This window comes from Oryza sativa, chromosome 7 (assembly GCF_034140825.1).
Source record: "Oryza sativa Japonica Group chromosome 7, ASM3414082v1".
NCBI classification, from domain to species: Eukaryota; Viridiplantae; Streptophyta; class Magnoliopsida; order Poales; family Poaceae; genus Oryza; species Oryza sativa.
Window position 1 is genome coordinate 19,914,741 of NC_089041.1, and position 514,583 is coordinate 20,429,323.

At 44.3% G+C, this 514,583-nt stretch overlaps 46 protein-coding genes, 3 long non-coding RNA genes, 2 other non-coding genes and 3 pseudogenes across 93 annotated transcripts; 38 read left to right on the forward strand and 16 right to left on the reverse strand.

Moving 5' to 3' along the window:
* Nucleotides 1–4,190: 4,190 nt before the first annotated feature.
* Nucleotides 4,191–7,709, forward strand: LOC4343370 (uncharacterized). Of its 2 annotated transcripts, none has more exons than XR_010742865.1 (5): nt 4,191–4,671; nt 4,766–5,025; nt 5,765–6,682; nt 6,778–6,935; nt 7,075–7,709. It is a non-coding gene; the product is annotated as an uncharacterized protein (transcript). The 2 variants fall into 2 exon arrangements; XR_010742864.1 differs by having other exon boundaries at nt 4,191–4,660.
* Nucleotides 7,710–50,119: 42,410 nt separating this feature from the next.
* On the reverse strand, nt 50,120–55,755 carry LOC4343371 (uncharacterized). Of its 5 annotated transcripts, none has more exons than XR_001547586.3 (9): nt 53,637–55,755; nt 53,402–53,530; nt 53,227–53,319; nt 52,952–53,146; nt 51,973–52,242; nt 51,756–51,879; nt 51,112–51,207; nt 50,588–50,674; nt 50,120–50,489 (listed from the first exon to the last, which is right to left on the reverse strand). XR_001547586.3 is itself a non-coding variant. In XM_015791167.3 (9 exons), exons 1-9 carry the CDS (start codon nt 55,266–55,268, stop codon nt 50,379–50,381), a joined length of 2,775 nt encoding a protein of 924 aa, XP_015646653.1. In that variant the 5' UTR covers nt 55,269–55,755; the 3' UTR covers nt 50,120–50,378. The 5 variants fall into 5 exon arrangements, 2 of the variants coding, with proteins under 2 accessions (XP_015646653.1, XP_025882898.1); XR_010742726.1 differs by having other exon boundaries at nt 50,578–50,674; XM_015791167.3 differs by having other exon boundaries at nt 51,074–51,207.
* Nucleotides 55,744–56,122, forward strand: LOC136357387 (uncharacterized). Its single transcript, XR_010742727.1, has 2 exons — nt 55,744–55,882; nt 55,972–56,122. It is a non-coding gene; the product is annotated as an uncharacterized lncRNA (long non-coding RNA).
* Nucleotides 56,123–56,564: 442 nt separating this feature from the next.
* Nucleotides 56,565–58,785, reverse strand: LOC136357388 (uncharacterized). Its single transcript, XM_066312616.1, has 4 exons — nt 57,464–58,785; nt 57,231–57,356; nt 57,038–57,107; nt 56,565–56,900 (listed from the first exon to the last, which is right to left on the reverse strand). Exons 1-3 carry the CDS (start codon nt 58,757–58,759, stop codon nt 57,039–57,041), a joined length of 1,491 nt encoding a protein of 496 aa, XP_066168713.1. The 5' UTR covers nt 58,760–58,785; the 3' UTR covers nt 56,565–56,900; nt 57,038.
* Nucleotides 58,786–74,783: 15,998 nt separating this feature from the next.
* LOC4343372 (tRNA wybutosine-synthesizing protein 2/3/4-like) lies at nt 74,784–81,278 on the forward strand. Its single transcript, NM_001422169.1, has 11 exons — nt 74,784–75,273; nt 75,684–75,874; nt 76,300–76,502; nt 76,946–77,371; nt 77,531–78,676; nt 78,796–78,925; nt 79,248–79,483; nt 79,566–79,701; nt 79,784–79,860; nt 80,683–80,789; nt 80,887–81,278. The coding sequence occupies exons 1-11, from the start codon at nt 74,832–74,834 to the stop codon at nt 80,985–80,987; spliced, it is 3,195 nt and encodes a 1,064-aa protein (NP_001409098.1). The 5' UTR covers nt 74,784–74,831; the 3' UTR covers nt 80,988–81,278.
* Nucleotides 81,279–81,425: 147 nt separating this feature from the next.
* On the reverse strand, nt 81,426–86,916 carry CPK19 (calcium-dependent protein kinase 19-like). Of its 3 annotated transcripts, none has more exons than NM_001403101.1 (9): nt 86,454–86,916; nt 84,701–85,484; nt 83,073–83,216; nt 82,811–82,963; nt 82,614–82,726; nt 82,376–82,543; nt 82,161–82,288; nt 81,834–81,933; nt 81,426–81,745 (listed from the first exon to the last, which is right to left on the reverse strand). In NM_001403101.1, the coding sequence occupies exons 2-9, from the start codon at nt 85,416–85,418 to the stop codon at nt 81,668–81,670; spliced, it is 1,602 nt and encodes a 533-aa protein (NP_001390030.1). In that variant the 5' UTR covers nt 85,419–85,484; nt 86,454–86,916; the 3' UTR covers nt 81,426–81,667. The 3 variants fall into 3 exon arrangements, with proteins under 3 accessions (NP_001390030.1, XP_066168079.1, NP_001390031.1); XM_066311982.1 differs by having other exon boundaries at nt 86,430–86,799; NM_001403102.1 differs by lacking the exon at nt 86,454–86,916 and adding an exon at nt 85,776–85,899.
* Nucleotides 86,917–91,516: 4,600 nt separating this feature from the next.
* LOC4343374 (uncharacterized) lies at nt 91,517–95,068 on the forward strand. Of its 2 annotated transcripts, none has more exons than XM_066312037.1 (2): nt 91,517–93,407; nt 93,498–95,068. In XM_066312037.1, exons 1-2 carry the CDS (start codon nt 93,161–93,163, stop codon nt 94,469–94,471), a joined length of 1,221 nt encoding a protein of 406 aa, XP_066168134.1. In that variant the 5' UTR covers nt 91,517–93,160; the 3' UTR covers nt 94,472–95,068. The 2 variants fall into 2 exon arrangements, with proteins under 2 accessions (XP_066168134.1, XP_015645828.1); XM_015790342.3 differs by having other exon boundaries at nt 91,519–94,471; nt 94,562–95,068.
* A 21,577-nt stretch (nt 95,069–116,645) lies between these two features.
* Nucleotides 116,646–117,761, forward strand: LOC136357439 (uncharacterized). Its single transcript, XM_066312698.1, has 2 exons — nt 116,646–116,919; nt 117,073–117,761. The coding sequence occupies exons 1-2, from the start codon at nt 116,646–116,648 to the stop codon at nt 117,759–117,761; spliced, it is 963 nt and encodes a 320-aa protein (XP_066168795.1).
* Nucleotides 117,762–139,615: 21,854 nt separating this feature from the next.
* LOC4343375 (uncharacterized) lies at nt 139,616–145,611 on the forward strand. Of its 2 annotated transcripts, none has more exons than XM_015789808.3 (10): nt 139,616–139,789; nt 139,874–140,099; nt 140,213–140,287; nt 140,936–141,433; nt 141,887–142,252; nt 142,625–142,716; nt 142,815–142,861; nt 142,942–143,003; nt 144,161–144,488; nt 145,344–145,611. In XM_015789808.3, the coding sequence occupies exons 3-9, from the start codon at nt 140,216–140,218 to the stop codon at nt 144,470–144,472; spliced, it is 1,449 nt and encodes a 482-aa protein (XP_015645294.1). In that variant the 5' UTR covers nt 139,616–139,789; nt 139,874–140,099; nt 140,213–140,215; the 3' UTR covers nt 144,473–144,488; nt 145,344–145,611. The 2 variants fall into 2 exon arrangements, with proteins under 2 accessions (XP_015645294.1, XP_015645295.1); XM_015789809.3 differs by having other exon boundaries at nt 145,404–145,611.
* Nucleotides 145,612–152,172: 6,561 nt separating this feature from the next.
* On the forward strand, nt 152,173–161,316 carry LOC107276742 (uncharacterized). Of its 11 annotated transcripts, none has more exons than XM_066312618.1 (11): nt 152,173–152,311; nt 152,385–152,441; nt 152,932–153,126; nt 153,188–153,262; nt 153,666–154,163; nt 154,595–154,960; nt 158,360–158,451; nt 158,549–158,592; nt 158,676–158,728; nt 160,180–160,499; nt 161,034–161,316. In XM_066312618.1, exons 3-11 carry the CDS (start codon nt 152,950–152,952, stop codon nt 161,044–161,046), a joined length of 1,638 nt encoding a protein of 545 aa, XP_066168715.1. In that variant the 5' UTR covers nt 152,173–152,311; nt 152,385–152,441; nt 152,932–152,949; the 3' UTR covers nt 161,047–161,316. The 11 variants fall into 11 exon arrangements, with proteins under 11 accessions (XP_066168715.1, XP_015647475.1, XP_025882636.1 ...); XM_015791989.3 differs by having other exon boundaries at nt 161,094–161,316; XM_026026851.2 differs by lacking the exon at nt 152,385–152,441.
* A 2,053-nt stretch (nt 161,317–163,369) lies between these two features.
* On the forward strand, nt 163,370–166,869 carry LOC4343377 (uncharacterized). The gene is made up of 10 exons (XM_015791995.3): nt 163,370–163,538; nt 164,274–164,533; nt 164,609–164,810; nt 164,892–164,978; nt 165,063–165,190; nt 165,322–165,418; nt 165,632–165,709; nt 165,805–166,030; nt 166,250–166,473; nt 166,583–166,869. Exons 2-10 carry the CDS (start codon nt 164,340–164,342, stop codon nt 166,619–166,621), a joined length of 1,275 nt encoding a protein of 424 aa, XP_015647481.1. The 5' UTR covers nt 163,370–163,538; nt 164,274–164,339; the 3' UTR covers nt 166,622–166,869.
* Nucleotides 166,870–167,776: 907 nt separating this feature from the next.
* Nucleotides 167,777–170,648, forward strand: LOC107276073 (uncharacterized). 2 transcript variants are annotated; one of them, XM_015791996.3, is made up of 9 exons: nt 167,815–168,004; nt 168,584–168,678; nt 168,768–168,854; nt 168,963–169,090; nt 169,188–169,284; nt 169,391–169,468; nt 169,553–169,778; nt 169,878–170,101; nt 170,200–170,648. In XM_015791996.3, the coding sequence occupies exons 2-9, from the start codon at nt 168,586–168,588 to the stop codon at nt 170,227–170,229; spliced, it is 963 nt and encodes a 320-aa protein (XP_015647482.1). In that variant the 5' UTR covers nt 167,815–168,004; nt 168,584–168,585; the 3' UTR covers nt 170,230–170,648. The 2 variants fall into 2 exon arrangements, with proteins under 2 accessions (XP_015647483.1, XP_015647482.1); XM_015791997.3 differs by lacking the exon at nt 169,391–169,468 and having other exon boundaries at nt 167,777–168,004.
* A 988-nt stretch (nt 170,649–171,636) lies between these two features.
* LOC107275979 (putative protein phosphatase 2C 63) lies at nt 171,637–172,545 on the forward strand (annotated as a pseudogene).
* A 1,468-nt stretch (nt 172,546–174,013) lies between these two features.
* LOC4343379 (reactive Intermediate Deaminase A, chloroplastic) lies at nt 174,014–176,764 on the forward strand. Its single transcript, XM_015789557.3, has 6 exons — nt 174,014–174,299; nt 175,405–175,520; nt 175,637–175,681; nt 176,118–176,191; nt 176,275–176,324; nt 176,487–176,764. Exons 1-6 carry the CDS (start codon nt 174,137–174,139, stop codon nt 176,579–176,581), a joined length of 543 nt encoding a protein of 180 aa, XP_015645043.1. The 5' UTR covers nt 174,014–174,136; the 3' UTR covers nt 176,582–176,764.
* Nucleotides 176,765–181,330: 4,566 nt separating this feature from the next.
* LOC136357440 (uncharacterized) lies at nt 181,331–184,602 on the forward strand. Its single transcript, XM_066312699.1, has 2 exons — nt 181,331–181,657; nt 183,103–184,602. The coding sequence occupies exons 1-2, from the start codon at nt 181,331–181,333 to the stop codon at nt 184,600–184,602; spliced, it is 1,827 nt and encodes a 608-aa protein (XP_066168796.1).
* A 15,131-nt stretch (nt 184,603–199,733) lies between these two features.
* On the reverse strand, nt 199,734–200,695 carry LOC4343380 (protein S40-5). The gene has a single exon (XM_015789914.3). The coding sequence runs from the start codon at nt 200,544–200,546 to the stop codon at nt 199,956–199,958; it is 591 nt and encodes a 196-aa protein (XP_015645400.1). The 5' UTR covers nt 200,547–200,695; the 3' UTR covers nt 199,734–199,955.
* A 10,842-nt stretch (nt 200,696–211,537) lies between these two features.
* On the forward strand, nt 211,538–212,353 carry LOC4343381 (uncharacterized). The gene has a single exon (XM_015790671.3). The coding sequence runs from the start codon at nt 211,620–211,622 to the stop codon at nt 211,959–211,961; it is 342 nt and encodes a 113-aa protein (XP_015646157.1). The 5' UTR covers nt 211,538–211,619; the 3' UTR covers nt 211,962–212,353.
* A 6,393-nt stretch (nt 212,354–218,746) lies between these two features.
* LOC4343382 (uncharacterized) lies at nt 218,747–222,070 on the reverse strand. The gene is made up of 5 exons (XM_015791770.3): nt 221,639–222,070; nt 219,991–220,602; nt 219,887–219,922; nt 219,517–219,779; nt 218,747–218,992 (listed from the first exon to the last, which is right to left on the reverse strand). Exons 2-4 carry the CDS (start codon nt 220,579–220,581, stop codon nt 219,522–219,524), a joined length of 885 nt encoding a protein of 294 aa, XP_015647256.1. The 5' UTR covers nt 220,582–220,602; nt 221,639–222,070; the 3' UTR covers nt 218,747–218,992; nt 219,517–219,521.
* A 1,696-nt stretch (nt 222,071–223,766) lies between these two features.
* LOC4343383 (protein DETOXIFICATION 40) lies at nt 223,767–227,021 on the forward strand. Its single transcript, XM_015789893.3, has 7 exons — nt 223,767–224,181; nt 224,284–224,915; nt 224,990–225,046; nt 225,148–225,386; nt 225,892–226,010; nt 226,129–226,215; nt 226,550–227,021. The coding sequence occupies exons 1-7, from the start codon at nt 223,906–223,908 to the stop codon at nt 226,619–226,621; spliced, it is 1,482 nt and encodes a 493-aa protein (XP_015645379.1). The 5' UTR covers nt 223,767–223,905; the 3' UTR covers nt 226,622–227,021.
* A 2,093-nt stretch (nt 227,022–229,114) lies between these two features.
* LOC9268153 (uncharacterized) lies at nt 229,115–230,062 on the forward strand. Its single transcript, XM_015790718.3, has one exon. The coding sequence runs from the start codon at nt 229,465–229,467 to the stop codon at nt 229,792–229,794; it is 330 nt and encodes a 109-aa protein (XP_015646204.1). The 5' UTR covers nt 229,115–229,464; the 3' UTR covers nt 229,795–230,062.
* Nucleotides 230,063–232,643: 2,581 nt separating this feature from the next.
* LOC9270800 (RNA-binding protein L-like) lies at nt 232,644–237,125 on the forward strand. The gene is made up of 7 exons (XM_015792090.3): nt 232,644–233,207; nt 233,909–234,392; nt 235,821–235,873; nt 235,943–236,073; nt 236,169–236,265; nt 236,351–236,551; nt 236,790–237,125. The coding sequence occupies exons 1-7, from the start codon at nt 232,746–232,748 to the stop codon at nt 236,790–236,792; spliced, it is 1,431 nt and encodes a 476-aa protein (XP_015647576.1). The 5' UTR covers nt 232,644–232,745; the 3' UTR covers nt 236,793–237,125.
* A 1,383-nt stretch (nt 237,126–238,508) lies between these two features.
* On the reverse strand, nt 238,509–244,359 carry LOC4343385 (DEAD-box ATP-dependent RNA helicase 32-like). The gene is made up of 8 exons (NM_001422170.1): nt 243,949–244,359; nt 241,092–241,367; nt 240,676–240,999; nt 240,418–240,606; nt 240,185–240,346; nt 239,466–239,944; nt 239,182–239,339; nt 238,509–239,088 (listed from the first exon to the last, which is right to left on the reverse strand). Exons 1-8 carry the CDS (start codon nt 244,357–244,359, stop codon nt 238,769–238,771), a joined length of 2,319 nt encoding a protein of 772 aa, NP_001409099.1. The 3' UTR covers nt 238,509–238,768.
* A 3,553-nt stretch (nt 244,360–247,912) lies between these two features.
* LOC4343386 (18.8 kDa class V heat shock protein-like) lies at nt 247,913–248,832 on the forward strand. Its single transcript, NM_001403103.1, has 2 exons — nt 247,913–248,206; nt 248,292–248,832. The coding sequence occupies exons 1-2, from the start codon at nt 247,987–247,989 to the stop codon at nt 248,591–248,593; spliced, it is 522 nt and encodes a 173-aa protein (NP_001390032.1). The 5' UTR covers nt 247,913–247,986; the 3' UTR covers nt 248,594–248,832.
* Nucleotides 248,833–250,852: 2,020 nt separating this feature from the next.
* LOC4343387 (condensin-2 complex subunit H2) lies at nt 250,853–255,577 on the forward strand. The gene is made up of 11 exons (XM_015790032.3): nt 250,853–251,233; nt 251,543–251,642; nt 252,669–252,769; nt 252,848–252,984; nt 253,071–253,557; nt 253,671–253,825; nt 253,919–254,089; nt 254,170–254,259; nt 254,518–254,619; nt 254,703–254,861; nt 254,929–255,577. Exons 1-11 carry the CDS (start codon nt 251,029–251,031, stop codon nt 255,253–255,255), a joined length of 2,034 nt encoding a protein of 677 aa, XP_015645518.1. The 5' UTR covers nt 250,853–251,028; the 3' UTR covers nt 255,256–255,577.
* Nucleotides 255,578–256,157: 580 nt separating this feature from the next.
* On the reverse strand, nt 256,158–263,607 carry LOC4343388 (uncharacterized). Its single transcript, XM_015790514.3, has 18 exons — nt 262,821–263,607; nt 261,846–262,311; nt 261,673–261,755; nt 261,399–261,512; nt 261,129–261,317; nt 260,477–260,542; nt 259,949–260,005; nt 259,742–259,858; nt 259,532–259,648; nt 259,358–259,465; nt 259,122–259,269; nt 258,397–258,930; nt 258,056–258,300; nt 257,838–257,966; nt 257,487–257,625; nt 257,093–257,318; nt 256,657–256,812; nt 256,158–256,533 (listed from the first exon to the last, which is right to left on the reverse strand). The coding sequence occupies exons 1-18, from the start codon at nt 263,463–263,465 to the stop codon at nt 256,440–256,442; spliced, it is 3,633 nt and encodes a 1,210-aa protein (XP_015646000.1). The 5' UTR covers nt 263,466–263,607; the 3' UTR covers nt 256,158–256,439.
* Nucleotides 263,608–269,073: 5,466 nt separating this feature from the next.
* Nucleotides 269,074–270,664, forward strand: LOC107277710 (AAA-ATPase At5g17760). Its single transcript, XM_026027199.2, is given in 4 exon segments — nt 269,074–269,125; nt 269,503–269,882; nt 269,884–270,144; nt 270,147–270,664. Coding segments are annotated over 4 exon segments (1,134 nt in total). The 3' UTR covers nt 270,588–270,664.
* Nucleotides 270,665–274,469: 3,805 nt separating this feature from the next.
* Nucleotides 274,470–276,232, forward strand: LOC4343389 (AAA-ATPase At3g50940). The gene is made up of 2 exons (XM_015790234.3): nt 274,470–275,594; nt 275,692–276,232. The coding sequence occupies exons 1-2, from the start codon at nt 274,530–274,532 to the stop codon at nt 276,079–276,081; spliced, it is 1,455 nt and encodes a 484-aa protein (XP_015645720.1). The 5' UTR covers nt 274,470–274,529; the 3' UTR covers nt 276,082–276,232.
* A 1,642-nt stretch (nt 276,233–277,874) lies between these two features.
* On the forward strand, nt 277,875–279,847 carry LOC4343390 (uncharacterized). Its single transcript, XM_015790235.3, has one exon. The coding sequence runs from the start codon at nt 278,079–278,081 to the stop codon at nt 279,417–279,419; it is 1,341 nt and encodes a 446-aa protein (XP_015645721.1). The 5' UTR covers nt 277,875–278,078; the 3' UTR covers nt 279,420–279,847.
* Nucleotides 279,848–282,934: 3,087 nt separating this feature from the next.
* On the forward strand, nt 282,935–284,775 carry LOC107277907 (AAA-ATPase At3g50940). Its single transcript, XM_066312700.1, is given in 2 exon segments — nt 282,935–283,999; nt 284,078–284,775. Coding segments are annotated over 2 exon segments (1,467 nt in total). The 3' UTR covers nt 284,480–284,775.
* A 3,563-nt stretch (nt 284,776–288,338) lies between these two features.
* Nucleotides 288,339–293,774, reverse strand: LOC4343391 (cytochrome P450 716B1). 7 transcript variants are annotated; one of them, XM_015789979.3, is made up of 7 exons: nt 293,625–293,774; nt 293,141–293,194; nt 292,991–293,047; nt 291,346–291,737; nt 290,780–291,218; nt 290,506–290,693; nt 290,011–290,356 (listed from the first exon to the last, which is right to left on the reverse strand). In XM_015789979.3, the coding sequence occupies exons 4-7, from the start codon at nt 291,619–291,621 to the stop codon at nt 290,054–290,056; spliced, it is 1,206 nt and encodes a 401-aa protein (XP_015645465.1). In that variant the 5' UTR covers nt 291,622–291,737; nt 292,991–293,047; nt 293,141–293,194; nt 293,625–293,774; the 3' UTR covers nt 290,011–290,053. The 7 variants fall into 7 exon arrangements, with proteins under 7 accessions (XP_015645469.1, XP_015645468.1, XP_015645465.1 ...); XM_015789983.3 differs by lacking the exons at nt 290,011–290,356; nt 293,141–293,194 and adding an exon at nt 288,339–288,684; XM_015789980.3 differs by lacking the exon at nt 293,141–293,194.
* A 4,326-nt stretch (nt 293,775–298,100) lies between these two features.
* Nucleotides 298,101–299,977, forward strand: LOC4343392 (taxadiene 5-alpha hydroxylase). The gene is made up of 2 exons (XM_015792399.3): nt 298,101–299,172; nt 299,257–299,977. Exons 1-2 carry the CDS (start codon nt 298,209–298,211, stop codon nt 299,769–299,771), a joined length of 1,479 nt encoding a protein of 492 aa, XP_015647885.1. The 5' UTR covers nt 298,101–298,208; the 3' UTR covers nt 299,772–299,977.
* A 2,224-nt stretch (nt 299,978–302,201) lies between these two features.
* Nucleotides 302,202–307,548, forward strand: LOC136357490 (uncharacterized). The gene is made up of 2 exons (XM_066312762.1): nt 302,202–302,823; nt 307,045–307,548. The coding sequence occupies exons 1-2, from the start codon at nt 302,523–302,525 to the stop codon at nt 307,359–307,361; spliced, it is 618 nt and encodes a 205-aa protein (XP_066168859.1). The 5' UTR covers nt 302,202–302,522; the 3' UTR covers nt 307,362–307,548.
* A 17,561-nt stretch (nt 307,549–325,109) lies between these two features.
* Nucleotides 325,110–327,930, forward strand: LOC4343395 (beta-amyrin 28-monooxygenase). Its single transcript, XM_015789530.3, has 4 exons — nt 325,110–325,689; nt 326,199–326,646; nt 326,742–326,929; nt 327,306–327,930. The coding sequence occupies exons 1-4, from the start codon at nt 325,195–325,197 to the stop codon at nt 327,624–327,626; spliced, it is 1,452 nt and encodes a 483-aa protein (XP_015645016.1). The 5' UTR covers nt 325,110–325,194; the 3' UTR covers nt 327,627–327,930.
* A 1,227-nt stretch (nt 327,931–329,157) lies between these two features.
* Nucleotides 329,158–346,838, forward strand: LOC107281627 (cytochrome P450 716A75). Its single transcript, XM_066312701.1, is given in 6 exon segments — nt 329,158–329,194; nt 331,030–331,189; nt 331,423–331,471; nt 331,474–331,561; nt 346,655–346,696; nt 346,699–346,838. Coding segments are annotated over 6 exon segments (516 nt in total).
* Nucleotides 346,839–352,504: 5,666 nt separating this feature from the next.
* Nucleotides 352,505–356,393, forward strand: LOC107281502 (cytochrome P450 716B1-like; annotated as a pseudogene).
* Nucleotides 356,394–357,178: 785 nt separating this feature from the next.
* LOC9268990 (cytochrome P450 716B1) lies at nt 357,179–360,610 on the forward strand. 2 transcript variants are annotated; one of them, XM_066312817.1, is made up of 5 exons: nt 357,179–357,317; nt 358,396–358,787; nt 358,915–359,353; nt 359,446–359,633; nt 359,795–360,610. In XM_066312817.1, exons 2-5 carry the CDS (start codon nt 358,512–358,514, stop codon nt 360,110–360,112), a joined length of 1,221 nt encoding a protein of 406 aa, XP_066168914.1. In that variant the 5' UTR covers nt 357,179–357,317; nt 358,396–358,511; the 3' UTR covers nt 360,113–360,610. The 2 variants fall into 2 exon arrangements, with proteins under 2 accessions (XP_066168914.1, XP_015645370.1); XM_015789884.3 differs by lacking the exon at nt 357,179–357,317 and having other exon boundaries at nt 358,233–358,787.
* A 2,039-nt stretch (nt 360,611–362,649) lies between these two features.
* On the forward strand, nt 362,650–366,791 carry LOC4343396 (cytochrome P450 716B1). 4 transcript variants are annotated; one of them, XM_015789691.3, is made up of 6 exons: nt 362,650–362,840; nt 363,451–363,544; nt 364,568–364,959; nt 365,068–365,506; nt 365,606–365,793; nt 365,933–366,791. In XM_015789691.3, the coding sequence occupies exons 3-6, from the start codon at nt 364,684–364,686 to the stop codon at nt 366,251–366,253; spliced, it is 1,224 nt and encodes a 407-aa protein (XP_015645177.1). In that variant the 5' UTR covers nt 362,650–362,840; nt 363,451–363,544; nt 364,568–364,683; the 3' UTR covers nt 366,254–366,791. The 4 variants fall into 4 exon arrangements, with proteins under 4 accessions (XP_015645177.1, XP_025882692.1, XP_015645176.1 ...); XM_026026907.2 differs by having other exon boundaries at nt 363,451–363,483; XM_015789690.3 differs by lacking the exon at nt 363,451–363,544.
* A 1,455-nt stretch (nt 366,792–368,246) lies between these two features.
* LOC136357441 (uncharacterized) lies at nt 368,247–372,989 on the reverse strand. The gene is made up of 3 exons (XM_066312702.1): nt 372,975–372,989; nt 372,234–372,444; nt 368,247–368,620 (listed from the first exon to the last, which is right to left on the reverse strand). Exons 1-3 carry the CDS (start codon nt 372,987–372,989, stop codon nt 368,247–368,249), a joined length of 600 nt encoding a protein of 199 aa, XP_066168799.1.
* Nucleotides 372,990–375,680: 2,691 nt separating this feature from the next.
* Nucleotides 375,681–377,845, forward strand: LOC4343397 (cytochrome P450 716B1). Its single transcript, XM_015789675.3, has 4 exons — nt 375,681–376,319; nt 376,425–376,863; nt 376,962–377,149; nt 377,303–377,845. The coding sequence occupies exons 1-4, from the start codon at nt 375,825–375,827 to the stop codon at nt 377,606–377,608; spliced, it is 1,428 nt and encodes a 475-aa protein (XP_015645161.1). The 5' UTR covers nt 375,681–375,824; the 3' UTR covers nt 377,609–377,845.
* A 1,461-nt stretch (nt 377,846–379,306) lies between these two features.
* On the forward strand, nt 379,307–381,530 carry LOC107277814 (cytochrome P450 716B1-like; annotated as a pseudogene).
* An 8,695-nt stretch (nt 381,531–390,225) lies between these two features.
* On the forward strand, nt 390,226–394,035 carry LOC9269865 (cytochrome P450 716B1). Of its 4 annotated transcripts, none has more exons than XM_015789526.3 (6): nt 390,226–390,427; nt 391,008–391,105; nt 391,890–392,480; nt 392,586–393,024; nt 393,123–393,310; nt 393,464–394,035. In XM_015789526.3, the coding sequence occupies exons 3-6, from the start codon at nt 391,986–391,988 to the stop codon at nt 393,650–393,652; spliced, it is 1,311 nt and encodes a 436-aa protein (XP_015645012.1). In that variant the 5' UTR covers nt 390,226–390,427; nt 391,008–391,105; nt 391,890–391,985; the 3' UTR covers nt 393,653–394,035. The 4 variants fall into 4 exon arrangements, with proteins under 4 accessions (XP_015645012.1, XP_066168327.1, XP_066168325.1 ...); XM_066312230.1 differs by having other exon boundaries at nt 392,089–392,480; XM_066312228.1 differs by lacking the exon at nt 391,008–391,105.
* Nucleotides 394,036–397,114: 3,079 nt separating this feature from the next.
* LOC4343399 (cytochrome P450 716B1) lies at nt 397,115–399,024 on the forward strand. The gene is made up of 2 exons (XM_015791975.3): nt 397,115–398,336; nt 398,409–399,024. The coding sequence occupies exons 1-2, from the start codon at nt 397,373–397,375 to the stop codon at nt 398,939–398,941; spliced, it is 1,497 nt and encodes a 498-aa protein (XP_015647461.1). The 5' UTR covers nt 397,115–397,372; the 3' UTR covers nt 398,942–399,024.
* Nucleotides 399,025–399,577: 553 nt separating this feature from the next.
* LOC4343400 (TORTIFOLIA1-like protein 1) lies at nt 399,578–405,795 on the reverse strand. Of its 4 annotated transcripts, none has more exons than XR_001547742.3 (7): nt 404,716–405,795; nt 403,744–403,935; nt 403,539–403,611; nt 402,869–403,449; nt 401,349–402,209; nt 400,528–400,611; nt 399,578–399,997 (listed from the first exon to the last, which is right to left on the reverse strand). XR_001547742.3 is itself a non-coding variant. In XM_026026954.2 (7 exons), exons 1-7 carry the CDS (start codon nt 405,499–405,501, stop codon nt 399,803–399,805), a joined length of 2,601 nt encoding a protein of 866 aa, XP_025882739.1. In that variant the 5' UTR covers nt 405,502–405,795; the 3' UTR covers nt 399,578–399,802. The 4 variants fall into 4 exon arrangements, 2 of the variants coding, with proteins under 2 accessions (XP_025882739.1, XP_015647460.1); XR_003243413.2 differs by having other exon boundaries at nt 400,404–400,611; XM_026026954.2 differs by lacking the exon at nt 400,528–400,611 and having other exon boundaries at nt 401,349–401,971; nt 402,059–402,209.
* Nucleotides 405,796–419,219: 13,424 nt separating this feature from the next.
* Nucleotides 419,220–422,111, forward strand: LOC4343401 (uncharacterized). The gene is made up of 2 exons (XM_015789643.3): nt 419,220–419,426; nt 421,375–422,111. The coding sequence occupies exon 2, from the start codon at nt 421,378–421,380 to the stop codon at nt 421,927–421,929; it is 552 nt and encodes a 183-aa protein (XP_015645129.1). The 5' UTR covers nt 419,220–419,426; nt 421,375–421,377; the 3' UTR covers nt 421,930–422,111.
* Nucleotides 422,112–425,917: 3,806 nt separating this feature from the next.
* LOC4343402 (protein LHCP TRANSLOCATION DEFECT) lies at nt 425,918–427,610 on the forward strand. Its single transcript, NM_001422174.1, has 2 exons — nt 425,918–426,261; nt 427,005–427,610. Exons 1-2 carry the CDS (start codon nt 426,001–426,003, stop codon nt 427,260–427,262), a joined length of 519 nt encoding a protein of 172 aa, NP_001409103.1. The 5' UTR covers nt 425,918–426,000; the 3' UTR covers nt 427,263–427,610.
* A 25-nt stretch (nt 427,611–427,635) lies between these two features.
* On the reverse strand, nt 427,636–435,503 carry LOC9270956 (phospholipase A I). Of its 2 annotated transcripts, none has more exons than NR_185489.1 (18): nt 434,759–435,503; nt 433,987–434,134; nt 433,749–433,827; nt 433,503–433,656; nt 433,199–433,408; nt 432,844–433,089; nt 432,595–432,757; nt 432,228–432,488; nt 432,037–432,155; nt 431,796–431,957; nt 431,402–431,645; nt 431,134–431,270; nt 430,255–430,393; nt 429,921–430,127; nt 429,374–429,839; nt 429,061–429,277; nt 428,744–428,989; nt 427,636–428,379 (listed from the first exon to the last, which is right to left on the reverse strand). NR_185489.1 is itself a non-coding variant. In NM_001422173.1 (18 exons), the coding sequence occupies exons 1-18, from the start codon at nt 435,371–435,373 to the stop codon at nt 427,939–427,941; spliced, it is 4,098 nt and encodes a 1,365-aa protein (NP_001409102.1). In that variant the 5' UTR covers nt 435,374–435,503; the 3' UTR covers nt 427,636–427,938. The 2 variants fall into 2 exon arrangements, 1 of the variants encoding a protein (NP_001409102.1); NM_001422173.1 differs by having other exon boundaries at nt 428,900–428,989.
* Nucleotides 435,504–439,446: 3,943 nt separating this feature from the next.
* LOC4343404 (succinate dehydrogenase subunit 3-2, mitochondrial-like) lies at nt 439,447–441,242 on the forward strand. The gene is made up of 3 exons (NM_001422175.1): nt 439,447–439,555; nt 440,291–440,356; nt 440,731–441,242. The coding sequence occupies exons 2-3, from the start codon at nt 440,293–440,295 to the stop codon at nt 441,054–441,056; spliced, it is 390 nt and encodes a 129-aa protein (NP_001409104.1). The 5' UTR covers nt 439,447–439,555; nt 440,291–440,292; the 3' UTR covers nt 441,057–441,242.
* A 538-nt stretch (nt 441,243–441,780) lies between these two features.
* On the reverse strand, nt 441,781–459,048 carry LOC4343405 (putative disease resistance protein RGA1). 4 transcript variants are annotated; one of them, XM_066312204.1, is made up of 5 exons: nt 447,323–447,763; nt 446,496–446,564; nt 442,326–446,378; nt 442,100–442,230; nt 441,781–441,993 (listed from the first exon to the last, which is right to left on the reverse strand). In XM_066312204.1, the coding sequence occupies exons 1-3, from the start codon at nt 447,646–447,648 to the stop codon at nt 442,664–442,666; spliced, it is 4,110 nt and encodes a 1,369-aa protein (XP_066168301.1). In that variant the 5' UTR covers nt 447,649–447,763; the 3' UTR covers nt 441,781–441,993; nt 442,100–442,230; nt 442,326–442,663. The 4 variants fall into 4 exon arrangements, with proteins under 4 accessions (XP_066168301.1, XP_015647539.1, XP_066168302.1 ...); XM_015792053.3 differs by lacking the exons at nt 441,781–441,993; nt 447,323–447,763 and adding exons at nt 458,610–458,725; nt 458,805–459,048 and having other exon boundaries at nt 442,012–442,230; XM_066312205.1 differs by lacking the exon at nt 441,781–441,993 and adding an exon at nt 447,127–447,191 and having other exon boundaries at nt 442,012–442,230; nt 446,496–446,573; nt 447,323–447,461.
* LOC136357229 (uncharacterized) lies at nt 451,746–454,740 on the forward strand. 2 transcript variants are annotated; one of them, XM_066312206.1, is made up of 9 exons: nt 451,746–451,896; nt 451,969–452,338; nt 452,423–452,830; nt 452,923–453,221; nt 453,298–453,556; nt 453,650–453,899; nt 453,990–454,055; nt 454,146–454,277; nt 454,338–454,740. In XM_066312206.1, the coding sequence occupies exons 3-9, from the start codon at nt 452,693–452,695 to the stop codon at nt 454,628–454,630; spliced, it is 1,437 nt and encodes a 478-aa protein (XP_066168303.1). In that variant the 5' UTR covers nt 451,746–451,896; nt 451,969–452,338; nt 452,423–452,692; the 3' UTR covers nt 454,631–454,740. The 2 variants fall into 2 exon arrangements, with proteins under 2 accessions (XP_066168303.1, XP_066168304.1); XM_066312207.1 differs by having other exon boundaries at nt 454,341–454,740.
* A 2,746-nt stretch (nt 459,049–461,794) lies between the features above and the next one.
* On the reverse strand, nt 461,795–464,310 carry LOC4343406 (uncharacterized). Its single transcript, XR_010742427.1, has 3 exons — nt 463,848–464,310; nt 463,659–463,760; nt 461,795–462,224 (listed from the first exon to the last, which is right to left on the reverse strand). It is a non-coding gene; the product is annotated as an uncharacterized protein (transcript).
* Nucleotides 464,311–470,487: 6,177 nt separating this feature from the next.
* LOC112939694 (uncharacterized) lies at nt 470,488–475,042 on the reverse strand. Its single transcript, XR_003243541.2, has 3 exons — nt 474,821–475,042; nt 474,619–474,749; nt 470,488–471,126 (listed from the first exon to the last, which is right to left on the reverse strand). It is a non-coding gene; the product is annotated as an uncharacterized lncRNA (long non-coding RNA).
* A 1,275-nt stretch (nt 475,043–476,317) lies between these two features.
* On the reverse strand, nt 476,318–482,630 carry LOC4343409 (disease resistance protein RGA2). 2 transcript variants are annotated; one of them, XR_001547794.3, is made up of 2 exons: nt 478,213–482,630; nt 476,318–477,083 (listed from the first exon to the last, which is right to left on the reverse strand). XR_001547794.3 is itself a non-coding variant. In XM_015792158.3 (2 exons), the coding sequence occupies exon 1, from the start codon at nt 482,548–482,550 to the stop codon at nt 478,285–478,287; it is 4,266 nt and encodes a 1,421-aa protein (XP_015647644.1). In that variant the 5' UTR covers nt 482,551–482,630; the 3' UTR covers nt 476,318–477,083; nt 478,249–478,284. The 2 variants fall into 2 exon arrangements, 1 of the variants encoding a protein (XP_015647644.1); XM_015792158.3 differs by having other exon boundaries at nt 478,249–482,630.
* A 3,741-nt stretch (nt 482,631–486,371) lies between these two features.
* On the forward strand, nt 486,372–490,148 carry LOC4343411 (putative disease resistance RPP13-like protein 1). Its single transcript, XM_015789718.3, has 2 exons — nt 486,372–489,452; nt 489,596–490,148. Exons 1-2 carry the CDS (start codon nt 486,467–486,469, stop codon nt 489,658–489,660), a joined length of 3,051 nt encoding a protein of 1,016 aa, XP_015645204.2. The 5' UTR covers nt 486,372–486,466; the 3' UTR covers nt 489,661–490,148.
* A 247-nt stretch (nt 490,149–490,395) lies between these two features.
* On the reverse strand, nt 490,396–491,744 carry LOC107281679 (uncharacterized). The gene is made up of 3 exons (XR_001547441.3): nt 491,563–491,744; nt 491,353–491,486; nt 490,396–490,731 (listed from the first exon to the last, which is right to left on the reverse strand). It is a non-coding gene; the product is annotated as an uncharacterized lncRNA (long non-coding RNA).
* Nucleotides 491,745–514,583: the final 22,839 nt, after the last annotated feature.

Sequence of the window (514,583 nt, forward strand, 5' to 3'; positions counted from 1 at the left end):
CCTCCTTCTTTTCCCAAAGAGGCAAGGGGCAACCCCCCTTTCTCCCTTCCTTTTTCCTTTTCTCTTCCCCGCCGGCGTCATCCGCCTCTGTCGCCGTTTTGGCCGCGAGCGCCGAGCGCCAGCTCGCGCCTTGACCGCCCAAGGTCGGTTTCCAAACCGACATTGCCGCCCTATAAACCCAGGCGCCCTCCCTTCCTTTTTCCCCTCCCAATCTTCCCCGTTTTTCGCCCGCGCCATTGCCGTCCCTCTCGCCGACCGCCGCTGTCGTGTGTGCCGGAGGAGCCGGTGCGTGCTAGGACGCGGAAGGGGACTCCGGGCGCTCGTCTTCTTCCTCTTCCCCTGCCCGAGGCCGGAGAGATCACTCCCGTGCCGTCGGCCCCTCGTCACTACGCCCCATCACCCCGCACGGTAGTGCCTCCCTCCGTTCTCCCTCCTCGTTCCATCTCCTCCCCTTAGACTCGGGTAGTAGCACGAGTAGCCTCCCCGTAGCTAGCTGGCGCCGCCCCGACCGTTGCCGCTGCTCGCTGTGTGCTCGCCGCCGTCGCCGCCCGTGCTCCGTAGCGCCCGCTCGTCGCCGGCCTCGCTCGGCGTAGCTCCGCCCAATCCGACGCTAGCAACGGATTCTCGGAGTCGCGTAGATGCTTTAGCTCGCCCGAATCGGTCTCCCGTCGCGCCATCGCCGTTTCCCCCTTCTCTCGCCGCCGGTTGCCTCCGCCGCAATCCGCCGTCGTCGAGCATCCCCCGGCGAATCCGAGCCGTTGGCTCGTCTCCCCTCGTCCCGTGCAACCTCCCGGTGTGCTCGCTTTCGCCTGTATCGCCGTGGTTCGCCGCCGCCGTCCGCCGTCCGTTCCGGCCGACGTCGTCGTCTACCTCCCGCCGGCCCGCGTGGCAGCCACGTAGGCGCCACGTCGGCGCCACCTCGGCCGCGACCGGGTCAAGCTGACCCCGGTACGCCGCTCCCTCCGGCCCTGCCCGCGCGCGCGGTCCACCGCGAGCCGTGAGGCTGTGCGTGGGCCCGCCGCACCGCGTCCTCCGCGAACCGCGCGCATGCACCGCGCCTCCCCTCCCCAAACCCTAGCACGCCCCGCGTGCACCTCGCTCACGGTGAGCCAAGCCGCCGACAAGCGGGTCCCACCCGGGACCACGCGGGATGGACCCGGCCCACCGGCTTCCTCACTCCTCCCCACCCGCGCGCATGCCTTGGGCCGCCTTCTCAGGCCGACCGGCCCGTTAAGTTCGGCCGAGCCGCCCCCTTTCTCTCGGGCCGCGCCCTAGCCGCCCGAGGGAAGTCTAATTCCCCTCCCTCCTTCTTTTCTCTTCTTTTCTTTTCAAAAAGGATTTAAATAAATCCTTTTTCCTTTAGACCAAAAATCCAATAATCTTAGAAATTCAATATCTTCCTAACCGTAAGTCCGTTTGACTCCGTTCAACTTCCAAAATTCCTCAAATCTTGAGATCTACCTAATGACACGCTTAGAGGTCAATAATAGGGCCTTATTTTCGCCGTTTGCTGAGTTGTCCCGTTTCGCGTGTAGTTTCGGAGCCCGAAGATCCGCAGTGCGAGGATTTCGAGGATCAAGCTCAAGATCTCGAGCAAGGCAAGCCACCTTTGAACATATTGAGCCTATATTTGAACTTAATTATATTGCTTGCAAAATATTATGCATTGATAGGATTGCACTTAATCTGTTTGCCCCGTCTGCAAGGCAGACAGGTGGGCCTACCTAACTTGTTGCATCTGATCCTTCCATTGTTAATTGTTATATCATGTTCCCTTGTAACCACCTAGTTGCGCCTCGGTATTCGTGCACTCTGCACGAGTATCGACGGTTGCCTTCAAACTTAAAATCTGAGAAACATCTTGGGTAAAACTCGGGTTTTACAAAAGACTTGGAAAACCCGACACCTGGGTCGGTGCTTGCGAACTAAATGAATTTCCAAAATCGCGGACCGGGGAACGTACCGGGTGTACAGTCTCCCGCTCTTGCACTTAAGGACCGTTTCCTTGGAATTTCATCCGAACATAAGACAAGTGCGACCACATGGGTGGAATGGGACACCCCTGGCTGAGTAACTAGCTAATCGGGGGAACCATGATGCCAAGAGACATGTGGATTCAACGGGGTGGTGTCAGGGAGAACCCCCGGGTTTCCTGGCACAGTATGGTCTGGGACCTAATCTGGTGTTGGTCTGGGACCCCTCTCGTTGGCATATGGTGAACCTGTGTCGGCTTTCGAAATGCCTTGTCATGAAAGCCTTAAGGTCTCTAGTCGTGGCCGTTCTGCACGGGCTGGATGATCCGGGTTAGTAATGTCGTGTGGGTAAAGTGTACCCCCTCTGCAGAGGTTATTAAACTGTTCGAATAGCCATGCCCACGGTCATGGGCGGATGTGAGGTGATTCCTAGCGTAGTTTTGTTTGACTACTGCTTTGTAAAATTTGCTGATGTGGTTTGGGTTCGATGTTTGGAAAATCTGCGGCTGATGGGATCAGCCAGGCCCGGGTGGCCGTTTGAAAGCTGTTGGCCGAATGCCAACCTTGATCAATTCAAAAGACTGATACCTTGCACATACTCCGACCGGACGAGACGCACTGTCTCATCCGTGTTGTTTGAGAAGCACTCACTTAGTTGTTTCAGAAAAGAGTTTAAATAAAATCAATTGAAAAAACAATAGCCATTCCTTGAAGCCTGCATTTAAACACTTAATCCCCATGGCTTGCTGAGTACTCCCGTACTCACCCTTGCTCTATATAAATAACCCCCCCAGTTGCTGAAGAAGATGAAGCGGATCCCGCTGACAAGGAGTTCTTCCAGGAGCAAGTCGGCTACGATGAGTTTTAGGGTTTCGACCTAGTTCCCAAGTCGCGCCTGTGATGTTTGGTCCAAGTCTTGGCTTCCGCTTTCCCTTTTGTAATGCAGTTGTGAGCTCGGGATCTGTCCGCAATATAATGACTGTACTCCTACTCTATAATAAAGAGACCTCTGTTGCTGTGATATTCTGTCTTCCTGTGATACCATCACTGTTTCCTGGGACTGGTATCGATTAACAGGTTAATTTGGAGTGTCACGGGCTAGTTCCACTCGGGGCTAGTTCGGGGCATGACACCTTGTCATCGTTCGCCAGTGCGAGCTCGCTGAGGTAGTGATCTAGCCGAGTTCACCGAGTTCGCCAACGCGTGGCCATCGCGGCCTGCTTGACGTTGGCGTTGAAGCAGCCTGGTGAGGAGTAGTTGCAGTCTGGCGTTGTCGGCCCTACTTCATGTTGGGCGTTGGCCTCGAAGCGGTCGAGGTTGCAGAGCATGCTCTCCACCTTGTCGACGGCAACGACGCTCTCCGACTTGCTACTCCCCGTCCCGACCGCGACGATCCGCTTGCACGTCGGCTCATGCCCCGATAGCTTGTTCGACAAGAACTTGATGATGGTGTGTATTGTGTCGCCCTTCCCCAACTTCTGCAAAATTGAAACTAAGAATCGATCAACTATTACTTGGTTTCTTGCAAAATTTATCTGCTTTGGGGGATGTTGAAACTTGGGGAATGGGATTTGCGACCTTGTCGTCATCGTTGTCCTCGACGAGGACACGGAGGACCTGGAGGGACTTGAGGCGGAGTCAGGGGCTACCGCTCTTGAGCATCTCGGCGATGGCGCAGAGGATGTTGCGGTAGCGAACGAGGTCCTTGCTGACGGCGCTCCTCTGGCATATCAGGGAGATGTACACCAGGACGCGGAGCGTGTCCTCCTCCTCCTGATCCTCCTCGTCATCGGCACAGAGGCGTCCGTGCCTACACCGCGCGCGCCTGACGACTCTGCCGCGAACCCCGCTAGGCCCGGCTGCAACCGCCCCGGCCTGTCCTCCTACTGCTGCTCCTCGTCGCCGGCGCGGAGGCGTCCCGCCTGCCACCATCCCCCCTCGCTTCCGCGCGCGCGTCTAACGACTCTGCCGCGAATCGCGCCACGTGAACGCTTGGGTCCTAGAGGGGATGAGGATGGGAACGGAGACGGCGCGAGAGATGAGACATAAAAAGTGACGGGAGTGATATGGTTTCAATTTTAAAAATTTCCAGTGGTACATAGCTGATATGATGAATAGTAGCGATATTTTTTAAATTTGGCAAAAGTTATAGTGGCATGGATCTAATTAACCCTAAAATGTGTCATTGTATAGGTGGTGGGTCCAGTACTCCAGTCTATGCGTGGAACCAGAAAAAAAAAAAACAACTCCTCTGATTCAGTCGCCCCATCCGACTCCTCGTCTCCTCCGTCGCTCGCCTCCTCCCACCGAGCTGATCCCCAATCTTCACCGCCCCCACGAAGAAGTACTGAGGAAAAGAGAGAGAGATCGAGTGCGAGATCCAGTATGTGCGGCGATCGTGGAGTTGGCGGTGGCGGCAGGTTGCTCCGGCGACACTGCCGCCCGAGGGATTTCACTCACTCGCTGAGGTCCGGGCCGCCGGGGCGCTATGCAAGTCCGCTACGGATGGTGAAGGGCAGCACGAGAGGAGCCCTGCTAACCAGCGGGGGTGGCGGCTGCTGAATGAAGACTTCCGGCGCGCCGCCGCTGCCGCCGGCCACCGTCCACGCGCAGAGGAGAGGATGCGGCGGCGATGGCAGGACAGAGGAGGAGTGGGCCGAACGTGGGCTATACGGCCCATGGGGATGGTTAGACTGTGGTGGGCCTGGCGGTCCAATACTTAAATTACTCACCTCTTCTTCTACAACGGCTTGACACCTCCTTTCTTCCTCCTTGGTCTGCCACGAAAGCAGAAAGCAGAGAGGTCATCTCCGGCGATCAGCAGGGGGCGCCTCCTCTCCTGGGAGGAGGAAGAGGAGAAGAACGTCGTGTCATCTTCTTCTTTGCGTTCTCCAGCATTTCTCCTTCGTGTTCTCCTGCTGGAACGTCGCTTCTTCTCCTTCGTCTACGAACAAAAGCTCAGGGAGGGAAGAACGGGACGCTTCTCACGCCGAGCTGCGCCAGGGAGGGGGAGGAGGGACGCTTCTCACGCCGAGCTGCGCCTCGTTTCAAGGTTAGTCGCCATCTCTCTCCTCTCAATCAATCAAGAAACGTTCTTGATTGAGAGCATCGCCTCGTTTAAGGTTGAATCGCCATCTCTCTCTCGCTTTGTCTCTCTCAATCAAGAAATGAAATGTTCTTGAAGAAAGAACGCATGCCTGTGCCAGTTCATCCTAAGACTCTTGATTTCAACAAGGGGTCAATTCTGTTTCTCAAATCTTATGCATAATGATGATTTCTGTTCGTGATATGGGAATGGATTCTAATCTCTTGAGAGGATATCTTCTTGTATGCATGTTTCTCTTAAAATTTAATGCAAATGCTTGTGAAGAAATTTTAAAAATTGACAATGTAGATTATACTGGTATCTATTACTCCGCCAAGAACCAACTTCAAACTTGATCTACAGGGTATAAGTACTATACTGTTCATATGTTGAAATACTTTTATGCAATGGTACAGAATAACATAATATTGACTTTGAAAAGTGTAAAAAGGATCATCTTGTTTCACTAGAAAAAATGCCTTGTGGTTTTAGATACTAGATATATATGTTCTGAAACTAGGTGTACAGCTACTAGATAGATGTTCATGTTCTGAAACTAGGTGTACAGCAGTGTATTAAATGTCCCTTAGGCCCTTTATTCAGATTTTAATGTGAATGCCCTTTATGTTATGGGAGAATTCCTCAATGAAATTAGGATTTGAATAAATTATACAATGTCTTAACATTCACTAGCATGCTATCTCAGGGTTACGACATAATGAAGGATGACATAGGCACTTCCTATGGTGATTTACCAGATCACAAGTATTTTATCTCTGTCAGAGAATTCACGACATCAGCGATGGAATATATAGACAGCACTCGGTGTAGTTTGTTGGGAGAATACAAGAAACTCAATGTTTGGATTGTTAAGGAGAGGATTAAGTGTTGTGTCAGATCAATGGCTGTGGAGTTATTCAATCAACATGAAGAGGGGTATTGCTTGTCAAGATTTGGTGAATCTAATATCTGGGTTGCCCCTACTGGACACATAAGATTCCGGCTTGTCACCAGGACAAAAAGGACGGATTAATTGGTTTGTCAAAATTATCTTGATCTTCGTAATGTGATCCGTCAAACTGTATTCAGGAATTACAGTATGGACCAAATACCAGAGGACTGGAGATCTTTAATGTCTCTAATGCTGCACAATCCACATGAGCATGGTTATCTTATCTGCAATTATGCACCACTGATACCAATCGAAAACAGGATACTTTTCTATTTCAAAGCTTATGAGCATATGAGGTTTGTCTTAGCCTACACCAATGATGCTGCTTATCGTGATATACTTAAGAAGCTTCCATACCAAAACAGATGGTTTCAAATCACCGAAGGGAATTATTTACTGGAAGCTTCGCTGAAGCACAAAAACTATGGTGTTGATGACAATCCGGAAAAGGCTCATGACCCAGAAACATTTTTTAAATACTATCGACATTCAAATTGCCACCGGTTAGACAGATGCTTCATGATAGAGGAAGTTGGTGGTTATTCCGCTGAACAGTTTGAATTGATCTTCATTGTGAAGTATCCACTATTCTTACCGTTGTTGCAACAGGAATTGCAAAGATACAACCAGCTGAGGTGCCTAAAACCCCACACGTTATTCTTCTATGGAAATGTAAGTGATGTAACTATCATTCTTTCCTTCCTGCAGTTTTATGTGTTGTTTATTAGTAATTTGAACTTTTGATTAACTGTGATTTATTTTATTAGATTCAAGATGCTGAACAAAGCTGTGCAATGATTTATCATGATCAATTGGATAATCCACAAGCAACAGTTGGAGAACTTATGTGCACCCTTGAAGAGCTGTACCAGGGAACTGATTTGACAGTAGCACTTCATAGGAGGATCACAAGACACACTGATGAGTATGTTTGCACTTTTGTTTAAGTGTTACCGTCTTTTTATGTTTTAAAAATCTGCAACTGAAGGAATCATATATCTGCGAATCCTTTAAACACAGTGGATGTAATTGATGTCTAAGTTTAGGCTTCTCATATTATGCAGACCTGTGGAGAATGAAGAAATAATTTTACAAGTTAAAGTGCTGCCTGGATCAAGGAAAGGAACAAAAATAACACTTCCTTATGAAGGGTCCCATTTTTACGGCCAGCCGCCCCATGATTTAATTTTGACCCTTGACATCGCACCTCATGAGACCTACATCCTCTATGGAAATGACCTGGTAGTTCATTGGGTTCTTCGTCTTGTGGATGCACTTGCAAAGTGTACCATAAATCTTAAGACACTTGATGGGCGCTACTTGAAGATCAAAGTTGATGAGGTCGTGTACCCAGGGTATGAGCTGGTAATAAAGGATGAAGGATGGCCAATCGGCGAGGGATTGAAAGGAAACTTGAGGATAATATTTGATGTCTCTTTTCCTAAAACACTATCAGGACGACAACAGCATTCAATCAGACAGGTTCTAGATCAGTGACCGGGGGTCTTGTAATAGAGAAGGATAGTCTTGCACTCTTACATTCATGTAAATTGGCTACTTCTTGCTGTGGTGATGGTGATGGATAATGATTCATTGCTTGATTGTACATTGCAACTGTTTGCTCAGCCTATATAGTTTCTCTCTCTCTCTCTCTTGAATGAGGAAATGAAAAAGGGATAGAGAGAAAAATCATTGTTCATTTGTGAGGTGCAGCGGCTCCTCTGTTTCTGGATTCTTGGAAGGCACTGTTGGTAGTTAGGATAATTTGTTTTGAATTCTTTGCGTGACAGGACATGCAATCGATGACCTATATATATCATTGATTATGAATGGTAGAAAAGGTCTCCTCTCTTTCTTTATAGGCGTAGGAAGAGTTTTTGTCTCTGTTGTCTCATAGTACATGACCAGTCCTCAATGCTATCCTTGAGCCAAGTATTCTGCAGCACTTGAGCTTCTAAGCCATCCATCATCACTCATCAATGGCGAGCCTTTGCTGACTCACTGGTGATACGTATTTTTACTACTCAGCCAAGATGATTGGTTATCGGGTTAACCTAATGAAAAGCTTAATTAGTGGTCTAGTGACTAGCTAGTGACTAATTAAGCTCTTGAGAGTTGAGATTGTAACAAAAGTTTTTGAGAAAAAACTCTTCATGAATTTTTAGTTCAGTTGAATTTTCCAAAATAAAAATTTGGGTATGTCACACCATAAGCCGGTCGTACACTCGCGTCTTGATCTCTTGAAATATAATGCCGTTAGCACGTTTGACTTGGCCATCACATGATGAGAAACTGAAGCAAAATAAATTTTGAATCATGTCGCTTGTATTTGTTGATTCTTTATAAGCCCAATCAGTTGCTCGGATGTACTAAGACCAATCAGAAGCTGAGCCGCCGTCATCTCCTTCTCCTCCGCCGCCGCCGCCGGCGATACACCTATCTCCGCTGCGCGTTCCCGCCTGCTTGGCGCCATTCGGAATGGATTGCGTGATGGTGGCGAGGCGTAACGGACGTCTCCGATTCCGAGTCGACCTCGGATTGATGGATCGTGCCTGACAACGCCGACTTCAATTCGGACTCGGACCCGGCTGGCGATAAATCCTCGCAGCCCCGGCCGATCGCCCCCTCCCTCCGCATTCACCACGATTCCTTCCACCCATCCTCGCAGCAGCGCTCGGCACTCGTCGTCCATGGCGCTTCTCCGCTGCTCGAGTCCCCGCTCCTCGCGCCCGATCATCCACCGCCGCAGTGAGCTCACCGTCGAGGCGCAGGGGAGAGTAGTCTCCAAGAAGCCGTCAGGATCAGGATCGCCCATCAACAAGATGTCCTCCTTCAAGAAGGGCGACGAGGTGCGCGTCCGCACGCCCGTGGGGAGGCTAGGCACCACGGCGCTGCGCCTCGTCATGTGGCTCGGCGCGGTCGTCGTCTCCGACGCCGATGCCGACGACGGCCACCTCGAGGTCATCTACAACGGCAACTTCCCGCGCGACGACCCCTTCCGGACCGTGCGCGTCGCTGTCAAGGACGTCAAGCTGCCCGCGCCGCGCCTGGCCCCGACCCCGGCAAACATGGCGGCCCCACGGCCGACCACGGCCGGCAAGAAGCTGCCGCGGCTGAAGATGTTTATGCTGGAGAAGGAGCAGCTGCGTGCCAACTCCGAGGCCTTCTTGGCATTGTGATCAGCGCTGTTCAGTAGTAGCAGTAGGTGGAATCAGAACATGTCTTCCTCTGTTCTTGGTTTGCATGGAAGGCGATGTGATCTTTTAAATTCTCGTAGATAGGATGGTCTATTCGCATGAGAAGAAGAACATGCAATCTGTCAACTGTAATTTGTCATTGATTATGAATGAAAGATCGAGGTTTCTCTTCTTTATTTTTTTTACCAATATATGCATGATGAATGTTTTCCTTAATCCTTTGGTTTTGTTGATATTCAAGTGTTCAGATCAGAATCACAATCCAGCTGCCCTCTGATTACATATGTATGATTACAATCCACCTGCTGACAACTTTGAACTTGTAGCTAGGATTCAGCTTCCAATTCTTTGCACGCCTTTGGCTTTCCTTTCCTTCGTTTAGATCAAGAGCCTGGGTATGCAGCAAACAAAGCATCTAGTAATGTCATTTCTACTCTGACTTGGATATTAGTTTGTGCCAGTGTTTGTGTCAATTTTTTTCTTTCTGAAAGCAAGGCAAGGGCCATATGTATTTCCTTCACTTTTCGTTCAGACGAACCGTTTGGCTCTCAACAACATCAACGAAGCCCAAAAGGCCAAAAGAACTAGTGGTAGTCTGTTGACTCTTGTTCACAAAGAAATTTAGTTGAGGCGGGAACATTATTTTGTCTCACTTCGTTGCTCCGAAGAGCTGTCCACTGCTGAGCTGGTGGGCCTTGGGCCAGATGCGTCATGCCTAGTGGATAAGATTTATGTGACATCGGTTTTCTCGGCTAGTGGGTTCAAGCAAACAAGACCAATAGAAAAAGTTTTTTTTTTTTTTGAAGAGGACCCTCCAATGGATATATGAGCCATCCATATCTTTTGATCCAAAGTAGAAGTGGCAAATTTGGGGAAAAAGCATCATGATAGAAAAGTAAATTTGTATAAATTCTTGCATGGCCTTCTTAGGGCGTTTATAGTGCGCCTCTGTGGCATTCAGCCCCAACAACTAATAGACAAAATGCTTACGTGGAGGAGAGAATGGAGTGGGGACCATGTTTTCATGGTGTTCCCATGTCCAATTTGGGTACCCAGAGCCTCGTCAGTTTTGTCAGAAAAAATTGGGTGAGTGAAAGCCTCGTTAGTTCCGTGCATGGCCGGAACCAGCAGGAGGAGGAAAGACAATGGTGGGCTGGTGGCGGAGAGGAGAGGTTCTTGTCGGTGCAGGTGAGGAGGGCAGGGTGGCGGCTGCAGAGCTCGTCACCAGCACCGGCGAGGAACCAGTGGCTATGACGCCGACGAGGAAGCCATGGCCACGGCCGACCTCGCGCCGTGCCCGACAAGCCGCCGCATCCGTCGGATTTAGTGAGCTTGCCGCACCATCATCCCCCCACCTCGTCGCCCGAAGCTAGATCTGGCCGCTCAACCCGACGCCATCACCGCTTGGGCCGCCAAGCCGCCTAGGTCACCACACTACCTCTCTGCCCGTCGTCGCCGCTGCCGCTTGGATCGCCCCGCCGCTGCTCCGACCGAGGCTCCGCCCGGTGCCGTCTAAACCGACGGGGAAAGTGAGAAAGAAGAACTACGAGGAGAGAGAGGGGAAGGAAAGATTGAAAAAAAGAAGATAATGGTGAGGCCCACTACAACGAACTTGCACTTTGAAGGATGTGACTTTAGAGGGACTTGGGTCTAGTTGGCAACTGAGGCTTGCACTGTGAAACCCTTATGCAGCTGGTGGGGCCGCTGATCACTGATCCGTAATACGAATATGATTTTCTTGGCTAATCATTGGATTATATGTGCGAGTTACTTGGAGAGAAAATAGGCATGCTCCTGTGATTCTGTGCATTTACGTACACAGTTTGCATGCATAGGAATTAGGTGAGATCTAGCGGCAGCGAGAGGATCAATCTAAACGGCGAGCTCGCCGACGATGCCACACGATGGGTAGCTAGCAGGCGATGATCATAGCCAATAGAAGCCGATTAATGTGCAGGTCAATAGAATGGTCTGTTCTGCACAAATAAATTAAATTGGAAGTCGAATATAATATGATATTGGATTAAATGTCTAAAACACCCATCATAATCAACGGTAAGATCAAACCTCTACCACCCTACTATCATTAGTAGTGGGAGGTATCGTAAAGTCAAAAATTACAACAGAACACCCAGAAAACATGTAATTAGCTATGGGAAACCGTAAAGATGTAAATTGGTTATAGAACACCGCAAAAGCCTGGTAATTAGTTACTGAAAACCTTATTTGATTATATCCGATGTAGATCGATAGAGAAAAATCGTGAAAAGTACTAATTTGCCCCTTCTCAATCAGACGAGACGCTCCACCTTGGTGAGGGCGCGCTCCGGCTCTCACGCACCACCGTCTCTGACACCGCTGCCCTTCGCGTAGCAGCCCGCGAGCGCCGCAGCGGTTCCGACGGCCATGACGAGGAGCCGATCGAGCCTGGTCACCCTCTCCTCCATCGTGACCACCTTGACGGCCTTAGCCTCCCACCCCAAAATTAATGCCAAAATAAAAAAAATCTTACGGTTCTGTTTGGTTCGATCTCTGCATTGGCTTACCGCGTGCATATTGAAAAAACATGATATTATAATTGACCATAAAGTTGAGTGGCATAGTCTCATTTTTGTTTCTTTGTCTGTCATATGATTTCAAAATTCACACATATATGTCGCATTTTACTTGGTAAATGTCCAACCTCCCCTACTCCCTCTAGCTACCATGCATGTTATGCAAGCCGGAAGAAATACAGCTACGATAAGTCCTTGGCAAAGACAACATTGACGAAGAAATGACACAAAATAGTAAACTCGGATTTTTATATTAACTAGAAAAAATGCCATGTGTTGCAAGGGATGACGACTATTTTTATCTTATTATTGTTATATGGTTATATTTTTAAGTTAAGGTGAAATTCTGTGGGAATTCGCTTGGATATATATATTTGTTGGTGATATGGGTCCGGAGGTATCAGGTCCATAGGGAGGAGGCCGTGCCCGGTAGCCACGTGGCCCTCTCCCCGAGGGGGGGGGGGGTCTGGCCTGAGGCAGGGCGGCGGCGGCCCCTCCTTGCCTGGGATCGGGCTACCCCAACCCCTTCCATGCGGTGCCGCGTGTGCTGGGTTAGGTGGACGCCCCCATTTAAGGCAGTGTGAGCGAGCGCACCACGCCGCATTAAATGCGGTGCGTGGTGCACCTGACTAGATTGCGACCAGTCTACGACCGGTCGAATGACCGATGTAACCAGGGTAGTGTGTCTGCATACTAGTTGCATGTCAGGCGGCGTGCCGCCTAATATCCCCTGTCATGTCGCGATGATGAGTCGGGAGGCGGTCCGTCTAACCCGGTCAGTGCAAGGTTTCCGTTTCCCGGCATGAGTAAGGACCCAAAAGTCTTCACTCATTAAATGACGAATGAGACGTGCGTGTTCCCTGTCTCAGCCGGATAGATCTGGCTGGCCCCACGCCACAGCAGGCGTGCTAGTGGCTTCTAAGGCAAGCAACAAGACATGCATTTAATGTGATTATCCTCCCTAGATAGGCTCGGTGAGCCCATGTGGTAACCCCTTGAGATATAAAAGGAGGTCCAAGCCTACTTAGGGAGTGGATGAGCCCTTTTCACTAGAGGAATTTTCCTGCCCCCTTATCATCAACACCTTCTACTCGAATAAGGAAATCTTGTAAATCATCACACGATCAACTAAGCACAGGAGTAGGGTATTACGCTTCTCAGCGACTCGAACCTGTATAAACCCCTTTTGTCTCATCATTCTTGAGGGGCCTGACCCCCTCTACGTCAAACTACTCACCGAGCTCCCGAATCTCACCCGCTGCCCCCGGCCGAACCAACAAGGGGGGCCTCACTGTCCCCCGTTTGCGGAGTTCACCCTCTGACAATATTTTTTAGAAAATCATGAGTTGCAAATAGGAGTCTGTTCATCTCAAGTTAGCATGTGAGTTTTTTTAAAAGAGATTTCTTATACGACTCCTTTTGTATTTTCAAAAGCAAATGGACTTAAAAACCGACTCAAATACGGAAATGTATTTCCAAAAGAGGACGAACTTAAAAACCTACTCATATATAGATGATGTACCAAAGTACCGGCAAAAACATCTTCAATTTTTATAATAGTAGAGAATTGTTGATTGAACAAGAGTCGTGGTGTCCCCTTTCCCCTTTCCTTTGGAGTGCCTACTAACACTTTGAGTCTTCGACACTGTAATGCATATAAAAGCACACATGTTAGTTTATTTTTTACCTAATAATCAGAAACAGATGCAAAAATATAACTACAATGGGGGCCTCAAAGCCCACAAGCCTACCCCACTTGCATTCCTACTCATTGGTGGACTAGCATCCCTGACTTCTTAACTTTCTAGTTATAGATGGCCATATGGCCCGAGGCCCACGGCCCGGCCTGAAGCACACTATTTTGGCCCGGCCCAAGCATGGCACGGCCTGACTAGGGTCATGCCCGTACCGGCCCGGCTCGACAGCCGGGTCGTGCCTGGGCTGCACCCTCGGCACGGTGGACCGGCCCGGCACGGCCCGATCAAATAAAAAAATATTGGGATGCAAAATAGACTTAAATAACTGTATAAGGCAAGGCCCAAAGAGAAGAGGAATACAAAATAGACTTATTTTCCAGCCATTTGAACACAACCCACAGAGTTGAGGGACGAATAATAGACTTTTTCTATGAGGAAGCACGATGGGCCATCGTGCCTTCGGGACGGCCCGGCACGGCCCGAGTGGTATTGGGTCGTGCCTGGGCCGTGTATGCCGCCCGTGGCACGGCACGGCCGTGTCGGTCGGGCCGTGCTGGCCCGACTAGCCTCAGCCTAGGCATGGCTGGGCGTGGGCCGTGCTGTGTCGGGCGGCCCAGTTGACCATCTATATTTCTAGTCATGTTTTGCTCAATTTATTTTTTAATTATTTATGGATTATTGAAACAGAATATTTATTCCGAGAATGATTAGAGCCAGGCGTCCGGCGCGGGGGGAGCCCGATCGGGCGCTCCCCCTGTGCGCCCCTCCCCCCACGTGCACACTTATTGGGCCCACTCACTTCTCTCTCCCCTTTTTCCACAAAAAGATGTTTCACCTAATGTAATTACAATGTTTCACTATTTATAGATATAATGTTGCAGTGAATAAAAATACTCTTTTGCAACAAAAAATCCACATATTTTGGAAACTCTCTATTAAGGGAATTTGGTTTATTTTTTGTTCCACCAAAAATGTTTCACCTCGTGTACTCACAATATTTCACTATGTATAGATCTAATGTTGCAGTGAACGAAACATCCCATTGCAACAAAAAAACCCATATATTTTGGAAACCCCCTATTAAGGGAATTTGGTTTATTTTTTGTTCCACCGAAAAATGTTTCACCTAGTGTACTAATAATGTTTCATTGTGTACAGATCTAATGTTGCAGTGAACTGAAACATTCTTTCGCTATTTGCTGAAACATTGTTTTTATATAAGGTGAAACAACACCTGATTTAAACGAGTGAAACATTTTCAATCAACTTAGTGAAACAATTCCGATATACTTGGTGGAACATCGTGCAACATTTAAAAATAATTCAATAATAAGCTATTTTTTTCGTCGAAATATATCCATGTGTAGTCTTGTTTTGAAGATTTAATTGCAACGAATTTAATGGTGCAATCGGATCATGATTTGGATAAGTAATTTAGGAGAAAAAAATCAGTTTAAAATAGTTTTGTACGTAAATCGGACGCTGACGTCATGTTGACATCAGCGCCGGATTTTGCTCCCAGCCGATCGGGCGCCCAAGCCGTAGGTTCTCTCTATTTATTCCACACTTCAAACGATATATTTTCTTCAAACAATATATTTTCTGCTGCATTGCTAATATCATTTGTTTTAAGTTATTTGTTAAGCTTGTTTCCCCTATTTCTTTCAGTCTGAGATTATTATAATCCAGATTATTGGGAATAAACTGAAAGAAACAGACAACTTATTAAAGTAGCTTCTTATAATCTGGAGCCCAGCTTATTATAATATGATAAGCTCATTTAGGTGAGCTTTTTCTAGATTATTGGGTGAAAAATTACCCACCATGCCACCCCACTCCCTTTTTAGACTTGCAAACCCAATAATCTAGACTCTAATAATCTAGAAAAGAAACAACTAACCGCTTATTCTACTACAGATTATAACAATCTAACTTATAGTAATCTAACTCAATAATCTATATTATAATAATCCCAAGCTGAAAGAAACAGGGACTTATATTTGATTTGTCAATGAAGCGGATAATTCACTCGTTCCGTTTTTCTCCGATTGATGTTTGCATATGGAGACGGTGCAAACTGAGCCGCCGTACGTCGTCTCCCTGCCCCTCCGGCGACACCTCCACCAGTTCGGCTTAGGCTTCGAGAAATCTGCGATTTCAACAATGCCGCGTGTATATATAGAGCAGAATTCACAAGGATTAGCCATTAATCACAGCAAGCTAATCACCGAGTTCAACTCCAACTCCGTCTCCGACGTGCTACGTAGCTAGCTTCATTGGTTTCGACTCGGAGTCGGACTCGGCTGCCGATAAATCCTAGCGCTGCATCCACCACAATTCCTTCCACCCCATCCTCGCAGAGTCGCAGTCGCAGCTAGCAGCGCTCGTAGCCGTCGTCCATGGCGCTTCCCCGCCGCTCGAGTCCCCGCTCCTCGCGCCCGATCATCCACCGCGCCGTCGACGCCAAGGGGAAGAAGCCGTCAGGACGATCGCCGGTCAACGAGATGTCCTTCAAGAAGGGCGACGAGGTGCGCGTCCGCACGCCGTTGGGGAGGCTAGGCACAACGACGCTGCGCCTCGTCATGTGGCTCGGCGCGGTCGTCGTCTCCGACGCCGACGCCGCCGACGACAACGGACACCTCGAGGTCATCTACAACGGCAACTTCCCGCGCGACGACCCCTTCCGTGCCGTGCGCGTCGCCGTCAAGGACGTCAAGCTGCAGGGGCCACGCCCGGCCCCGACCCCGGCAAACATGGCGGCCCCGCGGCCGACCACGGCCGGCAAGTCGCTGCCGCGGCTGAAGATGCAGATGCTGGAGAAGGAGCAGCTGCGGGCCAACTCCGAGGCGTTCTTGGCATTGTGATCAGTGTTATTCAGTAGGTGCAGAAGCTTGTAGGATTCAGACATGTCTTCCTCTGTTTATTTGGTGTCATGGAAGGCACAGTGATCTCGTATTTGTGATAGGATGGTTTACTGGAAATCTTCGCAAGAGAACGTGTAATCTGTGAAGTGTATTTATCATTGATTATGAATGAAAGATCAAGATTTTTTTATATATACACGAGCGATCTGTTTCGTCTATTATCTCATGATCAATGCAATACTATCTTTGCCTCTCTCTCTTGTTGGTATTGTTTGAGACAAATATTAAGTTTACAATCACAATGCTTTACTCTACTGCTAAAGAAAAACAATCCTCATTCGTTTGTTTCTCTAAAGATAACTTTAGGTGTCAAAATCACCACTACATATAAGGCTATCTCTAATGTGCAACAAAAAGTGATTTACCACCTTATCTCTTTAAGCGTGTGTTAACATTATAACGATGCTATTATAACAAATTTATGCTAAAAACTATCTAAACATTGTCGAGCCGGATAACTGTCCAAACACGTGCTAGGTAATGGTAAATACACGTAGATATAGACCCTCTTTGTTTAGGCTTATAAGCCAACTTATAAGTCGAAAAGTCTAAGCCTAAACAAACAAGCAGTTTTTCCGTTTGGCTTTTTTGAAGCCATAAGCCACTCTAACACTATTAAGCCAAAAGCTAGGTTGGAGAAGCTTTTTTGGCTTGTGTGAGGTAGATGTATGACTCAACTACTAAACTTAGGACATTAAATCCACCGGCTTATAAATCATATAAGCCAATAAGCTGACTTAAAAGTCTAGACCAATAAACCTAAGCCTAAATAAAGAGGGCCATAATACTAAAGAGCTTTGAAACACAACTGCTAATTGGCAGCCAATCCATGCTATGCCCTCACATGTGAATCAAGCAGCAGAACATCCATTTTATCGACGCTTGAGATATGGCAGATGATTTGCCCTCGAACATTATCTGACCATGGCCCATCAATGACTTGGACACTGACAATAGTGGCCATGCAAGCGAACCGACCTGCAAACTTACTTACGTGTCAAATAAGTGGTTACCCATGGATTTCCACATCGTAACCTAGATTGCCGCATCTAGAAATGCAAGTGGATCGATCCATAAACTCATTTATAATCTATGGGTTACCCATTAATTTTGCCTATAAATAGATTTGTGGATTAGACTGCTTACATCCCTAGTGGCCTCGAATATAGCTCGCATCTTAGCTCAAGCTTGCAACGCTTGCTGGAGCAACGTTTGTGCATCCTTGCAGGGCGTGTCGCGTGATCGTAGATCATGTTGTGTGTTATGACACTCATGATGAAGGTTTCGTCCTCAGACTCTGTTTTCTCCCTTTATGAAATCCATTAGCACGACTGCACAAGACAGGCGCGTTAACGATTTGGATCTCTGCAAGCATCACAAGCAATTGATCAATAAATTAATTACCTATATTAACATCACAACTCAAGTAATTGATCAATAACATAAATTGACCAATCCATGTTAAATGTATAATTACTCTACACTTAGCGCACTAAGGTCAGGAACATATAATGTTTTTCACAGGCTTATATTTGTACAGATTATAGAAGTGCCAAATTGTTCATTTAGTTTGTATCAATGAGTTCTTTACAAAGAAGAGCATCATAGGAAATACACAATTATGTATACTAAGAATGTTAAAAATGAAAACTGCAAATATAGAAAGGACCTCGATGAAAAGTTTTTTTTTCTAGGGAAGGGTATTTTTTTACCCGAACTCTACATCCAACAATTATGTTAAAAACTGCAAATATAGGACCTAGGACCTCGATGAATAGTTTTTTTTTTTTTGAGAAGGGTATTTTTTACGTGAACTCTTCATCCAACTAGACATATGCAATATTTTAGTTCTCAAATAACCCAATCTAAAATCGCTCCTATGAAGATTTGAACTTAGAACCTTTTAGCTCTCAAATAACCCAATCTAAAATTCGCTCCTATGGAGATTTGAACTTAGAACCTTGGGTGCTACTCAGGTCACTGCAACCACTAGGCAAATATAGGACATTGATGAATAGTTTAGGCACATAAAAACTATAAATGTAGCAATGACACCCTGCTCTCACGACAACAAAAAAAAGTTCAACGAATATGTGCTTACGTCACCTAGACAGGCTGCAAAACAAAGTGATAGACCGTCATACTTGTCATCGAAGAACATTGTAAATATTGATTAGATGTTATGCAGGTATCTTGATTCTTGCATAGTTCTGGACGCAACAGGTACCCAATCTCTTGTGGATTTTTTTCCAGTTAGGCAAAATATAAGGGAAATCTATTAACTTATTAAAGGAACTAGGAATGTAGCCCGCGCGAATGCGTGGGCATGCGTTTTGTACACTATGTTTGACACAGTTATAAGAGCAAAATATCAACCGTAGAACATCTACAACCATAGAACATCTACCATGATTTCTTCGTAAATTGTTTTCGTCGACATTAATTGCTTTTTAATTTTCTAACCTATTAGTTTTATATTATAGCAGTATCATATTTACCTGATATTTATAAGCAATTATTTATAATCTTCTTCATCATTTGAAAAGAAGGTAGACTTATTTTCTTTAGAAAACATGTCAACGAAATGTAAGTGTAAGGTAAACTAAGGTATTTTTCTTTTTTTTTCAATTGCATATGTATTATTATGGTTTATTCGATGATGAATTGGGTGAGACATGAAGCTCCACTAAATATATGGGTTTATATAGCCTAATATGATTGATGTAGTTTGAGAGTTGGTCCATCTATGAACATTTCATGTAGAGTGGGTAAGAGGTTCCACGCAAGCTAACGTGCATACGATAACGATGAAATATAATTGTACAATAATATTTTTGAAATGTGACATACCATGAATACACGCTTGTGTTTCCTTTTATAAGATAGTTCTAACGGTTAGAAATAATGGTTCTACCGGTTTTAAAGATATAGGAGTACTCCAAGAATGTAGCTTAAAAATTATGGTTGTTTTAATATCCAATATTATTGTGAAATGAACGTAGCTCAACCGGTTAGGTTTCTTGTGATGGAACTTGCTCGAGTTCAGACTTAACAAATTCTTTCAGTAGTAGGCAATGTACCCGTCGATATCAAGACGTACGTGGTGATTTCGTCAATCTCAAAATATATCAGCCTAGTCTCTTCAAAATACTCAAAGGGGTATTTGCATGTGTGCGTTCACAGAAGTGATTGTGCACGCGTTGTGAGCGCCCGCGTTTGTACTTTGTTTAAAAAAAACATCAAACATTATTTATTGTTTCTCTTTTATTTAATAGATAAAACAATAGGGAGGGGATGGCAGTGTTGTGTACATGTGATGGTGAGGAGGTGGAGATTATATTTTTCTAACTTTTTTAAATAATTTAAGTGAAAGCCAATGATGAGGTGTTTCATTTTTTCTAAGAATTTCTAAGGTTTTTCCCTTTTTATAGGACGTGACACACGGTGACTCAAGATTTTTTCTTAAAAAATAGATTTAATACATCAAATTAAATTGATTTTTCTTATAATTTAATTACAAGATCTAATCTATTGGTTTATTATAGATCTCGATTACATGCATATACTTCCGTATATGATGTAGTATTATATTTTATTTTTTTATATTATACAAAATCCTATTTTTAGACCGTAGTTTTTCCACGGATACTAAGTACGCTTTTTTTTCTTTATAGTACGCTTTTTTTTTTGCTTTATTTTATCGTACATAGATGTCTATTTTTTTTCTTCCAGCTAACAGTAGGTAGCTTTATATGTTTTTTTTAAAAAGGGAGTAGCTATATTTATGGCGCCATATTTTTCACCAAAAAATAGTCGGTATGTATTTACATTGTAATTCCCTGAATTACATATGCAATTTTAGTGTATTTATAATATAAGTCCCAAAATTACATATGTAAATCCTAAATTTATATACTAATTACATATATAAGTGGAGTGTAACTACAGTGTAAATTCGTATAAATATATAAATAATTATTAGTTTTACGATGGAGGTGAAGTGCTAATGAGTTTAGAGCTTGATTAGGTGCAGTTGGTTCTTTCGCATAAGCTGTAAGATGGGGTGCAGCCTTCAAGTGCTTGAAACGAATATTACTGGACGATCTCACGGTTAAAACATTCGACTGTACACAAATTTAGCAATACCGTTTTTTAATTGTACTTCCCTAGGGACATTTATTTTTTCTTTCCTTTTCCCAGCCACCGGTTGCATATGTTTTTTAAGGGGAAAAACTATCACCTTTTTAATAATAGATCTAATCTAATGGTGTAAATAAACAGGTCCACCAATTTAAGTGAAAATCAACGGTGAGATTAGACAGTGCCACGTGGCAGCCTAGGAGCGTTTGTAGGAGTCCCACGTGGCGGCTTGAGAGCGTTTGTAGGAAGTTTTATGGACTTTTATTTAGTATATAATAGATAGATAGAAAAAGGAGTCTCCACGTTCGCTCTCACATACTAGAAATTCTCATATTAATCGGAGAAAAAGAAAAACAGAGTCCATATAGAAATACAATTTAGAAATAGTTGAAATTCGGAATTAAAAAAATAAGGAATATTGGAAGAGGTGATTAGAGTCTATATAGAAATACAATTTATAAATAACTGAAATTCAGAATTAAAATTAAAAAAAGAATTAAAATTTTAAAAAAGGAAATATTGGAAGAGAAGAGTAGAGTCCATATAGAAATACAATTTATAAATAACTGAAATTTAAAATTAAAAATAAGGAATATTAGAAGTAGAGTATAGAGTCTATATCGAAATGCAATTAAGAAATAATTGAAATTCGGAATTAAAAATAAGGGATATTAGAAGTAGAGTATAAAGTTCATATAGAAATTTAAAACTAACTAAAATTCAGAATAAACATAATAAAATTAAAATTAGAGTTTAGAGTTCATGTAAAAAATACAATTTACAAATAACTAAAATTCAAAATAAAACAACATGGGAAGTAGAGTCTAAAATCAATATATGAATACAATTTAGAAGTAACTGAAATTCAAAATTAAAAATTAAAGAATATTGAAACATGAGTCTACGTAGAAATACAATTAGAAATAATAAAAATTTTTGCGACCAGTTCTACATATGGAGATGGTGGAAGCTGAGCCGCCGTCATCTCCTTGTCCACCGCTGGCGGCGGCGGCGGCGACACACACCTAGCTTCGCGTTCCCGCCTGCTTGGCGCCATTCGGGATTGCATGATGGTGGCGAGGCGTAACGGACGTCTCCGATTCCGAGTCGAGCTCGGATTGAAGAATTGTGTCTGACAGCCACGCTTTGCTTCCTTCACAGACTTCAATTCGAACTCGGACTCGGCTGCCGATAAATCCAAGCGCGCCGCCCCCACCACAATTCCTTCCACCCATCATCGCAGCAGCTCTCGGCGCTCGTCCATGGCGCTTCCCCGCCGCTCGAGTCCCCGCTCCTCGCGCCCGATCATCCACCGCCGCACTGAGCTCGCCGTCGAGGCGCAGGGGAGAGTAGTCTCCAAGAAGCCGTCAGGATCAGGATCGCCCATCAACAAGATGTCCTTCAAGAAGGGCGACGAGGTGCGCGTCCGCACGCCGGTGGGGAGGCTAGGGACCACGGCGCTGCGCCTCGTCATGTGGCTCGGCGCGGTCGTCGTCTCCGACGCCGACGACGGACACCTCGAGGTCATCTACAACGGCAACTTCCCGCGCGACGACCCCTTCCGGACCGTGCGCGTCGCCGTCAAGGACGTCAAGCTGCCGGCGCCGCGCCCGGCCCCGACCCCGGCAAACATTGCGGCCCCGCGGCCGAACAAGGCCGGCAAGAATCTGCCGCGGCTGAAGATGTTTGTGCTGGAGAAGGAGCAGCTGCGTGCCAAATCCGAGGCCTTTTTGGCATCGTGATCAGTGTTCTTCAGTAGGTGCAGTAGCTGCAGAAGCTCGTATAAATCAGAACATGTCTTGGTTTTGCATGGAAGGCAATGTGGTCTTGTAAATTCTCATAGATAGGATGATTTCTTGGCATGAGAAGAAGAACATGCAATCTGTTGGAACTGTAATTTCTCATTGATTATGAATGAAAGATCGAGGTTTCTCTTCTTGTTTCATTTTTTTTTACCAATATATGCATGCATGATGCATGTTATCCTTGGTTTTGTTGATCCAAGTGTTTGGATCAGAATCACAATCCAGCTGCCCTCTGATTACATGTATGATTACAATCCACCTGCTGATAACTTTGATCTTATAGCTAGGATTCAGCTTCCAATTCTTTGAATGCCTTTGGCTTTCCTTGCCTTTGTTGATCAAGAGAGCCTGGATATGCAGCAAACAAAGCATCTAGCTGGTAATGTCATTTTCACTTTTCGTTCAGACGAACCGTTTGGCTCTCAACAACGTCAACGAATCCCAAAAGAATTAGTAGTAGTCTGTTCACAAAGAAATTTAGTTGAGGCGGCAATGTTATTTTGTTTCCCTTTGTTGCTCCGAAGAGATGTAAACTGCCGAACTGTGGATTAAGTAGTGGGCTTTGGGCCAAATACGTCATGCGTGGTGGACAGGATTTATGTGACATCGGTTTTCTCGGCTAGTGGGTTCAAGCAAACAAGGCCGGAGGACCTAGAAATGGGGCTCCCTATTTTTGTTGTAAAAATCGGGCATTGTTTCAGTTTTTTAAGAAGAATGTTTCACCACTGGTTTAACACATGTTTCAGACTATTAAAATGATGAAACATGATTGAATCATGGATTGAAACATGAAACATCAAAGTTCAATTACTAAAACACCAACAAATCCATAAAAATCAAAAGACAAAATTGAAACACCATAAGAAATCTCGCTGTAACAATTTGATCCAATCACAAAGAAATATCGAGATACATCGGCTAAAACATAAAAAAAATCATGAAAATATCAATCAGATCTGGCTTCCTCCCTCTCCTCCAATGGCTGCAGTGCAGGAGTAGACCGAAAAAACGACACCCGTAGACATCCAGCAAGTGGAGACGAGAGCTCTGGCGACAACCGCGGTGAAGAAGACGACCATTGCCGCCGTTCACGGCCGGACAGGAAGCTGCCAGGTTGCTCCGTGTGAGTCGACCAACCTTCGCCTCTGCCTCCATGTAAACACCCCTCAATCACAGTCAGGCGGCATGCCTTGTTCCATCCTTGGACGGATGAGCTGATGTCCAACATGGTGTCGATGGTGGCGGCGGCAGCTGTGGCATCAAGCAGAGAAAACATCGTCGAACGTGAGAGAGAGAAAGGGAGGTGCGAGAAAGACAGAGTCACGGGTGGTTGGGAAATAGCGCCCGATATTTTCTTCTCTCCGTCGGGCGCACGATAAATAGCATTTTTGAAACAAGACCAACAGAAAAGGTTTTTTTTTTCTTTTTTGAAAAACTAGGAAACAAGATACCGTCTATACAATGGGATAAGTTATATATGAGTGAACCGTTATTTTCCATGATTTAGATATGTTCTAAGTGCATGCGAAGGTGGGCTAGGCGTAACGTGAGGAGGCAGACCGTGGTAAGCTGGTTAGAGGCTAGAGTAGCATATACTGTATACTATTATACTAGTTTGACGGAGCGTGGGGCTCCTCACCGGGAGACCGCGCAGGCCCCCCTTTGCCGGTTCGGCCGGGGGCCCTGGGTGAGGTTCTAAGCTCCTTGTCTGTGTGTGGAAGGTTCGCGAGAATGGAAAAAGCACAAGACACGGGCGATGTATACAGGTTCGGGCCGCTGAGAAGCGTAATACCCTACTCCTGTGTTTTGGTGGATCTGTGTATGAAGAAGCTACAAAGTGCGAGCCAGCCCCCGATCCTTCTGGGATCGTTTTTCTTCTCTCCCTCTTTTTTCTAAGTGGGCAAGGTACTCCTTTTATATCTCAAGGGGATACCACATGCCCCCTCTCTCCCTCCAACTTGACTTCTCTTCATTAATGGACGGAGATTTGTATGGCTGCTGTCCGAATGACCTTCTGATGGGACGGCCCATACCTACCTCCACTTCCGCCGGAAGCAGGCGCGACGTGGGAAAATGGCTATCTGCTGACGACATGACCATTGACAGACCGGTCACAAATCGGTCATTCTTGTCCACCACGTGTCAGTTTAACAATCTGCATGTTCGCCCTTCTTCATACAACATCTTGCCTGTAATGGTTAGGATGAAGCCTGGCATATATCTGACCGGAACCAACGTGCCATCTCCAGGAGCTAACACGCCGGCTCCGGCTAGGGACGAGTGCTTGGAGGCTCTCGTCCTGACGGGATGGGGCGAGGCATGCGTCAGACCGCCTGTCGCCACCTAACCCACGATCTGACCGGTCTGTGACTGGTCACTGACCGGATAAACGAGCGCGCTACACTGCGTTACATGCGGCGTGACGCGCTCGTCCAAACCGCAATAAATGTGGTTAGGTGAGCCCCGCTATGCTCACCTACCCCATATACGCGGCGCAAAACCCACAAGGGGTCGGGGTGCCTCGGCCCTCGGGGCCGAGACGGGAGCGGTCCGACCCCTCGGGGAGACAAAGAGAAGGGCGGCCGCATCACCCTCGGGCCCGACCCCCCCCCCCCCCCGAGGGGGTTAGGCCACGTGGGTGATCGTGTCTTCCTCAAGTCTCTAAGTCATGATACTCCCAGTCCCATGTCACCGACAGCAGCCCCCGGCGTTATGCCAGGGCGATCGCCCTCCTCGAGGGAAGCGGTCGGGCGTGACGCCACTTCCTAAGGCCTGGTGACAGGTGGGGCCGGTCTAAAAATCGGGACAAGCCGGTTCGTTTTTCCTGGAGATATGATGATGGCGCTTCGGTCAGCGAGCGTAATTAACGCGCGCATGAGATGTTCCATCTCGACTGCCACAGCCGCATATCCACCTCATGCACCGCAAACGGGCGAATGGGATTAGTGGAAGCGTGGGTGCGAGAAACGAGGGTGCAAGATAGTGGGCGCGAGAAACGAGGAGCCGGGCACAGCGTTGGCAAGGGTATAAAGTCGCCGAGGAAGAGATTTGCTTCCTTCCTCTCGCCATTATTCCCCTTGTCTTCGCCGCTTGCGCCCTAACTCCTTGTTTCCTGTGCCCTACCTTCGCCTCACGCGCTCGCTCTCAAACATCTCTTCTTCCGGCGTCATGGCACGGGGCTCCGCTCCGCTTGACGGTAGCGTGCTGCCGCCTTCCCGCATCGTGAGCGAGAGACAGGCCGGGCTGCCGCGCCGCTTCATGCCGGAATCTGCCACCGGCCGGGAGATAGTCTCGCTGGGCGAGGGATGCCCGGCGCCACGCTACCCGGGGCGGTCCGTCTTCTTCCTCCCTTTTGCTATGGCAGGGCTGGTTCCGCCATTTTCTTCTTTCTTCATGGATGTTCTGGAGTTTTACGATCTCCAGATGGCGCACCTCACCCCCAACGCGGTAATGACATTGGCCATCTTCGCGCACCTGTGCGAGATGTTCATCGGGGTGCGCCCATCCCTTCGGCTGTTCCGGTGGTTCTTCACCGTACAGCCGGTGTCGCCGCCGTCGGTGGTTGGTGGTTGCTACTTCCAGCCGCGGGGGCCGGTGCTGAACCGCTACATTCCCTGCGTCCTCCGCAAGAAGTGGGATGACTGGAAGAGCGACTGGTTCTACACCCCCCTCGCCGACGAAGCGCGCCTCCGACTTCCGAGCCAGCCTCCAGCGCAGGCCTCCAACTGGCGGGCGCCGGTAGATCTGGGAGATGGCTACGACGCCGTCCTCAACCGCTTGGCGGGCCTGCGATCCCAGGGGCTCACAGGGGCCATGGTGTTCGGCGACTATCTTCGTCGCCGGATCGCGCCACTCCAGCGGCGCGCCCGGGGCGCCTGGGAGTACACCGGGTCCGAGGACTGTATGAGGACCCACCAGGGGGTCAGATGGGACTGGGCTCCTGAGGACTTCAAGATAGTGGTCCAACGGGTGCTGAATCTCAGCTCCGTGGAGGCATCCCTCATTCCTCAAGGAGTCCTCCCCCTCTGCAGCGATCCAGACCGCGCCTCCATCCTGACCATCATGCAGGCGGTCGGGGCGTCGGAGGAGCAGGCTCCTCGAGGCCACGATGGCGCGGGCGGGAGCCGCAGGGGGGAACAATCTACCCCGGGAGGGGGTCGTGCTTCTGGGCCCCGCGACGGGGGCCCGGGGAGCGGCCGCCCTGCCAACGCCCGGGGGAAGAGGAAGCAGGAAGAAACCCCTCCCCCATCTCCTCCCCGAGGGGGCGGGGCGGCGCGTGCCAGCAGCAGGCGCCCGGAGGGGGCCACGCCGACGTCGCAGCCCGAGGGGGAGCGGAAGAAGAAACGGCTTCGCAAGATGGGGGGGACAGAACCATCCCGGGGAAACCTCATTTCCCCTCCAAGGTGGTCGTTTAACCGACCCCCTCGCAGGTTCGTCCCACTCCCATCGTGGCCGTATTCATTCTCTCAACGCGAGTTTTCACTCATCCATCTTGTTTGTCTTCTGGTCTTTCTTCTGTTTCAGCGAGATCCCGTCGCGTCCCTCCCGCCATTCCAAGTCTGGCCAGTCTGAGGCCGAGGACCCGGCGACCACAGAGGCTCGGAGGCGGGAATCTGACCGGCGAGAAGCCGCGGATCGCCTACGGGAAGCCGAGGAGGCCGCCCAGGTGGCCGTCCGAGCTCGCCAAGCTGAAGAAGCCGCTCGGGAGGAGGCCAGACTTCGCCAGGCCGAGGCGGCAATGACTTCCGAGGCAGCTCGCGACGAGTCCGCGGGCGCATCGCTTGGGCCCACTCCCTCGGGCGACGCTCAGGACAAGCCAGGTCCGGGGGACATCCCTGAGTCCGGCACGTCCATCGGCGGGCCGAGCCGCGCGGCATCCTCACCGAGGCGGCTCTTCCCCACGCCTTCCGTTGCTCCACTGAGCGCAGAACCCCTTCTGCAGGCCTTGGCCGTCGCAAACACCACGGTGTTGGACGGGTTAAGTGCCCAGGTGGAGGCCCTGCAGGCAGAGCGGGCGGAGCTTGACGCCGCATGGGCGCGTGTCGAAGAGGGGCGACACTCGGTGGAGGCCATGGTGGAGGTGGGCCGCAAGGCACACCGCCGGCACGTCTCAGAGCTCGAAGCCCGTCGGAAGGTGCTGGGGGAGATCGCCAAGGAGGTGGAAGAGGAGCGGGGGGCTGCCCTCATCGCCACCACCATGATGAACGAGGCGCAGGACACCCTCCGCCTTCAATACGGGAGCTGGGAGGCGGAGCTAGGGAAAAAGCTCGACGCCGCCCGGGGGGTCCTTGACGCTGCCGCTGCCCGAGAACGGCGGGCGGCGGAGACCGAGGTGGCATCCCGGCGGCGCGAAGAAGCCCTTGAGGCCCGTGCCATGGCGCTGGAAGAGCGTGCCTGCGCCGTGGAGAGGGACCTGGCGGATCGCGAGGCCGCCGTTGCTATTCGGGAGGTCACACTGGCGGTGCACGAAGCCGCCTGTGCCGAAGAAGAGTCCGCGCTCCGCCTCCGCGAGGACGCGCTCACCGAGCGGGAGTGAGCTCTCGAGGAGGCCGAGGCCGCGGCGCAACGGCTGGCGGACAGCCTGTCCCTCCGCGAGGCTGCGCAAGAGGAACAAGCGCGTCGCAATCTGGAAAGTGCCCGCGCCGAGAGGGCCGCACTGAACCAGCGGGCCGCTGAGCTCGAGGCGCGGGAGAAGGAGCTGGACGCGAGGGCGCGCAGCGGCGGGGCGGCCGCGGGCGAAAGCGACTTAACCGCCCGCCTCGCAGCTGCCGAACACACCATCGCCGATCTGCAGGGCGCGCTAGACTCGTCCGCCGGGGAGGTCGAAGCCCTCCGCTTGGCAGGCGAGGTAGGGCCCGACATGCTTCGGGACGCCGTCTCCCGTCTAGACCGCGCCGGCCGGCAGGTGGGCCTCTGGGGCGGGCGGACTGCGAAGTACGCCGCCAACCAGGGGGCCTCGCCCAGCGCCTATCGGAGATAGCCGGGACTCTCCAACGGCTCCCCGAGGAGCTCGAGAGGACGATTAAGTCATCCTCGAGGGACCTCGCCCGAGGAGCGGTGGAGCTCGTACTGGCGAGTTACCAAGCCAGGGATCCCGACTTCTCCCCATGGACGGCGCTGGACGAGTTCCCTCCCGGGACCGAGGACGGCGCGCGCGCGCAGGTCCGGGACGTCGCCGACCATATCGTCCACAGCTTCGAGGGTTCGGCCCCTCGGCTCGCGTTCGCCCTCAACTCCGACGAGGAGGACGATGACGGCGGAGTGGGCGACGGTGGCGACGAGGCTGGCGACCCGGGTGCATCGGAGTGAGCCCCCAGGCCCCCGCCAATCTTTAAATAGCTTCTTCTTTTCTTCTTCCGAGGCCTTCGGGCCCCCTTCTTATATAGACTAATTTAATCTGCAATCAAATAAAGAGGAAATTTTTTGTGTCAATTCTATTTGTTGTGTGTATAAGACGAGGATGTCTGTGCCGCGGTCCTTTTGTGTCTTGGCTTGAACAAGGGCTCGTGCCCAGGTCCTAGTCCTCAAATGGCTCGGGTCGGGGCTAGTGCCTGGGGAGATCCACATGTCGAGACTGGCCAGGCCGGGAGCGTGGTGACCGAGGGTTATGGGTGACCCGATTGTGGGTTTTTGCCGATTCCCCCCCGGAGTTCACCACGCCCCGGGGCACGGCTCGGTTCTGGGCCCCGTTTGGCGATTTTAGCCGACCCGAGCCCCCGAGGGCAGGATTGAACACGAGTGACCTATTTCAAGTCAAGATCCTTCAAAAGGAAACAACAGCACAGATACAACCTTTAGGAAATTGAAAATGCTTTTATTGAAGAGAGAATCCATTATATGCCACTGACTTTGTCACACATCTACGATTTACCATCGACTTTGTCACATTCTACAATATACCATCGACTTTTGCTTAACTTCTACGATTTACCATCGCCGTCCAATTAGCCTCCGTTAGTACTGTACAATTTTATCCAAATGACCGAAATACCCCTAAAACAAAAACTTCCAAAATTTGGATAAAAAATTCAAAATATCATATTATAAACATAAGATTGTAAACATCCAAAATTTGGCCAACAACTTAAAATCTTATATTTCAGAATTTTTATCCAAATTTTGAATGTTTTTGTCCCAGGGGTTTTTTGGTCATTTTGACAAATTTGTACAGTACCAACGGAGACTAACCGGACGGCGATGGTAAATTGTAGAAGTTAAGCAAAAGTCGATGGCATATTGTAGAACGTGATAAAGTCAGTGGCAAATCATAGACATGTGACAAAGTCAGTGGCATATAATGGATTCTCTCTTTATTGAAATACAGATATAAGAGAAATAAGAATATGCATATGTGGTAGCCCCCGGCCAACCCTGCACGCCCGAGGGGGGTGCGGGGTTGGCCCGAGGCCGAAACCTGACACCCGATCCCCCTTTAGGGGTAGAAGCGACGAAGGTGTTCGATGTTCCACGGGTTAGGCAGCTCTGTGCCGTCGCCCGTGGCCAGCCGAACGGAGCCCGGCCGGGGGACGCCGATCACTCGATACGGACCCTCCCACATTGGTGAGAGCTTGCTCAATCCAGCACGCGTTTGGACGCGGCATAGGACGAGGTCGTCGACGCAGAGTGATCGGGCCCGGACGTGGCGCTGATGGTAGCGCCGCAGGCTCTGCTGGTAGCGCGCAGCTCGGAGGGCCGCGCGCCGCCTTCGCTCTTCCAAGTAGTCGAGGTCATCTCTGCGAAGCTGATCTTGATCAGCCTCGCAGTACATGGTGGCCCGAGGGGACCTCAGGGTGAGCTCGGATGGGAGAACCGCTTCCGCGCCGTAGACGAGGAAGAAAGGCGTTTCCCCGGTTGCTCGGCTTGGCGTGGTTCGGTTCGCCCAGAGCACCGCTGGCAACTCCTCGATCCACGAATCGCCGTGCTTCTTGAGGATGTTGAAAGTCTTGGTTTTAAGGCCTCTGAGGATTTCCGCATTGGCGCGCTCCACTTGGCCGTTGCTTCTGGGGTGGGCAGGTGAGGCGAAGCAGAGCTTGATGCCCATGTCTTCGCAGTAATCGCCGAAAAGTTCACTAGTGAATTGGGTGCCGTTATCCGTAATAATACGGTTAGGCACTCCAAACCGGGCTGTGATGCCCTTAATGAATTTAAGTGCGGAGTGCTTATCGATCTTGACGACCGGATAAGCCTCGGGCCACTTAGTGAACTTGTCAATCGCGACATACAGATACTCAAACCCGCCCGGGGCCCGCCTAAACGGTCCCAGGATATCGAGCCCCCAGACAGCAAATGGCCATGAAAGTGGTATGATCTGCAGGGCCTGGGCCGGCTGATGGATTTGCTTGGCGTGGAATTGACACGCTCTGCATCGCCGGACCAGGTCGACCGCATCATTGAGAGCTGTTGGCCAATAGAAACCTTGACGAAAGGCTTTGCCAACCAAGGTGCGTGAGGCGGAGTGGGCTCCGCATTCGCCTTCATGGATATCGGCAAGAAGCTCGACGCCTTGTTCCCGAGGAATGCACTTCAGGAGGATTCCGTTAGCCGCGCGCCGATAGAGGGTCCCTTCTACCAGCACGTAGCGTTTGGAGATGCGCTGGACGCGTTCACTCCCTTCGCGGTCCTTGGGTAGAGTCTTATCTGTGAGGTATGCTTGGATCTCAGCGATCCAAGCAATCAATCTCAGGGAGCTGGGAGCGCTCCCCTCGGGTCCCGAGGCCTGGACTCCGACGGGCATCGGGGGCCTGTCAGGCGCGTCCGTCTCCCCTAAGGGGTCGGGTCGCGCCGACGGCTGGGCAAGCCTTTCTTCAAAGGCGCCCAGTGGGGTCTGGGCTCGCGAGGAAGCGAGCCGTGAGAGTTCGTCGGCAACCGTGTTACCCCGTCTGGGCACGTGCCGAAGCTCTATCCCGTCAAAATGGCGCTCCATACGCCGTACTTGGCGCACGTAAGCGTCCATCTGCGGGTCAGAGCACCGGTACTCCTTACAGACCTGGTTAACGACCAGCTGGGAGTCGCCTAACACCAGGAGGCGGCGGATCCCCAGTCCAGCTGCCACCCTGAGTCCCGCAAGGAGTCCCTCGTACTCTGCCATATTATTGGTCGCCCGAAAGTCAAGGCGAACCAAATATCTGAGGACGTCTCCGCTCGGCGAGGTCAACGTGACCCCCGCACCGGCGCCCTGAAGAGACAGGGAGCCGTCGAACTGCATCACCCAGTGGGTGGTGTGAGGCGGCTGCGAGGGGCCCGAGCTGGCCTCGGGGACTGAGACGGGCTCGGGAGCTGGGGTCCACTCTGCCACAAAATCGGCGAGGGCCTGGCTCTTGATAGCGTGGCGTGGTTCAAAGTGCAAATCAAACTCAGAAAGTTCGATTGCCCATTTCACCACCCGTCCAGTACCCTCTCGATTATGCAAGATTTGGCCGAGGGGGTAAGACGTAACCACCGTGACCCGATGCGCCTGGAAATAATGGCGCAATTTCCTCGAAGCCATCAGAATAGCGTAAAGCATCTTCTGGGCCTGAGGGTATCGGGTCTTGGCGTCCCGGAGGGCCTCACTAACAAAGTAGACGGGCCGCTGCACCTTTCGGTGGGGCCGATCCTCTTCGCTAGGGGCCACATCCCTGGGGCGCTCTTTGTCCGAGCGGCCTCGCGGGGTGCACTCGTCTTCTGTGCCGACGACCTCGGGGTCGGAGGATGACAGGGGCGGCCTTCCCACAGTGGCCTCGGGGCCGTCCTGGGGGTCGGGGCCTCCTGGCGTCGTCGGACAAGCGGGCAAAGGGCCAACTCCGGTCGTCAGGGGCCTTAGGCCACCGTTCGGCTCGGGGGCCTCTTCTCCCTGCTCTCTCCCGGGTCGAGTCGGCACAGGGTTAGCCTCGGGGTCAGAGGGCGATAGGTGCGGCCTTCCCGCAGTGGCCCTCGGGCCTTCCTGGGGGTCGGGGGCACCTGGCACCGTCTGACAAGCGGGCAGAGGGCCTGCTCCGGTCGTCGGGGGCCTTGGGCCACCGTTCGGCTCGGGGGCCTCTCCTCCCTGCTCTCTCCCGGGCCAAGCCAGCACAGGGTGGGGGTGCGCGGAATGAGGATTGTCCTCATCGCGCTCCACAACCAACGCCGCACTAACCACTTGCGGGGTCGCCGCTAAGTAGAGTAGCAAGGGTTCATTTGGCTCCGGGGCGACCAGAACTGGGGGAGAGCTGAGATATGCCTTCAACTGAGTGAGGGCACGTTCAGCTTCCTCCGTCCAAATAAACGGCCCGGAGCGTTTGAGGAGCTTAAATAAGGGTAGCGCCTTCTCTCCCAGCCTCGATATGAACCGACTTAGGGCGGCCATGCAACCGGTGACGCATTGCACATCCCTAAGCTTGCTGGGGGGGCGCATCCGCTCTATAGCTCGTATCTTCTCGGGGTTGGCCTCGATGCCTCGGGCAGAGACCAAAAACCCGAGAAGCTTGCCCGCAGGTACACCGAACACGCACTTATCGGGGTTCAGTTTTATGCGGGCGGAGCGGAGACTCTCAAAAGTCTCCGCTAGATCCAAGAGTAAGGTCTCTTGGTTGCGCGTCTTTACAACCAAGTCATCGACATAAGCCTCAACATTACGTCCTATTTGGCTACCCAAAGAAATTCGAGTAGTACGTTGAAAAGTAGGACCTGCATTCTTTAACCCGAAGGGCATTGTCGTATAACAATAAGTTCCTATGGGGGTAATGAATGCAGTTTTTTCCTCATCCTCCCTAGCCATGCGGATCTGATGGTAACCAGAGTATGCATCTAGGAAACACAAAAGGTCGCACCCCGCTGTGGAGTCGACAATCTGATCTATGCGAGGCAGGGGGTAAGGGTCCTTAGGACATGCCTTGTTAAGGTCGGTGTAGTCGATGCACATCCGAAGCTTGCCGTTCGCCTTGGGAACGACCACCGGGTTCGCCAGCCACTCCGGATGGATGACCTCGCGGATGAATCCGGCCTCCAGAAGTCGCGCCACCTCCTCGCGGATGAAGGCTTGACGTTCCGGGGCCTGCCGCCGTACTTTCTGCCGAACCGGCCTTGCGCCCGACCTTACGGCGAGACGGTGCTCAATCACCTCCCTGGGGACCCCGGGCATATCCGCCGGTCTCCATGCGAAGACGTCAGCGTTTGCCCGCAGGAAGGAGACGAGCGCGTCTTCCTATTTGCCATCCAGAAGACCACCGATTCGTGTGGTCTTGGATGGGCCGTCGCCCAGGGCAACCTCCTTGACCGGGACCTCGTCGCATGTGACTATCCGCTGCCTCGGGGCGGCGGGGGCGGAGGTGCCAAGCCTCTCGTCGCCTCCCTCGGGCTTGGACGCGGCGGTGAGGTGGTCCGCGCGCCGCTCCATACAAGCAAGCGCGACTTTGAGGTCGCCATGGACAGAGATGGGGCCACCGGGGCCCGGCATCTTCATCTGGAGGTAGGCGTAGTGGACTGCCGCCATGAACTTCACCAACGCGGGCCTCCCTAGGACCGCGTTGTAGGGCAGACTGAGGTCCGCCACATCAAAGTTCACCCGCTCCGTGCGGAAGTTGGCGGATCCACCTAAGGTGACCGGGAGGTCGATATGACCTAGCGGCCAAGTGTGAGGCGGCGTCACACCGATAATCGGCTGGGACGGCCGGAGCACCATCCCCGGGGCCTTGATAGCGTCAAAGGCTGCGGGGGAAAGGATGTTGAGGGCTGCTCCCCCATCAATGAGGACACGCCCCAGCTTCACGTTGCAAACAGTGGGGGAAACCACCATTGCGATCTGTCCTCCCTGGGCAACGCACGGTGGGTGGTCGGTCTGGTCGAAGGTGAGGGCAACCTCCGACCACCGCGCCCGGCGCGTCGCCTCATGAGTAGGGGCCGCGGCCAGAAGCTCTCGCTTCATGGCCTTGAGGCTCCGACGAGAAAAGTGAGCACACGCTCCCCCATCGAGAGTGGCAATGGTGGCCCCAGGCTCTTGGAAACCTAGGTCATCATCGCCGTCATCGATGTCCTCGGCGGGGGCCTTCTGCTTGGCCTCACTTCGCCGATTGCCGGAAGGAACCGCCGGGGACTTGCCCTCTCGGCGCTCCTGCCTCCTCTCCTCCTCCCACTTCCTCGTCCGCTCAGCCAAACTTTTGACTGCGCGGCAGTCCGCGAGGTCGTGAAGGGAGGTGTTGTGGACGGTGCACCACTTGCCGGTTGGGCACTCCCTGCTGGGAGCGCTGGCCTCCTTCTTTTTGTCGCTCGCAGGCCTCCCCTTTCGGGTGGCCCGCGGAGCGCCCTCGACGGCGAGGACATGACCCTCGTCGTCGGAATGGGCTGACCTCTTCTTCCTCCTCCTGTCACGCCGCCCTGTCCGAGCAGCGGATCCGGGGGCGGCCGAAGCTGCCACACCGGAACCGGAGGGGTTCCAGGTCCATGCCTCTTCCTTACGAGCCACTCGGTCCGCGAGCTGAAAAAGCTCCGCGGTAGTCTGGGGCTCTTTGGAGGCGATCTTTTCGAGCATGCGGTTGTGCCGCACACCCCCCCTGAACGCGTAGATCACCTCGTGTGCAGGGATGCATGGTATGGTGTTGCGGACTTGACAGAACCGCTGAATGTATGAGCGAAGTGACTCATCATCCCTTCGCTGTACTGCGTGCAAGTCCGCTTCCTCACCTGGGCGCGGATATGTGCCTTGAAAGTTCATGGTGAACTGTTGGCATAAATCCTCCCAAGAGTGGACGGACGCGGGTGGCAAGTTCATTAGCCAACCCCGTGCCTGTCCCTTCAGGGCCATGGGAAAGAAATTCGCCATGACCCTGTCGTCACCCCCGGCGGCCTCGATCCCGGTCGTGTAGACCTGGAGAAACTCGGCGGGGTTGACGCTCCCGTCATATTTTTCGGCGATGGTGGGCCGGAACCTTGGGGGCCAACGGACATTCCGAAGGCTCGCCACAAAGGCTCTACAGCCGACACCACCAACCGGGGGCACGGAGGGCTGATCCCCGTGTCCGTGTCGAGGTGACACTCCGGACGAGGAGGCGCCCTCCGTTGCGTGGGCAGCACGTCGGCCATTACGCCGGTGCTCGATACTGATGCGGGCATCTGGCCCCCTACGCAGATCTTCCCGGGTCGGAGGCGCTGACGAAGGAGTGGCGGCCGAATGGCGAGCAACCGCCGCCGCTCGCCGCGCCCTCCGCCTTGACGACACGGAGCCGGTGGTAGCAGCTCCAGAGGTCTTGGTGGCGGTGGACCGCTCACCAGCACCTAGGCGCTGTCGTGCCGTCATGACCAAGTTGGCCACGTCGTCCAGCCAACGTTGGGCTGGAGACTCCAGGTCAGGGACAATGGGCGGGTGACGTAGGAGCGCGCCCGCAGCTTGGAGCGCGCCCTGGGGCGTGCTGCCGTCGCCGTAGACGAGGAGGCGACGCTCCCCATCTCGCTGCCCTTCTCCATCACCCGTGGATGTCGAAGTCACGGATCCTTCGACCCTCTCGAGCGCCTCCTCCCGGCTAGGACTTTGGCGTGGAGGGGGCGGTGGAGTACGAGCTCGACGGCGTGGGTTCGGCTCCCCGTCGTCACCGCTAACACTCGGAGAGAGGTTGTGCGCCTTTGCTTGTTCGGCCATTGGGCTGAACAGGAAAAGCTTGGCGCACACGAAAGAATGCGAGAGCTTAGAAAAACACACGCAGAGGCCCCTACCTGGCGCGCCAGATGACGGAGCGTGGGGCTCCTCACCGGGAGACCGCGCAGGCCCCCCTTTGCCGGTTCGGCCGGGGGCCCTGGGTGAGGTTCTAAGCTCCTTGTCTGTGTGTGGAAGGTTCGCGAGAATGGAAAAAGCACAAGACACGGGCGATGTATACAGGTTCGGGCCGCTGAGAAGCGTAATACCCTACTCCTGTGTTTTGGTGGATCTGTGTATGAAGAAGCTACAAAGTGCGAGCCAGCCCCCGATCCTTCTGGGATCGTTTTTCTTCTCTCCCTCTTTTTTCTAAGTGGGCAAGGTCCTCCTTTTATATCTCAAGGGGATACCACATGCCCCCTCTCTCCCTCCAACTTGACTTCTCTTCATTAATGGACGGAGATTTGTATGGCTGCTGTCCGAATGACCTTCTGATGGGACGGCCCATACCTACCTCCACTTCTGCCGGAAGCAGGCGCGACGTGGGAAAATGGCTGTCTGCTGACGACATGACCATTGACAGACCGGTCACAAATCGGTCATTCTTGTCCACCACGTGTCAGTTTAACAATCTGCATGTTCGCCCTTCTTCATACAACATCTTGCCTGTAATGGTTAGGATGAAGCCTGGCATATATCTGACTGGAACCAACGTGCCATCTCCAGGAGCTAACACGCCGGCTCCGGCTAGGGACGAGTGCTTGGAGGCTCTCGTCCTGACGGGATGGGGCGAGGCATGCGTCAGACCGCCTGTCGCCACCTAACCCACGATCTGACCGGTCTGTGACTGGTCACTGACCGGATAAACGAGCGCGCTGCACTGCGTTACATGCGGCGTGACGCGCTCGTCCAAACCGCAATAAATGTGGTTAGGTGAGCCCCGCTATGCTCACCTACCCCATATACGCGGCGCAAAACCCACAAGGGGTCGGGGCGCCTCGGCCCTCGGGGCCGAGACGGGAGCGGTCCGACCCCTCGGGGAGACAAAGAGAAGGGCGGCCGCATCACCCTCGGGCCCGACCCCCCCCGAGGGGGTTAGGCCACGTGGGTGATCGTGTCTGCCTCAAGTCTATAAGTCATGATACTCCCGGTCCCATGTCACCGACATAGTTTTTTTAGTACCGCTGTATACCACACTTTTCTAAGTAGTACTGGCTTTTCATTGGTACACCTTTTTATGCATCCAAAGTTCACACTAGAGACCTGCTCTAAGAGCAAGTACAATAGCAGGCTATAAGCCAGCTATAACCACATATCGAGAAGAAAAGAGAAGAGAGAAAAGAAAGCGGGTTACAGATTTGTAGGCAGCTGCAACACGGACCCCAAGCCGTTGTGTGTGTATAAGAGGTAGGACAGTGTATTAATGGTGTAGTATATTTTTATAGGTAACTATTGCATGAATGAGTTATTAGATTAGCTATAGATGATTTGGAGCTAATATTTGGCTATACTATTAAACTTGCTCTAACACTCTTCTAGTATGTCTTTTTATGCACTAGAGTTAAGAGCTTGGGCATATGTATAGTATTCCTCATGGCTCTCGTTGGCTCGAAGACCTTATACCCACAAATCATACATGATACGTGCAGTGTATTTAATGTCTATGTATCGAGTCCTTGATACCTAGATATTAGGTAACTGGTACCTAGATTATTCGAGTTAGTACCATAGGTACTAGACCTGATAGTATAGGTATCGGGGTACTTGGTCCCTAGATCAGGATGGTATCCATAAGTACCAGACCTGGTACTAGGTATCAGGTACCTAAATACCATGTACTTAGTATCTACATCGGTCAGATACCAGTAGGTACCAGACCTGGTACTAGGTATCGGGTACCTAAGGTATTAGGTACTTGGTCCCTAGATCGGGTTGATACCTATAGGTACCTGATCTGATATTGGGTATTGTGTAGCTCTTACCAGGTATCAGGTACCCAAATCTATTAACTTATTAAAGGAATAGAAAAAAGAGCCTCCATATTCACTCTCATGGCCTAGAAATTCCTACATTAATTGGAGAAAAAGAAAACAGAATCCATATAGAAATACAATTTAAAATAGTTAAAATTCAGAATTAAAAAATAAGGAATATTGGGAGAGGAGACTAGAGTCCATATAGAAATACAATTGAGAAACAATAGAAATTCGGAATTAAAAATAAAGAATAATAGTAGTAGGGTATAGAGTCCATATAGAAATACAATTAAGAAATAATAGAACTTCGGAACTAAAAATAAGGAATATTAGAAGTAGAGTAGAGAGTACATATAAGAATTTAAAACTAACTAAAATTTGGAATAAACATAATAAATTTAAAAGTAGAGTTTAGAGTTCGTATAAAAATACAATTTACAAATAACTAAAATTCGAAATAAAAAAAACATGGGAAGAAGAGTCTAAAGTCAATATAAGAATACAATTTAGAATTAACTTAAATTCGAAATTAAAAATTAGGGAATATTGAAAAATAAGTTTAGAGTCCACATAGAAATACAATTAGAAATAATAAAAATTTAGAATTAAAAGTAAATCATATTGGAAGAAGAGCCTAGAGTCCATATAGGAATATAATTTACAAATAACTAAAATTTGATATTAAAAATAATTAATAAATAACTTGTATATAAAATACAATATAAATATTATACATTACTAGTTTCGTAAAGGTAGTACAAAATTTAAAATTATGTTGTCATTTTAATATATTTGAATAATACATTGAGAAAACATATTGTCATGGTTATGGATACCACATACCTAATAGTAGGTGACTAAATCTCGGCAGGACCCACCACATACCATGTCCTATACGGAAACAACTTTCGGATATAGGAGGAGTTCCGATAAGGAAAGACAACCAGAGTTCTACATGAAAACGACAAGTACTACTCGGATTGTAGCCATATTGGTTTCCCTAGTTCTACTTGGACAAGAGGACACCTATGGGTATAAATACAAGCCCCCTAGGAGGACAGGGGGACACCCACCATGAGACAATCAACACCCAACACAATCGACATAGAAGCCTACATACGCCAAGACACACCGCCGGATATCGACTTCAGGGATAAACACGGCTAGTACCCTACGGTGTCTCCGGATACTGTCAGGAGAGACGAAAGCGCTAACCGGGCACGAATTCGAGGTGGAAGGCTACCCTGTTGTCGACTACGAGTCAGATCATCAGACCGACATGTTGACAACAGTTAGATAGGCTACCCCAAACATTGTACTGGTGTGGTTATCATAAATAAGAGCAATACCAGCTTCGGCCAACAAGATGTAGGGTTATTACCTGACAACTCATGGGCCCAAACCTGTATAAAAATCCTCGTCTCCATCTCTTTTACCTCAGTCTCGCATATATCCTAGCACCGACGATCCCCATACTGTCCAAATACCGTAGTCGAGACATCAAACGTCGACAGTGGCGCGCCAGGTAGGGGGATTTTGGTGCTTCAGGGTTTCGACGAGATGAGTTTAAGAGATGGATTCTCCGATAACATGCTACTCGACAACTTCGGTTATGGGGAGATCTAATCCGACCGGAGTATGTCGTCCAATAAGATCGGAACCATCATTGTCAAATTTTCGATCCGGCGAGATCGATCAATCTTCATCAAGACGTAGCCACCATGGAGGACGGCAAATCGGTATTGCCGCCCGCGCGACTTCGGCCCAGATCGAACACGGTGCCGATTCCCACCAACCAAAATCGCTCAACGCAGGCTGCACATGATTCATCCGAGAACAAGTGCCGCTGTGTCACTGACGTGTCGTGTCATGCCTAGACACGTGTATGCATGTGACAGGTTACACTGCTCTACGACCAAACCAACAAGATACGTCAAAGTCTACCGCATGCACATATATATATCTTCTGTAGATAGTATATCGGGCATGCAAATCAAGGTATTTAGTGGATTAATTTACTAAGTTAATCTACTAATTTCGTAGATATATTCGGCATATATCTACAAAGGTACGCAATATTTTATATGCAATTTATCGTACCTATTCAGATCATACAACATTGTCATATCAGTAATTTATTATGTTTACCTAGAGCATATTTTTTATACAATATCAATTATGCGAGTGTTTCCGATGTTAAATCAACTACGGTTTAACGCTGGCGGCTCGCTCTGTTTTCTTCTGTATAAATCATGCTTGTTTACGGTTTACATAATGCCTGATACTTACATCTGCTCGTTATATCCTGATAATTCTAGAAGATCCATGCAGCTTTTCGAATACATACTCGATATTATCTGCTATATATCTTGCCTTCTAGAAAATATTTTTCAGGAACAATTGAGCACTCGGGTAGGTTATGGTCGAGTACACTCCATTATCGAGAACATTCTCGACAAATGCGGAGTTATCGCACCCAACCTACCAACGAAGACCGATGACCTATCTCATAGCACCGGCCATCGCTGGACTACTCGAGAAAAGGTTGTTAACAGATAATTCCTGGCGAACGCCGTTGGCTTGATCACCCGACATGATTGAGAACGGACATCCGGATATACCACGAGTTGGGTGTGTGAGTCATGCTGGCCACATGAGACGCACATGTAATAAACCAACTCGAGCAGTTCCATTGGTGCTCGAGAGATAATTCTACTCGCTCGCTGGTTCTCGCACCAAGACGTAGCAATTTCTCACACCACAGCTTCCATTGGTGCTCGAGAGATAATTCTACTCGCTCGCTGGTTCTCGCACCAGGACGTAGCAATCTCTCACACCACAGCTTCCATTGGTGCTCGAGAGATAATTCTACTCGCTCGCTGGTTCTCGAACCGGTACGTAGCAATCTCTCGTGCCTTAACTTCAGATAGTTGAGGTATGACTACGGCGGCGTAGCGGTCCTCGCACCATGACTTCAGATGGTCGAGGTATGACTATGGCGGCGCGGCGGTCCTCGCACCATAACTTCAGATGATTGAGGAACAGCTACAACTGGTCTTCGACCGGCAGCGTAGCGATCCTCGTGCCACGACTCCAAATGATTGAGAGACACCTACTCACCGGTTCTCAACCAGTTGATCGTAGTGATCTCTCGTACATTTGCTTCTAGTGGTCGAGTTACGACTACTGCCTGGTCCTCGACCAACGATGTAGCGTCTCTCCCACTACTTCCACTTCAAGTGGTCGAGTTACGACTACTGTCTAGTCCTCGACCAGCGACGTACCGTTTCTCCCACCACTTCCACTTCAAGTGGTCGAGTTACGACTACTGCCTGGTCCTCGACCAGCGACATAGCGTTTCTCCCACCACTTCCACTTCAAGTGGTCGAGTTACGACTACTGCCTTGTCCTCGACCAGCGATGTAGCGTCTCTCCCACTACTTCCACTTCAAGTGGTCGAGTTACGACTACTGCCTGGTCCTCGACCAGCGATGTACCGTTTCTCCCACCACTTTTCACTTTAAGTAGTCGAGTTACGACTACTGCCTGGTCCTCGACCAGCGACGTAGCGTTTCTCCCACTACTTTCACTTTAAGTGCTCGAGTTACGACTACTGCCTGGTCCTCGACTAGCGACGTAGCGTTTCTCCCACTATTTTCCGCTTTACGTGGTCGAGTTACGACTACTACCTAGTCCTCAACTAGCGGTGTAGTGATTTCTCCTACTACCTCTACTTCAACAAAGTTGATAGCAGGTATGCAATATCGCCAAGTGTTTTACCCAGAGATCCCTTACCACGACGACACCTAGAGTTGAAACCTATCCTACTGTCCCTTTACGCCGTCTTGACAAGGCCTCCGAGGAACCTAAGGGATCTTCGGCTGGGGACGCCTAGAACCGATAAGGCCTTGTCGGATCCTGTAGAGAAGAAAGACCATGTAAGATCTGGTCGTGTAAGAGTTCTCGCCGTGCGTATTAACCAAGCCGTGTAATCGGAAATTAACTTTCCAACTTCACGGCTGGGGGATAGGATCAGTTCTTGTTCAACTAAGGCAGGTCAAGGGTCCAAGAGCCTTATCCTCCGAGAACGATTCTCCGACGATAAGGCTGGGGGCTAGGGAGAGTGTATGACTCTACAAACTGACTGATCGAAGTCGGTAAGAGAGAAGACGCTTATACACAAAACATTGGTCGGTAAAATTAATTCATTTTTTCCATACATATTATAACATGTCACCCTTTGAGCGTTCGCTCGGGGGCTATTTCTATTTGATATTCTTTTCTGAGTATTGATTTCAGGAAAATTCTATTCGACATTGACGAAGACTCCATGTCTCCATGGTTCTACACCAAGATCGACTGAGGCGAGTACGACAAATGTCGACAAGGCTCCGTCGCAGACTCTACGCCTTCTCGATCACTCGAGAATGGTTGCTGGATCTCGACAAGGAATACGGAATGAAGAAATGGTGTACCCGCCGAGATAAAATTTCTTGACTTCGATCCAAATTCTCGATTACAGCAAGACGGGAGACTTAGTCGTACGCTCTGTACTTTTTCGGTCGACATCAGAGATTGACTTAGACAAACCCTTTCGGTGCCCGCACGAGGCTGACAAAGGAAGTCTAACGTTATCTCTGAACTCACCGAAAATGGTCACGTGAGCTCGATAACAGTTCCTCCGAAGTCTGCAGTTGAGAATATGAACTCGTTCATTTGCATCGAAGTCGGGGGTTACTGTCATAGTTATGGATACCACATACTTAATAGTAGTTGACTAAATCTCGGCAGGACCTACCACATACCATATCCTATACAGAAACAACTTTCGGATATAGGAGGAGTTCCGATAAGGAAAGACAACCAGAGTTCTACATGGAAACGACAAGTACTACTCGGATTGTAGGCATATTGGTTTCCCTAGTTCTACTTGGACAAGGGGACACCTATGGGTATAAATACAAGCCCCCCTAGGAGGACAGGGGGACACCCACCATGAGACAATCAACACCCAACACAATCGACATAGAAGCCACAACATAGAAGCCTACATACGCCAAGACACGCCGCCGGATATCGACTTTAGGGATAAACACGGCTAGTATCCTACGGTGTCTCCGGATACTGTCAGGAAAGACGAAAGCGCTATCTCTGATCTCGCCGGGCACGGATTCGAGGTGGAAGGCTACCCTGTTGTCGACTACGAGTCAGATCGTCAGACTGACATGTCGACAACAGTTAGATAGGCTACCCCAAACATTGTACTGGTGTGGTTATCATAAATAAGAGCAATACCGACTTCGGCCAACAGGATGTAGGGTTATTACCTGACAACTCAGGGGCCCGAACTTGTATAAAAATCCTCGTCTCCATCTCTTTTACCTCAGTCTCGCATATATCCTAGCACCGACGATCCCCATACTGTCCAAATACCGTAGTAGAGACATCAAACGTCGACACATATATGTTATTATATGACAGAAAATATAATGATGCTAACCGCGCAATCTGCGCGGGCCACCATGCTAGTTTACACTGATGTTAGCATCTTAACAATTGAAACTGGTGTGTTGTGTCTTCAGCAAGACGACGTGCGCTGACATGTGGCCCCTTGAGAGAACACGAAGAGATGTGGATTGACATGTGGATCCTCACGTGGGGATTTACGTGAAGTTGATAAAATAACACAAGTGATTGGTTGATCAAATAGTCACGCTCATCAAGTTTGACCGTAATCTGAAGAGGCCCAATATAATGGGAAAGTGATTTCATCCATCACGGGGATATTCCCTCGTTTCGTGCATGCCACCTAAATAGTCACCAAAAAATTTGAAAAAAAAATTGGTAACATAGAATAATATGAGATATATCACTCTACAAATATGCATGTTTAAATTAACTTCTATAAGTTATAATAAAAATAAAAAATATAGCTGCAAATGTATGATAACTATTTTTAGTTTAATTTATTACTTTTGTTGCAACTTGTAGAAGTTGAATTTGGTCTTGTATATTTGTGGAGTAATATATTTCATATTAATCTATGTTGTCAATTGTTTTTAAATTTTTAATGACTACTTAGATGACATGCAAACAAGGACATATCCCTCGAGAGATCACATTCCAATATAACCACATATGTATTGTTTTAGACTATCAGTCGATCTCTCGTACCATTTTCGGGATTGGTATTGCTTACGACGGCGGTGCAAACTGAGCCGCCGTTCCCTTACCTTCCGGCGACACCTTCAGATTGAACAATGCCGCGCAGAGATTGTCCAAGTAGAATACTGGATCAGTTAATCACAGCCAAGCTAATAGCCGACTTGAACTCGGACACCGACTTCAATTCCAACTCGGACTCGGCTGGCTATAAATCCATGCGCGGCCGCCTCCGCATTCACCAGCAATTCCTTCCGCCAATCCTCGCACTCCCAGCAGCGCTCTCGTCGTCAATGGCGCTTCCCCGCCGCTCGAGTCACATCTCCTCGCGCCCGATCATCCACTGCCGCAGTGAGCTCGCCGTCGAGGCGAAGGGGAGAGTAGTCTCCAAGAAGCCGTCCGGATCAGGATCGCCCATCAACAAGATGTCCTCCTTCAAGAAGGGCGACGAGGTGCGCGTCCGCACGTCGTTGGGGAGGCTAGGGACCACGGCACTGCGCCTCGTCATGTGGCTCGGCGCGGTCGTCGTCTCCGACGCAGACGCCGACGACGGACACCTGGAGGTCATCTACAACGGCAACTTCCCGCGCGACGACCCCTTCCAGACCGTGCGCGTCGCCGTCAAGGACGTCAAGCTGCCGGCGCGGCGCCCGGCCCCGACCCCGGCAAACATGGCGGCCCCGCGGCCGAACAAGGCCGGCAAGTCGCTGCCGCGGCTGAAGATGTTTATGCTGGAGAAGGAGCTGCTGCGGGCCAACCCCGAGGCCTTGTTGGCATCGTGATCAGTGTTCTTCAGTAGTAGCAGTAGGTGCAGAAGCTCGTATGAATCAGAACATTTCTTCCTCTGTTCTTGGTTTGCATGGAAGGCAATGTGATCTTGTAAAATGTAAATTCTCGTAGATAGGATGATTTCTTGGCATGAGAAGAAGGACATGCAATCTGTCAACTGTAATTTCACATTGATTATGAATGAAAGATCGAGGTTTCTCTTCTTGTTTCATTTTTTTACCAATATATGCATGCATGATGCGTGTTATCCTTGGTTTTGTTGATCCAAGTGTTCAGATCAGAATCACAATCCAGCTGCCCTCTGATTACACGTATGATTACAATCCACCTGCTGACAACTTTGATCTTGTAGCTAGGATTCAGCTTCCAATTCTTTGCACGCCTTTGGCTTTCCTTTCCTTTGTTGAGAACCAGGGTATGCAGCAAACAAGGCATCTAGCTGGTAATGTCATTTCTATTCTGAATTGGATAGTGGTTTGTGCTAGTCTCTGTGCCATTTTTCTTTTCTGAAAGGAAGGCAAGGGCCATATGTATTTCCCTCACTTTGGCTCTCAAGAACATCAACGAATCCCAAAAGAACCTAGACATAGCTAGGCTTAGTCTTTTTTTTGACGGCAAGAGTATTTGGTCCTCTTGTTTTTTAAAATACTAGCAAAATATCTATGCGTTGTAACGGGTGAAATCGCTCATAAATCATGTCTTTTACCAACTTAATCTTATAAGGATAGCTTTAAAAGTCATGATGTTCGTTTTGGAGGACTAAATATTGTTTACATTAATTAAAAAAATATTTTGACATGATAGGTTCTGATTATAATGGGATAGATTGATGAATAAACTCAGAGGCACATAAGTTATTTTCACAGAAGGATCAACATGTAAATTCGTATGTGATCCAAATATATTTGAGAATCAGTTTGATCTATGTTTTGTCCCAGTTGTCTTGGTAGCTTCATCCCAATTAGGGGTGAAAACGGTCACGGAAATTCCCGATCGATCGAGCGCCGTTTCCGTATATTTAAAATTTCTAAACATGAAAACAAAACCTATATACAAGTTGTAGATATAGATGCGATCTACACTTTTCATTTGAGCTTATCTATGGTATTAAATATAGATTATAAGTTTGGATGATAGTAGTCTTAAAAGAATAGCATTTGTTTCGAAGACAAACAGTATTCTTTTCCCCTCTTTCCCAACTCACTTCTCTCATTTTCCACGCGCACACTTTTCAAACTACTAAGCGGTGCATTTTTTGTGAAAGTTTTTTATATGAAAGTTGTTTTAAAAAAATCATATTAATCTATTTTTTAAGTTTTTTAGGCTAACTAGAAAGGTAGCCCGCGCAGATGCGCGGGCAATTTATTTATTGTTTACAAATATAATTGGTAAATTTTGAGATAAGTCTAATGGTTTAGAAAATTTGAAGATTTTTTTTCCTAAGAGAGTAGGAAAGGAAAGAGGAGATGAGGAGAGTACGTCCGTAACAGGGAAGGGTGTGGAGAAGGTGGGTGCATATACTTTTTTTATTCGATCTAATAGTTAAAGTATTGGACCCACCAATTTAAAAGAAAATCAATGGATAGATTTTAGAGTGTCACTTGGCTTAATCCAAACAAATTAAAATTAAATCAGGTCTACTTGAAAAAACACAACTAAATTGTTTTACTTTTTCGCAATTACGTAGTACATTTATGAAGTGATATTTGACATCCTAAAATATGATATGAAATTATTTAAAATTATCATAACATTAATTATTATATATTTGCCCAAGATGTGGTGATGTATTTAGAACCGCAATATAAATTTTATAAGACACAAATATTTTATTTAATTAAAGAAATACAAAGGGATCATAAATTGATTATATAATTTAAAATAATTTAAAAGATGAATGTTTAGAGATAATTGATTTGATATTTTTTATTTATATTATAGATCTAGTTTATATTTGCACATATTTGTGGAGTAATATATTTTTATATGGTAAAAAGTTATATTTTAAAGACCATTGATTTTGTTCTGACGGTAATATGTATTATCGATTTTAATTTATTTTTAATCTTAAATTGTTGGTTTAATTATGTATAGAGAAACAGTTAGATTAGATATAATATGTATAGCTTAAAATAACTAATAACTGTGGTTGTTTTTTTTTATCATAACTACTAAAAAAATATAGATCAGTGGAGGGGGCAGAAAGTGTTGTGCGTGTCTAATGGTGGGGGTGAGGTGGAGGGGACTTTGTTTTTCTATTTTTTTTCTAAATCATTTAGGTCAAAAACCAATTATCATGTATTTTGTTTTTTAGAAAATCTTTTTTAATTTTAAAGTCATCATAATGACTTAAAAAGGTAATATTAGATACACCGATTTAAGCTGGACGATTTAACTGGAGATTGCTTGGTTCGAATTAGCTACGTAATATCACGGTAAAGCCATGTAAACTGATTTAATTAGCTGTATATGTTATATTACCGTTAATTTCCTTCCACAAATCATGTATAATAACTAATTTAATTAGCTATGTATAATCTTCGTGTTAATCTCCTAGCTCCCATATATATACACATACATACATACATACATACATACATATACATATATATATATATATATATATATATATATATATATATATATATATATATATATATATATATATATATATATATATATATATATATATATATATATATATATATATATATATATATATATATATATATATATATATATATATATATATATATATATATATATTGCCGTGCATATAATAAATATAGCTATGATTAGTAGTAATACAATATGACAGCTAATTAATCTCAACTTCTAACAACCATAGATACTAATCATCCTTCCGGCAAACCATACATACGTACGGGAGAAAGGTAGATCTAATTCATTGGTATAAAATAATGGGTCCACCAATTTAAGTGAAAATCAATGACAGATAAAGATCTAATCTAACAATGTAAAATAATGGGTCCACAATTTAAGTGAAAATCGACAGTGAAATTATATTGTGCCATATGGCGGCCTAGGAGCATTTGTAGGAGCGCCATGTGACGGCTTGAAAGCGTTTGTAGAAAGTTTAATGGACTTTTAGTATATAATAGATAGATACTTAATTAATCTCACTATAATCGCGTGCTTTGTTTTCTGTGTCGGGAGGCAAGGTTGGTAACCATGCTTCCGAAAGTGTTTGTAGGTGAGATGTAAGGTGACTTTGTTTGAAGCAAAAAGTCTTGAGTTTGAATTTTTCTTAGTACGTGTATATGAATATGGGCACATGTATCATGTGATTTGTGGGAACGAGAGTATGAATTTTGCTTAGCACGTGTATATGAATATGGGCACATTTATCATCTGATTTGTGGGAAAGAGTGTGTATATGAATATGGGCACATGTATCATCTGATTTGTGGGGAAGAGTATAATGGTATAGATGCCTAAAAAATACATCAAATATTTTTTTTTGATTTTTTTAGCACCTGCAAAAATAAAAAACGGGTGCACCCCTACACCTATAATACTGGTTCAAGAACCGACGGTAATTGGTGCCGGAACCTATATATGATATAAACTTTTAGAACCGGCACATTAGTGCACGGAAGCAAGGAATACATGTCCCTCCGTTAATATCTCGTTCCATTTATCGGATTGGTATTTCTTATGGAGGCGGTGTGCTGGTGCAAACCGAGCCGCCGTCGTCTCTTTGCCCTCCGGCGAGGCGGCGATACCTCCATCAGTTCGCGTTCCCGTAGTAGCGATCTCAGATTTCGTATCGGTCTCGATTGATCAATGCCGCGTAGAGCAGAATCGGATTCAGAAGGATTAACCGTTAATCACAGCCTCTAAGCACCGACTTCAACTCGAACTCCGTCTCCGACTTGCTTCCTTCACCGATTTCAACTCGGACTCCGCTTCGGCTGCCGATAAATCCTAGCGCGCCGCCCCTCACCGTCTCCGCATTCACCACAATTCCTTCCACCCATCCTCGCAGCAGCGCTAGCTCGTCGTCCATGGCGCTTCCCCGTCGCTCGAGTCCCCGCTCCTCGCGCCCGATCATCCACCGCGCCGTCGACGCCAAGGGGAGAGTAGTCTCCAAGAAGCCATCAGCAGGGTCGCCCGTCAAGAAGATGTCATCCGCGCCGTCGACGGCGACGCCCGTGTCCTTCAAGAAGGGCGACGAGGTGCGCGTCCGCACGCCGGTGGGGAGGCTAGGCACCACGGCGCTGCGCCTCGTCATGTGGCTCGGCGCGGTCGTCGTCTCCGACTCCGACGCCGACGACGGACACCTCGAGGTCATCTACAACGGCAACTTCCCGCGCGACGACCCATTCCGGACCGTGCGCGTCGCCGTAAAGGACGTCAAGCTGCCCGCGCCGCGCCCGGCCCCGACCCCGGCTAACATGGCGGCCCCGCGGCCGACCACGGCCGGCAAGAATCTGCCGCGGCTGAAGATGTTTGTGCTGGAGAAGGAGCAGCTGCGGGCCAAATCCGAGGCCCTCTTTGCATCGTGATCAGTGTTCTTCAGTTGTAGCAGTAGCTGCAGAAGCTTGTAGGAATCAGACATGTATCTGTTTTCCTCTGTTTTTTTGACAGTGATTGTCGTAGGTAGGATTATTTTTTCGAGTTCTTCGCATGAGAAGAAGAACATGTAATCATCATCGATTATGAATAAAATATCAAGAATTCATTTATACGCTGGCTCGTTCTCTCTGTTATCTCAAGAACAATAAATGCATGCTATCCTTATTTGTTGACGAGCCAAATGTTCGATCACAATCATCAATTCATCATAACTCATAAGGTGGCCAAAGTGAAATTAACTCTAATCTGAAAGAAGATATAAGCTGATTGCACACTTCACACCAGTCCTATGCACTGGCCTATCCTGGAACGGTGGTGATCAAACTTATCGACACTCGATACAGTTATCCTGCAGTCCTACGGGAGTATGTCAAGAAACCAAGACGGTTTGGTGTTTGACACTTCAAAACTTATCTTTCAAATCTCGTTTTCCATTTATACCACCTTTACTGGATAGGCCAGTGCATAGGACTGGTGTGAAGTGTGCAGTGAATTAGTGAAATCAGCTTAGATCTTCTTTCAGAATTCAGATCATCACTGTTGACTGTTTTAAACCCAGAAACATTCTGGTATGGGCGTATGACAATCACGGTATTTGCAAATTTGCAGGTAGCAACCAGAAGAAGAAACAGACGACAAGCGATATTTGTTCTAGCTAAGCAAAGCATGAAAACTCCAGCATATACGAGATTGTGCCCCATAGGCATGATGATCTGATCTCAAAACACATGAGAATACATAGGAGATACGGTCTCTACTCAACGCCTCAGCAATCAACATCACAACAATAGTCAGCTAAACGGTTGCAACTCCTTGATGTGCTCCAAGGAGAGGATCAGAGGACTGCCTCAATGGTAACCTAGTAACCTACCAATATACGGCCACATCAAACTTGCTAAATTTTTCTTTTCAGGGAAGGATCGAGGAGTTAATTCTCGATAATCACAGCAACAGTCTATGATCACGCTTCCTGCCATGCTCAAAGAAAAGGATCTCAGGACGGAGATTGGCCTGACTGTACCGGTCGATTAATCCTTTCCAGGATTCAGCTTGCTGCAAGGAGACGAACATTTACGAATGATGATGATATCGAATAATTCTGAAACCAAATTCGAGTGAAAACTCAAGTGCGAAAGCTGACAAGGAATTGCCTGGACTGTCGTGCTGTCATGTATGAGCCACCTTGCCTCGTCACGACCAAAGCAGAGGTATTGCCGCCCCTCATCATCATAGCATACCTTCCATTAAAAACAGTTTGAAAATTACCCAGATGCTATCGCGCGAATACCAGAAACAGAACTCCATACTAGTCAGGCAAGCATTACTTACGATAATCTGACACTACAATTGCCTATTGCCAAGCAACTGATCCGACCAAAGAAGATAATAAAATATACTCCTACAATGATCTACCAACATGATAGCAAAGCAATATTTGAACTGATTTGACAGGTATAACATAAATGACAAATCATACATAAATAAACCCCAGACTAGTACATTAGATACTATTCATATACAAAAACACACTGAAACTGAGAAGAAAAGGTAAAGAACGAATCAACCTCAGGAACAAATGAATTCACTTTTTTTTTCACAGATATGCATAAAAAGGAAAGACTTCTCTCAGCACGTACTGCAGAAACCAGAGTGTACATGCTTTCTGATTGCAGACCTTCGTAGATATGACTAATGTCCAACTCCGCTGCTAGGCTGATCAATACTTTATGCATGTTAATATGGTTTCCCTTGTTGTCTGGCCATCTCAAAACTGTGACAAAACAGCAATAGAAGAGAAACTAAATCAGCTTGCGTGCATCCCCAGTCCCGACCAAGGTTCGAGTCCTCTATCTCAGATCTAGCGTCTTCTTCTCAATGACACCAGATGCCTAGGTCCTCCTAGATATTCTCGATTTAGGCTCTAAGTTTAGGTCGATTGATGAAAGATGCAGACATCTGTCCCCATTACTCAGCTTAAAAGTCCCCTTATATTTCTTTTCTTCATATTAATAAGAAGAATGCTTGTTGTCTCCTAGGTTTTCCCTAATTGCCAGAAATGAATAAATGATGTATGTGCACAGAAGGCTGGCATCAAATTGTCGCAGGAAAGGTCGTGGCGATTAATTATTTTATGTTGCAGCCATTACAATAGCAGATATGGTGTAATTTATATTCAACGATTGATATGGTTTTCAGGATAAAATTAAAGATCAGATGATACACTGATCCAATGATTTCTTTCGCTTATCTTTCCTTTCTCCTACATAGAAGAAACATATGCACACAATTACATTGAAATGTTAGTCGAGAAGGCGGTACCTATCATGAAAAAATGTGGTGGATACCATAGGTATCGGGTAATCCTATGCCCACAGCCACCATTCCTGAAGTCACAAACTGACTGCTTGTCTACAGCTTTCAAGAGTTCACTGAAAGACTCCAACTGAATAAGTAAAAGGATGTTAGTTTGCTAATTAAAGAAAAGATGGACATATAAAAAAGGAAATATCAAAAGGATACACTGTGCAGTATGTACCGTAGTTCCTTCAACAGAACCCAAATTAATACTGTGGAAGAATGTAGACTTGGTTTTCATGGGGACCTCATTCACACAGTTGCATTTCTTCTCAATAATGTGCAACCCAAAAAGATTGTGTGCTAGGCATATACAACCCAGAAGGCTGGGCACTATTGCTGTTTGTGGCACCAAAGATTCACCCTTGAACTCAAAATGCAAAGGAGTTTGTGCCACGTGCAGCCTCTCAAGGATTGATTCAACAACTCTATACGCAGAAATGTTTCCAGCCTAAAAAAAAAGAAGAACCAGTGATCTTATTGGCTACGAGAGCAACATGCTCAAACTTTCCTTATGTTACAGTCAATATGTACACTCGGAAGTGCAAGTGGGACAGAACTTGGTTTGCAGTCAAGACTCAGACAATATAAAGGTGACTCTTGTATCAAATTAGTAAAATAAGCATTTGCAGAATTGAACCTGCAACATTCTATCACGACAAACAGGGTTTTAATTTAATTTACTTTAAAGAACGGCAAATTGTTGCACAAAATGGCCAAAAGATTAGCACAGATTCATATGGATCACAGAAATGTTTATTTCTGTAAACATTTCTGTTTCTTTTAATAAATTGTATTATCTCTCAAATTAAAAGCCTAAAATACTAAACAATCACTTTGTGTATTAGAGCAATGAGCCAATGAGAATGTAAAACAAGCTTGGGAGTAGTACGTACCAATAAGTAGTTTAAGAAGAATGCCATTTTGCCTATCTTTTCCAATAGTGCCCAAACAGAACTATGGAGTCAAAACTCAAAACTTGAAAGATATCAGGCAGCTATCCAGTTCATTTTATATGAAATATTTATAACTTATCCATTATAAATATGAGTAAACTACATGGAGACGGTTAGCATTTGATAAGAAAGTTGCTCTCTGGTATTTTCCCTGAGGTCACAGGCTGCATTTAGATAGGTGGGAAACAGAAAGCGAACGCAAACCTTTTCATCAATCACAAAACTTCTCAAAGAATCAACCATGAATATCGCTGAACTAGGTAGGTCACATGTTTTGCACTGGTCCCAAGAACGGAAGATACGCAACAAGATAGCGCGATATACTCTGGCTTTAACATCAGGGGATATACATGGTATCTCCCAGAGATCACCGCAGAATCTCCTTATGTGCCACAAAGACTGCAGTTATGCAGAGAGAATCAGAGATAGGAAAACTAATAGCTAAATATTAAAAACTGAAGGATCCAAACACACGTTACCCGGAGAATGGCATCCAAAGGAACCTGTGGTTTATGACAATTTTGTGGATGAGCAAGTAAAGCATCCTCTAGGGGATCATTAACCAATTTTGCCTGTCAACAATGAATATCATACACAAATAAAGTTACAGACATGCTTTACAAGTTCAGTTCGTGCTGAAAGAACCATACTGACCCAAAGGCAAGCCTTTGCAATAGGTGAAATAACCGCAAGGCAATCAACTTGACAAGTTTTCAGAAGACTTTCCTTCCAGTAATCCACCTCAGCATCAATTAATAGCATCTCAACTCGTGCAGAGCCAATCTGCAAATACAGCAACTAGGATTTAAGCATTGATCAACGAGATTAAAATGATGGTATAAAATTAGAGAGCAAACATAATTTTTTTTTTAAAAAAAGGAAAACATACCCAAGAATCAAAATAAGTCTTGATGTCAATATCTCTCTCAAAAATGGCCTTAGGAAGGAAATAAACACCTCCTTGTATTCCTTTTAGCTCTTCCCATGAGCTGAATTTCAGCTTCGCTTTACCCAATGCTCGACTTATGTTGTTAAGAATGTCAGGTCCATCAACAAAACATTCTCTCCACATGCTGAAACACAATTCCATGGGATCCTCAAGCAAAGGTTCAGATAATAGACAGGCAAAAAGTCGATCTGCCTGGCTAGAACCATCAGTTTCTCTTGATGCAATCTTCTCACAATCAAAAGATAGTGTGCCTGTCTCTTGGGACCAGGTAATCCCAACAAGCGAATCTTGCTGGCTCTCTTGTTCGCCATTGCGACGCTTATGATGGTTGCAGCCTCTATGGGTATGCACAACGAGCGAATCTTGCTGGCTCTCTTGTTCATCATTGTGATGCTTCTGATGTTCCCAACCTCTCTGGGTCTGCACAACGAGCTTAAGCGGCTTGAGCAATTCACACAGTTCCTGAAGGTGTGTGGAACTCAACTGTCCAATCCCACAAGACCCACACATGGATACTACCAAAGGTGCTACTGGCCTGACCCGGTTCATTATGAACTTGTGCATGATGTACAGAAGGTTGAGAGAAACGACTTCCAAATCAATGAGCTCAAAGACGATTTCCTTAACCTCGCGCAAGATCTTTGTCCTCCCTGCCAAATCATCTCCATCGGTTGGCTCCCATCTCCATGATCTGAGAAGCTCCCTCTCACTGTCAGATATTCTTTCGGGTACTAATGACAGAAATTCTTTGCCCACAATATGTTCCTCATCGATGTGACTCTTGAAAGCCGCGAATTCCACGTAGATCATTCCGGAGCAGAAAGGGCAAGACCAACCCTTCTTGACGAACACCTCAGCATCGGAAAGCATACTTGTCATATCCATCAACCCTCGTGAGCGGCAGTACGACTTCATCTCTCCAAAACTCACCTTGAGGAGCGCTTGCCGCTCCTCCTCGCTCATGCGGCTCCAGCGATCGCCGGCGATTCCGAGGTCGACGGTTTCCGGCGGCCACTCCGGCGTGGACGCGGGCTCCGGTGAAGCCGCGGCTTGCCCCTTGCCCTTCTCGATCCTCGCACGCTGCCCGCGGATCGTCTCTCGGCCGTGGGCTTTCCTGTACTCGAGATCGAAGGGGTTGTCGTGATGATCGGCGGAGGAGTAGCGGTTGCTCACGAAGGTGTAGTGCAACGCCGGGTCGGTGGGCTCCGCCACGCGGAGGGCGCGGTCACGCACCTCCGCTGCCTCGTCAAACAAATCCATGGAGATGAGCGCGTCGATGAGCAGCGAGGCGATGTGGGGGCAGCGCGGGGCGAGCACCGCCGCCAGCTCGAGCTGAACCCTCTCCTGCTGCCGACTGTTGCGCTGAAGGTAGCAGCGCGCGAGGATGGCGCGGGCGAGTGGCGACCACGGGTACCTGCCGACGAGCGCCGTCGCGAGCGAGAGCCCGTGCGCGTGCCCTTGCTCGCCCTCCTCCGTCAGCGCGACGATCGCCCTGCCCGCCTCCTCGCGGAAGGCGGCGTCGCAGTCCGACCAGTCCCGGTTGCTCTTGCTCCCCACGACAACACCCGCCATGGGATGGGAGGAGCTGCGGCTTCGGCCTCAGCCTCAGACGTGCTGCTGCTGCGGCGGCGTCGTCCTCGTCGTCGTGGACGTGGTCACGGCGCGAGGCAGAAGGCGGCGGATTGGGTCCCGCCGCACCGCTCCCCGGTCGGCCGAGGGGGAGGGGCGCGAGGTGTTCGACGAAATGCCGAAGCGGAGAACGAAGGTGGCGGCGGAGGCGGAGGATGAGGAGGCGGGTGGGGAGCAAGTCTCTCTCGGCGGAGCAGGAGGGGGAGGAGACATGTAGCCGGCGACGGCGAGGCGGTTGCTGAGGTTTCGGCCGTTGGGGTGGGGCCCAACTGCCAGAGAGACGGAGAGAGAGAGAGGCCCGTTGTGGTGGGGCCCACGACACCCGCTAGCGAAGGGATGCGGTGTCGGCGGCGGCGCTTCCATTCTAGAAGCTTCTGGAGACAGCCCTGACCTGCGCCGACGAGAGGAAGGGAGGGAAGAGCTATGGAATGGAAGAGAAAGGGAAGAAGGGGAAGAAGGGGAGGGGGGAACTTTGAGATTCGTGCGAAAGCCATCAGAATGAATGGGTAGTTTGTGATCGGCCCAACTAGTTTTTGATAGGAATAAGTTCACTTCAGGTCTTTGTCCAACAACAATACTGGATCGATTTTGCTATCGATCACTCGCGTGATTTTTTTGCTGACATTTCATGTTTTTTTTTTTGCAGCCTCGTCAGCCGGCGCGTCGGACACCAGCACATCGGCCTTCGTGTCTAGCTAGCCCAAGCGCACACGATAATGGATATTGGAGAAGCACGGTGACACGGTGGCCTCTAACCGTCGAGCCAGCCGCTGGTAGCACGGCCAACACTGATCGGCGAGAGACACCGTCCCTCTCGTCGTTGTCGTGAAATATAAAATTACAGTCCTATATAACTAAACTTGTATTTGTAAATTTAGTTGATTTGACATGTAAGTGCACTGTAATTTTAATAAAAATAATATGTAAGTAAATATGTACTTATTATTTTCTTTAAAATATAAAATTACAGTCTTATATAACTAAAATTACATATATAAATTTAGTTGATATGACATGTAAGTGCACTGTAATTATGATAAAATTGTTGTGTAAGTAAATTTGTATTAGTTATTTTATTTTGTAGTCCGGTGGATGCAAATCCAAGGGAAGAAAAAATCTGGTTGATTTTTTTTAAAAAATCACCCGAGTGATGCATAGGCGGTCCAACATACATAGTGGAACGACTTCCAGGAAAAGCAATAATACAAAGGATCATGCTTACTTTTCCTAAGCACTTGGAGGCAACTCAAAGCTTCTGGCCAGATTATTGCAAAACGAAATTAAAATCAGAACATTTTTCTTTGTTCAGTACGGCAAAGCATGAAACTAAACTAAACCAGTCCACGCACTGAATGAGAGGTGAAAGCAAGACGATACTATTATTTCTTTTAAGTAAGAAAAGAACTAAACCCATCCTAATTAATTTACTATCGCCTGGAAGCTCTTCGACAACACTATTATATATCGTGAGGCGCAGTTGAATCTCCAGTTCTCCACCCTTTGGATTGTCCTTGGCACCTTTTTCATCATCTTGGTAAGACTGTATATATACTTCAGGTGTGCCGATATTCAGGCCTGGTAAGCACACAAAATCATGCAAAGACGATTAAGTGAAACTAATCAAAGTTTTTATATCTTCTGAGTAAGAAAAGGACATTATATTCTTGTCACATTAATATCTTCTTGAACTGAATCTATGTCTTAATACTTGCCTCAGCAGTCAGCAACATTACCATCCTCGGAACATAATACCTTTTCAGGTGGATCATCGCGCAGTTTATCCTGTTAAACATGAGTAAAACAACCATGAAAAGAATGATAATTAAGCAAATATATAGGTGGTATATTCTAAACAAATTAAATAAAGTCCTATGTATAACATAAAAACTATAGTAGTAGACTAACCCATAGGTAATCCTTCATGGCTGGTAAGCTGACTTTACGATAATCACAAGTACAGACTTCCACGAGCTTTTTCTTCAAATCATCAACTTCGGCATCCAATTGCAAGATATCGATATCTAATTTAGCCTGCAGCACATTTTACAGCCAAAGCTTAGAAGATTGGTTCAGTATAATATCAAAGGTACAAACACTATCTGAAAATTAACAGAAATTCAGGGTACAGTAAAATGAACCTTTTTAGTAAAATAACTTTCATGCGTATTCATCTCTATTAAGCCACGTTTTAGCTCGATTTTCTCTACCAATGCAGCTGCACTTGCAATCAACTTTTCGAGGACACGAGCTCCGTTATCAAGACAGGCTTGCCTCATGTTGTTCCATGAAGTAACCGGGTCTTGTCTCCGAGGTCTAGATAGCCAGCGAAAGAGAGCATCTTGATTGCTAGAAGAACCATCGATAATGATCCTTAACGCATCCTCTTCGACAACTATGGAAGGAACGAAATCCTCACGAACGACCGAGACATAATCAAAATGATCATTACTATCCTGCAGCTTGGCATCATCATCACCAGCACTCAATCCAGGCATAGTCGATCGTTCAAAAAATCCAGGCACAATCATATCCAGAGTGAGTGCCAGGACGTGAAGCGCCACAGGATGCAGCTTAGCGATGCTGCAGATAGGATTCTGGGGAGGATCAGCAGAAGCAGCTGCTGCTGCTGTTTCTTCTTCAATCGTCCATCTGTTGGTGAATTCGACCAGGTTATCCAAGAGATCGACGGACAGTGCCTTGCGATCCTTGATGCGCTGGAGCGTGCTCTTGATCTTGCTCAAGAACCTCTCGCTCTCATCATCATCATCGTCATCGGATGGCGCTAATTTAACCGCGCAAGATCCGATCAGCTCTGCCTCTTGTTCTTCAGATATTCTCTCCGGCACGAGCAGCGGCGATCGTTGGAGATCCGGGAAGAACTCGTCTGCGACGTGCGACTGGAAGCACTCCGCGGTGAGGAAAACCATCATGCATTGCGGATCGGGGCACATCCAGCAGATCCAATCTCCGGTGTCCTTGGCCAAGTCCACCGCGCAGGCGAGGGCGCTCATCTGAGCGTCCGATAGTGGCTCTCCTGTGTAGTGCGCTTTCAGATCCTCGACGCTCACCGTCAGGAAGCCGCGGCGGCGCTCGTCGTCGTCGGCGGCGGCGGCGGCGGCCATGGCGACGGCCTTCGACGAGGCCTGGAGGAGGAGGAACCGGAGCCGCTCCTTGGCGAGCATCCGCGCCTCTTTGGTCGGCGGCGGCTCCAGCTGCAGGTGCAGAAGCTCCTCCGCCGCCGCCGCCGCCGTGTCGTCGGCGAGGGCGAGGGCGAGCGCGCGCTCGCACTCCCGCGCCGCGAGATCGAACCGCTCCATGGCGGCGTACGCCCTGGCGAGCGCGAGGGCGGCGTCGAGGTCGGCCGGGGCGAGGTCCCTGGCGTGGAGGAGAGGGCCGAGCTGCCGCCACCTGGCGTCGTCGTCGCGGCTGTCCATGTTACTCGTGAGAGGAGGAGGACGCGGCGTTTACGTGAGGAGAAGGCGGCGGCCCGCGGCTGCGTTGTTGTTATATAGGAGTAATAATCGGGTTGCAATGGTGTCCCTAACAAGTTCTCTAATTACATGTAAACCCTTCAAAATTTCAGTTGCAATTTTATCCCTAACACAAATATTCGTCACGCCAAACAGCTCGCTGAGTTTCCCTTTTTTTAGTTTCTCGCTCAGTTCCACTTCCACTTTTTTTTTTGGGGGGGGGGGGGGGTTGGCTAAGGGATAAAAATATTATCCATGTCTCACTGTCTCACGCCGCCCCTATGTGCCCTCACCTTACGGGATAAATAAGTTATATATATACTTCCCGTGTATGATAAAAATATCAAACTGATAGATGGTATGTTTCGTAAAAAAAAATTATTTTGTTAAAATATTAAATAAATTATTTTTGAAATGTATACTAGTTAATAGTTAATCAATCATGTGCTAATTGCTCTTTGATTTTTATTGCTAGAATAAGCTTACCTCGTTTGGCTGTGTTTGTTTATTGTTAGGAACTCTTTTTCTCTGACACGTAAAATATAGTGGTAGATTAGCATATGATTAATTATGTATTAGATTAAAAAATTAAATAAATAGATTAATACAATTGTTTAAAAACATCTTTCTTTTTTTAAAAGGGTGCATTTAATGGTTTAGTAAGTATGCGTGTGAAAAATGGGCGTTTGGGACTGGGGGAGGTGCTTTATTTCTTTAAACAGCGATAAGCTTCTTGCAGTACTCCCTCCATCCGACAAAAACTCCATTTTCAGTTTTGGATACACTCTCTTATTTCAAAGTTTTCTATGATTAGTAATTTTATTGTTATTAGATGATAAAAAATAAATAATACTTTATGTTTGACTAACTTTTTTAAAAAATATATATATATTTTTAAAATAAGACGAACGGTCAAATGTTGGATATATAAACCTAGAAATGAAGACTTTGTGGGATGCAGGGGTAGTTCTGTGGTGCCTTTTTTTTTTCACAATTTAAGACAACGTTGATCACGACGATTTGTGGATGCAGTGAGCCTATTGCATCGAATTTTTTTTTTAAAAGGAAATATTGCATCGAATTTCTCCGGACATATATTTGCCTGTTTTCTCCGAGATACTATATGAACAATCCTTTTGAAACGAGATCTTTGGCAAAGGGTGCCGGAACACCTCTGTTTTCTGTGACAGCCGCCAGGTGTTCGATGTCATCCCCGGCTTCCTCGGCGAGCTTCTCTCCACGACAGATGCGAGAACACGCATTCCGTCGCTAGCTCGTTCCATTTTTGCGACTAGTTCTGCAAATGGAGATGGTGGAAACTGAGCCGCCGGTCCGCCGTCATCTCCTTGCCCTTCGCGTAAACGGAGATCTCCGATTTCGAGTCGAGTTCGGATTGAAGCTAGGAATGTCTCGCAGAGCATAGATGCGTATAATCGGATTATTCATCAGAAGTATTCTGCTTGGCATCCACACGCTTTGCTTCCTTCAACGATTTCAATTCGAACTCGGACTCGGCTGCCGATAAATCCAAGCGCGCCGCCCCTCGCCGTCTCCGCATTCACCACAATTCCTTCCACCCATCCTCGCAGCAGAGCTCGTTCGTCCATGGCGCTTCCCCGCCGCTCGAGTCCCCGCTCCTCGCGCCCGATCATCCACCGCGCCGTCGACGCCAAGGGGAAGAAGCCGTCAGGAGGATCGCCGCCTGTCAACAAGATGTCCTTCAAGAAGGGCGACGAGGTGCGCGTCCGCACGTCGTTGGGGAGGCTAGGGACCACGACGCTGCGCCTCGTCATGTGGCTCGGCGCGGTCGTCGTCTCCGACGCCGACGACGACGGACACCTCGAGGTCATCTACAATGGCAACTTCCCGCGCGACGATCCCTTCCGGACCGTGCGCGTCGCCGTCAAGGACGTCAAGCTTCCGGCGCCGCGCCCGGCCCCGACCCCGGCAAACATGGCGGCCCAGCGGCCGACCACGGCCGGGAAGTCGCTGCCGCGGCTGAAGATGCAGATGCTGGAGAAGGAGCAGCTGCGGGCCAACTCCGAGGCGTTCTTGGCATTGTGATTAGTGTTCTTCAGTAGGTGCAGAAGCTTGTAGGATTCAGACATTGTCTTCCTCTGTTCTTTGGGTGCCAATGTCATCGAAGGCACAGTGATCTTGTAATGTCTTAGATAGGATGGTTTATTGGAATTCTTCGCAAGAAGAACGTGTAATCTGTGAAGTGTATTTATCATTGATTATGAATGAAAGATCAAGATTCTTTTTTTATACACGAGTGATGTGTTTCGTCTATTATCTCATGACCAATGCAATACTATCCTTGTCTTTTTTTTGTTTGAGCAAAGTGTTAAGATTAAAATCACAATGATTTACCCTACTGATAAAGAAAAACAATCATTCATTTGTTTCTCTAAAGATAACTTTAGGTGTAAAAATCACCACTACATATAAGGCCATCTCCAATGTGCAACAAAAAGTGATTTACCATCGGTCTCTATATCTCTTTAAGTGCGTGTTAACATTATAACGATGCTATTATAACAAAAAAATTAGACAAAGTTAATATAGCAAAATTATGCTAGAAACTATCTAAACATGGTTGAGCTGGATGACTGTCCAAACACGTGCTAGCTAATGGTAAATACATGTAGATACTACTATTCATTATTCAAGAGAGCTTTGAAATACAACTGCCCTCAAACATGATCTAGCCATGACCCATCAACGACTTGGACACTGACAAGAGTGGATCTGCAGTGGAGACCAAAGGAGACGATGGTCAAATAAGCCAGATCTAGGCTGGTGCATTTTTTTTTTGTTTTCTGATGTTTTAATCGATGTATCTATCATGTTTTTGGGGTTGGATCCAAATGTTGCACTGCGGTAGTCTGATCTTATTTCATCTGTTCTTGCATATTGGTTGAATCTCAATGTTCCATTTGTGAGGATGAGTTGTTCAATCTTGATCCAACTATGTTTCAGCATTTAATAGATTGAAACATTTTTTATTTAGTGGTGAAACATTTTTTACTAGGAGTGAAACAACGCTTGATTTTTAGGAAAAGATCGGGCGTCCGATTTGTAGTCACCTTCATATACTTCCCAAATCATTCTTGAGATAAAACGATTATCCACATCCCAAATCCGAAATAAAGAAAATAAAAGCAATTACTCCCATTGCCGAATAGTAGTAATTTAGGGTGTGATTGGTTGGGTGGATGTGACTGGATAAGGATGGTCATTCAATTTTTTTTGTGTGTTTGGTTCATATACAAGATGAGTGACCAAATCAGGTGGATGAACCGATGAAACCATCCATGTTTTAGCCTGGATGATGTGGCCTATGTCGATTGGTTGTGATGGGTTTAATTTTTTGTTAGCAAACTATAAATAATTTTTCCTACTAAACTATTTATTTAATTTCTAATTCGATTACATCATTATATTCATTATAATTATATCTTTAAAGCAAGATTTTATATGTTATATTATGATGGAAAATATGTATGACAAGTGGGCCTAACTAAGTTTTGACTTATCCTATTCATGTTAAATCTCTCTAACCAAATAAGAAATTGGATCACTATATCCATATATACTGAACAAAAAACAAAAAATTAGATCGTTATATCCGATAAAACATACTATCCACATGTTATCTTAAACCAAATTACTCCTCATATTTTTATGACACTGTTCTCTCGACATGGACTCTGTAAACAATTACTCCTTTCATTTTTATGACACTGTTCCACTACTAGACAACCGATATTTTATCGTGATACCCAAAACATAGATATCTCGGTTAGATTTAGAACCGGTACTAAAGATATTTTTAGTATCGGTTCTAAAATTCTAATTCCCAAAGACTAGATGGAGGATCTTTAGTTTCGGTTGGTGTTACCAATCGGTACTTGGTAACACCAATCCGGACTAAAGATATTTTTAGTACCGGTTGGTGTTATCTACCAATACTAAAGATGCCACCAAGGTTAGTTAAAAAGAAAGTATCTCCATCCAAGTCAGATGTGTGTAATAGGTGGGATGGTAACATGCGTGAAGTCCAAGGTGAGAAATCTTGTATTTGAATCTCACATCCAACATATTACTTTTTATTTAGTATGCAAGATCGAGATCTTTAGTCTCATTACTAGTCTGGGCTGTTAGAACCGAGAATAAACGGGTTCGGTAGTAAAGATCATTTCTCTCGAGAAAATTCCCTACATACCCCTGAAAAGTTTTGCAATCTCTTCTATACCCCTGAATTTTGCCTCATCCCCTACATGCCTTTGAGTTTTCATTTTGATCTCCTATATCCCTATTCCGTTAGTTGACCGTGAATTGACTGTTAAATTTTTCTAAAATGACCATATCGCCCATTTCCCATACTTATAGTACATGCTATTTACTCTACTTCATAATTCACAATGTGAAAAATTGTAAACTCATGATAAAATCAAATGGGACATAATTATTTATTGAAAAGAAAATTTAAACTGTAAACCAAAATCCATATAAGAGTTTTAGCTAGAAATTCTAAACCAAAATTATTTATTTGTTGGGTTCAAATTTTGATGAAAACAATATATAAATTTCATAAAAGTTAATTTAAATTTTTTAATTTAATTTTAGAATTTGTTGTCAAATAATTATATTCCCTTTGTTTATTTACAAATAGATCTTTTTTTCATATAAGAATTGTGATTTATCATTAAACTAGTACATAAGTATAACAGAGGGGTAATATAGTCAATTTCAAAAACATTTAACGGTCAACTAATAGAATGTACATAGAGGAGATCAAAATAAAAACTCAGGGGTATATAAGGGATGAGGCAAAATTCAAAAGTACATAAGGGATTGGACGAACTCTAAAGGATACGTATGGGATTTTCTCCTTCTCTTGCAGTGTTCTCTCATCATGGACTCCGTAAACAAGTGCTCCGATTCTAATGGTGTCGCTAACAAGTTCTCTAATTACATACAAACCCTTTAAAATTGCAATTTAAATTGCTTATTAATTATTAGTCCTTCTAGTCACTAATATTTGTCATATATATAGATAAGATTCAGTGAACCTTCTAACTTTCGAACGTCCACTTTATATTAAAGTAACTTTATAAAATTTAGGTGAGACTGTTTGCGGTCACGGAGGCGTGTTGTTTCGTTAAACATAGCTACTGCTTCGTACAGTAGTTTTGATATGTTTTTTTAAAAAAATTATAAATCCTTTATTATTATGATCCAAATTGCACAATACCATAAAAATTTTGCCACGTGACACATAACCCTAGATATTATGGTTTTAAAATTTCACAAAACCATACCATAAATCATTTTTAACACTCCTATATTAAAATTTAAAAAAAGGTTGTCAAATTTATATGGTAGATTGTAGAACTTAAAGAAAATTCAAAGTCAAAATAATTAACAATGTGGTATGTGAAACTTTAAGAACGTAATACGTGAGGTTATGTGTTACTCTCACAGAACTTACAACCTTAAATTTTTTTAATAACCAGGTGATTTCCCGCGCTTTGCTACAGGAATTACTAAGCAATTCTCAATATTTTTTTAACAATCTAGTTAGCAGTAAAAAGGAAAAAATAATAATGAAACATCAGGGTTTATCAGACAAATGATACCATGCTTCAATGTGAAACATATTGATAAGTATATGTTAAATATTGTAAAAGTGATAGATAGATTTGTTAAAATATCGTGCAAATGATATGAGGGGTGATGATTCAAGGTTTCACCTGATGATTCAAGGTTTCAAACATGCTGCTACCCAGTCAAGTGAAATTTTGTCCATGCATGTTTGGTTTTCACCTTAATATTGCTATGTTGTAGGAAGCAAACTTATTTAGCAAAATGTAAGTTTATTATACTATGCAACAGTAGGAAATAATAAGAATACCTGGTGATCAGAGATCTTGACAGGCACCAGGAAGAAGTCATTGTCCACCTCCATGGCTCCATAGTATCCTTTCCCCCAGCCACCACCACCTCTTTCCGCATCTTGGACAGGAGGGGATCCTCTTTGTCCCCAATCTCTGCCTGCAGCACACCATCCTTGAACAGCTTCACACAAAGTAGCGAAAGAGAAAGATAATGCCAGAATAGATTGCCAGTGTTGCCCAGCAGAAAAAGGAAAGTCTGTAAATTCATTCTCACCTAAGATGAACAACAGAGGTCAGTCCTCAATTCTGTGTCTGCAAAAATCAACCAAGAAACAATGAGGATAATGAGCAGCACAACGGAATTAGCCAAGGAGGAAGATTTCCTCTTGTTGGACAAACGAAAGAAAAAAAGAAGGGCACCAATTAACCTGCAGTAGTAGAGTGGGCGTGCTGGCAAGAGAGAGGAACCGATGATAGCAGCACGAGCAGCAGAAGCAAAGGCACTGCTGCCCTCGTCCGCGTCCGCCGTCGTCGCCGCCGCCGACGCCCTCGACCGCTGCCACCGCCCTCGTCCGTGTCCGCCGCTGCCTCGTCCTCCGAGTTTCCTAATGGGTGATCGATCGTCCCGGACGATCATCTCATGTTTCCTTTCTGACACCGTATTAACTTTCTATTTTAGTAAATTTATCCACCTAAAGTTTGTATACCTCAAGTTTACACATCTAAAGTTTATACGTCTAAAGTTTAGAGACCCAAAGTTTATAAGTCAAAAGTTTATATATCTGATTCAAATTTAAATTTGAATTCAAAATTTTTTATATATATAGTATTTCTATGCATCTAAAGTTTATACACCTAAAATTTATAGACCCAAAGTTTATAAGTCAAAAGCTTATATATCCGATTTAAATTTGAATTTGAATTTAAATATTTTTTATATAGTATTTCTACATATAAAATTTTCTAACTTTGTTTTTTTATTTTTTTTAGAAAATTATGATGTAGTAGGAAGAGAAGAAGGGGAGGAGGAAGGGGTAGAGGAGCTGTCATAGGGGAGGAACGGGTGATCGCTCACAGCGACCACCCGCCCATTAGCACCCCCCTCGTCCTCGTCCACCTCCACCCTCGACCGCTGCCGCCTCCCTCTTCCGCGTCCGCTACCACCCTCGACCACCGCTGTCCTCTCGCGACCTCCGTCGCTGCTGCCCTCGTCCGCGTCCGCCGTCGTCGTCGCCGCCGCTGCCACCGCCCTCGTCCGCGTCCGCCGCCGCCCTCGACTACCGCCGCCCTCAATCGCCTCTTCCGCGTCCGCCGCAGCCGCCGCCCTCGACCGCCGCTGTCCTCGTCCGTAACCTCCGCCGCCACCGCCCTCATCCGCAAACGCCGCTGCCGTCGCTGTCGCCATTGACAAAGTTCGTCGCCGCCGTGTAGCGCCCGTTCCGTCGTGGCGCCTAGCGGGAAAATTATCTCTTAAAAACCCTAATTGCGAAATTTGTTTCCTTGCTTGTTGTCTAGTGTCCGTGCCATCTCAAGATCTCAATCCCCGATCTATCGTCGAGTTCAACTCCAAATCCAATTCCTTCCAAATCGAATCCCTCCGCAAAAGTCTAGTTTGCCTCCCCCGGGTTCGATGGGCCGAATTCCGCTCGGCCCATCTCTTCCCCGGCCCCCTCTCTCCCGGGCGTCTCTCTCTCTCTCTCTCTCTCTCGCACTCTCCCATCTCCCCCTCCCCTCCCCCGGCGCGCTCTCCCTCCGCTCCGCCGCGCCCGCGCGCCGCGCACGCTGCGTGCGCGAGCGCGCAAGCCGCGCCGAGCGCCTCCTTCCCCCTCCGCTCCGCCCGCGCGCCCCGTGCACGAGCGCGAGAGCCGCCCGCGCCGAGTCGAGCCGCGCCTCTCCATCCGCCGCGCCCTCCCGTTGCAAGCCGCGCGCGCGTGCCGAGTGGCCGACCGTCTGGTTGCCGCCGCCGTCACCCTCTGCCGCGCCAGCCCGCGCCTGTCGCCTGTGTCGTCGCGCCGCTCCAAACCGCCCCGCCGTCATCGCCGTCGTCATCGCCTCGGCCCCGCCACTCCCGCGCTAGCCTCCAAGGGACGGAGGCAGAGCCTCCCTCCTCCCTCAGCCGCGCGCCCCCGCTCCCTGCTCCTTTTCCCGAAGAGGCAAGGGGACAAGCCCCCTTTCTCTCCCTCCTTTTCCCCTTTTCCTCCTCGCCGGCGTCATCCGCCTCTGTCGCCGTTTTGGCCGCAAGCACCGAGCGCCAGCTAGCGCCTTGACCGCCCGAAGTCGGTTTCCAAACCGACGTTGCCGCCCTTAAAGCCCCGGGCGCCCTCCCTCTCTTCTCCTCTCGTTGCCCCTCTCGCCGCCGCGCCATTGCCGTCGCTCCCGTGCTCTGTCTCGCCTCCGCCGTCCATCGCCGAGCACCGGGAGAGCCGGTGCGTTCGTGGACGCGGAAGGGGACTTCGGCCGCGCCCTCTTCTTCCTCTTCCTCGGCCCGAGGCCGGAGAGATTACTCCCGCGCCGCCGGCCTCTCGTCACAGCGCCCCTCCTCTTCTCGGTGATGTCTCTCTCCGTTCTTCCTCCTCGCTCCATCTCCTCCCCCTAGCTTTCGGTAGTAGCTTGAGTAGACTCCCCGTAGTTAGCCGGCGCCGCCCCGACCGTTGCCGTCGCTCGCCGTGTGCTCGCCGCCGTCGCCGCCCGAGCTCCGTAGCACCCGCTCGTCGCCGGCCTTGCTCGGCGTAGTTCCACCCAATCCGACGCTAGCGTCGAGTTCCCGAAGCCGCGTAGATGCTCTCACCGCCGGGAATCGGTCTCTCGTGACCTCGTCGCCGTTTCCCTCTTCTCCCGCCACCGGTTGCCGCCGCCGCAATCCGCCGCCATCGAGCAACCTCCGGCGAATCCGAGCCGTTGGCTCGTCTCCCCTTGTCACGTGCAACCGCCCGGTGTGCACGCTTTTGCCCGTATCACCGTGGTTCGCTCCGCCGCTCGCCGCCGCCGCCCGCCGTCCATTCGCGGCCGGGTCGTCGTCTACCTCCCGCCAGCCCACGTGGCCGCCACGTAGGCGCCACGTCGGCGCCAGCTCAGCCTAGACCGGGTCGGGCCGACCCCGGTCGGTCCCTCCGCGTGCGCGCGATCCACCGCGAGCCGTGAGGCTGCGCGTGGGCCCGCCGCACCTGCGTCCACCGCGGACCCCGCGCATGCACCGCGTCCCGTCCCCGCCCGCGCGCGTGCGTCGCGTGCTCCCTCCGCACGGTGAGCCGAGCCGCTGACAAGCGGGTCCCACCCGGGACCGCGCGTGGTGAGCCCGGTCCACCGGACTCTCTCCTCCCTCCCGCGCGCGCGCGCGCTTGGGCCGTCTTGGGCTGGCCGGCCCATTAAGCTCGGCCGAGCCGCCCCAAATCCCTTGGGCCGCACCCTAGCCGCCCGAGGAAAGTCTAAATTTCCTCCCTCCTTTCTTTTCTTTTTCTTTTCCGAAAAGGATTTAATTCCTTTTCCTTTAGGCCAAAAATTCAATAATCTTAGAAATTCAATATCTTCCCAACCGTAAATCCGTTTGACTCTGTTCAACTTCCAAAATTTCCCAAATCTCGAGATCTATCTAGTGGCACGCTTAGAGGTCTTTAATAGGGCTTTATTTTCGCCGATTGTTGAGTTGTCCCGTTTCGCGTGTAGTTTCGGAGCCCGAAGACCCGCAGTGCGAGGATTTCGAGGATCAAGCTCCAGATCTCGAGCAAGGCAAGCCACCCTTGAACATCTTGAGCCTATATTTGAAATTTAATTATATTGCTTGCGAAATATTATGCATTGATAGGATCACACTTAATCTGTTGTCCCGTCTGCAAGGCAGATTGGCAGACCTACCTAATTTGTTGCATTTGATCCTTCCTTTGTTAATTGTTATACCATGTCCCCTTGTAACCACCCAGTTGCACCTCGATATTCGTGCACTCTATGCGAGTATCGACGGTCGCCTTCAAACTTAAAATCTGAGTAACAACTTGGGTAAAACTGGAGTTTTACAAAAGACTTGGAAAACCCGACACCTGGGTCGGCGCTTGCGAACTAAATGAATTTCCAAAACCGCGGACCGGGGAACGTACCGGGTGTACGGTTTCCCGCTCTCGCACTTAAGGACCGATTCCTTGGAATTTCATCCAAACATAAGACAAGTACGACCACATGGGTGGAATGGGACACCCCTGGCTGAGTAACTAGCTTATCAGGGGAGCCTTGATGCCGAGAGACATGTGGATTCGCCGGGGTGGTGTCGGGGAGGACCCCTGGGCTTCCTGGCACAGTATGGTCTGGGACCTAACCTGTTGTTGGTCTGGGACCCCTCTCGTCGGCATATGGTAAACCTGTATCGGCTTTCGAAATGCCTTGTCATGAAAGCTTGGAGGTCTCCCGACGTGGCTGATCCCCACGGGCTGGGTGATCCGGGTTAGTAATGTCGTGTGGGTAAAGTGTACCCCCTCTGCAGAGGTTAACAAACTGTTCGAACAGCCGTGCCCACGGTCATGGGCGGATGTGAGGTGATTCCTAGCGTAGTTTTGTTTGACTACTGCTTGTGAAATTGTTGTGTAAAAAGGGGTTCGGTGTTTGAAAAATCTGCAGCTGATGGGATCAGCTAGGCCCGGGTGGCCGTTTGAAAAGTTGTTGGCCCGGGTGGCCGTTTGAAAAGCTGTTGGCCGGGTGCCAACCTTGTTGCAATCCTAAAGACTGACACATTGCACATACTCCGACCGGACGGGACGCACTGTCTCAACCGTGTCGTTTGAGAAGCACTCACTCAGTTGTTTCAGAAAAGAGTTCAAATAAAATCAATTGCAAAAATACCAGCCTTTCCTTGAGGCCTGCATTAAACACTTATTTCCCCTGGCTTGCTGAGTATTCCCGTACTTACCCTTGCTCTATAAAAAAAAATCCCCCCCAGTTGCTGAAGAAGATGAAGTGGATCCTGCTGACGAGGAGTTCTTCCAGGAGCATGTCGGCTACGATGAGTTTTAGGGTTTCGGCCTAGTTCCCAAGTCGCGCCTGTGATGATTGGTCCAAGTCCTGGCTTCCGCTTTCCTTTTGTAATGCAGTTGTGAGCTCGGGATCTGTCCGCAGCCCAACATGACTGTACTTCTACTCTATAATAAAGAGACCTCTGTTGCTGTGATACTCTGCCTCCCTGTGATACCAGCACTATTTCCTGGGACTGGTATCGATTAGCAGGTTAATTTGGAGCGTCACGGGCTAGTTCCGGTCGGGACTAGTTCGGGGCGTGACACGCCGTAGTCGTTGTTGCTGTCGGGGGAGGCGAATATGCGATGAGGCCGGGAGAGGCGAATAGTCTATGAGGCCGGAGGGAGGCGATGCGGTGAGGAGCGAAGGGACCGAGGGCATTGCTACAAAACGGAATGAGTACCACTGAGATGTAATCCAACGGCTGATAATTAAATGATGATGTGGCTTCACCAAATCTCAGCTTTGGGTTTTAACTTTATAGAAAGAAGGGATACCTTAGATTTTGTGATTATAATAGGTGGGATTTTATAAAATTTATTTTAACATTATTATTTTTACAATTTAAGACAACGATGATGACGACGATTTGTGGATGCAGTCACCCTATTGCATCAAATTTCTCCAGACATATATTTGCCGGTTTTCTGCGAGATACAATTTGAACAATCTTTTTGAAACGAGGACTTGGCAAAGGGTACCGGAACACCTCCGTTTTCTGTGACAGCCGCCAGGTGTTCGATGTCATCCCCGGCTTCCTCGGCGAGCTTCCTTCCACGACAGATGCGAGAACACGCATTCCGTCGTTACCTCGTTCCATTTTTATGACTAGCTCCGCAAATGGAGACGGTGGAAGCTGAGCCGCTGTCATCTCCTTGTCCTCCGCCGCCGCCGGCGGCGACACACCTAGCTTCGCTGCGCGTTCCCGCCTGCTTGGCGCCATTCGGAATGGATTGCATGATGGTGGAGAGGCGTAACGGACGTCTCCGATTCCGAGTCGAGCTCGGATTGACGAATCGTGCCTGACAGCGCCGACTTCAATTCGGACTCGGACCCGGCTGGTGATAAATCCTCGCAGCCCCGATCGCCGCCTCCCTCCGCATTCACCACGATTCCCTCCACCCATCCTCGTCGCAGCAGCGCTAGCTCGTCGTCCATGGCGCTTCCCCGCCGCTCGAGTCCCCGCTCCTCGCGCCCGATCATCCACCGCGCCGTCGACGCCAAGGGGAAGAAGCCGTCAGGAGGATCGCCGCCCGTCAACAAGATGTCATCCGCGCCGGCCGCGCCAGCAGTGTCCTTCCAGAAGGGCGACGAGGTGCGCGTCCGCACGCCGGTGGGGAGGCTAGGGACCACGGCGCTGCGCCTCGTCATGTGGCTCGGCGCGGTCGTCGTCTCCGACGCCGTCGATGGACACCTCGAGGTCATCTACAACGGCAACTTCCCGCGCGACGATCCCTTCCGGACCGTGCTCGTCGCCGTCAAGGACGTCAAGCTGCCCGCGCCCCGCCCGGCCCCGACCCCGGCAAACATGGTGGCCCCGCGGCCGACCACGGCCGGCAAGTCGCTGCCGCGGCTGAAGATGCAGATGCTGGAGAAGAAGCAACTGCGGGCCAACTCTGAGGCTTTGTTGGCACTGTGATCAGTAGTAGCAGTAGCTTGTAGGATTCAGATATGTCTTCCTCTGTTTTTTTTTGGTGTCATGGAAGGCACAGTATCTCGTATTTGTGATAGGATGGTTTACTGGAAATCTTCGCAAGAGAACGTGTAATCTGTGAACTGTATTTATCGTTGATTATGAATGAAAGATCAAGATTTTTCTTCTTTTTTTTTACACGAGCTATCGATGTGTTTCGTCTATTATCTCATGATCAATGCAATACTATGCTTGCCTTTTTCTTTTTCTTTTTTTTTTGGTTTGAGCCAAGTGTTAAGATTACAGTCACAATGATTTACCCTACTGCTAAAGAAAATCAATCCTTCATTTGTTTCTCTAAAGATAACTTTAGGTGTACACAGTACACGAACTTTGAAATACAACTGACAATGGGCCAATCCATCCTATGGTTAGCAGTTAGCACCTCTGAGCCAGGGTTGTCTCGAACATGATCAGGTCATGACCCATCAATGGCTTGGACACTGACAATAGTGGCCTCGATTGTTATCAATAAGGAGCTCGCATCTTAGCTCAAGCTCTCGCGACGCTTGCTGGAGCAACGTTTGCAAATCCTTACGGGGCGTGTCGTGTGATCGTAGATCGATCATGTGGTGTGTTATGACACTCGAGATCAAGGTTTCGTCCTCAGACTCTGTTACTCCCTTTAGTTTCAGATGAATTTCGAAATCAACTTGATCCATTAGCACGACTGCACGAGATGGGCATGTTAACATTAGATTTGGATCCTGTAAGCATCACAAGTAATTGATCAATCCATGTTAAATGTATAATTATTCTACACTTGGCACACTAATTAAGGTCAGGAACATATAATGTTTTTCACAGGCTTATGTTTGTACAGATTATAGAAGTGCCACTTTTGTTCATTTAGTTTGTATCAATGAGTTCTTTACAAAGAAGAGCACTAAGGAGAGCTTACTAGGTCCTCCATGGAATGTTTAGGCTATGCCAAACCACTACCTCCTGTAAAATCAAGGAGTTGATTTAAGAATTTGTGTGATGAAAATATTGGTGGTTTGTGATATTTTATTTGTGATAAATTGGTTTCTTGTGACGAGAGTTAGGAGATTGATAGATGGTTGGTTTTGTGAAGTGGTTGTGCGGTTGACCCGAGAGGTCAGACCAGCCGGCCTGACGGTCTGATCGGGCAAGGTTCTGTTTGATGTCAATTTCAGGTTATCTTGTCCGTTTTGGATAGTTTCTTCGTGGATTTAACTTCTAGATTGTTTCTATAAGTATGGATACTGTTGTTATGCTAATGTGAGTTAAGTTGGAATGAACTTGTGTTCAGAATATGGTTTCTTTATTGTTGCATGTGCAGGTGTTATTTAGATCGAAGTCAACTTGAGAGAAGTGGATGTCCAGAGATCAAGAGACCATGCGGGATACTAAAGGCTAGAGAACGATGCAAATAGTGATAAAATTCCATATGACATACAAGAGGAATTATGTGCATATATATGGAAAATGGAGTCGAATTCGGACGTGAGTCTAAATTCGGAAAGATTGATAAATATAAGGGCCTATTCACTTTGCTACCAAAAAAACATTACCAAAATTTGGCATTGCCAAAATTTTAGCATAGTTGTCAAAAATTTGGTAACTTGCCAAAATTTTGGCATGATTTCTTATATAGTTACCAAAATTTGGTAACAAACTAAATGTAGCCATTTTTTTGGCAACTTTACCAAAATTTGGTAAGGTTGAAAATGGCATCAAAGTGAACAGGCCCTAAGAGATGAGTTAGATACTTGCAAGAGAGGGTTTCCTACGTGGATGGGAATCCTAATTAATGTTAGATTCGTGAGCTTTGTACAACATTCCTCATGTATAAATAGAAAGGGAGGGTGAGGCATCCCGGTATCGATTTTTGAGAGAGTTGAATTGAGAGAAATGTTAGAGTTCTGAGTCTAGTCGAGATTTTGGTGAGGAGTGTTGTTGGTGCACTTTGTAAACACTAGTTGATGCAATAAAGTTGAGATAGTTCAATCTACATCTTCTAGTTTTTATCTACCTGTGTTTTCTAGGTCCCGACGGTCAGACCGACAGCAAGGTGACGTTCTAACCGACGAGAGTGCGGTGGTCTAACTGCAGGTGGCGCGGTGGTCTGACCGGCCAGACAATGGAAGTCTGACCGGCAGCACGAGGGCGGTTCGACCGACGCCTTCAGGACTTCGTCGCCTACTTCATTTGAGGCAAATCTTTTATTCCGCAAAATATTTTGGGTTTTTGGTTTTCCCTACCATTCACCCCTCTCTGATAGGTTTGTTTAGTCTTGTTCGATCATATACCTCCATTTTTATTTACATGGGCAGCGTAAAAAAAAGAGGGAGTATAAATGTAGCAATGACCACCCCAAAAAAAAAGACATTAACCATAACAGGAAATACACAATTATGTATATTAAGAATGTTAAAAATGACAACTGCAAATAAGATCTCGATGAATAGTTTAGGCACATGAAAACTATAAAATGTAGCAATGGCACCCTGCCCTCACGACAAAAAATAATTATAAATTATATACAGCATTAGGGTGGCCTGTTGACCAAATTATCTATGCAATGCTTTTAGTTTGATTTGATACTTATCGCATATGTGGTTAACCTCTAATTTTTCTTACTTCGTAGGTTTCAATTTGCCCCACTTGTGCCGGAGAGGGTGGAGTCATTTCAGAGTATCGCAAAGAAATGTGCTGGAGAGGGCGTGTTCATGTTGGCAAGGAGATCAAAGTAAAAGTTCCTCTAGGTGTTAGGATTCCATCGGATGGCTGATTGAGCCGGGAGCGTTTCAGCCGAAGCCCATAGGATGGCTGATTCGACTGAGCCCATTCAGCAAAACAAAGTGGGCTCACAATGGAGGGTAACTGGCGTTTGGTTGATCAAGGTGGATATTTTCCGTTTCAGTTTTACTATATATTTATGGACAAGTTTTCTCTCAAAAAATTATGAAATGTAAATACCCTATTGATTATAATTTAATTATTATATTATAACTTGTATGTAATTTTCATATTATAATATCAAATTATTAAATTTGCTTCAAGGTTCTTGCAAACGTAAGAGGAGAAAATCACTGTGCGTGCACGGGGTGAGGGGATTCGATATCACGACCTCCGCTTTGCAGGAATCAGCATGTTACGACGGAATTTACGAAAGTTATATACAGGATATATTGAATTACATGCATGATTACATACTACGACTGTACTATATTTCTGCCCGAAAATTTCTCTACAAAAGCATAAACAGTCCCGCTGAACTACTACTCCTGTAACCTGATAGGCCCAATTCAGGCCCACGAACGTGTTTGGGCCGAAATGTGAACTTGAACAGGCCTGGATTGAGGCCCAATACAACTATGGGCCTAGGTGGAGGCCTCCTGAACACAAAAGAAAGGGAAAAAACCCAAGTGAGAAACCCTAACCGCGCGAGGCGCCTCTCCTCCTCTGCTTGCCTGCCATGGAGTTCGATCGCCGGAAGGCGGCGGCGCTGGCCGCGCTCGCGTCGCCGGCGCCGGACAAGTCGCCGAAGGGCGGCGTCGACGCGCCCATCGCGCCGCTCCTCGACGCCCTGAACTCCCACCCGGACCTCTTCACCACCTCCTCCTGCTCCGGCCGCGTCTCCGTCCTCGCGCAGCCGCCGCCGCCGCAGCAGGCCGACCCCGGCGGGGCCAAGACCAAGAAGAAGGCGCGGGGCGGCGGGTGGGTGTACATCTCCCACGACCCCGCGGACCCGGAGGCCCTGGTGGAGGTGCTGTTCGGTGTGAAGGAAGGGGGAGGGGGAGGCGATGATGAGCTCGTGTTCAGGTTCGAGCCGATGATTGTGGCCGTGGAGTGCAGGGACGCGGCTGCGGCGGCGGCGCTCGTGGCTGCCGCGGTTGGCGCGGGGTTCCGTGAGTCAGGTGAGCGTTTGAATTCGTTCAGCTATAGGTAGTGAGATAGATGGTGTTTGGTTGAGTTCTGTGTGTAGTTTGTGTAAAAGAATTCATTTCTTCTGCAGTTTACTTGGGTCATTTAGTTACCTGTATTGTACTACATTTCCATTTGGAGGTGCTGTAATTTCTTGGGTTCCAATTCTGTTTAAAATGGGTAAAATTCCGGATGCTCTTTGAATTTTTTAATGTCGATTTGATAGAGTTTGCCTAAAATTTACCGGTGAATTAAGGCACAGGTTAAATTTTCAAGAGTTATGCTTTGACATATTTATGTTTTAGATGGAGATAGTGTCATTTATATTGTCTTTCCACTTTGCTTGCCTTGGTGTGCCTTTTCAAATATTCTGATCAAGCTTTTTTTATGGTACCATTTTTAGGCATCACAAGCTTGCAGAAACGTGTAATGGTAGCATTGAGATGCTCAATTCGGATGGAGGTGCCACTAGGTCAGACCAAAGAGCTCGTTGTCTCTCCTGATTATATTAGGTACCTTGTTAGAATTGCCAACAGTAAAATGGAGGCTAACAAGAAGCGAATGGGTGGATTCCTGGATCTTTTGCAGGCTAAGGTATCATTTGACTTTGCATACCGGTAGGCATTACATACCTCATATTTGCACCTTTCTGGCATTGCTGCTCATCTCTAACTGGGCAATAACCATGTGATATCATGCAAAGTTGAAGCATGTATTTCCTGGATATCGATTTGATGGATAAAGAGAATTATAATATCCTTTTTCCAGGTAGTTTAGCTATTGGTCATCACACTTCTTTGTGAAGAAAATTAATTTTGTCTGTAGTGAAAGGCTCATTGAAGATTATTTAGACATGGAAAGCTTTTATTCCTCAATTTACTTATTAATTCTGCTGTTCCATATACCACCTTATCAATAAGTATATGGAGTATGGATTTAGGGAATGCTCTAGGCCTCTATCACTTTGCTCATTGTGTTCTTTATAAGTTTTAATGCATTGGTTCCATTCAAACTGCCAGGGTCTCCTAGGTTCATCCAAAGGATGTGCAACTGCAGATAATGAATCCTTAGTTGCAAAAAAGAGTAGTGATACCTATAATTGTGATGCTGATAATAATTGTGATAATGGATTTGTGGAGATTTCACTAGAAGCATCATATTTGGAGAGTCAAGACCCTGTACTTCAAAATGGTGCCAAGCATGGTTTTGGTAATGCTAAACGGCATGTTCTCATATCTCTTTCCTTTTATCCTGCTTTTATTTCCCCTCATGGTGTCATGTAAACCTATTGGCCTGTTCAGTCCTTCCATACATATGTTGAGGAGATTTTGGTTTGTCTAAGAGAATATTACCATCAATACATAAGTACATGTTAGTTATGTATGCTAGGCCTATTGATTCAGTTCTGCACATTGATCTTGTACAATAAAGTCAATAAATGTTATTTGAAAATGAAATTTGGTGATGCTGGCACTGTTTCACAGGAGGGCATTTAGTAAGCCATATTTTTTTATGGCATTAAATTGGAAATATTACCGTGCCAGTTGGCTACATAGTCTTTTCAATTCTAACTCATAACTCAGCAGCTCTTATATATATTTATCCTAGATACAGAGCTCTTTTTATATGACTAAACCCTATTATTCCGTTTATTTTCTTCTGTAGATTAACACAAGAGGAAGCATTGCCAACATTGTCAGGAAATACAACTCACTGCCTTTCTACTGCTGCATTGGAGATTACTGGTGAACCTATTGAGAAGCTCTTCTTATGGGGACAATCTGCTTGTGCACTCACTGTTGGAAGAGAGCACCATATCCTAACTTTTGGTGGTTTTGGAGGGCCAGGGAGGCACGCAAGAAGAAATTACTCTCTTCTGGTTAATCCTGGGTCAGGATTGCTGACAGAATTAAAGGTTACTGGGTCGCCTTCACCACGGATGGGCCATACAATTACTGTAGTAGGCAATGATATTTATGTTGTTGGAGGCAGAAGTGGTCCTTCAGAAATTCTTAATGATATCTGGGTTTTGGAAAGATCTAACAATAGATGGTCAAAAGTGGACTGCAGTGGGGATTTTTTCCGTCCAAGGTATTGTTTAGACGAAATTCTTTATATCTAATTTTCTTTTGTACCAAATAAAAAAATGCTAAAAATAGTGCTAACTAGCTATGTCCAAAAGTTATGGAATTAGTTTCTTGAAAATAGCAACCCATTTGCTTCAGGGAAGTTATGTGTTTTTCAATGCAGGCACCGACATGCTGCTGCTGCAGTAGATCGCAAAGTATATGTCTTTGGTGGACTAAGTGATGATGGCTTATGTTCTTGCATGAACATAATGGACACAGCAAGTATCCAATGGAATGTGATTTCTCCTGATGACAAATGGCCATGTGCTCGCCACTCGCATTCTCTAGTGTCCTATGGTTCAAAATTGTTTCTGTTTGGAGGTCATGATGGTCAGAGGGCACTGAATGATTTCTATAGTTTTGATACAACAACACTTAAGTGGAACAAAGAAAACACTAATGGGAAAGCTCCATCCCCTAGATTTTCACATTGCATGTTCATCTACAAAGACTATCTCGGCATACTTGGAGGTTGTCCTATTAGAGAAAGCAGTCAAGAAATTGCATTGCTAAATTTAAAGCATAAAATCTGGTTTTATGTATCCATTCCATCATTGAGCCAATGCCTTTGTGTCCGTAGCTCATCAGTCATCATTGATGATGATCTTGTCATTGTTGGTGGTGGTGCGTCTTGCTATGCATTTGGAACTAGATTCAGTCAGCCAATAAAAATTGATCTGCATTTGCTGGAGTCAATATTTAAGCTTGCATACAACAAGGAAAAAGAAATGTCTGTACAACACGGTTCAGTGTCGAATGTAGACTTATTAGAAGGACATGAGGAAAATTGCAATCCCAGTGATAATGTGAAGGTGGTGATTGATACTGCTACTCTAGGTTCATCTCCTTTGGTCCTTCAGCTAGAAAAGAAGTATGCCAAATTAGCAAAAGACATTCTAAAAAAGTTTGGATGGTTGGATCTTACTAGAAAAGTTCGAGTAAGCCAGGATAACATCCATGTTCTCTTTCCTGTTAGTAAAACTTTTCATGCCCTAATCACTGATAAGCATCTCAAGGTACAACCTGATGATTCATGTGTTTTTGAAGAACTATTGCCGTTTTCTGAAAATAAGCTTTTTGGGGCCAGCATTTCTCTTCAGAAAGCACTAGAAATTTTGTTGTTATGCCGTGGTTCCATTCTGAAAGATGAAGTAGCGATCAGCCGCAAAGCTTCTAAAACTCCTCAAACCATCATGAGAGAGCTTGTGTCTGTTCTACTGGATAAAAAAGGATTGCCTAGCCAGTTATTGGAGCAGCTGCCAACTAGGTTTGGTCTCTGATCTTAAATGGAGTATGAAATATAAATAATAAATACATAATAATCTAAGAAAAGCAACACATTTTTATCATTGATCTGTATGTATTTCTTTCTTTTTTTGTATTTAGGTGGGAAACCCTTGGTGATATTATTGTGCTTCCAAAAACTTGCTTTAAGGATCCACTGTGGGAATCAGTTAGAGATGATCTTTGGCCACTAGTTGCAAAGTCACTTGGGGCACAACGCCTTGCACGCCAGGTAAGTGATGTCTGAACTCTCAACTATTGATGGTAGGAAAATGATTGTAAATAATACTTAACATGTGATTTATATCCTTTTTTGTGTAATCAAATGAAAAACGTGACTTGCTATAAACCTCCTATATAGAATATCTTGTTGCAATTATGGTGCTCCATACTTTAAATACTTGCACAGTAAGGTAGGTAGTAGTAGTTACCTAGTAGCTGAAGTAAGGTAGTTCTTACCTAGTAACTTAGCAACAGATATTTCATAACCTATCATGTTCAAAGTATTTCTTCTGACGATGCTTTCAACTGAACCCATCTCATCTTCTTCACAGGGTAAAATCACACCAAATGGCACAAGAGATAGCACTTTAGAACTTCTAGTGGGCAATGACGGGTGGTTGACACATCATGAAAATGGCATTTGTTACTCACTTGATGCAACAAAATGCATGTTTTCTTCTGGTAACCGGTCTGAGAAGCTTCGCATGGGGAAGCTTGATTGTAGGGATGAAGTGGTGGTGGACTTGTTTGCAGGGATTGGATACTTTGTTCTACCATTTCTTGTGAAGTATGTTATATACGATAGCCCTTGGTTAACTGCTAAATGTTAATAAGTGATTTTACAAAATAAGTGTTCCCTTTTTTTATAGGGCTAATGCCAAGTTAGTCTACGCATGTGAATGGAATCCACATGCCCTGGAGGCTCTTCAACGTAATGTCATGGACAACCATGTGGCAGATCGATGTATTATACTTGAAGGAGATAACCGTTTGACAGCACCTAAAGTAATATTGGTTCCAAAGTTTACTTGTTGATCTACCTGCACTAGGATGGCTTCTAACCATTTACTTCTTTAACTGATATTAGGGGATTGCTGACCGTGTTTGTCTTGGGTTGTTGCCCTCGAGTGAATGTAGCTGGGACACTGCTGTGAGGGCTTTAAGGTAAACCTCCCCAGAGTTCTTTCCAGATTTAGGCAATATTATATACATACAGAGAGGCCTAGCTCAGGTTTGCCAAGCTTGACTTGTGCACTTGTATTGGTATATTGGTTTGTTTTTTTTTTTAAGAATGTGTTTGATTGAGCTTTCACAAGGTGAATTCAAGCCATATCATGTTAAAGTTCACGATTGTTTTAAACTTTGAAGAAAGGGAAATAAACGCTTGGAATAGCTCAAAGATTTTCGAATAAACAAAATCCCTAAGCCAACAGTTCCCTGCAGCCTATCATCATCCAACTGGTGACCTCTAAGTCTGCTCTTAAGTGCTTATCTTTGTAACCCCTAAAAACGTGAATATAGGCTGAGCAGTAGCTCCTAAGCTATCTTTGTTACTAAGTGACGGTTGGTAGTTGCAAGCTAGGCAATCTTTAGTTAGGTTGTTTGTCAATTGGCACTCTGAAAGTGCCTGCGTGGTGGTTCTTTCAGGGTGCTTATCGTCAACATGCAGAGCTAGTGGTTCTAGTGGTATTTTTGATGGGACAGTGCCACGTTTCTGAAGTTCTCTTAGGCTTTCATGTGCATCTCAAAATATCCAGAAGAATGTAGTATAACTTTGCAAAAGAAAAAATATTACTAGACATTATATTGGAAAACATACAGGGCACTGAAAGCAACTGGATATGCTTTAAATTACATGGTTACTTCACCTTGAGAGTTGAGAGTCGGAACACAATTTGTTAGTGGCTTGTTGATGTGCTGGATGCACGACGAACACACGACGAACATATGAAGTTCTGACTCTGCTGTGTTTTACTTCATATGTAGGGCTGAAGGTGGCATGCTGCACATACATGGGAATGTCAACGACTCGGATGAGTCGCTCTGGTTGGACAATGTTGTTAAGTCCATCACTAACATTGCCAAAACACATGGTACGATTTGCCCTTTTATACACACAAGAGTTGCGAAGCATTCGACACGGTTAAAATTACCATCTTATGCTACCGTTGCTTTTCATTTTTGTCTCAGGACTGTCTTGGAACGTCACGGTGGAGCATGTCGAACGCGTCAAATGGTACGGTCCGCATATACGACATCTCGTGGTTGATGTCAAATGCCGGGCAACCTAACAAAGCGAAAGACTTGTCCAAAATCCATGTGCTGTAGGTTGTGGTGTATGACAATTTTGCTTACTCCGTTTCTGGTTAATCCAGAGAATTAAACTATTTGTTTGTTACTTCAGAAGGAAGTTTGTTCAGACTTTTCTCAATAGCAAAGCATCTATCAACATTTAAGTATCATACAAAATATTTCCTGACATCTTATTGGCTGTGGCTGTGCCTGTGGTCCAGTTTTTTATCAGATGTCTAGATGCTGTAAATTTGCGGTATTCGCTATAAAATTGTCATTTGTTGAAAACATGCCCTGAATTCCTGAAAGCAAAAGCCACATACATGATGTGTTGCTCCCCAGGCCTGATAGAGATTTGACACCTCTGATGTCAAATACAACTAAACCAATAATCCTCTCGGAAATGTGATGATATAGAAACGAGTTTTGCAGAAGAATTGAGGTGCAAAAATGCTCTTTTATTGTGTGTACTTGCAGAAACAACTTACAAAAGGGAGGACATTCAAATCACTACACCATACACGGGCAAGGCAAGAAAATATACACAATCATCTCAACAATGCAAAAGCTGCGTCCAGGGTAAACCTTTTATCCGTCGACTACCATCCATGGAACAAAAAAAAGAAGGCGAAAACAGTTTACTAATGTAATTGTACATCATTTTCTACAAGGAAACAGACTATTTGAGCCTCATAGGCTGCTGCATCCCCCCTCCTCTCATCATAGCGCAAAATTCCTCGTAGTTAATCCTCCCATCCTGTAATACCCCAAAAATAAGAATCACTGTCATGGAAGGAAATTGTAATGTGGCATGGAAAAACCGATTGTTTGGCAAAGGAACTTACATTATCCGTGTCGACTTCTGATATAATATCCTTTATGGTACTTGTATCGCCCATTTCATGCTCGATTAAAGCGGATTCCAGTTCATCTCTTGTGATGAAGCTGCATAAAATTGAGGTAATTCTCTAGTCAGATCAACCATGGGGAGTTTGATGCGCAGATGGCATTGTACAACTGCCTTTTTCCAATGATGGTTCTAGACTAGTGAGCACTAGATATTATAAAATGTGAACCTGTGAATTATGATCATAATCATATTTGGCGGACTGCCATTGTGAAAATACTGCGACTTGTGAGTTTTTTTCAATGTGACAGTTCAGAATACTCACCCACTGTTGTCTTTGTCAAAATACTGGAATGCCTTAAACAAATGCTCATCTCTTTCGAGCTTGTGTCTATGCATTGTGGCAGTGATAAATTCAACATAGTCGATGGATCCATTGCCGTCTACATCAGCCTGGAATGGATCAGAGAAGGTCAGCATAAAAGGTCAATAAACCATGGTTCAGAAAAATACTGTAACAGTCTAGGATTGGTGCCATACAGCTTCCATCAACTGCTTTACTTCAGCTTCTGAAAGCTTTGATCCAAGTTTGGCTAATCCTGCTTTGAGTTCTTCATATGTGATGGTCCCGCTGTTGTCTGTGTCCATGTTTGTGAACATTTGCTTCAGGCCCTTGATCTCCTCCTCATTAAGGTTTGAAGCAATAACCTGCATATACAATTGCCTGTAAGCACGAGAGAAGAAAAGGCAACTAAATTATCGGCATGACAATAATAACCTTCAGAGCCATCTTTTTCAGCTTGTTCATTGCTCTGAATTGCTTCATCCTAGAAAGAACAGCGCTGTCAATAGGTTTGTCAGATGCTTCTCCATCTCTGAGCCAGGGATGTTCTGATAACATAGAAACCATCATTTCTTTTGCAATTTGGACTAATATTAGGAGTTTAATGTATGGTTAAGACTCAAGAAGCTTACGGAGAACTTGGGCCGAAGTAATTCTTTTCTTTGGATCTTGTGTCAACATCTTTCTAACAAGGTCTTTAGCACTCTCGGATATTGATGGCCATGGTTGACTCTCAAAGTCAATCTCCCCTTGAAGAATAGCATCAAATATTCCCTTTTCAGTTTCTGGAAAGCAAAACAGAAAATTAATAACAATCAAACAATGCACCACTGCTTAATTGTATATATGGATTTATGAACTGGAAGTAAAAATGGATGGTATAAGCAAACGTACCAGCCCAAAATGGAGGAACACCACTGAGAAGAATGTACAAAATAACGCCTGCACTCCATACATCAATCTCTTTACCATAATTCCGCCGAAGGACTTCAGGAGCAACATAATAAGCACTTCCAACAATGTCTCTATACATTTTTCCTGATATTTGAAGGAAGTCAATATACATGAACAACAGGATATATGGTATGCAACAATTATGGTTTAGATAGTAATAATGATAGAAATGTTGGAAACTTGGGATATTATAATATTGATCATAAAAAATATACATAGTTTGTCACATCGAATTCTATTTGGTTAATGAATCAGACAAAATACAAATTGATGAAGGCTGGTGCTTGCATTTTAAAAAGAACATGATAAACTGTCAAGATAAAAAATGTGAATGTAAAGAGAGAGGGAAAATGGCTCAGCTCACACACAATCACAGCGGGCCAATATCAATTAAATAAACCCTAGATGATAACTGGGAAGGATTACAGAGAATGGAAGGTGGTTAGGGCTTACTACACATTCCCCACACACCAAATATAGAAGAGAGTATGCCAAAAAATAGAGATTACATGCTATCTTTGACAAAAAAAAAATCATGTAACGCAAAGCTGTAAAATAAATCATGGCAGTATTTTGTATTCAGGGTCGGACATGCAGACCGGCAGTGATGAAAATGTACAAGGAAAGAAGAGAAGACAGGAAGTTAGGAACTATCTCTGCCTCCATCACATCCTCATCACTACCACCATACCATGCCATACCACTACCAAAAGAACATCATTATTTGGTAACTAGTCATGTGGAAAAGTTTCCATGCTTTCCCCACATTTGAAAAGCAGGAAGCTTAAAGCACATTTAGGTGTTATTTGCAACTACCCAGCACCAGCTACCAGCATCTGCAACCCCACCACCAAAATATAATACTTTAAATTTGTTCAACTTAGTTTTCAGGTAGCATAAAAGCTCTAATATATTTGTCAATGTGTACAATAGTTATACACCTCCCCAAAAGTAACAGCCAGTGACAACTAGTTTGCTATCATTTACATCCCATTTGCATCTTTCCACTACTTGGAGTCGATAACAATCAATGGTCAAGCAGTCTTAACCTCAGTGGCTAGGGAGGACTTTCTCATATGAGCTAATACAACAGATGGTGCTTGCTACATCATCCTCCATGCCTTTAAAGAATGAATACCTTGGAATGGCACTATGGCAGTAATAATAACATGGTGCTAATAATTTCATTTTACCAATAAATTTTGTGGAACCATGTCATTTATAGAAACAGATGTCTCATATCATACAAAGATGCAGATATTAGGTTGAAGGATACAAGGATAAATATAGATGTTGTAACGACCAACCCAAAAACAGCAACTTTAGCTGTCTCTGTGAATCCTAAGTAGGTTTGTGAGACAACTTAGAATTACGATATGATTCAAGTCACAAAACGGTGGCCCATAACATACCGTGATAGGCAAATTCTCCATAATTCAGAATAAACAAAATGAAAAACTTTTCAAACTAGAAATATGGCCATTTATGAAATTCTAGCCCTAGCAATATAGCCTGTACAGCAGAAGGTGTAATTCTCAAGCATATGCATCTTAAATTATTCAAGTTACCTTCTTCAATGAAAACTGAGAGACCAAAATCAGTGGCTTTGAGCATTGCATTCTCTTCTTTGGTTGCAAGTAAGAAGTTCTCCGGTTTTAAATCACGATGCATCACTCCCATAAAATGGCAAATGTTGACAACATTCACCACTGCCCTGCAGATGGTAGCAGCCGCACGCTCTGAGTAGTGCCCCTTGGCAATGATCCGATCAAACAGCTCCCCACCAGCGCAGAGCTCCATGACAACATGGACATTGCTCTTGTCCTCATATGCTCCCCGGAACTCGACAATGTTTTGTTGTCCAGATAGGTGCTGCATGATCTGAATCTCCCGGCGAATGTCCTCCTTGTCGGCCTTGCTCACAAGCTTGCGCTTAGAGATGGATTTGCAAGCATACTGCTTACCACTAGCGATCTCCGTGCACAGGTATGTCACCCCAAACTGTCCCCTTCCGAGTTCCTTTCCAAGGGAGTAAACCGAGCGCACATCGTCATACGGCTTTCCAAGAATTGTGTCTGGGGTGGGCTTCGGTGGGGCAACCACAGGTGGGACTACCGGAGGGTTCATTGCTGATGGTGTGTACCTCACCTCAGCTGGCGGCGGCGGCTGAGGATGGTTATAGCTAGGAGTTGTCTGAGCAGGTTTTGTCTGGTGAGAATAGCCATAACCGTTTGCTCCTCCTCGACCAGAATCTGGAGACGTAGCTCTGCTGCAACACGACCCCATTTTTAGTCAAATTCTCCCTAGCAGTTGTAGGCTTGCAAATTTGTTACTCCGCAAACGAGATCAACCCTGCAAGCAGAACCCAAGAAGGAACACTTTATGTCAGAATTAAGCGAGCCAATTAACAAAGATTTGCGCTGAATCAAAGGACTAGTGTGAAAACTAAGCGAATCCAACCAACAAAAGATTCATGCACAAACTCATCCCTCCGCAGAAGCAATGAAAGAAAAAAAAAAGGAAAAATGATCCAAATACTGGATCTACCAGCAAACCAAACAATAAACTCAACACACAACATCAGAAGGGGAAAACAAGCAACGAAAAGGAAAAGAAAAGAAATGCCTTTGACAGCATATTGACCTCAATCTACTCCCAGTCACAGCCCAGGACCGCATGAAATTCGCATGAACTGAGGAACAAGGTAGATGGCGAGTCCCCCTTTGGTGACAGTGGAAGCAACCATAGGAGATAAGGGCACAAGGGTACACGCAAATTGGGCAAAAGGAGACAAATAAAGCAGCATCTGAAAGCAACGGGACCAGCAAGGCACCCAGCGGCAAGAGAGAGAGAGGGGGAGCTAAACCACTCACGATCGCTATCGTAAAAATTGATCCTTTACACGAGGAGGAAGCGATAATAAACAAGGTACAGTGAACTAGAGCTTCGTCCTCTCGTAATAAAGAAAGAAAGAAAAAACTGTAAATTCACCGATTACTTGTTCGGTAAAAAATTACTGTCTGCATCAGAAATCTACTGAATCCAAGAACATAACCCATGAAACTGCTAAAATCGAGCACTTGTGGACATGTGAGGCGCTCCAGTAGCTTTGCACCGCTCCCAGATCCAAAAGGGCCAAGATTTTTCTCACAGTTGGATCAAATCCTCAATCACTGAACCTCCTTCCAAGAAGAACAGATTAACTCCTAATAATCTCTGCAACGAAAAACAAATCCGCGAGACTACAAGCCTCTCGAACCAAACAAACCAAGAACCGAAAAACAGAGAGACGCGTACCCAAGCGAAAGGAGGGCGCCTAACCTTTCCCAAACCAACCAATCCAACAATCCAAGGAGCACAGCCACCGCCCCGGTAGTGTCAGCTGGTACAAGAATCCGCGGTGGCGCAAGAACAAGAAGAAGGAAGAATCAAATCTCGGCGTGGGGGAGGACAGCTCGGCGCGGCGACCGCGTGGTGGTGGTGGTGGTGGTGGGGGGGGGGGGGGAGGTGGATTTGGAGCTGGAGAGAGGTGGTGATCCTCGATCGTGACAGCGACTACTAATGGCGATGCACACGGCGCACGAATCGGGAGACCACGCGAGGAAAACAATGAGGAGAAAAAGAAGAGCGCAGCTGCCTGCCAGCTGCAACTGGGTTTGGGTTTGTTGAGAAAGAAGAAAGAAGAGGAAAGCTTGCAGTTTCAAGTTGCTTCCTGCTCTGCTCGTGTGTTTTTTTTTGCAGTTTTGGTCCTCTTGGAGATGGAAAAGGATCAAAGGAAAGGAGTGGTAGTTTTCCATAAGAGTCCCTCTAATTACTACTCCCTCCGCCAAAAAAAACAAATTAGGATTAGATGTGATCTATTCTAATACAATAAATCTAGACATATATACTCCTTCCGTCCCAAAAAAAAAAAAGCCAATCTAAGAGATGTCACAACAACGAATCTAGACAAACAACGAATCTAGACAAAGAGATGTGTAGATTCGTTGTACTAGGAGAAATCATATCCCCTCCTAGGTTGGTTTTTTTGGGACGGAGGGAGTATGTCCAGATTTACTGTATTAGAATGTATTACATCATCAAGTATTATGTTGGTTTTTTATGGGACGGACGAGTAGATTAGTTCTATAGAAATTAGGACTGTGGTTGAGCAGATTTTGAGAAGCACCAGATAGAAAATACCTAACTTCTAGATATCATCATTTTCTACGGGGAAAAGTCCAAATATCCCCTAAAAAATTTTGGGTGGAACTGTAGAAGCCCACGCAAACTGAACTTTGAAATCGAACATTCAACTCAGTAAACTTTACGACACCATTTATATAACTCCATAAGATGTTTTTGCACAGTAGTGTTTATGTTCAATTACATGACATACACATTAAACATGTATATTAAAATCTACACTTAGATCTTTCTTTTTATCCCTTGTTAGCTCTCACAAATACGAACATAATAATAATATTGATATCATTGTATAAGTCTAAATTATACAACTTGTAACTGATAATATGCAAAATGTTATATTAGATATTCAAAGTTGTTCGATTAAGATTTCAATATATGCAAAACCACCTTAGACGGTAATATGAATGGTATTGTAAATTTTAGGGGGTTGGATGTCCAGTTTAAAGTTCAAGGTACTAGATGGACTTTCATCTAAAGTTTAGACGGTAATATGAACGGTATTGCAAATTTTAGGGGGTTGGATGTCTAGTTTAAAGTTCAAGAAGGTGCTAGATGAACTTTCATCCAAAGTTTAGAGGAGTATTTAGATTTTTCTTTTTCCTTTTCTATATTATATAACTACAGTGCCTTATATAATTTAAGACGAGAGATAGTCCCTCGTCATTTGCTCGACGGTAAAGCTCTGGAGAAAATAAACGAAGAATTACAAAAATATGAATAAAAATTTTCTAGATGTTGTTAGTGATTTAAAAGCTAATATAAAAAAATAAACTATGATGACAAGTCTGTCTTTGTTTTATTATTGCTTACGAGACAAGTAAAAAGTTCATATAAATAATTTGTAAATATCAATCTTTAAAATTCGAAATTGCTTGAATAATAATAATAATAATATAAAAGAAACAAATGTGGCCAAACTACAATAAATATATATTGTTGTATCCGACAATGAAGTATAATGAAAAAGAAAGAAATGCAGCCCAACTACAATAAATAATACATTGATGTATCCGACACATACTACATTAAATATGGAGTACTATACATTGTCATATTTGTTGTGTGTGTGTGTATATATATTGTTCTTTTCTACAGGGAGGGGAACTCAACATCACGTATGTCGATGAAGAGAATACAAATTGCAAATGTATATGCTCGTTGGATTGGGCTTGCAGTTTTGAGTCACTCGGCCTGATCCACGCGAGCAGCTCAGCGTATCTGCTCGTGATGGGGCGATACCAAGCACGTGCAGGGTGCAGCGCATCAGTGGCGGCGTGCGTCAGCGCATGGGAAGCACCGCCTCGGTGTCCTATACCAGCAAAGCCTATGCCATCCCCAAATAGCCGCACCTCCATAGCTCTATCCATGGCTTTGTGCTTCAGCAAGAAGAAGAATAAGAGAGGAAGGCAAATGGTGTGCTTGTACTCGCTGTGAGTTTAATGGCGGCAACTACACACTGATGTGAAGACGAAGATAGAGAGTTTCCTTGACATCGGAACATACTGGACAAGCTGCTCACGTCGATTGGGCCAAAGCTAAATAGGTGACTCAAACTATAAACTCAGTCCAACTTGCAATGGGTGGTAAACATAGGTCGTCCAAAGTGAAAATATAGGGTTACCATAGTCCAATGTGCCACTTTGATCATTTTAGGTGGACCAAAGTGAATATTTACTCTAATACTATTAAAGTTGTAAACATTTGGGTAATGCAAAAATTAGATTCAATTGAAGCAAGCCCTTCATTTTTACGTTATCCTTTTTTTTCCCTCAATTCCACGCGCTTTTGGAGTTTGCAGTTCACAGAGCCCTAGCTAGATTAATTAATTTCCCAACAATCAGCGGTTTAAGCCAGAAAATAGTTAATTTGCTTCGTGGCAAGTGGCATCTTTGATGGCACTGTCTGCTACTGCACTTAATTAACTACTAGCACCACGTTAGTAGTTGACTAGGCGTCTAGTGAGGATCTGGTGGTTTAGTTGAAGGTTTAACTGTTTTTCACTTAATATTCTAGCTGACTTGAAAGATATGGGAATGTTTTGGTTAGATGAAGTAGACGTCAAAAAAATATCTAAGGAATTTTCCTCTCTTTTTCCTTGTGTTGAAAGGTACTTGTAGGAGAAGATTTGGCTCTTTTTTTTCTTTTAAACGTGTGCTAAGGACGCATCAAGGTAGTTATGCGTGGGTATAAGTTTGATGTATCATATATGCGCGTGAGTGTATATGTGAGTCTAGCTTTACTCTAATAAAAATCCAACCGGAATAAATAGACATTATAATTTTCATAATGTGATATCATCTTTATTGGTTTTTCTACACAAATTTGCTATAAATATTTACTCCTAGCTGGACATTGACAAGATCTTCAAATAAAGGCTAATGTGGTGACTATTACTAGTGTAATAAATTATATATACCATTATGAAAATTATTTTCAAGACAATCCACACGAGTATCCTGTACGCATCCTAAGAATTTTAAAATATCAATACTTAAAGTTTTAAAAAAATTGACGGGATAAATAAATATCCAAAACGAACTACAGTTGTACCCAGACAGGATATACAACAACATCAATTACTTTTGTCCACAACGTTGAAGGAAAATGCTGGACGCTGACCCTTTTTTTAATACGCATGCATGTGCCACTACAGATGATTACGCGCAATCATTTCCATCAATCTACATCAACTAGCCTCGATCTATGCCGTTAAACAAATGTGGAACACATGTATATAAATGAAGCAATCCAATGATATACTCCTATATAGGTTTTGCCATGAAAAACATATTTTTATTCATGTTTGATTTATTTAGATAATGGAATTCATTTCCGACTTTGCTTCGAAAAAGTTACAGACTTCCTTTTTACGCAGCTACAGCTAATTATTACATAGAGTACGTATCGAATAACTACGAATTATAAAATCACAACTTGATTAAAAACAAGAAAACTACCTATACTACGTGCCTAAAGATAAAGATGGCAAAAATATGAATAACCATTGTTTATCCCAATAACTTGCAAGTTACATGTAGTCTTGTTTTCCTCGAATCAGGAAATAGTATCTTCGGAAATAACAACCGATCATTGTACCGATCGAATTTCGCTGGCATCAACGTTACAAAAACCAGAACAAAAGATGATGTTGGAGAGTAGTTGTTTTTGCAGATCTTACCACCACCCTAACCATCAAATTGATCCAGCAAGACATCGCCACCGAGGACGTCGCACTAATAGGGGGATCTCCAACACGACACCTTCAAGAAGGTCACAACATCTAGGGTGTGGTTGTCTTTGTGTTTTCACCTAGAAAGTCCATGCCAAAGCACGAAGGAAGGGTGTCGCAACATTGCCTCAAAAAAAAGTGTGGCGCGCACGGGCGTCACCGATGTTAGTCAGATACTGCCATCACCCTTAGATTAGGCCATCCCGATTCATGCCGTAGTTGAAGGCATGTTGGTGCCGCCATTGCTAGAGAACTGTGCTTCAACCACACGACGTCGTCTCAGCCACTCACATCGCTGCCGCCACCACCGGCACCAACGAAGAGCTCAGCCACTAAGTTGCGAGGTCAACAGTAAATGATTTTGTAATGAGGAAGGTTAAAAGTAGAACTTAGTACTCTGATCGTACGTACTATATCCATTTTCAGTTGATCCTACAAAATCTTAGGCAATATCGCGATTCTATTTATTCCTACGATCCTAAAAATATCATTTATGATAAAGTGCATCGAAAGTAATATGAATAAATATGCTCAAATTTACATATATAAAAACCATTTAAATTTATCAAAATCAATATTATATGCTTTAATTGATACAACATATTATATATTTTATATTAAAATATGCACTTCCAAAATTTGATAGTATCCCAATACTATGGTATTATTCCGATCGTATGGTACTACAAATAAAATATGATCATATCTAGTATCTCGATACTGATTAATTTGGCTGATCACATCATTTGGTTGATCACTAAAAATTAATCCGTTCATCCCATTAAGTACAATTAAAGTTATTTTCCTCCTCTCTTATTGTGTCGCATCAACTCAATAAATTTCATTCATTAGATCTAAGTTTAGCGCTATTGCCCAAAAGTATATTTGCTATTAACAATTGGATTCAAGCAGCTTGGACAAAATTCCAATCATATTTGCAGAATATGGCCAGTACTGGAATTAGGTTGTAGTCATTGGTAGAACAGAGGAACTAATTTTCTACGTGCACCGGAGTTTTGAAATGCTAGCGCGCGCTCCACCTCAGCTGCCGCCGGCGCCCCAGCCAGCGGCGCCCATGCTACTCCGCCGCCCGCAGTTCCCAACGTCCCCCTCAGCGGCCTCCTGGCCGTCGGCCGTCGCAGCCCCGACCTTCAGCGCGCCAAGATCCAACGGCGGCGCCTACTGGGAGATCTCGCCGCCGCCACCGCCTCCACATGTGCCCGGCCCGGCGTCTGCCCAGCTCCGGACAGTACTACCCATGTCTCCGCGACCCCAGAACCAGCAACACGCCGCCCATGTTCCTTCGCTGATGCAGTACGCACTTCTCCAGGCGCCATCCTTAGCCCGCCTGCTCCCCAACCACCGACGCGCCCAACATTGAAGTCCGTCTTTACTGTGCCTTCGCCGCGACACGACGCCTACCGCCGCGCCTACGAGCTGGATCCGAGAGAGCGGAGGGACATCCTCCTCCCTAGATGTACGACGCCGAGCCCTGCATTCAAGCCGCGTCCTGCTTTCATGCCGGCCGAGCAAGGATGGACGAAGGTAAAGCCTCGGCGCTGGTGGAGAGAGAAGGGGCATTCAAGCCAGAGCCAACGGCCCGATTCAAGGCGACAAGACGGCGCCGGACATGCGCCTGGAAGAAGGGGCGCTCTCTCCCTGGAAGAATTCAGAGCAAGAACCAGGGGACGCTGCTTCGTCTGCCTGGCCAGCGACCACCGGGCATCAGCGTGCCGCGACCCCCCGCGTTGTTTCACCTGTAATCGTACTGGACACAGGGCGCGCCATTGCACTTCCCCTCGCCTCGCCCACCGCCCGCCGCACCCACCCACCAGATCAGCTCGCTTGCCAAGGGCAGCTTCCCCCTCGTCGCACCACTCCACCAGAGCTGCTCGTGCCTCACCAAGAACAAGCAGATCTCGCACTCCTTGCCCCCACCGCCGACATGCCTTGAGTGACCGCCACGACAATCCTCCACCACGCAGAGAGCGCCAGCAAGCGCTGGCCCTTCGCGCTGCCACGCCGCGCTTTCCGCTGCTGCATAATCGCTGAGAAGCTGCTCACCTACCACCACCGCCACCTCCCTCCGGTGTGATGGCGCAACTGGGCGACCCGGAGACACGCCCCCTCGAGGATGTCGTTTTCATCCCGACATCGCACGCCATCGACGGGGAGTTGCGCGAGTGGGAGAGCACAGCGGCGGTCACCTAGGCGATGTGTGCCCCGCCATCTGTCACCGCCAAAGACGTCGAGCGCACCATCGCCGACAAGTTCGGCCTTCGCACAGGGGAGCTCGCCGTGTTGCTCCACTATCCAGAGGCCTTCCTCCTCAAGTTCAAGCACCGCCACCATTGCGAGGAAGCTGTTAAGCAGGCTTCGCCAAGGGTCGGGGAATTGAAGTCCACTTCATTCAATGGCGCAGCTTGAAGAACGCCGCCGGCTCCGCCCTCATGTACCGGGTCAAGCTATGCCTCGACGGCGTCCCGATGCATCTTTGGGCGCCTGACATCACCGAGCGCATCATCAGCCGGACTTGTACCCTGGAGTTGGTGGAGATTGATCTGGTCCACCCCGTCGAAGCCGGCGACATGAGAGTGAACTTGCTCTGGGCATGGACTCCGAATCCGAGCCGCATCCACAAGCGCGTGTGGCGCGCCAAACCCGCGACCCTCTCCTCGAATCGATCACGATTTTGGAGATGCCGCCGGAGCACTGGCAACAGGGGGTCAAGCATCTAGTCCTCTTCCACATCGAGGAGATCCACGATTACACCGCGGTGGCCGTCGACCTCCGCAATCCTAAGTCCTGCAGGCCGGTGACACGCACTCTGCCGTCATGGCACTTGGGCGTTCTGGACGGTGAGCGCCCCCCGCCGCGCCTCTTTGAATATTTCCCTCACCATCTGCCGCCGCCGCTGACCTATACCTTCCGCCACGGCCGCGCGGAAGGCGTGGAGGACAATGACGCTGCTCTCCAACAGGAGGCTCGCGACCAAGGAAGCAGAACAGTCCGGGACGCCATTGATCGTGATGGTGAACGACTCCATGGCGAGGAACACCGCGACAGGCGCCACGACAGCCGCGATAATCGTGGCGGCCAAGACAGGCGCAGAGGCCGTAACAGGAGATACAACAACGATCACCCAGACGATGATCTCCACCATGGCGGGCAGCGCGACAACGACTACGACGACGATCGCGATAACAGGGGACGTGATGTCACATGCGGGCGAGGTGGCATCCGCGGCCTGGACGTTAACTTCCGGTGCGAACGCACGCGCTCACCGCGCGCCCGTGACCGTGGCGACACAAGGCGGCGCGACGGGCGGCGTCATCAGGCTGGCTGCGGTGACAAGGAAGACAGGGACAATGACTGCGGAAACGGCGACTCCCCCCAAGCGGCCCTCACTCCGACCGTTGCGGCATCGTCCTCGGCACGGAATGCTCACCTGACATCGCCCCCGTTCGACAAGGGGCCTCTGCTCCCGCCGCGTCGTCCGCACGATGGAGCGGGGTATGAAGCCCGGTCCGCTGCGTCCATCCCGGCGGCGCGGGTTTTCGCCCGCATCAACGAGGCCGTTGCGGCAGCCTCGGCGGAAGGGGCACTGCGGCAGATGCTAGTTACGGCCGGTGTGGCGGTGGCGCTTGACAAGCTCGCCGCGCCGGTGGCGCTCGACAAACCCGCCGCAAATGCTGCGGTGCCATCACCGATGGTGACAGCCATGGCGTCGCTGGCGACGATCAGTTCGACTACAAGGAAGCTATTGCCGATCGCGTCCACAGAAAAGACGCTGCTGTCCCTGAACGCTGAGTGCGCTGCGGCGCCAACTCTTCAAGACGCGCTTGCGACGAATGGCTCGTCCCCGGCCAAGGACACCGAGACAGCACCGGCGCCTGACATCGCCGAATTCGACTCCATTTAGGTAACCCCGCCACACGTCCTCTTCAAAGAACTTCCCCCAGCAATCCTCTCCACGCCGCAGGTGCTGATCGACATCGCCGGAGACACGCAGGTGCCGATCCCCCCTGATGATGCACTGGAGGTCGTTCCAATTCCAGTGACTGCTGACATGCTGGGTGAAGGACGGCAGAGGAGTCCAAGGCTGGCCCGACAGCCGATGGCTGGCCTACCGATGTCGCTGCGGGCGCAGCTCAATCTCTGCCGGCGCCTGGGTACGGTTCCAACGGAAGGAGTCCTCACCGACAAGGCACTCGCCGACTTCAAAGCGATGTTCAACAAGACGCAATCGACGCCCTAGTGCAGCTGGTCGGCTTTGACAAGGAAGACGCGAAGGCGGCGGACATGGCTCTGGCGAATTACCTAGGCCCCTCTGACATTGGCTGCCAGGAGGAGATTGCTGCGGCGTGAGCAAGCTGTGCTCTGCGCACCGGCAAACGGAGTCCTCTGTCTCCATGTATCGATTTCCTTTGCTTCCTTCGTATCCGCGTGAGACTCGGACGCGCGCTACCGTTAAGAGGGGCGGCATCGCCAGACATTGCTACTCCGCTATTCGCAGCAACTTCGCGAATCAGCCTCTCCCTACTCGGTGCCGCAACTCCGCACCCAAACAACATCGACAATGTTAGCCAATTGTGGCGATGACGCCAGCAAACCCCCACGGCCGTCATGCCTCGCTGACGGCCAGCACAAACGACGCAATTCTAAGGGCGCCAACGATAGCACTCTCTGCGATTGTCGACGACTGGGCTGCTGTTTCGCCCTCACGTCTCCTCCTACCGCCCTCGATGCTAGGTGTGGTACAAAAACGGCGCTGCCACGGGCACAACGTGGGGCGACGCACAGCGCTGCAATACGCGCGGCTGTCATCCCCATCAGTTTCGCCCTCCACCTCCAGCATCAGGCATCCCCGGCCCAAGTCTTTTCAGGCCAAGGTCTTCTCAAACCGGCCCAATTTCCTGGGGGCCCTCAACATGTCTTCCGGCCTAGGCTCATCTCCCCCCGGCTGGACTTCGTGCAAATGGACTCGGCCTCGGTCCATGAGCCAGATCGACCAACTAGATTGGGCCGACTACCTTTTAGCCTGATAGCACCGACACGGCTGTCACCCCTCGGTTTCGTGCACAACTCCCCCCTGAGAAATACTGGTTACACATGACATACCCGATCATAGACATCCTCTCCTGGAACGTCCGAGGTTTGAATAGACCGGCCAGAAGAGCGACAATGAGAGAGACTCTTCAAGAAGCCAAACCCCATATCGCTTGCCTTCAAGAAACAAAAATGAGTAACATTGATGCCAGACTGGTACATTCCCTTGGCGGGGGACGCCTAAAATCTTTTCAATTCAAGCCAGCGACAGGACCGCTAGGAACAAGAGGTGGCATCCTGATCCTCTGGAATGAGGATTTTGCTGAGCTCAAAGACTTTGTGCAAGGAACATTCTCGCTTTCGGCCACAGTCTCCTTAAAAGAATGTCAGACCACCTTCCTACTTACGGCTGTTTATGGGCCAACCAGAGAGAGTGCCAAGCAAACATTCCTGAGAGAACCGCGGAACACCAAGCCATCTGACAATTCAAAATGGCTGGTGCTCGGAGACTTCAACATAATCTACAAGGCTTCCGACAAAAACAATGCAAACCTCAATCGCAGACAAATGCGAATTTTCAAAGAAACCCTCAACGCTTGCGAGCTCAAGGAGGTTGCACTTCAGAATAGGCGATACACCTGGAGTAATGAACAAGACAACCCAACCCTCGTCAAACTGGACCCGTTTTTTTGCAACGCTAGCTGGGACACAACATTCGAGAGACATCTATTACATGCCCTATCCACCTTACTCTCAGACCACTGTCCGCTAATGCTAACCGGACAAGGGGAGGCCCCACGATCGAGAACTTTTCGGTTCGAGAACTTTTGGATCCAGCTCCCAGGCTTCCACGAGGCGGTACAAGAAGCCTGGACAGCCCCCCAACCCCATCATGAACCTCACCATAGAATCTTTCACAAATTGGGATGTACGGCCAAAAGACTAAGATCGTGGAGCAAAAAATTGATTTCGCAGGGGAAGCTTCATTTACACTTGGCGCTCGAGATTATTCTTCAATTTGATATATACCAAGAGTCAAGGCAACTCACTCAAGCCGAACTCACGCTAAGAAGGAACCTTAAAGACAGAGTGTTGGGTCTTGCAGTGGTGGAAAGAGCCCGTAGAACACAAGCTACACGAATCACCAATCTCAAAGAGGGGGATGCAAATACGAAGTTCTTTCATTTGAGGATGAATGCAAGAAAGAGAAAAAACTTCATTCAGAGGCTACGAGTGGGAAACATGTGGAAAGTAAAACACGATGAAAAAGCTGCTGTTATAAAAGAGCACTTTCAGACCTTCATGGCACACCCAGCTCCACGCTCAAAAGATCTTGACTGGGACGCCCTGCAGTTACCGACTTTCGACAGCTCCGTAATTAGTGGCCCCATCACGGAAGAGGAGGTTCACGTGGCACTTAAACAGTCTCCCAGCGACAAAGCGCCTGGTCCGGACGGCTTCACAGGTGCTTTCTATAAAGCCTGTTGGGAAACGATAAAAGATGACATCATGGCGGTCATTCATTCCTTCGACCGGCTACGAAGTAATAACTTCTCGATCCTCAATTCAGCAAATGTGGTGCTCATCCCGAAAAAGGAGGGAGCTGAATGCGTAGGAGACTACAGGCTGATCAGTCTCATACACGGAGTTGGGAAGCTAATTTCAAAGGTACTTGCACTGCGCTTGCAGCCTCACATGGGGATCTTGATTAGTCATGCCCAGAGTGCTTTCATAAAGAAAATATGCACACATGACAACTTTATGTATGTGAGGAATCTGACAAGAAAATTCCACCAAACGAGAACGCCGAATCTTCTGTTGAAGCTCGACATAACCAAAGCTTTTGATTCGGTTAGATGGGATTACTTAATCGACCTCCTCCAGAGAAAAGGCTTCACATCTCGGTGGACTAACTGGGTCTCAAACATCCTAGCCTCATCGACAACAAGGGTCCTCCTCAATGGATGCCCAGGATCACCTATAAAGCATGGAAGAGGCCTCTGGCAGGGTGACCCCCTCTCGCCGCTGCTAGTTATTTTAGCCATCGACCCACTCCACCACCTTCTAGAGAAAGCAACAGAATTAGGACACATGTCCCCTCTTCGCGGAAGAGCTCCCAGATTTCGAACCTTCCTCTATGCAGATGATGTGGCCATATTCGTGAACCCAAGTGTCCAAGACATGACAAATCTCACTGGCATTCTAAGTGATTTTGGGCAAGTGACGGGCCTCCGAACAAACCTCAACAAAAGCCAAATTGCGCCTATCCGGTGTGATAGCATTGATCTCTCCAGCATCATTGGGATCTTCCCAACAGGCCTAACAAACTTCCCAATGAAATACCTTGGCCTACCCCTCGTGGTTGGAAGGCTCAAGAAGGTCCACATTCAGCCCTTAATGGACAAGTGCAAAGCGCGTCTCGCTCCTTGGCAAGGCAAAATGATGTCGACCGCCGCTAGAATCTGCCTGACGAAATCAGTCCTCATGGAGCAGCCCATATACCACCTAACATCACTAAAGCTACTAGACGGAACCCTAGAGGAGTTGGACAAATAAGAAGGAAATTCCTTTGGGCGGGGGGCGAAAACATGTCGGGGGGAAAATGTAAAGTCAACTGGAAAAGGGTCTGCAGGCCAAAAGATTTGGGTGGCCTAGGTGTTATGAACCTACAATACTTCGCATCATCTCTAAGGCTAAGATGGCTTTGGAACGAATGGATGGCGTCGGATAAACCTTGGGTGGGATCTGTGCTACCATGCAATCAGCTAGACAAAGACCTCTTCGCGGCCGCAACAACAATAACGGTGGGAGATGGCAAAATTGCACGCTTTTGGAGCTCAAAATGGCTAGACAATCAAACTCCGCAATTGATTGCCCCAGATATTTTCGTGGCCTCTAGAAGAAAGAATAGAACTGTGCATGATGCCTTAGCAGAAAACAAGTGGATACGAGACATTGATGTCTCTTGCATCTCCGAGGCGAATCACCTCCAACAGTATGTCCGCCTCTGGAGAATGATCAGGGATATGAGGCCTCTAAGCGAAAACCACGACAGCATCCGATGGAACCTCACAGCAAATGGGTAGTACTCGGCAAAATCGGCCTATCGACTACAATTCCTTGGGGCTGCCAAATCTACCTTCTATCAGTCAATCTGGAAGGCATGGGCACCGCCGAAGTGCAAGTTCTTCTCTTGGCTGGTAACGCAAAATAGAGTATGGACGGCAGACAGGCTGGAAAAAGAGGATGGCAAAACCAAAAGATTTGCCCACTTTGCTACAATGTTGATGAATCGGCCCTGCATCTCCTGGCCAAATGCAAACTCACAAAGAGGATATGGGCAGAAATGCAGAGATGGACCGGGACTGACCTTCAGATGGACAATTGGGAAAACTATCAGTCAGTCGAGCAATGGTGGACACTCGTAACGGAATCTCCAAACACCCCACGCAAGCCTCTCAGGACCCTGGTGATTTTAATCTCGTGGGAAATCTGGTGCAAAAGAAACGCAAGAATCTTCCGCAACAATGCATCTACGCCATCCTCAGCAAAGATCAAGGAGGAAGGGAGAGCATGGGTCAAAGCAGGGGCTTCAATCCTCCAGGAGTTCGAAATTTTGGGAGATATCACTTAATCCCTGCGTTTTGCCTCTCTTTTTGCGGGTTATTTGTTTTGCTTTTTTTCATCTAACCCTATATATATCTCGCTATAATTTTCTCCTGCTCTATTAATATATAAAGGGCAAAACTTTTGCCTTCCTTCAAAAACAATTGGATTCAACTTGACTGGCTCATATTGTATCATTACTATACATATTATCGCTTGCATTTATTCCTCTTTTTAGCCATAATTATCTCTATTTAATCCAGAGGTCGATTAGGCACCAATTCTGCACTAACATATAACTATACGCCGTGTTAACATTCTGTTAAAAACAACTAATAAGACTTGCTAAATGGACCTATAATTATCGATGCTACCAATATATTACGATCATTAGTTCCTTTATGTCATGTTTTTTTAAATATATTTTAGTTCATGCTGATTTGATTTAAGATTTAAGTTACTATATCCAATATCTTCTAATCTCATTTCATTGATTTGCTTATGTAAACTTTATAGAGATTCTCACACTAATATATCGTCTAGTTCACAGTACATTATTTGGTCCATTTGACCTGTATCTTGCACATTTCATTCAGCTGGTTGCAGCAGTAGACACAAAATGCCCTGGAGAAAAACAAATTAAGGGATGGCAGCTGAGGTGGAAGGGGAATAGGGCGGTCGGGCGATGATGAGAAGGCCACAGAAGGCCATGATTTGGACGCTTAATTGGCCCGGGGATAGCGCACATGAGCACACGTTGTTTTTAGAGCAAGGATAATAATACAGCCAGCTGCTTACTTATAGCCTATCTATTAGCTAACTCATATAGTGGTTAATTCTTCACTATAAATATATGGTCCATATATTTATCTCACAGATTTTCTTGGTTCCTGTGTCTAAGCCTCTTTTCTTGGTTCTTGGTTCTCATCTCTCTCCTCTTTTCTCTCATCCATCCCAGTATTCAGCCTTTTAATAGCCCACTATTGGTGGTGGCCCATGCTTACTGTTAGTTTTGTCGCCTTGGACGCCGAGCCACACATGGCATGAGATATTTTTCTCAATCCAACGAACTCGCCTTTAATTAATTGGGCTGGTTAATTAGTTTATTAATTGTAGCAAAAGGTAGCACGCACCCACTACTTTGTCCTCTCTTGACCTTTGGCGATTAATTACGCCCTTTGATTCTGCTCCCTCTGATTAAAAAAAAACATATGTAACATCTTCTAGTACAATAATGAATCTAGATAGAGAATTATCTAGATTCATTATACTTTAGGGACTTGTTCACTTTGCTACTTTTTCCGTTTCACAATATAAGTCATTCTAGTATTCCCCACATTCATATTGATGCTAGTGAATCTAGACATATATATCTATCTAGATTCATTAACATCAATATGAATGTGGAGAATGCTAGAATGACTTACATTATAAAACGGAGGGAGTACTATTTTCAACCTTACCAAGTTTTGTCATTGCTAAATTTTGGTAAGGTTGCCAAAATTTTGGTAAGGTTACCAAATTTTGGCAAGATTTCATACGCACTTACTAAAATTTGGCAACAAACTAAATGTAGCCATTTTTTTATAACTTTATCAAAAAGAAGGTAAGGTTGAAAATGGTAGTAAAGTGAACAAGCCCATATTTTTTTAGGACGGAAAGAGTAATTGACGTGGCGAACTGGCGATGATGCCCATTGCAAAAAAGAGTACACGTGCCAGTACTACTGGGTTTAACTGTCTGTCTTATTTTTGTTATTTTTAGTTTATTCATTAAATTATTATTGTGTATTGTTTGATTTCAGATTTTAAAAATATATCTTTTAAAAGCTTTCTTGCACTACATTACTCAAACCACTAGGTTTATATATATTACATAATATTTAATTATTTCTATAGTCAAGTAGATGATCCGTGCCAATAAATTTGCTGAATTTAATTTCTCCCTACTGAATAATCTATTTCAAATACTCATAAATTATAATCAGGTACACTCACACACATATGACACTTATGTTTCACGCTCATAGGTGCATCCTATCCTATGTTTAGGTAGGTGAAGATCGTATACCACGATGTCACTACTATTATAGTTATTAATATGTAGGTCTCATCCTCCTATTACCTCACGCGTTAGTGTTTATAATGCTAATACCATTCTTGTGAATAATATGAACCCTGTTTAAAAAGGGATTGGAATCACATGAATATGAGGTACTCATACGTACTTAGATTGGCACAATCCATCACAAGTACCATAATCTATTACTCCCTCCATTTTTTAATAGATGACGCCGTTGACTTTTGAATATATGTTTGACCATTTGTCTTATTCAAAAAATTTTATGTAAATGTATAGATACAAATCATGCTTAAAGTACTTTGAGTGATAAAACAACTCACAACAAAATAAATTATAATTACGTAAATTTTTTGAATAAGACAAATGGTCAAACATGTGATAAAAGGTTAACGGCGTCATCTATTAAAAAACAGAGGTAGTATGTATGCTCACACATCTTTATATTTGCATAAGGAGAAAGTACTGATTTTCTTTTCAAATTAAGAGGTGGAAGTTGTTCTCAGCTTGAGAAATGTTTTTCCCCCGGAAAACTGATGTTGTAGTAATAGTCCACGAACACATAGTAAGGTACACACAGTTACCGAGTTACGGAATGAGACAAGCCGAATAAAACTTTGACTTAATTAGTTGATCAGCCGCTACAGATAATTCTTAAACCATGTGTGGTATAAACGATGGATCTCCGACGACTGTTTCTTTCTCTCTAGCTACCGGCCCATTCTGATATATTGTCGCAACTAGACAGTACTAGGTTTTCAACTATCTATATGTCAGATGTTTGAAACGATCATACATGTAAGTAAGCAACCACTCTCAACAACAGATCAACATGAAGTTGACGGGAAAAACACCTGTCGTGGGTGTTTGAATTCACTCGTTAAGGTTTAAATTTTGATGTATGAATATGTAGGTAGACTTTCAGGAGACTTTTCTATATGTAGGTGGGCTTTCAACAGGATTTTAGTGAGATTTGGAATATGCCAATAATTTCCATCCCTTTGAGTGTGTGTTAGAGCATGCACAAAAATAGAGTTTGATATAATCTCTTAGCTAATACTACGTATATTATACGTATCACTTCCTACAATAGTTGAGACAGACCACCTAACCATTAATACACAAAAAAAAATTATATTACATTTTTCCCTTTTCTTTATCCCCATGCAATAAAATTCCCTTTAATAAAAACTAAGAGCTGACTCTGAGTGGTTGTCATGCATAACAACCATATTTTTCTTTCCTCCGCTCTCTCTTCCACGTCACCAACTTTACTTGCATACTAATGGAGAGACTCCGTTAATAATAAATATCGTTGTACATGCCCTTAGATGACGTATTTCCAGAAACGTGAGTATGATATTGCATGTGTAGTGTGTACATGTGTACGCATATGCCTACCGTGTAATAAAAAAATGAAAAACATGAAGTTAACATATTGCAAGAAGGGTAAGAGGGTACATAAAGTGAAACTTTGGGTTAACAATATATGGAAAAAGTACGAATTACCCCCGCCCCCTGGAAAACTATTGCGGTCGGCCGAATTACCCCACTGAACCATAAAACCGGATATTCTTCACCCCCAACTATGCAAACCGGATGAATTTCCCTCAACCTAATCCACGGTGGTTTTGGTCTACATGACATACGCGTGGTAGTCCAGTCAGCATTCTATTTATTTATAAAATAGTATGGGACCCACCTGTCATACTCTTCCACTCTTCCTATCTCTCTTCTCTCTCACTCTTCCTCTCTCTCTCACAGGCGGCTGGCGGGGGACACGGAGCGGCGGCGGCGGGTGATGCGTAGGCGGCGGCGGTGGGGGATGAGGAGGCGGCCGCTTGGCGCGGCTTCCTGAGGCGGCAAAAGGGCCCTGCGGCGGCGGCGGCATCGGGTGACGCGTAGGCAACGGCGGCGGGGGATGAGGAGGCGGCCGCTCGGCGTGGCTTTCTGAGGCAGCAAAAGGGGACCTGCGGCGGCGGCGGCGCAGTGCAAAAGGGGCCCTGCGACGGCGGCGACGCAGTGCCAAAGGGGAACTGAGACAGCGGCTGCGCGAAGGGGCACTGCGGGGGTGGTGTGATGGTGGTTAAGGGGCCCTGCTGCGGCGGTCCAGCGCCAAAGGGGCGTTGAGGTGGCACGGCCGCGAAGGGCGCCGCAGGGGACGCAGCAGCCTGCGCGGGGCTGAAGCGGCGCCGAACGACGGGGACGGCGGGGCAGCGGCGGCGCCGGGCATGAAGGCGGAGACGGGCCTCCCGGGTACCCCCTGCGGCGGCCTATCGTTCCCCATCGGCGGCTGCATCGTCGGGCACTCCGCTGCTGTCACGCATTGCTTGGCGCAGCTTCCCCCACTCCGCCGCCTCCGCGTAACCCGTTGCCGCCGCCGCTCCATGGCCCCCGCCTTCCGCCCGTAGATAGGCTCAGCAATACCCCTGTCTGATTCCCGTTCCGCACTTACGTTTCTCCGCCGGAATCCACAGTAGCACCCGTCGCCATGTCCGGCTGCAACCGCCGCCCGTCGCCCCAGCCAACCCTATCCCGGCCCCTCGTCACTCTACCTTGGCCACCGACGGCCGTAGGTCTGCGCCTCTGCCGCACCAACCCTCAACCCCACTTCCCTTCGGAAACTGATCTCCTCCTCCTCCCTGGCCGCCGCGGTGCCGTCCACCTCCAAAATCCCTGATGCCGGAGTTACATTTGGTAGGGGGAATAGCCAAATAGGAGAAGCACACAACCTCTTTGGGAGCCAGTGGGCTGGGAATGTGTTCTCGATTGATGTCGACGACAGCCGCCACCGACTCCCTGACAGCCTCCACCCCGCGGCCTGAGAGAGAGAAAGAGTGAGAGAGAAGAGAGAGAGGAAGAGTATGACATGTGGGTCTCACATTTTTTTATAAACAGAATGCTGACTGGACTGCCACGCGTACGCCACGTAGACCAAAACCACCGTGGATTGGGTCGAGGAGGGTAATTCATCCGATTTATATAGTTGGGGATGAAGAATATCCGGTTTTGTAGTTTAGGGGGTAAGTCGGCCGATCGCAATAGTTCAGGGTTAATTCGTACTTTTTCCAAAATATACTGATATATGCGCAGTCAAGACTGTAAACCAACTGTGGGTCGAGAGGAGTATATTAATTGGTTCGTCATAGCCAGGCATTGCAGACTAATTCAATATGCCGAACGACGTAATTAATCGATAATTAACCATGCATGCCAGCCGCCAGCTGGGCGTGCGTGCTTAGTAATTGATGAACGAGTCTTAGAGCAAGTATAATAGTAGGCTATAAACCGGCTAAATGCTGAGGTGAAGGAGAGAAGAGAGGAAAGAGAGGAGAAGCGGGCTATAAACTTACAGCCGGCTTGAACACAGGAACCAATAAACTCTGTGAGAGAGACAAGTGGACCATGTATTAATTATAAAGAGCTCACTATTATATGGGTAGACTGAGAGAACGTTATAAAAAACCTTACATCCAACAGGTCGGCTGTATTATTAGCCTTGCTTTTAACTAATCGTCTAAACGTACGTGGTTCGAGCTTTGAGGCTGGAAACATTTGGCCACGTTACGTGATGATACGTACGTCGACGTCTCTAATAACTAATCTTATACTTAGTTCTCAAAAAAGAAAAAAATAATCTTGTTTAGACGTGTGTTATTAAACACTAGGCGTGTTGATCGACTGTGTACGTCTGTACATGTGGATGACTACGACGTCGTCCGAAACCTATCAAAAGGAAGGGGAAACAAAATTAATTATCAACGACGTGCTGAGCATCAGCACGCGTTTCGCGCCGCGATTTGGTGCCCAACATTGACGCCGGTGTCCGAATCTATCACCTGCCCATCCAACGGTGATGAATTGGCAACATGCACGCGTCGCCGTATGGCAATATACGATATACCACTGGTAGAGAAACTGTCTTTACTCCCGGTTTGTAACCCTCTGTAATCCCGGTTAGAAAACCGGGACTGTGAATCCGGGACTAAAGATCGCTATCTTTAGTCCTGGATGAAATAACCGAGAGTAAATTTCACCCGGGAGTAAAGATCTATCTTTAGTCCCGGACTAAAGAGAGGATAGGGACAATCCCGGATGGTCCCCTTTTCTTTTTTTGTTACTTTTTTATTTTCTCCCGAATCGGTTGACATGCACATCCCAAATTAAACCCCAAATCCTCAAATAAAGTAACATCCCAAATCCATATCACAAATCTTAAAGTTACTTATACACACAAATCTAAAACATCACAAATCCTAAAAAATTTACACACAAATCAAATACATCACAGATTATACATCTCAAATCCATACAATGAATCACAAAATTACATATCAGTGAATCACAAAATATCAAAAAAAAAAAGAGACAACAAGTAACTTTGGGGGAGGGAGGACGTCTGCGCGCATGTGCTCCCCCTGCAACGCACGTCTGCGCCGCACGCCGCGCGTCCGTCCGTCCACCTCGTCCGCGCGGCGTGGCCTCATCCATCTCCAGGGGAGGGAGGAGGAAGGGAAGGGGAAGGAAGGAGGAGCGGCCTCATCCGTCTCCAGGGGAGGGAGGAGGAAGGGAAGGGGGAAGGAAGGAGGAAGGGGAGGATCTGTGTAAGATAGGAGAGGGGAGGAGGGGGAGAAGAGAGGAGGATCGATATGTGAGGAAGTGGTTGTGATTGTGGAGGAGAGGATAAGGATTAGGGATTACCAACCAGGACTAAAGATCTAAAATGATCTATAGTCCCGGTTGGTAGTATCAACCGGGACTAAAGATCCTCGGCCCCCTGGCATGCCTCTGATAGGGGATGAACCGGGACTTAAAAATCATCTTTAGTCCCGGTTGGATCAATTTTTTTTAACCGGGACTAAAAATCGTTTTTAATCCCGGTTTTTAATGGAACCGGGACTATTATGGAATTTGGTCGACCGACCAAAAATGGTTTCTCCACACCAGTGTACGTAGACTATTGTAGAACATATAACGATTTTTTTACGAGAACAAATTAACGTCGCGTATTATTACCCTAGCAAGATACTACTCCCTCCGTCATGCCATTAAAAATTTGACGGTTTAGAAAAATGCCATTACTATTTGCGAAATTTGTTAGATGCCACTGAATTTTTTTTTAATTCGAACTATGCCATCTCCGTCATCTTTTCTGTTCGCATCTCTTCCGTCGTTGCTGGACCCACTCGTCAGGCGTCTTCAATCTCCAGCCACCGCCTCGAGCCGTCTCCAGCCGCCGCCATGAGCCGCGGCGTGCTCATGTGAAGGGGCTGCTTCCATGATGCCTCGACGAACCAGGAGCAACGTCGCCGCCGAAGCCATCTCCCCTGCCTGGGCAAAGCAAAAGCACCAACTATGGCCCTTCAAAAAAAAACTTTTTCCCAAAAACATCACATCGTATCTTTCGACACATGCATGGAGCATTAAATGTAGATTAAAAGAAAAACTAATTGTAAAGTTATGGGGAAATCACGAGACGAATCTTTTGAGCCTAATTAGTCCATGATTAGCCATAAGTGCTACAGTAACCCACATGTGCTAATGGCGGATTAATTAGGCTCAAAAGATTCGTCTCGCGGTTTCCAGGCGAGTTTTGAAATTAGTTTTTTCATTCGTGTCCGAAAACCCCTTCCGATATTCGGTTAAACGTCTGATGTGACACCTAAAAATTTTTATTTCGTGAACTAAACAGACCCTATGTAGTTTCTACTCATAAATTGCTACTCCTACGCTCATGAATCACTGAAGCGTCATGTTTCGAATGTTTCGACGTGACGCACTGTGATGCTTCAGTGACTTTTCGAAGCGTCATGATTCGACGTGACGCAGTTGGTTTGGAAAAGTAACGGTGATGGCATGTCTCGAATTTTAAAAAATTTCAATGGCACACAGTAGTTTTCACAAATAGTAGTGGTATTTTTTCAAACCAGAAATTTGTAATGGCACGAGTCCAATTAACCCAATATAATATAAGGGTCACATCCTCCAAAATCTCTTATATTATACGATGGAGGGAGCAGTAGTCTACTAATACTGTCTATTCCCTCCTTTTCAGGTTATAATGTAATTTGACTTTGGTCAAAGTCAAATTGTTTTAAAATTGACTAAGTTTATAGACAAATATAGTAATATTTATAATACTAAATTATCTTCATCAAATTAATAATTGAATATATTTTCATAATAAATTTGTCTTGGGTTGAAAATTGTTGTCGAACCGACAACTGCGTCACGTCGAAAAGTGTGGTTCTCTCAATAGTAGTTGGAAGTAAAAACAATTGTATTGCTTAGTAAATATTTTTTGAAACCCCCTGTTACATGGCCACAAGAGGCTACTTATAACCCTATTATAGGTTCCCCTTTAGGGTTTATGTTTTACAAGGAAATTTACATGGCTACCCTTATGATAGGGACATTATTGGGAGCACACAGTGTCTTTTACATGTATGGCCCCCAATGGGCTTTAAATGGCTCGGCCCGTTTATTTGTCGAAATCCCCCCCCTCGAAGGCATAGCGGCCCGCTGGGCCTCCTGGCGGTGAGGTTCGGTACTTGGCGAAACCCGTGCCTCCGTGCTAAGGCTTTCACCTTACCGCCTTCGCCCGTACGGCCCTCTGACGAGGTCTTCGTTTGGCGGAGCCGGCGTATTTCGAGCCACGGCTTTCGCCGTGTAGCCTTCGCCCATATGGTTGCTTTCTCGACCTTCGCCGCTTGCCTCCGGCCTGAGCCTGTCACCTAAGTTCTTGGTTTCGGTAGGTCCGACCGAAAGCCCTCGTGGTGTACCTCCAACAAAAATATTACTATTTTTTTCTACTTGGTCAAACTTAAAACAGTTTGATTGACCAAAGTCAAAACGTCTTATAACCTGAAACAGAGGGAGTATATCGGACTTACCTCCGCTAATCTTTTGTTTTTGTTTATGGGGTACGTAAGTATATATTTTTCTTAGACTCCGTAAATCCGATATAGCTACTTACATTCTCACTCCGTCCCTAAATATTTGACGCCGTTGACTTTTTAAAACATGTTTGACCATTCGTCTTATTAAAATTTTTTTGTGAAATATGTAAAACTATATGTATATGCAAAAGTATATTTCACAATGAATAAAATGATAGGAAAAGAATTAATAATTACTTAAATTTTTTGAATAAGACGAACGGTCAAACATGTTTAAAAAAGTCAACGGCGTCAGAATATTTAGGGCCCCTTTGAATCGCATGAACGTGCAGAGATGTAGCCTATTCACCCCCCCTCTAGGCTACATCTCTGCACGTTCAATTGGTATCAGAGCCTGGTGCTTTTGATTCAAGCTTCCGCTTTGAGTGATCCACGATGTCGGACTTAGGGGGAAAGGACGGGGAAATTGGTAATGAAGATGGAGCAAGCAGCAAGGGAACTCCATCACCCAAGGGAGCCATTATACCTTTTGATTACAGCAAACTTACTATTCCCTCTCACAAATTCGTCTCCGTGCCTTCCGGGCGTGCTCCTCAATTTGATGGGACACATTACGCCGCTTGGAAGCACAAGATGAAGTTGCATCTAATCTGTTTGCATCCAAGTATTTGGAAAGTTGTTTGTACAGGTATTGACGTACCTTATGAAGACATGGAGCTCACTTCGGAGCAAGAACAACTCATCCACCGCAATGCTCAAGCTTCTAATGCAATTCTCTCCGCCTTGAGTCCGGAGGAGTTCAACAAGGTTGATGGACTATAGGAGGCCAAGGAGATATGGGATACTTTGCAATTGGCTCATGAAGGATCACCAGCCGTTCGTGAGACCAAGATTGAATTATTGGAAGGAAGGCTTGGAAGATTTGTGATGGATGACAAGGAGACACCACAAGAGATGTATGATAGGATGATGATTCTTGTCAACAAGATTAAAGGACTTGGGAGTGAGGACATAACAAATCACTTTGTGGTCAAGAGACTTCTCCGTGCATTTGGTCCAAGAAATCCCACTCTTGCATCAATGATACGGGAAAGGAAAGACTTCAAGAGACTCACCCCAAGTGACATTCTTGGAAGAATTGTGTCTCATGAGATGCAAGAAGAGGAAGCTCGTGAAGTGAGACAAATGGTGAAGAATGTCGCCATGATCAAAAATCAAGAAGTTGCTTTGAATGCAAAACAAGAAGAAGAGTCAAGTTGTGAAGAAAGTGAAGATGAAGAAATGGCTTTTATTGTCAAGAGATTCAAGCACTTTCTTCGCAAGAGTGGCTATGGCAAAGGGAGGAAGGATGATGACAAGGGAAAGAGGCAATCAAAGAGAGCGTGCTTCAATTGTGGCGAATATGGCCACTTCATTGCCGATTGTCCCAAGTCAAATGAAGCTAAGGCTAAGGGAGGCAAGAAGAAGCCGGAACGTGCTCATGTGGCGGAGGCACACATGGCGGAAGTGTGGTACTCCAGAGATGAAGAAGATCCCGAGGTCAACCCCAAGCCCAAGTCAAAAGACAAGGTTGAAGGAGAAGGTGGTGTTGCTACCGTCGCCTTCAAGTCATCCTCTTCAAGCAAGGAGCGTCTCTTCAACAACTTGAGTGATGACGACGACGAGTCCTACCACTACTCTTTCTTCATGGCCCAAGGCCACATGGTGATGACTCAAAAGCCATCTCAAACTTCTCTTGATGTTGATTCTAGTGATGAGGAAAGTGATAATGAATTAGATGATGTGCTTAAGAGCTTTAGCAAACCCGCTATGCAACATTTGGCTAAGTTAATGAGAGCTTTGGATAGTAAAGAACAATCACTCAAAAGGCAAGAAAAATTGATTATTCTTGAGAAGAAAAGAAACCTTGCCTTAGAGGAGAGCTTAGCTAAAGAATGTGCTAAAAATGAACAACTTGCTAATGAGCTTAATTTGGCTAATGGTTCTTTAGCTAGCCTTAGGGATGTCAATGAAACTCTTCAAGAAAAATTTGCTAATTTAGACAAAAGTCATAAAGATCTTGAAGTTCAATTTGACACTCTTTGGAATAGCACCTCTCAACCAAATGTGGTTTCTAATTCTTCTAACTCTTCTACTAGCAATGGTTGTGCTAGGTGTTACAATATTGATTTGAACTCTTATGCTACTAATATTGACGCTATGCAAGCTCTTAAGAAAGAGAATGAATGGTTGGGCACATTGGTGAAATATGGATGCATGAAGACATACTATTCAAAAGATGCCCTTTACAAGACCATCACCGCTCATCCTAACAAGGATGGGCACGGGCTCGGGTTTTCGGGTGGAAGTCCTGTGTCTAAGCGTGTGATGGTAAATGGGAAAGAATGCTTGATGTTAATGAGAGAAGGTAAAGCTCCACAAGAAAGTGAGGTGACTAGTCTTGTGAGCCGCCAGGGACCCGGAACATCCGGACAAACCGGGCGAAACCTCCGGGTGGGAGTCTCTGTCTCTCAGAAATTCCCACCAGGAAGTTCCGGCCGGTTTGCTAGGAAGTTCCGGGCCAATGGCCGTGCACAAGACATGTCCGGAAGTTCCGGGCATAATGCCAGGAGGTTCCGGCCAGATGGTCTTTACTATGATTCATATGTAATTTTCAAAAATTCAGAGGGCAAAGTGGTTGCTTATTTTAATGGGAATTAGAATGATGAGTACCGCACTTGTGTGTGGGTGCCAAAGGCTTTGGTAACTAACATCAAGGGACCCAAACTTAGACAAGTTTGGGTTCCTAAATCCCAAGCTTGATTTCTTTTGTAGGCATACTCCTCCGGTGGTTCAAGTTGGGTTGTGGACAGTGGTTGCACCAATCATATGACTGGAGAGAGGAGTATGTTTACAAGTTTGATGAGGAGAACGAAACTCGTGAGAATATTGTGTTTGGAGATGATGGTAAAGGAAAGATAATTGGTCTAGGTAAAATTGCCATCTCCAATAATCAATCTCTCTCTAATGTTCTTCTTGTCAATTCATTAAGCTACAATTTATTATCCGTTTCTCAATTGTGTAAGTTGAGTTACAATTGCTTGTTTACCGATGAGGATGTGACCGTCTTTAGAAGGGATGACTCCTCCGTTGCATTCAAAGGCAAGTTGAAGGGTGATCTCTATCTTGTCGATTTCGATGTGGATAGAGTGAATCCGGAAGCTTGTTTGATTGCTAAATCCTCCATGGGTTGGCTATGGCATCGTAGACTAGCCCATGTTGGAATGCGGAATTTGGCAACTCTCTAAAGGGGGGACATATCCTCGGGCTCACTAATGTCACATTTGAGAAAGATCGTGTGTGTAGTGCTTGCCAAGCCGGGAAACAAGTTGGGAATCCACATCCTATCAAGAACATCATGACTACAACACGCCCTCTTGAGCTTCTACATATGGATTTATTTGGGCCCGTTGCTTACATAAGTATTGGAGGTAACAAGTATGGTTTTGTTATTGTTAATGATTTTTCCCGCTTCACTTGGGTGTATTTTCTCCATGACAAGAGTGAGGCTCAAGATGTCTTCAAGCGCTTCGCCAAGCAAGCCCAAAACCTCTATGATCTCACCATCAAGAGGGTGCGAAGTGACAATGGAGGAGAATTCAAGAACACTCAAGTGGAGGAATTCCTTGATGAAGAGGGAATCAAGCACGAGTTCTCCGCCCCCTTATGATCCTCCTCAAAATGGCATTGTTGAGAGGAAGAACCGAACTCTTATTGAAGCCGCAAGAGTAATGCTTGATGAGTACAAGACTTCGGATATCTTTTGGGCGGAGGCCGTGAGCACCGCATACCATGCCATCAATCGCCTCTACCTCCATAAGATACTAAAGAAAACTTCATATGAGCTCTTGAGTGGTAAGAAACCTAATGTTTCGTATTTTCGTGTCTTTGGGAGCAAATACTTTATTTTGAGTAAGAGGCCTCGCTCATCTAAGTTATCACCTAAGGTGGATGAGGGATTCTTACTTGGCTATGAATCAAATGCACATGCCTACCGTGTCTTCAACAAAACCTCTAGTATTGTTGAAGTTACAAGGGATGTGACATTTGACGAATCTAATGGCTCCCAAGGAGAGCAAGTTGTTGTACATGTTGTAGATGATGCGGATCCTAGACAAGCAATTGGTTGTAAGGCTATTGGAGACATACGACCAGTCGAGACGCAGGATGACCAAGAAGATAGGGATCAACCTTCGTCATCGACATCCAATAGCCCTACAACAAGTCAAGAGTCAGTTGACCCGGAAGTTTCGGGACCAGATGATCGGAACCTCTGGACCTCTCCAGGCCAGGAAGTTCCGGGTCCATCTGCCAGAAAGTTCCGGGCAGAGGACAGTCAAGGCGTGCCTACGGCACAAGTGGATGGGATTGATGCCGAGGGCACTGTAGAGCATCCTGATCAGGCTCAGGTCCCCTCGGTGCACCATCCAAGAATACATCACACTGTCCAAAGAGATCATCCCGTCGACAACATACTTGGTGACATAAGAAAGGGGGTAACTACTCGTTCTCGTGTCGCTAACTTTTGTCAACACTATTCGTTTGTCTCTTCTTTGGAACCAACTAGGATTGAAGATGCACTTGGTGATCCGGATTGGGTGATGGCTATGCAAGAGAAGTTGAATAACTTCACTCGCAACCAAGTATGGACATTGGTGGATGTCACATCCTGATTTTTGTCTTAGGATTTATAAATTATTTAATAAATTATTAATAGAATTTATATTAAATGTTCTTTAATTTACAAGTGAAGTTAAATGTGGGAAATAAAATTTCCTAAATATAAAGCATGGACGGATTTAATTTTTATTAAATTCTCCATGGTTAATTATACTCTCTGGAATTTTCTCGGATTTTTCGGAGCTCAATTATTAATTTTAATCATACAAAGAACAGTTCAGTAATTATTTGATCAATAATGATCTAATTATAATTGTTAAGTGCTTTTCTTGTTTAAAATCCTTAAATTATAAATTGTTGTTTAAAAGGAATTATTAGAAATGATTTTAAAAGCTTCAAAGAGAAGATCTAATTTTAATTTGCTAAATCTCAATATAAAAATGAGCTAGATAAAATTTTATTAAATACTTTGCTTGTTCCTCTATTTTCTAGAATTTTCTGGGAATTATTTGAGCAAGGGAAGTATTTTTAATAATTGAAACAACATTTCACAAATTGTTTTATTTAAAAAAGTTCAAAAAACCCCTCCCTAAGCCGTTGGGCCGAATTCGGCCCAATACTCTCTCTCTCTCCCGCGCGGCCCAAGCCGGCCCAGCTCAGCCGCCGCCCCTCCTCCTCCAGCCGCCGACATGTGGGGCCCACATGTCGGAGGTTTCTTCAACCTCCGGCCGGCCTCAGGCCGAGCCCGAGTCGGCCGACCGAGCCCCTCTTCCTCTCCGAATCCGCATCCAATCCGGTCCTTTTTCTTCCGTTTGTTTGAGGGGTTTTTATCCTCTCATCCTCCTCTATCTTTTCCCTCAACAATCGGAGCAAGAGGTTGAGTATTTTATCCGAATCGAGTTCGTTTCGATTTTATCCCCAAAAACCGAGTTTAGATTTTCCCGAAGCGATTTCTTGCGGGAGGAGTCCGATCTCTTCAATCCAAGGCTATAAATAGGACCACCTCATCGCTCTCTTTCGTTTGCCCCCTTTCCCGAGCTCTCTAGTGCGCCGTAGAGTCGCCGCCACGCCGAGTTAGTCGCCGCCGCCGCCGGCCGATGTCCAGCCGCGCCGCCGCGCCGCTCCTGCCGTCGCCGCCGCTTGCCGCCGCCGCCAAGAGGTGCGCCGAGGAGTGAGGAAGCCCGGCCGCCCGTTCCCCTTCGCCGTCGCCCACCGGAGCTCCGTCGCCGCCGTTCAACCGAGCCGCCGCCGCCTCTTGCGTCGTCGCCGGCCGTCGTCGGTTGTCGTGAGACGTTTTGGTGAGTACCATCGGGTTCGTCTCGACGTCCTCTACGCGTAGGTGCCCTTGGATAGCCCGGCCGATCTCTCTATCGCCGGCGAGGTCGTCGCCCGTGTCATGCCGGTGATGATGACGTCAGCATGACGTCATGGTTCCTCTTTTCCAGTTTTTTTTCTAATAGATTAAATCTTCGGAAAATCATAACTAAATAACCGTAGATCCGTTTCAGGTGGTTCAAGTTGCTAAATTTTTCTAAAATAAAGATCTACATATTAAAATTGTCCATAAATTGAATTAAATTTATTTAATTCTTTTTAAATGGGCTTTAATTAGATTTAATCTTGTAAAATTCATAATAAATTCATTTGAAGTCGGAATAAGGCCGTTCAAGTCTCATAATTCATCTAAAATCATGATCTACATGTTTGTTTACTTTATATGTATTGTTTATTTGGTTTTTATTAGTCTTTTTCTTCGTTTTGCGTGTTAGCTTGTCGTTTCCGTCGTTGCGAAGGTTCGTGAGTGCGTCGGAAGTGATCAAGAAGATTAATTGAAGATCGGTTATTGCAAGGCAAGTCACACAGATCCTAAACACAATCCTTTGAGCATGTTGATCCTATATTTAAATTCTCTATTTATTTCAACTGTGCATTTATTTTCGAATGTCACTGGGTGGTGTGAACCTATTCCTTTGTTATGGCCAATTTGCATTGGATGCCCTATTCCTTGATACCTTGGGTAATAAATTGATTAGCTTGAACCTTATGTATTGGTTTGGTTCAGCTAAATGTTATATATATAATTGCTTAGCAATGCTTAGAAACATTAGCTCACTAATGGGATGAATCATATATACTACATTATTATTTATGGTTATATTTAATGGTAGCTCACGATGGTTAATCGTGTTATGATAATTAATTGGTAATTAAAATATGATTAATGGTGGGTTGTGAGCACATGGTTTTGAAGGTCGTGCTCATGGCAATTAAGGACCGGTTCGCGAGCTACTGTTGTGAAACATTTACCGTGCCAACCACAAGCCAGCGTGGGCAACGGCTTTATCTTTTGTATAGCGTGATTCATTATAGTGCGCCAGACTGAGAAGTGGCGAGAAGTCCATGGGGGTCGCTGGGGAGTCCATGCCTTGTTTATAAGGGGGTGATTATGATCCAGGAAAGGTGCGCTGTAATGGATTATGCTGTGCAAGGGGTATTGTCACAACTCCTTTCCGAGGTACCGTGGTGGTACTGAGACACATGGTGACATGATGTGGGGTTGTGTCTTGTGGGTACAGTGGTACACCTCTGGCCAGAGTAAAACTATTCGAATAGCCGTGCCCGCGGTTATGGGCGGGTTGAGCAATGTTTTTCGTGATTAGTCTCACACCTCTCACAATAATTATGGATGTAATAACTGGTAATAATTTGCTTAGCTCCTGGTTTGGAGTTAGATCTGTTCAGCCGGGTATGGTTGTTCAGGATGGTTGGGCCTGTACAGCATGGGTGTGCTGTTCAGTGTTGATTAAAACTTCTGATTAATTAATCTACTGTTTTACTACTCTTAACTCTTTGCTAAATGCTGCTTTCGCAAATGAGCCTATATTATGCCATACTTTGGAATCCTTGTGCACTTGCATATTTGCTGTGTGGCTTGTTGAGTATGTCATATGCTCATTCTTGCAATAATCATCAAACCTCAGTTGAAGATAAAGGATCCAGAAGGAGAAGACGTTTGGCTTATACCCCAGTTGAGCTGCCTGTGGGAGTGGAGCCGGAGCTTCGCTAGATTTTATTTTCCGCTGCAGTTTTCTTCTTGATGAGGATTAAGTGCCTCATAAGTAAGTATTTATCGTTTTAGTTAATTTGATGAATCTGTATATTAAATTGTCAGTTTGTGTACCTCGGCTGATTCCTGGACGAGGATTTTATGCACAAATAAGTTCGGAAATTATTAGTGAATTTCTGGGCGTGACAAGTTGGTATCAGAGCCATCTCAACTGTTGGATAAGCCAAATGGTCAAATTTTAAGGACGAATTTTTCCGACAAAAATGATTTGTGAAAATTTCTCCTTTCTTCCTTATCTAGAATTCTTTACAAATTGTTTCATTGTCTACTCTCTTCTCTCGTTCAACTTGAGTAGTTCTGAAACTAAACTAGTGGTTGAAACCTGAAGACGCCAATGAGGTCTACTGATGGAGGTTAAGTAAAGTGGATCGAGGAAGGACCAAAGTGCCCAGATGTCAAGATGGAATGAAGTTGGCATCCTGCCTTAGAACCTATCCCGCCAAAGTGTCTTTGAAGAATAGTTAGTAGGGTAGAACGCTGTTGTTTGCTTTGTGTGTAGGTATGGTTGCATTCCCGTCATAGATGTAGTCCAGTGATGAGCGTGCAACTGTACTAGGTTGTTTGCTTAACCAACTTAAACAATATAATGGTCTACACACATCAGATCAGTGTTAACCTGGTTAAGGTCTTGTCTTTAGTGTAACCTCTCTCCTTCTATCTTTTCTAATCTGCAACAGATGGTGAACACTCGCGCCAGTGGAAGTGGAAACAATAACAATGAAGAGAACCCCACCCTTGCTCAAGTGCTGGCTCAACAGACCCAATTGATTAACATGTTAGTGCAACAAATGCAGAACCAGCAAGGGAACAACAATGTCAATCCTCCGCCGCCGCAGAACAAGTTAGCTGATTTTCTTCGTGTGAGGCCGCCTACCTTCTCTAGCACTACCAACCCAGTGGAAGTAGGTGATTGGTTGCACGCTGTTGAGAAGAAGTTGGAACTGCTCCAGTGTACGGATCAGGAGAAAGTTGTTTTCGCTTCACATCAGTTGCAAGGATCTGCTTCAGAATGGTGGGATCATTTCCGGATGAACAGAGCAGAAGGACAACCAATCACTTGGGCGGAGTTCACTGAAGCATTCAAGAAGACACACATACCTGCAGGTGTTGTTGCTTTGAAGAAGCGTGAGTTCCGGGCACTTAAGCAAAAGGATCGTACTGTGACGGAATATCTTCATGAGTTCAATCGTCTAGCTCGCTATGCTCCAGAAGATGTGCGTACTGACGAGGAAAGGCAGGAGAAGTTCTTGGAAGGTCTGAAGGATGAACTGTCAGTTATGTTGATCTCTCATGACTATGAGGATTTTCAGGAGTTGGTTGATAAAGCAATTCGACTGGAAGACAAGAAGAACAGGATGGACAATCGTAAGAGAGGAAGGATTGTTTTCCAGGAGGCACAGGATAGTAGCCAGAGGCAGCGTATCAAGCCACTCCAAATTGGTGAATCTTCTTCCGCTGGTCAAGAACAGTCACAACAGTTGAACATCGGTGGTGAGATCAACTCAGAGACTAATGCAAGCAATGAAGACAATGATGGGCAAGCTACTCAATCAGTGTCATTTCAGCAGGATCAGTCTCAAGAAGATAACAGTAGTGGAAGGGAGCAGCAGGTATGTTTCAGCTGTTACAAGCCAGGCCACTTTGCAAGAGAGTGTCCGAAGTCACAGCATCAGCAGCCGCAAGGTCAGATCAACAACATTGTCGTCACAGGAGCCAATGCAGTGCCAGTTGCGTCTTCAAGAGTTGTGTCTTCAAGTGTTACAACTCAGCCACCAGTTTCAAAGCGGCAGTAGTTTTCTTTAAAGCCTTAGAATAATTATCGGAGTTATGGAATAAGATAGACTGCAGTTTACCTATGCCCTTTTCTTTCTAGCCGTTCCGAATCTCGGGACGAGATTCTTTGTAAGGGGGGTAGATTTGTCACATCCTGATTTTTGTCTTAGGATTTATAAATTATTTAATAAATTATTAATAGAATTTATATTAAATGTTCTTTAATTTACAAGTGAAGTTAAATGTGGGAAATAAAATTTCCTAAATATAAAGCATGGATGGATTTAATTTTTATTAAATTCTCCATGGTTAATTATACTCTCTGGAATTTTCTCGGATTTTTCGGAGCTCAATTATTAATTTTAATCATACAAAGAACAGTTCAGTAATTATTTGATCAATAATGATCTAATTATAATTGTTGTTTATAATCCTTAAATTATAAATTGTTGTTTAAAAGGAATTATTAGAAATGATTTTAAAAGCTTCAAAGAGAAGATCTAATTTTAATTTGCTAAATCTCAATATAAAAATGAGCTAGATAAAATTTTATTAAATACTTTGCTTGTTCCTCTATTTTCTAGAATTTTCTGGGAATTATTTGAGCAAGGGAAGTATTTTTAATAATTGAAACAACATTTCACAAATTGTTTTATTTAAAAAAGTTCAAAAAACCCCTCCCTAAGCCGTTGGGCCGAATTCGGCCCAATACTCTCTCTCTCTCTCCCGCGCGGCCCAAGCCGGCCCAGCTCAGCCGCCGCCCCTCCTCCTCCAGCCGCCGACATGTGGGGCCCACATGTCGGAGGTTTCTTCAACCTCCGGCCGGCCTCAGGCCGAGCCCGAGTCGGCCGACCGAGCCCCTCTTCCTCTCCGAATCCGCATCCAATCCGGTCCTTTTTCTTCCGTTTGTTTGAGGGGTTTTTATCCTCTCATCCTCCTCTATCTTTTCCCTCAACAATCGGAGCAAGAGGTTGAGTATTTTATCCGAATCGAGTTCGTTTCGATTTTATCCCCAAAAACCGAGTTTAGATTTTCCCGAAGCGATTTCTTGCGGGAGGAGTCCGATCTCTTCAATCCAAGGCTATAAATAGGACCACCTCGTCGCTCTCTTTCGTTTGCCCCCTTTCCCGAGCTCTCTAGTGCGCCGTAGAGTCGCCGCCATGCCGAGTTAGTCGCCGCCGCCGCCGGCCGATGTCCAGCCGCGCCGCCGCGCCGCTCCTGCCGTCGCCGCCGCTTGCCGCCGCCGCCAAGAGGTGCGCCGAGGAGTGAGGAAGCCCGGCCGCCCGTTCCCCTTCGCCGTCGCCCACCAGAGCTCCGTCGCCGTGTCACGCCCGGAATTTCTATCCAAAATTCCAAACGCTTACATGTGTGTGAACCCTCGTCCAGGAATCAGCCGAGGCACACAATAACAAATTGATAATAGAGTACAATTATTACTCTAATTAATACGCGAATAAAATGTCATTACAGAGGTAGATAGTTCCTCTCAATCAATAAAGATCTAAGCAGCGGAAAATAAATAAACGGCGCAGACGGCTCCACTCCACAGGCAGCTTGACCAAGGCTACACCTAATCCTCCACACCATCAGCCTCATTGTAGAACTCTTCCTCTGATGAATGATTGCAAGGTGAGTATATGACATACTCAGCAAGCCACGCAGCAAATATGCAAGTGCACAGGATAACAAAGGATGGCATAGTAGGGTTTCATTTGCAAAAGCAGCATTTAGCAAACATTTGAGAATTTGAGAAAACAGTTAAGTAATTAAACAATATTAATCCAACGCTATACAACATACCCTGTTGTATAGGCCCAACCATTCTGAACAACCACCCCGGCTGCACAGTTCTATCTCCAAACCAGGAATATACCATTCCAAACCAGGAGCTAAACAAATTATTACCAGTTTAAGCATCTTTTACAACGATGAGAGGTGTGAGACTAATCACGAAAGACATTGTTAGACCCGCCCATAACCGCGGGCACGGCTATTCGAATAGTTTTACTCTGATCAGAGGTGTACCACTGTACCCACAAGACACAACCCCACATCATGTCACCATGTGCCTCAATACCACCACGGTATCTCGGAAAGGAGTTGTGACAATACCCCTCGCATAACACAATCCACTGCAGCGCACCTTCCTGGATCATAATCACCCCCTTATAAACAAGGCATGGACTCCCCAGCGACCCCCGTGGGCTTATCTCCGCCACTTCTCAGTCTGGTGCCCCGCAATGAACCATGCTATACAAAAGATAAAGCCGTTGCCCATGCTGGCTTGTGGTTGGCACGATAAATGTTTCACAACCGAAACTCGTGAACCGGTCCTTAATTGTCATGAGCACGACCATCAAAACCATGTGCTCACAACCCACCATTACCAGGTTTTAGTTGGCACATTAATTAATTAACTAATCACGATTGACCATCGTGAACTATCATTAAACCATCATGAAATAATAGTGAATCATTAGTTATCCCGAATATGTGCTAATGTTTCTAAGCAGGGCTAAGCAATTATATCTAATATCTAGTTGAACTAATATAAATAAAGCTCAACTAGTCAAATTGTAATAACCCAAGGTATCAAGGAATAAGGTAATCAAGTACAAAAGGGCCATAACAAAGAATAGGTCAATTCCACCCAATGACATTCGAAAACAGATGCAATAGTTGAATAGAAACAATAGCTTTAAATAGGATCAACATGCTCAAAGGGTTGTTTGGGATCTGTGTGACTTGCCTTGCTGGCCTTGGAACTCTTCAAACTCTTCTCCGGCGAAAACGGACTCTCCGGAAACGACGGAATCTAAGCGGAAAAGAGCAAAATCACCAAAACAGCACATAAACAAACATGAACAGTACATGTGGATATTTTTAATGTGTAGATCTCAATTTTAGAAAAATTTAGAGACTTGAACCAACTAAATCGGAGCTAAGATGAATTAGTTATGAATTTTTAAAGATTAAATCGGATTAAAACACTTAAATCGGTTAGAATTGAATTATGACGCAATAATGAATTATTTTTAAAAAGGAAAAGAGGGTTTATTGCGTCAGCGGGCTAGGGTTTGGGTGGACCGGGCGCACAGGCGGCGGTTCACGCGAACGGACGGCCGAGATCGATCCATCCAAAACGGACGGCCGAGATCGAACGGTCTACGACCGGCTCACGGCGGACGACCCTGATGACGTCAGCAATGACGTCACCGACAGCGGCGGCGGCTCGGCGGAGGAGATGGCTCGAACGGCGCACGCTCGCCGGCGAACGGCGGCGCGAGGATGCAAACGGAGGGCACCAAGACGAAGAGGACAACGCGGCGAACTCACCGGTGACCTAAACGGCGGCGGAAGACCAACGGACGGCGACGGCGACGAGGAGGAAGCGGCGGGAACCTTCGGGTCAACGACGGCGATGCTGCTCCGGTGATCTCCGGCGACGGCGAAGGGGCGGACGAGGACGGCGACAACTTGGCGAGCACGACGGTGGTCTTCCCGAGCGACGGCGACGGCTGAAACGACGGCGGCGCACGGCTGGAGCGGCGGCGGCGACGGCGAAGCTAGGGCACACGGCGCTAGAGCGATTCCGACGACGAGAGGCGAAGGCAAGGGTGGCGACGGGTAGAGGAGACACCGGGGGTCCTTTTAAAGGGGCTAGGAGGCGGCGGCAAAGGCCCACGGCGGCCGGCGACGAGGAAGGAAAGATCGGGAAGAACGAATCCGAGACAAACTCGAATCCGACGCTTTCCAAAACGATTTAGCCAAAGATTCCAAAGGAGAAAAGGTAGAGGAGATCCCGAGGATCATATCCCCTCTATCAATTCGGCCGGAGAAGGAAAGGAGCGGCCGGATTGGAAAGCGGCGGCGGCGGCGGTGCGCTAGGGTTTCGGCCCGAGGAGGACGACGATCCCGACAGGTGGGACCAACCTGTCAGCGACAGCGCGCTTGCGCGGGCGGCTGCGGCTGCGGACTGGGCCGGCTGGGCCGAGGAGAGAGAAGAGAGGTTTTGGGCCGACTTTCGGCCTAAAGCCAAAAGAAGACTTTTTAAAACCTTTTTCAATTTAAATTATTTCTTAAATGCAATTCCATTTATTAAAAATACTTTCTTAGCTCAAATAAATCCCAGAAAAAATCTAGGAATTATAGAATTAAGCAAAGTATTTAATGAAATTTTATCTGGCCCCATTTTATATTGGAATTTATTAATTAAAACTAGATCTTCTCTTCAAGACTTTTAAAATTATTTCTAAAAATTCCAATTAAACAACAATTTATATATTTTGAATTTTCAGGGCGTGACACGCTGTCACACCCCGAAGTTTTCCTCCCAAGCCAAAATTGTAATTTTTATAAATGACCCTAAGAAAATGCTGGTGAAATCAGGAGAAAACCCTATGAAAGTAATGCAAATAATAATCGGATTTGACATGTGGAATTTTTCTTGAGTTCTACATGTCGAAACTCATTAACAGGATTTTTAGTGGAATTTTCAGAGCTCTAGAAATAATTTTAACCAATTAAAATTGAGCAAGCAATATTTTAATTCCAGGGAAAATCCTTTTTCCTTTTTCTTTTTCTTTTCCCTCCCTTTTTCCTCCTTTTTCCGAATGGGCCGCCGGCCCATTCCCTCCTTCCTCCCCTCCTCCTTGTTGGGCCGGCCGCAGGCCGAGGCCCAGCCAGGCCGCCCCGCCGCCTCCTCTCTCGGGGTCGCCGACAGGTAGGGCCCACCTGTCGGGTCCTTCCCCCACCTCCCGCCGATCTCGCTCGCACCGCCGCGCCCGCAACCGCCGCCGCGCCCTCGCCTCCGCCTCCTCCGGGCCACGTCGACCACGCCCGCGCGTGCGCCGCGTCTCCCGCGCCCACTCCCCTCTCTCTCCCGCCCGCGCCCGCGCCCGAGATGGCCGGGATTCGATTTTCGAATCCCGCCTCTCTCTCCTCCCCTACTCCCCACGTCGGCCGGCGATTCCCGCCTCTCCCGGCCACGTCCGGTTCCCTCTCCCCCTATTTAAGCATCGCCGCCGTCCCCTCTCACTTTTTCCCCATTTCGCCGCACCCTCTCGAGCCTCCGATCGCTCCCGCGCCGTGCAACGCCTTGCCGCCGCTTTTTTCCGCAACTCCGGCCGCCACTAGCCGCCGTTAGGGTCGCCGCCAGGCCGCGCCGTCGCCGCCGTCGGGTTCGCGTGGCCGAGATCCACCCCGTCCACCCCTCCTCCGTCGAGGTTCGTCGCCGGAGCCCTCGTTCCCTCGCACTCGGGTGAGCACCACCTCCACCGCCGCCTTCGGCCATGGTTTCCGGTCGCCGTGGTCCATCTCTCTCCCTCTAATCCCTCTCCTCTCCTTCCTTAGGGCACCCCGAAGCTCGTTCGCCCGCCGACGTCGTCCTTCCGTGGCTTGCCGTCGCCGTTCGCCATCGTCTTCCTCCGCGCCGGCCACCCTCGGTGAGACACCCTCCCCTCTTTTCCTCTCCCTCTCCCTCCTAGCCGCCGCTTTAGCGCCGCCGCCCGTTCGTCGTCGCTTTAGCATCACCGCCCTTCGGCGCCGCCTTTGCGCCGCCGTCTCCGCCGTCGGTTGCCGTTGTCGGCAACGCGCGTGCGTGTGCGCGCGTCGTCGCCATGACCGGTCGGTCGGCTTTGTGCCGAGCCGAGCCGGCGGCCGCCTTTATCGCCGCCCGTTCCCTCCCCTTCCTAGCCGCTGCTAGCGCAGCCGCCTTCGCGTCGCCTTTTGCGCCGTCGCCTTCGCCGCCGGTTGCCGTCGCCGGCAACCCGTTCGCGCGCGCGCCGTTGCCGTCGCCGCGGCCGGTCGGTCGGCCTTGAGCCAAGCCGAGCCGGGTGTCGCCGCCCCTTTTCCTCCCGAGCCGCTGACCAGTGGGCCCGCGTGCCGGCGCCCCTTCCTCCTTCTCCCGAGTCGCTGACCGGTGGGCCCCGCTTGTCGGCGCCGCGCCCCCCTCCGTGCTGACGTCAGCCCTGGAATATATTGCGCAATAAATGATTTAGGGTTTTTCTTTTATAGTAATAAACACAGTGAATCTTCTAAAATTCATAACTAATTCATCCGAGCTCCGTTTAAGCCCATTCAAGTCTCAGTAAATCAAGAAAAATGTGTAGAATCCATTAAAAATGGTTTTGTTCCCTGTTTCAGTAGTCTTATAGCCTGTTTGCAATGTTTGCTTTGTATGTCGCTAGATTCCGTTTCCTCCGACGCTCCGGTGTACTTTGAGATAGTCGCCGAGGTTCCTCCAGCAGCAGAGCAAGGCAAGTCATGCTTGTCACTTGAACATGTTGATCCTATATTGCAAATGCTCTATTGTTTTCTTTCAAATATTGCATTGTTTTATAATATTACTATGGGATGGTTACCTATTGTTACAGCCATGCTTTTTGGATATCATGCTCCTTTGTTAGCTTGGGGTTATAACATGATTAGAGTTTGGACTAGGAATTGCTTAGCTATTCTTAGTTCAACTAGTTCACAATGGGGAAAATCATATTAATGTTTAGACTGTTGGTTCTAATGATAATGTTGGATTAGTACCACCGCTCTGGTGTTGGTTAATTAAAATGAATCACATGGTGGGCTGTGGGTGCATGGTTTTGCTGGTCGCACCCATGGCAGTTAAGGACCGGTTCGCGGGATGCCCTGGAAGAACTTATCGTACTTACCACAAACCAGCGTGGGCAACGGCTGGGCTTGTAGCGTAGCTTTCCTCTAGCCGACGCATCCAGGCAAGGGTGGGCGTGATGGAGTTTGGATGGGCCCTGCAACGGCCTATGCGGCTTCCGGATTCACCTAGGCACGAGAGGGGACTGCCCGCTGCCTTGCGAGGAGTGGGGGTGAAACCTGAGGTGTGGTGTGCTTGGTTAGAGGGGGTTATGCGAGTGGTCCTGTCACGGCCTCTTTCCGGTATGTCGTGGTGACATGTCGGCGCACGGAAACGTGTCGTGGGGCTGTGTCTTGTGGGTACAGTTGTACACCTCTGATCAGAGTAAAACTATTCGAATAGCCGTGCCCGCGGTTATGGGCGGTCAACCAGATTCACCGTGATTAGTCTCACCCTAGTGTAATCTTTTGAATTTGGATAGTTTAGGTGGATGGTTGGGCCTGTCGCAACGTGGGCTAGCGTTGGACAGCGGATGTTTAATATTAATTAATTATTACAACTGTTTAAATCTTTCAATTTCTGTTTATAAATGCTCGCTGTATGCAAATGAACCACTCTAGCTCTTCTTTGTTAATTCCCTGCATCATACCCCTATTACGGTATGACTTGCTGAGTACAGTGGGTAGTACTCAGTCTTGCTCTACTTTTCCTAACCCCAGAGGACGGGTATGTGTCAGATGAAGGTTTCCCCGAGGAGTAGGCTTCGTCCGTGCCGTCGAGGATGCCTGTGGAGTGGTGTTCCCGCTGTAGTTTAGTCAAAGTTTAGTCAAGGCTTAGCTCCTGTTGTCTTTCTTTTCTTCCGCTGCATTTATGTAAGACTTTATGATGTTTGTAAGACGTGGATCTGTATGTCAACATTGTCGTTTGTGTACCCCGGCTGGTCCTGGACGGGGATTTTTATGCACATTCTGCTTGGAATTATATTCGGGAATTTCTGGGCGTGACACACGCCGCCGTTCAACCGAGCCGCCGCCGCCTCTTGCGTCGTCGCCGGCCGTCGTCGGTTGTCGTGAGACGTTTTGGTGAGTACCATCGGGTTCGTCTCGACGTCCTCTACGCGTAGGTGCCCTTGGATAGCCCGGCCGATCTCTCTATCGCCGGCGAGGTCGTCGCCCGTGTCATGCCGGTGATGATGACGTCAGCATGACGTCATGATTCCTCTTTTCCAGTTTTTTTTCTAATAGATTAAATCTTCGGAAAATCATAACTAAATAACCGTAGATCCGTTTCAGGTGGTTCAAGTTGCTAAATTTTTCTAAAATAAAGATCTACATATTAAAATTGTCCATAAATTGAATTAAATTTATTTAATTCTTTTTAAATGGGCTTTAATTAGATTTAATCTTGTAAAATTCATAATAAATTCATTTGAAGTCGGAATAAGGCCGTTCAAGTCTCATAATTCATCTAAAATCATGATCTACATGTTTGTTTACTTTATATGTATTGTTTATTTGGTTTTTATTAGTCTTTTTCTTCGTTTTGCGTGTTAGCTTGTCGTTTCCGTCGTTGCGAAGATTCGTGAGTGCGTCGGAAGTGATCAAGAAGATTAATTGAAGATCGGTTATTGCAAGGCAAGTCACACAGATCCTAAACACAATCCTTTGAGCATGTTGATCCTATATTTAAATTCTCTATTTATTTCAACTATGCATTTATTTTCGAATGTCACTGGGTGGTGTGAACCTATTCCTTTGTTATGGCCAATTTGCATTGAATGCCCTATTCCTTGATACCTTGGGTAATAAATTGATTAGCTTGAACCTTATGTATTGGTTTGGTTCAGCTAAATGTTATATATATAATTGCTTAGCAATGCTTAGAAACATTAGCTCACTAATGGGATGAATCATATATACTACATTATTATTTATGGTTATATTTAATGGTAGCTCACGATGGTTAATCGTGTTATGATAATTAATTGGTAATTAAAATATGATTAATGGTGGGTTGTGAGCACATGGTTTTGAAGGTCGTGCTCATGGCAATTAAGGACCGGTTCGCGAGCTACTGTTGTGAAACATTTACCGTGCCAACCACAAGCCAGCGTGGGCAACGGCTTTATCTTTTGTATAGCGTGATTCATTATAGTGCGCCAGACTGAGAAGTGGCGAGAAGTCCACGGGGGTCGCTGGGGAGTCCATGCCTTGTTTATAAGGGGGTGATTATGATCCAGGAAAGGTGCGCTGTAATGGATTATGCTGTGCAAGGGGTATTGTCACAACTCCTTTCCGAGGTACCGTGGTGGTACTGAGGCACATGGTGACATGATGTGGGGTTGTGTCTTGTGGGTACAGTGGTACACCTCTGGCCAGAGTAAAACTATTCGAATAGCCGTGCCCGCGGTTATGGGCGGGTTGAGCAATGTTTTTCGTGATTAGTCTCACACCTCTCACAATAATTATGGATGTAATAACTGGTAATAATTTGCTTAGCTCCTGGTTTGGAGTTAGATCTGTTCAGCCGGGTATGGTTGTTCAGGATGGTTGGGCCTGTACAGCATGGGTGTGCTGTTCAGTGTTGATTAAAACTTCTGATTAATTAATCTACTGTTTTACTACTCTTAACTCTTTGCTAAATGCTGCTTTCGCAAATGAGCCTATATTATGCCATACTTTGGAATCCTTGTGCACTTGCATATTTGCTGTGTGGCTTGTTGAGTATGTCATATGCTCATTCTTGCAATAATCATCAAACCTCAGTTGAAGATAAAGGATCCAGAAGGAGAAGACGTTTGGCTTATACCCCAGTTGAGCTGCCTGTGGGAGTGGAGCCGGAGCTTCGCTAGATTTTATTTTCCGCTGCAGTTTTCTTCTTGATGAGGATTAAGTGCCTCATAAGTAAGTATTTATCGTTTTAGTTAATTTGATGAATCTGTATATTAAATTGTCAGTTTGTGTACCTCGGCTGATTCCTGGACGAGGATTTTATGCACAAATAAGTTCGGAAATTATTAGTGAATTTCTGGGCGTGACAGTGGAGAGACCCGACCAAAATGTCATCGGCACCAAGTGGATCTTCCGCAACAAGCAAGATGAACATGGAGTGGTTGTAAGGAACAAAGCCCGGTTAGTTGCGCAAGGGTTCACCCAAGTCGAGGGTCTCAATTTTGGTGAAACCTTCGCACCCGTTGCTCGTCTTGAGTCAATCCGAATGCTTTTAGCCTATGCCGCTCACCATGATTTCAGGTTATATCAAATGGATGTCAAGAGTGCCTTTCTCAATGGACCCATCTCGGAATTGGTCTATGTGGAGCAACCACCGGGGTTCGAGGATCCAAAGATGCCAAACCATGTGTAAAAGCTCCACAAAGCGCTCTACGGGCTCAAACAAGCCCCTAGAGCTTGGTATGAATGTCTCCGAGATTTTCTTTTGAAAAATGGTTTTGAAATTGGGAAGGCAGACACTACTCTCTTCACTAAAAAGTTTGAAAATGATTTATTCATTTGCCAAATTTATGTCGATGACATAATTTTTGGTTCTACTAATGCCACTTTTTGTAAAGAATTTAGTAGTATCATGACTAAAAGGTTCGAGATGTCTATGATGGGTGAGCTAACCTTCTTCCTCGGACTACAATTCAAGCAAGCACAAGAAGGTACTTTCATCTCTCAAACCAAGTACGTGAAGGACATTCTCAAGAAGTTTGGGATGAAAGATGCCAAACCCATCAAAACTCCCATGCTTACCAATGGTCACCTTAATCTTGATGAAAATGGTAAATGTGTGGACCAAAAGGTATATCGCTCCATGATAGGATCCTTGCTTTACTTATGTGCATCTCGTCCCGATATCATGCTTAGTGTTTGCATGTGTGCTCGCTTTCAAGCGGAGCCTAAAGAGTGCCATTTGATTGCTGTCAAGAGAATTCTAAGATATTTAGTTCATACTCCTAATCTTGGCTTGTGGTATCCTAAGGGTTGTGACTTTGAGCTTTTGGGCTATTCCGATTCGGATTATGCCTGGTGTAAGGTTGATAGAAAAAGCACAACCGGGACTTGCCAATTTCTTGGGCGGTCCCTTGTTTCTTGGTCCTCCAAGAAGCAAAATTCCATTGCATTATCCACCGCCAAAGCCGAATATGTCGCCGCCGGTTCTTGTTGTGCCCAACTCCTTTGGATGAAACAAACTCTAAAAGACTTTGGCTACAACTTCACCAAGATCCCACTCCTATGTGACAATGAGAGTGCCATCAAAATAGCCAATAATCCCGTTCAACACTCTCGAACCAAACACATAGATATTCGCCACCACTTTTTGAGAGATCATGAGACCAACGGAGACATATGCCTTACACATGTGAGAACCGAGAGCCAATTAGCCGACATTTTCACCAAGCCGTTAGATGAGAAAAGATTTTGCGAGCTTAGGAGTGAGCTCAATATCTTAGATTCTCGCAACATTAGGTGATAGGTGGTTGGCTAATTTATAGTCAAACATATATCACTAAAATGTAAATTTTAAAAATAAAAAAATAAAAAAAAATTGTCTTGAGATCACTTCTTGGTAGAAGATGATGTTGATACCAGGAATAAAGCTCAAACATTCCCCCTTTATCCAAAAACCCCTTTTGTGAAAATTTTTGCAAAATCCTTTGTGTGCCTTTTATTGCGAAAATTTGGTTTTTATCCCCTTCTTGTGGTGTATATTGACCATTGTTATGTAATGTTGATTGTTGGCTGGTCATATGCATCATAAGTCTCTGCATGTCCATAGTTCTCTATTTTCCCTCATTGAACTCTCTCTTCTCCTTGTTTTTGGGCCTGACTGCCCTTTATCTGTCAGGCCGGAAGTTCCGAGCCTCCCTGTCTGGAACCTCCGGGTGTCGGGGAGTATATATTCTCAGGGGGAGTTAGAAACCCTAGTCTCTCTCCTCATTCTTCTCCCTCCCCGACGCCAGCCCTAGCCGCCGCTACAGTGCCCCGAGTGGCGATTTTCTCTTCCCTCCAATCAAATTCGATTCTTCTCCGTGGATTCATCTACATTGGTGGCTGGGAGGTTCTTTCTGTGATCGATTCACAGTTTCTTCTCTCAAGGTAGCACTTTTTGATTCCCTCTCTCGGTTCATTGTGTTTTTATCTCGATCTCTAAATCTGTGAACCTAGGGAGAAAACCACTTGGATAGTCTTGTTTCTGCTACCTTGCAGATCACCGATCTATAGGATTTGTTCACATGCATTGGCTATTTTTGAGACCTCTGTTCTTCATTTTTGCCGGCCGAAAGTTCCGGTGTTCTTGCACCCGGAACCTCCGGGCGCTGTCCAGCCAACCTACCATTCTTGCTTCTCTCAAATTCTGCCTAACTACTGCACTCCAATTTGTTGATTCCTGTTGCAGTAAGCTCTATGCCTCGTGAGAAAAGACAGAAAGCCTCTCAGGATGTGTCCGGTGATGAGAGTCCTCCTATTCGGTTTCCTCGTGGTCGTTTGGGTAAAGAGAAAGTGGTTGAGGGCGGCAGTGGCAGCGGCACTCGTACTTCTCCTAGGTTTACCAGGCAATCCAGCAACCGTTCAGTTCAGATTCGGGATGTTGACAGTGGTCAAGCAAGTGATGCTCCTAATACAAGAGGTCGTGGGAGAGGTGGTGGTCGCAGTTCTGGGGCTGAAAGGGCCTCTCATGATTTCCCTGTTGGATCTCGTGAGAATCCCGTTCGGCTCTACAAGACTCTTGGATTTGACACCACTCCTATGCACCACATTGGAAGACCCAAGTCCAACTACCTTCATCAGCTTGCCACCAACTACCTTCATCAGCTTGCCAAGTGCAGAAGGGACCGTTTGATTGATCCAGAGACACAGCCTGAGGAGTCACAGGATCCTCGTTTCAGGACTTTCACTCAATTGGATTGGTATAACTCAGTGATTATGGCCAGAGAAAATCCAGTGGTTGAGATGAAGTGGATTGATTGGGCTTACATGAGGAAGAAGAACAATGAAGTGTTCAATCAAGTGATGCAAGTGTGCCACAACAAGAATCTTGGAGATATTCTTGCCTTGGAGTATGATTGGAATGAGGAGGTCATTGCACAGTTCTATGCGACAGTATTCTTTGGTACTACTAGGAAGGCAACTCCTTATGTGAAGTGGTTGACTGAGGGTGTTAGGCACAAGATTTCCATGGTACAGTTTGCTGAGATATTGGGCTTAGAGGATGAGGATCTCAATAGGCCTAATATTCATAGTGAAGCACCCCTCCCCATGATCAAGACTAAGTTCATGTATACAAAGGATGCTCCTAGGACTTGCATGGGATCTACTCATGGATTGCATCCCAACTACAAGGTGTTGTACTCCATCTTTCGTTGGTCTTTGCTTCCAAAGGTTGGAGATGCTACTGCTTTGCCATCCAAGCTTGCTCATCTTCTCAGTCGCATGCGCTACAATCAGCCTCCCTTCAGTGTGATGAAATTGATTTGGTATGAGATTGCCAACACCATTCTTGAGCCTAAGCGGGGTTGCATCTATGCTCCTTTCATTATGAAGATGATTGAGACAGTCACTGGGGTGTTCTACATCAAAGATGGGCGCCACAATCCTTTTCGTCCTCGTGTTCCACCTTCCTCTTCTCCAGTGGTACATACATCCATTCCTTCTACCTCAGCTGGTCCTTCTTCTAGTGCCCCACCGAGATCCTCGAGTTCTTCTCCCATCAAGAAGGCACTTCAGGCAATCTTCTGTATGTGTGCTAAAACTGCTATGAAAGTGAAGAAGATTGAAAGGCATCAGAAGGAAGATAGAAGAGAGGTTGGGAAAGAAGTGTCAGATGATTCTGAAGATGAGGTCTATGTTGATCCATTTGAGGCTTATGAGGCAGCCCGCAACGTTGCCGGTGAAGGTCCATCCACCTACTTCAATGAAGAGTCTTCTCAATCAGATGATGATGATGATGATGAGGATGACACCGAGGCAGCTGCTGAGGATGCTCCTACTGATGTTGATGAGGGCGACACCGCTGCACAGTCCGATGAGTCTCATCTCTCCGGCGATACCGAGATTGTTCCCTCAGATGGAGATGGAGATGAGTGATCCTCTTCTTCTCTTCGTGGTTTCTTGCTTTTTAGTGCCTTGATGCCAAAGGGGGAGAAATTGTGAATTGAAGGGGGTCATTTAAATCTTTTTGCTGCCTTGACTGTTGTCTAGTCATTTGGCCGGAAGTTCCGGGTCCTGTGATCCGGAGGTTCCGGCCAGACAGATTTCCTCTCTATTATCTCCAGGCAGATTTCCTCTCTATTATCTCTCTCTCTCTATGGACATGTAATCATATTCTATTATGGTTGGATGTAATGACTGTTAGATGCTTTATTATCCTTATGTCAGTAAGTTAGACCATATGAATGTTGCATTTTGATGTGATGTAGTGTTCTTTTCATCTTTTTGAGTGATTGCCTTGTCATCTAGTCCTTCTTCTTGCATTTCACTCATTATTCAAGCACTCACATCTGCATCTTATTTGATTGAGGGTAGTGTGAAGTTTCTTTTGAGCTTTCCTTCGTTTTTATGCATATTGTATTCATCTCATTTCATTATATGCATATCTTTAGGGGGAGCTTCACACTTCTCTCATCATTCCAAATTTAAATTCTATTATCTTTTTGTGTGCTTTAACCATGTTGTCATCAATCACCAAAAAGGGGGAGATTGAAGGTGCACTTAAACCCCCTAGTGGGTTTTGGTGATTAATGACAAGGTGGTTAAAGGGGACTAACGTGTTTATCAAGTTTATTCACAGGAGTTTAGTCCCAAAGCAAGTTGTGATGGCTAAGAATGCAAGGAGACCCCCCAATTCAAATGTTCCTAAGTGCGAAAATCACCGAAGGTGATTAGACTAGGTTTTTCTCTTTTGAAATTGAGTTTAGGAAAATCCGTACTATTAAGAGGGGTTTCAAGTGTGGTTCTAGGGTATACAAAGTGCTCTTAGTCATATCCATGAGTCAAAATATTTTTTGGAATCATTTTTGAAAAATGATTTTCTCCCCGGGACAGAGAGGGCTACCCGGAGGTTCTGGCCGGAACTTCCGGGCACCATTTCATTGCAAAAAATTTCCTAAGTGCTGCCCGGAAGTTCCTGGCACTTTTGCCCGGAACCTCCTGGCAGGTTTCCAGTTCAAGCTTGTGAGTAGCGGCTAGATGACGTCACCTAGCCGTTATATATATGGATTTCGTTCCCAGGTCACTCTTTGGCTATTCCACTTCAGTTCTTTCATGTTCTAGGGTTTTCTAGCCACTACCAAGCTTCCTTTGCTTCCTCCACTCAAATCTAGAGCCTATCTTGTGAGATTGAGAGATTAGATGAGAGTGTAGGAGTGTTTTGGAGATGGCTTGAAGATTAGGTTTGTTTGAGCACTTTGGATACCTTGTGGGCTATCACTTAGGCTTATTACTCTTGGAGATCTTCTCCTAGACGGTTAGGTGTCACCCGTGAGCTTCCAAAGATCTTGTGGATGTCCCGGGAAAGTTTGTGAAGGTTTTCCTCACCTCCGCAAGGAAACGAGATAAGTGAGTAAAGATTATTGTGCTGAGTTTTCAGAGGTTGTCCTAGGTAGAGCAACTTGCACGTGTGGTCTTTTTTGAAGGAATTGTGAGTTGGATCTTGGTGGTCACTCAATTCTAGAAAACGACCTAGAAGTGTTGAGTTGAAGGCTGTGGACCTCTTCTGGGATCTTTGCATAAGTGAGGCAAGGGGTTAATCGAGACCCGGCTCTTTGGAGCACCTCAACGGAGAGTAGGATCCGTGTGATCCGAACTTCGGGAAAAAATTGCCTTTGTCTCACTTGTGCATGATCTGTGTTTGAATCTGCTGGTATCTTGTGATTTTCATCTTGTGCATCCCTGTGCCTGATTTTCCCTAGCTAGGACCTGTTTTTCTTCTTATATTTCGTTTATCTGTGTTGCCCGGAAGTTCCTAGCTCAAGAACTCCGGAAGTTCCGGGCTACTCATCACTGCCAGGAAGTTCCGGTGTTCATCACCAGGAGGTTCCGGGCCCTGTCATTTTAACCGCTGCGTTTGTTGAGAAAATTTCAGGAAAGCCTATTCACCCCCCCCCCTCTAGGCAACATCTCTGCACGTTCATCGCAGGATTGAGAAAACGTAAGAATAGGATAAACATAGAATTTTGATAGGAATGTAAGTGTAAAACAGAGGATTGCAAAATGCAGGAAAAACACAAGAATGACCGTTTGATTGAACCGCAGGAAAAACACAGGAATTGGATGAGAGAAATAGACTCAAAGGAAAGTTACCAAGAGGTTGAAGCTCTTGCTAAATTTCCTCCAAAATCTCTATAGTATTGTCCATTCCATAGGAATTTTAAATGATTGGATAGAATTCAATCCTTTGTTTCGAAGGGTTTCATAGGAAATTTTCCTATAGGATTGAAATTCTCCAAAATTCCTATGTTTTTTCTCCAATTCAAATGGGCCGACGGAGGGAGCATGTACTATTTATATTAGACAAAAATACATATGCAGATTTAAGGTTTCCGCTTCTGTATGGGAGTTACATCTATCTTTCGTCCGCCCGGCAAAGAGAGGAATACCGCCAATTAGGGGTGGAAACGAGCTGAGCCAAGCCTAGCTCGGCTCGGCTTGCAATGGCTCGCAACAAGCTAGGCTTGGCTTGGCTCGGCTCGGTTAGGGAAACGAGCTAAAACATGAGCTCGGCTCGGCTCGTTTCCTAGCTCGAGCCTACGAGCCTTCCGTTGAAGCTATATAATTTGTAATCATTAAGAAAAACAATAACAAATCATCAACATGTAAAATTAAAATAACTTTATATATTCAATTCATCAAAATCTAGACGATAAATTACATATTAACAAATAATAACTCCACTAGAAAATAAAATCATCCATATAAATATATGATGGCCTAGGCTCACGAGCCAAATCGAGCGGCTCGCGAGCCAGCTCAGGCTTGGCTCGTTTCAGAAACGAGCTGAAAATGAGGCTTGGGCTTGGCTCGTTTGGCATTCAAGCCGAGCCGAGCTAAGCGAGCTCGAACCAAGCCCGAGCTGAGCTCACGAGCCTAAGCTTTTTTTTCACCCCTACCGCCAATGCCCAATGCTACGTCCTTGAACGATAGATAGACGACGTCCTGCATGAGCGCTTAGGTACACATCAATCATAATGCCCTATCACCTACCGTCTCTGTTGGGGGAACTAATTAAAATTCTAATAACTAGCTGGTTAGTAAACCGCTTATGAGAATCCAGAGAAGCTGAAAAATCTAGTTTCTGATGTAGTTCATTTTCTAACATCTATACCTACATATTCTCAGAATTTGGATAAGAGGGAGCTAGATCTTCTAGAAGAAGTTGCAATAGTTAGAAGTTCTCCTAAATAGGGCTATAGATGCGTACTGAGACAACTTCATTTCCTAAATTTAGATTCATCCCTCTGTCTTACAAAAAAAATAAAGGAAAAATGTTGAGTTAATTCCCCGGACTATCACGACAGTACGAATTACCCCCCTGAACCACAAAACCAGACATTTTAAACCTCAAACTATTTATACTGAACACATTACACCTGGTCCAATCCGGAGCGGTTTTGGTCCTATGTGGTGTACATGTAATGCCAACATGGCAATGCAATCAAGAAAAAAAAAACATGGACCCATATATGGAGTACCTCTCTATCTCCCTTTTTCCCCCTCCCCCCCCGGCCTGTCAGTTGTCAGCATTGGGGGGTGTGGCGGGGAGGGTGGTCGGCGGTCGGGAGGAGACCACGGGCGCAATTGGAAGGGCACGGTAGGCGGCGGGCACCGACAAGTTGGTGTTGAGGGGACGTTGCGGGCACATTCAAGAGGGCGGGTGGCGAACGATGGCCAGGAAGGAACTGCTGGCGTGGCAGGCACTAGCGAGGAGGATGTTGGAGACGATGGGTAGTGGCGAGGTGGGCTGAGGTGGCGGCTCATCGATCCCACCAGCAAGAGCTCGAGCTTGCTTAGAGGACGTCCCCCGAGGCGGAGGTGGCGGCTTGGCGATACGCTCGATGGGGAATGGGTAGGTGAGCTCGAGGGGATGGCGCATGGGTTCGTCTGACAGGGAATAGGTGGATGCAACACCACGGAAGCCCGAGTCTGGCAAAGCCCTAGAGGTTTGTGGCATGCTCCGAAGGCTACCGCATTGCCCAAACGCCCACGGTCTCCTCTAAATCTGCCCATCGTGGTGTCTCCTAGGCCTCCCCATTGCGGCGAGGAGATGCCTGGCTGAGCTCACCGCAGCGCCGAAGTTCCCCCTTCCAGTGCCGGTGTGAGGCGAACTCCAATGGGGAGGTGAGGAGGAGGTGGGAGGTGGTGGAGAGTTTACCAGCTGATAGACGCCGATAACAACATAGGAAGGAGTTGGTGTGGGGCAAACTCCGGTGGAGAGACGAGGAAGAGGTAGGTTGTGATGGAGAGACCACCGGCTGACTGGCACTGATAGCACCAGAGGAAGGAGGCATGGAGAGGAGGGAAGAAGAAGAGGAAGGACTAATAGGTGGGCCCATTGAATTTTTTTCCTGATTAGATTGCCACATGTACGCCACATAGGACCAAAGTCGCTCCGGGTTGAGTTAGGGGGTAGTGTGTTCGGTATAAATAGTTCAAGGTTTCAAATATCCCTTTTGTGGTTAAGGGGGTAATTAGTATTGTCACGATAGTTCAGGGGGTAATTCGGACTTTTTTTAAAAACAAACCTAGGACGGGATATGATATATTCCAAAATGACGACTCTAGACGGTAGGCTTGTCCAGAGTGGTGTCAAAAACATATCTGGCACCTATCTGAGGTTACCTACCAGCACTAATTAGGTTTATTGTACTAGTATTTCTACTATCTCCTTCCGTCACATAAAAAAGAAACCTAGTACAGGATAACATATTCTAATACTATGATTCACTACTTAAAAAACAATTTTTCATGGCACTTCTCTTTTATTTTTCTCAGGCGGACTAAAAATAGTGCCGCTAATGAAAATCACATTTATTTTTACTAGCGGATGACATAAGCATCCACCAGTGAAAATCACGTTATCTTTACTGGTGGACGACATAAGCATCCGCAGGAGAAAATCAATTTTACAAAATATATGTATTTATATCTAACTTTTTCATAAAAAAGTTGGATGAAAATAAAATTTATACCAAACTAATGAGATCTACAACTTTTTAGTAAAAACATTTCCATTTGAGATCATTTAGGGTTCAAAATATTCGTTATAAGATTGAAGATGTATTTTACAAAATTTCAGATACATGATTCAAATAACCTCCAATATACACATCATCTATGTCAAAGTTGTAGAGCTTTGCGAGATCTTACAACTTCGTAGTTCATGACTTTTTTTATTTGAAATCATTTAGAAAGGCAAATAAGTATTTTAAGTTTCAAATAATGAAAATCAAACCAATAGCATTCTGAATATACACAACAAGTGCTTCATAGTGAGATGGTAATATAATACATGTGTGGAGAGAGATCTTGTGTTCGAATCCTACAATTCACATACATGTGATTTTAATCCAAAAAAATTGCCTAAATTGTCAATTAGGATTCATAGTTGTGTTATAGATGCCGATAAAAATCAAAATATGTTTTTGATTTTATTTTTGCACCTAAAAAATTAAAATGAAAATGTACATAAAAAATCAAAATAAAAATGTGGAAATCGATTTTCATTGGCGACTGCATTATGTGGCCCGCCAGCAAAAATCGATTTTCACCGGTGGTCGGATGCCGCTAGTAAAGATCGTTGATTTTCACTAACCTTTAATCGTTGGCAGAACGTCCGGCTGCCAGGAAAAATATGTTTTAGCCACTAGAAAAGTGTGTTTTGTAGTAGTGTCTAGATAGGCCTACCGTCACATCCTAGTACTACGATTGTGGCAATTGTTCTATGTTAGCATTATATCTCTAATTCCTCTATGTTAGCATTATATCTCTAATTCCTATCTAAGGGGCTATTTAGATTGATGCCATTTTCAATCATACCATTTTTTTGGCAAAGTTGTCAAAAAAGTGCATACGTTTAGTTTGTTACCAAACTTTGGTAAATACATAAGAAATCCTGCTAAAATTTTGGCAATATTATCAACTTGCCAAAATTTTGGCATTAGCAAAATTTGGTAAGGTTTATTTTGGCTACAATCTAAACATGCCCTAACAAGTATCCAAATAGACGAATAGTAATGGTATTTTTCAAAATGAAAGAAGTTGTAATGGCATGTATCCAATTAGCCTAAGAACATTTCATGTAAAATGTTATTGAAAGTAACTCTTTTATTAAAAAAATTACTGGTATTTGAAGACTATGTACAAACTTTACCATACCAAGAGAAGAACTGCACAAGAAACCAAGGGACACATCCAATTGAGGCCTCCATGCATGAGAGGTTGAGACCACCTCATGAGAAGAACCCGATCTAGGTGTTCGATGGGGGCATTTGTGACCCTCTCCCCCTTTGGGTCTAGCGATAATCAGTCATGTATAGCGATGGCTGGCTCAGTGCTAACTTAGTTGTGTGAGGAGGTGCTAGCAGATGGTAGTGGTGTGTTTGTTTGCTTTTTTCTGATTAACCTTTCAGAGCTATAATCTTGTAATTTTTTTTCTTCTACGTATCAGTATGAAACTTTCCTGTGCTGGTTTGTTGTTTCGAAAAAGAAATTAATGTCTTACTATACCGTCTTATTTATTTACTAGAAAAAAATACCAGTGCGTTGCAACGGGGTAAAAATGTTTTTTTTATCCTATACATTAATACTCTCTTGGTTTTGGACCGAAAGCTCATTCATTCATTTCCAGCTCCAGTCCTAGCCCACTCCACTACCTTGCTCTGCTCGGCCTACCTCTGCTCGTACCATAACAGAGCCGATCTTCCCATCAAATCTGATAATCCGGTCAAACTCGCATAGTAAATCTGGTAATCCGGTCAAGCTCGCATAGTCCCGTGACCGTACGATGACGGAACCGATCATCTCCATCAAATCCGGTCGAATCTTTCTCGATCTCCAAAATTGTTGAGGAATTTTGATCCACTCGATCTTCTTTTTCCTTTTTTTCTATCAAAATCCCAAAAATTGTTGAGGGGAAATGATAAGAGAGTAGTGGGAAATCTTCTCGATCTCCAAAATTTACTCCGGTCGGCCCCGTGTACATACGATGACAGATTAGATGAGATCGGAAAAAAAAAAGGTGCGGGAAACACCGGAAAAAAAGAAACTGAAAAAAAACGGTGAAAAGAAAAAAAAAGGAAAAAACGAAACGGAAACGGAAAAAAAAGGAAACGGACTGGGGGAAAAGAAAAAAAAAGGAAAAAAAAGAAATGGACGAAAATATTGGCGGAAGCCTTATGTATTTTTTAATTATATATATATATATATATGTATATATGTATATATGTATATATATATATATATATGTATATATGTATATATGTATATATATATATATATACATATATATATATAGATTGTGTTATTACGTGGAATTTTTTTTATTTATACTTTTTTTTATTAAAATATTTACAAAAATAATTTTTTGTTTCGAAAATTTACAAATCTAATTGCCTGCCGCCCTCAAGAAGGGCGATTTTTAAAAATCGCCCTCTCAAAGGGCGGCAAGGGACCTAAATACAAAATTTTTATTTGTGTTCAAACCCTTCCCACCGGTTTTAATTACTTAAAAACTAATAATGCTTATTCGATACTCCAAATGATTTTAAATGGAAAAGTGATAAACTACAAAGTTATAGATCTCATCAAGATCTACAACTTTTATATAAAGTTTATCTCCATCCAATATCGTTTGAAATATAGATCTGAGATTTTTTAAAATGTGTTTTATATTTTGTAACGAATATTTGGATATCTAAAACATCTTAAATGAAAAAGTTACTAACTACAAAGTTGTAGATCTCCTTGAGCTCTACAATTTTGATATAAAGTTTTATTTCATCTGACTTTATATAATATAATTTTAAATTGTAAAATTATAGAGCTAACAAGTTATGCTGGAAAATTTACATTTAGGTCCCTTGCCGCCCTGTGGAAGGGCGATTTTTAAAAATCGCCCTTCTTGAGCGCGGCAGGCGATTAGATTTGTAAATTTTCGAAACAAAAATTATTTTTGTAAATATTTTAATAAAAAAAAGTATAAATAAAAAAAATTCTTATTACGTGGGCGGTGGGCTAACATGCTTTAATGGGCCTCAGGGCTCCTCTTTGCGCTGGCGGGCCTTGTTAGTCGTACCCCATCGGCACTCGACACCCATCCATCCGCCTCCTGCCTGCGCCGTCGGCCGACTCCTCGCTACTTCGCCCGCCACGCCGCCTCCCCCTGCGCCGATTTCCATCCGTATCCCTCGAGGTTGGGTGCCCGTCGTCCTGCTGCTTTCCGCCTCCGGTGAGCATCCATATCCCATCGCTTGCCTTTGTAGCAGTAATCTTTGTTTGGAGCGTGATTCGAGATCGAACTTCCTTGTTCCAGAAAAAAAAAAGAACGAAAAATGTCAAAAAGAAGAAAAAAGAACGAAAGGGTGGAGTTGAGATTTAAGGCACCCGATTATGCTACGTGGAAAAAGGAGGCAGCTGCATGCGACAAAGCTAATGGCAATGGTAAAGATGGATCGATTACAGTAAGAAGTGATTATCCATGGCACCCTCCCCATCGTTTTTAACTTACCGAGGGATTAGATTTGGAAAAGATTGACGAGGTATGATAACTACCCAGCTGTGGATATATCCCAACCCCCCCCCCCCCCCCCCCCCAAAAAAAAAAATCCTATTTTCTTCCCCTAGTGCTGACTCTTGACATTGTCTCTTTCAGTTTATGGATGAAAGGAATATTTCGATTGCCAAGACCATAGCAAATGACATAATCATCCCAGACCCTGCTCCCGAGGTTTGTGTTACCTTCATTTACAGAATTCAATTGATGAATCATTCCATTATATTAATTATTTTGTTTAATCCTGTAATATTATAGGGTACTTAAGTCTACTGAACCATTGATTATTTAATGCTGTCATAATATGAACCTTAAATAAGAGCATCTGGATTCACATGTCTGAACCATGATAGGCTGTAGATCCCCTTAGAGCAAGTTTAATAGTATAGCCAACTACTAACTCCAAATCACCTATAGTCAACTTAATAGCCAATTCATACAATAGTCACCTATAAACATATACTATACTATTAATACATGGTCCCACCTGTTATACACACATTATATTTTGGAGTCCGTGTTGCAACTGGCTATAAATCTGTAGCCCGCTGCTATTCTCTCTCCTCTTTTATTTCCTCGATATTTGTTTATAACTGGTTTATAGTCTGCTATTGTACCTGCTCTTATATTCTGTCTTCCCTTCTCCGTGCTTCATGTTTGGTTTCATCTCTAGCCCACCCCAACTTTCTTGCTCACAAGGTTTTGTTATTGTTGTTGTCATATATGCACCTCCATAAACCTCAAAACAGTTTATTTTGTTGTGCTTTGTTAGTTGGATAACTGATGCCTCAATTTTTTTTCGAATGTGATGGATCCATCTAGTGGATGTGTTATACCTTCTTGGACAAATATGACCAATTGGAGCCCATCTTTATAAAGGATAGTGCACGTTGCTTCCTCCGATTATTCAAGAACTGGAAGGGCTATACCATGTCATGGAATCTCACCATCACCGCACAAACCTTAACCTGCATGGTCAGTTTCAATTCCCTGCGATGCGCGAAAGTTGTATTGGAGGGCAGGGCACCTGAGCTCCTTGGGGTGCATGCCAATCCCAACTGCGTAACCAAATATGGATACTTCCCGCTCCATGAAGCTGCTGAAAGGTTCTCTATTGAGATGATCAAGCTGCTCTTACGCCATGGTGCATCAGCCAACGTACGCACGGTTGGCGACGATGTCATCGATGGCCTACTCCTGCTCCATATCGCGATTGAGAACACTTGCCTGCATAAGTATCTTGAGGACAATCTTTCTCCCGGCCAGGATCATCTGGATTATATCTACAAGCTTTTCCATCTGCTGTGTTTACCTGAAATGGTTTGTTTCTCTTCCCTCCATATATATGCAAAGTACTGGAGTACTTTTAATTTGCAGCATGACATAAAGAGTAATTAACTGTTGTCATGCCATAGATCCCAGACAGCTGTTATTATGAATTAGTTATATTAAGGACTAAACATCCTTTTGTCTCCACTTGTCAGAGGGAGTAAAGTTTCCCTTTGTTAATCTTTTGTCTTACTTTGTGTTAGTGCATCTTCATATAGTTAAAGACAAGGAGAGTCTTCAATAAAATATACTAAAATGTTGCTAGTAAGTAATTTTATTTTCTTTGCCTCAATCCATAATTACTTTGATAGGAAGATTGTCCCTAATCCATAATTACTTTGATAGGAAGAAATGAAACCATATATAGAAAGTTAATCGGCACTACTTGCTTGCACATAAAAATGCTAAATGGCACTTAGATTTTTGTTCCTTTTGTTTTAACAGAAGATCTTCCTGGATACAACTAGACTACTTGCAGGAAAAACAAATAATCTCCTTGAAGAGCTCTGGAATTATATTGAGAATGGAAAACTTATCCAGACCGCAATTCTACTACTGGCTGCTCAGGAGCAGATCCGAGGGGGATGTTCCTCCAAGATAAATGGCAGTAGAAAGAAAAATGGGTATGACATTATGTACAAGCGTATACTGAGGCTTTCATTTGCCTTGAGATGGGGGAAAGTTTCAAATGGAATGACACAGAAGCTTATGAAGGAAAAGAGGGCACTCATTGATTGCATGGGGCTGCTTGTTGATGCAATTTCCCATGCTGGTGAACCTCTTTCTGCATACATTCAGGCTCATTCAGAGGTACGCGTTTTTGGTATGTTGCAGCTGTGGTGCCTCTAATGCATTTATAAATTAAATATACATAGATAATATTTGGAATTTGAATAACTGAAGGACTGTAAAGTTTAGTTAAACATACAGAATTGCGATGCAGGTCTTGATTGGTACTTTTGAAGCGTCTGGATAACCTCTGATTACAATAACCAAGATGAATCAATCTAAATGAATTCGAATATGTATGTTATGTCGTTTATAAAACCAAGTAGAAAATTTAATGTGCTTGTATGTTTGCAACTGTTTTTGCACACTATTCTATTGCATTCCAATTCATATAATCGCAAATTTTCTCCTTCTGATTATTTGTGATCTAGCTTATACAACATATTGTCGCAGGCGCCACATGTGGAGGTCTTGGAACATGTTTCAACTATCCTCAAGGAGTATGGATTTTGCCCTACTGAAGAAGTCATGGACACCATAAACCTGTACTACTTTTTGTTTTGCTTCACACAACAATTTTCTATGTGAATACATGTTAATTTTGCTGATTATTTTGCTTTGTTCTTCCACTTTTTCCTTGAAGCCAACCTTATGACTGCAAAATGTCAGAAACAAAATCATGTAGCAAAGGTGTGTTGGGCTCAAGTGATTCTTTTTACATTTAACAAAAATGAGCCCTAAGCCTCCTTTTTTTTTTTCATGGAGAACAGGGTTTACAGATGCAAACACGGCAGTTGCGGAAATGGCTAATCTGCATGCTGCAGACAAAAAGGTAAAGATAATCAAATATTACTGTATCGGAGCATCTCTACCTTTGCCTTCTTGTGAGATGTAGTACGTAAGGTGTCATTCACACAAATAGTAGTGTAGTATTGCAGTGTGCAGCAGCCAGGTAAGTCAGTTGCATGATTAGTTTGGTATCAAGTTTGATTTGGTTGCTACTTGCTAGTTGTCGATTGTTATATGGGCTGAAGACCTATCTCTCGTCCATACCCCCACCCCCCCCCCCCCCCCCCCCCGCGGTGCCCTGTGGAAGTTCTTGGTCTTGGTGGTAATGGTCTATACACATGCTTCAATTTCTGTTCTTTTACATGTCTAAACTATCCTTTGTATGGAGCAATGCAGACTCTTTTATGGCAGGGTATTGTCCTAGAAGTTAGTATCTTGTGAACAAATCTGAAAGTAAATAAGTAAAGTAGAGATAACTAATAACAAATTGGCTGCAGAAAGATTGCTATAGAAATTTCTGTCCTTTCCTTGTTTGATTTTTTTAGAAAAAAAAATTACACCAACTTTTTTTTATAAAAATTATGTAACAAATTGACAAATCCCGTTGCTTTGAATTGCTTCCAAATACAGTTGGCCTTGCAATGCCACACATTCCAATTATGATTCATCTCTGCCACGCTAATGTGATCGAGACTACTGTGTTTCTCATCAGGTTCTTTACCAAAGATAAGGGGTAAATGCAATAAAAAATAATAAAGGAAATAATACAAATAATGAAATTAAACTAGCGCCTGGCTAAAACCCCGTTGGGCATAATTAGCTCAATAACATAGCTGAATTGTTTCAATTCCCAAGTAATATCAACACTGAGACTTGACAAAGGGGGCTTGCATCTTCTCTCTGAGGAAGATTCTGATGAAGGAAGATGCAGTGTAATATTATTAAGTTGTTAGAGGCAACAACAAAAGCAAATATTTCGCTTGCTATGTTTGTAGCATGCCTTCTGCTGCTTCAACAGCTTATCATGTTGCTTAAGCAGTACTGCACTGTAGTAAAACCATTCATATCCAACAAAACACCAATACTTTGTGTTAATTAACATAGAACCTCTCAAGTGAGAGATTGTGGCTGACCAATATGAATATATTATGTCTGTTTGTTTTTCCAATGCTGTACTTTTATTGAAATACTATGTAACAGGCTGGGAGAAAGGAAGTAGGCAGAGGATGGGATCCCACATATACAAGGAGAAATTTTTTCCCATATTGGAGATCAATTTTACGAACCCGGTGCCCTGTGAAGGTGTATCCAACCTATGCACGAGCAGATGCTAGGTCCGGGCGTGATCTTGAACAGATCCGTGCCTTTGAGAGCAACTCATCAATGGCCAAAAATCGTATACTTGGTTCAGTGGGAAGGATCCCATCACTACTTGCAAGCAATCATCAATCCAAAAGGAGCTTTAGCACTGCTGCTACTGGTGCATTCAGGCTCTTGAAGCTGTTGAAGTAAAGCACGAGTACAAAAGGTATGCCCATGAGTTTTTTTTTTTTTTTTTGCCAAGTTTCGTTTGATGCACCTTTAACTTGGTACTATATCCATCTTAAAATATAAGGCGTATTTTGTTCTGTTATGATAAGGTTTTGTTTCGCAATTGCTTCCCTAATATATTATCTATTCCTATATGAAGACGAATCTAGTAACACCAATTTTGCTTCATAAAAGTTATATTATAATAGAGTAATTGTTGATCAAAGTCTCGTCCTAATGAAAACAATATATGTTATATATTTTGAAATAGAGGGAGTAAGGTTATTTGTTAAGTACTCCTAACACCCCAAAATATCAGTTTTTAGCCATCAGGATTTGTCCCAAAATATAACAACTTCTTCGCCAACATTTTTTTCTCAACTAATCACAACCCTCCACCATTCACTTTTCCCACCTACCTCTACTACTCATCCAATCATAACTCTCCACCATTCACTTCTACCTACTTTCGTAGGCTGTGTTTAGTTCCTGAAAAAAGTTGGAAGTTTGGGGAAAGTTGGAAGTTTGGAAAAAAAGTTGGAAGTTTATGTGTGTAAGAAAGTTTTAGATGTGATGTGATGTGATGGAAAGTTGAAAGTTTGGGGTAGTTGGGGGTGAACTAAACACGGCCTTAATAACCGTGTCCAACTCTAAAGCTTCTTATATTTTGGGATGGAGGGAGTAGTTCATTAATGATTGACGAGTTGCTTATAGTGTTAGGTATTCTATTATTTTGTCTTATTTTCCGATGTTTAAGTTTGTATGGCGCGGTGTTCTAACATCCATATTTATGTAATACACAAAATAACGAATATTTACATCAAATCATAATGTTTTTGTTTTGTTTGTGCAGGTTCTATAGTTGAGAGACCAAATATTGACTTTTCTCTGAAAATTAATTCACCTGTGACAGATCTAGCATGGGGGCTCCAATACCCTTGCCCGCTGGATCTTGAGGGAAGGAGGAAGAAGAGGGATTTGAGCAAGAAGGCAATGACCCTCCTTCAATCTCAAGCTGCATCAGCCCCTGTAATTCACAATAAATATGATTCATTTTATATCTGTACGTAGCAAATTAATTTATAAAAAGGGTCAAAAAGGAAATATTTTTTTCTTAAAAATAGATCCTTCACACCAAAGAGGCTGGCGCCAAGGGCTTACTTATAAGAAAAAAAAAGTACTTACGTTTTGACCATGTTTAGAAATTTTTTTCTTACAAATAAGTCCTTGGTGTCAAGTTTTTTGCGCTAACCCCTTCACGTCAGCGACTTAGCTATAATATAAGGGCGCTAGGGGTGGCGGTGCCGATTGGTGCTAGTGAACCTCTTCTTCTTAAATGAAAATAGGCTCTCCCTGTTCTCTTCTGAGGTTTTCCCTAAAAAAAATAATAATGTCGTTGTCGTCTCTTAGCCAAACGTTTAACATTTCGATTTATTCAAATAATTGTGCAAATATATAAATCAGGTTTAAAGTACTTTTAATAATAAATAAATCATAATAAAATACATTATAATTACATTTTAATAAGGCAATATCTATTAAAAATTAGAGACGCTATGTATTAAAAATTGAAGGGAGTAACTTTTTAGAGGTGTAACCAACTGTAACTTGTAACCTTCCTAACAAACTTCCCATGCTTTAATTTCTGTTAGATTTGAACACATTATAATTCTATTGATACAGATTTGATTTCTAGAATCTGCTCCACTTCTTTTACTTGGGCAAGTCTATATCCAAATTTTAATAGAATTATTTCAATATCACAAAACATTTTTTCCCAGTTTTTTTCATCCAAATGTATGTGTTGTTGCCCTGCACTTTTCATCGTGATCCAGGCTTGGAATTATCTCCCTTATCTCTTACAATATCATTGTATCTCTTACTCTTATATTTATTATATGCTTATTCAAACGGCTTATTAGCTACTAGAAAATAATTTATAAGTAAAATTTTATATATGTCCTTAGTGACTCAAAAGTAAATGTTGTAAAACAAATTACGATGAAAAAAACCACAAAATCACCTCCAAAATTAAGTTTTAAAAATCAAAATTTAGCTTATAAACATGAGCAAAACAATTATGCTCTTATTATCCCTACCAATTGAGATGTTTTAGGTTAGATCTAGCTAATTCTTTTTTATCATAACCGTGTAACTAGGGGTGAAAACGGTACAGAAACAGACGGAAACCACCTTTATCGTTTTCGTTTTGATATTTTTTTTAATCGGAATCGGAATGGAAACCTCGGATACAAAAACGGAATTGAATATTATCGAAACCGAAAACAGAGCGAAAACGAACCGGCGTGAATACGATAACAAAATTTTATCGGAATAAAAAACCCCTCAAACTGATAAATCCAATTCTCAAGTCTCAACAGCCAACAATTCATCATAAAACAGTCTTAATAGTACATCACAAAACACAGTCTATGAAATAAATTATCTATGTTTAATAGAGTAATGTTGTTGATAAATCCTAATACAAGAAAAAATATTCTTATGTAACTTCAGAGTTGCATAACAAATATTTTTTAAAAAATAACAGCCAAACACCATAGGATTAACTATTTAGTGCTTAAAAAAAAGAATCCAGGGTATTTCAGTCACAAAATTTTTGGAAATTCCAAGAAAATTTCCGGAAAGATTCCGACCGATTCCGAGTTCCGACGAAAGCTGCCCTTATTATTTTCGATTCCGTTTCCAAGAAAATATTTCCGAATTCATTTCCATTTCCGAAAAATTCTAAAAAAAAAATCCAACCGATAGATTCTTTTTTCAAAAATAGATCCGGAATTCGGAAAGTTTCCATACCGTTTTCACACACATACCTTGACCCCCACCAAAAAATAGAGAGAATTGGGGAAAAGAATAGGACCCCTTGTGATTCAGATGGATGGGTTCGCAGGCCACGTGGTGGACCATCTCCACCTCTCCCTACCTATCTCCCACGCGATCACTAAAACATCATCATTAAAATAAGATTCGATCGAATGCCACTCTTAAACAGCGGGCATTCGCTGTAACTGTAATGTCACTTTTCTTCTTTTTTTTCATCTGCAAATTGTTTTTTCACAATTTCTTTTTTTTTCTCGAACGTACTTACCCTTGGCTCAATTGGTCCATGAAAAAAGAAAAAAACAATTTACAAATGCAAAAAACCATGAAGCTATGCTATTCCAGCGACTCCCTTTTTTTGGGTTTCTCTCGGGCAAGCGAAGCGAGAGAAGCGCAGGGGCAGGCCCACTGACACGTGGGGTCCACGCGCCGTGCACCGCATTTCTCCCAAGCCTTGCCGGCTTCTCTCCCATCACACCCGAGGCCACGCCTCCACCACCTCCTCCTCCTCGTCCTCGGCGTCGCCGCAGCCGGCGTCTTCTCCACCTCCTCCGCGCCGCGCTTGCAAGCGCGCAACCAACTTCCAGGTCAGTCAGTGCGGCCGCGTTTCGTCATGCTTTTGGACCACTTTGCCGTAGCGCCCCCCCCCCCCCCGGTAGGCGGCAGTGGTGGAACAGTAGCCGCCATGATTTTTTTTTTTGCCAAAATTTGTTACGGGACACGAAAAAAACGTGTAATTGGCTGAGGGACACCGTAAAAAATTAACACTACATATGGACACTATAAAAGTTGTGTAATTGGCCGTAGGACACTAGACGTATTATTTTATAATTTTCGGGATGAAAGAGAGGAGAGATGGCCCCTCTACTCCTTCCTTTCATCTCACTGCAGCCGATATGTCGGCCCGCGCCCAAGGACAAGCAAAGGTTCAAATTTGTAGGGTTTTGTTGACGGTCATTATCGATCAGTTTCGACCGTCAATATTACCAAAATAGAGGAGAACTAGTGATAATATTTCACTAGTATTAGGTCTACTAACCTTTTGTAGAGAATACCAATAAAGTGAGGAAGAATCGATATCAACATAAACGATAAATCAATCCGACGATGTCGAGAATCAGACATCGTGTCGTCCTCCTCCACAGGGAGCTCGGTGAGCATCGCTGTGATGTGGAGTGGCCTGCAGAAAGGGGAAGCGGAGGAGCAACAGCGGCATGCATCTTCATGACAGGGGCAAAGAGTGCCATTGTTTTAAGTTTAGAAGATTGAAGTGGCACCCATCTGATTTTATAAATAGCACTGATATTTTTCTAATACAACATATTTGGCAATGACATGGATCTAATTAACTCTTTATTTTTCTTTATCGAACTTCGTTTCGTGTCGAGAACTTCGTTAAGTGATTCCATATGTTATTTGTTAAGAGTTTTGATATGTTATTAATTAGTATAAACCTGATTGTGATTAATGTGTCGAAAACTTTGGTCAATTCTTGTACGTATGACGTTTTCATTTGAAATTTAGATTTTGAATTTAAATCGCGGTGTTTAAAATTGTGAATTTGTTTTTTTAAACGACTCGCACAAGTTCTATTGATAGAGCATGAAAAAACCACCACCCACATACCGCCAGCGCCAACACACAGGTCCGGGAGAAGGCTAGCACCGGACCAGCCGCCGCTAAGCGTGACTGACCGCCGCTAGGCCAACAAAGGAACACAGACGAGATCGCCCAAAAACTCCCTTACAACCAACACAAAGCCTAACTCTATCCTAGAGCGTGCTTGCACCAATCGATTGAGTGGTTTCGGCAAGGGGATGCCTAAACGATGTCTCCAAAGAGAGAAGCGACGGAAAACCGCCGCCGCCGTCCGTCAAGGACTCAAAAGAGCCTAGATTGGGCTTTCGCCTGGCAATAAGGCAACCACCCTTGAGGGATGAGACGGCACGACAACGCCCTCATGAGAGGGAATGAACCATCGTTGTCGGCCCGGCCAAGGCCGAACTAGGTTTTCACCCGCTGCTCATCACCTGCGAGTCAATGGCTGACGCACCGATGCTCCACCACCGCTCAACCTCTGCAGGCATGTGGGACCACTGCACCGGCATCCCCCGCCGGCCAGCCTTCGTGCGCCGAACACCGCGACACACCCACCGGCAGCTCCTCCTCACACCGTGGTTGCCTCCTTTACCGCCGGTCGCGCCTCCTCACGCTGCACTGGCCTCCTCCACCACCAAATGCGCCTCTTGCGCTAGTCTGGCCTCCCACCATCGGCGCGCCTCTCGCGCCAAGCCGGCCTCCACTCCGCCGGCTGCGCCTCGCCGGCCTCCACTACCATCGGTTGCGCCTCTCTTCGCCAAGCCGGTCTCCGACCCCTCCAATCGCTACCGCGCCGGTCAGGTGCGTCCGTCTGCCACGCCCTCGGCTAGCCGTCCGAGACCGCCATGCCTCCTTCCACCGCAGTCACGGTCACCACCACCGTGCCTCTTCCACCGCAGGCATGGCAACCGCTGTTGCCGACAGCCAGCCACCTCACCGCCGTCCAGCCGCCGCGGTCACCGTCCTTCCCCGCCGCCCGACTCCTTCCCGCCTCCAAATTGTGAATTTAAATATTGTTCAATTCGAAGTGTTAGAAATATTTATTTATGTTTGAATTAGTCGCAAAAATATAGAGTTTATATTGAAATAAAAGAGAAAATAAATGGGGGCTGAGAAATGCAGAATACCACTGGAGTTGGAGGGTATGTTTTAGGTTGTGAAGAAATAAATTAGCTTCTAACTAATTTTTGCGTGATTGTATTGCTTGGGCTAACATCAAGCGAACTTAATACTTCCTCCGTTTCATATTATAAGACTTTCTAGCATTGCCCACATTCATATATATGTTAATGAATCTAGACATATATATGAATGTGGGCAATGCTAGAAAGTCTTATAACCTGAAAAGGAGGTAGTAGGCCTCATTGCGCTCGAGGGCCTTGTAAGTCCATCGATATAGGAAGGAATAAGTTCACTTTGGGTCCCTCTATTTGTCGCCCAGTCCGATTTTAGTCCCTTGGTTGCAAAACCGGGTATGACGGGTCCCCCAACTTACAAAACAGTTTAACGATGTCCCTCGATAGTATTGTGCCCGGTTTTTGCTGACGTGACATCGACGTGGCTCCTTTGACCAGATCTTCGTCATACGTGGCATTGACGTGGCGCTTACATGGTAATTCGATATCGAAAAAATAATTAAAACAATGGGACCCACATGTCAGCTTCATAGTGGGGTCCATCTATCCTGTCATCCTCTCTCTCTTTCCGGTCAGTGAAGCAGGACGGGCGGCGCCGGAGCGGACGACGGCCGGCGACTAGAGCAAGCTAGCGGCAAGAAGGGCGGCCGGAGCAAGCTAGCGGCCAGGAGCCACTCTCCTCCTCCTTGTCGGCCGCGGGCGGGGAGATGTTGGTGGCGGCCTCGACGAGGAGCCGCTCTAGTTGACGGTGGCCGCGAACGGGGAGATGTCGATGGCGGCCTCAATGGGGAGCCGCTCTGGCTGATGATGGCTGCGGGCGGGGAGGGAGATGTCGGCGGCGACCTCCGCGATTGTGGTCTTCCCTCGCCGGATCTTCCGGGACGGCAGCGACAGTGGCATGCGCCATCGCAGAGGAGGCGACGATGGAGATGAGGAGGCGGATCTTCCGCCCGCCGCACGCTGCTCCACTCCAGCCGCCTGCCGACTGCCGCCCGTCGCCCGCTGGTCCTCTCCCGTTGTCTTCCGCCCACCGCACGCCGCACGCCGGTCCACTTCGGCTGCCTGCCGCTCCTCTCCTGCCGCCCGCCGCACGCCGCTTCTCTCACGCCGGCGTCATTGAAGGAGAAATAAGTAGAGAGGGTGAGGTTGAAGAAGTGGGACCCACTGACATGTGGGCCCTTTTTCTTTTTTTACCGATATGTGGGTCCCACATATTTTGTTTAATTTTTTTATTTTCATTTTTGCTGCTTTTATTTTTTTATCTAATTGCCACCTAAGCACCACGTCAATGACACGTAAGACAAAGAACTAGTCAAAGGAGCCATGTAGGCGCCACGTTAGGCAAAACCGAGCACAATACCACTAGGGATGAAAATGGAGCGGATAGTTTCCGTCCGCTCTGGACAAAAACGGATATGGATACCTTTCGGATCGGATAATTCTCGGATAGTTCGGATACGGATACGAATACGGATATTTTCTCCCGGATACGAATACAGATATGGTATCAGGGTTTCCGTCGGATACGGATAATAATTCGGATATCCACAGAAGCCATGAGACATACCCCATTTCTTTCTAATTCTAGAACCTTCAATATACATTTATATATATTTTAATAGTAGTTTATCTCTTAACACTAGTCCATACTATTAATATTATTTAAATTTTAAAAAATATTTATAAATTATACTTCATTTTATATAAAATGAGCTAATTATATATGTTGGTATTTGTTTCTATTAGAAGTTGAGTTGGTTTTCGTGTTCCGAGAAAAATTTGTTTCCGTATTCGTGCCCGATCATATTCGATTCTTATTCGTATTCGAGATAATCCGTATTCGTTTCCGTATTCGAGCTATCCATATTCGTTTTCGTATCCGGTAAAAAATACGAAAACGAATATGGTATGAGCATTATCCATCCGTATCCGCTCCGTTTTCAACCCTAAATACCACCGAGGGACCTCATTTGCACTGATTTCGTAAGTTGGGGGACCCGTCGTACCCTGTTTTGCGACCAAGGAACGAAAATGGGACTGGGCGACAAATAGAGGGACTCAAAGTGAACTTATTCTATATAGGAATGAAGATACTCCTTGCGCCGGCCCAAGTCAATCTCCCGGTCTTCTCGGCCTCTACTACCGTCTCTTCTCTAGTTTCGCCCGCCGCGCCTCGCCTCGCCGCCTGCGCCGCTTCCCATCCATCTCCCGCGAGGTGGGTGCCGTCGTCCTTCTGCTTCCGCCTCCGGTGAGCACCCGTCCCGAAGCATGCGCATCCTCTTTCCTTTGAATTTTCCTTAACTTCTTATCTTCTCTCCCAGATCTGGAAGCTAGGGTTTTACTGCAGTTCCCCCAACCAAGAAAAAAATAATCTGGGTGTTAGTGAATATTTTTCAGTTTTTGGTTTCTAGATTTCCATAATTTCTATGTATCAGAGTTTCTAGCGCTCTCAAATTTAGCTTTTAGTTTCTATATTTCCATAGCCTTCTGGTTTCTAGATTTCCACTCCCAAATTTAGCTTTTGGTTTCTATATTTTCCATTGTTTATATTCGCACTCTCAAAATTGGCTTTTCGCTTTTCGTTTCTAGATACACTTTATATGCATCCGAGTTTCTAGCACTGTTTGTCCCTTCATTTCGCATATAGCATTGTTACATCTCAGGATAGAGATGTATGAAGTCTGAGTCTCCATATGCTTTCTATTCGCTAAATATGTTTTAGTATGTTTCAGTGATGTCTGATCCATTTTAGATGGAAGGACTCATTTTTATCACATGGTCTTCTGGATCATTCTTTGACCATTGCATGCCTTGTACTCCAGTTATCTTGTTTGGAGTGTGATTCGAGATCAAACTTCCTTGTTCCAGGAAAGTAAACCCGAAAGGATGGAGTTGAGATTTAAGGCACCCGATTATGCTACGTGGAAAAAGGAGGCAGCTGCATGCGACAAAAATAATGGCAATGATAAAGATGGATCAATTCCAGTAAGAAATAAGTATCCACGGCACCCTCCCCCTCGTTTTGAACTTGCTGAGGGATTAGATTATAAAAAGATTGACAAGGTATGATAACTACCCAGCCACGATATATTTTCTTCCCCTAGTGCTGACTGTTGACTTTCAGTTTATGGATGAAAGGGCTATTTCGATTGCCAAGACCATAGCAAATGACATAATCATCCCAGACCCTGCTCCTGAGGTTTGTTACCTTCATTTACAGAATTCAATTGATGAATCATTCCATTATATTAGTTATTTCGCTTAATCCTGTAATATTATAGGGTACTTAAGTCTACTGAACCATTGATTGTTTATTGCTGTCATATATGAACCTTAAAAAAGAACATCTGGATTCACATGTCTTAACCATGAGAGGCTTTAGATCCCCTTATATTCTTTCTCTTCCCTTCTTCTCCGTGCTTCATGCATGTTTGGTTTCATCTCTAGCCCACCCCAACTTGCTTGCTCACAAGGTTTTGTTATTGTTGTTGCCATATAAGCACCTCCATAAACCGCAAAACAGTTTATTTTGTTGTGCATTGTTAGTTGGATGATAACTGATGCCTTTCTTCTTTTTTTTCTAATGTGATGGATCCATCTAGTGGATGTGTCATACCTTCTTGGACAAACATGATGAATTGGAGCCCATCTTTGTAAAGGATAGCCCCCGTTGCTTCCTCCGATATTTCAAGAACTGTGGGTGCTATGGCATGTCATGGAATCTCACCATCACCGCACAAACCTTAACCTGCATGGTTAGTTTCAATGCCCTGAGATGTGCAAAAGTTGTATTGGAGGGCAGGGCACCTGAGCTCTTTGGGATGCATGCCAATCCCAACTGCGTAACCAAATACGGATACTTCCCGCTTCACGAAGCTGCTGAAAGGTTCTCTGTTGAGATGATCAAGCTACTCTTACGCTTTGGTGCATCAGCCAATGTACGCACAGTTGGCGACGATGTCATTGAGGACCTACTCCCGCTCCATATTGCGATTGAGAATACTTGCCTGCATAAGTATCTTGAGGACAATCTTTCGCCCAGCCAGAATCATTTGGATTATATCTACAAGCTTATCCACCTGCTATGTTTACCTGAAATGGTTTGTTTCACTTCCCTCCCTATGCAAGTACTACTTTTGCAGCATGACATAAATAGTAACTGTGGTCATACCATAGATCCCAGACAGCTGTTATTACGAATTAGTGATATTAAGGACTGAACATCCTTTTGTCTCCACTTGTTAGAGGAAGTAAAGTTTCCCTTTTTTAATCTTGTCTTCATGTGTTAGTGCATGTTCATATGGTTAAAGGCAAGGAGTCTTCAATAAAATATACAAAACATGTTGCTACTAAGCAATTTTATTTTCTTTGCCTTGGAGATTGTCCGTAATCCTTAACTACTTTGATAGGAGGAAATGAAGCCATATACAGAATAGGAGGAAATGAAGCCATATATAGAAAGTTAATCAACACTACTTGCTTGCGCGTACAAATGCTAAATGTCACTTTGTTTTTGTTCCTTGTTTTACAGAAGATCTTCTTGGATACAATTAGACTGCTTGCAGGAAAAACAAATAATCTACTTGAAGAGCTCTGGTATTACATTGAGGATGGAAAACTCATCCAGTCTGCAATTCTACTACTGGCTGCTCAGGAGCAGATCCGAGGGGGCTGTTCCTCCAAGATAAATGGCAGTAGTAAGAAAGATGGGTTTGGCATTATCTCTAAGCGTATACTGAGGCTTTCATTTGCCCTGAGATGGGAGAAAGGTTCAAATGGAATGGCACAGAAGCTTCGGGAGGAAAAGAGGGCACTTATTGATTGCACAGGCCTGCTTGTTGATGTAATTTCCCAAGCTGGTGAACCTCTTTCTGCATACGTTCAGGCGCATTCAGAGGTATGCATGTTTGGTATATTGCAGCTGTGGTGCCTCTGATGCATGTTACTTAATATTTTTAATATTTGTATTTTGACCATTGTAAGAGCTGTTGTTTAAAAAATACATGTGGTCTTAGCAAGAAGAATGTTAATAATTCTTGTGTTGACTGAAAATAATAATAATAATAATAATAATAATAAATGTTATATTTGATAACTTTGTGATAAGAGTTCATACTTTAACAAATCTATACAGAAGTGAACTTTTGTAAAACTAACAGTTTCGCAAGATTTCATAACTACTGAAATCCTATCTCCGATCAACCAGACTCTTGTTTCATTCAGTAGCATAGCTTTGTTTGTTCTGTTAGGTGATCGGAGATAGGGGCATTGAATACCTAAGACTCTTGATTGGAGATAGGATTTCATTAGTCATGAGATAGGTTCTATTCCATATTTCCATCCCTGAATCTTCCCAACTAGCTTCTCAGAGAAGAAAGATTCTGGAGGAAACTCAACCTTCACAGGTAGTTGATGTTGTTTACTGATATGAGATTTAATATCTGAATTCCAGAGTTGGTGTATTTTATCTGAAAGCCAAGCCTAAATTAACAATAATATTGCAACACATTTATATTTTGTACTGAACTATTGTATATGTAATACACATGACTACATGAGGTTTTCTTAATCTTTGGTGTAACTTGGAGTATGGAAGTGTTATTTTTCATTGAACCTTGCATTTGATTTTATGCCAATTTTGTTTTATGCTTTGCTTCAATGTTTTGAGAGGTGTCTTGCTTAAACCAATGAACTTTTCTTACAGCAATTATCTATGAACTACTGCCCATCTTTTTACATAAATTTCAGAGAATTACACTTCCAAGCTCAAAATTATCACTGAACAATTTTTCCGAACCATTATCCCAGATTTATATTTATTTATCATAAAGCTGCACATTTTACCAGCTGTTGAGTGTTGACAATTACTCCCTCCTTCCAAAAGTCTAAGTTCTATTTCTTTTTGCACCAAGACCAAGGTGTAATTAACTCATTCATCATGTGACAAAACCAAATGAACATGCAACCAATAAGTACTAAAATGACTTTTTGAGTTCCGATAAAAAATATAATATAGCACATAGTGACTACAAATAGGACTTAGACTTTTGGAAAAACCAAAGAATGAAATAGAACTTAGACTTTTGGAAGGAGGGAGTATGAACCACATGTCATGCACATGTGGCTCTACTGACCTCAGAGTGGTTGACCTTTGGGCCTAATGTTGCAGCTCATGCCAAGAAGGGTCCAGTTTTCTGACAATATATTGAAAGAATGCGTAGTTTGTGATTTTTCTTCAAGAAGTGTAGTTTCTGAAAATTTTGAGTATGCTCGTTCCTCACTGAGATGTATCCTTTTTTTCTTACTTGATGCTTTGTGCACATATATTAAGAAAACAAAAAGGAGACTATATGTCCCTACTAAAGTTGTCTATTGCTACCTCATTGAATCAGTCTGTCTCAACCACCCATAGTAACTAATGTAAAGGAATTGAGTTCCGTAATTGCTGCTTGCACTAAAGAAGGCAGTGGTAATTTGAGAAGATGTAGTTGTCTCTTGTTGAAATCATATGACTTGAAATAAAAAGGATTACTTTTCATCTTCTATCAAATTAAAAGCGTTGGATGGAGTTTGCTTTAAAACCATATCTCTTTTGTTTACTACATTTTTTATGCATCTGATAACTGATTACTACATGATTATGCCATAAATAACGAATCTACTTTTTAGTTTGTATGAAATGCTATATGTAAAACAGCTAATGAATCTGTATTAATCTCATTACTAGATTAATTCAATTTGTGGTTCTGTAGATACAAGCATTCTATGGTTTGATACTAAAATTGCTGACCTTGTGTTTACAAATGAATATATATAGCGAACTTCTGTAGCTATGCTGGATGGTCATAATGGTGTAGTTTCATATTAAAACTTTGGAATTTTTTCAATATGTAGTATAAATCAATTTAGCGTGTTTTCTTATGTTTTTATCACTAAATTCTGTTCTTATTAATTTTTCAAATACGCAAGATGTTATTTAGATTAAAAAACTTTCCATCCACTTCACTGTCCATCACTTCACATGTACAGTGTGAAATGCCAATGTAGTTTTTGAAGCTTCCCTTATGTCTATTTTCTGGTTGTCACTTCCTAGTAGGAGTACCATTTTTAGCAATCAACATAAAGTGTTTGATAGGCTTAGACTGTGTTCTTAAGTCTATCTTCCCAACTTGACCTCCCTTGTTTTCCATGCAACGCTTCCCAAACTATTAAATGGTGTGTTTTTGTGCGAAGTTTTATAGGAAAGTTGTTTAAAAAAACATTAATTCATTTTTTTAAAAAAGCTAATACTTAATTAGTTATATGCTCATGCGTGCTTCTTTTTGCATGCCGGAGAGGAGGGGTTCCCAACCCCTCCTCCTGAACACACCCTTAATGCTATTAATAGCACATGGTGCATATGAACAAAAGGCATGCACTTGTTTCATTTATCTTTGTTTATTTTCTGGATGCCTGGCAGATAAATTGGCCAAAATAAGCACTTTCATGTTTTCATGGCCAAAATATATGCTCCAGCTCCAAGAATTTTAGGAGCTGGGTATTCTTGGTGCTTGAGCTGGGGGTGTATTTAGATTTTGAATTTAACCTTCTTGTTAACTGAAAATATATGCTTAAGGCACTTTATTTAGCCTATAAAGTCCAGGTCCTTCAAGAAACCTGGAGTTAGAGCTCATACCGTAACTTGTCTGTGACCCCAGAGGACAGTTCAATTTAGCTCAACAAACACTAGTATGCAATTCATGACCTCTTTAAGTCTGTCTGAACTTCATTTTATATCATAAAGCCTGAAGAAATTGACACATTTCTCTTTGAGAAATAAAGATAAAACAATCGAGGTGATTTCGAATGCTTACAGTTGGAATTTGAATAACTGAACGACTGTAAAGTTTAAACATACAGAAGTGTGATGCAGTTCTTAACTCGTACCTTTGAAGTGTGTAGATTATAATCTCTGATTACAGAACTTTTGGAATCTAAGAGGCTTTGCTTTAAGATAACTATAAGATAAATCAATCTAGATGAATGTGAATATGTATGTTATGTAGTCTATAAAACCATGTAGCAAAATGAATGCGATTGTATGTTTCTTACTGTTTTTTGCACACTATTCTATTGCCTTCCAATTCATATTGTATAATTGCAATTTTCTCCTCCGAACAATTCTTTCCATCATCTCTCTGCTATCATTGGTTATATGATTCCTAAATTGTATATATGATATATCTATGCTAGCGGCATATTGCCTTTTCTGTTTATTTTTGCTCTAGCTTATACAACAGCTTTTATGTCAATTCAGGCGCCCCATGTGGAGGTTTTGGAACATGTTTCAACTATCCTCAAGGAGTATGGGTTTTACCCCACTGCAGAAGTCATTGACACTATGAACCTGTACTTCTCTTTGTATTGCTTCACACAATAGTTTTCTATGAGAATACATGTTTACTTTGCTGATTATTTAATTTTGTCTTCCACTTTTTTCTTGAAGTCAGCCTTATGACTGCGAAATGGAGAGAGAGTCATGTAGCAAAGGTGTGTTGGGCTCAAGTGATTCTTTTTACATTTAACAAAATTAGCACTAACCTCTTTTTTTTTATGGAGAATATGGCTTATAGATGCAAACATGGCATTTACAGAAACAGCTAATCGGCACGCTTCGGAGGAAAAGGTAAAGATAATCAAATACTACTGTATTAGAGCATCTCTATCTTCACCTTGCTCTGTAAAGTGCCTTGTTGTGAGCTGTACTAGGTGAGGTATAGTCCACACAAATAGTATTTTGTGGTACTGTAGTGTGCAGGGGGGAGCAGTCGGATAAGTCACTTGCATGATTAGTCTGTTGTCAGATTTGGTTACTAGTCCATTGTTATGATCTGAAGACCTATCTCTAGTCCACACCCCCCTGTGGAAGTTCTTGGTCTTGGCGGTGTTTCGCCAATAATGGTCTACACATATGCTTCAATTTCTGTACCTTTACATGTTTAAACTATCCTTTGTATGGAGCAATGCGAACTCTTATATGTCAGGGTATTGTCCTAGAAGTAGTATCTTGTGAACAAATCTGAAAATATAATAGGTAAGTTAGAGATAAAAATGTCTTTGCTTTAGTTACATTATGCTAACATATATTTTTCTTCTTTTTTTGTGGATACATGATCTTGTGATAACTGCGTTTGGTCTTGTTTCGACTAGAATGGTGTTTGGTAATGACTAATGACTAGTAATAAATTGGCAGCAGAAAGTTAGCTATAGGAATTTCTGCCCTCCCCTTGTTTGATTTTTTTTAAAAAAAGATACACCAACTTTTTTACAAAACCAGGTAACAAATTGAAAAATTTGACGAATCCCATTGCTTTGAATTGCCTCCAAATACAGATGGCCTATTGCAATGCCACGCATTTCAACTATGATTCATCTCTGCCATGCTAATGTGATCGAGACTAGTGTGTTTCTCATCAGGTTCTTTACCAAAGAAAAGGGGTAATGCAATAAAAAGTAAAGGAAATAATACAAATATTGAAATTAAACTAGCGCCCGGTATTAGTGTTCTTGAATGATTTGTTGGATCTGATTTTTTTTTTGTCTGTGAGGAAGATTCTGATAAAGGAATGTGCAGTGTAATATTAGTAGTTGTTTGATGCATTAACAAAACCATGTTTTGCTTGCTATGTTCGTGGCATGCCTTGTGCTGGTTCAACAGCTTATCATGTTGCTTAAGCGTACTACTTAAGTACTAGTACACTGTAGTGAAATCATTCATACTCCCTCCATCCCATAATATAAGACGCCCACGCATTTCAAGATTTCACCTTCAAAACATTTTGGTCAACATTTAGTACAATATGAATTGAATTTTACTTGCTAAAAACTATATCATTGGATTGACATTTGAATTTACTTTCATATGGTTATAATTTTGTTACTACAAATCTTATAATACATGAGAAATTATAAGACAAAGATTAGTTTTGAAGACCGTGTCAAGTTTGACCATGCCTTATATTATGGGATAAAGGGACTATCTAACAAAATCTCAAGCGAGAGATCATGGCTGACCACGCTGAAATATGGATGTTTCTGTTTTTTTTAATGCTGTACTTATATTGAAATATGTGACAGGCTGGGAGAAAGGAAGTAGGCGGAGGATGGGATCCCACGTATACAAGGAGAAATTTTTTCCCATATTGGAGATCAGTTTTACGAACCCTGTGTCCTGTGAAGGTGTATCCAGTCTATGCAAGAGCAGATGCTAATTCTGGGCGTGATCTTGAACAGATCCGTATCTTTCAGAGTAACTCAATGGCCAATCGATCTACCCGAACTCAAAATCGTATGCTTGATTCAGTGGGAAGAATCCCACCATTTGCAAACAATCATCAATCCAAAAGGAGCTTCAGCACTTGTGCTACTGGTGCATTCAGGCTCTTGAAGCTGCTGAAGTAAGTAAAGCATGAGTAGAAAAGTTATGCCCATGAGTTTTTCTTTTTTTTTTGCCAAGTTTCGTTTGATGCACCTTTAACTTGGTATTATATCCATCTTAAAATATAAGGCGTATTTTGTTCTGTTATGATAAGGTTTTGATTCGCAATTGCTTCCTTAATATATTATCTATATGACATAAAAGTATAATTATACAAAATACAAATGTACTTTTGAGGACGAATCTAATAACATTAATTTTGCTTCATAAAAGTTATATTATAATAGAGTAATTGTTGATCAAAGTCTCGTCCTAATGAAAACAATATACGTCATATATTTTGAAATGGAGAGAGTAAGGTTATTTGTTAAGTAGTTCATTAATGATTGACGAGTTGCTTATATATAGTGTTAGGTATTCTATTATTGTCTTATTTTTTGTTGTTTAAGTTTGTATGGCGCGGTGCTCTAACTTCCATATTTATGTAAAACACCTTTTGTGTAGATAACAAATATTTACGTCAAATCATCATGTTTTTGTTTTGTTTGTGCAGGTTCTATAGTTGAGAGACCAAATATTGACTTTTCTCTGAAAATTAATTCACCTGTGACAGATCTAGTGTGACAGATCTAGCATGGGGGCTCCGGTACCCTTGCCCGCTGGATCTTGAGGTAAGGGGGAAGAAGAGGGATTTGAGGAAGAAGGCAATGACCCTCCTCCATTCTCAAGCTGCATCAACCCCTGTAATTTACAATAAATATGATTCATTTTATCTGTATATAGCAAATTAATTTATAAAAAGGGTAAAAAAAAAGGAAATATTTTTTTCTTAAAAATAGATCCTTCACACCAAAAGAGGCTGGCGCCAAGGGCCTACTTATAAGAAAAGGTACTTGCGTTTGGAACATGTTTAGAAATTTTTTTCTTACAAATAAGTCCTTGGTGTCAATTTTTTTTGCGCTAACCCTATCACGTCAGCGACTTAGCTATAATATAAGGGCGCTATGGGTGGCAGTGCCAGTTGGCGCTAGTGAATCTCTTCTTCTTAAATGAAACAAGGCTCTTTCTGTACTTTTCTTAGGTTTTTCCTAAAAAAAATAACGTCGTTGTCGTCTCTTATCCAAACGTTTAACATTTCAATTTATTTAAATAATTGTGCAAATATATGAATCAGGTTTAAAGTACTTTTAATAATAAATAAATCGTAATAAAATAAATTATAATTATATTTTTAATAAGACAATATCTATTAAAAATTAGAGACGCTATGTATTAAAAATTGAAGGGAGTAACTTTTTAGAGGTGTAACCAACTGTAACCTTCCTAACAAACTTTCCATGCTTTAATTTATGTTGGATTTGAACACATTATAATTCTATTGATACAGATTTGGTTTCTAGAATCTGCTCCACATCTTTTACTTGGGCAAGTCTATATCCAAATTTTCATAGGATTCTTTCAATACCACAAAACATTTTTTTCCCATTTTTTTCATCCAAATGTATGTGTTGTTGCCCTGCACTTTTCATCATGATGCAGGCTTGGAATTATCTCCATTATCTCTTACCGTCTCATTGTTTCTCATACTCTTACGTTTATTATGCTTATTCCAACGGCTTATTAGTGATTAGAAAATAATTTATAAGTAAAATTTTATATATGTTCTTAGTGACTCAAAAGAAAATCTTGTAAAACAAACTACGATGAAAAAACCCACAAAATCACCTCCAAAATTAAGTTTTAAAAATTGAAATTTAGCTTCTAAACATGAGCAAAACAATTATGCTTTTATTATCCCTACCGATCGAGCTGTTTTAGGGTAGATCTAGTTTATTATTTTTTTACAATGGGCCATATATTTTAACCAAGGTTTCATAATGGACTAGGGTTAAATCAATGTTTTCACTTAACACCATACATCTTTACATAAGTTGGGTGAGCAAAACAAGGGAATATGTGAGAGAGCTTCATATGATTTACACAGGGATAATTATAAAAGGCAAAACATTTTATGTTTTCTTCCTTCTTTTCAGTGTGTGGTAGTTAACTGTTCTATTTCCTATTTTATTTTATTCATTTACCCCAATGTATAGATCATTTTGTGTCACTTTTAAACATGTTCACGTCATTATTTTAGTGTGATTTGCTGAAAAAAATTGTTTTCAGATTTGCTATTTTTTTTCTAAAGATATTTATCTTAATACTGTGGCACTAAAATTGATGATTTTAACTATCTTTTCTCTGACAAGTTCCTTCGATGTGCTCAACCATAGTCCAAAGTGCCAACTAGTGTAAACATATATGGTGTTTAGTGAAAAGGTTGGTGTGGACCTTGCCCATTGTGAAACTTTGGTCAAAATATATGGTGCAATGTGAAATTTACTCTATTTTTTATTATAACAGTGTAACACGTGACCTTGACCCCCCCCCCCCACCAAAAAAATAGAGAGAATTGGGAAAAAGAATAGGACCCCTTATGGATGGGTTCACAGGCCACGTGGTGGACCATCTCCACCTCCCCCACCTGCCCCCTATCTCTCTAGTGAGAAATTTTCATATCTCCTACGCATAGAAACTAGTTTCACCGAAATTTTCATGGCCTTTTACATTTGCAAATTATTTTTTCTCAATTTCAATTTCTTTTTCGCGCAGAACGATTGAGCCAGGGGTAAATACGTTTGAGAAAAGAAATTGTGAAAAAACAATTTGCAAATGCAAGAAACCATAAAAAGGTATTGCAGCGAATACTCGCGGTTTAAGAGTAATATTGTATTGAATCCCATTTTAATAATGGTATTATAGCAAAATCCGTTCTTATGGGTGGCAGATATGCAAATTTCTCTCGGGCAAGGGAAGCGAGAGGGGCAGGCCCACTGACACGTGGGGTCCACCCGCCGTGCACCGCATTTCTCCCAAGCCTTGCCGGCTTCTCTTCTCTCCCATCACACTCGAGGCCACGCCTCCACCGCCGCCACCACCTCCTCCTCCTCCTCGTCGGCGTCGCCGCCGCCGGCGTCTTCTCCACCTCCTCCGCGCCGCGCTCGCAACCACCTTCCAGGTCAGTCAGCGCGGCCGCGTTTCGTCATGCTTTTGGACCACTCTGTCGTAGCCCGTAGCCCCTAGCCCCAGTAGGCGGCAGTGGTGGAACACTCGCCGCCGCCATGATTTTTTTTTTTTTTTTTTGCTCCCGGGTAATGTGGTGCGCTGGCTAATTAAGGAGCAGTTCGAGGTTGGGGGGGAGGAGTAGCTGAAGAGTTGTTGTGTTCTAGGAAGAGGAGCGTGTGGGTGTGCAGTGCTAGTAGAAATCAGGCCACGCAGATTAGCATCCGCTGCGTTCCTGGTCTTTTAGCTTGATGATGAGCTATTGCAGCTTTGAGGAAGAGGAGGTCCCGTTTCTGTGGAAGGAAATTTCGGTTTATGGAACTGTGTTCCATGGCGTGGGATACTGGAGTGTTTGGGGGAAGATTGTGATCCAACTTTGTTTTTAGTGATGGATGTGATGTGCTCAGGCTCAGCAATTAGGAAAATACATTGTCAAGTACAGTTTGTTATTCTGCCAATTTCAAGTAAGTATGGAAGCAGATCAGAGAGACCAGGAGGTCCATGCCATTTTTTTACTTGGATTTCTCTGATTGTTGAGGAAACCAGATGGCTAGCTTTGTTTGTTCGTCAGTACAAATTCCTTCTAATTGAAAATTTTGTGGTTCTTGTTTCTGTTTGATGCAACTATCTTGCTTTCTTTCCCCTGCACATTGCATTGTACTGACCTGTTTCTTTTCATTCCATTCTGTAGATTGGATGGGACTATAACTGAAACCTTCTGTATTAAGCTTCCGCGAGGGCTCACCTGCAGAACGTGATGGTCACCATTTACTGGTGCAGCAGGCAAAAAGTTGCATGGAGCGCTACAGGCTGTACACTTTTGATTTCCCTGCTGTTCTTTTTCTCTGGTTCACCGCATAGGATCCTCTTGAACAAGAAACCTCTCAATTTCAAAACAGCACCATCTAGGTTATTGCGTGAGATTAGCATCAGTTCAAGTCGTGTTCAGAGGTAAGTTCTAAATTGAGTTTCTGTAGCCTCGTGAAGGATTACTACCCAGAGTTCTAATCTTTTGTGTTTAAAAAGGGTTAACAATTCATCCGCGGAGTTTGTTGCAAACCTGAATGACCGTAATGTAGAAATTGTACAACATATGGAAGACAACGATCATAACATCATCAATGCAACTGCAAATGTGACTTCTGACTGGAGCATTGTCAAGGAGGAATTCACATTTCCAGCTGGAAGTGCCCCTTTCAATAGCTGCCATGCTTCTACTATTGTAGAGGTATATGACTTCTGGATACAAGTTTATTTTGGGTAAAAATGTACTATAAGTTACTTATAGATTAATTTTGTCTTTTTTTAGACTGAGAAGGATAGTTTTTTGGTGGCTTATTTCGGTGGATCCAAGGAAGGTGCTCCTGATGTGAAGATCTGGCTGCAGAGATACAGTGTGGGTTCGATCATCCGGGATACTTCCATTTCTTATTTTCTTTACTCAGAAAAGCGGTTATTCTTAAGAACCTTACCTTTGTAGGATGGCTGCTGGCATACTCCACAAGTGGCTGATGAACAGGATGAGGTACCTATGTGGAATCCTGTTCTGTTTCAGCTCCCTTCTCATGAGCTTCTTCTCTTCTACAAGATTGGCCAAGAAGTTCAGAAGTATGAACATGTTTTATGTTATTTAATTTCTTATCTCTTATTCAAATGACAAAAAAACCATATGATAGTGCAAAAATTGAATGCGACTATATGATTATTTGATATTCTGATGCTCAATATAACATGTTCAGGTGGAGTGGTGCCATGAAAAGATCTCTAGATGGAGGAAAAACCTGGTCGGCAAGAGAACAGCTACCACCTGGCATCCTTGGTCCTATTAAGAATAAGGCATGTCTAAATCTGTGGTGTATTGCCTTCCATCTTAGCAAAGCACATTGTAACCATAAAATAAGGAAAATATTGTCAACCTGAATACATATGGCAGCACAATCATTATGGGTTATTAACAAGTCAGTACTCAGTAGTAATTTAATTGCCTTTCCATTGTGATTCTCAAAAGTTTATTGATTTGGTTCCTGAATGGCATTTTCTCCAATGTAGCCTTTCTTGGTTGAAGATGGGCGCTTGCTATGTGGGTCATCTGTTGAAAGCTGGAACTCTTGGGGTGCATGGCTTGAGGTATCCATTACATTGAAAATAAAAAAAATCATAGACTGAACTCATGCGTCTCACATTATGTGTAGTGGAAGTTTTAATTACTCTTATCAACTTAGGTCACAAAAGATGCCGGACGAACATGGCGGAAGTATGGCCCTATATATATTGAAGGCGAAACACTAGGGGTGATCCAGCCAGTTCCCTACATGACTGCCAATGGGACTATTCGAGTGTTGCTGCGATCTTTTGAGACAATTGGTCGTGTCTGCATGGCTGATTCTGCTGATGGGGGTGTAACATGGAGTTATGTGCACGAGACTGACCTTCCTAACCCAAACTCTGGTTTGTTCATCTCCTAGCTAAATTAGTTTTCTCTTTGCTTCAGTACCCTTGTATAGAATAGCAAATCCTCGAATGCTCATTAGTGACCACTGAGCACTGAACATCTGCTGGTGCTGGGAACACATTATTAAACAGTTTGAAGTTTCCAAAAATTTTAAGATATACTGATAGATTTCTGAAGAATATTAATAACTCTCTCTCTCGACTTCAAACCTGAAGGGATTGATGGAGTTAAGATGAAGGATGGGAGAGTACTCCTTGCTTACAACACCTTCTCCAGAGGAACACTAAAAGTTGCAGTCTCCATGGATGATGGTGATTCATGGAACGATGTAATGACATTGGAAGATACTGAAGGCATGGAGTTTTCATATCCTGCAGTGATCCAGACCATGGATGATCTCATACATATCACGTACACATACAACCGGACACAAATTAAGGTAATCTTTCTGATGCATATTCAAAAGAAAATATCGATCTTGTTTTCCATCAAGAACAGTTTTCTGCCCGTTAGTACCTTTTTTAATAGTATTATTGAATGATTCACAGCATGTTGTTCTTCAACCTAGCGGGAAAGTGAGGTGGTGAGTGTGCAACTATTGGGAGAGTTATTGCTGCCAATTGCAAGGCACGCAAGTTTTTCTCTATGTGTGTCACATCATATTGGCTGGACCGTGGTGCTAAATTGGTCATCAATGATTCTTTTTTTGGGTATATTTGGTCATTTGCATAATTTCTTGCAATTGTAACCTAATTAATAATCTCCCTGATTCCTATCAACAATGATATTGAACATCTGTACATATGCCCCAAAGTTTAACATAAGTTGTTCCGTATATGGCTGTTCTTCATGTTCATGTTGTGATAACCTAAGATATTACTACTTTAACTGAGAACTTGAGATGTCCCTTTTGCTGTGATGCAACTTCCAGAAAATAAATTATGGTTATCTTGATAAAATAATATATGTATCAAGTTTGCTTTATTTAAAAAGAAAGACTTCATTATTGGGCACCATAGTATGCTTGAATAATGATCCTCTAGAAAGCAGATCCTAAATCTTATTACATTATCATCCAGGTACTATAATCTTTAGCCTTTTATTTTCTGAATTGAGCTTTTCTTGTTAGTACCACAATGGGTTGGAATATAGTAAAATTCTTGTCTTGACTCTTAGGCCCTGTTTGGATCCTCCAGGCTATTAAATAGCCCTCCGGAATCTTGCTATTTAGGAGTATTATTAAACGTAGATTACTGAAAAAACCCATTCCATAACCCCTAGACTATTTTGCGAGACAAATCTAACGAGGTATATTAATCCATGATTTGCTACAGTGATGCTACAGTAATCATCCGCTAACCAAAACTATGAAGAAAAGGAAATGTCTATTACACCTTGATGGATTTAACAAAAACTCGGCCTCTGGTTTAGGGTTGCTAGCAGATTTTGGGTAAACAGTAGGTAACTGGGATTTTTCTCGTAACAGAGCAACAGAAACAGCATTTCATGATTATTAGTTGTTAAGGAACCATAATCATGGTCAGTATCTCAAAACCAACACTACATAAGAAAAGACAAAATTATACACACATATACAAGTTCTGAAGTTCATTGTCCCCACTGACACAGGTCACAGCAACCAACAGGGAAAAAACATTTTTTTTATAGATAGCCAACATCTTGTGAAAGGAACCTTGTATATAATAAGCACCCATGTGATTCTACAGTAAACAAAGAGTTGTGCCAGTTATATCAAGCATTTGTGAACACGGTAGGCACCATTCTCTTGTTCCTCTCTGTGAAGAGATCTTGAAATTTACATGTGAATTTGTGATCTCGTGTACTCTTTATGAAATATACTTGCAAGTTGCAAGTTACTCTGACTTGTGGCACTTGATCTCCCTATCAAATTTCTTTCTCTCTTGCTGAACTCGGGCTTGCAGTTTGACCTGCCTACTCTCAGCTCTCAGGTATGCCTCATTCCTCCTAAGATGCCATCCCAACCCTTGCTCTATGTTTTGTATGATTAGCCAATCTATCCTAAGATGCCATCCCAACCCTTGCTCTATGTTTTGTATGATTTGCCAATCTATTCTACTTATCTTATCTCTATTCCCAAATAGTAGCAATAAGTCAACAGATTGTTCCAGCTGAATTCTGCTTTTGTGAAAGATAAAAGAATATGGATGTCAAATGCTATGATGTGAAAATTTCCAGGGTCTCACTTCGATGCTGGGAATTTTTTTTAGATAATGGATGCTTCAATGCTGGGATAGAATAATCTATCTTGAATTTTATTTATGAACTTCCTTCCTGTAAGGAAACTGGAAATGCATGGGGAAAGACATACAAGTGAAACAGTGCCTACTATACCTGCATCAATAAAAACTGTAAATAGACCAGGTTGTCTTCTCTGCCTGCACAGGGGAGTAAAGACCACGGATTAATCCTTCATATCCAAGAAAAGTGTGACAGTGTGTTTGAAGGATGAAATGTTTTTTTATAAGAAAAAATCTTTGTGTACAATTATTCTCCTTTTGGCGATTCAGAAATGACCAATAAGTGGAGCGTATTGAGGGAAGAATTTACATTTTCAGAAGGCAACGTACCTTTCAAAACCTGCCATGCTTCCACAATTGTTGAGGTATATTATCATCCAAACTTTGTTCTAATTTTATTTAAATTTTCTTTTGATGGATTATCTTCTCTGTATAATGTACCTTTCCTGGTCAGGTTCAGAAGAATATGTTTCTGGTGGCCTACTTTGGGGGAACACAGGAAGGTGCTGACGATGTTAAAATTTGGCTACAGAGATATTACGTATGTTAAAGTTCCTATTTCCTGACGGATTATTGATCTTCCAGCGTATCTGTGTATTGTTATTGTTCACTTGATACACAATACATTTAACAATTTCACCTAATACAGAATGGCTCGTGGCACTCTCCTGAAGTAGTTGATGAAGTGCCCAATGTTCCTCTGTGGAACCCTGTTCTCTTCCAGCTTCCTTCTGGTGAGATCCTCCTTTTCTACAAGGTTGGCAAGACTGTCGAAAGGTGAGTGATCCATTCCCATATCTGCATTCCCAGCAATTAATACCCCAGTTAAATGTCTGCACCAACTGTTCAGCTGAATTTGACAATTTTTGTTTAGTTGGAGTGGATGCATGAAATGCTCATCGGATGGTGGTGTTATCTGGTCAAAGAGAGAGCAACTCCCACCTGGTATCCTTGGCCCTATCAAGAACAAGGTGTGTATTTGTTCCAGACTTGATCAGTATTTTGACACTGTCACATAACACTACGATTATTCTATGGACCTGCATACCTTCTCATCAACAGTGTCTCCCAATACAGCCTTTCTTGCTCAAGGATGGCCACCTGCTCTGTGGAACATCAGTTGAAAGCTGGAATTCATGGGGTGCTTGGCTTGAGGCAAGTCAGCTGTGAGCCATCAGCTGCAACTGTTCTTCAATATCTCTTGCACACCTCAAGTCAACAATGTTTCATCTTAAACAGGTCACCAAGGACCATGGTAAAACATGGAAGAAGTATGGCCCGATTTACGTAAGAGGAAAAACCATGGGAGTGATTCAGCCAGTCCTCTACCAGACCAGCAGTGGCACAATCCGCATGCTGCTGCGCCCGTCCGATGAAGTAGGTCGCATCTGCGTTGCGGAGTCCAAGGATTCTGGTGTCAACTGGAGCTATGCGCAACCAACCGAGCTCCCAAACCCCAATTCTGGTTAGTATCACCGATCATTCTGCCACAGTCAGTTCTGAATTGCAGTACATCTTCATCTGCAGCTTGTATGATGCTATCTATGTGGTGGGTGGAAAGCAGGTATCGATGGCGTTAAGCTCAAGGATGGGAGGGTGGTGCTGGTATACAACAGCACCTCAAGAGGGGTGCTCAAGGTTGCTGTTTCTCAGGATGACGGCGACAAATGGGAGGATGTGCTGACACTGGAGGAGACCCATGGTGTGGAGTTCTCATACCCTGCTGTAATTCAGACTTCTGATGGGCTGGTTCATGTGACATACACATACAAAAGGACTCAAATCAAGGTAGTTTTACCCATGTTGTTTGGTCTTCTTATGGTAATTACCAGTTTCATCATCTTCCATGTTAAGAATGAATTTCTTTTGGTCACTGCTCTTTGCAGCATGTCGTTCTACAACCAAGCGAGGTTTGATGCAGTCAGTAATCAGACATGTGGATTTGTCTCAGGAGTGAAGTTTGAACTGTAGGATTGGAATGTGGAATGTGGCAACCAAGTGCATGTCCAGTTCGTTTTTTATGGGCCTGTTCACTTTGATGCTATTTTCAACCTTACCAAATTTTGGTAAAGTTACCAAAAAAGTGGCTACATTTAGTATGCTACCAAAATTTTGGCAACTTTACTAAAATTTTGGCATTGCCAAAATTTGGTAAGGTTTTTTTTGGCATCAAAGTGAACAGGCCCTATATTTTGCCTACATGCTTGTTCAGTGTTTACTGGAATTACCCAATGACGATTGTTAATTCCTTCTTGACAATCTGGCAAACATCACTCTTGTGCTGTGTTCTAGTACGTAAATAAGTGAAAGGTGAAACTGTTGCATTTTTCAGCTATTTTCTGATTCTGATCAGCATAGCCACGTTATTTTGTCATTCAAAATAGTGATAACTCACACCCTCAAGTAGCCTTTTTTACTTATTTACCCTTGTGTTCTTTTTTTACTTATTTACCCTTGTGTTCTGTTGGAAGTGTCTATAGTTCTCAGTATTCCTTCACTTGTTTTGAATTTCTTTTCTGTTCAAATTAAACATTTAAACTAGCCTACCTCTAGACTTACCCCAGTAGAATTTCTGAGTCCCATCGAAATCTTCCTTTATCTTCTCTCCAACTCATCTATTCTTTTCCTATAAACCATCGAAGACAACCCGATCTAAACTACAATCCCAAGGAACACTATAATCATCGTGCATGCTCGCTCATTCATGAATCTTGCGTTTAAAATAGGCGCGAAACTTTAACCAAGTCTAGTAGTTTCGACCAATGTTTTAAGAGCAAGTTTAATAGTATAGCTAATTACTAGCTCCAAATCATCTATAGCCAATATAATAGCTAATTCATACAATAGTTGTTTACTATAATATTAATACATGGTTACACCTGTCATACACACATTATATCTTTACTATAATATTAATACATGGTTACATCTGTCATACACACATTATATCTTAGAGTTCGTGCTGCAGCTGGCTACAGATATGTAACCCGCTACTTTTCTCTCTCTTCTTTTATCTTTTTAAAATATGTTTATAGTTGACTTATCTGCTATTGTACCTGTTTAAAAAAGAATCCTTTAGTTTAGTCTCCTTGTTCCACTATCAACTTATAAAGAATAAAAGCTAAGCACGGTAGTTAAAAGTTCGACGTGAAGGCATTTACTGACCGCCAGGTGCTCCGCCGTCGTGTCGCACAGGCAGCGCCGGCGACCCAGATTCCCAAAACCTCGTCACCTTTCTCCGCCGCTTACCAAGAACAAGAACAACTCCCTCTATAAATCGTCCACACGTTAAACTGTCCGTGGATCTCGCCGTCGCCGGCGACATGGCCTCGTCGCAGCAGGCGGTGCGCGAGACGGGGAGGGGCAGGGCGTCGTCGTCGTCGGCCGGCGGGAGGAAGGTGACCTTCGGTTACCACCTCGTGGAGGGCAAGACGCCGCACGGCATGGAGGACCTCCACGTCGCCGAGTTCCGCCGCCTGGACGACGGCAACGAGGTCGGCCGGCCTCTTCGCCGTGTTCGACGGCCACTCCGGCGCCGCGACGTCGCCACCTACCTCCGCGAGCGCCTCTTCGACGACATCCTCCGCGAGCCCGGGTTCTGGACCGACACCGCGCCGACCGGAAGGTGCTGGTCAGGACGGCGGCGACGGCGGGTCGACGGCGGTGACGGCCATCCTGATCAACGGCGAGACGCTGGCGGTGGCGAACGTGGGGGACTCCCGCGCCGTGGCGTTCGACGTCCGCGCGGGGCGGGCGCAGCAGCTATCCGTGGACCACGAGCCGCTCCGGGAGCGCGACGCCATCGAGCACTGCGGCGGGTTCGTGACGGAGATCCACGGCGACGTGCCGCGCGTCGACGCGCAGCTGGCGACGTCGCGCGCGTTCGGCGACCGGCAGATCAAGGAGCACATCAGCTCCGACCCGAACGTGACCATCGAGGACGTCGGCGGGCGACGCCGGCGATGGTGGCACGGAGCTCGTCGTCCTCGCCAGCGACGGGGTGTGGAAGGTGATGTCGAACCAGGAGGCGGTGGAGGGGCACGGCGGACGCCTGGAAGGCGGCGGCGGAGCTCGTCGGCGAGGCGCTCGACCGGGGCAGCGAGGACGACATCGCCTGCGTCGTCGTGCGCCTCCACTGATCGGAGCATCGTGTTCGTGGCATGTGTACGACGTGTCTCGGAAATGCTACTGTGCGAGCGATCGCCCTTGCTCGCCCAGGGCGATCAAATTCGCCCCCCCCCCTCCATCCAGTTTCTTTTTTTGGCACCGTATTACTTTTCTATTTTAGTAAATTTATACACCTAAAGTTTACAAACCAAAAGTTTATATATTCGATTCAAATTTGAATTTGAATTCAAATATTTTTATATATAGTATTTCTATATATCTAAAGTTTATAGACCTAAAGTTTATAAGTTAAAAGTTTATATACCCGTTTCAAATTTGAATTTGAATTATATCTGATTCAATTTGAATTCAAATATTTTCTATATATAGTATTTCTATACATCTAAAGTTTATACACCTAAAGTTTATACACCTAAAGTTTATAAATCAAAAGTTTGCATACCCGATTCAAATTTGAATTTGAATTCAAATATTAGTTTATAGACCTAAAGTTTTATAAGTCAAAAGTTTACAAACCCGTTTCAAATTTGAATTTAAATTTAAATATTTTTATATATAGTATTTTCTATACATAATTTTTTTTCAACTTTGTTTTTTTATTTTTTTAAAAAAATTATGATGTAGTAGGAAGAGAAGAAGGGGAGGAGGAAGGAAAAGAGTAGTGTATAGAGGGGAGGGGGCGATCACCCGCCCATTAGCACCCCCGACGTGTCTTGTCAGATCGTGATTTGCTCTGACGCGCCAAATGCTAAAAAGCTCAGAAATATTTCAATTTTCATGCGAGATTTCAGAATTTTTCTTACAGCGATTGGCAGAATAGAGAAACAACATACTGGAAAATTGAAGTCAAAACTCAAAGTCGCTCTGAATTCTTATGTTTTGACTTCAATTCAGAATGTTTCTTACAGCGATTGGCAGAATACGCAATCTGTATCCATGGAGCCTCCATGGAACATAGGAATTTTCATGTTCACAGTTCACACGTCCATTACTTTGAAATTCCTCCATTCAAAGAGGTCTGACTCGACGAGGACTTGTAATATTGTGGTATGATGTTTGAGATAGATTTCAGCTCAAGATGTTTGAGATAGATTTCAGCTCAAGTAAAACGAGAAAATGATTAGTTCGGTTCATTAAGTTTTAAATTTTACAAAAAAAATATATAATTAATATTCTAAAAGAATTTTTTAAAAGAATATCATTTAATATTCTTAAATATGCTGAAAGATATGTACTTAATAATGCAATAGCAAGGGGAGTGGTTGGAGTGGTTTAAACACGTTTAAAATTTCTTGTTATAATGTATTTGGAGTGAATTCTCTCTCAAAATCTTTTTTTTCTATAACGGATTATAAACGTGCTAACAAAAATAGGAATAAGGATGTAATCTGCATCTGAAACGAACGGGCCTCGATTCTAAGCCAGGCCGAAACAAAGACCGGGTTGACATGGGCTTCCCTCAAGGCCCAACAGAACAAAGGAGGCCCGTTCAGGCCCGGCCCACGCCAGCAGCGAGAACCTTCCCCAAAAACCGTAGAACCATAACCCGCAGAAGGCAAAGCCAGAAGAGACGACGCAGCAGACGCCGCCGCCGTCGTTCACGAGACCCATTTCGCCACCCACCCGTGCTCTCCCTCCTCTCCTCGTGCTCGTGGTGGGTAGGGGGACTAGGATACTGCTAGGGTTTTGCGAGCCATGGCGTGGACCGCCGCCGCAGCCACCGTCACCAGGGCCGCCGCAACGCCGGCCGCGGAGCTCCGCCTGCCGCTCGCCGCCGGCCTCGGCCGCGCCTCCTTCGCCGTCACCGGCCGTCTCCGCCGCGCTGTCTCCGCGTCCCTCTCCACCGCCGCGGCCGCCGGTACGCATCTTCTTCTTCTCGAGGTAGCATTCCGTTCGCCTACTGGGACTGGGGAGGGAGTCCTGCTTTGTTCTGGCCAAGAAGAGGGCGTAGTAGTTGGGGATTTTGTTTGTGGCCTTGTGGGGGTGTTCTCTCTTTCATTTCAACTATATCCCTGTAAAAATGCTCAAAATATCGCATTTCTAGATTGTTATATAATCGATTAGAGGCAGCCTTCAGATTTTTGACAAGGCAAGCTTTTGGATTGGATTCGTTTGTTTTGTTCACATAACAAAAAATATTGCCAAAATGCAGGGTTTTCTCTTATTTGTGGATGTAGATTTGAGTCGCTAATAATTACTAGTATACTGGTTAATCTCTATTGAGAGGGCAGAAATTCAGTGTGGTTTAACGTCTACATCTGATGTACTAAAAGCGAGCGTGATTGGCTAGCGCATTGGGAGTGCGAGCTTAGTCAGTTAACCACAAAAAGTTTACATATTCATGATTCGTGAACCACTGGTTTGGCTGGGCTGATAGTGCGCCTGATGGCAGCAATAGATAACTAGTGTATTGCTTAAACAAATCACACAAAATAGTGTCCATTTGCATTGATGCTGTTCAAGCATATGGTTATACTCCTCCGCTTGTAAATATTTGAAGCTTAGGGGTAGATTTGGTTAAACACTTGAAACTTTGACCTATCAACAACTTCTTGGCTGCTTAGTTTAAAAGCATTTACTTTAATAACTTCTCAAACTTGTGACCGGAGGGATTTTTTTTATTATTATTATTTTTTATTTTGAGAACAGACTGGAGGGAGTAGCTCGCAATTTACTTGAACAAAGGCTTTGTCATATGCCTTTTAACTACAAAAGTATTAAATGACTTCCAAATGCAGGGATTTTGAATAATCAGTAAGGCAAGCTCACATGATATGATTAGGTATTTCATATCGACAAGCAATTGCCAAGTTGACTAAATAACTAAAATTGTTCGTCAGTCTCTCTTGATTACTTGTTGGGTTTCCTAATGGTGTTTGCCTACTCAATTACTGCTTTAATAGAATAGGATTTTTCGGGCATGCTATAAGTCTATAACAATGGTTCTCAAATATTATAATTAGTTAAAAAGGAGGCTGTTCAGACAGAGAAGGCCCCGGCAGCATTAGGCCCGTATTCTCAGGCCATCAAAGCCAACAATATGGTCTTTGTCTCTGGAGTTCTTGGCCTAAACCCTGAGGTTTGTCCCTCAACATATGTTTTGTGATCCTTCACGTATCTCTGCATCATAAATGTATGCCACTTTGCTGGTTTTAGGTGCCAGTATAACTGATATAGAGTAACTTCTGTCTCCAGACTGGAAAGTTTGTATCTGAAAGCGTGGAGGAGCAAACTGAACAGGTTAACACTTTGACCTTCATTTATGTTCTGTGTAGTTTTGAGCTCTAGGAATTTCTTGCAGAATGTGGATGGAATGGTTAATAGTGCACCTACTGCAAAATATAAATTTTCTGAGTTGTTCCCAGTATCCGCATCCATTTTTGAAGTTTCCCATATTCTATATTGAAGTTTGTGCTGACTTTTATTTGACTTATACTGAGGATGTGTTTGTGTTTTGGTAATTTCTATGGAAAGAATTTGCATGTTAGGTTAGTGTTTATATGAAAGTGTCTGCAACAAATTCGAATGGTGGTCCAGACTCCGCATCATAAATCCTGTTTTTCCTGCATGCCTCTCCATAGCTGCCTTTGCCTTCAATAAAACAGTTGATTTTATCAATGCAATTTTCGGAAGATGCTCTTTCTTACATCATGTTTGTGTTTCTCGTCTGTCACAGGTTATGAAGAATATGGGTGAAATATTGAAAGCAAGTGGTGCTAGCTACTCTTCAGTTGTCAAGACAACAATCATGTATTTACCTGTTCTTTAAATGAAACTTTGTTTTGCTCTAAGTTATTATGATCTCTGTGACGGAAATTTTCTTCTATCTGCAGGTTGGCTGATCTACAAGATTTCAAGAAAGTGAATGAGATCTATGCCAAATGTAAGCTCAAAAACTTTGTTCGTCCTTAGTAGTACTACCTTTTATTTGGCCTAAGTTTAGTGACATTCTTGAAACGCATTCATGCTAATGTTTATATGTTCAATATTTTTGCCGTGATCTCTATATTTTGCTTCTGAAGAATTTTGCAATTCTTACTTGCAGATTTTCCAGCTCCTGCACCAGCACGCTCAACTTACCAAGTAGCAGCTCTGCCGCTGAACGCCAGAATCGAGATCGAGTGCATTGCTGCTCTCTAGTTACCTGCTACTGTCTATCAATCAAATTGCCAATAAGCATTCTGTGGTGCCGTTCTAGTTGGTCACTATCCTGGAAGAATGCACTGCCATTCTGAACCTGATCTTGTAGTACCAATTAAGATCTTGAACTGCCTGCAATAAACGTTGATGCCCAGGAAAAAAGAAGTCCCATCTGTTGTCCAAGGGTTCCCTTTAATCTCCATCATGAATTGATCATCCCAATGGCTCACAGTGCTATGTTGCAGAGGTCTCCTGCTGCAATATCTGCAAGAATTGGTCTTGCCAAGCGTCATGAGTCTAATAAATCATTAAAAGGTTTATCAACATGATGTATCTCCATGTTACTATCACATATCCACATATTGACACCAACTGAGTCTGACCTGGCATCTAGTATGTTTATATTAATTTATCCCACTCAACGCAATTCGGCTGTCTAGTTGGCGAGACAGCGATTATCGAGTAGATAACGTATGAAAGATGAGTTTACACTGGCTTCTTCCATTAAGAAATGACTAGCAAAATCTACAGTGCATTTCTTTATACCGGAAGCTCAAAATTTTCTACTGATATTTATATATTAATCTCAATTTGGTCGTCCTTCCAACCAAGCACACCCTTACACTCCCATTCGTTGCACCGTCACATTTCTTATTCTATAAATCGCGACAAAAAGGTTGGCAAAGGGTGTTCATATTTCCCAAATTGATTTTGTGCACGTCCTATTCTCATCCCAGGAAGCATGATGGCAACATGAAGCCAGGATAAACTGGCTTTATTTCTTAATAATAATAAAAATAGGTTATATCTTCGGCCTCTACCATTAGACACACAGCGGTCGAGTCATTATGATTTTTTTTTTGTTTTGCATGATTTGTAGTAGCAAAAGCACATTGGTTTGTCAGCTTATCTATTCCCAGTTCGACCCAGCTTCGCGTAGGAGACACGTGAGGCGGCGGCCACTTCTGAGAAGGTTATGGGAAGCTTCCGTGCGGCTGCAGAGGCTGTTTAATTGTGGGGGTGACAACACTGTGATGCTTTCGTGTAACGATAATGTCGACACCTTAATGACATTTTTACTGGATTAGTTATTCATCCCAGGGATATATATTTTCTTTTCTGAGAAATTCTATGGTACAGTTCACAAATCACAGACTCACACACTTTCTTTGTTGGGACCGTTTGGAACGTAGTAATAATTTGTAAAAGAGATACTCCTTACAATCTTACTTGTCTAGTTTTATACTAAGGCCCTATTTAGTTCTCAAAACAAAAATTTTCACCCAATCACATCGAATATTTGGACATATGCATGGAGTATTAAATATAGACAAAAAAACCAATTACACAGATTATGTGTAAATTGCGAGACAAATCTTTTAAGCCTAATTACGCTAATTTTGACAATATGGTGCTACAGTAACTATTTACTAATGATAGATTAATTAGGTTTAATAAATTCGTCTCACAGTTTTCAGGCAGAATCTGTAATTTGTTTTGTTATTAGACAACATTTAATACTTCAGATGTATATCCGTATATCCGATGTGACATCCTAAAACAAAATTTTTTTGCCAACAAAACCGGGCCTAAGTCAAACATTTTGAATGAGGTTCTTCTCCCATTTTACAGTACTTGTCGTTTATAATTTTGTAGTAAGTCAGACATTTGTTTGACCATTAATTTTTAAAAATTTGTATAGTTTAATAATACAAGTCATATATTTTTAAGATTTACCATGACAAATAATTTTATAATAATATAATTCACATGTTATTTAACTATACGAGTTTCCAAAGATCAATAATCAAAGTTACACATGTTTAGCTTAGGAAAAAATAAAGCGATGAACATTTGAAATGGTAAAAACTCATATAGTCCAACGAACCCCCCCCCCCCCCCCTTCTTTTATTATTTCTGTGTAGATTTCATTTCCTTGGTTTTGCACGGCAGGAAATTAAGGTGTGACAAAAAAAAAACATGGTATCCTGGCCCAAATTGATTAAGCACATTTTGAGAGGTATCACAATTCCATTAATCATCCTATTTCGTGGCTAGTTGACGATATTTTATAATCCATTCTTTATTCTCCGTGGCCAGCTGTTGTTTGCAAGCTTATCCTTTCCTTTTAAGAAAAGTATACTACTAATTAGCGTGGCTGCTTGGCACAATACTGATCAAATGCAACTGCAAGACCTACTCCGTTTGCTAAGTCAAGGTTGTTAATTATATTTGCAGCATATTGTTTGGGAAACCATGTGCCCATAGGTCGTGTAAACTAGTCAAATTAAAAGTTTAAACCATGCAAGAGCTTGGGAGTTATCAGATCAGATCATTGTCCATATTTAACATCCTCGTGACAGATATTAACAGTTGACCTCTTTTGTTAATTTGTTTCAGCAACCTAGCTAGCTAGAGCTCTCCTTTGTTATTTATGTCTTCACTTGTAGTACAAAACTTACCTGCAGATTTTTCACGTGAGGATATTTGATCATGACGACGTACGTGGTTTCTGAATTAAGCTGCATCTTGTACTATATACAAGCTAACATAATATTTACTCTCTATATATGTTTCCAAATGTGTTAGATGTGTTAGAATGAGTATAGTCCAACTTTGAAATTTTAGATCACTAATATAGTATGTAAGTACTCCCTCCTTTCAAGTTATAACACGTTTTAACTTTGGTCAAAGTCAAGCTGTTTCAAGTTTGACTAAATTTATAGACAAATATAGTAATATTTATAATACTAAATTAGTTTCATCAAATCAATAATCGAATATATTTTCATAATAAGTTTGTTTTGGGTTGAAAATGTTATCGTTTTTTCTGCAAACTTGATCAAACTTAAAGCAGTTTGACTTTGACCAAAGTCAAAAGGTCTTATAACCTAAAACGAATGGAGTATTAAAGAAATTAATATTCAGATTTATTAATATGTAAAAACGACGCTAATATATTTGTCAATAAAAACACATTCATATGGTTATATCTTTAGTTAATGTTTTTATAAATATATTAAAAATATTAAAACATGAATATTGCAGACACCGAATGTTCTGAACGATGAGTATAAAACAGAGATAGTAATAGTACATTGACGGAGCGCGGGGCTCCTCACCGGGAGACCGCACAGGCCCCCCTTTGCCGGTTCGGCCGGGGGCTCAGGGTGAGATCCCAAGCTCTCTCTGTATGTGGAAAGATCGCGACCTATCGAAAGAGCATGAAACACAAGCGATGTATACAGGTTCGGGCCGCTGAGAAGCGTAATACCCTACTCCTGTGTTTTGGTGGATCTGAGTATCAAGGAGCTACAAAGTGTGAGCCAACCTCTCCCTTGTTCTCTCTTCTTCTCCCTCCTGAATCTAGAAAAAGATCCTCCTTTTATACTTCAAGGGGATACCACATGCACCCCTCTCTTTCCAAACTGGACTTTTCTTCTCTTCATAAATGGACGGAGATTTGCACGGTTGTCCTCCGAACATCCTCCTGACGGGACGGCACACACCTACCTCCACTTCTGCCGGAGGCAGGCGTGTCGTGGGAATGTGGCTGTGTGCTGACGACATGGGCAGTGTCAGACCGGTCACAAATCAGTCATTCTTGTCTACCACGCGTCAGCTTAGCAACGTGCATGTTTGCCCTTCTTCACACAACATCTTGCCTGTAATGGTTAGGATGAAGCCTGGCATATATCGACCGGGGCTAACGTGCCATCTCTGGGATGTAACACGCTAGCTCCAGCTGGGGACGAGTGCCTAGAAGCTCTCGTCTTGACGGGATGGGGCGAAGCGTGCGTCAGACCGCCTGTCGCCACCTAACCCGCGATCTGACCGGTCTGTGACTGGTCACAGACCGGATAAACGAGTGCACTGCACTGCACTTCGTGCGGTGTGACACGTTTAGCCGAGGCGCAATAAATGCGGTTAGGTGAGCCCCGCTGTGCTCACCTAACCCATACACGCGGAGTAGAAACCGCGAGGGGTCGGGGCGCCTCGGCCCTCTGGGGCGAGGCAGGAGTGGTCCGACCCCCCCCCCTCGGGGAGACCAAGAGGTGGGCGCACTCATCACCCTCGGGCCCGACGTCCCCCGAGGGTGCCAGGCCACGTGGGTGATTGTGTCTGCCTCAAGCCTCTAGTCATGATACTCCCGGTCCCATGTCACCGACAGTAGCCCCCGGCGTTATGCCAGGGCAATCGCCCTTTTCAAGGGGAGCGGTCGGGCGTGACGCCACTCCTAAAGCCTGGTGACAAGTGGGACCGGTCTCTACAAATAGGCAGAAACCCAACGGTCACAAACTGCGCACATCGGCAATGGTAACTCGGCTGTCAGCAATGAGCGGTCTCTTCAAGACTGCCACATTACTCGAGTAGCACACGAATCTGGACGAGCCGATTCGCTTTGCCAGGAGATATGTGATGGCGCTTCGGTCGGCGAGCGCAATCAACGCGCGCACGATATGATCTATCTTGACTGCCACAACCGCATATCCACCTCACGCGCCGCAAGCGGGCGAATGGGATTAGTGGAAGCGTGGGCGCGAGAGACGAGGGGGCGCAATAGTGGGCGCGAGAAACGAGGAGCCGGGCACAGCGTTGGCAAGGGTATAAAGGCACTGAGGAAGGGATTTGTTTCTTTCCTTTCGCCATCATTCCCCTTGTCTTCGCCGCTTGCGCCCTAACTCCTTCTTCCCTGCGCCCTTCTTTCGCCACACGCGCTCGCTCTCCATCTTCTCTTCGTCCGGCGCCATGGCACGGGGCTCCGCACTGCTTGATGGTAGCGTGCTGCCGCCTTCCCGCATGGTGAGCGAGAAGCAGGCTGGGTTGCCGCGCCGCTTCATGCCGGAATCTGCCACCGGCCGTGAGATAGTCATGCTGGGCGAGGGACGCCCAGCGCCAGACTACCCGGGACGGTCCGTCTTCTTTCTCCCCTTTGCAATGGCAGGGCTGGTTCCGCCATTTTCTTCTTTCTTCATGGATGTCCTGGAGTTCTACGATCTCCAGATGGCGCACCTTACCCCCAACGCAGTGATGACATTAGCCATCTTTGCGCACCTGTGCGAGATGTTCATTGGGGTGCGCCCATCTCTTCGGCTGTTCTGGTGGTTCTTCACCGTGCAGTCGGTATCGCCACCGTCGGTGGTCGGCGGCTGCTACTTCCTGCCGCGGGGGCCGGTGTTGAACCGCTACATCCCCTGCGTCCTCCGCAAGAAGTGGGATGACTGGAAGAGCGACTGGTTTTACACCCCCCCCCCCCCGCCGACGAAGCGCGCCTCCGACTTCCGAGTCAGCCCCCGGCGCAGGCCTCCAGCTGGCGGGCGCCGGTAGATCTGGGGGATGGCTATGACGCCGTCCTCGACCGCCTGGCGGGCCTGCGATCCCAGGGGCTCACAGGGGCCATGGTGTACGGCGACTACCTCCGTCGTCGGATTGCGCCGCTCCAGCGGCGCGCTCGGGGCGCCTGGGAGTACACCGGGTCCGAAGACTACATGCGGACCCACCAGGGAGTCAGATGGGATTGGGCTCCTGAGGACTTCAAGATATTGGTCCAACGGGTGCTGAATCTCAACTCCGTGGAGGCGTCCCTCATTCCCCACGGAATCCTCCCCCTCTGCAGCGATCCAGACCGCGCCTCCATCTTGACCATTATGACGGCGGTCGGGGCCTCAGAGGAGCAGGCTCCTAAGGGCCATGACGGCGCAGGCGGGAGCCGCCGAGGGGAACAATCTACCCCAGGAGGGGGTCGTGCTTCTGGGCCCCGCGTCGGGGGCTCGGGGAGCAACCGCCCTACCGACGCCCGGGGGAAGAGGAAGCTGGGAGGAACACCTCCCCCATCTCCTCCCCGAGGGGGCGGGGTGGTGCGTGCCAGCAGCAGGCGCCCCGGAGGGGGCCGCGCCAACATCGCAGCCCGAGGGGGAGCGCAAGAAGAAGCGGATCCGCAAGATGGGGGAGACAGAACCATCCCGGGGAAACCTGATTTCTCCTCCAAGGTGGTCATTTAACCGACCCCCTCGCAGGTTCGTCCCACGCTCATTGCGACCGTCTTTCTTCTATCCCAAAAGCAAGTTTTCTCTTACCCATCTTGTTTGTCTTCTGGTTTTTCCTTCCGCTTCAGTGATGTCCCGTCGCGTTCCTCCCACCATCCCAAGTCCGGCCAGTCCGAGGCCGAAGATCCGGCGGTCGCAGAGGCACGGAGGCGGGAATCTGACCGGCGAGAGGCCACAGATCGCCTACGGGAAGCTGAAGAGGCCGCCCGGGAGGCCGCCCGGGCTCGCCAGGCTGAGGATACCGCTCGGGAGGAGGCCGCCCGGGCTCGCCAAGCCGAAGAAGCCGCCCGGGAGGAGGCCGCCCGGGCTCGCCAGGCTGAGGCGATGGCGACTTCCGAGGCAGCTCGCGACGAGGCCGCGGGCGCGTCGCTTGGGCCCACCTCCTCGGGCGACGCTCAGGCGACAGCTTCTGGGGTGGCTCGCGGCGAGGCCGCGGGCGCATCGCTTGGGCCCACTCCTTCGGGCGACGCCCAGGACCAAACAGGTCCGGGGGACATCCCCGAGTCCGGCACGTCCATTGGCGAGCCGAGCCGCGCGGCATCTTCTCCAAGGCAGCTCTTCCCCACGCCTTCCGTCGCCCCGCTGAGCGCAGAGCCCCTTCTGCAGGCCTTAGCCGCCGCAAACACCGCGGTGCTGGATGGGTTAAGTTCCCAGGTGGAGGCCCTGCAGGCGGAGCGTGCGGAGCTCGACGCCGCATGGGCGCGTGTCGAGGAGGGGCGGCGCTCGGTGGAGGCCATGGTGGAAGCGGGCCGCAAGGCACACCGCCGGCACGTCTCAGATCTTGAAGCCCGTAAGACGGCGCTGGCGGAGATCGCTCGAGAGGTGGAGGAGGAGCGGGGGGCTGCCCTCATCGCCACCACTGTGATGAACGAGGCGCAGGACTCCCTCCGCCTTCAATACGGGAGCTGGGAGGCGGAGCTAAAGAAAAAGCTCGACGCCGCCCAGGGGGTCCTTGATGCCGCCGCTGCCCGAGAGCAGCGAGCAACGGAGACCGAAGCGGCGCTCCGGCGGCGTGAAGAGGCCCTCGAGGCGCGCGCCATGGCGCTGGAAGAGCGCGCCTGCGTCGCGGAGAAGGACCTGGCGGACCGCGAGGCCGCCGTCGCCACTCGGGAGGCAACGCTGGCGGCGCACGAGTCTGCCTGCGCCGAAGAGGAGTCCGCACTCCGCCTCCGCGAGGACGCGCTTACCGAGCGGGAGCGAGCTCTCGAAGAGGCCGAGGCCGCGGCGCAACGGTTGGCGGACAGCCTGTCCCTCCGTGAGGCAGCGCTGACGGAGCAGGCACGCCGCAATCTAGAATGTGTCCGCGCCGAGAGGGCCGCACTGGACCAGCGGGCCGCTGACCTCGAGGCGCGGGAGAAGGAGCTGGACTCGAGGGCACGCAGTGGCGGGGCGGCTGCGGGCGAAAGTGACTTAGCCACCCGCCTCGCAGCTACCGAACTCACCATCGCCGACATGCAGCGTGCGCTAGACTCATCCGCCGGGGAAGCCGAGGCCCTCCGCTTGGCGGGCGAGATAGGGCCCGGCATGCTTTGGGATGCAGTCTCCCGTCTGGATCGCGCCGGTCGGCAGGCGGGCCTCTGGAAAGGCCAGGCAATGAAGTACTCCACCAACCAGGGAGGCCTCGCTCAGCACCTCTCGAAGATGGCCGGGGCTCTCCAGCAGCTCCCCGAGGAGCTCGAGAAGACCATCAAGTCATCCTCGAGGGACCTCGCCCAAGGAGCGGTGGAGCTCGTCCTGGCGAGCTACCAGGCCAGGGACCCCAACTTCTCTCCGTGGATGGCGCTGGATGAGTTCCCACCTGGGACTGAAGACAGCGCGCGCGCGCAGGTCCGGGATGCCGCCGACCACATCGTCCACAGCTTCGAGGGCTCGGCCCCTCGGCTCGCGTTCGCCCCCAACTCCGACGAGGAGGGCGACGCCAGCGGTGCAGACGACAGTGATGACGAGGCCGGCGACCCGGGCGCATCGGATTGAGCCCCCAGGCCCCCGCCAATCTCCAGTTTTTTTTTTCTTTTTCTTTCTTCTAAGGCCTTCAGGCCTCTTTTTTGTATAGATCAACTTAATCTGCAATCAAAAAATGATGAAGAATTTTTGTGTTAATTTTACTTTGCTATACAAATGAGATGAGGATGATCTGTGCCGTGGTTCTTTTGTGTCTTAGCTTGATTTAAGGGCTCGTGCCCAAGTCCCAATCCTCGAAAAGCGCGGGTCGGGGCTAGTGCCTGGGGAGATCCACATGTCGAGACTGGCCAGGCCGGGAACGTGGTGACCGAGGGTTATGGGTGACCCGATTGTGGGTTTTTGCCGATTCCCCCCCGGAGTTCACCACGCCCCAGGGCACGGCTCGGTTCTGGGCCCCGTTTGGCGATTTTAGCTGACCGAACCGAGCCCCCGAGGGCAAGGTTGAGCATGAGTGACCTTATTTCAAGTCAAAATTCTTCAAAATGGAAAAAATGGCACAGATACAGCCCTCAGGAAATTGAAACTGCTTTTATTGAAATACTGAGATAAAAGAAATGAGAATGTGCATGTGTGGCAGCCCCCGGCCAACCCTGCACACCCGAGGGGGGGTGCGGGGTTGGCCCGAGCCCGAAACCTGACACCCGACCCCCCCCTCAGGGGTAGAAGCGACGAAGGTGCTCGATGTTCCATGGGTTAGGCAACTCAGTGCCGTCGCCCGTGGCCAGCCGTATGGAGCCCGGCCGGGGGACGCCGATCACTCGATACGGACCCTCCCACATTGGTGAGAGCTTGCTCAATCCAGCACGCGTTTGGACGCGGCGTAAGACGAGGTCGTCGACGCAGAGTGATCGGGCCCGGACGTGGCGCTGATGGTAGCGCCGCAGGCTCTGCTGGTAACGCGCGGCTCGGAGGGCCGCGCGCCGCCTTCGTTCTTCCAAGTAGTCGAGGTCATCTCTGCGAAGCTGATCTTGATCAGCCTCGCAATACATGGTGGCCCGAGGAGACCTCAGGGTGAGCTCGGATGGGAGAACCGCTTCCGCGCCGTAGACGAGGAAGAAAGGCGTTTCCCCGGTTGCTCGGCTTGGTGTGGTTCGGTTCGCCCAGAGCACCGCTGGCAACTCCTCGATCCATGAATCGCCGTGCTTCTTGAGAATATTGAAGGTCTTGGTTTTAAGGCCTTTGAGGATTTCTGCATTGGCGCGCTCCACTTGACCATTGCTTCTGGGGTGGGCAGGTGAGGCGAAGCAGAGCCTAATGCCCATGTCTTCGCAGTAGTCGCCGAAGAGTTCACTAGTGAATTGGGTGCCGTTATCCGTAATAATACGGTTAGGCACTCCAAACCGGGCCGTGATGCCCTTAATGAATTTAAGTGCGGAGTGCTTATCGATCTTGATGACCGGATAAGCCTCGGGCCACTTAGTGAACTTGTCGATCGCGACATACAGATACTCAAACCCGCCCGGGGCCCGCCTAAACGGTCCCAGGATATCGAGCCCCCAGACAGCAAATGGCCACGAAAGTGGTATGGTCTGCAGGGCCTGGGCCGGCTGATGGATTTGCTTGGCGTGGAACTGACACGCTCTGCATCGCCGGACCAGGTCGACCGCGTCATTGAGAGCTGTCGGCCAATAGAATCCTTGACGAAAGGCCTTACCAACCAAGGTGCGCGAGGCGGAATGGGCTCCGCACTCGCCTTCATGGATATCGGCAAGAAGTTCAATGCCTTGTTCCTGAGGAATGCACTTCAGGAGGATTCCGTTAGCCGCGCGCCGATAGAGGATCCCTTCTACCAGCACGTAGCGTTTGGAAATGCGTTGGACGCGTTCACTCCCTTCGCGGTCCTCAGGTAGAGTCTTATCTGTGAGGTATGCTTGGATCTCAGAGATCCAAGCAATCAATCTAAGGGAGCTAGGAGCGCTCCCCTCGGGTCCCGAGGCCTGGGCTCCGACGGGCCTCGGGGGCCGATCAGGCGCGTCCGTCTCCCCTAAGGGGTCGGGTCGCGCCGACGGCTGGGCAAGCCTTTCTTCAAAGACGCCCGGTGGGGTCTGGGCTCGCGAGGACGCGAGTCGTGAGAGTTCGTCGGCTATCATATTATCCCGTCTGGGCACGTGCCGAAGCTCTATCCCGTCAAAATGGCGCTCCATGCGCCGTACTTGGCGTACGTAGGCGTCCATCTGCGGGTCAGAGCACCGGTACTCCTTGCAGACTTGGTTAACAACCAGCTGAGAGTCGCCTAACACCAAGAGGCGGCGGATCCCCAGTCCAGTTGCCACTCTGAGTCCGGCAAGGAGTCCCTCGTACTCTGCCATATTATTGGTCGCTCGAAAGTCGAGACGGACCAAGTATTTGAGGACGTCTCCGCTCGGAGAAGTTATCGTGACCCCCGCACCGGCGCCCTGAAGAGACAGGGAGCCGTCGAACTGCATCACCCAGTGGGCGGTGTGAGGCAGCTGCGAGGGGTCCGAGCTGGCCTCAGAGACTGAAGCGGTCTCTGGAGCCGGGGTCCACTCTGCCACAAAATCGGCGAGGGCCTGGCTCTTGATAGCGTGGCGTGGTTCAAAGTGCAAATCGAACTCAGAAAGCTCGATTGCCCATTTTACCACCCGTCCTGTACCCTCTCGATTATGCAAGATTTGACCGAGGGGGTAAGACGTAACCACAGTGACCCGATGCGCCTGGAAATAATGGCGCAGTTTCCTCGAGGCCATCAGAATAGCGTAAAGCATCTTCTGGGCCTGAGGGTATCGGGTCTTGGCGTCCCGGAGGGCCTCACTAACAAAGTAGACAGGTCGCTGCACTTTTCGGTGGGGCCGATCCTCTTCGCTAGGGGCCATATCCCCGGGGCGCTCTTCGTCCAAGTGGCCCCTCGGGGCGCACTCGTCTTCTGTGCCGATGACCTCGGGGTCGGAGGATGACAGGGGCGGCCTTCCCACAGTGGCCTCGGGGCCGTCCTGGGAGTCGGGGGCTCCTGGCGTCGTCGGACAAGCGGGCAGAGGGCCATCTCCGGTCGTCGGGAGCCTTGGGCCACCGTTCGGCTCGGGGGCCTCTCCTCCCTGCTCTCTCCCGGGTCGAATCGGTACAGGGTTAGCCTCGGGGTCAGAGGGCGATAGGTGCGGCCTTCCCGCAGTGGCCTCGGGGCCTTCCTGAGGGTCGGGGGCACCCAGCACCGTCTGACGAGCGGGCAGAGGGCCGACTCCGGTCATCAGGGGCCTTAGGCCACCGTTCGGCTCGGGGGCCTCTCCTCCCTGCTCGCTCCCGGGCCAAGTCAGCACAGGGTGGGGGTGCGCGGAATGAGGATTGTCCTCATCGCGCTCCACAACCAACGCTGCACTAACTACTTGGGGGGTCGCCGCTAAGTAGAGTAGCAGGGGCTCATTTGGCTCCGGGGCGACCAGAACCGGAGGAGAGCTGAGATATGCCTTCAATCGAGTGAGGGCATGTTCAGCTTCCTCCGTCCAAGCAAACGGCCCAGAGCGTTTGAGGAGCTTAAATAGGGGTAGCGCCTTCTCTCCCAGCCTCGATATGAAACGACTTAGGGCGGCCATGCAACCGGTGACGCACTGCACATCCCTAAGTTTGCTGAGGGGGCGCATCCGCTCTATAGCTCGTACCTTCTCGGGGTTGGCCTCGATGCCTCGGGCAGAGACTAGGAACCCGAGAAGTTTGCCCGCAGGTACACCGAATACGCACTTATCGGGGTTCAGTTTTATGCGGGCGGAGCGGAGACTTTCAAAAGTTTCGGCTAGATCTGAGAGTAAAGTCTCTTGGTTGCGCGTCTTTACAACCAAGTCATCGACATAAGCCTCAACATTACGTCCTATTTGGCTACCCAAAGAAATTCGAGTAGTACGCTGAAAAGTAGGACCTGCATTCTTTAACCCGAAGGGCATCGTCGTATAACAATAGGTTCCTATGGGGGTAATGAACGCAGTTTTTTCCTCATCCTCCCTAGCCATGCGAATCTGATGGTAACCAGAGTATGCATCTAGAAAACACAAAAGGTCGCACCCCGCGGTGGAGTCGACAATCCGATCTATGCGAGGCAGGGGGTAAGGATCCTTAGGACATGCCTTGTTAAGGTCGGTGTAGTCGATGCACATCCGAAGCTTGCCGTTCGCCTTGGGAACGACCACCGGGTTCGCCAGCCACTCCGGGTGGATGACCTCACGGATGAATCCGGCCTCGAGAAGTCGCGCCACCTCCTCGCGGATGAAGGCTTGACGTTCCGGGGCCTGCCGCCGCACTTTCTGCCGGACCGGCCTTGCGCCCGGCCGTACGGCGAGACGGTGCTCAATCACCTCCCTGGGGACCCCGGGCATATCCGCCGGTCTCCATGCGAAGACGTCAGCGTTTGCCCGCAGGAAGGAGACGAGCGCGTCTTCCTATTTGCCGTCCAGAAGACCACCGATCCGTGTGGTCTTGGACGGGCCGTCGCCCAGGACAACCTCCTTGACCGGGACCTCATCGCACGTGGCTATCCGCTGCCTCGGGGCGGCGGGGGCGGATGTGCCAAGCCTCTCGTCGCCACCCTCGGGCTTGGTCACGACGGCGAGGCGGTCCGCGCGCTGCTCCATACAAGCGAGCGCGACTTTGAGGTCGCCATGGACAGAGATGGGGCCATCGGGGCCCGGCATCTTCATCTGGAGGTAGGCGTAGTGGACCGCCGCCATGAACTTCACCAACGCGGGCCTCCCCAGGACCGCGTTGTAGGGCAGACTGAGGTCCGCCACATCGAAGTTCACCCGCTCCGTGCGGAAATTGGCGGGTCCACCGAAGGTGACCGGGAGGTCGATATGACCTAGCGGCCAAGTGTGCCCCGGCGTCACGCCGATGATTGGCTGGGACGGCCGGAGCATCATCCCCGGGGCCTTGATGGCATCAAAGGCTGCGGGGGAAAGGATGTTGAGGGCTGCTCCTCCATCAATGAGGACACGCCCCAACTTCACGTTGCAAACGGTGGGAGAAACCACCATCGCAATCTGCCCTCCCCGGGCAACGCACGGTGGGTGGTCGGTCTGGTCGAAAGTGAGGGCAACCTCCGACCACCGCGCCCGGCGCGTCGCCTCATGAGTAGGGGCCGCGGCCAGAAGCTCTCGCTTCATGGCCTTGAGGCTCCGGCGAGAAACGTGCGCACACGCTCCTCCATCGACAGTGGCAATGGTGGCCCCAGGCTCTTGGAAACCTAGGTCATCATCGCCATCATCGATGTCCTCGGCGGGGGCCTTCTGCTTGGCCTCACTTCGCCGATGGCCGGAAGGAACCGCCGGGGACTTGCCTTCCCGGCGCTCCTGCCTCCTCTCCTCCTCCCACTTCCTTGTCCGCTCAGCCAAGCTTTTGACTGCGCGACAGTCCGCAAGGTCATGGAGGGAGGTATTGTGGACGGTGCACCACTTGCCGGTGGGGCGCTCCCTGCTGGGAGCACTGGCCTCCTTCTTTTTGTCGCTCGCAGGCCTCCCCTTTCGGGTGGCCCGCGAAGCGCCCTCGACGGCGAGGACATGACCCTCGTCGTCGGAACGGACTGACCTCTTCTTCCTCCTCCTGTCACGCCGCCCTGTCTGAGCGGCAGATCCGGGGGCGGCCGAAGCTGCCACACCGGAACCGGAGGGGTTCCAAGTCCAGGCCTCCTCCTTACGAGCCACTCGGTCCGCGAGCTGAAAAAGTTCTGCGGTAGTCTGGGGCTCTTTGGAGGCGATCTTTTCGAGCATGCGGTTGTGCCGCACGCCCCCCCTGAACGCGTAGATTACCGCGTGCGCAGGGATGCATGGTATGGTATTGCGGACTTGACAGAACCGCTGAATGTACGATCGAAGTGACTCATCGTCCCTTCGCTGTACGGCGTGCAAGTCCGCTTCCTCACCGGGGCGCGGATATGTGCCTTGGAAGTTCATGGTGAACTGTTGGCACAAATCCTCCCAAGAGTGGACAGATGCAGGTGGCAAGTTCATTAGCCAACCCCGCGCCTGCCCCTTCAGGGCCATGGGAAAGAAATTCGCCATGACCCTGTCGTCACCCCCGGCGGCCTCAATCCCGGTCGTATAGACCTGGAGAAACTCGGCGGGGTTGACGCTGCCATCATATTTTTCGGCGATGGTGGGCCGGAACCTTGGGGGCCAACGGACATTCCGAAGACTCGCCACAAAGGCTCTACAGCCGACACCACCAACCGGGGGCACGGAGGGCTGATTCCCACGTCCGTGTCGAGGTGACACTCTGGACGAGGAAGCGCCCTCCGTTGCGTGGGCAGCACTTCGGTCATTACGCCGGCGCTCGATGCTGGCGCGGGCGTCCTGCTCCCCACGCAGATCTTCCCGGGTCGAAGGAGTCGACGAAGGAGTGGCAGCCGAACGGCGAACAGCGGCTGCTGCTCGTCGTGCCCTCCGTCTTGACGACGCGGAGCCGGTGGTAGCAGCACCAGAGGTCTTGGTGGCGGAGGACCGCCCACCAGCATCTAGGCGCTGCCGCGCCGTCATGACCAATTTGGCCACGTCGTCCAGCCATCGTTGGGCTGGAGACTCCGGGTCAGGGACGACAGGCGGGTGGCGTAAGAGCGCGCCCGCAGCTTGGAGCGCACCCTGGGGCGTGCTGCCGTCGCCGTAGACGAGGAGGCGACGCTCCCCATCTTGCCGCTCTTTTCCATCACCCGCGATCGGTGAAGTCGCGGATCTTTCGACCCTCTCGAGCGCCTCCCCCCGCTTAGGACTTTGGCGTGGAGGGGGCGGTGGAGTACGAGCTCGACGGCGTGGGTTCGGCTCCCCGTCGTCGCCACTCACACTCGGAGAGTGGTTGTGCGCCTTTGCTTGCTCGGCCATCAGGCTGAACAAGAAAAGCTTGGCGCACAGGGCAGAGTGCGAGAGCTCAGAAGACACACGCTGAGCCCCCTACCTGGCGCGCCAGATGACGGAGCGCGGGGCTCCTCACCGGGAGACCGCACAGGCCCCCCTTTGCCGGTTCGGCCGGGGGCTCAGGGTGAGATCCCAAGCTCTCTCTGTATGTGGAAAGATCGCGACCTATCGAAAGAGCATGAAACACAAGCGATGTATACAGGTTCGGGCCGCTGAGAAGCGTAATACCCTACTCCTGTGTTTTGGTGGATCTGAGTATCAAGGAGCTACAAAGTGTGAGCCAACCTCTCCCTTGTTCTCTCTTCTTCTCCCTCCTGAATCTAGAAAAAGATCCTCCTTTTATACTTCAAGGGGATACCACATGCACCCCTCTCTTTCCAAACTGGACTTTTCTTCTCTTCATAAATGGACGGAGATTTGCACGGTTGTCCTCCGAACATCCTCCTGACGGGACGGCACACACCTACCTCCACTTCTGCCGGAGGCAGGCGCGTCGTGGGAATGTGGCTGTGTGCTGACGACATGGGCAGTGTCAGACCGGTCACAAATCAGTCATTCTTGTCTACCACGCGTCAGCTTAGCAACGTGCATGTTTGCCCTTCTTCACACAACATCTTGCCTGTAATGGTTAGGATGAAGCCTGGCATATATCGACCGGGGCTAACGTGCCATCTCTGGGATGTAACACGCTAGCTCCAGCTGGGGACGAGTGCCTAGAAGCTCTCGTCTTGACGGGATGGGGCGAAGCGTGCGTCAGACCGCCTGTCGCCACCTAACCCGCGATCTGACCGGTCTGTGACTGGTCACAGACCGGATAAACGAGTGCACTGCACTGCACTTCGTGCGGTGTGACACGTTTAGCCGAGGCGCAATAAATGCGGTTAGGTGAGCCCCGCTGTGCTCACCTAACCCATACACGCGGAGTAGAAACCGCGAGGGGTCGGGGCGCCTCGGCCCTCTGGGGCGAGGCAGGAGTGGTCCGACCCCCCCCCCCTCGGGGAGACCAAGAGGTGGGCGCACTCATCACCCTCGGGCCCGACGTCCCCCGAGGGTGCCAGGCCACGTGGGTGATTGTGTCTGCCTCAAGCCTCTAGTCATGATACTCCCGGTCCCATGTCACCGACATACATGTTAACGTTTACAGCTAAAATGATATTCTTTTATAGACGGAGGGAGTAGTATTTGGTCACTTAATCTCCCCAAATGGTCATTGTTTCACATGTCTTTAAGAAATTAAATTAAATTAAACATAAGCTGGAACGCTTTGATGTACCCCAACTTTCATTAGCATATCATATATATACTCCTATCTTATATATTGCTTGTGCAAAGTGAAGCACACATGTGCCTATCCAAAGGATATTCTACACATCAACACATCCGATCCATCTTTAACAGATCCGGTGAGATATTGCTTTATAAACATCCAACCATCAAATTCCATGGCACACTTTAAACCCGGACTACTAATTAATTTATCCATAGCTCCTACTCCCAAAAGAATGGCCATGAGCATCTTGACTAAATGAAGAAGAGTGGAAGAATAACGTATATATAGATCCTTAATCCATCAAACCAAACAGCAACATCAACTATCTTTATATCACAAAAGAGCATAGAAAAGCTAACAAAAAAAAATAGCATCCATATATACCATACATAGCTTTCCATTACTGCTGATTACTCCCTCCACTTGATCGGTCAGAAAAGAATGTCGTTTTCGAGTTCGTGCAGTCAAATATAAGGCACATTAACTTCGATCATAATTATTAATTATTTTTTAGAAATATAAGGTTAATTAGAAATAACATGGCCAGGTTTGTTACTATTATAAAAGTTTCAATAATATTGTGCTTATGCTAAATTATGCAAAAGAATTGAATGATCAAAGTTAGAACTCTTATATATTGACTTTAGAAAGTCTACAACAACACTCTTTCATGACTAAAGGGATCTTTTTTTGTGTGTATAACTGAATATATATTCGTACTGTGTTTTTGTTTGGGAAAGGGAGGCTTCACATGGGATGTATATGCCCCAAGGGGACAAAGATGACTCAGACACCTTCATAGTGCGCAGTCCAAACAAGAGATGGCCATCATTTTGCCCCCATTATATGCATATCAATTGGTTCAATGCTCAATCCTTCTATAAGGGAAAAAAGGAGATATATTGGAAAAAAGGAGGCATAAAAAGAGATAGTAGTACAAACCAACTAGTATTGCAATCAGATGGAATCTTCCATCCATATGCTCCATTGAAAATGATGGTATCATTAATCAAACATCTACTATACCTACATAAAAGAAAACTAATATATACTAAATTAGAGGTACCATTATCAAGAACCTACCTGTATCAAGATCTGATTAAGTAAGGTAGCCACGAGGGCACTTTCTTCAATCAGTTCGGTATTTAGGTAGCTGGCTAATCTGATAATTTAGGCCCCCACCAACCGCACATTATAAAGAGTTCTCTCAAAACCAGAATCTTGCCTTTTCCTAAATGTAGTAGGTAATTTTACCTGCGTTTTATTCCCTTGCATAGTCCTTCTTTAGCTTGCTCAAATAAGTATTGACACTCTTGTAAGTTGTAAATAAATACCCTGACTCTATAATATAATATAAATAAATGAATAACAACAAAGTCATTTATTCTATATATCTTATATAATTCTTTAAAAAACATTATATATTAGGGTCTGTTCTTTTGCTGATTATAACACACCATATTATCGCAGGCATATTTCCCAAGCTTCTAAATAATATGTTGTTAAGAAAAAAACTTACTTCATCATTATCTTTTTTAAAAAAATTATTTTATCAACTTTCTAATATTTATTTTATTTATTTAATGCCCTTGAATAGTTCATTCACTCAGTTTCTTTCATATCATCCATCATTTCAAATGAGCCCTTGGAAGGAGTATGTTTCTGGTAATTAATTAATTAGTTCTATTTCGCTTTGTTGTTTAGTTTCTTTTGTCTTTACTTCTGGATAATTACATAGAGTATGCTAGCTCCAAATCAGTCTTTATTATTAGTTGCAATAGGCTATTTGTTGGCGACATGTGTAGCATCATGGAACATACTACCTATACTCGTTGAGAAGATGAGAAGCTCTCTTTTTTTTTCCCACTTTTTCCTCCACTGTCACCATCAGCAAATCACGTCACCTTTAGTCTCATGCGTCACGGGGGGCGCAAGCAAAAAATATAAAATGCCCGTGATGTGCATAAAACCGCATGTAGGAGAACAGATGAACGGCCCTGACTGGGGCCATGTGTAGGACGTTAGTTTCACAAGCTCAATCAGGTAGGACGACTTTATATTATTGGACCTAGCTTGGAATCCCCTAAAACCTTTTGGAATCCCCTAAAACCTTTTGGTCCCTTTCGTCTTGTATTTACTACTATGCCTGTGTCACACCAAAATTAGAAGTTTGGTTGAAATTGGAACGATGTGACGGAAAAGTTGAGAGTTTGTGTGTGTAAGAAAGTTTTAATGTGATAAAAAAGTCGGAAGTTTGAAGAAAAATTTTGTAAATAAACACGGCCTATCTCGTGTGGCTCCATTATTATCTGGCTTCTGTTTATATTTATCTATTTTTATATCCGTATAGTTTATTAACAATAAATATATTTATGGATAAAATTGTTATATATATATATGTGTGTGTGTTTTTAGCGATTCAAAAATAAATATTATAAAATAAGTTATGATGAGAAAATCACAAAATCAACTTTAAAATTAAGTTTTAAAAACTAAATTTTAGCATATAAGTATGAGAATAAGCGAAACGATCGGGTGCAATCCTTATAATTATTTTATTTGAAAGTTTTAATCTAGTTTAAATTGGATTGGTGACGTTGGCACGGTGATTTCTTTTTTTTTTTTGCTTACCTACTTATTATTGGTAAAACAACTGTACTACTAGCATACATCCTCTGTTCTAGAAAAGACTTGAATATGGATAAATACTTATTCAAATTAATTTCCAGAAATTGTTTCTATTAGGATGGACGGAGTATAGAATAATTTAATTGTTAAAAATAAGGGCCCCTTTGAACCACAGAAATGGAAAAAACGGAGGAATAGGAAAAATGTAGGATTCTGACAGGAATACAGGTGTAAAACAGAGGATTGGAAAATACAGGAAAAACACATGAATGACCGTTTGATTGGACCACAGGAAAAACGCAGGAATCGGATGAGAGAGATAGACTCAAAGGAATTTTTCCAAGAGGTTGGACCTCTTGCTAACTTTCCTCTAAAATATCTATAAGATTAACCATTCCATAGGAATTTTAAAGGATAGTATAGGATTCAATCCTTTGTAACAAAGGCTTTCATAGGAATTTTTTTCCATATGATTAAAATCCTTCAAATTTTTTAAACTTTTTCTACGAATCAAATGGGGCCTAAGTAGCGCCGATGGATGCATCTTGTGGAACATAGACAAACGGGGAATTTTATTCCCCCGCGCTGCAAGCACATTGATAATGCACGAAACATCTCCTGCTCGAAGCAGAGCAGAAATCTCCCGGCAATTACCCTGATTCACAAACACATACAGCCAAATCTGGGGAAAAAAAAAATCACCGGCCGGGCTGAGAGCCCGAGCGTGATGCATTATGCACAGTATATTTAGTGCCCCTTTTGAATCAAAGGAATGAAAAAATAGATGAATAAAAAAAATACTCAAAGGAATAAAAAAATAGATGAATAAAAAAATATAGAATTCTGACAGGAATGTAAGTGTAAAACATAGATTGGAGATCGATTTTTATCTCACGAGAGAATATCTTTTTATTTTATACATATCGTATAAAAAGTTATAGAATCTTTTGAAGAAATCAAATAAGATAGATCATCAATACGTGATAACTTTATAAATATACAAATTCAAATTGGAAAAACAAAAATAATAATTTTGGTTGCGAATTATACGTTCTCTTCATAGTTAAATTTGTTATTTTTATATTGGGGCATTTATAAATTTGCCACCGTTTTTTTCAGTTTTGCAAGGATGCGTCCTAGTGGAATTTTTACAATTTTCTAGTGACAATCTTACAATAATAATTCAAAGCAGTGGCAAATTTGCAATTGCCTTTTTATATTTTGTATTTGAAAAGGTTGAATTTGAAATACATTAATTGAGTTTTAATCTTGGATGAATCTTGGTTCCACCAATGACCGGAGAGGTGCTCTTAGAGCAAGTATAATACTAGGCTATAAGCCGACTAAATGCTGAAATGGAGGAGAGAAAAGAGGAGAGAGATAAGAGAAACTTACATATTTACAGCCGGCTTGAACACGAGAACCAAGAAACTCTGGGAGAGAGACAAGTAGGTCATATATTAATTATAAAGAGTTAACTATTATATGGATGTGCTAAGAGAAGGCTGCAAAAGGCTACAAAGAACCTTATTATAACTAATAAGTTGGTTGTATTATTAGCCTTGCTCTTACTCACCTCTGGTCTAGTCTATTCAATCTGCGCAGTGACGTGGACGGGCAGATCGGACTCTCCCTTAATCCTGCCTGCCTCGCAACGCCCCAAAGCAGCAGATGGACACACATGACGACGACAGCTGCGTGCAGCAGCCGCGGTATATCCCACCCGGCACCCGCCGGTGGTGACCGCGCGCGGGAGGTCCCCCGTACGTCTCTGTCGGCGGCTGGACCGCCGCCGGTGGTCGAACACACACACGTATACCCCCACCACGGCACGCGTCGTCCCGTCGGCAGGTTCACGCACCGGCGCTGCGCTGTCGATCGATCGCCCGCTCGCACGCCAGGCCAAGCGACCGCGCGTCCCTCTCCGCCCAAAAGTAGGCGGGCCCCGCCCCCCGCATTGGCACGTACTACTACCTCCATATTATTTTATTGTCTTATTCAAAAGTAATTATCATTTTATTTACTATGACTTGATTTATCATCAAATGTTCTTTAAGTATAACATAAATATTTTCATATTTACATAAAAATTTTAAATAAAATAAATGATCAAATATTGCTAAAAAATCAGCAGAGTTATACATTAAAACACAGAGGGATTACCTAGCTGCATAGTCCATAGGTGTGGGAACGCGGGTGACGCAAAGCTCAGCTCATGAGGTCGCTCGCAGCCAATGCATGCTGTTGCACTCTCCGGCTTTGGCTTCGCCTTTGCTTTGCTTCTGTGGCGGCGAGCGTATGTAGCCAGGCGCGCGCGGGCCAGCTGCTGGCTGCTGCTGCTGATTCCGTGTCCACGTCCATCCACTACTCCACTTATCTCCTTCTGCCGATGTAACATGCTGCATTGGCGGATCTGGATCAATTCTAGGGGCGCAACGCAACGCAGACGCAACCAACCTAGCTAGCTGGAGTAGCGCGCTACCTGCGCTTAGCCAAGGCTCAACTGCAAAAGTGGAGTAGTGTTGCTGGTACTAGTACAGCCTTTGTGTTGACATGCACGGTTAACAACCTGTTTGGAACGCGGGAATTTTTCCTCTAAATTTATCCTCTCTTTTTTTGTATGTTGTAGAAATGTATTTTGTTATGTATTAACGACCGAACATCCAAAAATCTCATAGAATACTTCTCTATCCATCAACGTGAAGATCGAAGGGCCACTCTTCTCGAGTTAATATAACGATTCTCACCTGGAGACAAGTCATCCTTGACAAAATCAAGCAATGCAAGCAAACCCACTGTTGTGGACAAGCAAAGTCCATTTCCAACAAAAGATCAATTCAGCACATGGTACCTTTGCATATTCTTCAGCGAACACTCCCATCTCTCTCCTGATCTCATCATCACCATCTCTACCACTACTACTACTATAATCTACCTGACCAAAATAACATATTCTCTCTGCCTCTATCATCTCCCATTATGGATGCCCACAGTTCATATACAATAATAACACAAATAGAGCAAAATAAAAGTAGAATTTTGCACAGGCACGTTCCAGGAAAGCATGTGCAGGAGAAACATTCACGCACGCATGCATGCGCCCAAGGGAATGTTCCTCTCCTCCGACTAGAATAATCCACTTCCCCAATTTTTATTCTCTTTACTACTACAAGCTCACGCACGCTTGGTAGATCATCCCTCTCGCAGCCTTTTTCACTTACTTCTATGCTCCATCACGCACAATATAAAAATTTGCTCTGAAATACAACATGTGCTGAATTGTTAGGTTGCATTATTTTATTCAGATGGGCAAGCTAGCTAGATGTCTCTTTAGCATGGGTGACCAATTAATTAATTAAATTGAGAAGCATAGGTAGTGTGAAGCTCCCTCCATACTAAAATATGAGAGATTTTGGAAAGATTTAATATATCATAGTAATATGAATCTGGATAGAAGTATATCCAGATACATAGTATTAATATGTGTCACATCCCTTTAAAACTATTTATATTTGGACAGAGGGAGTATGAGAATTATGGGTACACGACTCCATTCACGAGGATATAAATATTAGTGCTCACAAATTTTACACACCTTAAGGTTTTCAATTGGATTTTAGTAAGATCATATATGTGTCTCGCTATCGCTGGTTTTTATCTCTTTAAACGTATGTTAAAATACTATATTTACGGATTTGTGTGTATGAAGGTGTACGTGTATATATGTCATGTACTACCCCGTTTTATTATAAGTGCCGCTGTCGATTTTCGTGTAAAATATTTTAAAAAATAGTCACACACAAAGTATTATTTATATTTTTATTATTTAATAATAATAAAAATACTAAACATATTTTTTAAAAAAAATAAGGTAGATAGTCAAACGTTGGTTATAAACAGTGTGAAACTATAGTCTTTATATGATATAAAGAGTGCAAAACTACAGCACGGAGGCGGTAACTAAAAAAACAAAATTAATTAATTAATTCAGCCAGCACGGGGGACTAAAACGCGTTTCGTAGCGGCTACTCTGGGTTTGGATATTATACTGATCGCTCTATATGAAGGTTTAAACAATTGAATTGACGTATAGTTTACATGATTGTTTTTGAACTCGTCTCACTTTAATATTTGATTCGAATTTCATAATATCTCATCGCCTGATAGGAATCTCAAACAAGAGATGAAAAGATGCCCCTTTAGCATATGATCCATCTGTGGACATAATCATAAGCTGAAGTACATCCGAGTTGTTTATTCTTGCCATAAGATCGATGGCCTGTTCCTCAATTATTTTTAGTCCATACATATTATAGTAGAGTAATTAACAAAAGAATAATAATCAGATTCCAACCATCTTTGGTTGAAGCTGCCCAACCACCACCCAATCAACAAGAAAGAGAGAAAGAAGAAGATTATTCAACCAATGCACTATGCTACATACCACACGCTTTTCCTCTTTTCTCATTAACTTGATGAGAAGATAAAACGAGAGAGCAAAATTTAAACCATATTACAAAATTTTTTCACAAAAATTTAAGAGGAAGAAAATTAGGAGAGGGGGAAAAATCGAAGAAGAGAAGAAATTAAATCCTAATTGGCTTGTCTCCCCGGTTTAATCTGGCTCAGCCGTCGAAGCCGGTTCGGCTCCAGACGGCGTCGCGGACGCGGGAGGCGTCGCGCCCCTTGAGTGTTCGTCCGACGCCCTCCACCACCGACGACCTCGCCTGCCGCCGCGCCAGGTACACGTGCGGCGGCACCCACCCGTCGCCGTCGCCGTCGCCGGCGTCGTCCTCCTCCTCGCGGCGCTTCTCCTCCTCCGCGAACGCCGCCTGGTCGGGGTCGGCGTAGCGGCCGGGCCACGCGGGCACCTGCACCGGCGCCGACGCCGCCACCTGCCGCCCGTCCGCGAACGCCCGGCTCAGCCCGCCCACCTTGTGCTTCCCTCCGCCCCAGCCGCCGCCGCCGATTTCCAGCCCTCCCCCTCCCCCTCCGCCGCCGCCGCCGCCTCGATGATCCGCGCCCCCCTCCGACGACGGCGCGTACCAGACATCAGCCTCCGCCAAATCGGGGAGGTCGTCGTCGTCGCCGTAGGCCGGCGCCACGGAGCCGCCGCGGTGGTGGTGGTGGTACTGGAACCCGAGGAACGACCTCTCCCCGGCGGCGGCCCCGCCGGCGAACGGGCCCTGCGGCTGCTGCTTCCGCGCCTTCGCCATCGCCGCTCGTCGATCCACAGCGCTGCTGCTCGTCCACGGCGTCGTACGTCGGCGCGTCGCCGTCGGAGAGGAAAGCCGGAGGCGCACGAGACTGTCTCGCTTCGCTTGGCGACGAGAGGAGAGAAAGACTAGTGGTGGAGCAAACGGTTATGGTGCATGGGACGACCTGGGCCCGAATATATAGGCCCGCACGCGCGGTGGCGAGTGGGGCCCGCACCAGCGGCGATGGGGCCCACCTGCAGGTAGCCCCTCTTTTGTCCTTAACCAAGCAGGCTATAGGCTACTCCGGCTCACGCCATTACGTGGCTGGCTTTGTTCGCAAACAGTTCACTAATTTTTTTGATCTACTAATTGACTAATGACTCGTGGTAATTAGGTTGGTTGGTAAATCAAAACTCCTCTATTTTTTGACGGTCAAAGACTTTGAGTCGTCGATGATTATCCATCCCAGCTGTAATTAATGGCCAAATGGATCGATCACGAGTAGTACACAAATTAGGGATAGTAAGTATTGAATGTTATAATTACGTACACAAATTATACGTAAAATCCACCAAGATACTAGCTCGTACTACGCCATGTTCTTATCGTAATATCCACGTTATTAATCCAGGTTATACCTGGAGGAGGAGGAGGAATCATATATATCTTTTCAGCTCACAGGATAATAATAATGCGGCCAAAAATCGGCAAAAAGAAATACAAATACTGGTGACTGTACACACACATAAATACAACTTAAGTGCCATGCAGCATCCACAGCTATAGCAGCAAACCTTGCCTCCGAAGCTTCCTGCATCTTTTCCCCTTTCTTTTCTTTTTTCCTCTTTTGTTTCACTATAGATATAAAAAAAATCGAATAAAACAGGATGCATGCGTGGACACATCGTGTCGTGTGATACGGCTACATGACACGGTGGCAAAGGCAAGGGGGAGCATATTCTTCGTTATCATCCCTGGGGTGTAGGAAGACCGGGTCCACGGCGGCGGAGTACTACATGACGGCCAGGTGGGCCAGCCGCCCCACGTGGACGCGTACTCGCGCGATCGCGAAGTCTTGGGCCCCACCACTCCCCCATGTGTGCGCCGCGCTGGCGGGTGGGGCCTTCGTAGGCGGTGACGTCATGTCCCCTAGCAGCACGATTTTTTTATTAATCTTTTAATTTTATATAAATTTTAGGGAAAAAAGTATTTTTAAAACTTATTTTCAAGATACCGACGTAATAAAACAACACAATGTGGTAGTGTTATTTGGTTACGCCATCCTGGTTGACATGTGAAGACAAAACTATCACATCCGTTATGTAACATGTCAGTGTTATTTTGCACGACATGCGGATTGATGTGATCAAAAGATTAAGCTTAAGAAAATAAGCTTTAAAAGATTTATTTTTAAAATTAAGAATTAAAAAGGTTAAAAAAAAATTCTAGGAGCGCCGCCTAGTGCGTACGAGCTACTTACTCCACGGTTATTGAATTTGATCGCGTCCACGTGAGGCCCGTGATTAGATCAGCGATTAGTGAGCAAGCGAGAAAAGGTAATTAAGGAGGAGTATTAGATAAGTATAGGAGTAGTTCGAGTTCCTACCTAATTGGTTCATTGTATCTGGACGTAACTAGGAGACGGCTCTACCCTGGACGGGTATCTAGCGTATGTGCATTGGCCGCATTGCTATGCTTTAAACGGCAAGGGAAGGGGGAGCGTGAGCGCGGGTTGTTGTGCATGCGTATTGTGTGGAGTGTGGACGCGTGCTGTTCTTTAGGCGAGGGATTTAATTGCGAACTGATTTTTTTGGTGGGTGAATTGAAATCGGAAATTAAAGAAAATGGTCCATGTTCATTGTTCAGTGAACTTGCCGGTGTAATGCCAAAGGCTGAGGCTGGAAAGCCTGAAACCATGGGGACGTGAGTAGTACGTGGCACGTGAGCACCAAACTTGGCTGCCAAGTTTTTTCCAGCCTCTGAAACACATGAATGCTGTGAATAGTTTGCACAGCTTGCAAGTTGCAAGGAGAGGAGAGGGAGAGACAGGTCAAAGTCTGATCAGTCAGTCCTGACCGGGCCCATAAATTCACAGGATCAGAGACGAAGAGGAGACAGCCCATCGTTTTGTGTTACGAGCTGATCAACAAGGCTATTCCGATTTGCCGACAATTCTTTTATATAAAAAAAAATCTCAAACCCTGTTTTCAAAATATAATCATTTTTAGAGTTGGACACGGTTATTAAAAATATGTAGAATTAAATAGGGAGGGTTATGATTGGATAAGATAGATAGAAAAATTAAATGGTGGAGGATTGTGATTGGTTGATAAAAAAATATTGGTAAAAGTTGTTATATTTTAGGACATTCTAGAGGCTGAAAGTTGTTATATTTTGAGACGGAGAGAATAATTGATTTGTAACTACAACATAATTTATATGCAACTTTCATATAATTTTGGTTATTAGATTTGCTCTAAAATTCGTGCAAGTGGAAAGAAAAAAAAATCACAGCAATTGCAAATCTTAGGAGATCGTTTTTTAAAATTATGTATAAATTATATACACATTACAATATAATTATATTACGAAGGGATGAGTGTGTGCGTGTTGTTAGCGTCTGTGTTTGTATTGTACTGTTTCTCAGAAAAAAATATATTTATATTTGACATACTTTTAAAAGAAAATTTGTCGACACGTTTATAGATAGTCCATGGCTCCATGCTACTCGGCATGTCTCGTCTCGCTTAACACAGGCAACTGGTCCTTGTACAGAGCCCATAACAGCGAAGGGAAGAAGGCCCAAAACGTGAGTCGGATCAAGCGGCAAGCCCAAGCCACGGTGGATCGATTTGAGAGTTAGAACATGTCTATTTTCTTCCCTCAAACTATTGCCCTTATTTGAATCGCATTCCTCACCGGAAAACCGGATATATCGCATCCTCAAACTTCAAAAACCAGTGCACATCAAATCTTTTGTTGGTTTAGAAAGCGGTTCCTACTAATGTGGCATGTTGATCGTGGTTTACTCACTGACATAAAAACACGGGACTACATGTAAGTGAAAAAAAAAAAACTATAGAACCCACATATCAGCTCACTCTTGTTCCCCCCCTCTCTTTTTCCCAAATGTGCCAGCATACTCGAGCTCTCCTCTACCGCTCTCTTGCCCTCACCGCTGCTCTCCCTCTTCGGGCGCCTCGTCAATCACCGCCAACAATAAACGGAAACGTCACCACATGCGCTCCTTGCTCCCTAACGCTGCCCTGCCCTCAGCCACGCTAATCGTCGCTGCCGGAGGTAAGAAGCCGAAGCCCAATCTAGACTCGTCAGCGTCCAAACCTCAAAATTTGCCCCCACCAACACTCCCTGTTCAAATTAAAGGAAAGAACAAAATCCATGTCCCAAGTACACCAAAACTCCTCAATTTCTACCTCCATACTGTTGTTGATGCTGCCTCTCACCGCCACTGATCTTCTCGGCCACCAGCCGCACAACGTGTCACCACCACGCGCACCTTTGCACCTAATCGCCACCTCATCGAGCTCCTCTGTGGTCCTCCTCGAACTCCCAGGCCACCACGCCCCTACTTGAACTCGCTAGAGTGCCACCGCCGCTGGCGTCTTTGCGACTACGAGACATGGGAAGAGTCGCTTTAACCCCTGGATCTAGGAACCAACCTCCTCACACCGGTCCCGAGCCTCCATCACTGCAGGGATGGAGGCCGAGGCTAGCAGCAGCGCGACAAAAGTGCGGCAACAACAGTAGCCCGATAAGGATGGGGGGCAGAGGCCGGTGGCCGCAATGGCGCAATGAGTGTGGCAGCAGCAACGCGCCGAGCAAGGAGGGGCCGGGGCGTAGGCCACTATCCAGCGGAAGCAGCGCGGCAACAGCACCGCAACAAGGGCGTCATCAGCGCAAACGATGCGGCGCACGAAGAAGATGGGAGGAGAGGAAGGGGTTGACATGGGGTCCCACTACAATTTTTTTAGTTTGTCCGACATGTCGACTTAGTGAGTCAATCGTGGTCAAACTGATACATCAGCAGGAATCGCTTTTCAAACCACTGAAGGAGTCAATTTGTATCGGTTTTAGAAGATGGAGGAGATATTATACCTAGTTTTGCGGTTGAGGGAAACGATTTGACCAAGAGCAATAGCTGAGGAATTCATTATAGACTTATCCTTCAGATTTTGACATCACATGGTTAACCCACATGCACAAACGGACGTTAAACAGTCTTACAGAGCCACTGAAAATATTCACTTCGGGAAATTTTAACTGGGCCGTGGAGTCTAGCCAACGGCCCAATTACACATCCTACAAATGGGCTTTCCAACAAAGCCGTATCTAAGCCCATAATGACATGTAATCCGGTTGTCAAATTCTGGCCCAGCGTGTAATCGAGGCATAGTCCCAAATATTTGGGCCCAATAAGGAGCGATGTGACCCAGAGCACAGGCTAAGAAGGTTGATTGGATAGGTGGATTGAGAACATCTGCGGTGCTTGCTCAAGGACGAGTGGACGACCTCTTTGCGCGATGAGACTACGAGAGGGGACTGAAGGACGATGGCTATATTCTTGGCCTCATTTGATTCATAGAAATTTTATGGGGAAAATGTAGGATTTAGGATTGGGCACTGTAGCAGTCTTTGATTCACAGGATTAGGGCATAGGAAAGTTAGAGGAAATTTTTCTTTGGAACTCATTTCACATGAAAAACATAGGAAAAGAAAACATCCACCCTAACTTCTTTTTTCCATCATGTGTGCGTAGGATCGAGGTAAATGACAGATCTATGCATCATTGTTGTTCTTTTAGAAGAAAATGTACATTGTGATATTATGGATAAGACCAAAGTGACATGTATTAATACACTTCCTGACACTCTTTTTCCTGTGAAATTCCTATACCTATTCAAAGGGCTAGTAATATAACTTTTCTATGTTTTGCAATCATCTGTTTTTACAGTTGCATTACTACAAGAATTCTACGTTTTACCTATTCCTCCGTTTTTCTATTTCTATGATTCAAAGGGGCCCTTAAAGTAGTAGAAATGTAGGTTAAAATCTTGAAAGCTAAGGAAAAAAAGGCTATTGACACTTACTCTAATTCTTGTATTTGACAGAGTTTTGGGAAACATCGAAAGGTTCAATATTTAAAATTTTGCTTCCACAACCATTCATCTTTTCTAGTTTTAGCCACATCGCATTGCACTTAGGGTATGTTTGGAGAGTATCTGATTCTAAGCAGCTGGAAGGAATTCAGCCAGTGAGAATTTACAGAAACTAAGAAAAAAAACCAGTTTTTGACATCTAGATTATTTTCATATATATAGAATACGCATGTTAGAATTTTGTTCCAATGTCGTTAAATTTTGTCGCCCAAATTTCAGGCCTCTTCACTTTCATTCTAGATTCATCAGATTTCGTGAGATTCCGCAACATTTCAACCCCAAAACGAGACTGCAAATAACGGTACATTACCGCAGTAGTACTCACCCGTAATGGTAAAGTAAGTTGCTCTCTATAAAACAGTACATCTCAGCAATAGACTAGATTAATAGTAAACCACATCAACAGTATGTCTACATGGGTATCTATAGCTTTCTAATCCATTGCTTCGTTTTTCTTTATAGACTATCTCCAGGTTAGTAGATAGCTTTACTCTCTCTCTTCATTTAATCTCTTTCAAGTAGAAAAATATGCTGACATGTATATCTTATAGAGAGCCTATAGATAACCATTGCGGGTGCCCTGTACTTAGATTGTTCGTTGCCTCCGCCTCCACGTATGGGAAGACAGCCGGCAGCGACGGCGACCGGCCAATGCCCGGAAGGTGGCGCGGCGATCTGCGTCGAGGTCGAGACCGCATCAAATCGATCAGGTGATCGATCATTGAACCTACTCGGCATATATTCCCAACCAACTGAATTTTGTTGACCTAGAATCGATTTCAGCCGTTGCTGTTGGATATGCAAAGGTATATATATATGTGCGACTATAAGAATTATTTTTATACCTTATTAAAAAAAGAACTACAATAAGCATGGACAATGATGGTTTGATTGGTACACACCACATATACCTTTCCACAATTGTTTAAGAAAACAACCATCATCGATCCTTTTCATAATTTTAGATGAAAAGAGCCTAGTTAGATCAATGCTACTTTTTATACCAAGTTAGTTTGGAACTTCTTTTTAAAACCAAGTTAGTTTGGAAGTTGAAGGCAAGTGCTCGGCCACTCTACAAGATGAAATACATATACTACCTCCATATTTTAATGTATGACGCTATTGACTTTTTGTCTAACGTTTGACCATTCGTCTTATTCAAAAAAATTATGTAATTATCATTTATTTTATTATGACTTGATTCGTTATCAAATGTTTTTTAAGCATGATATAAATATTTTCATATTTGCATAAAAATTTTGAATAAAACGAATGGTCAAACGTTGGTCAAAAAGTCAACGGCGTCATACATTAAAATACGGAGGGAGTACTTCAAGCGAGTTGATAAGTGTTGGGACCATTCTTAAAGCTGCGATATTCTTTAATGGTGATCTCAAGAATACATGTATAATTTATTTATTTATTTATTTTAGACTTTTATATTTTATATTTTAAAAATAAACTCTTCTAAAACTTGTTTCCAAAATCTAAACCTTTTAATCACGTCAACATGTCTGGTGTGTCAAAATAACACCGTCATGCCACCTGCAGTAGGCGTAATACTTTTGTGATGCCATGCCAACCCGGGTGGCATTGTGAAACAGCGTGGCAACATTGTTTCCAATGACTGGCGTGGTCAAAAGGTCTAGATTTGAAAATAAATTTTGGGAGTCTATTTTTAAAATTAAAAACGTTTAAAAGGAAAATATTATAAGAAACAGTATGTAGGTCTGCTATTTATATGTTGAAATGTTACGTCTTCCATGTAGCTAGAAGCCTAGAATAGATGGTAATCATCAATGCTAATCATTTGTTCAGTTGAGATACGCTTAATCATTAGAGCTTAGAGTTTCTGGTCAGCCTAATTAGCTGGATACGGGGAGAAGGCCAGAGTGGCAGAAGGCGACTACCTGACCACTGCAAAGACCCTTCAAAAATCACACAAGAATTAAAGCTGCAGATTAATAATCGCCATAGTTGAAATCATCTACCTTCATGGCCGTGTTCAGTTCAGAGCATGAGTCCTAGTCGTAGAACTACAGCTGTTCTTTGAAATTAACTAATGTTTACTATAGCCATGCCTAGTAATGCTAATGTTTTATTATGTGCAGTAGATAGAGTAGTAGAGTTTGGAATATATTCATGAATAATTCACTTGACAATATAGTCTGAACACATGTTTGACATGCATGTGCTTTACTCCATGTTATGTCAGAGGAAAAAATAATATATAGATATATAGGCTTGATGATTGATTAGGATGGTTGGAGCTTCATGGTTTCTTCTCTGCTCAGATTAACTTTGAGTGAAGGAAGAGATGAGAATCTCACTTAATCTAAGATGAGCTGGTGTTAGCTTCTCTCTTCCAATCTTGTTCAGATTTCAGAATACAGAGACTTTCAGAGAGACTGATCGAGAGGCTTGTGTCTCCTAATTACGTTCTGTTCTTTTTTCTTTCCTTTCTTGCGAGTTACGAGATACCCACTGCATTATGGTTAGCCATATAAGCTCGATTGAAATAATACAAGTGGGTCGCAAAACCTAATTGGCCTAAGAAATTCAAGTGACGTAAAGACATAAGATGAGCACTACTTCGCAACTGTACAAACTGCCCGATGAACTAGCATGCAAAGAAAACCATTTTTCCTTCCAAATAGAGGTCCCATGATGATGCCGGGCTCATCTTCTGGTGACAGTCAACCAATGCTACTTTTTAAATGAAAACTAACATTGACGATCATAATCACTATTAGCCTTTTTTTTTCTAAACCATCTATCACTCAACTGATTTAAATAAAATAAACACTAGAATTTTCGGTCCACGAGGAGAAATCTCTTCGTGACACTAACTTTGTCAAAATCATCAGCAAAGCTTGCTTCTTCAAAAACTCACAATATTATGGTTATAAGAGATTGGGGCAAAGTGGAGAGGCCTCTTGAGGTGAGGAAAAGAGGGGACTTCTCTAAGATTAGAGAAAAGTCTAGGATGGTTACAATGAAACATACATTGACTAATAGGTAGACGAGTGTATAATTATATGTATCGGTTTTTATCTAAAAATCGACACCTATTAGTGGTTTAAAGGGTTCGGTTTTTATATTTTTCCACCCCGTGAAGGTGTGAAACGGTTAATAGGTGTCGATTTTAAATGAATCAACACCTATAAATTGATACTCCCTCCGTCCTTAAATATTTGACGCCGTTGATTTTTTTAAATATGTTTGACCATTTATCTTATTTAAAAAATTTAAGTAATTATTAATTATTTTCCTATCTTTTGATTTATTGTTAAATATGCTTTTATGTATACATATAATTTTACATATTTAACAAAAGTTTTTGAATAAGATGAACGGTCAAACATATTTAAAAAAGTCAATAGCGTCTAAATATTATTTAGGAAAGGAGGGAGCACCTATTAAGAATTTTGTACTACAATGTGATGAGCGGCAATGGTAGGATTGGTGAAGAGATAGAGGAGCGTAAGAGGCTAGTGCAGGTGGCCATGCCGCCATGGCGCTAAACTGCTAAAAGCCAGAAAAAAAGGTCAGGAACTAAAAAAATAAAATGTGCCACCTCTCGGCACAAGTTGTTGGGGGAGACCATCCCCTCTCCCCTTCCCCCAGCGCTTCTCTCTCTACGCTGGTGGTGAAGTTGCATGTGGTTGTCACAGTTTTTTTATTACCCCGCGAAGCCCGGAGTTCCTCACCGGAAACATTGTTAACACCGATGTCTTGGTGCCCTGTCTTCAGCTCTCAGTTCCTCTCCAGGCCGACCATGCCTCCTTGGTGCCTCCCCCCTCCTTCCCTTGGCCGTCTGTTTCCAGATCCAGTCGTGGTCTCTTTCGGTGTTTGAGGAGTTTGTTCGTTCACGGTATTAGTCCTGTCTATCTGTAGTTAGGGCTCTTAGGCCTCACCGGTACTTCACGTGCCCTGTGGTTTTCTGAACTTGTTGTGGTGCTGAGGTTGGAGCGGTGTGCTTACCTCCATGGTGAGAGAGTTTTGCTCTGGCTTCTTGGAGATTCTGCACCTTTTGAGGGAGTACGAGGTGAAAGCCCTGCCTGCTCTTACAGAATCGGCAATATCGACGCCTGCGGGTGTCGTTTTCTCCTTGGAGGTGTTGCCTTGTGAACTCTCTCCCCCCTTGGGTGATAACCCAGTGCAGTGTTGGTCGGGTGTTGATAGTGGCTTATGTCGTTGTTTACCTTCTTGAAGGTTTTGTCTTAGGGTCTTGCTCTTCCCTCGGTCTTCTGCGGTTCATAGTTGTTTTGCCTCAGGCTTTTTTTTTGTCTTCTGTATAAGGTTTTCGCCGGTTTTACTTTAGCAAACCGTGCTATTGTATGGTTTTTGGGTCCGGTTTTCCTTATAAATAGATTCAACTCTATCTTTCTAATATATTCGGCAATACTCTTGCCACTTCCACATAAAAAAATGCAGGTCAGAACAGAGGGTAACAATCAAGACACACAGACCACTGGAGAGGCCGTGTATGTGTATAATGGTTAGAAATTTTTCCCTCTCACAGGTAAAACAAAGTAACGGTTCACCACGATTAATTAAGTATCAGTTAAAATACCTAAAAGATAAATTAATATGATTTGTAAAAGTAACTTTCCTCTAATTTTTTTTCTAGAAAACACCGTTTAGCAGTTTGTAAAACGTGCACGTGAATAGTACTCCACCTGTCCCATTATAAGTGCAGTCATAACTTTCCATGTCCAACGTTTGACCGTCCGTCTTATTTAAAAAATTTATAAAAAAAATTAAAATATTAAGTCACGCATAAAGTAATATTTGTATTTTATCATCCAATAACAATAAAATACTAATCATAAAAAAATTTATATAAGACGGATGGTCAAATATTAGGCACTGAAACCCACAGTTGCGCTTATTATGTGATGGAGGGAGTAAGAGAGTAGAGGTTGAAAAAGTGTAGGAGAGAACGCAACATAGTGATGGATACCTAGTGACCCCTATCGACTGTTTGAGCTAAATATTGTTTTGTCCGAACCAGGGTTAACAAAACCACTGGTAACCGCGTGATTACCGCGCTTACCGCAGGGGTACGGTAAAAGAAAAACCGCGGTAACCTACTTAGATTCAAATAAAATTTAAAAATAATTTAAAATTTTGATAAATTTTATACGATTTCGTACGGTTTGCCACGGTAACATGTTACCGCCGAGGCGCGGTAAACTCAACCCCGACGGTTTGGGAAACCCTGGTCTGGACTCTACAATTTGTGTTCCTTTGCCATTATAGAGATAGTACGAATAATATAAGGGTGGGATATTAATATGGGTGGGGGTACTTGGGCTGGCTACCCATTCCAATCCGATGGCTACACAAATCTGATTACTTTCTCAATCTTTTAAAAGTTATTAAGGTGCCACGTGTACAGTCCCATAAGTGATGTAACACTTGTTTAGTACTCGTACCATTTCACTGCTGTAAAGTTTGTTCTAAAAAAAACTGCCGTTCCATTTCACTGCTGTATAGTAGGAGTAGAAAACCAAAATCCTTCAAGCCTCCGGAAGCGCCAACAGTGTCCACGTTCACCGCCACCTACAGGCCGCGTGGGGCCCACCAAACACGATTCCGCCTTTTCACTCCTGTTCACACCACGCGCCACGCGCCCGGACCGCATCCGAGCCGTCCAAACCCCCGTCCTCGCACGAATCTCGTCGCACCGCCACGTCTACGCGGTCGGCCCAGCCGGCCGGGCGGGCCTGGCAACCTAGACCAGATCCCAGCCATCCACGTGTCCCATCTCTCCTTTTCCCTCCAAATCTCCACGCCTATATATACCCCCCACGCAGAGGAGATCGACCTCCTCCTCTCACCATTTTCCATTTCGCAATTCGCATCAAAATTCAAATTAAACTCGAGAATCGAGATCAAGCAAGCAGTGATGGGCAACTGCCTCGAGAGATCGCTCGGCGGCGGTGGTGGCGGCGCGCATTGCGACGCCGGGAAGAAGAAGCGCGCGGTGTTGGTGGAGGAGGAATTGGCCGCGGCGGCGGTGGAGGAGGAGGAGGAGGTGCGGAAGCAGGGCGGCGAGAAGGTGACGGAGGTGAAGATCCGGATCACGAGGAAGCAGCTGGAGGAGCTCCTGCGGCGGCTGGAGGAGGGGAGCGATGGCGGCGGCGGTGGCGGCGCCGTCGTGTCGGAGCTTCTGTGCATGACGAGCAGCTGCAACTTCCGGCACAGGCCGGAGCAGTGGAGGCCGTCGCTGCACGTCATACCAGAGTGATCGATCTTGATCGATCCAAGCTTAGCTATCTTCTTCCATGTTACCAACTGATCATATATATGCTGGTTTGATCATGCAGTGTCATCATGATGATTAGTTTGGTGGTAATTACTTTAATCATAATCACCTCTTGTTTGCGTTGATATGTCTAGTAGTTTATATCATGGTGTGTAGGGTGTACATTTGGTAGGTTTGAGAAGGCATGAACTTGAGCTAGGCAGGCTTAGCTAGCTACATATGGAGTAGTAGGCTATCGTAAATGAGTAGATAATACTAGTACTATATATTGGTATTTAGTAGTAAATGAGTGAGATGTGTAATTGTGTAAAGACATATGTAGTAGTGTATGTGAATTATTTGGCATTGGATGGGGATTCTTCCATTGATGACCATCGATTTTTCTTCCTGACATTGGGTTTGTTCAATACAGCTGTAATATGATGAGCAACATACTAGTTAACAGAGTAGTGTTTGTTAGTTACTAATACTTCCATTATCTTAACAAAAGCTATTTGTAAGCGCTTACAAAACTATTTGCTCATGTGCGTTTCTCTGGAAAGATCCAGATTTGATCAGCAACCACAGTCAACTGTTCATGCAGATATGAGGCTTAATTAAACAGGAGTAACAAACAACTCGTCTAGTAGTTTCATCATATATACTGTCATATGTGCTTGTCACTGTTATACATGTCTTGGCCGTTTAGCACTTTGTAAAGCAAGTGGGGGGACGTGGCTACTCTGCAGTTAGTTGAGAATGGACAGAGAGTGGTTGAGATGGTGAACCTCCACTCCTAGCTCTTGCAGATGTTTGATTAATTACCCTCCTAATCATCATCATATCTTGCCTCCTAATCAAGGATATGTTTTGCATTATGTGTTCCTTGTTTTGACTTGTTTCTTTTGTTGAGAAGTTTTTTGGTTGAATTCTGCCGTTCTGGGCATCACGTTCGTTTGCTTCTTCATGTACTGTATTTTATTTTTGGGCTTTGGAAAGGTTGGATTATTTTTAGGACATGCAGTGGTTTCTCTCAACAGATTCTGGAAGTGGACTTTTGGTTGTACAGCTAACATATTCTGTATGTTTCATCAACTGTACTGATCATTAGGCTGAGACGGTGCTTTTTTAAAAATAAAAAGGCAGAATATGACTTTTCATACTGAAAATCTAGAAGAGCACTTATGCATTCGTAAACATGAAAAATGACACAAATTATACCATTTACATGGTAAATTAAACAGTAAATAATAGATCATCTGGCCTAAGTCTTGGCAACGATCGTCCAAGATTAAAATCCATTGAACTCTCCTCAGCCTATCCTACTCTGCTCTCAATCTCACTCCTTTGATCTGATCAAATCCCTCCGCTGTTGACTTGAAAAAAAAACAAACATTTTTTTGGGTCCAAATTTCCTACCATGGAACCTGACTTTTAGCGGCACAAATACATAATTTAACCTAATTTACCATCTCCGCGGAGATATTCTTGGGTCAATTATGTAATCACTGAACTGGGCAGTTGACAACAACTGACAAGTTCTTGTTTCTTCTGCTAATTGCTGACACGGTAATCTGTTCTTCCTGTAATTACAACTACAAAAAAAACTGTCAACAGTTGCAATATTAATTTGTGGAGGAATACAATTACAGTTGAAGACTGAACCGATTGACCCAATCCAAGTTTAGCCAACGAGTTTTGTCCATGCAAGCTTATCCTGCCTACGTAGCAGCGAGTTGAAGAACAGGCACAATGACACATAGCTGCGTAGAAGACCGCACACGATTTGCCTCGACAAAACGTTGGAATCAATCAACTTGTTGAGGCAATGACGAACTGATCATCAATCATGCACAATTTACAAGTGATTAACTACACAAACGGAGCTGAAAGTCAGCTAGCTCCTTTGTCTGCGTATGTTAATTATGTAATTCAGTGTGTGAAGATAAATCCTGTCAGCTGCATGCATAAATCTGCAAGATATAGTATTATTTCTAGGGATAAACTACGTGTGGGCTTCCTGGGGTGTGTGAATTTGAGGAACTTCTTTTTACTCTTTTCTTTTTTTTCAAGTTGCAAACCTTCGGTTTCAATTTTTAACTGCATTTTGCAGATATGGACACGCATAAGTAGTGCCTTTCTGAATTTGAAGCCACTGTCCAGGTTCATTGCGTATTGGCAGTTTGGCACTTAAGCCTCCTTTGGACCGGAGGAATCAATGGATTTTTGGAGGATTTAAAAATTAAAAAGTTTTTTAAGGTACCCTTGGATAGATATAGACCGTCTGTTTAATTTGATTCAACGTGTTAGAATTAGTTATACTCCTACCGTCCTACGTGTAGTAGGATTGATAAGGGGTATATTTGGCAAAAAAAAATGCTAAATAAGTATTTCTTTCTTCTATCCTTTTGAGTATAAAATCGACTGAATTTTAACGCTACTTCCCATTTTCCTCGGACTGCAGATCGCTGGTCCTATCAATTGCGAGCGTAATTAATCCACGCTATTATTGGCTTAACTATCTCCTTGATTATTTGTTGCTTATTTGGAGAGGAGGTAGCGCTACGCCGCTATCCAATATACTCCACGGCAGGTAGCCATGAACAGCTGCTTCTTTCTTTCTTCTCCGACCACCTTCCTTATTCGATTGAACACATGATCTGCACAAGCATGTACAGTGTATCATCAGCAATTAACCCTCAAATTAACCGTTGCATTTGGATGGAAAGGGGTGGAGTTATTTTGTAGTTGTAACAAGTAACGCCTTGTGCCATGAATTTTGAGAATTTTTTATTTTTTTAATTTCATTTATTAAAATATTTTAAAATATTTTTTTTATTTCAAAGCTTTACAAATCTACACCTTTTACCCATTAGTGTGATGTAATGGTCGTGTGAACATTTTAGAGGCGGTCCCTTTGCAGCCCTCTAAGAAGGCGGCAAGGAGGTTGCCTGTAAAATGGCTGGCCACCCTCCATGTGGCTATTAGAATGCTCCAACGGATATGTGTCACGTCATAAAAATTTTAAAAAATATCCTACAAAAGATGTTAGGGGTGTAGATTTGTAAAACTTAAAAAAATAGTTTTAATTTTTTTAATAAATAAAATAAAAAATAAAAAAAATCTGAATTTTGATGTGATGATAGTAGCTCACCATTTTTGGGTTCTCAGCCACATCTCAAAACAGTATACTTTTTTTTTGGGGGGGGGGGGGGGGGGTCTGGGAAGTCTGAAGTGCTGAACATGTAGAAGCCCACATGGGATGAAGCCCTGGAATTTGTAAACAGAAATGGGCCGAGCAGCCGCAACAGTATACAAATGCACTCCAGGCACACAGGGCACAGGCCGACAGTGGCCTAATCTGTCTTGATTAGAATTTGATCGAGAGAAAGATTAGGCCTGTTAAGTTGCTTTCCTGATCTTAAGCAATGGGGCTTGGGAAGCTTTCTACCCCATAAATTGATGGAGAGAAAGGTTGATTTGGTTTGTGGCCTAAATAAACCTTACCAAATTTGTCAGTGCCAAATTTGGGTAAGTTTTGGCATGACTAATTTTAGTAAGGCAAAATTACATTTGGATTGAAGCCATAATAGCCTAAGTTCACTATTGAAATGGCCTATTTTCTTAGGCATGCCAAAATTTGGCTTCAAACCAAATAGCCACTAAATACTATTGAAATTACCAAATATTGGTAAGCCTAATTTAGGCCTCAAACCAAACCAGCCCGAAGTATATATGGTCCTCCTTCCAAGTAGCCAAGACAGAAGAGGCCAACACTAAAAACATTAGGTTATAGATTAGACACAAAAGTAAATACTCCTTGTTGGCCTTTCAACAATTCAAAGAATATCGTAAAAAAAGACAGTCCAAAGTTTATTAGCGATGTGCTTCACACAGTCCCAAGAATGATGTCAAAAGAGTGTTGTCGAATGTATAAGTCGGATGCGCACACGCATTCACGTACACATTGTATGAAAATGCTTCAACTCGTACGTCCGGCGTGTGACAAAAAATCGAACGCTAACCACTCTCTCCATTTCTTTCCCCAGCACAACAGTTAACCTTATCTCATTTCCAACCATTCATTTTCCTCTCCTCTCTCCCCACGCCTGTACTAGCAGTGGCCAAGCAGGCGGACGCAGAGCGACAAGGCGGCGGCGGTGCCGGAGTGGAGGAGCGCGGTGGCCCGAGGGGAGGCGGTGGCGGGGGCGGAGCACACCTCCATCGTGCCTGGGCTCCGGCGGCGGCGCTCGGACGAGGACGATGCAGCGGTGCCGGAGCGGAGGAGCGCGGCGGTGCGGCGGCCCGAGGGGAGGCGGAGGCGGCAGGGGCGGAGCACGCCTCCATCATGCCTGTGCTCCAGCGATGGCGATGGTGATGGCGGGAGTGAATCTGAAGACATGGCCACCGGCGGAGACCTGATGCGGATGCAGCTGTTCCTAGCCGAGGTCGTCCATCTCGTGCTGCTGCTCGTCTGGGGACGACGGCCGGAGTTGAGGGTGGTCGCTAGCGCTGGAGTTGAAGAAGAAGACGGAGGTGGGTTTAGTTTTGTGTTGTACTTTGTTGTATTAAGGTGTTTCATTTTGTTTTGATTCGATGTTGCATATATTGATTTTTCATGTTGCAATTGATATGTTTCGATTGCATTTGGTTGAAACACTTCCGTTGATGAGATGAAACATTTTTCCCTGATTGATGAAACATCTTAAACATTTTTAGTGAAACATTTTGCAACAATACAGTGCAACAACCACATGGTGTTTCAGCTTTTTATATTTTTTGTTGTACTTTATTTTATTGTATTGAGGTGTTTCATTCCATTTTGACTTGATGTTTTGCATGAATTGATTTCTTGGTGTTACAATCCACCAATCCGTATTGTTGAATATTGTATTTGGTTGAAACAATTTTCCTCAAACGCTGAAACATTTTTCTCTAGGAGTGAAACATCTAAAATATTTTCATTGAAACATTTTTTTTTCTAAGGGATAAAACATGTGAAACATTCCTCGGTAAGACGGTGCAACACCGTCCGATGATTTGCACCAGATCGGACGTCCGATCCGTAGCGGCCTCCCACATCGCACTTACGCCCGGTCACACATAATGATAAGAGCTTTATGGAGGTTATATTGGGTTTTAGCATTTCCCGCTCCGTGTAAATTACAACTATGTTAAGTGTATGTTTACGTTTGTGGATATTTATTAGCCATAGAACTCATGTTAAATTGTTAATATCGCCCTCTTAATAGCATGTGAAGCTCCACCACTAATGATACGATCAAACTAGATCGAACCGCTCAAGTTGTTGGTTCACCAGCCAAACCGCCCTTTTTTATTAATTGATATTATATTTGTTTTGCATTATTTTTAATACAGAAACACCAGAAATTGATGAAAATATATATGAATAAATGTTTTAAAAATACCACCAATATATCTAAGAATACATGAACATCACAGCATCACAAAAACAAATGATAGAATCGTAACATAAATAAATCCATAATACTGTATCATGGTAATAGTGCCCCAACAGACTAACAGCTTAATAAAGTTTATAAGGTATGCATAGGAAAATTAAAAGGGTAAGTATATGGCTCTTAACCCATACAAGGCGAGTACACAGCCAACAAATTCATGACAAAAACTCCTAAACATGAGAAAAATTCCAATCAGCAAGCTAGGTTATTATCCCATTGATCGTTGTTTGCTTCATTTGGTTGTCCAATATCACCACTAAAAAGAGCATGATCATCCATATCCAGGTGGTGCATTTCCATCTTCAGAATTCCCATCATCATCAAGAAGATTAGCTTCATCCACACTTACTAGTTCTTTCTCTGTTATGTCAATTTTATGTTGAATATGACTAAGAAAAAAGAAAGTTATATACAACATATCATTATAGTTTGCTCCTATATTTCAGCAGCACAGGAATCCTCTTGAGATTGTGGTTGTTCTACTGGCACATCTGGCAGTAGTGGTTCTGGAGTGGATAAAGAATCCATTGCTGCAAATGGATGAACATGGGGTCACAAATCTAATGGAGAAGAAAACAAATCAGCAGCAAATCAAGTTCATCGTATATGCAATACCAATTTTAGACTAGATTGATGGAACAAATCAAACATCTACAGCCGAGCTAACTACTAACTAGCAACAAATCTGGTGTAAACAACTAGTCAACTACACATGCACATACCTTTCTTGAGGCTAGAACAAGAAGCAGCTAGCACTAGCAGTGGCGTGTCCTTGAGCCTTGACCCCTTGTGCACACCTTACCACCAGGCTTGCTGATCAGTTGCTCTGCTGCCGACATGAAGACCGCCAGCACCTCACACTACAGGATGGATAGGATTTGGAGGCATTTAAGAATGCCTCAACTATTAAAAAAAATGCCTCCAATACTTAAAAAAGGCACTTAAAAAAGTGTTGGATATACTGCTGTAGGAAAAGACATTTTAAGGCACTTTTTTAAAATGCCTTCATAAGTATAGATGAAGGCACTTTTTGATTGCCTTTAAACACATTTGAGGCACTTTTTAGAATGCCTTTATACACATTTGAGGCATTTGGACTTGTGCCAATAATTTCTTCCGAGGTATTTTAACATATGCCCCTAATTTATTTTCAAGGCATTTTTTACAATGCCTTTACTTTTCTTTTTAGGCACATTATTAAAATGCCTCAAATAGTACAGTACATGCATATATAGGCTCATCCCACCATATGAATGTTTTAACAGGAAATAACATAACACATCACATATATCTCCAAAAACAATATAGAAGAATAATTCCCAATTCCAATTCAATCGCACATTAAGTGGTTCACAAATCATCTCAATGGTAATTAAGTTTGTAAGATATGCTATCACAATCAATGGTATATTTATGATTTACAAGACAATAAACATCATTGATCTACTGAGTGGCTTGCCCCTGTCATCCTGTGAGGCTCGCATGTATTTGCAATGAGGAAAAACACAACCTGAGAATGGATTACACCAAAACCTGTCCATGCATTTGGACCTGCAAAAGAAAAACATGTAAGTTTCTATATCGATTTTCAATATATATATATATACATGCGTGTTGCAATATATACATTTGCATTCAGGTGCCTATCATATCCATGCTACAAAGTCATGTTAGACATCATCTTGCACATGGCGATTAGAGGGCAAAGTAGCAAATCACAACATGAGAAGAGGTAAACCAACATCTTTTCATCCAACCTTGCAGGGCAAAGTATGGGAATTAATCCCGGCCATAACATAACATCCATTGCCATCAAAATATAAGAACCAGTTTCATAGTAATTCATAACATACCATGCATATTTCCTATTATTTACACAAACAAGATTGAGCTCATGAACTATAGTTCTTTAAGAATAAACAGATGCAGCAGCAACACCTACAAAGCATATCACTAGGATTAATATTCATTTGCTAGAACTCCTGTACTCATTAATCACCTAAATATAATACATTGTCCACATATGATTGCAAAAAGAATTAAGAGATGGAGAGAGGGAGTGAGGGGCAATTTACTTGAGCTAGAACCGGGAAGTTGTTAACAGTTGGCTATTGGTGAAGTTAGCATATGGAGAATCGGGTCTGGCCTTCCCAATCTTCTTTGCCCTAGAATGTGTATCTTCACGTCCTATATTCTCCTTTGGTGTTAGATCATGCACCTTTCTCTTGTGTCCAACAACACTTTGCAGTGCATTATCAATGCTATTGTGCTTGAACACCTCAGTTAGTGCCACCGAATTTCCTTGGTTAGCTGAGTTATGTCTCGCAATAGTCGACACCTTAAATTGAGTGAAAATCATATTTAACATCCAGATTACCACATATAGCAATATCACTCTAATTTTGACTTAAATGTACTAGTAACAATTAGTGAAATATGCAGTACCTTAGAATGTAGAGCTTGACCACTTGGATGCATTAGCTGCAATGTAATTTTAAAAAATTAGTTGCATGTAAATAAGCTAGAAAAATGAACTAATAGCATCATACATTGTCACGTGGCCATGGGATGCATCGAGCTTGAGCACTTCCTAACTTGCTGATCATTCCATATGCACGAGGTATTATGGTGTGCTGATTGAATACAGTGTTAACAAGGATGTCAACACAATCATTTAGTGCCTGGCCATCAACAGAAATAGCGTTTTTGCAACCTGGATATAACTCTTGACTTCCATCATTTACCAACTTATAATATGCTTCAGCATCAACATCCAAATCATCTTCTGCCCCATCATCTGTCCCTAAAGTACGACTGTCGTACATCCCAAGGCCTTCGAGCAGCATTTGGTCCATGTCATCATTTTGTTCATGATGTGAACTTGAGGCAACACTTGGCTTGGAAGTCGACATGCTTTCTCCATGATGAATCCATGAGGTATACCCGGCCAAAAACCCATCACAAATCAAATGCTCACGAACCTTATGTTCACCTAACCAATATCTATTTCCACAGTTCTTACAAGGGCAGATGATTCTATTGTTGTGGGCTGAATTGGATAAGGCGAATTCTATAAATTTATCAACCCCGATATTATATTCAGCACTAGATCTAGATGTTTTCATCCAATCCTTATCCATGGTAAATTCAATTAATATTACCTAGTAACATAGATGAAAATACAGATTGCACCATTAGTTTATAATAATACTAAAATATGGGGTTAAATGAATCACTGATTAATAATGCATTAATGCCTATGCAAGCATCTAAACCATCTCCACATCCAGCTCAACACCAAACATCTACTAAACAGTTCAGTTCCATTCACCAACTAATAAAAATCTTTTGGTAAATACAAGAGACCAAAAAAGTATTTTATGAACATTATTTCACTAAGCATAAACAAGCTAGCACAGGACAACCTTGTAAAACCCCCTAAAAACACCCAAATTGGGTCAGTGTGACAAATGATAATATAGTACTATGGGTAGATGTGTATCAGTGCATTCAGACAATACTAGATTTTTTTTAAATAAATCTTCTGATTCATGCATAAATAACTGTTATTCATGAAAAATCATTTTTCTGTGTCAACTTGTTTAGATTCAGATGATTTGCATATAGTGACGTGCTTTTGGTTGAAATTCATCAAGAACAGTGGTTGGTCAGGCTATTGTAGTATATTGGAAGTTGGATTGTTTGATCTACAGGCTGCACTGCACCCTTTTGCATGGGAATGATTTCAATCAGCATAATACATAGATCTCAACAACCGCATGTAACCAAAATATTCAGTTTGAGTAATATTCAGATTCTCCAAATATAATACATCCTATAATCATTTATAATACGTCCTATAATTTTCTACAACCATAGATTTATATACAGGAATGATACTTCTGCAATATGGTACTTAGGAAGTTTCATGATTCACAACTGAACAACTGGTAACTCCAATTTTCTAAATTAAATAATACTAATGATATCGAATGGTGATTTCACACTCTAGAGCAGACTAGGATTAAATAAATATATTTAAAATCTCAAACTGCAGGGTAAAAAAACAATAATAGATCATATATAAGGAGATTCTCCAGTAAAACATTATGTATTCTAGAGCTAATAAGTCAAAGTAGATCGATCATCTCATGACAAATCAAAGTATACATCACAAATTTTAGTTCATATACTCACAGTATAAAGGCAGCAACGGTAGATCCCAAAGTGGCTCGGCTCGACTAGGATGAAGAAAGTGGAGGCGCGACTCCGGATCCAACAGCGAGAGACGACACCGGGACTGGAGATGGTGCCGGCGGAGGGAGCAGCAAGCGCCCCCCTCCCCCCGACGACTACCCTAGCTTGTTTGAGGCGCAAGTGATATGCAAGTTTTGGGCATGGAACGGGAGCGAAGCAGGATGGTGTGTGTAGATCCGGGGAGTAGAGCGGCGGCAGCAGAGGGCGGCGGCGGCGGCGCGGTGGCAGACGGCGGCGGTGGCGGTGGCAGACGGCGGTGGTGGCGGCGGTGGCGCCGCTCGGAGTCGCAAGCGGCGATGGATGATTTTTTTTTTCTAGCGTTTTTTCTTCTCTCACGCGATCTGATCGAGAGGATAAGGTTTCGTATGTGGTGGATGAGCACGTGTGGTGGAAGGACTATTTTATCTAAGTGAAATTCTTTTAGGGTTTTTTTTGCATATATAACAGTTTTGGAGGCATTTCTGTTCCAAATGCCTTCGTTTGTCCAGGCAATTTTGCAAAACGCCCTAGATAGTATGAAATATTACGGCGTTTCATCATAGTGCCGGTAATAGATAATTTTTCTAAGGCGTTACTGAAAAATGCCTTAGAAACACTGAGTTTTTGAGGCATTCATAATAAAAGTGCCTTCAGATGACAGACTTTTAAAGGCATAAACTAAATTTGCCTTGTAATTAATATTTTTTGAGGTATTTTTATCAAAACTGCCTTAAAAGGCGATGATTTGAGGCAGTTTTAGATAAATGCCTTCAACCGAATGCCTTCAAATGTATTCCATCCTGTAGTGTCAGCAACTTCGTTATGCCAGCTTACCCCGCTACTGGAATGTGGATGAGAGGCCGCCGGACACTGCATTGAGAGAGAAATCACGACGTGGCATCCGCCAGCGGCGCGACGCACCGAGCTAAACCTGGGCAGTGAGCTTAATTAGTCTTAGTTGGTTGGTTGCCACACTTTGCCACGTCACATGTTAGTCATGCCACAGTTTTTTAGGTATGTATTTGGTTCACTGCCGCAATTGTGTTATGCCACACTTTCTTAACTTTGGGACCCACATGACATGCTCTCAAATTTACAGCTAAACATGCCACACTTGTGGCCAACTATTTCTAAGCCACATTTGTGCCACCATATCACAACTAGCCTAAACTTAGTTATGGCAAGGTTAGGCATCAACCAAACATTCCCATCTCAGCTTGAGTCTTGAGAATGTGAGTGGATGAGTGGATCTAAACGTCTGTCAGAATTTCTACAGGAAGTCAGAAACCCTATTGATGGCTTATCCATTTTCCAATCTTACCCCTGAGTTCACAGTATCAATATAAGCAAAAGGAGATGTATTGTGTGTTCAAACATGGAACCGCCCAATTCTACAAAACCGCGCCGGTTCAACGACCACCAAAAACTGTTTGGTTCATCCTGTTTTTACCGGTCCTATTGCGGGGATGGTCTTTGAGCTGAACTGAGCCACCAAGGTCGTTTGTTCGATTTTTTCTAGTTCAACTGTCAGGCCGATCCGGGTTTTTTAACGTATGGTCCAAATATGTTAAACTACTAGATATTATATGTAGGATGAGTATACACTTTATCATTGAATGCACCAGCATTTGCAAGTGCCACCTCATAAGATTAAATCCATCTGATAGGCCAGTTCCATCATAATAAGTCTAACCAAAACTAAGCTGAAAATCTATCCAAAGTTATTCTTAAAATTAGTTTTTTTTAATTCAAAATCAGCTGGGCGGCTGGGCCGATCACGGTCTTTATATAATAACCCTGCAATCTACTCCACTCCTACACGTGTGCAAACAACAGACGCCCATCACGTGTAAGGAGGTGCAGAACTCCAGCACCATGAGAACAAGACAAGAGAAAAAAAACAGAGATCAAGCAAAAGGACAAAAAGTTAACCCAGGTTTAAGTGCGCCGTGTCGGCGAACGGAAGCAAATCATGTGAGTTAACTGCACATGCATTTGAGTCACTGACATGTGGGTCCCACTTTTCTATGGCCCGCATGTCAGTGGCTCAACTATACAGCAGTTGAGTCAGAGAGCCCTTTCCGTCCGCGAACAGTGACAGTGTCAGTCCACCCAACTCCTCACCGGAACCAAGATCTTTAGTATACTAGCGGCGCGCGCGCGATTCTTGAATCTTTTGTTCGCCGCAGCAGTTCGATCGAGGAATCGATCGATCGATCCATCCACAGATGGGCCACGCCGTGGACGGCCGGCTGGAGGCGCTGCTCTCCGGCGGCGGCGGCGGCGGCGAGGCGGCGGCGCCGTGGGCGCGGCGCATGGCGGCCGCGGCGGCGCTGGAGCTCCGGCTGCTCGCGCCGCTCGCCGCGCCGGCCGTGGTGGTGTACATGCTGATCATCGTGATGTCCTCCGCCACCCAGATCTTCTGCGGTCAGCTCGGCAACGTCCAGCTCGCCGCCTCCTCCCTCGGCAACAATGGCATCCAGGTCTTCGCCTACGGCCTCATGGTATCCATCCCGTACACCCACCCATACGCCACCACAATGTACGTATAAACGTATAATAATACGTATTCGGTATTCGTGTACGTCGTCGTCGTCGTCGTCAAGCTCGGGATGGGCAGCGCGGTGGAGACGCTGTGCGGGCAGGCGTACGGCGCCGGGAGGCACGAGATGCTCGGGGTGTACCTGCAGCGGTCGGCGGTGCTGCTGACGGCGGCCGGCGTCCCGCTGGCGGCGCTGTACGCGTGCTCGGAGCGCGTCCTCCTCCTGCTCGGCCAGTCGCCGGAGATCTCCCGCGCCGCCGCCGGGTTCGCCCGCGGCCTCATCCCGCAGATCTTCGCCTACGCCGCCAACTTCCCCATCCAGAAGTTCCTCCAGGCGCAGAGCATCGTGGCGCCCAGCGCCGCCGTGCTGGCGGCGAGCTTCGCGCTCCACCTGCCGCTCAGCTGGGCGGCGGTGCGGGTGCTCGGCCTGGGCCTCCCGGGGGCCGCCCTGGCGCTCAGCGCCACGTGGTGGGTGCTCGTCGCGGGGCAGTTCGCGTACATCGTGCGGAGCCCCCGGTGCGCCGCGACGTGGACGGGCTTCACCTGGGCGGCGTTCCACGACCTCGCCGCGTTCGCCAGGCTCTCCGCCGCGTCGGCGGTGATGCTGGCGCTCGAGGTCTGGTACTTCCAGGTGCTCATCCTCCTCGCCGGCATGCTCCCCGACCCACAGATCGCCCTCGACGCACTCACCGTCTGGTAAAGATTTCAAAAATGAATCGAACTTGTTAATTTCAGTGAAATTCAGTGCAATTTTCTTTTTCAATTTGCAGCACGTCGATACAGTCATGGGTGTTCATGATCTCAGTGGGCTTCAATGCTGCTGCCAGGTCGGTTCAGTGATCTTATCTCTACTTCTTCTTGATGTGTTGATGTCTGTCTCTGAAGATTTGAATCGATGCGAAATTTGTTCAATGTTTTGTTCTTGCAGCGTGAGGGTTGGGAATGAGCTCGGCGCCGGCAACCCCAGGTCGGCGGCGTTCTCGACATGGATGGTCACCGCGCTCTCGGCGATCATAGCCGCCATTGCCGGCGTCGTGGTCATCCTGCTCAGGGACAAGCTGAGCTACATCTTCACCCAGGGCGAGGCCGTCTCGCGCGCCGTCTCCGACCTCTGCCCACTGCTTGTTGGCACCATCGTGCTCTGCGGGATCCAGCCCGTGTTGTCAGGTGAGGTTTCCTGAATGTTTTTTGCTCCAATCTGATTGTTAATTTGTGCTCTGTAATTTTCTGAACATTGTGTTCGGACAGTTTGGTGGTAACCAGGAGTAGTTGTTTTAGATTGTTGCATTTGCAATCGATTGAGATTTTAGTAGGTTGAGGCTGTTTTCAGCTCGGTGCGTGATGATTCGGTTTGCAATCTAGTAGGTTGCATCATGAGTTTGATTTGGTTGCATTTGAATGCTAACACATTGTTCACTGCTTAATTACAATAATCACTTGCCAATGATGTATCAGATTGCTATTTGCCCATTTGCAGTTTCTTCTTGAGAAGATGTTGCACTAACCACCCTAATAAAATGTTACTAGTACTGAAACTCAGAAACAATTATTCCCTTGCAGAGTTGCAGTTGACTCTTGGGGGCAATTTGGCTTTTGGGAACGAATTATATGCAACATCTCAGTAACATTGCTGTCATTTCACTGTTGCTGAATTTGTTTACTGATCATGAAGGTGTGGCTGTTGGCTGTGGATGGCAAGCATTGGTAGCATACATTAACATTGGATGCTACTACTTGATCGGCCTACCCCTCGGCGTGCTTCTGGGATTCAAATTTGACTATGGAATTAAGGTGCTATTAATTCTCGACATACCGCAATTTGACACACATTCAGTTGACTTTTCAGTTGTAGAGTCAACTGGAAAAGGTTAAACGTTTGCAAGTTTGAAAATGGATATTTTGCATGCAGGGATTGTGGGGAGGCATGATTGGAGGGACGCTCATCCAAACACTTATTTTAATATGGATCACATTCAGAACAGATTGGAACAAGGAGGTACCATTAAGCCATCTTTGATGATCTTAACAAAAGAAAAAAATAGATTCCATCATTACACTGACAGATGATTCTTTTTTTTGAAAAGAATCAGCATGAGATTGTGCTATTTCATTGGATATAGAGGTAAAAAAATACAGCCCCTAGAGGCAAGAAAAGAAAATTGTACATCAAAACAGAGAGACTATGTGTTGTCACATGGGCCAACACATTGTTTTAAGCCAATTATTTCACTCAGTTACACATTTCTGTTATAATCTAGGTTGTTTCATTGGTTCTCTGAATTCTGCACAATACTCTTGTACATTTTCTGTTAACATTGCTCTAAATGTAGGTCGAGGATGCGAGACGAAGATTAGATAAGTGGGATGACACAAAGCAGCCTCTTCTTGTTAACAGACAGTGATAGTATCAGAAGGAAAAATAGGAGCTGATATATGTATGCGGCTGCAAATTCGTCAGATTGGACGCCATCTAACCGCAATGATATGACTGTCCCGGACGGTTGGATCAACGACATTCAGTTCAGTCAGTTTCATGTGGGCTCATGCTACCACTTCAGAATTCACATAATGCCATGAATTATTCTTTTTTGGGGAATACGCAAGGACCGTGTTTTTTAATTAAGAGGAATAAATGTTATTTACGTGCCAAAGCAAAAGCAAAAATGAAGGGGACGGGAAACTGGAAAAATACCATGAATTATTCTCACCTAACGATACTATTTTGAGGCACATAATGTATGTATGTGTTATATGTTTATTTTGGCTCAATAATTAGGTTGAAATAGAATTCAAGTTGCTCCAGTGAATTTTTTTAAAAAAATGATGTGACTTCAGTTTCTCATTATTTAGTCCAGGTACCGTAACAGCATTTCCCTGCAGAGCTGTTGAGAACACAAATTCTTCAAAGGGCAGGAGGCAACAATCGAAAAGACAAGCGACAATAAACCTTGTCTCCTCTTTTGATCCTTGAGAGGGTATAATCCAATTTGAATTTGTCAGAAACCCATCCATGAATGCAAAGAGATGACAAATGGAATGCAGGCAAAGCAGCTTCCAAGTAGAAGTTTTCTTTGCCGACCTGATCAAACGTTCACCACTATGCTAATATGGAGTATATACTACTATGGATCTTCTTTTTCAAATCTGGCTGTTCCATTACACTAACAGTCGGATCCACAGATACGGCAATTCACGTTCCAGAAACAGAAATGACAATATGCTTTAGGGTTCAGGCCTGACAGCCAGAGACGGCAGAGTTCAGAATTTCAGACAAAATCATATTGGTGCTATGCATTTCCAGACCAGAGCAACAGGGCCGTATGGAACATTGGAACCTGTCAATCTTGATTCCGTTCTGATATTTCCTGCAACCAAAAGCTCTAAGAAAAAGTTTATTTTTTTTAAGCCGTGTGCAGTGGGCGGAAGTAATACTAAAATAATAAAAAAAACGCTCTAAACCTAATAAAAATAAAAATAAAAACGCTCTAGGAATAAAAATCAAAGAAAAACTGAAACCTAACAAAGATAGCTTCTGAAAAAACATGAAATCTACAGAACAAATATTACATGACAAATTCTGAAGGAATCAGAAAAAAAAATTCCCACTTTCCAAGAAAACCATTCCAAGAAGATGCTGAATTGCAAGAGTAAACATTTTGCCCTGTTCCGCAAACTCTGGATCTGCATGGATGAAAAATGCAACTGAAACTTTCTCTTAAAAAAAGAATGCAACTGAAACTAGTTTAAGGTGGTGTTGCCTCCGCCGGTTCTACACTGACCACACATGCCAAGCGTAGGCGTCTCTCTGACGAGCCCAACGTATACGTGGGGAGGGTCAGAATCTGCTGACCTATTGCCAATATTTTTTCAGGCTGTGAAACGAGTCATCTGGTGCCGGCTTGCCCAGGCCCCGATCGATGCATCCGATAAATCGCTTTGTTTATATCACATAATTCAGTTGACCTGCACATCACCGGAGCAGCCTTTGGCATGTTGATTAATATGATTAAGTTGGAGTGTAGCTTCTGAAGAGACGATTTTGGAGACAGCCTCTTCAGACAAAGCTAGGTTCGGTTGAGATTCTGAACAAGGAGAAGAAATGAAGTGTTTTGGGGAGTGTTTCGTGTGGCTCTGTCAGAAGAGATAGCTCTGAACTTCTGAGGTTTAACTGTTTAAGCCAATCAGAGAGGAAGCTTAGAGCTTGCTGCCTCTTTGTCTCTCTCATGATGTCCCAACCAAACCCGGATGTTGATGCTAAGATGATCATAATGACAATGTGATCGAAAATGGGTAGACTTAGACTGACATGGGAGTTGGAAAATGAATTGCAACTGGTTTCACCTAACCTCATTGAGATCTGGTGTGTTTTGCTTTGGAATTCGCTGCAGTGGTTGTGATTCAGACTTTCAGTGTTTCAGAAGGAACGGAAGTGCATGAAAGTCTCGTGGTACTGAGTACTGAAAATTGCATTTGTGGCTCATAATTTGTTCTTCATGATTACAGCTTGAGATTTTGAACCCTCCAATTTAATTGCATTACTTCTCTTGACCGTAGAAGAAATAGAAGGCCAAGATGCTAGGTTAAATGCAACAAGTTCACAATTCTCATAGTACTGGATATTGCACTGGTAGCTCATATTTTGGCCCCTTCATTTCGCTGCCCTGTAAATTCAGAAACCAATGGAATTTAAATTTCAGCGCTCTCAATTCTCTTCAGGGAACAGAATCAAATCAGCATTTTAACTAACTTTTGCGCCGACATTTTTTTTCCCCGAAACGGATGGCAGAAGCTTTGACCATTCATTTCAGATAGGAAATTAAAGCGAATTACAACCACAAATACCTGTCCTGATGGGACACAAATCACTTACATAATTTTGCCCCGGTAATAAAACTTCAAACTTTATGTTTGTCCGTTTCATGAACTGGGAAACGAACATCGTCATCCATGCACAAACAAGAGAAGAAAAGAAAAGAAAACGCGGCAATAAACAATGACACGGCCTGTCCAACTAATGCTCTCATGATCTCACCAATAATAATTCCATAAAAAAAAATATATGAGGAGGCCTGGAACCAGCCTGCCTGAGCCTTACACTGTCCTTGATCTTGTGTGACCCATCTATATATCTGACAGACAGGCTCACACGTCCCAGAAGTGTGAGAGATCATCACAGCTTAGCTGCAAGCCTGCAAGAAGCTTCTTCTTGTTTCTTTTTCTCCTCGTCGTCGTCGGCGAGATCACGATGATGATGCTGCTGCTGCGGCCGTCGGCGGCGGCGGCGGCGGCGCCGTTCGCGTACGCGAAGGTGGACAAGGTGGACGCCGAGGAGGCGCGGCACCTGCAGGCGCAGTACCTGATCCACAAGGTGCTGGAGGGGTCGTCGGCGGCGAGGGGGAGGGGGAGGGGGAGGAGGCCGGCGGCGAGGCAGGTCGGCGTCCGGCTCAGGCGGCTCAGGCTCGCCGCCCGGAGCGTCCGGCTGCGCCTCTGCCGGGGACTGCAGAGGCACCTCCGGAGCCTGAGGCGGCTCGTCCGCGGCAGCTCGGCTCTCCATGATTCGTCTTCTTGCTCTTGAGCTCTCCCATATCGTCTTCTTCCTTTTGGCTCGTGTTCTTGAGCTCCTCATGCATGTCTCGAGCAGTAGCAGCAGCAACTTGTTCTTGCTGCCTGTGTTGCTCGAAGCGATGGCTCTAATGGCGTCCGTGCTTTGATCAAAGATCGGTTCTTTTTTCCTTTCGAAGAGTTGAAAGAACGGATCTTTTGTATGCGTTTAGGTGGACTGTAGCACGCAAAAAATGTAATGTAAAGATGTTCCTGTTGTGGCATTTTTGCCTCCTGTTTAACTCGATCTGTACACTAAGGGAGTGTTTGAAGAGAAGGGGATTGAGGAGATTGGGAAGATACGCAAAACGAGGTAAGCCATTAGGTCATGATTAATTGAGTATTAACTATTTTAAATTTCAAAAATGGATTAATATGATTTTTTAAAGCAACTTTCCTATTGAAATTTTTTGCAAAAAACGCACCGTTTAGTAGTTTGAAAAGCGTGCGCGCGGAAAACGAGAGACAATCTCTCCTATCTCCACCTAACGAACACTCCCTAAACAAAGATGTTCCTGTTATGGCATTTTTGCTCCTGTTTAGCTCGTAACCAAGCTTGAATCTTTTTGTGGTCTTGTGCTGCTGAAAGATATGTTTTTCTTGTTGATCTGATACATGCATGTTGATGTAGTTTTTGATGAAAAAATCAAATGCAATGCTTCTTGATCTTGCTTCTGTTATTTGTTCTGCAATCAGAAACCCATGATTGCCCAGTAACAGATGGTGAACATCTGTGAGGACTCTGAATCTCATTGGGTTAGATGCTGTTTCTTTTGTGCATGAAGCACTGAATCTTTAGTTCTTTATTACTCCACTGATAAGTTCTGAATCTTGTGGTCTCATAAACGCATTCTGAATCTCTCTCTGCGTTTTTTGTTCTTTTCCCTCCTTCAAGTTATCTCTAAAAAAAGCGATTTCCTCAAAAAAAAAGTTATCTAAGCAAGAAGACTGCAGCAATGTGCAAGATTAGATTAGCTTAACAAATGCTAACCTACTACTAATAAACTACCTAGTGGATGTGGCAATGTGTCCGTGCAAAACAAAAAGTGCATGATCAAGAGGCTCCGGATGGCTCATTTGTTTATGCTGGATGAGAAAGTAGATTTGGGGTCTAACTCATGCTGCCATTTCTGCATACAAGAGCAACTAACCATAACCTGACAGCAACAACCTGCAGGCAGAAATTCAGAAAGTTGTGTGAAATTCAGGATCCAAAACAAAACAAACAGAAGCTTCAAATGAAATCATATTATATAAGCTCGAGTTGGTCACAGTGTGTTGACAAATGGCATCAAAGGAGCTAAGTTTGTCGACAGATTTGTCACTCTCAGCTGACATCGGAGGCGTCTTCCTGCATTAAACAAGGTGATCTACTCACTAGAACTGCCATCAGAGGTCAAAGCTCTGAATAATACATCAAATTAGCGGCTATTGCTTGTCAAAGCGAAGAAGTTCATCCCTTTTGCTTATTGTTTATTTTTGTTCCTTCGATGAGAAAGCTAATCAAAGAGGATTTATATAAACAGAAAAAGACAATCCAAACCTTGGAATTAATTAACGCATTATTCGTGGTGCATAATTGCTCTGGGCAGAAAGTTGCAATGCTGCAAGAACTATTATGATACATGGCTAGTTGAGTGTTTTCCTATGGTATTTTTACACACTTATGATCTGATGACATCACCGGATTGGCTGTACCTTGAGGTCGGTGAAGCCTAACACCATTTGTTCAAGTGTATTATGGGGGACATAGATACTAGGATATGGATTTTTCATCCTTGTGGGGATGTCCTCTGATGTATCTTTATTTTACAATATAGATAGTTACAAAAATGCTAAAAAAAACATAGATAATGTATAGTATATTATCATGTGCCTCACCACAAAATTCAAGTCTAAACTTGACCTAACAATATCATGTACCTAATGTATAGTATATGGAGAAAGATCGTGTTCAACCGAGAAGGACACGTTCTAAACAGCTAGTTAAGGCCTTGATTGTTCCAGCTTAAAATTATTTTAATTTAGATTATTAGATCAGATTATTCTAAGCTATATTATAATAAGCTGACATACAATAAGCTGTGAGTTGTTTTGTTTCTCTGGATTATTGGAGGCATATAAGGGTAGTGAGCCACTCAATAATATGGAAAAAGCTCCTCCAGAGGAGATTATTATATTATAATAATCTATCATAACAATCTACTTGTTTGTTTCAGCTTATTCATAATAATCCAGATCATAATAATCCTAAACTGAATCAAACAGGGCCTAAGCTTAGCCACTCTTCGATTTCCATTAATATGTTTTTCAAACTGTTAAACAGTGTGTTTCGTACGAAAATTTTATACACAAAATATGCTTTTAATAAATCAAACAAATCTATTTTTAATTTTTTTAATAATTAATATCCAATTAATCATATTCTAATCATGGTTCTTGTTTATGTGCAGAACCATAATCTAATATAAAGAACTCACCCTTAATCCTAACTTGGAAAACATAAATTGTGTCAAAAAATATTTCAACCAAAGCAAAATAGCTTGACCAAGTAGTAAGCTTTTTTTTGAGTTTGTCACCCTCCCAACATTTGCATCATATATATCCAAAAATATATCTTTTTTTTCATACTCCTACATGCTATGGTTATCGCACCATTGATGACGCATCCAACGGCACAAGGATTCCTCGCCAAAAAAAGAAAAGAAAAAACAGAAGGCCGTTTCCAAACCAAACGGACACCCAGCCGGGCCCGAGACAAACGGCGGCCCAGATCCGGCCCATAAAATCCCACGCTCCGCCGCGGCGCCGCCTCTTCCCTCCGATTCCCACGCATCGAAAACCCTCACCACGCGCTCGCCTAGGGTTTCGCCTCCTCCGCCACCGCCGCCGCCGCCGCAGCAGCAGCCGGGGACGCGACGCGCGATGCAGCAGCCTCCCCCGCCGACGATGAACGGCGGCCACCACGCGGCCCCTCCTCCGCCGCAGGTCTCCGGGGCGCCCCCGCCGCCGCATGGCCACTACCAGCAGCAGCCGCCGCCTCAGCCGTACTGCCAGCAGCAGCAGCCGCTGCCGCCGCACTACTACCAGGCGGGGCCCCCGCACGCGCCTCCGCCGCAGCAGCCGCCGGCGATGTGGGGCCAGCCGCCGCCGCCGCCGCCGCAGTACGCGCCACCTCCGCCCCAGCAGTTCCAGCTCCCGCACCAGCAGTACGCACCTCCCCCTCAGCATTACGCGCCGCCGCCGCCGCAGCAGCAGTACGGGGCGCAGATGGCTGGCGGGCCCGCTCCGGGAGGCGACGAGATCAGGTCGCTGTGGATCGGGGATCTCCAGTACTGGATGGATGAGAGCTACCTCTCCAACGCTTTTGCCCCCATGGGACAGCAGGTGATCTTCTTTCTCTGATGTTAGATTTGTGCTGAGGATGTCGTGGATTAGGCGCTTTTGATTTTGATTTTTTATGTGTGTGGATGCATTGTAGGAAGTTATTCAGTGCTAGTGAAGTCTAGCATATGTTATAGCTCTATTTTAATCATCATGTTAGAGCTAGAAGTGCTCATATGCTGTAATTCTTTTTTTTTTTTTGTTATAAGTCATTAGAGCTCATCATGTTAGGGCTAGAAGTGCTAATATGCTGTAATTCTTTTTTATATAAGTCATTAGAGCTAAAAGCCTTTATGGCTTCAACCTTTTGAAGCAATCATGCTTTTTAAATACCATTTGATATAATATATTACAGCAAAACAACCTGAAGACCAAAAAAAGGCCTTTAGACCCGAATTATTCAAGGCCTAATGAAAACAGCAAAAATGTCCATTGTGTTTTTAAATGCGATACTATGCCCTTAAGAGTTAAAATTAAGTCAATAACTTCCTTTACGATTTTGATTTTGTGAGAGTTTATCGTTGCACATGTCATTTTTTAAGTTGATACAACCGATATAAGCAGTTCTGACATTTTCATTTGTGTTATGGCATTTTTTGCATTTCTGTTCGTATGCTCTTCTTGTCTTGCTGAACAATTTTGTGCTTCCCCTTTTATACAATTATTATTACTGCTATTGGTAATAATGCTTTTGATACATGCAGGTTACCTCTGTGAAAGTCATCCGCAACAAGCAGAGTGGGCACTCTGAGGGTTATGGTTTTATTGAATTTCAGTCTCACGCTGCTGCAGAATATGCTCTGGCTAACTTTAATGGGAGGATGATGCTTAATGTTGACCAACTTTTCAAGCTAAACTGGGCTTCTAGTGGTGCTGGTGAAAGGCGTGCTGCTGATGATGGTCCTGAGCACACAATATTTGTTGGTGATTTAGCTTCTGATGTTACAGACTCCATGTTGGAAGAAGCATTCAAAACCAGTTATCCTTCAGTTAGAGGAGCCAAAGTTGTTTTTGACAAAGTCACTGGGCGATCCAAGGGATATGGTTTTGTACGTTTTGGAGATGAAAATGAGCAAACACGTGCTATGACTGAGATGAATGGAGCGACCTTGTCTACAAGGCAAATGAGGCTTGGGCCGGCAGCTAACAAGAAGAATATGGGTACCCAGCAGACATATTCAACAAATGGTAGGCACTTAGTTAACTTCCAGTAAAGTATTAATTCTTGTTGTATTGCTTGACCCTTGCTTATATAGAATCTTGCAGGATTACTGATTATTAGAACCTCTATGGGTCAACATTTTGAATACCAAATCTAACTCACTTCATATGCTAACTGTGCCATTTGCACTTGCTGGATGGGAGCTGTTACCACTTCTTTTTTCTAGTCAATTTACTAAAGGATAGCTGTCATTGCTTCGTTGCTGTAAACAGACACTTCATCCTGCTGTTTCCTTTATAAGATTGGGGTAAATACAAATAAACACAACCAAGTAATGGAAAACTAAACAAAATTCATGTTTCTCAAAGCAGGACGCCATGCCACCTTATAGGGTCTGGAATTGTCTTCAGCTGAGATACATGTCACAATCCATGGCCTCAGTTAGGTCAGTGTTTAATTTTTGCGAGAATTTGGTTCTGAAGTAAGGAGCAAATATGCTACCTTCCTGTTCTCCCTTTCTGCCACTACATTGAGATAACTACATTCTGCGAAGTTCTCTATCATATTCCAGTACTTCCAATTTTAGCTTTAATTATCTATTTAGGTTTCTCTATCTAGCCTTCCCACAGTCTTAATGTACCTTTCTGCTTCAACCTATCATTCCTTTTATTTGCACCAACCTATAAGCAATATCACATTGTCTTCTCCAAATTATTTTATATTGCAGATTCCTTTTGCTCCTCTATTTTCCATTTCCCCATTCATATGTTATCTGTAATACTAAAAACTTTCTAGGTTTTATTCAAATAATGCAGGGCAGCAAGTGATATGTGATAACTATCTTCTTGAACATATTTATATACATGGGCAAGATTTAGGTGTGGTCACAAATAAGAGAAATATTTGTGCTTTATAAAAGCAATTCTCAGTTTACTACTGATGAATGATTGGCATACTGCATTTGGAACTTATGAATGCCATTAAGTTTCTATTTTTGTATATATATGCCGTATAGGTTAATTGCAGTTCATAGGTATTATTGCACATTTACTGCAAAGTACATGGGGTGGTCTTGAGCTCCATCCATCAACTCAAATTCATAACTGACCTGCCATACTAACATCCATGCTCCTGTATCCAGTTTATTCTTGTATTGCAGCTAAGCTGATGCAATCAGTGAGTAAATCACGTCTGTGAAGCAAAGGACTGCTTGTGTTCCTTCCCGACCCTCCCCTAACAGTGTTTGCTCTTTTTTGTTTGCTGATTGATTCATCGTAGTTAGACAGCAATATTCACATGCACTTTACCCTCTAGGTTATTAAGGAATAGTCTGTCTACAGTTTTGTTTGCTTTGGTCTGACTAGCAAACATGATCACTAACATTGGTTTGGGGTTTTGAATATTATTTAGTATGATCTTTCGGAACTTATGGTGCTTTTGTTTTGTCATTGCAGGTTACCAGAGCTCCCAAGGAAACAGTTTGGAGAATGATCCCAATAATACAACAGTGAGTAACTTTCTGATTTACTTAATTTCTAAGAGTTGCTGTTTCCTTATTTTTCGTATTGTGCAATAGATCTTTGTGGGCGGGTTAGATTCCAATGTAAATGAGGACCATCTAAAGCAAGTATTTACTCCATATGGGGAAATTGGTTATGTGAAGATTCCTCTAGGCAAGCGTTGTGGATTTGTCCAATTTACTAGCAGGTTAATAAATTCTTCAGGCTTTCTTTGCTAACCATCTTTAAACCAACATGTGACCTGATTCTTTATTGCTTTGGTTATATTGTATTTTTTTTCAGGTCATCTGCTGAAGAAGCCATCCGTGTGCTGAATGGGTCTCAGATTGGTGGGCAGCAAGTTCGGCTTTCATGGGGCCGTACTCCTCAGAACAAGCAGGTTTGTGTACAGAGTTGAATTCCTTGCCTTTGATGCTAGCTGTAGCCTGCATGTGCATAGGTTAACCGTAAAATCATCCTTTCAGGCTCCCCAGCAGGATGCCAACCAGTGGAATGGCAACTACTATGGATACCAACAGGGCTATGATTCTTCTTACTATGGTGCACCCAATGCACAGGATCCTAGTGCGCAAAACTACTATGGATATTCTGGCTATGGCAATTACGAACAGCAGCAGGAGCCCCCACAGCAGCAGCAGCAACCCCCACAACAGCCCCCACAGCAGGTATGAGATCAAAAGCCCAGTCAAAACATCCACATTTTTTTTCCTCATTCTCATCATACGCTACACAAGTTAACCTTTTAGACTACAACTGAGCAAACAAGCATTGATGAACATCTGCTTTCTGAACTGCAATTGTCAATTGAATCTGTAGCCACAAGATAACAAGTTCAGTACATCATTTATCACACGATGATATGCTAGCATGTTCTTGGCTGACAGTTAACCTCATACTATGCAGTGACCATGGCGACGTGCAACTTTCAGATCTCGCAGTTGGATTATCAGGGTGTACATTTTGCGTGAACTCGAGCTGGCGCTTCCTTAAGTTATTTGTAGATGTCTTTGTGTGGATGAGGTCGTGTTCTAGCTCCGCTACCACCTGTCGTTAGACGACTGATCGAACCCTTTTGACAGTAGCCAGTGTTTCGTTTTTTGGGCCTCCCTGGGTGTGATGATCATCAAATCTGATGCTCTGAGAGTTACTGAGGCGACTAATGTTATTTATGGATGGTTTGTTTGGGCTTTTGCATGGAAATGAAACCATCACCCCCCTGTGAGGCTGTGATTCCCGTCAGTGCTGCGAGTCCTCTGATCTTCACTTTTTTGTCATGAAATCAAAGCGTTCGATGGTCGGTGCCTCCCTTTTGGGTTATCCTTGTAGAGGTAATCATCAAAGTTCCATGTTGTTTTATAGGCGAGGGCTGCAACAGCCTTTTCTTACAACCAAGTGTAAGGTGTACGCCCATCTTCTTTACCAACTTCCAAACACATCTTCCTACCACCTTCGTGACTCGTGAGTCGGTGAGTGTGCTTGAAGGTTGAACGTGACAACATGCCCATAGCACGGCAGCATCGATGCATTCCGTGCATGTTTCCAGCAGCTTCGCAATTCGCATCATTTGGGCCCGCTTATGCTTATTAGCTAAAATTTGGATTTCCATCTTAAATTTTGAGTTGATTTTGGGTTATTTTATCAAAGTTTATTTTTCACAAAAAAGTTTTATTCACAAATTATTTTTAGTTTATAGATATGTTGTTTCGCTTATTTTATGAGGCCTTCCCCGAATAAGCGAAACGATGGAACCTTTTGCTATATTTGCTGTAGATATTGTGCCTGTAGAGCAAGTCATGTCCACCGAACACACCCATTGCATCACCACTCAGCAAATGTTCATTTTTTTCCCCCTTAGGCTTATGCTTATACTCCCTCTATCTCATAGTATAAGACGCCATCAAAACTGGCACGGTTTTCAAAACTAATATTTAGCTTATATTGTCTCATATGTTATAAGGTTTGTAGCAATAAAATTATAATCATATGAAAGTAAATTTAAATCTTAATCTAATGATATAATTTTTAATAAATAAAATTCATTTCATATTGTACTATGTGGTCAAATGTTTTAAATGCTGAATTTTAAAATGCGTGCGCGCCTTATATTATGGGGTAGAGGGAGTATAAGTCAAAATTTAAATTTTAACCGTTAATTTCCAGTTGATTTTAGGGTTTTTCTATTGTATTTTATTTTTCAGTCTTTGATTTTAGATCACTAAAAACACATATATAAAAATTTTATTAAAAAAATATTTTTCGTTTACAAATATGTCAATGACACTCATTATATCGAACACAACATGGCACGCATCTCATTATATCGAACACAACATGGCACGCATCACCACTCAACGCCTCAGCCAATATGAGACACGATGCCACGTAGCAAGTGTTAATTTTAGAGGAATATGGTGTTTGAGAGAGAAAGAGGAAGATTGAGAAAATGTAGAACAAGTTGAGATATTAACGTATAATTAATTAATTTTTAATTACTTTTATATGATTCTTAAGTAACTTTTCTATATAAATGTTTTGCAAAAAAAAAACATCGTGTAAGCCAAAAAACCAAAAAAGATAGATATGTTCTCCTTTGTGAAAGAACGGGACTTTGGAGATTGAATATGGGATGGGTTCAAAGAGCAAAACATTTGTGTATATAATAAATGGAAATTACAATACCCTCAACGGTAAGTACATAATATAGTAACACCATGTTTTCCATCAAAATTCTCGACGTACGACTAGAATGACAGAATCTGGTACATTTCCAGATCCTATGCATATATCAACTCCCGGGGAACTAGACTAGCACTGATCAAAATTTCACTCTCCGGTTGCAGAGAGCTGCCTACATTAACATCACGCGGTACAAAACCATTAAATTAACTGTGCATTTTACTCAAAAGCTTCAGGGCCAACGCCTCCTGTTGAGCGAGAACATCCCCATCCTTCGCCGCATCTTTGCTGCCTTCTTCGTCATCGCTGTTGAAGTACCTCTTCTTACCCTTGGAGGCAGTCCTCTGGTCTCTGTCCGACTCCGAGCCACTGTTCTCTGACCCTGCGTCCATTTCCTCATTCCTCTTGCGCTTGAGCTTCAGCTTCTTCTGTAGCTTCTTCTCGCGCAAGATCCTCTTGTGTTCGAGCTTGTCCTCCTTGTCATGCTCCTGCATCTCTCTCAACATCTCTGCGTACCTCTGGGAAACTATTGGAATAGAACCAAAAATTACATATTAGTTTTTGAGCTCATAACCTACCTGCAGAATACCATGAATTGATCAGAAGAGGATGAACATACTTTTATCCTTGTCAATTACATCTCCTGAGCCCACTTCTTCAGCTATGGATGCAAAAGGAGGGATAGTGTGGCCTTCATCGTCAAATTTGACCCTTGTGCCCAATGGCCTATGCACGTTTATCTTCAGCTTCTTCTTTTTCACGGACTTATTTCCCAACCTGATAATGACAATAGGTTTAGAATAAATGCCACAAAACAGTATCTACAAAAAGAAATTTCGTGGTCTGAAGTTAAAAGGTGGAAGTAATTCCCCATACTGAAAAAATTACTTGGAAGGGACTTACTGTGTGACTTTCTCTGGTTCATTATTTGTATCTGCAGTGGACACCTTGGGATAAAGGACATCATCAAGACCATCAGCCATATTTACATCTGTTTGCTGCTCCTTGGGATAAAGGATATCATAATCTCCATCATCCTCAATTAAGTTACTTTTGGCCTGTGGATTAATTTCTATAACTTCAGGTTTGGAACTTCTTTTCATCCGTTTCACATCAATATCCCCCATATATTTCTTTGGCACATTCTTTTTGTGGCTAACAAAACGAATCTTTGGGGTAACAGGAAGACCAAGAGAAGCAGCATATGCGGCAAAATTCTCCATAGAGAACCTGCTCAGATCAAACACCTCTTTGTCGCTCTGGAGGTACACTGACTTCAGATAGGTGACAAAAGCCCTTTTACCCAGTTGCTGCAAATTGGGATATTGCACCAGCACTGACGCTATATTCTGAGATATCTGCTGCAGTTGTTCTGTGTTTGGCTAGAACAAAGAAATTTGGACAGGTAAAAAAATAGGAAATGAGCACATGAAGTATTTGCAAGCTCTAAATGCACAAATTTAGCAGTTCTATGGTAAATCACCTATTGACACTGTTAGTTTGTCATCAAGAATAGATTTGTCATTTCAAAGCTTACCTCAAAGTGAACTGACATACATCAATCTTAAAAAATAGTTTTTTTCCACTAAGCAAGTGTAATAGAAGAAAGGATTATTGCTAACCTTTTTAATATGTATAGGTATTTTACTTTCAGCTGCCTTCAATTTTTCAAGCATTTTCTCTTCCTCTGGACAAAGGAAGATAAGAGCTTTTCCTCTCTTGTTATAACGAGCTGTACGGCCAACTCTGTGGATGTACAGAGCAATGTTTTCTGGGCAATCAACCTAGAAAAAAAAATGAATAGATTAGAGGAAGCGAAGTTCAAGCAGATAAATAGTGTTTGTAATTAACTTACTTGTACGACCCAATCAACATCCTCTATATCCAATCCTCTAGCAAATATATCAGTTGAGAATAGAACCGAGTGTCCCTCTTTGAACTCTGCTACTATGGCCTGCTGTACTTCGTATTTCATCCGTCCATGCATGCATCTCAAAGAAATACCAGGACGGAGCTTCTTGAAAACTTCATACACAAATTTTACCTGCCAAGCCTCATGTTTAAAGCAAATACAACAAATATGCAACCTTGAGAGAAACGAACAGATTATCACCTGCTTGACACTGGATAAGAATACTAGTATTCTTGACTTTAGATGACGTTTGATGAAACTCCAGAGCATATTTAGCTTCTGTTCAAGAGGCACAATCATGGCATACTGCTCAAGGGTATCAGGAGTAGCTGTTGTAGCCTCCTCATGCACACTTATATATTCAGGATCCTTCAGGCTAACCCTTGCAAGGTCCTTAACTGATTTTGTTTGTGTGGCAGAGAACAGCAATGTTTGTCTAACTTTGGGAAGCTGAGAAACAACATTGTCAACTTGCTCTTGGAAATTTTTATCAAGAACTTGATCTGCCTCATCAATCACCAAAATCTGTTTCCTACCAAAAAAGGCAGCATTTTAGATTATCGATATATCAACATTTGCAATTCACCAGTCTTATAGAACAAGATATGTATAGTGACCTGGATCTGTGAGCAATCAAAGTTTGTGGTCTCGCCCATGTGTTGAAGTAACCGCCCAGGCGTGCATACTAAGATATTCATGTTGTTTATGACTGCCTTCTCTTCATCAAGACCTTTGCGATTACCAACAATACAAGCAGCACTGAAGCCATGAAGCTTCCCTACCTTCTGGAAAACATTAAAAATTTGCCCAGCTAAATCCTTATTGGGAGAAAGAACAATGCAACCCACACCATCCTCGGGACCCCATCTCTCTCTGTACAGCTTCTCTAAAGCCTGCCAAATAGAATTGTGATATGGTAAGTTCATCAGGCAAATTTTGGTCACTATTACCTTGGAAAATAATTTGAGCTTGCCAGTCAATATGAAACAAATACTATAGTTTCAGTTTCAAGACAACGATTCACAGAGCTAAAATCTTTTCAAGAAAAAAGTACAATGAGGTAGGATGAACTCAACTCAGCTTTTGTCTGTCTCATACCAAAAAAAGAAAATGTAGTCTCATACCAAAAAAAGAAAATGTAACATCAGCAGAACAATATAGACCGATCAGTCTCATTCATAGCTTTGCCAAAATCGTTTCAAAACTTTTGGCAAACCGTCTAGCGCCAAGACTGAACGAATTGGTTTCTCTAAACCAAAGTGCTTTCATCAAAAGGAGAGCAATTCATGAAAATTTCATCTACATACAGAATCTAGTCAAAAGGTTCCATCGAAATAAAGTCCCGACACTGCTTCTAAAATTGGATATTAGCAAAGCATTCGGCTCCATCAGCTGGCAATTCCTTTTAGAAACCCTACAGGCTTTTGGTTTTGGAAGCAGATGGCGCGAATGGGTATGCTCACTCTTCCACACTTCAACCTCACAAATCCTGCTCAATGGAAAGCCAGGACCGCCAATACTGCATGCTAGAGGGTTGAGACAGGGTGACCCACTATCGCCAATGCTGTTTGTCCTCGCCATGGAACCACTAACTCGTATTCTCAGGAAAGCGGAAGAAGCAAACCTGTTATCCTCTCTGCCGTCGGGACCGCTCCACTGCAGAGTTTCTATGTATGCTGATGATGTTGCACTCTTTGTAAAGCCTACGCAGCAGGATATCAACAATCTCAAGAAGATCCTAGAGCTTTTTGGGAATGTGGCAGGTTTGATCACCAATGTCCACAAATCAAAAAACTACCTATTGCATGCGCAGCAATTGACATCAACCATGTTACTGGACATTTCCCAGGGCAAGTTGCATCCTTTCCAACTAATTACCTTGGAATCCCACTTCATCTAAGGAAATTAAGGAAGCTAGATTACATCCCTTTGATTGATAAGATTGCCTCAAAGATCCCGGGTTGGAAAGGAAAATATTGCACTGCACCTGGAAGAGAAACCTTGATCAAGTCGGTACTTTCCTCAGTACCTATCCACTTTCTCACTGCACTGCCGGCTCCAAAGTGGGTCCTAAAGAGGATCGACAAGATTAGAAGAGCTTTCCAGTGGAAAGGGGAGGAACCAGAAAATGTTAAACTGGGCGCCAGCTTGGTGAGTTGGCACATTGTATGCAGACCGAAGGAACTAGGTGGAAGAGGAATTCTGGATTTGGAGAAATTTACCTCCGCCCTAAGACTAAGATGGCTGTGGCTAAGATGGCAGGATCAAAGTAGGCCCTGGGAGGCAATGGAAAGCCCCTGCAACGAAAAAGACATTTGCCTTTCCCAGGCATGCACACAGATCTCCATTGGCAATGGAAAAAAGATTTCTTTTTGGAAAGACAATTGGTTGCAGGGTCCTTGCCCCAAGGACATCGCCCCTACGCTTTTCGGTCTGGCAAAAAGGAAAAACAGAAAATTGGATATAGAATTACCGAACAACAACTGGCTATACTCCTTTAGGCAAATTACGACCATCGAAGCGATCCATGAGCTGGTCAACCTTGGATCCTTGCTCAATCAAATTGAGCTACACGAAAACCAAGAAGATGAGATAACCTGGACAAGGGGCAATACAGGGAGGTTCTCTGTGCAAAGTGCATATCGTGCACAGTTCATTTGATCCATATCAGACCCGGTGTTCCTTGTAAACTGTAATGCAAAGGCGCTTCCGACACAAAAATTCTTGGGATGGACCCTACACCAAAGGACCCTAACAGCGGAAAACCTGCTAGTAAGACATTGGAGTTGTGACTGGATCTGCTCCTTATGCCGGCAAGCCTTTGAAGACACCGATCACCTTTTCTGCCATTGCACATTCATCAAACAGACCTGGCAGAGAGTTGCAGCTGCAAAGGGCTTCACGGGGAACTTCGACACAACCTCGGCTAAGCAGTGGATGCACTCACTGGCTTCTTCTTGTTCCAAGGAGGAACCAAGGTTAAGGGTGGCGGCACTCATCAAGACCTGGTGGCACACATGGCTACAACGAAACGCGAAGATCTTCTGTCAACAAGAACCAAACTGCCAACAGACTGTGTTCTACGTCCTTGAAGATATTAACGAGCAAGAGTGGGCGTTTAAGCCCCCTTAAACTTAGGCGGACAATTTCCTCTTCTGTAATGTAGTTAGAGCCCAGCCTTCATGCTCCAGGGCCTACCAATATTCCTGTAATTAGCGCACTATGTAATAGCGCCTAGCTAGACTTACTACACTCCCTTTTCTTCTAATATAATCGGCAAATCTTTTGCCGCTTCCACTTCAAAAAAAAAACAATGAGGTAGGAGTAGAAGTGAACTCTAATTGCATATTTCTACTTGCGGAGATTGCGAACCACACCACTCATGGGAGTACGTGAATTGTTAAAAATCAAAAGAGGCTGTATTCCCGAAATGAGGGAATTCACGGGAGCAAAAAACTAGCAGCATGAGATTACCGGGATGACGAAGGCAAGGGTCTTGCCGGAGCCGGTCTTGGCGGCGCCGAGCACGTCGCGGCCGCAGAGCGCGTGGGGCAGCGCGGCGCGCTGGATCTCGCTCATCTCCGTGTACCCGGCCTTCCGCAGCCCGTCCTTGGTCTTATTCGACAGCGGCAGCTCGTCGAACCGCGCGCAGGCGCCGTACTCCGGGTGCTCGCCGGCCGCCTTGCTGGGGACCCCTCCGGCCCCCTTGGCTCCCCGCTTGGCGGCGGCGGTGTCGGCGGGCGAGGAGGAGGACTTGGAGAGGGGAGGCGGCCTGGTGCCCCGGGCGGGCTTGCCGGCGTCGATCCAGGCCTCGAGTAACCGGATCTCGTCGGCCTCCCGGAGGCGCGTCTGCTTCGCCGCGCCGCGGCTCCGCGGGCGGCGCATGGCTCCGGGTGGGTGGCGGCGGCGGCGGCGGTGGTGCTAGGGTTTAAGGTTGCTTTTGGCGGCGGAGGGATTTTCTGGTGGCTCTGGTTTAAAGGGGTTGGAGTGACACCGTGACAGGCTTGATAATGATAATTCTGAAGTATAGAAAAAATGCAAAACATCAAAACTAGGTAGCTCATCAACCATAATTAATTGAGTATTATATTAAAAAACTTGAAAATAGATCAATATAATTTTTTAAAAACAACTTTCTTATAAAAAAATATTAGCTAAAATATACCGTTTAACAGTTCAAGAGGGATGTGCACAAGAAACGAAGCATGGAAGATGGAAATTTGTAGGCTCCGATAATATTTTCAATCTGATACAACAAATACAACTTTTGAGCTATTTTATATTACAACTTCGAGTTATATTTTGTTATAATTTTCAAGCTATAAAGTCGGTCCAACCACTTTAAAATTTATAATTTTCAAGTTAATCCAATTATTCAGAAAATTATAGCAATAATAATATTTAAAGAAAAAACTACGAATTTTGAAAATAACTGCATATTTAGTGCAACAATTTACTACAGTTATTGCAACGATCAGAAAACATGCTATAGCATACAGGTAAAACATTAACTAAAATAGTATGAGGTTGCTTTTGTTTCATTAAATGTTCTAACTAGTAAGGTGCGAAACATCACACAAAAGGAGCATTTGTAAAAAGAAAAGTTGTGCATGATCCATAAAATTAGTGAAACATCAAAAAATATTTGATGCAATATCTAAACAAGCAAAGTGAAACATTAAAATACAAGTGATGAAAAAAAGTCTACAACTGGATAATCATCGTTCAATAGAACTTAACATGTCATAATTTAGACCTTGTGCTAGGTTAGATTAGGCATTGAATATGTAATAATTGGACTTAAAGTTGGATTAGTGATGGAGGGTTGAGTTAGTTCAAACCCTTTAACCTTTTGTAGAGAAGACATGAGTGAAGGGAGGATGTAGAGAATTAGGGCTGGTAACCTAGGCTTAGCCCTTCAAGATTTCATAAAAAAAAGCATGAAATTTTTTTAAAGATATAAATAACCTGGATGTGATATATCCCTTGCTCCATCTATAGAGGAACACCACAATTTAACCATGGGTTGGGTGAAGTGTCCAAAATTTTGGCTCAACGCCTTTAACAACTATCATGTGCTTATATATTGTTATCTAGCTTTTCTAAGTTGATCAATGGTAAATTTGGGTCGGATAGTTGTCAGTATTTCATATTTTAACTAACTTTTATAACATACTCTACGAACATATGATCGGGTAGATTGTGTAGGAGGCATGAAAAGAAGCACTATTGCAAATTTTTAGGAGTGCATGTCAATTACCTTGTGAATACATATATTTAACACATGAACTCACTCGTTATTGTATCAACAAAGGCAAAAATTGCTATGGGATACCCAAAATACATGGTCTTTGTAGGAGTCATGAGGACATTGCAATAACATGGCTTTGCCCGTGGACACCCTAAAAATATTCACTTTTAGAGAGAGAAATTTCACAAAATGACTGTTTTGCCCATAGAATCAAACTTCTTTGCCACTAGATGTGCTTACTCCCTCTGAAGAGATGTGACCAACTATAACCCGGCGGCCACATCAGGCAGAGTCTTGCCACTTGCCTCTTGGGTTCAAGAAAGTGTGCAATGTGCAACATATCTAGGGGTGAAAATGGTCATTTCGTAAAAATCCTCTCTCTAGAACAAACAAAAATCATAAAATATTGCATGTGGTATCCTTCAATAAAAAACTAAAATTTTAGGGCGTTCATGGGCAAAGCCACATTCTTGCGATGTCCTCTAGCAAAGATCAAGTTATTTAGTGTCTTGTAGAAATTTTTGCCAAATTGGAGAAAAATTAGTTGACCAAGCTTTCACAAAGGAGTTAATGTGATTTTTTTGGAGACGATTAGGAATTGGATGTGTTCGGAGGTTTGCAAATCTTTGAATAGTGTTTCACCTTGTGCTAAAGAAATGTTGCAATGTATCATCACCAAAAAAAATGTTTCAAAATGAATTGTTTCCTAATATTTCATCATCCGTTGAAAAATGTTTCATCGCTTTTATCGAAGATGTTGCAATAAGATGCAACACTCAAGAACATTGACTACAACACCCAAAAACCGATATGTGCAACATTCAAAGATACCATCTGCAACATCAATTACCAGTGTAAGCAAGTACCAAAAAGACGGATTTGAAACGTCAACAAACATTGTGTGCAACATAAAAATAATCTACAACAATCCTCGCTAGCTTGACATTCCCACCAGCCTCACCTTCACTGACGATGGTGCCTCAAGTTCCACCCCGTGCACCGCCTTCTTGTGCCGCCACCACTGAGCTCGGGTCCACAACCAGCGATGGTTGCAGCTCCTCATGACACTGTTGCCGCATCGGCAAGCTCAGGGTACTCTCCGATGACTGTTGTACCTCCTCCTTGTGGCGCCGCGTCTGGTGAGCTTGAGATCATCTCTGAGAATAACACCTTCTGCTCTGCTCAGTGCACCTCCTCCTCTCAGTGCCGCCACCGCCACCACTGGTGAGTTAGGGTACTTATGTGCTCAGGGCCTTCTTCAGCGACATCGTCTTCCTCTGCTCCGAGGGCTTGGCTCACTTTTCTAGATTGCTATTTGTTGGAATATGATAGAGGTGGGGAAGGGAGAAGAGGGAGAGAAGAAGACAGGGAAGGAGGGCGTCCGATGCCTCCGTTAGCGTTGGATGCTTGACCTAAAAAGTTTATGTGATTTTTCTGTTTCTGCTACATTATATTATAACCATTAATATATATGGACATCTTACCAACTTCTAGCTCTAGGTCTCCTGTTTATTCAATCGGTTCAAGTTGGATCATAATGTACGGCCGACAATGACCCATGAATCTACAAAAAGAAAAAAAACTTTTTTCCAACAAAAAATGACTTCACAATTTAATTCTTAGGTAAAATTCCAGTACACTCATTTTTCAGAAGATATAAATTCAGGTACTCTGCCCACACTCACACTCACACTCAGTTTGAGCCGTTCACCGTGGTAAGCTTAGATTAACAGTATATTGTTAGCCCTAAAAAAATTACCCTCCTTTTTAAAAAAGATACGTAGTAGTAATAGAATTTTTACTGGCTGGAGCCATGGACAGAGGTGAAACCAAGATATTTGCAGACAAAGCCGTCTTTTTTATTCAACAGCTCTATCTTTAGATTTATTCGTGAAATAAACCAAACAACATATTTGTAAGCGAAAATAATATATAAATAAAACTTTTCTATACGTGTTCTTAGCGATAAAAACAAAGATTAAAAATAAATTTCGATGAAAAAAGTCTTAAAATCAATTTTAAGTATAAAATAAAAAATTTTAAATTTTAGCTGATAAGTATAGCGAAAAGATGAGTCTGCAGTACGCCGTCCCTTTCCGCACATGGGGACCTCACATGCAAGTTGGGAGGAGGAAATCGAGCCGAGCTAACCACAACTTGTTGGTTGCTGCAACAAGTTGCAATCTTGCACCCTTTCTCCGGCTATTTATGCAGCCGGAGAGTGACCGGGATGCGGACGCCGGCCGGAGAATCCGCCTGCCATGGATTATTACTACCCCATGGAGGAGGAGGAGGAGGTGCACGAGCGCCCAAGATTCCGGCGCCCGGTCCACCCGTGGCAGTGGCACCATTGGCAGAATCTCCTCGGCCTCCTCTCGTCGTCGTCTCCGTCTCCGGCGACGGCGGCGGCGGCGCAGAGGTGCAGCCATGTCAGCTGGGAGGAGACCGCCGCCGCGCACCTCTACTCCGCCAGCCTCCCCGGTAATCAATCAAAAACATCATCTCATCGAATCTTTTGGTGCTTTGATTTCCTTGATTGATACGAAGAGAGGAATGGTGGGGTTAGGTGTGAGGAAGGAGGAGATCAGGGTGGAGGTGGAGGACGCGATGTACCTCGTCATCCGCACCGAGCTTGATGACGGTGGCGATGGCGACGGCGGAGGCGGCGGTGGCCGGAGGAGCTTCGCGAGGAAGTTCCGGCTGCCGGCGATGGTGGACGCCGACGGCATCTCGGCGGAGTACACCCACGGCGTGCTCAGGGTAACCGTCCCGAGGCTGCATACGCGGGCTCGCCCCGTCGTCAACCTCGCCGGCGGCGGCGGCGGTGGCGGTGGCCCGGCCTGCGACCCCGTCGCCCGAGCAGCCTGATTAGTGATTCGATATCAATCAAGAAAATTACTTAATTACTTATTTAAGTTGCACTGTGAGCTTAGGATTGGGGAAGTAATAGCAGTATAGTGAACTGTACAATTCTCAGGCATTTCAGAATTTCAGAAAATTGCCAAATTGGCAGTGCCTGTTCGTTATCTTGTAGTATCAGTTGTTTTTTGTGCTATAGTACTCTATTTCTGTTCTGTCGCAGTAAAACGTGAAGGATTTAGTTTTGACTGTGCTGTTGTCAAGGAGATGATTTGTGCCTTTTGTGGTTGAGAATTGGAGATGGTTGGGTGTGGATATTGCCAAATCTTCTTATTTTGGTTACTGTTGGTGTGAGAAAGCTGATGGGCGATGACGGCGACGCTTATGGAAGGTGACGCGCACCTTTCCTCCTCCGACGACGTGATATACGGCGCCGCCGCATACTGGATACCGGGATTGGCCCAGCGGTGGCCTTGTCGGCGGCGCGTCGCCATTGCGGCCTAGCGTTAATGGGCCACAGGGTTGTGGTGATCCGATTCCGGGCCAACTACAATGGGCCTAATCGTTTCGGCCCAACTAGTATGGCCTGGCCAGCACGTTCGGCCATAATCACATGGAAAAAGTACATATGAGGTCCCTCGTATTGTTATTGGATTATAAAATCGTCCCCAACTGCAAAACCAGATATATATCATCTCTCAACTTACAACACGGGATCACTCTGGATCCTTAGGCAGTTTTGACCCTGATTTTATCCGACGTAGCAGCCGAGTCAGCGTGGGACCCACGTGTCAGGGTGTCCACGTCATCACCTTTCTCTTTCCCCTCTTCTCTCACTTCCTCCTCTCTCTTTCACTCTTCTCGTCTGGGTGGGCCGCTCGGCACGTGAGGAGGAGGCTGGTGGGCCGGAGCGAGATGCGGCGACCGGCACCGGACGACGCGACGGCGGCGGCAACAATGCGGGATAAGGGAAGGGCGGCGGCGGCGGCGGGAGCATGGGGGAGGCGAAGGGGGAGCATTGGGACAGCTATATACTCGTCTACCCCGACGCCGTTGCGGCGCGCCTGTCCCGGACGAACTCGTCCATCTCTGGGAAGTAGCCATCGTGGCTGACGGTGAGCAGCGCCTCCTTGATGTTGTAGATGTGGGAGGGGCTGTCGATGATGAGGCGGAAGTATTAGGGGTGGTTGTGGATATAGAGGATGATCTTGAGGTGGCCGTCGGGGAGGCGGGGGAAGCGATCGGCATTGCGGGGCGGGAGAGGAAGAGCACGCTCTGGCGCGAGAGGCGCGGAATGATGTCTGGGCCGAGCAGGATCTTGCACTGCAGGATAGTATGGTTGTTGGCACCGCCGCCGCCGCCGCGGACGAACGAAGTCGTGGTGGCTGGCGCAGAGGATGCAATCAGCGTGAGAACTACGAGCACGACAGCGGCGAGCGTGGAGGTGTGAGGAGCCAGTCGTCAAGGTAGGCGGTGTAGGTGCGGACGAACGCGGAGAAGTCCCAGGCCCGTCGCCACGCGTTCCTCCTCAAGATTGACGGGAGAGGAGGGGGCGGGGGCACCGAGGAAGAGGGTGGTGGAGGAGAGGAGCACGTGGAGCTCGTCCACCGTCGCCGCTCCTCGAGATCACCGGGAGAGAGGGGAAAGGGCGGGGACGTCGAGAAAGACATAGCTAGAGGAGGGGAGCAAGGAGTGGAGCATGTCGGTCGCCACCCACTACCCACATCGTTGTCGGGGTCCTTGGGTTAGCCACTGCTCGCCGCCGCCCGTACCGTTGTCGGAGCGCCACTCCAGATGTGAGGAAGAGATGGAGGAAGAGACGAGAGAGGGGGAAGGGAAAGAAAAAAAAGGAGGTTTCACTAACATGTTCATGCTGACTCAACAGCCACATCGAACAAACCTAGATCAAAACCGCCTAAGGACGCTGAGTGACCTGATTTTATAAGTTGAGGAATATCATATATTTGGTTTTACTGTAATTCGATGATAAGACGAGGGACAACCTATGCACTTTGCCCTAGTCACACTCCGGCCCGCACTTACGTCATAATCCCGTTCCGGGCCCAACAAATATGGGCCTAAATCGGTGGCCATTCCGTTCGGGCCCATGAAGCAGACCGGACCGGAAGCCGAAAAAATATGAGGGGGTTTAGTGCAAAACTGTCTCTCCTCCTTTCACCTTTACACTTACCCTCCTGTACTTGACAGGAATTGCAGAAAGGCCCCTCGCCAAAACTCAAAATCCCCGCCTCTCCAAATCCAACGGGCGGGAGAAGAGAAACCACGCCGAAATCGAAAAATTTCCCCAATTCCCAACCCTAACCCCAATCTTCTCCTCCCGCTTCTCCTTCCCCTCCACGCTTCGGAGGCCTACCATTCCAGAAGCTTCTAGACCCTAGGCGTGTCCTCGGTGGATGTAGGTTTTGGTGGAAAGGAGGGGAGGCATGGAGGGCGGCGGCGGCGGCGGCGGAGGAGGAGGAGGGGAGGGGAGCACGAGCGGGGCGAGGTTCCCGATCCTGCAGGCGAACCGGGACCCGGAGTCGAACTGGGAGGTGGACGTGGCCAAGAGCCTCGAGGAGTACCTCCTCAGGATCTGCTCCGGGGAGATCAGCGGCGAGGACGGGGCCCATTCCGTCAACTTCGCCGAAGGTGGGGTTTTCTTTTTAGGGTTTGTACTGCGCGGGGGGCTAGGATTTTTTGGGAGGTTTGCAGAGTTCTTGATTTTATCAACGGAGGATTGCAGCTTAGAAACACGGGATATATTTTTTTTTTTACGGAAAGCAGCTTCTTTTAGGTGTTTTTGCTCCCCTGTCTTTACTCTCTCTTGGTTTCTTGGGACTAAGGTTAACCTCATCGATGTTAGGCTGTGAAGTTCTTTTTTTTTTCTTGAAAGAAAGCTGCCTGCTTTTTGCGCACCAGATTGTTACCCTGTTCATTTACGGTTAATTTTGTGTGCAGCTGCACTACTACTGCAGGGATCAGTCCAGGTTTACAGCCGCAAGGTGGAGTATTTGTACACCTTGGTGCTCAACGCGCTGGAATTTCTCTCGCAAAAGAAGTAAGGAATGAAAGATGTGATTTTGTATCAGCGTTATCCGTTATGTGCTAGCTTGCTATATCGGACAATATATGTAATCTAAAGCTACTTGTAATAGGCCTGAAACTGAATAACAGTGATAAATGCATGCTATTAATAGTCCACGTTATCGAATATCTTGTAGTAATAACCTTTCATAGAACATCTGCAAACAGCTGTGTTGCCCAGTACAATTTAGAACACTAAAAACTCTAAAATTCAGTGCTTTTATTGAAATTAAGAGTGCGGAAACAATGATATGATTGAGTGATTTCTTCCTTTCATTGACCTTTCACTTGGGATTTAGCTCCACCATGCATGGCAAACTTTTATTTCAAAACATATATATCTAATCTGGACGAGGCCAGTGGCTTGGTGGTGGCAAAGCTGTTTAGCCTCCTCACACACCTGCGTTCGAGTCCTAGGACTCGCATTGGTGGTGGCCATCCTTTTTTAGCTGGATGCTGAAACTCCTTGCCATTTTTAAATAGGTGAAATCTTTGTGCAAGCTCCAAGCATTGGGTCTGTAAAAGGATGGTTCAAATCGTTCTCTATTCGTTGGGCTTTTCAATTACTCTAGGCAGTCAACATCTAGCAAGTTGGTGTCCATCCCTTTTTTTAGTTAATGCAGGACCTTGCCAAATTCTAATTATTGAAAGAAGTAAAAATATCCAGGAATTTTTCAAGCATTTGATTTGAGAGATAAATAAATAAAACATTATTTCTTTATTACACTTTCAGAAATGAAAGGTTCAATGCAAATTACGACCATACTAGGGTATTGAAGGATAAAAGACCTATTTTATACCTTGTTAGCCATGTTAACAGAGATTCCTCTAATGGCTGCTCATATCATAATTTAACGTACGTATGTGATGTGTAATCGAGGCATCGAGCACTTAATTTATCTTGCATTGATATATATATGCAGTGTTCCATTGATCCTACCACATGCTGTTCTTTTTCTAATTTGGCTGCAAATTGTGTTAAACATCTGAAACATTCCAGGCAAGATCAGGAAAATAGCTCAGCTCAAGCTAATGAAAGTGATCGTAGCACAGTACCGAATGAGGAAGATGATGTGTTTTCAGGGCTAGATGATGTCCCAGGTCAGTGCATATTTTACCATCCAGATTCTTTGAATGAAATAAATGCTAAGAAACCTAAGATTTCCTGTCGATTGCCAGTGGAAGCAAGGACCACTTTGGATAACAATATTGATCGAGATGACTTGCTAAAAAAAAATGTGAGGCCACCAGCAAATCTGCTGGTGTTTGAAGGAGACTGTATGGATAGCGAAGCGAGTGAGCTAGAATTATATTTGGTAACATTTTATCTCCTTACTTGCAATTATGGCATGCTTTTGTTTATTTCCCTTACTGAATCGGGCATATCTATTTTGTATTGCAGTTAGCAACATGTGGCTTTTTCGGAGATTTCCTCCTGTTGGATCCATGTGATGCACCAGCTGTTTCTGACTTTTTGCAAGGAAAACAATCTGCCAAAGAAGATATATTCGCTGGCAGGGGCAGCTCTGCACGGTCTAAAAGCCGAACCAATGTTTTCTGTTCCCCAAATGGAAGATCTGGGGGCACCGGTCGTAGACCTACCCCTGGAAAAGTCCAAGAGGGAAATCCAGATCAAACTCAGGAGAGCAATCCCGACCAATCTCAAGAAATGAATGCAAATCAAACCCAAGAACATATCGATGACTTAAATGTAAATGATGATCATTGGTCTGTTCACCCTGCTGACCATGATTTTCCTGATAATGACATGCCCCACCCAGATGATGCAGACGCTGGGTGTGTGGATGATTCTGATGATGATGATGATCCATGGAGGCCATTGAATCCCCATGAACCTGGCAACCTAAAGATCAGGACTTGTAGGAAAGGTATTGCAAGTTATCTGCTGGATGCTAGTTTTAGTCTCTTTTATATTCTATTTTCACGCCTTACATTTCTAAACATACGTTTGGATCATATTTCCTATTCTGTGTTGGAACAGTAAAAAGTTTTGCAAGGCAGGTCATTGGTGCTCCCAAAAGGAACATTATTGCATCTCTGTTTCCTATGGAAAAGATGGATGGTGCATCCTTTAAAGTACATCTATCTCAGCAGGAAACACATCATGTTCCTGAACCTCCTCCTCTGTACGAAAAGGTTCTCATCAGTTTTACATACATGTGTTATTCTCAGTCAACATATCAGATTTTTTTTTGACTTATTAATTTGTTGTGACTCATCAAATTACAGCTTATGAGGTCACTTGAACATGGAGAACCAGAAAGTCACCTGTTTGGAGATTTGAAGGATGGCCATGAGCCGGATATTGGTGTAAATGACTTTGATATTCATGAGCCAGATATGCCAGATGATGTCTGTGATATGGATGTTGATATGGACATACCAACATACCCTGATAAGGTTCTTTTGTTTTTTGTTGTTGTGTTCAGTCACCCAATACTTGGTTGTCATAATAATGTGTTTAGTTTACCAATTCTCAGAATAATGATGCAACATTGGATGGAGCTCAAGGTACACAGGATAGCATGGATGCGCATGAAAGCCTTGAAGATTTGTGTCGGTCACATCTGGTAAATACTAAGTACAGTTAATAGTTTCCTATGTGCAGTTCTCTTTTCAATTTTCTTTTATATAAGTAGTTCTTTATTTATCCTTGCGATTTCAAGTGACTTGATTCCATGCAAACCAACATATTGGCAAAAGTATATAAGGGTTACCAGACATGCTATATGAAACATTTTTGGAATAGTTTGACACCATTGGATGACTCGTCACTAATAGGTCTTAGCACTATAACTTTTCAATGTAACATGGAAAATTCCTCCCAGGATGCTCTCCTTGCTAGCATAGCTGAGGCTGAACAGCAGACTGAGCTGGATGCACGAGTTTCGACATGGAAAGAACGAATTGAGCATGCCTTGGAAGAGCAGGCAAGTCGCGTGGTTGAGTAGCTACTCTGCAAATTGGAACATTAATTTATCGCTGATTACTACAACAATCTGTACCTTTTCAGGATAGAAACCCACCTTTTGATATTGGTTCTTATGGAGAGCAAATCATCGACACGCTCTCATCAAGAACCGAGAATGCAGGGATTGCATCATTCAGTGAGATTGTTAGTGGCAAGCCAAAGTATGAGGTTGCAAGGACATTCTCTGCGCTTCTCCAGCTGGTAAATCCCCTTCCTGTTCCAGTCATAATTTTGCGCAACGCCAAACATTTCTGACCTTCCTATTCAGGTGAACGGTAGAAGTGTTGATCTGGACAAAGGACAAACTACGAATGGGTTGGTATGTCACACGGCTTCCAACCCATTCCATGTAAGGCTCATTGGTCCCAACCAGAGACCGGAAATCGAGGCACGTTTCGCGCGAAAGAGGGTCAATTCGCCTTCACGAAATAAAGGCAGTGGCAAACCCTCTCCAGCGCAACAGAAGTCGCCTAAGAAACATGGGCATAAAAATGGCAAGGTTCCAGTGAAGACGTCAATTAAACTGACTCCAGATGGAAAGCGAAGGCGGAGGTCAACTCAAATGCTGCGCCCGATCAATCTAGAATCCAGCTGATGAAGATGGAGGGCAGACTGACTCATGAGCATAACAATTATGATTCTCTTCTTCCTGTAACTTGAGTGTTGTCTAGCAACTATGAGTTATGACATAGGCCTAGCTAGATGGGGTGTACATGTACAATAGATCGTTGTATTGTGCTTGCCTGTATGTAATGTTATCTAGGTCTGTTGCTAGAATTGCCCTTATATGTCATGTCTGTAAGGGGGACATAGGCAAATACAGCTGATAGATTTCTTTCGTTCTACTTCAATAACCAAACTACCATCTGGTTAGCCTATTGTTTTGTACATGAGATATTCCTGTGCCTTTTGAGTTTTGTTTTCTTGAGTAGTTTGGGTTTACATTGTACTCCCTCCGTCCCAGAATATAAGGGATTTTGAGTTTTTGCTTATAACGTTTGACCGCTCGTCTTATTAATTTTTTTTTGAAATTATTATTTATTTTATTTGTGACTTACTTTATATCTACAGTATTTTAAGCACAACTTTTCGTTTTTTATATTTGTAAAAAAAAATTGAATAAGACGAGTGGTTAAACGTTGCAAGTAAAAACTCAAAATCCCTTATATTGTAAGACGGAGGGAGTACAACCTTTTAGCCTTTCACGCTGCAATGCTTTGCAAGCTGCACGCATTGGAACCCTGATAATATCGTTGAAATAGATGCGTATACCTAGAAAGTGGAAACATTAGGAAGAAGGGGATCGAAAGCTAGTGCAGAATCAGAGGTTAGGAAAGGAGAGCCTTAGCTTCAGGTTGTTGCTAATACCCTCTTGCCTTCCTGCGCCTATGCGTTCCTGCGCCCACTTCGTTGTGAAGTCGCATGAAGAACTTCCAACTTCCAAGTACTACGGAACTTAACCATTGAAAAACGCAGCACTTATCAGAAGGCACTCTGTTACACACATCAAGCCGATGCTCCTTTTCAGCAAATCCAGAGTCCAACTTCATCATCTACAAAAAGCTCATGGCAAACACCTCTACATGTGCCCTAAATCACTCCCAAAAGCCAACACACCTGCAACTCCATTTTTTTTCAGCAAATCCAGAGTCCAATTACATCATCTACAAGCGCATGAAAATCACATCCACCTGTGCCCTAAATCACCCCCAAAAGCCAACACCTCCAACTCCAAGGTGAAAAGCCTATCGAATCGACTATCATCAGTTTATCACCACATCAACAATGGTCGTTGGTGAACAGATGGTGGAGGGTGACAGCCTCCCCGAGCCGCCGCAAATTGTTGTCCTTAGCGACTCCGGTGCGTCCGTTCCTTTGCAAAGAGAAGAGAGGCATGTGAGTCAATGAATACTCGATAGGTCTGAGAGGACCAAAACTACAATACAGGCGGTGCAACTGAAAGTCAGGCTGCATATTTTTTGTTTCCCTCTTTCACCTCTTGTCAAGATCCACCTTCTTCTCGAGTTCTTGCACCAGGCAGCCCAGCCTTCTGATGTGGCGCTTCAGAGCTCGTGCGATTTTGTGGCCTTCTTCCGACTCGCATAGCCTCTTCAAGATATCACACGCGACGAAGAACCCTTCCGTTTTGCTCCTGAGGTGCATCACAAGAGAAGGAAAAACTTGTTACTACGAAATACAGCTTTATGCGAGGCAGCCAATTCTCCAATGTTCAGAACTCGGAACAGCGCATGGGCCAACAAGTTCGCACCTTAAAATCTTATTATCAGTTGTAAATCTGGTATGTTGAAGGCAAATGGCCATTATGGACTTATGGTGTTACTACTATCTCATCACATTGCACCAGCACGAAACTAACTAGAAAACTGAAATATCTTATGAGCAGCTGGACAATTAGTAGTGGAAAAGGATACCTCAGCAACTCCTGGAAAACAATTTCAACTGCCTGTGGAGTGTTAGCTAGCACTGGTTGAAGGTTCCTGAATCGTGCGATGTTTCTCAAAGTGAAGAGCACTTGTTTCAGGACTTCTTGGTCTGGAACTCCACGGTTCAGCAAATTGATTTGCTTCAGCAGAATTTCGACAGCACCAGCATTGACAATTGTCTGACAGCACTTCTCCGAATGCTCTGTAGCCGTACCTGGAGAAACAAGACGGAAACAGTTAACTCTCAACTTCTGAATCATGTGCCTACTGGTAGTAAAATATTAGTGCACTACCAGTGTCAAGGGGTTAATTAGTTAACTGCAATAATCTAAGAATACAATATCAAAGAGTAACAGAATAGAAAACTCTGAGAGTATATTACTTAATGTTGCACAAATCTGTCGAATAGTGCTGATGCTCCGCTGTGATACTGCAGCAATCAGTCTGTTGATCAGACACATGATGTCATCGGTAATTTCTTGCTTCGATCTTTTCCTCAGAAGATAAGCTTTAACATAGGACTGCAAAAGTCAGTTAGCTGACTTTCAGTTAAAAATACACAACCATAGTAAATTACAACTAACTGTATGTAAAAGAGACTGTAAGCAAATAAGCATATGGTCATCTTTACAGGCTCAAATGTATATCCAAAAAAAGGGAAAAGATATACTGAAGTCTGAACCACCCTCCAATGATCCTATCTAAACATCATAACTTTGTAGTTGATCAGTACCTGAATTATAGTTATACGCTTCTTGTTTCTAACAGCAGTCTGCCGTGCAATCCATCCCCGGACATGAGCCTGGATAACAATCACAGATCTCTTCCTTGATTCAAGAAATAGAACCTGCCTCCACCATCTCTGCAAATACACTGATCAAATATACCTTTATCCCCTTAAACCATATTATCATTCATCAAGTCCATAAGAATAGTAAAGAGGTGGCATACTTGAATGAGATAGACGCTGCATAGAATTTGCTTTACTTGTTTTCGAATCAACCAGCCACGAACAAAGGACTGAACTGAGATTGCTGATGTTCTGATAGACCGATTTAAAAGGACCTTTCTCCACCATCTTTGTAACCTTAGGACTGAATATAGCACAATCTTCAGCTGTGTACTTTGATGAGATATTTTATGCTGATTTTGATCTAGTGCACAAAAGTTTATACCAGATCCCGGTGACCAAGAGCCTGCATGAGCAAGGGCAGTCAGCAATCAACAAGAACACAACAAGAACCATTTCCAGTGTATATTTTGAATGAATCATGTTAGATTTACATTCTAACCTAGTAGTTTCTTTCTGGCTAACCATCCTCTGAAAATTCTCTGAATCACTATTGCAGCATGGCGTTGCTTCTGAAAATCCCGGTGGCACAAAACACACCTCGCTACAGCTTGGATGGTAGTAATATTTTGAATTTGCCTTTTGAAACGTATCCGCACAGAGAAACAGCGCCAATGGCTTTGGATCTTAATTGCAGCCGAAATTCTTGAACGTATTCTGTGGGCAAATCTTCTATAGGCAAACTGTATCTTTCGAGCAGCCATTGCCTTCCTGCAGAACAGGAAGTCGACCTTGGTAGATACTGGATCATGATAGAACAAAACTTGACAGGAATTGCTGCTGCAGTCCACATCATCCTCACACACAAGCTTAGTGGCTGAATCTATGCAGCTACTATCAGCAATGCTCTTCAGAGGACTGGATGAAGCAGGATCATGCCCCTTGTTGCATGGCTGTGTTGCATTCTTAAGCTTACAGTATTTGCTCATTGCATTAAGTCTTCTAGCTTGAGTTTGTATAACTGTTGCAGCCCACTCTGCAAAACATTAATAACGAGCTTCATTAAAGTTGCAGAAGCATAAGATGTTGCCTACAGTAGTACTTTCAAAGTTTACTGAGCACAACCATACAGTTATAACCTTATAAGGAAATGAAAATTTTCATCTTCGCTATAACAACAGGGCAATTGAAGTTCTCTAGAACCACAAAAAGATATAACAGGCATACCTCGGGTACTGCGTGAACCATCTGTCTCCTCTGTCTGAGGAAAATGGCACTTCATGTCAGTTGTTCCTCGAGATCTACGCCTAGGAGAAACCTCAGTAACCAGACTTTGATGATCCAACTTTGAATCGATCAGATTCTTTAGTTGCTCCTATATAATCAAAGGACATGCATCATGCGTGCTTTTAACAAGACTAAAACAACCGAGATAAAACAAGAAAGTGATGAACAAAGATTACCAATCGTCTGACATTAGTCAGATGTGAAGATAGGAATGCGAGCAGAATTATTGCACTTTTTTCAACAAATAATACATCATTAGCTAGGATATTCCAACCAGGTAGGTCCTGCATAATGCAGAAAATGTGTTAGAAACAAATAACTCCTTGCTGTTCAAACAAATAAGTTACTACCTGAAGAAATTGTGCAAGCACTTTTCCAATGTTGTTGAATTGATAAGTGGTGATATCAGCAATCATGTCTGTTTTATGACAACTGAACAATTCCTTTCGACAATCAGATAATGTTTCCTAACAAGCAAACATGAAAAACATGGACATGTCAAGAAATGGTAAAAAAAATAAAAAACGAGACATGAGATCGCAATTTAACTCAGGGAGAACCTTCAAAGGAAAATTAGGAATATTGATGTTCAAATAATAGCTGATGAAGTAATTCAGAGCTCTCCTGTCAATTTGGGAAGAACTTTCCACACTAATGCCATATTTTGCACATACAACCTGTAAAATGGCAAAGGAAGAAAATGTACTGGAGTGTAGAGACATACATATGGTGAGCAAGTACGGAAGAAAAAGGGAAACTATGCCTACCTGAATCCAATCATAAAGCAAACCAGTCTGTGACTTCATTTCAGAGATTGATTGTTCCTGAAAAAAAAAAGAAATGGAGAACTGATATTTTAGTGGAGAAAAGTACTCCCACCATAGTTATAAAATAAGAAGCAGATATATAAAACAGATCTGTCAATAAAATTCCACATATGTTGCTTTCACGAGAATACAGAATACATTAGCACTGCCGAGCATGTATGTTCCTTCTCTGCCAGCGCAATGCTTACACATTTGGTTAGTTCAAGCAGTACTTGATGGCAATAGTTCGGTAAGAAACAGGAACTATTTTACAGAGTACATAAAGGAATAAGCAGCCATATGATTTAGTCAGTCTGGTAGGAAAATATATAGTGACTGTTCCATAGGTCCAATCTACTAAGGTACATCTTGCAATTTCGAGTAATGGTATGAATATTTATGTTAACTTCTGAGTTATGAGTGCTAGTATTGTCTAAATTGGACTAAAAAAACTTCACAGAATTGAATATTCGAGTACAAAATACTCACTGATACTGGTGCCTTTAGCCTTGATATTTCCTGAGCTACTGAAGTTTCATTTACTAACACTGGTAACTGCACAAGAACACAACACAGTAAAATTTACAGAGCAAACAACGAAAAGGTATTTTTGAAGACATGGTAGCTTAAGGTTCAGCACATAATAAGTCTAAACAAGCTAGATGGAAACATTTCCTTAGCAACACAATTTTGAACAAAATTGATTTACAAACTGCAGAAATAGATAGTTTTGCGAGAACGCTTTTTTTTTCGCGAACGCAAAAAACAATGGTGAATCATTGTAGTATTTGTGACATAATTTTAATAATTTAGATTGAGAATATGCACTAGAAAGAGAAGACTTAACAATTACAATCACAAAATAAGTTAACCTATGGGCCATTATAGTCTCTGTGATATAATATTCACTAATCGGGAAGTTGCTACAGCAAACCTTCAGATTTGGGCAAGTAACAATTTAGGTATTATTTAGGCTCTCGGTTGCAGTTGAGTGGTCTATGTAGTGGGTTTTAAACCTACTATTAAACATCAAACAGTCCATACTCCAGAATTTTAGATCTTTGGGAAAAATGAAAATGTGTACTACAACAAAAGTAAAATTTGAGAAGAGAAAGGTGATCCTGAACGAGTTTAGATTAACCTGCATATAAATGAACATGTTCCAAAGCAACGCTAGAATTAGCTCCTTATCCCCATTGACAATGTCTTCCGCAGAGATTGAGAGTCCATCTGCATCAGACAACGGAAACCCAGCCTGCTTGATATATTGGATTGCCATGGTGCAGTTATGCAATCTTTTCTTATATGTATCTGATGGAGCAATCACTTTCTGAAATAAAACATGTTCACACCTTAAATAAAAACTGCAGTGAGAATATCACTAGCTAATGTAGAAGAAATCAATTCATACCAAAATAATCGATGCATCAGATGTTAGCAGCTGAATAATTCTACAGAGAATTATGCCATCTTGAAGATCTTCAAATAAATTTCCTACAGTGAAATCATACTCTGATAGAGCAAGCTGGTAAAGAATCAGAATTAGAAGAGTCCAATAAATATCCTAAAGCAAACTTTAATTAAACCATTTCAAACTGAGAGTTGGAACTAAAACACAAAAACAGCACAGTTCAGGACTTCGTTACAAAACTCTATAACTCAGATAACGCTTGCAACCAGAATACCTGCTGATAATTCAATTTATATCCCATGATATTGAGATGCATCAATAGATCACCTTCTCCATGCATGACTTCCCCCAATGACTCTACATGTGACGAACAAATAAAATAAGATGAAATCAGCTAAATAAAACCCATATAATTTTGTCAAAAGAAAGTGAATTCAGAACTGTTACCCTGAACAATTTGCCGACTAGACTTTATTTCGGTCTGGCGACAAAATAACAAAGGGGATCCACCATCGAGGCCATCGATTCCAGATTCCGAAGGTAAACCACTTTCTATTTTAGCTCTGTCTAAGGCAGCAACAAGAAGAAATAACCTTTTCAGTATACTGTTGCTGGCCGCTTCAGCATAACATGCTCTACGGTGCCCCTCGGGCGCCTTGTTGAGAGCGGAAGGTTGTGTATTCATATGAACAAACAATTGCTTCTCCAGAACAAATTTCAGAAAGGCAACTTCCTTGTCCTTTTTCTGCGATTCATTCTGTATCCAGGAATCACCCCCGAGGACAATATGCAGTCCTATCCTGAGCCACTTAGGATTGTAACACATGAAGATTCTTATTGCTTTATCTCTCAGCCTGAGATCAGAAACAAGGGGGCAATGTTCTTTCATCTTTAACCTCCCATTATCAATGTTCTGCAAAAACAATCACCACTTAGAGCATCCACGGTGGTATGTGCAATGTCAGTCAAAAGGTTTGTGTTTAAGGTACTCTAGTATTTCTAGTCTAGGTTCATTTTAGAAAAGTACAAAATTACAGCGAAAGATGCTGTACCGAAGAAAAATGGAGATAACGAAGTTGAGTTCACCACTAAATATCATTCACAAACAAACAGTCTCAAAAACAATAAAATGCACAGCAACCTAACATACACCATGCTACCAATAATACCCATCATATCCAAGAGGATAATATAATCATCATATCTATGCTACAACCTACAATGACCTATCCTAACTAGAGTTGATACAAAAGTAAACCAAACTGCAAAGCTATCAAAAGTTGATTTAGAGTAAGTGGGCACAAGAAATAATTCTATCTATTTCAGCTTCTTAATAACACTACAATTTCAAAATTAACTACAACCATGTTAACACGCTGCAGAATATGAATCCTAGAGATGAATTAACGAAGTGATCCTCACTTTGCAGATTTGGCACATCATGACGAGCACCTCCTCGCACGCTTCCCTGCTCATGTGGCTGCCCATCCTCTCCGTCACGTCATCCAGGCTGCACACCTCCCTCAGGGAATCCCTCAACGAAGCCGCCATGGCCGGCGTCATCGTCTTCCTCCTCGGCCCCGGCCCGCCGCGATCCTCACCACCCCGGTGCCGCTTCGGGCTCCGCCCACGCGCGCGCTCCCCATCGACCGCGTCGCGCTTGCCCTGCACGCCGTGAGCAGGAGCGTCGCGGGTGACCCTGGCGGCGGCCGCGGAAGGCGCGCAGCCGCAGGCCGAGGGGTCCCGGAGGAGCAGGGAGAGCCACGACGTGGCGGAGGAGGCGAAGGCGCGGAGGGCGCCGTCGCGGCCGGACTCGGCGCGGCGGGCGGATCGCGACTGGTCGAGCTCGAGCGCGCGGAGGCGGCGGGCGAGGGGCGTCGCGGTCGCCGCGCCGGGGCGAGGAGGAGGAGGAGGCCCCCGCCGGCGCCGGGTCGTCGGGGTGGCGGAAGGGAGGGGTTCCTCCTTGGAGGCGGAGGATTTGGGGTTAGGCGGCGCCCTGGGGTTCGGGGTGCGGAGGTTGGAGAGGTCGCGGAAGGGGGAGGAGACCGCCGGCTCCCGGCGGCTCATGGCGGCGGTCGGGGAAGGGAAGCGTGCTTGCTTGTAGAAGGTTCGGGAAGGTTCCAGAAGGTTCGAGTCGAGGGGAGGAGGAGCGGTGGATCGCCGCGGTGGTGGTGGGTTAGGGGAAATTTGGGGTTTGAGCGGGAGATGCAGTTGGTCGCTGAACGGTCAGATTTCGAAATGCACACTCACGCGCCTCTACTGGGCCGGGCTTGGCCAACGGTTTTTTTGTTCGACCATGCCATCGCTTTTTCTCTCCGGAGTTGCTATTTAAGAGTATTAAACGTAGATTACTGATAAAACCTATTCTATAACCCTTAGGCTATTTTGCGAGACGAATTTAACAAGGTATATTAATCCATGATTTGCTACAGTGATGCTACAGTAATCAGCCGCTAATTATGGATTAATATACATCATTAGATTCGTCTCGCAAAATAGCCTAGGGGTTATGGAATCGGTTTTGTCGATAATCTACGTTTAATAATCCTAAAAAACAAGATTTCGGAGGGCTATTTAATAGCCCGGAGGATCCAAACAAGGCCATTATAGCGAAGAGCAATTTTTCTTACTAAACTTTTGTTACTAACAATCATCTCAACCCACTATTGCTTACTAGTCTGTCCCAAAAAAAAGCCAAACCCTGGCTATGAACTTAGACACGCATGTGTCCGGGTTCGTAGCTAGGATTGGACTTTTTTTTGGGACGGAGGGGGTATGAGTTAGGAGCATGATGATTGGTAGATTATGTTAAAAAATACTTATATCTTGGTATAAATTTTAAATTTCTAGAATTGCTTATATCTTAGTAGAATGAAGGGAGTACATATTTGCCACGTTTTAACACTTGGTTGGTACTTGCATTTCATCAAGAACACTACAAATTATGGCATCTATAATGTGAGCCACTTCTAAAGTGTCCTCACTAATTAAGGACATTCGTAGGGAAACTCATGTCACAATGGAAGATACCCCTAGATGGGCTCCTCAAAATCTAAATCAGCCCAGTGAGGATACTACAGTCCACAATGGTTGTCTTGGCCCAAAGTAGTCCAGATGAAAAAAATCCCTAAATACCCCTCCCCAGCCCACTCTCCTTTTCCTTCTCTTTTCTTCCGCTCTCTCTTCTCGCTTCTTCTCGTCGCTTCTTCTCCCCGGCCCAATCTCGCCGCCGCCGCCACCGCCTTCCTCCGTAGCAGCAGCCTGCCGCCACCTCTCTCCGTAGTAGCAGCCTGCCGCAGCCACCTCCCTCCTCTCTCCCGGTCTCCCCCGTTGCCGCTCACCTCTCTCTCCCGCCGCCGCCGCTCGCCATCCGCTCTCCCTCGCTAGATATGGCCGCAACGCGAGGGCGATTAGGAGGGCCGCCGCTGCCGCCGGAGCTTCCTCGGCGAGGGTGACGAGGAGGGCCGCCTACTCCGCCGCGCAGCCGTTGACGACGCATGAGCGTGGTGGTCAACGGCGAGTGGCGCGCGGATCTAGTCGTCGTCGTCGCGAATCCATCGTCGCCGCTGGAGGTCGCGTGCCACGCCACCGGATCCATCTCTCTCCTCTCTCTCTCTCTCTCTCTCGTCGCGGGGTCGTCGCCAGAGGCCGTGTGCCGCGCCGCCACCCCTCTTCCTCCGCTCGTCGCCGTCGCGGGGTCGTCGCCGAGTCATCGCTGTTGCGGGGTCGTCGCCGAGTCATCGCTATCGTGGGGTCGTCGCCGTGGCGGGGTCATCGCTGGTCATCGCCTACTCCCAACGACGAGGGCGAGGGGTGAAACGGTAAAATATGGTGTGGTAGCGGTGTCCATGGGACACTCACCTAGCCATGCCCTCTGCAATGCGTCTCCTGGTTCGGTTTCACAGCAAAAAAGTGGTGAGGAACGCGTCCCCTAGCGAGACCACACGTGCCTAGCTGAGGGAACGGGCGTGGCTGAAAAGCTAACGGAGGGTGGACGGCCGTTCCCAGGGCTACGACCCTGGGACACGCATTGCTGATGGCCTTAGGTATACATTCATATTCGGTAGCCCGTTGCGTCAAAAAAAAAAATCGGTAGCCCGCACCTATATGTTTGTGCTTGTCACATATTTAAGCAAAAGTAGTACTACAATTTTGTACATGTTTGTATTTAACAACAAAATTTTGGGTTTTTGACATCTTAGAATTTGGAAAGGACAAGAAGTTCTCAAAAAAATAATAGAGAAGGGAAAGAGAGTTTAAATTTTACAAAACTGCAATTATCTTCGCATAATTCAATTGACATACTAATGTTCTATATTACTAAATTATTAATTACTGTTGTAGTTTAATGAAATGTATACCGATAGTTTGACATACTAATCGTAGTACTCTAGATTTTCCTCAAAAAAATGTTATTCAATAAATTTTGTGGCCTTGGTTCTGGTTCCGATCAAGTCACATGCAGGCCAGGGTGTGGGGAATTTAACTATTTGCCACTTTTAGATTTGGCAATTGTTCAAATGCCCCTATTAGATTTGTAATTAATAATAGCCATTGGAGAGAGAAGCTTTTCTAATTTTTTTTACCACTTTTCGCGCTGTACACCGCCACATGGGCTTGCCAGCGTGGAATTGCACGTGAAATGACCATTATACCCCTGCATCCAGAACCCTAAATCAGCCTTAACCTCTCCCTGTCTCTCCCGATTGATTTTATAATTCATTTGACTGATATATAACAAACAATATTTAGTAATATAGAGCTACAACAGAGACCATACATACATATATAGGACTGCACACATATATATACAAGGATTAATTAATATTTTCAGCATAAATATGCATACATATATCTTAACAAACTGCTTTTGTAATGATGTGTGGCCTGCAATGATCCTATGAATTGTATGGCTCATGAATTAAGATATTGGATGGGATGTGATGAATTGAGGCGCTTCTGCTATATGTATCGCTTGTTATTTCGATTTGTGTGCATGTTCAGTTTGTTGAGATATATGTATCCATATTTATGCTGAAAATATTAATCCTTGTATGTATATATATGTGTGTGCTGTCCTATATATGTATGGTCTCTGTTGTAGCTCTATATTACTAAATATTGTTTGTTATATATCAGTCAAATGAATTATACAATCAATCGGGAGAGATAGGGAGAGGTTAAGGCTGATTTAGGGTTCTCGATGCAGGGGTATAATGGTTATTTCACGTGCAATTTCATGCTGGCAAGTCCATGTGGCGGTGTACAGTGCGAAAAGTGGGAAAAATTAGAAAAACTCTTCTCTCCAATGGCATATTATTAACTGCAAACCTAAGAGGGGCATTTGAACAATTGCTAAATCTAAAAGTGGTAAATAGTTAAATTCCCCCAAGGTGTGGTGCAAGTCCACTCCAGCACTTGAGCCGGCGAGAGTGGTTGTTGCCTTTTGCATGCCACCCACACAGCCTGAGAACGTCGGGCCACTCCGCGGCAGTACGGCGATGCCAATGGGAACAGCTCTGATCAAAGTGCAAGTTCTACGTTGGGTAATTTAGCCCATCTTGGAGCGTTAAAAAAAACAGAGAGTAAATTTCACAAAACTACAGATACTATGACTAAACTATCATAAAACTACAGATTTAAGGAGATGTATCACAAAACTACACATTTAGCACCAAATTTATCACAAAATTACACATTTAAGATGAATTGTCACAAAACTACACGTTTAGTAACTAAATTATAATAAAACTACAGGTTTAGAACCAATTTAATCACAAAGTAATAATGTTTATAGCTCCACCATAACAATAGTGCTAGGGATTTAAACTCTAAAAGTTGTAGTTTCGTGATAAGTTCAATATTAAATATGCATTTTTGTGATACTTAACCTAAAATCTGTAGTTTTGTGATAAATTTGGTGCTAAATGTGTAGTTTTGTGATACAACTCCTTAAATATATAGTTTTGTGATAATTTGGTCAAAATACCTGTAGTTTTGTGAAATTTACTTAAAAAAAAAACAGCACAAATTTTGTTCCCAACCCTTGAATTATATGTTTTCAATTGCGACCGGTGTCTACAAAAATATTTTGGACTGTCACTGTCTAGATCGCTTTAAAATTCGTGCAGTGAACACCTAACCCTAATTTTATTATCCCCTCTCCCCTCAATCCTACTACCACTTCGCTCCCCTCCCTCATGCAAGCGCGTTCCACACCCTCGCCGCCGCTCAACCGTCCTGGTGCCAGGCCTCGCCGGAAGGCGACAATGGCGCCAGCGAGACCCCTCCTGACCGCCCCCCTTCCCTGTCTCCTTCCTCCTCAAGCTGTTGGCGGCGAGATACACCAGCCACCAACGCTAGTCCATCGTCCTCCTCTATCCCCGCGACTCCGGCGCCTCACCGCCCGCTCGTTTCGCTGCCAATAGCTTGGCCACAGTCTCTCATGACCATCCCTCTAATCCCGGCGACCTCCCCCTCCCACCCCCTCTACCCCTACCCCAGTACCCCACATCTAGACCCTAATTCGTCGATCCTCTAGTAGAGTTTAGATTGACATCGGCGACGAAGAAGAAGAATATATTGTCGGAGTTAGAGAATAAGCACATGTAGTAACAAATCGTGAAGAACATGCACTGATCCATAATCGGTAAAATTTGGGAATGTATTTTCTGTTGACAGAAGGTTAGCAATTTCATTTTTTTTTTACTTTCTACGTCTCACAAACATGAGATAAAGATACGGAGGTGTCAAGGATGTATGTTCCCTGAACATTCTGAAGGCTCATGCCCCTTTGAAATCCAAAATCTTCTTCTGGTTGGCCATGAAGGGGAGGGTCCAAGTGGCCAAACAACTGAAAAAAATGAACTGGGGTGGTAGTCCCAATTGCAAATTGTGCGGCTTGGAGGAAGACGTTAATCACCTTTTTTTCACCTGCCCTCCAGCTAGATACCTGTGGTGCTGTATGAGAGATGCCTTTGGTTGGGATAGCATTCCTTCTAATAGGAACGATCTCATGCATTTCATCCAGTGCAATGGGGGGAAGAAAAACTCTAAGTGGATCACTTTGTTTGTGGCCTGTTTTTGGGTTTTATGGCTAGTTCGAAATGATTGGGTTTTTAATAACAAGTTAATAGCTGATATCTCTCACTTGCCTCACAAAGTTGTTTCCTTTCTGAATCAGTGGAGACTTTTGGCGACCGCGCAACTAAGGGGAGAACTGGATGCGTTAAAGGAATCACTCCGTGTCAGTATCCAAGGGACAGGCGAACAATGCAACAATGCAAACGTTGATTCTTCAGGAGTTCTTAGCTGACTTTTGTCGCTGTTGTCAAGTGTTCCCTGTCTTGTTTGTTTTGGCGGGGGAAGGCTGTCAGAAAAACTGGCGTTTGAGGTGGAAGTTCTGTTTGTCTCATGGCTTTTCAAGATGTTTGGAGGCTCAAGATCTAGGTTTTATTCCGTCTAGCTTGTTTGTGCTGTGCCAGAAGCGGTTAATTTTTTCTTTTTTAGCTGTTATAAGCCAGGTGTTTTGTGTGCTTCAGGTCTAGCTGGTAATCCCAGCAAAACTGTTGTTGGTCATGTAAAGAACTCTTATGCTTGCTAGTAAGCTGGGCCGTTGGCCTTTTCTCTAAAAAAAAGATAAAGATACGGGAAAAACATGTTCCTGAAGAGACCCATGAACAGAAAACTAGAACGGAGCTTTGTGGCATTGGATGATCCGTCGCATCGTATATCGAATGCATGCAACAAGTGTTAGCGTGTAGCCGTGCATCACGCATTCACGCTTCACGCAGGAGGCACGCCTCGAGACCGTGCCCCGTGGTGCGTGGCAGTTTGCCTGCCAGTGTAGCAGTCAACCAGTGTACCCGACCCCTCTCTGGTGAAGCCCAGTATTCTCCCAGCCTTTCTCTGCCGTCGCGACCACGCGGGGTTCCCTGACCGGAATCCGCTTTCCCTTTCCGGCATCCCCCCCTCCAAACCCAAAGAATCTCTCAACCCCCGCAGCTTCCATTTAAGGAAACCATCCAGCACCTATACTGCGGCCTAGTGCCACTGTGCTCTGTGCTACTGCTACAGCTACTCCTCCATTGATGAGCGCAAGCAGAGCCCACAAGTTCCAAGAAGGCGAGAAGACGAGCGCGCTCGCCGTCGGTCGGATGGACTCCTCCTCGGCGGCGTACGGCGGGAAGGCGGTGGACGCGTACCGGGGCCTCGGCGGCGGCGTACGCCGTGCTGGCGCGGAGCATGGCCCGCGAGCTGCTCCCCGACGAGCTCCGCGCCGCGGCGCGGCTCGGGTGGGGGAGCAGGGAGCGCCGCACGCTCGTGGTGCGGAGCCACGCCGGCGGCGGCGGCGGCGGCGGCGGAGGTGGAGGTGGAGAATACGAGGACAGCAACCTCCTGTTCGACGCCGCGCGGACGTACCTGGCGTCGCGGCTCGACCCGCGCGACGTGCGCTGCCTGGGGCTCACGGTGTCCAAGGCCCCGGGAGGAAGGCGACGGCGGCCGCGACGGGTGGAGGGCGCGCCTGTTCATCGAGCCCGGCGACTCCACCACCGACGTGTTCGACGGCGTCGAGTTCACGTGGCAGTCCGTTCCTCTCGCCGCCGCCACGGGCGGCGCGGAGAAGAAGGCCAAGGGCGGCGACCGCGAGTTCCTGCTGGAGCTCAGCTTCGACGCCGACGCCGAGCACACGGCCACGGCCATGGACAGGTACGTGCCGTTCGTGATGGAGACGGCGAGGGAGACGCAGCGGAATTCCACAGCAAGCACGGATCAGCACCAAGCATCAACCACGATCATTTTCTTGATCGATGCAAGGTCACGCTGTCCGGGCTGCTCAACCTCATCGACGGGCTGTGGTCGGCGACCAGCGACGAGCGCGTCATCGTGTTCACCACCAACTACAAGGAGCGCCTGCTCCGGCCGGGGAGGATGGACATGCACGTCTACATGGGCTACTGCGGCTGGGAGGCGTTCAAGACGCTCGCCCACAACTACTTCCTCGTCGACGACCACCCGCTGTTCCCGGAGATACGGCAGCTGCTCGCCGGCGTGGAGGCGACGCCGGCCGAGGTGTCGGAGATGCTGCTTCGCTGCGAGGACGCCGGCGTCGCGCTCCGGGGCCTCGCCGAGCTCCTCAAGGAGAAGAAGAAGCAGGAGGCGAGGCGCGACGGGCAGCAGCAGCAGTAACGCGATCACAAATTCACCATTAATTCCACACATCAAATCAAGAACAATGCAGTGCAGCCACACTGCCACAGTGTCACGTTTCAGCTTGACCGCATTGTTGTTGGAGATGTCGTTACTGTGATCGTTGTTTATCTACTGCTGCATGTTTGTCCATTAATTGATCCTGCACATGCTAATCTATCCCTCTTAACTTTGGGTACTGCTGCAATTTATTCCAAGTAATTTACCGTTTGGATGATTGGAACTAGTAGGGTGGCCCGCGCAATTTGCGCGGCTAGCATCCATGCAATATTATCTGATTTTTTTACACATAAATTTCTTTAAAATTTATTAAATAGTTACCTCATTGTTTTAAGATTTTTTTAAAAAATCAAAACTTATCATCATCAAGTTTGTAAAGTCACACCAGCCGCCACCCCTTTAATCTTGCCCGGCACACTATGATTTCTTTTAATCTTCTTTGGAACCTGTAAAAATTAGACTTAATAGTTTTCAGAGTTCATTGTCATGTCGAGTTCTGTTTTTTATAGTTTCTAGAAGTCCAGTTAAGTGTTGCCACCCTACTCTTTACACCCTACTCTTTTATGGCCTGCCTGCAACCCATTCTATTTATTATCATTAAGATTTTAAAAATTGAACCTGATCATCGTTTCCCTTTTTATAGTTTTAAAAAGTACTGCCAGCTGATGCTATACTTCTTTACGGTCCACCTACAACCCTTTCTTTTCGCCATCTTTGTTGACATTGGGATTTTAATAATCAAGCCCAGTCAATTTTATTTTTACTTTATAGAAGCCATGTCAATCGCCGTGACCACACTCGTTTATGATTTGCCCGCTGCCCTTCCTTTTTTATCATCATTGGTGTTCTATTTTATAGTCTTTAGATGTCCCATTAACCGTGCCATCCTAGTCCTTTACAGCCCACCTGCTCCCTCCTCTTTACGGTCATTTGCCACCCCTCGTGGCTCATTGCCCATGGCAACCGCTGTATGTCACTCTCTCTTCTCTTTTGTTGCCCATCTGTCATGCCGTCTTTTATCTTTGTTATTATCGGTACCTTGTAAAATCAAAATCTTATCATCATTGAGGTTCCTTTTTATTGGATTTAGAAGCCAGCGCTACCACTTTACTCGTTTGTTGCCCCCTTGGCCCGCATTCCGTGGTAACCATCGCCTCCCTTTTCTTTGTTACCTAACTATTCATCTGCCCATGATGTCTCTTTTATTCATTGTCATCGGTGTCTAACAAAATCGAAACTTATTGTCGTTGTGATTATGTTAGAAATCCCACCAGCCGTTGCTGCTACCACATCCCATGCCTTACTCGTTTTCCGTCCATTGGGTTACCCTCTCGTAGCTCCTACTATTCATTACTTGAGTAGCTCGCCCTCCCACGACCCAGCAAGACTAATCTATGAAAACTTTTTCTAAAAGCATGATAAGTTTAATTTTTCAATTGTCAATCTTTTATCATTTTGGTAATTCAACAAAACACATCTGTACAGTTCTTCTGGAACTCTTCGTTACTTAATCTACAATCTTATAATCTAGTTTTACAGGACAACATAGCCTTTTATTTTTTTTCTTCAACTAATGTAATAATTTCTAGTTATCCAAAGTGAACGTTGGTGCTTTTTTAGGCCCATATGTCAATCACGACAACATGTTTTGTGTTTTTAATATATTTTTATTTTGACTTTGAGTTATTTCTAAATTACATTCCTACTTTATTTTATGTTTTCATGATTTTTTAAAGTTTATATTGAAAACCAACTCCAAATTATTTATCATTTATTGCAAATTTAATCACTCTTAATTTTGGATATTTATATACTATATTTTGCTATGGATTCTTATAGGTATTTGGTCTTCACTTATTTAAAATTTTATTATAATTTTGTTTCAAATTTTAATGATATTTTTAAGTTTATTTGTAATTATTATTGAAAATACAATTTTAGAATTTACTTTATTTTTTATTCGGATTTTTAGATAATCTTATGTTGTGTTCTAGATGTTTCAAATTATTTTTTTCCTGAACTTCACTTATTTAAAAATGAATTCCTAGTTGTACTTTCTTTTTATCCAATTAATGTTGGAAATGTTTAGCGTCTGGGTCGAGTATTTTTTATATTTTTATTTCGATTTTCAATGATTTCTTTAAGTTTTTTTAATTTCGCATTGAAATCCAAATTTATAATATATTTTATCTTTTATTTTGAATTTTAATTAATCTCTTGTTGTGTTCTAAATGGACCATTCTTTAAATATTTTTTATTTTTTATTTCAAATTTCAGTAATTTCTAAATTATATTCCTAAATTAAATTCTTCTTTTCCTTTTTTTTTCTTCTTCAACTAATACTGAAATTTCTAGCATCTAAAACAATATTGTGGCCTTTTGAGATGTTTTAATAATAGATAGATAGATCGATCGATCGATATATGGATAGTTCAGAGTGTCGCACCTTGCGCGCCACTGAAGTTGACAGCTGCCTTATATTTTTGACCGCTGTATGCTTGTGTATACGGCATGGCGGCATGCTATATGTATATATGTTGTTTAATTGTTTCTTTTCTCCTAAATATTGCATTGTTATATATTTACAGCGTATACATGCTCTGCCACTTATTAATTTATTTTTATTGCTTTGAAGAACACTATATTTTTTCCAACCAACTTTGAGCACTTAGGCAGTGTTATTTGAACACTTTCCTAACTTTTGCCTCTCGTTTTTCATGTGCGCACATTCTAAACTATTAAACGGTATGTGTTTTACAAAAAAATTCTATAAAAAAATTGCTTTAAATAATCATGTTAATCTATTTTCAAGTTTTTTAAGCTAATGCGTAATTAATTATGTGCTAATCTGTTGTTCCGTTTTATGTGTTGAGAGGAAAATGGTTCCAATTAACCCTCACTAAAGAACACTGCCTTAATATTAAGTACTCCTATTTGCTTGTTTTTGCCATGGGTGAGTACGCAGTGCTGATCTCTTATATCACAGTGTCAAACACTATATGCATGCGGACATGAAACATGCAAGCATGCCAGACTCCTAATTGGATTGCTCCAACTGCCTCCAGGGTTCTAAACATATATGTTGTCTGATTCTTAATGAGACAAAACCCTTAATTGCTCATGATTTTGCCATTATAATATAGGAAAGAATAGGCTAGCCTCAATTGGTCTCTTTAATGTTTTCTACGTGGACCCTGCATATTATCTTACCTTTTTATTCCTAATTTTAGTATATTTTATAAATTGTATTTCTACCTGGACACTGTTTTTCTTTTTCTCGATTAATGTGGGAATTTCTAGCCTCCATAACGAACGTGGTGCTTTCTTTTAAAGCTGACTTAATAATATAATAGATAGATAGATAGATAGATTTCAAAAATTATATGAGACCATAGTCAAGGGGGCATGGTATTTGTCTCTTTTAATTTTCACCCTCTGGGTTGCTTATTGATCATACGATCCTTTGTAGAATTATTTTGACGTACTTTGCACATACCAATCCCCCCAAATTTTGAACCTTCTCTTGTGGTTTGAATTACAATAGAGATGCAATCGATGATGTCAGCAGTAGTAGTAGTACAAACTTTTCTAAAGTTTAGTATACATTCAACCAATACATGCATTACTAAAGAGTAAAGATTTAGCAATGATAAGATTTGTGCATTGTAAAATTTTTGGTAAAGTTTTGTCGTTTTGGGTTTTGTTTGCCAAAACAAAGTGTTGTTTCTTTCATTTTGAAAAAAAAAGCCTAATCTAAATGGATTATTTCTTCCATTCCATGTACTGTTTGGTTCCATTCCACCACCATTAAAAGCGTTCTAGTACCAGTCAACCCAAGCACCCAGCCGTCTCGCCTCCTATTCTGTCGCGACGCCACCACTGCTCGGTTCTCTACCCCATCTCGTCGAACGGTTGGTGGGCATGGACCTCTCGCCGTCGGCGGCGGCGTCGCCGTCGCTCGCCAAGGCGGTGGAAACCTACAGGAAGGCGGTCGCCACGGCGGCCACGGTGACCGCGTACGCCATGCTGGCGCGCGGCATGGCGAGGGAGCTCGTGCCGCACGACCTGCGCGCGGCGCTGATCTGGGCCGCGTCGCTCGTCCGCGCCCGCGTCGAGCCCCGCCCCGCGGAGTGCCGCACCGCCATCATCAGGAGCATCGAAGGGAACGGCCACGGCCACGCTCAGTGCATCGAGAGCCGCTTCTTCGTCGACGCTCACGCGTACCTCGCCACCAAGATCGACCCCCGGTCCATGAGCAGGTTCTTCCTCGGCGGCGGCGGCGGTGGGCGGCGCGGACGGAATGTCCTCTCCATGGTGCCCGGCGACTCGATGACCGACGTCTTCGAGGGCGTGGAGTTCAAGTGGACTTCCGTCCCCGCAGAGGGCAGATTCGCGGACACGGAGGTGTCGCTGGAGCTCAGCTTCGACGCGGCGCACACGGACATGGCGCTGCGCAGGTACGTGCCCTTCATCACGGAGGAGGTGGAGCAGGCGCGGCGGCGGGACCGCGAGCTCATGATCTTCATGAACGAGGGCTCGTCGTGGCGCGGCATCGCCCACCACCACCCGGCCACGTTCGACACGCTCGCCATGGACCCGGAGCTCAAGCAATCCATCGTCGCCGACCTCGACCGCTTCCTGAAGCGGAAGGAGTACTACCGCCGCATCGGCAAGGCGTGGAAGCGCGGGTACCTCCTCCACGGCCCGCCAGGCACCGGCAAGTCCAGCCTCGTTGCCGCCATGGCCAACCACCTCCGCTTCAACCTCTACGACCTCGACCTCTCCGAGGTGCACAGCAACTCTGCTCTCCAGAGGCTGCTCATTGGCATGACCAACCGCTGCATCCTCATCGTCGAGGACATCGATTGCTGCTTCAGCGCAAGGTCGAGGGAGGATGGCAAAGAGCGCAAGAAACCGACGCTGACCAACAATGACGGTGGCGGCGGCGACGACGACGACGACGAGGGAGATGATTTTTCAGAGAAGGTATGCGTCATCCACCAAGAACACATCGATTTTCTTCATTCTCGATTCTTGATTCTTGATTATGGCCATATTTATTCTTGATTCTTTCTGAGTTCAGAGACTGACATTGTCCGGGCTGCTCAACTTCATCGACGGCTTGTGGTCGACGAGCGGCGAGGAGAGGGTCATCGTCTTCACCACCAACTACAAGGATCGCCTCGACGCGGCGCTGCTCCGGCCGGGGAGGATGGACATGCACGTCTACATGGGCTACTGCGGCTGGGACGCGTTCAAGACGCTCGCCCACAACTACTTCCTCGTCGACGACCACCCGCTGTTCCCGGAGATACGGGCGCTGCTCGCCGGCGTGGAGGCGACGCCGGCCGAGGTGTCGGAGATGCTGCTGCGCAGCGAGGACGCCGACGCCGCGCTCAGTGGCCTCGTCGAGTTCCTCGAGGAGAAGAAGGAGAAGAAGAAGAAGCAGGCCATGTGTGAAGCAGGCAAGTAGCGTCATAGCATCAAGTATTCAAGATTCAAGAACTGTCAGGATTGAAGTAGGATCAAGCCATTTTGTGTTCCCCAAGTCCAATCCTTGAGACGATTCAGTTCTTGTTCCTAATTTCCTGTGAACTGCCACTGCTTTCTGAATCTCTGTTTGTTCTAGTCCTCTCCTAGGAACTAATTTGGGATGATTGATTTGTTTCGAACAAATTCGGGCTAGATGATTTGTTTCACAATTCTTAGGGCCGTGATTGGGGATAATCTCCACTTGCATTATGCGGAGCGCAGAAAATTGATTCAAAAAAATATCTCATCCATTCCCCCAATACATCCTAGTCCTAACTTGTTACTCTTCTGTTCTTTCACTTGAGAGCATCATGTTTCAATTTTCACATCGGTTTTGTACCAGTGTTGCCCGCGTTAAGTACTCCTCCCGTTTCAAAATATTTAACACCATTAACTTTTTATCATATGTTTGACCGTTCGTTTTATTAAAAAAAATTACAAAATATGTAAAACTATATGTGTACATGAAAGTATAATTAACAATAATCAAATGATATGAAAAGAATAAATAATTACTTAAATTTTTTGAATAAGACGAATGGTCAAACACGTACTAAGGGGTGTTTGGAAGAGAGGGTTTAACGGTGTTAAACATTTCGAAACAGAGGGAGTAGTCATCAATCTTCTCGTGTTATTCAGCCAGCTGCAAATCTTTGGTTGTTTGTGTTGTGATGGTCTGACATGCCAAATTGCCAACATCCACTCGGTTTATTTGTAAAGTTGGCTGTGCTTGACTGAAAAATACTCATTAAGACCCGGCAATTTTCACTCTGTTCTGTTGCCAAGGTATGCCACTGCAAGACAAATAGCAAGAACCGTGATAGCCTGATAGAGGTTGTGTTGGGAACTCTTTTTCTAGATCCTAACCCCCCTCGTTTTTCACGCGTTTGTTTCCGAACGGCTAATAACAGTACGTTATTTTAGGAAACAATTTTATTGAAAAGTTTCTTTAGAAAACCATATTAATTCATTTTCAACTAATACTTAATACGCAATTAATTATGCACTAATAAATCATCTTGTTTGGGAGAGAACTCAGATAAGTACCAAACCTTCTTCCCCGGACGCTGCGTTCAACATTGCCTTTTGTAAGGCACGTACAACGGTCTCTATTTACCGTCTCTCTAAGTTGCTAATGAAGAAAAATCGCTGATGTGGGCTAGACAACGACTCATAAACACCTATATGAAATATTAAATATAAGCTAAAAAAATAATTATACAGATTGCGACTAATTTGCGAGACAAATCTTTTAAACCTAATTGCTTCATAATTTGACAATGTGATGCTATAGTAAACATTTGTTAATGATAAATTAATTAGGTTTAATAAATTCGTCTCGCAGTTTACTGACGGATTCTGTAATTAGTTTTTCTATTAGTGCTCAAACACCCCATGCGACATTCTATATAATATCTGATATGACACGTCAAAATTTTACGCCCCTAGATCTAAACACCCCCTTACATACCGTATCTAAAAGTGGCAAATTGACAAATGGTTAAGGGGGCTGTTTGCATGGAGGCTAACTTTACCATAACTGTGGCAAGCCATATAAAGTGTGGCTACAACTATGGTAAACTTTGGCTAGCAGATGAGAGTATGACGTATGGGCCAATATGCTAATAAAGTGTGGCTTGACTCAACTGCGGCACGCAACTAAACACTGACATAAGAATTTGTGGCACGTTTAAGGTTTAGTCTAGGACAATAACCAAAACAGCTCATAAATGCCTCCGAATCGGCGGCGGCGGGGGTGGGCATGCGAACCGCCGCGAACGGAACAAGCGGCGAATCGTCGGGGAGAGAGATCAGCGGAAGGGGACCCTACTAGAAAACAGATTTCTCCTCCTCTTCGTCTCGTACCTGCACTGCACATCTCCACGGTCTCAATCGCTCGCCTAATTAAGCCGACGACGCAGTCCTCCGCCGCTCGCAATGGCCGGCCTAGCCGACGGCCGCCGTCCGACCAAGCGGTCGAAGGCGGAAGCCTCGGCCAGCATCCGCTCCACCACCACCATCCACTCGCTCGGCGACGATCTCCTGCTCGCCGTCTTCCTCCGCCTCCCGTCCCTCGCGGCGCTCGTCCGCGCCGCCCTCGCCTGCCGCGCGTGGCGCCGCGCGGTCGCCTCGTCGCCGGCCTTCCGCGCCCGCTTCCGCGCAACCCACGGGCCGCCCTTCCTCGGCCTCTTCTTCGCGCCCTCCGCCCCCGCGCAGGCGCCCAACGTCCCCGCCTTCCCTTCCTTCGTCCCCTCCCGCCCCCGCTACCGGGACATGGCTGCCGCCGTCCGCGGCGGCGACTTCTTCCTCACCTCCCTGCAAGATCGCCCCCACGACGAGCAGCAATGCTGGGACGTCATGGAGATCTGCGGCGGCCACTGCCTGCTCATGAATTGGGATGATGGGTTGTTCGCGGTGCTCAACCCATTGACGCGGCGCACTGAATTTGTTGTCGATTTGAGCTCCGCGGAGTTCTCTGATGGGGCGTGCGGCCAGCATCACACAGTTGAGCTCACTCCTCGCCTGATCTGCTCCGACGGGCACCCCAAGTCGTTCCGCCTTGTGGTTCTTGCCATTGATGACTCCAGGGTGCGTGCAAGCATCTGCTCATCGGACAACACCGGGGAGTGGGAGTGGTCGTCTCTCCCATGGGTGGACATCCCAGAACCTGTCAGGTCAGATGACACTGGCTGCTGGCTCCTGAATGAGGGTACCATGCAAGCCAATGGATCCCTCTACTGGGTCTACGAGGATCGGAGGTATCTGCTTTCGCTTGACGCCGCCACGATGGCGTTCTCCGCTGTTCAGCTTCCACAGTGCCTGAGACATTGTTCTTCCCTTGATGTCGGCGAAACAAAGGATGGCGCGACCTGCATCGTTTACGCGCATCAATTGAATGTCGGCGTTCTGATGCACACCAAGGGTGATGATGGTGCTGCTGAGAGATGGGTGATGGACAGGGTAGTTCCCTTGGGCAAGGAGCTCGAACGAGTCCTTCGAGCCCCGCTGCGCGACGGCAGTGTACTGATGCATTTGGTGGATAACCCCAGACAGGTGTTTGTGTTAGCTGTCCGCGACGGCTACGCGTATTTAGCAGCATCTCCGATGTTCCATGATCCCCAACCTCCTTGTTGGTTCCTGTCCCTATGTTTGGAAACGATGAAACTGGAAAGGCTGTTTCGCAGGACATTTGACAATCTTGTTCAGCCGTACACCATGGCATGGCCTCCTTCTTTAGTCGGTAACTATGGGAGGTTTGCAGTTGAAGATGCTCCATGAAATGCAGTACTCCTTGGTCATTGGGCATGGGAAGAAAATGAGCAGAATCTACGAACCACTGCCTTGCCTGTGATTAAATCGAAATGCTGAAGTGATACTAGAAATTGATTTATTTTTCTTTTGTCGGGTTGGCCGAAAGAAAGGCCGACCAAATTTCATTAAGATTGGGGGTATGTACAAATACTAGAAATTGATTTAGTTTGAAGCTGTATCAAACTGAAGAATCTAGTCAGGTTGCATGATGTCCATCCTTTGTTTTTGGTCTTACACAATATTTTTTTTTTACCTTATGTTTATCTGTTAGTGTAGGAGTCACATAGAGCTTTTCTGAATTAGTGTAGGAGTTCTGAACCTGCTCTTTTAGGATGTCAACTGGGTTTAATTTTTGGCATTCCGGTATGGTATTATTGTTCTATTTTGTATGCCAATCGGATGCATAGTTAGCAATTTATACAGATAATGTTCCTAGACTGTATGATTAGCAGGTCTTCAGACATTCACTCGCAATTGGGGAGATACACAGACTGGATTGAAGGAAAAGAGAAATTACAAAACACACACACACACACACACACACACACACACACACACACACACTTTCCTGGCCATTTATAGTTGTCAACTAGGAGTAGTTGTCATACAGCAAGCATGATTAGCATGAGTCATAGGCTGATTAGCTCTATAATATTGCAATGTCGGATCAGCTGGGTGTTATCCAATCTTTGGTAACTCCAACGAATGAAGATGCTACTTTGTTTTGAGTTGATCAAGTCGAAAATTCATACTGCTTCCAAATGTTTGTTTGGAAAAAAATGCTTCTGCTACATACTTGAGTAGCGTCATCTCAAATGCCACATACTTGAGTGACAAATTCGCTGATTTGCCACAAGAAAGTGTAAGTTTCTTGACTACATTGTCATTGTACTGAACAATCTTATGCAACATTCATATCATTATTGCTCATTGCTGTCCATTTTATTTTATTTTATTTTATTTTTGGTTTATGATCAAGGAGAAATCCTCTTCTCGATTTTGATGGGCAGACCATGCAGCGGCGTCGGCATGGGGTCCCTCGCGAAGGTGTCCTCCTTGCAGATGGAATTTATCCTGAGTGGGCAACAACTTCCTCAGATAGATGAAGATAGATTATATGCAGCCCGTCAAGAGGGACAGAGGAAGGATGTTGAGCGAGCCTTTGGTGTGTTGCAGTCTTGCTTTAACATCGTATGTCGTCCAGCCCGGATGTGGCAGAGGGGTGATGTTATCAACATAATGAAGCTTGTGTTATTCTTCACAATATGATAGTTGAAGATGAAAAGGAAATGACTGAAATTCCTTTGGATTTGAATGAGAACCCAGGAGCATCAATCGTTCTGCCACCGGAAGTGAGCAATTCCTCCAACCCCAACCCATTCTTTGCTGCAGTATTACGAAGGAATTTATATATTCGTGATCGTCCAACTCATATGCAACTCAAGAAAGATTTGGTTGCGCATATATGGCAGCGCTTTGGAAAAAAAGTAGAACTACTCTATATAACGAAATAATGTAATTTAGCTTACTGTTTGCTTAAATAATATTCCCTCCGTTTCACAATGTAAGTCGTTCTAGCATTTCCCACATTCATATTGATATTAATGAATCTAGATATATCTAGATTCATTAATATCAATATGAATGTGGGAAATATTAGAACGACTTGCATTGTGAAACGGAGGAAGTAGTATATGTGTGTGGCTCGTTGTCTTTTTATATGATAGCTTACTGTTTGCTTAAATAATAGCTTACTGTTTGCACAATGTATGGAAGGCTGAAATTTACATTTGATCTAGTATACATGATGAATTTATTAGTCATTTATTAGCCTGTATTAATGGAGAGTCAGCTAAAGAGACCATCCTTTGTACATAGGAGTTTTTTCGCTGACATGGAGTGTAGAGAGAACCTGCGCTGGGCTTTAGCTTTGAGCTTTGAACATGCCCTTAGCTAGTTGATGCCTTAGAATCGAAGCATATGGTTTGTGTATGATGACTAAGCATTAACTATTACAAACTTAAAAAATAGAGAAACATGTCTACCATAAACGACTAATTAGATGACTCTAACCGTATTATTATTAAACTCATCCTTAGGGTAGTCTCGGTTAACTAATCGTAAGTACGTTTCCCAAACTTATAAACGGTATGAATTTTGCAAATAGTTTCTATATAAGAATCTTTTTCTTTAAAATATGAAATAAATCTAATTTTGAAACTTAATACTTAATTAATCATGTACTAATCTCATGCATATACTATATTTTCTATGCTACCGAGTAGCTAAAAAGGTTGTGTTCGTTCATTCGAGAGGAGAGAAAGTTCATCGTGTTTCACGTGCATGCTTTTCAAACTGCTGAACGGTGTGTTTTTGTTTGTAAAAATTTATATACAAAAATTGCTGAACGGTGTGCTTTTGTTTGTAAAAAATTATATATAAAAATTGCTTTAAAAATCATATTAACCTATTTTTCAAGTTTGAAGTAATTAATACTCAACTAGACATACGCTAATGGCTCACTTCATTTTGCATATCTTCTCAATCTTCTCCTTTCTTATTTTATCAAACTTAGCCTAAGCACTAAGTTCTATTCTTTAACTTCAAACTTCAACCTTTTGTTTTCCCTTAGTACACTTTTCAATTTGTTAAATGGTATGTTTTTTGCAAAAAAAAAAGATGTTGTTTGAAAATTTCAAATAAATCTATTTTCAAGTTTATAATTATTAATACTTAATTAATCATGTGCTAATAAGCTTTCTCACTTATCGTGCGTTTGAAAATCAACCTCCAACTGGTTGATCGAACAATAGTTGCAGTTCTTAGTTTATTAATTTTGTTACTTTGTTGTTGCTTATTCATCAGGTCCTTTGAAGACTTAATTTGAAGAACATAGAACATACCAATCTCTTTAAAGAATAAAAACCATCTCTCGTGTTTTGAATAATATAAAGTGCAATATATGATTAGCATGAATAATAACTGAAAATTTTACTACTTTTACCTTACTAAAGTTTAGTTTATTACCAACACAAACCTTTCATAAGTCTAAGAACGCAATGTTTTTTTAAAAAAAGAACTATAAAAAGTTGTTTAAAAAATCATATTATTTCATTTTTAAAATTTAAAATAATCAATGCTCAATTAATAATGTGCTGGCTTACTTTGTTTTACGTATTTTTTAATATCTCCTTCACCTCCTCTCAAACACTCCTTAGCCATTATAAGATTTGTGCATTGTCTAAAAATAAGTAAAGTATCTCCTTTAGGATCTGCTTGCCAAAATGAAGTGCTGTTTTTCCTCTCTCTTTTTTCTTAACCAAAAAATCGCCTAATATAAATGGAATCTATTATATCTCTCTCCCCTGTACGGTTCGGTCCCACCACCGTAAAAGGCTTCTACGCTACGCTATTCTGTTGCGACGCCACGCGCACGCCCACGCCCTAGGTAGTGTAGTCCTCTAGTCGAACAGGTGGTGGGCATGGACCTCTCGCCGTCGCCGTCGTTCGCCAAGGCAGTGGACACCTACAGGAGGGCGGTGGCCACGGCGGCCACGGTGACCGCGTACGCCGTGCTGGCGCGCGGCATGGCGAGGGAGCTCGTGCCGCACGACCTGCGCGCGGCGGTGAGCTGGGCCGCCACGCTCGTCCGCGCCCGCCTCGGCCCCCGCCCGGCGGAGCGGCGCACCGTCATCATCCGCCGCGTCGACGAAGACGGACGCCACGACGGCTGCTTCGCCGACGCCCACGCTTACCTCGCCACCAGGATCGATCCCCGGGCCTTGAGCCGGTTCCGCCTCAGCGGCGGCGTCGGGGACGGGCGCGGCCGACGGAATGCCCTGTCCATGGTGCCCGGCGACTCGATGACCGACGTCTTCGAGGGCGTGGAGTTCAGGTGGACTTCCGTCGTCGCAGAAGGCGGGGGCAGGTTCAGCGAGTCGTCGCTGGAGCTCAGCTTCGACGCGGAGCACACGGACATGGCGCTGGGCAGGTACGTGCCCTTCATCACGGAGGAGGTGGAGCAGGCGCGGCGGCGGGACCGGGACCTCAAGATCTTCATGAACGAGCGCTCTTCGTAGCGCGGCATCGTCCACCACCACCCGGCCACGTTCGACACCCTCGCCATGGACCCGGAGCTCAAGCAATCCATCGTCGCCGACCTCGACCGCTTCCTGAAGCGGAAGGAGTACTACCGCCGCATCGGCAAGGCGTGGAAGCGCGGGTACCTCCTCCACGGCCCGCCCGGCACCGGCAAGTCCAGCCTCGTCGCCGCCATGGCCAACCAACTCCGCTTCAACCTCTACGACCTCGACCTCTCCGAGGTGCACAGCAACTCGGCTCTGCAGAGGCTGCTCATTGGCATGCCCAACCGCACCATCCTCGTCATCGAGAACATCGATTGCTGCTTCAGCGCGAGGTCGAGGGAGGATGGCAAAGATCGCAAGACGCCACCGGCGGTCTGCTACGGCGACGGTGGCGGCGACTACGACGAGGACGAGTACTACGAGGAGGATGAGGGCAACTGGAGAGACGATTTTTCAGAGAAGGTACGCCATATCTGAATCTTGATTTCTCGATTCCTGATTCTTGATTTTGCCCTTGACTCGTTGTGATTTCATCTTGAGCAGCAGAGCCTGACATTGTCCGGGCTGCTCAACTTCATCGACGGGCTGTGGTCGACGAGCGGCGAGGAGCGCGTCATCGTGTTCACCACCAACTACAAGGATCGCCTCGACGCGGCGCTGCTCCGGCCGGGGAGGATGGACATGCACATCTACATGGGCTACTGCGGCGGGGACGCGTTCAAGACGCTCGCACACAACTACTTCCTCGTCGGCGACCACCCGCTGTTCCCGGAGATACGGGAGCTGCTCGCCGGCGTGGAGGCGACGCCGGCCGAGGTGTCGGAGATGCTGCTGCGCAGCGAGGACGCCGACGCCGCGCTCGCGGGCCTCGTCGAGTTCCTCGAGGAGAAGAAGAAGCTAGCAAGTAGCGTCGACGCATCAAGAACATCAGGTTTGAAGTAGGAGCAGGCCATTTTGTGTTCTCGAAGTCTAATCCTTGAGATGATTCCGTTCTTGTTCCTAATTTCCTTTGAAGTGCCACTGCTTCTCTGAATCTCTGATTGTTCTAGTCCTCTCCTAGGAACTAATTTGGATGATTGATCTGATTGGGGATAATCTCCACCTGCATTATGCAGAGCATAGAAAACTGGTTCAGAAAATGTATCATCCACGGCTCCACGCACAATGCATCCTAACTTGTTACTCTTCTATTCTTTCACTTGAGAGTTGAGAGCAATAGAGCATCATGTTTCGATTTTTCATCAGTTTTGCATCCCAAATATGAGTAGGTCAGCTTAGGGAAACCTAGTTCTATACTTCTTGAATTGCCATTTTTTTGTGTGTGCAAACTTGGGTGAACAGTAATTAATCTTGTCTTGTATTTGTCTGGCATGCCAAATTTCTAACATCCTCTCGGCTTGTTTGTAAAGTTGGGCTGGGTTTGACTGAAAAATGCTCAATATGACCCAGCGATTTTCACTCTGTTCTGTTGCCTAGCTATGCCACTGCAAGACAACAGCAAGAACCGTGATGACCTGATGGGTCATGGGTAAGTTGGAAGATTTGCAACAGAATTAAATTAGTGAACACTGACAGAAATTACTTCATCAAACCCTGAATTAAATTCGTTCATGACATTGCATTTTACATAATAGGATAGAGTTCTTGATATTGCATGGAATGGGATGATGATGATTCCGAAGTTTTGCTAAATTTGGGTGATTTTTTGTATCCATGATTGGATAAACTCCATTTGCATTATGCAGAGTACACACAACTGATTCAGATTTCAGACAATGTCTCTAATCCTTCTCTGCCTCACCGCTGCCTGAGCGGGCGCCGGCAAAGCCGCGCGGCCGCGGGGACGACGGCGGCAAGGCTTCGCCCAGCATGTGCTCGGGCGGCCCGGGGAGCTGGCCGGTCGGCGATGGTGGCAACCGTCCGGATCCGCGCCCGCCCGGCCGGATCCAGCGGGGCGGCGCTTGGCGGCGGGGCGGAGTGGTGGCGGCGGTGTCTGGCGTTGTGTGGTGGCGGCGGATAGGGCCGGCGGCGGCGGAAACCCCCGCCCAGATCCGCGTCGTTTTGGCCGGATCTGGTGGGGCTGACGCGGGGCGGCGGCGGGCGGCGGGGAAGCGTGCGTGCTAGCGGCGGGGAAGAGGCGGTGGCAGCGACGGTTGTGTGGCCGGGCGCGGGTGAGGCCGAGCGTCGCCAGGCGGCGGTTGAAGCGGGGCGATGGCAGAGAGGCCGTTGCCCAGAGGCCGGTGAGGATGGTGATGGCGGGCAGAGGCGGATCCGCCCCCCCTCCGCCCCCCCGAGGGCGGATCCGGTGCGTGGCAAGCTCGCGGCGGTGGCGGCACCGCGGAGCTCGCGGCGATGTCGGCGGCGGCAACGGCGCGGGAGCACGGGGCAACGGCGACTGTGGCAACGACGCGGAGTTCATGGCGATGGTGGCAACAACGGCTTGTCGGCGGCGACAACACTGTGGCTGGTCGACGGCATTGGCGGCTGTCGGCTGCTGTGGCATTGGGGCTCTCGCGGCGGAGGCAGCGACGTGGAGCTTGTGGCGACGTTTGCGGTAGCGGCTGGACGAGGTGATGGGGCTGCGGCTGGCCGGCGGCGAGGTGGCCGTCGGCAGCAACGGCTGTGGTGGTGGTGGGAGGTGACATGGTGGCCTCGATTGGCTAGCCGAGGGCGTGGTAGACGGCTGCATCTGGCCGGTGCGGGAGAGTACGGAGGAGGGGTCGGAGACCGGCTTAGCGCAGAGAGGCGCAGCCAATGGCAGCGGAGGCCGGCTCGGCGCGAGAGGCACGGGCGGCGGAGATGGAGGCTGGCTTGGCGTGAGAGGCGCGGCAGATGGAGGGAGGCCGGATTGGCGCGAGAGGCGCGTTCGGTGGAGGAGGCTGGTTTGGCACGAGAGGCGCGGCTGGCGGTGGAGGAGGCGACCCTAGTGCAAGGAGGAGATGCTGGTGGGTGTGGCATAGTCTTCGGTGCACGAAGGCTGGCCGGCGGGGGGCGCCGGTGCAGGGGTCCCACATGTAGTCAGAGGTTGAATAATTTGGGATGATTGTGTTGTTCAAAAAACAAGGGGATATGTATCCATGATTTGTAGCTCCATCATGCAGAGTTTGCAAAACTGATTCAGAAATGCAGAATCCCATTTCATCCCCATCTAGTTTTGGCCCTATGATGGAGCTATTTGAGATGTGGTAAAAAAATAAACTGGTTCATGTAACATCGTCTTACTGGACCAGTATGTACTCAACTTAACATACCAGCCCAAGAGAGTACATGACCAGGCTATCTGGACTTTGCTCTGTTGCCTAGCAATGCTATTGCAAGACAACAGCAAGAACCGTGATTTGGTATAGAAACTAGTGAGCGTGGCAAAAATGCTGCTACGGTAGTGATCATAACAGTGGCACCACTAAATTATAATAGTATTGATTGATCGCAATGGTACAACTGTAAATTGTATATATAGAAACAAATGATAAGGTTTGTATATCCAACCCTATTATATACAAAATATAATTTCATATATAGTAATACAAGTTAAAGTGAGTATTTAACAAATCCTATCTGACCAGCTCGCGCAAATGGACCAGACCGCCGGAGTACCCTCTTATCTTATACTAGTCTCTTCTAATTTTATATGAGTGACTAATTAGGACGAAGAGGAGGCACTAATCAGAGGACCAAAGTGTGCACCCAAGCATTTTTGATCAAATGTGATTAGTGTTTGGCAACACGGGCAAGACAAGAGGATGAAGAGATCAACAACAACGAAGGAGTCGAAATTAATGGCAATGTAGCTTGATTAGTAATCTTCAGAATTGGTATCCCCTTTCATGTATGGCCATGATCGAATTCAGTTCAGGTCTCCACTCTCCAGGATATGTCACAATTGCAGGGATAATTTGGTCCAGTAGTACTTTAGCTGAACCAGTGTCTGAACTGTCGAGAGTCATCATATTTCACATCACTCACAACATGTTCTCATCACCACGACAAGTTAGCGGAACAAACAGATCAAAATTTTCCCAATTACCTCTCCATGGAAACAGAGCATATGCCCACCATAATATCCTGGTCTCCGGTATCACTCCGCGCTCGTCTTTGCACTTTCAATTCCTGAATTTTATTTGCTCTTTGATTAGCTGACTCTGTAATAAGTGGCTGTAATTTCTTAGAAGCAAAGCCCTGATATTATTCCACTATCAGAAAAGTAGTACTACCTCTGACCCATAATAATTGTATTTTTAAGGAAATTAGAGTTAGATTAGTAGAAAAGACAATTTACGATAATAACCTTATTTAATAACTGCGCTGCATACGCATATTCCATATATATACTCGATTAAAAGAAAGGTCGAGAAACACATTTTATATGTAAACTTAATTAAAAGGAAGGTTGGGGTACACATTTTATTTGTTATGTCCCATCTTATCATAAATATATATATATATTTTGACAAACTTTGAATGGTAGAAATACAATTATTATGGGACGAAGTAGTACGATAGGCTTCATGGCATATGTCCTATACTCCTATGCTGCACAAACCGATGTCCTTGCTTCATGGCATATGTGAGTTCAAACCTATGGGCCAAGCATTTCGACTGGGCCAGATGGTTCCTCTAGCCCAACAGTTGATATACCACATAAATTGCCCGATTTCTTCACTGATGTGCTCCTTTCTCCCGATGAATTTAAGTGGGCCAAGGTTACTCTGCAGTCTGCTACCTGGAATTTCATGACTCACATCCATTTCAGTTCAAACTACCAACACAATGCTCCTCTCTGACTGCTCAAATTCTCTCCTTGGAAGAAGAACAGCCACAACACATTCTGGAGCTTGAGAAAGAGTTACAGGAACAGGACAAATATGTTGTAGTTTTGACTCAAGTCACTGAAACTCAGCCTGAGCTCAACTTGTCTCCAGAGCATAGAAGGGCAGGATCAAGTGTACCTCGGCATCTAGTGACAACTTCTGTGCTACATTTCAAAGATAGGAAGATAAAAAAGATGCCGATTTAAACATTTTGACTACAAGAAGAGCACTTGTTTGGCCTGTAATGCAATTCCTCCGGTGTTAAATGAGAAAGTGATACGCAATCTCTGTGTTGATTTCTGCAGAGTCCTTCATGAGGAGGTGACTACTAAAAACCTGAACAAAAAGAAGCCAAATAAAAAGAATGTTAGCAACCAGAACAAGATTTTTCAAAAGAACATTGCTACCAAATAATGTACTACCTCCTTCCACAAATGTTTGATGTTAGTTACTTCGTCTTTGAGCTAACCAACGTCAAACGTAAACGGATAGAGGGAGTATTATTTTTGGACAGACTTGTTTTCAGACTCATAAGCCTGTAATATTCTGACTCCGACTTGTTAGTAAATATTCTGAGAGCAGGAAGAAGAGATTCATGCTTATGAGTCTACTTGACTCCAGTAACCAAGATTCATGCTCTTCTTTTATAAATCCGTTTATGTCATCGAGACCAACATCCTCTGGTCCTGCTCTCAGGGTGCTTGCAGTGCAGCTGGTTGCCTCGGCTTCAGTTCTCTTTTACCATCTTGTTATATCATGAATGGGCAATGGAAAATTTTGAATTTGGAATATAAGGGAAATGAATGCTCCTAGCAAATGGAAAGCTCTAAGAAACAAAGTAGATGAAAGTTGGTAGCTCCATCATCTGTGCAAGAAAAAAAAGGGAATTTTTGGATCAATAATATCACAGGAATTGTTTCCCGAGAAATATAAACAATTTGAATTCCTACCATCAGTAGGTGCATCTGGTGGTTTACTGGTAGCTTGGGATATAAATCATTTTGATGGTGTCCTTTCTTTCAACAATGATTTTGCAATTTCTATTGCCTTCACTTCCCTTCTTAACGAACAATCTTGGATTTTAACCAATATGTATGGTCCATGTACTCCAAACAAAAAAGAGGAATTTCTAAACTGGTTCAAGAATATTCAAATGGATGATAAAATTGATTGATTAATCATGGGGGATTTTAATTTTATCAAGGCTCCAGAAGACAGGAACATGCTAGGAGGGGATTCAAATGATATATTTCTTTTTAGTGAAGCCATTTAGTCAATTGGGACTAATTGAATTCCCACTCAAAGGAAGAAGATTAACCTGGAGTAATATGTAGGACTGCCCCATTAGAAAGATTGGATTGGTTTTCACTTCAGTTTCAACAGGGCGAAGACAAGTAGTAGTATTGTTTGCCGCGATTTTGTTTACTCTTGCCTTTTCTAATGGGTAATTTTGCATTATCCCTTTATAATTAAAAAATGTCTATAATGTGCCATTAGGTCAATCAGCCAGCTCTGGCTCTTTGCATACCAGATAAACTAGCCAGAGCTGGCTGATTGACCTAATGGCACAAACCGTAGACCTCTTTTAATTATAAGCTGAATACCATTACATCTATAACAGTCCAACTCTTAAAGCATAAACTGAGAAAGTGAAATGCATGCTAATACACAAAAAACATATGAATCATTTTAAGCATGAGCATAATCAGGGGGCACTTCTGGTCTCAAGTTCAATTGGGAGTCCAAGAACAGGCATCGGAGTAGCATCTTTCCTGTAACCTTCTTTGCAGCACAATTTCCACCTGAACTGTCTCACTAGGTAGTGCATAGCTACCGATGTCTCAGTCCTCGCAAACTCGTTTCCGGGGCACATTCTTGGACCTCCCCCAAATGGAACAAAGCAATAGGGTGGGATCGAAGACAGGTTATCAAATCTAGAAGGGTCAAACTTGCTTGGCTCGTCGAAAAAATTAGTGTCCAAATGTGTGACAATTTGTGCAGTGAAGATCTGGCATAGCAGAGAAAAATGTGTGGGGGATCAATAAAAAGAATATACAAGAGTTGGGTATAGTTTTCAGATATAGATGTATCACTGACACACTATTGTCAAGATATCCAATGGCAGAGAACGGAATTAGTCGACAGAAATATACATACTTGCCAGCCTTTTGGAATGTGATAGCCCCGGTACTCGATGTCTTTGGTAGCTGTTCGGAAGCTTCCTAGAAGTGCAGGAACTGTCCGTAGCGTCTCCATTGCCACCTTCCAAGTGTACTTCATCCTTGAAACATCATTCCAGGTCAAAGGCTTGTTAGGTCCTTTGTTCCTAGCGATCTCCTCTTGTTCTGCGGTTCAGCATAAGTAGAAATGATAGCAATGTTGCACAGAAGATTTGAATACCAAATACAAATACAGAGTACTAGTTGCTCACCATCAGTTATCTTGCCAAGGATGTCCGGCTCATTGGCTAGCTGTCGGATCAAGAAGGTGATAAGAACAGATGACGTCTCATAACCGGCAATCAGGAGTAAGATTGCATTGTCCACAATGTCCTCCACTGTGAGAGAGTGTTTTCCTTCGGAGCGTAAAGCAAGCATGTATGTAAAGAAATCATCAGCTGAACTGCAATAGCCTTGCTGAAATGCTGCTTCCCTCTCGTGAGCAATCTGCCTGAGCAACTTCCTAATCCTCCGGCTCGCACTCAAGCCCTTGTTGAACTTGGTGAAGGGTATATTCACTGGAATCGACAACGCAGCCCTCACCACTTTCTCAAAATCTATTGCAAGGGCTTCTCTGAAAGGAGCTGCCCCTTGTCCAAACATGACTGAGGAGATGATATTAAAGGTGAGCCTCTTCGCCAACGGTGCGACCTATAATCACAAAAGTGCCACACATATACATATATATACATAACATGAAAGTAGTTTTAATATACATAAGGATGTAGAATTCAAAGAAGATTAAGCCAAAAAAGGAAAAAAAACACAATGTTAATACCTTGATAGTCTTATGACCAACCCAATTCAGGTCAATGTGCCTCCTTACTTCCTCATCCATCTTCCAGACATATTTTGTCACCATCTCCGGACTCAGATAGCCCTGCAGTGCACTGCGGACTTGCTTTAGCTCGTCACCTGAGAGTGTCATTATGGAACACCCGATAAGGACGTTGATCGCCTTTGTCTGGGTGAAAATGAGGTCCTGGTTGCTGAAAACAAAGTGATTGGATGCAGGGCCAGCCATCAGCACTGTTGGTGAGCCAAACACTGACATCTTGGACACAGGACCATACTTCTTGATCCTGTCCTGGTACCACTGGTAATCAGTATTACTGCGGAGGGCACGAAGTAGGGAGATGCTTTGGCCGATCAATGGGAAGCCAAGGGAACCTGGAGGGAGATTATCAGATGAGTACTTGTGCCTGGTGACAAGGTGGAGGAGGATGGGTATGAACAAGGCAAGCAGCAGAGCAAAAGGCATGGATGAATCCATTGACATGGAATGTTGTTATGCACTATGCAGGTTGGACGATCAGCTTGTGGATCTGTATACATATATATGGGTAAAACAGAGCTGTTCCTTTCTCCATGATATATAGGGGAGTATGATTCAACAAATTTGATGTTTTCTTTTAAACTCAAACACCTAGGTGACCCACCTCAATATATTACTTTCTCAAAAGTCATAGAACAAAAGTGACCAAAGCATAGGCCAAGGCAAAGAATGCAAACTGATGGAAGGGAATGAGAAGACACAGTATAAGAATATAAGATTACATTAACAACCTTCATCGTCATCAGAGCAATTGAGTTTGATTCATGATAACTTAAAATATCAGTTTATAAGTAAACAATTCCATCCCTAGCCACATGATAGGAGCAGCTTAGCACGAGATATGTGAATTGCTGAAAATAAATGGAAGCCAATTCAACATCAACTTGTGAAATTAAAAAGAAATTACGCTAGCAATGGAATTTCTGCATCTATGCTAATCAAAGAATCACATTTCTCCCTCAAATGAAATACAGAAAAACGAATTCCCTAAAAAAAAAATCTAAAAAGGGAAGTACATAGACTTGAAAAGAAAGAGATGAACAGAATATTTCTTTGGATATAGTATTAGGCAGAAAAAATATACTATTGTTTGCTCGTGCTTGGAGAGTGTTTACATACCGCAGCACTAAATTTTACGAATCAAGCAAAGGAAAAGATCTGGTGACAACAATTTGGTCATTACTAAGGAAACTATTCATGTCCTATGTAATGATGAGACACTTGAACAATATATTCTAGTTTTTAATTCTTTGCGTGATTGCAGGACTCTCGATCAACAAGTACTAGAGAGTTTTCTCTGCAAGGAAGCCCACTATGCGATCTTAAGGTCTACTCCCTCCGTCCCAAAAAACTTAACTTAGTGTCTAGATTTGTTATACTAGATTATGTACCCTCTCATCTTAGGTTTGGTTTTTGTGGGACAGAGGGGTAATTGCCTTGGCACAGGCCATGTACACAGCACAGCTATCTTTTTATTTTAATGTTATTAAGAATATGAGCCAGGAAAAATAGTTATACAATTGAAAAACTATATAGAAGCGGATTGCATACGTAGCAGGGAAGGTTGGCTCCAGTTTTATGTATGTACCTGTGCACACGAAGACAAAATTACTGTAGCTTCAATTCTTCTGAAAATGGAATGGCCCTGCAATACAGAACAATACCTTAGAATTTATCATAAGCAGAATATTCATCCCCTAATACAGCAATAACCACTTTCTTTTAACGATTTTGGCACCATCTGTCATTATCAGGAGGACACACGATAATGAACTTGAGGGCCACGTTGATCCTGAAAAAATGGCAAAAAAAAAAAAAGGAAAGGAAAACGACATGTCAGATAACATATTCTGAAAATTCATCATGGTCAACTTCCAAGAACAACAAAAGGAAAAAGTATACGGAAAAATAGACTCCAGAAATATGGATTTCGAGATCACATCACAAATACAGATTTGATTTAATAATATAGTTTGTCCACGGAACGAAATCAGCAATCCCTAGGTCAAGGAGACCATTGTTCAGTTGTTCACTGTTGTACTGATTTTGAGCAGTGAAACCACTGCTCATCAATCCGCAACCTGACTCTCCCTATCGCATCTGCGCCATCACAGCTCACTTATCCCCACAATTAACAAATCAAACAACGTTTGATTTCACCAACCAATTGCAAGCCAGTAGAAATCAAGAATCCAACACACCAGAGAGAGATAGTGAAGTACCTGACTGCTGCTGCTGCTGCTGCTGCTGAAGCGGTTTGCAAGTGTAGGCGGCATGCCGGGATGCAGGAAGTGGAGCTGTCAGCCGGCACGCCGTCGGCGCCGCCGGCGCCGCCGCCGGGAGGCCGGCACAAGGCTGCGCACTAGCTCGCCGGCTCGAGCCAGAGAAGGTGGCGGAACTTTCTAGGCCCATGTTGGGGTAGCAGAACCAGCCCAGCCCAACCTTGTCGGAAGTCGGAACGTTGGTTTGGGCCCAAAACCAGGTTGGCCTACCCCAAGAAATCTAGGGCCTGTTGGTTCTTGGCTTCTTGCCTTACCTCGTCACAACTCAACTTACCAAGTGTGACATGACACACAAAATGTTACTCCAAGTGATGTAATAATGTTTGATTAGAGAATGAGCGTATGACACATAGATCCATGGAGTAAGAAAGTGTGACTTGCCATATTAAGACAAGCAAGCGAAATTATGCATTTAATTTAATTTAATATGTTCCGATATATTTATGATCTTTAGATTCCTTTTATTTTTTTTATATTTCACCTTTTCTACTTCACTAAATTACTTGTTGTATTTTTCTCAACCCTAACAAGTGTTCGATGGTAACTATAACCACAACAAAGAACTATAGTCCACGGCGATAATGTGAACATGTTTTCTAAGCAATAACTTACCAAGTGTGACACGATACACAAAATGCTACTCCAAGTGAGGTAATGTTTGATTAGAGAATGAGCGTATGATATATAGACCCACGGAGTAAAGAAAGTGTGGCCTCGCCGCATTAGAACAAGCAAGGCCATCCCTAAGCACGTGCGACCGTACAGGGTCCTAACAATTATGCATTTCAATTCAATTTAATATGTTCCGATATATTTATGATCTCTAGATTATTATTTTTTTCATATTTCATTTTTTCTACGTCACTGAATTGGCTAGAACGAGCTGTATTTTTCTCAACTCTGACAAGTGTTCGATGATAATTATAACCACATCAAAGAACGGTAGTACATGACGATAATGTGAACGTGTTTTCTAAGCAATAAAGATTACATTTTTTTCCATTTAGTAAGAAAAAACTGAATTGTTGCGACAATTCTTGTTCTACTTAGGCGGAATGCCACTGCATATGTAGGTGGGTGAGCTTCGAATAATTCTTGTTTGTTTGATACTAGTAGGACATAGCTTAAGAAATGAGTATTAGATTGATGCTAGCTTTTCAAGTATGGTTGAAAGGCTGTACAGACGAAGAAAAAAAATCAGTGGTAATAGAAATTCATCCCAATGTATTATAAACAATACTACCTCCGTACCAAAATACTTTCGCTTTGAGTTTTTGTTTGTAACGTTTGACCATTCGTCTTATTTAGAAAATTATGGAATAATTATTTATTTTATTTGTGACTTGCTTTATTATTAAAAGTACTTTAAGTATAACAGTTATCATTTTTTATATTTGCACTAATTTTTCAAATAAGACGAATGGTCAAACGTTGCAAGCAAAAAGTCAAAACGACCACTAACTTAGGACAGAGGTAGTAGTATATAGCTATGATCTATTATGCAATTACTATTTTCTAAAGATAAAGCCTTATTGTATATTTTGGACAGGGCCTCAATCACTAATGCAAAAAAAGTCAAAACGACCACTAACTTAGGACGGAGGTAATAGTATATAGCCATGATCTATTATGCAATTACTATTTTCTAAAGATAAAGCCTTATTGTATATTTTGGACGGGGCCTCAATCACTAATGCAAAAAAAATCAAAACGACCACTAACTTAGGACGGAGGTAGTAGTATATAGCCATGATCTATTATACAATTACTATTTTCTAAAGATAAAGCCTTATTGTATATTTTGGGCAGGGCCTCAATCACTAATGCAAAAAGGACCGGTCGTATAGGTGCCGGCCTTTTCCTACTTCCACATGATGAAAAAATACAGAACGGGTACCTTTAAACACTATAGGTATCGGTTCTGGAAAAAAAAACATATACCAATACTATATGGGTCGGTTTTTTAAAAGACTGAAACCTATACTTATATTATAGGTGTCGGTTTTAGAGAAAAACCAGTACTAATACTATAGGTAGCGATTTATTTAAAAGAGCTGACACCTATAGTATAAATATAGGTGTTGGTTCTTTTAAAAAACATGTCGGTTCTTTTAAAAAACCGATACCTATTAAAAGAAACCGACACCCCTATATGGAGCCGAGCCGACAGGTGCGCACCATCCATATCCTTATCCCTTCCAGTCTACACCGCATCCTCTCCCCCCCTCTCTCGGTTCCTCTCTCTCTGTGTTGGCTGTCGGTGCAGCGGCGTGTGATGGTGGGAGGAGAGGCTGCGGCAGCGGGAGGTGAGGCGACGACAGTGACGTGCGGTAGCGGGAGCAACGAGCGAAGGCGGGAGGTGAGGCGGCAGCGGCATGCGGCGCCCTCCTTCTTCCCCCACCAAGGAGGCGACGGCAGTGGCGTGCGGCGCCCTCCCCTCTGCTAGACCCGGCGAGTGGGGAGGCGCTAGCGGCGAGCGGCGCCCTCCACCCTACCCAATCCAACGGGAGGAGAGGCGACAGGAGCGGCGGACGGCGCCCTCCCCTCCGCCAGATCTGATGGGGGGGGAGGCGGCGGGTGGCGCCTTCTGACGTGCTGCTCGTCTCCACGGAGGTCGTCGTCCATCTTCTTTGTGTTTTGTGTTTGTGTTGATGTTCTTGATGCCGAAATGTTTGTGAAGTTGGGTGACTTTTTTTTATTCATGGAACCTCAAAGGTGTTGGTTCCTAAACCGGCACCTTTGAGACAACCTCAAAGGTACCGGTTGCGAAAACCGGCACCAATGGGGGTTTTCCAACCGATACCTATAGTCTTTTTGCAGTAGTGAATTTATTAGATATGACCCTTCATATGTGACATATCCTATCACTGTAGATCTGAACAACTGTTTGTCTAGATTCGTACCACTAGAATAGAATATATCATATAAGTAATAGGTTGTATTTATATTGAGACAGATGAAATAGTAATTCAACTTCCAAGCCACGTGATGGGACCAGTTTAGTATAAAGTATGTGAAATTACTAGAGAATGCCAAGCCAACATCAACTACCCCAACTTGTAGCTCTTAAGCCAGCAAACACATTGTCTTAAACTGGGAGGTACAGAGACAAATTAATTCTCTATGCCGCACTGTCGATCAACAGGAACAAAAGAATCATTTGTGCAAGCAATTGTGCATGATCGGCCATGTTCTCTTTTGTTTTTATTCTTTGCGCAAAGGATGAGCCGAGAAATCTGGTAAACCTTCAAATCATGGTAAACGGGAATGGGACACTCAACACAGAATGGCATGTTCTGAAAGTCCATGGGGGTCATCTTCGAGGAAGGGAGAGAAATCTAAGCACGCATTTCGATATGGAAAAACGTAGAGAAAAATCTCACGAAATGGACAAGGACGGTGACTGTGGAGCGAAGAGCAGTACCTCATCTTTTCACTTATGTTTATACTTATCAGTCAAAATTTAAATTTTTAACCTTAAATTTAAAGTTGATTTGTGGTTATTTTATTGAAGTTTATTTTTCAGCTTTTGCTTTTAGATTACTAAGAACACGTATATAAAAATTTTATTTATACATTATTTTTTGTTTGTAAATATTCTGTTTGGCTTATTCCATGAATAAGCGAAAATGGCTCCGTTAGTTTCGCAAGGAATTTAATTTTGACATGGAACAGTTCGATTCCCGCAGGGACGGGGAGATTTTTCAGCATTCCAAATGGGTCCTGATTCCTGAAAGGCTGCAACCACGCACTCACGCAGCCGGCGGCTGCCGATCCTAGGGTGCCGCCGTCGGATGCAGTCTAGGCACAGTTCCAATGTGCAGTTCTGCTGGAGCTGTTTGTGGCTAGGAAAATTAGACCAATCATTATCGTATAATTAATTATATTTTTTTAGATAATGGTATAATTAATTATATATTAACTATTATAGATTTAAAATATAGATTTATTTGATTTTTTAAAACTTATGTAAGAAAATTTCTACAAAACTCTGTACCGCATAGTTGTTCGGGAAATGTGCTAACGGAAAACAAAAAGATTATCGTTTTGAGTTGTTGAAGAGAAGATGTCCCCGATATCCCAGTCAAAAAAAAAAGTCCTCAATATCTCAAAGTTGGCAACTCTCAAACTCGGTTTATCTCCTTGACAATAAATTAGGCTCAAACGGGTAACAGATTCGCTACTACTTGTTTATTCGTGAAAATACTTGTTTGTCATAATAAAAAGAGAAAAAAATGCAATGGATCTTGGAGCGGTTTTGTCTTCTCGCACAGGCATGTTGGAGCTTGCAAGATCCTCGAAGATGCAAATATTCAGCTACCACTAATTGACTTGAAAAATCAACAAACAAACCTTCAGCTTATTGTGTAAGACCCTAATATATATACATGCTTGTCAATACGAAGTTTTTCTTTCGTTTGCAATTTCAGCTTAGGGCTCTTTAGAACACGCAAAATTAAAGGGGAAAAAGGCATAGCTATCATTGGTATCCAACACTAGTAATCGTATCTCAAATCTCCAACAATGGAGTTTTCTTTGGTCGTAGCATTGATCGCCGTGGCATCATCATGCGTGTTCGTCCATTTCTTGGCGCGGGGCGCCACCAAGAAACGGCGATCGCCGGCGGCCAAGAAGCTGCCGCCGGGCTCCCTCGGCCTGCCGGTGATCGGGCAGAGCCTCGGCCTCCTCCGCGCGATGCGCAGCAACTCCGGCGAGCGGTGGGTGCGGCGCCGGATCGACAGGTACGGCGCGGTGTCGAAGCTGTCGCTGTTCGGCAAGCCGACGGTGCTGGTCGCCGGCGCCGCGGCGAACCGGTTCGTCTTCTTCAGCGGCGCGCTGGCCCTGCAGCAGCCGAGGTCGGTGCAGCGGATACTGGGCGACAGGAGCATCCTGGACCTCGTCGGCGCCGACCACCGGCGCGTCCGCGGCGCGCTGTCGGAGTTCCTCCGCCCGGAGATGCTGCGGATGTACGTGGGCAAGATCGACGGCGAGGCGCGGCGCCACGTCGCGGGCTGCTGGTCCGGGCGCGCCGCCGTCACGGTGATGCCGCTGATGAAGCGGCTGACGTTCGACATCATCGCCTCCCTGCTCTTCGGCCTGGGGCCCGGCGCCGCCGCGCGAGACGCGCTCGCCGGCGACTTCGAGCGCGTGATGGGGGGCATGTGGGCCGTGCCGGTGGACCTGCCGTTCACGGCGTTCAGGCGGAGCCTCAGGGCCGCCGCCCGCGCCCGCCGGCTGCTCGCCGGGATCACGCGGGAGAGGAAGGCCGCGCTGGAGCGCGGCGCGGCCACGCGGAGCAGCGACCTCATCGCCTGCCTGCTCAGCCTCACCGACGACCGCGGCGGCGCGCCGCTGCTGTCCGAGGAGGAGATCGTCGACACCGCCATGGTCGCCCTCGTCGCCGGCCACGACACCTCCTCCATCCTCATGACCTTCATGGTCCGCCACCTCGCCAACGACCCTGACACCCTCGCCGCCATGGTCCAAGGCAAGAAACTCACACTGTCACACATCACCATTTCCATTTGCCCAAGATCGAATCCCCCCTGACAAGTGACAACGCCATGGACAGAGCACGAGGAGATCGCGAGGAGCAAGCGCGACGGCGAGGCGCTGACATGGGAGGACCTGACGAGGATGAAGCTGACATGGCGCGTCGCGCAGGAGACGCTCCGCATGGTGCCACCCATCTTCGGCAACTTCAGGAGGGCGCTCGAGGACATCGAGCTCGACGGCTACGTCATCCCCAAAGGGTGGCAGGTGTTCTGGGTGGCGAGCGTGACGCACATGGACGCGGCCATCTTCCACGACCCGGACAAGTTCTTGCCGTCGCGCTTCGACAGCCAGTCGTCTTCTCCGTCGACGGCGAAGGCGGCGCCGCCGTGCTCGTACGTGGCGTTCGGCGGCGGGCCGAGGATCTGCCCCGGGATAGAGTTCGCGAGGATCGAGACGCTGGTGATGATGCACCATCTTGTCAGGAAGTTCAGGTGGAAGCTCTGCTGCAAGGAGGACACCTTCGCGAGGGACCCCATGCCGACGCCGCTGCACGGTCTGCCCATCGAAATCGAGCCGAGGATTTCTCCTTGATCATAAGCCAAAAATAAAAATAAAATAAAATGGACAACAATGAGCAATCACGACATGAATGTTGCATTGCAATTTTTTATTTTTTGATCAAGGGCAGCATGGCCATTGCAATTTTTTATAGTCAGGATAGAATAAGATTGTTCAGTGCAGTGACAATGTAGTCAAGGAACTTACACTTTGTGTAAAATCAGCAAATTTGTCACTCATGTATGTGGCATTTGAGATGACGCTACTCAACTATGTGACAAGCATTTTTTTTTCGAAACAAACATTTGGAAGCAGTACAAATTTTCAACTTGATCAACTCAAAATAGAGTGGAATCTTCATTCGTTGGAGTTACCCAAGATTGGATAACACCCAGCTGATCCGACATTGCAATACTATTATAGAGCTAATGACTCATGCTAATCATGCTGTCGCTGTATGACAGCTAGGTGACAACTATAAATGGCCAAGAAAGTGTGTGTGTGTGTGTGTGTTTTGTAATTTCTCTTTTCCTTCAATCCAGTCTGAAGACCTGCTAATCATACAGTCTAGGAACATTATCTGTATAAATTGCTAACTATGCATCCGATTGGCATACAAAATAGAACAATAATACCATACTGGAATGCCAAAAAGTAAACCCAGTTGACATCCTAAAAGAGCAGGTTCAGAACTCCTACACTAAATCAGAAAAGCTCTAGGTGACTTCTACACTAACAGATAAACATAAGGTTAAAAAAAAATAGTGTAAGACCAACAACAAAGGATGAACATCATGCAACTTGACTAGATTCTTCAGTTTGATACAGCTTCAAACTAAATCAATTTCTAGTATTTGTACACACACCCAATCTTAATGAAATTTGGTCGCCCTTTCTTTCGGCCAACCCGGCAAAAAAAAAAAATCAATTTCTAGTATCTCTTCAGCATTTCGATTTAATCACGAGCAAGGCAGTGTGGTTCATAGATTCTGCTCATTTTCTTCTAATGCCCAATGACCAAGGAGTACTGCATTTCATGGAGCCTCTTCAACTGCAAACCTCCCATAGTTACCGACTAAAGAAGGAGGTCATGCCATGATGTACGGCTGAACATCATTGTCAAATGTCCTGCGAAACAGCCTTTCCAGTTTCATCGTTTCCAAACATAGGAACAGGAACCAACAAGGAGATTGGGGATCATGGAACATCGGAGATGTTGCTAAATACGCGTAGCTGTCGCGGACAGCTAACACAAACACCTGTCTGGGGTCATCCACTAAAATGCATCAGTACACTGCCGTCACGCAGCGGGGCTCGAAGGACTCGTTCGAGCTCCTTGTCCAAGGGAACTACCTGTCCATCACCCATCTCTCAGCAGCACCATCATCACCCTTGGTGTGCATCAGAACGCTGACATTCAATTGATGCGCGTAAACGATGCAGATCGCGCCATCCTTTGTTTCGCCAACATCAAAAGAACAATGTCTCGGGCACTGCGGAAGCTGAACAGCGGAGAATGCCATTGTGGCGGTGTCAAGCGAAAGCACATACCTCCGATTCTCGTAGACCCATAATTCAGAAGCCAGCAGCTAGTGTCATCTGACCTGACAGGTTCTGGGATGTCCACCCATGGCAGAGACGACCACTCCCCGGTGTTGTCCGCATCAATGGGTTCAGCACCGCGAACAACCCATCATCCCAATTCATGAGCAGGCAGTAGCCGCCGCAGATCTGCATTGCTGCTCGTCGTGGGGGGCGATCTTGCAGGGAGGTGAGGAAGAAGTCGCCGCCACGGACGGCGGCGGCCATGTCCCGGTTGCAGGGAGGTGAGGAAGAAGTCGCCGCCACGGACGGCGGCGGCCATGTCCCGGTCGCGGGGCGGAGGGCGCGAAGAAGAGGCCGAGGAATGGCGCCCGGTGGGTTGCGCGGAAGCGGGCGCGGAAGGCCGGCGACGCGGCGCCACGCGCGGCAGGCGAGGGCGGCGCGGACGAGCACCGCAAGAGACGGGAGGCGGAGGAAGGCGAGCAGGAGATCCTCGCCGAGCGAGTGGATGGTGGTGGTGGCGGTGCGGGTGCTGGCCGGTCCCTCCTCCCCGGATTCCACCTTCGGCCGTTGGTCGGACAGCGGCCGTCGGCTAGGCCGGCCATTGCGAGGCGGCGGAGGACTTGTAAGCCATCCTTTGGTAAAGGCTGACGAACCCTCCCTGAAGAACAATGAAGACAAGACGTTGCTGGATGAGCTACAGGGGAGGGAGCCAAGCCAGACTCAACCGAGGCAGGGAAGATCAGGCCCAGTTCGGTCCAGGAAGAAGAACCTCAAGTATTGCAGCCCAGAATGGGACAACGAGGGAGGGCGCGTGCACGTGATCGACAGGTAGAGGCGTGCGTGAGTTGGCGTTGCGTGAGCTGGCTGAATTCTGGCTAAACTCTGTAACAAATAGAACAACGAGGAGAAGGTTTCGGTAGGCTGGTAGAACACGGTTGGTGGCGATGGCGGCGGAGGCTTGATCCTGCTGGATCGAGAACTTGTATCGTGTTTCTTCCTTTCAATACAAGCAACTACCGATTCCTCTCAAATTCTTTCCAATTTTCTCACTAGATCTCACAACTTGGTATCAGAGCCGCACTAAACTCGCAATCCCTTGATCAGGCGGTAAAATTCCAGAGAAGGATTGCGTGATCTTCGGATCGGCCCGCGAAAAGGAAACTTGCCTTCTTCTGGTTTGCTAGATTCGGGGAGAGTTTTAGTGGTTCGATCCACCAGCGTGAGAGATACACTGGAAGCATGGCGCAATCCAACCAGTTCGAGTTGTTGATGAAGACGATCGCGGAGAATGAGAAGAAGAGGGAGGCGGCGGATGAGAGGACAAGGGCCGAGTACTTGGAGCTGAAGAAGATCGTGGAAGCCAAGATCCCGGAGGTGGAGAAGAAAGTTGAGGATCTTAACACGGCACTTATCTCGTTGAGTGACAAGGTTGAGCACCTAGAGGACACGGTGATGCAGCAGGCCAGGGGAGGTGCCTCTCGCAAGATCAAGAATGAGCAATTCAGCATCAACCGCTCGACATCGACCCAATTCTTGCAAGGTAAACGCGATCCCCAATTTAATTCTCTTGATGGTTCTCCTGGTTCCGCTTCACCAGAGTTTGGGGATGGGTCTGGTTGGAGTGAATTGAGTGGGGCGGTGCCACCCATGACTTTCCCTCAGTTCACCGGGGAGAATCCTCAAATGTGGAAGGCAAACTGTGAACAATATTTTGATGTCTATGGAATTCATCCCCGCAATTGGGTTAAAGTAGCCACTCTGAATTTTTCTAGGAATGCCGCTTTTTGGTTACAGTCAATTCGCCACTCTGTTGGGTATTACTTGGGTGGAATTTTGTGAGCAAGTGTGCTCTAGGTTCACCAGGGACCATCACCAGGCGTTGATAAGACAATGGATTCATATTGTTCAAACTGCTTCTGTGTCTGATTATGTGGAGAAGTTTGATACATTAATGCACCAGTTAACTGCTTATAACAGAAATCTTGAACCAATCTACTTTGTGACAAAATTTGTTGAGGGCCTTAAGGATGAGATCAGATCAGCCATTTTGCTTCAGAGACCACAGGACCTGGATACAGCTTGTTCTTTGGCCCTGTTGCAAGAGGAGGCACTTGGGGGTACTAAGACTGGAGGGTACAGAAAGGTAGATGACAGTTCTTACATCAGAACATCTGCTGGACAGACTCACTCTTCTGGTTCAAACACTCCTGTTATCAACTCAGTTGCAGTTGCTGAAGATGCTAGGAAAGAAGCATAATCTGTTAAGGCTAGAGAGGACAGACTGTCTGCTCTCAGGTCATACAAAAGATCCAAGGGTTTGTGCTTTGTTTGTGGAGAAAGATGGGGCAAGGACCACAAATGTGCTACATCTGTACAATTATATGTGGTACAAGAATTATTGGAAGTACTGGAGAATTCAATAGAAAGTCAAGGTAGTGAGGAGAATTCTGTTGAAACTGAAGAGGATATGTTGATGTCTATTTCTTATCAAGCACTAACTGGTTCTGAATCATCCAAATCAATTAGGTTGCAGGGGTGGGTTCAGAACTCAGAGCTCTTGATGTTGATTGATTGAGGAAGTACTCACTCTTTCATTGATGAGCAAGTGGCGCAAAAGATTAGGGGATTTAAATGTTTATCATCTCCTCTGAAAGTACAGATTGCTGATGGGGGCCAGATTACTTGTGATAAGATTCTCTCTCAATGTAATTGGTGTGTACAAGGACACAGTTTCAAGGGTGATTTCAGATTAATTCCCTTGGGCACCTACGACATCATTTTAGGCATGGACTGGTTAGAGCAATTTAGTCCAATGCAAATCGATTGGGTCCACAAATGGTTGGAATTTCAGCACCTGGGCAAAGAAATTAGGCTGCAGGGCATAGTGAACAAAAAGGATCACTGCAGTCTTATTACATCAAATCAACTTCAGGGAATGGTTAAACAAGGTTCAGTTCTCTGTATGGTTCAACTACAGACCATCGAGCAAGCACCAGCCAATATTATTCTAGAATCAGTACAACCTCTATTGCAGGAATTCCAACATATCTTCACAGAACCTACTGCTTTACCTCCAAAAAGGAATTGTGACCATCATATCCCACTAGTGGAAGGAACTAAACCTGTTAACTTGAGGCCTTACAGGTATAAGCCTGCACTTAAAGATGAAATTGAGAATCAAATCACAGAAATGCTCCAATCTGGTGTTATCCAACACAGTCAAAGTGAATTCTCTTCTCCAGCTCTCTTAGTCAAGAAGAAAGATGGTACTTGGAGATTGTGTATTGATTATAGACAACTCAACAGTAATACCATTAAAAGTAAGTACCCAGTCCCTGCCATTGAGGAACTTTTGGATGAATTATCAGGCTCCAAGTGGTTTTCTAAGTTGGATCTCAGAGCTGGCTATCACCAGATCAGGTTGGCTGAGGGAGAAGAGTATAAAACTGCATTTCAGACACACCCTGGCCCTGGCCATTATGAATACAAGGTCATGCCCTTTGGATTAACTGGAGCACCAGCCACCTTTTTGAGTGCAATGAATGATATTCTATCTTCTGTTTTGAGGAAGTTTGTTATAGTATTTTTTAATGATATCCTCATTTATAGCCCAGACCTGCAAACCCACTTACTGCATCTAAGGGAAGTATTTCAGTTACTAGCACAGAAGCAGTGGAAGGTGAAACTAAGCAAGTGTTCTTTTGCTCAACAACAACTATCTTACCTTGGTGATATTATTGGAGCTCATGGAGTCTCCACTGATCCTCAGAAAATTGCAGATGTTATCAACTGGGCAGTTCCCAAAACTCTGAAGAAATTGAGAGGCTTCTTGGGTTTGGCAGGCTATTACAGAAAATTTGTCAAAAATTTTGGTCTCATCAGTAAGCCATTAACTAGTCTACTCAAAAAGGGAATCTCCTTCACCTGGACACAGGAAGCTGATGCTGCTTTTAACCAACTCAAACAAGCATTAGTCTCTGCCCCAGTATTGCAATTACCTGATTTCTCTAAGCCATTCACCATTGAAACATATGCTAGTGAATCAGGAATTGGTGCTGTTTTATCTCAAGAAGGACATCCTATTGCATTTCTGAGCAAGGCTTTAGGACCCAGGACCAAGGGCTTATCCACTTATGAAAAAGAGTATCTAGCTATTCTATGGGCTGTTGACCATTGGAGACCATACCTCCAACAGGGAGAATTCTTAATTCTAACAGATCATCACAGCTTGATGCATCTCACTGACCAAAGATTACATACTAGCTGGCAACAAAAAGCTTTCACTAAATTGATGGGCCTGCAGTATAAAGTCAGATACAGAAAGGGAATATCCAATGCTGCAGCTGATGCACTTTCTAGAAATGATACTATACCTTCAAGTGAAGTTCCGGCTATCTCTGTCTGTACTCCCCTATTGCTTCAAGAAGTGGTGCAAGGTTATGAACAGGATACCTACACTTCCCAGATATTGGCTGAATTGGTCGTTCACCCCACTGCTCGCAAGCATTTCAGCTTGTCCCAGGGACTATTGAGATACAAGGGAAGAATTTGGATTGGAAACAATACACAGTTACAACATAGAATAATTGATGAACTTCACTCCAGTCCTATGGGAGGACACTCTGGTATACCTGTTACATACCGAAGAGCAAAAGCCCTGTTTGCTTGGCTAGGCATGAAAAAATGATTCATTCTTTGTTGACACAATGTCAAGTATGTCTCCAAGCTAAACCTGATCGTGCTAAGTATCCAGGTTTGTTACAACCCTTTCCAGTCCCAGAGGGTGCTTGGCAAGTTGTCTCCCTTGATTTTATTGAAGGATTGCCTAAATCTCATGGATTCAATTGCATTTTGGTTGTGGTTGATAAGTTTTCCAAGTATGCTCATTTCATTCCCGTGTCTCACCCATTCACTGCTGCTAGTGTTGCTCAAGAATTCATGACACATGTTTACAAGTTACATGATTTACCAAGGATTATTATTTCAGACCGTGATAGAATATTCACTAGTCAACTGTGGGAATTCTTATTCACTAAATCTGGCACCAAGCTACACAAGAGTTCTGCTTATCACCCTCAAATCAATGGTCAAACCGAACGGGTAAATCAATGCTTGGAAACTTATTTGAGATGTTTTGTCCATGCTGTGCCCTCTAAGTGGTTCTATTGGCTTTAGTTGGCTGAATTTTGGTATAATTGCTCTTATCACTCAGCCATCAGGGCAACCCCTTTCTCTGTTTTATATGGTCATGAACCTAATCATTTTGGCATTTCTTGCAATGACTGCCCTGTTCCTGAACTGGCTACTTGGTTGGAAGATCGAAAAGTGATCCAACAGATATTGCAACAACAGCTCCACCGTGCTCAACAGTAGATGAAACTCTATGCTGACAAACACAGAAGTTTTCGTGAGTTTGCTGTGGGGGATTTTGTTTATCTGAAGCTTCAACCATATGTTCAGACTTCAGTGGCTACTCGAGCTAATCATAAGCTCGCTTATAAATTCTTTGGTCCCTTTCCTGTCATTGCTCAAGTTGGGAAGGTTGCATATGAGTTACAGTTACCAGCTCATAGCAGTATTCACCATGTTTTTCATGTCTCTTAGCTGCGCAAAGCCCAGGGTTTTCAACCAGATGTGCTCTCACAGTTACCTCCTTCCCTGAAGCACCTTCAAGTCCCTGAAACATTTCTAGATCATCGTATCGTTCGCAAAGGTAACGCTACTGTTGTTCAACTTCTTACTCAGTGGACTGGATGTGCAGCTGTTAATGCCACATGGGAAGATATGGAAGATCTTCAACACCGCTTCCCGAAGGCTCTGGCTTGGGGTCAAGCCAGCTTTCAATACTGGGGGCTTGTCAGCCATCATTTGGTAAAGGCTGATGAACCCTCTCTGAAGAACACTGAAGACAAGACGTTGCCGGATGAGCTACAGGGCAGGGAGCCAAGCCAGACTCAACCGAGGCAGGGAAGATCAGGCCCAGTTCGGCCTAGGAAGAAGAACCTAAAGTATTGCAGCCCAGAATGGGACAACGAGGGAGGGCGCGTGCATGTGATCGACAGGCAGAGGCGTGCGTGAGTTGGCGTTGCGTGAGCTGGCTGAATTCTGGCTAAACTTTGTAACAAATAGAACAACGAAGAGAAGGTTTCGATAGGCTGGTAGAACACGGTTGGTGGCGATGGCGGCGGAGGCTTGATCCTGCTGGATCGAGAACTCGTATCGTGTTTCTTCCTTTCAATACAAGCAACTACCGATTCCTCTCAAATTCTTTCCAATTTTTTCACTAGATCTCACAGGACTGCGTCGTCGGCGGCGATTGAGACCGTGGAGATGCACAGTGCAGTGCAGGTACGACCGTACGAGACGAAGAGGAGGGAGAAAATTACATATCTACCATCGTAAAAGATTAGATTCGCTATAATAGCATCACTTATTGGCTTCGATAAAATGCCACACTCAACAAAGATGGTTCGCCGAAATACCATCATAGACGATATTGCCCCTGGATCCTCTTCTTCCTCCTCCGAGCGCAAGAAAGCTCACCGGCGACGACCGCACGCCATGGCGAGCCACGAGGTGGAGGCGTGGAGGTGACCCAACTGCTGTCTCCCAAGACCCACACCATTCCCATCCGCAAATAAAGCAAGCAGCCCCACACTTCGACGAGCTGGCACGTGATGTGAGTGCGCGGGCAGCGGCGGGGGATCCTTGACGTGACGACGCGAGCACCAGGCTTTGGCAGCGATGGCTCCTTAGTATAGTGATGTGAGTAGTAGGCCCCGGCGGTTGCTCGACGCGAGCAACAGGCGAAGGCGCTGGCAGCCTGGCAGCAGCTAGTCGGCGCGGCTATGCGAGCATCAGGTGGCGGCGGTGGCGATTCCTGTACGCAACAAAACGAGCAGCAAGCGTAGGCGGCAGTTCCTCGTTGGGGGCATGATATATAGATCCGGTTGGATTGATTTTTTTTTGTCATCCCTGAGATTGATTCCTCTTTTGCCGGAATCAATTTCCGTTGATTCATGCCATGTAATTTGTGGCTGAGTGAGACAATGACAAAGGAGATTAATATTAGATGATTTTGCCATTTTTTTCATTGCTGGTGCCCATGACGTGCAGTCGTTGCCGTCGAGCTTCTTTGGCGCACGAAGGAGGAAGAAGAGGAGACAGGGGCAATATTGTCTATAAGGGCTTTTCAGCAAAGTTGTTTTTGTTGAGTGTGGTATTTTTTTTTGAAACCCATTTAATTAAGTGATGGTATTATAGCGAATCTAGTCTTTTATGATGGTAGATATGCACTTTTCTCGACAAAGAATGTCTGGGTATTGTTGGTGCATGGACGGATTTCCTGATCCAGGAGTTGCGATCGAGCAGGGGTGAAAGAGGAGCTTTCCTCAACGTCGACGAGCAGTGGTGTCCACGAAGGTGCCTCGTTGTCGTTGGTGCTTCTGATCTCACCGTCGATGAAGCAACAACAGCATCTTAACTTGTCATCTTTTGTTCTCTACTTTTCATCGTATAGTCTCTTCCCTTCTCTTTTCTTCATATATGATCTTTGTTATATGTTCAATCAAATGTATGTGCTGATGATGCCATAGTCGGATGTTTTTTTTCTACGTGTTTGGTGAATTATCAGATGTGGTGACCGGTGTGAATTATTATGTTCATGGTACAACACAAATGACTCGTGAGCGACTGTCGCTTCGCTGTGTATGGCATTTGATCGTACTAATATTGTACGTGAAAATCGTATGCAAAGCATTTTCCTATCTCGCATTCCTAATTCTTTCAGAAAACAACATTATGCAAAAAAAAAACTCCCTATAAAGTATTAATGGGTTGGTGTAAATAAAGATTTTGAAAAGTGTTTTCCATCCTTGATATCTATAAGTACAAAATCTAAGCCATCCAACACGGCAACGCACTAAGATCCAATGATTGAAAATATTTAATACCACTAGCTACCTTAAACTATCACAATCAGAATGAGGTACCAACACAAGATGGATCCAAGGGTTAAAAATAGTAGCTTTAAATGAAAAGATAGATTAAAAATGGCACCACTCTGTATATGATGCCTCTTGTACCTCTACAAGAACATTAAAAAGGTTCTTTTCAAAATCAGATTTGTATATGGGATTTGGATCAGCTGCAGTCACAATAGTGACTGCAACTTAAGCAGTAGCAGTACCCATCATTGGATACAAATCGGGTGGCTCAGGTCACACACGGTACTGTTCACATGGGTACTGTAGCTTTAGATCTGAACCGTTGATCATAAAAATGGATGGTTGAAGTTGTGTGCAGTTGTTAACTTGCAGTCCCTACTGTGACTGCACCGGATCCCAATTCCTGTATATGATGCCTCCTGTACCTCTACAGGAACAGTAAAAAGGCTATTTTCAAAATCAGATCTGTATATGATGCCTCTTGTACCTGTACAAGAACAGTAAAAAGGCTCTTTTCAAAATTAGATTGGTGTAGAAAACAAGGGATTGAAAGCAGCGCAGGGATTAACAAACTGAAAATCTCTTGAATCAACGCGGGAGCGGAGATTCAGCCATGAATCAATGAGATTTTTAACTACATGTCACTTTTAAATGTGACAATTAACCATTTACTATTAATAATGGCAATATTGAAAGGAATAAGATTATATGGAGACTTAAGATGCCTCTCAAGATTAAGATTTTTATTTAGTACCTACTTAAAGGGGTTGTTCTAACCAAGGATAACTTATCTAGGAGAAATTGGCATGGTAGTTTGAAATGTTATTTTTTGCATGAGAAATGAGACTATTCAACATTTGTTTGTGGAGTGTCACTATGCAAAATTTCTTTGGAGAGCTCTACAGTTTACTACTGGTTTATATACTCCTCATAGTATATTTCATATTTTTGAGAATTGGCTTGTGAGAGTTAATAAAAAATCTACCAAACTTATTCTTGTTGGAGCATCCGCTATATATTAGGCTATATGGTTGTGTAGAAATGATATGGTTTTTGATAAATCATCATCTATGTCCTATACGCAGGTTCTTTTCAGGGCAACAGTCTTGGGCTCAGCTATAAAGTGTGATGAAGAAATCAAGTCAGTGAAAGCTGCATGTCGTAATCTTGAATCATTGGTTATGCAGCTGTCCGCCAACTTTGGATGGAGATTTACAAATAGAATTCAATAATTTTTGTGATCTTTTTATGCTGTGTGAGTTTTTATTAGTTTGTCTGTGCTTTTGTTTATTCAGGTGTGAGTTTTTTTGAGTTGGTGTAATAATTGGCTGTAGCTCTTTGAGCAAAGGCCAGGATTATATTCCATTATCTAAAATAAAAGATTCATATGTTATAGTGGAATATATCCTATGCATGCAAGTTTCCCGTGCATACTCTGTGCACACCAACTAACAAATGTCACAAAAAGTAGACATTTGCTTCTAATAGTATACACGGGAAGCTTGTGTGCATATGATATATTCCCATGTTATAGACACATGAGTTAAGGTTGTGTTTAGATCCAGGGGTGAAAAGTTTTGACGTGTTACATCAGATATACGGATATGCATTTGAAGTATTAAACGCAGACTAATAACAAAACAAATTACAGATTCCGCCTAAAAACTGCGAGACGAATTATATTAAGCCTAATTAGTTCGTCATTAGCAAATGTTTACTGTAGCACCACATTATCAGATCATGGAGCAATTGGGCTTAAAAAATTCGTCTCGTAATTTACACCCAATCTGTATAATTAGTTTTTTTTTCTCTATATTTAATACTCCATGCATGTTTCCAAACATTCAATGCGACAAGATGTAAAGTTTTTGCATGGAAACTAAAGAGGGCCTTGATCTGCCCAAGTTTTCGAATTGAATACACCAAATCAAAGGCGGGAGCGGAGATTCGGCCATGAATCGACGAAATTTTTAACTACATATTATTTTTAAATGTGACAATTAACCATTTACTATTGGATTCACATGCTATAGACACAAGGGTTAAATACCAAATAAGTGACAAATTGGCAATTGATTAAATGCCCCCCGAATCGGCGGCGGCGGGGTGTGGGCAAGTGAACCGCCGCAAACGGAACGAATGGCGAATCGTTGGGGAGAGGGATCAGCGGTAGGGGACCCTTCCAGAGAAAACAGAATTCAATCTTTTACGATGGTAGATATACAATTTTCTCTTCTTTGTCTGGATCTTGGCGGCATTTTCAGCGCGCGTGCATTAGCGTGATTTGGCGAGGATGGTGAGGCAAAGGGATTCAATCCATCGTACGACCGCGTTTTCGCGTGCAATGGCGGAGAGATTGGCAAGCGGAAGAGGAACGCCAAGCGCTGCGCCCATCTGCCTCGCGGCGCTGATTGGTGATAAGGAAAAAGAAGGGAATGTGAACAAACCGCAGTAGAGCGGATGGATCAGCTATGAGGTCCACAACATATGTTTTTAATCGCCTTCGTGGCTGCATGCGCGTCTGTGGTCGTATTAGCGTCGGTGCTAGATTAGTCATCCACTTTTCTCTCGCTACTCAATTGTCTCCACTTCACTTATAAATAAGATGATATAAAATATTTTGGAGCCTGATGAATCACTCTAACATAGAACAACAGAATCATTGATCGGACGAGGAATACTCCTCCTCTTCTTTTTTGTTTCATTCTTTAATAAAAAATAGATGTGTTAATTAACATCTCTGCAATTAATTTACAAGCAGGAGCTGGGGTATGAGATTGGCAAGAGAATGCGTATATATGTGCGTGTTGTATTTATAGGCCGGGCCAGATCAAGTGCGAACGAGCATGAAACCTTCACTTTTTAATATAGTCCCTTAATTAATTAGTACTCCCTCCGTTTCATAATATAAGATATTTTAGGTGGATGTGACACATCCTAGTACATTAAATCTTAGAGTTGGCAACAGGGCAGGTCAGGGATGGGTTGGGCTAGAACGCACCCGCTCCCCGACTTCTCCCCCCGGCCCCGACCCTGCAGAGATGGTCGGGTGAAAACCATCACTCGTCCTCGCCCCCGCAGGGGACCCGCGGGCGGGTGAGCAGGGCCCCGCACCACCCGACTGAGGATTGACGAGCGAGGAGCCGAGGAGCAGGCGAGCAGCGATGACGCCGACAGGAACAACGAGGCTGGGGACTGGGCGTCACTGCCGCCGCTGCCGTGGATGCGATGTGAGCCTCTGGCCGTCGCCGTCGCGGATGGCCGCGCCCCAGGTCGTCGACGCCTCGGCCCGCACGAGGCTGCCGCCGCGTCACCTGAGCGAGGCCATCGCCGCGCCGCCCGCACGTGGCCGCCGACGCCTCCCGAGCGTGGCCGCCGTTGCCGCCCACGCGTGGCCGCCGCTGCTGTCGTCCGAGCGTCCGCGCGTGGCTGCCGGTGGAGTGACGGCTGGGTGGGGTGGGAAGGGAAATGAGGATAAGGTTAGGGAAGAATAGATGAGGAATTAGGGTTTGGCTAGATGGGCCTTTTGGCTACTAATATGCTAATAGTAATAGTCTAATATACGGGGACCCGCGGGTGGCTGTCCTCACCTGCCCCCGCCCCCGTTCATGACTGGGGCCCCGGCCCCGACTCCCCACGGGTTGAAATCAACACCCGCCCCCGTCCCCGTAGGGGCGGGTCCCCTACGGGTCCTCGGCCCCACGGGGGAAATTGCCATCCCTATTAAATCTACACATACGGTAGATCCAGATTCATTGTACTAGGATGTGTTACATCATCCAAAATCTCTTATACTACAGGATAGGGGGAGTACTACCAAATGTTGAGAACGTGGATATGGGAGAATACATACACAACAATTCTACTACTAGCTACTGCCTACTAGTAGCTCCATCCTACTCCGTACAACACAGTGACGCAATTTGAGATAGATGTAGCCAGGGTTTAACTTTTTGATTTTGAAGTAAAAACTGCTCCTCACTGGTTACCAAAATCCGATCGAAAACCGATAAAACGATTTACGGTCAACGCCATACGAAAACCGGCTAATACCGGCCAGTTTGCATAAACCGGGACATAGCAGTTTTACGAAAGCCGACCGGTTTTCGTGAAATTCCCGCGTTTTGTGAACCTTGGATGTACCGATGGACTGACTAAAACAATTAATTAAAGAATTACTCCATGCCTAAAACCATTTTATTTTATCCATCAGTTTGGCCGGCCTCACGTACGGCCGGCACAAGTGCACAACATACAGGTACATGCATGCATCCAACGGCGGAGCCAGCGTGGGGGGGGGGGAGAGGGAGAGGAAGAAGAAGGCCGAGCCCCCCCTCTCCTCCAAACCTAGCTCCGCCACTGCATGCATCCATAAATCCATTACACTTAGAGGCAGCAATAACCGAGATGACGCACGCACGCACACAAATTTATCAATTTCCAGAGATATGTATGCAAACTGTAGTACTATAATACTCCATCCGTCCCAAAATATAAGAATCTAGGATCAGATAAGATATTTTCTAGCTGCCTATCCAAATTCATAGTACTAGAAAATGTCATATCCTATTCTAGGTTATTATATTTTGGGACGGGGGGAGTACTTAGTAGTAGCAGAAGCATTCATGGATCAATGTGTCCAAGTACACTTGATGCCCCGAAACTGGGGATTCACCTTATAGAGCGCGTCGTGTGGGCTTATGATTAGGGTTTAAAATTTTGGTTCGAAATTTCGGTAATTTTCGCCCCACCCCCCCCACCAGCATGCTCAAATCTCATTCGAAATTTTCGGGTTTTTTTGCATTTTTTGCGAATTTGGTCCAATTGTATTCAAATTCATTCAAAATCAGTCAAAAGTTCAAATAATTTTGGTCAAAAATTTCCGAAATTTCTCCTCTCGGCATAAAATCCAATTTCGAAATTGTCAATCCTGCTTGTGATCCCAATGCTGACGATTTTCACCAGCCTCCTTGTTCCGGTCCCAAGCCTCTTGCGTGCGTCCACATTTGGCCCACTTAACCACGAGGTCAACAAGCTCCACCTCCACAGTAGGGCGTTCATTTGGGTCGCCGCCATTCCACTGGTCAGCGGCTGCACGAAGAAGCGGGAGAAACCTCTCGGCCTCGCAAATGGTGAAGACGAAGAGGGATATTTAACTATTTTTCACTCTTACAATTGGCAATAAAGGATTTATCATTGTACCCACATGTCATAGATACATGAGGGTCCACATGTTGTATAATGTAAGTGATAAATCCTTAATTGCCACATCTTAAAAGCGGTAAAAAGTTAAATGCCCCAGATGAAGAAGCTGAGCGGCAGCTTGAGCACGTTGTCCAGCCTACCGCCGCCGACCCTGTAGTTGGCTAGGGTCATCATGTGGGTGTTCGCCTTGTACGTCCTTGCTGATCACCATGTGGCTCAGCATGGTGTAGCCGTTCTTGAACAGGTCGTGGTACCCGCCCCGAAAACTCAGTTGGGTCGAGGAAGGGAGCTTACTCCCCTCGCCCTTGAGAAAGAAGCAATCGTTATATTTGTTGTAGAAAGTCGATACATAAAGATTATCTGACCTAATCATCAGGCTTGCGTGATTCTTCCCTACGGTGTCTTTGAGTGTCACCTTGATCCAATAGTCAGGCACCGTCCACAGTTTCTGGCATCACAGAACGGGGTGGTAGTCAATGGCCTTGTTTGGATGCTGGAGCCACGAGGAGAATGCCCACTTGCAGCATACGACAGGAGCTCTCATCTTTAGGAGTAACATACTTCTCAATTCGAGAAACCTCTACCAGCTACTAGCGAGTAGTAGTAGCTCAGCCATTTTGATCTCACTCAGCCCCAGGGGCGGATCCAGGAAAATAATGCAAGGGGCTATGCCCTTCTTCCTCCAGCCCCTACTCTTCCTCGTCTCCCTCTTCTTCCTCCTCTCCTCTCCTCTTCTATCAATGGTGATCCAGCGGGTTAGGGGGACATGGGTTAGGGGGACTTGTGTCCCCCTGGGACCCACGCTGGATTCGCTCCTGCCAGTATATATACTCCATTCATTCCAAATTAAAATAAGTTTATTTTTCACCCATACCGCACATACCAATACAAAACTCAAAAGACTTAATACTACTACTTCATCAAATCCCAATGCAATTGTTTATCTTTATCTACTCCCAATACATTTATACTCTATTTTTATAAACTCCGAAGCAATGATCATTTAAAATGAACTTATTTTTGGATAAATATGAGGGGCTAAAAATAAACTTATTATAGAACGGAGGAGGTATAGCTAAAGACCGAGCGTGACACTAGTAGGCAGTACTAGCTAATACTAATAAACATCTGGCTTTAATTGTGTATCACGTACACCCTCCGTCTTTATCCTATGGTAGGTTAAGTTTTTTTAATGGATGAAGCATGTCCGTTGTATAAGATTGTGCTACTTTTGTAAATATTGATCTTCGATGATATGTTTAACGAGCTTCTCAAACTTCCTTTGTATGTTTTGTGCGAGTATATTTGCAATTAACGCTACACCTGGACGTTCTACTGACCGAACAATGTCCCATAAAAAATTTAGTTGTACAACCAATCTATAGAGAAGTGGGTAGAACGTCCACTTTTTTAGGGAGGAGAGGAAGAAGTCGCCGCCGCGGACGGCGGCGGCCATGTCCCAGTCGCGGGGGCGGGAGGGGGACGAAGGAAGGGAAGGTTGGGACGTTGGGTGCCTGCGCGGGGGCGGAGGGCGTGAAGAAGAGGCCGAGGAAGGGCGCGGCGCCCGGTGGGCTGCGCGGAAGCGGGCACGGAAGGCTGGCGACGAGGTGACCGCGCGGCGCGGATGAGCCCCCGCAAGGGACGGGAGATCCTCGCCGAGCAAGTGGATGGTGGTGGTGGTGCGGATGCTGGCCGGTCACTCTGCTCCGGATGCCACCTTCGGCCGCTTGGTTGGACGTAGGGTTTGAAATTTCGGTTCGAAATTTTTGAAATTTCGCCCCCACCGAAATGCTCACATCTCGCCCAAAATTTTCGGTTTTTTACATTTTTTTGTGAATTTGGTCAAATCTTATTCAAATTTATTCAAAATCAGTCAAAATTTCAAAAAAATAATCTTTAAAAAAAGCCAAAATTTCAGTTATTTTGCCCACCTGCGGCAAAAATCTTAGTTTCGAAATTTCAAACCCTGGTCGGACAACGGCCGTCGGTTAGGCCAGCCATTGCGAGGCGGTGGAGGATTGCGTCGTCGGCTTAGGCGATTGAGACCGCGGAGATGTGCAGTGCAGATACGACCGTACGAGACGAATTGGAGGTGAGGAGGAGAAATCTGTTAACTCATGTGTATATAACATGTAGATCTAATAGTAAATGGTTAATTGTCACGCTTAAAAGTGACAGGTAGTTAAAAATCTCGTCGATTCGTGGCCGATATTCTGCTATCGCCTTTGATTTGGTGGATTCAATTCGAAAACATTGAGCAGAGCAAATAGATTGGCAAGTGTGCATGAAGTATCCTAGTAACGGTCATCGGAGGCAGCACCTCATTCATTGGAGAAAGGTGGATAAGTGTTGCCTCTAAGGCGCTTGCTACCGTTACAGGTAGTGGCATTTGGTCACCGGCCATCCAGGACTGCAACCTGTATGGCCTTGCTTCGGGTCCTTGTACCCTTGTCCACCACATCTTTATCAGTTGCATTCGCAATCGATGGTATGCAGGTCAGTAGGTGTATTTAGTTTATTTTTCTTACAATTTTTCCCTAGTGTCAATTTTCATTGGGCTAGCTAACTCATTTTGCATTATGTGGCTGTAGGAACAGAGGACTAATGGTTCAGAAGAGTAAATTTCATAAAACTACATATATTTTGCACGATCTATCATAAAATTACAGATTTAGAAACTTGTTTCTACAGATTCAGTGTCTTCGTTTATCACAAAACTACAGGTACTTTGCACAATATATCACAAAACTGCAGATCCAAGAACTTGTTAAAACATGTAGTTTTATGATAATGGAGATACTAAATTTATAGTTTTGTGATAAATGAAGACACTAAATGTGTAATTCTATGATAAACGAATATACTAAATCTATAGCTTTATGAAACAAGTTCTTAAAATATATAGTTTTATGATAAATTATACAAAGTACATGTAGTTTTGTGATAAACGGGGACATTAAATCTGTTGTTTTGTGAAACAAGCTCTTAAATATATAGTTTTGTGATAAATTGTGCAAAATACCTGTAGTTATTTAGAATAGATTTGCGCCATTGGTTGGTGCGAAGTCAAGAACAAGTTTCAAAAAGAGGGTAGTGCCACATCCCCTTTTTAGTACCTACGCATAGGTCCTGTTCGAGAAGCCAACATAGGCGAGATTTTCGTGGCACGCTTTTCAAACTGCTAAACGGTACGTTTCGTGCGGAAATTTTCTATATGAAAGTTGTTCTAAAATATCAGGTTAATTCATTTATCAAGTTTGTAATAATTAAAACTCAATTAATCACAAGTTATTACCACCTCGTTTTATGTAAAACACTTAATCTTCATCTTCATCTCCATGAAATTCAAACAGAGCCATAGTGAGCTAATATTGGGCTAAATTTTTCCAACGTATTTTTAATCCTGCAAATAATTGTTGTTCCACTTCGTCAATGTTCAAGAGTAAAATATGTACATCTGTCACACCTAACCAATATAATCGTGCCTGGATATGTAATGTGTTGTTGAATGGACAACCGTGTCACGTCGAAAGGTGTGGTTCTCTCAACAGTGGTTGGAAGTAAGGAACAATTGTATTACTTAGTAAAAAATTTTTTGGATCCCCCTATTACATGGCCCTAGGGGGCCTTTTATAGCTCTATTACAGGTTCCCCCTATTAAGGTTTAGGTTTTACAGGGGAATTTACATGATTACCCTTATGATAGGGACATTATTGAGGGCACACTGTGTTCTTTACATGTTTGAGCCCCTATCGGGCTTAAATGACTAGACCCATCTATTTACGGAGGTCCCCCCGAGGGCATAGCGGCTCGTTGGGCCTCCTGGCAGCGTAGTTCGGCACTTTTTGGCAAAACCCGTGCCTTGACGCCGAGGCCTTCGCCTCACCATCTCCATCCTTGCGGCCCTCTAACGAGGTCTTCGCTCGGCGAAGCTGGCGTACTCCAAGTCTTCGGCTTTCGCCTTGTGGCCTTCGCCCATGTGGTTTCTCTTTCATCCTTCGCCGCTTACCGCCGGTCCGAGCCTGTTACCCAGGTCCTTGGTTTCGGCAGGTTCGGCCGAAGACCTTCCGTGGTATACCTCCAACATAATGAATCCAGGATTTTCAATTTGTTAGTCGCTGTGCGACTTTCACTCCTTTTACTGATCTTGAGAAGAGCCTTTTTACTGATCTTGTAGAGGTACAAGAGGTATCATATACAAAGCGATGCCATTTTTAATCTAGCTTTTCATTTAAAGCTTGAATTTTTAAATTTAGGTTCACGCTATGAAACATCCAATAAAAGTTCTGAATTTCGAAGGATGGTATAGCATGCAGTGAAGCTATACTTTGTAGGAGAATTAGCTGTTTTGAACCAAAGAGCAGCCACCTGTATCGCTCCCCTCCCCTCGTGGATGACATGGGAGGATAGGGCAACCCTAGCCGCTGCCATCCTCCCCCTCCTTTGCCTCACCACCACCAGAGCGAGGGACCGGGCTCCACGGCGAGCAAGGATGGTGGCGGTAGGGTACGGCTGTGCGGTGGGGCATCTAGATCTACGAGGAAGAGAAGGGGATGGTGCACGGTGTGGTGGATACGACGATCGAGGAAGAAAGCGGTAACGGCAAGGTAGAGGTGGCATGAGGGTGTCGACAGTCAAAGGTGGGGAGGGCAGCCAAATCGGCCTTTTCAAGGCCAGATCCAGCAACTCTTGTCAGAGGGCAAGCCATTGGAGTCAGAGGGGCTAGAGAGGCTTGCTTTGCCTTTGCCTCTTTTGGGTGGTTTCATCTCTAGCAACTAGAGGATGCCCCGCGCTTTACTGCGGGACTTGGTTAACATCAATTTGTTAGATAAAAGGTATAATCTCAAGAAGAAACAAAAGAAACAAATAGCTTTCTTGGAGAAATTCTTTTTAGCAGCCCTATCAAAAAATTGTAGATAATTTAGATAGCACATGTCAACTGAAGGAGCGTTCAGCTATAAAGCTCTTAACAAAAGAAACAAATAGCTTTCTTGGAGAAATTCTTTTTAGCAGCCCTATCAAAAAATTGTAGATAATTTAGATAGCACATGTCAACTGAAGGAGCTTTCAGCCATAAAGCTCTTTTATACGGATTGACGGGCTGGATACATGTAGAAGTGTGTGGAGATGGGCCAATGTGTTCATGTGGGCTACATTTGGCACTGAGGAGGCGAAGAGACTCACCCAGTGACTGGTGGGTTGGGCTCTATGTTGTATTCCATCCAATGTCTGAGAAGCAATCTAATACATTCATCCAACGGCTTACAATTTGATGATGACGTGGAAGCACGAGGTGTGAGCTTTTGGCCTTAACTTTATAGAAAGAAGGGATATCAATAATTGGGGAAGAGTATAATCTGCCAGGTTTCAGCTAAATATGCCACCACTTCGAAAGGTAGTAATGATAAAAACATGCTATAATAGTAAAAGTACATGATTTAGTAGCGGTACATATGTAAAACAGAGTATTACAAAGCATAAAAAAACTGAAGAAAGATTGTTTGGATAGACCGTAGGAAAAACATAAAAATTGGATGAAAAAGATAGAGTTAAAATATTCTTTTTAAAAGGTTGAAGCACTTACTAACTTTTCTCCAAAATCAACATGCACTCAGGCATTCCTAATGAATCTCACAGTTTTTAGGAAGCTCTCATCCTTTGTTTCAAATGACCAAATAGAAAAAAACTTTGCTACAGGATTACAATCATGGAAAATTCCTTTACAAATCCTCGGTTTCAAATGAGGCCTAAAGTTAGTACTCCCTCCATCCCAAAATATAAGGAATTTTGATTGGATGGGATATATCCTAGCACTATATATCTAAATTCATAGTACTAGGATGCGTCTCATCTAACCAAAATCTCTTATATTTTGGGATGGAGGGAGTAGACTCTTAAACAAGGTTTTGGTATGCTCATCCTTGTTTGGTTTGGGGATGAGGTATGATGGGTTGGACTCAGCCTTGTTTTTAGGATGAGATTGTCTCCATTATCTGTTTGGCATGAGGGATGCGATGATCCTAGGGTTTAAGGTTTAGCGTTTAGGGTTCAACTCCAAATTTAAGGTTGAAAATTTAAATTTTGGATGATAAGCATAAGAAAAAGATAAGGCCCTATAATAGCAATGCCGGATCGGCTGGATATTTATCCACTCGGTGGTTACTCTAACAAATGAAAAGCCACCCTGTTTTGAGTTGATCAAGTCGAAATTTTGTCAGGCTTCCAAATGCCTGTTTTGAGTGGCATCTTCTCAATTCTCAAATGCCACAAAGTTTGTTGGCTTTGCTAATCTGCCACAAACTTGAGTGACAAATTCGCTGATTTGCCACAGCAAAGCAGAATATGATATGGATTTCATCATATCCCTCGAGGGGATATCCTCTCGTTATTTACATGTCGTCTAAATAATTATAATTTTTTTAAAGAAAATGACAATATAGATTAATATTAAATATATCACTACACAAAATGCAAGATCAAATTGGACTTCTACAAGTTGCAGCAAAAAGAACAAATTAAACTGAAAATAGTTATCGTACATTCGCATCCATATTTGTTATTTTTCACAACTTGTAGAAGTTGAATTTTACTCTCAAACACACCCTTAGGTAACTTGCACTTAAACATCTTATAAAATAAAACAGAAGGAACAATTTTAAAACATCAATTTGTTGGTTGTCTTTTTTCTCTTATCTTTCTCCCTAATATACTCTATTTGGCATTGAAATGGTTCACGACAATCCTATTTGATGAGTAGCACAGGAGTTACAGGATAACAGATGGCTTAGACCTATGAGGAGGATGAACTCGACTACCCAAGTAAGAGAATTCATTCTCCTTTGGGGTTTAATCCAACAAGTCCACCTGGATGAAAGCGCAACAGACTCTATCACCTGGAAATGGACGCCGAATGGGGCATACTCAGCTAGCTCGGCATACAGAATCTAATTCCTAGGTAGCATACAGGACAACAGAACAAATTTCTTCTGGAAGGCAAAGACAGAAAACAAATGTAGGTTTTTCGCTTGGCTTATGGTACATAAAAAAATCCTAACCTCTGACAAACTCCAGCTAAGGGGATGGGATAACAGCCCGATATGCTCCCTATGCGGCATTGAACTCGAGACGGCTAGGCACCTTATCATGGAATGTGCTTTCGCAAAGCAGGTTTGGAGCTCAATTTGGTCCAAGCTAGGTCTACAAATGCCGACCACAAGCCTCTTCAATGGAGATATCTTGGCATAGTGGGATTCTTGTTGGAAAAAAATTGTCAAAGAGCAAAGGCGAAACCTAGATGGCCTCATCATTTACACGACATGGGGAATTTGGTTGCAAAGAAACAGCAGGATCTTTCATGACACCTACAACACGGTCTCACAAGTGGTGGAGTCAATTATACAATTGTGCAAGTCCTTTGATGAAGAGATGTATTTTGATGCTTGTTGCCTTCCATTCCCTAAAAATTGTCTGTCTTCCCCGCCTAATGTCGACGGGATCTAGACCCATTAACTTGTTAGGGGTTATTTGTACTCTTGCTTTCTCTCCTTAAATGAAATTGGCAGAGCTCGTGCCCTTTCCCCTAAAAAAAATCCTATTTGATGAAACCATTTTTCGATCTTTAGTGTTTGGAAGATTTTTTTTCTTAATCTTTGTTCTTTTTCCACGTAAGAGGGGATAATGGTCACAGGCATGAAAAACTGATACCACTTTTTTTTCACTTAGAAAAAATGATTTTATTATTTAAAAAATAAACGACGTCAATTATAGGTTTATGTCCACAAATCAAATCCTTGTTGATTTTACCCGTGCTACTGTAAAGGCTTTGCACTCCATAATTCTAGTGGCTATTCAGAAAATAGACTTCGTTTATAAGAATATAGAAGACATAAGAGATAAAGAGCTTCAACCACAATTTGACGAACTAATTAGAAGGTATATTTGCTGATTCAGTTTTTATGGAATAATTTGTAGTTTGATGTGCACAAGAAGAGAGTATTTGCATGCTTGAGTGTCACGCACTGTTTCAGGATTGTCTCGGACTGTTTTAACAGAATATATGCACATCACAGTAAGCAGTACTATGCATTACTAACTACTGCTATACTCCCTCCGTCTAAAAAAAAGATAAACCCTAGTTTTCTGACTACTGCTATACTCCCTCCATCTAAAAAAAGATAAACCCTAGTTTCCGTGTCCAACGTTTGACCGTCCGTCTTATTTGAAAAAATTATAAAAAAAATTAAAAAGACAAGTCACGCATAAAATATTAATCATGTTTTATCATCTAACAACAATAAAAATACAAATTATAAAAAAATTATATAAGACGGACAGTCAAAGTTGGACACGAAAATTCAGAATTTGTCTTTTGTTTTTTTTGACGGAGGGAGTACAACACAACAGCCAGAAGGACAAAAATACGAATGGTCACGCTCAAGTTCACAGGATGTTGACAAAGGTGACATCTCATTGATTGCTGCAGTGTAAGAGGAGGCTAAGTGTGGCGAAAGATATCAATGGATAAGGCCATCTTCAACCCAACCCTGAAAGTATCAATTAGTTTTTATATTTATAACTATATACCTAACGATGGTGTCTTTAAATTAAATTCTCATTCAATCATTTCTTCTCTCTCCTTTTATCCACATATACATTTGTTTTCATTCTTACTTCTTGTATAGAAATGGTTTCTTGCATGAGAAATGTTTTCTTCATATTTTTTACTTCTCTCCTTATTAACTCTCTTTCCATATCAGATTTTTGTTTATGTGGCAATGTATTTAATACTATGAACACTAAATGACATCAAGGGTTAGGGATGGCCTAGTACGCAATATAGTGATACCACCTTCTTTGTTTTTTCTTTAAAAGTAATCACTCAACCGACATCACTGTCCTTTATTTAATCATTTAATGGTTTTGGTGCACCCAGCACCCATAATTCCGAAGACAAATAGTTGTCATATCTATAAGTGTAGGTAGCGACACTTCATCTAAATAAGGATGGTTAAATGTAACAGAGTTTTTTTTTTCGCGATCAATGAAAATAGTAATACGCTCGACACTTTTGGATAGTGGGAGTAAAGAATTTGTTTAGTCATTTGGACCAAAACTTTTGTTGAGATTGGGATATGGGTCCTTGGTTGGATTTTTTTTAAAAAATTAAACCTTTTTAATATTTAATTAAAAAAGGCCACTTCGAAATTTATTTCTAAAATATGAATATTTTAACCACGTCAACCCGCTCCATGATATGGTAAAACAACACTGACATGTCATCCACAGTATAAGTAACAATTTTTATCATGTAAGGCAACGCTGTCACGTCATCCAGATCAGCGTGGTCAAATAATGTATATTATTTTGTCACGCTAATCTAACTGGCCTGGTCAAAAAACTCAGATTCTGAAAATAAGTTTTTGAAATGTTTATTTTTTAAATTTAAAATAAAAAAAGGTTTTAGAAAAATAAGAAAAATCCGTTTGGCTGCCTACCTCATCAAAGCCTCTAGCTCGAGCAGACGCATGGCCTGCATCCGACGGCGGCACGCGAGACCCATTTTTTTTGTGCCTTCCTCATTTGATTGACTCTGTATTTGGGGTATAAGATCTTGGAATTTGGATTTTGGAACTTATCACATCTGTGGAGAGTCTGTGTGTAGGGTTACGAATTTAATGAGTGTTTGGCGATAGTTTCAGGGCCCATGTGGAACCACCGAAAAATCTCCCAATTCCCGCGGGAATCGAATTGTTCCGTGTCAAAATTTCTGCTTGCGAAACTCGCTCTCGCTCCACTGTCACCATACTTTGTCTATTTTTAGAGACAGTTAATTGCTAGATTTTTCTAGTTCTTCGAAAATGACCCTCATGGACTTTCAGAAATATGTCATTGTTTGTCTCCAGTCTCAGTTGTCAAATCTGTGTGACCCTTTGTGCCATTTGTCGTGTATCGTGTAGAGTCCTAGTGAATTTCTGTTGATTCATAACTTGCTTCCATGCTCAATTATCTTATGTTTCAGAGAACATCTGTGTGAATTGGAAACTGCCCTTAACATATCGCGCAAGCATACATACATGAAGCTGTCATCTCCGCTACATGCGTAAATTTGTTTATGGTTTGAAGTTTTACTTGCATAGATTTCTCAGCTCATCTTTTGTGCAAAGAATAGAATGAAAAGAACAGGGCCATCTTGCACAAAGGATTCTTCTGTTCCTGTTGATCAACAGTGCATCACTTGTCATAGGCTGTGTTTAGTTCGTGTGCCAAAATTTTTTTTTTGACATATATGAACACACATTTAAAATATTAAACGTAGACTAGTAACAAAACAAATTACAGATTTCACCTGCAAACTGCGAGACGAATCTATTAAGCCTAATTAATCCATCATTAGCAAATGTTTACTGTAGCACCGCATTGTCAAATCATGGCGTAATTTGGTTCAAAAGATTCGTCTTGCGATTTATATGCAAACTGTGTAATTGTTTTTTTTATTTATATTTAATGCTCCATGCATGTGTCCAAACATTTAATGTGATGAAAAAGTTGGAAGTTTGAAGAAAAACAAGGCCTGTATCTTTCAGTTGAAGAAAATGTGTTTGCTGACTTGGAGAGCTACAAGTTGATGTTGACTTGTGATTATCTTCAACAATTTTCACATACATTGTACTAAACTGGCCCTATTATGTGGCTTGAAGATTGAATTACCATAATATTTGTCCAGTCCAGGCAGCAGACTGCATTACCACATACCATACCTATGGATTCATCCATTCTTCCTGCTCTGCTGATTGCCCTGTTCATACCCATCCTCCTCCACCTTGTCACCCGATTCAAGTACTCATCCTACAATCTCCCTCCAGGCTCACTTGGCTTCCCATTCGTTGGCCAGAGCATCTCCTTCCTCCGGGCCCTTCGCAGTAACACTGATCACCAATGGTACCAAGGCAGGATCGGCAAGTATGGTCCTGTGTCCAAGATGTGGCTGTTTGGCTCACCTGCAGTCCTGATGGCCGGACCTGCAGCCAACCGCTTCATATTCAGCAACAAGGACCTGCTCTTCACGGGGACAAGGTCGATGAACCTCCTTAGCGGCCGGAATATACTGATGCTCTCAGGCGAGGAGCTGAAGCAAGTCCGTGGCGCACTGCAGAATTTCTTAAGCCCAGAAATGGTAATCAGGTATGTCTCTAAGATGGATGAGGAAGTCAGGAGGCATGTTAAGGTGAATTGGGTTGGACACAAGACTGTCAAGGTATGAACATAGTGCTAGCTTTTCTTTTCATTTCGATTTGTTTCTTTGTATTGCTGGTTCCCTTATTAATTACTCAACATGTCACTCGCTAGTCGCTACAAATTTGTTGATACTTATAAACTTATACCCTTCTTGATTTCTTAGTTAGATGTAAATATAACCTTACATTGTACATATGTTAAGGAAATATATTTGGTGAAAACCATCAAATAATTGAAAAACCGTGAAAACCGTACCTAAAAGTTTTCTAAAATCTTTTGTTAAAAAAAGTTTTCTAAATTCATGAAAAAATTATAACGATAGGTATATGTGTGAAATACATCCATACCAAATGTCAAGTCCAAAATCAACTTCATTTTTGAGAAACATAGTATTCACCTGAATTTTTTTTGTTACTCCCAAATAAAATTAAGTTTGAACACCTAACTCTGGTAACTTTTTTTTTCATGAATTTACAGAACTTTTAGATCCCATGTATGTATGACTCTTGCATGATCCTGTTCCTGTAGGTTCTTCCTTTGGCAAAGAGGCTCACATTGGACATCATCTGCTCGGTCATCTTCGGACAAGAGGCAGGTTCTGTCAGAGAAGCCCTTGCCACCGACTTCCCGGCGATGGTGAGGGCTGCGCTGTCGATTCCAGTGAAGATACCTTTCACCAGGTTCAGCAGGGGCCTGAGTGCGAGCCAAAGGATCAGGAAGTTGCTCAGGGGGATCGCTCGTGAGAGAGAGACGCTCTTGCAGCAGCAGCAGGCTCATGGCGCTTCAGCAGCTGACGATTTCTTCACATACATGCTCGCCTTGCGTGCTGAAGGTGCGCACTCGCTCACGGTCGAGGACATCGTGGACAACGCGATCTTCCTTCTGATCGCAGGCTATGAGACGACATCTGTTCTAATCACATTCATGCTCTGGCACCTGGACAAGGAGCCAGAAGTCCTTTCCAAGATAACTGAGGGTGAGCAGCTAGTAGTAGTACTTTTGCGTTGTGTTGATATCACTACTGTTAGTGTTTTCGATCTTCTGCTGAGTAGCATTACTTTCTTTTCACAGAGCAAGATGAGATTGCCAGGAACAAGGGACCTGAGGATGCTCTAACCTGGGATGATGTTTCAAGGATGAAGTACACATGGAAGGTGGCAATGGAGACAGTGCGAACAATCCCTCCAATTTTTGGGAGCTTCAGAACAGCTACCAGAGACATCGAATACCAGGGCTATCACATTCCAAAAGGTTGGATGGTAAGTAATTTTTGGGAGAATAAGTCATGTATTCTCTCCGTTTTTTCATGTTTGACGTAATTAACATGTTTACATAAATTTGACTATCCATTTTGTTAAAAAAAAGTATAATTATCATTCTGATTGATTTTATCAATATAAGTACTTTTAAGCATGACTTATATTTTTTATATTTACATAATTTTTAAATAAGATGAATAATAAATATACGTTTAAAAGTTAACGATGTCAAACACAAAAATTCGAAGGGAGAATATGGCTAGACATTTTGCTCTTCCCTGTATATTCCTTTGGGTGTCTCAGTGACATGCCAATCTGAACCAGTGTACTCGTTGCCTCCTTTGTCTTCTAATACTGATCTTCTGTGACTCACCAGGTATTCACAGCCCAATCTGTTACACATTTGGATGCAAATATTTTCCCTGAGCCAAGCAATTTCGACCCTGCTCGATTCGAGAACAACTCTTCGATTCCTCCTTATTGCTTTGTGCCATTTGGGGGAGGTCCAAGAATGTGTCCTGGAAACGAGTTTGCAAGGACTGAGACATTGGTGACCATGCACTCCTTGGTGACACAGTTCAGGTGGAAGCTGTGCTGCAAGGAAGAAAGCTACAAGAAAGATCCGTCTCCGACGCCTCTTCTTGGACTCCCAGTTGAACTGGAGCCGAGATGCCTCCCTGAAAATGCTCATGCTTAAAAATTGCTTCATGTCCGTGCATTTTGAGTTTATGCTATTTGCAGTTAGCCAGAGAGAATCATGGAGTAATGCAGTACAAATCCAAGAACTGACAAGAATTCAAGTCCAAATTCAATCCTTAGATTGAGAAAAACAAAAGCAAATCTATATGAACAATATAGACACTATCTATATTCGGATTCTCCAACTTTTGTTATACATATGTAGATTAAATTTAAACTGGCGTGTTCGAGGGGTATGAATAATGTTATGATCTACGGTGTTGGCACTTTTCACAAATTGTAACGTGATGACTATTCAAGTAGCATGCAAGGATGACAGTACACGCCCAGGCTGCGTTCTTTGCATGAAACGAGAAAGCTCATTAGCACATAATAACTTAAGTATTCACTATTATAAAGTTGAAAAATAGATTTGTTTATTTATTTAAACAACTTCTATATAGATTTTGTTTCTTTTGCAAAATAAGCATCATTTAACAGTTTGAAAAACGTGCTAACGGAAAACGAGGAAGTTGAAGTTTGTAGTTGAAGAAAAGAACTAAACCTTAGTGTAAACTGACTTTACGTTTATATACCACAATGTATCTACTATCTTCTTCGGACACAAGTATTTCATCTTTAGGGCCAAACATTAAAATTTTGACCATTGGTGACTTCCTGAAAGCTCCATTTAAAAAACGTAAATTGGTGTGCTTAGATTTTCCTTGAAAGTACTACTACTCCGTTTTATATTATAAAACACTAACTTTTTTAGTCAAAATTTTTTAGGTTTAACCAAGTTTATAAAAAATGTAGCAATATTTATATCATTGAATTTATTTTATTAAATCTAGCATTGAATATATTTTAATAGTATGTTTGTTTTGCGTTGAAAATGTTACTATTTTCTTATATAAACTTGATCAGAAGTACTTTGATCTAAAAATAATCAAAGTGACTTAATATGAAACAGAAGAAGTATCATATTATATTGAACTTATTAGATTTCAAAAAAAGATGCATTCGGGTATTAAAAAATAATGATCAAAGTATAAAAGTTTTCACAAGATATTTATGACCGGTGGGAGTACTTGCATCTCTCCTTATCTTACTCTTGCTCCACAATGTTTCATGTTTATTAATTATTGTACAACTTGGCACTTTCCCAAGGGTAAAATAATATTGGCACAAGACACATGAGAAACCTCGTACTTCATCTTATATTGACAAAAGTAATCACACAAAAGAATCACTCATGACCTTTTGTTTAAAATGTCCATACACGAGAAACCATGTTTATTATGTGGTCATTGCAATTTGCAAATTTAATTACTAGCCTAGAGCCCGTGCGTTGCAACGGAAAACAAATTGAGTTTATACCTTATTAAATCAATTAATTAGCATTTATTTAGTCCAAGTAATACTATGTTTTTTTTATTAACAATTACTCCTAGGTGATTTTGAAATTTTAGTCCAAGTAAAACCGGTGTTGGTCTGCCCAAACCGGCCTACCAAGAAGGTTGGGCTGGTCTAAAGCTGGCTACCCCAACATGGGCCTTCGGCTCGAGCTGCCACAATCGGCGGCCAGTGCGCAGCCTTGCGTGTATTGGTATCTATTCTGACTGAGTGTCTCAGACTCTCTTGGTCCCTCTTCCTCCTCCTAGGGGGTCTTGTATTTATACCCATAGATGTTCCATTGTTCAAGTAGAACTAGGAAAACAAATATGGATACGAATCGAGTAGTCTTTATAATTTTTATGTAGAACTCTGTTTCTCATTCCTTATCCGGAATACCTTTCGTATGTGAGGCCTGATTTCATATAAGACTTGGTATATGGTGGGTCCTGCCGAGCTTAATCGACTACTATTGGATACCTGTTATCCATAACCCTGACAATTATCACCAAACAATTGTCATCTACTAGACATAGGCCGAGTTTGAGAGGAGAGGGAAAGAGAAGATTGAGAAGATACGCAAAACGAGGTGAGCCATTAGCGCTTTATTAGTTGAGTATTAAGTATTTTAAATTTTAAAAATGGATTAATATGAATTTTTAAAGCAACTTACCTATAGAAATTCTTTTTGCAAAAAAAACACATCGTTCAATAGTTTGGGAAGCGTGCGCGCGGAAAATGAGGTGTTTTCTCTCTCAATCTCCTAGCAACGAACGCAACCATAGTCAAATTTTACAATGTATTTGTTTAGACTTTGGAACCCAAAAATTTTCTTGTGCAAACTAGAATGAGATAAAGCAAAGCAGGAAAAGAGTGAATAGACCAGTCTTAATGAGATAATGCATCAATAGAGGATGAGAGGAGTCCTATTGAGTTCGCCATAGGGCATATGGAGTAGAAGGTGCAAGTGGAATGTATAGTGACCAAACAAATTCCATGCTAACTAGAAATTTAAAAAGCTCTCAAATAATTTATCCGATCTTTGAAACACATATTTTCTAGGGTCTTTTAGAACTTCATAGAATATGTGATAATTATGATAAGTGGATAGACATTATAGGCTTCAAGTAAACGATTATAAAATCTAATTGTACTTAATTCATGCCTAGTGCAGAGGCTAGCTAAACAAAATATTTATGGGTTGGTTACTTTGATTACATAATTCCTAATATTTAACTACAAATTTTATAAAAAAAATGAAATCATGGGAACAATAATAAGAAATCGCATTAAAAAAAATAATGATATGTTCGTAGTTATATTTAGCCATCCAATTGTGTTCTTGCTAGCCTCGCACACTTGCATGAAATTATCCCATATGGTTGTCTCCTACACTGCACAATAGAATTGGACTCTACAAGAATGTGTATTTAACATAGTTTTGAATCCCCTCAATCCATGAATAAATAAACAATGAGAACTTATTTAATTTAGTATTAGATGTTTACACAACTTATTTAATTTAGTATTAGATGTTTACACAAAAAGTTGATTCATATTTTTAAAAAGTTTGACATTTAAGGTATCATGCTCTGTCACTATTCTATCATCTCACAAAATTTGAGCTTAAAATAAGATTATATAAAATGAAATAGAAAATACAAAACTCAATAGAGAGAAAAGTGAACTAATTATAGAAAAACCTATAAAATTCATAGAAAAAATAGGTTCTTAACTTTCACTTAAACTACAACACCCATTAGCATAAGCATTGCATCATTTTTGAGTTCTTAGATGATTACACTGCGATAAGTATGCAACAAAAAAGCTAACCAATTAGAGGGGACTAGCTTTATTGTGCAAATAGAACATGTTTATTAAACAATAATAGCTTTGGAAGATTTTTTTAAGAAAAAAATAGAACCCTTAAACAATCAATTATAAAAAGTTTGTAATAAAAATTCAAGCAATATCAAATAAAGTGCCCGCGCAGCTACGCGGGCAACCTTCCTAGTTGTGTGGCAAAGGACCTAATGACCCTTTGACCTGGAATGATGTTTCAAGGATGAAGTACACATGGAAGATGGCAATGGAGACGCTACGGACAGTTCCTGCACTTTTAAGAAGCTTCCAAACAACAACCAAAGACATCGAGTACTGGGGCTATCACATTCCATACCCAAAGACGTCAGTGATGCGTCTATCTGAACACTATACCCAACTCTTACATTTCCTTGGATTGCTCCCCCACACATTTTCTGTGCTATGCCAGGCAGTATTGAGTTTTCATCCAAATTCATTTGCACTTAATAAATGCCAGCTTCTCTTTTGTTTTTGGAGGGTTTTCCACGTTAAATCTCGTATCTTCTGTGATTGATCTATTATTTTTTATCGTTTGTTAGCCTATCGCTTCCTAACAGGCAGGTCTTCACTGCTCAAATTGTCACACATTTGAACGCAAATTTTTTTTAGACGACCCAAGCAAGTTTGACCCTTTTAGATTTGATGAAATGTCTTCAATCCCACCTTATTGCTTTGTGCCATTTGGGGGCGGTCCTATGTGGACCCCCGTTTTTATAACAGGAATCAATCGTGTAAACAGTACCATTTCCCTGGATCAAGTAGTCTGGTACACACGAATTCATAGCTGAAATACCAAGTGCACATACACGAGTGTCTAATACGAATTATTACATCATAACCCCGCAGGCGTAGTCTTAAATCATCGGACCGAGCGGTCCGGAATACATCCAAAAGCAGAAATAGATAAGGCAGCGGAATTCAGGCAGCGGCATGCCATTGCCACAGGCAACGACCGTACTAAGACCTACTGAGCGCCATCGTCTTCATCTCCCTCCTGGTAGTAGGCATAGGGATCCTCCGAGGCTTCATCTCCCACTTCTGATTAATTTTATATTTGCAAGGGTGAGTACCAACCGTACTCAGCAAGCCACCACAGCAATGATGCACATGACAGAGGAATTCAAAGGATGGCTATGGTTCTTTTGCGCAAAGCAAGTTTTGTAATTCTTTTCACAAGCCTAAGACCTAGCATAGACTGATCAAGTTTTAATACCAGTGTTCATATTAAACAATGACGGTTCTGTCCACCATCCATTGTGATCCCAAGGATAGCTTCCCGCCATTGAGTCGTTATGGTTTTCTGAGGACGTCCACGTTCCCGCCTCTCAGGAAGTGGCTCCATCAGCATAAAAATCATCATGCAATATCCCATCCCACACAAGTTAAAGAATTTAGAGTCTAGCCAAGTGTAATACATGTCCCGGTGCTCAATAACCGCGAGCACGACTATTTGAATAGATTTGGTTTACTCACACTGCAGTGGATGTACACTTTACCCGCACTCCGCGATTGCCCAACACATGAGCCTCGTCCCAACACATGAGACGCGTCACGGCAAAGCTTTTCGATAACCTCGCATTGGCAGTACCCGCTCCGTGAACTTAAATCCTCATGCACTCTAGGCGTCCATGTTTCTAGCAGTGAGAGGAGTTCTGGCGCTCCCGGGAAAGAGAAGTCTCACACGCATATTAAATTATGGTTCAAGTTAAGTTCTCTCTCTCACACACTCATGGCAGTCCTACCAATGGCGACACCGATGTAGGGCACGCTTCTCGGCCCTACCTCAACGGCTGTCCCATCGTAGCGCACCTGCCTCACTCAGGGGTGAACCATCTATGCAGGGATACTGCCTCCGCTCGGCTATCTAATCCGCTAGGTCTATACCCATACGAGAAGTGCGGTTGTACGGGGGTTGTTTCATGCTTAACTTCATGGCTCGGTCCTTAATTGACCGGGGACGGTACTAGCCTTTTCCAGATACCACCCAAATCCTCCGTCCGCCCCAGTCGAAAACAGTTATTTAATTTTATTTCTCCTTTCACAAATCATGTCATCAACATCATGGCAATGTGGCGCTCATGTCTCCACATGCCGCATCTCAATTACCTTCCCAAAGGTAATTGCCCAAGCATATAGCATTTGATAAATATGAGTATGCATGATTCTAGAATAGCATTTCTAAGCAATTGTCATAGTTGACTAGGGACTCATACGTAAACATGGTTACAAAGATTTAAGGGTAAACAATAATCAAGGCATGGCATAATCACAAGTAGGATGTTCGTCATTGCATGCAATTTTATTTGTAAACAAAACAATTTCGCAATTGGGATCAACATGTTCAAGGAATAGTGATGACTTGCCTTGCTCAGAGTCTTGCGGGTCTTGGCCTTCGCTTGGATCCGCAACTCCCTCGGGCTCTATAGTTACGTGCAAAAATTGATTTGAATTCGGTTAGAATTCAAATAAAAATCTAAATAAATCCAAATGAAAGTCGAATGTGAAAGTCGATTCCTTTTTATTAACTTTACTATCTGCGAACTACGGCAAACCCAATTTCGACTTAAACTATTTTGCGGGTATAAATATTTTGTTGTCATAAGTTTTTAATTTAATCTACCCGAGCATTATATCCATATAATAGGTTAGAGATTTCTATCGCGAGCTAAATATCGGACGAAATCCTAGAAATATTATATGATTTAATTTAGTCTATGACTAAATGATTAAATATAATACACGGCTAAAATCCCTAGTAATTAAATCCGAATTTCTACCGTGAACCGATGACTTTTAGAGATTACCAAAAATAATCTATAATAATCTATAAGAATTCATCTAATTGTTTAGTTATTAATTATATCTAAATTACTACCAATTTTAATCTAATCTGATCAAGAAACATATTTTTATAATTAACTCGGAATTTCGACCGAAATACTATTACGCTCGAGGAATTTCCAAAAATAATCTACGATTAACCCCGACCATTTTTATTTCCTAAATCCTCCTAATTTCTACCCCAATTTCCCTTCTATTTTCTCCTTTTCTTCTTTTCTATTTTCCCTCTTTTTCTCTCCTCTCTTTCTTTTTCTCTCTTTTCTCTTTTCTTTTCTTTCTCTCCTCCCGGCTCCTTCCTCCTTTCCTCTCTTTTCTTTTTCTCTGCTCCCTCCCAGCTTCTTTCTATCTCTCTCTCTCTCAGCTCTTTGCTTCCCCGGGCGGCGACGGCGGTGGGCGCGAGGTGAGGGGGGGGGGAGACGGCTCACCGGCGGCGGCGGTGGCGGCGACGACGGCGACGGCGGCGCAAGGCGGCGACGCACGGCGCGGCGGCTCCGGGGCGACGGCGCGGCGGCTTCGAAGGTGGCGGCGCGGCGGCACGACAACGGCGGCGCAGCGGCGCGACGACAGCGGCGCGTGGAGAAGGGGAAGAGGGAGAAGAGGAGGGAATGGAGTGGGGTGGAGAAGGGGGGATTGGGCCGGGGTCTTTATAGGGGAGAGGGGAAGAAAGAGAGGGGAAGGAGGGGGAGGGGTGAAACGACGGCGGCGCGGCGGCGCGGGGCGCGAGGCGGCGGGCTCGCGGCGCGAGGCGACGAGACGGCGCGCGGCGCGGCAGCGGCAATGGGACGCGCGCGGCGACGGGACGTCGATGGCGACGGCGACAGCGGTGGCGCGCGGCTCGGGGCGGGATGCGATGGGCGGCGACACGACGGCACGGCGCGACAGCGACGATGGGACGGCCCGGCAGCGGCACAGCTCGAGGCGGCGATGGAACGCGCACGCGGCGACGGGATGGCGACGGCGACAGAGCGGCAGTGGTGGCGCGCGGCGCGAGGCGGGACGCGACGGCGACGGCGCGGCCGCGGCGATGAGATGGTGACGGCGACAGGCGGCGATGGCGACGGTGGCGCGGCGGCAGGCGACGATGGCGACGGCGCGCGGCAGCTGGCGACGATGGCGACGGCGCGTGGTGACGGTGGCGACAAAGAGAGGGGGAAAGGGGAGGAGCTGGGTTAGGGGACCCCGTCGAACACCTTAGGTGCAATGAACAGTGCCGTTTTCTAATTAACCCGATTTTAGTGTATTTTCCATATAAATTTGATTCCACAATTCCTAATTTTGCATATATGCATTTTACTCAATATTTGTGTTATCTTAACTAATGAATTCACCCTAGATTAATATTACTCATATTTTATTTTTATGTAATTTATTTGAGTTTTAATTAGGGTTAATTCTTATTCCATCGTATTTAAATTTAATTGATCCAAATATGGTTGCGATAATATTTTATTTATTTCTATCCCCACCTAATCTTTATTTTAATTTGTATTTATTTTACCAATTTGTTTTTAAGTTTTATTCCTAATTAACTATTCTTTACTCACGATTAGTAATCTTCGAGATCAAATCCAGATAAAATAGACGAATAAGATTGGCATGATGCAATTAGTTTAAAAAGTTTTTTTGAAAATCCGTATTTTTAGAGTTTTGATTTTGTCGGTCGAATTTTCAGGGTGTTACAAACCTACCCCCCTTAAATAAATCTCGTCCCGAGATTTCTTACCAGTTTTCGAATATATGCGGGTACTCCGTCCTCAAGAATTCTTCGCTTTCCCATGTGGCTTCATCCTCAGTGTGATTGCTCCATTGTACCTTGTACATACGCCACACTTTGCTCCTAGTCCTCTTTTCGGCTTCATCCAATATCCGGATCGGGTGTTCTGGATATGTGAGATCATTGCTAATGTGAATCTCTTCCAGCGGAGCTTGCTCTTCCGGCACTCGTAAACATTTCTTTAGCTGAGACACATGGAAGACTGGGTGCACATCCGCGATATTCTCTGGTAACTGTAACTGATATGCAACTTCTCCTCGCTTGGCGATGATCTGGAATGGTCCCACATATCTTGGTGCCAGTTTTCCTTTGACCTTAAACCTTTTTGTTTCCCTCATCGGAGAAACCTTTAGATAAACGTAATCTCCCTCCTTAAATTCCAGGTTTCTTCTTCGGGTGTCGGCGTAACTCTTTTGTCGTGATTGTGCTACTTTTAGACGGTCACGGATCAAGCGAACCTTTTCTTCGGCTTCTTGAATAATGTCAGGTCCAAATACCGCCCGTTCTCCAGTCTCGGACCACATTAGCGGGGTACGACATTGTCGACCAAACAATGCCTCATTGGTTGACATTTTTAGGCTTGCTTGAAAGCTGTTGTTGTAGGAGAATTCGGCGTAGGGCAAACATCTCTCCCAGTCCTTGCTAAAATCCAGAGCACAAGCCCTCAGCATGTCCTCCAGGACCTGGTTGGTTCTCTCCGTCTGGCCATCTGTCTGGGGATGATAAGCTGTGCTAACTGCGAGGTAACTTCCTAGGGCTTCATGGACTTTCTCCCAGAAATGTGAGGTAAACTGTGTGCCCCGATCAGATATAATTTTCTTAGGTACACCATGAAGACATACTATCCTGGTCATGTATAACTCGGCTAGCTTAGCACTGCTATAATTTGTCTTAACGGGAATGAATCTCGCCGTCTTGGTGAGTCGATCCACGATCACCCAAATAGAATCATATCCTGTTGCGGTTTTGGGCAATCCAACAATAAAATCCATACCTATCTCATCCCATTTCCATTCGGGAATCCTAAGGGGTTGCAGCAAGCCTGCCGGTCGCTGATGCTCAGCCTTCACTTTTTGGCACACGTCACAGAGTGCTACGTATTCCACCACATCTCTCTTCATGTTGGGCCACCAGTATCCTTCCTTCAGATCTTGGTACATCTTCGTACTTCCGGGGTGCAATGAATATGCCGATTCGTGAGCTTCCTTTAAAATTAATCCCCTCAGTCCACCCTGTTCGGGTACGTAAATTCTCTTTTTATACCATAGAACATCTTTTTCGTCGGTTGAAAATTCCTTTGCACGTCCTGCAGCTAAGCGTTCCTTCACCTCTCGGACTTCCTCGTTGTCCTTCTGGGCTTCTTCTATTTGGGTTCTCAAAAGAGGTTGAATGTCCAGGGTGTTTATCCGTCCACGAGGTACTATATGTAGGTTCAGCTGAGCTATTTCCTCCCTAAGCTCAGGGACCATCCCTTCCATTCTCAGATGATTGCAATGGCTCTTACGACTCAGAGCTTCGGCCACCACGTTTGCTTTGCCTGGGTGATAGTGAACCTCTAAATCATAGTCCTTGATTAATTCTAACCATCGCCTTTGCCTCAAGTTGAGATCTGACTGGGTGAAGATATACTTTAGACTCTTGTGGTCAGTGTAGATATCGCAATGGTTTCCAATTAGATAATGTCTCTAAATCTTTAGCGCATGAACCACAGTTGCGAGTTCTAGGTCATGGGTAGGGTAGTTTTCCTCATGTGGTCGCAATTGTCGTGACGCATAGGCCACAACTTTCCCGTCCTGCATCAATACTCCTCCTAGTCCTTGCCTTGAAGCATCACAATATATAACAAAGTCTTTCCTGATGTCGGGAAGAACTAAAATAGGTGCCGAGGTCAGCTTTTCTTTGAGCTGCTCAAAGCTTTCCTGACACTGTTCTGACCACACAAACTTCTTTTCCTTCTTGAGTAGTTGTGTCATTGGTCGGGCTATCTTAGAGAACCCTTCAATGAACCGTCGGTAGTATCCAGCCAAGCCTAGAAAACTCCGAATTTCAGTCACAGATTTGGGTGCTTTCCATTCCGTGACAGCCTCTACTTTAGCAGGATCCACTGCTACTCCACCGGCCGAGATTACGTGGCCTAGAAAAGCGACTTCTTTTAACCAGAACTCACACTTGCTGAATTTTGCATATAACTTATGCTTCCGAAGTTTCTCGAGTACCAATCGCAAGTGTTCCGCATGTTCTTCCTCATCTTTAGAGTAGATTAGAATATCATCGATGAATACCACCACAAATTTGTCCAAGTAGTCCATGAACACTTTGTTCATAAGATTCATAAAGTATGCCGGAGCGTTGGTTAAACCAAACGACATTACGGTGAACTCATATAATCCATAGCATGTTGAGAACGCGGTTTTGGGTATGTCCCCGGTTCTAATTTTCAATTGGTGGTATCCTGACCGAAGGTCAATCTTAGAGAACACCTTAGCTCCGTTGAGTTGATCAAAAAGATCATCAATCCGTGGTAGTGGATACTTGTTTTTAATAGTTACTTCGTTCAGTGATCGGTAGTCTACACACATTCTCATGCTACCGTCTTTCTTTTTAACAAATAACACTGGGGCTCCCCAAGGTGATGAACTGGGGCGTACAAATCCCTTCTCTTGCAACTCCCTGATTTGCTTTTTAAGTTCTTCTAACTCATTGACCGGCATCTGATATGGTCTCTTGGATATGGAGGCAGTTCCGGGTATCAGGTCAATAATGAACTCTATGTCACGATCTGGTGGCATTCCAGGTAAATCTTCTGGGAACACATCAGGAAATCGCTGCACTACGGGCATTCCCTTTAGGGGTAGCATGGTAAATATACCTCCGGCACGTTCGGTTAGCCTAGGATCTTGATCCATGGTTGCTCTCATATCCGATCCCCAGGGTGTGGTCAGGGTAACTTCTCTATGTCTACAGTCAATTATTCCTCTATGCTTTGCTAACCAATCCATACCCAAAATGACATCAAGAGTTTGGGGTATTAGCACCATAAGATTGTAGAGAAATACCACATCCCTAAGGCGGATGGGTACGTCAATGCAAGCTGTATCCACTGCTATCTCAACCCCAGGTGAATGTACTAACATTGGTTGTCTTAGTTTAACTCTGGTTAAATTGTGTTGTTGACTTGCTTTCAAAGATATAAATGAATGCGATGCTCCTGAATCGAAGAGAACTTTAACTGGAGTGGAGTTGAGTGAAAACATACCCATCAGTACGCCTTGGTCTTCCTGGGCCTCTTCAGCTCGAACGTGGTTCACTTGCCCGCGTCCAAATCCGGTAGCGGTCCTGTTAGTCTGCGGAGTCCTGAATAGACCTCGTCCAGCAGCAGGGGTAGCAGTCCCGTGAATAGCCGTTGCATTAGCTCCGGTGCGAATGGGTGTCTTGTTTGGATGAGGACATTTATTGGCGAAATGCTCGTACTCTCCACAGTTGAAACAGCTTCCTGTCCTTACTGATCCAGTGGCGGCCTGATTCGGTGCAGGAGCTCGGTTCTGAATGGTAACCGACCTGTGGAAATTGCTGGAGGCGGCAGGTCGACTGGTTGTCACCACTGTTGGTCTCCATGCCGAGGAGGTTGTCCCTTTAGGACGCTGGGGTGCGGTCTGAGGCGAGCGGTTCATGGCAAGCCTCCTTTTACGATTGTGCTCCACGACCTTCCGGTCGTTCTCCAGCCTAACGACCTTATTGATTAAACTCTGGAAACTATCGTGATCTTGTCCAATCATGGGCCCGCGTAACTCGTCATTCAAGCCTTCAATGAATTTGTCGATCTTTTCCTCCTCGTCGGCAAGATCTCTAGTCGCGTAGCGCGCTAGCTGAGTGAAACGGTTCAGGTACTCTTGTACTGTGGTATTCCCTTTCCGTAGTCTCCTGAACTCATTCTTCTTCATCCGCATCACCGCGGCAGGCACGAAGTTGTCACGGAAGGCTGTGGTAAATTCCTCCCAGTTTGGTTCTCCAGCATCTTCTTCTCGGGCTTCTTTGTACGTGTCCCACCAGTCTCCGGCTGGTCCTTCCAATTGGTTTGCCGCAAAGATCACTTTATTGGCCTCACGTACTCGAACAAGAGTTAGCTTCTTCTCAATGATCCTTAACCAATCTTCAGCATCCATAGGTTCTTCAGCTGTGGCGAATGTGGGTGGCTTGGTCCTCATAAACTCTCCAAAGCTTGACCCTCCGCGGTTGCCTTGGTTGTTCGCGATAGCTTGCAGAAGTTGAGTTTGGGTGGCCATAACTCCGGCCAGAGTGGTTAAGTCGGGTGTCTGAGTTTCGTCATTGCTGGTTGTTGCCCGACGTCGGCTTGCCATCTGTGTAGGTTGATGGAGTAAGTATCCTAATTTTCTAACTAGCTCCTATGGCTTTATCCCATTAAGGGAGTTGTGTTGATATGAACTTTGTTTTGCAAGCATGGTGGAATAAACTCATTTATAACACAACAACAATAGATATCATAAATAATATCACAGAGTTTCACAAATGGTACATAAATCATGATGCAATCGACTGCATACATACGCAGTCCAAATAAGGTTCATCCAAAAGATACATCAAACTAATCATCAAACTACTCGTCAATCTAGGTAAGGGAGGGGGGTGTCTCGCATACTATCCAAAAATCCATCTGATACGAGATCGAAGCTGCAAGGAGTCCGTCAGTCTAGTCCTCCAGCCATCCGCAGGATCCTGGGGCAGGTAGAGGGTGGTCGCTTGCACACGCAAACCTGAGTCCCCACGGCTCAGAAGTAGTGGCCTCTGGATCTGGCTTGGGCCTCTTGCCCGGAGGTCGTGTGCTCTTGCGAGCAGTGCTGAGGGTGCGAGGACCTCCAAGGAAGGTGATGCGGGGAACAGGGGTCTCATCCTCTGAAGGATCAGTGATGTCTGGCTCGATCTCTGGCTCGGTGTCGGTCCCCTCTGTCTCGGAGTCGACCTGGATCGGAGTCTCCAAACTGGAACCCAGCTGCGGAGAAGGTGTAGGGATCAGTGGAGTGTGCACCATCTCCGGGACAGGTGGCTGTGCCGCTGTCGGGTCCACTAGGTAAAGTGCTAACTCGGTAGCTAGCATACTAGCCTCTCCCAGAAGAGCGTGGAACGCCGGTGGGTACGGCGGGGTGAGGAAGAAGTAGCGGTCACGGCCTACTGCTGTGGAAGTAGAAGCCCCTGTGGTGCTGATCTTGGCTACTCGAAGCTGCTCCTCCAGCTGGCTGACGTGCTCCTGACTCTCTCTCAGCTGCTCCTCAAGAGTATCCATCATCCCGCGGCGATCGTTGTACTGGTCAGATAACTGCTGGAACTGGTCGCCGTGGACCTGGAGCTGTGCCTTCAGTGAGTCTATCTCACTGCCCCAAGCCTGGTGCTCCTCCTCCAACTGAAGCTGCTGCACTGAGAGGTCAGTCAACTCAGTCTCCAGCTCTCCCATACGTCTCTGGTGGTCGTCAATCTCCAACAGAGCCTCCTCGTAGTAGTCATCTACTGCCTCAGCCCATCGTGACAACCAAGTCACCATCGGGTTGTAGCAGCAGGGCGTGTCCTGAACTGTGCAAACTGAGTTGCTCTCCTCCCGGAACGGGTGATGAGCAAACTCGATACTCACTAACTCAGCTCGGTGGATAGAGCTGAGTCGGAGGAAGGCCTCCCGGGCTGCATCCTGCATCGCGGTCTCCGGCAGGTCTCGGTGGTGACGTGTCTGAAAGCTGTAGTCCAACTCGGAAGGGACTCGGGGGTGAACCTCGACCCGAGCCTCCCAAACTGAGCCATACTGTCTCACTCGGTATGACGGGAACCCAGAGTATCGCAGACGCCTCAACATCCGATGCAGCTCAATGACATACCCCTCTGATTGAGGTAAGCTCAACTCCCAGGTAGCGGGTGAATCCGGATCTGCCATCTAATTTTAAGAAAAACCCAAAGTTAGTTGAGAGTAAAACTTGTTTTGTAAAGAAAATAGTTAAGAGTAAGATGAAAATTGTACCGAGTTTTGTAAACATAGCGTTTTTATTTTTGAAAGTATTACTAAATGGGAATTTCTCCCTTGGCCAACTTAGAAAAGGGGTGGGGCGCCTTTTGGTCTTTTCCTACGGTTGTATGGCTCTGATACCAGCTCTGTGGACCCCTGTTTTTATAACAGGAATCAATCGTGTAAACAGTACCATTTCCCTGGATCAAGTAGTCTGGTACACACGAATTCATAGCTGAAATACCAAGTGCACATACACGAGTGTCTAATACGAATTATTACATCATAACCCCGCAGGCGTAGTCTCAAATTATCGGACCGAGCGGTCCGGAATACATCCAAAAGCAGAAATAGATAAGGCAGCGGAATTCAGGCAGCGGCATGCCATTGCCACAGGCAACGACCGTACTAAGACCTACTGAGCGCCATCGTCTTCATCTCCCTCCTGGTAGTAGGCATAGGGATCCTCCGAGGCTTCATCTCCCGCTTCTGATTAATTTTATATTTGCAAGGGTGAGTACCAACCGTACTCAGCAAGCCACCACAGCAATGATGCACATGACAGAGGAATTCAAAGGATGGCTATGGTTCTTTTGCGCAAAGCAAGTTTTGTAATTCTTTTCACAAGCCTAAGACCTAGCATAGACTGATCAAGTTTTAATACCAGTGTTCATATTAAACAATGACGGTTCTGTCCACCATCCATTGTGATCCCAAGGATAGCTTCCCGCCATTGAGTCGTTATGGTTTTCTGAGGACGTCCACGTTCCCGCCTCTCAGGAAGTGGCTCCATCAGCATAAAAATCATCATGCAATATCCCATCCCACACAAGTTAAAGAATTTAGAGTCTAGCCAAGTGTAATACATGTCCCGGTGCTCAATAACCGCGAGCACGACTATTTGAATAGATTTGGTTTACTCACACTGCAGTGGATGTACACTTTACCCGCACTCCGCGATTGCCCAACACATGAGCCTCGTCCCAACACATGAGACGCGTCACGGCAAAGCTTTTCGATAACCTCGCATTGGCAGTACCCGCTCCGTGAACTTAAATCCTCATGCACTCTAGGCGTCCATGTTTCTAGCAGTGAGAGGAGTTCTGGCGCTCCCGGGAAAGAGAAGTCTCACACGCATATTAAATTATGGTTCAAGTTAAGTTCTCTCTCTCACACACTCATGGCAGTCCTACCAATGGCGACACCGATGTAGGGCACGCTTCTCGGCCCTACCTCAACGGCTGTCCCATCGTAGCGCACCTGCCTCACTCAGGGGTGAACCATCTATGCAGGGATACTGCCTCCGCTCGGCTATCTAATCCGCTAGGTCTATACCCATACGAGAAGTGCGGTTGTACGGGGGTTGTTTCATGCTTAACTTCATGGCTCGGTCCTTAATTGACCGGGGACGGTACTAGCCTTTTCCAGATACCACCCAAATCCTCCGTCCGCCCCAGTCGAAAACAATTATTTAATTTTATTTCTCCTTTCACAAATCATGTCATCAACATCATGGCAATGTGGCGCTCATGTCTCCACATGCCGCATCTCAATTACCTTCCCAAAGGTAATTGCCCAAGCATATAGCATTTGATAAATATGAGTATGCATGATTCTAGAATAGCATTTCTAAGCAATTGTCATAGTTGACTAGGGACTCATACGTAAACATGGTTACAAAGATTTAAGGGTAAACAATAATCAAGGCATGGCATAATCACAAGTAGGATGTTCGTCATTGCATGCAATTTTATTTGTAAACAAAACAATTTCGCAATTGGGATCAACATGTTCAAGGAATAGTGATGACTTGCCTTGCTCAGAGTCTTGCGGGTCTTGGCCTTCGCTTGGATCCGCAACTCCCTCGGGCTCTATAGTTACGTGCAAAAATTGATTTGAATTCGGTTAGAATTCAAATAAAAATCCAAATAAATCCAAATGAAAGTCGAATGTGAAAGTCGATTCCTTTTTATTAACTTTACTATCTGCGAACTACGGCAAACCCAATTTCGACTTAAACTATTTTGCGGGTATAAATATTTTGTTGTCATAAGTTTTTAATTTAATCTACCCGAGCATTATATCCATATAATAGGTTAGAGATTTCTATCGCGAGCTAAATATCGGACGAAATCCTAGAAATATTATATGATTTAATTTAGTCTATGACTAAATGATTAAATATAATACACGGCTAAAATCCCTAGTAATTAAATCCGAATTTCTACCGTGAACCGATGACTTTTAGAGATTACCAAAAATAATCTATAATAATCTATAAGAATTCATCTAATTGTTTAGTTATTAATTATATCTAAATTACTACCAATTTTAATCTAATCTGATCAAGAAATATATTTTTATAATTAACTCGGAATTTCGACCGAAATACTATTACGCTCAAGGAATTTTCCCTCTTTTTCTCTCCTCTCTTTCTTTTTCTCTCTTTTCTCTTTTCTTTTCTTTCTCTCCTCCCGGCTCCTTCCTCCTTTCCTCTCTTTTCTTTTTCTCTGCTCCCTCCCGGCTTCTTTCTATCTCTCTCTCTCTCGGCTCTTTGCTTCCCCGAGCGGCGACGGCGGTGGGCGCGAGGTGAGAGGGGGGGGAGACGGCTCACCGGCGGCGGCGGTGGCGGCGACGACGGCGACGGCGGCGCAAGGCGGCGACGCACGGCGCGGCGGCTCCGGGGCGACGGCGCGGCGGCTTCGAAGGTGGCGGCGCAGCGGCGCGACAACAGCGGCGCGTGGAGAAGGGGAAGAGGGAGAAGAGGAGGGAATGGAGTGGGGTGGAGAAGGGGGGATTGGGCCGGGGTCTTTATAGGGGAGAGGGGAAGAAAGAGAGGGGAAGGAGGGGGAGGGGTGAAACGACGGCGGCGCGGCGGCGCGGGGCGCGAGGCGACGAGACGGCGCGCGGCGCGGCAGCGGCAATGGGACGCGCGCGGCGATGGCGACAGCGGTGGCGCGCGGCTCGGGGCGGGATGCGATGGGCGGCGACACGACGGCACGGCGCGACAGCGACGATGGGACGGCGCGGCGCGGGCTTGACGGGACGGCGCGCGGCGCGGCAGCGGCACAGCTCGAGGCGGCGATGGAACGCGCACGCGGCGACGGGATGGCGACGGCGACGGCGCGGCAGTGGTGGCGCGCGGCGCGAGGCGGGACGCGACGGCGACGGCGCGGCCGCGGCGATAAGATGGTGACGGCGACAGGCGGCGATGGTGACGGTGGCGCGGCGGCAGGCGATGATGGCGACGGCGCGCGGCGGCTGGCGACGATGGCGACGGCGCGTGGTGATGGTGGCGACAAAGAGAGGGGGAAAGAGGAGGAGCTGGGTTAGGGGACCCCGTCGAACACCTTAGGTGCAATGAACAGTGCCGTTTTCTAATTAACCCGATTTTAGTGTATTTTCCATATAAATTTGATTCCACAATTCCTAATTTTGCATATATGCATTTTACTCAATATTTGTGTTATCTTAACTAATGAATTCACCCTAGATTAATATTACTCATATTTTATTTTTATGTAATTTATTTGAGTTTTAATTAAGGTTAATTCTTATTCCATCGTATTTAAATTTAATTGATCCAAATATGGTTGCGATAATATTTTATTTATTTCTATCCCCACCTAATCTTTATTTTAATTTGTATTTATTTTACCAATTTGTTTTTAAGTTTTATTCCTAATTAACTATTCTTTACTCACGATTAATAATCTTCGAGATCAAATCCAGATAAAATAGACGAATAAGATTGGCATGATGCAATTAGTTTAAAAAGTTTTTTTGAAAATCCGTATTTTTAGAGTTTTGATTTTGTCGGTCGAATTTTCAGGGTATTACATCCTACGATCATTGGTGGAGAAGTGGTTTTCACTCCCGGTTCGTAACCCCTATATAGTCCCGGTTTTTCAACCGGGACTACGAATCCGGGACTAAAGATCGCTATCTTTAGTCCTGGGTGAAATAACCGGGAGCAAAAATCGATTTTTAGTCCCGGTTGGTAACACCAACCGGGACTAAAGATACTTTATCTTTAGTCCCGGTTGGTGTTAGCAACTGGGACTAAAGAGGCAGATCCGGTTGCTTCTTTATTCTTTTCTTCTCTTCATTATTTTTCATTATTTTTAATATATTGATTTCACCCTAGCCCTATCCCGTCCCTAAATTCCCAAAACAATCATCCTCAAATTGCCTTCAAATCCACAAATCGATCATCTCAAATACATCACAAAATCTAAAAAAAAAATTACATCACAACTTCTACAAAATTCAATCACATATCCACATCTCACACAAATCAAATACATCATACAACAATCTCAGCTCAGATTCTCAAAAAAAAAAGAAAGAAAAAAATTTCCAGGCGCCGCCTCGCCTCGCCGGCCGGCCGGCCCGCGCCCCGCCGCCGCCACTGGCCGCCGCCTTGCCGCGCGCCGCGCCGCCCTCGCGCCGGCCGCCAGGCCACAGCCGCAGGCCGCCGGCGACCACCGCCTCGCCGCACCGACCTCGCGCCGGCGGCCGTCGCATCGCCGCGCGCCGCGCCGCCCTCCGCGCTGTGCCACCCTCGCGCCGACCGCGAGGCCGCCGGCGGCCGCCGCCGCCTCGCCACGCACCGCGCCGCCCTCCGCGCCCCGCCGCGAGGCCGCCGCCTCACAGGCCGCAGGCGGCCGCCGCCGTGCCGGCCGGCCTGGCCTCCGCGCCCCGCCGCTTCACGCCGGCCTGGCACCCTCGCCGCACCGCTGCAGTGTAGAGAGGAGAAGGAGAGGAATAGATAAGGTTGAGGAGAGAGTTAAAAGGAGAGGAGGAGATAAGGTTGAGGAGAGGAGGAGGGAGGAGTTAAAAGGAGAGGAGGAGATACCTCGATCCAATCGCGCAGGCCTCTCCAATCTCCGCGTCGATCTTTTTTTCCGGTTGGTGTTACCAACCAGGACTATAAATAGATCTTTAGTCAGTAAAGTGTATAGCGATCTTTTTTCCCAGTTGGTGTTACCAACCGGGACTACAAATAGATCTTTAGTCCCGGTTGGTAACACCAACCGGTACTAAAGATTGGAAACTACCCCCTAGAGCTTTAAAACCGGGACTAAAGATATTTTTAGTCCTGGTTTTTAATATAACCGGGACTATTGTGAAATCTGGTCGACCGACCAAAGATGGTTTCTCCACCAGTGGATGTGCCCTGGAAACGAATTCGCGAGGACTGAAACATTGGTAGCTTGCGTTACCTAGTGAGGCAATTCCGGTGGAAATTGTGCTGCAAGGAAGAAGGTTACAGGAATGCTACTCCGATGCCTGTTCTTGGACTCCCAATTGAACTTGAGACCAGAAGTCCCCCTGATTATGCTCATGCTTAAAATGATCCATATGTTTCTTTATATTATCATGTATTTCACTTTCTCAGTTTATGCTTTCTACAGATGGTTGAAGAGTTGGAGTGTTGTAGGTGTAATGGTATTCAGAAATGCTGTGAGTTGTGATCATTGTGTAAAAAAATGTGGAATGGCGCATAATATTATAATGCGATTATAAAAATAGATGCCTAAGAGGTTCCTTTTCTTTTCTTTTTACTAAAAGAGGATCTACGGTATGCCACTAGGTAAACTAGATGAAACCTGACGCGTTGTTGCGTGAGTTTTATAGGATAATAGTACAAATAACATGCAGATAGCTACACGGTATAACTTTATATGTTTTTCATCTGTGATCAACCATGGGAAAAAATATAAACAATTAAAATAATATGGTTTCTAACAATTTAAATTATATATAAATATATTATTCGAAAGCAAAACTAAGGTGATATGCCTCAATGACAGAAGGAAAATAAAACGAAAAAAAAGACGATATAGATTAATCATTCAAAGAGAAAACAAATATGATGTGACTTCGTAGGAGAAAGAAAGGAGGGACATAATTTCGACCATAAATCAATCATCCAAGGGCTAGAAACAATTAAGGTGATGTGGCTCAAACAGATAATAGAGAAATAGCATTCACTACACGTAGTGGGGATGACTTTATAGATTTATAGGATGAGCCAGCTGGTTACTTTATCTGGTATGCATAGAAGAAAAACGATAATGCAAAATTACCCATAAGAAAAGGTAATACTCTATAATCAGTAATCACAACAAATCAGCGGTAGGCAGGTGATTTCCGCCAGTTTGGGCCCAAACTGGCCTTGGGCTGGTCTGAAGCTGGCTACCCCCATCATGGGCCTAGGCTTTTTTTCGGTTTTAGATTTTTTTTTTAATATTTACAGAAATAATCTATCGACCAAAAAAATTGCAGAAATAGCCCCTGCCGCCCACCTCTGAGGCGGCAAGCTGACGTGGCAAACGGGGGAGGAACGGGCGGTGACGGAGGGAGGGTTTTTTGCAGGAAAACCCTTGCCGCCCTCTGGTGGGGCGGCAAGGGGCCCGAATGCAAAAAAGCCAGTCGGGGCCGGTTATTTTGCAGGCGGCCCCTTGCCGCCCTCTGGCCGGGCGGCAGGCCTCGCTGCCTATAAAAGGCCTGCTGCCCAGCCCCCAGCCCTCATTCTTCTCTCCTCAATTCCAGTGAAAAAAAAAGAAGAGAGGGGAGGAGAAGAGAAGAAGGGGCGAAGCCCTGCCGGATTCAGACGCTGATTTCAGGTAATATTCATAGATCCTATATGTGACTATTGAGTTAAATAGTGTGTATTCTTTAAAAATTTGTTTGAATAAATGCATTATATTTTTAGGGTTTTAGTTGTACTAACCTAGAAGTGCGTATTGTAGATATTGGTAACTACGTAGATCTGCTAGTTCGGAATTAATACATTACCGTTGCATTTGGCTTACACAAGAAGATATTACGTTGTAGATGTTTATTGCATGAAAGAGTAATATGATCTAGTTATTTCGTTGACAGATATGTCGAACAAACAAATATTCCAAGTTTACCATGGACCAGGAAACGTCCGTTACGGGCCAACTGGGGTAGATCTGTCAGATTTTATTGTATCAGAAAGGGGAATTGATAGACCGGCTGAGAGGAGTGTACCTTATATAAAAGGATGGTTAATGAGGGGCTTGAGAGTTGGGAGAATTTACTATTTGCCACTCTCTCAAAATGCCAGTGCTCAAATGCCACTCTCCCAAATTTTCATTCCCAAATACCACCCGGGCCCACATGTCAGCCTCACTCATCATCGGGTCCCGCATCACTTTTGTTTGAATGGAGAGTGAGGCTGACATGTGGGCCCGGGTGGCATTTGGGAATGAAAATTTGGGAGAGTGGCATTTGAGCACTGGCATTTTGAGAGAGTGGCAAATAGTAAATTCTCCCCTTGAGAGTTGATCCACAGACAAGTGACATAACAATCAATGTTATAGTAAGTCGGGCAACTGAGGGTTTTTATTGGGAACTAATGCCAGTTCAAAACTCTCGAGTGTGGAGATGGTATTTGGAAAATGCATTGCAACGCGGGTGGCCTCTAGCTTTGGTTCCGTTTGTTCACCCGAAGGATCTAGGTGTGCAGACGAACATGGATGATGGCGAGGGACCAAGTGCTGAAGTAAACGAGACTTCTGTGGAGGAGGTCAACGCACGAGAGGACGGGGGCGTAGTAGCTCCAGTGGGCATTCAGCCAGGTGGAGTGGCCGACGAGGGGGAGACTGTCGGTGCCATTGTGGATGAAATGGAGAGGGAGGATTCTGACAACGAGCGTGTAGAGGAAGGTGATTCTGACTACGCTTTCCGTTGTTGCATTAAAATCTGCCTGTTCACAATAATTTGTAACATCTGTCGTTTCACACTAATATTACACATTAATTCGCAGGTACTCGCGCAAGGGTCAGCAGTCAGCTGGCGACTGGCCCGCCAAGTTGGCGACTTTTGTTGAGGACTGGTTGCTCGCAACCGAGGAGGTCGTGGACCACGAGGGAGAGCCACACACTGAGGAGTCGTACCAGGCCTACCTACGCTGGTACCAGCCACGCACCCGTACTAGGGTCACCTTCGCTCCCTTGGAGCAGCAGCCCCACGTTGCGAGCACTAGAGACCTCTATGCCAGGCACCGCGACCAGGACTTCGCTCGTGCTGTGAGTACCCTGCATCGCACCATTCCTTTATGTTTTCATGTCTTTCTCTTCGTCAAATTTTACGAATATTTACGAACAAATTAACCATGCAGGTCGACGACATCAACCGGGTCGTCGTTGACGGTTCAACGACGATCCAACGTTTAGGCGCGGGGATTCCGGTACCCGTAGAGGAGCACCTGACGACGTACACGCGGATGGTGGAGTCGATGCGCTCGATTCTCCGAGTGCTCACCTGTCGTGCAGACGACGTTGCTCGGGCAGACGCAGCTGTACAGCGGCCACCCGTACCGACTGGTCCCCGTCCAGCTGCGCACGTTCCTAGGCCGACTCCCCCTCCGCACGGAGGTAAGTATTTTTATTACTATTTCTATACATGCCTCGCACATATAAGTGAGCCGTTTCACTTGCCGATTGCTTCAGGGTTTCGTGCACCGTTCAGCACCCCACCTTCCTCGGCTAGGCCTTCTGTTGTGCCCCCCACAGGTACTTAAAAAAACAACATTACTTCGACAATCAATTTACATACATTTTATGTCTTAGCTTACAAGGGTCCCGTTGTCGATGTGTAGGTTTCGCCCAGTTCGCTATGACGCAGGCCGCCCACTTCTCCCAGGCTGCAGGGTCAGCGTCTCAGGCAGCTGTGTCGACCTCGCACTCAGCGCAGTTCTGGCAGTACACCGGGACTTCGTCACAGGCAGCCGGCATGTCGAGTCAGGGTCCACCACTGGACCATGCTGGGACCTCGTCGGACTGCTTGTTGCCTTCCACCTTCCTCTTCGACATCACTGACTTCGACTTCGCTTCAGGCTCGACAGAGGACATCATCGGCCCCTCACAGCTGGGAGGCGCACCGCCGGTGCAGACGCAGGACCAGGCGCAGGCCACTCCTCCGCGGGACACTCGTGCTACCCGTGCTGTGCCACCGGATCGTTTCACCTACTCCCAGGACCACGTGCGAGCACAGGCCCGGAGGACCAAGCGTGGTCGCGGCGCGGGGCAGGGCCAGTAGAGCAGTCTTCTCTTTGTTTACTTGCTTCACTTTCCAGTACTGTATGCTTGTGTAATGACTACGTTGTTGTTATATGTGCACGATACCTTTCGGCGCATGCACGATACCTTTCGGCGCATGCACGACTACTTTCTGCCGCACCGATGCAACCTCCTTTATTCGCGTGTGATACGAGTATTTGCCCGCCATTTGGCGCATACGACCAATGTAACTTTCGGCGCCGATCATGCATGTATCTTTCAGCGCCAATCAGGCGTACCCACCATACCCCACCACGTTCACATGTCAGGGGTATCACTCGATTTTTTGCGCCTATATAAGTCGCCTTAACGAGTGAGGCCTCACAATCTTTCAGAACTCAGTCACATTCAGTACTCTCTTCCCCACTTGCTTCATTACAAATCCGACCGGCTTTCGTCAATGGCTAGACGCCGAGGTGTTGAGGATCCAAACTGGCGTAGCGATCCTTGTGTATACCTACTACCACCTTGGTGCCAGCGTCCTCTCTGCCTATGCGGTGATCGATGCCAACTAATGGCTTCGAGGAATCCTGATATTCGAGGAAGGCGCTTTTTTAGGTGCCCTAACTATGACCGTGAGGTATCTTATTATCTGCATATGCTTATTCATTCCGTATGGGCAATCGCTTTATTCTTCGTAACACTACTCTATTCGGCAGACCCGCACTATGGCTTGCGCATACATCGAGTGGGTCGATACAGAAAATCCCGTTCTCAACCTAACCACTTGTTTACAAGAAGGTCGCTGGTATTTCGCATCCGAAAGTACTGAGCAATACTTACAGAGAAAAGCGGCTTATGAACGACAATGTCGTGAACAACAGAGCGACTGGCGGGTGCTAACTACGGCACTCCCTCCATGGGAAGCCCGTCCAAGATGCAGGTGTGGTGATCGTTGTCAGGTTCTTCGTTCCATAAATCCTACAACATTGGGTCGAAGGTTCTTTATTTGTCCAAATATTCTTGACGACGATTTCATGGTAAGAATATTTTGATTACATGAATCCTTATTTTCTCACAACATTTACTAACTTTGCTTGCTTTACATCTATTCTTTCCTCCCAGGAACCACCAAGGAGATGTCAATACAGAGAATGGATAGACACCAGAAGGGTTCTAACTCCACCTAGCCGTGTTGTGCAGCTTGAACTACCAAAGCAATACAGGGTTACTAAAGCGCGGTTTGAGAGAGGAGAGGGATCCTCACGTAGGGGTTAGCTATTATCGGACAACTTGGCATATTGAAATTTCTACTGTCATGCTTCCTTGTCCCATTACTACATCGTCGTTGTGTTCAACTATTGCACTACCTCCCTCCTAGTTCGAATCTAATATCATCTATGTAACCGCAATGCAAATAGTTGTATCATGTTCAAATTGTACTACTATTTCTTCATGTTACATAATTCTCCTTGTTTAAGTCCATATAATGTTTCTACGACCCAGACTGCGATAGGCCTATATAAATTATCCGAGTACTAATACGTCGAATAAGGTACAAAATAATACCTCACTTAACATATGAAATTGCGCAACAACCAACTTCAATACATTTTTATAACAATATTAACAAGTTTTACCAATAAATACTTTTTTATTTATTATTAACATAACATAGAAAAATCTTTTGGCCGTACTTTTTTCATCTGGGTCCCTTGCTGCCCTCTATTGGGGCGGCAAGGGACCCAGATGAAAAAGTACGGCCGCAAGCTCTTTATGGGCGGCCAAAATTGCAATTAGCCCCTTGCCGCCAGGGCCTAATCGCAATTTTGGCCGACGGCGGCAGACGGCGCGGTCGACCCACCGTCTGCCACGTTAGCTTGCCGCCCACCATTAGGGCGGCAGGGGCTATTTCTGCAATTTTTTTTTGGTCGATAGATTATTTCTGTAAATATTAAAAAAAAATCTAAAAACGAAAAAAATTCGGTCGCCCACATTCTCCGGCTCGAGACGACGCAATCGGCGGCCAGCGTCGGCGGCGCGCACCGCCGGCCGGTGCGCCGGCAGGCCGTCTTCTCCTCCTCCTCCTCCTCCTGCACTAACGCCTGCAGCTTACTTGCAAGCCGCCCCAGAAGCAGTCAGGTACGGGCCGCCGCCTAGTCGTAGCTGCGGTTTGGTCACCAAGCTCTCTGGCTCCTTTGCTGTCTTGGTGTTCTTGATTAATTTCGTAAGTGGTAGTAGCTCGTTGGTTGGTGTCGTTGTGAAATGTTGTTAGCGAGGGACGTCAGGTGCGGATTGATGTACAATGGTCTCACTGCTAAAAATCAATGGCAAGAGAGAACAATGATCTCCTTGACCTAGGGATTGTTGATTTCGATCCGTGGATAAACTATATATTATTAAATTAAGTCTGTATTCCGTGATGCGATTTGTGGAGTCTATGAATTCTTCCAGGTCTATCTATTTGGCGGTGTATATATTTTTTTGTTCTTGGAAGTTGGCCATGATGTATTTTCAGAATATGTTATCCGAACTGTCGTTTTCCTTTCCTTTTCTGCCCATCTTTTCAGATCTATGTGACCATCAAGTTCATTGTAGTATAATGCACTGATTGTGCCGACATTGTTAAAAAAATGGTCATGCTATATAAGGACATGAATCATCTTCAGATCTGCTTATGGATAAATTCTAAACTATTTAGTTGGGCGATAAATTCTAAACTACTGTTCTGTATTGCAGGGCAATGCTGTTCTCAGAAGAACTGCAGTTACAGTAAATTTGTCTGTGTACTCAGGCACGTACATAAAACTGGAGCTAACCTTCTCCACTTCGTATGTACTAACTCGCTTCTAGTTCTTAAAATGCCTACCTATTTTTCCTTGCTCATATTCTGCATAATAATATACCAAGGATAAAGGATGCATGTTCTGCATACATGGTCTGTGCTGCTGTGCCAAGGCTAAAACTAGACCTTATAAGATCGCATAGTGGGATTTCCTACAGGAACTCAGGGAGAACTCCTGTAATTGTTGACTGAGTTTCCTGCAGTCACAAAAAGAACTAAAAACTAGAATATTGTTGAAAATGTCTTATTACATAGGCCATGGATTGTTTCCTTAGGAATGTCCAAGTTGTTGCCACCAGTTCTTTTCAATCTTTTGCTTTGCTTGCTGTGCAAAATTTAGTGCTGTTGTATGTAAACATTCTCTCCAACTATGAGCAAATAGTAACGTCTTTCTTCTACCTAATATTAGATCCAAAGAAATATTCAGTTCATCTCTTTCTTTGCTTCTGGTTATGTACTTCCCTTTTTGACTTTTATTTTTCGAGGGTAGTCATTTATGTCGCACTTATTTTAGGGGGAAATGTGATTCTTTGACTAGCATAAATGCAGAAATTCTATTGGCTAGCATCATTTTTTCTTTTAGTTTTACAACTTGATGATGAACTAGCTTCCATTTATTTTCAGTTATTCACATATCTCGTGCTAAGCTGCTCCTATTATGTGGCTAGGGATGGAGTTTTTTTTACTTATAAACTAATATTTTATAAGTTATCATGAATCAACCTTGCTGCTCTGGTGACAACAACGAGAGTTTGTTAAAAGAATCCTATACTGTTTCTTTATGCCCCATTCTCTCCTTTGCTCATTTGTCTGTCGTATGACTTTTGAGTAAGTAATATATTCCAATGGGCTACCTACGCCTTCTGTTGAGTTCTAAAGAAAAATACTAAATTTGTTAAATCATAATCCCTTATATATCATGCAGATTGCAGAAGGAACAACTCTGTATTACCTCTATATATGTATAAAAATCCACAAGCTGATCATCCAACCTGCATACTGCATAACAACACACCATGTCAATGGATTCATCCATGCTTCTAGCTCTGCTGCTTGCCTTGTTCATACCCATCCTCCTCCACCTTGTCACTAGGCGCAAGTATGCATCCTATAATCTCCCTTCAGGTTCCCTTGGCTTTCCATTGATTGGACAGACTATCTCCCTACTCCGTGCCCTCCGCAAAAACACTGATTACCAGTGGTACCAAGACAGGATCAAGAAGTATGGTCCTGTGTCCAAGATGTCAGTGTTTGGTTCACCGACAGTGCTGTTGACTGGCCCGGCAGCCAATCGCTTTGCATTTTGCAACCCAGACCTCATTTTCACCCAGACAAAGGCGCTGAACGCCCTCGTTGGCGGTCCATTCTGATGCTCTCAGGTGAGGAGCTAAAGCAAGTCCGCAGTGCAGTCCAGGGCTATCTGAGGCCAGAGATGGTGACAAAGTACATTTGGAAGATGGATAAGGAAGTCAGGAGGCACATTGACCTGCACTGGGTTGGTCAAAAGACTCTCACGGTATGAACTTTGTGTTTTTTTTTTCATTTTTCCGCTTAATGTTTTCAGCATTGCTAGATCCTTATGTATAACTCAAAACAACTTTTCATGATATGGAAATGTATATGTGTGATTCTTTCATGATTATAGGTTGCACCATTGGCGAAGAGGCTCACCTTTAACATCACCTGCTCAGTCTTCTTTGGAGAAGAGGCAGGTCCTATCAGAGAAGCCCTGGCAACCGACTTCGAGGCATTGGTGAAGGCTACACTATCAATTCCAGTAAATATTCCCTTCACCAAGTTCAACAAGGGTTTGAGTGCGAGTTGGAGGATCAGGAAGTTGCTCAGTCGGATTGCTCGTGAGAGGGAAGCAGCGTTGCAGCAAGGCCGTTGCAGTTCAACTGATGATTTCTTCACATACATGATTGCATTACGCTCCGAAGGCACACACTTACAGTGGAGGACATTGTGGACAATGCAATCTTACTCCTTACTGCAGGTTATGAGACAACTTCTGTTCTTATCATCTTCTTGCTCCGGTACCTAGCCAATGAGCCAGACATCCTGGGCAATATAACTGAGGGTGAGCAGCTAGTACTTTTGATTTTTCAATCTTCTTAGTATCACTGCTATCATTGGTACTTATGGAGTTATGGTGAATCCGCAGAACAAGAGGAGATCGCTAGGAACAAAGGACCTAATGAGCCTTTGACCTGGGATGATGTGTCAAGGATGAAGTACACATGGAAGGTGGCAATGGAGACACTCCGGACTGTTCCTGCAATCTTTGGAAGCTTCCGAACAGCTATCAAAGACATCGAATACCAGGGCTATCACATTCCAAAAGGCTGGCAAGTAAGTGTTTTTCTGTCAAGTAATTCCGTTGTGTCATTGAATATCTTTTTGGTCGCCCATGTGCATTTGTGTATCAGTAATATGCCCATCTGAACAATATACCCAACTGTTAAATTCCTCCAACACATTTTCTGTTCTATGCCAGATCTTCACTGATCAAATTGTCACACATTTGGACACAAATTTTTTCGATGGGCCGAGGAAGTTTGACCCTGCTAGATTTCATAACCAGTCTTCAATCCCACCCTATTGCTTTGTGCCATTTGGGGGAGGCCCAAGAATGTGCCCTGGAAACGAATTTGCAAAGACTGGGACATTGGTGGCCATGCACTACCTAGTGAGGCAGTTCAGGTGGAAATTATGCTGCAAAGAAGAAGGTTACAGGAAAGATCCTACTCCAATGCCTCTTCTTGGACTCCCAATTGATCTTGAGACCAGAAGCCCCCCTGGATATGCTCATTCTTAGAGTAATCCACATGTTTCTGTTTACTTTTTGCGTTTTAATTTATGCTTTCGCTAGTTGGTTTAAGAGTTGCGAGTGTTGCAGATATGAAGGTTTGGTAAAGTTGTTCAGAAATGTAGTGACTTATGATCAAAGGTGGTACAGTTTTGCTGATAAATGTGTATTGGTGTATAAACTATGATGCAATAAATAAACACAGATGCCTTATGAGTTATTTTTCTTTTGTTTTTTTCTTAAAAAGAATGTCTAGGTTATGCTATTGGGTAAATCAGCCAGCTGGTTACTCTGATATGCAATGAACCAAAATATAAAAATGGTACTGCAATTTACCCATAGAAAAGGTAATGCACTAAAACACAATCGCACTGTACTAGCAAACAATAGTACTTGTCCTTTGTCTCAGACTTGCTATCTGATGATTGTATCGGCAGCAAAGGTCAGTCCTTTTACATTGCTTATGACTTTTTCATTCACGGTGGAGGACATCGTGGATAATGCAATCTTCCTTCTGATTGCAGGTTATGAGACAACATCTGTTCTTATCACCTTCATTCCCTGGCACCTAGACAAGGAGCCGGAAATCCTTGGCAAGTCGCCCAGTTGCAGCTGCCTGTGGTTTGGTCACTACACCTCTTGTGTCTTGGATTCATGATTTCTAGCTTGCAGTTGGTTGGTGAGATATTGTTTGATTTGTTCATGGGGGATGAGCGAGCTGTCATGGCTCAGACGCAAATCTGCATTCCTGATGCGATATCAAGATCTATATTGTGGAGTCTATGCCTTCAAAGTTTATCTAGATTTGTCTACATAATTTTTTTGTTCTTGGAAGTTGACCATAGTGGATTTTCAGATTATGTTATTCTAAACTTGTCGTTTTCCCTTTTTTGCCAGGTTTTCAGGATCTATGTGGCCCTCAAGGTCGTTGTTGTGTATCCTGATAATGCACTGATTGTGCCAACATTGTTAAAAAATATGTCATGCTATATTAAGGGATGAATCTTCTGCTTATGGATAATTCTAAAAGTTCTGTATTGCAGGGCCATACCATTTTCAGAAGAATTGCAGGTACAGTGAACTTGTCCTTGTGTGCACAGGCACATACATAGAACTGGAGCTAACCTTCTCAAATCTCAACTATGTACGTAATTCGCTTCTTGTTTTTAAAATATCTACCTATTTTTTACATGGGTCATATTCTACTTAATAATATACCAAAAACAAAAGGATAGGTGTCCTGCATACATGCCTGTGCCAAGGCTACCTTAAGATCGCATAGTGGCTTACCTGCAGGGAGAACTTTTGATCGAGAGCCCTGCAATTAGAAGAATTAAAATCTTGAATATTGATCAAAATTTCTCATTACGTAGGACATTGATCGTTTCCTTAGGAACGACATCAGATCTTCTCAATGTTTTGCTTTTGCTTGCTTTGCAAAATTTAGTGCTGTTGTATGTAATCATTCTCTCCAACAATGAGAAAACAGTAGCATCTTTCTTCTACCTAATATTAGATCCAAAGAAATATTCAGTTCATCCAAAGAAATTTTTTTAGGGAATTTGTTTCTATGTCTTCATTTGACAGGGAAATGTGGATTCTTTGACTAGCATAAATACAGAAATTCTATTGGCTAGCAGCACCTTTTTTTAAAAAAATTTCAAGCTGATGTTGAAGTGGCTTCCATTTATTTTCTGTAATTCACCATGTCGTGCTGAGCTGCTCCTATCATGTGGCTAGGGATGGAATTGTTTACTTATGAACTAATATTTTAAGTTATCATGAATCAAACTCATTGCTCTGGTATGACAACTAACAACAGCGAGGGTTTCTTTAAGTAACCTGTATTCTGTCTTCTCGCCTCCTCTGAATTTGATGTCTTTGCCTTGGCCTATGCTTTGGTCATCTGTATGTTGTATGAATTTTGAGAAAGTAGTATAATCAGGTGGGCCACCTAGCCTTCTGTTGAGTTCTGAAGATAATAATCAAATTTGTTAAATCATTCTTTCTTGTCTATCATTGAGAAAGGAACAACTCTGGTTTACCTATATATATACATGTATACATATCCACAAGTTGATCACCCAACCTTCATAGTGCATAACAACATACCATATCAATGGATTCATCCATGCCTTTTGCTCTGCTGCTTGCCTTGCTCATACCCATCCTCCTCCACTTTGTCATCAGGCGCAAGTACTCATCCTATAATCTCCCTCCAGGTTCCCTTGGCTTCCCAGTGATTGGCCAGAGCATCTCCCTACTTCGCGCCCTCCGCAGTAATACTGATTACCAGTGGTACCAGGACAGGATCAAGAAGTATGGTCCAGTGTCCAAGATGTCAGTGTTTGGCTCACCGACGGTGCTGTTGACTGGCCCAGCAGCCAATCGCTTTGTATTCAGCAACCAAGACCTCATTATCACCGAGACGAAGGCAGCGAACGCCCTCATTGGGCGGTCCATATTGACACTATCAGGTGAGGAGCTAAAGCAAGTCCGCAGTGCACTGCAGGGCTATCTGAGGACAGAGATGGTGACAAAGTGTATTCGGAAGATGGATGAGGAGGTCAGGAGGCACATCGACCTGAATTGGGTTGGTCAAAAGACAGTCACGGTATGAGTGTTGTGTTTTCTTCTTCTTTTCCCACTTAATGTTCTTTGAATTGCTAGACCCTTATGTGTACTTAAAACAACTTTTCGTAGTATTGATATGTATATGTGTGATACTTTCGCGATTACAGGTTGCACCATTGGCGAAGAGGCTCACCTTTGACATCATCTGCTCAGTCATCTTCGGACAGGGGGCAGGTCCCATCAGGGAAGCCCTTGCTGCTGACTTCAAGAAAATGGTGCAGGCAATGCTATCGATTCCAGTGAATATACCCTTCACCAAGTTCAACAAGGGCTTGAGTGCGAGCCGGAGGGTGAGGAAGGTGCTCAGGCAAATTGCTCGTGACAGGGAAGCAGCATTGCAGCAAGGCCATTCTAGTTCAGCTGATGATTTCTTCACATACATGCTTGTTTTGCGCTCCGAAGGCACCCACTCACTCACAGTGGAGGACATTGTGGACAATGCAATCTTACTCCTACTTGCTGGTTATGAGACATCGTCTGTTCTTATCACCTTCTTGCTCCGGTACCTAGCCAATGAGCCAGATATCCTGGGCAAGATAACTGAAGGTGAGCAACTAGTACTCTGTATTGTCCTCATATTTTGATATTTGAATCTTCTGAGTAGCATCAATATCATTTGTACTTATTGTGACCAACAGAACAAGAGGAGATCGCTAGGTACAAAGGACCTGATGAACCTTTGACCTGGGATGATGTTTCAAGGATGAAGTACACGTGGAAGGTGGCAATGGAGACACTACAGACTGTTCCCCCAATATTTGGAAGCCTCCGAACAGCTATTAAAGACATCGAATACCAGGGCTATCACATTCCAAAAGGCTGGCAAGTAAGTTTTCTTTTTTTCTGTGAACTGATTCCATTTTGTGACATTGAGTAACTTTTCCATTCCCTTATGACATTAATGTATCAGTGATATGTCCATCTGAACAATATACCCAACTGTTATAGGCTTACAGCTCTCTTAACACATTTTCTGTGCTATGCCAGGTCTTCACTGCTATAATTATCACACATTTGGACGCAAATTTTTCCGATGACCCGAACAAGTTCAACCCTGCTAGATTTCATAACCAGTCTTCAGTCCCACCCTATTGCTTTGTTCCGTTTGGGGGAGGTCCAAGAATGTGCCCTGGAAATGAATTTGCGAGGACCGAGACATTGGTAGCCATGCACTATCTGGTGAGGCAGTTCAGGTGGAAATTGTGCTGCAAAGATGAAGGTTACAGGAAAGATCCTGTTCCGATGCCTCTTGAACTCCCAATTGAACTTGAGACCAGAAGCTCCCCCTGGATATGCTTAAAATGATCCACCTGTTTTTAGTTTATGCTTTCACTAGTTGGTTGAAGAGTTGGAAATGTTGCAGTTGTGAAGATCTTGGTAAAGTTGTTCAGAAATGCAGTGACTTATGATCAAAGCTTTGGTTCAGTTGCGCAGATAAATGTGTAATATTCCCTCTGTTATTTAATAGATAACGGCGTTGACTTTTGAACACATGTTTGACCATTCGTCTTATTCTAAAAATTTATGTAAATGTATAGAATATAAATCATGCTTAAAGTATTTTGAGTGATAAAACATCTCACAACAAAATAAATAATAATTATGTTTTTTTAATAAGACGAATGGTCAAATGTTCAACGGCATCATCTATTAAGAAACAGAGTTAGTAAGACATCTGCTTAGGGGGTTCCTTTTCTTTTGTTTTTCTGAAAACAATGTCTACGTTGTGCTATTGTTGGGTAAATCAGCCAGCTGTTTACTTTATTTGGATGCAATGAACAAAAAAAGGATAATTTAAAATTACCATTAGAAAATGCAATACTCTAAACACAATCGCCATGTACTAGCAAACAAAATACTTGTCATTTGTCTCAGAATTTGCTATCGATGATTGTATCGCTAGCAGAGGTAAGTCCTTTTCCTTTGCTTTTTTTTTTTTCATTCACAGTGGAGGACAATGTTTAGTTGTCACAGTGTATTACTCTATTCCCTAAATGATTATAAATATTTGATGTTTAGGATAAGATTTAGTCAAAGTTTTGAAAATTCGAGAAAAAAGTCTATAGTGCTAGGGAACAAAGTCTATCAACCAAAGAAAAAAAAGGGTCTATGGGTTATTAGTCTCATAATTCTCTTTCTTATAAAGAATTTGCACAAATTTTATAATATTGTAGTGACAAAGTCCCTGTGTGAGGTATGTGGGTTCTTTCTGGTGGTAAAATATGTTTTAAAAATTTTAAAAAACTTTTTCAGAGGTATTGCCAAGTGAAATGTCAAGGATGGTAAAACATGCTTATTTTTTGCATCTCAGGACATTGATTTAACTTATATAAGATGCAAGAGAGACTTTCATGCATATTTTCTTTGAATGTCACTTTAGCCAAGAATGTTTGGTCAAGGCTGCTTATCATGTGGAACACAAGCCTAAGCTTTGAGCAGATGTTGCAGTCGGCTATGGATAATTGCAATGCCAGGGTTTAAACTTTGTGGAAAAAGTTCTATATGCTTCCCGAAATATTTGGAAAACAGAGGAATGACTTCATTTTGAAGATAAAGCACCTTGCCACCTTTTGTACATCCCTGGAGTTGCCTTTTAAAGGATGATCTACTTTTACTTTTCTTTCTTTTAAGTCATGTATAAAGAGATATTCTATCATCATGGATTGACTTGTTGTAATTTCAGTTTGGTACTTTTTTATTTCTTGGCCCTACTTAATGTATCACATGGCTATTCTTAGTCAACATTTCTATTAGAAAATGTCCCTTTTGCCCTTACTTTTCGTACCATGTAAAAAGAGAAAAACAAAGATGAATAAATAGAATTATAAATGTACTTCCTATTATTTCATTATGTGCACACAAGGTTGAGCTTTAATTACATAATTATTTTCTTTTTACATAAATTACTATGCATCTATAGCAAAATTCATTATATGTGATTTCAAAAAAAATCATATAATTATTGGATGTATGTTTGATAGAAAGTTGGGTATTTAAAGCTCAACTTTAGGGGATCTTGTCATAAAGTTTCACTGCCTCATTAGTAAGGTATGTTCTTCATTTTTGTTATATATGTGAATGAGGGGTATAAGGGTAATTTATCAAGAGATATTGATTATGTTTAGCCATGTGGCTCCTTAAATGGGTTCAAGGATGAGTTTGAGCTAGAATTAAAACTTGAAAGAGTAAGATGGGCAGATTAAAATGTCAAAGACCAAACTAAACCTTAGATGAAACTTAGAGGACCAATTTAGCTATTCACCCTTAAAATTTTTTTAAAAAAATTTAACCACCAATAACTTCTTAAATGTTTAATTAAAAAAGATAATATTTTTACTTGAAAAACACTTTCATAATATTGTTAGCTATTAGGTTTTAAAAAACTTGTTCTGCTAAAATAGTGAGAGTAAATTTCATAAAATCCCACGTATTATGATTCAAATTGCACAAAACTACAGGAATTTCGGCACGTATCACATAACCTCTAATATGATTCTAAAGTTTCACAAAACCGTACAGGTAACTTTGATCTACCACATTTTAAAATTCTACGATAACATCTTAAATTTATAAGGATTTAATCCATCATGTAAACGTTAAATCCACTTTTTAAAATTTTGATATAGGAATATGTCAAAATGGTTCATGGTGTGATTTTTGTGAAATTTTATGACCATAAACGCGAGGATGTGTCATGTTCCAAAATCCCTATGTTTTTGTGTGGCCTAGATGGAGTTTTATAAAAATTTACTTTAAAAACCATGATCGAAGTTTAAAATTTTGATCAAAGTTAATTTCCATCAGTTTCGGACATAAAACCGGCCTTCCATGGAGGTTGGGCTGGCCATCCGGGCATGGGCCTAGGCAAGGCAGGTCGCCCACATTCTCCGGCTCGAGCGGCGGCCGTCAGCTGCGCGGGGCTCCCCGTCGGCGGCGCGCACCGCCGGCCGGTGGCGGTGCGCCAGCGGGCAAGCTTCCCCTCCTGCATCTTACCTGCAGGACGCCCCCCAACAAGCAGGCAGCGCAGTAAGAGGTTTGGTCACTAGCTCTTAGGTGTCCTGGGATTCTTGATTTCTAGCTTTGCAATTGATTGGTGAGATGTTGTTTGATTTGTTGATGGGGGCGGCTGAACGAGTCTGTGAATCTGTGTTGGCGCAGATGCAGTTGGGGTGGGTTTCGGTCAGGTCTGGTGGTGTGGATTAGTGAACAGTGAACACTGCCTAAAATCGATGTAGGAGAATAATGATCTCCTGGCCTGATGATTGCTGATTTCGATCCGTGGACAAATTATATTATTAAATCAAATCTGCATTCGTGATGTGATCTCCAAATCTATATTGGGGAGAGTCTATCCCTTCGAAGTCTTACCTATCTATATATCTATCTATCTGTCTTTATACATATTTTGTTCTTGGAAGTTGACTATAGTGGATTTTCAGAATATGTTATCCGACCTGTCGTTTTCCTTCCCTTTTTTTTGAAAGTTTTTCAGGATCTACGTGATCCTCAAAGTCAATTTCGTGCATCCTGATAATGCATTGATTATGCCAACGTTGTTAAAAGAAATGGTCATGCTATATTAGGGGAGGAATCATCTGCTTATGGATAAAGTCTAAAGTATTGTTCTGTAATCTGTATTGCAGGGCCATGCCATTTTCAGAAGAATTGAGGCAACGGTAAATGTGTCTTTTTGTGCACAGGCACATATATAGAACTGGAGCTAACCTTTTCCACTAAGTACGTAGTAATTTGCTTCGTTTTTAAAATGTCTAGCTATTTTTCGTGGCAGATATTCTGCATACTAATATACCAAAAAAAGAATAGCTATCCTGCATACATGGCTTGTGCCAAGGCTAGAACTATACTTGTTGATCGAGTGCTAAGGCTAGAAGTGTTGATCGAGAGCCCTGCAATTATGCAGAAGAATTATAATCTAGAATATTGTTCACAATTTCTCATTACATAGAACATGGATTGTTTCCTTAGGGATGACCAAATTGTTGTCACCAGATCTTTTCAATGGTTTGCTTTGCTTGTTTTATAAAATTTAGTACTTCTGTGTAAACTCATCTACCAGCAAAACAGTAGTATCTTTCCTCAAGCTAATATTAGATCCAAAGGAATATTCAGTTCATCTCTTTATTTGCTTCTGTCTATGTACTTCTTTTTATAGTTCTTTTTTTTTTAATTTTAGGGAATTCGTTTTTATGTCTTTCATTTGAGGGCGAAATGCGATTCTTTGACTAGCATAAATGCAGAAATTCTATTGGCTAGCATAAATGTGATTCGTTGAACTGGCTTCTATTTATTTCCAGTAATTCACAAGATGGAATTGTTTACTTATAAACTAATATTTTAATTTATCATGAATCAGACTCATTACTCTGGTGACAAACGATGGTTTGTTAATGTTATATTGTCTTCCCGTCCTTCTCTCAATTTGTAATCTTTGCTTGTTTGTTGTATGACTTTTGAGAAAGTGATATATTCAGCTTTGCCAACTAGTCCTTTTGTTGAGATCAAAAGAAAATATCAAATTTGTTAAACCATACTCCCTTATATATCATGGAGAAAGGAACAACTCTGGTTTACCTATATATATACATGTATACAAATCCACAAGCTGATCATCCAACGCATAACAACATACCATGTCAATGGATTCATCCATTCCTTTTGCTCTGCTGCTTGCCTTGCTCATACCCATCCTCCTCCACGTTGTCATCAGGCGCAAGTACTCATCCTATAATCTCCCTCCAGGTTCCCTTGGCTTCCCAGTGATTGGCCAGACCATCTCCCTACTTCGTGCTCTCCATAGTAATACTGATTACCAGTGGTGCCAGGACAGGATCGAGAAGTATGGTGCTGTGTCCAAGATGTCACTTTTTGGCTCGCCGACAGTGCTGTTGGCTGGCCCAGGGGCCAATCACTTTGTATTCAGCAACCAGGACCTCATTTTCACCGAGACAAAGGCGATCAACGCCCTCGTTGGGCGGTCCATTCTGACACTCTCAGGTGAGGAGCTAAAGCAAGTCCGCGGTGCTCTACATGGCTATCTGAGGCCAGAGATGGTTACAAAGTATATGCGGAAGATGGATGAGGAAGTCAGGAGGCACATTGACCTGAATTGGGTTGGTCATAAGACTGTCACGGTATGAAAGTTGTAATAATGTTCTTTGAATTTCTAGACCCTTTTATGTATAGTTCAAAAAAACTTTTTGTAGTATGGATATGTATGTGAGCTACTTTTGTGATTATAGGTTGCGCCATTGGCAAGGAGGCTTGCCTTTGACATCATCTGCTCAGTCATCTTTGGACAAGGGGTAGGTCCCATCAGAGAAGCCCTTGCTGCCGACTTTGAGACGATGGTGAAGGCCATGCTATCAATTCCAGTGAATATACCCTTCACCAAGTTCAACAAAGGCTTGAACGCTAGCCGGAGGATCAGGAAGGTGCTGAGGCAAATTGCTCGTGACATGGAAGGAGCATTGCAGCAAGGCTATTCTAGTTCAGCTGATGATTTCTTCACATACATGCTTGTTTTGCGCTCCAAAGGCACACACTCGCTCACAGTAGAGGACATTGTGGACAATGCAATCGTTCTCCTGGCTGCCGGTTATGAAACATCGTCTGTTCTTATCACCTTCTTGATCCGGTGCCTAGCCAATGAGCCAGACATCTTTGGCAAGATAACTGATGGTAAACAACTAGTACTCTGTATCGTGTCGTGTGCCTGTACCTTGATGTTTTAATCTTCTGACTAGAACTGCTACCATTTGCAACTATCGTGAACCACAGAACAAGAGGAGATTGCTAGGAGCAAAGGACCTAATGAGCCTTTAACCTGGGATGATGTCTCAAGGATGAAGTACACATGGAAGGTGGCATTGGAGATACTACGGACAATTTCTCCAATTTTTGGAAGCTTCCGAACAGCTATCAAAGACATTGAATACCGGGGCTATCACATTCCAAAAGGCTGGCAAGTAAGTATTTTTCTATTGACCAATTCCCCTTTTTTGTTACTGGATATCTTTTCCATCCCAGTTATGACATACGTGTCACTATATTTTCCATTCCCAAGTGCTATATTTATTTTTTTACCCTCCCAATCTTGCGATGCAGGTCTTCCATGCTCAAAGTATCACACATTTGGACGGGAAGTTTTTCAACGATCCGATCAAGTTTGATCCTACTAGGTTTGACAACCAGTCTTTGATCCCACCTTATTGCTTTGTGCCATTTGGGGGAGGTCCAAGTATGTGCCCTGGAAACGAGTTTCCGAGGACTGAGACATTGGTAGCCATGCACTACCTAGTGAGACAGTTCAGGTGGAAATTGTGCTGCAAAGAAGAAGGTTACAGGAAAGATCCTCTTCCGACGCCTGTTCTTGGACTCCCAATTGAACTTGAGACCAGAACCCCCCCTGAATATGCTCATGCTTAAAATGATCCATATGTTTCTGTCTACTACCATGAATTTCAGTTTTTGGTTTCTCCAGATGGTTTACAGAGTTGGGAGTGTTGTAGATGTGAAGGTTGTGGTAAATTATTCAGAAATGCAGTGACACGTTATCATTGTGTAGAAAAATGTGGACTGGCGTATAGTATTATAATCTAATTATAAAAACAGATGCCTAAGGGGTTCATTTTCTTTCTGTTTTTATTTAAAAAAAGAAAGGTCTACGGTGTGCCATTAGGTAATTAAATCAGCCAGCTAGCTAGTTTATCTGCACATTTAGCTCTTCTGATGTGAAGTTCTAGTTAGGTTAGTTTCAAGCGTTTTTGCAGCCTCTCCTCCCTGCCAGGCCTTATAGTACTCATAGATGTGCTCCTGCATGTATACTCTATGATTCTGTTAGGTTTTCTTTGAATTCTGGTTTAAAGAAACCAGTTCATATCCAGCCTTTTTTTTCTTAATCTGTATCTATCTTTTTAACTTGTGTCTAATAATATGGGATTGTGATCTGATCCAGCTTACCCTATATTTTACTCTATTATTTGTGTTCCCACAATGGTTCATGTTCATTCTGACTTGGACAAGGCTTCCTAGGTGAATAACATTGTAACATGACACATGAGAAACCACTGTGTCATTACTACAGACTGCATCTTATGTTGACAAACAAATGACTTTGTTTTCTTTGCATGGAATAACATATTATTCCTATATACTTGTACAATTAATCCTCACTTAGGTGGTTAATACCATTTTCCTGTTCTCTTGTGAAGCCACATCATCTAAATTAGGCCAGACCATTGGATGAACCATATGACTTTGTTTAAAACGCCTTGATACAAGAGAACCATATTGCAAGGAGCCAAGTAGAGGCATGGATCACAATCCCGATACAGGATCAAAAACTGCTCGCGAGCGATATCTTCAGAATTAGCGAAAACCATTGATAAACTGACAAAAACGAGAATTAGCGAAAACCATTGATAAACTGACAAAAACGACAAAATTCGGACAAATTTTGTCAAAAAATTAAAATTCAGTTTGATTTTGTTTAACTTGACAAAAAAAAAATCTAGCGGTTTATGTTTTTTATCTGTCCCAAGAAGTTTGGATCCATTGGTTTTAAACCTTGACTAGAGGTAGACACATTACTAGATGGAATAAGTTCACTTTGACTCCCTCAAAAATAGCTCCAATCTAGTTTATATTTCTGAACCGGAATAAGTTCACTTTGTGACCCTCAAAAGTGATCGAAATCTAATCCATGACCCTAAACCACAAAACCGGATATATGGACCCCCCAACTCTCAAAACCGGTGTAATTTGACTCCCTCGGCGGTTTTGGAGGGCGGTTTCGCTGACGTGGCGCCTACGTGGCAGTGTTGACTCGGTCTCCTTTCCACGTGGCATTGACGTGGCACTTAGGTGGCATTAGAAATAAAAAATATGTGTGGGACCCATTTGACATGGAACCACTGACATGTGGGGCCCACATAAAATCATCCTCTCCTCATCCTCCCCCTCTTTCTCTTCCATTTGCTGTCCGAGCGCTGGCAGGTGGGCCCCACTCGCCAGGAGCTTCTTCCACCTCTGTCCGTCGTCTATTTCATCTCTCCCGTGAAACTCAAGCACTGCCGCCTCCGTTGATCTTCCTGCCCTATCGTTTCTCCTCCAAATTAATTGCAAAAATCGATTCCTTGTGTAGTGGGCATCAATTTCCCCAACAAATCCCACTTAATCCCGCACTAAATCGCCCTCAATCGATTTCTTAAACCGGTGTCTTCAATAGGGAGCTCCACCGTCGCCGACGTTGTTTTCCGTCCGTGCGGTCGACCTCCTCCCCTCCGGCCTATATAAAGAGAGCCCCCGTGATCTGCTCTTTCCCATCTCCTGCATCGCTGTGGAGATTTCATAATTAACAGGTGGTTTTCACCGTGCTTTGTGGTGAATTTGCACCGGATGGCTGATTTTTTTTTTGGTTTTATTGGTGGGTCACGACGCAGACCCTCTCGGCGGCGGCGCACATGACGCCGTCGACGAGCTGCGGCATGGAGCATTTGGCCAGGGCCCCCGGGCCGCAGCCGACGCGGAGCCCGACGCCGGCCATGTAGTTGCAGACTTCTGTGCGAATCATCTCCTGCATCGTGTAGATGAGATCGGTGTTGAACGGGTATGGGGACGGAGATGTTGCCGGCGGCGGCGGCGGCGAGGGCGGTAGCGAAGGGAAGCAGGAGGGGGAGGGGAACTCCTGGAAGTGGCTCCATGCGCTGTCGTGGTGGAACCCCGGGTCCTGCTGCCCCGGGAGGGAGAGGGACAGCGAGGTGAGCGTGTCATCGTCGTTGAGAGCGCGATAGACTCAACACAATAGATTGGATTGATATCGGGTGCGGAGTACATATAGGCTCGAAACCTCCCTTATCCACTCAACCGACTTATAGAAACAGAATCGGGAGAGACATTAGGAGGGATCGGCACAAAAGGAAACAAACATGCACAAGATATATATCTATCTAACACCCCCCCCCCCCCGCAGTCGCAACGGCGCTGGAGCGAACATTGAGACTAGAACGAAATTCCGTGAAGACAGATGTCGGCAGCCCTTTGGTGAAGATATCAGCATATTGCGATGTGGTTGGCACATGAAGGACACGAACAACTCCAGCCGCAACACGATCACGAACAAAGTGAAGATCGATCTCAATGTGCTTAGTCCGTTGATGTTGTACTGGATTTGTAGAAAGGTAGACAGCGCTGACATTATCACAATAGACAACCATAGCTTTGGAGGGTGGAGTATGTAACTCGTGCAATAACTGGCGAAGCCAACATGTTTCCGCCACGGCGTTGGCCACGGCTCGGTACTCTGCTTCGGCGCTGGAACGGGAGACTGTGTTCTGTCGCTTGTCGCTTGGAGGACCAAGAAATCAGGTTGGCACCAAGAAACACGGCATAGCCCGAGGTGGACTTCCTCGTGTCGGGACAACCGGCCCAATCAGCATCAGAATAAGCAACCAAGTCAACAGTTCGAGAGCGCTGAAAATGCAATCCATGATCGATGGTGCCCTGAGTGTAGCGAAGTATACGCTTGAGAGCGGCAAGGTGCGGCTCCCGGGGGTCATGCATGTGAAGGCAGATTTGCTGGACAGCATAGGATATATCTGGCCTGGTGAAAGTGAGATATTGTAATGCACCAGCGAGGCTCCTGTAATCAGTCAGGTCAGCAACTGGGGCACCATCGACAGCTGAGAGCTTGGCATTAGTGTCGACCGGCGTAGAACATGGCTTGCACTCGGACATGCCAGCACGAGCAAGAACATCAAGAATGTACTGTTGCTGGCTGAGGAACAAACCAGTGGATGTGCGGGTAACACTGATTCCAAGGAAGTGGTGGAGAGGCCTGAGGTCCTTCATGGAGAATTCAGCTTGCAAGGCGGAAATTGTCCAACGAAGAAGACTGTCAGAGGAGGCTGTGAGCACAATATCATCGACATATAGCAGGAGATAGACCACATCGGAACCACGATGATAGATAAACAATGATGTGTCCGACCGAGCCTCAGAGAAGCCAAGTGTGAGTAAGAAACTGGCAAACCGGCTGTACCATGCACGAGGCGCTTGCTTCAAACCATACAGGGACTTGTTGAGGCGGCAGATCATGTCGGGTTTGGTAGGATCAATGAAACCAGCAGGCTGAGAGCAGTAAACAGTTTCCTGGAGAGTACCATGAAGGAAGGCATTCTTCACATCAAGTTGATGGATGGGCCAGTCCTTGGAGACTGCAAGACTCAGCACGATGCGAACGGTGGCCGGCTTCACGACCGGACTGAATGTCTCATCAAAGTCAATGCCAGGACGCTGAGTGAACCCACACAAGACCCAGCGAGCCTTGTACCTGTCGAGAGACCCGTCGGCCTGGAACTTGTGGCGGAAGATCCATTTGCCGGTGACGACGTTGACGCCGGGTGGACGAGGAACTAAGTCCCACATCCGGTTGGCGAGAAGAGCATTGTACTCCTCTTCCATAGCAGTGCACCAATGGGGGTCCGCCAAGGCCGCACGATAGGTGCGAGGCACCGGCGACAAGGGTGCGGCGTGGAGGTTGAGGCGATCGATCGGTCGTCGTATGCCAGATTTGCCACGCGTGACCATGGCATGTTCATTGTCGGCCGGAGAAGCATCGAGGATCGGTGGAGGAGCGCGGCCGCCAGGGACTCGCGCGCTGCGAGGGCGCGTGGGCGCGCCTGTCGGTGGAGGCCGCAGGGAAGACGCACCTGTGGTGGGAGCTAGGCCGGTCGACAGGGGCGGCTCGTTGGAGGAGCCGGTGTTGGAGGGGGCCGCCGAATGGGTGGACCGGGGGGACAGCATGGGGTCCCAAGCGCCCGGTCCAGCGGAGGAAGGCCCAGCCTCTGTGGGCCGAGCTGGTGAAGAGGCCGGGGACGCCTGCCTAGCCGAGCCGGATGGCGTGCCGACGGAGGCACGCGGCCCAGGGGGTGTTCCAGCCGGCCGGCTGGAGCTGCTGCCTATGCGTCGACCGATGGGAGCTGGCAGAGGAGATGAAAAATCCTCAAGAAAGTCCAAATTAGGAGCATCTGCACTGTTAGTCATCTCAGCAAAAGGAAACGAGTGCTCATCAAACACCACATGATGTGAAATATAGACCCTATTGGAGACAGGATCAAAACACCGGTACCCTTTGTGATTCTCGGGATATCCTAAAAACACACACATGATGGAGCGAGGGGCAAGCTTATGGGGGGTAGTGGCAGATAAGTTTGGGTAACACTTGCATCCAAAGACTCGAAGGTGTGTGTAGGATGGGTGAGCACCATAGAGGGCAAAAAACGGGGTGTGGTGATGAAGGGTTTTGGTGGGATGACGATTAATGAGATGTGTGGCAGTATGGAGGGCCTCGACCCAAAAAGAAGGTGGTAGGCTAGCTTGAAACAGCAGGGAGCGAACTATGTTATTGAGAGAACGTAGCATGCGCTCGGCCTTACCATTCTGAGGGGAGGTGTGGGGGCACGACATCCGCAAGGAGACACCGTTGGTGAGGAAAAAGGTGCGGGCGGTAGAGTTGTCAAACTCACGACCGTTTTCACACTGGATGTTCCGGATGCTAGCTGCAAATTGAGTCTTCACAAAGGCAAAAAAGCGTGATAAGGTGGCAAAGGTATCGGATTTAAAACGAAGTGGGAAGGTCCATACATAGTGAGAGAAATCATCTAGAATGACATCGAGCATAGTTGCCGGCGACGAGGTCTAATGTCACGGGGACGAGAGCCTTGACATTGAGCACAGCAACTGCTTGGGCGTGGAGAGTAGTACGCGTCTCAGCGTCCAGAGGAGGCGGTGGTGCGGCGCCGGAGGACGAGGGCGCGATGGACGCGCCAGTCGCGCTGGAGGCCAGGATGGCGAGCCGGGCGAACAGAGCCATCAACTCCGGCGGCAGAGGGCCGCTCGGCGTGGTCGAGATCGGCGGGATCGCCGGCGGCATGGACGTCGGCGATTGGGCTTCCTCGGCCGGCGGCGGCAGATGCTTGACGAGAGCGTCGCGGACGGCGGAAGACGCCTTGGTGGCTGCGGACTCGGCAACCGTCTGGACGGTGGTGGGATCAATCTGGAGACCTGGCGGCGCCTGGTAGTTGGCGCGCACGGCGTCGGCAACGGCATTGACGATAGTGTTGATGAGGTCGTCATGCGCAGAGGAGGACGTCGTCGACATGGCGGCGAGGTGCAGCACAGAGATCGATTAGGTTAGATAGCAGAAGCAGGAAAACAAGGAATCTGATACCATGAGAGCGCGATAGACTCAACACAATAGATTGGATTGATATCGGGTGCGGAGTACATATAGGCTCGAAACCTCCCTTATCCACTCAACCGACTTATAGAAACAGAATCGGGAGAGACATTAGGAGGGATCGGCACAAAAGGAAACAAACATGCACAAGATATATATCTATCTAACAGTCGTCCCGCCGCCGCGGTGGCCGCACGACGTCCGCGGCACTGATGGCATCGAAGCCACCGGGGTGTGGCACGGGGCAGAACACCTGCCCGCCGCTTCCGCAGCCGCCGTGGCTGAGCTCGCTGTGGTCCGATCCCATCGGGCTCCCAGGCCCAGGGCTCACGCGCTTGCACGGCCGGTCGATCTCGCCTCCAGCGGCGCCGGCGCCGACCTACGTGGCGGTGGCGGTGGTGAGCTCAGCTCCCGCCGCCGCTCCAGCCCGTGCTCCCCGCGGCCGGTGGAAGGGGGAGAGAAAGAGAAGGAAAGAGAGAAGAGAGGAAGAGGGGAGGAAGAAGAAAGAGAGAGAGGATGACATGTGGGGCCCACATGTTAGTGGGCCCCACAATTTAAGTGTGTGTGAATGACAAACGGGTCCCACATATACATTTTTAATTCAAATGCCATCTAAGCGCCACGTCAACCCCACATACTAGGTCAACACCGCCACGTCAGCGAAACCGCCCTCCAAAACCACCAAGGGAGTCAAATTGCATCGGTTTCAATAGTTCGGGGGTCAAGATATCCGGTTTTGCGGTTTAGGGTCATGGATTAGATTTGAGTCACTTTTAAGGGAGTCAAAGTGAACTTACTCCTTCTGAATCGCAACTATTAAAACCGGTATAATTTGACTTCCTCAGCGGTTTTGGAGGACTATTTCGCTGACGTGGCACTTTCACTTGGTTCAACCTGCTAAGTCATCACATGCGACCCACCCATCACTGATCCTTATCTTTCTTCCCTTCCTTCCCTTTCCCCTCCTCACTTTCCTTTATGGCGGAAGCTACAGGGTGCTACAGTAAGGGGAGGCCGTCATCGCGCACACCGCTACATGAGCTCGAGTGAGGATGGTGGTTGGTAGCGGCGGCGACACCATGATGACATGCGCTCTCACCGCCGCTGGCAAGCAGGCAGGTAGAGGCACCGCACCATTCTTCTCTTCTCTAGTTCAGGAGAGTGGGCTGCCCAAGGAGGGAGGCAAAAATGGCGCACGTCTTGCATCCCAGGAAGTGTAATGATCTCTCCAATTTCAAGCCCACATCAGAAAACACCCACCAGACACTGCTGCCACTGCTGGAGATGGAGCACCCCGACCGTCCTATCCACGTCTACACCGACTGACCGACAACATCTTTGATCTCTTCCACTTCGACCACCCTACGCCATCGAGTAGGCCAAGAAGCTGTTAGTCATTCTATTCTCTCCTCTTCCCCTACCTCTCTTGCATTCAATCGTGGGCGCCATGGATGAGCTCGGTGGAAGAGGCCACGCAGCGGTAGTGGAGAAGAGGCCAAAGGAAGAGAAGAAATATAAGGGTCACTGACAGGTAGGCCCTATAGGATGACTCAGCAGGTTGGACCAACTAAAGCGCCACGTCAACGTAAACAACCCTTCAAAACTGCTGAGGGAATCAAATAACACTGACTTTAATAGTTGAAGATCAAGATATCTGGCATTGCAATTTAGGATATGAATTAGATTGAAGTTATATTTGAGAGAGTCAAATTTTAATATAGGAATATGTCAAAATGGTTAATGGTGCGACTGTGTGAAACTTTATGACCATAATACGCGAGGATATGTGTCACATGCCAAAATTCATGTATTTTTGTGTAACCTAGACTATACTAGATGGAGTTTTATAAAATTTACTTTAAAAACCATGGTCAAAGTTTAAAAGTTTGATACTGTAGCATAGTTATGAGAAGAGTTAATTTCCATCAGTTTTGGACATAAAACCGGCCTTCTAAGGAGGTTGGGCTGGACGACTGAGGTCATCCGGGCATGGGCCTAGGCTGGTCTCCCACATTCTCCGGCTCGATCTTCCGCATTCGGCGGCCGTCAGCTGCGCAGCCTTGTGCGGGGCGCGCCGTCGGCAGCGCGCACCGTCGGCCGGTGGCGGTGCGCCAGTGGGCCGGCAAGCTGTGATGGGGGGCTGAACGAGCTGTGAATCTGTGATGGCGCAGATGGAATTGGGGTGGGTTTCAGTCAGGTCTGGTGGTGTGGATTAGTGTAAAATGATCGCTGCCTAAAATCGGTATAGGAGAATAATGATCTCCTGGCCTGATTATTGCCGATTTCGATCCGTGGACAAATTATATTATTAAATCGAACCTGCATTCATGATGTGATCTCCGAATCTATATTGGGTAGAGTCTATCCCTTCGAAGTCCATCTGTCTGTGTACATTTTTTGTTCTTAGAAGTTGACTATGTGGATTTTCAGAATATGTTATCCGACCTGTCGTTTTCCTTTCCTTTTTTTGCCCAGTTTTTCAGGATCTAAGTGGCCCTCGAGGTCATTGTGGTGTATCCTGATAATGCATTGATTTTGCCTACGTTATTAAATAAACGGCCATGCTATATTTGGGAGGAATCGTCTGCTTATAGAGTTGTGTTTAGTTCACCCCCAACTACCCCAAACTTCTAACTTTCAATCACATCACATCACATCCAAAACTTTCCTACACACGTAAACTTTTAACTTTTTTTCCAAACTTCCAACTTTTTTCAAGAACTGAACACACCCTAGATATATTGTGAAGTACTGTTCTGTAATCTATATTGCAGGGCCATGCCATTTTCAGAAGAACTGCGGCTACGGTAAATGTGTCATTTTGTGCACAGGCACATATATAGAACTGGAGCTAAACTTTTCTGACCACTAAGTATGTAATTTGCTTCTAATTTTTGAAATGTCTACCTGTTTTTCCTGGCAAATATTCTGCATAATAATATGCCAAAAAAAAAGGGCTGTCCTGCATACATGGCCTGTGCTAAGGCTAAAACTATACTTGTTGATCGAGAGTCCTGCAGTTATGCAGAAGAATTAAATCTAGAATATTGTTCAAAATTTCTTATTACATAGGATAGGACATGGATCGTTTCCTTAGGGATGACCAAATTGTTGTCACCAGATCTTTTCAATGGTTTGCTTTGCTTGCTTTGCAAAATTTAATGCTGCTGTATGTAGCATCTTTCCTCAAACTAATATTAGATCCAAAGGAATATTCAGTTCATCTCTTTATTTGCTTGTGTCTATGTTCTTCCCTTAGTTTTTTTAGGGAATTCGTTTTTGTGTCTTTCATTTGAGGAGGAACTGCGATTCTTTAACTAGCATAAATCTAGAAATTATATTGGCTAGCATAAATGTGATTCTTTGAGCTGTGGCTTCCATTTATTTCCAGTTATTCACATATGTCGTGCTAAGCTGCTCCTATCATGTGGCGTAATAGAATTGTTTACTTATAAACTAATATTTTAAGTTATTATCATGAATCAGACTCATTACTCTGGTGACAATGATCTTTCTGTCCCCTTATCTCAATTTGTAATCTTTGCTTGTTTGTTGTATGACTTTTGAGAAAGTGATATATTCAGCTTCACCAACTAGGCCTTTTACTGAGTTCGGGAGAAAATATCAAATTTGTTCAACCATACACCCTTGTCTATCATGGAGAAAGAAAACAACTCTGGTTTGCCTACATATATACATGTATACAAATCCACAAACTGATCAGCCAACCTTCATAGTGCATAACAACATACTCCATCAATGGATTCATCCATGCCTTTTGCTCTGCTGCTTGCCTTGCTCATACCCATCCTCCTCCACTTTGTCATCAGGCGCAAGTACTCATCCTATAATCTCCCTCCAGGTTCCCTTGGCTTCCCAGTGATTGGCCAGAGCATCTCCCTTCTTCGTGCCCTCCGCAGTAATACTGATTACCAGTGGTACCAGGACAGGATCAAGAAGTATGGCCCTGTGTTCAAGATGTCACTTTTTGGCTCACCGACGGTGCTTATGGCTGGCCCGGCGGCCAATCACTTTGTATTCAGCAACCAGGACCTCATTTTCACCCAGACAAAGGCGATCAACACCATCATTGGGCGGTCCATTCTGACACTCTCAGGTGAGGAGCTAAAGCAAGTCCGCGGTGCTCTACAGGGTCATCTGAGGCCAGAGATGGTGACGAAGTATATGCGTAAGATGGATGAGGAGGTCAGGAGGCACATTGACCTGAACTGGGTTGGTCATAAAACTGTCAAGGTATGAACATTGTGTTACTATTGTTTGAATTGTTAGACCTTTATGTATAGTAAAAACAACTTTTTATAGTATGGACATGTATGTGAGTTACTTTGGTGATTATAGGTTGCACCCTTGGCGAAGAGGCTCACCTTTGACATCATCTGCTCGGTCGTCTTTGGACAAGGGATAGGTCCCATCCGAGAAGCCCTTGCCACCGACTTTGAGACATTGGTGCAGGCTTTGCTATCACTACCAGTGAATATACCCTTCACCAAGTTCAACAAGGGCCTGAGTGCGAGCCGGAGGATCAGAAAGGTACTCAGGCAAATTGCTCGCGAAAGGGAAGCAGCATTGCAGCAAGGCCATTCTAGTTCAGCTGATGATTTCTTCACATACATGCTTGTTTTGCGCTCTGAAGGCACACACTCGCTCACAGTGGAGGACATTGTGGACAATGCAATCGTACTCCTGACTGCCGGTTATGGGAATTCGGCTGTTCTTATCACCTTCTTGCTCCGGTACCTAGCTAATGATCCAGACATCCTTGGCAAGATAACCGAGGGTGAGCACCTAGTACTCTATATTGTATCGTGTGCCTGTATTTTGGTGTTTTAATCTTCTGAGTAGCACGGTATCATTTGCACCTATCGTGAACCACAGAACAAGAGGAGATAGCTAGTAGCAGAGGACCTAATGAACCTTTAACCTGGGATGATGTCTCAAGGATGAAGTACACATGGAAGGTGGCATTGGAGACACTACGGACTGTTCCCCCAATATTTGGAAGCTTCCGAACAGCTATCAAAGACATCGAATACCGAGGCTATCACATTCCAAAAGGCTGGAAAGTAAGCATTTTTCTATGATCCAATTTCTTTTGTCATTGGATATCTTTTCCATTCCAATAATGCCATTAGTGTCGCAGTGATATTTCGATCTGATTAATGTACCCAACTGCTATATTCCTTTTTATTACTCTCACATACATCTTGCGATGCTAGGTCTTCACTGCTCAAAGTATCACACATTTGGACGGAAATTTTTTCAATGACCCGGTCAAGTTTGACCCTACTAGATTTGACAACCAGACTTCAATCCCACCTTATTGCTTTGTGCCATTTGGGGGAGGCCCAAGAATGTGCCCTGGAAACGAGTTTGCAAGGACCGAGACATTGGTAACCATGCACTACCTAGTGAGGCAGTTCAGGTGGAAATTGTGCTGCAAAGAAGAAGGTTACAGGAAAGATCCTCTTCCGATGCCTGTTCTTGGACTCCCAATGGAACTTGAGACCAGAAGCCCCCCTTGAATATGCTCATGCTTAAAATGATCCACATGTTTCTGTCTATTACCATGCGTTTCAGTTTATGTTTTCTCCAGTTTAGTTGAGGTGTCAAGAGTGTTGCAGGTATGAAGGCTGTGGTAAAGTTATTCAGAAATGGAGTGACTTAAGATCATTATGTAGAAAAATGTGGAATGGCCTACAATGTTAGTGTTTATCATAAAAACAGATGCCTAAGGAATTCCAATTTTCCCTTTGTTTGTAGTGAGAAAGTGTGACTCTTTCTTCTCCTATTTTCCAATCCATGAAAAAGGAGTTATTAGAATTAGAATCGTCCTTCAAGATACATTGTTCTCCACATCTCCTATGCCAAAATCTCTCCTCTTGTTCATAGATCCTCCACATCTCCTCTGCCAAAATCTCTCCTCTTGTTCATAGATCCTCCTCATCTCCTCTGCCAAAATCTCTCCTCTTGTTCATAGATCTCCATTTTATCCTCTAATATAATTTATATTCTCTTCCTCCATTCTTGCTCAAATAGATCATCCTCGTCTGACTTTCCTTTCTATCAGTTTCCATCAGTTGCTGCTCAATCAATTCTTTTTTCCTCTTCTTTTGTCCACTTTCTTGAACAGACAAGCATGCTTTTTTTTTTCACAAACAGTATCCTCACCTCTCTCAATTTTCTCTTAGTTTTTTTAAGCATGAAACAAGAATTAGTCTTCGATAGAAAAACATAGTTTAGAGGGAATTTGTAAACCACACACAAAAACGAGTAAGATAAAGATGATTTGCATATAATTTGTTATTCTAATTTTAAAATAATAAAAAATAATAATTTTATTTTAATTTTTTAAAAGATATATCTTTTAACGGTTTGGAAAATATGTCACAGTAAACGAAGTACTCCCCCAAGTAAGCCGGTCCGCAGCCCACGTGATGTAGAAATTGGTGTTGGCTGAGAGACAGGACTTCGATCTGTGGCTCTCCCTTCCCAACCCATCACTATTAAAATCTTGTTTTCTGCGTACGGCCAAATCTTTATTAGTGATTAGATCATTTGTGCACCCACGTGACAGACCAAGCACGCAGTTACCTTCAGGGCAATCACCCTTATAATTTGACACTTGACCCCTATAATTTTATCTTTCACCAATAAAAACTTTTATGTTTTGGTTAATGTAAGTACTATAATTGTTTAGGATGCAAAATGCTTTAATAATATGATATATTTTTATAAAATATTTAAAAAGAAAAGATGAGGGAGTATATAGTTGGTTCCATGCGTTGTCAAATGTTTGTAAATAATTTCATTGGTCAAAGTCGTAACTATTGAAAACAAAGTACACATACTATAACTCTTACTCGCTCCGTGGCAAGTCGTTTTAATTTTTTTTCTAAGTTGAACTCTATTAAGTTTAACTAAATTTTTAAAAATATTTATCAACGTCTAAAATATCAAATTGATTTCATTAAATCTAGCTTTGATAATATGTTAGTTTTGTGTTGAAAATGTTACTATATTTTTCTATAAACTTAATTAAATTTAAAAGTTATAAAGTAATTTATAATATGAAACGAAGTAACAACTAATGATCCTCTTATAAGGCTACAATGATGTTGGGTAGATTTCTTTCTTGTTTGTGTCAATCCAAGCTTAGCCACACACACACACAGTCGCACTCGTTCTCCTAGCCACCTACTTGGCCCCTTCCTACTGCTGCGATGGCGATCGCCGTCATCGTCGCGCTCCTCGTCGCCCTCCTGAGTGACGCCGCTGGCCGTGCACCTGGCGGGGAGAGCGAGGAGGGCGTCGCCGCGGCGGTGCAACTTGCCGCCGGGTATAGATGGCCCAAGCATGGCACGACCTGACCACCGGGCCGTGCCTGGCCCCTCCACTGGCACGTTGGGCCGGCCCGGCATGACCGGGCCGGCAGCCAGGCCCGATATAAAAAAAAGGGAGTAAAAATAGACATATATATGCCATGGACGAAAGAATAAGGATATAAAATAGACTTATTATCTATTCATATGTCAGCCCAAATAGGAGGGACGTAAAATATACTTATTTTAACTATACATATGTCAGCCCAAAGAGGAGATGGAAAATAGACTTATTTTTTAGCTATACATATGTAACAGCCCAAAGAGGAGGGAAAGAAAATAGACTTATTTTAAAAAAAGGCCCGATGGGCCACCTGTGCCTTCGGGCCGGCACAGCACGGCCCGACAGCTGGTGGGCCGTGCCTAGCCATGCCTGGGCCGGGCCGTACCGGGCGGGCCTTTTAGCCATCTATACCGCCGGGATCCCTCGGCCTGCCGCTGATCGGGCAGAGCCTGGCCCTGCTGCGCGCCATGCCGGGCGCAACACCGCCGAGCGATGGCTGCAGGACAGGATCGACAGGTACGGCCCCGTGTCGAAGCTGTCGCTGTTCGGCGCGCCGACGGTGCTCCTCGCCGGGCCGGCGGCGAACAAGGTGGTGTTCCTCCACGAGGCGCTGGCGCCCAAGCAGCCACGGAGCCTGGCGACGATATCCTCGGGAGGAAGAACATCCTGGAGCTCGTCAGCGCGCTGATGCAGTTCCTCAAGCCGGAGATGCTGCGGCGGTACGTGGGAAAGATCGACGGCGAGGTGAGGTCAGGCGCCACCTCGCCGACAGGTGGGCCGGCCGCCGCACCGTCACGGTGCTCCCGCTGATGAAGACGCTGACGTTCGACATCATCGCCACCCTGCTGTTCGGGCTCGAGCGCGGCGCCATCCGGGAGCAGCTCGCCGACGCGTACACCGGCATGCTGGAGGGCACGCAATCGGTGCCGGTGGATCTCATCTGCCGTTCACCGCGTTCCGCAACGGCCTCAAGGCGATCGAGCGCGACGGCGCGCCGGCTGCTCGAGGCGACCGTGAGCTGAGGGAGAAGAAGGCCAACCTGGAGGAGCAGGGCAAGTCGTCCCCAACGGACGATCCCATCAGCTGCCTCGTGAGCCTCCGATTGAGACGGCGACGGCGGCCGGCGGCTGCTGACCGATGGAGGAGGAGATCGTCGATAACTCCGTGCTCGAACGCCCTCGTCGCCGGCCACGACACCTCCGCCATCCTCTTGACCTTCATGGTCCGCCACCTCGCCAACGACCCAGCCACACTCGCCGCCATGGTCCAAGGCAAGTAATAATCCAACCCCAAGACTAACATTTCCTTTCGCCAAAAAAAGATCGAACACCCTAACAACCGCCATAGCCGGCCACGATTGATGGATGCAGAGCATGACGAGATAGCCAAGAGCAAGCAAGAAGGCGAGGCCCTGACACGGGAGGACGTCACGAGGATGAAGCTGTCGTGGCGCGTCGCGCAGGAGAGCACCCGAGGACATCGAGGTCGACGGCTACGTCATCCCGAAAGGGTGGCAGGCGTTCTGGTCGCCATGCGTGACGCACATGGACCCGGCCAAGTTCTTGCCGTCCCGGTTCGACGCCCAGGCGGCGTCGGCGGCGCCACCGCCGCCGCTGCCCTAATCGTTCGTGGCGTTCGGCGGCGGGCCGAGGGTATGCCCCGGGATGGAGCTTGCGAGGGTGGAGACGCTGGTGACGACGCACTACCTTGTGAGGCATTTCAGGTGGCAGCTGTGCTGCGGCCTGCGGGGAGGAGAACACGTTCGTCAGGGACCCGCTGCCGACGCCGCTCAACGGCCTCCCTGTGGAGCTCGACCGCATTGCCCCTCTCTGGTAGCTACACTTACAGATGGCCAAACGGGCGGCACGGCCCGACCTACACTGGGCTGTGCCGTGCCAGCCCACAAGCCGCAAACACGGCCCAGGCATGGCCCAACACGACTCGGGCCGTGCCGGGCCGGCCAGAAGGCACGATGGTTCACTGTTCTTTTCCACATAATAAGTCTATTTTACGTTGCTCAACTCTGTGGGCTGGGTCCATATGGCTAGAAAATAAGTCTATTTTGTATTTCTCTTCTCTTTGGGCCTTGTCTTATATGTTAATTAAGTCTATTTGACATCCTCGATTTTTTTATTCGGTCATGCCGTGCCGGGCTAGCCCACCGTGCCAAGTGTGCGGCCCAAGCACGGCCCAGCTACCAGGCCGGGCTGGCACGGGCACGACCCCGAGTCGGGCTGTGCCATGCTTGGGCCAGGCCAAAATGACGTGCCTTGGGCTAAGCCACGGGCCTCGGGCCATATGGCCATCTATAGCTACACTAGTCAGTAGTCACATACTCCATCAGTTCCAAAAAATAAAAGTCAACCTAGGAAAAAAATGTGATCCCTCCTAATACAACGAATCTGGACATTTCTTTATCTCGATTATTCAGATTCGTTGTACTAGGAGGGGTCACATTCCCTTTTAGGCCTCCTTTGGCAACTTGGGATCCCGGGGGATCCCCGCCCATTCCCCTGGGAGAAAGGCCCGCGGTGAAAATTTCCACAGGCTTATTTCCTGTCCATTTGGAAGCCCACGAGGCAGGGATTTCCCAGCCCAATCCGCGGGGAAACCCTAGGGAAGGAATTTTTCCTCGCGCGATCCGCCGCCGCTTCTCTCTCGCGCGCGACCAATGTTGGGCACCGCCGCGCCTCCTCCTCCGGCGAGACGCGCCACCGCCGGGACTCCTCCGGCGAGACACCACCAGCGCTGCCACCGTACCATGGTAAGCCTTCTTCTCTTTCCCCTCCTCTCCTCCTCCTCCTAGGGTTTCTGCTCTTCTTCTCCTCTAGGGTTTCCCCTTAGATCTTTGGCTCAGTGGCTCAATCAAAATTAACTCCATTCAAAATTAATCACATATTTATGAATACACATATTTTTGTTAGTACCAAGACTGAATACTCTTTCAAAATTAACTCCATTCAATAGTATCGACGTGCAAGACTAGTTAATTAAAACAACTACTACTACTACTAATTAGTATTGCTAAGTGCTAACCATAACTATCTACACTAATGACAGTGTTTGTGTGCTTGCTTGGGGGCATAAAACTAAGAGACAGAGTTAGCTGGAAATGGCCACGGTCCGTCTGAAGCATTGCGCATTAATTTGCATCTCAAACTGTAGTAGCATGAGGCTTTAATCTGTCTAATCAGTTTGCGCCTAAACAGCAGCTCAACGGCACTGCAGTTCAGCTGAAAATGTTGCAAAAGTTTACCTAATGAGGACTCACATAGGGGGTATATATATGAGATGCACTTCTTTTCCTTGTCATGTCCATAATGATAATTGTCCTCTTGCACTCTTCCTCTTGCCATGATTCAATTTGAATCTCTGGATTGGCATAAACAAAGATTGTCCCACACAGAGCTATACTCTAGTCTGCATTTTCTATACAAGAAGTATTTGAATGCTTTTTTTTCTACCAACACTACGGGCTCATTCGGTTCACTGGATTTTCAAAACGTAGTAATAGGAAAAACGTAGGAATACTATAGGAATACATGTGCAAATCTATGGATTGAAAAACACAGGAATTTTTCCTATGTTGTTGAGCAAGCCAACCAAAGGAATGCAAACATTAGGTTGGAGTGGATTATTTTTTCCTATGCTTTTCCTTCGAAAATGGAGGAATTGAAAATTTTCCTATAATTTTCCTATGGTGCATTCCTATGAAACAAATGGTAGTTTAGAACATATTCCTATTCCTATGCTTTTTCTTTGCAATTCCTTTTAAACGAATAAGCCTTACAGGTTGCACCCTTACTTGTGTTTTTAATTCTTGGATGTAGGCAACAGGCCTTGCCCTTGTATATTCAGCCTTGTTCTCAATTTGGAGCAGCGATGGAGATAGTTGATGCTCATGAATGCAGGAGGAAAACACTTCCAAGATATTTGTAAATGATAATTGTATGAATTACATCTTGTATTTGCTGAAAGTGATATTTCTTGGATGCTCATATAATACTTGGCTAAATACTGTAGATGGTACCTCAATTTGATCATCTCATGAACTAAGTTGATGCTTGTATCTATAATGTTCTCTATTTTAGCTAGAATTTATTGCTCTACTTGGAGTTCATATGATTTTCAGATTTTTTTTTTCTTGCATTTTTAACTTAATTATTCTATTTTTGTGCTCGGTTATGTTTATTTAGACATTTTTTATCTTGTTGGGTGCGCTCCAACTAGCCATTATTTGGTAGAGTAGGCTCAAAACTTAAAAACCCTAATCATCCCCCAGTCCCGTGAGCTGCTTCCAAATGGTAGCAGGGAAATCTCCCTTAGCGGAAAGTGCTTCCCTAGAGATTTGGGGGGGGATTCACTTGGTACAGGGAAAATCCCTGTATGGGGTTTTTTCCTAGGGGTTTTCTCCCCGTGCATCCAAAGGAGCCCTTAAATTGACTTTTTTAAGAACCGAGGGAGTAAATCTATACTACAATAGCTTCGGGTGGGTCTAATGGGGGGTGTTCGCGCACGTGCATCCGGGCATGTAACCCACCACGAAATGCTATCCATGAAAGTTAATATAAGTTTATAAGTACAAACTTTACATCGAGAAAAACTATACAAGCTTCGTAAAAATACTTTAATATACAAACATTTTATTAGAAACATTTGAATATGAATCCAAATCAGATATATAAACTTTTCTTGTGTATAAACTTTTAAGCCGTGATCTATTAACTTAGAAAGTAGTAGAAAAAGAGTCTTTAGGTTGGCTTTCACGGTTTACAAAATCCCACGTTAATCGAAAGAATAGAAAAAAAGAGATTAGGAGTGGAAACGGGAAAAAATATTAGGACATTGAAACAGACAAAGGTTTTTTGGAATATTGTTTCCCTATTGTATTCATTATACGAGCAAAAAAAAGAAGAAAATAATACACCAGAAATGAACAATATATTTTCGAATACTGCTTACAAATCCATTATTATACATGCAGATAAGAAAAAAGAAAAGATACAAATTATATTTGAAAATCTAGACATAAAATTTTGGGTGTTTTCTACCAAATATTGATGTGGGATCAAATACAAGAACCAAGTTTACCAGAGGAACACTAAAACCAAATCTTTTTTCAGAATTAAAAGATCACCCTCGAACCTGATGAAGTTGCTTCGATCACACCGCCAGATCAATGCGAGTCAGTCCTAACCCTAGTCGTTGGTCAGATCGCCACCGGTTGGACCACCTGTCGGTCTCCTTATTTGCTTGCTGCCACCACCGTCGCCGATCTAACCGCTCATTGTACTTCAGTCGGACCATCGGGATCCGGGAAACATAAATCAACGAAACTCTTAAAATTAAATTAACTTTATTACATCGATGTGTCTAAAGCACTCTTCTCTCAATTCACGAACAAACTAGAATCGAAGTCTCGAAGCAAACCCTAACTTTTCTCTCCCAAAAAGTTGATATACTTCTAACCTCAACCCCTCTTTTATTTATACCCAAAACATGGCTGACCCTAACCACGAATTCAACTATAACTAGAACTCATAATCACATAGGAAACCTACCAAACCAGGAAACAACATTCCCATATAACTCCACACTCCAAACTTACCAAACTTAGACTCTTATCCAAATTTGACTCATCCGTCCATAAGCATGTAACACCATGTGTATGACATATGAAAACTTTCACCTCCACGTGCATTGTTCTCTAGTCTGAGCATGTTGTGTGATCAACTTGACTGTCTGGATCTCAAATTCTACCAAGCCTAGTCCCGAACCATTACCAGCTAAACTCCCATAACCTCAAGCAACACCTACACATGAACAACAAAGAAACTTCATATCCGAGTATAAGTTTGCACCAACTTGACTCAAATCAGCACACAAAACAATATCACATATGTATAGAAGCCATCTATAAGTCATAAGCATGAAGCAATCTAGAAAATCCATGAAAACAACCCGAAACTGATTCCCTCCTAGAGTTTGTCGGTTTGACCGTCAGGCTACTTGGTCAGACCACCCGGTACTACTACAGAAAGGCTTTTTGCATGCGGGCGAAGGGCATCTTTGCATACGATTGCCCCAAACGTAAGGGCGAGAAGGTCTGCAAAAATCAAGCTTTTCACATGCGGCCGGTGCAACCACATGCAAAAATCCCATTTTCGTATGCGGTTGCTTATACCGGCCGCATGCAAAAATAAATTTAGCAAACAAAAAATAAAAATAAAAAAAATCCCAAACCCTAGCCCGCCACCGCGATCCGTCGTCCCTGCCACCCGCCGTCATCGCTGGCACTGGATCCGTCGCCCTCGCCGCCCGCCGTCGTCAGCGGCACCGGATCGGCCGCCCCCGCCGCCCTTGGCGTCGAATTCGCGCAGGGCGGGGCCACCCAAGGCAGCAGAGCCGCCCCCGCCGCCGCGGCAGTGAAGAGGGGAGGAGGGGCGGTGAGGAGGGGGGTGTGGCGGTGAGGAGGGGATGGCAGGCACCGGATCGGCCGCCCCCGCCGCCCTTGGTGCCGGATCCGCGCAGGGCGGCGGTGCCCGAGGCAGCAGAGCCACCCCCGCCGCCGCGGCGGTGAGGAGGGGATGGTGGTATGGCTTTAGTAGCTTTTCCTTCTTTTGTAAGACTTGTACTTTATTTAGAATATTCTTCTTTTTACTACTTTGGTATTGTACTATTTTTCGAGTTTATGAATACCAACTTTATTATATGTCCAAGTTATATTTATTATGATGCTAGCTTATCTGGGAGATGCAATGGTGTGGGTATAGTGATCGTATTTACGATGACTCTATGTCATGACGATGACATTAGAGTAGTATTTCGTAATTTAAGCGTGGTGTTTAGATTACTGGATATCATTATTTGAGATTATATGTTGCGGAAGCGAGGTGGGTCGCTGATGGTGACAGCTCAGTACGGGTATTCTTTCGCGCGTGTATATAGTCCTAAGTTAATTTCCTGGGGATGGTACTTCTCCATATTTAGTCCCGGTTGGATGGTCATGACGGATTGTCGTAAGGAACTCGGCAATCATGGGTGGCTTCTCGAAGCACCAGGAGGGCATCAGAAAGAGGGTATTAGCTAAGTAATGATATAACTAGGATGTATGTATAATATGCCTGTATACTAGAAGTATATGAATAGATCTTTCTATATTCTTTCCACTTAATTTAGATAATTATGAATGAGTGTATGAATGTTTCTGCTTAGTGTCACTCTACTCTTGAATTATATTAACCCCTGCTTAGACTTTGATTGTTGCAAGTAATATATAAATTATTAGTACGGTTCTCTCTATTATAATCTTCCCACGAGATTAAACAAATACGATATCATTGGAATACTCTCGGGTGAAATACTACAATGGTATATCCGTGCGCTTACGGATGAACTCTGTAACCATAATATACCAGAAGTATTTCTGCACCATTGCTGGGAATTATATTTCTAGTAATGTCATTAAGAAATACCAACACTGTCACTGTCAGAGACGGAGCACCCCGACCGTCCTATCCACGTCTACACCAACATCATCTTTGATCTCTTCCACTTCGACCACACTATGCCCTCGAGCAGGCCAAGAAGCTTTTAGTCATATTCTATTCTCTTCTCTTCCCCTACCTCTCTTGCATTCAATCGTGGGCGCCATGGATGAGCTTGGTGAAATTGGCCACGCAGTGGTAGCGGAGAAGAGGCGGAAGGAAGAGAACAAATATAAGGGTCACTGACGGGTAGGACCTACAGGATGACTCAGCAGGTTAGACCAAGTAAAGCGCCACGTCAACGTAAACAAACCTCCAAAATTGCTGAGGGAATCAAATAACACTGGCCTTAATTGTTGAGGATCAAGATATCTGGCATAGCGATTCAGGATATGAATTAGATTGAAGTTATATTTGAGAGAGTCAAATTTTGATATAGGAATATGTCAAAATGGTTAATGGTGTGATTTTGTGAAACTTTATGACCATAATACGCGAGGATATGTGTTATGTGCCAAAATTCATGTGTTTTTGTGCCTAGACTATACTAGATGGAGTTTTATAAAATTTACTTTAAAAACCATGGTCAAAGTTAAAAAGTTTGATACTGTAGCATATTTATGAGGAGAGTTAATTTCCATCAGTTTTGGACATAAAACCGGCCTTCTAAGGGCATGTTTAGTTGGAAAAAAAATTTGACTCTGCATATGACATCAGATATACGGATACACATTTAAGTATTAAATGTGGTCTAATAACAAAACAAATTACAGATTCCGTCAGGAAACTGTGAGATGAATTTATTAAGCCTAATTAATCTGTCGTTAGCAAATGTTTACTGTAGCACCACATTATCAAATCATGACGCAATTAGACTTAAAAGATTCGTCTCGCAATTTCATGGTGAACTGTGTAATTAGTTTTTTTTATTTAATGTTTCATGCATGTGCCAAACATTCGATGTGACAACGTGAAAAGTTTTGTCTCGTAACTATAGACATGCCATAAGGCCATCTACAATCGGTATCCCCAGGTCGTACCCCTAGCGATGGCCATTCGCTTTTCCGTCCGCGCCGTTCCCCCGCGATAGAACGCGTCCCTCTGCTAGGGGATGCAGCTCTCTCCGCACCTCGCCAACTTTTCATGGGGAGTCGCTGCCAGGTGACACATTGGGGGCTTGGGGCGCTCGTGGATACGGCTACCACACCTGTGAATTCCCCTTCTACCCTCGACCTCGTCGCTAGGAAAAGACCGACGGCGGTGGGGAGGAACCCGAGGTGGCGGCGAGAGAGAGAGAGAGGCGCAGGCGAGAGAGAGAGAAGAGAGAGGCGACGGTGACGACGGATCTGCGGCGGTGCCGCCGTAGCCACCACTTGAGGCGCCCGTGCTCGCCACCGAGGAGCACGAGGACGACGTCGTGGTGGTGGTCGCCGTCGTCGCGACCTCCTCTGCCTTGGCCTCCTCCGCGCGGCAGTAAGAGAGAGGCAAGTAGCGGCGGCGAGAGAAAGAGAGAGGAGAAAGCGGCGGCGGCGGTAGCTGGGGAGGGCGAGGAGGAAGGTGGCGCCAGCGCTCGTGGGAGAGAAAGGGAGAGGGAGGGGGAGGACAGCGACGCCGCCGAGCGAAAGGAGTGAAACCCGGCGGAGAGAGCGAAGAAAAAAAGAAGAGGAGGGGAATGAGGTGGAGAAAAAAGAGGAGAGAGAGAGGGGGGGAGAAGAGAGGGGTAGTATAGGAAAACACCCACCGTGGGTTTTTTTTTGGGACACCTATTGTGGGTTTGAGTACCTTCATCTAGTATAGCCCATACAGGGGTGTCCACCAGTGCGAGCTTAGTTCCCCTACGAGGGTCCTTAGTTAGTGAGGACACTAGTGGCTCACATTGTGGACGCCCTAAGGCCATCAGCAATGGGTGTCCCTAGAGAGTGCCCCTGCTCACACCGTCTAACGTCTGTCACTTTTCCGACCAAAGCCGTCTCCCAGCAGAGGGGCACGACTCCTCTCCGAGGGACGTGTCCCCCCTGCTCCTCAGCCAAAGCCACTGAGCTAGGCCTCGCGTTGGGTGGTGTCGTGTCTTGTGGACACGGCTCCCGCAACAAAAGTTCCCCTTTCACCCTTGGCCGACGGTGGAAAGGATTCGGAGGCGGAGAGGTGGTGGAGGAGCCAACGATGGCGTGACGGCGACGACCTGGGACAAAGAAGGGAGTGAAACAGGCGCCAGCCGTCGGTGGAGAGGTGGAGGAGCCGGCGGTGGCGGGACGGCGACACGCTTCCCACCAGATCCGGTGGCGGCGACGAGGTGGGAGCTCGCGCTTCCCACCAGATCCGGTGGCGGCGGCGCGGTAGGAACTCGCGCTGCCCACCGAATCCGGCAGCGGCGGGCGGAGGGAGAGAGAGAGAGGCGGCGACGACTTGAGGAAGAGGAGCTCCGCCGCGTCCTCCTCCTGCTTGTGCTCCTTGCGGTCCTCGCCTTCCACACTGCCGCCGTCGTCGGCTGCCCCGCGTCCCTTCGACACTTGCGCTATCGTCGGTTGCCCCGCACATTGAAAGAGAGAGGGAGAGAGAGCGGCGGTAGCTCGCTCGCTGTCGGCCACCCCGCGCTCCGCTCGCCGTCGGCCACCAGCGGCGACGTACAAGAGGGCACACCGGGACGGAGTCGGAGGGGGCGTCGGTGGGGTGAGTGGTGACGAGAAAGAGGAGGAAGTAGTAGCACTGTGCTGTGGCCGAAGAAAATATAAAAAAGGGTAGAAGAGGAAAACAACTCCTGTGGATTTGTGGATTAGGGCATGCATTGTGGGTTGTAGTATCTTTACACAGTACCCTCAGATTTTAAGAATCCATTTGAGATTATCTTCCATTGGGGGTAGAGTTGCTTTATGTGTAGCCTTAGGTAGTATGGCCCACATGAGACCACTCTTACCCGTGGCTTACAATGTGGATGCCCTAAGAGCAAGTTTAATAGTATAGCCCACAACTAGCTCCAATTCAACTATAACCAATCTAATAGTCAACTCATATAATAGTTGCTTACTATACTATTAATATATGGTCCCACCTGTCATACACACATTGTGTATTGGAGTCCGTGCTACAGCTAGCTATAAATCTGTAAATCTGTAGCTCACTGCTTTTCTCTCACATCTTTTATCTCATTAAAATATATTTCTAGCTAGCTAATAGCCTGCTATTGTCTCATTAAAATATATTTATAGTTGGCTAATAGCATTAGCCTGCTATTGTTCCTGCTCTAAGGAGGTTGGGCTGGAAGGCTGGTCATCCGGGCATGGGCCTAGGCTGGTCTCCCACATTCTCCGGCTCGATCTTCCGCATTCGGCAGCCGTCAGCTGCGCAGCTTTGCGCGGGGCTCCCCGTCGGCGGCGCGCACCGTCGGCCGGTGGCGGTGCGCCAGTGGGCAAGCTTCCCCTCCTGCATCCTACTTGCAAGACGCCCCCCAACAAGCAGGCAGCGCGCTAAGAGGTTTGGTCACTAGCTCTTAGGTGTCCTGGGATTCTTGATTTCTAGCTTTGCAATTGATTGGTGAGATGTTGTTCGATTTGTTGATGGGGGGCTGAACGAGCTGTGAATCTGTGATGGCACAGATGGAATTTGGGTGGGTTTCAGTCAGGTCTGGTGGTGTGGATTAGTGTAAAATGATCACTGCCTAAAGTCGGTATAGGAGAATAATGATCTCCTGGCCTGATTATTGCCGATTTCGATCGGTGGACAAACTATATTATTAAATCAAATCTGCATTCGTGATGTGATCTCCAAATCTATATTGGATAGAGTCTATCCCTTCGAAGTCTATCTGTCTGTATACATTTTTTTTGTTCTTGGAAGTTGACCATAGTGGATTTTCAGAATATGTTATCCGACCTGTCGTTTTCCTTTCCCTTTTTGCCCAGTTTTTTAGGATCTAAGTTGCCCTCGAGGTCATTGTCGTGTATATCCTGATAATGCATTGATTTTGCCAACGTTATTAAATAAACGGCCATGCTATATTTGGGAGGAATCATCTGCTTATTTCTTAAGTACTGTTCTGTAATCTATATTGCAGGGCCATGCCATTTTCAGAAGAATTGCGGCTACAGTAAATGTGTCATTTTGTGCACAGGCACATATATAGAACTGGAGTTAACCTTTTCTGACCACTAAGTATGTAATTTGCTTCTAATTTTTGAAATGTCTACCTGTTTTTCTTGGCAGATATTCTGCATAATAATATGCCAAAAAAAAAGGATGTTTCCTGCATACATGGCCTGTGCCAAGGCTAAAACTATACTTGTCGATTGAGAGTCCTGCAGTTATGCAGAAGAATTAAATCTAGAATATTGTTCAAAATTTCTTATTACATAGGATAGGACATGGATCGTTTCGTTAGGGATGACCAAATTGTTGTAACCAGATCTTTTCAATGGTTTGCTTTGCTTGCTTTGCAAAATTTAATTCTGTTGTATGTAGCATCTTTCCTCGAGCTAATATTAGATCCAAAGGAATCAGTTCTTCTCATTATTTGCTTGTCTATGTACTTCCCTTTTTAGTTTTTTTAGGGAATTCGTTTTTGTGTCTTTCATTTGAGGAGGAAATGCAATTATTTGACTAGCATAAATCCAGAAATTCTATTGGCTAGCATAAATGTGATTCTTTGAGCTGGCTTCCATTTATTTCCAGTAATTCACCTATGTCGTGCTAAGCTGCTCCTATCATGTGGGGTGATAGAATTGTTTACTTATAAACTAATATTGTAAGTTATCATGAATCAGACTCATTACTCTGGTGACAATGAGGGGTTGTTCCCTTATCTCAATTTGTAATCTTTGCTTGTTTGTTGTATGACTTTTGAGAAAGTGATATATTCAGCTTTGCCAACTAGGCCATTTATTGAGTTCTAAAGAAAATATCAAATTTGTTCAATCATACTCCCTTGTCTATCATGCAGAAAGAAAACAACTCTGGTTTGCCTATATACATACATGTAGACAAATCCACAAGCTGATCAGCCAACCTTCATAGTGCATAACAACATACTCCATCAATGGATTCCTCCATGCCTTTTGCTCTGCTGCTTGCCTTGCTCATACCCACCCTCCTCCGCTTTGTCATCAGGCGCAAGTACTCATCCTATAATCTCCCTCCAGGTTCTCTTGGCTTCCCATTGATTGGCCAGAGCATCTCCCTTCTTCGTGCCCTCCGCAGTAATACTGATTACCAGTGGTACCAGGACAGGATCAAGAAGTATGGTCCTGTGTTCAAGATGTCACTTTTTGGCTCACCAACAGTGCTTATGGCTGGCCCGGCGGCCAATCACTTTGTATTCAGCAACCAGGACCTCATTTTCACCCAGACAAAGGCGATCAACACCATCCTTGGGCGGTCCATTCTGACACTCTCAGGTGAGGAGCTAAAGCGAGTCCGCAGTGCTCTACAGGGCTATCTGAGGCTAGAGATGGTGACGAAGTATATGCGTAAGATGGATGAGGAGGTCAGGAGGCACATTGACCTGAACTGGGTTGGTCATAAAACTGTCAAGGTATGAACATTGTGTTACTGTTGTTTGAATTGTTAGACCTTTATGTATAGTAAAAACAACTTTTTGTAGTATGGACATGTTTGTGAGCTACTTTGGTGATTATAGGCTGCACCCTTGGCGAAGAGGCTCACCTTTGACATCATCTGCTCAGTCGTCTTTGGACAAGGGATAGGTCCCATCAGAGAAGCCCTTGCCACCGACTTTGAGACACTTGTGCAGGCTTTGCTATCTCTGCCAGTGAATATACCCTTCACCAAGTTCATCAAGGGCCTGAGAGCGAGCCGGAGGATCAGGAAGGTCCTCAGGCAAATTGCTCGCGAAAGGGAAGCAGCATTGCAGCAAGGCCATTCCAGTTCAGCTGATGATTTCTTCACATACATGCTTGTTTTGCGCTCTGAAGGCACACACTCGCTCACAGTGGAGGACATTGTGGACAATGCAATCGTACTCCTGACTGCCGGTTATGGGAATTCGGCTGTTCTTATCACCTTCTTGCTCCGGTACCTAGCTAATGATCCAGACATCCTTGGCAAGATAACCGAGGGTGAGCACCTAGTACTCTATATTGTATCGTGTGCCTATATTTTGGTGTTTTAATCTTCTGAGTAGCACGGTATCATTTGCACCTATCATGAACCACAGAACAAGAGGAGATAGCTAGGAGGAAAGGGCCTAATGAACCTTTAACCTGGGATGATGTCTCAAGGATGAAGTACACATGGAAGGTGGCATTGGAGACGCTGCGGACTGTTCCCCCAATATTTGGAAGCTTCCGAACAGCTGTCAAAGACATCGAATACCATGGCTATCACATTCCGAAAGGCTGGCAAGTAAGTATTTTTATATTAACCAATTTATTTTTCGATTGGATATCTTTTCCATTCCAATTATGCCGTTAGTGTCGCAGTGATGTTTCGATCTGAACAATGTACCCAACTCCTAAATTTCTTTTTATTACTCTCACATACATCTTGCGATGCTAGGTCTTCACTGCTCAACGTATCACACATTTGGATGGAAATTTTTTCAATGACCCGGTCAAGTTTGACCCTACTAGATTTGACAACCACACTTCAATCCCACCTTATTGCTTCGTGCCATTTGGGGGAGGCCCAAGAATGTGCCCTGGAAACGAGTTTGCGAGGACCGAGATATTGGTAACCATGCACTAACTAGTGAGGCAGTTCAGGTGGAAATTGTGCTGCGAAGAAGAAGGTTACAGGAAAGATCCTGTTCCGATACCTGTTCTTGGACTCCCAATTGAACTTGAGACCAGAAGCCCCCCTGAATATGCTCATGCTTAAAAGGATCCACATGTTTCTGTATATTACCATGCGTTTCAGTTTATGTTTTCTCCAGTTTAATTGAGGTGTCAGAGTGTTGCAGGTATGAAGGTTGTGGTAAAGTTATTCAGAAATGCAGTGACTTATGATCATTGTGTAGAGAAATGTGGAATGGCCTACAATGTTATAGTGTCATCATAAGAACAGATGCTGAAGGCATTCCTTTTCTTTTGGTTTTATTAAAAAAGGGTCTACGTGTGCCATTAGGTAAATCAGTTAGCTAGTTAGTTTATCTGCACTTATAGCTCTACTGTTGTCAAGTTTGTAGTAAACTTAGCATCCTCCTCTGTCAAACCCCCTCCATTAGCCCACACTCCCTCTTTCAAGTGCATTTGCAGTCTCTTCTCCCTGCCAATTTGCCAAATAAGGCCATAGTACCCATAGGTGTCCTGTATGCTCTGGGATTCTGTTAGTAGCTTATAACCCTTTTGTAGTGAGAAAATGTGACTCTTCCTTCCCCTATTTTCCAATCCATGAAAAATGAGTTATTAGAATTAGAATCGCCCTTCAAGATACATTGTTCTCCACATCCCTCTACCAAAATCTCTCCTCTTGTTCATAGACCTCCATTTTATCCTCTAATTTATATCTCTTCCTCCATTCTTGCTCAAATACATCCTTCTCAGCTGACTTTCCTTTCTATCAGTTTCCATCAATAGCTGCTCAATCAGTTCTTTTTTCCTCCTCTTTTGTCCACTTTCTTGAACAGACAAGCATGCTTTTTTTTGGCAAAATTTGCTATAGGACACGTAAAAAAGTGTAATTGGCTGGGAGACCGCAAAAACGTGACACGGCTGATGGACACTTAAAAAAACGTATAATTGGCCGTAGGACATAGGTTGTATTATTTTATTATTTCCAGGCCAAATAGGTGAGATATTTTTCTAAATACCCGGATTGCCCCTTCTCTTTCCTTCTTTTTCTCCTTCTCTTTCCTTATTTTCCCCTTTCCATTGACTTTGCCGGGAACGGCACAGCGGCAATGCTGGTGCGGCGGGGCGAGGCCGAGCGGAGGAGGAGCTCGGCCGGGCAGAGGTACCAAGCGCAGGCGGGGAGGCGCCGATGCACAGTGCGGGCCGTCTAGGCGACGGTGCGGCACAGCGGCTAGGTGGTTGCCAGGTAGCGGCACCGTACAGGGAGGCCAGGCGGCGGCACGGCTCAGCAGCCAGGCGGCGCAGCGCGGGGCGGCCAGGTGGTGGCACGGCACAACAGCCAGATGGTGCGGCAATGGACAGGCGGTGCCTGGCACAAGGCGGCCATGCGGCACGGTGCGGGGTGTCTAGGCGGCGGCGCCCCGGTGGCCAGCGAGGGGCGGATGGTAGATGGAAAAGAAGGAAAGATAAGGGGCAATCCGGGTATTTAGAAAAATATCTCACCTATTTTGATCCATAAATAATAAATACAACCGGTGTCCTATGGCCAATTACACGTTTTTTTTGCATGTCCTATAGCAAAATTTGACTTTTTTTTCACAAACAATATCCTCACCTCTCTCAATTTTCTCTTAATTTTTTTAGCATGAAACAAGAATTAGGCTTCAGTCGAAACAGAGGGAATTTGTAAACCACAGACAAAAACGAGGAAGAGATTGGTGATTTGCGTATGATCAGTTATTCTAATTTTAGAAATGACTTTATTTCAATTTTTTAAAGGACACATCCTTTAATGGTTTGAAAAACGTGTCCCTTTAAACAAAGTACTCTCCCAATAAGCTCGGGCACAGCCCACGTGAAGTAGAAATCGGTGTTGGCTGAGAGAGACAGGACTCGATCTGCGGCTCTCCCTTCCCAACCCATCACTATTAAAAACTTGTTTTCTGCGTACGACCGAATCTTTATTACTAGAAAAAAAAATATTCGTGGGTTGCAACGAGTGAAAGAAATTTTTTTTACAAAATCATAAGCTGCAATTAGGAGTCTGATCGTCTCAAATTATCATGCAAGTTTGTTTAAAGATATTTCTTATAAAACTTTTTTTGTATTTCTAAAAGCGAACGATCTTAAAAAAACCGAATCAAATACGGATATGTAAAGCGAATGGACTTAAAAACTGACTCAAACACAGATGATGTACCAAAGGACTGGCAAAAACATCTTTTATAATAGTAGAGAAGTGATTAGATGAATTGTACACCCACGTGTGACGTGAACGTGACAGACCAAGCACGCACTCTTATAATTTGACACTTGACCCCTACAACTTTATCTTTCACCAATAAAAACTTTTATGTTTTGGTTAGTCTAAGTAATATAGTTGTATTTAGGATGCAAAATGCTTTAATAATATGATGTATTTTTAATAAAAGAAACGATGAGGGAGTTAGGGCGGAACTGGGTCTAGGGCAGCTTGGGCCTGAGCCCTACTCGTGAGAAAAAAATTAGTTGACTAGTACTTATAATTTTTTTAGATTTTCCTAACCACTCGTGGCCCAGCCCTACTCGTGTGGCCTAGCCTCACACATAGCTTTTCCTAGCCCAGGTCTCCCAGCCCATCACAACCCAATAGGCAATCTACCCTAATCCCACTTCCTCTCCTCTTCGACGCCGCATCCCAAAACATTTACGCCGCATCACGCATTCACACTCGTCTCCTCTCAGCTCCTCTCCTCTCACCACATCGATTATGGTTGCGGGCCTGCGGCGCACATCTGCTATGGCGTGTCTTGGTGGCGGTGGCGACACGCATCGGGCGCGCAGAGAGTGGCGTGCATTAGCTGCGGCAGCAATGCGCATCAACCGTGGTGGCAACGACACGCAGCGACGCGCATCGATGACGACGACACCGACGCTACAAATAATCTAGCCCCAAGAGCAATCTGGTCCTTTTGAATTGTTTCTCTTTCCATCTAGCCCAAAAATGATAAAATAATGATGAAAGTGTCTAACAACAAATTACACATTTTTTTAAGTGTTTCTCAGTCGTTTCACGATCTTGTGGTGTCCCTTAGCTAATTACACATTTTTTTTATGTCCTGTAGCAAATTTTGTCTTTTTTAAGGTAAAATTTGATTGGAATCAGCACGAGACTGTGCTATCATTAAATAAAATGGGAGAAAAATACAACCCCTAGGGTTAGAAAAAAGTAAAGTTGTACAGAGATGAAACTCACTAGCTTTTTAACACCAGCTAGGGTCCAAGTTCATGTTTCTTCCATTATTTTGTTGAACAACCTAGGGCCAGGGGCCGAAGTCTTCTTTTGTTTGAAGTTCTCTCCATTCCAGATCTCCCAAATAACCAGTAGGATCAAGGTACGCAAGCATTTCTTAGGCGCATCTTTTTTTTTTTTGGCTAGCATCTCCCACCATGCCAATGGGACGTCGTAACACGGTTCCTATTAGCTTGGGTCCAGCTGCTAAAATATGAATGTCAAATAAAAAAACTGCAAACAATTCTACTTTGACATAGTTGTTAATTACATATGAAAGCGGCTTAAATCAGATTCCTGTCACCCCGTTACGAAAGAAGTATGCGGATGCCATTCTGTCGGTCTCTCTCAAGTCTCAACACATAAACCCTTTCACACTCATCGTCCCAGTTAGCCATCGCTGCAATGGCACTCGCCGTCGTCGTCGTCGCGCTCCTCGTCGCCTTCCTCACGCCGCTGGCCGTCTACCTGGCCGGAAGATCGACGAGGACGAAGCCGCCGCCGCGGCGCAACCTGCCGCCGGGATCCCTCGGCCTGCCGCTGGTCGGCCAGAGCCTGTCCCTGCTGCGTGCCATGCGTCGCAACACCGCCGAGCGGTGGCTGCAGGGCAGGATCGACAGGTACGGGCCCGTGTCGAAGCTGTCGCTGTTCGGCGCGCCGACGGTGCTCCTCGCCGGCCCGGCGGCGAACAAGGCGGTGTTCCTCAGCGAGGCGCTGGCGCCCAAGCAGCCGCGGAGCCTCGCGGCGATCATCGGGAGGAGGAACATGCTGGAGCTCGTCGGCGACGACCACCGCCGCGTGCGCGGCGCGCTGGCGCAGTTCCTGAGGCCGGAGATGCTGCGGCGGTACGTGGGCAGGATCGACGGCGAGGTCAGGCGCCACCTCGCCGGGCGGTGGGCCGGGCGCCGCACCGTCGCGGTGCTGCCGCTGATGAAGCTGCTGACGCTCGACGTCATCGCCACCCTGCTGTTCGGGCTCGCGCGCGGCGCCGTCCGGGAGCGGCTCGCCGCCGCGTTCGCCGACATGCTGGAGGGCCTGTGGGCGGTGCCGCTCGACCTGCCGTTCACCGCGTTCCGCCGGAGCCTCAGGGCGAGCGCGAGGGCTCGCCGGCTGCTCGCGGCGACGGTGAGGGAGAAGAAGGCCAACCTGGAGCAGGGCGAGTCGTCTCCATCGGACGACCTCATCAGCTACCTCGTCAGCCTCCGAGACGGCGACGGCGGCGGCGGCCGGCCGCTGCTCACCGAGGAGGAGATCATCGACAACTCCATCGTCTGCCTCACCGCCGGCCACGACACCTCCGCCATCCTCTTGACCTTCATGGTCCGCCACCTCGCCGACGACCCTGCCATCCTCGCCGCCATGGTCCAAGGCAAGTAACTCACACATCACATCACCATTTCCATTTGCCAAGATCGAATCCCTCTGACAACGCCATGGCCAGAGCACGAGGAGATCGCGAGGAGCAAGCGAGACGGCGAGGCGCTGACATGGGAGGACGTGGCGAGGATGAAGCTGACATGGCGCGTCGCGCAGGAGACGCTCCGCATGGTGCCCCCGGTGTTCGGCAGCTTCAGGAGGGCCCTCGAGGACGTCGAGCTCGACGGCGGCTACGTCATCCCGAAAGGGTGGCAGGTGTTCTGGGCGCCGTGCGTGACGCACATGGACCCGGCCATCTACCACGACCCGGACAAGTTCGACCCGTCGCGGTTCGACGCCCAGGCGGCGGCGTCGGCGCCGCCGCCGTACTCGTTCGTGGCGTTCGGCGGCGGGCCGAGGATCTGCCCCGGGATGGAGCTCGCGAGGGTGGAGACGCTGGTGACGATGCACTACCTGGTGAGGCACTTCAGGTGGAGGCTCTGCTGCGGGGGGGAGGAGAACACCTTCGTCAGGGACCCGCTGCCGTCGCCGGCCAACGGGCTCCCCGTCGAGCTCGACCACATTGCTCCTCTCCGCTGCGACGAGTTCAACTCCTGAATGATAAATATAGTAGTAATTCTCTATCTTGTTAGACTTGCTGTTCATCAACAATTTCCAAGAAGGGAGAATTTTGATAACCACGGACCACGGTAGCTTGAGGCTCGCTGTTCAACATCATCCACATCAGTTTTTCAGATTCAGCAAAACGCTTCCATGCTGACCACATCGTTTCGAGTCGATATCACAATCAGCCATAACAAAGCGCAGATTCACCACGCGCAGCAGTAGATTACCTGAGGGTTGAGAACACTAAAAAGATTGAACTGCAGCAGGAAATTAACCCTGGAAAATATTTTGACTGTAGCATGAAATTAATACCTCGTGCTTTAAGATTTCCATATCAATCCATCTTCAAATTGATCAATGGCTATCTCTGTCTGCAACCATCATCTGGGATAAGTTTTGTCTTCCCTAACAAATTATTGTCGGCCTGCATTAAGCTCGACAGGATATCTTTAATCTCCTGCTGCCTGCCAGCCTCTGTCCTTTAGGTGAAAGAACAAAAGCAATGTACAATCTATTCATGTCCAAATTACAATTTTGTCTGTTCATTGTGCGTTAGGTTTATCAGCCCAACCGGTGTCTTAAGAGTTCAAGATGCATAATAAAACTATAAATTGAGCCAGTAAAAAATGTAAAAATTGAGATCCTCCAAATTATAAATAGGAAAGCCAACACAGGTTATGAGGTAAACAATATCAACATCATATTTCCCCGTACAACACCAATCCATGTCAACACAGTTCCACTCAAAGGTTCTGTCAAACCTAATACTTATAGCCCTAATAGCAAGATATATAGAGAAAAAATAGGCAGAAATGAACAAATGAAATTAACTCATGTCAACAACCGATGGCCCTAACTGATAAGCTGCTGCAGATCAATCCGCCATGATGAAGCTAGCTGCTTCATTATCTGAACCGGCGTCGCCCCCTCCCAATCATCAGGCAACTCAATGGCAGTAGCTTCGTGTAATCCCAGTAAGAGGTCGTTCTTCGCATCTAGGGGGATTCCAAGATAACCGGATCCGTTGTCCATTACCAGATCAGTCAACTGCAACAACAATCAAGATATTCAGCACTTGGGTATGTACTTCAAAGTAATACTCCTTTCCTATCCCCAAAAACAAAACAATAAATGCATGGACCAAACAAAGGTTTTAACATCTCTATACAAACAACTGGAGCACGGAGAGTACATCATATTCTGTTCAATAAAAGAAGTCTACCTCCCTTTCTAACTTCCAAAAAAAGAAAAAAGACAGCTACGCGTTCTTTCAAACTTTTTGTTAGAGCAACATAACTCCTATATTCAAAAGTCTATAGTTTATAACCATCATCTGACAACTTACTAACTTATTCTGTATGTCTGGACATAACATAAGTTGCACCATGACAGTATTGCATTGGTTTTCAATATTGAAGCAACTGTTTAGTTTCACAAGCATGCCAGTGCATACCTGCTGTCCAGACAGAACCTTAATTATTATTGGTATTGTTGAGCAAACAAAGAACATAAACAACTATCCAACAAACAGAAGGCCATTTGATCATTGAAGATAGCATCAAATATCCTTCACATACTTCACAATCATTTTTTCTTCAACCTTGTAGCAATCCAGTAAAAGTGAGAGGCCTTCATTCTAGACCAAATGAAAAGCCAGGATTCTGTTTGAGAGGGCAAAGGACCAAGCGTAAATCAGTCAAAATTCTAGTCTCCATCCAAATGGACTTTTTTACCAAGACATCTTAAGAGTGCTTCAGTTACTTCAATTGGATAAGCATATAGCTAATGAAAAATTAATTTATTGTGGTTGCCATTCCTTGTTTCTCCATTCTTGTTACTAAAGAAAATAGCATTCTTTAATAACTCAAAACCTTTCAAAGCTCTTTTTTGTTTGCTGAATTATAAGGGACGAAACCAAATTGAACTCACAAATCAAGAGTGGAGCCAAATGATAATGCAAGGAATGTGTAAAACTATAGACACAAACACTGTCTGAAAACTGGCGAGTATACTAAGCAGAAATTGGAAATTGAAGAAACACCCGGTATCAGTATCAGATGTTTTCAGCCTTACAAAACTTCCGATCACCATCACATGCTACAGATAATCCTATTTGCAAATGCAATGCTAATCATATGTATCATGAATGGCTGGCTTTGAACCAGGAAGGGGAACCAGAGCAGTAGTGCTAAAATAGCATGCAACTGTCAAAATATGTTTAAATCCATTCCTAAGCAATTTAGAGCATTCTACTCTTTTAACACAGAATGTCATTTTTATTATATCAACACCAGTTTTAGTCTGAACACAGGTTAACATTTTCCATGATATTGTTGTCAGAGTAAACACCTGTCTCTTCAGAACTTTTATATTCCTACAATGGAACATACTACTTTACCTGCTGAAGCCAGCTCAAAGCTATATCATAGAAGCTTTCTTCCACAAGAAATTGTCCAACAGCATGTAGGACTTCGTTTGCAACTTCATTTGAAAGTTGATCAACTACTGGTCCAGTTTGCTCCATTAATTTTACAAGTAATTCAGCATCCCCAGTTGAAAGAACCTCAGCATAAGCCGAATCCATATCACCAACATGTATCGCATCCATTGCACGAGTCCAAGACTCCCAAATTGGTCCTCTTTCATCCCCTTGATTATCATCATTCAAAGTTTCCCCATCCAATTCACGGATAGCAACTCTCGCAGCTGCCCTAGAAGTTCCATTATCTTCACCAGCAACCCTAATAGCTTCCAGTGTCGCTTCATCTTTGGAGGCTCGCCATGCACTTCGAGCAGAAGGACCCTCCCCAAACCTAAATGGACCCTGTCCTTTGTCCCATCCTCGCCTAGGTCCTGCTTGATCATTGCTTCGTTCATTTCTAGGCACCCTGTTATCAGATGAAACAGAGTCCAACCCTCTCCTGGCATTCATACCACTTCTTGATCCAGAATAAGCATACGAGTCCCATGGTTCAGAGCTTCTTACACCAGAAGACATACCATCTCCAGAAAAGTACCTTTCTGCAAATCCCACCCGTCCATCACGATCCCTCCCAAATTTTGAATTAGAATATTCATGAAAACCATTGTATTTCATAGATGATCTACCAGGAGATGAATCAAAGCCCAGCATGGGGCCACCACCTCTCCTGCCTGATGATAGTGATATATCCCTGGCCATTTCCTCAACAACTCTCTCAAGACCACGCACTCGGTTCTCTAAAGTAACCATACTGTCATGAGATCCTCCCATGAAATCCTGAAAATTGTATTAAAAAAAGAAGTGATATTAGGTAGTTAGCCCACAGACACCCAATTAACTAAAAACCATGTCCTCAGAGATGGCATACATCAGTACATCACAACGGATCACATTTGTGAATTACTGGAAAAAAGGTTCATGTACAACAAAACAAAGCAGGAAATTTTCTGTTTCAAACCCAAACTAAGAAACGGTGATAAACCATCAATAAAGTACTTTTTTGTAGACTTTAGCAATGTACAACATTACATAGACATCAAAGCTACTACCTACTAACATCCCTTCTAAAGCCAACATAATGTTTTGTTCTAAATAATGTAAGCTCACTTTATTTGGGCTACTGTGTAATATCGTAGCACTACTTTCTTTTAGAAGACAACATGAAATTGCTGACACCAAAAGATGCCTAGCAGCACATCACTAAGACAAACATAACACATGACAATATAATCTCAGAAAGCATAGCAAGCAGTGACAAATCTCATTAGCAGATAGTTACATATTCAGAAGAAGAAAAAAAACTGATGTTACCAATTAGGACATAAAAAAAGTGTGATATCCTGGACATTTCTCCTCAAGAATTATTTCTTAACAGAAAAACAAAAAAAAGAAATTCCAACAATTTCTTCACGGGAATAAATAAACATGGCACTAACCTGCAGCATGTTCATTAGACTAGTCTGCTGTCTATCCAAGTGGGACAACTGCCTCTGTATCGCCAACCAGTTTGTTTTATTATTTAAGGAAGGCCCTTCTCCAGGAACATTCATTGCTGCTGAAGCAGAATCTTTTGCACTAGATTCATTCCTATCTTCAACATCAGATGCCCTAACCTTTGCATCTTTGTTTCTACTTCCTCTCTGGCCAGCCCATCTATCTCGAATATTTTGAAAATTAGAGCTAGAACGCAGTTGAGTCAAATTTGCTTCATCATCTGCTGATCCATTGCTGTTAGCTGGACCAACAGGATCGCCATCTGCATCTTCTGGTTCCTCTTCACTTTGTAAATGAGATTGTAAAGTTTTGCGGGGTACAACCACCTCAACAGCTAATTCATCTGTGATTCTTGTCTCGAGCTTTTGAAAAAATTCAGGGTTCAATTCCCTATCGGTTAATGTAGGTCTTTTCTTTAAGAGAACTGCTGCTTTTTCAGCCATGCTACTGCCCTTCACTTTGTCATTGTTATTAGGTGAATCCATTTTCCCTTCATTATCAGCTGATTCCTTATTTTTACCATCTGTTGAATGAAATTATGTTGCAATAAGCATAGAGTAATAAAATCCTAAATAACATCATGCACTTTTAAACTAAAAAACAAATTGATACCGTTCGAATCATCTCCTGCCATTTTTTTCCATAGCTGCACTGCATCAGCCATGCTATCTCTGACAGGTTTTACCTGAAAAGGATTGACAAGAACAACTTAATGCAACATAATGCATGTAACAATGACTTGTCATCATCTGAAAAGGATCCATGGAAGAGCAACAGATCCTTCAGTTTGGGTTGAGTGAGTTAAAGTTTTAGTTACCTTATCGAAGCGACAAGCTTCAAGAGCAGCTATTGTTGGAGCTGTTCCATCACCTATCAATCGGCCTGAATATGTGGCCAGGACACACAATGTATCAGCTGCAGCTTTTCTAGTAGCCCAATCACTGTTCTCGAGACAGTCACGAATGCTTTGCAATGTTTGAGGCATATTCTGAGGACTGATTGCTCCAACCTGACAAGAAATATATCAACAATTATTCAAACAAGGAGAGCTAGTGAATCTGATGTTATGTCATTGCAGAGATTTATAAGATATGTATCGCACAGTAATGCTTGGCACAGTATTCCCAATAGTACCATTCAAAGCATGTGTTAGGAGACACATTCGCTTAGAGCATCAATGTATGTTTCAGTTCAATGTTTCAACTGAAGTACTAAAAAGAATAAAAGGCTACCAGAGGCAAAGCAAAAGGTTAATTATTCGCTTATCTAAACATTAAATCACAATGCTGTGGTACTATCCATTGTTCATGGGGCCAAACACCACACAAAAGTAACAACAGTCTTATGTACCCAATGGTAGGATATCAAATACTAAACTCCTAAGTCCTAACCATCCATAAATTCAGAGGTGCAAAACAAAATGGCACATTGTAATAATGATTGAAAATATCAAACCCTTGTCTCAATGATAACTCACCATTCTTCACAACACGAACAATTTCCAACCATATAGTTGTCAGCAAGACATATAGGCAACATCCAAAACTGATTACATGATGAACTACATTCGACCGCAGCGGCAGCACCAAACATCACTTATCACAAAAACAATTCCTACCCCTTGGCCACAATTTATGATAACATTTCCCATATTCAGACAGAAAACTAAATGTCCATGAAAAATAATCAATTTAGTAATGTCTACCACAAATTTCTACCACCTGGCATCTGTCAAGTCAATTCATCGAACATATTGCATGCATAAAGAAAAATATCGCGCAATCCCAACCTGAGACAAGCTCCCGATGATGGTGAGAAGTGCCCCTTTAGCCTGTACTCCCTGTCCACCAAGCAATTTGCAAACCCTCGGACCAATCTTCCCAAACATCCCTACCACGCCAGGTCCAGGCCCCGCGCCCTCCACCGTCTTTGCCAGGCAGGCCGCCGCCCCACCCTGCACTGCCTTGCTCTGCTCCCCCATCGCCTCAAACAGTGGCTTCACGAACAGTGTGACAGTCGCATTGCCCGCTTCAGCGGCAGCCGAGGCCGCCAGGGGTCGGAGGTACACCTCCGAGAGCTGGCCGGCGGCATCGCGGCACGCGTCGCGCACGGAGGAGTCCGAGTTGGTGTCCTTGAGCCTCCGCGCGAGGTGCGCCATCACCTTCTGCAGGTAGGGCGCGGCGGCGTCGGGGTGCGCCGCGCAGAGCGTGGCGAGGAGGCGCAGCGACTCCCGCCGCGCGGGGGACGCGAGGCCCGGCGAGTCCGACGCCAGCGCGTGCACCAGCATGGGCACGGCGTCGGGCGACGGCAGCGAGCGGATGATGCGGTCGAGGTCCTCGACGGCGATGTGGTGCGTGTCCCTGTCGGAGAGCTTCGCGAGCGCCCCGAGCACCCTCGACTTGAGCTCCGCCATCGCCGCGTTCTTCGACGGCGTCGCCCCCGCGGGCCCCATACCCACTCCACCGCCCCCGCCCCCCGCCGCCGCCCCCGCCGCGGAGCCGTTGTTCGGCGGCTGCGCGGTGGTGGGCGACCTGGGGTGCGGCTTAGCCGCCGACTTCGACACCGCCGTCGCCATCCCCGTCGGATCCGCGCCAACGGCGAGCTCAGATTTGAATTCCGCCGCCTCGAGCTCGACGCATCCAGCGGCTGATTCGGGGCGAACGAATTCGAGCGCGGGATTGGCTCCTCCCTCGGATCGATCGGAGGGTTTGGGGGGTGGGGGTTTTGGGGCGGATTGGGGAATGGCGGCGGCGGCGAGATCTCGCCTCGGGAGCGGAGGAGGTGGAGGTGGGGGAGAAAGGCGAGGAGGGCGGAGGCGAGAGAGAGAGAGAGGGCGAAAGGGCTCAAGATTCGTTGGAGTCGAGACGATGAGGAGGAGGGTAGAGGAGTGAGGGCCCACTGAGGTGGTAGAGAGTGGGGCCACCTTGTCAGGGATTAGTAGCTGGGTTACCTGGGTTTATAGGAGTGTACTATAGCGAGCTGGAAAAATAAATGGCCGTTCAAATGATTTGGTGCTGTTTAATTAGAGTGTCCTCCTGGGCACACCTGTCAGTGAGACAGTGTAGTGTACTTGTTGATTTTTTTTTCAAGACATCAAGAATTTGGAACTGAAGGAAGTACTCACTGACAAGTGGAGAAGTACGGAGCAAAACACCATGCTGTTTACTCCCAGAAACACCATGTTTGCGGTTTTTTATCGTCTAAAATTTTTGAATAATTTCCAAATTCGTGACTTATCTGCCAATAAGCTGGTTGCTCTAGGAGCGAAGCAAAATAAAAAATAATTTATAACAAAGCTTAGTGTTTTAAAAGTTATAGTGCTGAAAAATAAATTACGATGAAACCTCAAAATAACCTCTAAATTTATTTTTTTTGGTTGATACTGATAAATTAATAATCAGACGATGAGAAGCTAAGTATCCACGAACTTTAGAATAATTATGTTGGGCCCATGAATTTGTTCATTTCTCTGGGTGTCGGTCGAGGTTTCTTCTGTCCTTTGTAAGTTGCCGGTGGAATTTAATTGTACAAATGCAAGTCCAAACTCCAAGCAAACAGCCAGTACCAGTACAATCATACTAATATTGAAAAGAAAAAAAGGTGGAAAACATCAACTTTTTTAGGTAAAATGCACTTCTATGATTCTATCCGTTTGACGATATCTGATCTCTCTGGGCTGATTTGAAAGTTGTCAATTTTATGTTGAGGAGTTCATTCCATTTTCATCTGCTTGGAGTAAGACTCTGCATCTGTCATATGACAAGTTGTCAAAGGACCATGCATGCATGTAGCAGCAACAATCCAACCAAGGACAGATTTTTTTTTCTATTTTTACGAAGAAATCAGGGATGGATAATGTAATAGACTTGTTGTTTTGTGAGTAATTAACCCACTAAGATACGAGTAAAAGGGCCACTCGCAATTATGTGTGCATCTTCCATACATTCGAATAAATTACTACCACTAGTTACTCCCTCCATTTTCATTATTTGATTTGATATTCGTTAATTCAATTTTGTACTAACAACGCCCAACCAAATGAATCACCGATTCCATCGATCGAGAAAGTAAGCAGTAGGCACGAGTAGAATGACTAATAGCAATGGCGAATCAACACCCGACCCGACTCTTTTGTGATGCAAATTTGTTTGCAGTCTGCAACTAATTCCCAAGAGTAAATTTACAGTTCAACATGGCATGAATGTTCTCTGCTCTGCTGCTGCAGCTTTGGAGAAGATGATCACCATGGTTGGTGAGGTAGGTTCAGAGGACACATCAAAAACAGCTTGCGCTGCAACTGAAACAAAAAAACAAAGAAACGCCATAGAAATAGGTGGTTAGCACGTCCCTATTTGTTGTTGCCAATGAAGACGTATGATGATCACCTTTGGCATCATGCAGGGACTAATCTTGTAATCTCCCTGCGTGCTACACTGTCAGACATGCATTGAGTGTTGTCTGCTAGAATTAATATTTTGCAGGGATGCTAGAAAGTTATTAGCATGCAGGTTTTATAGTAATACTGTAGTAGTACTAATTGAGCATATCAAAAGAGTAGATTTAATCAAGAATATCAAACGACACATTATGGGCCGTAGTATTTTTTTTTCGATTTTGCTATATCTCAATCGAAAGATTTTTTTTATCTCTCACTCGATTTTCTCACTCAAATTTACAGTGCATTTTCTTGTAAGTTACAGTGTAATTTATGAAACTTACACTGTAACTTTTGTAAGTTACACTGTAATTTTTGAATCTTCGCATGTAAATTTTAAATTTTGTATTGGATTTGGTCTTTTTCTTGAGGATATGGTAATTTAGTGTCCATTATGATGTTTCTTAATTGCTTTTTGCTTTTTATTATATCTATCAGATTTTAATCCAAAGATTAAAAATCTGTGTGATACGATCATAAAAATCTTTCGAAAGATGTATAGGTACTCTCTTTTTTTTTTTAATTTGGGCTTTATACGTGCTGTCGAGCAAGAGGGCAAACTGAAGCCCACGTAGTTCGTTATTCCAGCTCGAAAGCCCAGATAGCTAACAATATCTTAATTGGGCCGTAATCGACATGTTTCAGGCAGGCACAGCACGCACAACTGCACAAGTAGGAGAGGATTAATGGCTGCTTGACAAGATAGCTGTTGGCTATGGTTGTCCACCTAAAAAAAGAGTTAAAAAGAAAACCGAATGTAGAAAGTAGTTAGATCTAAGGTGGAAATCTCTATAAGTGAAGGTTAAAATGTTACTAAATCCAAAAGGATCACCTGATACGTCCACGTAAGCCAAAAATCCCAGGCCATCCGATGATGAAAAAATTAAAGAGAGCCGTAGGATCATATCAGTAAAGGAACCTGATAGTGATAGGGCGTTCTCTCGAGCTTTCCAGCATACCAATACAACACCAGAACCTCCCTGGCTTCCTCACACATGGGACATAATAAAGAGCAAATAAAAGGAGGGAAAAATACACGGCAGAGACTTGGTTATATCAACGAAAAAATTATTACTATTACAAACAGGCAGCTAAATGCCAGATCGTTCATAATGAATCATTAGGTTTGTACGATTCAAATATAAATATACATAATAAACCCGCAAAAAATAAATGTATACATGCTATAATACTTGTGCACTAATGAAAAATAAGTGAAGGATAAGGGTAATGCTGTAGCATAGATGGCGAGAAGGCAACGACTTATGCTACGACAAAGATGATAACAAATATTAATAAAATTATGTAAACTTCGTTTTACATATTAATATAAGGTTTGGATAAAATTGCAATAAAAGTTTGTTGTCGTGCTAATATAGTTCATTCATTACATATCAGAATAAAATAAATATTTTTACATTCTAAGTAGACCTCCTAATGATTTTATTCTCTAAAACATTCAAAAAAATTATATATAAGATGATAAATTCAATATGTTCCCAATATTTTTTTAATTATGTACAATTTATTAGCCACTGCACATGTTATGTTGGAGTCCATGTATTTATTAATAATAGTATTAATCAATAAATAAGATTTTATTTAAGAAACACAATGCAAATGGGTACATCCACTATCGCTGAAAGAATAATTGGCCATAAATACGAGTATCAGTACTAAATCTTAGTACTAGAACTTGAATATGAGTGTAGGTTCTAGAACCTAACGATTAAGCTATGCTCACTTCACGAACAATAAGTAATATTGTAAATGAACACTCAAGTCATTTAATAAAAACTATTTAATTTATAAATATACTCTAATGATTTAATTACAATTTGATTATTTGAAGAAAAAGAACAAATGAATCCTAAAAACATGTAAAGGAGCTCAATATAGAGGGGGTTAATGTTGCGCGAATGCGCGTCTATATACACTAGTTTCGCATGAATTGTCCCATATACAGCTTGGGGGAAGTTTGTTTGCTCTACAGTGTATAAGAAACAGATAATCGAGAACGCGTATATACATGATGTGCGAGAGTTTGTTGTGTCTGTACGCGTAGGTGTGTCCGTGTGTGCATTGCAAGTATGCATCCGGCGATTCCGGTCCAAATGTGCATACAGAAACAAGAGCAAAGGCGAGCGAAATTAAGTCACTCGCGTGGTGTAACACCCAAGCCTCCAAAATTGCGCACTCCACTCTATTTGACAGGCACCCCCACTTACACATATAATACCCCATTTACACTTATATTTTCACTTTAGATTAAAGGGTTAACCCCAGAGATATAGTGCTAGAGAGACAACCACTTATATAAGTTGATTCCATCCTTACTGAATTAGCATTGTGTTATTAAACATACACACATAACATCTATAAGCAACAAATGTCATATGCTAATTGAACCAGAATGTCACACATGGCTACATGGATGTGCATCTATGGTCAATCATCATCACGAGACCCATTGACGGACTAGTAGCTAGCGAGTTAAGTAACAATTGGTCGTCTGTCCATGGCCACTTGATTTGGGACCAAACGAACCTCTCCGACGCAGGGGCACAACCGATTTTATTTTCGAGCCTAGGGATGAGTTTAGTGTGGTTTACATATTTTCGTGCTGTGCTCTTCTTTTTAACACAACTAGAAAAAGCATTTTCACAGACGTGAGGGTTTTATTTTCACAGGCGAACATGACCCTCGGAGTAAAATGACCGCCTCAAAAATATAAACTGGGGTGAAGCTCGTTGTCTGCCTACGAAAATCTATTTTTGCAAGCGGACCCTTAAGCGGTCCGCCTGCAAAAATACCATTTATTTTTGCAGGCGGACCTCTTATGTGGTCTGCCTGCGAAAATAGGTGTGGAGTATAAATGGACCACTCATCACTTAGATTTTTTCTAAGTCCTCACTCTCCTCTCCCTTAGCCGGCCTCACCTCTCCTCCTTTCCTCTCCTCTCCTCACGGGCGTTTAGCGGCGGGGGCGGCGGGAACCGGCGACGGCAACGCATGTGGGCGGTGGGATCCGCGATGGCGAGGCGGGGACGGTGCACCCCCGGTGTGGCTCGCCTCCCCTCCCTCCCAGATCCTGCCAAAGGGGGGAGGGGGGAGGCCGGTGGTGGCCGGCGGCGCGGGGCGGACGACGGAGGAGGGAGGTCGGTGGCGGAGGAGGACGGAGGTCAGCGGCGGCGCTCCCACCTTCCAGATCCGGCTGGCGGCCCTCCCATCCCGGATCCAGAAGCATCGTGGGGGAGGACGGCGACGGCGGCTGCATGCAGCAGCGGAGGCCGGCGGTCGTCGGCGGCGCTCCCCTCCCCTCGCGGATCTGGCGGCATCATGGGGAGGGCGGTGGCTGAGGCGGCGAGGAGGCGGAGGCCGAAGGTCGGCGGCAGCGCTCCCACTCCCAGATCCGGACGGTGACTTCCCTCCCCTTTCCTCCCCTCCCCTCTCATCCCCTCGGCGGTGGCGGCGGGCTGGCGCGGTGAGCTCGTGGCGGCGCAGCTCCCCTCCCCTCCCTCTCTCCCAAAACCCTTGTGGTGGCACAGCTCGTGGTGGCGGTCGCCGGAGGGGAGGCGGCGGCGGGTAGGGCTGGATGGCAGCCAATTTTTTTTTTTACGTTAAAAATATTTTTGCATGAGGGTGGATTTGGCCACCTGCGAAAATCAATTTTTGCAGGTGTTTGGTTGCAGGCGAAGGTTATGGACGCTTGAAAAATATGTTTTGGCCTCCAGTAAAAATGTTTTTTTTTCCAGTAGTGTAATATTTTTAAAATGTATTGACATGGTCATCCAGACTTTGGAGTACGGTTATGTGCCCCTAGTTGTCCTACCCATGTCTCCGCCCTAGCTGAATAGATATAATTCACAAGATTTAGGCCGAGTTTAGTTCTAAATTTTTTCTTCAAACTTTCAACTTTTCCATCACATCAAAACTTTTCTACACACATAAATTTCCAACTTTTCCGTCACATCATTCCAATTTCAATTAAACTTCCAATTTTAGCGTGAACTAAACACACCCTTAGAGGCAAAGAAGGAGGTACAATGAATAATATAGTCCGTAGGTATTTAAGACCAATCATTAATTACTTGTAGTACCGTCTTTACTATCAGTCGACTGAGATTTTATTATTGGGCAACGTCTTTAGCCTCTAGCTAGACGTGAGAGAGGGAGGAGGATGGTGAGGGCTTAGCAATTAATTGCACGCTAACTTTCTTCTTGGCAAGCCCTCAATATCAATGATTTCTAAACTCTAGCTTGCGAAATCTTGGTGTTAGGGTTGGTGGTGATGGGAGTGAGCAAGGGGGCAACAATGGCCGCTTTAGGGTAATGGTTTGGGTGGCAAAGAACTAGAGCACGGCGGCGGATAGTGGACATGAAGATGCAGGGCGGGCAATGAGGCAACGTGATGGCACCATCGGAGTTACTTCCTCTGTTACACAATGTAAGTCATTCTAACATTTTCTATATTCATATTGTTGTTAATAAATCTAGATAGATATATATGTCTAGATTCATTAACATCAATACGAATGTGGGAAATGCTTAAATAATTTACGTTGTGAAACGGAGGGAGTACAAGATAAAGGGGTTGGTGGCAAGGGAAAGGGATGCCAATGGATTTAGTGACGCGAGCCGTCAGACACAAGAGATGAGAACCAGGGTGGGAGAAAGTCGTTGGAGTTGATGAAGATATGTGACTATGGAGGCATGGAGAGGAGTAGGGAGGTAACAGTTGATGGGGCTCGTGGTGATGGCACTAGCGTGTAGAAGGTGGTGAGGAGGATAGACAAATCGCATCCGTGCGTTGCCGACTCATGGGCGAGTGGCGATAGTGTGATTGGAGATCGGGGGAAGAGAGAAGAGGGTATCAGGACACGATTGTTGGACGAATCTCAAAATAATCTTAGCCGTAAAAATGTAGATTGAGGTGTAGGTAGACTGAAAGAAACCAGGCGATCGGCTTGTTGATGTATAGACCATATCCCTTTGTCTCGTACTTTTACCATCGTGTTACTTCTTCTGTTTCAGAATGTCATTCTAATATTTCTCACATACATATTGATGTTATTGAATCTAGATAGATATATATGTTTAGATTCATTAACATTAATATAAATGTGGAAAATGCTAGAATGACTTACATTGTGAAATAGGGGACTACATAATAAGATGATTTACAATGACCGTAGGCTAATTAGAACAGCTGTGCTTAAATGCTCATATCCTGACCTGATGAATGGAGAGGCTAGGCCCAATCGGAAATGCGTGTGTGAGCATGAGAGCTGCAGCTGGTAGCTAGCCGCGCCGGCCAGGCCATACGTGGATGGACCGTGGACGGACGCATGCGGAAAATACAAGTACTATGGCGCAACGCAGGTGGGCACGCACACGCACAGTGGTCGCCTCGCCTATCGAGTATCGACGAGCTCGAGCAAAGCACGCGTGTTCGCCTTAGCTCTTGCGAGCTGCGAGCATTTACGCGCGCGACGACGCCACGCGCGGGGACCGGACCGCACCGGCCGGACGACGGGCGGGCGAAAGGAACGCGGCGCCCAAAGCCCATCATCAACGACGATAGGAAGGAGACGACACGAGCAACCGCTAGCCAACAACTATATAAGTTTTTTTTTTTACAAAATTTACTATAAGATACTCAAAGTTTATGATATTTACTACATGATATTTAAAAACGCGTATTCGATGAATGATACAGAAAATATTGTAATTAGCTGCTGGACACTTTACACGTTATCTTATGATATTTGGTATAAACGAAGAGAGAAATAACGTGGAAAGTACCATTTTGCTTGTGTGCTCCATCGGCTTGTAAGGAGATTAGGTCTGATTTGAACCATTCTTACTCCCCTGGTCTAAATCTAGTTGGAACTAGACCTGATCAAGTTAAAAAAGAAACATGTCTCATGGATAAATTTGTATTTTATTTGCATTGGATACAATAAATCAATCCATCCGATGTTCAATAATGAAAGTGTCATGTAGCATATCCAAATACAAATTTTTACCCCTTTCATATGGAAAGAGGTACTCTCTCCATCCCAATATACAAGCCATAACTATTACTAACACAGGTATCAATAAAGAATTATTATCATCTTCTCGTTTGGACCAATCCAATCCTATATACTTATATAGTTCATTAGTACTAAGTGTAGTTAATGTTATTTATCTCTTCTCTCATTGAGCCACATCACCCTAATTATTTCTAGCCTTTGAATGATACACATATGGATCAAATTATCTCTTATCTCTTCTCTCGTAAAACCATTCAGGGCCCCTTTGAATCGCAAGATTGAGAAAACGTAGGAATAGAAAAAACGTAGGATTTTGATAGGAATGTAAGTATAAAACAGAGGATTGCAAAACGCAGGAAAAACATAGGAATGACCGTTTGATTGAACCACAGAAAAAAAAACAGGAATTAGATGAGAGAGATAGACTCAAAGGAAAGTTAGCAAGAGGTTGAAGCTCTTGCTAAATTTCCTCCAAAATCTCTATAGGATTGTCCATTCCATAGGAATTTCAAAGGATTGGATATGATTCACTCCTTTGTTTCAAAGGGCTTCATAGGAAATTTTCCTATAGGATTGAAATCCTCTAAAATTCCTATATTTTTCCTTTAAATCAAAGGGGCCCTCAAGGTGTGTTTGGATCCAGGGACTAAACTTTAGTCCCTATCACATCGGATGTTTGAACACTAATTTGGAGTATTAAACATAGACTACTTACAAAACTAATTACATAAATAAGAGCTAATTCACGAGACAATTTTTTAAGCCTAATTAGTCCATAATTAGCACATGTTTACTGTAGCATCACATAGGCTAATTATGGATTAACTAGGCTAAATAGACTCGTCTCACGAATTAATCCAGGGTTATGGAATGGGTTTTATCATTAGTTTACGTTTAATACTTCTAATTAGTGTCAAACATCCGATGGGACAGAGACTAAAAAATTTTAGTCCCAATCAAACACTCCCTCAATCTCAATTATTTTTAGGCTCGAAATTCCAAATCGTGACTAGGTATTCATATGTATGCACCCAGTACGACGGGAGACTTCGAGGGTGGAAGTATTTAAAAGGTAAGCTAAGGAGAAGACGAAGGTGCTATTTATTTGCAGTCATGCATGAGTATCTTGTATTAAATATTGAAAAAATGGTTGTGATTTATATTTTGATATAAAGAAATATTGATATTAAAAAATAGGTGAAAATAATTATTAGAGAGTAAGTAGGACAAAGTATTTAAAGGAAGGGTGTACTATCTTCGTACTCGTAAAAGAAGTCGTTTAGGACAATGTTTAAGTCAAACCTTAAGAATATAAATCATAAATAACTCTCAAGTTGTTGAATTTGAAAAATGTAAAACTTATGTCAATAGATTTGTCTTGAAAAATAATTTCATAAAGATATACATATATCACTTTTCAATAAATATTTTTATAGAAACAAAAAGTCAAAATTGTATTTTAGAGACCGTATCGCTGTGCTAAATGACTTTCTTTACTATAGGAAGTACGTAGAGTAAGTAGGACGACGCATGATGCGTGCGTCGGTCTCTGCTTGCCCTGTAGCGGTGGTTGGGACGATAATGGCCTATACGTACCCATGTAGTATACGTGCCCGGGCCCCGTCCCGGCCTCTGCCGCGGCGGTCCATCACCTGCTCGATGCGACGGTTTAATTAACTTCGAGCACGGCTCGGTTGGATTTCCCTGCTTTATTTGGATCATATATATGGATGCGATACAGCTTTGTCCTGCTAATGCGCGATGTTATGGTAGTGTAAGTGTTGTATGTATAGTTGTATACCCCTTGCCCACTAACAATTAATTTGCTATCTCCTTTTCCGAAATATTAGGTGTTGATTAGTTTAATTTTGAGTTAACTAACGCTAAATATTTTTTTTAGAAAGTATTACAGCATATAGATATGTCACGTCATTATTCATTAGAAAATATTTCAAATCATCACCATCCCCACTTCATTTTCACAGTATTTTTAACTTATATGCATGTGTTATTTTTATACTTAACTCTATGCATCCCACATTAAAGCATCGGGCTTCAACTACTAGATCCGTTCAATTAAAGTCATTAGCAATTAAATTAAATTAATTAAGTCAATTAAAGCAGGAATTAGTTATGTTGTATCTATAGTTCTATGCCCCTTGGCCTTTATCCACTAACAATTAATTATGTTGTATATATACCTCTTACCCACTAAACAATTAAGTCAATTGAATGACTTCTTCGTTCAATTAAAGTCAATTAAATATTGTAGAACGAGAAAACCATTAGCATGTAATTAATTAAGTTTTAATTATTATAAACGTGAATATGTATTTATTTTATATTTTAAAGCAACTTTTATATAGAAGTTCTGACACGAAACAGTATAAAAAACGTGCTAAGAAAAATCAAGGTAAAATACTCCCTCCGTCCCATGATATAAGGGATTTTGAGTTTTTGCTTGCACTGTTTGACCACTCATCTTATTCAAAAAAATTTAGAATTATTATTTATTTTTTGTGTGACTTACTTTATTATCCAAAGTACTTTAAGCACAACTTTTCGTTTTTTATATTTGCACAATTTTTTTAATAAGACGAGTGGTCAAACAATAAAAAAAAACTCAAAATCCCTTATATTATGGGACGGAGAGAGTATGTATTTTAAGGGCATGTTTAGTTTCCAAACAAAATTTTTCACGCTATTACATCGAATGTTTGAATACATGTATGGAGTATTAAATGTAGAAAAAAATAATTACACAGATTGCGTGTAAATTGCGAGACGAATCTTTTAAGCCTAATTGCACCATGATTTGACAATGTGGTGCTACAGTAAACATTTGCTAATGATGTATTAATTAGGTTTAATAAATTCGTCTCGCAGTTTCATGGCAAAATTTGTAATTTATTTTGTTATTAGAATACATTTAATACTTTAAATGTGTGTCCGTATATCCAATGTGATATGCATGGGCAAAATTTTTGCCACCAAAACAGGCCCTAATCACAACAGAAATAGGAGTACATAGCATTTACACAGCTGGATCTCAATGCAAAGTAACACGGTCCAGATTGATCTAGCTATCCTACCTGTACATGGTACGAGTATGACGTGCTATAGTGCCAAGTAACTAGTGCTGTAATAATAGTTTAATATGATGTTTAGGCTGAGTTTATGACCCACACATATAAATAAGATAATAAGTGATTAAAATATGATTAATACAAACTTAAAAACTAATTTATTTAATTTTTTTTAAATTTTTTTTAAAAAATATCGTTTAATAATTTAGGAAGCGTACGTGCTTGTGCTTATGGTAAATAAGGGAGTTAAAAAACCAAACTCATTTTGAACGACTCAGCCAAATTAACTAACCATCGTGGGCTACTACTTCAGAAACAGACAACGAGATCAGGTACTCACCATTTCCAAACATATAAATTGCCCTGCAGGTGGCACGTACCACGTACGTACGTCCAATTCCAGCAGGCAGCACTAATCAGTCACAACTACTACAAGGACCAATCTCATTAACACCAATCTAATTATTATTAACAAATTAAAGCAGGTAACATGAGGCCATCGTTGACTTGCATTAGAGAGCGTATCAAAACAATTAATCAACGTGCAGGGCAAACACCAATTAACGGATGGGAAAGTGATGGTGCCGTAGTTACGGTAAACTACGAATTGTAAACAGAACGTACGCTGTCTGATATAATCTTGCTTAATTAGTTTAAGTCCTTGCATGTCCAAGCAACTATCATTTCAAGCCGATCAAAATTCAGAACACGCGTACGGTGCACTGATTAAACTAGTACTAACCAGAATTTTTCAAAATTGATTTGCCGATGATTTGATCGTAATTAATGGCGCTTGATTTATATCTTTAATTTGCTCATGCCGGCTTGATAATGAAGTAGCGTGCAACATTTCACTGCAGCTCCCTCTGGGAAAAAAAAGGACTTGTTCACTTTACTACTATTTCTAATCTTAACAAGTTTTGGTACTGTTGAATTTCCATTAGGCAGTTTAAAAAAATTCCATTAGGTAGCTAGTAATCCAAACACATATCTAAAATAATACTATACCAAATCTTTTTCATATAGCTTCACACGAAATAATTGCTAAGTACCAAATCAAACAACAACCACATATCTCTACCTTACCATTTTTTTGGCATTTCCCAGACTTTGCTAAATTCTGGTTATGCATCAAACTGAACATGCCCTTAAACTTATCTATAAATGTTGACCATTTAACAAAATATTGATAATCAAAATTTTCATCAAATCTTATCTATAAATGTCAAATATTTTTATCACGAAAAGTCAAGATGATTAAAATTAGAACATGAAATCAATCTTTATTTTTTGAATAAATGAGTATCAAAGCAATCATGAACATCTCCCATTTGAGAGGCAAAACGCAGGTTGCGGTCCACAACTCCATACATGTGTTTGACTGTCGCCTTTCTGCGCTCTCCACAATAGCTCCTTTCTAATATATTTTTTTAATCAAACTTTCTTGTCTTTTAAGCGAGTTCTCTTTCTTTTAGACCTTTTTAAGTTTTTCATATCCATTTGAATAAGCAGTCTTGCTCGGAAATCGAATTTTGGGAAGACAAGCTCAGCACAATTGCGCAAATACGTAGAGAAAAACATCCATTTGCAAATGACCTGATATCAGCCGACAGGCTGTTTAATTTTCCTGTTTGGAGCTCGTTCATGACGTGCCCATCTCCACATTAACTGGATGTGTCAGAGTTTTAAGTGTTTTTTCTTAAAAAAAATCCGGTTCTTATGTGAAGATTTCTCCTAAATTACAGCTGAAAAACATTTTTTTTGTGAAATAGGAAAATTATAATAAATTGTCCTTTCCATGTCACAAACACATAAACCTATTAATTGATATACCATACAAACAACTATTACACTACATACACTTAAGGGGTAGTAAATAAAAAAATTGCTGCAATATCTTCATTCTTGAATTACTCAAAGGGCAAATATTTTTTTTAAAAAAAGGACAAGTATTTTGATACGCCGCATCCTAAATAAAAATTGATACTACTAAGTTATAAAATGAAGTAACATCCCAAGATGCTACTAGTATTTAGAATTGGTTCTGCTTAGCTGAAACAGTAAGCATATGCCATGTTTGTTGTTGTGATAGTCAAAACACACACGGACATATAATTAGCCTGAAATTTCAACTCAGGCATGTGGAAAGCTTTAAAAAATCTTTTATGTCACCGAGGTGGAATCTGTCCAAAACCCCAAATACCTCCAAGTACTGAATTCTTTAATTCCAAGAAAGCCCAATTTGCATGTAACCCCTTCACAAATATACTATTCTTTTCTTGAAATGCCTTACTAGAAAATACCAAATGGAAAAAAGAATAATTTGTTCACAACACACAAATGACATTTGACACTATTCTCTTCGTCCCAGAAAAAAGTAACTTTCATACATATATCAAATAACTTATATATATAAAGCACATATACTAAATAACTTTTATACATGTCCAGTCTAAATTTACACTTAAGAGTTGTTTTTTTATGGCCAAGTTTAGTTTCAAACTTCCAATTTTTTTATCACATCAAAACTTTTCTACACACATAAATTTTCAACTTCTCCGTCACGTCATTCTAATTTCAACCAAACTTCTAATTTTAACGTGTACTAAACACCTATAGACAGGGAATTCGAGTCAGAATGACAGAGAAGAGAGCGAAGAGAAGAAGAAGCAGCCGGCAGGCAATAAATGGGGAGAGGTGTATAAGTTGCACCCTTCAAGGCACACAAACAGGTCATTTGAATGTGACCTACTCTCCCCTCACCCCTTCATCAATTCGGCTCAGAGGCTGCTCCTCCTCAGTCCTGAGTCTCCTGTCCTCATCTCCATTTTGTTTTCTCCTCCTCCTCCTCTCTCTCTCTCTCTCTCTCTCTCTCTCTCTCTGTCTCTCTGGTGGAGTGCAGTGCAGAGATTCAAGAAGTTCAAGATCGAACAGGCCTGCTGGTATGAACCCTGTTCATGTTTTTTGCTTGCTCTGTGTAATCTCTCTGGGCTCTGGCCATCTGGTGCTGGAGAGATTGGAGATTTGCTGCATAATCATTGGTTCATTACTACCAGTTGTTTGTTGAAGCTCCATTAATTGGGGATTCAGTGGTTCTTGTTTTGGTATTTCCTCTTACCATTTCTTAGGGTGGTTTTGGTTGATGTATTTTCCCACAAATTCATTCCATGCGTGGAGTTCTTGATGGCTAATCCATAGTGGTTTCAGGCTTTCAGCTGCTATTCTTCTTTTTGTTTTTTCTCCTCCCCCAAATTGTCTGCTGTATGGAACAGAGAGCAGTTCATTATGTTTTCTGGATGCTCTTGTATGCCTTTTTTTAATCAAACTGTCAGCTTCTGTTCTCTGTCCATGCTTCTTCTGGGCTTTGACCTGAAAGATTGTGGTTTAGAACATTAAATCTGCACCCCAAAAACCATATATTGTCCGACATGCAGAAGTGGAAATGTGAGCTCTTGTTTAATGCTGCTCATTTGTTGCCTCTTTTCAAGAAAATGAAAATTTGTTACAATTGCGTGGTCTAGTTCTTGTTTTCTTCCATCCCTGTATTAGATAAGGAGTTTGGTAGGCACTGTCACATGATTTTGTGCCGCAATTGATTTTATTCATTAGATTAGTAACCTAAGGAATCCAAGAACATTAGGGTACATTAATAAAATGCAAAGAAACAGGGACAGAAGAGAGTAGGTTCTTTACTTTGCCCAGTTGGCATCCCCTGAAGTGATGCTTGATGCTTCCTTCCATTTTGATTATCTCTTGCTGCTGTTGGTGGTAAATCATTATTATTAGTACTACCTTTTTTATTTTTCGGAAGAAGAAAAAGAGGAACAAGCCAATGTGGCCTACATAATATGTGGTCTAGAAAGTTGGCATCAGTAGTGTGTAGATGCAATTTGAGGAAATTAAGGCAGAAAGGAAGGGACAGGAAAAGGGGCTGAAAGGTTTGCTTGAGCATAGTGCATCTCCACACCTTAAAATTGCTGGTCAAATTGTCCTTAAAATCGTTTATATCACGCAGACGGCATATCGTTTTCGACATTGCCTTCCTTAACTCCTGTGTTAATTCGACCACAACTTTAGAACAGCTTGTTGAGATTTCTTAATCCCAGTGTTGTATGTCAACATTGCATTGATTGTAGTATTATTATGAGAAGATTAGATACTGTAACCCCTCCAGAGAGTGACATCCATTGCCTTCTGTTACTGGATTTCTGCCAATTCTTAGTTAGATTTATGGATAAAAAGTTTTTAACCAAGTAGACTTAACAGGACCAAAGGTTGAATTTGTTCACCTAAGAAAAATGTACAATTTGTTGAACAAACAGCACAATTCTTGAATGAGGAGATTTTTAGTAGTCAGGTTTGTTGTTTGGATATCATAGTTTTTGAATGAGGAGAACATATTGGTTGGATTTACTGCGTGGACATCACAATTATTGAATTTGGAGAACAAATTGGTTAGATTTGTTGTGTGGATATCATACTTCTTGAATTAGAAGACCAAACTAGTTGTTTCTTTGAACAAATTGGTTAGAATTATTTTTTTTTTAAAAAAATCATTTTTCCCTTCATGAATTAGGAACAGACAGATTGATGCCCATGTTACCATGGTGGTGTCTGACTCATTGCAGTCTTATCTTTTTACACTCTCTAGTTTTCCCAAGCTGCAATCATGGTGGCCAAGTGCATGCCATGATGCACCTCTCATATACCACCATCTCTGCATGCTCAAGAACATCATGATTTTTTGTTCTTCTTGTCACCAACTTTTTTTTTGTTTTTCCCCCTAACTTCTTTTCACCCTTGCAACGCACTTCTCACTCGTAGCTTTAGTTTTCCTCTTGTCAGTAGCATATGTTTGTTTAGTTGTGATAAATTATCTTTTTTTTCCAGATCATGCCTTGTGCTGCGGCCGAGCTCGCCAATGGCGAGGCGGCGGCAGCAGCAGCATGCGCGGTGAAGGTCGGCACGACCGGCACCATCGGCTCGCTGATGACGAGGGAGCTGGAGGCCATCAAGGCCGCGCCGCCGCACGCCACAGCCGCGGCGACGACGCCGCGGCGGCTGAGGCGGCAGAGCAGCCCGGTGTCGGTGCCATGCGGAGCCAGCCCGAGGAAGATCGCCGCGCTGAGGAAGAGCTCGTCCAGCCTCTCCACCACCAGCAGCGGCGGCGGCAGCGGGCGGCGCACTGACCGCGTGAGCGCCGAGGAGTCGTCGGCGTGCAAGACGGCGGCGTGCAGGAGGAGCTCTAGTACCACGCCGGCCAGCTCCCCGATGCTCGCGGCGGACGTCGACCGGAGCGGCGGCGGCGGCAAGGCGAAGAAGGCGGCGGCGAGGGGGCGCCGCGGCGTCGGCGGCGTGGAGGTGGTGGACGTGAGGTGCGGGAACCCGATGAGCAGCCGGCTGAGGAGGCTGGGATTCTCCAAGCTGTCGGAGACGTTCGCGTGAGCAGAATCAGATCGTCTTCAGTCCTGACGGCGAGCTGTGTCGCGAATTGCAATTCGGAATTGCATTATGTTTGCTATAGTAATTATATTGTTGTTATTAAAATTTTCTTTTGCTGGTTTCTCTCGTGTATGGGTATGACCAAATTAAGTTAATTTATGAGAAGCGTTTTGCCATCGTCGCAATGCAAGTTCTTCGTGGTGATGTGTATGATGTACCCGTAATTGCGTATTTTAACTTTTGGAGTGAATGTCTCCTCGTTTTTTTATGCCGTCCAAATAGTTATTTTTTTTAAACAAGGTAATATGATAGATTAATATATGATATATTACACTAAAAACATGCATGTTAAAATTATATCTCCACAAATTGCAAACATAAACACTAGCTAGTTAACGTATACTACTACTACTCACAATTAAATTTGTTTTGCCAATTCAAAATTATATGTTTACGAAGTAATATATCATATATTAATTTATCTTATTAGTTTTTTTTAAAAAAATTATAACCATTTGGATGAGTTCAAGATCGTTTTTCCATGTTTTTTAGCCTATAGACTGGCGCGTTGAGCGTTGCTGGATCTCGAATCAACGGTAGATCTTGCACAAACGATTCTTGAAACTTTTTTCCCGTGTCACGTCGAGGTACTGTAGAAAGACAGAAGTGAACTACAAAATTGGATGCAATTTTTAGTAATTGATTAGCTAACATGGTGATTTACCACTTCACCGTATTAGGAAGGAAAAAAAAAGGACTCATTGGCTTATAAGATTCAGCGAAAGATAGAAACACACCCACTGTTTGGTTTTACATCATGGAGGGTGTATGTCATCTTGGAAATACAAACTTGATGGGAAAGTAGGAAATCTTGTTGGGTGTGTTCGCTATTCCTGGATCCCAACCGGATCCCTCCGCACGGAAAACGGAGCGGTTTATTAGCGTGTAATTAATAAGTATTAGCTATTTTGTTAAAAAAATGGATTAATTTGATTTTTTAAACAACTTTCATATAGAAATTTTTTTTTTTAAAAAACGCACCGTTTAGCAGTTTGAAAAGCGTACGTGTGGAAAATAAGGGAGATGAGATGGGAAAGGGGCATCCGAAGTCTGGAATGGAAGTAGGGATTTCTAGACTGTTGATTGATGTTTGAAATAACCAAGCTCAATGCATCCAAAATGAGGCTAGATTTGAGCTGTTCATGATTGAATGCAATGTCAGAAGATCTGAGATCACTACTACTCACTGTACTAACTCCCTCACAGTTGCATATCATCTGAAGGAGACAAGAGGGAAGATCTTTGATTGGATGCTGGATGATGAGCTAGTTTAATAGCCCTACTTGACAGGATAACCGTGTGAAGTGTTTTGTTGGAGCAAACAGGAACTTTCTCTGTTTGAAGGTTAAGCAATCATTAATCATAATATATGTAAAAAAACCAATCATTAATCAAATAATGGTGAGGATATTCAAGACCCATGCCAAATGATTTGGGCTTGGGACTGAGATATTGGCAGGGATTTATTGGGCTTCCCAAACAGGACCTAACTGTGTTCCTAGCTTTTTTAGAACTTCTAACTGTTTCTAGCTGGCTTATTATTCTACAAGCCTACTGGTTATTCTACCAACTGGTTCACAATTCTGGAAAAGTGCCAAGAAGCAAATACCCGGCAAGATACTGTCCGTTCATTCCTGAGATATAATAAAATAGATTTATTTAAATTTTTTAAAGAATTTTTTATATAAAAAGTTTTTGGACGAAATACATCATTTAATCGGGAAAACGAGCTTACAGAGAACGAGATAACAACTTTAGCCCAAATGAAGGTCAAAACGCCGCAAGCTAATAGTGAGTTCAAAGCAGCTTAATAGACTGGCTTTTCCATGGCACGTTTAACGAGAAAAAACTATTAGCGTACAATTAATTAAGTATTAACTATTATATTTTTTAAAAAATAATTTTTAAAATTTTTAAAATATTTTTTTTATAAAAAAGTTTATAGAAAAAAATACTGTGAGCAACTTAGAAAACATGGTTATGGCTGTGTTTGCTGGGGGAGGTTGGGAACAAATCTTCTTCGCACGGAAAACGGAGCGGTCCATTAACACGTGATTAATTAGAAATTAGCTAATTTTTTTTTAAAATGAATCAATATGATTTTTTAAGCAATTTTTGTATAGAAACTTTTTGCAAAAAACACATTGTTTAACAGTTTAAAAAGCGTGCACGCGGAAAACGATGGAGAGGTGCTGGGAACCCTTGGGTCCGAACACACCCTAGGATCTTAGGGAAAACAAGTCCTACTAGCGGCCAACTCACAAAAGGCTGATTCAGACTCAGCCTAAAGGGAAAGAAAAAACACTTCCGAATGAAACAATAATATGATTCACATGGCAAAGCTGCCGCCATATGTTTTGCAGGTGGTAGCTGCCAAAAGCTCAAAGCTGAGAGCGGAGCACACAGATTCCTTTTTCCAGGAATATGCAGGAGGCAGTGTGCTGTTGTCCCAGTATGGCACGGATCAAATTTATCCATCTTTTTTTTCACCTTTACTTTTTACTGAAATTTATACACATACCCTTTTGAAGCAGAGTTGCATACCCATTTTCTTTTTTTGGTTGCTATACAACGGAATCTCCTTCAGACGTGATGATACCGATTAGTTATCAAGTCCTAATACCTAATCGGTATCGGGTGATACATATCAAGTATCATACGATTCTACCACGTATTAGGTGATACTTGGTTATTCCTATTAGGTATACGATTCTTACCACATAGAAGGTGATACTTACGAGATATTAGGTGATACCTATTAGGTATCATGCGATTCTTATCACGTAGAAGGCTATACTTGCGAGATATCAGGTGATACCTATGAAGTATCAGGCGATACCTACTAGATAATAGGTGATTTCTACTGGGTATCAGAAGCTGGACATACCTGACGCCGACGCCGACGACCACTACCGCCCTTCCTCCCCTTGGCTCTAGCCACCACCGCCGCTCCCTTTCCTGGCTCCGGCTACCACCGCTGCCCCTCCCTCCTCTAGCTCTTGCCACCGTCACCACTGCGTTCCTTAGCTTCGGCCACCGACGCCCCTCGTCTCTTCGTTGATGTATCCCCCGCCGCCGGCTTGGCCGCGACGCGCCGCTGCCTCGACGCGACACAGATGGGGTCCTCGACACCACGGCAGCTCACCACAAGGGGCTCGTCGCCGGCGGCCTCGTCCTCTTCTCGCCGAGCAGGTCCTCTTCCCCAGCCCGCGCCGAAGGTCCTCGCCAATAAGCGGCAACCACCTCCTCCTCATGGCTCAGGCGTTCAGCTCTCGCTTCTCTTTGGATAGGCAAGGAGGACAAAGGATCCCGTCCCAACTGGATCCCGGTGCGTAGCATTTCCGTTTCTTTTTTTCACATTTTTTATGGGTGTCTATTTCACATGGTAATTAGACAGCTAATTCCAAGCTTAAAACCTGGCTTAATGCTACTGCTTTTTATCCTAGGAATCTATTTTGATTTCTCAAGAGGATGTCTTCTCGTAAGCTTAAAAACCATTCAAATGGTTATAAAAAAAATTCTAAAAAAATTAACAACACTCATACAATTTACTTCCTCCGTTCAAAAAAAACCAACGGATGTGACCCCCTCCTAATACAGTAAATCTAAACAGCACTTAATCCAAATTTGTTATATTAGGAGATGTCACATCCTTTTAGGTTGTTTTTTTGGTGACGGATTTTTTTTTTACGGAGGGATGGAGTATATCTCACACAGCTCTAGCACGTACTCCTATCTCACACAGATTTATCACAAATCATACACTTTTTTTTAATATCTTCTACACTGCACTTTATGAATATCTCATGTCCTGTCTTCCACAGGAAAAAAAGTGAAATAGTGAAAAGATTCAGAATTAGGAAGCATCTAATCACCTAACTTGACAGCAATCAGTTTCAAGTGGCCAAGTGCCAAACAGTTTCAAGATTACTTACAACTTATCCGTTCCCTCCATATATCTCTCTCCCCTCTTCTCCACCTCTCGCTACTCCACCATCCAACGTGCGAGAAGCCATGGCATCCATCCCGTGCACCTTCCAGCTGAGCGCGAGGGCGTCGTCGGCGTCGGCGGCGGCGGCGGCGAGGAGGTCGCCGCGGGCGGCGGCGAGGCTGGGGTGGCTGCGGCCGTCGCGGCTGAGCGCGGTGGTGCCGGCGAGCGAGAGCGGGAGGGTGGGGCCGACGTGCTTCTTCAAGTTCGGGAACAAGGACGCCGAGGGCGCCGGCATCTACGGCAGCCAGGGCAGGGACGACTTCGACCGCGACGACGTCGAGCAGGTGAGCCAGCTTCTCGTTCTTCCTCCTCCCCATGTTGCCTTAGGTGTTCCTTGATTGCTCCAGTCCATGGGGAATGTGCTGACGAATGACTGAGATGCTACCTTACCACTGCTATATTACTTGGTGGATTGGTAATTCTGATCCTAATGTGAGACATACGAAGTAGTTGATTGCTATACTTGCTAGTTTGGTTTGAGGACAAATGATGCAGCATTTGATTTGAGTTGAATTAAGGCATGTCTTTTTCCTTATGCTTATACTTATCAACCAACATTTGAATTTTAAATTTGGAGTTGATTTAGAGGTTTTTTCATTGAAGTATATTTTTCAGCATTTGCTTTTAAATCTCTAAGAATATACATATAAAAGTTTTATTTACAAATTACTTTTTATTTGCAAATATTCCGTTTCGCTTGCTTCGCTTATTCCGCGAATAAGCAAAACGATGGCTCGTATCATAGCCAGCAGTAGCAAAGAGGAAGAGAAGAAAAGAAAAAAACAACAATCACCTCGCAATTTAGTCTTTGTAGTTTCATGGACAAAATGCAAATTGCAGCTGCAGGGTATCTGAAATTCTGAATATGCTAATCAAGAATTCAAGATAGCTGTAGACTAGCACATTCAGATTGAAGAACAGCACCTGAACATGGAAAGCTCTAGTGACAAGAAAGATTCAGAATAGTAACTTTGATTCCTGAGATGAGATTCTGAATGTATCTGAATCTTTCTGTCTGCGCTTGTAGTACTTCAACTACATGGGGATGCTGGCGGTGGAGGGCACCTACGACAAGATGGAGGCGCTGCTGAACCAGGACATCCACCCGGTGGACATCCTCCTCATGCTCGCCGCCTCCGAGGGCGACAAGCCCAAGCTCGAGGAGCTCCTCCGCGCCGGCGCCAAGTACGACGTCAAGGACGTCGACGGCCGGACGGCGCTCGACCGCGCCGCCGACGACACCAGGGAGTTCATCCTCGGCTTCGCCGCCACCTTGGCCGCCTGATCGATCGCTTCGCCGACGACGACGACCTTGATGCCTGGATATGTTTCGGCTATACTAGTATACTACGTATTTATCTTTTCTTATTTTTTTCTTTTTCAAGTTTCTCCAAGTTTTTCTTGTGTTTGGTAGAGTTTAGCCGGGAAATTCACAAGTTGTTTACAGTTCAAGAGGAAGTAGCTTCATCTGTATCTTTCACTTTCTTCGCTGTGTGAGGCTATGCTTTGTAGAAATTGTTGTTACAAGTAGTATCTTCCACTGTTTCAATATGAAAGTAAGAAGAAGCTTTGGATGCATGATACTATTGGAATTGGAAGCTTTGATGTTCACATAATAACATGTTAAGATGCCAAATCCTAACAGCAAGCAATAGCATGAACTTCAAGCAAAGCATTACTGCAACAGCAAGCAAAACTTCATCCTTTATTGTCTCAGATTAACTGCTATGTCCATGTTGCCGTCAGTACATGTTCTATGTACTAGCCTAGAATTACAAACAGCATTTCGCCGAAAGATTCACTTGGGGGAAACAAACAGTCTGCGACCACAGCCTCAACAACGAAATTACGAGTATAAACTCTATAAACCCCCTCATGAATCCGCCAGATCATATTATTCTTTTCTTCTTCTATATTCATCTTGGTATATATTTCTATAAGGACTGTGAATGTACTCCTACCTACAAAACATTGGGTAAATGGCAGTTGTACTTCAACTTTGGATGTGACCGGAGCGCTTGCTGGAGCGCCGTGTCCACCGTCACGCCCTCGCGGAACAGCTTGTCATACAGGAGGCAGATGAACTGAGCCATGTACTCCTCATCATCGAAATCTTTGCTGCGATCGCCATTTTTCTCCATGTCGCTGTCTTCCCAGTCACTCGTAGGGCTAACAGGTTCCGCCTCAGACTCGGAAGCCTCATCATCGGCAATGACAAACTTCCCGTTCTCAAGGCTGCCATTTACTTCCATCCCATGGTATACTATAGACTGGGAATCTGGAGGCTCCATGGCCGACGAGATGACTGCTTTGGCACCAGAATCCATGAATGCTTTGACCAGGCCGTGAGCAAGGCCATACTTACCACTGCATACAATGATCCTCTCCCTCCATGCTCCAACCTGGGAAACATGTATGTAATGAATCAACATTAGATAGTGCCCTAAACTCTAGATACATTGCAAATAGAAAAAGGCATGCTAACGATTTCAGCATCACTAGATGTAAATAACACATCTTTACTACAGCATTGGCAGCAATTAGAGTATGTCTGACATTTGGTTCCTGACTAAATTTTTTCAGTAATGTGAGGCATTGATCATTGGCCAGATTTTGGTTTGGTCAATAGCTGGCCAGATTGATCATTGACCAAATATGCTCTTTTCTATGATATCATTTTGATGGCTGCACCATGAGAAAAATATGAAGGTTTGATCTTAAATTTATAGTTGACTGGAGGAATCAACTACCAGTAATGTACTATACCAGAATTTAGTTGGAAATTAGCATCCAATTTCATCAGATGTCACTTGCATGAATATTTTGTCACATGTCCTTTCTAAGCACAATTAACACACTACATAAGAATAGAATTTGAAGAGCATTTCAGTGGAAGTGCTAGCTATCCAGGCTGGCATATACCATCCATCGAACATCTTCAGGTGTCATATGAGCAGCAGGCACTGTCCTCCTGAACATATAGGCACCAATTTCTTGATTATCTTCCATTACCTGCGACAAGATAGATTATTATATGCATAATGATTTGTCTTGGAAACATAAAGAAGGAAAACAGTTCCTACTTGTGTTTGGCGCCCTATATAGCGGTGGTGAATCCCACCAATTTCAAACGACGGCCACTCTGCAACCAACTCAGACAAACATGAAATCTTTGACAAGGAATATGCACCCTTTCTCTTACATCCATGCAACATGGCTGACAAGCTAGTTTTCACACACTGGAGAAACCTGTCTGCAAGTTCCCCTGGTTCCGCAACTACAAACACATCATTCTGCCAGCTGCGGTAGTAATTTTTGCATCACATAATCAAAACTAGAGAAAAAAGTAAACACACTGACGCTTATTTCAGTAAAAGAAATCGTGATAAAAAATACCTCAATATTGAGCCAGTTGAATCGTTTTGAAGTGCCATATGTATCACACCAACTTGAGGCATATTTTGCAACTTATCATATAGTGATTGAACATGTACAGATGGCTGCCATGACTTAAGAGGTGACGTTGGCGGCGAGGACTTTGCAGTTGGGTTGCCATCCAGGCTAAGCGGCGGAACCAGGTCAATTCGGCCAATTCTTTGGGTGCCCTCTGGACTATATAGAAGTGGACTAGATGGAAAACTGCCAGTAAATAAGGGAGAAGTAATTGGAGTCGGAAGTGTGGTAGCTGCCTTTCCAAACCCAGAAGCACTGTTCATTAGAGTAAGCCTGATACCATTCTGGGAGCAGAATGTTTCAAGCGAGCGGGCATGATTTACTTTCTTCCCAAAATCAGGACTATATGAAGCCTCTACAAGTAAAACCACACGCCTCCATCCTAAGGTAGGATTACTTTCACTAAAACCTGAATTAGAGGATTGAAAAATGAATCAACCAAATGTTCCTTCGAATCATTACACAAAGTGCAAACCTGGAGAAGACAAACCTGAATTTGATGGCTTGAATCTTGAAAACAACATTGATTTGGTAGTTTCAGATGACTTTTCTTCCTCTTGGTATCTTGGAACTAAAAGCTCACAAACATTCTTGAAATCTTGAAAGTTTTTCTGAATGTACTCATCAGTTGCAGCTTCCAACTTAAGCCAGACAGCAGGATCAGTCTCATCTAGTTCCATACCACACCGCTCATCAACTGCCACAGTAACAAGATTCCCATTCTTTCAATATCAAAGTGCATTGGTAAATATGTACTAGAACTCATTAAACAGTACACTATGATCGAGTTGCTGTTCTGTGGATTTCCTTGGAACTCAAATTACCTGGATTAAAGCGGAAATACTGCATTTCTGGGAGCATTGGTATCAGTGTATCCAAAGTTTCTTCAACTCTCTCTACAGAGCATGAACTTTCTATTAAAACTTGCCCTGTGTCCAAGTAGCGCCACCCACCTCTCCGACTCTAGATGCATAACACATGGAATAAATTTATATATATAAGCAATGTGATAGATGTATAGCTCACAACGAGATCACTGGAAGTGTAAACTTAATGTACCATAGAAGTTAACTTTTCAAACTAAAAACAAAAATTATTCATCTTGGATCAGTCAGGTGTTTCTTCTAGTAATGTATGCCTTGACTTGTGGTTTCCAACAGATGAGGCTAATATAAGCTACAGATTATATGTAGTGTATCGAATTAATAGATCCCATTCCCATATTATGTCACTTGCAAAACAAAAAAAAACTTTAATATATGAAATTGACTAAAATTTTAGCCTCTAAAATTTACTATCCTGGAACGATATTGAACCTATGAAAGTTTCAGTTCCAATATACCGACATATTGTACATGTGTTCAACGTATTACAAAATTGGGAAAACAATATTTCTTTAAAATGTGAGGAATTCAGTAAATAATTGGTTTTCCAGCACATGGATTGCCCATTGCTTGGAAGGCTGCCCAACACTTAACAGGGGCGGAGACAGGAGGAGGCAAGCAGAGGCCTGGACTCCCCCCATGGCTCCAAATTTTACACTAAATTTATTGTAGATTTAGCAAATTTTGAGAAAAAAAACTAACACTATTGGCCCGATTCAACCATTTTTTTTTTTGCATTTCTGTCTCTGCCACTGATACTTAATAGTTGTAATGAATAATAGTGTTAACAAAAGAGTCGACAACTATGATGTATATTACCTTAGTTGGAACTGAACCACACCCTATTGAAACTAGACAATCTATTCTCGTATCAGGCCACAAAAGTTGTGCCTCTCTTATCGCAAAGATTGTGGGATTGTTGGCTACAATAGCTCCATCCTGCCAACGATTTACGTCTGAAGAGAAAGGAAGAAAAAAAAAGGGCTATAAGAACTGCGGTGGATAACAAATCTTGAGGACTCAAACAAATAGAGGCCTACTGTTCTTGCACAAAACAATATCCACAACTAAGTTTAGGAATATCTACCATCAGAGAAATCATCCAGATAATATGGAGCTGCAGAAGATGCTCTTATGGCTTCCCATATGCGATGCTTGCAGCTACCCATGAAAGCACCACGTTTAATACCAACCGGTGCACCAGAAACAGCAGTTCCAACCGTGTTAATTGGTTTAATACCGACCGGGGCACCAGAAACGGGCGTTCCAGCTGAGCCAATTGATGGGCTTTCTGTCATGACTGATGATACTTCCACAGTGCCAGGTGGGTACTGGAACATGTTATGAGGTTAACAGATGGCCCAATATTCAAGAAGAGAAAAAAAAACTTGTGAATCTGCACTCTTCTTCAGTTTCCTGACTAATAAGCACAAGCATTGACATGGTCATGCACAGACTGTATATATGGTAAGAAAACAAACCTGGTAATTTCGGAATATATATGGTTGGGCAGGCATGACACTGACTAAAGTAGATACAGCAAAAACCTTCGGAATGCCTTTTACAGCAGACTCTATAAGGAGGTCACCATCTTCATCAGCACACATTTCCTTTAGTAACCTCTCAAATTGATCTGCACTGTGCTGTAATTAAGACTTTGGTCACTAACTACATTGTGTCACATGAAAGACCACATCAATAACAAGTTATTATGTTATTTACCTTTGATCCATGTACAACCACCCTAAAACTCTGTGATGAACTTTTAAAAAGCTGATCAATCTTCTCCTTCCACGTTGCAGCTTCATCCTTGGGGGCAGGTTCAGCAAAGACAAGTTTGCCTGGAGAAACCAACAGTTCACTTGGCAACACAATAAGAAAAATGTGGAAAGTAAGAGCCAAAAGACACTCACCAAGTTTTGTGTATATTTCTTCACATTGATCCAGAGTCATCTGCTTGACTCCAAGAGCCATCGCAAGCATGCCACCTGTCGATGTACCACATATGAGGTCAAACATTTCATGTATGCGTTTCCCAGTCCCTTGCTCTATCTGTTTAAGAATTTGGACAGTCGCAAGGCCTTTCATGCCACCACCATCCATTGATAGAATGCGCAGACCCTTCTTTGCAACTGGTCTTCCTCTTATTGCTCGACGCAAGTTCTCGTTCTCACCTAAAAGGATTGAAGAGATATTCACAAACTAATCAACACATATAGTTATTGAATATTCAGGAAAATGGATCACATAAATTAAGATTCAGTACCAAAACAAGCATACCTAGAATTGCCAAAGCACGTGCAGCTGCCTTGCTGACACGCTTCTCTTGTGAAAGAGTTAAGCGAATTAAAAGGTCGCGCAAACTTTCAGAGTGCATGAGGGTGCGACGAGTCTCCAAGCAGAAAGCCAAATTGCCAACTGCAAATAGAGATAGACGTTGCACCTAGAAAATGGGAACAGATACAAGTGAGCTCACCGGTGGGTATCGAAACAACACATCAACCAGAGTCTAAATCCAGATCATCTTGCCTCAGAGTTCTTGTGTGCACAAAGTGTTTTCAGTGACTTCAGAACGTCTTTCGTCAACATTTTTTGAGCAACATGATCAGAAACAAAAGTTAAGGTGACTACAACTTGCAATACTGATTCTAATTCTTCTTCATTAAATGATTTCAGTACAGCTTCAATAGGCTTCATGATATCACACTTAATAAGTAGCATAGCTGATGAAATATCTGATCCCAGTGATGAAAGAGCAAGGCATGCTTGCTCAACCTGCAAAAGTAACTTCTAAATTAAAAGAAGGAACTGTGTTGTGCTTGAAATGAGCATTTTGTTTCCACAGAACTTTGAGCACAATGAATTAGGGAGATTGAATATGTACCACATGACGATTATCACTGCTTATCATGCTTATAAGCTGCCTGACAGCATTTTCTTCTTTGCTAATTGCAACTTGGTTGCTACGATCTTCCATTATTTTGGCCAAAGCAGAGGCTAGCAAAGGGTGGTGACAGGAAGAGAACCGAAAAACAAGTGAAAAGAAGGCACTAAGTTTGTGCCTGGCCGCAACGAAGTAGGAATTATTTTCAGTCTGGAATTAAAACCAAAATACACACTTATCAAAAGGATTGCTAGTAGTGAAACAACCTAGCTAACAGAATAACAATGCAGGATAGTTTACCAACCTCAATTTGTACAGTGACAGATCTAAGACTTTCCAGTGCTTCAATTCTAATATTTGCAAGTGTGAGATGCCTAAGGTTATGCAGTGGCAAAATTTCTGGGAGAAACTCTAGAGGATTTCCAAACAAGCGCAATACACGCAACTTAGGCATTGACCTGTTCGGAACAAAGAATGAATAATTAGCTTAATAGCACCAACAGGAAGAAACCGTCAATAAAAAAATGCCTCTGTAAGACAATTGAATAACCTGAAATCCAGTAATGGGCGGACAAGCTTATTATTCTCCAACGATAATTCCTCCAGCAAAACACACTGTCGCAGTTCTGCTGCTTGGTCAAAGGGAAATAAGATATTAGATTGGTGCATGGGCTGATGGGCAGTTGATATAACATAAACTTGAAAGACCACAAGTCTTCAAGTCTTAAATACGCTGTGAAACATAATTTTTTTAAGTTTTTAATTTAGATGCAGGCATGATCACTAACCAGGTACAGAAACTAGCATGTTGTTGTCGACTGTCAGCACTATCAATTTCTTCAAATCACCAACTTCAGGTGGCAAAACTGACAATTTGTTGTTGTCAAGATGTAGCTTCTCAAGAAGTGCAAGGCGAGTTAATTCAACAGGAAGCATCTGCCAAGTTTTGCATAGCATTTCATGGTTAGATCATTATAGCATCTACATGTCCATCCCTAAGTTTTCATGGCAACAGATTTAGGGGACAAACAAACAAAAAAAAAACACAATTATTAGGTGATTGCTGCATAATTCAAGCATATCCATCTTTGCACGACTAAACCAGGACGTATTATACAGATCAGTACAAATCAAGAAATCAAACGAACTCCACAAAACCAAACACAATTTCATGAAAATAGGCCACCCAGGAGGTCTGTCTGACAAGAGAACAACATTTGGACAGAGCCACAGAACAAGCATTTCTAAGAAATCTTCAGTGGTCGTAGCATGCACAATGTGTGGTCAAACCTGATAATCAGAATCTCTATAGCTAAAAGTAAAGGTATGTGAAGCAACCAAAACATATGCCCAAGCCTCCTTTATACACATCCAATCAAATTCTCCCACAAAAGACGACAACACTACAATGCCACCTCCTAGATCACTACAGCATCGAGCAATCACGGCGGTAACATAATTCTACATTGATCAGGCATGTGTTAAAACAATAGGCCGTACGGGATGGAATGTTTTCGCACGGATCAGGGGGAGGGGGAAGAGATAGAGAAATGGACTCACCAGCAAGCCGCAGTTGCAGAGGCTGAGCACGGCGACGGAGCGCCAGTGGTCGGCGAGCACGGGGACGCCCGTGGCAGCGGCACCGTCGACGGCCGGCGCGGGCGCGAGGTTGGATCTGATGAGCCGCGAGAGCACCCCGGCGCCGTCGCCGCTCCCGGCCGCGGACCCCGCGGCCCGCGCCACGCGCACCGACCGCAGCGCCTCCCGCCTCCTGACCACCCGCATCTCCACCGCCACCGCACCCTCCTCGCCGCCGTCGCCCTCCCCTCTCGGGGACAGATCGACGCAGACGGCGTCGTGCGGCGGGGGGAGCGCGACCATGAGCTGGGACTGGAGCCGCAGCGCGACCTGGTCCTCGTCGTCGCCCGCCGACCAGTCGAGCTCGATCCGGAACCCGAACTCGCCGCTGCCGCCGCTCCTCCTCGCCGTCGGCGAAGACGACGACGACGTCGGCGTGGAGCCCGCGCTGGATGGCGTGGGAGGGGAGCCCGGCTGCTGCGGCGGCGGCGGCTGCTGCTGGTGATGGTGAGGAGGTCCATCCGCGAGGTCCCCGTAGTCGAGGGTGAGGTGGAAGATCTCGGAGCTCCGCTTCCAGCCCAGCCCCCACGACGCCATGGCGGGCGCCCCCGCATCAAATGGCGAGGTGGCCTAGGGCTAGGGCGATGCGAGGAGGAAGACGAGGCGAGGTGAGGTGAGGACGAGGAGACGCGAGGCGGAAGGAAGGAAGGAAGGAAGGGAAGGAAGCGGAGGAGGAGGGCGGAGGGGGAGAGGCGTTGTGTTGTGGAGTTCGGTTTGGTTTGGTTTGGTCTGGTCTCGGTGGAATTTCATTTTGTGTTTTTTTTTTGTTTTTTCTTTTTTGGGTGTTTTGGTCGGGGTTTTGCCTTCCGAGATCCACTACCAACAGTCCGGGAGGGTGTGGGGTCTACGGCGTCTGCTGCACGAAAATTTGGCGAGGGTTTTCTAGAAGGGGTGCACTGTGTCAGCGCACGAGGTTGTACTATTTTCCTGGAGTTTTCTCGGGCTTATTTTCCTGGAGTGGTAGTATCGTACTTAACACTTTGAGATTAAAGTTTAATAATTGGGTTCCTATAAAACTTATTCACGATAGCTATGATATATAGAGACATAAATAAGATACGTCTACTGATTGGTCAATATTCTTTTTCTTAGAGCTTGTTCAGATTGATATCATTTCAAACCCAATGATTAAAACTTTCACTAAAATTCTCAACCGGATGATTAAAGCTTTAAACTCGGATATATAGAACTTCCAACTCTATAATTCAAACTTTCAACTCGGATTACAAATCATCTGGTCAGATTTTGAAATATTCATGTGAAAACTTGAAAGCTTCCTATTCAAACCCTTAAACTTAGAAACCCGATTTTAGAAGTTTCAACTCGATATTTCATACCTAATACTTTACACATTCAACTCATTTTCGAAAGGTCATCTTCGAAATAAAAAAAATTTAAGAACTTTGGCAATTCATACAACATGCGCGAAGAAGAAAGGGTGCTATGCGTCAGATCTGAGGAAGGTGGGATGGCACCTCGTCACCGCCCTTGTAAAGATAAGAGATAAGTAAGGAGAGTGGTGCCATCACTGTCTTATTGCTGGAGATGAAGAATGGGGAGCGAACGAAGGGGGTGCGCGGAGCCTTACTATCTTCTTGCCAAAGAGGAAGAACATGGAGTAGAGCAGAAGAGATGCCCGTCGGCACGTCGTTTTGCTGGAGGGGCAGGGGATCTTTCCGCTACCCAACGATGCTAGAGAACGCGCTCGCCTGTAGTCTGCGACGTGAGGTGAAACGATAAGTGGATCTAATGTGTGGTTCCTGGTGAAAAAAAGGTAAAGGAATAAGGTGTTTGTCACTTTAGAGTCTAGTGAACGTTTGCAGTTATGATCCCATGATGAACCACCTAGTTTATACAAAATCAACATAGTGAGTTTCACCTAGACTCTAATAAAAAAAAATTAAGTCCAACACTAGTTAACTTTAGTAGGATGAAATCATATTTGTCAAATGTAAAGTAGAGACTACCTCATATGAGATCTTCATATTCTTCCTTGGTCGAAAGGGTATTGAAAGGGTTTATATAAAAATATTAATTCTACGTAGTTCGAGTAAGCTTAATATTTTGATTATCCAATCCCTTTATTTCTTGATTTTAAAACATCATTAGAATGTATGTCTTGGTCATTAGAATAAGCTTAATATGTATATGTACCCAAGTTTGATTATTCGAGTATTTTATTTCCTTTTTTTATTTGACACAATGTTTTTTTCCGCTGATATTTGTCACAGTGTTTGATGTGATTTTTTTCAATAACATTGATCGAAAATGGGTAAAGCTTGTGTTCTAAATTGGTAAAGTTTACATCGTAGATATTGTTTTATTGCCAAACAATGACGTTTTAGAAGATTTAGTTAAATGGCAAATATTTATTATTAAACTTTTAAATACTACTAAAGGATTTGATATTTTAGCTGTCATAAAGATTTATGAAATCAATATAGCAAGAGCAACGCATACTAAGGTCTTATTTGGCACTGCTACAGATATAAGATTTCTTGAAGATTGGTATTCCTAGCTCCACAAATTTATGGATTTGATTTTCTGATTTCGTTGGTAACATTAGAATGAATCATTTTATTTCTATTTTAAGTATAAAATTTTGAACCACTATAATTTGACATACAAGCTTCACTTCAAATCCAATGTGAATCTAGAATCTGCATCTGTGTCAAACATGGCATAAATTAGATCTCGGCATATTTCTTTTAGAGTGCATTCGGTTGGAGGGAGTTTTTAAGGAGGGATGGATCTCTTATACAGATTACTTGTCAAGAAACAACAAGGAAATGGAATAAAAATCAAATTTCAGTGTTAATCTTACCACTAACGTCCACCTCTAAACTTCCAATACTTTTCTACTTCAAAGAAAATAATCAGTGCTTAAAAGTTTTGGTTCTGTCATGCTCACAACATGTAAAAATGTCTTTATATGTGTATTTAAATTTGAGTAAATTTTAAGATATGTACAGTAATACAAATTTCTACATTCAACCCAAATTTCAACTCATGAGTCGTGACCGAACCCATGAAAAAGTCGAACACGAACACAAGTACCGGTTTCAACCTTATCAAATTTTGGTAAGGCAACAAACTAAACACACTTTTACCATTGCCACCTCATCAAATTTTGGTAGTTTTAGAAGCTCTCTCTCTTAAAACTCTACCAAAATTTGATAAAGATATGAAAACAAACAAAACTAACACTATCAAAAGTTGATAATATCAAAATATGTTAAAATTTGATAATATTCCCTCCGTCCCAAAATACTTGTCATCCTAGATAGTTTAGCATGGACTAAGGTTTGAGAAAAAAAAAGACTATAATACCCCCCACATTAAATGGTATATGGTTAGGAGTGGACTAGTAGTTTAGGGGTAGAAATGAAAGAAATTTGAATATAAAGAAATGGATGTAACAACTAGTACTTTGTAGTGACAAGTATATTGGGACGAATTTTAAATCTTAGGGTGTGTTTGGATGGAGGGTTTTGGGTGGTTGGATGGAGGGTTTTGGGTGGATAGAACATGGCGGCCCATTTTTTATGGCTGTTTGGTTGGAGGGCGAATGTGGGATTGGGCGGCCCAGAGGGGAATATTCCCCTCAAATGCCGGATGAAGGGATCAGGGTGATTTGCCCGGATGCAGCCTCCCAAGCGCTAGGCGAGCTGGGCGAGGCGGGTCGCGTCACCCCTCTTCGCTAGCGAGAATGATGGTGACGCGAGCGAGGCAGCGGCTGGTGCGAGCGGCGAGGGCGGCGACCAGCGCGGGAGGCGAGCTCGGCGGCTGACGCAGAAGAGGGGGCGACGGCGAGCGGGAAGAGAGGTGACGGCGGCAGGATGCGAGGGCGGCGTAGACGAGGGATGTGAGCTCGGCGGCGGCGGAAGGCGAACTTGGCGGGCGACGTGGAAGATGGGGCAACGACGAGCGGGAAGAGGGGCGACGGTGGCAGGATGCGAGGGCAGTGGCGGCGAGCTCGGCGTAGACGCGGGATGTGAGCTCGGCGGCGGCGGAAGGCGAGCTTGGCGGCCGACGTGGAAGAGGGGGCGACGGCGAGCGGGAAGAGAGGCGACGGTGAGCCCGGAGACGGCGGTGGCGGCGGCAGGATGCGAGGGCGGCGGCGGCGAGCTCAGGGCCCTTCTTCCCGCCTTTTTTTTCTTTGTTATTTTTCTTTTTTTTCTCTATGTGGATTTGTAGTAGTGTATATATATATATATATATATGAATTTGTGATTTGTTGGGAATTTGTGATTTGTAGTAGTATATATATTTAAATTTGTGATTTGTTGTATATATGAATTTGATGGGGGTATACTCACCTTCTCTAAGTGAGAGGTGACCACACCTGCTCATCCACCCTACTCTTTCCAACTAAATAAAAAATTGGATCACCAAATCCACCTTCATCTCTAAAAAAAAAAGAATGTATCACCATATTCACCCAACTAAACAAAAAATTGGATCACTACATTCAACAAAATATGTACCGTCATATCCCATCCAGTTTTGACGGTAAATCAAACACACCCTTAGAAATACAACTATTATGGAATAGAGGCAGTAAAAAAAAAAATCAAAATTTCAGTAACAAAGTGAACAATCCGAAACTCACGACACCTCTCTCTCTCTCTCCCAGCTGGTTCGCGCGGCCACCAAACACATCGCCTCGACTCCCCCCACCCCCACCTCCAGCGATCTCCGCCGCCACCGTCCTGCCCGGTAAGCTCTACCGCCCCCTTCTTCTTCCTCCTCGCCGATCGTTCTATCCGATCCCTTCCCCGCCCCCCGAATCTTCATCAGCGCCCCCAGATCCGCACGCCTCCATGCGCCACCCCAAGCCCGCCTCCCGCCCGCGCCATCACCGGTGCTACGGCCACCCCCGCTTCCACCACGGCCGGCCAGCCGGCCGGCCGGCAGCGCCCTTATGTCCCGCCGCCGTCTCCTCCTCCTCCTCGTGCTCCACCCTAATTTGCTACTACTACTAGGCGACCACCTTTCCCAAACCCTAGCCTCGCCAACTGGCTCGTCAGAAACCAAACCCTCCCTCCAACCCTACCCCCGAATCCTTACTCGGACGGGTGGGAGCTTCATGGATTAGCAGATGCCCTGGAAGAATGGGAGGTTTTAATGTTGGGTGTGCCAATTGCACATGGTTGCAGTGAGATCGATCTGGTTATCTGCTCCCACAATTTAATTTGTTATACTATTTTCTTTTTTTGTAACACAATTCAAAGCCTTCTGTTAAGCACCGAGTTTTACTGTAGTACAAATGTTGCGAAAATGCATCATTTGATCTAGGTATGAAGTTCAGTAGGTTCAACTGATTGGCAGGTCTCCAGCATTAATGCTCTTCCTCAAACTCAGTTTTGCAAAACAGAAAGGATAAATAGATTCCTTTTACTAAACCGTGATTTTGTGTTGATTAAGACGATTCATTACTGCTTGTTTGTTCAGGAATGGAGAAGTACCAGAGCAAGGCCCGGTTTGCACCCCTCAGTGATGCTCCATTTGCTCTCCGCGGTAAATGACTCTTGCATGAATATGTCTATATGCCTTGCCTTCTGGTTTGCCTTTGATATATCAATCAATAATATGGGCAGCCACCCTATTGTTCATAATGCGGTAGCCAAGTACATTATGCAATGCAGTAATTGACTTGTAGCTGACGTAGGACACAAATTTCTTGCAACCACACTAGAGTAAGTTATTGTTTTTTTTTAAGAAAATGGAAGTCGTCATTGGTTTACACGAGACATGGTTTTCACTGTTTTTAGGTTAGTCTCTAATTTTTTATTGAACTGGACGCTAGTGTATATTGTATAATTTGATGTACATGTTTTGCAACTGCTTCAAACAACTAAATAAATGCCCTCACCTTTTTTCATCGTTTTCAGGTGCCCTTGGTAGCTCAAACTCATCCTTCAACAACATAGATCATCTGAGACAATCCTCAAGTTCTGGACAAGCTAGGAGCTACACATCTTCACCCCTAGGAGCTCTGAGACCAAAGATGTTCCCATCTGGAAACCGACTCCTGCACACAAGTCGTCCCCTGTCGGCTCCTGTTGCAAACCGCCCACTGTCACCCCATCTCCCTTTGAAGAAGCCGCAGCTGAGTGCTACGTTCTCAATCTCACACCGTATTTTTGGTGCTGCCCTGGGAGCTGTCATTATATCCATTCCTCTTGCCACCAAATTCAGCCTCATGTTTGATGTCTGAGAGCGAAATGTAGCTTTCATTAGCTGGGTTTCCTTGCAAAGAATAACTTTGTTTCATGCTTGTGGACATATATGAGTAATAAGCCAAACCATCCAACGCTCCGTGTAAAAAGATTTCAATTTTGAATGCTCTCTTTTCCCTATGAATCAGGGTGTTCTACTTTTATACAAGTACTGTTTTCTCTGCTGTTTATGCCTGCTGCCTTGTACAATTCCATGATTCGCCTTTGTCCTGGTAAGAATGACATGGGTACAGTTTATTTACTTCGTGTGGACATGTGAGTGTGGCAAGACATAAGAGTTTCGTTCAAATAGATCCACATATGCTCGATTGTGGTATTGGGCTGGTTTGGTTTGAGGTCTAAATTAGGCTTACCAATATTTGACAATTTCAATAGTGTTTAGTGTTTATTTGGTTTGAAGCCAAATTTTGGCATGCCTAAGAAAATATGCCATTTCAATAGTGAACTTAGGCTATTTTGGCTTCAATCCAAATACAACTTTGCCTTACCAAAATTAGTCATGTCAAAACTTACCAAAAATTGGCATTGACAAAATTTGGTAAGGCCTATTTAGACCACAAACCAAACCAACTCATTAGAGCAGGTACAATAGCAAGCTATAAGCCAGCTATAACCACATATCGAGAAAAAAAGAGAAGAGAGAGAAGAAAGCGGGCTACAGATTTATAGTCGGCTGCAACACGGACTCCAAGACATTATGAGTGTATGCGATGTGAGATCGAGCATTAATGGTATAGTATATTTTTATAGCCAACTATTGTATGACTATTAAACTTGCTCTTAGACAAATTTTGCGTTGCCCTTTGCAAGCACAAGTACAGCGAATGAAACATATCATTCGTTTGAACATTTATTTTGAAACCTCGGTGGTTATCATTTCTGAAGAGGTGCAACGCAGAACTGCGCAGGTGCAAGCTGCAACAGTATAGAGTATAATCATTTAAAAGCTCTTTTACTATTCGATAGGAGAATGAATATGAAGTCATAACTCGTAACTATATATGTAGTGTGCATCTCATACCAGAGACTAGCAATCTACCAGACAACACACAACGCTCAGTGTGATGTGCGAATTCAGTAGTACAGTATATTAGTATACAGTCATAGTGCGTCTGATGGTATCTGCAATTCTGCATCGCTCCGAATACCAATCTGTCATCACGAGACAAAATTCAGCTGTTTACCAAAAATTGGATTTATATATCATAGAACATAATAAAAATGTAATAGCCATGGAGAAAGATCACCTTAGTCTGCACTGGAAAACGATGAAAAATTGGCTTCTGTTGAAACGTGAAAACATCAGAAAATAATCAGAGCACTCTCCATTTTTTTTAAAAAATGGCTACTTCCCAGTTTTTGATTGGTTCATTTCCCTCTTTGAGCAGATCGCTGACAATCTAGTGGCTTGTATATCCAGATATGTGACAGAAGCCGGAGCAGTTAATGTGAATTTGGTTTTTTGAAACCATACCTTTGAAGTTTTCAGAAACTCCTAATTCCTACCGATGAAGTACCAACAATGATATCCCACAAAATGCCTACACATAACTTAACCTAGAGTAACCTTGTTATACATGTGTTGCTAACTTCCAAGATCATGTGAAATCATCTGGATAGTTCTGCCATTTATCCGAACGTATGGCACATGAGAAATTTTCTGCCATTCATCCCCATCTGTTTTCTGACATTGTTGCTCCAGTACTTCAGAACCTCCTGAGACATGGAATTCTTTTAGGTTATCTGGCAAGCCATTCAGCGGCAGTGACTGGAGCTTGCAGCAATCGTTCAGAACGACCTTCTTCAGGTTACACATATTATTCAGGTTAGAAGGAAGGCGTAAGAGATTGCGACATGAAGCAAACTGGATCTCCTGTAGGGACTGTAGTTGCTGGAGCCATTCCTCGTCTTCCGTGGTGAACTCGGAAAGATCAAAGGCACAAAACTTCATAGTTCGAATTGAACAAAGAGTGTTCAGCATATGGTAGTATCTGTAATACATGAATCTGTCGTCGATAACAAGATGGATGAGGGACTGAAGACCCCCCATCAGAGAATATCTCTCCACTAGTGATGTTTGTTCATATATGTTCTGAGTGACATCAAAGCAGCGATGTACTTCTAGCTTCTTCAGTTTGGTAAAGTACTGCATGCCCCCTTCAAAATGTACATCGAAACAGCTTTCCAGCTGCAAGTGCTCCAGTAATGTCAAGGAATGGCACGGGATTAGTAATGTGGCAGAGCAGTCCTGTATGCTCAATTTGGTGAGGGACGTCAGTCTTTTCAAATAAGCGGGCAGCATACTGATATATGATGTGCATGAAGAAAGATGAAGCTCTTTGACTGATGAACTCAAAGTTTCAATCGGCAATAGACTTAATTTGCTGCAGGCATTTATACCAAGTTTCCGTAGGTGAGGAATAAGCAGTTTATATTCTGCCTCGGACCATTGCTCCCAGCTAAACAATTCTGAGAAGTGCAGCTCCTCTAAATATGGAAAGATCACATCATTGGTTCCGTATACTTGATCATTAATATGAGTTATAGAGGATAGACCAAAAAGAGATAGTTTCTTGAGACGTGGGAGCTCTCCCAATGGTGGCAGAACACTCAACCATCGGCAGTTAATTATGTTAACAGCAACGAGGTCTGTGAGACGCTGCACCCAGTAAGGAAAATCAATTCCCATATAGTTCAGAATTTTCAACCTTTTCAACTGGAAGTGAGGGTGTAGGCCATCGAGAATATCCTTGTTCAACTGAGAGGTAGACCTACTTTCAGGTACCTGGTACACCCATTTCAATTGCAGATAGTCAAGGGACTTTTTCTCCACCAGCTTTGCATCTGTAGCCTCTTGCCAACTTGAGACTTTCTCAAGATTTGTAATGTACAATTTCCTCAGGTCTTTCATGTCCCTTAACTCATTTATCTTGTAACCATCCTCCAACCTAACTCTGAATTCCTGTAACTCCTGAAGTTTTGTCAGCTGGCCTACAGCATAGATCAGTGCGGTGGTTTGTGAATCAGCATATAAATGCCTTAGATTGATCAAATTGTTCATGTTCTTTGGCAGCTTCTCAATTATACAACCCCGCAGATCAAGTACCTGGAGATGGTATAGATTACCAAATGCCTCCGGGAGATCTTTGATACCAGTAAAAGAGAGATCAAGATATCGAAGATGTGACAACTTGCAGAGAACATCTGAAGCCTGACTGACATTACTCATGCAAATGTAAGACAAATCCAGTACACGTAGACTAGTTGACTTTCTCACTATGCTACCAAGAGTGCCATAATTTTTGTCAACCCTGTGATGACCAAAAAACATCAGAGTTTGTAATCTTTTATGATCATAATGACCCCATTGAAGATCGAAATTATCATTATCAACAGAAATATGATTAGCAAATTGTGGAAGAACCTTGGAATTCCTGTGAAAGACATAATATTCATTGGAAGAAACAGCAACTGAGAACTCTCTTATCAAATCATGCATGACGTAACGGCCTTGCCAGACTGTTGGTTGCAAGAAGGACCTATCAACTAGTTCATCAAACCAATTTTTAGCAACATTCTCTGGAACGATATCCCTTCTATCACTAGACTGAATGAACCCATGTGCCACCCACATCTGGACCACTCTTTCCTTTTCAAAGACATAATTCCTTGGAAATATTGAGCAGAACAGAAGACACTGCCTTAGCGCTGGATATAGGCAGCCAATTCCTAGGGCTGGCAGAACGTTTATTCCCAAACCATGATCAGAAATATTCCACCAATCACTTCCCAGGACATTTTCCCAATATTCCATATTTCTATTGGCCCTTAATAGTGGTGCAACTGTCTTGGCTGCCAACGGCAGCCCATGGAACTTATCAGCTATTTTTCCGCATATTGATTCAAAGAGGTGTACTTCATAATGATGATAGAAGCAGTCATCAAACACAAGGTGGTTAAAGAGATACCTGAAGTCAGTCTGTTCTAGGGTATTCAAAGTTATTGGACCCATTGTCCCTAGCAAATTCGCTATGCTGTACTTCTGGGTTGTCACCAAAACCATACTTTGAGGTCCACTGCAGCGTAGGATGCTTCGTAGCTGACTCCATACAATGATTATATCATCACTTACACCATCAAGTACAAGAAAAAGTCTCTTAGATCTTATGATACCAATAAGTTTGTGCTGAAGATTATCCAAATCAAGTGCATCATCAGTTAGTCCACTCCATGGTTCCAAAGACATGATGATCCTTTGTATAATTTGTTTCCCACTTATGTTGTCTGACACATAAACCCATGCTGTTAGATCAAAGCACATTTTTACCCTCTTATTGTTGAAGACAGCTTGAGCCACAGTTGTTTTTCCCACTCCATTAATGCCAACTATGGGAAGGATGCCAAGGTTTTGAGATGAACCACTGGTTTCATGTACATCAGAACTATTATAATCTAATCTTTCAGTTTGTCCCTTCTGATTAGGTTCGTATTCTCCAATTTCTATGCAATCTTTGCTAGGATCTTCTTCTTCAATTTTGTTCCCCTTCTTTCTTGCTTCTAATTCTTCAAGTTTAGCCTTATCACTCGATTTACTAGATTCAGCAGTTCCAGTAAGGAAAATCTTCCGTAATTTATCAAAAAGTGTTCCCCTTTGACCAAATTTTGGTTGATCATCAGGTCGTGCATGCTCACTAGTTCTTGGCAAGTGGTAGCGGTAACCCAATATGATGTCCAATATCAGGTTAATTTCTTCATCCCGACCAATTACTTTGGTGTCACCAAGTAAAGAGCTGGTCTCACTATGCAAGCTATGGCCAATCCTTCCCACTGTATCATCATCATTTAGCCTGATCAATTCAATGAAAGAATCAACTCTCGCTGATACATTTTCAAGTCTTCTTACAGCATGCTTCAGCTTCTTCAATTCACTATCAGAAAAGACCAAAGCCTTTAAAGCCTTGACGGTAGAGTATGCCTTTGCACTGACCTTGCTCTTGCTTTCGACCTGATCTTTAATTGTCTTGGCTTCAAAATCATCAACAACATCTCCTGCATGGGAAACAGCATCCTTCAACTGCTGCAACCATGTGGAAAGGGCACTGCTTTCAATTGATCTCCGCTCCGCTGCTTCAATCACCGCCTCAATGCGAGGAAGCGCAACCTCCAAGTCATTCAGCATTTTTTCAGTGTCCTTTTGCAGACTGAAATTATCGTGGAGGAGGGAGCGTACTCTGGACAAGATATTGGCAATCACTGCCTTTGCAATCCATCCTCCAACTACCAGTCCTACTCCTGCCATCCTAATTTTATTGTAGAAGAGCAAATACGTAAGAATAGAGCAGAATAGGCATGACCAAAGCACAAATTTAGTGGACATCCACACATATGGACATATGGAGTAGAAACATTGAACTGACCTTCTGTTTTGCCAAGGGAAAGGTGGTGGAGATCCTTCTAGGCTATGCTCAGTTTGTAAATCCAATTCTCTGCAACAACTAAGAGCAAGTCAGACTGCAAAACTGTGAAAACGTATGATGTAGATGACAATATAGTTGGAGGGTTGGACTGGTGGAGGACTGGAGGTAGTGGCGGGGAAATTGTGTTTTTGGTATATGGCACTAACCACCACTGGAACATAAGATAAGATTATTTGGGTGACATAAGTCCAAGTCACTGGACCCTATGTAACTAATGGTTCTTAAATAAGATCAAACCTTCCAGGCACACTTTAGATGTGTCTGGTGTCTTGATTAGAAACTTCACATGAGCTTTCATCCAAAACAAAAGCGTGTGCTGTTAGATGTTCATTTTCTTATAAAAAGTTTGGGGGTATTCCATACCTTAGGGTGTGTTTAGTTCACGCCAAAATTAGAAGTTTGATTGAAATTGGAACGATGTGATGGAAAAGTTGGAAGTTTGTGTGTGTAGGAAAGTTTTGATGCGATGAAAAAGTTGGAAGTTTGAAGAAAAAGTTGGGAACTAAACCAGACCTTAGTGTGAAACAAGGAAATTTCCAAATTGTAGTCACGCATTCGAGTAAACGTATACCAGAAATTATGATAATCCATTCTCCAGTTCTTCTTGGAGTCCTATCACCTCACCCGTGTGTGAAACTATACCACAAAGATAAGGACAGAAATTCGTGGATCAGACGAGCAACTTTTCTTCAGATACAAGCAATTCCCAGGCCTGGACAACCAACGAACGTGTACCGGAAATTTACAGAGCACAAGAGTTGACTCACTTGGGTCTTGGAGCGCTAGGCGAGACGGGTCTTCCTCCCATTTCCTGTGTACTGTTCAACTCCCTTGCCTCACGGCAGGGGCGCGGGCGCGGCGGGGGAGTAGATCTGCGTCTGCGACGCGCGCGCACCTTTTCCTCGATCTCGTGGGACATATGGTCCGCTCCCGTCTTTCCCGCGCATTTCGTCGAGCAGGCGGCGTGCGTTCCTCGCCCAGGACGAAGCCGCCTGAACTCGGCGAGTGGACGGTGGGTTCGCTTCGTGGCTGCCAGATGGCGCAGGTCCCCAGGATCCCGAGCCGCGCCCCCCCCACCCCCCCCTGCTGCCATTGGTGCATCGAGCAAGCGCGGGCGCGGGGATTCGAGAGAGGATTTGGGTTTCGCCGTTTCTCGCCGGCGCAAGGTCTGCGCGGTGGAGCAGCGGAGCGGGAGGCGTGGCGGTGGCGGAGAGCGCGGCGAGATACGCCGGGGGGAAGTTGCTGGAGGCCCAATTCCTACTTCGTTCCTAGGCCGGCCCAGTTGCGAATCACACTCGCAAGGTCTCTCACTATCGAATTTTTTTTATTTTTAATTTTTTTTATTAAAAGTTTTACAAAAATAATTTTCCATTTTGAAAATTGACGGATGTAGTCGCCTACCGCCCTCTGGGAGGGCGATTTTTAAAAATCGCCATCCCAGAGGGCGGCGAAAATGACGTGGCAGACGGCCGTTCGCTCTCGGGCGACGGCCGTCAACGAAATTTGCAGGCGGCCCCCTTGCCGCCCTCCGCTAGGGCGATTTTGTACTGTGGGGGGGGCCGCCTGCAAATGGGCGATTTTGTACTGTGGGGGGCCGCCTGCAAATGGGCGGCGAGGGGGCATGGAATTTTGCAGGCGGCCCCCTTGCCGCCCTCCGCTAGGGCGATTTTGTACTGTGGGGGGGGGGCGCCTGCAAATGGGCGGCGAGGGGGCATGGAATTTTGCAGGCGGCCCCCTTGCCGCCCTGGGGGAGGGCGATTTTTGCCTCCCCCCTATAAAGCCCAGTCCCCCCTCTCTGAAATTTCATTATATTCACTAAAAATCCAAAAAAAACGAAAGAGAGAGAGGGGAGGGCAGCAGAAGGGGAGCGGCGAAGCCCTGCTGGTTCGCTCACTTCATCACAGGTTTGCTCCCATACATCTTTTGCATTTGTACTAATATGTTATGTTTGAGTATATATGTTGCGTTTTAGTTTTAGTTCCATATATTTTAGCAGATCTGTAGCACACAGCACATATGTGTAGATCCAGAGCATAGAATATAATAGTATGAATTGAGACATAGACAGTAGTGTTAATTGTAAGATGTAGTTTAGTTTGATATGGAGAATGTAACATACTTTTAGAATTTTGGAGAACAATATTGTAGAGAATGTAACTTAGGGCGTAGTACAGAAATGCGAGGTTAACGCAGTTATTGTTTTCATCAGGCACAATGTCAAATAAGGTCACATTTCAGATAGTTCATGGTGAAGGAAATATTAGATTTGGTCCAGATGGTGTTGATCTGTCAGATTTTGTAATGACATCTAAGGGCATCGATAGGCCTGCGGAGAGAACATTTCAGTCAATTTATAGTTGGTTGTTGAGAGGATTTAGAATAGACCAAGAAGTCTACACAATGTCAGTATCAGTTGTAGTGAGTCGTGCAACAGAAGGTTATTTTTGGGAACTAATGCCGATGGACAGCACTGCTGCTTGGAGACGGTATGTGGAAATGGCTTTTGAACGGTCATGGCCCCTCGTTATATTTGTGTCGGTACAAGAGAAAGATATAAATGTTTCAATGCAAACCGAAGATGTAGAGGGTCCTATCAATGCAGGGGATGTTGTTGGACCATCGATGCAAAATGAGGAAAATCAACCAAGGGAGGAGCAGGCCATGGGCATGGCGGATGAGGGGGAGAGAGTCGGTATAATTGTTGATGAAATGGAGAGGGAAGATTCGGATAATGAGGAAGCGGACGACGACGCATCATCCGATGAGGAAGGTGATGTAATGGCCACTGATTGGGCAAATGAGGACTTCTCTGGACTTGTTATATCAGAGGGTGATCATGTACCCTGGGAGTATAAGGAGAACGAGGTAATTGAGGGTGCAAGGTATGCTCATAAGGATGAGATGAAGGAGGCGGTGAAGCATTGGGCAGTTTCCTTGCAGAGAGAGTTTAGGGTGGTCAAGTCAACAAATTATGTGTATGAAGTGAGGTGCATGAAGGAAGATTGTCCGTGGCGTGTCCATGCATATAAGGGTAAATGGAATGATTATTGGAAAGTTAGCATTGTGACCGAGCACAAGTGCTACTTACAAGGGGTGGAGAAGTGTCACCGAAACATCACTTCAGCTTTTGTGGCAAGTGAGATGTACAGCAGTGTTGTTAGTAACATTGGTTTTGAACCAAAATCAATTATTAGGCACATCGAGAACAAATTCAAGTACACCATAAGCTATGCAAAGGTCTGGAGAGCCAAACAAAAGATTATTGAGATGAGGTATGGCACATTTGAAGCTTCTTATGATAATTTGCCTCGTTTGTTAGCCACCATTGCCCAGAGGAATAATAATACTTACTATGACCTACATACACTTACATCGGTTGATGATCGAACAAAGAGTGTGCTGCAAAGAGCCTTTTTCTCATTGGGTGCTTGCATCAATGCTTTTGTGCATTGTCGACCTGTTCTATGCATAGATGGAACTTTTATGACAGGTAAATACCGAGGTCAGATATTGACAGCAATTGGGTGTGATGGGAACAACCAGGTTCTACCTATGGCTTTTGCATTTGTAGAGAGTGAGAACACTGAAAGCTGGTACTGGTTCCTAGAGAGAGTGCACATTGCAGTGGTGCGTATGAGGCCCAACGTTTGCCTTATACATGATCGTCATGCGGGTATGTTGCGGGCTATTGACTACTTGCAGAACGGTTGGGATGAGAAGGGACTTCTAGCTAAGTGGCCTGATGTTCGGAGTCGGTGGTGCATGCGTCACATGGGTGCAAATTTCTACAAACAATTCAAGAACAAGCATCTTATGGAGCTCTTTAAGAGGCTCTGTGCACAGAACCAAGAGAAGAAATTTAATGAGTTGTGGGACAAGTTGGATGAGTTGACAACGAAGCAAACAGATGAGCAATCTCGCAGACCACAAGTTGAAGGTGACGAGCCTCCCATACCTCTTGGTGCATTACATGATGACCCACCAACAATGAGAAGGAGGTCAGGGTCGTCCATCAGAAATTTCACTCAGTGGATTGAGAATGAGCCTAAGGAGAAGTGGTCTCTATTGTTCGACACCGATGGATCTCGGTATGGCATAATGACAACCAATTTGGCAGAGGTGTACAACTGGGTAATGCGAGGAGTTCGGGTACTTCCATTGGTTGCTATTGTTGAATTCATCCTTCACGGCACACAAGCGTACTTTAGGGATCGATACAAGAAAATTGGTCCGTCCATGGCCGATAACAACATAGTGTTTGGCAACGTAGTGACAAAGTACATGGAAGATAAAATCAAAAAGGCACGGAGACATAGAGTTGTTGCTCAAGGCACACAAGTGCATCGGTGTCTTGAAGGCGGATGGTGGATGTACCTGCAGTTGTATGAAGCCGAAGCTTCATCACCTTCCTTGCTCACACGTTCTTGCTGCTGTGTACGTCTCAAATTATTTCAGGAAAGAAGCAATCTTTCATACATGGAGTGAGGAGATATATGGGTTCGGGATCTCAGGATCTTACACAACGCTGAGTGCCCAAGTTTTTTATATTCCAGATCCATCTAAGTTAAGGGTGAAAAAGGGTCGACGCCAAACTCGACGCATCAGAAATGATATGGATGAGTCAGAAGCAGGTGGGAGGACTTTACGATGCAGCAAGTGTGATCTGCGCGGCCATACTTACAAGAAATGCCCGAAGAATGCAGAAGTTCCAAGCGGCGCAGATGCTAGTCCATCTGGACAGGCAAGTGATGGTAGGCGACCACCTGGTGAAGGAACAACAAGCAGGCGCGCAAGGCCAAGGCGTCGTCGCGCAGCAGGCGATTCCATGGTGTAACAATGTTATCGATTTAGGAAATAAAATGCTGTTGTGATGTGATGAGTGTTCGGACTAAATACTTCTATCGTGTAATTTCAATTGAATGTTGTTGTAATGAGTACCTCCGACTATTGTTGTACTAGTAGTATTGCGAACTATTCGGTGTTGTATCATAATGTTATCGTGATGAGTGTTCGGACTAAGTACTCATATCGTGTAACTGCAGTTATTGTTGTAATCAGAAATATTCCGTCTGGTGACAATTTTGTTTGTTTGTACTCTTGTTTAATATGTGTTACTAATTCGCTTATGAACATTTATTACTTATGTTGAACTAATTATTTATATGTTTCTGATCAATCTATTTGATGCAGGTATGGCGTACGACACACCGGCGCTGTTGAACCGTGGGATTGACAGGAACCACCGCTCGTTCCTGTCAGCAGTCGAGGGTGCACAGCTCGGCACCTTCCGTCCACGCACGTCGCGCGAGTGGTTGCGTGTCGACCCCCGTCACGTTCCTTGGTACGCGTATGTTCACATTTCAACTCAACTTTGCTTTGTGTTGTACTTATGTTTGAAGTTTGCTCTATACAGGTTGCGTGCGGCAGGCCTTCTACCACTTTGTAGGCTTGTTGAGGCGGCGGCGGACGACCGTGACCCAGCGAAGCGGTGGGATGCAGACCGGTCACTTCTTGCCGCTCTGGTAGACCGCTGGAGACCTGAGACGCACACGTTCCACCTTCCCTGTGGGGAGATGGCTCCGACACTACAGGACGTGTCGTACCTGCTCGGGCTACCGCTGGCGGGAGCACCAGTTGGTCCCGTGGACGGTGTTTTTGGGTGGAAGGAGGATATCACTGCGCGCTTCGAGAAGGTGATGCGCCTTCCACACCTAGGACCGGCCAACACCCTTCCTCCGTACTCTATAGTCGGGCCTAGCAAGGCTTGGTTGCTCTAGTTCACTGTAAGTAAATAAGTTGTTATTATCATACATGCTTATTTGCGATCAACAGAGTGTTTTGTACTAACATTTCATTCTTAATTGTAGGCGGACCTTCTGCACCCTGACGCTGATGATTACTCGGTCCGACGCTCCCTTGAGGCGTACCTGTTGTGGTTGTTCGGGTGGGTGATGTTCACTAGCACCCACGGGCACGCTGTGGACTTCCGGCTGGTCCACTAACGGTCCATCGCGGATGCTCAGCCACAGGACGTGCCGCAGTGGAGCTGGGGTTCTGCCGTGCTAGCAGCCACGTATCGTGCCCTCTGTGAGGCGTGCACGAAGACTGACGCGGGAGCGATCATCGCTGGCTGCCCTATGTTGCTTCAGCTTTGGGCAGCCGAGAGGTTTGCCATAGGTCGACCAGTGGTGGACAGCGCACCCTACGGGGTTGGTCGCAGCGCGCAGTGGCCAGAGGACGGTCCCACGATGGGGACTTACTGGTGTCGACGTGGGGTTAGTGCAACTTCGCTGCGTTATAAGTTTATCAGTCGTCTTCTTTTTTTTTCTTCACATAACATGTCTAATTCCGATCATGTTTATTGCAGCGTCGTTACGCTCACGTCCAAGTGAGACGAGGCTACCCGGACTTCGTGTTCAAGTTTGACCGTCTCCAGCCGAGCGACATCATCTGGGAGCCGTACACAGAAGAGGCCGTCGCTGCGAGAGCACCGCTAGGACTTTCGTCCTTGTGCACACGCGACCAGGCTTACTGGCTCACCATCCTGCCGATGGTGTTCGACATTTTCGTTGAGCCTCACTGCCCGCAGCGTGTGATGAGACAGTTCGGACTTAGGCAGGTGTTTCCGGGCAACGTGCAGCCGACCGTCCTCCCTGCCGACCACTCGTGAGTTCGGAGTGTTCATTTCTAAATTTTTATGATAATTACTTCATCGAGCCATATAATTTACCTCTCTTCACAGGTTGACTCGACGGGGACAGCTAGCAGGCGCACTTTGGGCTCCACGTGTACAGCAGTACGTTGACGACTGGGTGTTAGCTACAGAGGAGGTGATCAACGAGCTCTTCCCACACACGGAGGAGAACTACCGTGACTACCTTCGCTGGTACCTTCCTCGCACTCGTGCGCGTGTGACCTTCACTCCAGACGCCCTAGAGCCGCACGTTGCCGCTGTCACGGACGCGTATCCCACGCACCGTGACCGAGACTACTTCGTGGGGGTACGTCGAATTTGTATTAGTTCTCACAATTATTTCATTTATCTTGCATAATATAGGACAACTACTGAATTTTTTTATTTCCATCTTGCATAGGCTGATGCCGCATGGGATATCAGTGCCGATATCACCGCAGTCCAAGTGAGGTTGAACAGAGGTTTGCACTTGACTGACGTTGAGCAGAGGGTGACCTTCAACCGGATGCAGGAGAAGATGCGTGCGGTCATGCGCGTCTTCTCCTGTAGCAGCGCCGTGGACGTCGTACCTCCAGCTGGTCCGGTACAACCACGGCCTCGCGCGCCTACTGTCGGAGCAGGACCTCGACCTACGGCACCTTTTTCGCACGGTACTGCTCAGCCCAGAGGTTTCTTAAGTTTTGTTTCTGTTTTTGTACGAAAACATCACCCCGTCGTAACTTGATGTTCCATCCTCGCAGGACCTCGTTTGCCTTCGAGCGCCCCTAGCTTCGGAGCAGTGCGACCTACAGCACCGGTTCCGCACGGTACAGTTCAGCCCAGAGATTAGTTCATTTTTGTTTCAGCTTTTGCACGAATATGTCACCATGTTTTAACTGCACGTTTCCTCATCGCAGGACCTCGTCTGCCTTCGAGCGCGTTCGCAGGCACGACCGGCGCTTCCGCGAGCTCCGCAGGGGCGTTCGCCACCTCTTCGGGCGCGTTCGCCAGCTCTTCCTCTCACGGAGCGTCGATCCCTCGCCCACACGGTACTTTACTTTTTATTAATACTATTAAATACCTGTATGAAACTGATGGTCCTTGTCCAGCAGGATTTGCAGCCGGGATCTTCGGTACTGGGGCCTCTTCGTCTCACGCCGGTAGGACTGGTCCTACTAGCCAGTTCTACGACGACGACTTGCACGGTGCACACCACCACGACGTACTAGGCTCCTCTCAGCTTGGAGGAGCTCCAGAGGCGCACACTCAGGAGCAGCCAGAGGTCACACCTGTACAGGCAGGACGGGTTGGCCGTGCCGTACCCCCGGACCGACTCACGTACTCCCAGGGGCACATTAGGGCGCAGGGTAGGAGGGACAGGGGTAAGAGGCCTCGTCAGTAGTGTTCTACCTCTTCAGACCTTATGTGACCGTTTCTTTTGGCTTACAAACTTGTAAAGCAGTACTACTTTTGCTATTACTACTGCAGTACTACTTGTGTTTGTCTCGTCTACATAGTTCTTTTCATTCATATGGTGCTAGAACAGCTTATATTTTGGCACTAACAAAATATTTGTACGGTAACATTCCAAATAGGCCCTAAAAATAATAAAATTGTATTTTACCAGTCTTGGAGATTTTAATCTTGTATAGTTTTCAATATAAAAAGATTTGATAACTATTAATATTTATACAAAAATATAAAGCACAGTATAAAATCGCCCTCCCCAAGGGCGGCAAGGGGGCCGCCTGCAAAATTCCAGGCCCCCCGCCGCCCATTTGTAGGCGGCCCCCCCCCACAGTACAAAATCGCCGTAGCGGAGGGCGGCAAGGGGGCCGCCTGCAAAATTCCAGGCCCCCCGCCGCCCATTTGCAGGCGGCCCCCCCCACAGTACAAAATCGCCCTAGCAGAGGGCGGCAAGGGGGCCGCCTGCAAATTTCGTTGACGGCCGTCGCCCGAGAGCGAACGGCCGTCTGCCACGTCACTTTCGCCGCCCTCTGGGATGGCGATTTTTAAAAATCGCCCTCCCAGAGGGCGGTAGGCGACTACATCCGTCAATTTTCAAAATGAAAAATTATTTTTGTAAAACTTTTAATAAAAAAATTAAAAATAAAAAAAATTCTCTCACTATCTCTCCTTTAACCAAGACGCGGGTTCTCGATAGTTTGATTTCTGCTTGCCAATAGAAAACCTGATTATATATATTTGATTACACTAATAAAAAAAATATCTATAAAACAATGACCCCACCTATTATGATCCAAATTTTACAAAACCACAGCGATTTTGACACGTGACACATAATGTTGGGGAATAACCCCATGCCAGCGTGTACGGTTGGAAAGGACCCCTCACATCTAGGGTGTTGTATAAATTAATGTAATAATGGGCTCAAACGCCCCTAGGACAATGCCCCTATGATGCAACCGATCAAGGGTAATACTGCAATTTTCCATTACATATGAATAAAAGGAGTCCTCCAAGAGCAAGAAGGCGGAGGCATCTTCCCATTACATTCATTTAGCAGCACTCTCTTCCTCTTATCTTATCCCCCATGGATCTAAACTAAGGCTCCCTGCAAGAGAAGGGGGTGCGTTTGCCATACTTGTTGGACTTTGTTCTAACACATAACCACGGGTATTATATCTAAAGTTTCACAAAATCACAATGTTAACCATTTTGATATACTCATATATCAAAATTTAAGAAAATGGATGTAATATTTATATGATGAATAAAATTCTTATAAATTTGAGATGTGATGGTAGAACCCAAAAGTGTGAAAGATTAAAATCAAAATGATCAATAACGTGGTTTGTGAAACATTATGACCATAAAACCTGAGCTTACGTATCACATACCAAAATCTGTATGATTTTGTATAATTTGGATCATAATAAGTGAGGTTTTATAGTATAGAATTTACTCACAAACAATTGAACAATACTAGTTCACGGCACAGACCTGCTCCAGACCGGATTAACAATAGGCTACAACAACATCACAGTATTTCCTTCTATCCCAAATTAGTAAAGTTATTAGGACATGGCTCCAATCTATCTATTATATACTAAAAGTCCATTACACTTCATACAAACACTCTCAAGCTGTCACGTGGCACTCTAATAAATTATAGAAAATCTTAGAAATAAGAAAAAAAGCAAAACATCTACCCTTGATTTTCACTTAAATTAGTGGGTCCATTATTACACACCATTAGATGAAATTGATCTTTAAACAAACCAAATACTATGGACCCCAGCTCTCCTTCTCCCGTGCATGTGTACATGGGTATATATACGTACGTACCATGTACGTACGCCCTTCTTTTCTTTTTTTTTTCTTTTTTTCTTCCTTTTCCATTTATATAATATGGATATATACTTTTTTAAATAATCATAAATTTACAACACAAAGAATCTACCATCATGCAACTCTCGGGTAATTAAATTAGCTCTACCATTTTTAAAAATAAAATTTAAACTATTATATGTGACCATTAAATTAATAATGTAATATAGTTTCCACTTAAACATGGGTACTCATTATTTTGTACTATTATTTTCAAATAATTTTACACAATTATATTGTGTACCTATCAAATAAACAGTTTAAGATCTATATTAATTGATTTATACGTGCACTTAAACCGAGGACCCATTATTTAAATCATCGGAACTATTTTTTGTTACATTGGACTATTATTCTCAAATAATGCATGGTTTCAAAATAAAGTCTACACCATTATATTATATTATGTACCCATTAAATTAACAATTTAAAATCTATATTAACAAATGTACACTTACACTAGAACCGGTGGACCCATTATTTAAATCATCTGATATATTATTTGCTAATAAATAAAGCGTCCGAAGTTCTCTTTTTTGCCCGCTGCACAATGCACGTCTGCAGCTTTGCCTTTTGCACGCTTGACAAAGCGTCGTGTCTGAGGCATCTAAGGTGATCACGACTACCGCAGCACTACCACTTTGCCACATATCAAATCATATATGGAGATGATTAATTTTGTTAATAACATGAAAAGAAAATTAAAAGTGTGATGCAGCGAGAGATGAATTAAGCACTATGGGTTGTGTATTTTTTTCCAATACTTAGCTCTGTTTAAACTGAAACCGAGAGTTAATTACAGAATAATTATAATGTATTGTGTTATATATGTCGTATTTGGATTTTGTACTATTTGTTCGTATAGGTGAAAGAAATCATTATGTTATAAATGTGAGCACAATATTAACAAATATCAATAGCACTCTTACAAAGACTAGGGTGTTATAAGGGAGTTTAAGATCCGCTTTTTTCCCGATTCCATAGTTGGATTTTCGTTTGCACGCTTTCCAAGTTTTAAAATGGTGTCTTTTTTAAACAACATTTTAACTTTTTAAAAGTCAATTCATTCGTTTATACCCTCAAATAGCTATCAGATAAATCAGATAATTCATCAATTTCAGCTGCCCTAGACCCTAAGTAGTACATATTATTTTATGCGAGTCATGGTGATCAGTAAATTGGGAATCAACGGATAATCAAAGTCGTAAGATGAATATGTAAGAGCTACTATGAACAATTGTAAATAGGTGTCAAAATTAATTGCTACTAATTAGACATCTAATAGCTTGCTAACCACATAATTAATTTCTCTCAACATGTATATAAACATGCACGAAACTGGAACAAATATTATTATATGCCCTATACATATATATTAAGCGGTTAATATTCTAATTGCATTGTTAAGTCCTTTAAAATTTCTTAAAATGCTCTCAAACTGCCACGTGGTGCTCTAATAAATTAGAGCAAATATTAGAAATTCTAAGGGAAAAAAGAGCAAAGTATTCACTTAATCAGTATGTCCAATATTATAAACTGTTAGATTAAATTGATCTTTGAAAAAACTAAATACTATAAGGTCTCACCTCTCGTCCCGTGGCATAGGTATGCACCTACGTACATGGGTACGTATGCTTCCCCTCCCTTTTTTATTTTTCCCTTTCTTCTTTTTTTTCCATGCATACACTTCCCTCCCTTTTTACTACATCATGCGCCTTCTTAGATGATTTAATCATAAGAATTTTGAGTATCTTGCTTTCACATTTTTCATCCGTGGCCATACTACACGGTATGTTGTATGATAATTAACTAGCAATAGTTTCTTATTTACTCGAGAAAAAATGATTTAAAAGTCATACCTTAAGAAAAATAGAACCCTTAAAATATTATAAAATAACATTATCCGAACTTTAGTTTGCTCTTAATCTATTATGACAAAATTTTTAAACAAACAATAATTCGCATGCGCGCGGGCCACCTTCCTAGTTAAATAATAAAAGAAAGGCAGCGTGCCCACAACTGACGTGTACCTTAACACTTCGTTGAGCCATGAGGCCATCAGGACGGGCACCAGAGGTCCGGGAGGAGAAGGTTCAACATGGTTAGTCCACGGAGGTTCGTCCTGCGCCATGACGCCATCCATTGCCTGCCGAAGGACATACATATGGTTATCAGCCGGGGGTGGGGGTGGGGGGCGCATTTCGTCGAGCAGGTGGATGGCACACCTCATCTGGAGGAGAAAAGAAGCCCGCAAGCAAGCAAAGCGCAGCACTGCTGCACCCATGCGCGTACCCGCACGGACGTAGGCGCCCCCAAGCCGCCTCCGATGTCCCATCACGGGGAGGCGCCGGTGTTTCAGTTCCCCTCCGCTCTGCCTCTGCTCCACACCCCCCCCTCCCCCCCCCCCCCCTCACCTCGTCCGGTCTTCACGGCTACAGATTGGAACGGAGGAGAGGGGAGTGTTCGCCCAGCGCGTCATGGGTTTCGCCTCTGGGTAATGGGCTGTACGATCAACAGACAACAGTTACGACGGAAGATGTTTTGCATACTTGCATCGGCCTTGCGTTTCTCTAGCTGGTGGTTCTGTCAGATGGTAAGTTACTCCCTCCGTTTCAAAATGTTTGACACCATTGACTTTTTAATACGTGTTTGACCATTCGTCTTATTAAAAAAATTAAGTAATTATTTATTCTTTTCATATCATTTGATTCATTGTTAAATAAACTTTCATGTACATATATAATTTTTCATATTTCACAAATTTTTTTTAAATAAGACGAACGGTCAAACATAGGCTAAAAAGTCAACGGTGTCAAACATTTTGAAACGAAGGGAGTAACTATCAATGCTGGCCTGGCTTGAGCTAAAAAAAAGATCGTTGATTTTACTTCCAATCAAGTCGCTGAAGATTCAAATAGCGGCGCTCACAATTACTGTATATCAGTAGATACAGTCCGTGGAAACTCATACAGATCACATTGGACAAAGATATGCGGACAGTGTATGTACATCGTAACAAAAGATTTGGCAAGATTGGAACAACTGCAAACAGCAAACTACAGTACCTGAGATAGCATACAGAGCTACAGTTTTATTACTGTGTAAACACAATCACCAGACCGCCTCACAAGATAACATCTACTCTCTCCGTTTTACAATATAAGTCATTCTAACATTTCCTACATTCATATTGATGTTAATGAATCTAGACATATATATCTATCTAGATTCACTAAAATCAATATAAACTAGCTGGGTGGCCCGCGCAATTGCGCGGCTAGCACCCAAACAAATTCATATATTTTTTAGGATGATTTTACTTAAAATTTATTAAATAGCTATCTTATTATCTTAAGACTTTAAAAGACCAAACTTTATCATCCTCGTGTTTCTACATATAGTTTTTAAAAGTCACACCAGTTGCTACCCCTTCTTTATTTGCTTGCTTGATCTACCACTATTTCTATTCATTCTTCTTGGAACCTTTAAAAATTGGATTTTATAGTTTTTAGAGTTTATTGTCACATTGGGTTTTGTTTTTATAATTTCTAGATGTCCCGTCAAACGTTGCCATTATACTCCTCTATGGCCCGTCCACTGTTTCTTCTCTTTATTATCATTGAGATTTCAAAAATCGAACATAATTATCGTTTGGGTTCATTTTTACTTTCTAGAAGTCCCGCCAAACCGTCAGCGGCTTTGCCACTGTACTCTTCTACGGCTCGCGCACTGCCTCCGTTCTTTATTGTCATTGAGATTTTTAAATCGAACATGATTATCATTGGGTTTTTTTAATTTTTGGAAGTTCCGAACCTTTAAAAATTGGACTTGTATTTTCATTTTTTATAATTTTTAGAAGTCCCATCGAACGATGCCACAATGCCCCTCTACAGCCCGTCCGCCGCCTACTCTTTATTACACTATGATTTTAAAAATCAAACATAACTATCGTTGGAATTCATTTTTTATTTTCTAGAAGTCCCGTCAACCGTCGGCGGCTCTGCAACTATACTCTTATATACCCCGCCCGCTGCTTCTCCCTTTTATTGTCATTGAGATTTTAAAAATCGAATATGATTATTAATGGGGTTTATTTTTTTACTGTCTAGAAATCCCGGCAACCGCCTTACTTGTTTGCTTCACGACTTGCCTGACGTCCCTCCTTTTAATCGTCATTAGGATTCTTTTTTGTGTTTTATTAACAATTTTTATATGTCGTATCAACCGCCACCACTCTACTCCTTTATAGGCATGTTACTTAATTTATCTCGTCATGTGTTTTAGATGGTCTTTTTTTCAATAGTCTTTATTTTTATCACAAATTTTAGTTATTTATAAATTGTATTACTAATTGAAATCTTATTTCCTTTTCTAATTTCAGAATTTATTTTTAAAAAATTTTTAGTTAATACCGTATTGTGTTCTTTTAATGTTTTTATTTTTTATTTTCAATTTCAGTTGTTTCAAAATGGTATTCCTACTTGAAATCTCTTTTAATTTTTATAATTTTGGATATTATTTTATTTTTTATTCAAAATTTTAATTAATCTCGTATTGGATTCTTATATGGATTCTTCTTTCAATATTGCTTAAATTTAATTCTGAATTCTAGCTAATTTTAAATTGTATTCCTACTTGAACTCTTCTTTTATTTTCTTTTGCTAATTTCAGATTTATTTTTGTTTTTATTCCGAATTTTAATTAATCTTGTATTGGATTCTTATATGGACTCTTCTTTTAATATTCCTTATTTTTAATTCCAAATTTCAGCTATTTTAAAATTGTATTCCTACTTGGACTCTTCTTTACTTTTCTAATTTTGGATTTTATTTTATTTTTATTTAGAATTTTGATTAATCTCGTATTGGGTTCTTATATGGAAACTTCTTTCAATATTGCTTATTTTTAATTCCGAATTTCAGCTATTTTTAAATTGTATTTCTACTTGGACTCTCCTTTCCTCTTCTAATTTTGGATTTTATTTTATTTTTATTTTGAATTTTGATTAATCTCGTATTAGGTTCTTATATGGAAACTTTTTTCAATATTGCTTATTTTTAATTCCGAATTTCAGCTATTTTTAAATTGGACTTCTATTTGGACTCTCCTTTTTCTTTTTTCACTTTTTCTTCGATTAATGTGGGAATTTCTAGCCCCCACAGCGAACGTGGTGCCTCCTTTCAAAGCTGTTTTAATAATATAATAGATAGATAGATGTGGGAAATGCTAGAATGACTTATATTGTGAAACGGAGGAAGTAGTACAGATTAAAGTGCGGTCCCACGAAAGAAGTGCAAAGCATTACTGAATCCAATTTATGCTGCAATCTCTAACCGGCTTCCGTTTTGCTGCTTCAGCATCAGCAAGGCTATCCTGATTAATGAACAAGAGTAAAGACCACTCTGTTTCTATGCATACTTGCAGAGTCTCCAGGCTACATCGATCTAGCCTGTAATATCGATGAAGTAACCAACTGGTTGCCTTTCTGTTTGTGCAGTCAGTTTGCATCATCTCAGGCAACTTTCTTGTTCTGAACTTGCAAGAAACCTGTTAACCTGATGAGATATTCATAGGAAAATAACAGCTTCTTCATGGAGGAAACAGCTCCATCAAATTAAGTGTTACCATGCGTTTACAAGGACATGCTGAGAAAATGAAATGAAAAAAGTTAGTTGTGGTTGAGAAGTTTAGACTTCTCATAGAAGTACCAGCGTATGACAACACAATGGATTAAATGGGTATCGAGCATCCTCCTTAATTTACAGAATATAAACAAAGTTCAAAGAAAAAACAAAATAAATGTTGCAAGTGTAGCATTGTAGGAATGTAGGTTTTCTAGCTTGCAGAAATGCAGAAGCACACCTGATGGAGAAACAACGATTGTAAATATTTTTTGTCTCAAAAAACTTTGGAAACAATATCCTTGCCTTAGTTTGAGGTTTTGGGAAGATGAATGGTTGGGCAATTCAATCTTGAAAGAACAGTATCCTTGCCTTTACAACATAGTTAGGTATAAGAAGGCTACAGTTGCACAAATCTTCGAAAACAATCCTCTATCTTTTTCATGGAGAAGAGACCTTATAGGATCAAAACTAGCAGCGTGGAATAATTTATTACCACGTATCACTGGTTTTCAATTAACTCAGGAGCAAGATGAGTTTCATAGGAACTTAACCTCAAATGAGGAGTTCTCGATGAAGTCTCATTATCTAGCTCTAATTCACAGCAATGTTCCCAACATTAATAAGCGTATTTGGAAATTAAAGATACTCTTAAAAGTTAAGATTTTTCTCTGGTACTTGCACCGTGGAGTGGTGTTAACAAAGGACAATTTGACAAAAAGAAAATGGCAAGGGAATAAGAATTGTTGTTTTTGTTGCAATGACGAGACAATTAGACATCTTTTCTTCAAATGTCGTTTTTCCCATTTTGCTTGGTCCATCATCCAAGTAGCATCTGGATTTCCTCCACCACATTGTGTAGCGCATATATTTGGGAGCTGGCTTGATGGAATTTATAATAATTTGAAAGCACATGTTTTGTTAGGAGCAGCTGCTACTTGTTGGTCGCTTTGGCTATGTAGGAATAATGTGGTTTTTTTATAAAAAAAAAGTGATATCTTTACCTTTGCAGGTTATATATTCTCTTATCCATTGACTTCGTACATGGGCTATCCTACAGAAGCCTGAAGCCTGGTTCGCGGGATATGGTAGTTGTGGCATGTCAACATTTGGAGAAGGTGGTCAAGGAGTTTTTTACTCAGGGATATGGGTGGCGATCTAATCTTAGAATTTGTGGCCCTTAAAACTCTATGCTTTTGGAGGAGATGGCCAAGGAGTTGTTCATGGGTGGCAATTTAATCTTTAGATTGATGGTCCTCAGTACTCCATGCCATTCTTTTTTCCTTTTGAGTGTGGTTTTGTATGTTCGGCTGTGTGCATCTTAGTTATGCAGAGGCCGAAAGTGTTCTTAGTATAATTGTATCATCTTGATGTAATTGACTGAGTTCAATAAAAGCTTCCATTATCTAAAAAGAGCCTTAGTTTGTCTAAAAACAGATTAAAAATATTTGTACTAACCTCAAGTGCGCTGGGCAGATAGATGATGCCGAAAGCAAAAGCATTGTCTTGACTCTTGATTTAGATGCAAAATTTCCTTTACCAGAGCATGTGAATCGTGAACTACAAGCAGCGGAGAAAGAAAGGAGTTATCAGAGCCAGCCAAAATATTGCATTTTACAATGCAAGAAATGAGTTGGTGCAACGTACACAGAAAATGAGTCCACGTCTGGAGAATCTGCAGCTTCAGGTATAAAGATTCTGTACAATCTTTCCCTCCACACAGATATGGAACGTGACAAATGTTGGGCCAGTCCTTTCCCAATGTCTCACTGTGGAATTTGCGCTCCTCTTCCTTCAGCCATTCTTCTCTCTCTTTCATCAGACTAGACGGATCATCTTTGTTTCTGTCCAATTCTTTCTTCAGCTTCCTCTCCACCCATGAGTACAGCTCCCACTCTCGCTCAGGCCATTGATCTCCTTCACTCTGCTGCAGCCACTCTTCTAGTGGTTCCTTCTTGGATTCGTCTTCCTCTGCTTGCTCGTTCAGACTCGACGACTTCTCCTTTTCTATAAACGACTGTTCTTCCATGTGCTGCTTCCTCGGCCACTCGTGTCCCTCCTGCATCCTCTGCCCACGCGACCAATATTTATCACTTTGATACAACGACTCCCCTTTAGAACTCTTCGGCGATTTTTCCCTCCAGCTCATCGGTATTCCTAGTGACTCGTTCTTTTGCTGCATTTCAATAAGCTTCGTCCGCCCATGCTCCAGCTTCCTCTCTCGCCACTCGCCCATCTTCCTCTTCTGCCACAACTCAATCTTACGCCCCTCTGGCCGCGCATCTCCTGTTGGATTCTGGCATCGTGCCTCTAGTTCAAATGAGCACTCCTCTATTTGCAACTCTTTTAGGTTACCTGGCAGGCTGTTGGGTGGTATTGAATACATCCAGTGGCAGTACTTCAGAGTGCACCTCCTCAAGGATGACAGAGAGGACAAGCTCGATGGGAGTGCATGGCACGAATAAATCTCCAGCTCCTGTAGAGATGTGAGATACTGAAGCCACTTCTTAGTAATGCTTGTATGGCCCTGTACTATGTCAAGGCGCAGGTTTCGGAGGGAGGGAGTTTGGGGAATAACAAATTCCAGACCTACTTTTTGCATTGTATCGCCACCCAAGGTAAGGTGGGTGAGAGAATGCATAGTGCGATCGATTTGAGTTGGGGATTGCTTGTCTTCTTGTGCTGACTCTTCATTTGAATCTGTAACTACTGTAGAACAATCAATAATCAGTATATTCTTCAGGTTTTTGATATACCACAGTCCACTTTTAATGCACACATCTCCAAAACCTTGGATATGTAGGTACTCCAAGGACATCAATTGTTTACATGGAATGATTAATTTGCACCTCCGGCTACCACCTACCTCTAAACGTGTCAGACCGTTTAGCCCTTGCAAATACCTCGAGAACGTATCATCATATGGATCACACCACTTAATTATTATCTCTTTCGTGGCTAAACCCAACGACTCAAAAGGCACCTTTCTCAATTTTTCACATGAAAGTATCTTCAGCTTTTTTAGGTTCCGAATGAAGTCACTACTCCCTGCATATGTCCAGCTCTCCCAATTCTCCATATATTCAAAGCTTAGCTCCTCCAAGGACCAAAAGACCACGTTTGAGGTTCCACAAATATCAGAGTTTATATCCTTTATTGACGGCAAACCATCCAACTTGAGTTTTTGCAGATGCTCAAGCTGTCCAAGTGGAGGGAGAACGTTCAAGTTTTTGCACCAACTTATCTCTACAACCCGTACATGCTTGAGCTGCCCCACCCAATCTGGAAGTTCAAATCCTGAGTAACCATACAGTTTTAGCTCCTGCAGATATCTTGGAGGAGACAAACACCCAAGTATCGACTTGGACAGATCAGGCAAAGTATAAGACCATCTTAATTCTAAAGCTGTTATATAGTCCTTCTCAACTATGTTAGCTTGAAGTGCCTCTGCAGGATCAGTCACCATCTCAAGGTGTGAAATACAAAGGGAACCACCCAAATCGTTCATGTCACTTAGCTCAGTTATCCCGTGACCTTCTTCTGCTTTAATATGGAATTCATGTAGCTCTTGCAATTTAGTTAGCTTCCCAATGCCATTAATTTGAGCAATTGTGCCTGAGCTAGCATGCAAGTGACGTAGGTTGATTAAGAAATTCATGTCTCCAGGTAATTTACCAAATGTACAGCCTCTCAAGCCAAGAACCTGAAGGTGGCACAAGCTGCATACTGAATTAGGCAGTTTCGCGATCCCAGTAAACGAGAGGTCTAAATATCTGAGGTGTTTCGTTGAGCTAATAACATTTGAAAGAGCGGACGTCCGTCCCAGCCATTTGTAACTCCTTGAAGAGAAGGCCAGTAAGCGTAGGCTTTTGGAATTACACAAAAAATTACTAAGAGGGAGATGAGTTTCATTATTGCTGGGTTGATGACTGCCGTCAAGCAACATAAAAGTGCGCAATTGTTCAGTTTTAAATTTATCTGGTAGTGTATCTAGGGCATCCATGTCAACTGATAAATAGCGGACATCCTGTGAAACACCTCTCACCTTATTATCGTTACCATGGTATTCATCAGAAGACAGTGCACTTGCAAAATCCCAGACCAAATCATGCATAATGTATTCAGTTTTCCTTGCTGATGGCTGAAGAAAGGCCCTATTGACAAGTTCGTAGAACCATTCCCCACCTACATCCTCCAACCTTTTGACTCCACTAGAACTGTCCAGCTGAATAAAACCATTAGCTATCCACATCTGAACCAATTTATCTTTTTCAAACACATAGTTCCTAGGAAATATTGAACAATAGACAAAGCACTGCCGCAAATATCCAGGTAACGCACTGTAACAACTTCCAAGAGAAGATATAATTCTGATTGCAAAGTTATCATCTGAAACATTCCACCACCAACTATTTAAGATTTCCCTCCAATCAGCTTCTTCCAACTGACTTCTCAATGTTGCCCCAGTTACCTTTATGGATAGAGGCAATCCATGTAACCTGTGTGATATTTTTCTACCAATTTCTTTGAGACCTTCCGTGGACAAACTTCTGCAGGGTTCAACAAATGCATATCTCCTGAGAAGTGCCCATGAGTCATCGGATTGTAAAGGATCCAGAATTACAGGGCCTGCAGTCCCTACAAAGTTAGCTACACTGTACAATTGAGTTGTAACTAAAACTACACTTCCAGGTGCTCCTTTGCTTAGTACACTCCTTAAATCATTCCATAGCACACATATCTCATTCCATACATCATCAAGTACCAGGAGGAATCTTTTACCTTCTATGATATCCTGAAGTTGAGAGTAGGCACTGTCCAGGCTTGTCATATAACTGATGTTATCCTTGGGATTAAAAGAATAGATGATCTGTTCTATTGTAACCAACTGGTCAGTTCTGTCAGTCATATAGACCCATGCAGATATATCACCAAAGTGCTCCCGAACATTTGCGTCATCGAATATGAATTTGGCAAGAGCTGATTTGCCCACTCCACTGATTCCAACAATGGGAATAACTGCCGGATTCCGAAGGTATGTAACAGCACTGTCATGTGGATGACGAATATATTCTACCTTGTTGCTCTTTTCATTTTCGGGGTGTGGGGATACTTCTATTGCTTGCTGTGTCCATTTAGACATATCAATTTTATGAAGAGTTTCAGTAATCCAACCCTTATGAGGAACATGTAACTTCTCAGCTTCTTCCCTAATCTTAAGTGTTATTTCTGTTGGTACATATTGGGCATTGTCCAATACCATGTCTCTTATCATAGCTATTTCCTCATCGCGACCAATAAGAAAGTCATCACCAAGGAAAGATTTGTCTTGGCGAGTCATGGCAACAGAAGATGAAGCTATCTTATCTTCCTTTTCATCTCCTAAGGCACTCTCATTCAGGGGTGGTGTGTCAACTATAGATTTGCCTTGAGAACATGCACTGGCAAGTTTACTAATGACGTATACCATTCTAATCATGTTTCTGTCATCAGAGGAGAGCCAATTCATAACATCAGAGATTGAAGAGTCAGGAGCTTTCACCTCAGATTCCATGTCGTCAAGAAGTCCCTTTGCATCTTGTGCAGCCTTGTTCAGGTCCTGCAGCCATGCAGGGGCAGGCTTGACCCGCTGCAGGCTGTCCAGACGGAGGAAGCGAAGCTTATCCTCCACCACATCCAGCTTCTTCGTAGTTCTCTTGAAGGAGTCGCTACTTTTGCCCAGAGAGCGGCGGAGCTTCTGGACCACTTCGCTGATCTCCACCGAGAGAAGCACAGCAGGATGCTCATATCCAAGATCCATTGATGCGGAAACGTGTTTGTCGAACTTTTGAGGCAAGAGTTGGGGGTGCAGGGCTAAGCTGCCGTGTTGACCTTACCTCTAGTATCTGATGGAACCAAACTTTTTATTTAGAGAATTAGAGGGGGCGTGGGGCCTGCTTGTGTTAGGCTGAGCTGGACCAGCACATTGTCCAAGACATAGCATAATTTATTTTTACATAAACATATACCCCTCTATCCACCCGTATAAGCATCTATCTATTATATATTATTAAAAAAAGCCTTGAAAGAAGACACACCATTCGTTATAGAGACTAGAAAATTCTCACATTAGTTGGAGAAAAAAAAGAAAAATATCTTAGTCGTCAGATCATATTGGGTTTGGATTATAATGGTATAGATTGATTGATATAGCTATAAAATACAATTATATCTACAAAAATATAAGTTGAGAGTTATATATAAAGTCTACTGCGTTCGTTGGGTGGAGAAAGAGAGAGTTTATTTCGTTTTCCGCGCACACATTTCCCAAACTACTAAACGGTGCGTTTTTTTTCAAAAATTTTCTATAGAAAAGTTGCTTTAAAAAATCATATTAATCCATTTTTTAAATTTAAAATAAGTAATACTCAATTAATTATATGCTAATGGCTCACCTCGTTTTGCGTATCTTCCCAATCTTCTCAATCCCCTTCTCCTCAAACTCTCTATAAAAATAGAATTTAAGAGTTAAGAGTTATATATGAAATCCATGAATTATAGAAATACTCCCTCCGTCCAAAAAAACAGTGAATGGATGCGACATATTCTAGTACAACGAATCTGGACAGATGTATGTCTAGATTTGTTGTACTAGAATGTGTCACATCCAGTATTAGGTTGTTTTTTTATGGAACGGAGGGAGTGGAAGCTAAAAGTTGTATATGAAATTTATGGATTATAAAAATAGAATCTAAGAGTTGTATATGAAATCCAAATGCTCATAGAAATAGAAGCTAAGAGTTGTATATGAAATTTAGGGGTTACAAAAATAGAATTTAAGAGTTGTATATGAAATCCAGATGCTCATAAAAATAGAAGCTAAGAGCTGTATATGAAATTTAGGGGTTACAAAAATATAATCTACGAGTTGTATATGAAATCCAAAGGCTCATATAAATAGAAGCTAAGAGTTGTATGTAAAATCTACGGATTATAAAAAATAGAATCTAAGAGTTGTATATAAAATTCAGATGCTCATAGAAATATAAGCCAAGGGTTGTATATGAAATCCAAATAGATTTCTACATGCAATGATATCTTTTGGGGCAATCCTCTAGTTTTATTATAAGAGTGCTAAGTTTTGACTTAACTATCAATAGCAAAAAAAAAAAATCATAAAAATTCATGGCATAAAAAGGATGTTGTTAGATTTATCATTAAACAAACTATCCTAACATGCAACTTTTTTAAAAAAATAAATTATTTTTATATATATTATTGGTCAAAATAGTACATTGAAGATCGATCATGTGAAAGTCTAAAAGTACTTATATTTGTGGATAGAGAGAAGTGGGCTTATTTGGGAAAGCTTATAGCAGCTTCTCTAAAATCAAAAGCTCCTCAAATATTACAGCTTTTGTCCACATTCTAAAGCTGATGTAGTTGCGTAATTCAAAGATAAACTAGAAGCTAGATTCACCTTAGCTTGCTATAACACAACTTGCCATAACCCAACATGTCATAAAAAACCATCCTTATTTAAACCCATGGATAAGATGTTAATGGTTTTGAGATTTAAAGTACCAATAGTAGTTGGTTTTATAATTAAGGGATCAAAATCAGACAAGTTTATAGTGAAAGGAGCTAGATACATATTTTTTTTAATTAATTGACAACTCTGATGTCATTGCGGGGAAAAAAAAAGAAAAGTCAGATTCATCTTAATTCATTGTCTGAATGTGTATTTAATCCCTATTGAGAAAAAACAAATGTACCTTATGCCACTAACAACGAAGGTCGACTACTGTAGCATTAAGAATGCTCCCACTCAGATTCCATTAGCTGGCTATGACCCATTCGCACACATGCCCACATTTAGGTCAATGACTGAACACACCAATTAGCTGGCCATGACCCATTCGCACTCAGATTCTATTAGCTTATGAGAACATCTGCCAGTCCTCTTCTACTAGGATGCAATTCTGAACTCTCTTTCCTGTTCCGTGCTACTAGTTGAAGCCTTGGAGTTGGAGGGGCGACCTCGACATGGTTGGAGGCGGATTGACCATCGGCGGATGGTTCGCAGGAGCTGTGATCGCCAACTTCGTGGGCAAGGCGCGTTCCATCCTGGAGGAGCGCCATGAGCTGCATGGTGACGTTGCGGGTGTTTAACGTGGAGGCTTCCCTTGTTCATCTGCAAGCAGTGCTTGATGTCGCGGAGCGAAGGCCCGTCGTCGATGATAATTTCACCGGCTGGCTGGAGTTGATCAAGAAAATTGCTTCTGAGGCGGAAGAGCTGCTGGATGACTTTGAGATCAAGAGAATACAAAAGAGCCAACAGAACAAGGTTAGCGGTTTTCTGGCATACATGATGAAGAATCTGGGTTTTGTTGATGATGACATATACAGACTGAAGACTCTCCTGGCAAGGCTCGACAAGATTGCCAGTAAGTCTGGAAATTTTTTTGACTTGTTAAAATTGAATGATTCTAAAGAGGATATGGTAGGGTTTCTTCCAGAAATACAAGTAGTGTTCCATGGTCGTGAGAAAGAGAAGGACCAATTAATGAGCATCATATTTCCAAATGAAGCACAAGCTGAACATTTTCCAGCATCCAGAATGCAGGAAGAGACACGGGGAACTGCAACTGTGAAAGTTGTATGTATCGTAGGCGAGGCTGGGGTAGGCAAAACAGCACTTGCTCAAGTAATCTATAACCACCCTAATGTCAAGAAGGCCTTCAATCAGAGAGGATGGGTCTCTCTCTCTCAAAGGTCTGACTCAGAGGATTTCATCAAGAAAATATTTTGTTCTTTTGCAGCAGAACAGCATCCTTTTGATTCTGAAATGGGTCTGGAAACACTCCAAGCTAGTTCGGAACATGATCTCTCCAGGACCATACAGAACAAGAGATTCTTCCTTGTCCTTGACAATGCAAAGGATAACCTGCAACGTGAATGGAAGACTGTGAGAGCAAAATTAACTGGAGCAGCAGCAGGGAGCATAGTACTGGTGACAACTAGATCAGAAGTGACTCATGCCATTCCAGGAGGTATAGTTATAACTTTGGATAAAATTCCAACATCTGTTCTCTCGATGATTCTGAAGCACCACGCGTTTGGACTCACCAGAAAAGATTCTCTGGAATCAATTGGTGACAAAATAGCTGGTAAGTTGCATGGCCTGCCCTTATCGGCAGAGGTAATCGGGAGGCTTCTCAGAACGAAGTTAGATGAAGACCACTGGCGAAATGTTTGTGAAAGCAATTGGTGGAATGACTATGAAGATCTGGTCATCACTAATCCTGCTTTACCTTCAGTAACGATTGCACTGGAATTCCTCAGAAATGACCTAAAGAAATGTTTGGGTTACTGTTCCATGTTCCCATCCAGTTATTTATTTGACAAAAGAAAAATGACTCAAATGTGGGTGTGTAATTCTATGCAACAACATCAAGAATCCGCATATGAGATCACAGACATTCGATGGCTTGATGAGCTCTTGAACAGGTCACTTATCCAGTCAACTGTATGGAAGGGTAAATATACAGTGAATGAAATGATCAAAAAAGTTGTGGCCTCCATAAATCAAACAGGATGTTACACAATAGACGATTTACACAGTCCCAGACAAAACCTTTCCAATATCATCCACATGGCAGTTGACAAATATGATTTCGAAGTGTCATTGGACCTAAGAAAACAAAGCAAGGTACGGAGCATTTTATTTTTTGATGGCCAGAGAACAACCATGCTGAATACAGCCCTTAATAGCATATTGCCTGTTTCAAGTTCCCTGAGGGTGTTAGACCTGTCTTGCATTGAAACTAAGATGGAAAGGCCCCCTGATGTCATCAGTACATGCTCTCACCTAAGGTACTTGGACCTATCCTTCACTGGGATCACAATGTTTCCAGACTCATTCTGTAAGCTACTCCTTTTACAAGTTCTAGGTATGCGAGGATGTAGATTCACAGAGTTACCTAGGGATATGAATAAGCTAGTCAACCTGCGATATTTATATGCAGAAGCTTGCACACTCTCTTTGATACATAGTATAGGCCAGCTATCCAAGCTTCAATACTTGGAAGAATTTGCTGTCAGTGAAAAGGAGGGGTATAGGATAACAGAACTGAAGGATTTGAATTACCTTGGTGGCCATCTTTGTATTACGAATCTTGAGAAAGTGGCATGTGTGAATGAGGTGTGTGACGCGCGTCATGCTGAGCTGTCTAAAAAAATGTACCTCCAGAAGTTGGCTCTAAAGTGGAATTCACAGCCAGCAACACTTGATGGTTGCACGGAAACTGTTTCACACCTAAAACCAAATGGACAACTTAAGGATCTCGAGATCCACTGCTACATGGGAGTGAAGTTTCCAGGATGGATAGCAGATGACCAGCACTTCACCACACTGCGATACATTAAATTCAGTGGCTGTAAAAAATTGGTAGAACTTCCACCTCTTGGAAATCTTTCTCACCTTGCGGTTCTAATTCTACAAGGCTTGGAACAAATAAAAGATATCGGAAAGGAATTTTATGGCAGTTATGACAGGGTATTTCCATCCCTTGAAGAACTGACGTTCCGTGACATGGAAAATTGGAGGAGGTGGATGGATATAGCACCAACACAAATTATTCCACGGATCAGAAAGATTGTGATAAAGAATTGCAGAAAGCTAGTTGATCTCCCCAAATTTGTTCTTGTAGGATCCCACGAACTGGTAGAATTGTAAGAACAGAAGAAGCCGAGGAGGAAAACATGACATGTTTAAAAGTTCATGATTGTTTGGCAATCATGATTGATCTCCCAAACCATTTGTTGGCGTCAACCGAGGTATGGAATCTTCAAATCTGTGAAGTGTGCTTCCAAGGAGAGTAAGAACATAAGCAACTAAGGGAGGTTCTTGAATCTTGACCATTATTGATTGTATTGAAGTGAGACAGAGGAAGAAAAGAAAAAAAAAGCTAGCCTTGTCTTCTTTCTTGAATCTTGATCATTATTGATTTTATTGATTATTGATTGTATTTTTTCTTCTTTCCTGGCTATTGTCTCCTAGGACTCTAGCCTTGTAATTTTTCTCCTGCTCTATTCAATGAATCTTCGCGATGTCTGGTGCGGATCGTTCAACAACCAGATTTCTGGTGTGAATCCTAGTTTTTAAGACAATTAGTGGTCTATGAGGAATGCAAAAAAGGTTTCAAAGCTATCGACTACCCCCTTGGCTTCATTTTCACCCCAACTAGTTCGGGCCCACACCTCACCCACCCCAAGGAGGCAAACAAGTATGTTTACCGATCTCCTTAATAGCCGTACCAAGGGATAAAACTTGCTATATTTTGGGACATATGAAGTATTTTAGAAGGATTGGTTTAACAAAATATGTCTTCACAAAACCATATTTTGCAGGTTAGCATCTTAATGCATACTATAAGGTTTCACCAGTAATTTTTCAACAAAAAAAAAATCAAGGCCCCTTGCAGTTTACAATGGTCAAGATGGATATGTCAGTTTCTTCTCAAAAACTTAGAAACTACAGTGCTATATTTTGGTTGGCTTTCCCATTTCCACCACACCTATCATCCATTTCAGGAGCAATGATTTTCTTGAATTTTGCAGTTTTCAGGTTACTGTGTATAATATATTAAGAAGTTGGTGGCTAATCTTGAAGAACAAAACAATTGAGTGAAGAGGCCACGGTGTAGCAGGTAAACAAGTTCCCTGACTAATTGCAATCTCGGACCATAGGAAGAGCAAGAGGAAAGGCAAACCTTTTACCATCAGATAGTCCACTTCTGTTTATGTTCTTTTTACATTATGCTGTAATCTGATATCTACAGGTTTCTTATTGCTCCTATTAATATAGCAAAAGCACTCCACTGGATTTTCGAAAAAAAAATACTATGTACTTCCTTTGTTTCACAATATAAGATGTTTTAGGTTTTGAATAGATTCATGCATGGATTTATGTATGTACTCCGTTCTTCATTTATGTGTCCAAATTAATATGTATATGTGCGACTCTAGACGAGAGATGGAGAAGCCAAAATGTCTAATAATATGGAAGAGAGGGAGTATTATATTTTCTATCAACCTTTTAGCTCTCAGAGTTACCCTTTTTTCAGAATCATTGACAGAGTGAGGTACAATGTACATGGGAACTGCTAGTCTGTAGATTGTTCGTTATGTATTCAGAGGCTGCACAAATAGACCTGAATGTTTGAACTATCTATGATTTGAAGAATTCGCCCACTTGAAACATGGGACCTTCTAGCAACATGAACAGGGTTCACGCGGAGATTAGCCATGCCACAAGAAAGATAAACATAGCCCGTATTACCACACAGAATGCTGCAATGCTATATTATACACAAAGAGCCGAAGAGGACAATCATATTTAATACTGAGAACGGCAGGCGCGCGATGGGGGGCGTACCTTAATTCCGAGTTACTCCATCAGAAAGATACCACTGCATTGTCATCGAATAGGACGGCTGCATGCCACCGCATGATTGCGGATTCCCGGCCACTTCAGATGATCAAATCGACGCCTTCATCTGTCCGCACCTGGTGCAGAGCGAAGAGCGGAGTCAGGGAGAAGTGCGCATTTCGTCGAGCAAGTGGCGAGCACCACTCACCTGGGCAAAGAGACGGCCCGCAGAAGCAACCAGCGGAGGAGAGGAGGGGGAGCTCGCCTGCATCACCTAGGCACCGCCTGCCTCGTGAACGCCGACACGGTTCAGGAGCCCGTAGAGGTAGAGGTAGAGCGGCTAGGGCCATCGGCCTCCGCCGGCGTGTCCTCACTCGGGACTCGGGAGAGGGCGTGAGGCTCGCCGCCTCGCGCCCTTCGGGGAAGATGCAGAATTTTTATTTTATTTTTCTGTTCTGACCTTTATTGACACGTCTCACGCAGCAGGGGTTAGGCCTTGTTCAGATAAAAAAAAATTGTGGCAAAAAATGTCACATCAAATGTGTGATATTAAATAGAAAAAAAAACCAATTTCACAGTTTACATGTAAATTGCGAGACGAATCTTCTTTTTTTTAGAAACACAATACAAACGCAGACGCTCACAACGTGCGCACACTCACCCCTATAAACGCACACACGTACACCCTACCCCTATGAGCACCTCCGAAAGACTGAGCCGACATGTCTTGAAATTGACGAAGTCACCACAGGCGCCTCGCTGTCGACGGGTTCGTCGCCTACCACTGAAAGAATAATTAGCCGTAAATGCGAGCACCCGTGTCAAATCTAGGATTTGAACTTGGATGGGCTGGTTCCACCACAAGGAACCTAAGGAACTTTTGCGAGACGAATCTTTTGAGCCTAATTATGTCATGATTTGATAATATGGTACTATAGTAAATATTTGCCAATGATGGATTGATTAAGCTTAATAAATTCGTCTTGTAGTTTACGTGCGGAATCTGTAATTTGTTTTATTATTAGTCTACGTTTAATACTTCAAATGTGTATCCGTATACTTAAAAACTTTATACCCAAAGCACTAAACACACCCTTAGGATTTCTTTCTTTTAACTTTACTTGACGGAGTTGCATTGCTTCAGCTCATTTAGCCGTATCCAAAATTTAAAATTTGAAATTAAAGTTAAATTTCACATTGATGTTTTAAGTCGTTAAAAACACCTATAAAAGTTGTTCCTATAAATAATATTTTATCGCTAATAAATCTTTTGGATAATCAGTTCTAGACGAACTGATGGTCGACTATAAAGAAAAGACAATTATATACATAAAATTTGTAGTAATTGAACTACATACTGAGAAATTTCGGCTACTTCTTAGGTCCAACAATATAAGCATTTCTAGGTTATTTTTATCAGATTATAAGTTGAGGTGATTAATATGGCAAGTACTCATTCCAACCTAAACTTGACTTGTATTTACAGCTAATTTTATATGTTATAAGTACTGGACAACACGCCCGTTGAGATCGAATGTCTGGTGACTTCATAAATATTAAGATATCTAGCTCGGTTTTTAAAGATACTTATAAAGATAAAATATACATGTGTGCATTTATAGAAGTTTAGGATCACCGTGCACGCTCACTTTTACTGATTCCAGATTCATATCTGAATCGTCGAAAGTTTGTGCAAGTCAAAATCTTCGCCGGGCTTGTCCAAGTTGATTTAGAAATCATCACAATCAAAGGCATGCTAACATCGATTACAATTTACAAAACGCCATTTAGGTGATCTCTCAGCCTGATGTTTCCTCAGTCATGTACAACTTTTAAGGGGCGGAGGCAAGGAGGCAAGCCTAGGGCAGCTTGGGCATAAGCCCTAGGCTTGCCACCATAAACTTGCCTAAATCCTTTTAAATCACCATGTATTTTTTTTAGAAAGCCAATATCCTATTAGATGAGCCCTACTTAAGCCCTAGGCGTAGAAAATTTCTGGCTCCGCCACTTAATACAAGTACAACAGCTCTGCAAACCGCAGTCAATTCCATTGCTCTTCATCGATTCTTTGGCTTTTAAATCACTCCTGGAACAACCATCAGCGCTATCAGTTAGATGCTGGATCATGATCACCAATTTTACAGGCGAATGCGGCAGGAGACATGTCAGATGTTACATGGGAACTTTTTTCCTGACGCTTTCCAAGTGCTTCAGGTGTGAAATTAACCCCCGATCTCCTCCGATTTCTGTGGAGAAAGATTAACCGAACAAGAACCAACAACTAGCTAGCATGATGCGTCGATATAGCTTGAGAGAGGAGCCAACTGCCGGCTATCTCATTTTCAGAAGCCCATTTCACCAGTTCAGTCTGGACAATGCCTTTGACACTCCGGATATCAGTCACGTTACGTAGCTGCATCATATTAGTTCCTCTGCTGCAACGCACAAAGACACCGTTGGTTGTCCTGGACCTGGTACAACATCAATTACAAGTTAATTAGCATTTAGCATCAACAATCTCCTTCAAACGAAATAAAAGGCACCTACAAATCTTGAAGGCCAAATGTTACTTGATCATGTGTTTAAGATAAGCTAAGAATTCATCCAAAGAAACGCATTAGATTACTAGCATATTGCCCATGAGTTGCAAGGATATTTTAATTAAAGAAAATTATTATTAACCCATTATTAACATATATCATCTTTTAATTTACATATATATATATATATATATATATATATATATATATATTTGTTACCGACATATGTATTCTCTAGGCTCCACACTATCTTTTTTTCCTTTCCATAAAAAATAAGGAGTTGGTGGTGGTGGTGGTTGACATATGGACCATACATTTCCTTTTTTTTTTCCAAATAGTAGGGAGTTGGTGTTGAGAGTGGTGGCAGATTCACCACTCACCACTACTCTCTCTTTTACAGGAGTATCGATACTGTTCACCAACACTAGCACCCATTTTACCTGCTCTCTGTTTTGTTATTTTTGAACAAGTTGTGTGATATAACTACAACAGCAGAAAGCACTAAGGTTAATATCAGCTCACTTGACACGCGACAAGCACAATCCAAATTCCAGAATCTACACAAATACAAGCCTATAATGTGAATTGTCATTGGTATATCGCTGGATAATTTGATTGTCATTGGAATACACACACACACACACACACACACACACACACAGAGAGATGTAAACAAATCATCAAACTCTACCCCAAACTAAAAATTTATCAAATTATCAAAGCAACATATCATTGGATCATTGGATGTATTCCATGTTTCTTCTGGAAAATGAAAAATCAGGCTAAAGTTGGTTCATTGTCAATGCCTTATAATATACATCCAAGTCAAACTCCATTGATGCAATTATTTGGGGATTTTTTTTCAAATTTATTTGATGACCACGTAATTAGGATTGGCATGATAAATGGTACAGCATGTATGAATAGTTTGCTTTGATTTACCGCAGTAATAAGAGGGACAACAACAGAAGTAGTCAGTGACAAATTGAATAAGACTGAATCAAGCAGTACTACAGTAGCATGAGCAAATTAAAGGAAGTTAAAAAGAAAGAAAACGTACTAGAAAAAATGGTCAAACACTTCTACACAAGAATACCTTTACACAGATTTCGGAAAGCTGCACGCTGAAGTTTCACAGATAAAAATTCTGTATAATATCTCCATTCACACGGATATAAGGAATATGAGCAATCTTTGGCCAGTCTTCGCCCCTACTCTTGAGCCACACATCTTCATTATTTTCCAGTTCATCTGAATTATTCTTCAGCCAGTCCTCTTCTTCATTCTCTAACCACTCTCCCTTATCGTTCAGATGATCTGTAGCACTCTCCACCCACTCTTCCTCATACTTTAACCACCCTTCCCAGAACTCACATGTTTTCTTCTGTCGGTACTCGTTTATCGTCTCTTTATGCCATTCCCCTCTCTTCTTCTTCACCCATGTCTCTCCATCTTCCTTCTGGCATCGTGCCTCTAGTATAGGTGAGCATCCTAATATTTGTAACTCTCTTAGGTTACCTGGTAGGCCTTTCAATGGTAGCGAGTGAATTTGGAAACATGACTGCATATTTAACTTCTTCAGGGATGACAGAGTGACCAAGTTTGATGGGAGCTGCCTTAGCAGGTAGCAACAAGAGAACTCAAGCTCTTGTAGGGATGTAATCTGCTCAAGCCACTTCTCTTGGTGAAGAGAGATCACATCGATCTTGTGGAGACACAGAGTTCGAAGTGCTGAAAGCTTGCAAAGAAAATTATCAAGATCTGAAGACTGGGAAAGGTTATCCATTGTAAGGTCAGTGAGATATTGTAAAGTATGCATAAATTCTTCTTTTTGCGGAGAACCGGGAAGGGGGAGTTCTCTCCTTTTTGTACCCAGCTCTTTGGCTATATTGAGGAGTCCACTTTTGAGAACAAGTGACTGGTCTTTGCCCAACCTTATTTCCCAGTTAGAAAACAGTCGGTTAATCTCTTCCTCAACTGTCGATATGATTTTGCGGCAGCCAGAAATATGTAGATTTTTAAGGTTGTTAAGACGAAGAATTCCACCCTCAAAGTATAGCTCCTTACAATTTGAAAGATGCAGATTCTCCAATGATATCAGGTTTTGACATGGAAGGATTAACTTCTGGGAGCAATCATTTATGCTCAAGTGTGTGAGGCTAGTTAGTTTTTGCAAATACCTGAAGACTGTTTCAGCATATGATCCACAACCCGTAAGAGAGAGTTTTCTGATAGCTAAGCCCAAGGACATCAAAGGTAGTTCCCTCAAGTTATCACATCTATTAATCTGCAGATTTTGCAGGTTTGAAAAGCTTTCTTCGTTCTGTGAATCTGCCCAATTTTCCAACTTCCCCATAGACTCAAAACACAGGATTTCCAAAGATTTAAAGGCCACATTTGAGGTTCCATAGACATCAGAACTAACATCCTTCATGGAGGGCAGCTCATGCAAAATTAGTTTCCTAAGATGCTCAAGCTGTCCAAAAGGAGGAAGCACCTGGAGTTCTGTACAATGGCTTATCTCAATAACTTTTATATACCGGAGTTGTACGACCCAATCTGGAAAAGCCAAACCTGTGTAGCCAAAAAATTTTATCGTCTGCAGATTTCTTGGTGGGGACAAACACTCTAATATCTCCATGTCTTGATCAGGTTTAATTACCTCTGGTGGATTCATCAGATATCCTGATATATCTGAAGTATAATTCTTCTCAACTAAGCTAGCTTGAAGTGGCTGCTTTTGACCTCTGTCGAATTGACTCAACTCCTTTCCATATAGATTATATTTACCTCTAGAAGACTGATTTCTATCCCACTTCAGAGCTAAACAGGTAACATACTCCTTCCTTCCTAAGTTAGCCTGAATTGCCTCTTCTCGATTAGCCACCCTCTGTAGATCTGATATACAAAGGGACCCTTGGATATACCTCATGTCCTTTAACTCAATTAACGTGTGACCATCCTCTGCTTTAACACGGTATTCATATAAGTCTTGGAGCCTGGTAAGCTGTCCAATGCCATGAATTAAAGCAACCGTATCTGCATCTGCATGCAAGTGCCGTAGGCCAACTAGTGAGTTCATTCTTCTTGGTAATTGTGTGAATCTACAACCTCTCAAACCAAGAACTTGGAGATTGCACAAGCTACATAATGAATCAGGGAGTTTGGTTATCCCACTGTGTGAAAAATCCAAGTATCTGAGGTGAGTCAAATAGGGCAGCATCTGATGTGTTGTGGTGAACTCCACAAATTGTGCAATGCCATCTTCTTCAAGTGGATAATCACCAATGCATGCTGTTGCTGAATTTGCTCTCAAGTTAGATAAGCTCAACAAGCGCAAGCTTGTTGACCTATTTAGAATGCTACCAATAATGTCACAATACCTTTTCAAAATGATAGCAACGATATCAACTTCCCCATCATCAAAACTGAAAGAGGACCACTCAGAAATGTTATCAGCAGTGTCCTTGTCAGTAGTGTTATAAGACCTCTCAGAAATGCTATCAGCAGCATCATAACTGCCCTCCAAAATGTTGTAAATGTTGTTGAAACCTTTGCTAGAGTTGTTATGACGGAAGCCACCGAATAATATTAATGATCGCAACTGTTTAATGCTATACTCGGTCCATGGTATATTCATAGCATCCATATCTACGGACAAGTGACGTACACTTCGTGGGAGATTTCCCATTGTACAATCAACACCCTGATATTCATTAGAAGATAAGGCGATTGCAAAGTCTCTAACCCAACTATGCATAATATACCAAGCTTTCCAAACTGTCGGTTGTAAGAAGCACTTATTGACTAGTTCATCAAACCATTCACCAGCTACATCCTCCAGTTTTCTTGCAACAGTAGTGTTGTCCAGTTCAACAAAACCATTAGCTATCCACATTTGGATCAACTCATATTTTTCAAATAAATAATTTCTAGGAAAGATTGAACAAAATACCAGGCATTGCCTCAAATATGCAGGTAATTCACTGTGACAAATTCCGAAAGATGATATTATGTGAATGTCGAAGCTGCAGCTTGAAACATTCCACCACCAACTTTCTAAGACTCTCTTCCAATACGCTTCATCCAAACAATTTCTTAATGATGCCCCAATGAATTTCGCTGCCAAAGGAGATCCATGTACTTTATCTACAATTTTTCTACCAATTGGTTCTAGAGCTTCTGTACTTTGATAACTGGCAAATGCATGATGCTTAAAAAGCTTCCACAGGTCATCATAATGTAGATAATCCAAAAATACTGGAGTTGTAGTTCCCACAAAGCTGGCCACACTATACAGATTGGTTGTTACTAAGACAACACTTCCAGGTGCTCCCTTCTTCAGTGCACTCCTTAAATCGCCCCACATTGCACGTATCTCATCAGATACATCATCAAGCACAAGCAAGAACCTCTTGCCTTCTATGACGCTCTGAAGTTGGACACGGAGGCTGTTTAGACTGAAAGCATGGTCCAGCATATTATGCTCAGGTTGCATCGATACAAAGATCTGCGCCATCGGTTCTTCTTTCCTGATGTTGTCAGTGAAATACACCCATGCGGAATTACCGCGGAAGTGCTCCCGCACCCTTTCGTCGTCGAAGATGAACTGAGCAAGAGCTGTTTTCCCCACTCCACCCACTCCAACAATTGGAATGACAGTTGGATTGCACATTGAACTGACAGTGCTGCTCTGCACCCTGGTGTATTTCACTCTGCTGCCCATTTCTTTCTGGTATGCTGCTGCTGATTCTGCAGGTTGGTTTCTCTGGTCAGATAGATCTATGCTCCGGAGGGCATCGATGATCCATCCTTTCCGAGAAATCTGTGATCCATCAGCACTTGCCCTCTCCTCAACCGATTCATCCGCCACGAAACGGGCATCATCCAGTATCATCTCCAATATGACACCTATTTCCTCATCTCGCCCAACAACAAAGGGTTGGTCAGGGCCAGGGGGCAAAGCGGCGACGTCATCCCCCGGGGTTTCCAGTCCATCCTCGTCCAGGCCCGGCACGGGAAGAAGCGATTCGACCTCGGAGCACGCGCTGACGAGCTTGCCGACGGTGTACTTCACCCCGAGGAGGAGGCTGCTACTATCGGAAGCTGCGGCCGCCGCGGAAGCCTCCATGGCGTTGACCAGCTCCTCCGCCTCGTCGGCGGCCTCCTTCACCTGCCGCAGCCACGCGGCCGCCTCTTCCTCCCTGTCGGCGTCGACGCCCTGCAGGCTCTCGCCGCGGAGGATGCTGAGCTTGTCCTCCAGCAGATCGAGCATCTTCATGGTGCCCCTGTACTTGTGGGCGTCGCTGCTGCCTCCCAGGTGGAGACGCAGCTTGCCGACCACCCTGGCGATCGCCGCCGGCAGCGGCCATCCGTTATCTTCTACTAGCTCCTCCATTCTCGCGATTCGCGAGTTGCAGGGGAATGGGGAATTTGGGCGGGGTGACAGTGATAACGACAGAGTGAGGCTGCGTCACCGGGAGAGAGAGAGAGAGCAAGGCTGTGTTTAGTAGGGGAAAAGAAAATTTTTGGGTGTCACATCAGACGTTTGACCGGATGTTGGAAGGGGTTTTCGGACACGAATGAAAAAACTAATTTCAGAACTCGCCTGGAAACCGCGAGACGAATCTTTTGAGCCTACTTAAGCCGTCATTAGCACATGTGGGTTACTGTAGCATTTATGGCTAATCATGGCCTAATTAGGCTCAAAAGATTCGTCTCGCGATTTATAGCTAAACTGTGCAATTGGTTTTTCTTTTTGTCCACATTTAATGCTCCATGCATGTGTCCAAAGATTCGATGTAATAGGTGAAGGGGAAAACTTTTGGGAACTAAACTGGCCCCAAAGGTAAGGGCCCCTTTGAATCGCAGGATTGAGAAAACGTAGGAATAGGAAAAACGTAGGATTTTGATAGGAATGTAAGTGTAAAACAAAGGATTGCAAAACACAGGAAAAATACAAGAATGACTGTTTGATTGAACCACAGGAAAAACACAGGAATTGGATGAGAGAGATAGACTCAAAGGAAAGTTAGCAAGAGGTTGAAGCTCTTGCTAAATTTCCTCCAAAATCTCTATAGGATTGTCCATTCCATAGGAATTTCAAAGGATTGGATAGGATTCAATCCTTTGTTTCAAAGGGCTTCATAGGAAATTTTTCTATAGGATTGAAAACCTCTAAAATTCCTATGTTTTTCCTTCAAATCAAAGGGGCCCTAAAAATGTTGGATTGCGGTATGACCGGCGTTGACAGCGAGACTTTATTTTTTTTAAAGGGTGAATAGCTAAGAGCACCCGCAATGGTAAAGTAAGGTGCTCTCTATAAAACATGTACATCTCAGCAATAAACTCGATTAATAGTAAACCACCTTAATAGTATGTCTACATTGGTATCTATAGCTCTCTCATGCATTGCCTCGTTTTTCTCTATAGACTATCTCTAAGTTAGTAGATAGTTTTGCTCTCTCTCTCTTCATTTAATACCTTCCAAGTAGGAAAATATGCTGACATGGATCTCTTATAGAGAGCCTATAGATAACCATTGTGGGTGCCCTAATATGGTTCCTAAAGTGCTTTGGGTTCAGTTCAATCCTTGAGGTTTCAAATCGTCCAAAGAAAGTCCTCCAAAATAATCATTTGTGTTAATATAGTCCTTGGACCACAAAAAGTGACACGTGCGTATGCCAAGTCATCCTCATATGCAGTGATATAAATGAAATGGCCATTCTACTCTTATATACTATATAGAAAAGAAAAGAAAAAAAGATAAATGTCTCACACATGTATGATCGTTTTAGAATTGTCACTTACGATTGCTGCAGCTAACCACTAATCCTATCTTACTATAAAGTTAGTGGGGTCCTTAAGCTTAACATGCAAAGATGTCACATCATCATCCACTAATTAACAAGATGCCACATCATCATCCACTAACAATCATCATATTTAAACATCATGCAAACAAGCTATATCTTTATAGTTTTTATAATTTAAGAGCTTTTCAAATAGAAACATGTTAAATTATCATCCAACATAATTCACATAATGTTTCAATGTATATCTTTATTATGTTTTATGATATCCTATATACTTATATAGTTCATCCTCACTTAATCTGATGTTATCTAGCTATCTTACACGTTATTTTTTTATTATTATCATACTAAATTTCCGCAGCAATGCGCGGGGTTTCACCTAGTTGTATAAATTCCTTTGTCGGTCACCCTCCGCAACAATGTTGGGCCTGGACTAGCCTGTTATTTTTTTTTCTATTTGTGTCTTTTTTTTTATTGTGGTATATAAGGGTAGAATGGTCATTTCATTCATATTGCTACATGCGAGGATGACTTGGCATGCTCACGTTGCATTTTTTTGGGCCCAAGGGCTATATTAACCCAAATAATTATTTTAGAGGACTTGTTTGGACAATTTAGAACATCCAGGACTAAATTGAGCCCGAAGCGAAACTTCAGGGACCATATTGGCTATTTACCCTTTTTTTTTAAGAAATTACAAACACACTCGTAACGCATACACTACCATATATCTCCAAAATACTGAACCGATATATTTTAAAATTGATGGAGTCATCACGAATGCCTTACTGTCGACGGAACTAAAACCAATAAAAAGAACTCACCTTTGAACTTTTTTTCGTAACGAAAATATGGAAAAGTGTCATAGACTCTTAGTGTGTCGTTAAAAGAATGAGTCCATCTCATAATATAAGGGATTTTGCCCATATAATATGTCCTACAATTTTAGGGATTTGGATCCCAAAATAATATACTCCCTCCGTTGTAGAATATAAGAAATTTTAGGATTGGACACGCTTATTAAGAAAGTAGCTAGAACTGAGTGGTCGAGGGTTGTGATTGAATATATCAACTGTTATATTAGTTTATTTTTTCACCAATCAACTCTTGTATTAACTTATTCTCCATCTATCAAATCTTATACTATTTTATTCTTCCATCTATCATAATTTATACTATGTTATATCCTTTTACTATATCCTTAATTTATGTTTAAAACGACATAATCCTTATATTGTGGGACAGAAGAAATATTTTACTAAAACAATTAATAGTACCAATTGAAGGAGCTGTTAATACATGTGTATTCAATTTAATGTTTATTATCAGTACTTGTTTGAGTTACGCAAGCCACTACCCTCATCTTTAAAAGACTTCATTTTTACTTATGGATTTGAACAATTTGCTCGTACCATTAGGAAGACAATCCCTTAAATTAGCCATAAATAATACCCCATTCGTTTTAAAATATAAATATTTTTAGGATTTAAAATTTATACCTCAATAAAAATATTTCTACGGCACTTATTTCAATACAAGAAAAGTCCACACATTTTTAATTCAAATTCAAATTCAATCGTAATAGGTGCTAAACAACCCTTTTACTCACTTTGTTTCATAATATATTGGATATGTTTTTCTTCTGTGCAAAAAATTAAGAAAATAGTATAAGTAAGTCATGGTACAAAAGTTGACAAGTGAGAAATAAATAGGAAAAAAAACTAATATAAAAGTTACTAAATGTTTAACAAAGTTTCTTATATTTCATATAAACGAAAAGGCACATAATCTCTTATACTATAAGAGGGATGAAGTGTTTTGGAGAACTAGGGAGGGAGGTAGGCCTAGTACATAACTCGAACCCTACTCCTATCTCCAAAATTATGGCCTTGTTTAGTTTCCTCTTTTTTAAAAAAAAATCATTAGACACATGCATGGAACATTAAATATAGATAAAATAAAAAAACTAATTGTACAGTTTGTATGGAAAAGCATGGGACGAATCTTTTGAGATTAAATAGTCCATGATTAGTCCTAAGTGCTACGGTAATCCACATGTGCTAATGACGGATTAATTAGGCTTAATAAATTCGTCTCGTGGTTTCTAGACGAGTTATGAAATTAGGTTTTTTTCATTTGTGTTCGAAAAACTTTTCCGACATCCGATCAAACTTCTAACGTGACACCCAAAAATTTTCTCATCCCGAACTAAACAAGACCTATGTTTATTCATAAATTCTGTAGAAATCAGTAATTTTCGGCTTCGCCACTATTTAGATCGTAGAGAGTAAAATCGAAAAGAAAAACTCGGATTCGCCCATGGTTTTGCACGGAGCCATTCGGTACGGGCTCGATCGTGGGAAAAATGGTATTGAAAGCGAAAAACCCAAACCATGGTGGTGCCGACTTGAATCCAACCATAGCATCCACTGCGTCGCGGGCTCGCGGCTGCCTGCTTTGGTCAACTGCCCACTTCGACCACCGCCGAGAGCTCGAGGAATGGTCGGGCCGGAGCTGACGGTCGGCGGGTGGTTCGCCGGCGCCGTGATCTCCAACTTGGTGGCGAAGGTGCGGTCCGCCATGGAGCACCACGCCGCCCTCCGGGCCGCCGCCGGCGACATGCTGTACGGCGTGGAGGCCGCGCTCCCCCGGATCAGGATCCTCGTCGAGGCGACCGAGCGCAGGGCCATCTCCAGGGCCAGCTTCGCCGCGTGGCTGCAGCAGTTCAAGGACGCCGTCGCCGAGGCCGAGGACCTGCTCGACGACCTCGAGACGCGGAGGATCCGGGCGGCGCTCAGGGCCAGGGGCAGCAAGCTCGGCTCCGCCACGTCCCTCGCGCTCAGGTTCCTCAGGAACCTCGTCCTCTCCGATGGGGATCTCCAGAGGCTCAAGGACGTCCTGGCCAAGCTGAACAGGATCACCAGCGACGCGACCGGCTTCCACGACATACTGAAACTGGCCGACGACGACGTGGGGGCGATGCGATCGGTCCTTCCGGTGCCAGCCACCCCGCCGGCGGTCATCGGCCGGGACGAGGAGCAGCAGCAGCTTGTGAAGATGATTTTACGCCCCGGCGCACCGCCGTGTCCTCAGGATGGAGCTGAATCCTGCTCTGGTGTTTCTGTCATATCAGTTGTGGGAGCAGCTGGTGTGGGCAAAACCACTCTTGCTCAGCTGATTTACAGTGATCCAAACGTCAAGGAGGCTTTCCTGTTGAGGGGATGGGTGTTTACCTCTCGTAGCTGCAGTCGAACGGGTCTCGAACAAGATATCATCGAGTCTTTTGCGTCTGAGCAAGAGGAAAATCTGCAAAGAAAGTCGGTTTCATCAGAAAGCAGTTTGATTGATGTCGTACGAAACAAGAAGTTCTTCCTAGTCCTAGATGATGTGCAGCATAATCTGCACAGCCAATGGGATTCCCTAAGGTCGACACTGGCAAGAGGAGCAAATGGCAGTGTTGTATTGCTAGTATGTCAATCGAAAGAAGTCGCAAATAGTTTGGGAGCGACAGCTCAGGTTCCAATGGGTTACCTGCCATCTCCAGTGCTCTGGAGAGTATTTGAGCACCATGCATTTGGGAATCAGAAAAGAGCTTCCCTCGAGTCAATTGGTAAAAAGGTGCTCCAAAACTTGCATGGATTGCCTTTGCTGGCAGAAGCAATTGGAAGGCTTCTGAGACAAAGATTAGATAAGGCGCATTGGCAAAAAATTTCCTCGAGTCCCTGGTGGCTCTTTTCTGAAGATGAAGACGATGTTGCGCTACCTTCAGTGGCAATTATGTGTGAGCATCTATGTGATCATCTTAGAAAGTGTTTGTGCTATTGTTCAATATTCCCATCTGGTTATTTGTTTGAAAAGAATATGTTGATTCACATGTGGATAGCTAGTTTCATGCAACAACATGACGGGATTGGGATGAAAGAAATGGAAAAGGAATGGTTTGATGAGCTTTTCCGCCGATCATTCTTTCAGCCCACAATCTGGAAAAATAGGTACATCATGCCTGATATGATTAGAAAGCCATTATGTTCCATTGCTGGAAAAGAATGCCATGCTGCTAGTGAGTTGGGAGAACAGAAAAGACGGCTCCAAGATTACCGCCACCTAGCCATCAGTTTTCCTGATTTTAATGTGCACCTAGACTTGAGAAAGGACAACAAGTTGCGGACCATTTTGCTTTTTGATGGTCGCAAAACAATCAAACCACACGAAGCATTTGCTAATATTCTGTCACACCTAAGTGGCCTGCGAGTATTAGATTTCTCTTACAGTGAAGCTAAATTGGAGAAGGCTCCTGATTTCATTAACAAATTCACACACCTAAGGTTTCTGGATCTCTCCTTTACTGGGATGACAGTACTTCCAGACTCCCTCTGTAAGCTGCACCTACTACAAGTTCTTGGATTACGAGGATGTCAGTTCAAGGAGTTACCTAGAGCTATAAATGAGTTAGTGAACCTCCGGTTCTTATATGCAGAAGCTCACACGGTTTCCTTGATATACAAGATAGGGAAGCTTACTAATCTCCAAGGGTTAGATGAATTTCTTGTTGGTAGAATGGATGGGCACAAAATAACAGAACTAAAGAACCTGAATGAAATCAGTGGACAACTATGTATTGGAAATCTGGACAAAGTAGCAAGCACAGATGTAGTGAGTGATGCTGAATTATTCAAAAAAAGGCACTTAAAGAAGTTGGTATTCAGATGGGGGTTGACAGCATGCAAACCATTAGCCGAAGCTGATGGTTTCATGAGAACTCTTGCTGGCTTAAAACCAAATACAAATCTTGAAGAACTGAAAATTCAGTGCTACATGGGAGTTGGATTTCCATCATGGATGGCGGAAGAGCAGTACTTCATCAATCTGCGGCGCATCCATCTTATTGAATGCAAACAATTATTAACACTTCCACCTCTTGGACAGCTCCCATCCCTTGTAGTTTTAATTCTTCAAGGCCTAACAGCAATTGAGAAAATTGGATATGAATTTTGTGGAAAAGGATACAGGGTATTTCCATCTCTTAAGGAGGTGACATTTCTTGATATGCCAAATTGGAGGAAGTGGTCAGGCATAGAAGAACTACAAGATTTGCAAATTCCTCCATTTCCACAGCTTAGAAAGGTCCAAATCAAGAATTGTGAGGTCTTAATTGACATGCCAGTATGTTGTTTAAAAGCGTCACTTGAGGAGCTTGAGATCTCTGGTTGTAATGAAATATTTGCCTGTAATCCAAGCTGTTTAGATAGATTGACTTCCCTTGTGCGCTTGAAGATCCACCATTGTTTGGGCAAAATTTATCTTCCATGTCGATTGTTGGAGTCAATTGAAGTTTTGAATCTCCAAAGATGTGAAGTTTATTTCCAGGGAGGTAAAGAACATTTAATGAAATTGAGGAGGACTGTAACAAATGATGTTCATGAATTGAATTTGGATGAATCGAAAGCAATCAGTACAGAGCTGTTAGTTCTTAAACTTTCTGAAGGTATGTTCAATTATTTCTTTGTCCAAAATTACTTTGGACAAATAATTTATGAAATAGTATCTTTTATATTCCTGTGTCTATATTATTGGTTTAGACCTTGGAAGTATAGACTAAAGCTTCTTTGAATTGTTTTATATTTTCAGGGTATCACTACTTGTCTTCATGCTTTCTTAACAAATGGAATTTTGAAGCATCTTCAGTTTCCTGAAACAAGTTGGTCTGATGCAAAGTTAGCAAGGATGAAAGAAAGTTTATGCTACTGCTTTTAGGGCATACTTTAGTGGGTTCACTCTCATTATACAAGCTAAAATTTGTATAGGTGAGCTTGTTGAACATAAGGTGCTTCTGCAGGGTGATCTAGGAGGAACATGTTGGATTTTAAGAGGCTAAAGTGGAGGATTTAGGTTTTGTTGAATCACTTCAAGTAGGTTTTTCCATGTTGATAGCCAGGCCGGACAGAACTTATCAAATTCTAGGGTACTTATTAAGCATTAGTTCATTAGGGATGCTGATTAAGAATTCTGCTTATTAAGGTTCTGGCTCCGATCAGCACTTGCAACAAATGCTGCACATTTTAGTAGGTAAAGGTGCAAAATGTGCATCGTGTTGCCTCCGATTTGTAGTTATGTTCATTACAATGAATTAGAGCTGAGAAGTGCAACAAAGATGAAAAGTATCAAGAAGTTGAATGAAGAAGGTTTGCTGTTTGCAATCCATTTTTTTATGCATTGAAAAATAGTTTAAACAAAGTAGTTGCTGGCTAGCTGCGGACTGCGGTCTTGTTATCGTCTTATCCTCTTATATAACTAGTATAAATTTAGTACAAAAAATGCCTAGATCTGTGAATTTGCACTTTTTCACTCTGACAACCCAACTAGTGCTAATTTGGTCTAGATTCCTTCATCTGTGAAAGTGTGAATCTGCCCTTCTCTGACGAGCATTTTTTTTTTTTGAGCAAAGGGCAGAGCCCTCCATTTCCATTAAAGAAACGCATGAGTTCTTACAAAAAAAGGAGTCTTGGAAAACCAGAGGGGAAGAACCCCCAGGTGCTCACAAAAGAAACAAAAACAAAACGAAAGCCAGCTAGCACAGGCCTTAGAGTTTAAGCTATCTCTCCACAACTCATCTCATTTCTCTCCAATTCACCATTGTGTCCTCAACTACCAGCTAATCTTCTTTGCCTGATGCGCCATCCGAACTGCGAGTTGAAGACCTCATTTGCCACTTGTTTTAGCAGTTGTGCTCCCCATTGCAACCTTCCTTGTCTTTCCCCCGAATTCTGCAAAACAGCCCAATCCGACAAAAAGGAACAAGCATTGTATATAATGTCAGTTGGGTTATTTGGTAAGATTTGATCAAAACAAGCCTTATTTCTTGCTTTCCAAATGCCCAAATTATAGCAGCCACACCAACTAGCATTAGTTGTTTTGTAATTTGTCACAAGGTTGAATCCAGGAACTTAAAGCATGTCTCAAGTCTTTAATCTGATTCATACCAAAAGCACAAATCACAACATTCCAAGTGAATCTAACTAAGGGACGGTCAAAAAATAAATGTTGAATTGTTTCTTCTGACGAGCATATTACTGTTGATTTATTGCCTAGATGCATAGATTAGTGAATTTGCCCACATCTGGCTTCACATCTCTTAACAATCAGTTCGAACATCTGCAGGAGGTGGAAGATAATGTGTTCCATTGTTTTGAGCAGGGCAGTAACATCGTTTGAATTTTTTTTTATTTTCTCTTTCCTCTGCAATTTGCTAACTACAATTTACCATGAAAAAGATCCAGTTCACCAGCATGAACAAGGAAAATCCGGAAATTCCAACAACATTCAACCCTGACCCACGAAGAAGGGTGCACTGGCGAAACATGAGATGCGCAAATAGCGTGGCGTACCTCAGCCTTTCGGCGTTCGTCATGTCAGGGAGAGCCGTGGCCTCAGCCGCCGCCACCGCCAGCCCGCCCGTCGGAGTCCAATTGACCGTCACGTCTGAGCATTCGGAATGGTCGATCCTCAGCCCACGCAAAACCTGCCATCCAACAGGCAAGGTTAAATGGAAAGGGAGGCGAGAGCATTTCGTCGAGCGATTGGTGGGCACGGCTCACCTGCCGCGTCGGAGGCCGGAGAGGCAACCGCAAGGAAGTGGAGCCGTGCCACTGCCCACCCCCGACGCTTGCGCCGAGTGCACCTACCCACGCGCCGTCGGACTACCGAAGTAAGCCGCCCGCCATCCACCGGACGACTCCTCGCTCCATCCCGCCATCGCCGCCTTTTAGAAGAGAGTCCCGGTGTTCTCTGCCAGTAGAAATCTAAATTTATATCTAGTTTTATTTAGGATACCACCTATTAATAATAGAAATATGAAAGGGCATAACTGTTAAATAAAATATGAACGCGGAAAGCTAAATTTGTACTACTCTTTTGAAAACTAGCAATGCACAAGTAAGGATCTTCTACCCTAATGTTATTATCATTACAGTCATTAATATGTGTGTCATATTTTTTTATTGTACTACATGTCAGTTTCTGTAATGATAATACCATTATATTGCAGGATGTGAATCCACAATGTATGAACACCATCCACTCCCCTCGATCGGAGCCGTCGTCACCGCCGCCGACGCCATCCATTCCTTCCCAATCTCCAATTGCAGTCGCCGCCTCGTTGCTTCGTTTCCTCCGGACAAGGGCCATGGAATTGGCCGGCGCATCGCCACCCACCTGGTCTAGTGGTCTTGGTCAGAGTTCTGAGGTTTTCTTGTCACGCATGTGTTAGCTCCTAGCTAACCTGCAAATTAGAATTCCACTGGCCTCCTCATCCGCCGTCGTCCCGCCTCTGGGCCGAACGCGAATTACGCACAAGCATGCGTTGTGTGCGTCCGTGTACATGCATGGTACTAGGATAGATCTGGTAAAATCTCCTACCAGAAGAAATGACCATTGTCAGGTGCAGGAGAAGCACAGCCAACCACAGGTCATGTTCAGAACTATCTCATTTTGCAAGCTGAAACATGAAAATTGAGGTTGAACAAGCATCTCGCTTACAAATCATACCATTGAACTTGCACAATAACATAGACTACAAACAAAGTACTAACTGATTGCAGGTACTAAACTGCTATTAACTGATAATACATTATCTAAAGAAAAGTAACTGATAATAATCTAGACCACAAACGACTGAGGTGGTGTTTGGATACATAGACTAAACTTTAGTCTCTATCACATTGAATATTTAGACATTAATTTGGAGTATTAAACATAGATTACTTACAAAACTAATTACATAAATGAGAGCTAATTCGTGTGATAAATTTTTTAAGCCTAATTAATCTATAATTAGCACATATTTACTGTAGTATTACATATGCTAATTATGGATTAATTAATCTCAATAGATTTGTCTCGTGAATTAGTCCAGGGTTATGGAATGAGTTTTTGTTAATAGTCTATGTTTAACACTCTAATTAGTGTCAAACATCCGACGTGACATGACTAAAAATCCGATCCAAACAGCCCCTGAATATCCTCGAACTAGCTTTGCACTAGCACTGGGAAGCCGACGCTGAGGCAGACGTCAGGTGGGACGCCGAGACGGGGAGGTCCTCACCGTTGCCGTGGTGACGATGTCGCCGCAGGGCCTCCGCCGCAGTCATCTTATCGCGATGTCCTTCGCCGCGTCCGCGTCCTCGCCACTGGCCTCCTCCGCGATCGGCTGACTACCACTGTCGTACCAAGCTAGCACAGCCTTACCGCCTGCTAGCTACATGCGCGGGCCTGGCCGCCTCGACTGGCCCAACCAGCCCAATCCCTTCGGCTCTCCGTCGACTACCTCTCCGCGCTATTGTTCAACCCCCTCGCCCTCACCATGTGGAAGTCCGTCGGCGTGTCTCCACCTGGTCGATCCCTCCGTGTCAACCCCCAGCAGCATCAACCTCCACCCTATCGAGGCAGGCGCACCTTCTGTTTGACCACGTGCGGGAGGACACCGCGACAAGATGACGGCCGTGGAGGCTCTACGGCAGCATCGTGGACGGGAACCTAACATGGAGGTAGCAGAAATCGAACAAGGATCGAACCGGAGGATGGTGATCGAATGATCGATAAGGTCCGGAGAGGGCGGCGGAGCAGGGGCGAAGGCAGGCCAGCTGACGAAGACAGTCCCGGTTAACTGGGCTCGGCCCTGGCTGCTGCACAGCCACCGCGGCAGATCTGGGGCCGGCAAGCCCGCGCCCTTGAGGCCTTGAGTAGTTGAGTCTTCTTGAGTCTCTCGACTCTTCCGAGGACGCCGAGCTGATGAGTCTTCACCAAATATCTTTTTTTTTTCTTTTGGAGAAAACAACTTATATGTCCAATATGATATAATCATAGAACTATCATATAGTGTAATGTACGGAATTTCAGCTCAACTCGTTATAATGAAGATAAATTTATTCATGAACTGGTATCAGTTTTTTAAAGATAGGTGACCTATGAATTTGTATTTTTTTCCCCTTACTCCTTCCGTCCCCCCCCCAAAAAAAAAAAAACAAAGGCCAATATGGACAGACCTCTCTATTTCTAGGTTGGCTCTTTTTTTTTTTTGGACGGATGCAGTATATGTTTTCAATTGAAACTAGCATGGTTGCGCGGGCCAGTATTATTATATTTTCTCTCGTATAATAATATATATATATATATATATATATTCTCAATGTATTATTTAAATATATTAAATTCACAACATAATTTTAAATTTTGTACTACCTTTACGAAACTACTAATGTATAATATTCATATTGTATTTTATATACGTATTAGTTATTAATTATTTGTAATATCAAATTTTAGTTATTTGTAAATTATATTCCTATATGGATTCTATACTCGTCTTTCAATTTTTTTTAATTTCGAATTTTCGTTATCTATATAGACTCTAGGCTCTTCTTCCAATATTATTTATTTTTAATTCTGATTTTTATTACTTCTAATTGTATTTCTACGTGTACTCTAAACTCATCTTTAAATATTCTTTAATTTTAAATTTTGAAATTTAGTTATTTGTAAATTGTATTTTTATATGAATTCTAAACTCTACTTTTAATTTTATTATGTTTATTCTAAATTTTATACGTGTACTCTAAACTCATCTTTCAATATTCTTTAATTTTAAATTTTAAAATTTAGTTATTTGTAAATTGTATTTTTATATGAATTCTAAACTCTACTTTTAATTTTATTATGTTTATTCTAAATTTTAGTTAGTTTTAAATTCTTATATGGACTCTATATTAATGCTGAATTTCTATTATTTCTTAATTGTATTTCTATATAGATTCTAGTCTACTCTTCCAATATTTCTTATTTTTTAATTCCGAATTTCAACTAGTTCTAAATTGTATTTCTATATAGACTCTGTTTTTTCTTTTTCTCCGATTAATATGAGAATTTGTAGGCCATGAGAGCGAACGTGGAGGCTCCTTTTTCTATTCCTTTAATAAGTTAATAAATACGATTACAACATGCTATCGATTTCAATGATTATTTAAAATAAAAATTAATCATCAAATTGAGCTAAATAAAATTTTATCAAAGTAAATACTTTGTGTCCAAGTATTTTTAGAAATTTTCTTGAAATTATTTGAGCACTAGAAGTATTTTTCAAACTTTAGAAGATCATTTTGAGGATTAATTTAATCAGAGAAGTAATTAAAACTCCCTCTCCTTTCGGGTCAGAACTGGAAAAGTATGCTTTTCGTCCCTCCTCCAACCGACCTAGTCGCCTCCTCTCCCTCCCAAAAGTCCAGCCGGCTTCCCTCAGCCCCTCCTCTCTCTGGCGTTTGGGCCCCACACCCACAGTGCGTCGTCTTTAAGCTCGGGATGGAGTCCTTATAGCACCCGACCCCATCTCCAGGCAATCCGACTCGATTCGGCCTCTCTATTGCTTATCCTCTAAAATTGATCACGGAAACCAAATCCCCTTGATCTCCTTTCCTTTTTCCCTCAACTAATTTCGAAAAATCTTGAGGATTTGGGAGAATGAAGACCCTGATCGGTGAACCAATCCATGTGTACTACTAACAACTAATGTACTAGTACCACTGCTCTATCTTTTGCTCCAACAATACATATATATATATAAGACCAAGCAGCCCACCCCCTGCGTGGGCCACGAATACGGAGAACAATTTTACTAAAATGATGCAAAGCCTAGATATTATTTCCTGGAACGTGAGGGGGCTCAATTCGGCTGCGCGCTGTAACACGATCCATGAGCTTATGGCAGACACGAAGTGCAGCTTGGCATGCTTCCAAGAGACAAAGCTACAGAATATAGATGACGGTCTCGCCCACTTTTTAGGAGGCTACAAGCTCGACAAATTTGCCTTTAAGCCAGCAAGAGGCACGAGAGGGGGGATCCTCCTCTTATGGAATAGCGCAGTCTTTGACGTCCAAGAGGTCCGAGTCGGCCGCTTCTTGATTTCGGCGCAAGTGACGGTCATACTCACAGGGGCCACATTTCTGCTCACCGGAGTTTATGGGCCCACAAGGCACCACCTCAAAAGCGCCTTCCTTCGGCACATCAGAAGAATAAGGCCCGGCCCCGAGGATGGATGGCTTATCCTTGGAGATTTTAACATGATCTATCGAGCAAGGGACAAAAACAACAGCAACGTCAACCTTGCACGCATGAGACGCTTTCGCTCAACAATCGATCGATGTGAACTGCATGAGATTCCCTTGCAAAATAGGAAGTTCACCTGGAGCAATGAACGACGAAGGGCTACACTTGTTAAGTTAGATCGCTACTTTTGCAACGAGACTTGGGACTTGGCCTTCCCCCACCATGTCCTTCACGCCCTACCCACAGGGCCTTCTGACCACTGCCCTCTAGTCCTCTCCGACCCCCAATGTCCATGTAGGCCGAGTGCCTTCAAGTTTGAGAACTTCTGGACAAGAATTCCAGGATTCAAAGACAAGGTCAAGGATGCCTGGTGTCAGCCTTCGTCACACACAGAGCCTATGCACCACCTAAATGAAAAGCTTCATCGCACCGCGACCTGTCTTAGAGAATGGGCAAAAGGAATCTGCACCGAGGCCAAACTGCAGTTTCACATGGCGGTCGACGTCATTAAAAGACTAGATGTGGCACAAGAACATAGAGACCTCTCTGCCCAGGAAACAAGACTAAGAGCAGCCCTCAAGCGTAAGATCCTTGGCCTCGCTTCCATTGAGCGGGCAAGGAAAAAGCAAGCCTCCAGAGTAACACATATCCGTGAGGGAGATGCGAACACAAAGTTTTTTCATCTCAAAATGAATGCGCGAAGAAGAAAGAACACCATTCATCGGCTGAAAAAAAGACAATGGTTGGGCTGTGACACATGAGGAGAAGGAAGCAACGATCCATGACCATTTTGCGAGCATAATGGAGCGGCCGGCGCCAAGACCAAATGAGCTAAATTGGGATGCCCTTGACATCTCACTGATTGACCTAGCCACCCTAGGGGAGCCCTTCTCTGAACAGGAAGTACATCAAGCAATCAAGGAAATGCCAAGTGACAAAGCTCCAGGGCCAGACGGCTTCACCAGGATTTTCTTTAAAGTCTGCTGGGAAATCATAAAGGAGGACGTCCTTCTGGTCTTCAACTCCATTTACAATCTCAGATGTGCACACCTGAATCTGATCAACTCTGCGAACATCGTCCTAATTCCAAAAAAAGAGGGGGCCGAGGGCGTTTCAGACTTCAGGCCAATCAGCCTAATCCACAGTATCGCTAAGATCTTCTCCAAGATGCTTGCGTTGCGACTAAGGCCTCATATGCACAGCTTGATTTCGATCAACCAAAGTGCCTTCATAAAAGGGAGAAGCATACATGACAACTTCCTCTTCGTGAGAAACATGACCAGAAGATACCATCGATTGAGGCGGGCGATGCTGCTATTCAAGTTAGACATAACTAAGGCCTTTGATTCAGTTCACTGGGATTACCTGCTAGCCTTGCTGCAGCGAAGGGGTTTCCCAACAAAGTGGATAGATTGGCTGGGGGCTTTGCTATCAACTTCCACCTCCCAAGTACTTCTCAACGGCTTGCCAGGGCAGCGGATCAAGCACGGAAGGGGCCTTAGGCAGGGGGACCCCCTATCGCCACTCCTTTTCATACTTGCGATTGACCCCCTTCAGCGAATCCTTTTCAAGGCTATAGAGCTCGGCGCAATCTCAAAAATTCGGGGGAGAACAACTAGGCTAAGGATCTCAATGTACGCAGACGACGCCATCATCTTCATTAATCCCACCCGAGGCGATGTTACGGCCTTCACGGACATCCTGCAGCACTTCGGCACTGCAACTGGGCTCGTCACCAATTTTCAGAAATCCCAAGTGGCGGCCATCAGATGCGGCGGCATCGAGTTGAATGAGGTTCTTGAGGGCGTCCCTGTGGTGAGGGCAAATTTCCCCATCAAGTACTTGGGCCTCCCCCTAGCTCTGGGAAGACTGCGGAAGGTGGACTTGCAACCTGTCTTTGACAAAATTTCCAGAAGGGTAGCAAGCTGGAGAGGAAAAAACATGGCAGCGGCTGGAAGAACTACGCTCATCAAATCTGTGCTAACGGCGCAACCAATCTACCTTCTGACCGCTCTGAAAATCACAAAGGAATCCCTCGAGCAGCTAGACAAGCAGCGGCGCCGCTTCCTCTGGGCAGGCACGGGTGATATTACCGGAGGGAAATGCAAGGTCAATTGGACAAAGACGTGCATGCCGACCAGCCAAGGAGGATTGGGGGTCCTAAATCTGGACAAATTCACGAGGGCCTTGAGGTTGAGATGGCTGTGGCATGAATGGAAGGACCAGACCAAACCTTGGGTGGGGCTGGAGACGCCATGTGATGAAATAGATAGGAACCTCTTCGCCGCCTCAACAAACATAACAATAAGGGACGGAAACACGGTGCGATTTTGGGAGTCTGCGTGGATTGGTGGGTGAAGACCCAAAGACCTCATGCCACTTGTCTTTGCGATCTCAAAAAACAGAGGAAAATCCCTTCGGCAAGGAAAGAAGGAGGACGCCTGGGTGCAAGATTTGAAGCTTGATTCACAATCATCTATCACAGTCGACCTCGTCGAACAGCTAGTCGCACTGTGGGAAGCGGTCCGAAATGTGCACTTAGACGTTGGAGAACCGGATCAGATTACTTGGAAGTTCACAAACAACGGGCACTACACGGCCTCCTCGGCTTACCATGCGCAGTGCTGCGGGGCGCCGAGTACAAACTTCAATTCCTTGATTTGGAAAGCCTGGGCGCCGGGGAAATGCAAATTTCATGCTTGGCTCATCATTCAGAACAGAGTCTGGACTTCAGACCGGCTTGCGACCAGGGGATGGCAGAACAATGGTTGTTGCCCTCTTTGCCGCCGCGAGACTGAGACGGCATTGCACCTCGTTGCCACTTGTAGATACACCAAGAGGATCTGGCACCTCGTCTCTGCATGGGTGGGCTATCAGCAGATGGACCCAACGGAATGGGAGGAAGCCCGGTCAGTCAAACAGTGGTGGGAGAACATTGCAAACACGCCTAGTGTCCCGAAAAAAGGACTTCGATCGCTCATTCTGTTAGTCGTCTGGGAAATTTGGAAAGAGAGGAATCGGCGGATTTTTGATCACAAAGAGGTGGCAACGAACTTCCTACTAATGAAAATCAAAGAGGAGGCGAGCCTTTGGGCTTTAGCAGGAGCTAAGCGGTTGCGTGAGTTAATCCTGCACTCTGTATAGTGTACTAGTGTACAGCTATAGTGGTTCTCCGTTTTCCTTTTACCCTTAGGGGTTTGTATTTTCTCCTGCTCTATTCAATGAAAAGGCACTCTAGTGCTGTTTTCCGTTCAAAAAAAATGTTTTTCTTATAACTACTTATCTGATCTACGATCCAACTACAACATTCTATTTGTTTGAATCTTTATAACACCAAATCCACGCCTAGATCTAGCAGGGAGGCGGTCGGAGGCGGGGTCGGCGGCGGGCGAGGTCTGTCTCCGCATCGGCTGGATCTGGCTGGTCGACGACACACGGCGGCGGGAGCTCCTATGGATGTGACAGCCGGTGCTGTGGGCGACGGAGGAAGCGGCTGGCGGCGATGATGCGACGGCGTGGAGGCACGTGCGACGGCGTGGAGGCCCTGGAGACCGCGCCAGTGGTGGGGAGAGGGGGATAGGAGGCCACGTCAGCGGCGGAGGTGGCGCCATGCGCGTGCGCTGGTGGCTGCGGTTGGCCGGAGAGGTAGAGGCTCGGCCGACAGCTCGCGACGGCAGAGGTAGCACCGGCTTGCCGAAGGAGTTGCGGCTGGCAGCCGTGCAGCGCGAGTAGGCATGGCCGGCGGCGTTGAGGACGGCCGGCGCGTGATGGATGCACAGCGGGAGGTGATGTTGGCGGAGGCGGAGCCCGGTGAGGTGGCTGCACGCGGAGACTGGCTGGTGGGGGGCGCCGGTGCAGTGTGCCCACACACCGGCGGAGTTTTTGATGGCGGTGGAGCAATGGAGTTTTCAGTGGTAGATTGGCAGGTGGTGAACGGCGGGTGAAAACTTAGGACAGCCTCGGCCATACTGACAATCAATGGCGCTTAAATGACATTCCCCTCCTGAGGGCATTGTCGTGCTGTCACACCCTAATCTGGCACCACCGTACAACGGCACCTGATAGGAGCGTGTCGTAGGAAAAACGGCGCGAACCGCTTCCTACGAAACCGCGATCACAGTACCAGTCTCAGGACATAGCGCTGGTACCCACAGTGACAAATATGAAACATTGCAATCCTTAAATTTAATAGAGGACTTATTTACCTTAACTTAGGTTGCAGCGCAGGACAGCCTGAGAATATAACCGACGATGCGGACGAGGAAACACCAACAGCAGCAGCAGCAGCGGAACCAACGAACTAACACCCAACACCACAGGCGACGGCTGGGAACCAGGACGAAACCCTAATCTTCAATTCACTTCATCGTCACTTCAAGGCAGAGGAACTATATATATTTATATAGAGCAAGGGTGAGTACTTTCGTACTCAGCAAGTCACGGGAATTTAGGTGTTTGATGCAAGCTTGGAAGAGAGGCAAGGTTGTTTTGCAAATCCTTTATTTTGAAATCATTTTGAAATCACTAAGTGGTTTACTTCTTTCTAAGTTTGGGCCGAAAAGAGACTTGCGTCTCGATTCGACTTTAAGAGATGTTTTTCAACAACTCATTAGGTAATGTACCGACCTCCCAGGTCAGATCATTACTTCTCGGCTCCCAGAGCCATTTCACTTGATTAGTCGGCTCCCAGAGCCTTTTTCATTTTCTGGGACTCCTAGAGCCCAGCTGCCCAGCAGCACAACAATCCGCTTCCACTCGGGAAGCCTAGTCTATGATGCCCGTAAACATCCCGAATCACACAGATTCGTTTCTTGACCACTCAGGTTATCCATCTGCCACATAAGCTGATTCTGGTAACGATTCCCAAACCACAACAACTTTTCACAAAGCACAGACAAACAAATCTACGCTACAGGAAACACCTCACATCCGCCCATGACCATGGGCACGGCTGTTCGAACAGTTGCGGCATATGCAGCTGCGCAATATACAGGCATATGCATGAGATCAATCTACATGCATACGAGGACAAGGACTAGCATGGGAGAAAAGGAAACACTACATGCATGCTTCGATGCCTGCTAGTAATTAATTAGCACAACTAATAACCAGAACCCACAGAGTTTTGGTCTGTACTCTGTAATTGATTGGATCTGTGACTTAGCAGTGTTGTGCATATGCCTGACCGATTGATCCGCACGCTTCTTGCCTTTTGGGGGTAAAATTTGTGCACACCATCGGTGAATATATTCTACGTGTTCAATTCAAACTGTTGAGAATCTCATCGGGTTGATGATCAGATCAAATGGATATATATCTGTTTCTGCTTTATATGAGAATGAGATAGTGCATTTGGATAGTAAAGATGGGCAATAATGAGCTCATTTTTTTACTCAGCGCACTTCTTTTTCCTCAATATAATATCAATACTGATGGTCCATTTTCTGCTAAAAGTATACCTCAGTAGCATGGCCATTAAAATTTTCTTTCCTTTGCAATGGACTATGGCATAAACATAACTGCATAGCTGCATATGCATGTCTTATGAAGTAATTAAAAATAACTGATCCAGCCATGAACAACAATGCCTTATGCGCTGCCATAATTTATGATCCAGCATTAGATCTGAGCTAGGAGGTAATATCTGAACATCACTTCTGCTATTTGATGAACATCATATTTTCATCATATATACTTTCTTTTTCCAGATTTCCTGGTATATATTCACATATATAAATTGTGTAGATTTTAGTAGATCTTTTCAGTTAGAGCATGAAAAATATCATGGTTTTTAGATGGCTGTTGTAGGTCCAATGCTTCTCTTACAACAAAAGAAACCTGCTATATATTCACATATATAATTGTTATAGCTTCATGAAGAAGAAATCAAGGCTGTAGGATGACGACGTTGCTGTGTAAGAATCGTGAAGAAGAAATCAAGGCTACAGGATGATGTTGCTGTGTAATTAAGAGTCATGAGAGAACATGTTGATATAAAGGGGGAGAATTTTCAACACCTTGCTGCAAAAATAAATTTGAAGGTTCATATTACCGTGACTTGCCTTCATTGCAATGGCTTTTGTCTCTCTTTTTTTATTTTTTTTTACTGAAGTACTCATTTTTCACTCCTGTTTGCTTTTGTTAAGTTCCGCCACCGTATAGAACTAATTAAGACACGTGGTTCAATATCTGGAACTAATTTGTAAATATTTTGTGGAATGTCGTAAACATGAGCCAAGCTTTTAATATTTGTGGCCATTAGGATTTGAACTCTGGTGGGTAGAGTCATGCACCCACCACTCTACCACCACACTACTAGTGCTTTCCCACACTACTACAAAAACCATTTTTCGTGGCGGCTATTTTGGGCTTTCGCTTGCGGCATTTGGCGCTGCCACAAAGCAAAGGCCAGTGAAAATGTAGCATCTTCGCTGACGGCGATAAACCGCTAAAGGAGATAACTTTTCGCTGGCAGCTAGCTAAAGACAGCCGCTAGAGAAAATCATCTTCACTGGCGGCTGCCTTATGTGGGCCGCCAGCAAAAATAGCCTTCGATGGCGGCTGCCTTATGTGCTCCTCCAGCAAAAAATAGTCTTCGCTGGCGGCTTCATTATGTGGGCCGCCAGTGAAAATTATTTTCCATAAAAAAAACTAATCCCCAAAATCTCTTTTTGCCAAAAAAAAAGAAAATAAATCAGATTTTCGCAGCATGTACGGATTCAAATCCACATCCAAATTTTCGAGCATCGATTCAAATCCTCATCCAGAGTTCATTAGATTCAATTAACATGGAAGTGAGCACAGCATACAAGCATTTTGAACATGAAAATAAAAAGAAAAACAGCATCAATAGAAAAGAGGAAGGAGGTTGTCGGCGCCGTCGCCGACCGAGCAGCCCAGCCACTAGCGAGACCGTGGGGGGGAGGGGGAGGAGCTCGCCACGCCCCCTGTCGCCATTGTCGTCCCGTCATCGCGCCCCCGCCCCTCGTCGCTGTTGCCATCCCATCGTCGTCGTGCCCCCACGACAGCTCCTCCCGTTGCCGCTGTGCATAGTGTGTCTTACCTAGTAGTAGTAGGAATACTTTAATCCCTATTGCCTCCTCTTCTACCACATTGTGGATGCCTCGTGCCATTGATCCCATGGATACTAGTACGAGCTGTCCGTGTAGGTTGCCTTCTTATATATTAGTATATTCATGTGATAGAGGTTGCGAGCGCAGTAAAGGAGCTAGAGCAAATTAGAGGATGTGCACCACTATTTTGGTATTAGAGTACTCAACGGTAATAAAATAAGTACATCTATTAATTTTTAACATCGATAATTTGATATAAGCAACGCAAATAATAATGTAAGAAATAAAATTATAGCGATGAAAGTGATTATCAAAATGGGAAACCCAAATGATAATATTAGTTAGTATAGTTTAGTGAAAAAGACAATAGAAATCACAAATAAATGGTTACCCAAACTGAAAAACTATACAATTTGACATCATTGTCTTAGAAAAAACATAGTTTAATGTTAAAAAAAGGGAATATCCAATAAGATAAATACGATATATTTAATTTGTTTATTATATATATATTACTGATAGCTCAATTACATGTCTATATAAATATTACATATTTTAAACCGTGTGGCTAGTAACACAAAATCAATGTAGCGAGTGAGGAGACGGCAATGCTAAATATTCGCCCCCATACTTACCGCATTAACCACTTAGGTAGGATACATAACTTCGAGTCATGTTACAATATTATACCTCGTCATATTATTTATCCTTATTAGATCTCGCCATATTATCTACCCTTATTAGATCTGACATAATCATTCGATCTTGATTCGATCAGTAGAGGTGACACAATCATTCGATCAATAGAGGTGACACAGTAAAATAGACGGTAGTGGCGGCGGTTGAGGAGTCGGCAGAACACCTAGGCATCCATGGGCTTTGGCCGCGGTATGTGCCGTTCGTTAAATGTTAAATGTTGTGTGTCACCTACACCATAGCTGCGACGACTTCTATTGCAGTGAAGATCAGCGTGCCCTTTTATAACCGTTTAATAAGATTAAATTATTACAGTCTTTAATAAGATTATCTCAATTTGTATTAAATTATTACATTAACATATATTGTCCCAAAATGTAGATATTTTTGAGGTGACCATGAGTATTAAGAAAATTGGTGAAAATAATTAGAGGAAAGTTGTGATTGGTTAAGAAGAGGAAGTAGGTGAGGAAATTAAATGAAAATTGGTGAAAATGATTGGAGGAAGGTTGTGATTGGTTAAGAAGAGCAAGTAGGCGAGGAAATTAAATGAAGAATGATTACGATTAGTTGAGATCTAATCACAATCAAATTCTGTTGACGCACGTGAAAACTAGGCAATAAAGTTATAACACCGAGCATTTTGATAAATTACTTTGCTCAAACTGGGACCTAACATCACCAGCAGTAAATTTTTGAAATAACATTCATCTATAAGCAAAATTACTTCCAAACATCACTTTGGTCGTTGATGTTAAAAAGAAGCAAAATTATTTTCAAAAGCATTGTTTCAATTGCTGTTAAAAATATAAAAAAAAACTTTTTTTTGGTTCACACCTACTCACCTGAGGTACGTTTTATCAACTTATCATTTAATGCTTTTTTAGTGAGCAACAACTGTAAACAGTAGGCTGTATTGATATAAACATAACCATTATTGGGTTGAGATGTCAAATTCTGTATGTTCTCTTCAAAAAAAATATGTATGTTGCATTCTGTATTAAAGGAGTGTGTTCTTATCTGAGATGTTAAGTTCTTCAATTTTTTGTTCAGTATGGGAGTTTTCACAGCAGATGGTTAATGGTTTCAAATTTTTGGGGTATTTTACAGGTGTTTGATGGCTATGGTTATACATATGAAGTATGAAGGTCCATGGTTGATGCTTGGTTGACTTCCCCAGCAGCATCCACAATGTAATCAGGAGTGCATTTTGGCAGGTAAGTTCTATAGCAAGTATCTCAAAATGTTATTCTGGTGGTACTCATAAGATTCAGAGGGTTTGACCTCAGGGACCATAGGATATGTCCCTTGTGCTGCCGCATCCACCGTGAGGGGGAGAAGGGAGGGCCAAGCAGGAGGAGAGCGGGCATGGCCTGGTTTCACGACAGACGCCAGGAAGAAGGAGGTTGGAGGGCGAAAGGGTTTATGATGGCCGCAACTTGATGCCTTAGCGACAGCTCAAGCAGTGTGATGGTGGTGTCATGGCCTCCAGATCTGGAGCGAGGAGGTTGTGGTGGCGCCTCGGGTTCTGACCTTCTGTAAGCTCCTTCTGCCCATGTAAAGTTTATGTAAAGTTCTCTCTTGTGTGATGTCTATTCAGGTCCTCCTCCCCATGATTCTTTGTGACTGTGTTGGATCCACTCATTTTTGTTAAAGATTGATTCTGTTGGCCGTGTTAAGATTTATTCGAGGCACAGGCTCTTGCTTCAGTTTATGTGATGCAGAATGTTGGAGAAACAAGAATCAGGGTCCTCCCTCCAGGGCCCTGGTGTGTCGTTGGCTGTATATTTATGCAATCGATTTGGCCTAACAAAATAATAACGTAATATGATATAAAATGTGTTCCCATTGCAACGCATGAGTGAAATTTCACATGGTATTCAAGAATTCAAATTTGAAATAGTAATATCGATCTAAATTTGATAAAAAAATGTATCAAAATTTGGTGAAAAATGTCATATAGCTCAGGGTTGGCGTATGACCTAAATCGAAAAGGTGTACCTCGGCTACAAAGGCTTAGTTGTGTCTGGATTATCCAAAATTAATCATGCCATATAATTCATTTAATACTTTATATCTTTTAATTTGTAAACAAAATATCATTTGGTAACAAAATACTAGCTCAGTAGCTCTCAGGGCTCATATTTATCTTTGATGAATCATGAAAGGGCTATCGGCGGGGTAAATATCGAGCTTTGAACATGATTTCTTTTGATTCCCGTTGCAATGCACGGGCACACAACTAGTAAAAGGTAATATCTTGAATGTTCTTATTTATCTTAATTTATTGATTGTATTGTACTTTTTATGTGATTAAAATATATAAATATAATACGTGCCGTGTTTGGTTGTACTTATCGAGCGAACATATCCGCCCCATCTTTTTTATAAAGCTGCGTCCGCCACTGACTAGGGAGAGAGGAAGCCTATGCACACGTGGCTGGGTGACTGGAGAGGAAGCGGATGTGCGCGTGGCAGAGAGAAAGAGGAAGCAGATGCAGATCTATTGGGTTCGATGGCGGTGGTGGGTAAATTTACATAAAATTTGTAAAGGTAGTGGGTCTTTAGCTACCCAATAATATATAAAAAAAGCATGTTTAGAGGAGATTGCCAGATTATACTTTTCTAGTTTATATATTATGATAATCTATCATAATAATCTACTTGTTTGTTTTAGATTATTGCGAATAATTCATATTATAATAATCCTAAGCTGAAAAAAAATACTCTTAGAATTAAAACGACAAGTAATTTAAAATGGAGGAAGTGCTACTTCAATATGAATATATGTTCTACCCTAAAAAAAATGAATATATGTTCGATGCCCAGACCTGTGTGCTGCAAAGATTAATTTTGCTAACTACGAAATCATCATCTATTCATCGCGAGCACTCGTTGATGCATTGTGGGCTGTGCGACGACGAGGACGACGTGTTCGTCCGCGTCAGCGAAGCCTTGGTTGTTTCGCCTGCCATACCGTCTGATTGACAAGCGCCGCCATCCCTGCATTGCGATGCAGCTGTTCCGTCGCCGTCGCCGGCCACGCCGTCCTCGTCGTCGTCGTCGAAGAGTTCTCCGCCTTGGACGTACACGCCGGCGAGCCTCCCGACGGCGAGCTCCATCCTGACCTTGTTCCTGGCGTCGGAACGCAGCCACCCTGTCACCACCTCCGCCGCCGCCCTGCACCGCCGCCGCCGCCACGGCCACGGCGCCGCCCAGCACCACCGCGCCGCCTTCTTCTCCGCCTCGACGGCCGCCTCCATCTCCCCGACGAGGTCCTCCAGCTCGTTCGTCGCCCCGTCCAGCCGCAGCTTCCACTCCAACCGCGCCACCCGCACGTCGGGGTCGTCGTCGTCGCCGCCCTCGCCGCGCCCGCCGCCGCCGAGCGGGAGCGCGCGGAGCTGCGCCTCCACGATGTCCAGCGCCAGCAGCGCGGACTCGTACCTGGCGTAGTCGTCGCCGAGGAAGGCGCGCAGCTTCCTCGCCGCCGCCGCGATCGCGGCGGACACCAGCGCGCCGAGGTCGTCGCCCGGCGGAGAAGGAGAAGGAGAAGCCATGTCGCTCCGGTCGCTCGTCCGTCGTCGCGGCAAACCACCTGCCGATTCCGGCCTTGACTTTGATTTATAGCAGCGGCATATGCAGGGGTGAGTGCACGTGCACCTGCGCGCGTGCACGTAGTACGTGTCCGAGCTGGTTGCTGATGTGATCCACTTCCACCATGTTTCGGACTCGATGATGGGCCGCGCGAGGGGGGCGGAGTAGTGGGCTTGATGGGCTGCGCGCTACAGATTGGGCTGGCTTGGTGCGCGTTGTGAGAGGCCCAGTTCGGCTTAGGTTCTATCTATCGAATAAGATCACTTTGGGTCCCTCTATTTGTCGCCCAGTCCGATTTTCGTCCCTTGACCACAAAACCCGGGTATGACCCGTCCCCCAACTTACGAAAACCGGGTAAACGTGGTCCCTCGGCGGTTTTGAAGGTGGTTTTGGCTGACGTGGCGTCTACGTGGCTTGTTTGACTTGGTTTTCGTCCCACGTGCCATTGACGTGGCGCTTACGTGGCAATTATATCTCGGAAAAATAATAAAAAGCGTGGCCCCACATGTCAGCTGCACAAACAAAAATAGTTTTTAAATGGTGGGGCCCACATGGGCCCCACATGTCAGCCTAATTCATCTCTTCTTCCCTCTCCCTTCTCTCTCTTCTTTCCTTTCCCCCTCTCTCTCTCTTTTTCTCCTTCCCAGGCAGGGGACGGCGCGGGTGGGCGGCGGAGCAGGCGAGCTCCGGCGGCAGCGGCGGGCGTGGTCGGCGCCGCCCCCCAACCGGAGCGCCGGCGGTCCGCGTGAAGGCAGGTCCGGCCGTCCGGGGAGGTCCGGCAGCCGGTGCTACGGCGGCGGCGGCCGGCGGCGGGAGCACTGGGCGGGCAGATGAACGGGGCGGCAGCGGGCAGAGCGGCGGCACGAAGCCGAAGGAGTGCCAGCCTCGTCATCGTCTTCTTCCGGCGCATAGTCGTGGAGCGGCGGGCGGAGGGCGGAGCAGATGGGCGGTTGGTGGAGCGACGACGGGCGGAGGGCGGAGCAGATGGGCGGTTGGTGGAGCGACGACGGGCGGCGGGCGGCGTGGCGAGAGCGCTGCGAGGGAGGAGGCGAACTTGTCGGGGCGGCCGGCGGGAGAAGAGGCCGCGCGCGCCGGTCGATGGGAGTGAGGGGGAGGAGCGGGGGTCGGTAGCCGGCGGGAGTCGGCGGTGCGACGGGCGGCGGGCGGCGTGGCGAGAGCGCTGCGAGGGAGGAGGCGAACTTGTCGGGGCGGCCGGCGGGAGAAGAGGCCGCGCGCGCCGGTCGATGGGAGTGAGGGGGAGGAGCGGGGGTCGGTAGCCGGCGGGAGTCGGCGGTGCGCGGGGGTCAACGGTTAGCGGAGGTGGCCGGAGGAGGTCACCGGCGAGCGCGGGCTCCACGTCGTCGGCTGCTCCGCCCGAGATGCCCAGCAGAACGGCGCCGCCCCTCCTCGCTCGGTCGCCGAGCGCCGCCTCCCTCCTCGCTTGGGTGCCGCCCGCCGCCTCTCCTCGCCCGGCCGCCGCCGCCGACGTCCTCGATGGTCACATCCGGGTTGGAGCCCTCCCTCCTCGCCCGGTCGCCGAGCGTCGCCTCCCTCCTTGCCCGGCCGCCGTGCGCCGCCTCCCTGCTCGCCCGGCTGCCGCGAGCGGCCCCTCCTCTCGCCCGGCCGCCGCGCGCCGCCTCCCTCATCGCCCGGCCGTCGTGCACCGCTCCGCCCATCGCCCCCGCTGCGCCGCCGCTCACCACTGTAAGGGAGAGAGAGGGGGATAGAGAGTAGAGGGGGCTGACATGTGGGACCACAGGGGCCCCACCTTTTCTTATTATTTTTGTGTAGCTGACATGTAGGTCCCACATTTTTTTATTATTTTCTTAAGATCCTATTGCCACGTAAGCGCCACGTCAATGCCACGTGGGACAAGACCAAGTCAAAGGGAACCACGTAGGCGCCACATCATCCAAAACCGGGCACAATACTGTCAAGGGACCTTTTTTGCATGGTTTTGTAAGTTGAGAGACCCGTCATACCCGGTTTTGCGACCGAGGGACGAAAATCGGACTGGGCGACAAATAGAGGGACCTAATGTGAATTTATTCCTCTATCTATTCCCCGGGAAGGGTTTTTTTTATTAATTACCAGGAAAAAAATACCCGTGTGTTGTAACGGGTGAAGGTTATTTTAATCTTATTATTGTTATACGGTTTAGTTAAGGTGAAATTCACTATGGGAATTCGCCTGGATATATACTTTTTTTAGAAAATCATGATCAATTTAGCATGCGATTAGGAGTCCAATCGTCTCAATTTAGCATGCGAATTTTTTTTAAGAGATTTCTTATACGACTCCTATATTTTCAAAAGCGAACGGATTTAAAAACTGACTCAAATACGAACATGTATTTGCAAAAGTGAACGAACTTAAAAACCGACTCATACACGGATGACGTACCAAATTACCTGTAAAAACATTTTTAATTTTTATAATAGTAGAGATTTCGGCGATTTTTTTGGTCTGTGATTCGAATTGTAATATGTTGTTACTCCTCCGTTTTATATCATATTAGTTTTGACTTTTTTCACGTTTAATCAAGTTTATAGAAAAATTTAGCAATATCTGCAGCACCATATATTAGTTTAGATAAATGTAATATTGAATAGTATATTTTAGGCAATATATTTGTTTTATGTTAAAAATATTGCTATATTTTTATACAAACTTAATTAATCTTAAAAAATTCTAAAAATATTAAAACAATTTATATAATATGAAACGGAGGAAGTGATTATTTAATTAATTAATCCCCTCTTAAGTAAGCAGCGGCGAAGCCATACAAAAGTAGTAACTAAGGCTGTGTTCTTTGCTCAGTGTTCTCCAACCCCTCTCTCTCTCGTATTCCTCGCGCACGCTTTTTAAACTGTTAAATGGTGCGTTTTTTTTAAGAAAAAGTTCCTATACAAAAGTTGCATAAAAAATTATATTGATCATTTTTTTTTAGAAAAAAGGCTAATACTTAATTAATCACGCGCTAATGGATCGTTCCGTTTTTCGTGCGGATGGAATGAGTTCCCAACCTACATGAACAAACGCAGCCTAAGTTTTGTCTAAAATGGAGTGATCGAATAGTACTACTAGTTATTCTGAAATTTTCTGAAATGAAATTCGAATAAAGTTTCAATAATGAAATGGGCGTTATTAGCAGTACTCCACTACCGCTTGCCATGCACGAACGGTGCTTCTACGTACTACTAGCCTTTACACTTTCCACTTCTCAAGTTTTCACCCTCGTCCCTCAGACTTGATGAATTTTTTTTAGAAATAATATTATTTTAATAGAAAAATATAAAAGTAGAAGCTGATCGGCTAAAATTACAAGTTTAATGCCTTGTCGAACATCCACAGTTCAACAGGGGTACATACAGAGGCGGGCCCAGAGGGTAGTCCAGGTAGGCCCAGGACTACCCTAGAATTTGGCCCAGAAAGGAGCATATATTCATTTTTTATGGCCCATAAACAAAGTCTGGCCCAACAAAAAACCCTAACTTTCCTACTAGCCTCCTCCCGGACTCCCAGTCACACGCGCATGCGCCGTCGCTCCGACGCCTGATGCCGCCGCCACCGCTCCCGTGTCCCGTGAGGCCGCGACGGCGCAACGGCGCTCTGCCCCTCGCGCGGCGGCCAGCCGGCCCCCTTCCCGAGTCCTGACGGCGCCGCGACGGTGCACTGCCCCTCGCGCCGGCGGCCGGCCTGCTCGCCTTCCCGAGTCCCGACAGCGCCGTGACAGTGCAGCGGAGCTCTGCCCCTCGCGCCGGCGGCCGGCCTGCCCGCCTTCCCGAGTCCCAACTCGCGCCATCGCGGTCGCACCGCCTCCTGCCTCCTCGACGCGCATCGGCGCGCGCGCCCTACCTCGGCCGCCGGCACCCGCCGCCCGGCCGGCATCCCACATCCGGCGGCCCTCCCCCTCCGGTGAGCACTGCGCCACTGCTTCTCTGGCAGTCCGGCTCTCCTCTCCCTCAGTCCCTCTACTCTCCCCCTTCCAGTAGTCAGCAGGCAGTACTACCTCCTTCTATAATCAAGTTCTTTATATCCATGATTAGCTAATTGGGGATATAGTAATTTGTATAGATTACCACGAAATTGTGCGCCGCAATGAACCTCATATGGCATTTTTGCATGGTGTGATGGTTGTTAGGAGATTGAGGAATGAAGAAGTCGAGCATTGTATTTCTTTTTCAGAAGCATGAAGCAAAAAAAGTTGCATCTTGTGATCTACCAATCCCACCTATTTGTTATTTTCTACTTGTATTGAACCATTTAGAGTTATATACCCGTATCGTTTACCAGATTTTATATCGAATCATGATGTATTGCATTTAGATTTTTTTCGCTAGGCCTACCCTGGGTTCAAATCCTGGGTCCGCCACTAGGTACATATCGAACAACCACAATTCGACAGAGTACTTGTTGAACTGCGGTTGTTTAACAGGGAATAAAAAAATATCTTACCGAACTGCCCCTGTTCGACAGGGGATAAAAAGTGATAGAAAAAAAAGGAGATCAATCAGTGCGCACTGTACACTACCGTGCATGCAGATCTATGTTCGATAGGCCCCTGCCATGCTCTTTCTTGTCCTTTTTCTATTTTTTAAGTGAACAACAATCCTGTCGAACAACTGCAGTTCGACAGGTACATGTCGAGCTGTTCGACAGGTGTTAAATTTGTAATTTTAGCCGATCAATTTCTACTTTTACAATTTTTCTATTAAAATAATATTATTTTAAAAAATTCTAAGGTGTCCATCTTCTTCTTCTTTTTTTTTCACAGTTCAAGGTGTCCGTCTTGGGAAACTATTCTAATCCCTCGAGGGGATGTTCCCTCGTTTGCTCAAAAACCATCTAAACAATTATGAAAAATTTTGGAAAAATTTGACAACATTCATACAACACATATATATAACTCCACAAAATCTTAAGTCCAAACTCAACTCACACGTCGAGATATAAAAAAGACAAATTCAGCATATGAATAGTAGCGTACTGTTTATATATAAATTTATCTTTTTTGTTTCTCAATGTGTAGATCGAATTTGAACATGAATTTTGGTGGACTAGTAGGTATCATTATACTCTACATTGTCAATTTTTTTCAGAATTTTTCACAACTATTTGCATCGAATTTAGAAGAAAAAGATATACGAGGGATGTCCCATCGAGGGATTAGAATCCACTCCCGTCCGTCTTGGCAAGTAATTAAACCGTACTCCACACGTGGCAATGTTTGGAATTACCATAGCGCCATGCATGCAAGGGCGCCCAAGTCGTCTCCACTAACTCTACGTGAAAACCAAATAACGCAACGAATGTGATGCGATTAAAAACGACAGCAATCTGCTCGTGCAATTTAATTAATTAACGAGATTGATCAATTGATCGTTGCTTCTTCTAGGCAGAGTGTATATATATTAATGGTCCATGTGGAGCAACTTGAACTGCAATTGGTAATTAAGATCAATAAAACCATCGCCTTCTGAGGACAAGTCTAATAAAAGAGTAATTAAGCAGCCATCTATTAGATGCTTACATGTTATTTTTATATAATTAAAGATAATATAAAAATTAACCGAGCCATTATTTTTTTTCTCGACGTGGGCCAAGCCTTGGTTCTCTCTCGTAGGCTATCTACCAATCACAGATGATCTTTTCATGTGGGCCCACCTTAATTATCTCTCACCTAATTTTTTTCACCAATCAATTTAGTCGACCCCTTCTCTATCTCCACTCCCTCTTTCTTCTAGCAATGCAAAATAAGTTGATATCAACGGCTAATAGTAGGCATATTTTCCCTATTACACTTGCCCTAACAGATCAGGATAATTTTCTAACGGAGAAAATACGTCAAAAATTTTATTTTTTGAGCGAATAGAAAAATTAATACGTCAAATTTGTGACTGATACCGACAAGTGACTACTGATATTTTATGCTAAGGCCAGCTATAGCAGGAAACAGCTAGAGAGAGAAGAATTCTCGTCGCATACGACATTGGAAATGAAATGGAATAATGGAAGAAGCTCCGCAGGTTCATGGGATTGATGACTACCAGAGAGGCACGGAAACACCACCGGTTCTTGCTGTTGAATTCCAAGCACATGCTTTCTAGAATTCCAGAACCCCATGAGAGCCCAGTTAAGTTGAGTTGATCTCGACGACGACGACGACTTCTGTTGATCGAGATAAAACGGTTGGGAGATATTCCGAGATTGAGTAGTATTCAAAGCTATTGATATGCTGATTTTTCGTCTTTGACCACCTTGGGTTACTTGGAAAAGTATTGGGGTTTCATCTACTAGCTAGGTTGTTTGTTTTAGTAGGAGTAGTACTGTAGTAGCTAACTTGGTGGCTACGCAGGGCATATATGCATGTTGCTAGAAGATGATTAGTGTGTACACACGTTTTAACGAAATTAATTGTGCAAATTAACGAAGATCATCACTTCATTAGTACTCCAGTAGTTTATAATCAATAGAGTAACTATTGGTTTCTAACGAGACAAAATACTCAATGTTTTAAAGCAAAGAGAGTACTGTATTATATTTTCTCTCGTTGAAAAACAGTCACAAAGTTGTTTTTGATGCGCTCACGTGACACGTGTGCACTTTGCATCCCGTTCGTTGTATCCGAAACCCTCTGAACACGCATCATGTCTGGAACAATCATTGACTAATCTTTCCGATTACCTTGGGGATCACCACCCGCGTAGCCGCCTAGCTCTGAACCCCAGCAGTAGTTGAATCGAGTCATTGCTTTATGATGCACTGCCGTCATCTATGTATCTTTTAGGGTGGTCAAAGTAAACAAGTTCTGTCGTTGAATAAATATATACTGCTGTCCAGTTAACTGTAATCCTTCCGTTTCAGATTATAAGTCGTTTTAACTTTGGTCAAAGTTAAACTACTTTAAATTCAACTACATATAATAACCTAGAACCAGATAAGACGTATCCCAGTACTTGCATATTCGTAGTACTAGAATACGTTCTATCCGATTCTAGTTTGCTATATTTTGGGATGGAGGGAATATAACCTAGGTACACAGCCAATGGATAATTGACAAAAAGAATCCTATAAATAAGAAGAAAATGTATCTACCGGAAAACATATCATTTCTAAATAGTCACTGCTAAAAAACGATTTTCCAAGAGGCCAAAAG

Coding starts and splice junctions, on each gene's coding strand:
- LOC4343396 (XM_015789689.3), top strand. CDS start 364,459: ATGTCAATGGATTCATCCATTCCTTTTGCTCTGCTGCTTGCCTTGCTC. Junction 364,960..365,067: donor TTGGTCATAAGACTGTCACG/GTATGAAAGTTG, acceptor TTGTGATTATAG/GTTGCGCCATTGGCAAGGAG. Junction 365,794..365,932: donor ACATTCCAAAAGGCTGGCAA/GTAAGTATTTTT, acceptor CTTGCGATGCAG/GTCTTCCATGCTCAAAGTAT.
- LOC9270956 (NM_001422173.1), bottom strand. CDS start 435,373: ATGGCGTCGTGGGGGCTGGGCTGGAAGCGGAGCTCCGAGATCTTCCAC. Junction 432,156..432,227: donor AGAAATATACACAAAACTTG/GTGAGTGTCTTT, acceptor TGGTTTCTCCAG/GCAAACTTGTCTTTGCTGAA. Junction 431,646..431,795: donor ATATATTCCGAAATTACCAG/GTTTGTTTTCTT, acceptor AACATGTTCCAG/TACCCACCTGGCACTGTGGA.
- LOC107276073 (XM_015791996.3), top strand. CDS start 168,586: ATGACCAATAAGTGGAGCGTATTGAGGGAAGAATTTACATTTTCAGAA. Junction 168,855..168,962: donor TTTGGCTACAGAGATATTAC/GTATGTTAAAGT, acceptor CACCTAATACAG/AATGGCTCGTGGCACTCTCC. Junction 169,779..169,877: donor GCTCCCAAACCCCAATTCTG/GTTAGTATCACC, acceptor GGTGGAAAGCAG/GTATCGATGGCGTTAAGCTC.
- LOC4343385 (NM_001422170.1), bottom strand. CDS start 244,359: ATGCGCCGCCCGCGGAGCCGCGGCGCGGCGAAGCAGACGCGCCTCCGG. Junction 241,000..241,091: donor TTGATTGCTCACAGATCCAG/GTCACTATACAT, acceptor GGTAGGAAACAG/ATTTTGGTGATTGATGAGGC. Junction 240,347..240,417: donor ATGTTGATTGGGTCGTACAA/GTAAGTTAATTA, acceptor TTTTTTTTCTAG/GTTGATTGCCCAGAAAACAT.
- LOC4343389 (XM_015790234.3), top strand. CDS start 274,530: ATGGACCTCTCGCCGTCGGCGGCGGCGTCGCCGTCGCTCGCCAAGGCG. Junction 275,595..275,691: donor GAGATGATTTTTCAGAGAAG/GTATGCGTCATC, acceptor TTCTGAGTTCAG/AGACTGACATTGTCCGGGCT.
- LOC4343401 (XM_015789643.3), top strand. CDS start 421,378: ATGCCTTGTGCTGCGGCCGAGCTCGCCAATGGCGAGGCGGCGGCAGCA.
- LOC4343377 (XM_015791995.3), top strand. CDS start 164,340: ATGGTCACCATTTACTGGTGCAGCAGGCAAAAAGTTGCATGGAGCGCT. Junction 164,979..165,062: donor TCTGGCTGCAGAGATACAGT/GTGGGTTCGATC, acceptor TTACCTTTGTAG/GATGGCTGCTGGCATACTCC. Junction 166,031..166,249: donor CCTTCCTAACCCAAACTCTG/GTTTGTTCATCT, acceptor TCAAACCTGAAG/GGATTGATGGAGTTAAGATG.
- LOC4343395 (XM_015789530.3), top strand. CDS start 325,195: ATGGATTCATCCATTCTTCCTGCTCTGCTGATTGCCCTGTTCATACCC. Junction 325,690..326,198: donor TTGGACACAAGACTGTCAAG/GTATGAACATAG, acceptor CTGTTCCTGTAG/GTTCTTCCTTTGGCAAAGAG. Junction 326,930..327,305: donor ACATTCCAAAAGGTTGGATG/GTAAGTAATTTT, acceptor GTGACTCACCAG/GTATTCACAGCCCAATCTGT.
- LOC4343382 (XM_015791770.3), bottom strand. CDS start 220,581: ATGGATAAGGATTGGATGAAAACATCTAGATCTAGTGCTGAATATAAT. Junction 219,923..219,990: donor TCCCATGGCCACGTGACAAT/GTATGATGCTAT, acceptor ATTACATTGCAG/CTAATGCATCCAAGTGGTCA. Junction 219,780..219,886: donor GTCAAGCTCTACATTCTAAG/GTACTGCATATT, acceptor ACTCAATTTAAG/GTGTCGACTATTGCGAGACA.
- LOC4343375 (XM_015789808.3), top strand. CDS start 140,216: ATGGATGAAAGGAATATTTCGATTGCCAAGACCATAGCAAATGACATA. Junction 141,434..141,886: donor TGCTGTGTTTACCTGAAATG/GTTTGTTTCTCT, acceptor TTGTTTTAACAG/AAGATCTTCCTGGATACAAC. Junction 142,862..142,941: donor AACAAAATCATGTAGCAAAG/GTGTGTTGGGCT, acceptor CATGGAGAACAG/GGTTTACAGATGCAAACACG.
- LOC4343372 (NM_001422169.1), top strand. CDS start 74,832: ATGGAGTTCGATCGCCGGAAGGCGGCGGCGCTGGCCGCGCTCGCGTCG. Junction 75,274..75,683: donor CGCGGGGTTCCGTGAGTCAG/GTGAGCGTTTGA, acceptor TACCATTTTTAG/GCATCACAAGCTTGCAGAAA. Junction 78,926..79,247: donor CACAACGCCTTGCACGCCAG/GTAAGTGATGTC, acceptor TCTTCTTCACAG/GGTAAAATCACACCAAATGG.
- LOC4343380 (XM_015789914.3), bottom strand. CDS start 200,546: ATGGCGAAGGCGCGGAAGCAGCAGCCGCAGGGCCCGTTCGCCGGCGGG.
- LOC4343397 (XM_015789675.3), top strand. CDS start 375,825: ATGGATTCATCCATGCCTTTTGCTCTGCTGCTTGCCTTGCTCATACCC. Junction 376,864..376,961: donor CCTTGGCAAGATAACCGAGG/GTGAGCACCTAG, acceptor CGTGAACCACAG/AACAAGAGGAGATAGCTAGT. Junction 377,150..377,302: donor ACATTCCAAAAGGCTGGAAA/GTAAGCATTTTT, acceptor TTGCGATGCTAG/GTCTTCACTGCTCAAAGTAT.
- LOC136357229 (XM_066312206.1), top strand. CDS start 452,693: ATGTTGCTTCAGCTTTGGGCAGCCGAGAGGTTTGCCATAGGTCGACCA. Junction 452,831..452,922: donor CTTACTGGTGTCGACGTGGG/GTTAGTGCAACT, acceptor TGTTTATTGCAG/CGTCGTTACGCTCACGTCCA. Junction 454,278..454,337: donor GTCGATCCCTCGCCCACACG/GTACTTTACTTT, acceptor GTCCTTGTCCAG/CAGGATTTGCAGCCGGGATC.
- LOC9270800 (XM_015792090.3), top strand. CDS start 232,746: ATGCAGCAGCCTCCCCCGCCGACGATGAACGGCGGCCACCACGCGGCC. Junction 234,393..235,820: donor GCAGACATATTCAACAAATG/GTAGGCACTTAG, acceptor TTGTCATTGCAG/GTTACCAGAGCTCCCAAGGA. Junction 235,874..235,942: donor ATGATCCCAATAATACAACA/GTGAGTAACTTT, acceptor ATTGTGCAATAG/ATCTTTGTGGGCGGGTTAGA.
- LOC136357441 (XM_066312702.1), bottom strand. Junction 368,621..372,233: donor ACCGCGGCGGCGGGACGACT/GTTAGATAGATA, acceptor TATTGTGTTGAG/TCTATCGCGCTCTCAACGAC.
- LOC4343411 (XM_015789718.3), top strand. CDS start 486,467: ATGGTCGGGCCGGAGCTGACGGTCGGCGGGTGGTTCGCCGGCGCCGTG. Junction 489,453..489,595: donor AGTTCTTAAACTTTCTGAAG/GTATGTTCAATT, acceptor TTATATTTTCAG/GGTATCACTACTTGTCTTCA.
- CPK19 (NM_001403101.1), bottom strand. CDS start 85,418: ATGGGGTCGTGTTGCAGCAGAGCTACGTCTCCAGATTCTGGTCGAGGA. Junction 81,934..82,160: donor TTTGACAAAGACAACAGTGG/GTGAGTATTCTG, acceptor AATTTTATGCAG/CTTCATCACAAGAGATGAAC. Junction 81,746..81,833: donor CAGAAGTCGACACGGATAAT/GTAAGTTCCTTT, acceptor GGGGTATTACAG/GATGGGAGGATTAACTACGA.
- LOC136357490 (XM_066312762.1), top strand. CDS start 302,523: ATGGCGCAATCCAACCAGTTCGAGTTGTTGATGAAGACGATCGCGGAG. Junction 302,824..307,044: donor ATCGACCCAATTCTTGCAAG/GTAAACGCGATC, acceptor CTGGATGTGCAG/CTGTTAATGCCACATGGGAA.
- LOC4343405 (XM_066312204.1), bottom strand. CDS start 447,648: ATGGCAGCAGGGGGGGGTGGGGGGGGCGCGGCTCGGGATCCTGGGGAC. Junction 446,565..447,322: donor CCTAGCGCTCCAAGACCCAA/GTGAGTCAACTC, acceptor TAGTTGTTGCAG/AGAATTGGATTTACAAACTG. Junction 446,379..446,495: donor TTCCCTTGGCAAAACAGAAG/GTCAGTTCAATG, acceptor CAATAAAATTAG/GATGGCAGGAGTAGGACTGG.
- LOC4343400 (XM_015791974.3), bottom strand. CDS start 405,501: ATGGCGACGGCGGTGTCGAAGTCGGCGGCTAAGCCGCACCCCAGGTCG. Junction 403,450..403,538: donor GGCAGGAGATGATTCGAACG/GTATCAATTTGT, acceptor TTCATTCAACAG/ATGGTAAAAATAAGGAATCA. Junction 399,998..401,348: donor CTTTGAGCTGGCTTCAGCAG/GTAAAGTAGTAT, acceptor TTGTTGTTGCAG/TTGACTGATCTGGTAATGGA.
- LOC4343402 (NM_001422174.1), top strand. CDS start 426,001: ATGGCATCCATCCCGTGCACCTTCCAGCTGAGCGCGAGGGCGTCGTCG. Junction 426,262..427,004: donor ACCGCGACGACGTCGAGCAG/GTGAGCCAGCTT, acceptor CTGCGCTTGTAG/TACTTCAACTACATGGGGAT.
- LOC136357388 (XM_066312616.1), bottom strand. CDS start 58,759: ATGGACAGCCGCGACGACGACGCCAGGTGGCGGCAGCTCGGCCCTCTC. Junction 57,357..57,463: donor AAAGTTATTTTACTAAAAAG/GTTCATTTTACT, acceptor AATGTGCTGCAG/GCTAAATTAGATATCGATAT. Junction 57,108..57,230: donor CCATGAAGGATTACCTATGG/GTTAGTCTACTA, acceptor CATGTTTAACAG/GATAAACTGCGCGATGATCC.
- LOC136357440 (XM_066312699.1), top strand. CDS start 181,331: ATGGCACGGGGCTCCGCACTGCTTGATGGTAGCGTGCTGCCGCCTTCC. Junction 181,658..183,102: donor TGTGCGAGATGTTCATTGGG/GTGCGCCCATCT, acceptor GGCGACGCCCAG/GACCAAACAGGTCCGGGGGA.
- LOC4343392 (XM_015792399.3), top strand. CDS start 298,209: ATGGAGTTTTCTTTGGTCGTAGCATTGATCGCCGTGGCATCATCATGC. Junction 299,173..299,256: donor CCTCGCCGCCATGGTCCAAG/GCAAGAAACTCA, acceptor CGCCATGGACAG/AGCACGAGGAGATCGCGAGG.
- LOC9269865 (XM_015789526.3), top strand. CDS start 391,986: ATGGATTCCTCCATGCCTTTTGCTCTGCTGCTTGCCTTGCTCATACCC. Junction 392,481..392,585: donor TTGGTCATAAAACTGTCAAG/GTATGAACATTG, acceptor TGGTGATTATAG/GCTGCACCCTTGGCGAAGAG. Junction 393,025..393,122: donor CCTTGGCAAGATAACCGAGG/GTGAGCACCTAG, acceptor CATGAACCACAG/AACAAGAGGAGATAGCTAGG.
- LOC4343390 (XM_015790235.3), top strand. CDS start 278,079: ATGGCCGGCCTAGCCGACGGCCGCCGTCCGACCAAGCGGTCGAAGGCG.
- LOC107276742 (XM_015791989.3), top strand. CDS start 152,950: ATGGAGTTGAGATTTAAGGCACCCGATTATGCTACGTGGAAAAAGGAG. Junction 154,164..154,594: donor TGCTATGTTTACCTGAAATG/GTTTGTTTCACT, acceptor CTTGTTTTACAG/AAGATCTTCTTGGATACAAT. Junction 158,452..158,548: donor GTCATTGACACTATGAACCT/GTACTTCTCTTT, acceptor TTTTTCTTGAAG/TCAGCCTTATGACTGCGAAA.
- LOC4343409 (XM_015792158.3), bottom strand. CDS start 482,550: ATGGAGGAGCTAGTAGAAGATAACGGATGGCCGCTGCCGGCGGCGATC.
- LOC4343381 (XM_015790671.3), top strand. CDS start 211,620: ATGGGCAACTGCCTCGAGAGATCGCTCGGCGGCGGTGGTGGCGGCGCG.
- LOC4343383 (XM_015789893.3), top strand. CDS start 223,906: ATGGGCCACGCCGTGGACGGCCGGCTGGAGGCGCTGCTCTCCGGCGGC. Junction 224,916..224,989: donor CTCGACGCACTCACCGTCTG/GTAAAGATTTCA, acceptor TTCAATTTGCAG/CACGTCGATACAGTCATGGG. Junction 225,387..225,891: donor GATCCAGCCCGTGTTGTCAG/GTGAGGTTTCCT, acceptor CTGATCATGAAG/GTGTGGCTGTTGGCTGTGGA.
- LOC4343387 (XM_015790032.3), top strand. CDS start 251,029: ATGGAGGGCGGCGGCGGCGGCGGCGGAGGAGGAGGAGGGGAGGGGAGC. Junction 252,770..252,847: donor AGGGCTAGATGATGTCCCAG/GTCAGTGCATAT, acceptor GTCGATTGCCAG/TGGAAGCAAGGACCACTTTG. Junction 253,826..253,918: donor CTCCTCCTCTGTACGAAAAG/GTTCTCATCAGT, acceptor ATCAAATTACAG/CTTATGAGGTCACTTGAACA.
- LOC4343386 (NM_001403103.1), top strand. CDS start 247,987: ATGGATTATTACTACCCCATGGAGGAGGAGGAGGAGGTGCACGAGCGC. Junction 248,207..248,291: donor CTACTCCGCCAGCCTCCCCG/GTAATCAATCAA, acceptor TGGTGGGGTTAG/GTGTGAGGAAGGAGGAGATC.
- LOC9268153 (XM_015790718.3), top strand. CDS start 229,465: ATGATGATGCTGCTGCTGCGGCCGTCGGCGGCGGCGGCGGCGGCGCCG.
- LOC4343371 (XM_015791167.3), bottom strand. CDS start 55,268: ATGGCGGGTGTTGTCGTGGGGAGCAAGAGCAACCGGGACTGGTCGGAC. Junction 53,147..53,226: donor CTTTGGATGCCATTCTCCGG/GTAACGTGTGTT, acceptor GCATAACTGCAG/TCTTTGTGGCACATAAGGAG. Junction 50,490..50,587: donor ATGACAGCACGACAGTCCAG/GCAATTCCTTGT, acceptor GTCTCCTTGCAG/CAAGCTGAATCCTGGAAAGG.
- LOC4343379 (XM_015789557.3), top strand. CDS start 174,137: ATGGCGTGGACCGCCGCCGCAGCCACCGTCACCAGGGCCGCCGCAACG. Junction 174,300..175,404: donor CTCCACCGCCGCGGCCGCCG/GTACGCATCTTC, acceptor TATTATAATTAG/TTAAAAAGGAGGCTGTTCAG. Junction 176,192..176,274: donor GTTGTCAAGACAACAATCAT/GTATTTACCTGT, acceptor TTCTATCTGCAG/GTTGGCTGATCTACAAGATT.
- LOC4343404 (NM_001422175.1), top strand. CDS start 440,293: ATGGAGAAGTACCAGAGCAAGGCCCGGTTTGCACCCCTCAGTGATGCT. Junction 440,357..440,730: donor TGCTCCATTTGCTCTCCGCG/GTAAATGACTCT, acceptor CATCGTTTTCAG/GTGCCCTTGGTAGCTCAAAC.
- LOC136357439 (XM_066312698.1), top strand. CDS start 116,646: ATGGTGAACACTCGCGCCAGTGGAAGTGGAAACAATAACAATGAAGAG. Junction 116,920..117,072: donor GAAGTTGGAACTGCTCCAGT/GTACGGATCAGG, acceptor ACATACCTGCAG/GTGTTGTTGCTTTGAAGAAG.
- LOC4343388 (XM_015790514.3), bottom strand. CDS start 263,465: ATGAGCCGCCGGGAGCCGGCGGTCTCCTCCCCCTTCCGCGACCTCTCC. Junction 259,859..259,948: donor TGCTTTATGATTGGATTCAG/GTAGGCATAGTT, acceptor GCCATTTTACAG/GTTGTATGTGCAAAATATGG. Junction 258,931..259,121: donor TGGTTCACGCAGTACCCGAG/GTATGCCTGTTA, acceptor AATGTTTTGCAG/AGTGGGCTGCAACAGTTATA.
- LOC4343391 (XM_015789977.3), bottom strand. CDS start 291,846: ATGTCAATGGATTCATCCATGCCTTTTGCTCTGCTGCTTGCCTTGTTC. Junction 291,219..291,345: donor TTGGTCATAAGACTATCAAG/GTATTAACATTG, acceptor TTGTGATTATAG/GTCGCACCGTTGGCGAAGAG. Junction 290,694..290,779: donor CCTTGGCAAGATAACTGATG/GTGAGCAACTAG, acceptor GCTGAACCGCAG/AACAAGAGGAGATCGCTAGG.
- LOC4343399 (XM_015791975.3), top strand. CDS start 397,373: ATGGCACTCGCCGTCGTCGTCGTCGCGCTCCTCGTCGCCTTCCTCACG. Junction 398,337..398,408: donor CCTCGCCGCCATGGTCCAAG/GCAAGTAACTCA, acceptor CGCCATGGCCAG/AGCACGAGGAGATCGCGAGG.
- LOC4343374 (XM_015790342.3), top strand. CDS start 93,161: ATGGACTCCGAATCCGAGCCGCATCCACAAGCGCGTGTGGCGCGCCAA.
- LOC9268990 (XM_015789884.3), top strand. CDS start 358,293: ATGGATTCATCCATGCCTTTTGCTCTGCTGCTTGCCTTGCTCATACCC. Junction 359,354..359,445: donor CCTGGGCAAGATAACTGAAG/GTGAGCAACTAG, acceptor TGTGACCAACAG/AACAAGAGGAGATCGCTAGG. Junction 359,634..359,794: donor ACATTCCAAAAGGCTGGCAA/GTAAGTTTTCTT, acceptor GTGCTATGCCAG/GTCTTCACTGCTATAATTAT.